Source organism: Giraffa tippelskirchi, chromosome 2 (assembly GCF_054371585.1).
Source record: "Giraffa tippelskirchi isolate mGirTip1 chromosome 2, T2T-mGirTip1v1.2.pri, whole genome shotgun sequence".
NCBI lineage: Eukaryota > Metazoa > Chordata > Mammalia > Artiodactyla > Giraffidae > Giraffa > Giraffa tippelskirchi.
This window is the reverse complement of record NC_137276.1, coordinates 26,935,928-27,512,643: the sequence shown is the minus strand read 5'-3', so window position 1 is coordinate 27,512,643 and position 576,716 is coordinate 26,935,928. Positions and strand designations below refer to the sequence as shown.

The window sequence follows — 576,716 nt, the reverse complement described above, 5'->3', positions numbered from 1 at the left end:
TGGCGGGGGGCGGCGGGTGGGGGAGTAGGGAGAGAGGAAAGGGGACTTTAGAAGCATTTTGTTTTTACAAATGTGAGCTTTCAAACTCTGCGATTTTCAGGCTCCTCTCATCTACCCTGTGAGCCCCGGGAGGGTTTGGTAGGGCTCAGAGGGAAGATGAAAGCCTGACACAATGTCTCTGTGTCTTTAGCTGAAAAGCAAAGCTGAACATTCACAGAGGCTGTTATCAGACGAAGGCAAGTGGCTTCTGGCCTGCTGGCCGAGGCCCTGGGGGGGGGGCCCTTTCAAATAGTTCCCTAAGTTGGTGGTAAAAGGACAAAAATATTTCACAGACCATCCACTGCTAGAGTCCAAGTTCCACATCGCTGTATTCGCAAATCGCAGACCTCAGAGCAGGCATTTTGCCCCTCAGATAACATCCGTGCTGCACTATTCAGAGGGAAAAAACATTTTCACGTGCTAGAGCCATATTTGCAGCCAGATAGAAGGGGGATTTCTGGTCCCTTGTAATTCTGTTTTGCCTCCTTTCAAAGGCATCTGGGTAAGACAGACAAGCCTAAGGAGGCTGCAGGGAGCAGCAAGCTCACAGTGGTTTAAAAACATTCACCTTTTGTTTTGCAAGTCCTCACAGGTCTGTCCACAGCCACTCCAGGGCACCTTTTCATGTCTGGCCTTGTTAATGACTTTCACCCCAGACCGCCTTTGAAGCGGGCCATCCCTCAGCCTCACAGGCACAACTTGGTCCAGAAAGGCTGGGAACTGAGGGCCAGGGGCCAGAGCAACCCCTTCAGTCGGCTCACACGCCTTGGTGGGTTTGGGAAAGGCTGCCTCCTGGGATGTGAAAAGCAGCTGGCCTGGGACCCATCAGCCACTGGATGGTCTCTTATTTATTCTCTGAAAACCCTGGAGGCCAGGCACCAGAACAGAGCTTGGTTGGGAAGGCAAGGGATGCTGTGGCCCACCTTCCCTTGTCTGAAGCTGGGGATTTCTTAAGGCTCAAGGAAATAAGCTCTATTTGCAACACAGGGCAGGAGAAATCTCCTGCCATTCCTCTCCGATCAATCAACAGAGGACACCTTTTGCTGGAGAGAGGCTGAGGGGACCAGGAGCTGGGGTGAATCTGGCTTCTCTGGGCAAGGCCCCAGCAAACCTACCCACCCAAGCTCCTCCCGGCAGCAAGCCCTCTCCACCCTTGAGCAGCCCACACCACCAAGTTGCCAGCACTGTAAAAATTGATCTCTTCTGAAGATCGATCTGCCTGGTTTTTCTCAGTGGAGCGGGTTCATGGTAAAGCTGCATTTATTTTTAAAATCTGATAGCAGCGGCCTATTGTGATCATTTAAACACAGAATTCTTTGAGCTTTAGAAATCCCTTCTATGGGACGGCCGTGGAGAAGGCAGCTAATCTTGCAGTCGGCTGCTCACTGCTCCATTGAACTGGAGAAAGCCTGTTTACGCTAGCCTGAGCCCTCCATGTGAGGGCTTTTTAAGGACCTTGTAATTTTTCTGGAATTAAACCTCCCACCTCTTCTTACATTCCAGATGTCATTACAGTCAAAAGTGGTAAGAATTTGCTTCCCTGTGTGGCTGGCTGGGGGGTTGGGGACGGGGTATGTTTCTGTGGTGACTTGTCTGCAAGAAAGGCTTTTTTTACCCCCGTTCCAAAGGGTGAGGATTACATAGTCTCTTACCTGCAGGACAAGATGGTTTAATCATCTGCTGTTCCTCACCTCCCCCTCCTCTCCCTGGCCCCTGCAGCTTTCCACCCAGACAGGCTGCAGCCCTGGTAACAGGTGATGGTAGAAATCACTGACCAGCACGAGCAAACACCATCTTGGCTTCAAAACCCACGGGGGAAAGTAAGGACAGGTCAGGAAATAAATGACCACAGCCTAAGCTGCTGCTTCCTCTTCCTCTCTCCCCCACCATTTTTTTTTTTTTTGAAAGAAAAAAGCCCACTGGAATTGTCTAAACTGCAGTGCAATCTCTTGCTCATTTAAAAGATCTCATTTTCTAATCATGTGCTTTGAGACATTTAATACTATTTCAATTATGCAGAGGAAATAATATAATTCCTTTATTTGAAAAATGATACTGAACCACAGAGATCAGTTAAATCTACGGCTGGAATGGGGATTCTTTTTAAATGGTGTTGCTCCTTCTCTTCATACAGCTGTAGCTGTACACAGATGGAAAAACATTTGGTCAGAAAGCAGCAAATTAGTGTTTTTCAGGACAGAATTCAGCTCCCGCAGCTCCTGCATCTCCATTCATCGAGATTTTATTTCTTCTTTGCTTTGACATTTTTGCAGACCCAGTTCATGCCGTCCTTTAAGGGAAATGGGCAGAGAGGCAGTGTTAGTTGTAAGAAAGGCACCACACACTCCAGCCCTCAAGGGGAAAGAGAGAGGGTCCCGGGTCCTCTCTCCCCAGCCACGGGCTCAATGGAGCTTGCCTGCCCCAGGGGCCCACCTGGGTGACCAGGGACAGTGACCTCCTAGGGAGGAGTGGGGAGGCCTTTGAGAGCTTGAAGGGAGCCGGGAGGGGGAGTGTCAAGAGCCTGAACTTGAGATGGGTCCTCAGGAACTCCCTCTGAAAAAATAAACACATCTGCCTGGATCCCAGGCCTGATTGAGGAGCTATCAGGACAGATTCCAGCCATTTTTGGCTTTTTCTAAAAGCTGACCTTTGCTAGGGCATTAAATTCAATAATAAGCCACCCTTCTGGTGCCCTGGTGTGTTTACAGTGTGACAGTGTACACTTGGGCTAAATTAAATTTCTTTTTGGAAAAACAAACCAACTGCAGTGAGCGTTACTAGACACACACTGGGGCAATGTGTATTCATTTCTCTCCGTGCAGCACCAGGGAAGGTTTAAAGGGGCCTGGCCTGGTTCTTGCAGCTTTAAGCAGTACCAAGCAGATGGACTGGGGAGAAGGTTCCCTTAGAGGCACAGTAACCTTGAACGTGTCCTCTCTTAGAAGGCTGGAGGAGGACAGAGGTAAAACCCACACAATGTCTACATACAGCCACCTGGCAGGTGGCGTATCTTGTGGATGCCAGGCCCACCAGAGATGACCTCTTTTTCAACCCCCTTAGGAGCCATCCCTGAATGCTCACCCTTTCCCCAGAGTCTCTGTGACACCCAGAGGTGCGCGGAATTCTCAGAAGCCCAGAAGAAAATCAAAGGAGCTCCTGCAAGGCACCCCCGTCATTTTCCCCTGCTTCTGTCACACACGGACATCTCAGGGCATACATGACATTCAGAGCGCTGCATTTCCTGTGACCAGGGAGCTAGTCGTTGAACCTGAACAGCTGAGACAGCTTACAGTAATAAATATCAGCTGACACCCTCGGCCATTCGGCGCATTAATCCCATAAACAATACATCACGGCAAAACAACCAGCAGGCATCCTATCTCCTGGTTAATCTGACCATAACCTGAATTTACAGTGATTAAAACTCTGCCAGTTGCCATCAGAGCACTTGGTCAAGAGAAGCAGAATATCTGATGGTTGTCCCAGAGCAGACCTTAGAGGAGGCTGGCCATGGCCCACTGCACAAAACCGCACAAAGGTGGACAGAACCTGGCAGCAGCGGGGACCAGGGTGGGGAGATGGCGAGGTGAGAGAAGGTGGACTCTGATTACAACTGGGTCAGCTGCTTACTCTGAAAACCTGAGGCCAATATTAAGACCATTTTTATGAAAAGGATTAATTTAAAGAGAAGGATGTTTAATTTTAGGAGCTAATTGGTTTCCAGGAAGAAAAAAAAAGATCACTTGCAAGGAGACAAAAAAGACTTTACAAATAAAAGAGGGATGAATAAGATAACCATCTTCTCTTTGCCTTCAAAGGTGAATAGCTCAGCACTTACGAGGCACTTTCCATCTTTAGGAACCCGCACAAACACCATCAAAGGTGCGTACCTCAATATTTCCTGCTCTACAGAGACTTGCAATATTTTATCAAATCATCTTCTTAGAGAAATCAAGAGCAGTGTTCCCACTGAATACTGTCTTCCCTTTTGTTTTATGGCTGATTACAGAGGGGGCTGGGCTTCTTTTATTGTATGTAACTCAACATGAATGCACTAAAAGAGATAGGAAAAATATTTACTCAGCTGCAGGAACCCAAGGCAGAACATGGAGGGTGAGGGGCAGCTTTCTACTGGGTATCTGTTATGGAGGCAGAGAGGATTTAAATGGGGAGCCCTGCTGAGGGGCAGTGTTCTCCAGATGTGTGTGTGAGAGCCCCAGTCCTGCCAGCAGAGGGCGCTCAGAGGTCGGGCCCCACCAGCTGACCTGCTGGCGGCAGGGGTCGGGGTGGATTTCCATAGCTGCTTCCTGCAACCTGGAGTGTGGGAAGCTGGGGAGACTTACCTCTGCTCTGGTTCGGGAAGGCTGCGCCATCTAAAGTGTTTGGAAGCTGGGGGTTTGTGCCTTTCCTGTTACTGCCCAGAGGAGAACCTGAACTGGAGCTGGGAGGTGTCAGGGAGGCAACAGTCAACAAGGATGTTACCTCTAAGGTGCCCACTGGCAAGGAAAGATTCCTAAGGGGAGGGTCCATGCCAGACTGGCTTGGGGTGGTGTTTACAGAACTTCGCATGATGGCTGGCCTGCCTGCCTGCTAAGTCACTTCAGTCGTGTCTGACTCTTTGCGACCCTATGGACCATAGCCTGCCAGGCTCCTCTTTCCATGGGATTCTCCAGGCAAGAATACTGGAATGGGTTGCCATGGTCCTCCTCCAGGGGATCTTCCCAACCCAGCAGCAGACACTTAATTGATATCTTTTAATCCCTGTAACAACCCTGTGAAGTAGCTACTTAGGGATGAGGAAATGGGGGCACAGAAGAAAGCGTGGCAGAGGCGGGCTGTGAACCCAGGCAATTTAGTTCCAGTGCCCGCGCTAGCGCACCACTGACCATTTCTCAATGACTGTGGGCAAGTGCCAGGGGAGGAGCTCTCCCTCAGGCTTAGGGAGAAGCTGCACTTACCCTCAAGTTGGCAGAGGGAGCAACTGCAGTTTTTTCTCTTATGACTTTCAGCTGAACACAGGGGCATGAGATGGAACAGCCCCAGACAAGCACCCGGCGGGCTCTGCTGCAGCTCTGAAGGTGCCAGAGGCTGCTTCTGGCCACTCACCTCTCAAGATTCCTAGGCTGCCAGGTACGGATACTTGTGGAATCCTACGTTTTTATCTCACAGCATGATTCCAGTATATTAACTCTCTGCAAGCCTGCCATCTCCAGCGGAATCTCTCTCTTTAGAGACAACATCATTGCAAGAGGAGGAACCTTAAATCAGCAGCCATATCACTCTGGCCTTAATTTAGCAAGGCTTTGATTTTCTTTTAAACAGATGACTGAGAAAAAGGTGACAGTTTACCTGAAGCAGGCTACTGCTCTGCCTCCAAAAAAGGAAATGAACTTATAGGTTTGTTTAAGGGTTGAACCTTTACTGTCAACTGGTTTGACCAAATTTCTGCAAACTGGATCTTCCTCACAGGGCTGACAATCTCATGGTATAGTCCTCCCTTTCTTCCTCCACTGCACCTTCCCCTGACCAACCTTGCTGAAACTGAATTTGAATTGATTGGCTTCAATTCAATACTAGAGACTAAGGAGAGACACTGAACCTGAAATACTGAGCTTTGTCTGGCCTCTTGCAGAGGAAATAACTTCTACCATGTCATGGGATTATTCCCTACTAACCACTGGGAAAAATGGAAGGTGGCCCCTAACCACATGGGTGGAAACCTACTTGATCACAGATCTCTCCATTTCGGGATTAAAGGCATGATGCCCTTTCTATGGGAAGAGTGCACCCCTCATACTCTGATCTCTCTGCAATGCATCCGTCACTGCTCAGTGGTAGGAAGGGAGCAGTGGCAGCCATGGTTGGGTGGGCCTGGTTGTTTAATGCCATGAGGACTACACCGTCACATCAGTAATTGCTCAGGCCCGTGCTGAGCAATGCAGCCTATTCCTTTGTGCCACTGGGCCCCCAGGGTCAAGGAGCAGCTGGAGGCAGCATACATAAAATATTGCTTGCTATTAATACTTTTTCTGGTGACAAAAGGCACTGCCCCAGAGAGGTAGCAAAATTGCATGGCCCAAGCTTGCTTTCCTAGTCTACAGAGAGAGTTGAAAACTTAAAAATAAACCTGAGGTCTGAGTTGCAGATAAGCAGTTTCATACACCCTGGGAGTCAAAAATAACTGAACCAGGACTAGAAAGAAGTTGTAAATGTTATTTTAAAAAAAGTATTGAAATTCTGTTGGCATATTAAGGAAAAGGTTCCCTCGGATCAAGGAAAAAAAACAAAAATAAGAACCTGGGCTAGTGGATGTTTAGAGTTCATCTATGAGGCACTCTGAAGGACAGCTCACACATCAGGACTCAGATGGCCAGAGGCCCTTTCTGTGAAGGTGAGAGCTCTGTGAGCTGGATTATGGCTCCTGCTTGGAGAAGACAGGGCATGTGGCAGCGATGTGAAAAGAAGGTACGGACGTGAGGTGGGGGCATGGAGAGCGATACCCAGGAGAACCTTCTGCTAGCTTGAGGCTACTGGTGTAGGCAGATCTCTATTATGACTAAGGTTAGAGCCCAGGTTGAAACTGCTGATCTCTGCTTTGAAAGGAAATTCTAAAGCAGTATAATTTTAATTAAACACACACACACACACACACACACACACACACACACACACACACACAATGTTCTGGGGAGGCAATGTCTTCACACACCTGAAACTACCACCACCAGGGAGAGCTGTGGTTTGGGATTCACATTCAGGTCTGCAGGTGGAAGAGGGACTGATTTTTCTACACCTTTCTCTGGCTCTCAGCCAGACCCTTTGTTCACTATTTTCCAGACACCCAGGGAAAAGCAGAGAAGAGTCCCAGGGTTAGGTGTTGTTTACAAGAAGCCCTGGCAACCCTGGATGCAGACGGAGGCTGCCCCATGTTTGCAAGGGGGTCTGCCAGAGGGGGCCATGGCTTTTCCCTCCGGACACAGTTCCATTTCTCTTCACCCTGCCTTCATCTGCTTGACATAACTGGGTCTCTCTGACCACTCCTCTGGACTACGGGGCTCTCCCTGGCAGAGTTTCCAAGACTGATGCTTCCCTTCAGCTTTCAGTGCCCCTTACCTATGTTCTGCTCTCGACAGCTTCCCCTGAAAACCTGCTTTAATTACGTGATGGGCTGCCTCCTCATCACCATCAGTCAGGCAAACAAAGACCGGTTCCCAACTCTCTGCTGCTGTTAAGTCGCGTCAGTCGTGTCCGACTCTGTGCAGCCCCATAGATGGCAGCCCACCAGACTCCTCCGTCCCTGGGATTCTCCAGGCAAGAGTACTGGAGTGGGTTGCCATTTCCTTCTCCAGGGCATGAAAGTGAAAAGTGAAAGTGGAGTCGCTCAGTCGTGTCCGACTCAGTGACCCCATGGACTGCAGCCCGCCAGGCTCCTCCGTTCATGGGATTTTCCAGGCAAAAGTACTGGAGTGGGGTGCCATTGCCCAACTCTCTAGAAGCCCGCAAAAGCCAATTTCCACATCCAGAGCCAGGGACTGCCTGTCCTCCTTGTAACAACTGCACGTATTTGCCATCAGAATATCAGGTAGAACAAGAACCTGAAATCCATCTCAGGAATCACTAACTTCCACAATCTCAAATCATGTGTTTAAACTGCTTGGCTAAGGAGAAGTGAGCTCCTTGCCTGAGTAGTCTCCTCACCTAGCGGATCTGTTCCTCCGGCTCACCCACTCAAGGGTTATTTATCAGCAGAGGACAGGTTTCACAAATGCATTTGATCAGGCATACACATAAACACAATGTAAAAAGACACTTGTTTTTAAATATCTGGAACAGTAACAGAAATTCCAGGTGGTTTTTTTTTTTTTGACTTCTGTACATTTTCTGTCAGGGTCATTAGGGCTGTGGTACCAGTTGTGGTACCGTCACAACTGAGTGTTTTGGTAGCTCTGCCCATTGCTGACCAGCCTTGGGGGGGGGGGCGCCCATGGGTGGGGAGGGTGGAATGGGAAGATAAGATAGGAAGTTAAGGAATTTTAAGTAACTTTTTCACAGAATCTCTGTCTGAAAGTAAAGTCTTTCATTTTTAGGAATACTTAAAGCCTTAATTAGTACAAGTTATTAAAAGGCTTGCTTTTGAACTAAGCAATGCAGGGAAAAGAACTCTATGTAACTCTTTTTCAAATGAAAAACAAGAAATTGGCTGAGTGGGCAAGAGCTTAGGTCAAAGGCATTACCTAAGAGGGACGTGGTCAATCAGTGCCTCACAATGAATGTTGTTTTCACAGGCAACTCCACGACCTTTCTCCAGTCCCCAAAGGTTGCCACTAAAGGACAATAGACAGCAGATTCCCTTCTTAATTAACATTTTTATTAAATAACCCATTTCAAATAATGGTTAAATTCTCTAAATTTATATCATTCTATTAACCATAATCTAATCTCATTAACCTTGAAATCCCAGTCTTAACTACCCAATTCTATACACCATGGTACTATCTACTAAACTAATTAAGTGACCTTCAAACTATTTCTCCTCCATATCAGATCATTATTTTTCTTGCTCATGGTTCTTTGCTGGATCTCTGGTGATCTCTCACTTCCTGTGAACCTAGTTGCTGAAGGTCCCTGATCTGGGAAGAACTTTCTAACAAAATCAAACCACACAGGACTGTCTGATTTGATTCCTGCCTGCCCCCACCCTCTGTCCGGTAGCTCATGCTTCTTTCCCAGCCTGAAGATACTGTGGCTTAAAGGGAACTCCATTTCTATGGCAGTTTGACAGCTGCGAGCAGGGAATCCATTCTCATCTCTGCCTAGCCAGGGCGGGAGGGGTGGAGGCTGGGAAGACAATGACCACCACGTCCTCCCACCTCCTCTGAGGAAGCACCCTTGACTTGAATGCTGCTCCTCTAAAGGCTGATTCAAGGGGACCCTAGTTCCTCCTGTTCATATCTCTAAGGCTGGCTGAAGAAACAAGAGCCTCACTGCTAATTCCAGCTTTGATTTTTCTTCCTTTTGACACTCTGGCCAAGTGAAAAAAGATCACAGAGCTGTCAATTCCCACTTTCTTAGGAGTATGCATACAAAATGTATTTATTTTCTTAAGTTCCACCTTTAGAGTCCCCAAACTCAAGATCCTCTACTTTCTATATTTGGGCTCTAAACAATTTTAGAGAGGCACAGTCCTCTTGCTGAAGTGATCTGTACAAACACAAGAAAGCTGTTTCTTTTCCTGGGCCTTACCCTCACCAAAATAACCCTAGGCCCCATGAGCGCCATCTTACGCACAATTGAAAGAAATACTTTAGGTAAAACTTGATTTTTGTTTAAAAGTGAAAAGCTAAATAAAATGATCAGAGTTTACTTATTCAAAAACATCCTGGGTTGTAACAGACTTGTTGGACCAACTTGTAAATTAAGCTGAAAAATACCCAGTTAATTCAAAACCTGATAAGATATATACAACCATATATGTGACTGTAATTTTATAGAGGAGACTTGAGAAGAATAAAACTATTAATGATAGTTTCATTGCTGAGTGGGATTAAAGGAAATGAAAGAACTTTTTAGTTTTTAATTTTATGTAGTACTTTGATATGATTCCAATGAGAATATATTGCTTTACTTATTTATTTTTGAACACACTGTGGGGCTTGTGGGATCTTAGTTCCCTGATCAGGGATCGAACCTGGGCCCCCTATATGGAGTCCTAACCACTGGACCGCCAGGGAATTCCCAAGAATATATTGCTTTATAACCACAATCTAGTAAAGAAGAAAGGAAATAGATGAGACTTAACACCTGCCCCCTCCCCCTCCCCAAACCTAAACCTCAGAGACTCACAGAGCTCCAGCTTCCCTTTTAGTGACATAGCTGAAACAACCTCTGGCTACATCACACACACACACACACACACACACACACACACGAAGAGCTTCTGAGAGCAGGTATGGAAGGGTTTGGAGCAGGGGTGCTTGAGTGTGCTAACTGGTCTGCCCTCAGATCCAGCGGCAAAGCACAGAAGGGGCCCTGGCAGTTTGTGTAACACAAAGGGAAAGAAACAGGCAGCGCACAGATGGAACAAGTGAGATAACTCTAGGAAGTGATTATTTGCTGGAGATAAAAGCGGACAAATTTGTCAAATGTCTCCAGGGAAAGGGAAGAAGAGTGTTAGGAGAGAAATGGAAAGAGGCTGCTGGACAACAATGGAGAATCAAACCCAACACACCAAGATCATAGAAAAGCAAACTGGCCACATCACCAGAGATACATGCCCTACAGCAATGAGGGGAGACACCATCTCTCTAGACGCTGTTGCTCCCTCACAGCACCCTGGAGCAGTACTGTCCCGTTCTCATGGCACTGGGTCACCACCCTGGCAGGTATACCAGATGTTGAAAATGAGGCATATGGGGCATACTGGGGGCTTCAGAATCAAGAAGCGGTCCTAGAGGGCTGACTCCAAGGGTTGACTGGTTTGAGGTTGCTTGGTAGGAAGCATCAGAGCTGCAACTGTTGAGCATTCTTTGAGGATACTGTCTCTCTGGTGTCTGGGTTACCATCGTGTTCTGTCCCAAATTAATATCAAATGAAGGGGAGCCTGCTCTTCCGGTACACGGTTCCTTGGTATAAGGCTTAGGCAGCAGAAGCCTCCCTGTGGGACACCAACCCAAAGCAGCAGGAAATAGACACCAACCGTAAGGGCAGTGGAGATAGCCAACAGAAAAAAACAAAACACTTCTAGGATAACTAGTGTGTGGTTGATGGCTCTGTTACCTTGAGAGTGCAAGGTAACACAGCACTGGTATTAGCATCCATAATACCAGATGCAACACAAAACCCTCAACCCAGTCATCAGAGACTGCTAGAGTTGGGAAAGCGTTTTTGAAATCTTCTGTTCCGATCTCCTCCACAGTGGGGCAGCTTGTTGCTTGTGTGGGGTGGTTTATCTCTGGCTTTCCTGGACCAGTTAACCACATCAGATTGGTTGCTAAGTAGGAAAGAATCAGATGCCTCCAGGCCCTCCACATCCTGGAATGGTTCATCTGCCCATCAAAGGCTATTTGTTTCATATCTTTTTCTATCTAGATCTGTGCAACCAATGAGACAGGCTACCCTGGTTGCCAGGTGACCGAGCCCTCCGGTAATCTCACCTGAACGCCCTCTCCTGTGAGAGCTGAGCAAGACTGGATCTGCCAGACTCGGTCGCGGATGGTGTGAAGGTTCAGTCCTTCTGCAATTTCAGAGGCAGGGGCTGCTGTGAGCAGATCCTGCTTATTAGCAAAGATGAGCACGGGCACACAACTTAGCTTTTCTTCCTCCAGTAATTCAGCTAGTTCCTGGATCATTTGGGGAATAGATGGGGAAGGGGGGGGACGAAATCTATGATATTTAACCATGCACTTCTAATTGAAGCTAAAGAAAAGTTAAGCTGATCAACTAGCAACTTTCAGGGGCAGTGGTTCTCAAACTTGAGGCTGTGGAAGAATCCCCTGGCAGATTTCTGGGCCCACCCCAAAGATGCTGACTTTGGAAAGTCTAAGCCAGGGCCCAGGAATCTGCATATGCTCCTACTAATAAGATAGTTCTGTTATAGGGGGATTCATAAATCATACTTAGAGAAACTCAAGGGAGAACAAAAGTTGTGGTTAGACATTTAAAACTTACCCAAGGTTATTATATGTGAATAACTTTCAATGCATATATATACACACATATACATATGTATATATATATGTACAGATACATATATATGTTTAAAAACTTGAATAAAAATGACAGTTGCTTTAGAGACTATAATTCTGGTTCATCAATCTCTGTCTCTAAAACATGCATGCGTGTGCATTACACTTCCTAAAACCCACATCCTAAAGTAACTGCATTAGTCTATCTGACAAGGTCTCTGAGTTTTAGGTGATTGCTTGGGATCTAAACTGTATGTTAATTCTGTCTGCAACAAGTCCAGGAGAAGGTATATACTTACCTAAAAGCCAGGACTCACCCCTTCCCCCCTCAACCCACATTTTAGCCACTTAAAACACTGGAGCTGTCAGAGAGAACTGGATGGTTTGATGGGCAGATCCCCGTCTGACACCTTTCAGCCCCAAGCTCACGTGTAGCACTGGTTCACATGAGTGATGGTCCAGAAATCATCAAGGTATGGAAGGGAGAGGGGCTGTCTCCAGGAGAGTTCTCAAACTAATTTGCAGGGAAAAGGAACATAAACATAGGGACTGCTACCTTTGGAAGGCCACGTGTGGTAGTTTAGGTCACTGGCCAACGGCTGTACTAAAATGTAAAAATGTAAGCACTCTTCCCCAAAGACGTCCATGCTACTGCTCACTTATTATCAGTGCACTCAGCCTGGGTAAAATGGTCTATATCCGCTGCGTGTCTATGTAAAATTGCATTTGCTAATTGTATCATGTAATCACGCTGACATGCACCCTGCACTCAAAGCCATATTCAAAGTATACCTATCTCTTGGCTTGGAAAGAAGAGCAGCTTAGTCTTGGCTTGCATATTTCTTCCCACACCTTCTAATTTGTCCAAGTTACCCTCGGATCAATTAAGTTGGTATTGAAAAAAGTGAACATAGAAATGATAGGTGAACTGTCCCTCGGGTTCACTTTTCTGTGTCCTGGGAAGAAACCTGGAGAGCTTTTGGGCATGGTGATAAGTTCCATTTGCTTATATCTTGTTTATTTAATTTGATTAAAACTAAAAGCCTTTAAACGAAAAATTGTTTGAAGAATTCTCAACTAATTTCTTTTAAGGCAAGTGGTATTTTGCCTGCTTGCCAGAATGATTGTCTTGTTTAAACTGCAGAGGTTAAACACAAAATACTTTTCCTCAATCTCATACATTTACCAAGTGGATTAATGAATACCCAATTGTTTGGGAAATATCTCAACAGAACAATTATTTACCTGACCTGTCTCTTCAAATCTTTTTCTGTCTGCGCTGTCAATTACATATATCTGTAAAGTGAAAGAAGAAGATTATTTCAATGAGCAGATATGAAAAAAGACAGGGCAGTACATATATCTGTAAAGTGAAAGAAGAAGGTTACTTCAATGAGCAGATATGGAAAAAGACGGGAGTTTCTAGCAAAGTAGCAGATGATTCCTCATCTGCAGAGTTCATGTTAGCACAGCATATAGAAACTGAGCTGGTCACTCGTGTCAACTATGGACACAAAATAAACTGATTAATTAATTAAGATGCCCAGAAGATAGCTCCGGCAAAGCTCCAAAGTAAGAAGTAAGGTGAGCCAAGCAGGATAAAAATAGCTACATTTAATGAGAATTCACTAAGCATTCTTTATCCTAGATTTACTCTATTAACCCTCATTATCACTCCATGAGATAGATTTCATTTTTTCTAAATATCTGTTTTCATTTATTTGTCTATGCCAGGTCTACTTGTATTGTGAAATGCGGGATCTTTAGTTGCAACATGCAAACTCTTAGTTGCAGCATTTGGGATCTAGTTCCTTGACTAGGGAATGAACCTGAGGCCCCTGTATTGGGAGCACGGAGTCTTAATCACTCAGCCAACCAGGGAAGTCCCTAGATTTCATTTTTATCTCATTTTATACATAAATAAACATAAGCCCAAAGAAGTTAAGTAACTTGGCCCAAGTCACATCTAGTACGTGACAAAAAGGAGATTCAAACTCAGGCATACGTGACAGTCAAGCACCAGTTTTCCAAAAATTATTTATTTGGCTGTGCCACATCTTAGTTGCGGAATTTTTAGTTGCAGCATGTACAACATTTAGTTGAGGCATGCAAACTCTTAGTTGCAGCATGTGGGATCTAGCTCTCTGACCAAGGATCAAACCCCTGGGCCCCTTGCATTGGGAGCATGGAGTCTGTGCGACTGGACCACCAGGGAAGTCCCCTCAGTTGTTCTTAAACCCTCTGCTATTCTGTGGGGCAAAAAGGAAGGGATGGTGCTTGGAGGCATTTACAAATCCTGTAGTGCCCCAATGTCATCCTTCTGGAAGTACCATTTTGATTATGAACTGTAAGCTGTCTTCAGGTTCCAGTGATGTCGCTCCCATTCCTACCTTCAGAGGCTGGGAGGTTAAGATCAAATACTGGAAACAGCAGGTGCAGAGGCTTTGCCAGAGTAAGAGAAGTTTTGAGATTTACTGTAAATTACAAATCACAAGCTTTCTCTCCCATCATTGTATTGTATTTATTGCATAAATAACATCAATATAACAATAAGGGAAATTAGGTACTACCAAAAAAGAAAGAAAAATTACCTATAGTTACAGAACCCAAGAACATTCATCATTTTAATTTCCTATGAAAGTTCCCTTCTAATTTTTCTTCTTATGGAAATTTAAAAAGAAAATTAGATATATAATTTTGTAGTTCTTTTTTAAATCAGTGTATTAAATGTTCTCCCAGTTGCTAATCTTAAAAATTATCAAAATCTCAAACTCTCTTTAAGGAAGTTAGAACTGTTATTAAACTAACGGTATAATGGAAACATCCTTTTAAAATAACATATTCATTTAAAAACACAATGAAAAACAATCTTCGACTCCCACCTTTACGAGGCTTATAATTCTGTGCTACTCTGAAAACTTGCACTCTTGAAAGAAAAAAAAAAATTAAAATTCCTTTGCTTAAGTTATTGTTGTTGTTTAGTCACTAAGTCGTGCCCGATTCTTTGCGACTCCATGGACTGTAGCCTGCCAGGCTGCACTCTCATTTAGAGTCACTAGTGTTAAACATTATACCAGGGACCAAGTTCAGCCTTTTCTCTGAAGACTACCCTATGTTTCCACTTGTGTTTCCTTCATGGAGAATCGCAGGAGGAGGAAGGATGGGTGTGTTTGGTCTCAGTATTTATTTGTGGCCTTATTATTGTTATTGTTAATATTACTCTGATTCAATGTCAGTGCATACCACAGAGATACAAAATTTGATACTGTGCGATAATTCACTTTGCAGAACATGCTGGTAGCTTATTTTTCCACTGGTGTGTCTCACATTTTCAAAGTAGCACACACAGTATAAACACAGATGTAGAAAGAAGGAATGCAATGGGAGAGTGAACCTCAATACAAAAGATCTGATTAGAACTACTTGGGAGTCTAGAGTGGGTTAAAATGATATTCACTCAGGCAAGAGAAGGAGAAGATGATGTCTGGGAGAGGAGAAGGGTCAGGTGATGCCTGGGAGGGTGATCTGGGCTCAGATTACAAAGCAGGAAAACATGTGCTTGGGAGCAAAAGGTGTGAGTAAGAAGGTTAACAGTAGAAGAGGCTGAGAATACAATTAAAGATACAGATAATGGGAATTCACTGGTGGTCTAGGGGTTAGGATTCAAGGCTTTCACTGCCTGGGCCTAGGTTCAATTTCTGGTCAGGGAACTAAGATCTCGCAAGCTGTGTGGCGAGGCCAAAAAAAAAAGATACAGTTAAGAAATCAATGTTTGGAACATCCCTGGTGGTCTAGTATCTAAGACTCCACACTTCCAAAGCAGGGGGTCTCAATTTGATCCTTAGTCAGGGAACTAGATCCCACATGCTGCAACTAAGAGTTCGCATGCCAAAACTAAGACCTGATGCAGTCAAATAAATAAATTAACTTAAAAAAAAAAATCAGTGTTTGATAAGATTAAAGACAGACAGATGGGAGAGAATAATCAGAAACTGAAAGAGAGTCTTAACAGTAGACAAAGAAAGATGACCAGTCAAATACCAAAGAATTCAGAGGCTTAAAGTCAATAAGAAGGAAGTTTTAACTTTTAATTACTTGCTAAATTACTGGGTGGGCTTCCCTGATAGCTCAGTTGGTAAAGAATCCACCTGAAAATGCAAGAGAACCCAGTTCGATTCCTGGGTTGTGAAGATCCCCTGGAGAAGGAAAAGGCTACCCATTCCAGTATTCTGGCCTGGAGAACTCCATGGACTGTATAGGCCATGGGGTTGCAAAGAGTCGGAAATGAGTGAGCGACTTTCACTTTCAAATTACTTGCTATTTATTGCTTTGACATGAAATTTCACAAAAACATTTTCATTAAAAGATTCAAAAGGATGATTTTCCTAAGCTGTACATAAATTCTCCCTATCATTTAGCATTTTTCTCATATAACTTTTATGAAATTTGAAAATTACCGTAGCATAATTCCAGGAGGAAGGCTATAAAACACTGCCCCATTTATTAAAAGGGCCAAGTGAAAAAGTCATAAGCACATGCCAGTCTCTAGCGATCCCAGAAATCTGTTTTTCTGTGGCGGCACATACTTCTCCTGGTAACGCCCTCCCCAGGGCTGCCCAGTTTCGTCATGCAAGTATCTGTTTGTTTCTGTTCAATAGCTAAGGATAAGTGTTAGCTGTTCAGTCATGTCCGACGCTTTGTGACCCTGTGGACAGAGGCTTCTCTGTCCCTGGGATTCTCCAGGCAAGAATACTGGAGTGGGTTGCCATTCCCTTTTCAGGGGATCTTCTCTGACCCAGGGATTGAATCCAGGTCTCCTGCACTGCAGGGAGATTACCGTCTGAGCCACCAGGGAAGCTCCCCGCTATGGTGAAAAATAGCCTCTTTTTCATGCTTTCTTTTTCTCATTAATAACATAGCTGTTAAACTAGTCATGCAATATATATATATATATTTAAATTTAATCCAAAAACAGATAATCAAATAAAAAAACACTCAGTATCAGAGAAAGTTAAATACAGTGCTTTTAATTGATCTTACAAAACACTATGGATCTTCAAAAATTGTCATAAACCTACTCCAAAACTTATAATCCATGGTACTCAGAATGAGAATGATGCTTTAAGCAAAGCCAATTCACATCTTCATTGGCAAAGGCTTTGACATTTCTATGGATATTTTGGTTGAGGGAAGACGACCTAGAGGAAAAGATTTTCTTCTGGATGGAAGTTCGGCCAACTCTGCATTACGTGGAGACTGATTATCCAGCATGTAAATGGAGGCCTCTGTGTTTCTCCTGCTTCTGGGCCTCCTCCCTCCTGCTGCCACCTTTTGGCCAATTTATTGCTCCTAAGTATTTCTCCACCAGAGGGGTAAGCGGAGACAAAAAGAGATGACACTAAAAAGGGTGGCTTTTTATCTGTAGCCTGAGCAAAAGGCTAAGAGGAGCTTGAACCCGACTGACAAGGACGTTTTCTGGATAATCTGTGGTTTTCAGTCATGTGTGCTGTAGTAGTGGAGAAAGCAATGGCAACCCACTCCAGTACTCTTGCCTGGAAAATCCCATGGGCAGAGGAGCCTGGTGGGCTGCCGTCTATGGGGTCGCACAGAGTCGGACACGACTGAAGCGACTTAGAAGCAGCAGCAGCAGCAGCAGCAGCGCTGTAGTAGTACTGATGCTCAAAGTGTGAGTGATATGATGGAGATACTACAAGAGACGGCTGTGGAGCTCTATCTCACTTGATGTCAGTTGGATATAGAAATGATGACAAATTTTATAAACTATGTTGTGTTTAAACATAAGACTAATAAGTGGAGTCTGGTAGTAATATTAACATATACCTTGAAAAAAAGTGATGTGCTTTTAATCTATCAAAAGGCTGCTATTTCCTGGCATGAGAGAAAGGGAAGGCATCCTATACCCTCCTTTCTGTCCTACCTCAGGGTTAATTTCTTAGTCAATTCCCCCAAATTAATAAAGCTGAAGTCAGATGTTCTCAGTGTCATCATTCCTGAGAATAACTCTGTACTTTTAGGAGTTGCTCTGATTCCTTCCAACCTCTAGAGAAACACCAATGTTCTAAAGTGGGAGCTGGCACTCATTCTGTAAGGGGTCAGGTAGTAAATATTTTCAGCTTTGTGGCCCATACAACCTTTCACAACTATTGAACTTTGCTGCTGCAGTGCAAAAGCAACCATAAAAAGTGTGTAAAAAAAAATGGATGTGGCTGTGCTCCAAGAACTTTATTTATGGGCACTGAAATTTGAATTTCATATCATTTTCAAGTGTCATGAAATCTTATTCTTTTGATTTTTTTTTCCCAATAATTTAAAATGTGAAAACCATTCTTCACTCACAAGCTATACAATAACTAGAGGCAGGCTGGATCAGTTTGTCGACACCTGCCCTAAAGCACGACTCTATTATGCCGCTCTAGAAGAACTGAAAAGAGTTAACCAGGCAACGAAATGTGTCAAGCCTCAACCTTGCTCGTCTAGGCAGCGTGGAGTCTAGGATAATAGGTCTTTTCAACCAACAGTGGGAGACTATTAAATACAGAGAAACAACCAATATAACCCATCACCACTGCCACTCCAAGCTGCTACAAAACGGGCAGACAGGCTAAGAGTCACAGGGCCTTAGAATCTAACCCTGGGGACTCAGCTGCACCTCAAGACTTGTTTAATCTCCAATGACACTGGAAAATAACAAAAGGTTTGACTCTGAATCCAAAATATTGTCGGATACTGGCAGTACAGTATAGCTGGAGAAAGCTCCTGTAGGCTTCCTCTGAACTGATTTTACGATAATTCCCAGATGCTCTCTCTCAGCTAATGGGGAGTGCAGAATCCAGGGTCATATCACAACTCCCTTGCAGTCTACCCTCAAGGTGTTAGAATGATTTAAAGTTACCCTGACCTAGAAGTTTCTGAGACCTCTTCATGGAGCCTTACAGACATTAACGTCCTTATACACAGCTCTTATTTGGACATTTCTTTCAAAGTACCTAATGGAGCAGGTAAACAGATAGAACTGTGATTTCTCTCAATCACCTGCTGTTCCCCTACTCTTGACTCAAAAAGCAAAAGAAAATCTATAGCTTTTTCTTCCCTCCAGTTTTATTGTGATATGATTGGCATAGAGCACTCTTTAAGGTTTACGGTATAATGATTTGACTTGAATCTATAGCTTTTTTTTTTTTACTAGCCTTATATCCTGCAAACTTGCTACAATCACTTACTAGTTCAAGGATTTTCCTTGTTGATTTCTGGGATTTGAAAGACTGAATGTTTAGTTTTTCTAACATGTAGTTTCATATCACAATGTAAAGACTGATTTCTACATATCAGGTATTTGTAAGTGAAATAATATGATGGCTTGCATTTGCTTTAAAATACTTAAATGGAAATTAAGGAAGCTGAATGATGGGGTTTCATTACTTTTTTGACCTCTACATAAATTTGAAAATTTCTAAAATGATATTTCAAAGCCAGGTACATTATTTGAGATTACAGAAGTCTCTTTCTGTATTAAAGGGAAAAATTTTCTTTTCCCCACAACATTTCTCTTCTGTTTTCCTAGAAGGTATATAATACATTTTGGAAGAATAGTTGGCTGAATAGATGGATAAACAGATGGATGGATATGTCTCATCTTCTTCTTATGCATTTAAATCTTCAATTTGGCACCAGGAATATATTGGAACTTACCTTCATCACAGGCCAGAAATATGATGAGCCTTTGTGATGCCCATCTCAGTACCTCAACTGTGTTTACTGATTTGATGATAGTTCAGTTTTATATTTTGGTATTATTTCCCATTTAAGAATTGTGATAAATAAATGAATTTACTATTTCTCATAAACCCTCTGTGAAGCAGATGCTCCATCCAGTTCACAGAATTAATAAGCCCCTGGATTTGACCACAGTGATACAGAACCACAGAACCTGAAAGCTGAAAGGGAATTTAGAAGTTATAGACCTCCACATTCTACCTAATGTTGGAATCCATCTATAACGATGATCCATTTCATTTATTTGGTACTTTTCTAAGCATTGGGGATACAACAGTTGGAAAAAAAAAAAGGCCAAGTTCCTGTCTTCATGGAGCTTACATTCCACTGGGGGAGAAAGTTAATATATAAAGATGTGTCTGAGGTGAGGGACTATACCATGAGAATATCTAAGGAAAAAGAATTCTACCATTGAAAACAGTGATGACAAAAGGCCCAGAGGCGGGAGCATGCCTGTCTTCTAGGAATGGCAAGGAGGCCAGTGTGGCTGGTACCAGGTGAGGGAGGAAGAGAAGCCAGCAGCTGGGGGGGCTTTGTGGGCAAGAACTTTGCCTTCTACTCTGAGCTGGGAAGCATATGTTTTGATAGGATCACTACAGCTATGGTGTCGAGGAGAGACTTTGGGGAGGCACGGCAGAACTTAGGAAACTAGTTAGAATGAAACTGCAACAACCATTGCACGCTAGCAGTGGAGATGGAGAGAACTGGGCAGATTCTAGAAACGCTTTGAAGGTAGAACTGACAGGTTTGGCTGACAGAGCAGATGCGGGGAGTGAGAGGAAAAGGGGCCCAGGATGAGTCCAGTGTTTTGGGATGAATGGGACTTCCATTCACTGAGAAGACTGGAGGAGAAGCAGGTTTGGGAATGAGTGCATGAAGATAGGAATTTGGCTTTCGACACACTGAGATTGAAGGGACTTACTAGCCACTGGTGTGCAGATGTCAAATAGTTAGCTGGCTGTATATGAAACTGACTTGCAGGTTGGAGAGAACAGTTTGGGACTCACCAGCACGTAGGTGGTGATTCACACCTTGGAAGTGGATGAAGTCACCTAAGCTGAGACTTAGGGAAGAAAAGCACAGGTCTGAACTTGGGCACTCCAACATTTGGAGGTTGGGAGATAAGGAAAAGACAGTGATGGAGATCGAGGAGGGGTAGCAGTGGGTGTCAGAGGATTAGATGGCTGGACGGCATCACCAATGAAATGAACACGAACTTGGGCAAACTCTAGGAGATGATGAGGGACAGCGAGGCCTGGCGTGCTGAAGTCCATGGGGTCGAAAAGAGTCAGACACAACTGGGCAGCTGAACAACAACAACAACAAGCCAGTGAGACAGGAGAAATGGAATGGAGAATGGAATTCCGGAAGCCAAGGAAAGACAGTGCTTTAAGGACAGCATTCCAGCTCTGTTTCATGGGTTGACAGTTCAAGTGAGATAAGTAATGAAACCTGAATGTGGGACTCGGCACTAAGGATTCTCAGTGAATCTGAATGGAGGGTTCCGAGTGCCTGCAGGGAGAGGAAGTGAAGACAGAGAGCACAGAAAACTCTTTCAAGGAGTTTGTTATAAAGAGAGGCTGAGGAATGGGACATTATCTAGAGAGAGGATGTACAGGAAGACGAGTTCTTTGTTTTAAACAAGAGCAACTACAGGATGTGTGCACGCTGATAGGAGTGAGCTGGTAGAAAGAGACCTGTTAGGAAGCAGTCTTACAGAGGGAAGCTGTCTGAGAGGCAAGGCGAGTTCTATTGGCTCTGAAGATACCAATGTGTTTTGCAGCTTATTGTCCCTTATCATAATTAAATTCAAGCTTTCAGTCAGAGGTTAACGGAAATATTATGCAACATTTTTTCCTACCCAAGCTCACTAGAGGCCCTGGTTTTAGGGTATGACCATGAGAGTGAGTGGCTGAGGTAGGGTGGATGACAAGCTTGCTGGAGGGGAGCTGAAGGAGCTGAGACTGAAGTATCGGATAAATCATACACAGACAGTGAAATTTCCAAGAATCCTAAATCCTAGTTCTAGAGAACTTGGCAGTGAGCAGGGAGCTCGACTCAGCCTCTGCCTGCGTGAATGCTGCCTGAGCTGGGAATCCCAGTGCGTGAGCAGCTTCTTCTACTTCTGGACAGTCACAATTATAGGAAACTTAGTCCTTATTCTGCGTTAAACCCTAACAATCCCCAAAGTGCTCCTTGCCCGGTCCTCTAGAACTATTCACAATGAAACTAACTGGAAACAGTTCTAAGCACTTTCTCTTCCAGGAAGGACATTTTCAGGTCTTTAAACCATTTCTCATACATCATGGTTTCCAGGACCTTCACTATCTTGATTGCTCTCTTTGGGATATACCTGATTTGGGATGTATCTCTTTGGGGTATTACTGATTTTCTTGGAGTGATGGAGTCAGTGGCTCACTCTTCTGACTTTTCTGTTGTTACAATCACTATGGTAATTAATAAATACTTTATTTGCCAGGGTGGGTGTGGGCACAACACTGTTACTGAGCGACAGCAAAATATCTTACACAAAGCTCCACAGAGCCCTAAATTCATCGTGACAGAGAGCAATGTTGTGGCGATGGAATTATTGACAGGATAGATCATCACAGGGTAAATGTTAGTAAGACAGGGCAGAAGAGATTATGGACTGATGAATCTGAAGGAGTACTTACAAGAATATCAGTGTTTTCAAAATAATTCCTCCAGTATGGTCTGATTTTCCTCTGTCCGCCAATGTCCCAGACATTAAGTTTAAAACCTTGTGATTGTACACTTTTGATGTTAAAACCCTGAAACAAAAACACCAAGTTTTTTCAAAACGAAGGGGATGTATGTATACCTATGGTTATTTCATGTTGTGGTTTGACAGAAAACAACAAAATTCTGTAAAGCAATTATCCTTCAATTAAAAAAAAAACACCAAGTTTTACTAGACTTTGAGATCACATTTCTGACAAAGGTACATTTACCAGCTATGTTATTTATTAATTCTGAGATACTCTGCGGGATAAGAAACAGATGATATTGAAAACAGTTTGCTCTGATAGGGAAGAAAAATGTATTTACACATGTTCCCATCACTCGGGTCGGAGTCGGTGCTCATGCCATCATGCTGAGTGCACACACACGCCATTACTGAGGAGGAGAACTGCTCAGATAATCAACACAAACCACACCCAGCCCCCATCAGTCCTCAAGATGGTAACATTTAACAGGACATTACATGTAACTAACAAACAAAGCTGAATCTGCAGACTCAACAGAACAGAACTAATGCGAAGTTTAAAAAGAGTCAAGAGCTACAGTCTGGAAGACTGGATTCTTCAAGAGCAACTCAAAATGAAAGAAATTTTCCTCATATGAACTGATCAAGAAAAGGAAGGAGCTGAACTCAGGACATAAAGGGAGAGGCTGGTTTTTGTAGCTAGAGTAGTAGCTCTCATGCAGGTGGTGATCAAAACAAACAAAATGAACATATGAAACTGTTCTTTAATAGTTATCTCTGATGAACTTGAAAGGATTCATTTTCAGGACAGTGATGCCAGGTGGAACTTTGGGGCAGGTGACCCAATTGGGGCAGACAGAATGGTGAGCTGGGAGTTCGGGTGCAGAGAAACAAACTAACAAGAACTTTGGGGTTTGAAGAGAAGGCATTTTATAAGCAAGAATAAAACAAGAAAAAGAAAAAAATCTTCTGGCAAGAATGACATAGTGAAATCAGGATTTGAAAAACCCGATCAACAGCTTGCTCCCATAGAAGTGACATTTCATCCAGAAGAGCTGGAGTTAGGTGGGTATGTAGATGCCTCCACAAACATTTGCCTCTCCTGGCAGCTTGCCAGCACAGAAGGACAAGGCACAGGCAAGGGTACGGGAACACAGCCACCCAATTTCCACCAAGGGTAGTCAGTCACTGGAGGACAACTGGGGGTGATGCCGACTACAACTCCTTGAAAATGCCAGTGACTGAGTAAATTAGAAGTTTTAGAACTCTTCAGGGAAGTGGCTTATTGTAAAAGGTAGCTTCATTCTGACTCATTGACAAAACCACTTTTATGCATTTAAAAATCCTACACTTAACTACATTATTAAATGTCAGACCCAGTCACAATGAATCTTTTCTGGAATGAGGGAATAAATAAGAGTAAATCCTGGAATTTGACCATATGTATTAACTGCCTTAAAAGTCTGTAAGTCACCAAACCTAACAAATCTACTAGAAATTATTCTAAGGAAATAATAATGAATGGGTGCAAACATTTAGAGACATGTACTGTATTAGTACGGAGAAGGCAATGGCAACCCACTCCAGGACTCTTGCCTGGAAAATCCCATGGACGGGGGAGCATGGTAGGCTGCAGTCCACGGGGTCGTGAAGAGTCGGACACAACTGAGCGACTTCACTTTCACTTTCATGCATTGGAGAAGGAAATGGCAACCCACTCCAGTGTTCTTGCCTGGAGAATACCAGGGACGGCGGAGCCTGGTGGGTTGCCGTCTATGGGGTCGCACAGAGTTGGACACGACTGAAGCGACTTAGCAGCAGCAGCACTGTATTAGTACTGACATACAGAACAACGTAGAAAGATGTTCAAGACGTTATTATGAAGTGAAACAGATGATACGAAACAGTATACTCTGTATGAGCCATTTTTCACTTTTTATTTTCAACATACCCACCATATATGGGGAAGGAAAAAACCTAAAAGGATACGTTTCAAATGTTAACAGTGGTTTGGGCATTATAGGTGATATCTAGTTTCTCGATTTTACATATTTATATATTTTAAATTTACTACCGTGAGCATTAAAAAAATTATTTTTTCTAATATAAAACAAAAACACAACATACATGTTTTAAAAGACTAAATACAAAACCTTGACATAGTAACACATCAAACAGAGCCTGAAAATTAGAACTGGAACTTGGGGTCTATAACTAGGACTTCATTTTCCTGCTCTCAGTGTTGACCTCCTCATTTCAGTGGTGCTCTTGAGAGAGACAGCCTATCTCTTAATACTTAAAAAAAAAACAAAAAACAACTTAGTCCTTTTTCTGGCAGAAATCCTGACACACTAATAGGTGTTTTCAGCTCGTCTAGGCTAGACTACTGTAATTTGCTCCTCCTCAGGCTATACATTAAATTTGTTCAGAAGCTGTAAAATTGCTCATTTGGTAGCAATTGAAATGACTTTTCTGTAAAGAGCTGCGAATCAGTAAGACTTGCTGGCCATCAAGTATACACACCAGCATGACCATTCAAACATGACATCGAGCTCATTGGAGGACAGTGACGGAAAATGCTAAATAACTCTGGTTTTGCTAAAACCTCTTGTTCAAACACTTCAAAGTAAGACCAACAGGGCTGTCATTAGTTAGGAAGCCCAAAGGCCTGGCCAAAGGTCAAGTTTTCTCAGGATTTCTTGTAGGAAAGGAGATCTAAAGAAACCTACTAGGGTTCTTCCAGGCAGGACTTGTCCGCAACATCCATGCTGGGAGGACCACCAGCCTTGGCTTTTGCTTGCTTAGCCTTAGGAAAGAGGAGGGTTGATGAGACTGGATTTAAAAATATGGGTAGGGACTTTCCTGGTGGCCCACTGTCTAAGACTCTGTGCTCCCAATGCAGAGAGCCTAGGTTCATTCTCTGATTAGGGAACTAGATCCCACATATTGCAACTAAGAACCAGAGCAGCTGAATAAATAATAAAAATAAAATAAGAAGTAAGCTTAAAAAAATAAAAGTAATTGGGTTTTTTCTTTTAAAAATTGACATACATTTGTATTTATGAAGTCTGAAAAATATACACTAAAAGTGATTTTTCTCAGGGTGCTCTGTTTTTTTTTTTCCTTTATGTGTTCTCTGTATTTTCTACATGTATTGATTTCAAAATCAGAGAAGATAAGGCTGTTTCTAAAAAGGAATCACTTAGATCTGAGGGAACTGATGTGTCTTGATATGTACAGACATATATATTTAAATGATTTCTTTTTAAAAAATTGTTGTAAAATATACATAACATGAAATTTACCATTTTAACCATTTTTAAGTTTGGTTCACTGTTGTGTAACCATCACTGCCATCCATCCATCATCTTGCAACTCTGATTCTCTATGCCCATTAGACAATAACTCCCCATCCCTCCCCATCTCCAGCCCCCTAATCACCACTGTTCTCTTTCCTGTCTCTATGAATTTGACTACTTTAACTATCTCATATAAACGGAATCTCTTGATATGTTTTTGAAATATGCGATTATTTTGAAATTGTATAGACTTTTCTCAGTAACAAAACTTACAAATGGACACGACTCTATTCCCCATTTTGTCTTTCACTTGCTGTTAGCATCTTCCATTTGTCACGCAAGCATGGGGGCGAGGCAGAGCTCACCTGTGTCGGTGTGATGTGGCTGATGTCTTCAGATGCCAGCTGCTTCAGAAGAGTGGTCTTGCCAGCATTATCCAAGCCCAGGAGAAGGATTCTCACCTCCTGGTCTGGTGCACTTTTCAATTTGCGCAGAATTGAGAGTAAGCCCTTGAACAACCATGAAGAAGAAAGATTACTTTGGGGGCACTGACTTTGATATTACTGGGTATCTGAACGTCTTCTCCTTGAAAAGAGTTCTTGGTTGTGGAGAGCTTATTGTTACCCACTTTAACGTCATTTATTCCATTTGCTTATATGTTTTTGGCAGAAGCACTTTAGTAAATTCAGCAACTTAATAAATAGCTCAGCTTATTCTTGTTCCTCTTATTAATCCAGCTTAGCAGTTACCCGAGATCTCCTGGGAGTATGTACTTGTAACCAACTCATATTCCCAAAGCCCTTTATATACACTTAGAGTACAGCACTCACCATATCTGACTGGAGGAAACTGATTTTTTTATTTTTCTCCTTTATACTAGAGTGAAATTTCTTGTGGGTAAGGACTACAGCTTTCATCCCCCACAATGCCTGGCACTTATTAGACACCATGATAGTTGCTGAACTAAACAGAATTACCCACCCAAGTTAATGCACGATTTCAAAGTACTATTTCAAAAAGTCGTAGAAAATTGTACTTGGGCTTTTAGAAACGACTTTCTTTCAGTTCTTGTTTAAGCCTTCATCATTCAAAATACTCTTATCATCTTCTAACTTTCACATGACCCTTACAGGGTACCTGCACAGTACAGATTTATCTGTGTTCTTCAGATGAAGAATCTAATATTTAATACAACAGAGACATTGAGGAACTGAAAGGTCATTTTGGAAGCAAAAAATGTCAAAATTTAACCAGTATATTTTTGACTAGTAATCTAATATTTTCGTTTCTGGTTTTTGTTATTATTCTTTTAATGGATGGAAATAAGTCATGTTGCTTTTTAGCTAAAAACATAAGAAAAATCTTATAAGATAGTTATTTGTTGTGTCTTGCAGCTGACAATCATTTTCCAGTGAGGCATAGTTACATCAAGAATCAAAGAACCCCAGAGTTTAAAGGGCATATAATCTAATCTCCCAGCCCAAGCGGAAATTCCTTCAAACTGAGTCTTAGAATTATATAAAATGGTTATGTTTTTATCCACTTTGCATCAAGAAATAACTCAAACCAGTCGGTTCACTAAGACCAAATGCTAATTCTGTGAAATAATTTTCAACAATAGAGACTTTGGACAATGATATGCAAATAAGCATAATTATAAAGAATTCCTTTCTGCTTCAGATACATTTTGTTTACCACTTCTAGTCTTGTATTCACACTGACCACATTAATCTCTCCATGCCTCAATTTTTACCAGCAATAAAATGTAAGGTTTAGTTCAAGAGACAAATTCTATCCCAAAAGATTTTGAGAATAGAGAATGAACAGATTTGAAACAAACAAAAAAAAGATAAGCAAGTTTTTTTTTTTAATGGCATATTTTTTTCTTTTCTTTTTATCTAATCCAGCCTTGAATTATTTGACACTATTCCTTTTTAAAACTCTATTTATGAGCAATCTCCCTAGCTTCTATTAGCTACACTGCAATCACTCATTTATAATACCACCTTTCAGAACAGTTAAAATTAGAATTCTGAGATCCTCAGGGGACTGGTGATATAAAAAGGCTAAGAACGGGAAAAGACATTGTACTATTCCTCCTGAGTTCCTGATTAGATGTCCTCATTACCCCTTCCAATAAAATTCTAAAATAGCTGGGATTTATCATGTTGGTACATTGAACAACAGTATAAGAAAAGAAAGTTCTTCTCATGCATCATTTACTAGTGAAGAAATTGAGAAAAAAAAGGTATGTTTTCTATAAAATATTTTCAAGGTTCAAAGTAAATGTTTTATGTTTTTTCTCATGTTGTCTTTTTCAAAAAAATCACTAAATACAAATACTGCTTTCTATAGGCTGAGAGCTTTTACACACTCATTATGTTCAAAACTGAATGATTAAAAGAAAAATATAATTTCTATTCATCTTGAAAGGAGAGAAGCAAAGCATGGGTGAGAAAGAAAACATTCCAACTACAGCTAAGCGTTATTAATCTAATGGTATAAAAAAATAATATCTCTACATTTCCAATGAGCAATTTTTCCTCATCAGGAGACAATAACTTCACACGTTTCACTTTTAAATGAAATTACAGAGAGATGGAAAGTTCAGTTAATATTTTCTTCCAGCAAAATGACAAATGGCATCTCAAGCATGGTCTCAGCAAGACAAATGCAAATACAATACAGCATCATATTAACCCAACTCCTGAGGACAGGGGATCACAGGATTATCAGGGTTTGCTAAATAGGGAAGAGGGTATTTATAGATATCAGGGTTCTGCCTTTAAGGGACAAAGTAAGCTGATTTAAGAGATTGGACAAAAGTGCAGAATAAGTCTACTCTGTGCTTCTATTCATATATATCTATATTTCAATGTCAAATGAAGGGAAACAGCCATTATAAGTCAATTTTATTATGGGGCTGAGTTTCGAGGTATTCAGTTCAGTTCAGTCGCTCAGTCATTTCCGACTCTGTGACCCCATGGACCGCAGCACGCCAGGCCTCCCTGTCCATCACCAACTCGAAATACAAGGAAATGAATTTTTAGTGTTCTTTTGGTCACAATAATCTATTCATTCGTTTATCTTAAACACCCATAATGTGCCCCAAGTACAATGGTGAGCAACAGAGATAGGATCTTCGTGTAGGATGTATACTCCTATGACATGAAATAAAGGCAATTTAAGAAAGAGGAACTTTAGTTAATTGGGTATTGTGTGTTATCAGCAATGTCTCCACACAAGTTACCTGCACCCTGGTGGACAGAAGTGGTTTGACTCAGCCACAAAACATTTGAACAGTTTTCTATAGGCAAATCATGAACAGATATGCTGTTGATGATGGATAGTTTATCTGCCTCAGTTTAAACTCAGCGACTGGCAGAGGCCTGGTGTGCTGACCTAAAATGATACAATCTAGGTCATTCAAAGAAACTGGGATTATGAAGAGGGAGAGAGGAATATGTTGGTACATGGAAAATATATGTGGCTGTGAGGAGCAGCTAAAACTTAAGTATTAAAATTAGTAAACCAACTGGCAAGTACATGCACTCCCCATAACTAGCTTAAATGGAACAGACTTCAATTTATTTTTACCTCACCAAAAAACACTGGTGCTGCCCAATGAGGCCTTGTTAACTTCCAGGAACTCCTATAGCTTTGTTAGGGAGAACTTCACCCAAATCTTGTCTTCTTTCTCCTCATCTCTCTACTAAATATAATGTTCCCTGAGGAACAAGATACTGGCATCTCCTCAGTTGGAGTGGGTTCTTACTTCATCAGAGTCTTAATGAAAAATACATTATGGGCTTTAGAGTTTCATAGACTTTTATTCAACATCCTGATGGGTAACCTCTGGCATAGTTTCATCTAGAAAATGGGAACAATATTTATATCTCAAGAAAAATGCTATGAAGATTAAGTCAGATGAGGTATGAAGCATGCACATAGAGGGAACTCAAAACAGTTGTTGTGTTTATATTTTTCTACTTTTCACCAACCATTTTTGACTGGAAAACATAATCTTGGGAACAATCTTCAAATGTCAAACATGCTTGATAAATACCACTAGCTTTATATATTCAGAAATTACTCCATAAATAATTCCTGAATGGAGGACTCATCTATTAAATAACAGTGATTAGTTATGCACAAAAATTACTGTCAACTTAGTATTTCACCAAGGACTTGGTATCCTAAGGCAGGGGTAAAATAGCTGACCTTCTAGGGGTTCAGAGAAATCAATAATGGGTTTTTGTTGCTGTATTCCAAATCTTAAAAGAATAAATATATATTAGTCATAGCTGAAGGATTAAAACAATAAATAAACCTGGAACTCTTGTAGAGTTACTATGGGGACTCATGGGTATCAGCTATGACATACTTAATCATACCACTGACCCTTTAAATTCCGTGTTCCACTTACAGTTCTAAGAATAGCTCATACTTTTGGAGATAGAAAAAAAGTGTAGTTTGGAAACCAGATGGAGACTCCTGAATTATTTGCCCTAATTCCTTATTGTTTATTGTAGGAAAATAAAATAAAAAAAGAAAAACAAAATCTGTCTTGATCACTGAATACAACAGTTGTATACAATAGTGTTGTATACACTGTCAATTTGTTGTATACAGTGTCAATCTGTACCTGGAAACATAAGCAGTGGTTAATTTATTGTGGCTTGTAGTTATAAATTAAACAATCATGAAATTACACAGTCCACTTCACTGATAAACAAACTGGGAAAAGTTAGCCAGCTCTCATGAGTTTCTCCTTTATGATGCCATCCCTTTCTCTGTTGGTTTGGCATGCCTTTTTCATTTCAATTCTAGTTATTTTCTGTGTAAATATTTATGTTTGTACTCATTTGTTGAGAAAAACTTAGCCTTTAAATGGACAGCTCATGTATAAGCGATTAATAAAAAGCAAACATGTAAAAATCTGTTTAGCCTGAGGTTAATAAAACCGCAATGTAGCAAGTGTTGAAATGTGATTGGCAACTTCAGATCCAATAATGCTACTTCTTTAACAATCTGACAATGTTAAATCAATTGAAATAAATTTTTCCTATCAAAATTTACTCATTGGATAATCTAACCAAGTGTACATGTGTTTTTTTTTCTTTCTGAATTATCTAGCTTTTTTTTACTTCATAAATCAATAGAAGTGGTTCAACAGTTTTAAAAGTCAAAAAGGGACTGGAGTTGAGACGGGGAAGTAACTATAAGCTTGAGTGCTAGCTCTCTGCAGCTGGTAATTTATCAGCCTGCTCCAAAATAAATTTTTTCTTCCACTAGTTTTAAAACCAGTCAATTTAATTTTAATACCCTCTAATTAATTGCAGAGAAATCAACAAGGAACAAAGTGTCAAGCGTCAAATGTCACATAATTTACGCATTTGGGAAAGCTTTATTCTGGCCTGACAGAGAAAAGGCTAGCCCCAATTGATGGCCACTCTCCCTTTTTAATCTACTCCAAACTGAGATTAAGGCCTTTGCTTCTGGTGTGGTCATATGCAAAGGAAGGTGGCAACAGGTCCGAAGTAAATACTAAGGATCGGGCAGCAAATCTGCCTCCACCAACACGTACTGAACAGGAGACTGGCTATCACCAACAACCAGACCTTGCAGAACCCTCAGCAAATAAAAAACTCGGGACCGCAGAAGCGCGCCCTCCACGCAACACCGAGACGGCTTAAAATACACCAGACATCCCTTCCAAGCGGCACCTCTTTGAAGGCATCCCTTCCCCCCCAGAGGCCCGCACACCGCGAGGAACAGGGGAGCTAGGCTACCATCTCCCCTGGTACCGACAGCGCGACCTTAAAGACAGCAGCGCTGACCCTTCTCCCCGCTTCTAGCCGGGCACTGGTGAACCCCACTTTCCTGCGGCACTGGGAGGCCGATTCCTTGCGAAGATTTAATCCTGCGTGCAGAAGCTGCTCTCCGCAGCTCCTCGGATCCGCCCTCATCCCAATCCCCAGAGTAATGATGGAGCCCTGGCTCCGTACCGCGACAATCCAGCACCCTTCCAGCCCCTTCCCCTAGTTTCGGACGGGTTGCAAGCCCCGCCTTCCTCCCCAGGCCCAGATTCCCTTCAGGGCCCACACTCGGGGCTCCCTGCCGCCCCCCGAAACCAATCCAGGACCCGGACTTGAGGCTGAGCGCCAGTCCGTTCCCTCCTGTCTTTAAGCGCAGTGCCCTGCCTTGGGCCAGGGGAAGGGAGGCAGGTGACCGACCAGCTCCGGAGGGACCCAGGCCCCCACACTCACCATCCTCCTGCCGAGTCCCTCCTCCTCCTCCTCCTGCCTCCCCCGTTACCAGGGGCAACTGCTACGGCGCCGCCCCCGACGTTCCCCGTACGCACGGCGGAGGAGCAAAGCAGCAGGACGGGGCGGGGTCCAGCGCCGCTTTCCCCAATGTGCGCAAGCGCGCCAATGTGTCCTCCCACTGCGCAGGAGCGGCCGGCTGCTGGAGCGGCCGGAGACGGCGGCAGGCTGCAGAGACCTGGGGAATGGTGAAACCTCGCCCACGTGGCTGGCGGGGGCCACCCGGCTTGTGATTGGTCCAGAGGGAGGGCGTGGGGGCGGTTCCCGGGCGGAGGCCAGAAGTGCATCCTGGCCTGGCTGCCAAAGCGGGCTGCTTCTGGTAGCAGCTGTGTCAGTGCGTTTCTCCCAGAACCAGGTAAGGATCTTGAGAGGAGGCCTCCTGCAACATCTACTTGTGCCAAGTTTTATTCCCCACATCCCGGGAGGGAGTTTGCATTTCTGTCCTGACTTTGCCCGGGCGAGGCTGCAGCGCGGGCTGGGCTTCTACCTGCCAAAGCCACGTGGCAAGAGAAAGAGCTACCTGTGGACCTCTTTGTGGCCTCCAGAACCTTCGTGTGCCAGGCTGAGGAGCGGGGGCGTCATGGGTTGCGCACCCGTCTCCACACATCTGTGTTAGAATCCGGGCTGGAGGACCCCTGGTGGTGGGAGGCTGCCTACAGAAGGGCAAGAAGCTGCCTGAGGACTGGCTGTGAGGGCTAGGATGAGCTGATCGCTTGCGGGGATGAAAGGCGTTTGGGATGGATGGTTTTGCTGAACTAAGCTGGCAAGGTCGGTGCTCCGTCTGCAGCCCTGAAGGAGGCAAAAATGGGCCTCCACTTCTAGGCAAGAAAGAGTGAGAGAGATTCTGGGTGCTATTTCCACCCCTCCCCCGTGCAGAGGACAGGAAGAAGAGTTACCATATTTGTGCCAGGTCCTAGTCTAGACTCTGGAGACACAGCAGGGGGCTAAATCTGCTTTTCCTAGTGAGATGCTTTTCATACAAGATTTCATTTCATTCTCACAGCCCTAGAAATTGGTTATTTTAAGGGTTGAGAGTGGAGACTTGAATCCAGTACTTTCTGACTCTTGAGGAATTATTATTTTTGGCCTCTCCATGCGTGGCATGTGGGGATCTTTGCTCCCCAACCAGGGATCGAACCTGTGCCCTTGCAGTGGAAGCAGAGTCTTAACCACTGGAATGCCTGGAAAGTCCCTGGGCTTAGCTATTGTTAATAGTTTCCTCCAGGTTTTGGGCTTTGCTGCTTTTAAGACCATCAGGTTTTCAGCCTAGTTAAGATTGTTGGAATGAAGGCAGATTTTTCCTGAATGGTTCTTAACATTTTATGCATTCAAGTCAAGTTTCCACCTATCTCTAGCCTGCTGGTTCTTCTGTGGAAAAGGCAAAGCAATTCTCTTCCGAAATTGCCTGGAGTCTAACATCATGGCTGCCAGGGAGTCATTTGATTGTACATAGGCATATACTACCAGGGCCTGCTGGTTTAATTATTAGTCTCATTCTCCAACTTGAGCTAGGTAGCCTTGACACCAGCCCTTGACATCTCAGTGGACTTTGTGTTTGAACTGCTTGAGTCTTTGACTGCCTTGATCTTCCTCTGATGGGAGTACCAGCGATGATGTTTTGTTTTTTCCCCTAGTAGGGGATTCAAATAGGAGATCTTGAGTGCTTCCCCCACCCTTGCAAAAGGATACTCTAGAAGAGTTTGGAAAGCCCGTTTCCCAAACTCTGATACTGTCTGCTTGAGAAAATCAGCTCTCCCTGGAAGGATGAGCATTGCTTAAGGAGAGGTAGTAGGTTATATAATTTTTAAAATATTTTCCCTTCTTCCCTCTTTTTCTCTCTTTCTTGAGACAAGCACTTTGTAGTCTTGTAGTGGATAAGAGGACCCGTCTAGGTGACTTTAAGCCTTGTGACTTTGTGGTCTCTCTCTCTTTTTTTTTCATCCACTCTGCACTGCGCCCTCGGCAGTGAAGGGTGGAGTCCTAATCGCTGGACCATCAAGGAATTCCTGTCTAAGCCTTATAACCTTGGGAAAATACAGCCTTAGCTGTTATCAGATTTTTGGATAAGTAGGACTAGATCTGTTTCCTGCTCACATTTGTATCTGCCACAATGCAGGACCATGTGTGCCATAAACACTCACCACGCTAGCTCAATGCATGGGAACCTCTTCGGCATCAGTTTCTTCATCTGTAAGCTGAGATCTTAGATCCCTAATGTTTTTGAGCTGTGACATTCTCTAATCCTGGAAGGAAAGGGAAGTATTGGTCAGTCACCCATTTGATTTCCACCTCTCCCCCATTCCCTGTAGCGGAACCCTGGATGTCATAGTCACCTTTTTAGGAAGTATTAGATATGGCTTGTGTAGGAAGAGGGAGCGTAACTGCTGAAAACTCAGTGACCAGTAGGACTCAGTATAGGAGGAGTAGACAGTTTGCAGCTTCATGAAAGAAAGCCTGTTCTTACTTTTGTAACCAAGGCAGGTTCTGAGTTTGACAAAAAAAGAAAAGGTGTGGGGGACATCCTTGATGCCCGGAGAACCCAAGAATAAGTCAGAATGCATTCCAGGCAGCCAGTAAGTGATTTTAGAGGGCAGATGAGGACTATACCATGCACCTTACAGTCTGTCAGGGGAGGCAGATTTTACACTAATAAACATCAAGAAAGTGACAATTACAAAAGCCCCATGTGCTGCAAACGAGGACAGGATACTATGGGATTATGTAACCGAAGGGCTTGAGTTTGCCCTGAAGGAATCACAGGACTGTCCCCTTTGGGGGCCAATGGAATGGGAAAAATGTTAAGACATAGAATTTAGATTTTTTTTCCTTTTATGTAAGACAGGACAAAGGTGTTCCTTGGTAATGAAGGCAAAGATTCTTGCATGATTTAGCAAATGATTACCCCTTCATGGTAGAAGTGCTTCCACTGTGAAAGAAAGAGGATTTTCCAATGTTGGATTGTTCAGTTGAGAGTGGAGAGGGATGGCTGAGAAGTGTGTGTGTTGTGTGTGTTTGTGTTGAAGGGGAGGCATAGCATTGGGACTGTCTCGATCTGGTGCAAGTGTGGGGCTCTATAAGCCAAGGCTCACCGTTTTTCCTTCCTCTAGAATAAAGGGAACTCTTTCCCTCTTCTGGCTTCAGCTGGGACTGGGTGAAATGGCTTTGGTCTTTGGACCAGCCCCCCTGCAGGAGCCGCGTCAGCCTGCCCGTAGAGGGCAGAGCCTGGAGCTTCTCCTGGGCTCTGGTAGGGTGTGAGAGGGGGATGTCTCCGCGACCTTAACAAACAGTCTAAAAGTTGATGTCTGCTCTCGCTCTACCTCATCTGTTGGCTGCTTCTGCCTGCTCCCTCTCTAGTTGTTCTCAGATTTTTGATGGGTTACCTCTTAAATATAGTGGTCTTACTGGGTATTTCCTTGGATCACTGCTCTTCCCAATCAGCATTTTCTCCTTGAAAAACTTTATCTTAAACCACCTCCATGTTGCTCCCTCACTGTTTTACTTCTAACCCTGATCTCCATGCTGGATTTTAAGCCTAAATATCCAATTGCTGACCGACTGGACCTCTTCTTTAGCAAACACTTGAATTGCTATGCTAGGCATTGAGGCAACAGTGGTGAGCAACATGGACACAACTCTTGGCTTCAAGGAGCTTATGCCCTAGTGGGGGATGGTGGACATTAATTCAGGTAAAACCACAGAGTATCACACATGGTGTGGCTCTGAAGGACAAGTACAGAGCCAGGAGCTCATAGCAGTGCATGAGAGGGAGGAAGGGGTCCTTCAGAGACTTCTCTGAGCAAAGGAGGTTTCAACTAAGATCTGAAGGATGGGTAGGTGCTTGTCATTCAGACTATCTCTGCAGAGCAAAGGGCTACTTTTGGGGGAGGGCAGGGGAGTCCTTGAGATTACTTGCTAATGCACCTGCTTTTAAGGCTGCTATTTATTCTGAGGTGACTTTGCTGTAACTTCCCTTGCAGCTGTAATAACCCATGGGTCTTTACTGAGGTAGTGTCTTGAGTGGAAGTTCCCTTTCATTCTACTATATAATATAAAACATTTATTCTTTATTAGGTCTATGGCTTCCATCAACAATATGTTCCCTTTCTCTAATATGAAATCCTGGCTTTGTTTGCTCAGATCTGTGAGTGCCTTGGATCTACATGATTGTATAACTCAAGAAGATCGCTTTTATTTTTTAATTGTTTTCTTTTGGCCACACTGCGTGGCATGCGGGATCTTGGTTCTCAAGGATCGAACTCGCACCCCCTGCAGTGGAAGCACGAAGTCTTAAACTGGACCACCAGGGAAGTCCTGCTAGCTTTTTTTTTTTTTTAAACATGTTAACCACTATCATTTTCACTTTATATACTTTGGCACTGAGTTATTACAAAAATTACTTCTGTAACTTAAAGTCTTCAGAATGAGAAAAACAAATGGCCAAAAACATATGAATAGAAGCTTAATTTCATTAAGAATCAAGAAAATACAATTTAGGAGCTTCTCTGATGGTCCAGTGGTTTGTTTAGATTCTGTACTTCCACTGCAGGAAGCCCAGGTTCGATTCCGAGTAAGGGAATTCCTAGTAAGATCCCACATGTTGTACAGTGCTGCCAAAAAAAATTTTTTTTAGTAAAATTTAAAAAGAAATATCAATGAAAAATAACAATATTGTTTCTGCCCATCATATTGGAAAAAAAGAAAAGATTTATTTATCCATTTTGATAAAAGTTTGACTAAAGGAGCATTATCATATACAACTGGTGGAAAAATCAATTTGAATTATATTTATAAAGATTTCATTTAGGTGTCAGGTCAACATGGCGGGCCGGCCAGCTGTTTCAGCATCAAGCAGGTGGCTGGAAGGTATTCGAAAATGGTATTACAACGCTGCCGGGTTCAATAAACTGGGCTTAATGCGAGATGACACAATATAAGAGAATGGCGATGTAAAAGAAGCCATAAGAAGGCTTCCTGAGAACCTTTATAACGACAGAGTGTTTCACATTAAGAGAGCGCTGGACCTCAGCATGAGGCAGCAGATCCTGCCTAAAGAGCAGTGGACAAAATAGGAGGAGGATAAATTCTACCTTGAACCATATCTGAAAGAGGTTATTCGGGAAAGGAGAGAGAGAGAAGAATGGGCAAAGAAATAATTTAGTGGTCTAAATCTGTGGATACAGCTGTTCTCAAGTATTTTTATGAAGTTGGTTAAACCTGAAATGTACAATGTAGAACTATTTGGGCTGTAAATATATTTCTTTAAATAAATATCATAATTATTGTTGGAAAAAAAAAGATTTCATTTAAAACATGTACGTCCTTTGATTCGGCAATTTCAGTTCTAGAAATCTATCTTAAAGGTATAATTGTGGCACTTCCCCGATGGTCCAGTGGTTAAGACTACACTTCCAATGCAGGGGGTGCAGATTTGATCCCTGGTCGGGGAGGGAACTAAGGGGTTTCCCAGGTGGCGCTAGTGGTAAAGAACCTGCCTGCCAGTGCAGGAGACATAAGAGACCGGGTTTGATCCCTGGGTTGGGAAGACTCCCTGGAGGAGGGCATGGCAACCCACTCAGTATTCCTGCCTGGAGAATCCCACAGACAGAGGAGCCTGGTGGCCTACAGGTCGTGGGGTTGCAAAGAGTTGGACATGACTGAAGCAGCTTAGCACGCACGCACACCAGGGAGCTAAGATCCCACATGATGTATAGTGCAGCCAAAAAAAAAAAGATATAGTTGCCATATACACAAAGTAATGTGTATAAAGATACTCTCAGCAGTGAAAAACTGAGAATAATCCAAATAGCTACCAAAGGATGAAATTAAGGCACATGGAACAGTATATAATCACTAAAAAGAGTGAGATGGAGCTGTATATATAAAATGGAGAATTCTCTAAGATGTGAAGCAAAAAAAGTAAGTTGTGTATCAGTGCCAGTTAGTTTACTGCTCCTTAGCTCCAAATCTACCCTTCTTCATCGCGTCTTGTGATCCTGGACATTGTAAATCTTCTTCCTTTGCCCTCTGATATGATTTTAAGCTCTACCAGTAGAGGGCGCTGGAGGAGAACCGATGAGGAAGGGGTAGCCTTCCCGGTGCCTGGGTGCTTGCCTCCTATCAAGTTTCAACGACTCCCCACCTGGCAGCTTCCCAGAATCTCAGTGGCCTCCTGATGAGTTTCATCAGCCCTCCGACTCAGCATTCCAGCGCATCCAGTTTCCTGCCTGCCAGCCCTTAAGGGGGCAGCACCTCAGCAAACTTTGAAGAAAACTGCTTTTTAAATCTTGCTCAAGGTGTGCCTGTGAACTTGTAATTCCATATATATGGAAGATTCTCAGGTGATTTTTTTTTCCGAGAAAAAAGACAAATGACATAGTAGAAGAAGATATAGAAGTTAAGTCTCAAAATTATTTCTTAAGGAAAAAAAAAAAAACAGATGAACAGGTATTATTTAGTGAAGAGGGAGAGGAAGAGCATCCTGGACCGGCACTTGCAAAGAAGAAGCCTGAGGACTTCCCTGGTGGCTCAGACAGTCAAGTGTCTGCCTACAATGCGGGAGACATGGGTTCAATACCTGGGTTGGGAAGATCTCTGGAGAAGGAAATGGCAACCCACTCCAGTATTCTTGCCTGGAAGATCCCATGGACGGGGAGGCTACAGTTCATGGGGTCGCAGAGTGGGAAATGACTGAGCAACTTCACTTTCTGAGACAGATTGCAGCCTCTTGCGTTTGGGGAAGTCTTGAAACTCAACACAGGAAAGTCTAACTCACTGTTTTCTCCCTTAAAGCCGGTTTTTCTGTATTCTAGCATGTTACTGTCCCAGTCAGAAACCCTGGTATCACTCTAGGTATTTGTGATGGCCAGAGGAACTCACCAGGACTCCCTCTCTGCTCTGCTTCCAGTTTGAGGGGCTGCTGAGGGAGTAGTCACTTTGTAACATCCACACACCTTCTTTTGATTATTAGACCAAACGCTGATTCACATACTGTGGCGAAGAGATCTGGCAAATATAATTAAAGTCCCTAATTGGTTGGCTTTGAGTTAATCTAAAGGGAGATTATCCTGGGTGGCCTCACTTAATCAGATGGAATCCCTTTAAAAAAGGTCTGGGCCCTCCAACCTGAGGTTAGAAATTCTAAGAGGTAGGTAGACAGACAGGTAGGTAGATCTCCTATTGATTCTATTTCTGTGGTTGAGCTCTGATAGAATTCCTGCTATATCCAGTCACTTGGCACATCCTCAGATTTGGCTACTTTAAAAGCTTCTCTGCTTTTGGTCTTCCTTCCAGTTCTGGTGCATCTGGGTTTACTTGAGGCCCATTTCTTCTTGCCTGGATTATTGGGGGTTCCCTTCCAGCTGGTCTCTGCATCCTCTGAGGTCCTGCCACACCCTATTTACTTCCATGTAATTGCCTAGACTGTTTTTCTAACTACACATCTAATCTTATCCCTCTTGCTAAAATTTGTTAATGGCTTCCTGAAACTTTCGGGCAGAAGTTCAAAAGCCATAGCTTTTTTACATGACTTCATTGTTTTCTCCTCTCTTGGTATATAGATCATATGTCTTTTGAAAATTTTTTTTAGTGGCTGCCCTAAAGTTTGCGGTATATATTTACAACTAATCCAAGCCCACTTTCAAATTATTCTGTCCCATGTCACTGGTAGTCCAAGTACCTTAGAGTCTTCCCAGCTTCTCCATCCCATCTATTATAGCATTGTTGTCATTCCTTCATTTTTTTTTTAAGTAAGGATGTATTTTTTATTTTTGGCTGCACTGGGTCTTTGTTGCTGTGTACAGGCTTTCTCTGGTTGTGACAAGCAGGGGCTACTCTCTAGTTGTAGTGCATTGACTTTTTACTGCCATGCCATTGTGGAGCACGGGCTCTAAGGCATGCAGGCTCAGTAGTTAACAGCGCATGGGCTTAGTTGCCCCACAGTGTATGGAGTCTTCCCGGCAGGGATCGAACCTGTATCCTCTGCATTGGCAGGCGGACTTTTAACCACTGGACCACCAGGGAAACTCCCATTCACTTTTTCAAAATATGTATTTATTTATTTATTCAGCTGTACTGAGTCTTCATTGTGGCATGTGGATCTTTAGTTGCACCATGTGGGATCTTTAGTTGTGGCTTTCAGGAGTTTTCATTGTGAAATACAAACTCTTAGTGGCATGTGGGATCCAGTTCCTGACCAGGAAACAAATACGGGCTCCCTGCCCTGGGAGCACAGGAGTCTTAGTCACTGGACCACCAGGGAAGATCCCATTTCCGTCTTTATCTGTGACTGTTTCTACTTTCGACGTGACCCCATGCCTCTTCTCCTGCAGATAGATCTCTCTTACCTTCTGGGGCTTCACCCACATTCCACTTCTTCTGGGAAGCCCCCCTTGATTTTTGTGACCCTGCCCCAACTCAGCTTCCTCTCATCTTGTGCTTACCGTAGCTGTCCATGTTATCTGCTGTTCCACAGGTGTGCTCTTGTTCCCCAGTCAGACTCAACTCCCCAAGGACAGACCCTGTGTTGTCCCTTTCCCCTGTCTTGCCCCCAGCATGATCTTGCCATGGGCTGGCCACTGGCAGGCACTCAGGAAACATTTGGTGCCCAGTAGCCCAGATGGGTGACTGTTCACTGGGCTCTTCCTGACCTGAGTGGGATGATGCTAGCAGCTGGGGTGAGCTGTCCATCTCCTATAGTGGGAGGTGCTCAGAGCCTCTGGGGAAGGTTTTGATTCGGGGGACGATCCTCGTTTTTCCTGTTCTGAAGTTTACAATTTTGTGTGTGGGCAGGATGCAGGCTGACCTGTCTGACTTTAACATCGATGCCCCCCGTTGGGACCAGTGCACTTTTCTGGGGCGGGTGAAGCACTTCTTCCATATCACGGACCCCCGCACAGTCCTGGTACCAGAGCGGGAGCTGGACTGGGCCAAAGTGATGGTGGAGCAGAGCAGGTGAGTGGCTGGGGGACGGGCCGGGTGCACTGGGGCAGCATCAGTGGGTGCCCTAGGGGAGAGGTGGAAATGGAAGATGAGGGGATAGGCAGAGAGCTCAGGGAGGCGGGGGAGCCAAGAGCAGGATGACTCAGGGCGGAGGTTGGGAGGTAACCTGCCTGTTGGCTTTGGGTGACAGGATGGGGACTGTACCCCCGGGCACCCAGGTGGAGCAGCTGCTCTACGCTAAGAAGCTATACGACTCGGCCTTCCACCCTGACACTGGGGACAAGATGAACGTCATTGGGCGGATGTCCTTCCAGGTCCCCGGCGGCATGATCATCACGGGCTTCATGCTCCAGTTCTACAGGTGTGACTGGGGAGCAAGGCAGCGCCAGGGGCACCACTTAGACCTGCTAGGGAGGGAGCCATAGTAGGATAATAGTAATAGCCGTCTTTATTGATTCCTTATCAGATACCAGACACTGTGTTCAGTTGTTCGCATATATCACCACATTTAATCCCAGCAGCCTTATAGAGAGGTACGGTTTTCATCTTCATTTTACAGATGAAGAACTGCAGTTCTAGAGAGGTTATCCAAGTGCACTAGCCAGGAAATAGTGGTGCCTGGCTATATGAACTGAGGCAGTTCTCTCTAGGACTCGATGACTGAGCTCTTCTACTCCTTTAAAAAGTACTTACTCAACAATGAATTTAGTGTATTTTTATAACATCCAAAAAATTAAAAACTGGGAAGACACTTTCAGTCCAGTTGGAGAGAGAAAACTTTCTCTGTTCCCTTTCCTCTTTTCCCTCCCCCTCCTCCCTCTCTAACACATTTGGTTAGCCAATTGTTGAGCCAGATCTTGGGCCAGGTAGAAAGTAAAAGTGTTAGTCTCTCAGTTGTGTCCAACTCTTTGTGACCCCATGGAGTGTAGCTCACCAGGCCACTCTGTCCATAGAATTCTCCAGGCAAGAATACTGGAGTGGGTTGCCATGCTCTCTTCCAGGGGATCTTCCTGACCCAGGGGTCTAACCTGGGTCTCCCACATTGCAGGCAGATTCTTTACTGTCTGAGCCACCAGAGAAGCCCACACCTCAAGGAGCACCCAGTTTTGTTGAGACCAAGAAGGAAACAGTTACAGTCTAGCTTGCCAAGTGGTAGGCTGGGGGCAGAATATGGGGTGGTGGGAGCAGACATCATAGAATGACTAACTGTGTCTCAGGAAGGACAGGGGAAGGGTCAGGAAGGTTCCAAGAAATAAGAGAGTGGGAGAGAGCAGGATTCAGCTGTATACCAAGAGGCTGGGGGTGTGGATGTTCTAGGCAGAGGGGCAGCCTGTGCAGAAGAGCAGGTACAGGAAACAGCATGGGAATGGCCTGGGGAGTGGCAGGTTTGATTGATGTCCCCAAGCCTTCCTCCCATCCTCTTCTCTGCCTCTCCCGGCATCTCTCCTGGTAGGACGATGCCGGCAGTGATCTTCTGGCAATGGGTGAACCAGTCCTTCAATGCCTTAGTCAACTACACCAACAGGAATGCAGCTTCCCCCACATCAGTCAGGTAGGAGACCTGAACCCCTGGCTGTCTTTGTGGGCCTGGAGCTGTCTTCTTACCTTGAGGGGAACAGCCCTTCTTAAGGGATTCCGGGGCTGTCTGTCCTCCCTGGGTGGGGCCTGCCCTGGGTGAGTGACCAGGTCTCTCTTTTCAGGGTCTGGAAGTATTAGGCGGACTAGGAGAGTATCCTCTTCCTAGATGAATTCAACATTCACTCATTCATTCATGCTACAAATATGTCTAGAGTGTGTATTAGGTGTTGGACAGGGTTCTAGGGGCGGGGGATACGTTTGAGTAAGACATGTGTGGTCTCTGGAGTTTAAGGTCTTTTTAGGAAAATAGGCATAATGATTTCAGTCTGTGATAGCTGCCATTAACGAAATAACACAGATGACAAGCTGGAGAATAGCAGAAGGGCGTCTGTACAGATAGGCCGGTCAGGGAAGTACTTTCTGCAGAGCTGACATTTCAGCTGAGTTTTGAAAGGTAAGGATTTAGCCACGCAAGAGCCCGGGGAAAGATTCCCAGGAGAGGGAGTGGCAGCATTCAGAGGTTCTGAGCAGGCAGGCACATGGTGTGTTTAACGTACTGAAAGGGGCATCTGAGTGAGTTGGAGGGAGATCCCAAGCTGAAGCCGAGGTTTTCAGGCATGAAGCCACATTTCCAGCCTTTATTGCTCAAGCTTTGGTCCTGCCCTCAGCCACCTGGAGTCCCCACTCCCAGACATCTCTCTCCTCCACTAGGCAGATGGCTGTTTCCTACATCACAGCCACAACCACCGCGGTGGCCACTGCTGTGGGCATGAACATGTTGACAAAGGTACGGTCTGGGGCTGCTATGGACATGGTGGTCACAAGGGGGCAGCAAAGTCCTAGGAAAACTTTTTTTTTCCAGCTATGGGTGGTTTCCCAGACTGGAAAAGTTGGGTTTGGGTCAGAGCCTAGCTAAGTAGTGGGAAGTTCAGCAGGGCTGTCCCACGTTGGTTTTTCTTGGGCCTTTGCAGGAATTTGGGTCCCCTGACTGGGTGTCAGGATATGTGGGAGTAGTGAGGTCTGATTTCTTATTTTATCGTCCTATAGCCCCTTCCACCCCCATCTTCCAGGGAGCTGACCTACTCCCCTTGTCCTCTTCCCCCACAGAGAGCTCCGCCCCTGGTGGGCCGCTGGGTGCCCTTTGCCGCCGTGGCTGCAGCTAACTGTGTCAACATCCCCATGATGCGCCAGCAGTGAGTACAGGGATCCCTTTTCCTCCCTATAAATCGCAAGGTCAGCAGGGAAAGGGCAGGAGATGAAGGCAGTGGGTGGCTTTGGTGGCTGAGGTGGGGGTGGGGAGGGCTGCACTTTCAAAGGCTCTCCGAGGACTGGTGGCTCCAACAGTGATGGCTGCAGGAGTGGCGGGTGACCTGGGTTTCGTCTGTGATGAGTGCTGTGGGAGTCATGCTCTGGATGGATTTGGTGGTTTAGCATGGACCTGCGGGGTTTGGCACCAGCTCACGTCCTTTCAACTACAACTGTATTTAAGTCGTGAACTTGGCCTACTTCCAGAGCCCTGGGGATGGCTCACAGAATGAAACACAGCAGAGCGAGGTATCCAAAGATAAAGCAGAACCAAGAGGCTCTGAGGGAAGCTAGAGGGGTAGATAGATGTTTTCCAGCTGCCAGGCTCTAAGCTTCACAGCAGGAAAGGGGAAAGGAGAAACCCACTGTGTCTCACAGCTCTTGTTCCTTGACTAGAGAAAGCATAGATATTCCTCTGTTACAAAATTTAATGATGTAGTAGATGTAAAGCGCTCAAAATAGCGCCTGGAATGTAATATTAAGCATTAGCTACTGTTGCCACAGTTGCCATCGATGCCTTCCTGGTCATCACCGATGTCATAAGGCACATTTTCTTAGGACTAGTAGTCAATGGAAAGTGATCACAATCACCCTTGCAGAAAGAGCACACCACGGAAGAGCCATGCATACACTCTAATCCACTCTTCTTCCCCTCCCCCATCCAGTTGCTCCTTCCAACGAGTGAATGAGTCCCCACCACCCACCTGGTCTTAGATGGAGTGCTGGCGTGAATATAACAGCCAGAGCGGCTCCTGTTTGTGGGTGGGTCACGGAGTCAGGCATTGGACCCGGCACTTGGCAGGCATCATCCTGTTTAGTCCTCACTGAGTCCTATGAAGTGGGCGCCATGATTATCTCCATTTTGCAGATGAGGGTAACTGTGTCTTTAGAAGGACTAGGGAACTTGCTCAGAAGCATACACTTGCTCTGCAGCTTCCAGATCCAGCCTAGGCAGCCGGGACCTGGCACTCGCTCTCTGAGCCTCTCCTCTAGATATCTGCAGTATCACTCTCTGGAGTGGGGAAGGCCGCTCCAAGGGCCAGGCTGCAGGAGGTGGCTTCCTAGAACTGGAATGCCCTGACCCTGGTTCCCTGGTGTGTCACATTGCTGGCAGGCTTCCAACACACCCCTTTCCCGTGCTCAGCAGCTCCTGTCTGTGTTTAGGGAACTCATCCAGGGAATCTGTGTGAAGGACAGGAACCACAGTGAGATCGGTCATTCCCGGGTGAGCAGAGGTCTGCCCTGGGGGTGGCAGGAGGAGTTCCCTCTCAGACCCTGTCCTGTTCTTAGCGCTCAGAGCAGGCCTGGGCTGAAAACCTTTTCCCTGGCACCATCCTCCTTCCTCATTGATTTTCCCTCCATATCTCTGTTCATGTTATTTCTGGTCCTGAAGCCATAGAACGTGGCTGGGTGGGAGATGGTCAGGTATGGTCACTTAACCCCTGACAGGTCCATCCCTTCCCCTTTACCTGCTCAGACTTGACCGTGACTCTGACCCTGGCCCAGCCCTCTGGTGCAGCCTGTGGACTCCGCATAAAGTCATGACCGACAACTTACTTTTTTCTGTCCTCAGAGAGCTGCAGCCATAGGCATCACTCAAGTGGTTATTTCTCGGATCACCATGGCAGCCCCTGGCATGAGTAAGGCGGGGAAGCCCTCCCATCCTGGGGGACCCTGGCTCATGTGATGGAGACCTCAGCCACACTTGGGGTGGGGGGTGGGACCCTAGCCTCTACAGGCATTCTTCTCAAACTGGTTTGCTTGAGTGTCGAGAGCCACTGGAGAGCCACACCGTAATTCCTGGAATGTCAATTAATCAGAGATTGGGTGGAGAAAGTTGTTTTCATTTAACAAATATTCCGTAAGTCCCTTCAATGTGCTGGGGAGACAGTGGTAGAGAAAATAAGTTCCCTGCCCTGGTTTTGCCTCCAGCAGGGGCAGGTTACAGAGCAGGATACAAAACTTGCTTCAAAGATGGTTGTGAGAAGGGTGCTCTGGGCCCATGGTACCCGTCCTCCTGTGGTTATAGGGCTGCAGGTCGGGGAGTCTGGGAAGCACCTTCTTCTGGGACTTGGGGAGAAGTGGGTGTGGCCATGCCTATATATCCTTCTCGCCATTGAAAAGTATTTTCTGGAACTTCTGGGTAAGGAGGGGGAACCACTCAGTCTGTGATCTGACTTCAGAAGGGGAAGTGTCACAGCCTTTTCCCTGCCTCTTCTAGTTCTGCTGCCGGTCCTCATGGAAAGACTGGAGAAGCTGCGGTTCATGCAGGTGAGTGGACTCTCCTTTGCACCTTCACTGCCCAGGGGCCCCAACCACACTTGTGCTGGGGATCCTTGACCCTCTCACCCTTCCATCTCGTTCCCATCCCTGCACCGCACTCCGGGAAGGCCCCTCCCAGTACCCTGGCTGCCCGATTCTCAGCCTTGTCTGCTTGTCTGCTAAGAGCAAGGAGACTCCCACCTCCGCTGCAGAGCCAGGGTTTCCTGCCTGTGGGTTTCTAGCTGGCTTGCTGATGTGGGGTTCACCTCGAAGTATGTAAGTCCCACGTGGGTCTCTCTTTTGTCTTGTTTCTGCACAGAGAGTCCGGGTTATGCACGCCCCATTGCAGGTTCTGCTGTCCGGGTGCTTGTGAGTAATGTGTTTTGTCAGTTGGTGTTTGTGGTGGGGCACCCAAGATCTGTCTTCCTGTGTCACCCATGTGGGAAGACATGTACTCCTTTACCTGACTTCAAAAGCACCCAGGCTTCAACACCTGTGGCCCCTCTGACTTGTCCCATCTTTCCAAGGGCACTGGGCTGGCCCTGTGCACACACCAGGGTGGAAAGCAGAACCCTTGGGTGTCCTCCTATCCCCAGGGTCTCCCCTCCAACCTTAGGTCTGCAGTAGTTTTAGAGAAGAGACAAAAATGATAAGATCATCCCACCACAAAAGAGAAATAAGAATTATGTGAGGTGACAGAGGGGTCAGCTCACACCAGTGGTGAACTTACACAGTGTTACATGTCATCTGGGCTTCCCAGGTGGCACTAGTGGTGAAGGACCTGCCTGCCAAAGCAGGAGACATAAGAGATACGGGTTCATTCCCTGGGTCAGGAAGGTCCCCTGGAGGGGAGGACATGGCAACCCACTCCAGTATTCTTGCCTAGAGAATCCCATGGACAGAGGAGCCTGGTGGGCTACAGCCCATAGGATCACAAAAAGTTGGACATGACTGAAGTGACGTAGCATGCACGTGTCAGTTATATCTCAATACATCTGAATACGGCGAGATGTGAAAAATGACACAGCCTGGGCCCGTCACTTGTCCCAGTCTCGCATGGGAGGAAAGCACCATGACTCCCGGCAGTAGTCTTAGGTGCCTGCCCTGGACTGGACAAGTCCCAGCATTCATCGTGCTTTGTGAAGCCATGAGCTAGTGACCACAACCTAAGCTCATGTGTATTGGATGTTTCCTGTGTGCCTCCACTGTGCTGATGTTTCATGTCTATAATTTCACCTGATTCCCTGAGCCCTCGAGGTACACATACTGTCAGCATCTCCTTTCCCAGATGAAGAGACTTGCCCATGCATCTCTAGTTGGTAATTGCTGGAGCTGAGATTGGATCCTTAATAAGTCTAACATTATGCCAGACTGTCTTCTTCTTCTTCTTTTTTTTTTCTGTGCAGGCTTTTCTCTAGTTGCAGTGAGCAGGGGCTACTCTCTAGTTGCAGTGCACGAGCTTCTCATGGTGGTGGCTCCTCTTGTTACGGAGCACGGGCTCTAGGGTGAGCGGGCTCAGTAGTTGCGACTCCCGGGCTCTAGAGCACAGGCTCAGTAGTCATAGGTGCATGGGCTTGGTTGTTCCAAGGCATGTGAAATCTTCCCATCAAGGATTGAACCTGTGTCTCGTACATTGGCTGGCAGATTCTTTACCACTGAACCACCAGGGAAGTCCCTGCCAGACTATCTTCTGCAAATTGATTTGCCACTGAGGGAGCGGTTACCATGGGCTGGATGTGTCCCATGTGTTACCTTGTTTAATCCTCACAGTAACCCTGCCGAGTAGGCATTCTTGCCCTCCCTCCACTGGCTCAGATAGAGCTTGCCCCAGATTGCACAGCTAAGAATTGGCAGAGCTGGGATTGAACCCACGTCTATTAGATTCCCAGATTCTGTAAAATATAGTCCTGGGCCCACATCTTCTGAAAACTTGAGAATAAAGATTCAAGCCCTTTCCTGGACCTACTGAATTAGCATTGTGTTTTAGCAAGCTCCTAGAATTCCTTGTGTGCCCCATGAAGTTCCAGAGGCTCTTCCCTCACTGTTCTCCAACAGTCTGGGGGTTCAGCAAGTACAGGAGCCTGACACTGAGTTCGCACCCATCCTGCTTTCCCTGAACACCAGAGGGCACCTATGGTCACGAGCCCCACTGCTCATACTCCCTGGGGTCTCCAATCCTTTCTTCATCTGCTAGAACAACAGGTGGATGGGGGTGAGGGGTGCAGGGGGGCTGGTTTTATCCTGTGCTGGAGTAAGTCTTCAGGCACCTAGAGACCAGAAGAAGAGTTGGAGGGAGAGGAACTTCGGGTTCAGCTCCCCCATCCTTTGGGGAATCTCAGCCACGGGGTGTGGATGAGTCTGTGAGGTGCCAGACACCCCCTAATGCTTTGGTTTCTCCTTTCTTCCAGTCTCATCTTCATGGTGCCAGTGGCGTGTGGGCTGTTCCCGCAGCAATGGTATCAGCTGTTCATTACCCACTTGTTTTTACTGAATTGCCTGTCCTTGCTCTTCCTGACCTGCCTACTGTCCTGAAGGAGAGGGAGGGGCAGGCAGGGCAGCATCTGTCCGGGGACAAGTGTGAACTCTGTCAGTGTAAACTCTGGGCCTCTTGACTCCAGGTGAATGGGAAACCAAAACAAAGCTCCAAGGGGCAGAGGGATGTTGCTCACTCCTAGTGGAGCACAGGCTGCCTTGGAAAGATGGTAGGGGAACAGTAAGAGACTTCCTGTCCCTGCTGGCTGAGTTGTTAGACCCATCTCCCCTGGCTGGATCTGGTCTTTGAAATCAAACAAGAGGGTAGGTACTCACTCTGGCTGATGTTTGCTGGAGGGTGGATGCCTTGGACCTCTCCGCTTCCCTTGCGTGTCCTGGGAAGGGTGCAGGGGGTGGGTGAGAAGAGATGATGGGAAAGGGAAGCATTAGACGGGTGTCGGGGCCTGGAGGGGGGTGGGTAGCAAAGAGGACTGACTCCAGGAGACCAGACATAGCCTGAATGGATACAGAGAAGATGCCCATCTCCCTTCTCCTAGTACTCCCAGCTCAGTAGTCACCTACATGTCTCCTGTGTTCCAATCACTGTGCTTGTAATCTTGGAGAAGGTAGATGTTTGCCACCAGGGAGAATGAAGTCAGAGCTCAACAGAAGTAAAAAGGAAAAAGCAACATACTGTGCTATATAGAAGTCATTCGTAATTCTGATGGAAAAATGGGCAAGGGCTTCTTAGAGGTGGCAACTATGTTGGATTTTATCTCAGGGTAATCTGCTGCTTATCCAGGTAGCAGGCTCATAATGCCCTTCTCTCTTCTCAGTGAATTGCCAGTTTCCTATCTGGAACCCGAGCTCCAGGACACCATCAAGGCCAAGTACAGAGAACCTGTGCCTTATGTCTACTTCAATAAGGGCCTCTGAAGGCCTCACCCCAGCATGGACCAGTCCATACACCAGCTCCTCCTCAACCGCTGTGGATTCGTGTGCCTCATTCCTCTTTGTGGACAGGGCCTACAGGCCAGCGTGGATTTGGGGGGCGAGGGTGGCAGTGGGAGGATGCCTCATGCTTCTACCCGGGTACCTGGGTTTATTGGACTCTAGGGGATAAAAGCGACCAAGCGGAGAGAGGCCAAGGCTTCTATCTGCTCTCCCTGAACCCCCATCTCCTGGAGACCAGGAGCTGAGACCCCCCTCAGGGAGAAGGAGCTAGGTCCTGAGGGTGACACTCAAGTAAACCGTTTGGAAAAATTAGGAAACCTGGGATTCTGGTTCCAGCTGGGGTTGAGGAAGGGCCCCCTTTCTCTTTCTCCTCAACTGTTCTCAGTCAAGGGCACCCTTCCCGCTGGGAAGGGGTGTGGTTCTGGCTCCCTCAGGAAGAGGGAGGGGAGAAGCTGGCTCACCTTGGACCTCCTCTTTGCTCTTGCCCACTCTCCTCCCCAGGGCCCTCTGGGCAGAAAGCTTTTTTGGGAGTCTTGCTAAACTTGAGAGTTTTATCAGGCACCCAGGAGTTCTTAGTGCAACGCCCCCCCCTCCCCCCCCCCGCCAAAAAACAGGACATAGTGAGGCAGCAGAGTTTCATGGTGCTTCAAACCCTGTCTGTTGACACTGGCTTTGTTCTCCTAAAATCATATCTGATTCTGCTTCTCTGTGTCTGAAAGATAAAACCACTGACTGTGAGTAAAAAGGACATAGGTAAGCATTAACTGCATGTTTCAGTGGGTATAATTTCCTGGCTGCCTCCCTTCCTCAGCCCGTTGGGTTAAACACCAAAGAAAGAGTGGTGTGGACTGAATAGGAAAGGGAAGTTTTATTTGGACGCCTCTGAGAGGAAACCAACCAGGACCAAAGAGACTTAAAGGAGTGCAGCCACTCGCCCTTCCCGCCAGGCTGCTCTAGGTTATTTTGCAAGCCCTTGAGGGAGAGGGGCTGCTGTAGCCGACCTGGGGCCAGTGTCTTTATGAGTTTTGTCTAGTAGAATTCACTGACTGTTCAAAGGATATCACTGTGAATTGAATACATTTCTTGAAACAGCACAATGAACTGTCTGTACACTGAGTTAATAAAACCTAGATGGAAAGCAAGATCTGTTCTTAGTTTGGCCTTGGCATGGGTATCACAACTCTAAGGGGAACCTGTCTGGTGCCCAGAGGCCATTGTTTGTCTTCCTTATTATGAAGGAAAAATCTACCTGTCTTTACTGGAGGCTCTAGAGTGTTCCCCTGGACTGGATGTGTTGCTCGAGGGCGAGAGCTGGCAAACCATGGCTTGAGGGTCTAGGTCTGCCTGTTTTTATGTTCCTGGGAACTAAGAATGGCTTTTAAATTTTTTAAAGGTTGTGAAAAAAGAAGGATGTGTGAGACCCTATGGGGGTGGCATACAGACCTAAAATATTTACTATTTGGCCCTCTACACAGTGTCCTTTACTCTGGAGTAATGGTTCCTAAGAAACATGCCTGAGATTCACCTGGAGGGCTTCTCAAAACATGGATTATAGGGCCCCCTCCCTAGAATTTCTAATTCTGTGGGGCTGGGATGGAGCCTGTGGATTTGTGTTTCTGGTAATTGTGATGCTGATGCTGTTGGTTTGCGGACCACTTTGAAGGACCACTGCTCTGAAGAGAAAGGGCCTCCTTGAGGTCAAAGTACTGACAGCAGTTTGATTTTTTTCCCCCATTAAAAAAAATTAAAATACAATTCACAAAACATGAAATACATCCTTTGAAAGCATACAGTTCAGTGGTTTTTAGCATACTCACAATGTCATGCAACTGTCATTATTCTCTAATTCCAGAATATTTTCGTTATTCCTGAAAGAAACTCTGTACTCATTAGTAGTCATTCATTCATTATACCTTTGTCCCCCAGCCCCTGGCAACCTCTCGTCTATATTTTGTCACTATGGATTAACCTATTCTGGACATTTCATATAGATGGACTCACACAGTATGTGGTCTTCTGTGTCTGACTTCTTTCACTCAGTATTTTCAAAGTTCAGCTATTCTGTAACATGTGCAACTTAATTTTGGCTGATATCTGAGCAGAAAAGCCTGTGTCTTTGGAGCTGGCTTTCTTGAGACAGGAGATCTGCCTTCAGCTTTGCTCAGTTGCAAAGGCAAATAGGAAAAACATTACCAGAGCTGGCTGGAACTCGGCAGCAATTCTGAACTGAGGTTCTTTCAAGAATCCACAACCTTCTTACTTTTTCCAGCTCCTTAAGCCTCCTGGCATTCCTCTTCTCTTCATAGAAGATTACTCTTGGAAAAGTCTGGAGTAGAGAGTGACTGCCGTTCAGAGGCAGATTAAAAAGTTCACTCAAACTGCATCTTAGTTTGATCTTGTAAAGCCTCTTGATTTCTTTGAGTTGGCTCCCATAAGGTGTGGAACGAGTTGATGAGGGTGACTAAAATGCCTCAGCGTGAGAAGTTCTAGTTCAGATTGGGCAGAGTGTCATGTTTATCCTGTCCTGTAGCTCAGTTCAAGCTCAGGTAAAGAGAGAAAAGGAAGTTGAGAAAGGACAGAATCTCCTTTCTGTTTGTCAAATTGAAACCTTTGGAGTTGCCTAATGATAATGATGTCTGGCCTTTTTTTTAAATTAAAATTTTGTTGAAATATAGTTGATTTACTGTGTTGTGTTAGTTTCAGGTGTCCAGTAAAGTCAATCAGTTATACATGTATCTACTCTTTTTTAAGGTTCTTTTCCCATATAGGCCATTACAGAGTATTGAGTCGAGTTTCCTCTGCTATACAGTAGATCCTTATTAGTTATCTGTTTTATATATACTAGTTTGTATATGTCAGTCCCAATCCCCCAATTTATCCCTTCCCCTGCATATTCCCTATTGATCATAAGTTTGTTTTCTGCATCTGTGACTCTACTTCTGTTTTGTAAATAAGTTCATTTGGACCCCCCCCCCGTTTTTGTTTTTTTTTTTAAGATTCCACTATAAGTGATATCATATGGTATTTGTCTTTCTGTGTCTGACTTACTTCACTGAATATGACAATCTCTAGATCCATCCATGTTGCTGTAAACGGCATTATTTTGTTCTAGTTTTTTAAGGAAACTTCATGTTGTTCTCCATTATGGCTGTACAAATTTACATTCCCACCAACAGTGTAGGAGGGTTCCCATTTCTCCACATCCTCTCCAGCATTTATTGTTTGTAGATTTTTTTTTTTTTTTGATCATTCTGACTGGTGTGAGGGACTACCTCATTGTAGTTTTGATTTGCACTCCTCTAACAATTAGTGATGTCAGGCATCTTTTTGTGTGCTTTTTGGCCACCTGTGATAACTTGACTTTTATGTGGAGGACTTAAAACTCCTTGAGGCCGGTATTGAGACTCTGCGCTAAGAGAATAATATGGCCCCTGCCTGTTATTCGATCTTTTCTTCTCCTATAGGGAGTTGATTGTGGAATGGATGCATTTCTAAGAAATTTAAGATTGGAAAAAATACTTGTCACTCTTTGCAGCACTTGGGAAAGTAGGATCAACATAGAGACAGAACCAATTTCTTCACTTACCTGTTTCCTACCTTGCCACCATTTAAACCAAGAACAAACTCCCTTGGGCTCAGCTGTGGGCTAGATTGGGCCAGGCTCTAAAATGCTTTGGCAGGCTTTTGAGAGGAAATTGTCAGTTAAGGGAAGCTGGCTTGTCTGCTGCGAGTCTTCATTTTCCCAATATTGATTGAGCTCATGGTTGGGCCCTGTACATGGTTGTAGGGATTTCTTTTTTAAAAAAGAAAAATGAGCAAGGCATGGTACGGCCATACAAAAAGCTATGAATTTAGTGGGAAGGGTCAGGCAGGTAGAAACTATAGATACACTGTGTGGTGTTTTGCGAATTCAGAAGAAACAAGAGGGCGGGACCTGAGAATTTATAAAGGGGAAACTGTATGTGTATTTGGGCTTCCCTGGTGGCTCAGATGGTAAAGAATCCACCTGCAACGCAGGAGACCTGGCTTCGATCCCTAGGTTGGGAAGATGCCCTGGAGGAAGGCATGGCAACCCACTCCAGTACTCTTGCCTGGAGAATCCCCATGGACAGAGGAGTCTGGTGGGCTACAGTCCATGGGGTCCCAAAGAGGGGGACACAACTGCGCTAATAAGCACAGCACAATGTGTAAATGAAGTTAAGTGTACTGTCTAGCACAGTATGTTGAGGATCTCTTAACTGTGGGGAATGAGCAGAGCGTGCAAAGATCGTAGTGGCAGTAGGTGAGATAAAGAAGTATGCAGGGGCCATGACACAGAAAGGACCATACTGATAAGTTTGGATGATAAATTCTGTAGGTAGTTGAAGTATTTTGAGAGAGGAAGTCCTGAGACAATGATATTTGCTTTTAGGTAGTAGAGCACCCGTGCTCTGACTTGTGAAAGGAATTCAAGAGGGAAGAATTAGCAACTGGCAGGGCAGCAGGAAGCCCGTCTGTATTTAGCCAGAAAATGAGAAGACGTTGAAACAGTGGAGCTATTTCTGAGGTAGAGTCAATAGAATTTCCTCCCTCGAGAACTTGGGTTGACAAAGCACTGTGCCTTAGGTAAAGATACTATCTGACATGGAATTCAAATTGACCGAAGCTGCTTGAGCAATTTGAGACCAAGAGAGGGACCGACCCTGGTACTGGGGCTGTGCTTAAAGACAAAAGACATCAAGACATTTTTAGATTACAGTTGCCTTCTTCTTTGAGAGCGCCCGGTTACTTTCTAAAAGTACTGATTTTCCAACACCCGTTAGAATTACCAAACCTCTTCTCTTTGCTAAACCGTGGAAATCTAGTACTTCCGCCACACTCAAGATGGTAAACACCAGACTTAGACTTTTCAACCCACGTTTTGGATGGTCCCGCCCCCCCGTCGGAGCTACTTCCGCCACTCTCTGCGTAGCGGACGCATTTACACCGGCTCCCAGCGCTCAAGATGGCCCGGCTTCCTCCTACTTCCCATTGGCTGAATTTCTCCGGTTTTCCGTCTCCATAAGGAGGGGGAACTTCGATTTGATCGACAGCTTTTTTAACCAATGGACGAAGGGTAAGGGCCAATGAAGTGTAGGAACTGGAGAACCACCCCAGTGTCTGGGAGGGCGTTTGGGCTGGGGCGGGGTGGAGCGGAGCCGGAAACGGGAGGGGAGAGTGAAACAGGAAAAGAAGGGAAGAAGGAAGAACAGGGAAGAGGAGGAGAGGGAGGAGGAGGAGGGAGGTGGCGGCGCCGTGGCGGAGGAGCAGGAGCAGGAGGGGGATGGCGAGGGGAAGGCTCCTGGGTGGCATGGCGCTCCTGCTCCTCCAGGCGCTGCCCAGCCCCCTGTCAGCCAGGGCTGAACCCCCGCAGGTAAGGGGGAGGGTCGTGTGGCGGCCTGAGGGGCCAGGCTGGGGGCCTCGGGGTCGTCGAGGCGTGGCTGGAGAGGGCCTGAAGGAACGTTGTTACCAAGAGTTGCGGGCTCCTGAGACGGTCACCCATGCTTGAGTGGACAGGATCTGAGGGGGCGTCGATGTTTAGCCGAGGGACACCTGTTACGGTTTTGCTATCAGGGAGGTGGCAGAGGCATGATGCCAAGCGAGTTGAGGGGCGTTTGGTGCGGCAGTTCAGTCAGGTGGGCCGGGAATGATTGTGAATGGATAGTGGTATCAAGCGGGGGGTGTGTGTGTGGGGTGCGCATTCATGTCCTTCAGTGGAGCAGGTCTGCGAGGCAGCGGTGCCGCGTGTCCGTCGGTGCGGGTAGGGGTACGTGGGTTATTGAGCCGGCCTGAGAGGGCGGAGGGGCTGAGAGGATACCTATTTCCAGCTGGATCGGGGTATGTTCTAGGGGTCTCTTGCCCCATTTTAAGTGCTGTTGGAGGCAGGACTCTCGGAAGGCAGGTGGGATGAAGTAGCCTGGGACCCCTCAGTAGCGGCGCACACCTGAGCTGTAACAAGTTCTTACTATTAGGCTGACTGGCCTGGGGAAGCCAGTGACTGATGCTGTCCTGGGCCAGCTCGGAGTTTTGAGCAAAGGGTGGTGCTGATGCCAATACGGGCAACAAATGGAGCACCCTAGCTTTTCTTGCTAGGTGGTTTGTGCAGATTTCAGCCACTGCTGGCATTTCGAAACTCTTAATGGGAGCGTTACTCTTGGTGCCAAGTTGGGTGGGGTGCAATAGGGGGAATCACCCTCCTTCCCTTCCTTGCATTTGGCAAGGCTTTACCTTTCTATTTTCTCTGTCTCTGCAGAAAGGCCTACACACACAGACACACACAGAGCAAGATGACAGAGTCTATATAGTATAGATTAGCACTTGAGCTTGGTGTGGTCGAGAGTAAAAGCAGAATGTCAGCAAAAATACTTATCCTTTTTCCTAGGAATTTATGAGCATCATGTTATGCCCATTAGTATCCTCTATTTAAAACATTAATTTTTTAAAAAGTGAGATAAAATTTATATAACATAAACTGTTTAAAACCATTTGACCATTTTAAGGTGAACAGTTCAGTGATGTTTAGTACATTCTCAGTGTTGAGCAACCACTGCTTCGGTCTAGTTCCAGGACATTTTCATCACCTGGGAAGAAAACCCCCTGTCATTGAGCAGTTCCTCCCTGTTTCGCCTCCCCGCAGCCCCTGGCAAACATCAGTCTACTTTCTGTGTCTATAGATTTATCTATTCAGAATATTCCATGTAAATGCAGTCTTACAATATATGACCTTTTGTACCTGGCTTCTTTCCCTTAGCATAAAGTTTTCAAGGATTATTCACATTGTAGCATGTATTTCATTCCTTTTTTATCAGTGAATAATACTCCATTGTGTGGCTTTTCCAAAATTTGTTGTTTCATCTGTCTGTGGAAGTATCACCTGCTCTTCCCAAATAATATATTTATGTATATTAGAAATAACGTGTGAAAGGAACAGAACTCATTTTCTGTCCCAGCACATTCCTTTTTCTTGGGCTGGGACTCTTCTGTTCTAGGCTTTCTTGGGGTTCTTTCTTTTCTCAGTTAAAATCATAAACTGGCAGGAGAAATAAGTTTTCTTTATTAGAAAAGTTATCGCCCTTAGGGCTGGTCAAGCTAAGAAGTATAGATATTGAGAGAGCAAAATATAGAACAAACTATTACTTTTCCTTTACACCTGCACCTAAGTATCTCTAAAGTCTGTTCCCAATAACGAGTAATTAGCGTTACTATGGGGTTGATTTAGGAACAGTGCAGGCTTTGGAACTGGGTTCCCTGGGCCTGTGGACTGCATCTCCCTAGTGGAGAGCAGTGATTGGCATCTGGTGGGAACCAGATCCATTTCTTTAACCGGATGGAAAATGGAGGTTCCTTCCCAGGTCGTGGAAGCCTAGGAGGTGGAGACAAGACATGGGAGGGATCCTCAGTGTAATGCCCTAGTTGCCGTTTGTGGATCACAGGCTGTTTGCTTATCATCTCTCTGGCACTTCTGATACTTACTTGGGGGACAGGGCGGCTTTTGTACTTTGTTCCGTTTGGATGGATGCTGACACTGGATGGCAGCTATTAGGTTGTTACAGGTCCCGCAGAGAAGGGGAAGTTTCTGAAATGAGTAGTCTCTCCCTCTGACCCTTTCCCCTTAACACTCCTGCCTTCATCTTACAGACTCTCTTTCTCATTATCTATGGTGAGAATTGTTTTGTGAATTTTAACCTTTGAAATGGAAGTTACTCTATAATAATTAACTCTGAATCCCCCACAATTTAGTCAATTTAGTTTTTGTTTTTCGTTGGTTTTTTTTTGGCTTACAGAAGTCAGTGAAGAAAAAAAAAAGAGACCACTTGGTATAGGATATACTTCAGGTACTCACTGTCCTTGTTTCAACAAGTGGCTTCTAGCTAGCTCTGAATTGAGGAAGACTCGCTGTACTTTTTCCATATTGAAAGTGATATGGGTACCTCATTGCATTTTTTTTCTCTTGACGTGGCTCTATCAAATACAATCTTTTTTTTTAACTGAAGTGTGTTTACAAGGTTGTGTTAGTTTCTGGTGTACAGCATAGTGATTAAATTATGTATATATGTATGTGTATCTCAGTTCCCTTGTTGCTCAGACAGTGAAGAATCTGCCTGCAATGCAGGAGTCCCAAGTCCCTGGATCAGGAAGATCCCTGGAGAAGGAAATGGCCACCCACTCCAGTATTCTTGCCTGGAGAATTCCATGGACAGAGGGGCCTGGTGGGCTACAGTTCATAGGGTCACAAAGAGTCAGACAAGACTGAGTGACTAACACACACATATGTATGTGTATAGAAACATGTGCACACACACACATACACGTGTATGTACATTTATGTGTACACATGTATATATACATATGTGTATATAAACATGCATATGTTGATATACAGATAAATTCTTTTTCATAATACAATCTCTTTTTTTAAAACATGCATTTCATATCAGATAATATATGGCAGCTTGCTTTCTCTGGTTCCAGCTCTGCACTGGAACAATTATTTCCTGCCATCCTGGCCCAGATAAGTTCATCAATTTAATTCCCTTCTGTGATTATAGGAACTTAGACTTAATTCTCCTATAGATCCTTGCAACTCAGATGTGATTCTGTGAATCTGTAAGAATAAAAAATGCCGTGGAGTCTCCAAACAAAAAGGCCTTGACATTTGTCTCTTTCAGTTGAATTATGATGGAGATACAGAGTTTCTTTCTCTTGTTGGTTAGATTCAACTGGAAAAATCTGACTATAGTATTTAAAGTTTTAGTAGAAATGTCTTTTTCCATAAAGTGATCCAGCTGATGGGTTGGGCGCAAATCTGTAGAGATGCGGTTCTTACCTTTCCTCTGCCATGCTTCAAACTTTGAGTTGGACAGGGGCCCTAGCTCATGATTTGTTTTTTCCCACCACACCCTCCAATAGTGTATCCCTTCCCCCCACCTTTACTTATCTACTGCCCTAGTTCTCAGTCCAGAAGCCCTACTCCACTCTTCTTTCCTAACTACGGTGTTACAGTGCAACCACCTCATTCCTTCTTGTAGAATAGTGAGCTATGAGACTTTCAAATTCTTATCCTCTTTCTTAGCCTATTTTATACACCAAAGTGAGCAGTTGTCTAAAATCAACACCATGAGTTGCTTATGTAAATCCTTTCGGTAGATTCCAGCAAACATTTAATGAAACGTTTGTTCTTTGCAGGAGGCTATCTTTATTCCTAGGCACTGGGAACCCTCAAATGAGTAGCCAGCTCTCTGTCCTCAAGGAGATGATAATCTTGTGAGAAAGACAGATAAAAAACACTGATTTGTAATATGAAGGGATCAGTGCTGTAATGGTTGTTCAGTTGCTCAGTCATATCTGACTCTGCGACCCCATGGACTGCAGCATGCTAGGCTTCCCTGTCCTTCGCTATCTCCCAGAGTTTGCTCCAACTCACGTCCATTGAATTGGTGATGCCATCCAACCGTCTTATCCTCTGTCGTCCCCTTCTCTTCCTGCCTTCAGTTTTTCCCAGCATTAGGTTCTTTTCCAATGAACCAGCTCTTTGCATCAGGTGGCCAAAGTATTGGAGCTTCAGCATCAGTCCTTCCAGTGAATATTCAGGACTGATTTCCTTTAGGATCAGCTGATTTGATCTCCTTGCTGTCCAGGGGTCTTAAGGAATGTAACGAGTCCCTTTAATGGGAGTGCATGCAAAGGACTATGGGAACCACAGCTAGGGCTGGGGGAAGGTGGGGATTTAGGGAATGCTTCATAGAGGGAGTGGCATTTGGACAGGGCTTTCAAGGTTGATAAGATTAAGTAGGATGTCTGTGGACCAGGAAGTTGGGGGTGGTGGTGGTTATTCCAGTATGAAAGAGTGGGAATGGAGCTTTTGGAAGAGGCATGCAGTCTGTGGTTGAAGCTTTGCCTGTGGGTGTGCCGAGGACTGTGAGAATAGGTTGAGACTTGAAAGGTGGGCTGCCATTAGATGGTAAAGAGGCCTTTTATCCGTTGTTGAAGCAGTACTGTCCAGTAGAACTTACATGATGTTGGAAATCATCTGTATCTGTGCTGTCCATGTGTGGCTACTAAACACGTAGTAAAATGTGACTAGGATAACGGAGAAACTGAATTTTTAATGACATTTAATTTTTTCATATCAACTGTATTGAGAGATAATTCACTTGGCAAAAGATTCATCCTTTTAAAGTGTACAGAAAATATATTTTTTCAGTAAGTCACAGGGTTGTGTGACCATCTCTACTATGTAATTTTAGAACATTTTCGTCACTCCACACAGAAACTCCATAACCATTAGCAGCCCTTCCCCATTACACCCCTTCCTCCCCCAGCCCCTGCAACTGCTAATCTACCTTCTGTCTCTTTGGATTTGCCCGTTGTGGACATTCTGTATAAATAGAGTCATATACGATGTGGTCCTTTGTAACTGGCTTCTTTCACTTACCATCATGTTTTCAAGTTTCTTCCATGTTGATGTATTGGTATTTCTTTGCATGTATCAGCAATTCATTCCCTTTTTTATGTTCAATTAATATTCAGTTGTATGAATGTCCCACATTTTATTTGTCCATTCATCAGTTGATGGACATTTGGGCTGTTTCCCCTTTTGGGCTATCATGAATAATGCTATGTACATGCCTGTATAAGTTTTTATGTAGATATGTTTTCATTTCTCTTGGGTATATACCTAATAGTGAAATTGCTGGATCTAATAAGTCTTTGTGTAACCTTTTGAGGAATTGCCAGACTGTTTTCCAGAAGTCTGGACTGATATGATATTGTAGCTACTGACCACCTATTAGATAATGCAGATCTAACAGTCTTCCAGTGTGGAGCTGGAATATAGTCTAATGTAGTAGTGGAGTCATGGGCTATGGGGACAGACTACATGAGTTCCAAACTTGATTCTTCCACTTACTATCCTTGAGCTAAGTATTTAACGTCTTTGTGCCTCAGTTTCCTCATCTGTAAAATGGGGATAGTAATAGCATGTACCTTATAGATTTGTTGGGAGGTGAAAAGACATACTGTATGTAAAGCTTTTGGAGTATACTTAATGGTTATTAAATATAATAATACTTATCCCATGTACAGAGAACCCTGGTAGGCTACAGTCCACGGGGTTGCAAAGAAAGAGTCAGACACGACTGAGCGACTTCACTTCACCACTACTATTATTTTTGAGGGTCCTCAGAGTTCATTGTGATTGGTAAGTTGGTGTTACCTCTCAAACTAGGTTCAGAAACTGAGATTTGAGGAGTTTGAAAGTGACCTCCTTGATCCTGTTCTATATCTAATAAGTTTGACTCTGATCTTTTACTTGTGTAGGTAACTTTTCATGGTGAACCTATGTAGAGTGGTGTTCTCAATTGGGAACAATTTTTCCTGAGGACATTTGTCAGTGTTTGGAATCTTTTTTTTTTTTGTAAGTATTTATTTTTGACTGCATCGAGTCCTAGTTGTGGCACTCTGGATTTCTTGTTGAAGTACTCAGGCTCAGTTACTGTGGTATGTGGGCTTGCTCCAGGGCATGTGGGATCTTAGTTCCCTGACCAGGAATGGAACCCACATACCCAGCGTTGCATGAGAGTTTCTTAACCACTGAATCACCAGGGAAGTCCCTGGAAACATGTGATTGTCATAACTCAGGAACGCTACTGGCATCTGTTGTGTGAAGGCCAGGGGTGCTGCTAAATGTCAGGGTAGTCCCCCCACAACAGAGAATTGTCTGGCCCAAAATGTCAGTAGTGCCATGGTGGAGGAACCCTTGTGTGGTACCTGGTGTCCCCTTACTGGCTCCTGTTCAGAATCTTGGGATTTGAGGTCAGCTTTCCTATGAAGAGATGTGTGTGAAATAACTTCTGACAACAAATTTCAGGAGGAACAGTTTAAAGCTTTGATGTCCTGTATCTTGATTACTCTCCGACGTGTTGATGTGCGTTACCAGTCAGCTCCGCTTTGTCAGCCAACATCAACAGTTTTGACAAAAGCACATTTTTTTCAGTCTGTGGTTCAGTAAGCAGGTGAGCTTCCCTCAGTCACCCCATCTTGAACTTTCTTTCCTCTCACTTTGGTCTACCCTTGTGGTTTCACTTTAAGAACATGTTTGTTTTCGCCCCAGTGAAAGCGGGATGGCCAGTTACTTCCTTTTCTGTGTCCTCCATGGTCCCATAATCACTCTGAACTGAGTCATGTTCTTAGAACTTTTTCCTTTCCTCATTCCAAGTTTTGGCTCTCCTCTCATTTTTGGCCTCACGAATGTTAGTTCTCACACATGCTCAGCCTGCAGAAACCATTAGATGTCCTCCGGTCGCCACAATGGAAGCTCACGGTCCTGGACCTCAGTGGGGCTGTGTCTGGAGGAGAGTCCTCTTTGCCAGGCCCCAGGACATAGCTCATCTGTGGATACTGGGCACAGGCTGACTATTCTGTGGGTGCTGTGGGGAACTTAGATGGCTTTGGATTTAAAATTCCAACTCCTATAGAATGCCTGGCCAAGTCACGCACCTGAGGGCCTCTTTCTTTCTTGCCTTAAGTAGCTGGACTGATGTTTGAGGGACTGTGAGGACCAGGCAGTCCAGTGACGTGGGTTCCTTCCTTGCCCTGCAACTCAATGGTAGGCTTTGTTGGGGCCACCAAGCCCACTCTGACCACACAGGGTGTGACAGTGGATCTGGGTGACCTGTCTGCTCAGCAGCACACAACAGACAGCCATGGGCACCGCCCTTTTGGCCCATCCTTTACAGATCCACTAGGTGGAGCAAAGTCTGGCCAGAAACCCACATGCAATGTGGAAACCACAAACAAAGAAATACAAATAAATCCAGAATACTGCAACCTGGGAGGTAAGGAAATGGGAAACAAATCTCATTCTATTGAATTCTGCAGCTTGTTGATACAATTCTGGGCTTTCCCAGTGTGGAAATTAAAGTCTGTCATCCTCTCATACTTGGGAGTCTTGCCTGAATGGGGTTTTTTGGATCCTGTCACTCACTCAGCTACGTTCCCATAGCCGGATTTATTTACTTTTGGTTTTCATCTTTCCATACTTTCTTCTGTGGGACAGCAGATGAGCTATGTGTCTTCTATTCCTGGTGCCATCATCACTCTCATAGTGCCACGGCTCAGTTTCGATTCACAATCTTAGGTGTTTTAAAGAATTTAAATTTGTTTTGGAAGAGATGAGAGTGAATGTAAGATGTTGTAAGAATATTTGTGGCTTGGAAGCATGGATCTTAGAATGAAGTTATAAAAACATATCTGTTTTGATTTTTAAATATGGAGCAAGACAGACTATGTTGTAACACTTTTATTATACATTCTTATAGATCAGAGGCATGCCATTCATGGAGAAAATAATCATATTTTTCAAAATTTTACATAGCTGTTCTTTGTTTGCCATTTAAAAATTATATTCCTTATCTAAGATTTCACCTGGCAATTTCACTCCAGTTGTGTTAAAAACCAACCAAACACAGAATGAAAGCACCATAGCTTAGTTTATCGATCGGATTTACATATTTGTGGTTTATTTGGGAGAGAAAGTTAATATTTGGCTTTCTGCACTGGGATGTTGGAGCACTGTAGCTCTTTGGGGCTTGAATATAGAGTTGAATAGTGTAAGAAGTTCATCCTGTGTACTTCTTTCTTTTTTCTTGAGTCCCTTGTTTTTAAATATGCAAATCCCCTTGCTGCTGTTTCGTTGGTTGGGGGCGAGGAGCAGAAAACCTGCTCTGGCCTGATTTGGCAGAGGGTCCCCTCTGGCTGTTTATCCCTCTCTTTTCTTAGACCTGATTGCTGCTTTTCTTTGGGCTTTAAGTTACCTTTTCACATCAGTTTTTAATTACGCAAAAATAACAATGGCTCATAACAATGGTAAGTAACAGAAATACAAAAATACTTAGAGGAAAAGTTGAAAGTTTGTGGTTTGGTGTGTATTTTTGGTGGTTTTTCTGCTTATGCTGCACATTTATAGATACAGTAATATAACTCCTATGTATAAACCTATATACACATAAAATATACGAAATTGTTGGTATGGGTAGCATTGTTTGTTTTCTTTCATTGGTTTTTTTAAATTTTATTGGAGTATGTAATTTTGTTGAATTTACGATATTGTGTTAGTTTCAGGTGTACAGCAGAGCGAATCATTTATACATATATCCACTATTTTTTAGACTCTTTTCCCATGTGAGCCATTAGAGTATTGAATAGAATTTCTTTCATTTGTTTTTGAAACAAAAATGGATACTTCACATGTAGTATTTTAACAATATGTACTTTTTTTAAACATTCATATATTGTAGACTTTTTTGCATATGGCATGTATGCCTCGTGATTTTTTTTTTATATTTTTATTGGAGTATAGTTACTTTACAATGTTGTGTTAGTTTCAATTGTACAGCAAAGTAAATCAGCTATTCTTATACATATATCCCCTCTTTTTTGGATTTCCTTCCCATTTAGGTCACCACAGAGCATTGACTACAGTTCCCTGTGCATACGTTCTCATTAGTTATCTATTTTATACTAGTGTCAGTAGTGTATATATGTTAATCCCAATAGTTTTTTTTTTAATTTATTTATTTTAATTGGAGGCTAATTACTTTACAATATTGCGGTGGTTTTTGCCATACATTGACATGAAGCAGCCATGGGTGTTCATGTGTTCCCCATCCTGAACCCCCCTCCCACCTCCCTTCCCATCCCATCCCTCTGGGTCATCCCAGTGCACCAGCCCTGAGCACCCTCTCTCATGCATCAAACCTGGACTGGCGATCTGTTTCACATATGATAATATACATGTTTCAATGCTATTCTCTCAGATCATCCCACCACCCTCGCCTTCTCCCACAGAGTCCAAAAGACTGTTCTTTACATCTGTGTCTCTTTTGCTGTCTCACATACAAGGTTATCGTTACCATCTTTCTAAATTCCATATATATGCATTAGTATACTGCATTGGTGTTTTTACTTCACTGTGTATGATAGGCTCCAGTTTCATCCACCTCATTAGAACTGTTTCAAATGTATTCTTTTTAATGGCTGAGTAATATTCCATTGTGTATATGTACCACAGCTTCCTTATCCATTCGTCTGCTGATGGACATCTAGGTTGCTTCCATGTCCTGGCTATTGTAAACAGTGCTGCGATGAACATTGGGATACACGTGTCTCTTTCAATTCTGGTTTCCTCAGTGTGTATGCCCAGCAGTGGGATTGCTGGGTCATATGGCAGTTCTATTTCCAGTTTTTTAAGGAATCTCCACACTGTTCTCCATAGTGGCTGTACTAGTTTGCATTCCCACCAACAGTGTAAGAGGGTTCCCTTTTCTCCACACCCTCTCCAGCATTTATTGTTTGTAGACTTTTGGATAGCAGCCATTCTGACCGACGTGAGATGGTACCTCATTGTGGTTTTGATTTACATTTCTCTAATAATGAGTGATGTTGAGCATCTTTTCATGTGTTTATTTGCCATCTGAATGTCTTCTTTGGAGAAATTTCTATTTAGTTCTTTGGCCCATTTTTTGATTGGGTCATTTATTTTTCTGGAGTTGAGCTGCAGGAGTTGCTTGTATATTTTTGAGATTAGTTCTTTGTCACTTGCTTTGTTTGCTATTATTTTCTGCTATTTTGAAGGCTGTCTTTTCACCTTGCCTATAGTTTCCTTTGTTGTGCAAAAGCTTTTAAGTGTTTTTTTTTTAAATGCCTGTATGTTACTGCTTTAGATCTTAAGTTATTTAACCACTCCTCCATTAATGAACATACATGGTGTCCAAGGTTCTGCATTTTCACACTCTGCTATAGTGACCATTGTTGCACTTATTTCTGTCTGCAGTTTGCTAGATTCCTAGAAGTGGAATTGGGGGTTATGGGCTTATAATGTGTGGATATTTGGAATTCGGGGCCAAGAGTGCCAGATTGCTTCCCAACACGGTCGTATCAGTTCACATTCCCATTAATAGGGCTTACTTCCCCACACACGTGAGTATCATTTCTTCACCTGCACCTTCTGCTTATCCTTGAAGATGTGTCTTCTGATTCTTAACACAGGCTCCTGGGGAACATTTCAGTTTACTTCCTCAAAGGCCTAGAGGTCTCCTCCCTGTCTGCAAACTGGTTGCTCCCTTTGCTGTGGAGCAGGATTCACCCAAGGGCAGTGAGCCTGTAGCCAGAGGAGGGTAGAAATGCCTGCCCATTTGCTAAAAGAAGTGGTTTGTGGTCCCCTCGAGAATGTCAGGAGGGTCGCCTGGAGCTGTTGGCCAGTTGCTGTGAGGGACATGAGTTGAATTTCATGCCCAAACTACCACCCTTCGATGGTGGTATCCCAGAAGAAGAGATGCTTGAAACTGGCATTGTTGAAGAATGCAGACTCTAGAGCCAGATTACTTCCATGTAATCTTGGGCTAGTTAGTTAACTCAGTATCCTCATCTGTAAAATGGGATAATAGCACCTAGCCTATAGGCTTATTGTGAGGATTAACTGAGTTAATACTTACAAAGCACTTAGAGCAGTGCCTGCCACATAGTAATTACTGGGCAAATAGTTAGCCTTTGTTGTTGTTGTTGTTAATTATTTTAGCTCTGGTGAACATTAAGTCTTCCCCATTCCCTCCCTCACTGACCCAAGACTTATTTTCAGTGGAGGGATGTAAGAATATATTTTGGTTTACTCCTTGTCCAAAATGAACATATCATTCCATATCATCCCCCTTGGCAATCAGGTGGGAGGTGTTTTTTCAGCAATTTTATTTTGGACAGGAAAGTAGGACTTACTTATGAGTAAGGAGGAGACAGCACCATGGCTCTCATGAGTGCAGGGGCTGCCATTTGTCCAGGGGGCCATGATTAGGGATGTATTTGACCCCACAGCCATCCGGGGTGAGCCGCTCTTCTGTGTCTGTGTTTTCATCCTCATTAAACTTAGTAAATCCCCGCTTCTTGGAGATGTGGATCTTCTGATGGCCAGGGAGCTTAAACTTGGCCCCGAGGAGGACTTCAGTCACATGCTCCTTGTTCTGCTGCTTGGAGCAGATAGACATTATAATTTGGCCAACATGGACCCTGGCCACTGTGCCCTGGGGCCTTCCAAAGATACTGAGCCTACCTGTCTGGAACCTTGACTGGGGACAGCATGCCAGCATGAAAGTCCTGGAAAGGGCTGTCTCCAGGGCCTCTTTGAGCAACCTGCACAGGCAACAGGCTGCATGCACTACCGAGGAGGCTGCTGTTTGCAGCCTTTGCACCAGCCCCCCGTGATCAGCTTAATCGGCTGCAAAAAAACTGGTTTCTAATAATAAAGTGTGAAATTATTTATTCTTAGAGCAGGTAAGTTAGGATATATGCTATTATTCTGATATACACACCATTGTACCCTCTTGAGTGAGGAAAACATTGGGGGTTTTGGATCATGGTTCATTCTGTCCACAGCACTGCCACTTGCAGATCTGCCTGCTCTCAGCTCACAATGTACTGTACTGTGCTGAGGGACTCCCTGAGGCTTCTTGACACTAGTCCCCAACCTCCATTTGGTACTTCCTGTTCTAAGTTGAGGATACTTTCTGAGGCTTGCTTTTATTTTATTTTTGTAATACAGCTTTTGTTGTTGTTCAGTCGCTCTGCTGCTAGGTCACGTCAGTCGTGTCCGACTCTGTGCGACCCCATAGATGGCAGCTCACCAGGCTCTGCCGTCCCTGGGATTCTCCAGGCAAGAACACTGGAGTGGGTTGCCATTTCCTTCTCCAATCCATGAAAGTGAAAAGTGAAAGTGAAGTCCCTCAGTCGTGTCCGACTCTTTACAACCCCGTGGACTGCAGGATGCCAGACCTAATACAGCTTTATTGAGATATAATTCACATACCATACAGTTCACTCTTTCAGAATATACAATTCAGTGAGTTCTAGTATATTCACAAGTTTGGGCCAACATCACCACTATCTAATTTCAGAACATTTTCATCAATCACAAAAGAAGTGCTGTTATCAGCAGTCATTCCCACCCCTCCTTCTAAGATCCGCCAAATCCCTGGCAACCACTAATTGACTTTCTGTCTCTGTGGACTTGTCCATTCTGATCAATTCATGTAAATGGAATCATATACCATGTGCTATTTTATGACTGGCTGCTTTCAGTTAGCATTGTGTTTTCAAGGTTCATCCATGTTGTAACGTGTCAGTAAGTCGCTCCTTTTTTTTTTTTTTTAATTTATTATTATTTTTTGATGGTTTAGTATGGTTTATTAAGCTGTGCCTTAGTACAGATGCTGGGGTTTGGCCATGGTGCTCTTAATGTACAAGGCCCTGACGTTCTGCCAATTTTTCTTGAGCAATGACACCAGGAAGTTGACAGCTAAGTGGATGTTGTACACAAGCTCATCATCTGTCATCTTCCCATGGCCAACAGCCACTGCCAGACACAGCACCTTCATGTGGAACTTGATCGTGGACTTCACTTCATCAACTTTGGCCCCCATGTTCTCATTGTGGGTCAGCAAGGAAGGGAACTTGCCAGGCTTGTTCAGGCCTGGGCCCAGGATTCGGGGGATCTGCTTAATCAGAGACTCTGAAGCCAAAAAGGCATCATATTTCTTGGCCAGCTTCTTGACCAGTTTCTTATTCTTGTTGAGTTTCTTCAGCACTTCGATGTCCATGTGGGGGATATCCACAGCCTTGGCCTCATTACAATGCTGCTGGTCCCCCAAGACACATATGGAGAACTTGGGGCGGGGAGTGGACTTAAGCCTGATGGTACCCAAGAAACGTTTGTCCTTCTGAGGGTCATAATTCTTCAGGCTGATCTGAAGCTCCACCATCTCCAAAAACTTCCTGCACTTGCGCTGGTTCCCATGCAGGACTTCCCGCACTGCCTCGTAGAGGGTGTCACGGGAGACTTTGCTGCTCATGGTTCCCTACGCCATGATAACTGGAAAAGAGCAGTCACTCCTTTTTAAAAAATTTTTATTGGCGTGTAGTTGATTTACAATGTTGTGTTTCTCCGTGCATGTGTGCTTAGTTACTCAGTTGTGTCTGACTCTTTGTGACCCTGTGGACTGTCACCTGCCAGGCTCCTCTGTCCATGGCATTTTTTTCTAGTCAAGAAAGAATACTGGAGTGTAAAGTTAAAAAATAGATAAATAAACTGATTAAAAAAAAAAAAGAATACTGGAGTGGGTTGCCATTTCCTCCTCCAGGGGAGCTTCTCGATCCAAAGATTGAATCCATGTCTCCTGCATTGCAGATGGATTCTTTACTGCTGAGCCATCAGGGAAGCTGGTGTTCATTTCTGCTGTACAGCAAAGCAAATCAGTTATACATGCACCTATATCCACTCCTTTTTTAGATTTTTTTCCCATATAGGTCATTACAGAATATTGAGACAATTTTCCTGTACTATACAGTAGGTCCTTCTTAGTTATTTATTTTATATATAGTAGTGTGTATATGCCAATCCTAATCTTCCAGTGTATTTCCTGCTGGTAACCATAAGTTTGTTTTCTGCATCTGTGACTATTTCTATTTTGCAAATAAGTTCATTTGTACCAATTGTTTAGATTTCACATATAAGTGATATATGATATTTGTCTCTGACTTCACTCAGTATGACGATCTCTAGGTCCATCCATGTTGCTGCCATATGTCATTCCTTTTTTATGGCCAATTAATATTCCACTGTATGTATGTAACACATTTAGTTCTTAACTGATGGACATTTGGGCTCTTTCCACTTTGGGGCTGTTATGAATAATGCTGCTTTGAACATGAATATACAAGTTTTGAGTGGACATATGTTTTCTTTCTCTTGGTTATATACCTAGAAGTGGAATTGCTAGGTCATATGATCACTTTGTTTAACTTTTGAGGAACTGTTTTTCATAGCGGCTGCACCATTATATATCCCTACTACCAATGTGTGAGGATTTTAGCTTCTCCACATACTCTTTAACACTGTTGTCTTTTTTTTTTTTTAATTATCATAACCATCCTGGTGGGTGCATCCCATTGTGGTTCTGATTTGCGTTTCCCTAATAACTAGTGATGCTGAGCATCTCTTTGTGTTCTTGTTGGTCATTTGCATATATTCTTTGGAGAAATACCTGTTCAGTCCTTTGCTTATTTTAAAATAAGCAGTCTTATCTGACTGAAGGGACAGCAGTCTTCCCGTGGAATCCCAGTGAGTGACTGCTCAAGGAGAGATTTTCCTTTAAAACCAGACTTTGTTAGGGTTCTGGCACTCTGCACCTAGCCATGCTACCTCTTGATTCTCATGACCCGGGCGGGGCCAGTTACTTTAGCTCACCTAGAGGTGGCTCCAAGACAGTCATTTCTGCTGTAAGAGGCCGACCGAGTCTACCTTCTCTTGGTCAGAGTCTTCTACCATCTCTTGTGGAGATTCATGATGCATGTGTTCTACAGTTAAGCCTCTGAAGAATCCCACAGTTAACACTTACCAGATATCATTATCTAATATCTTATCAGATAAATGGTTTGCAAATATTTTTTCTGGTTCTCTGTTGATATTTTTCCCACTTTGTTGATGGTGTCCTTTAAAATACAGTTGTTTTTAATTTTGATCAATGTCACTTTATGTTTTTCTTTTGTTACTCAAGCTTTTGGTGTTCCCTAGTTCTTTTAGGGCTTTCTAAAACTTAATTTTATTTAGGGTAAAAGATGGACATTATTCAGAATAAGATCCTTTATTTATTTTACTATGGAACATTTTAAACATTTACAAAAATAATGCTAAAGAGAATGGTATAATACAATGAAGCCCTTCGTACCTACCTCCTAACTTCAGCAATTTAGCATTTTGGCCAGTCTTGTTTTTATCTGTATCTCCTTTCACTTCCATTCATCTCCACTGCAATTATTTTGAAGCAAGTTGCAGACTTCCTATCATCTCAACCATAAATAGTTCCGTTTGAATCTCTAAAAGATAAAAGGACTTTGTTCCAGAACATAACCGCTCTCCCATATCACACCCTAAAACTTGACAATAATTCTTTAACATTACAGGAGAGGATCTTGCATGTGAAAATTTAATTTGGATCTAGAGGTAAAAATCCAATTAGAAAATTCAGCTAATTATGACAGTTCTTCTGTTTTCATAAAGAATTATCCAGAAGAGTTACACCACTTTAAAAAAGTTACTACCCAAGGACACCCTTCAGTCCTATGAGTATCAAAAAGTGCTCTTCCAACCACAGGTTTTTCTTTTTTTACTTCAACAGCTCTAGTGGTGAAGTTTTAATCATGGCAGTCTTCTCCTTTATCCCTCTGAAATCTTTGTCTCTTTTTTTAGGGGGTGAGGTCACACGCATCCATTTCTAGCCTCTGCCCAGGATATAAAGTGAAAGATTAACTTCTGACTTTTGTCCCAATTTCTAGTGTAGGGAGAGGTTTTGGGAAAATCCTGTTCTTATCAGAGGTTGCACAGAGGTTCAGAGAAACAGGAGGAATTGAGGAGACCAGCTTGCATGGTTTGTCTTTCAGCTCTCTAGGGCACAGTGTCCCCCATCCAGAGCCTGACTGACTACGCCTGCTCTCAGGGTACAGTACTGGGGGGGTGGTTCACGACTGATGAGCAAAGATGGAAAATAGAATTTGGAGGCTGAAAGACGCCATAAGATAATGATTCTATGAACAGATGTTCAGTAAGAGAGGCTGTGCTGTTTGAAGTGTAGGAGGCTTAGGGTTGAACAAGCTGCTTAACTGTAAAGCACATGCACCGTGAATCTCCAAAAGAGACCATAAACTTCCTCAACCATGTGAGCATCTTATCACAGAAATGGCTGCCTTGGAGCAGTCTCTGGGCGATGCTGATAGAAGTAGTGAAGGGTCAGAGGGGTGAAGTAACTGGCCCAGGGTCATGAGAATGAGTGGTAGAGTGCCAGAGCCCTGACAAGAGTCTAGCTTGCAGGGAAATCTGCCTGTAGGCGGTCACTCACTGGGATTCTACGGGAAGACCTCTGCCCCTTCAGTTAGAAACCCTAGGTCTAGCCCTAGGTCACCTCGCATTTTCAGACCTTCGGTGTACTGTCCGGCAAGTGGGAGGGGTAGTAACGGCCTGGCCCCATCATCACTGTTGTGAGGAACAACAAAAAGAGATGTGAAAGTAGTTTTATAAACTGTGAATTCTTTGCAAGGATGATGCTTTATTGTGTCTCTCACTGGTCAGTGCCTCCTTTTCTATAACACTGAGCACACCTTGCCAAGGATATGCATCTTGAGCAAAGTGAAGGACTTTGGAACGGTGAATATTAAATAGGATATTGGTACCTGCCGCTTTTTTCCCCGAGAGGTACAGTGGCCTGCACTGACTTATTCCTGTGATGGGATGGATGCTTCTCAAAAGCCCTTCCAGCATTCTCCCCTACACGTTAGGCATACAGAGTAGGGTCTGCCTGCCCACCTCTGCTTTGCTCCTGTGCTTTCTTCATGATTTGGACCCACGGTCAAGGTGTCTTTGAGGTCGGTTTACATACCACTGTCATCCTTGTTGCTTCATCCTCTGTGGCCTGGGAATCCACAGGGTTCAGGTGTGGCCTGTGGTTGGCCATAATGTGATGAAAGGTCCAGCATCCTCGGTATCTGGTGTGATTCCCTTCCCAGTTTCACTACCTTCAGTCACCATATTACTTAGGGTATGGACATGCGTGTTCCAGAAGTTTCCACACTCCTTACAACTTCTGGGAAGGTTAAGTTGTCTTAATGTTTTCTGCTGGTGTTTTTGACCATGAAGTCTTAGACCTGAAGAAACTTTGGTTACCGAATAGCCTAAGGAAGGCAGGAGGGAATATTTGACTTACATGCTGCTGCTGCTGCTGCGTCGCTTCAGTCGTGTCCGACTCTGCGACCCCATAGACGGCAGCCCACCAGGCTCCGCCGTCCCTGGGATTCTCCAGGCAAGAATACTGGAGTGGGTTGCCGTTTCCTTCTCCAGTGCATGAAAGGGAAAAGTGAAAGTGAAGTCGCTCAGTCGTCCGACTCTTAGCGACCCCATGGACTGTAGTCCACCAGGCTCCTCCGTCCATGGGATTTTCCAGGCAAGAGTACTGGAGTGGGGTGCCATTGCCTTCTCCGTTTGACTTACATAAGATCCAGGAAATGAGAAAAGGCTTGGTGCCAGAAGCTGTTTCCAGCTAGGCCTTATTAAGTCTCATAGTCCTTTAAGCAGAAAAGGTAACTTCCAGGTGTTGCTAATGGAATTTCTGGTGAATGGGAGACAAAACCAGGACCCGCTTCCTCCCATTCCCCATAACTGAAAAACTATTACTGGGATGTTCAGTCATGTCCCAGCTGTACCTTGAGGAAGGGAGTTTGGCTTTTGAGATGGCTTAAGTGCTTTAAATTCCTCAGCTGAGAAAATTGGAGATGGAGAACCAGAGGGTTTCCCAATCCCTTCATCAAGCCTTATGAGCTCAGAGTACCATCCAGGTGCTCTCCTTATCTCTTAGCTGTTTTTCAGGTTTCTGTGACCAGGAAACAATCACCTGCCCTGTTGTTTGGGGTTTAGCTGTATTAACTTCATTTTTACCATCTTCTCTGTAGTTGTCAATTCCATCATCCATGTGACTATCTTTTCTTGAAGGCCTGCTTTGTGCGATGCATTGCTTGGTACTGTGAGGGACACAGAAATGAAAGTTATGTACCTTGCCCTTTAGTTGCTTATACTATACAAGAGGAGAGAGTCCTGAGAATAAATGACTTTGCTGACACATAGACAAGGGAGTGGATCTTCTTATAAAGCACAACCAAGATGATCTCACATTGGAGAGTCTGCACAGTTGCTATTAGGACTTTGCACCCAGAGAGCCCAGAGCTGCTTGCAGGGACCCAGAGTTGAGGTATCTTGAATAAAATGACATGATGTTGGCCCTTCCAGGGGCCTGCCACCATTTCACCAAAAGTGGATTGAGTCACTCTTTGTCCTGCCCCTAAGTGGAAGCTGAAATCAGATTTAGTGGAGGCCTTGAAGACTAATTTCCCTAAATGGAGTGCTCTTTCCAGGTCACATGTGTGCATGTATCATGTATTTGGTGTAACCTAGGTCCCCCCCTTTTTTCTTATTCCGATCTTTGGTTTAGAGAACAGTTTGTGAGGAGACATGAAATCTTTCTGGGGAGAGCCTTGAGTTGTAGCTTGCTGATGTTTATGTAATTCTTGGCTACTTGCCAGTTTGGTTGAGGTTGAACTGTTTTCAGGGCAGGAAGAATGAACCTAGCATTTTGCTATAAAAACAAACAAGGCTGCTGTTGTACTTGATAAAGCTAAAACTGTAGACCCAGCGGCAGCTCATTAACCATCAGTGACAGCTCCTGGTTAGTGGTGAGTTTCAGAGACCCCTGGACTCTCCAGAGAGGGCAGTAAATATTTATCGACGGAGGTAATAAATATCAACAGAGTGATTGATTGTCAACAGAAAAGGATTCTCTTGTTAAAGGGCAGATAAGCAGGAGGCAGAAACCTTAGGAAGGTGTTGTAAACCAGTTTCAGCTTCTGCTATTTTGACTTCTCTCTGTATTTAAAAGATTAAGGCTGTACCATTGCATGGATGTCTTACTTGCACCTCCCACATCCCCCCACAAAATCAGATTCAAGATTTATCATATTTTAGGAGTAAATACTTAACAAAGAGAACCTAAGATACTTAACAGAAATTCCTGCCCTTGACATTTATAGTGCTAACACAGTCATCAGAAAGAAAAAATGTGCCACTTACAGGTACTCAGTAAACAAACACGTATGTGCTGGCCTCTGCACTGTACCGCCAGCTGATCTTGGCTTCATCTTCTTCAGCCTTTCTTGTTTGCCCCGTGTGCCCTTGTTTTCATGCTTTTGGTCATGCTTGGCCTTGCTTAGCGCTTTCACCTTCTGCCCCAAACACTACTTTTTTTTTTAGTTAGCCATCTCACGGTGACACTTTGGCCATTCTATCCCTCAACAGCTTCCTTTCTTCAAACTCTTCTTACACTTCTGGCTCTACTCCTTCCCTCACTTTTATTATAGGGTGCCATTTGTTTCTGTCTGAGGTCTTTTCTCCCTCACTGTGTAATTTGAGTAAGTCACTCCTTCACGGCAAGGCCAGTTCATCCAGTATTGCATCTTTCTCATCCCTGTGGTCTATCCTGGTGGCTGGACGTGACTGTGACTATCATGTCACAGAAGAGGGGAAAGTGACGGGTATAATATCAAAACACTGTGTCCATAAGTGTTCAAGCCATTTTGTCCAACCACACGGGTCTGGCTGAAATGCTGGCTCCAACTGCCTACTAGGTGTGTGTTTTTGAATGAGTTACCTAACTACACTGAAGCGCATATTTTTCATCTGTAAAATATGAGATAACAACATAGGTTCGGGTTCTCCCTTTCTCAGATATATCATCTGATGTTTAACAAGTGATTGTGTACTGCAGTTGAGGGCTGTTTACCCAGCCAACTTCTGGGAAGACTCAGGAAAGTAGTAGGAGAGCATCCCCGGGTTTTCATGGAGGCCTCGGGTTTTCATGGAGGCCTTGTGAGAGAAACAAGCCCTGTGCCTTGTAGAACTCCTTGTCCCTCTCGGAACCCAGGAGAGGTGTGTTGCCTTGCCTCGGCAGGCTTGCTCCTCGTCTGCCTTTTTCCAGCCCCAGGACACAGATAAGTTAGTATTCTTGGTTTCTGGCAGCAGAGCAGTCCTTAACATTTCTACTTGGCAAGGTTCTGCAAATCTTTGTTCTGGGCTTGGAATTCTTCCCATGGCATTCCCCAGAATAATTACTTCAGCATCCTTTTATTGATGCCCAGCCTTGCATTCGTAACATGACGTCTTGGTTTGACTTTGATTGTGGCGCTCCTGTCAACCTGGGGTTTGGGTTAGTATTCATTTCTGCATTTTTTGAGTCAGAACTTGAAGGCGTTTAAATGTGCTTGTGCACAGCCTGAGAGTGATAAGAAAGTTCTTTTATTTTATCTTAGATGTTCTGTGTCTGCATCGCAGCCTCTACTCAAAGCGTCTGGAAATAAAAGGCTTTAGGTCTGGAGATTACCTCCTGCCCTGGAAGCTGGCAGTTGCTATGCTGTTCTGACAAAACCCTCTTTCTTCAGATTCCTTGATTGCGAAATGAGAAACTCAGAGCCCTCTGCCCTAGTCTCCTTTAGCCTCTGCTGGCCAATGAGCACTTCACCAGGTTACCTGAGATCCAAGGCATGGAAGACCTTCCATGCCAGCTTGCTCCTTGTGTGGGGGCCGGTTGCATGTTGGGAACTTTTGAGAACTTTAGGACTGTCCTAGTCTTCTAACTCATGGAGCTCAGGCCCCATAGTTGGTCAGAATGGGAGGCCCTGACCCCATCCTTGGGAACACCACTGTCAGATCCAGTGTTAAGTGACAGTCTTACAGACAGGGTTCCAGAGCACTAACTAGGGACCTGAGTGTCTGCTTAGCGTTTAGCTGACCCTCAGTTCTGATTTTTGCTTTACTGGTAACTTCTGGTCTAATACCATGACCCCTGTATTATTGTAAAGGAAAGAGTCTTTGGAGCCAGAGACGTCATTCAGATCCTTGCTCTTACTCTGCCTGCTATGTGACCTTGGGCAGGGTCTCCATATGCCTCAGTTTCTACAGCTGAGCAATAAGGATATTAATACCTACATGATGGGTTCATGAGATGTTGGTTAAATGAAAATTCTTAATATAAAGACTGGCTTCATTGTCAGTACTAGCGAATAACTTATCTCTCCCTGCCTCTTTCCCAGAATTTTTTTTTTAATATTTGTTTTTAAAGTTTTATTCATTTAGTTTTGGCTGTGCTGGGTCTTGGTTGCTATGCAGGCATTCTCTAGTTACAGTGAGCAGGGGCTGCTCTCTAGCTGCAGTGCATGAGCTTCTCATTGCGATGACTTCTCTTGCTGGTGAACACAAGCTTTTGGCATGCAGACCTCAGTAGTTGCAGCTCATGGGCTCAGCGTTTGTGGCTCCCAGGCTCTAGAGCACAGGCTCAATAGTTGTGGTGCGCAGGCTTAGTTGCCCCTTGGCATGTGGAATCTTCCTGGAGCAGGGATCGAACCTGTGTCTCTTGCATTGACAGGTGGATTCTTTACCACTGAACAACCAGGGAAGCCCTTTCTCAGAATTTAAAGATTGTAAATGCACAGGCTGCCTAGGAAAATGTTGCCAAAAGATTCTTAAATCAACTATAGTGAAGGAATAAATTTCACTAGCTATGAACATATATTACGTTGCAGTGAGTGAGTGAAAGTCGGTCAGTCGTGTCCAACTCTTTGTGACCCCATGGACTATACAGTCCATGGAATTCTCCAGGCCCAGAATACTGGAGTGGGTAGCCGTCCCTTCTCCAGGGGATCCTCCCAACCCAGGGACTGAACTCAGGTCTCCCGCATTGCAGGTGGATTCTTCACCAGCTGAGCCACAAGGGAAGCCAAAGAATACTGGAGTGAGTAGCCTATTCCTTCTCTAGCAGATCTTCCAGACCCATGAATCGAACCAGGGTCTCCTGCATTGCAGGCGGATCCTTTACCAACTGAGCTATCAGGGAAGTATAGCTATTGCAGTATATCTTCTTTAATAAATTAATCCAAAGGGTTTCAACGTTACTATCTTTGTCACTACTCGGGGCCATAAACAGTTATTAAACTAGAACATTTTGACAACATAATCCTGCTCAGTTCTGGTTTAGTGTGATTTGCAGCATGCAGGATCTTAGTTCCTTGACCAGGGATGGAACCCGTACCCCTTGCAGTGGAAGCACAGAGTCCTAACCACTGGCCCACCAGAGAATCCCACTCCCCCTTTTTTTAAGTTGGTGAATTCAGCATTGAATTAAATTCTACATTGTGTCAGGGAGATGACTAAAATGGTTTGAAGATGGATTTGACTTGGCTTTGGTCCACCATGTATGAACTTGGATCACTTATATAAAAGAATCTTTTTTTTCAAATTAGTAGAAACTACTGATTATCATTTTGCCTCTTAAATCCCCAAATTGACTACTTTGTCCCTGGGTTGTGGTAATATTTGTAAGTCACGGCAAAAAGTGAACTTGCCTTCCTGGGAATGCCTGCATTTGCCATTTCAGCTGCTTTTTCTCCTCATCCCCCCAATTTTAGAGCTCAGTGAGGGTTGGTCAGGGACTAGGGGCAAGGAAAGGTAGATCAGGAGAAAGATGCCATTCTCAGCGGTCACTTTGTTAGAGATTATGATGTTTTCAGTTTAATGCTGCCTTGTATACAGAATCTTATAATCTTGTAAGAAGGTAAAAGTTGACAAATGCTGATTAGAAACACTGTCTTGAGTAGCATCCTTAAAAGAATGATTTATTAGGTTGCAAGGAAATTGGGAAGCCTGTGTTGCAATTTCTATCATTTAGATTGAACTTTGACAAAATTATTTTTGGATTTCTAGTAATCTTGTTCCAGTTCCACTTAATCAGAGATGACTGCTGATAAATATTATTTAGAAATGTGAAAAGTTTCCTTTGTCCATTAGAGCAAGGATTCTTGACTGTCTTGCTCACGGAGGTACCTCCAGCTCCTACACCAGTGCCTGGCACACTGTGGGCGTTCAGTAGGTGTGGAATGAATGAATGAATAGTATGCTTACGCCATGTACTCTTTCCATAGAGCTGTGGGTGTCACACTGTCTTGTCAGGTAGGTTCAGAGCAGAGTTGCCCAGGAGGGGTTGAGGATGCCTTTTCCACCAGTTTTATTGTCAAAGTTAATAATGCTGGGTGTGTTTGGGGATGATCTACATTCGAGGAAATGAAAAGAGGGTGTGGAAAGCTGTCTCTTCTCTCTTCCCCAGAGGGGTGTGTCTGTGTCCAGGCCTGCCTGGCTGGCAGTTCGTCCTGTATGTGAGGGTAGAAACAAGGCATGGGCTAGACTGGGTGACTGCATCTTGAGGGTACATATTCGCTGAAGAATGGCTTCCTAGTCCCCAAACACCTGCAGTGCAGAAGCCACGTCACTCCTCTTCCCTTCTCCATAGCAATGAGGCTGAGAGTCATTTCTTTGTGAGCCTCCAGGAAATGGCCCAGCTGGCTTGGCTCATTCATTTCCTTGTCAGGAAAGTTGATGTGACCTTGACCGCCAGTGGGAGACCTGCAGCAAGTACATTGTGTGTCTGGCTGGATTCGCTAATGATTGAAAAGTACTTTTGGCAAGTCTGCTAATTTATTGTCCTCAGTAGAGGTGAAAGATAGTAATTTGCAAGAATCATTTCTGATTTACCTGGGTCTGCCCAGCACAGTGCCAGTCCCACGGCGGCCTTCGCTGAGTATCACTGAAAGAAAACTGTTGCAGAAAATAAAAAGATGAGATGTACTTGCGTTGAGTGATGGAAATATCATTAATCTGCAGCCTAGGAAGTTATTAGAAAGTAACCTTGGCTTTACAAAGTTCCTCTGAAGATTGTTCTCCTTGTGAGTCATTTCTGCAAGTCCAAATCCAAACACAGATCCTTGCTACTGTTGTCTTTACTAAAGGTTTCACGGCTGGAGGGAGTGCATGTGACCTGCTGTTTAGGGAACACTAGCCAGACAAGAGCTGGCTTACACTGCTGACTGGGAAAAGTCAGGTGAGGATGCCAACCCTGGGGCCTTTGCTTCCTGTACAAAAGCTTGCCTTTAGAGAGCCATTTCTCCATAAACTGCACTTAGAGAAGAAAGTGTGACAAACCTAAGGTAGTGAACTTTTCAGAAGCAAGAGTCGGTTTAAATATAGAGATCTGCTTCACTGGCAACTTGGAGGCTGCGGTGGGACTTGTTGTACCTTTTGTAAGACAAGTGAGGAAAGATGTTGGCACCTGTACATGCAGTCTGTTTATGAAACATAAACTCTCCTGTCAGAGCGAGGGCTCGAGAGGTCAGCACCCAAGGTAACATGTCCTACCTTCGCTGGGAAAGAGGTGCCTCTCCCAGCCCTCTGTGAATTGCATCCATCCCTTGGGAAAGTTGGAACAGCCAGGCGCGGTGCACTGTTGGCAGAGGTGGGGTGGGAAAATTTCTGTGAAACTGACAGCTCCTGGGCCCCGTTTTCTTAACCAAGGAGGAGAAACAATACCCTGGGAGCTCTTAGAATCCCATCATTATTCAGAGAAACGTAGCTCTTTGCAGCGTTAAAGCCTTGATTTATGTACAGTCCAGCCTGCTCAGAGCTGAGGGGAGCAAAGTGGGGTGGGCAGCGGCCTTGTCCCCCTCTCACTGTCGGCTCCAGCCCTAGGTGGGTCCAGGGCTGGACATTTTAGGTTTGCAGCACATCCTTCTCAGTATTCTACAGCAGCTGTCTGGAGTTTTTTCTGCCGTGCCTGAACTGATGTCATTTCCCCCTTGGCAGACAGCTTCAGCTTTGCTGCGTCTGAGATATGTCACGAGAAGGTGGGGGTGGGTCGGAGCCAGGCGGGGGCGGGGGCGGGGGAGGGGGAACAGCGAGGAGAGCAGGAGGAAGAGTGCCTGCTTAGTCCCAGGACTCTGTTTACTTTTTCTTCTTTACTAAGGAAGGCCGGGTAACCGGGAACGCTGAGCACCAGACTCGCCAGGGGAAATGCTACTTCCAAGACCTTAACTTTTCAAAAACCCTTTGTTCCCAACGTTAGTGTGGACGATGCTCTTGCAGGATGCCTTTCCTTTTGGGTCTTAGACAGGTAATGGAACGGGTGGTCCGGGGATTGGGTTCGGAAAGGGAAGAGGGTGAGAGCTTATTTATCGCACTACTTCTTTGGGTGGAGGGAGCCTTTTAGAAAATGTCTCTCAGTTAGAGCAGACCAGCTCCTTACAGAATTTTCCAGCCTTTTCTTCCTGCTTTCTAGTTGCTCCCTACTCCCCCGGCCACTGGGTTCTTAACCCCCCTGTAGCCCTGAGATCTTGCTGGGGTGTCTGTTCTGATTTTCCATTACACACCGTAAAACCATTGCCAAAGCCTTAGCGAGGAAACAGTTGAGGGGTGAGGCCGGGAAAGGGAGAGGCAGAGCAGGATTCCTGATCAAAACCCCTTTTATTCCTTCTCCATTTTGACTGGGTTAGTTAGAAGAGATTTCTTCACAGTTCTCTGCTTCTGAAGAGATTCTGAGTTGGGGTGGGGGGGCCTTCTTTTAAAGGGAAGGGCTCCTTTTAGAGACTTTCTCCTTTTAAGCCTGTGGTCAGGGCTGTGGATCTGAGGGACGTCCTGAATGTCTCAGAGGGGTGGGAGTGGGACTGACCACATTTTGGTCTTCCTGATCGATTTTTCAAAGCCAGCAGACCCCTGTGGCAGAGACTTGATTACTTTGCGAGCTGCCGTTTGAAGTAGGGGCGCTTGAATTATAGCCGGTAACCTAGTGTGGAATGAGAAAACAGTAGCGACCAACTGCGGTCTTCTGAGAACACAGCTGTTGCCAACTATTTGTTCCAGGGCTTCTGAGATCAGGCCACCCCCGCCCCGTCTTTGGTCTGAGAGGCATGTCTGTATCGGCATGTGTAGCTGTAATCAGCAGCGGCTGTAAGCTGCGGTGGGGACAGACACACACTCTTCTGCTGCCTGTTCCTGGGTGAGAAAAAGCCACAGATGTGATCAAACCAGAAGTCTTAGAAAAGAAATATATATGCTGCTAAGGACTGCTGGTTTAACCTCACTCTTAGAAAAGGGCTAGAGTGTCCCTTGGGTGGCCTGGAATTCTTCTCAAAGTAAGCTTTTCTGAAGAGCTCCACACGTTCTATTACTGCTTTTGTTAATGTTCCGAGTTCCTTTGATGCAGAGATAGGAGGAGAGGGTGGGGACCCTATTGGAACACCTCCTCTGTCCCTCAGGAAAGGCTGTCCTTTTGACTTGTGGGCAGAGTAAGCCCTGGCGAGGATTTTGAGCAGCGTTGGAAATAGGAAGCATCTCCTGCTATGTCAGCAGGCGGGGAATAGCAGCTGGAAACTGCCTGATACAGTGGAAAGAGTAGGACTAGGGAGCCAGAAAGACCTGCCTCTGTATCTTGGCTCCCCTGCAGGGTCTCAGAGGCTGCATAACTGCTCTGAACCTTGTCTTGAAAATGATAGAAGCTACTGGAAGAGTTATTGGGAGAATTTGACGAAAGACTATATCTAAAACACTAGCACTTTGGCTAAGTGAGAGTAGGCATTTAGTAAAAACGTAAGAAAAGGGGGAGCTAGAGGACTGGTTTCTAGACAGAGGTGGAGGATATAATGGCAGGAGCTCTTGCCCTGGGATTTGGACATTGTTTGTTGACTGAGACTTGGGAGGCCATTGCTTACTGTAATCTGTACTATAGTAATTACTATAAGCTGTACTCATGTCCAGTAACCTCCGCACAGTTAAGTGAGAGGATGCAGAGCTGGGTGGCATGGCGTGAAGGACTGGGGTGGTTGTGGGGAGCATCTCAGAGGCTGCACAGCAGGGGTGCCTCTAGGTTCTTGTTTCTGAATGAGTTCCTGATAGAGGGCTGGACTTGAGGACCTGCTGAGGCCCTTTCTACCCCAGCCTTCTGTGATTCAAACTTTGCCTGGGAAAACCCTGAGTATCTTTGGTAACATAATTTTGTGTATTTCTAGTATTTCTGTGTCTAACCGTGAAGCTGTGTTCTTTATTGGAGCCATGTAAAAGCCAGCCTTTTAAAAATTACTTGGTGATAATTCTGTTTTTAGAAAATGACACAAAACATGTATCCTGTTAGTCTTTATCATACATTATAGATATAGATATATATACACACACACATATATATATGCTTTCATATATTATTTCCCTCTCAATACACGTAACACACCTATCTTAAGTGGATTGTGATTCTGGTTCTCTGGTAGTGTGTGCTGAGACTTACAGAAGGTAAGCCACTTGTCCAAGGTTGATCAGCTAGCTAGGGAGACGGTCATTAACGTTTATTTGTTTTTGGGTTTTTTTTTTTGCTTGTTTGTTCTGTTGGTTTGTTTTGTTTTAAAACTTTTAAACCCAGGTATTTTCATTCCAAAGCCTGGTGTTTTCCTTGCTATCTACCAGTGTCTATGAAAGTGGAGTTGGATTAATGCATTGCTCCCGCTGGGGCATATTTTCTGAAGTTTCTTTTCTAGGTGGCCCAGGTACCAGATGAGACACATGTCTCTGAGTGCTCTTTTGCATTTCTCATGCACATCGCATCTACTGCATAATTCCACTGCACTTAATGAACGTGGACCTGGCACAAAGGATAAATAAAGCACCATGCTTATCTCCTAGAAATCACACTCTAATGCAGTAGTTCTCATATGCATAAAAATCACCTAGGAGTTGGGTGATTAGAATATAGATTCAGTAGGTGTGGGGCCAGGGCCCAGGAACCTTCATTTCTGTTAAGTTCCCCAGGTAGTTCAGACCTGGTAATATCTAGCCACACTTGGAGAGATTCCACCTCAACTTGGCCCACACCCCTCACCTCCTTCCCTGCACTTTAGTAGCTTGGATATAATTATAAGGGAGTGTGCTAAGCCTGATCTGAGGCTCCAAGGATGAGTAGGAGTTTACCAGACATATGAGCTGGGGAAGGAGCATTCCAGACAGATCAGGTTGGGAGTGTTGTTTTTGTTTTCTCCTGCAGATGAGAAGCAACACTGTCATCTGTGAGTCCTGGTATTAGGTATGCCTGAGATAAGACAAGGACCTTGCTTCAGCAAGTATTGATGTCCTTTATGACGCAGAGAAGGAAGGAAAGCATGAGGGGCCTCAATCTAATGATGAATGTGGCATAAATTCAGTGTCTATAAAGGGCAGCTAGGCCTTGTTGTTGTTTAGTCGATAAGTTTTATCCTGCACCTCTGACTCTTTTGCAGCCCTAGTGGACTGTAGCCCATTAGGCTTCTCTATTCATGGGATTTCCCAGGTGAGAACACTGGAGTGGGTAGCCATTCCCTTCTCCAGGGGAATCTTCCCAACCCAGGGATTGAACCCATGTATCCTGCATTAGCAAGCAGATTCTCTACCACTGAGCCAGCAGGGAAGCCTTAGTCTGTGTTAGTTCTTCCAGTTAAGGGACAGTTAAGACAACCCCCTGGAAGCTACAGGGTTAACTAGAGAATAGTATTTTTGTGCTTACTGATGCTGAAGATCTGAAGAGTATCACCTGCTGTACCTTTGGGCTGTGGCACCACATGGCATATTTTAGGTATAACATGTAGTTGAGTATGCCATCCCTTCATTATCTGGCAAGATCAGAAAATGAGTTTTCTGGTTAAGAGGGAATCTATCCTGTATAGCTAGCAGATGAATTACTGATTTTCAAAGGACAAGATTACAACAGAATGTTCTTGGTCTGCTGATTTGAATGAATTCTACTTCATGTTTAATTCAGAAGGTATTGATTTTATAATGCTGGAAATTCTTGTGACCAACATCTCTATCTGAAAAGTATTGAGCACCTGTTCTACTCAAAGCATGTTGTGGATACAAAGGGGTAGAAACTTTATCCCCGTCCTCACAGGCAGGGGGCGTAGAACAAGCTCACAGATGATGGAACTTGAGGCAGGTGGCGGTGAGGGACATTAGGAACGGAGTAGTACGGTTCAGAGGTGTGGAAAGGTGGCTTTTGCAGGTGGTCCTTTCCACAGTCCAGTGGTCTCAGTTGTCACACAGTGGGTGTGGGGAAGGACCAGTGCGAGTTCTAACTGCAGGAATGTAGCCTAGATCCATCAAGACAATAATTTATATTCTGCCCCTCGAATGTTGCCTTTCTCTAGGAAAAGTATCCCCTGGGATGTCCTTATTGATGAAGTGTGATGATCCCTGGTACTGAAATAAGTCATCCCCAGTGACGCTGCGGTGGGCCTGGGGCCTTTTCAGGCAGTGTGCCCTTCCCAGGTTGGAATGTATGGGGTAGAGGCACCGGGGGCTGTTTACTGTATTGTTTTTTTTAAAGATTTATTTGTTTATTAGCCGCACTGGGTCTTCGTTGCTGCGCGGGCTTTCTCTACTGGGGCTGAGCAGGGGCTAGTCTTCGTTGTGGTGGGTGGGCTTTCTAGAGCACAGGCTCAGTGGTTGTGGCACAGGGGCTTAGCTGCCCCACATCATGTGAGATCTTCCTGGAACAGGGATCAAACCCATGTCTCCTGCACTGGCAGGTGGATTCTTAACCGCTAGACCACCAGAGAAGTTTTGCATTAGGCCCTTGCGTGGCCTGATGCTGAATATGACAGAGTAGCCAGAGTGTTGAACCCTAGTTACTCCCTGGACACAGTCAGAAATCTCCGGGACTCCCAAGGACAACACTGAAAGTGCTGTGATGGAGCCACAAGTGGGAGGGCATGCCCAGGGAGAGGGCTGAGGGAATTTGCTAACTTCTAATTTAACCCCTTCGCTGCCAGACATGATACTTTGATTGTTTCATCATGACAGCCACCCATGTGGTAGGAGTTCTTATCTCCTTTCTCCTCCTATGAGGCAACTGAAACTAAGAAGTTAACTCTTCGAAATCACAGAGCTCCAGTGTGGCGGTGGTAACTCTAGAGGCAGATGTCCTCGGTGTTGTCCTGCTCTTGCATGTCATAGGGAGAGTTTCTGCACCAAATCTGCTGTCAGACTGCTTCCCTACAGCCCTGTTCTCTGTCTGGGACTGAGTGTCCCAGTCACCATTACTCTCCTGTGTGGGCTTCTTTATCTTTGATACCAGGTTTAGGAGATAGTAAGCGAGACCCTGCTGGAAGGGAGCTGGCTTTATATAAGGCAGCAGACACCAAGGTAGCACTTGTTTGTACTACCAGAGGTGGAAGCTAAGATCATATTGGAACTGATTTGTAAAAGTCTGTGAATACTACAAGCGAGAGCTCCTTAGAACACCTCAGTTCCCTACTGTCACCTAACGGAAAGGGTGGTTCTCATCTAAGCCTTTCAAGTGATTCTTTTAGACACACCCCCGCCCGCCCGCCCCTCCCCCCCCCCCCCCCCCCGCTACCATCCGTCTCTGTTGCAAAAAGCTGCTTTTTTAGAGGAAAGTGCTTGTTTTTTTTTATCACATTCCTGTTATCAAAGCAAAGAGAAACCAGCAGACTGGACAGTAACTCAGTGGAAAAGAAGAGTGTATCTGCTGATTTTGAAACTTTTATCCAGAATGGGGCCAAAGAAAACATTCACTTCCTCCAGTAATATGCCATGAGTTTGATCCACCCCCTCCCACCCCTTTTCCTTGAAGAGGTAAATTTTAGTCCAGGAAAAGAGTAACATGGGGCTACTTGGGGGGAATAAAAACCAAACTGTTGTATAAAATTTCTTCCCCTACCCTGACTCTCTAACACCTGGATGACAGTTCCTCCTTGGCACTAATCTTGATTCTGTTTGTTGATTTGTAGCGACAGTGAGTTGAAACAGCCCTGCAAATTTGACCTGGTTTAGCCATTTCTGTGCTTGCTCTGTAGCCATTGGTCCTCTGGGAAGGACTCAACTGGACTTGAACCTGGACCTACCTCAGGAGAGGCATCTGTTGCTGACAATGGAGATTCAATGCGATGTCACTTGCTTGACCTGTCTTGTTCTTTTAACTGAAAGAGATAGGAGGGGCAGTGGCAGAAAATACACATCTCAGGGGAGAGGGAGACAGGCTTTGAAGACGGGCAGCTGGAGTGTGACACAGTGACTTCTTTTTCTACAAGTGGTGAATTGTTTGCTGGGACTGAGGTGCATAGAAGACATTGGTTCCCTCGGGCATTGCATCAAGGGATTCAGAGTATACTTTATTGTTTGGTTCTCTTGCTTAACACACGTTCTCAGGAGCTTCCACTGAACTGTGACACATGGTCTCGTTGTTGGTTTCAAATAATATTGCACAGCCTATCCTATGGTTTTCTTCAAGGTTTGGAAATCCTTGGGACACCCCCCCCTCCCACAGGCAGTAAGTAGTGTGAATACCTATGACCTCCCACTCCTTGGGGTGTGGTTGTGGAGTGTGGTGAGGAAGCCTCGGATAGGCTGGGATGGGCTGCCAACAGAAATAGAATGTGCAATCATTTCCCTGCCTTGGGAGTAAGATTCCGGGTTGATGGACCAGGCTCAGATTGTGCTGTGTTACTGTAAGCCTGTCATAGCCAGAGAGCCTTGGGTCGGTCTCAAGTCATCATGTGAAATTACGTTGCCACAGCCCTGGCGTAACCCTTGGAGGATCCCTTTGCGCTGCTGCTTATACAGCATAGCTAAGAGGCATGGGGAGCATGGGGGAGGACCATCCCGTGGGGTTACTTTATCGTCAAGTCACCAGGATGTGTACTTTCTGAAGGTTTTTGTGTGTCTAATCCTTTGCTGGGAGGTGCACTTGTGAGATTGATTTCATCCTTCTCTTAGGGAATTTACAGAGTGGTTGGGGAGCCCAAAGGACAATCAGCTGACAAAGACTGGATGAAACATGATTCTGCACTGAGTTGTGTGGTTCAGTTTGGCTGGAATGGTGGTTCTAAACTAAGAGCAATTTGCCCCCCTCCCCAAGGGACTTTTAGCAATGTTTGGCTATTGTTGATTGTTGCAACAACCAGCCGGGAGTGGAGTGGGGTGTTGATACTGGCATCTAGTGATAGTGGCCAGGGATGCTGCTTAACATCCTATAATGCGCAGGAGGGTCCCTGCAGCAAAGAATTATCTGACTCCAAATGTCAGTACAGTTGTCCCTTAGTATTCACAAGAGTTTGGTTCCACAAGCCCTGCAGATAACCAAAATCTGAGGCTGCTCAAGTCCTCCATGTAAAATAACTGTGTACACTTGGCTTTCAGCATATGTAGGTTCTGCATCTGTGGATTCGGCTCATCTGGGATTGATCCTGTGGTACCAACGGCTGATGAGCCAAGGTGGAGACAGGATGGGCAGAAAACTACTGCTGCATAGTGCATGGCACTCTGCTCAGGAGGCAGTCACAAGCCACAGGCCTCAGGGCAGGTGAACTGAGATGTTTAATAAAGAGGAAGGAAATACGGGTACTTTTCCCTGCTGCTTTCTAAGCAGTATGCATTATCTGCCCAGAAGTTTAGAATCTTAACATCTTGGTTGCCCCAATCAGCAGGAACTATGCCTTCTCAAGGCCAGATATAGAGTTCATTTTTTATGGCCAGTAGATAAGATTAAACTCTTTTGAAATTGATATTTTATCTCTGAAAAATCTGAACAACCCCCACTCAGAAGGGTAGAATCTCAAAATTGCCCAAATATCAATAACTTTATACAGCTTAAAAAACAATCGTCATTTAGTCACTCAGTCATGTCTGGCTGTTGTGACCCCACTAACTATAACCCACCAGTCTCCTCCGTCCATGTCATTTTCCAGGCAAGAATACTGCTATGGGTTGCCATTTCCTTCTCCAGAAGATCTTCCCAACCCAGGGGTGGAACCTGCATCTCCTGCTTAACAGGCAGATTCTTTACCATTAGCCTCCTGGGGAGCCCTAAAGAACAGTTAAGCTACAGTTATTTTAATAACAATCCGTATTTCAAGCTGGATGCCTACTGCTGTGGCCCTTATTGTTGTTGTTCAGTCGCTCAGGTGTGTCCGACTCTTTGTGAATCCATGGACTGCACCACGCCAGGCTTCCCTGTCCTTCACCCTCTCCTGGAGATTGCTCAGACTCATGTCCATTGAGACAGTGATGCCATCCAACCGTCTCATCCTCTGTTGTCCCCTTCTCCTCCTGTCTTCTATCTTTCCCAGCATCAGGGTCTTTTCCAATGAGTCGGCTCTTTGCATCAGGCGGCCAAAGTGTTGGAGCTTCAGCTTCCGCATCAGTCCTTCCATTGAATATTCAGGATTGATTTCCTTAGGGTTGACTGGTTGGATCTCCTTGCAGTCCAAGGGACTCTCAAGAGTCTCCTCCAGCATCACAGTTTGAAGGCATCAGTTCTTCGGCACTCAGCTTTTTAATTGTCCAGCTCTCATGTCCATACATGACTACTGGAAAAACCATAGCTTTGACTATATGGACCTTTGTAAGCAAAGTAATATCTCTGCTTTTTAATATGCTGTCCAGGTTTGTCATTGCTTTTCTTCCAAGGAACAAGCGTCTTTTAATTTCATGGCTGCAGTCACTGTTCATAGTGACTGTGAATAAAATAAAATCTGTCACTGTGTCCATTGTTTCCCCATGTGTTTGTCATGAAGGGATGGGACCGGATGCCACGATCTTCGTTTTTTGAATGTTGAGTTTTAAGCTAGCTTTTTCACTCTCCTCTTTCACCTTCATCAAGAGGCTCTTTAGTTCCTCTTCACTTTTCTGCCATTTGGGTGGTGTCATCTGCGTATCTGAGGTTGTTGATATTTCTCCCAGCAGTCTTGGTTCTAGCTTGCCCTTCATCCAGGAGGGCATTTCACATGATGTACTCTGCTGAGAAGTTAAATAAACAGGATGACAATATACAACCTTGACGTACTCCTTTCCCAATTTTGAACCAGTCCATTGTTCCATGTCCAGTTCTAACTATTGCATTATAATCTATCTTTGATAACAGAAAAGGCAGATACTAAATTCCCCTTCTTCTAAATCATCTGATGTCTCTTTTAATCTTTAGATGTCAGGTCTTAAAATTCAGACAGTTCTTTAAGGTTATTCAATCTCTTGAAGAAAGCCTCTGAATTCTGAAGATTTTAAAAAGTCTTGTATCTGTTCACACAGGGGTAACATTTTTAATGTAACCTTTGTTGAGGTAGAAGCCAGTGGTTTCCTTGAACTTTTTATTGGCAATAAATCTCTGTTACTGGTCTCTAGTGGAGGAGGGCACGGTAACCTACTCCAGTATTCTTGCCCGGAGAATCCCATGGACAGAGGAGCCTAGCGGGCTACAGTCCATAGGGTCGCAAAGAATCAGACGTGACTGAGTGGCTGAGCACTGGTCTTTAGACAGTCAGGCACACGAGACAAGTCCCATTATTATTAATATTCCTTTTGCTCCCACCAAAAGCCTGGTGCAGTGGGATGGAACTACTGAGAAAAAAAATGAGGTTAAATTTAGAATTTTGCTTCAAGTGCAAAAGGGCTCTGAGACCCCATGTGTCCTTCACTGTCCAGTGAAACTGTCGTGAATCTTTCTCAAAGTACATCAGCAACAAGTTAACATGTACCTTCAATAATTCATATCCCCTGAAAACTGCATCTCTTTTTGGGCAAAGAAGTGATTATTTGATTTGATCAAGAGCCATTTTCAAGGTAAAACAAAGACTTGATGAGCTAGAGCCCAGTCATGGAAAGAATACTGAACCAAAAGTCAGAAGATCAGAGTTTTGACAGTCTCAGTGCTGTCATCCGCAGCCTTAGGCTAGGTGTCAATTCCTGCTTTGTAAGCTAAGGGTGGTAGCACTTCTGATCTCTTGGGTGCTGGCTGGCAGGCTCAAACGTGAGGCTGACTGTTAAAGAAATTTGAAAAGCTTTTGAGTCCTGTATAAATGTGTATTATATAAACTGACTGGATATATGTGTGTTGTGAATATAACCATCATTGTTTCAAATTATGGCCCTGAGTCTTTGCCATATTATTGAGGAAAAAAAAAAAAGGAATGAATTGTGTTGATTGGATTGTATTTGAGGCACAAAATGAACCTGAATATTTTAGGAAGATTTTCAGCAATAAGAACTGAAACAGAAGTGTGTTTTTTTTTTAACCTAACAGTTTACTAATTACAAAGTTCCTCAAAGAGCAAAGTCCATGTCTTATCTGTCATTTTTGTGCCTGTCAGCATCCAGCACGAAAGTTTAGGATAACTGCTAATCATTCAGTTTTTTTTCCACTAAAATTCAGGCTTTAGATCCAGAAAACTTGTTCTAGCTGTGTGATCACTCTGAATCTCGGTTTCCTGGTTTCCTGTAAAAAGAGAGGAATATGTTAAATGGGTAAAATCGCCCAGCCAGATGCTTGATTCACACAGGCACCCGGTAGAACTTGGTTCTCTGTCTTATTTCCTGAGTGTTGTGGCGGGAGGTTTTCCTGACTGGCTAGAGGTATTCTCAGTGAAGGTACCTATTTTGCATGGCATGTGTAAGATGTAGCTGGAGCCTCGGTCTAGAGAGTTCAGATGTCTGCCATTTATATTTGGGCCTCTGAGCAGGCCTTAACCTCAGAGAGAGGATGAATGGGGTATTACTGAACTGGAGAGCAGGAGGAGCTTATCAGATGCCCACAGAGGGTAGGCAGTGACATGCTTGAGTCAAGCAGATGGAGTTTTTGGACAGTAGAGGTTTTGGGGAGGCTGAGGTGGAGCTAAGGCCATGTATGTCTGTGACCCTATCTAATATGGCCCTGGGATTTTCAGAAGCTGGAAATCAGAATTTCTGTATGAATCCTTTTCATTTTAAGATGTTGACAGTTAATTTCTTTTTTTTTTTTTTTTAATTGTAAAACAAAGGTACCACGTGGCCTTAGAACTCAGTAGTGGGCCCTTTGTGGCCCATGGGCGAGCAGTTTGCAATCCGTGCTTTCAAACAGGAGGGACAGGGATACACCTAATACAGAAGGAAAGGACTTGGCCTCCTGACCAGCTGTGGAGACACTATAGTAGAATTGCCTTCCTGCTCTGTCTGAGTGCCACTTGCTTTATCACATGCTACCTGCTATTTTGTCCCTCAGCTTTGCACCAGCCCTTGCGGAAGATGGCATACTTCTCGGTACATTTATTCTATGGCAGAAGATGCCAGTGATTAGGGATTGCCAGGATACCTCAAGGGAGAACTGTTTTTCCTCTAAGTGTCCGGGGTGAAAGTGGCAGGTTAACCCAGTGTCCTGATCTGCTGCCACCGGCCAGACCCCACAGGCCTCCATGCACTGGGACATCAACAAGTTGCCTTTAATAAAACCACAGGCTATGTTGCAACTTCCGATCTCCGCTCTGGGATTTTCCTACCAGGATCAAGTGGCTTTTTCTGAGTTTGTTATTCAAGTTCCTAATAGCAACACAGGAAATGGGTTTTAATTTCTTTGCTGGCTGCTCTGTTTGGGGGCTGTTTAATGAGACTCCAGTTGCAGTGAAGCTTTGGTTGTAGCAGGACTGGTGTGGATAGCAGCATACCTGACATTTCACCTTTTTTTAAAATTATGTTTATGATCTGTTTGTATTTTTTTATGAAGTGAGGCAGGAGAGCGTAAGTAATTTTATGTGCTATGATATGATTCTAAGTGGCAACCCTTGAGGGTTACTGTTGGGATGTGTTTAAGATTATAGAAAGAGACTGTTCCACTTTTAGAGGTAAAGAAATGTGTATGCTGTATGTTTGTTATAAATTTAGGGCAATGGTTGTTGAATTTAAATATATGTGAGCATAACCAGGGGAGTGTGCTTTTTTTTAAACTTTTTATTGTGTAGTATAGTGTAGCTGATTAACAATGTGAGTATCAGGTGGACAGCAAAGCTGTACATATACATGTATACACTCAGGGGAGAGTATATTAAAAGGCAAATCTTCAGTCTCTACCCCCAGAGGTTCTCAGTCTACATTCTTAACAAATATCCCAAGTGATTTGGGGCCTATGGACCACACTTTGGGAAATGCACCTCTATTTTGTTGTCTTTGTTGTCTAAATGTGTTCATGGCCACTTGAGGGCAGATTCACTTATTTGTGAGGTGCCCTGGTTTGTTCTGATTCACTGTGCTGTGCTACCTCAGATTCTTGGAGAGAGTCAGTCTCTGAGAGTCCTAGAGAGAATCGTTCAGGAGACCCTTGCAAGTTGACATACAGGGACTGAGTCCCTACTGCAACAGGGGTCCCAGGAACTCTCCTTCAGCAGCACACACTGCCACTAAATCTTGAAGCAGCTCCCCACATTGGTTGTAGGCTTTTTCCAAGTGTGTCACTAGCTCCGGGGTTTAGCTTTACCCTTTAAGGTACTTTCAGTTCAGTTCAGTCGGCTCAGTCGTGTCTGACTCTTTGCGACCCCATGAACCGCAGCATGCCAGCCCTCCCTGTCCATCACCAACTCCCGGAGTTCACCCAAACTCATGTCCATCGAGTCAGTGATGCCATCCAGCCATCTCATCCTCTGTCGTCCCCTTCTCCTCCTGCCCCCAATCCTTCCCAGCATCAGGGTCTTTTCCAGTGAGTCAATTCTTCGCATGAGGTGGCCAAAGTATTGGAGGTTCAGCTTCAACATCAGTCCTTCCAATGAACACCCAGGGCTGATCTCCTTTAGGATGGACTGGTTGGATCTCCTTGCAGTCCAAGGGACTCTCAAGAGTCTTCTCCAACACCACAGTTCAAAAGCATCAATTCTTCGGTGCTCAGTTTTCTTCACAGTCCAACACTCATATCCATACATGACTACTGAAAAAACCATAGCCTTGACTAGATGGACCTTTGTTGGCAAAGTAATGTCTCTGCTTTTTAGTATGCTCTCTAGGTTGGTCATAACTTTCCTTCCAAGGAGGAAGCGTCTTTTAATTTCATGGCTGCAGTCACCATCTGCAGTGATTTTGGAGCCCAGAAAAATAAAGTCTGACACTGTTTCCACTGTTTTCCCATCTATTTCCCATGAAATGATGGGACCGGATGCCATGATCTTAGTTTTCTGAACGTTGAGCTTTAAGCCAACTTTTTCACTCCTCTCTTTCACTTTCATCAAGAAGCTCTTTAGTTCTTCTTCACTTTCTGCCATAAGGGTGGTGTCATCTGCGTATCTGAGGTTATTGATATTTCTCCCAGCAATCTTGATTCCAGCTTGTGCTTCTTCTAGCCCAGCGTTTCTCATGATGTACTCTGCATATAAGTTAAATAAGCAGGGTGACAATATACAGCCTTGATGTACTCCTTTTCCTATTTGGAACCAGACTGTTATTCCATGTCCAGTTCTAACTGTTGCTTCCTGACCCGCATACAGATTTCTCAAGAGGCAGGTCAGATGGTCTGGTATTCCCGTCTCTTTCAGAATTTTCCACAGTTATTGTGATCCACACAGTCAGAGGCTTTGGCATAGTCAATAAAGCAGAAATAGATGGTTTTCTGGAACTCTCGTGCTTTTTCCATGATCCATTGGATGTTGGCAATTTGATCTCTGGTTCCTCTGCCTTTTCTAAAACCAGCTTGAACATCTGGAAGTTCACAGTTCACATACTGTTGAAGCCTGGCTTGGAGATTTTGGAGCATTACTTTACTAGCGTGTGAGATGAGTGCAATTTTGCGGTATTTTGAGCATTCATTGGCATTGCCTTTCTTTGGGATTGGGATGAAAACTGACCTTTTCCAGTCCTGTGGCCACTGCTGAGTTTTCCAAATTTGCTGGCATATCGAGTGCAGCACTTTGACAGCATCATCTTTCAGGATTTGAAATAGCTCAACTGGAATTCCATCCACTCCACTAGCTTTGTTTGTAGTGATGCTTCCTAAGGCCCACTTGACTTCACATTCCAGGATGTCTGGCTCTAGGTGAGTGATCACACCATCGTGATTATCTGGGTCGTGAAGATCTTTTTTGTACAGTTCTTCTGTGTATTCTTGCCACCTCTTCTTAATATTTTCTGCTTCTTTTAGGTCCATACCATTTCTGTCCTTTATCGAGCCCATCTTTGCATGAAATGTTCCCTTGGTATCTCTGATTTTCTTGAAGAGATCTCTAGTCTTTCCCATTCTGTTGTTTTCCTCTATTTCTTTGCATTGATCGTTGAGGAAGGCTTTCTTATCTCTCCTTGCTATTCTTTGCAACTCTGCATTCAAATGGGAATATCTTTCTTTTTCTCCTTGGCTTTTGGCTTCTCTTCTTTTCACCAGCGTATGGGAGACTGGGTGCTCCTTAGCCATGGAACTGGAGCTTTGAGCCCTTAAGGGGTAAAGCACACTATTAAATCTGATGGGTGAGGCTGAATCTTACCAGATTAGATTTATTGGCTTGATTAGAGAAGCATGCCCAGGCTATTTGTCCTTCCAGAAAATGACTGAGCTCAACAAAACAGCATAAAAATCCATTCCTAGTACCCTAGTGCATGCAAAGCAGAATCTTGGTTCACATCTTAGCAGGGGCTTGCCCCTTAGAAAGGAAGAAACCATAGCTAGCAAAGCTTAAAGGAGTAACTGTCATATGTAGTATACCTTGGGAAGAATACAAAAGGAGAATGTGACAGTCCCTACCATCAAAGGGAGATTAGAGTAACACCTGGGAAACAATGGGCCGGGACTCCTGTAGAATCATCCCTCTGCCTCAGTTTACTTTCCTTCATCCCCAACTCTTCTGTAATGTCCTTCCACCCTTGGGGACTTCCCTGGTGGTCCATTGATTTAGACTCTGCTTCCACTGCAGGGGGCATGTGTTCCGTCCCTGGTTGGGGAATTAAGATCCTACATGCTGCACAGTGCAGCTGGAAAAAAAAAAAGTGTGCCTTTGAGCAGTTCTTCTTGTTTGCTTCAGCTCTTCAAACAGCCTTAAAACTGTTAGTAGGAGAAAAGTGATTTTAACTCCTTATTATGAAAATAAAGGTAAATTCACAAAACTTTATAAAGAGTGTATTTATATTTTATGACCACTTGCAAAGGACATGAAAGTGTGTCATTTTTAGAATTTAAAGATTCTGTCTCGGTGTGCGAGTGTGTTCAGTCACTTCAACTCTTTGTGACCCCAGACTGTAGGGGTCACAGTGACCCCGTGGACTGTAGCCTGCCAGTCTCCATCCATGGAATTCTCTGGGCAAGAATACTGGAGTGGATTGCCATGCCCTCCAAGAGTCTGTCTAGGATAGAACAAAAATAGCTGATTCTGAGTTAAAGGTGCTTGTCTGTTGCACAAGGCATATGAGGTCTGGCCTCATTCTGAATTCTCAATACTTCCTTTCACACTACTCTTGCTTAGATTCACTGTGCTCAGCCATGCTAGCCTTCTGTCTTTTCCTAGAGCACACCAGTTTCATTCTTGCATTGGTGTCTTGGCATGCACTTGACATTCTCTCTGCCTAGAACACATTTCCCACAGGTCTGCTTAAGCTAGCTCCTTTTCATCATTCATCACTCAATTCAGACATCACCTTCTCAGTGAGGCCTTTCCTGACTGCCCCATCTAAAGCCCTTTGTCCTCTTATCCTGTTTTAATATCTTTATGAAGCTTATTAGTACTTTAAATTCTAATTTCACTTGTTAATTTTCAGTCTTCCCTCACTGGAATATATTTAAGATCTTTTTGTCTTGGTTGTTCTCCAGTTTCAAACAGTATGCCCAGATGTGAGTTTATTATTGTCTGAAAATATACCATCTTTAATCCGTTGTCTCTTTAAATATTGACTCCATTTTCTTCTTTCCTTCTTTAGCTTCTTATTTCTTATTTTCCATTTTTGTGTTTTCTCTTAATTGGTAGAAGCTGGTTGCTGATAATTTTCTCAGATCTGCTTTCCAGTTTACTGATTCTCTCTTTAACATGATCTAATCTCTGTGTAAACCTCCTGTTGAATTTTTAATTTTAATAACTGTTTTTCTACAAGTTGTATTTTTTTCCTGCAATCCATTTGGTCATTGTTTCTTTTTTAGTATGTTCTTTTCTCATGTTTTTCATTTTTTCTTTTTGGCTTTAATCATTTGAAACATGATTATACAGTTGTATTACATGTATTACATGTATTACATGATTAAACATGTAATACAGTTTATCTGATCATTCTATTAAGGTTTTTTTTTTTAGAGAGTCTTACCCTGCTATTAATTGAATTTCCCACATCTTGTTTGTATTTTTACATAGTTTTTGTATTTTGCTTGAGCTCATCTTCAGCAGAGAGCTTTATTCATTGGCATCTTTCGTGCTGTGATTGAGGGTAGGTCTCTTTAGAATTTTACATTTCTTCTGCCAGATGTCTCATTCTGGGACTACTTTTTGTGTTAGACTTTTGGCCTGGGGATTCTCAGACTATGTAGTTCAGTTGAGTTCAGTCCCTCAGTTGTGTCCGACTCTTTGCGACCCCATGGACTGCAGCACGCCAGGCTTCCCTGTCCATCACCAGCTCCTGGAGTTTGCTCAAACTCGCGTCCATTGCATTGGTGATGCCATCCAACCATCTCATCCTCTGTCGTCCCCTTCTCCTCCCACCTTCAATCTTTTCCAGCATCAGGTTCTTTTCCAATGAGTCGGTTCTTCACATCTGGTAGCCAAAGGATTGGAGTTTCAGCTTCAGCATCAGTCCTTCCAATGAAGATTGAGGACTGATTTCCTTTAGGATTGACTGGTTGGATCTCCTTGCAATTCAAGAGACTTTCAAAAGAGTCTTCTCCAACACCACAGTTCAAAAGCATCAATTCTTCGGCACTCCTCTCTTAACAGTTCAGATCTCAATAGCCTGTGGAAAGGCTTGTAGTTACAGATTATTAGAAGAGATACTTTTCCCCTCTCAATTCAGACCTTTCTTATTGTCGCTGTGTGCCAGTGAGCTCTTTTTTCTAGTCTGCTGTCTCTCTCTGAGAGTCTTCACCTTACATTGGAACTCAGTTCCCTGTTTTATGTGGACTCAAGAAAATAAAACAGCTCCTTTCCATGGCAACTGGAAAGACCTGATCTCATTTATCACTGTAGTTTCTAGTTCCCCACCCCCAACATTTTTGGCCCTGGGGTTCTTCCTTGCTTTCAGCTATATAATTAAAAGAATATTATTATATTTTTTAAGTTACCTACTCAGTTATATTGTCAGAAGCAGGATCTTTCCCCCCTAGAGTCTCTTGCTTAGTGCAGTAGCTCTAGCATCTAACACAATGCCTGGCTTGCGGAGAAAGTGATATTAATACATATTTGTTATTCAATTTTAGAAATGGGTGTTTCCATTAGGAAACCATTCCTCTTCCCTGTAGAGAAGGCCAGAGATGGTATTCCAAATTCACTCATATCCAACAGCCAAGAGATTTAGCATTTGTGATTTAGCAACCTGTGAAGGATTTCAGTTTCCCTGTTTTTCAGTATTAAACGTTAGTGCTTTCCTAAGGGCATGAAGATGCTGTTGCCAGTTGCTAGCAGGGTTTTCCAGCCTCGTAAATTGGCAAATTAAAACCATCCCTGGGGAACTATTATTGCCCAGTGTCTCTTTTTATGCTGGCATTTTGTAAGTTTTTACACTGATTAAATTGACCTTTACAGTGGCTTAGCTAAGAATAGCGACTCAAAGACATGGAAACTCGTAAGAAAAATGATGTTAGTCCCATAGTTTATGCTGCCGCCAAAGAGATGAGATAATTTTTTGCATATGTGCAAAGGTGTACTATTCATCCTTTTCCATTGTAAAAAATGTTCTTTCCAGTTCAGTGTTGGTCTTGCTTACTGGTTCTTCCTGCCTGTGCTTTTTGTTTGGTGACCATATATGCCCTGTTTCTTAGAGCAGCTGGTCACTGTGCTACCAGAAGTCACACCTATATATAACAAATGAAAATTTTAAGGGTCATCACCACAGTTATTCTGAGGTGAAAGACCTCAGCATAAGAGCATGTGTTATTCACTCAAAGTTCCTTTTTAAAAAACAAGTCTACATTTCTTGTATTTTGGGGCCAGGAGTTTGTGCAGATGGAAACATTGCTGAGAAGTATCTTTAAAATGCAGATATCGTCTTATCCCCACTCACCTAACTCCCTACCTACTTTTTCAACCATCTCCTAGCTAAAGGACTTTGCTTGTGCCGTTTCCTTTGTTCTTCCCACCGCTCTTCCTTGGTTACTAACTTTCTCACCATCCTGGCAATCTCAGTTCAGGCATACCTTCCTCACAGCTGTCTGGACGTCCTTAACCAGTTTGTAGTTCTTATCTGTTGTAAACTCTTAGCAAATGAGGTGTTCTTCCTTCCTACTTGCAGTTTTATCTGTATGATTACTTTATCATCTTTCATTAGACTTTAAGATCCATGAGGGTAAAGACCATGACTGTTCTGGCCTTTATTTATTTTTAAGCTTGTTTTATTTTATTTTAACATTTTATTTATTTATTTTTGACTGTGATGGGTCTTCATTGCTGCATGCAGGCTTTCTCTAGTTGTAGCAAGTGGGGGCTACTCTCTAGTGGTACGCAGACTTCTCATTGCAATGGCTTCTCTTGTTTCAGAGCACAGGCTCTAGGGTGCTCAGATTTAAGTAGTTGCAGCAGGCAGGCTCAGTAGTTGTGGCTCATGGGCTCTAGAGTGTAGGCTCAGTAGTTGTAGCGCCTGGGTTCGGTTGCCCCACAGCATGTGAAATCCTCGGACCAAGGATTGAACCCATGTCTCCTGCACTGGGAGGTGGATTCTTAACCACTTGTCCACCAGGGAAGACCCACTTTTCACCTTTTATTTGCCCATTGTGTTCCCCACTGCTATTTCAATACTGGTGCAGGGTAGGTACTCAGTAAATGTTGAAGGAACCGGTGAAGGCCCCATGTTCCACAATGGGATGAAACACCATTTTACTTTTCGGAAAATTGGTGTGTGAAAATAATGACCTTTCAAGCAAAGAAGGGAGGATCCCCAAGCATGTTGCCCCTCTCACTGCCAAGTAGAAAATGTTCCCAAAGTCAAAGAGCTCCTTAAGGGCAGGGACCTTATCTTTTTAGTGGATTTATTTAAGCATCTAAAGTGTTAAAAGCAAGTGAAGAAGTATAACTTAAACCAAGGATGTTCTAGTTTATTAGTTAAAAGCTCAGGCTCTGGAGTCAGATGAATTACCTAGCTGCGTGGCCTCAGGCAAGTTACTTAGCCTCTCTTGACTTCAGTTCTCTTTTACTACCCACTTCATCCTCTTGTAAGGCATTTAGAACAGTGCCTAGCACATAGCAGGTACTCAGTATTATTCACCCCAGCTCATTCTGCCTTCATGGAGGCTGCATAGCCATTGTTCATTCAGCAAACCTGGAGTTGGGGATGGGGATCGGGATTAAGGAGACAGAGCTCTTGCCCATAGGAAGGGCACAGTTTATTCTCTCATTCACTCTTGAGGAGGGGAAGGGAGGGGTGAAATATTAACTTCCCACTCGAGACTTAGCCTAAACAATGTAATTTGTGTATAGTCCTTGGAGATGCTTGGAAGAAAAGCAGAGGATACTCATGAAGAGGGCTGAGAATTTTTCATATTTGAACTTTCCATTGCATTCTCTCCAGTTCCTTTTTCTATTCTTTATGTGTCTGGAGCAGCCCACATTGCCAGTGAGCTTTACTGTTCTGAGAAATAGTTCTAAGTGAATGCACAGTGCTCTTTATTGAATGGTCTTTCATTGAATGCAGAGTCGTCTTTATTGAATGGTCTTTCACTGAATGCAGAGTGCTCTTTATTGAATGGTCTTTCATGCCCAGCAGTAATGACTCAGAGAATAACATTGATATTAAGAGCTCAGAGAAGTTTAGTTACTACTGAAGTTACCACAGTTAATAAGCATAGTGTGAGAGCCACACTTTGAACCCAGATCTGACTGAATCTTAAGCATTTGGATCTTGAGCTGCCTGGAGATCCCTGAAAGTCCTCTGGGTGACTTCCTCCTACAGGGAAGGTTAGAAGAGCACCAAGCAACATTTGCAAAACATTTACTATTCTTTGCTTTGACTGAGAGGAGACATAGATTACAGCAACTTTTGCATTGGTTGCTGCCAAAAGGAATGGGAGGTGGGTAGGCTGGTAGACTCTTCAGGTTAAAGGAGACGTGAGTGAGCATCTTAACTAGCTCTTGGGCCACTGAGTGACTTGCCCAGAGTCCTGTTCCTCGGTAATGGCAGAGCTAGGACCACACCCAAGGCTTCTGGATTTTCCTCTCCTACCAGTAGGTCTTTCTCTGGAGGAGCTCATCATGCTCACATCTCGCTACCCTCTTAATCCATCATTTCTTCCTTGTAAAGGTCCATGAGCCCATGTCTCTTCTTCAACTGCCCACCTACTTTCCTTCCTCCTGTAGCAGAAAATGACAGTTCCCATAACCAAGACCATCCTAGACAAGTTGGGGACTCTACTTGGGGAGAGGAGAACAGGGGATGAGATATCCTGGGTAAAAAGTATTTGGGAAACTGAGTTAAATGATGCTGCCACAGTCTGCTGTCCTTGGGAAAGTGGAAGGAGAGCAGGGAAAAGAGCAGGGTTCTGTTTATACCAGGCTTCCTGTCTCAGTGGATGGGAAAGCCAAGAGAAAAGCTGACACCAGTAGGTCATTAAGATGCCACTTGTTTAGATTTCAAACACATTCCATTTCATGCCTCACAGAGGACCAGTTGACCACCCTGTGTTCCAAGCCTGGACTTCATCTGATAAATTTTTTTGAGGCAGAAGTGTCACTGGATTCTTTCATGTGTTGAGGTGTAGGCAACACCGCCTCTTGTCAAAACTATGTGGACAGTTTGAACTGTGCTCTTGTGAGCCAGGCCAGAAGAATGGCATTTCAGGGCCTGGTAAACTTGGGAGAAACTTTCTCATGTCCTTAGGAAAGCAGTGTTTCGCTCTGAAGTCAGAGGAGGTGTGTTCTAGCAAAAGCATCGAGCACAGATCTGCTTTCTCCACATGCATCAGGCCTCAGAGGAGACATCCTAGTGGACAGCCACCTTCTAGGTGTGCCATTTTATGGTGGACATGGAGGGGCAACAATAGAATTCTGTGTGCAGCACTGTTACGAAACTGTCGTCAGAATCAACAAATGTCTTGCCGGTGTTTCCTTCTTCCTAAACCCCTTTACACCAGGGTGTAAGACTCTTAAAGACCAGGAAACACCTGAGGATGTGGTGGAGACACGCTCTGAGCCAGGGATCTAAGTTTTAGCCGTGCCCTTTCTTTTGTTTTCGCCTTGTGGCTTCAGGTCCCCAGCCTCTATCTCTGTAGACAGTCTCTGGATTGTTTTGTTTATACCCTTGGCCAAGTAGACAGCATAGTAGAGCAGGGCCCAGAGAACAGGAACCAACTATGTGGCTTGAGTTTCCACTGGCAGGCGTCCTCCCGGATGTACACTGTGGGCAGGGTCAGCCTGAGTAGCAGCAAATACAATACTGTGGTTTTAGTTTCTTTGCTGAGCAGGTTTTTTTCCCTTCCTAAGTGTGCTTCTTGAGGTTAGGGACAATGTCTTATTCATCTTCATGTCTCTCATACCCAGCCCAGTGCTCGGCACAGAGATGGTGTCCAGTCAATGAGTGTGTCGCTTCTTTAGGATAAAGAAATGTTGAAAGCCACATCTTAATAGCCCTCATGCACTGTGGCCCAGAGGACATTGGAGGCTGAAGTTTATTTAAGTTATTATAAACTTATTTATAAATAAGTTATAAAACTTATTTATAAACTTATTGAAGTTTATTTAAGTTTCATATCTTAACTGTGGAATATAAAATAAACCTTTCCACCTCTATTCCCATCCACCAGTGCTGTGAATAGAATTTGGCAAAATGCTAGATGGTTACTCAGCAGTGCCCTTTCTATAGCTGTCCCTGACAAGGGACAGTGTGAATTCTAGATCCAGTCAAGATTATTAAGAGATCATCTGATAAGCAGAAAAAGATCTAGCAAATTGAAATTGCATTAGGTCACCTAAGCAAGTCACTCGTTTTCTTAAGACTGAAGAATTTTAGTAGCAGGTTTTTTAGCCTTCTTTTGAATCACGCTTTAATTAACCTTGGAGATCATGTGTTTTAAAGGGAGGATGGACTGGCTGACCAGATGCTAATCCTAGAATACGTACGGCCTTAATTATTCCAGGAACTTGCACAGAGAACCTGGTTTTATTTAAAATGTACAGCCAGTTACAGGAGAATCATGACCGTCTTATGGGCTAAATTAACATCAGAACATGGAGTGCTTCAGCTTGGACATAAGCAAGGAGGATTCTGCTCTGTTTTTCTCTCTGAGAACTCTGCTCTTTACCACTTGGCTTTATGTACTGAATCTTCTTCCCTCTTTAATAAACCATATTAATTTTCTTAAATCTGCTGTTGCATGGTTGTTTTTTTTTTTCCTCAATGGAGTAAATATTGGTACAGACTGTTTGGTGGACGATGGACAGGCAACCAGAAAGAGGGGGATAAGAAGAAAGGGTTAGTCGTCCAGTCGTGTCCGACTCTTTGAGACCCCATGGACTGTAGCCCGCCAGGCTCCTCTGTGCATGGAATTCTCCAGGCAAAAATACTGGAGTGGGTTGCCATTCCCTTCTCCAAGGGATCTTCCTGACCTAGGGATTGAACCTGGGTCTCCTGCATTGTAGGCAGATTCTTTACCAACTGAGCCACCAGAGAAGCCCTATGAGAAGAAAAGTATTTAAAAGCTATAATTTAATGTGCTAAAATTTTTTTTTTTAATTTCTTTTAGGATAAGGAAACCTGCGTGGGTACCAACAATCAAAGCTATATCTGTGACACAGGACACTGCTGTGGACAGTCTCAGTGCTGCAACTACTACTATGAACTCTGGTGTAAGTCCTTGCCTGGGGGTTTCTTGGTATCCAAGCGTCTCAGTTCACCACCTCTGCTCATTGGGAAACTGAAGGCTGGCCAGCTTTGTTCTTACTCTCTCGGTGGCAGTGTTGGTGAGCAGACTCTTTGGACACCGTGAGCTAAAGACTGGAAAATATGGTCTGAGCCCTCCTAAGAGGCCATGGTTAGCAGATCTGCTGCAGAAGCTTCTGAGTGGGATTCTCTTGGATGCCCTCTCCAGGGTGTACCAAGCAGTGACAACAACTTTTGCCCTCTCATGGGCCAGCCCAGCTGCCCAGACTCCCAATCTTTGCAAAGAGAGGTTTGCAGCAGCCAAGCTGCTGTGGATGCCGGGCTGCTCTCTGGATAGCTGTAATGCCGTTTTCTTGTTGAAAACAAAAAACAAACCAAAAAAACACCAGGACTTCCCAATTCCCCATAGATCCTCAAGGAGCCGCCTCTGTTTCTGAGGGTCCCTCTCAGTGGGATAATCTTTCCTTAGGTCGTGGCCAACAGAGCCCTCCTGGAGAGGAGGAATAGAGGTTCAGCCCCCTTTGTTCCTTCCTCAGATCGCAAACTGAAGTGTCTGGAGGGTTCTCAGTCCACCTAACCTGTTAGTGTCATCTCAAAGCCATTTTGAGTTGTCAGCTCCACCACCTCATCACTGGCTCGGTGGAGGCCAGGACCACTTGCACCTTCCTGAGCTGTCCAAGGATGAGGACATTGCCCTGGGCTTCAGGGAGTGACCTACACTTAAGAGAGTTCACTGAAGCACTTTGTACTCTGATCTTCCTGAAACTCAGATGAGACACTAGGGATACTGGACAAAGAAGAAGAGGATGGGAGCATCCTGAGGGCAGTGTTGCCAGGTGACCAGCACTACAGTGGTTCTCAAGCTGTCTGTTGATAGAGGAGGCAGTAGATTGTTTGCCCAGAGAATTATAAGCCCCCATCACTCCCTCCATGTGGAGACAACCTTTGCCCCTTGCTTCACATCCTTGCCATCACCTCTACCTCTGCCCTTCTCCCCCTTCTCCTTTCTGATCTCCCCATTCACCCCCCATCAGGTGTATGTCAGAAAGCAGCTAGAAAAGCTGTTGTTTAAAATGGAAAGGAAATTAGACTATTGGCTGGGAAGCTTCTCTCTCTGAATGCAAACGGATCTTGTTGCCCGTGGGAGTGGTTCCTACAAAAAAGATCTCTCCTCACCCTCATACTTCCTTTTTGATGACTGGCTCTTCTGCCTCTCTGAGGAATTCCAGGGGTGATTATGGGCAGACTCTTTCCTAAGGAGAGAACAGGGTTCAAAATGTCCCCATCAGTCCTCCAAGTACATAAGCAGCAGCAGCACAGGCAGGCCTGGAGTTGTTGGTGCTATTTTAGAAGGGGTGGGGCTGAGGGAACTCACTGGAGAAACACAAAGTGCCAGGCAGGTGGACAGACTGTTTAAATGTTTTAAAATGCAGATAACCACAGGGTTCAAATTCTCCCTCTCACCCCTTATTAAAACAAAAGTCAAAGCTGGGCTGCCAAAAAGCCACAGAGCTGCGGTTTGTTTTTCTGGGGCCCGGCCCAGGCAGCGTCAGTTGCGGAAAGGATGGAGTTGCTGATGGCCCCCATCTCAGATTGACAGAGCCTCCTGAGGCTTTGGCGGAACAGACTCAGTAGCGACCAGAATTGGGTCATGAATGCCAAGGCTAGAGGTGGGGTGACGGGGACAGGGAGATGCGAGACACAATTGTCAGGGAGGCAGGTGGTCTGGGAACCAGGCACTTTACCCCGCGGGCCCAAAGAAAGCCGAGGGAAGAGCTGCACAGTGGCTAATCACTTCTCCAGTCGTGGTAGCTGGGGAAAGAAGGAGGCCAGACAGAGACCAGTCTGGCTGGGGAGGAAAGACTCACCCTTGTACAAGATGGCCCGTGCTTGCCAAGTTCTCAAGGGACAGAGACTAAAAGCCCAACTTCCTCTTTGTGCCCAGAAATGGCTTTTTGGTCAGAAGATGCCCAGTGAGCGTTCCGCCTCTCTCCGGAATTCTTGAGGGCCTGGCCTCGGCCTGATGTGGAGAGGAGGGAGGTCAAGTGTAGGAATGAGCCCTTTCAGTTCTCATCGGAACTGTGCTTCTGGTCACTTTGAACCCTGTTCTCTCTAATTGCCTCTGAACTCTGCCTGAGTTGTGAAAATAATGGGCTTTGGGTTATTCTTTTTGTCTTTTTCCTTTGGAAGGAAAAGATCTCAGCCAGGAAGCCCTTGGCAGAGTTTTTGTCAGACAGAGTACCTTTTTAACCACAGTTGCCTACCGGGAAGGCCTTGGGGAAAAATAAATGCCGTTTCCATCAACCCTCATACCACTGTTAAGCTGAAATTTTCTTGTGTGCTGAGGACTGGCACACACACACATACAGAGCCCACTTTGCACAGACACACAAACACACAGAGACCGAAAACTTCAACCAGCACCCTTTCTCCCCTGTCTTTTTAATCTCTTGTAACGTAGGCCATAGTCATTAGTGGGTCTGCATCAGTTCAGGAGTGAAAGTCCTGTTTTACCACCACCATGGTTGAGGCTTTAAGACCTGGCCTTATCATCCCATGCGTTTTTATGGCTCTTGTACTTTCAATCATCGCTCAATCGTTTATTCAGCAAACTCTTATTCCAGTGGTTTCAGACTTTGGCAAGCATCTGCATTTCCTGGAGGGCTTATTAAAGCATGGATTTCTGGGCCCAAGTCCCAGAGTTTTTGATTCAGTAGGTCTGAGGTGGACCTGAAAATTTGCAATTCTAACCAAGTTTCTACTGGATGAAGTGGCCTCTTCTGTGTTAAAGCGTGTGGGGAGACAGAATCCTTGCCATCAAGAAGGGGGTCTCTAAGCAGAGAGAGGAGATAATACAACGTGCCTCATTAGTGGTGCAAAGTAGAAAGTGGAGTGTGTGTGCCAGGATCACTGTGTATGTGCTAGGAGAATTTGCTTTCGCTGGACAGGATTCAGGCAGGCTGCATGGAGGTCGTGGCATTTGAGGTAGGCCTTAAAGAAAGGGTGGATAGGATTTAAACACATGGAGACGGATAGGATGACTTCTCAGGCAGAGGGACGCCAAACACCATAGGCCAAGGCTCCATGGGAAAGAGGAGAGCATGCATCACGTTAACCTTTTCCCTGGGATCGTGGGGTTCACTCAGGGGAGATGAGGTTGCTGGTGTGCATAAAACTCTGCCGTGGGCTGGGCACCCAGTAAAGTCTGCACACATGTCAGCTCAGCCTGCTCTAAGGACAACCCTGCCAGATATGCATAGCCCATTTCTCAGGACCTGGAGTGTTCAGTCACCAGTCAGTCAGTTACAGTTGAGTCGTGGGGTCAGTGTGCCTCACACAAAGCCACCCCCTTCCAGAACTCTTTAAGTGCCAGGCCAGAAGGTGATGGGCGGTCTCAAATGTGCAGGTTTGAGAACTCTGCATGTGGACATTAACTCACAATTATCCTCACAATGACCAAGTAGGTAGAAACTGTTATTATCCCCATTTTACAGATGAGGGAAGTCAAGACAAAATGACCAGGGTCACAAAGCTAGGATATGAAACTTGTCCAATCTTTCTGATGAAGTTGCAAGTCCTCTGAAGTGTTCATTTCCCAAATTCATGCCTTTTCCACAGTGGAAAAGGATCTCCTGTTAAGAGCTGTCAAGGGCTAAGGAGGATACCCACCCGTCCTATGGGGTAGAAGGAGAGCTAGTGGACAGTATACTTTGGCTTCCTAATGAGGAATTTCCTGCCAATTGGGGAGTGGTGTTTTCCCAAGTTTATAGTGAACTCTGGGGCACATGACTCAGTTCCTACATTGGACTGTGATTGTTTTTAAAAACATGTTTTCCATTTTGCTTAGCATGACAAGCGTGCCCCACAATGAGGTCGCAGCTTTCAAAGGTCACTGGGGAATGTAATCTGTGGGTAGATGTGTGTTCGGGGAGGAGGACATGCTTCTGTCTTTCTCTGTGTGGCTCTTCCTTTAAAAACTTTCCTCCTTGTTTGTGAAAACTAGTGAAAAGATCAAAAGTTTGCACAACTCCACAGAGACTAGTCTAGATGGTCCCCCTTTTAAAGCTGCGGGGCCATGGCTTTGACTAGAATCCAGTAGGATCTGTTGTGTGAGGGTCGGACAAGAATGCCTTCTGTCTTCCCACATTAACTCCATCAAGTGGGACCAGTCCTTAGGAGGCTTTTCTGGACCTATGCTAATGCCCCATTACCACACTTGGCCCCTTTGCCCACATCAGTTTTCCCCTAGTTTTGATCCGTACTATCACTTTGTGATACTATATTAGAAATGCAGAAATTGGAACTCAGTTTGAGACTTTATATAATATCATACAAATGGTACATAGTAGGGAGAGTTTTTCTACCCATGCTACCACATGAAAAGAAGCAACTGATGGAATTTCAGTAAACATATGAGTTTTCTGGTGCTGTTAGGTACGACGGCGGTAACCCTGCCAAAGGTATGCCTTCTACTTGTCTCATTTCTTCCCCCAGTCTCCTTCTACCCTGCCTCATTTTTCCTTTAAAAAAAAAGACAAGACCTCTTTTTCTATCATACTTCTAGTTCAGTGGAACTTAGGCTTTTTCTGGAATAAGGATTCTCTTAAGAATCTGATGAACATTTGCAATCTTCTCCTCCAGAAAAGCCTTCAAAGGATCAGTCTGGATAGGCTAAAGGTTATGCTCAGTGATAAACAAGTCCAAACTCCTGGAGGTCCTAAAACAACAGGTTTATTGCTCACACTGTGTCCATCACAGGTTGGCTGGGAGCTTTGTTCCTACTTCTTTATCCTCTGGGTCCAGACTGACCCTGAAGTCAGTCTAGAACGTTACGACTTGCTATAGCAGAAAGGAACGTAACAGAGGGTCTCACATTAGCAAGAAATGTTCTGGCCTCTTGGTGACATCTGTCACTTTCAGTCTCAATTTGTTAGTTAGAAGTAGCCCCAAAATGTCACCTATTCATAAGGGGGCCAGGAAATTCAAGCCTACCCACATGCCAGGAAGGGGGAGAACCAGAAATATTTGGCCAACATGAAAACCATGAAAACAATCTCTGCTATAATAGTTTAGAAGTTTTGCCTTAGATCATGTATAGTGCAGCATTAAGGTTTCAAGTTAAGTTTACCTTTAGGTAAGAAACAATTGGAAAAGTGACAGAAGGCAAAAAGTAGAGTTAGGTGCTGATTATCTCATGGGAGAATGTACTTCTAAAATTATGAGGTAACACAGAAGCGTAAAGGATTGTGATATGATGCTGGGCAAGTTAATGTAGGTAATATAAAAAAGTGGTTAGCCCAGAATCTTTGAGACTTGACTCGAAAATATTCCCTGGTGGCTCAGAGGGTAAAGTGTCTGCCTGCAATGTGGGAGACCTGGGTTCAATCCCTGGGTTGGGAAGATCCCCTGAAGAAGGAAATGGCAACTCACTCCAGTATTCTTGCCTGGAGAATCCCATGAACGGAGGAGCCTGGTAGGCTACAGTCCACGGGGTCACAGAGAATCAGACACGACTTAGGGACTTCACTTTCTTTCTTTTTTAAAATGTTCTCAGAGACAGGCCCTTCAGCAGAGTGCATTTTGCTTGCTTATGCCGCCTCCCTTGGGTGTGACCTAACCCTGCAAGGCTGGGAGCTGACCGGACCGTAGAGGCAGGAGATGTTACAGGGCAGCACTGGGAAGCCAGTTCACTCCCAGAGCTCCTATCCGGCCTCAAAACCCCTCCCTGAGGGCTCCACTAACAGTATCCAGTCTCCAGTCAGTCAGTATTGAAAGGAGAGAAGAGTTCGATGCATGAGACAAGGGCTCAGGGCCGGGGCAATGGGATGACCCAGAGGGATGGGATGGGGAGGGAGGAGGGTGGGGGGTCCAGGAAGGGGAACACATGTAAACCCATGGCTGATTCATGTCAATGTATGGCAAAAACTATTACAATATTGTAAAGTAATTAGCCCCCAACTAAAATAAATAAATTTATAAAAAAAAAAAAGAGTAAGTTAAATTAAACAGATGTCCTGTGTGACTCTGGGAAGGACCACAAGGGAGACTTCGGACTTAAACTTACGTCTGTGTTCTCTGGTTAGGAATGGGGTTTTTCTGTCTGCTGTTGGGAAAAGGGGAAAAGATCCTCTCCTCATTGTCCTCCGCCTGTTCTGTCACCAGACCTCAGCAGAAGTTTCTGTTGAACTATGACATGTGCTAAAAGCAGCAAGGTGTCACACAGTGGTGTTGCAGCCTGCCAGGGCTGGAAGGCAGTACTGCTGTCCTGTCTTTACCCCATAGGGGTGGCTCTATGGGTAGATTCAGAGAGGATACCCCTGGGGAACAGAAAGAAACACCCTGGGTGTTGCCAGAGGCCACACCCTAAATTTCAGTGGGCTCTTTCAAAATATCGTGTTCTGGTACAAACAAGAAAAAAAAATCAGGGGTTTATTCATTTGTAATTGTTTACCGGGAGAGAGAAGCTTTTTTTTTTTTTAATATTCAGTCTGAAAAGAGATATAGAAATACTTAACATATTCTAAACACAAACTTATAGTTACAGAGCAGATGATTAAAAAAAAGTAACATCTGTAATGGAAAAAACTGAAGTTCCTCAGAAATAGGGAGGAAATGAAAAATAATATAATCTGGTCTCATTTAATAAAAACTCATCTTAAAATTATTCCTCAGGTTTATTTTAATTGAGAAAAAGTATTCTTTTTTTTTTTCAAAGAAGTACATGTTCATCTTAGAAAATTCAGGAATTGCAGATAAACAAAACATAAGAACTGGTAACAGAAAATCCTGTTGTCCAGGAATAATCTCATGATTAACTTCCTGATCATCCCTCTGGATATTTATACTTTTTTTTAAGCAAAAGTTGGGGTCATATTTTATGCTGTTTTGTAATTGCTTTTTTTTCCGTTTGGTATTTGAAACGTCTTATTATGTCAAAAATAGTATTCTGTGGATAATTTTTTTTAATGATTCATATCAGTTCATTGTATGAAGACATTCCCAGAGGAATTTTTAAATCTATTCAGAAATGTATTAATTTTTTTTAAAGCCAGAAAAAATAAAAATTAGTCACAGATATTCTTAAGTTTTAACTTACTTTGTTTCTAGTTTTATAATTTGAAAGAAGAAAACAAAAATTGGGAGAAGACGACAAAAGAGGCAAGAATATACAATGGAGAAAAGACAATGTCTTTAACAAGTGGTGCTGGGAAAACTGATCAACCACTTGCAAAAGAATGAAACTGTAACACTTTCTAACACCATACACAAAAATAAACTCAAAATGGATTAAAGATCTAAACGTAAGACCAGAAACTATAAAACTCTTAGAGGAAAACATGGGCAAAACACTCTCCGACATAAATCACAGCAGGATCCTCTATGACCCACCTCCCAGAATATTGGAAATAAAAGCAAAAATAAACAAATGGGACCTAATTAAAATTAAAAGCTTCTGCACAACAAAGGAAACTATAAGCAAGGTGAAAAGACAGCCTTCAGAATAGCAGAAAATAATAGCAAACGAAGCAACTGACAAAGAATTAATCTCAAAAATATAGGAGCAACTCCTGCAGCTCAATTCCAGAAAAATAAAGGACCCAATCAAAAAATGGGCCAAAGAACTAAACAGACATTTCTCCAAAGAAGACATACAGATGGCTAACAAACATATGAGAAGATGCTCAACATCACTCATTATCAGAGAAATGGAAATCAGAACCACAATGAGGTACCATCTCACGCCCGTCAGAATGGCTGCTATCCAAAAGTCTACAAGCAATAAATGCTGGAGAGGGTGTGGAGAAAAGGGAACCCTCTTTCACTGTTGGTGGGAATGCAAACTAGTACAGCCACTATGGAAAACAGTGTGGAGATTCCTTAAAAAACTGGAAATAGAACTGCCATATGACCCAGCAATCCCACTGCAGGGCATACACACTGAGGAAACCAGAATTGAAAGAGACACGTGTACCCCAATGTTCGTCACAGCACGGTTTATAATAGCCAGGACATGGAAGCAACCTAGATGCCCATCATCAGACGAATGGATAAGGAAGCTGTGGTACATATTCACAATGGAATATTACTCAGCCATTAAAAAGAACACATTTGAATCAGTTCTAATGAGGTGGGTGAAACTGGAGCCTATTATACACAGTGAAGTAAGCCAGAAAGAAAAACACCAATGCAGTATACTAATGCATACATATGGAATTTAGAAAGATGGTAACGATAACCCTGTATGCAAGACAGCAAATGCATATGCAGATGCATAGAACAGTCTTTTGGACTCTATGGGAGAAGGTGAGGGTGGGATGATATGGGAGAATGGCATTGAAACATGTAAATTATCATATGTGAAACGAGTCGCCAGTCCAGGTTCAATGCATGATACAGGTTGCTCAGGGCTGGTGCACTGGGATGACCCAGAGGGATGGTATGGGGAGGGAGGTGGGGGGGTTCAGGATGGGGAACACATGTACACCCATGGCTGATTCATGTCAATGTATCGCAAAACCAATACAATATTGTAAAGTAAAAATAAATAAATAAATAAATAAAACTGGGGAAAAGAAAAAAAAATTGGGAAAAATTAAAATTTCTTCTCATAATCCCACAACTTGAAGATGTCACTGTTTTTGTGTTTTTCTTTCCAATCTTTTTTCCCCCTCTAATCTCTATTTATTTTTTAAAGCAAAATTACTCATTCATTAAATTAGAAGCCTTTTCTGTATACATTTGAAGATTGGAGAGGGGGTCTTATATTAGGGTTTGCCAGGATTCTCTTAAGTGTGATCAAAGAAAACATCAGTGGGAAATGAGAAGAAACAGTCCACCTGGGGAAAAGAGAGCTGTGGGCTTCTCCCCTGCTCCTCTACTCCTCTCTGGAGCCAGGAGGAAGGGGAGACCAGTGATGCTCCCCAATGTAAGCCAGCTGCAGGCAAAGCGAGGTGGGGGAGTGGATTGTTTGTGACGATGTGAGATGGAATTGTACCAGCTCATATCAAGAGCAGAGGAAGTTGTTTATACTCTCCAGGGAAGTAATGGGCTGAGGCAATTAGAATTTTTCCACCTCTAACTTTCGTGACTCCTGTATGATGGAGGCAAAGTGGTAGAGGAAAAAACTTTTATCACGCTGTCCCTCTGGGGTCCTCTGCAACTGCTTGTCTGCTGAATTGTGGGGATTCTGAGGGGCTCTTCATTCTTGGTGGGGAGCCTGGGAGCTATCCTTGTGGGCCAGGGCTGGGGAGGGGAGGTGGGCACCAAGAGGGGCTGAAGCATTTTCTCAAATCTCTTAAGAGAGGAAGGGCACATTGTCCTGAAAGGTAAACATACTTAATGCCCACCAGACCTAAAATATAGGAGAACCTGGGGTGCTAGACCAACACCTCAGCACTCCTCCCCTCCCCCAAGAGCCTGGAGGCACCCCGGAATGAGTAACCTCTTTTAGGGTTACTTTTCTTAACATTCCTGCCCTCCTCCACCCCACATATCTTTCACTCTGGTACAAACATTTATGAAAATTGAATATAGGTTCTGAATGTAACTGCCGGGCAAGGCTCAACAGTGCTAGCTTCGGCCAGGTGCACACCGTCCCAGAGTCTCCCTGTGCTGTGAGCGGCACCTCCAGCTGGTGTCCCACTGGCGTTCACGGTGTGCCTGCCTCTCTCTGTCTCTCCTCCTCTCCCAGGGTTCTGGCTCGTGTGGACCATCATCATCATCCTGAGCTGCTGCTGCGTCTGCCACCACCGCCGAGCCAAGCACCGCCTTCAGGCCCAGCAGCGGCAGCATGAAATCAACCTGATCGCCTACCGGGAAGCCCACAATTACTCAGCGCTGCCATTTTATTTCAGTACGTACTACAGAAGCCACCAAACCCACTCTTGGAGTGGGGGGGCGGGGGGGGGAGGCTAGGACACACAGACTGTGGGCCTCAAGGGTTGGCCTCTTTATTCCTAGAGCAGGGTCTCAGAAGTGGGAACAAGAGGGTGTGCACCTTGAGCACGGAGAAGCCAGGGCTGTGGATGTAGCCCCTGGGCCATTCCATTCCACTCTGGCTGGGTTCTCACTGCATCTCTGCTCCTTTAGATTTTTGTTAGGCGGGTTGTTGAATGGTGTATGATGTGAATGAATTGAGATTTCGAGGTCAGTGGCCTTGAAATCTCCATTTTGCTTCCTGCCATGGGATATGCCTAAGCAGAGGCTGCCATAAAAAGGGCAGGAGTGGGAGGTGATACTGGGATTTCCTGAGAACCAAGAAACTCGGTGATTCACTGAAGGGCACACTCACCTGACTTCCCTGGAGTTCCTTCCACTGATCTCTCAAAGGATTGGTGGAGGCCCAGTGGTGCAGCCTGTCCAAAGGCATTCTGCAGTGTGTTCTACAGAATAAAATAGTCGTAAATTTGGAATTCCTCATCTAGAAGAGTTAAGTACTTAGCACAGTGGCCGGTGTATAGAAGTGCTCAATAAATGCTAGCCATCACTGTTATAATTAGATCATCTGTGTCTCAGAGCAGAAGATTACTCACCTGCCATATTCCTAATAAGCCTTGATGACAGGTCCCTCATCCTGCATTGATAAGCCACCTGCTGTTGGTCTGAAGCAAGATGAGGTTTGGTGTGTCTTTCCAGCCATACTAGGGTGAGAGGCAACACAGATTTCCAGCCTCCCAGAGAAAGGCTCTCTTCATGATATACTTCTGGAAAATCGGGGAAGTGGGTGCAAAGTGGGAGAAAGAAGTGTCACGATGTTTTAAGTTAGGGCCCCTAACCCCCAGGCCTGTGGGATACAGATGGCAGACACAATCCAAGCCAGAAACACGAGACTTGGGTGCATGTGGAAACAGGTCCCTTCCAGACAGAACTCTCTTGGCCGCTCACCATATTTGCTGAACCTCTGCCTTAACTCCAGATGAGCAGAAGTCCTTACCTGTGAAGCAGCTTTAGGGGCTCTCAGATTTCAAGAAGCTAGCATAGGTTGGTCTTAGTCTGTCCCTCTTTCTCTGCAAAGTCACTCACAGCCCTTTGTCCTGCCTGCACCTGAGAGTTGTCTCTTGGTGGGTGTGCTGGGGGTGGGATGAGATACACGTTCAGTGTGGGCCTGCAGTCTGTCCTGTAACAATTGCCAGTGCAGTAACTTCTCCTCCCTACCTCCCCGTTTTAGGGTTTTTGCCAAACTATTTACTACCTCCTTATGAGGAAGTGGTGAACCGACCTCCAACTCCTCCCCCACCATACAGTGCCTTCCAGCTCCAGCAGCAGCAGCAGCAGCAGCTACCTGCACAGTGTGGCTCTGCAGGCAGCAGCCCCCCAGGCACCGATCCCACCAGGGGCTCCCAGGGGGCGCAGAGCAGCCCCTTGTCCGGGCCCAGCAGAAGTAGCACGCGACCCCCAAGCATCACTGACCCTGAGCCCTCCGACGTGCCAGCAGACCCAGCAGCCACCAAAACCCCTGGCATGGAGCCCAGCGGCTCTGTGGCTGGCCTGGGAGAGGTGGACCCCACGGCCTTTCTGGACAAGGATTCCGAATGTAAGGAGGAGCTTCTGAAAGAGTACAGCTCCGAGCAGGGCAGTGCCCTCCCTGACAACAAAGACAAGACACCCGGCAGACACCGCCGCTTCACGGGTGACTCAGGCATCGAGGTGTGTGTGTGCAACCGGGGCCACCATGACGACGACCTCAAAGAGTTCAACGCGCTTATCGACGATGCTCTGGATGGACCCCTGGACTTCTGCGACAGCTGCAACGTGCGGCCACCTGGAGACGAGGAGGAAGGTCTCTGCCAGCCCTCCGAGGAGCAGGCCCGGGAGCCCGGGCATCCACACCTGCCAAGGCCGCCTGCCTGCCTGCTGCTGAACACCATCAACGAGCAAGACTCCCCAAACTCCCAGAGCAGCAGCTCTCCCAGCTAGAGCAGGTCCTGCCTACACCTGAGAACTTGGCGATGCAACCAGGGTAGGGGAGAACATGTGAGAAGCATTAAGTAACTCTTTTCCTCCCCCCCACCCCCTGCTCCTGCATTTTCCTGCATCTCCAGGTACAATTTGGGGTGTGGGTGGCTTGCCCTCCTACAGAAGCACAGTGCCATGGAGGGCTGAGAAGTTATCCTGTGACTCATTCCTCATACCCCACCCCATTCCCCTTTACCTCTTTTAAAGTCACATCTCACTACCTGCTTGGGTCAGAGAGATGTGTGTTCAGAAGCCCCCAAGAAGGGGATGAGACCGTGCCCTGAGGTGACTCTTGGTGATGGAATGGATGTGCTTTCCGGTGTTAGTTTATGAGAACCGTGCTGCATCTCTGTCCAGAAGAGGTGGCTGGTCTCAGCCCTGGATGAAGAAGGAAGCTCACAGAGGCCCAGGGATTGTCGCCCCTTGCTACCAGCATCTGTGGAGCCAGAATTGTGCTCTGCTGTGGTGGGGAGGAGAGTTGACTGGCAGTTGTGTGGTAGGTTGGTAAGGGACTTGTACTCTCCAATTCCAGGTGACGAGCTCGCGGTGCCAGGGTGTCCTGGAGGGCCCTTCCCTTCCCAGCAGGATCTGGCTGGCCGCAGGCTGGTTCCAGGCTGGAAGATTATATACCTGCCTTTGGTTTTGTTTTGTTTTTTAAAAAAAACAACAACAACAAAAGCAAGCTGAAAACAAGAACTTGACCAGTGGGCAGGCAAGAATTCTGTTTTGGAAAAGGGAAGTTTGTGTCTTTTTCTCAACTTGGCCTTCAAAGAGCCTGGCTATAGTTGAGCCAGGAGATACATAATGTGCAGGCTTGGGTGGGGGCTGTCTCTGGAACTCCTGTGGGGTGAGCAGGAGGCCCTGCAGTGTGGCAGCGGATGGAGGTGCAACTTCCCATTGTTTCTGCCCTTTGATCTGCACCCACTGGTGACCAGTGCCCTCCCCCTGTCCCAGACACACGTCTGCTGGCCTTCCCGTCTCACTGTTCTCTACGAACAAATGAGGAGGCTGTGGGTCCTGAGAAAGGGCAGGCCCACAGTCTGGCTCTCACAGTATTTTCTCTTGATTCTGAATAAGTTGTTTTATTTGTTTGTTTTTTCAAACTGACCACTTGGAAAAAAAATGCCTTGGTTATCTGTGGTTTTCATGCCCTTTGCCTGCTCCTCACCGCCCCTTGAGTGGGGTATCTAATTTTTGTAGCCTACGTAAAGAGTCTCAGTGGCCCAGATAGGAGGGTGGAGGCAGCCCTCCTGAAGGACCACAGGATCCTTAATTCCTGTAGTTTTGCTTCAGAAACCAGGTGAGCTTTGATAGGGAAAATCTAAATGGAGAAAGCAAAGTGCCGAAACTAACATTCCCTGCCCAGCCCTGTTCTCATGAAGAGCTTGGTTTTTCCTCCACTCTTGAATGATGATATTCAGAGTAGGCGTTGATGTTTTGGTTAAGAAAGGAAGGTATATATCTGTATATATATGAATACACGCGTATCTATGTGTATGTGTATATATATGTACATGTATATAAACACATACACACAAAATATACAAGTCTGAGGCTGTGAGGTGAACAAGTGTCTGCATTTGGAGTCCACAAAACCAAAATCCATGTTGAACAAGTGCAGTCTGGATACGATGACTTTTCCAGTAACCTGTGTGTGTCTGTCCATTGTGTGTGAGCCTTCAGCCCTGTTTTCCTGTGAATATACTTTGAACGGCAGCCACTCCGCTCACATTACCCATGCGTTTGGAGCAGGCACGGCCCTCTCAAGGTAATTTATTTTACGCATTTACTGTTTACTGAGCAAATGTCTGACTGTGCACTTGGGTGTACTCAGCAGTGCTGTTGATGGCAGTTCCCACGTTTGCCAGAGATACTGTGCTCCAAGTAGAGGTTTTACTCTACCCCTCACTGCAATTTGCACATTGTTCCATGGACACGCGGAGGCCTGTGTCCTGTTCCCTGTAAGCGGAAAGTGCTCTGAACCTGTCCGCTTTCCCCGGCTGCTCCCAGCCCTTGGCATCGGCCCCCAGGAGGGTCCAAACCCCCTCGGGACAGAGAGCCAAGGTGGAACCTCAGTCAGAAGCTTGACTGGATCTTCAGGGTCAAGCTCAGACTGGCTTTGGCCCAGGCATCGGCCCTACCCAGAATTGCCAGGAGGCTTTGGCGGCCACCACAGTGCCCTAGGGCTTACCTCCCTCTACTGAGGTCCAGCACATGGCCGACATGTGGCCAGAGCAGGCAGGAGTGTGCCTGCAGCCCCCCTCAGATGCCTTTCCTGACGCCTTTTTTTTTTAATCCCAAACAACTCACTGAAGTGTCTCAAAGGCTGTCAAGTTTTACCAAAATGAGCCCTGTTTGAGTTAACTTGTCAAAGGGGTGGATTCTGGCCCTCTGAAGATTCCTTCTCCAGTCAGAGTGGGGAACTGGTCTGCAGGTTTACTGCTGGGTTCACTGCAGTGTCTGACCCTAAAGGCATGAGAAGAAGAAAACAAAAACGCTGCAGGTGGAGCAGGACTTGAGTCCAGCGTCACCGCCTGGCCCCTGCTACACGAGGCTGCCCTGCACATGGAAGCACAGCAGTAGGGAGCTGAAGGACCCTTGAGGGGCCGGGGAGATTTGAGGGAGCCTGGTGTTCCAGGCAAATGAGAAGAAAGGGATGGGTCAAGGGTTTGGTGCTACAGTCGGAAGATTTGCAATTGCTAACACATTCCTGTGTGAGGCACATCACCCTTTGTCAGTTATTGTGAATATGTGTATTTTAAGCAATAAGATTCAGCTGGTCAGACTTTTCTGGGCAGTCTCGGTGACGCATTTCCTGTGCTGTGATTGTTCTGAAGACAGAGTGGCTCTAACCACTGTGAGAAGCCCAAATAAAATCCATCCCCAAAATCTGATTACGCTTTTTCCTTGCAATGCTTGTTCCTTTTTCCTCCTCCCCTTGAGATTCCTCACCTTCTCCACATAGAGGCCAAGAGACATCACAGCTGTCAGGACAGGCACCTGGGCTGAGGGCAAGCTGGGTAAGGGTTGCTGAGGGCACTTTCTGTCCTCAGGACTTCCCCCCAAACCCCTTGCTCTGCCAAGAGGCTATTTCTGAGTTCTTCATAAAGTCCTACAAATGGGTTAAAAGCAGACCCCCCCCCCCCAAAGCAGAAACACATTTTGTTAGAGACTCCTTAGCTAAGACATGACATTTAAAGGAAGCAAGCCCTTCTGGGGAACTCTTGTATTGGTACAGTAGAGTTGTGGGTGGGTGCTTGGCCTTGGAATTTAATACACAAAATGCAGCATGGAGTCCCTATTTTGTGCTCAGCACTGTGCTGGATCCTGAGGCGAATGTGAAAGAAATGTGTAAGACAAGGCCCCTCCTTCTAGAAGTTCAGTTAAACAGTGGAGAGGACGAAGCAAACTCATGTGAAATAGCTAACCAGCAATGTGCGGGTGGTTGAGAGGAAGTGGGCACTACAGATTCAGAGAAGCTTGAGGAGCATGGCGGGTAGTTTAGGGCTTGCATTCCAGGCAGGAACCACAGAACTGATTTTCAGGTGGCTGGGAGCCACTGGTGTGCCAACATCTGCCATCATGGGCCCATGAGCCTTCCCTCAGACTTATTGTCACTTTACCCTCTGCTTAAGACTGTCCTCTTAACACTTTGAGTCAATGGTATTAAAGTCCCTTCTCCAAGACTGGGAAGGAACAGCCTTCTGCCTCTACCCAGAAAGGGGGGAACACCCCCACCCAGCGAGACTTCTCTGGCTGCCACATGCAGGTGGGCAAAGCAGGATGATGAGTACCCACAGAACCCTCCTGTGAGGTCTTGCCTCCTCAGATGGAGTGATGGGCCAGTAGGGTATGCTGGCAGAGAGTGTTGTCTTCTCTAGCCCCTGGGTTTGCCCAGCAGTCAGCCCTGTGGTTTCTGAGAGTCCAGTAAAGCCAGGCATGCTCCCATCCCCATCTGACCCCAGGCCAGAGGATGCTGCCCTGGCCCTTCAGTGACCCTGGTGGGATGGTTGCCGCCTAGTTCCTTCTAAGCTGTTGGGCTCCTCTAGGTAACCCCAAGGGAGCCATGTTCGCATCTAGGGACAGTTCTGTTCTGAAGGCACAGGAAGGAACTGGCAGAGTACTCATTCTTAGCTTCTTAAGCTAAGGTCTGAATGGCACAAAAACAAAATGGTACAGCTATTGCGAGTTGCATACCAGAGGCTGTCCATGTACTCTTACTGTCCAGGTCATTAGCGAGCCCCTCACAGCACCCCAGGCTTCTGGGTCACTGAGTTCCTGATTTCTCGAATGAGGTGCAGCATTTGCTGTCTTTACCACCCCTGGTGACCAAGTTCAGGTGGAGACCATACCAGTGCCTTGAAAGCACAAAACAGTAGATTTGATGAACAAGAACTTCAAGAAACACCGGCTGTTGTCCAGTTTCCTATATTTTCAGCCAGGGTGGGGGGTGGCAAAAAGCAAGATTCAGCTCAGGAAAATGAGCGGGAAGTGGGTTTGGCTGACTGTTGAAACCTGCTGGAAACCTGGTTTTCATTGGAAAGGGCTGTGGGTCCTGGGAGATGTTTGGGATACAGTTCCCAGCTGGGACAGGCGACTGGCCTGCCTTAAGAGCTGAGCGCTTATGAGCACCTACCATGTGCTAGGCATTGGGGATGCAAATATGCCCCTCTTTAGAAGAGCTAATAATAGTCTAGCAAGGGAGAAAGGCACATGAACAGTTTTAGCAATACATGGTAAGTACCATGAAGCATGTGTACACAGGATGCTGTAGAGGAGAATGTAGCCCACCTGGGGGTTCAGGGCAGCCTTCCTGGATCTGGGACCTCTAAACTGAGCTTGCCAGGTGAAGAAAGGTGTAAGGGCAATTCCAGGCAATCAGTCTGCAGATTATTGAATGCCTATTGTATGCCAGGTGCTGAAAAGCACAAAAAAAGTGTGGGAAACCTAAAATAGGAGAATGTGATGTCGTGTCTAAAATTGTGAGCAGCTTCATCCCTCTAGGTAATTGCCTTCTGGAAAGTGACAGAAGATGAAACTGGAGAGGTAAGCTGGTAATAAAAAGATTTTAATGTGTCCTTATTTCTTGACTTTATTAACACCAGGTCTTTAGTATAGGTCTTACCTATATCTTCTTATTTTAGCCTCAAAGCAGCCCTCTGAAGTATGGACTGTTAATTATTCCTGCTTTATTAACGGGGATGAAGCATTCAGAAGGGTTAATTAACTGGTCCAAGATCACACAGCTGGTGGAGTTGTGGTAGAGCCAGGATTAAAACTCACATCTGTTGATTGCCGAACTACTGCTTAACTAGTTGGCCAGAGAGTGGAGAGTTGTATCATTTGGGCTCACAAGCCACGTGAAGAACTTTTTCTTTTCAAAGGTGAGAGGGAACCACAGAAAGATGTGTTGAGCAGGGGAGTAACGTGGTAGCAATTGAATCAGACACAGCTTCCTCTGGAGCTACTTTATTCCCTCTTCCTCTCCCCTTGCCTCATTATAAGCCCCCACAGAGGCCCCACACCCAGCCAGCTTTCACCTACCAGAGCCCCTCAGTGCTGAAATGGAAGGTGGTATCTGCTTCAGTAACCCCTTGGAAACACTAAAATATTCAGGAGTTATTTGGACCTTTGTATCTTTTCCTTGAAAGAGTGTTTTGCTCTTCCTCAGAGATTTAAAAAAAAAAAAAAGCTTTTGTGGCAGTTGAGAGGGAGAAGAGGATTTTTGTTTGAGCTAAAATTTCTCCTCTTTCTGTATGAGCCTGCTCCTCGCCACAATTTAACCTTCCATTGTGCATCTTCTCACTAAGGAGTCTCAAGAAACCTAATCCCACTGGAAAATGTTACAAAACACCCTGGTGTTGGAACTGTGAAAAGTTGTCTTTGGGGTCTCTACCCACTTCCCAGCTGCCAGCCTACCTTGGCTCCAGCAGGAAAGGGGACAGTGGGCAAGGCCATGTGGAGCTGCAAGAGGGGGACCTCCTGTGGTCCTGTCCTGCAAACAAACCCATCTGGATACCTGCTCCCCTCCCTGACCAAGCTGGTAGTCTTTGGGAGGTTTGTGTAAAACCCTTAGAGAAGATCTGATTTGGTGGGTCTGGACATAGGCACTGATAATAAAATCAGAATCTATTAAAGCACTGAACAGGAAATGCAGATTCATATTTGGTCCTTAGCAACCCCCCGAGGTTGGTGGTGCTATTTCTACACACCCATATTACAGATGAGAACACAGAGGTTCAGGAAGGCCTAGTCAGTGGCCTGTGCTCACTGGTCCATAAATGATGACTCTGAGAGAACTTGCTCCTGCAGCCTGACCTCTTATCTTTTGTAACTTCCAACAGTGTGGACCTCTCTTCTCACACAGCCCTTTCTGCTTTTCTTCCTCACCAGAGCCTCAGATAATGGCAGCCCAGGTGGTAAGTTACCCCACTTTCCCAACGAGAAGCCAACAGTGAGCCTAAGAGTCAGAGCCTGAGATCCCTGGGGACCAGAACCCAGGGCCTCCTCCTGCAGGCCTCCCTCCACCCCTCTAGAGCCTCTGTAATTAGATTCCTGTCCTGAGATGGGTGTTTGTCCCCATGAGCATCGCTGGAGAGAGCGTTCTTTATATGCTGTAGATTTAGTGGCCACCAGAGGCCGATCAGAACATTCACACACTCACCCACCCACACCTCACAGCTAGGTTACCAGCGAGGGGCTCTTCTCCTCCCCTCAGAACGGGGTCTTTGGGGAACCACTCTTCTGAAGGACAGGGACAACCTATTTCTCCTGCAAAGGCCAGCTCTTACAACTGCTAAGAACTGATCATTAAATTTTCAGGAGTTTATGAGCTATTTAATCACAAAACTTACATAAGCTTGCAATTGAGTAAATTATATGTAAAACAAAGGTAATAAATACACAAAATGATCATTTCCTAATTATTTTACTACATTGCTATTATCTGTGCCCTTGAGGTTTATGTCTATGTAGGGTGGGAATACTGTATTATGGTATTAACTGTGTAATATAATGGCAAATAGTATGTTATGCTACTGTGAGTCTCTTCCCCAGCTCCTGTGTGACATTATATTGGTGGCTTGAAATTGGTCATGATGGGAATGTTCACACCACAGTGATCAGCAAACACTACAAATCAGGGCTGTTCCCTCCCACCAGCACCAGATAACTTGTTATTCAATGTTTATTTGCCGTCACACCACTACGCTGGTTAAGGGCAGTCAGGCTAAAAAGGTGGCTGTAGGGTCTTGATGACCTTCGAGCTTTGCCAAAGATCCGGATTTCCTTCTGCATAAGGAGTTAGGGTTCTTTTATCAGCAGACCAATTAGTTGAGTGATGTAGAGCATCTGACTCATTTCTCTTGTGTGTCTAACCTTCTGCTTGTCAGGTAGTCTGTCATTCAGCCAAAAGAACACAAGAGGGCTCAGTCTTGAATTCCAGAGATGCTGGAGTAGACAGTGTCTCTGGAGGCCTCCACACCCATTTGCAGCCCAGGCAGGTGCTCAGATGCACACGCGATTCCACACCAAGAAACGGAAGCTGAGCACTAAAAAGATTTAGGTCGGTGGGAAAAGGCCTTCCAGGCAGGGGAAGGGCAGTTTGGGCAGATGTCAGAGGTCACTTCCTGAAAGGACACTCGACTCTGTACTCTCTCTCCCCAGCCAGACAGCCAAGCCCTCTGCACAGATGCAGAAGACCTGTGGGGAGAACGTGCTGGCTCCTCATTCCACATCACTGAAATATTCTGGGTTCTTGCCCCAGCCCTGCTGCTGAGTCGCTGGGTGATTTAGGGCACGTCATCGCCCCACATGCCTGCCCCCCGGCCCTCAGGTTTCTCCTCTTCACCTCTCATTTCACGGCCAGCCAATGGTCTGAATAAGTAGTTGGGGAGTGGTTGATTCCATCCCTGTTACACTCACCCACCTCTTCTAAAGGAGATGTTGTTTACCTGTTCCTTTCAGAGTCTGAGCAAATTGGAGCGCTTCCCTCCTCCAGCTGGGCCGCTCTCCACTTTCTGAGCCGAGGGTTGCTCAGCTCTGGATCAGCGACCAGACCAGCCGATGGGGTCAAGGAGCCCGGGAGAAGGAGGGGGCCACCTCCTGTTTAACCTCTTTCTCATCAGCTCACAGTGGTGTCATCTCTCTCGGCTGCCTGTGCTGGGGGCTGAGTCAGCCACAGCTGCCCACTGACTCCTCTGGGCTCTTTAGCAAGGCCTCAGGGTCATGGGCCAGGGAAGGCCAGGACTGAGTTGGGGGACAGGAGTCAGGTACCCCTGGATTAGCAAAGCTCTTTGAAGGAAGAGGATGCTGCTGTGATGGAAAACCTTGACCCTCCCTCCTTGTGGGGCTCTCTTGATTCCGTCTGTCTGGAACTTGGCCAGGAGGGTCTCAGGCTTGCTCTGCCAGCCGGTCCAGAGCCCTTCTCCAGTCCAAAGGAATGGGTCGCTGATGATCTGACCCTGGTCTGGCTGGCGCCAGGGAGGTGCGGTTGGGGCCTCTCTGTAGGCTAAAGAGCAAGGGCCAGTTTCTCCCAGGGCATCTCAGGACATCGTTTGTTTGCAGACTGGCCAGCGGCCAAGGCTTAAAGATGCTGGTTTTAAGGTTTGAAGAAGGTTCTGTTTTCTAGTAAGGCATTTACAGATTTCCTGGGGTTTGGGGGTGAGGAGTGGGGACAGAGCCGCAGTGCTTCAGCAGAAGGCTGCTGTGGAAGCCCTTCCCTGGTGGTGGTTACTCCAGCACAGAACAAGGAAAAGGAGACCTACCAGTCTTTGGGGACCAAGACAAGAGGGATGGGTAGTGGTGGGTTGAGTTTGTGGATTACAGACACCTCCCCCAAAGACAAACCTTTGAGGTACACACAGCAATGACTGGATCAAAGCCAACATGACCTGTTGCTCTACTTTCAAAGTGTAAACTCAATCCCACTACTACTTGCCATCTCCACTACCATCCCCAGGGTGTAAGCCACCATCATATTGCTCTCAGGGACCAGCACAACCTCCTCCCCTAGTCCCCATTCTCATCTCTCTGCAGACCAGTTTCCACTTGGATGACTTTTTAAAAATATGAACCAGACATTTCCACTTAAACGTATAAACCCTCCTATGACTTTCTCTCATACCTGCACTAGAAACCGGAACTCCTTCCTGCTACTTAGAAACACTCCATGGGACCTGGCCCTGCCTGCAGTCTAACATCATCAGGGACCTTTCTTCCCCCTCAATGGCTCTGCTCTAGATGGAGTGGCCTCTCCTACCTTGAGAGGCTCTTCCTGCTGCTCCCTCAGAGTGGGGCACCTCCCCCAAGTCTTCATGCCTCCCCCATCCTTTCATTCACAGTGGCCACCACCACCTTGGCCATCCACCTCACTCATATCATCACCACCCAGTATAATCGACTCCAAACTGACTCCAAAGCACTTATGAATCTCAGAAATGTTCATTTGTCAACCCTCACTAGAATTTTAAGTTTCATGAGGCCAAGAAGCCTGAGGGTCCAAGGACAGTGAGTCGCACATAGTAGGTGTTCAAGAAAATACTTGTTGAAAGAAACGAGTGAACAAATGAATGAGCTGCTCAGGGACCTTTGGAGAAAGAAACTGTTTTATGCACATCACTGCCAGGGCTGCAGGCTAGGAAAGAAGGCAGAGTAGGCGGGGAGGAAGAAGGAATGGTGGGAGAGGGTGGGTGAGCTCCTCTAATTCTGTGTGGTGGAGGTCACATAGGGTGGAGTCATGAGGTGCTACCCTCAGCCTGGGCTTCCTTCCAGGCCTGGCGCACCTCGATCTTCACCTTGAAAGGTTTGATCTGCAAGACGAGACTGGCGTTGCCCTCCAGAGAGGGTAGCTTCCCATCATCCGGGATCTCCAGGTTGAACCTCTGCAGCAGCCGGGACATGAAAAGGAAGAGCTCCTGGCGGGCTAGCATCTCACCTACGCAGGAGCGGGGTCCTGCTCCAAAGGGCAAGTAGCTTAATGATGGCGAGATGAGTTGCGTCCCCGTGGGGTCCAAGAAGCGCTCTGCAGACACGAGGAGGTGTCAGCCAGGGCCAGGGCCAGTGTCAGTAGAGGAGTAGGGGGAGGACACAGCCCTGCCTGGGGAGCCCCAGTCTGAGAAGGTGGACGGCCTTATTTGGGGGGGGCAATCTTAGGAGAGATAAATGCCCTGCTCTCAGGTAGCCCTTAGTCACACAGAGAAGATAGAATATTCAGGAAGGATGAAAAGGTGTATTAAACAGATGAAAATGGCACCATCCAACAGGAGAGAGGGCCGACTTCACAGGAGACATATGCCTATAGGCCTTCTTAGAAGAGGAGGCTTGCAGTTGGTGGAAGGAGAGTGGGAAACCCAGCTGTGAAGAGTCTGGGGTGTCAACGAGTCCATGTCGTGGGAGTCAGGAGTCTTCTAGTAGGAAGCTTGGCAGAAGGGAAGCAATGCGGGAGAGGTGGGCACAGAGGGGGCTGTGTGGCTGGGGGGGCAGGACAGAACAGGGACTCACCGGGCATGAACAGGTCAGGCTGGTGCCACTCCTTCTCATTGTGATGCAGTGCCCACAGGTTGACCACCACGTCTGTGCCCTTGTCAATGGTAAGGTCGCCAATGCTGCCCCAGAGAGGGAGAGGAAAAGAGGGTCTGGAGTATTGTCCTTCCCCACCTGCTCTGCCTCAAGTCTCCGCGGTCCCTGCCCTGGGGAAATGAGTCCTTTGCTCCCTCATGCCCACTCCTGCATCTTCTCCTCAGCTTCTGCCAGATTGAATATGAATCCAGCCCTCTCTTCCTGACTAGCACTTAGGATGAACACTTGTGGGTCTGTTAGGGCCTGTGGGTGTGCATATTGAGCTGGTGCGTGTGTGCATGAGCGTGTGTGTGTGTTGCGGCTTTTGGATTGGGTAGGAGCACGTGTCTCCCAGGCAGCAGGCAGCTTCTGAGGGAGGTCAGGTCAATGGGTCAGTGGGTGTCAGTGGGTAGCAGACACACTGGTCAGTAGGGCTGTGGGTAGGATGATCGATTGTCAGTGGTTGACTGTAGGTTGACCAGCCAGCTGGAGCGGTCAGATGTTGGAGGGGGGACCAGGTGGGTTGGATGTTCCTGGGAGGGAAGGCACACCTGGAGTCAATGATAGCCTTGTGGGGGATCAGCGTAGGGGCCACAGGCCGGATTCGCAGCACCTCTCGGATGGTCGCCTCCAGCAGGACAAGGCGGTTCCGGTCACTGATGGTTGGGGTACGATTGAAACCTATATTCTGGTCAATGTCATCCTGGATCCTCTTCTTCAACTGAGGGCCAGAAGAGGGTGGAGGTTACCAGGGTGTATCAGCCCAGGAGAAGCAAAGGCTTAGAAGAATCCTACTGTCACATCCAAAAGGGCCCGGACCCTTCCCAGTGGTGGCTCTACAACCCCGGCTTTGCTTCCAGAAGATGGGGCAGCTCCATCCAAGGGCCAGAGCCAACCACTGCTTGGACAAAGGGTGCAGCAGCCCAGTCATCCTGCAAAGAAATCCCGAGGGTATTGCCTCTCCCTTTCTCTGGAGCAGAGGTGAGTGTGTCTGGGCTCAAGAATGCTTGGGAAGGCTCGGGTAGAGAGAAGCTCACCAGAGGATGGTGTAGCAGATAGGCCACAGTCCACTTTATCACAGAGGTGGTGGTCTCCACAGCAGCCCCGAAGATGTCGCCTATGGTAGCAAGCATGTGTCTATTTGAAAGCAGCTTTGAATCCTGCTCTGGGCCAGCATTGTTATTGTCTGCATTCAGCTTGGCTTGGATCAGTACGTGCAGCAAGTTAGTGATGGAGTCGCTGGTGAAGTTCTCCTGGTTGGATGAGATTAGGAGACGATGATGAGGAAGGAGCCCCATCTGCAACCCCTGCCATACTCTCACCCAGACTATAGACACAAAGGCTTCTCCCACTTGGACATGAGGGAGTGGAGTGAGGCTAGTCAGGACCCATGAACTTGTAGAAATGGAGAAAACACTGGGCCGTCTTTAAATTTGGTGGGTCGATGGGTCCCTTCTAGGATCCTCTCAGGTCCTCACTTCTCTACTCCTATTTATTAGTTAAGTCAGTTTTTATTGAGCACCTACTACATGCCAGGCTCTCTGCTAGGTGCTGGAGATCCTACACTGTCCCAAATGGACCCAACCCTGCTCTCCTGCCACTTTCCACCTAACTCGTCATCTCTTCTGCCCTATCACCTACCTGACATTTTTCAAGGATTTCATTCAGCAATTCATTTCGCGTTTGAACACAACCCTTCATCTTTTCCATGGCTTTGCTGGGGAAAATCTGCAAAGTGGAAATGTTAGATTCTACCTGTCCGTCCCTGGCGAGTTCCCACTCTAACTCCAACCTTCAGCCAGAATGGAAGGCAGGATAGGGACCCAGAATGGGACCATCAGTGAAAACCAGGACAATTCCAAACAAGGGAGAAAAGAGTCACCTCCACTTCCCCTTCCCTCTTCAATCAAACATCCAGCACTGATTGAGAATTTATGAGAATTTACTCAGTAGTAATGAGTCTGAAGCCGTGATTAAGTTGCTTTACTTTTGAAGCCTGTACTTTCATCCGCATGGGGATAATAAAACCCACTTCCAAAGGGAATGCATGATTAATGCGTGTAGAGGGTTGGTACTGGCACATGGCATAAAGACTCTGCCTGCAATGCAGGAGACATGTGTTCAATCCCTGGGTTGGGAAGATGCCCTGTAGAAGGAAATGGCAACCCACTCCACTATTCTTGCCTGGGAAATCCCATGGACCGAGGAGTCTGGCGGGTAACAGTTTGTGGGGGACAAGAGTCAGACACGACTGAGTGACTAAACAACACCACCAACAACATTATCACGAGTATTAGAATGCATAACTTTAAAGCTACACCTCTTTCTGTAGAGAAGCAGCAAGGTTTTGAAGAGTCAGAGGAGGTAGAGGTCACTGTGATTGAGGTAGTCAGGAAAAAAGGTGAGTCTGGAGTGAACTGTAAGAGGAAGGAACTCGGGATACTATCAAGGTCTGCTGAGGTCTGCCCATAGGGCCTGGCCCCATCCTTACCTTCAGCGCAGGGAATATGTCTAACAGAACTTCCTTGCTCAGAACCTCCAGGATGCCATCACTGACATTTTGTATGGCCTTCAGGGCAGGATCCTCATTCTTGAAGGAGAAGTTGAAGCAGATAAAGCTGATTATGTTGGTTACCACCAGAGAGAGAGGCTCAGACAGATCTATGGACTCTCCATGCTGGGTGGCCAGGAAATCACACAGCACATTGGCTTCCTGATTAACTGAGGGGAGAGAGGGGTGTGAGGGAGGGAATTGAGCCATCCATTCACTCCCACCTCCACCAGTTCCATCTTAATCTAAGACAGAGCAGATGTCCAGTACGTGGCAGTGGTAGCCAAGAAAATGTGGAATGGAGGTACCCAGAACCCTCCCCCTCCCCAACCCTCTTCATGCTCCTGCAGCCCAGGGCCAGCCAGGCACTCACTGATCTTCTCTAACTTCAGGTTGCCATTCTTGAACAGGGCAAAGGCATTCAGTGCCAGCTTCCGATGCAGCTGCCAGTGGGCACCATGGTCGGCAAAGGCAATGCCCTTTTGGTTGTCTGACAGGATGTCTAGAGTGGCCTTTGGAAAGCAGGAAAGGACATAGGACTTTGGACTCAGACACCGTCCACCCGCCCTCACCGAGGGGAATGAGGCTGGTACCTGTTGCACAGCCTCCTTGTAGCGCTCCCTGCTTCCCTCCACCCTGACTGCAAGGCCTTGGTAGGACAGAACCTATGGCCTGACACTCCCAGCTCCAACAGAGAGACAGAGTAAGGAGAAAGAACAACCCTGAATTAGATTGTTCAGATCAATAACAGGGTGATGCAGCTGTGATGGGATGGACTCTCGAAACTTGCAGGAGCAGAGATTGAGGACACGCCAGGCCCCTGCCCTTCCCTTGGTCCTCTGGGGATGAGGGCTGCTAAAGGCACAGCAGCTGATCCCTCTTTAGTTCCCCGTTCCATTGCCAGCCGTGTGCCCACCACAGGGCCACATCGGGAGAGCGCACATGTCTTGTCCACCCAGCCTGGACTTGGGCCAAGCTGCTTCTGCCCAGAGGACCCCCAAAACTATACAGGTCCCCCCAAACCTCCCCTCTTCTATCCCTGGATCTGCAGGCCCCATCAGACTAGCCGCCTCCTTCCTCTTTGCCCTGGAGAGAAGAAGCCCAGCAGAGATGGGAGACAGTAGTTCGCCTACAGAGCAGGCCGACTGGCCCAAGGAAAGAAGAGTCAACCCTTGGTCTGATCAAAGATGAGCAGCCAGGAGGCCTTGCCTGGGACATTCAAGGGAGTACTGAGCAGCCAGGTGCTGTGTCGGAGGCCGGCAGTGTTCCTGGATGACTAGCTCCCACTCCCTTCTGCCCCCAGGAGCAAACAGAAAGCTCGACAGTTTGAATCTTCAGCATCTTCCCTGAAAGTGCTCCCAAAGGCAGCTCCCCAGGGCTGGGGCAGCTTGAGGATGCTCCAGGGAAATAGTGATCCCAGCCCTCCAAGAATCAGGGTACTTCTCCCTTACAAGTTTTTGTGGAGGACAGGAATCACTAACCCGTTTTCCATGTGAACAGCGTTCATCAAGGCTAGTTATTGAGAACTTCCAGCACTGGGCTAAGTGCTTTACATACACTCTTTCAGTGAATCATGGTAGTCTAGGCTCAGAGAGCTAGACTCTTGGGCTTCCCAAGCGGCTTAGATGGTAAAGAACTTTCCCGCAATGAGTGAGACCTGTGTTTGATTCCTGGGCCAGGAGGATCCCCCAGAGTAGGAAATGGCAGCCCACTCTAGTATGCTTGCCTGGAGAGAGCAGTGTGGTGGGCTAGTCCATGGCATCGCAAAGAGTTGGTCAAGACTGAGAGGCTCACACTTTCACTTTTTCAGCTCAGAGAGATGATGTTGTAAGGGCTCCCTGACCCCCTCTAACCACCACCCCCACCCTGTCCCACCTCCAGAGAAACCCAGAAAATAAAGTCTTCCTTTAATTCTTCCTGCCTAGTTTAGAAGCTGGGTGAGGTCTGAGGGGTCACTCCCCACCCACAGCCCCACCAGTCTGTTTTTGGAAGAATCACAGGTTGCTGGACCTGGAAGGGGCATTGCAGGCATGGCCTTGGCTGAAGAGCTCAGCGTGCCCAGGAGCTGGTGAGGGGAGGGATGAGAGGCTTGCTTACCACTTTGGGACGCCCAGAGAATTCCTTGCCCTTCTTGAGAAGCACCTCCCTGGCCAACTGGTGGTGTCCAATCATCACAGTAGTCTTGGAACCCAAACGAAAGGAATAGATGGGGCCATATTTTTCCTGCAGCTTGAAGAAGTTCTCGTGCTGCTGGCCACGTCTGGGGAGGAACGGCAGGCTGCCCACCAGGGGCAGGGATGGGAGGCTCCTGGGGTACTTGGCACCAGAGCGCTTGGTCTTGGGCCAAAATAAACAGGCGAGGGTGAGCAGAAAGACAGTCAAGAGCGCCCACATTGTGTCCGGGTGGCAGCAGGCAGGACAAACAGCCGTGGAGTGGCTTCAGCCACCTTAGGGTGCAAGAAGGCCTTTTTAAGGGCTCCCCTGACCTTCACCTTGACTTTATGTTATTGCTCGCCTTGTGGAAGTTTATCCTGGAGCACAGCCAGGAGTCCTCTCCCAGAATGGGGAGGGGAGAGAAGGCTTCTTTAAAAAGCTGGCTCCATGCCAGGGCAAACCCCTAGGGGAGGGGCTAGGTAAGGGTGCAGACAGCTAGTCCCTGTCCCTTGCTCACTGTCCATCAACGTCTCCAGAGTGGGCCAGAAGCAAATGATATCTGGGTCAGGAATCACGGCTCGGGACTCTCTGTTTTGAAATCACAATCAACAGACAGCTATCCACTTTTATCAGCTGAGGATAGTGAGGCCCCCCAGGGTCAGGCTTGTATCAAGTCACACAGATGGTGATGACAAGAATCCAGTTCTCTTCATTCTTCGTTTGCTGCTTTTGCCAGGGAGAGTGAAATCCTTGGGTTGAGAGCAGGGGCCCTAGAGTCAGATGGGTTTGGGCTCAAATTCTAGCTTAACCGCTTTCTAGCTATATGACTTGAAAAGTTTTAGTATGTTAAAGTATACATAGCATAAAGTTTACCATTTTGAGTGTACAATTCAGTTGCATTGAATATACTTCACAGTGTTGTACAGCCATCACCACTGTCTACTTCCAAAACTGTTTTCATAACCCCAAACAGAAAGTATACCCAGGAAGCTGTAACTCCCCCTGCCCCCTCCCCCCAGTCCCTGGTAACCTCTAATCTGTCTCTGTGAATATGCCTATTTCACATAAGTGGAATCATATAACTTTTGGTCTTTTGTGACTGGCTTGTTTCACTAGGCATAATGTTTTCAAGGTTCATCTACTTTGTAGCATACGTCAGAACTTCATTCATTTTCTAAATATTTGTTTATTTGGTTGTGCTGGGAGTTAGTTGCAGTACTCAAGATCTTCAGTCTTCATTGCAGCATGTGGGTTCTAGTTCCCTGGCCAGGGATTGAACCTGAGTCCTCTGCATTAGAAATGTAGAATCTTAGCCACCGGACTACAGGGGAGGTCGCCTTCATTCCTTTTTATGACTGAACAATATTCTATTAAGTGGATATCCAACCTTTTGTTTGTTCATTCATCAGTTGATGGGCACTTCGATTGTTTCCACTTTTGGCTACTGTGAATAATGCTGCTATGGACATGGGTGTTCATGTCCATAGCATATACATAGTATCTATTTGGGTCCCGGTTTTCAATTTTTTTGGGGGGGAGTAAATACCTAGAAGTGGAATTGCTGGGTCCTATAGTAATTTTATGGTTACTTCTCTGTTTTAAATTTCAGTTTCCTCCTCTATAATGGGAATAATAGTGGAATATACTTTTTTTTATGTTTAATATTCATTTATTTATTTTTTAATCAGTTAATTTACTATTGGCTTCCAAGACCTTAACTTTTCAAAAATCGTTTGTTCCCAACGTTAGTGTGGACGATGCTCTTGCAGGATGCCTTTCCTTTTGGGTCTTAGACAGGTAACGGAACAGGTGGTCCGGGGATTGGGTTTGGAAAGGGAAGGGGGTGGGAGCTTATTTATCGCACTACTTCTTTGGGTGGAGGGAGCCTTTTAGAAAATGTCTTGCAGTTACAGCAGGCCAGCTCCTTACAGAATTTTCCAGGCTTTTCTTCCTGCTTTCTAGTTGCTCCCTACTCCCCCGGCCACTGGGTTCTTAACCCCCCTGTAGCCCTGAGATCTTGCTGGGGTGTCTGTTCTGATTTTCCATTACACACCGTAAAACCATTGCCAAAGCCTTAGCGAGGAAACAGTTGAGGGGTGAGGCCGGGAAAGGGAGAGGCAGAGCAGGATTCCTGATCAAAACCCCTTTTATTCCTTCTCCATTTTGATTGGGTTAGTTAGAAGAGATTTCTTCACAGCTCTCTGCTTCTGAAGAGATTCTGAGTTGGGGTGGGGGGGCCTTCTTTTAAAGGGAAGGGCTCCTTTTAGAGACTTTCTCCTTTTAAGCCTGTGGTCAGGGCTGTGGATCTGAGGGACGTCCTGAATGTCTCAGAGGGGTGGGAGTGGGACTGACCACATTTTGGTCTTCCTGATCGATTTTTCAAAGCCAGCAGACCCCTGTGGCAGAGACTTGATTACTTTGCGAGCTGCCGTTTGAAGTAGGGGCGCTTGAATTATAGCCGGTAACCTAGTGTGGAATGAGAAAACAGTAGCGACCAACTGCGGTCTTCTGAGAACACAGCTGTTGCCAACTATTTGTTCCAGGGCTTCTGAGATCAGGCCACCCCCGCCCCGTCTTTGGTCTGAGAGGCATGTCTGTATCGGCATGTGTAGCTGTAATCAGCAGCGGCTGTAAGCTGGGGTGGGGACAGACACACACTCTTCTGCTGCCTGTTCCTGGGTGAGAAAAAGCCACAGATGTGATCAAACCAGAAGTCTTAGAAAAGAAATATATATGCTGCTAAGGACTGCTGGTTTAACCTCACTCTTAGAAAAGGGCTAGAGTGTCCCTTGGGTGGCCTGGAATTCTTCTAAAAGTAAGCTTTTCTGAAGAGCTCCACACGTTCTATTACTGCTTTTGTTAATGTTCCGAGTTCCTTTGATGCAGAGATAGGAGGAGAGGGTGGGGACCCTATTGGAACACCTCCTCTGTCCCTCAGGAAAGGCTGTCCTTTTGACTTGTGGGCAGAGTAAGCCCTGGCGAGGATTTTGAGCAGCGTTGGAAATAGGAAGCATCTCCTGCTATGTCAGCAGGCGGGGAATAGCAGCTGGAAACTGCCTGATACAGTGGAAAGAGTAGGACTAGGGAGCCAGAAAGACCTGCCTCTGTATCTTGGCTCCCCTGCAGGGTCTCAGAGGCTGCATAACTGCTCTGAACCTTGTCTTGAAAATGATAGAAGCTACTGGAAGAGTTATTGGGAGAATTTGACAAAAGAATGTATCTAAAACACTAGCACTTTGGCTAAGTGAGAGTAGGCATTTAGTAAAAACGTAAGGAAAGAGGAAGCTAGAGGACTGGTTTCTAGACAGAGGTGGAGGATATAATGGCAGGAGCTCTTGCCCTGGGATTTGGACATTGTTTGTTGACTGAGACTTGGGAGGCCATTGCTTACTGTAATCTGTACTATAGTAATTACTATAAGCTGTACTCATGTCCAGTAACCTCCGCACAGTTAAGTGAGAGGATGCAGAGCTGGGTGGCATGGCGTGAAGGACTGGGGTGGTTGTGGGGAGCATCTCAGAGGCTGCACAGCAGGGGTGCCTCTAGGTTCTTGTTTCTGAATGAGTTCCTGATAGAGGGCTGGACTCAGGCCTCACCTGCTGAGGCCCTTTCTACCCCAGCCTTCTGTGATTCAAACTTTGCCTGGGAAAACCCTGAGTATCTTTGGTAACATAATTTTGTGTATTTCTAGTATTTCTGTGTCTAACCGTGAAGCTGTGTTCTTTATTGGAGCCATGTAAAAGCCAGCCTTTTAAAAATTACTTGGTGATAATTCTGTTTTTAGAAAATGACACAAAACATGTATCCTGTTAGTCTTTATCATACATTATAGATATAGATATATATACACACACACATATATATATGCTTTCATATATTATTTCCCTCTCAATACACGTAACACACCTATCTTATGTGGATTGTGATTCTGGTTCTCTGGTAGTGTGTGCTGAGACTTACAGAAGGTAAGCCACTTGTCCAAGGTTGATCAGCTAGCTAGGGAGACGGTCATTAACGTTTATTTGTTTTTGGGTTTTTTTTTTTGCTTGTTTGTTCTGTTGGTTTGTTTTGTTTTAAAACTTTTAAACCCAGGTATTTTCATTCCAAAGCCTGGTGTTTTCCTTGCTATCTACCAGTGTCTATGAAAGTGGAGTTGGATTAATGCATTGCTCCCGCTGGGGCATATTTTCTGAAGTTTCTTTCTAGGTGGCCCAGGTACCAGATGAGACACATGTCTCTGAGTGCTCTTTTGCATTTCTCATGCACATCGCATCTACTGCATAATTCCACTGCACTTAATGAATGTGGACCTGGCACAAAGGATAAATAAAGCACCATGCTTATCTCCTAGAAATCACACTCTAATGCAGTAGTTCTCATATGCATAAAAATCACCTAGGAGTTGGGTGATTAGAATATAGATTCAGTAGGTGTGGGGCCAGGGCCCAGGAACCTTCATTTCTGTTAAGTTCCCCAGGTAATTCAGACCTGGTAATATCTAGCCACACTTGGAGAGATTCCACCTCAACTTGGCCCACACCCCTCACCTCCTTCCCTGCACTTTAGTAGCTTGGATATAATTATAAGGGAGTGTGCTAAGCCTGATCTGAGGCTCCAAGGATGAGTAGGAGTTTACCAGACATATGAGCTGGGGAAGGAGCATTCCAGACAGATCAGGTTGGGAGTGTTGTTTTTGTTTTCTCCTGCAGATGAGAAGCAACACTGTCATCTGTGAGTCCTGGTATTAGGTATGCCTGAGATAAGACAAGGACCTTGCTTCAGCAAGTATTGATGTCCTTTATGACGCAGAGAAGGAAGGAAAGCATGAGGGGCCTCAATCTAATGATGAATGTGGCATAAATTCAGTGTCTATAAAGGGCAGCTAGGCCTTGTTGTTGTTTAGTCGATAAGTTTTATCCTGCACCTCTGACTCTTTTGCAGCCCTAGTGGACTGTAGCCCATTAGGCTTCTCTATTCATGGGATTTCCCAGGTGAGAACACTGGAGTGGGTAGCCATTCCCTTCTCCAGGGGAATCTTCCCAACCCAGGGATTGAACCCATGTATCCTGCATTAGCAAGCAGATTCTCTACCACTGAGCCAGCAGGGAAGCCTTAGTCTGTGTTAGTTCTTCCAGTTAAGGGACAGTTAAGACAACCCCCTGGAAGCTACAGGGTTAACTAGAGAATAGTATTTTTGTGCTTACTGATGCTGAAGATCTGAAGAGTATCACTTGCTGTACCTTTGGGCTGTGGCACCACATGGCATATTTTAGGTATAACATGTAGTTGAGTATGCCATCCCTTCATTATCTGGCAAGATTAGAAAATGAGTTTTCTGGTTAAGAGGGAATCTATCCTGTATAGCTAGCAGATGAATTACTGATTTTCAAAGGACAAGATTACAACAGAATGTTCTTGGTCTGCTGATTTGAATGAATTCTATTTCATGTTTAATTCAGAAGGTATTGATTTTATAATGCTGGAAATTCTTGTGACCAACATCTCTATCTGAGAAGTATTGAGCACCTGTTCTACTCAAAGCATGTTGTGGATACAAAGGGGTAGAAACTTTATCCCCGTCCTCACAGGCAGGGGGCGTAGAACAAGCTCACAGATGATGGAACTTGAGGCAGGTGGTGGTGAGGGACATTAGGAACAGAGTAGTACGGTTCAGAGGTGTGGAAAGGTGGCTTTTGCAGGTGGTCCTTTCCACAGTCCAGTGGTCTCAGTTGTCACACAGTGGGTGTGGCGAAGGACCAGTGCGAGTTCTAACTGCAGGAATGCAGCCTAGATCCATCAAGACAATAATTTATATTCTGCCCCTCGAATGTTGCCTTTCTCTAGGAAAAGTATCCCCTGGGATGTCCTTATTGATGAAGTGTGATGATCCCTGGTACTGAAATAAGTCATCCCCAGTGACGCTGCGGTGGGCCTGGGGCCTTTTCAGGCAGTGTGCCCTTCCCAGGTTGGAATGTATGGGGTAGAGGCACCGGGGGCTGTTTACTGTATTGTTTTTTTTAAAGATTTATTTGTTTATTAGCCGCACTGGGTCTTCGTTGCTGCGCGGGCTTTCTCTACTGGGGCTGAGCAGGGGCTAGTCTTCGTTGTGGTGGGTGGGCTTTCTAGAGCACAGGCTCAGTGGTTGTGGCACAGGGGCTTAGCTGCCCCACATCATGTGAGATCTTCCTGGAACAGGGATCAAACCCATGTCTCCTGCACTGGCAGGTGGATTCTTAACCGCTAGACCACCAGAGAAGTTTTGCATTAGGCCCTTGCGTGGCCTGATGCTGAATATGACAGAGTAGCCAGAGTGTTGAACCCTAGTTACTCCCTGGACACAGTCAGAAATCTCCGGGACTCCCAAGGACAACACTGAAAGTGCTGTGATGGAGCCACAAGTGGGAGGGCATGCCCAGGGAGAGTGCTGAGGAAATTTGCTAACTTCTAATTTAACCCCTTCGCTGCCAGACATGGTACTTTGATTGTTTCATCATGACAGCCACCCATGTGGTAGGAGTTCTTATCTCCTTTCTCCTATGAGGCAACTGAAACTAAGAAGTTAACTCTTCGAAATCACAGAGCTCCAGTGTGGCGGTGGTAACTCTAGAGGCAGATGTCCTCGGTGTTGTCCTGCTCTTGCATGTCATAGGGAGAGTTTCTGCACCAAATCTGCTGTCAGACTGCTTCCCTACAGCCCTGTTCTCTGTCTGGGACTGAGTGTCCCAGTCACCATTACTCTCCTGTGTGGGCTTCTTTATCTTTGATACCAGGTTTAGGACATAGTAAGCGAGACCCTGCTGGAAGGGAGCTGGCTTTATATAATGCAGCAGACACCAAGGTAGCACTTGTTTGTACTACCAGAGGTGGAAGCTAAGATCATATTGGAACTGATTTGTAAAAGTCTGTGAATACTACAAGCGAGAGCTCCTTAGAACACCTCAGTTCCCTAATGTCACCTAACAGAAAGGGTGGTTCTCATCTAAGCCTTTCAAGTCACTTTTTTAAACACCCGCTCCCCCCCCACCAATCATCTCTGTTGCAAGAAGCTGCTTTTTTAGAGGAATGTGCTTGTTTTTCATCACATTTCTATTATGAAAGCAAAGAGAAACCAGCAGACTGGACAGTAACTCAGTGGAAAAGAAGAGTGTATCTGCTGATTTTGAAACTTTTATCCAGAATGGGGCCAAAGAAAACATTCACTTCCTCCAGTAATATGCCATGAGTTTGATCCACCCCCTCCCACCCCTTTTCCTTGAAGAGGTAAATTTTAGTCCAGGAAAAGAGTAACATGGGGCTACTTGGGGGGAATAAAAACCAAACTGTTGTATAAAATTTCTTCCCCTACCCTGACTCTCTAACACCTGGATGACAGTTCCTCCTTGGCACTAATCTTGATTCTGTTTGTTGATTTGTAGCGACAGTGAGTTGAAACAGCCCTGCAAATTTGACCTGGTTTAGCCATTTCTGTGCTTGCTCTGTAGCCATTGGTCCTCTGGGAAGGACTCAACTGGACTTGAACCTGGACCTACCTCAGGAGAGGCATCTGTTGCTGACAATGGAGATTCAATGCGATGTCACTTGCTTGACCTGTCTTGTTCTTTTAACTGAAAGAGATAGGAGGGGCAGTGGCAGAAAATACACATCTCAGGGGAGAGGGAGACAGGCTTTGAAGACGGGCAGCTGGAGTGTGACACAGTGACTTCTTTTTCTACAAGTGGTGAATTGTTTGCTGGGACTGAGGTGCATAGAAGACATTGGTTCCCTCGGGCATTGCATCAAGGGATTCAGAGTATACTTTATTGTTTGGTTCTCTTGCTTAACACACGTTCTCAGGAGCTTCCACTGAACTGTGACACATGGTCTCGTTGTTGGTTTCAAATAATATTGCACAGCCTATCCTATGGTTTTCTTCAAGGTTTGGAAATCCTTGGGACACCCCCCCCTCCCACAGGCAGTAAGTAGTGTGAATACCTATGACCTCCCACTCCTTGGGGTGTGGTTGTGGAGTGTGGTGAGGAAGCCTCGGATAGGCTGGGATGGGCTGCCAACAGAAATAGAATGTGCAATCATTTCCCTGCCTTGGGAGTAAGATTCCGGGTTGATGGACCAGGCTCAGATTGTGCTGTGTTACTGTAAGCCTGTCATAGCCAGAGAGCCTTGGGTCGGTCTCAAGTCATCATGTGAAATTACGTTGCCACAGCCCTGGCGTAACCCTTGGAGGATCCCTTTGCGCTGCTGCTTATACAGCATAGCTAAGAGGCATGGGGAGCATGGGGGAGGACCATCCCGTGGGGTTACTTTATCGTCAAGTCACCAGGATGTGTACTTTCTGAAGGTTTTTGTGTGTCTAATCCTTTGCTGGGAGGTGCACTTGTGAGATTGATTTCATCCTTCTCTTAGGGAATTTACAGAGTGGTTGGGGAGCCCAAAGGACAATCAGCTGACAAAGACTGGATGAAACATGATTCTGCACTGAGTTGTGTGGTTCAGTTTGGCTGGAATGGTGGTTCTAAACTAAGAGCAATTTGCCCCCCTCCCCAAGGGACTTTTAGCAATGTTTGGCTATTGTTGATTGTTGCAACAACCAGCCGGGAGTGGAGTGGGGTGTTGATACTGGCATCTAGTGATAGTGGCCAGGGATGCTGCTTAACATCCTATAATGCGCAGGAGGGTCCCTGTAGCAAAGAATTATCTGACTCCAAATGTCAGTACAGTTGTCCCTTAGTATTCACAAGAGTTTGGTTCCACAAGCCCTGCAGATAACCAAAATCTGAGGCTGCTCAAGTCCTCCATGTAAAATAACTGTGTACACTTGGCTTTCAGCATATGTAGGTTCTGCATCTGTGGATTCGGCTCATCTGGGATTGATCCTGTGGTACCAACGGCTGATGAGCCAAGGTGGAGACAGGATGGGCAGAAAACTACTGCTGCATAGTGCATGGCACTCTGCTCAGGAGGCAGTCACAAGCCACAGGCCTCAGGGCAGGTGAACTGAGATGTTTAATAAAGAGGAAGGAAATACGGGTACTTTTCCCTGCTGCTTTCTAAGCAGTATGCATTATCTGCCCAGAAGTTTAGAATCTTAACATCTTGGTTGCCCCAATCAGCAGGAACTATGCCTTCTCAAGGCCAGATATAGAGTTCATTTTTTATGGCCAGTAGATAAGGTTAAACTCTTTTGAAATTGATATTTTATCTCTGAAAAATCTGAACAACCCCCACTCAGAAGGGTAGAATCTCAAAATTGCCCAAATATCAATAACTTTATACAGCTTAAAAAACAATCGTCATTTAGTCACTCAGTCATGTCTGGCTGTTGTGACCCCACTAACTATAACCCACCAGTCTCCTCCGTCCATGTCATTTTCCAGGCAAGAATACTGCTATGGGTTGCCATTTCCTTCTCCAGAAGATCTTCCCAACCCAGGGGTGGAACCTGCATCTCCTGCTTAACAGGCAGATTCTTTACCATTAGCCTCCTGGGGAGCCCTAAAGAACAGTTAAGCTACAGTTATTTTAATAACAATCCGTATTTCAAGCTGGATGCCTACTGCTGTGGCCCTTATTGTTGTTGTTCAGTCGCTCAGGTGTGTCCGACTCTTTGTGAATCCATGGACTGCACCACGCCAGGCTTCCCTGTCCTTCACCCTCTCCTGGAGATTGCTCAGACTCATGTCCATTGAGACAGTGATGCCATCCAACCGTCTCATCCTCTGTTGTCCCCTTCTCCTCCTGTCTTCTATCTTTCCCAGCATCAGGGTCTTTTCCAATGAGTCGGCTCTTTGCATCAGGCGGCCAAAGTGTTGGAGCTTCAGCTTCCGCATCAGTCCTTCCATTGAATATTCAGGATTGATTTCCTTAGGGTTGACTGGTTGGATCTCCTTGCAGTCCAAGGGACTCTCAAGAGTCTCCTCCAGCATCACAGTTTGAAGGCATCAGTTCTTCGGCACTCAGCTTTTTAATTGTCCAGCTCTCATGTCCATACATGACTACTGGAAAAACCATAGCTTTGACTATATGGACCTTTGTAAGCAAAGTAATATCTCTGCTTTTTAATATGCTGTCCAGGTTTGTCATTGCTTTTCTTCCAAGGAACAAGCGTCTTTTAATTTCATGGCTGCAGTCACTGTTCATAGTGACTGTGAATAAAATAAAATCTGTCACTGTGTCCATTGTTTCCCCATGTGTTTGTCATGAAGGGATGGGACCGGATGCCACGATCTTCGTTTTTTGAATGTTGAGTTTTAAGCTAGCTTTTTCACTCTCCTCTTTCACCTTCATCAAGAGGCTCTTTAGTTCCTCTTCACTTTTCTGCCATTTGGGTGGTGTCATCTGCGTATCTGAGGTTGTTGATATTTCTCCCAGCAGTCTTGGTTCTAGCTTGCCCTTCATCCAGGAGGGCATTTCACATGATGTACTCTGCTGAGAAGTTAAATAAACAGGATGACAATATACAACCTTGACGTACTCCTTTCCCAATTTTGAACCAGTCCATTGTTCCATGTCCAGTTCTAACTATTGCATTATAATCTATCTTTGATAACAGAAAAGGCAGATACTAAATTCCCCTTCTTCTAAATCATCTGATGTCTCTTTTAATCTTTAGATGTCAGGTCTTAAAATTCAGACAGTTCTTTAAGGTTATTCAATCTCTTGAAGAAAGCCTCTGAATTCTGAAGATTTTAAAAAGTCTTGTATCTGTTCACACAGGGGTAACATTTTTAATGTAACCTTTGTTGAGGTAGAAGCCAGTGGTTTCCTTGAACTTTTTATTGGCAATAAATCTCTGTTACTGGTCTCTAGTGGAGGAGGGCACGGTAACCTACTCCAGTATTCTTGCCCGGAGAATCCCATGGACAGAGGAGCCTAGCGGGCTACAGTCCATAGGGTCGCAAAGAATCAGACGTGACTGAGTGGCTGAGCACTGGTCTTTAGACAGTCAGGCACACGAGACAAGTCCCATTATTATTAATATTCCTTTTGCTCCCACCAAAAGCCTGGTGCAGTGGGATGGAACTACTGAGAAAAAAAATGAGGTTAAATTTAGAATTTTGCTTCAAGTGCAAAAGGGCTCTGAGACCCCATGTGTCCTTCACTGTCCAGTGAAACTGTCGTGAATCTTTCTCAAAGTACATCAGCAACAAGTTAACATGTACCTTCAATAATTCATATCCCCTGAAAACTGCATCTCTTTTTGGGCAAAGAAGTGATTATTTGATTTGATCAAGAGCCATTTTCAAGGTAAAACAAAGACTTGATGAGCTAGAGCCCAGTCATGGAAAGAATACTGAACCAAAAGTCAGAAGATCAGAGTTTTGACAGTCTCAGTGCTGTCATCCGCAGCCTTAGGCTAGGTGTCAATTCCTGCTTTGTAAGCTAAGGGTGGTAGCACTTCTGATCTCTTGGGTGCTGGCTGGCAGGCTCAAACGTGAGGCTGACTGTTAAAGAAATTTGAAAAGCTTTTGAGTCCTGTATAAATGTGTATTATATAAACTGACTGGATATATGTGTGTTGTGAATATAACCATCATTGTTTCAAATTATGGCCCTGAGTCTTTGCCATATTATTGAGGAAAAAAAAAAAAGGAATGAATTGTGTTGATTGGATTGTATTTGAGGCACAAAATGAACCTGAATATTTTAGGAAGATTTTCAGCAATAAGAACTGAAACAGAAGTGTGTTTTTTTTTTAACCTAACAGTTTACTAATTACAAAGTTCCTCAAAGAGCAAAGTCCATGTCTTATCTGTCATTTTTGTGCCTGTCAGCATCCAGCACGAAAGTTTAGGATAACTGCTAATCATTCAGTTTTTTTTCCACTAAAATTCAGGCTTTAGATCCAGAAAACTTGTTCTAGCTGTGTGATCACTCTGAATCTCGGTTTCCTGGTTTCCTGTAAAAAGAGAGGAATATGTTAAATGGGTAAAATCGCCCAGCCAGATGCTTGATTCACACAGGCACCCGGTAGAACTTGGTTCTCTGTCTTATTTCCTGAGTGTTGTGGCGGGAGGTTTTCCTGACTGGCTAGAGGTATTCTCAGTGAAGGTACCTATTTTGCATGGCATGTGTAAGATGTAGCTGGAGCCTCGGTCTAGAGAGTTCAGATGTCTGCCATTTATATTTGGGCCTCTGAGCAGGCCTTAACCTCAGAGAGAGGATGAATGGGGTATTACTGAACTGGAGAGCAGGAGGAGCTTATCAGATGCCCACAGAGGGTAGGCAGTGACATGCTTGAGTCAAGCAGATGGAGTTTTTGGACAGTAGAGGTTTTGGGGAGGCTGAGGTGGAGCTAAGGCCATGTATGTCTGTGACCCTATCTAATATGGCCCTGGGATTTTCAGAAGCTGGAAATCAGAATTTCTGTATGAATCCTTTTCATTTTAAGATGTTGACAGTTAATTTCTTTTTTTTTTTTTTTTAATTGTAAAACAAAGGTACCACGTGGCCTTAGAACTCAGTAGTGGGCCCTTTGTGGCCCATGGGCGAGCAGTTTGCAATCCGTGCTTTCAAACAGGAGGGACAGGGATACACCTAATACAGAAGGAAAGGACTTGGCCTCCTGACCAGCTGTGGAGACACTATAGTAGAATTGCCTTCCTGCTCTGTCTGAGTGCCACTTGCTTTATCACATGCTACCTGCTATTTTGTCCCTCAGCTTTGCACCAGCCCTTGCGGAAGATGGCATACTTCTCGGTACATTTATTCTATGGCAGAAGATGCCAGTGATTAGGGATTGCCAGGATACCTCAAGGGAGAACTGTTTTTCCTCTAAGTGTCCGGGGTGAAAGTGGCAGGTTAACCCAGTGTCCTGATCTGCTGCCACCGGCCAGACCCCACAGGCCTCCATGCACTGGGACATCAACAAGTTGCCTTTAATAAAACCACAGGCTATGTTGCAACTTCCGATCTCCGCTCTGGGATTTTCCTACCAGGATCAAGTGGCTTTTTCTGAGTTTGTTATTCAAGTTCCTAATAGCAACACAGGAAATGGGTTTTAATTTCTTTGCTGGCTGCTCTGTTTGGGGGCTGTTTAATGAGACTCCAGTTGCAGTGAAGCTTTGGTTGTAGCAGGACTGGTGTGGATAGCAGCATACCTGACATTTCACCTTTTTTTAAAATTATGTTTATGATCTGTTTGTATTTTTTTATGAAGTGAGGCAGGAGAGCGTAAGTAATTTTATGTGCTATGATATGATTCTAAGTGGCAACCCTTGAGGGTTACTGTTGGGATGTGTTTAAGATTATAGAAAGAGACTGTTCCACTTTTAGAGGTAAAGAAATGTGTATGCTGTATGTTTGTTATAAATTTAGGGCAATGGTTGTTGAATTTAAATATATGTGAGCATAACCAGGGGAGTGTGCTTTTTTTTAAACTTTTTATTGTGTAGTATAGTGTAGCTGATTAACAATGTGAGTATCAGGTGGACAGCAAAGCTGTACATATACATGTATACACTCAGGGGAGAGTATATTAAAAGGCAAATCTTCAGTCTCTACCCCCAGAGGTTCTCAGTCTACATTCTTAACAAATATCCCAAGTGATTTGGGGCCTATGGACCACACTTTGGGAAATGCACCTCTATTTTGTTGTCTTTGTTGTCTAAATGTGTTCATGGCCACTTGAGGGCAGATTCACTTATTTGTGAGGTGCCCTGGTTTGTTCTGATTCACTGTGCTGTGCTACCTCAGATTCTTGGAGAGAGTCAGTCTCTGAGAGTCCTAGAGAGAATCGTTCAGGAGACCCTTGCAAGTTGACATACAGGGACTGAGTCCCTACTGCAACAGGGGTCCCAGGAACTCTCCTTCAGCAGCACACACTGCCACTAAATCTTGAAGCAGCTCCCCACATTGGTTGTAGGCTTTTTCCAAGTGTGTCACTAGCTCCGGGGTTTAGCTTTACCCTTTAAGGTACTTTCAGTTCAGTTCAGTCGGCTCAGTCGTGTCTGACTCTTTGCGACCCCATGAACCGCAGCATGCCAGCCCTCCCTGTCCATCACCAACTCCCGGAGTTCACCCAAACTCATGTCCATCGAGTCAGTGATGCCATCCAGCCATCTCATCCTCTGTCGTCCCCTTCTCCTCCTGCCCCCAATCCTTCCCAGCATCAGGGTCTTTTCCAGTGAGTCAATTCTTCGCATGAGGTGGCCAAAGTATTGGAGGTTCAGCTTCAACATCAGTCCTTCCAATGAACACCCAGGGCTGATCTCCTTTAGGATGGACTGGTTGGATCTCCTTGCAGTCCAAGGGACTCTCAAGAGTCTTCTCCAACACCACAGTTCAAAAGCATCAATTCTTCGGTGCTCAGTTTTCTTCACAGTCCAACACTCATATCCATACATGACTACTGAAAAAACCATAGCCTTGACTAGATGGACCTTTGTTGGCAAAGTAATGTCTCTGCTTTTTAGTATGCTCTCTAGGTTGGTCATAACTTTCCTTCCAAGGAGGAAGCGTCTTTTAATTTCATGGCTGCAGTCACCATCTGCAGTGATTTTGGAGCCCAGAAAAATAAAGTCTGACACTGTTTCCACTGTTTTCCCATCTATTTCCCATGAAATGATGGGACCGGATGCCATGATCTTAGTTTTCTGAACGTTGAGCTTTAAGCCAACTTTTTCACTCCTCTCTTTCACTTTCATCAAGAAGCTCTTTAGTTCTTCTTCACTTTCTGCCATAAGGGTGGTGTCATCTGCGTATCTGAGGTTATTGATATTTCTCCCAGCAATCTTGATTCCAGTTTGTGCTTCTTCTAGCCCAGCGTTTCTCATGATGTACTCTGCATATAAGTTAAATAAGCAGGGTGACAATATACAGCCTTGATGTACTCCTTTTCCTATTTGGAACCAGACTGTTATTCCATGTCCAGTTCTAACTGTTGCTTCCTGACCCGCATACAGATTTCTCAAGAGGCAGGTCAGATGGTCTGGTATTCCCGTCTCTTTCAGAATTTTCCACAGTTATTGTGATCCACACAGTCAGAGGCTTTGGCATAGTCAATAAAGCAGAAATAGATGGTTTTCTGGAACTCTCGTGCTTTTTCCATGATCCATTGGATGTTGGCAATTTGATCTCTGGTTCCTCTGCCTTTTCTAAAACCAGCTTGAACATCTGGAAGTTCACAGTTCACATACTGTTGAAGCCTGGCTTGGAGATTTTGGAGCATTACTTTACTAGCGTGTGAGATGAGTGCAATTTTGCGGTATTTTGAGCATTCATTGGCATTGCCTTTCTTTGGGATTGGGATGAAAACTGACCTTTTCCAGTCCTGTGGCCACTGCTGAGTTTTCCAAATTTGCTGGCATATCGAGTGCAGCACTTTGACAGCATCATCTTTCAGGATTTGAAATAGCTCAACTGGAATTCCATCCACTCCACTAGCTTTGTTTGTAGTGATGCTTCCTAAGGCCCACTTGACTTCACATTCCAGGATGTCTGGCTCTAGGTGAGTGATCACACCATCGTGATTATCTGGGTCGTGAAGATCTTTTTTGTACAGTTCTTCTGTGTATTCTTGCCACCTCTTCTTAATATTTTCTGCTTCTTTTAGGTCCATACCATTTCTGTCCTTTATCGAGCCCATCTTTGCATGAAATGTTCCCTTGGTATCTCTGATTTTCTTGAAGAGATCTCTAGTCTTTCCCATTCTGTTGTTTTCCTCTATTTCTTTGCATTGATCGTTGAGGAAGGCTTTCTTATCTCTCCTTGCTATTCTTTGCAACTCTGCATTCAAATGGGAATATCTTTCTTTTTCTCCTTGGCTTTTGGCTTCTCTTCTTTTCACCAGCGTATGGGAGACTGGGTGCTCCTTAGCCATGGAACTGGAGCTTTGAGCCCTTAAGGGGTAAAGCACACTATTAAATCTGATGGGTGAGGCTGAATCTTACCAGATTAGATTTATTGGCTTGATTAGAGAAGCATGCCCAGGCTATTTGTCCTTCCAGAAAATGACTGAGCTCAACAAAACAGCATAAAAATCCATTCCTAGTACCCTAGTGCATGCAAAGCAGAATCTTGGTTCACATCTTAGCAGGGGCTTGCCCCTTAGAAAGGAAGAAACCATAGCTAGCAAAGCTTAAAGGAGTAACTGTCATATGTAGTATACCTTGGGAAGAATACAAAAGGAGAATGTGACAGTCCCTACCATCAAAGGGAGATTAGAGTAACACCTGGGAAACAATGGGCCGGGACTCCTGTAGAATCATCCCTCTGCCTCAGTTTACTTTCCTTCATCCCCAACTCTTCTGTAATGTCCTTCCACCCTTGGGGACTTCCCTGGTGGTCCATTGATTTAGACTCTGCTTCCACTGCAGGGGGCATGTGTTCCGTCCCTGGTTGGGGAATTAAGATCCTACATGCTGCACAGTGCAGCTGGAAAAAAAAAAAGTGTGCCTTTGAGCAGTTCTTCTTGTTTGCTTCAGCTCTTCAAACAGCCTTAAAACTGTTAGTAGGAGAAAAGTGATTTTAACTCCTTATTATGAAAATAAAGGTAAATTCACAAAACTTTATAAAGAGTGTATTTATATTTTATGACCACTTGCAAAGGACATGAAAGTGTGTCATTTTTAGAATTTAAAGATTCTGTCTCGGTGTGCGAGTGTGTTCAGTCACTTCAACTCTTTGTGACCCCAGACTGTAGGGGTCACAGTGACCCCGTGGACTGTAGCCTGCCAGTCTCCATCCATGGAATTCTCTGGGCAAGAATACTGGAGTGGATTGCCATGCCCTCCAAGAGTCTGTCTAGGATAGAACAAAAATAGCTGATTCTGAGTTAAAGGTGCTTGTCTGTTGCACAAGGCATATGAGGTCTGGCCTCATTCTGAATTCTCAATACTTCCTTTCACACTACTCTTGCTTAGATTCACTGTGCTCAGCCATGCTAGCCTTCTGTCTTTTCCTAGAGCACACCAGTTTCATTCTTGCATTGGTGTCTTGGCATGCACTTGACATTCTCTCTGCCTAGAACACATTTCCCACAGGTCTGCTTAAGCTAGCTCCTTTTCATCATTCATCACTCAATTCAGACATCACCTTCTCAGTGAGGCCTTTCCTGACTGCCCCATCTAAAGCCCTTTGTCCTCTTATCCTGTTTTAATATCTTTATGAAGCTTATTAGTACTTTAAATTCTAATTTCACTTGTTAATTTTCAGTCTTCCCTCACTGGAATATATTTAAGATCTTTTTGTCTTGGTTGTTCTCCAGTTTCAAACAGTATGCCCAGATGTGAGTTTATTATTGTCTGAAAATATACCATCTTTAATCCGTTGTCTCTTTAAATATTGACTCCATTTTCTTCTTTCCTTCTTTAGCTTCTTATTTCTTATTTTCCATTTTTGTGTTTTCTCTTAATTGGTAGAAGCTGGTTGCTGATAATTTTCTCAGATCTGCTTTCCAGTTTACTGATTCTCTCTTTAACATGATCTAATCTCTGTGTAAACCTCCTGTTGAATTTTTAATTTTAATAACTGTTTTTCTACAAGTTGTATTTTTTTCCTGCAATCCATTTGGTCATTGTTTCTTTTTTAGTATGTTCTTTTCTCATGTTTTTCATTTTTTCTTTTTGGCTTTAATCATTTGAAACATGATTATACAGTTGTATTACATGTATTACATGTATTACATGATTAAACATGTAATACAGTTTATCTGATCATTCTATTAAGGTTTTTTTTTTAGAGAGTCTTACCCTGCTATTAATTGAATTTCCCACATCTTGTTTGTATTTTTACATAGTTTTTGTATTTTGCTTGAGCTCATCTTCAGCAGAGAGCTTTATTCATTGGCATCTTTCGTGCTGTGATTGAGGGTAGGTCTCTTTAGAATTTTACATTTCTTCTGCCAGATGTCTCATTCTGGGACTACTTTTTGTGTTAGACTTTTGGCCTGGGGATTCTCAGACTATGTAGTTCAGTTGAGTTCAGTCCCTCAGTTGTGTCCGACTCTTTGCGACCCCATGGACTGCAGCACGCCAGGCTTCCCTGTCCATCACCAGCTCCTGGAGTTTGCTCAAACTCACGTCCATTGCATTGGTGATGCCATCCAACCATCTCATCCTCTGTCGTCCCCTTCTCCTCCCACCTTCAATCTTTTCCAGCATCAGGTTCTTTTCCAATGAGTCGGTTCTTCACATCTGGTAGCCAAAGGATTGGAGTTTCAGCTTCAGCATCAGTCCTTCCAATGAAGATTGAGGACTGATTTCCTTTAGGATTGACTGGTTGGATCTCCTTGCAATTCAAGAGACTTTCAAAAGAGTCTTCTCCAACACCACAGTTCAAAAGCATCAATTCTTCGGCACTCCTCTCTTAACAGTTCAGATCTCAATAGCCTGTGGAAAGGCTTGTAGTTACAGATTATTAGAAGAGATACTTTTTCCCTCTCAATTCAGACCTTTCTTATTGTCGCTGTGTGCCAGTGAGCTCTTTTTTCTAGTCTGCTGTCTCTCTCTGAGAGTCTTCACCTTACATTGGAACTCAGTTCCCTGTTTTATGTGGACTCAAGAAAATAAAACAGCTCCTTTCCATGGCAACTGGAAAGACCTGATCTCATTTATCACTGTAGTTTCTAGTTCCCCACCCCCAACATTTTTGGCCCTGGGGTTCTTCCTTGCTTTCAGCTATATAATTAAAAGAATATTATTATATTTTTTAAGTTACCTACTCAGTTATATTGTCAGAAGCAGGATCTTTCCCCCCTAGAGTCTCTTGCTTAGTGCAGTAGCTCTAGCATCTAACACAATGCCTGGCTTGTGGAGAAAGTGATATTAATACATATTTGTTATTCAATTTTAGAAATGGGTGTTTCCATTAGGAAACCATTCCTCTTCCCTGTAGAGAAGGCCAGAGATGGTATTCCAAATTCACTCATATCCAACAGCCAAGAGATTTAGCATTTGTGATTTAGCAACCTGTGAAGGATTTCAGTTTCCCTGTTTTTCAGTATTAAACGTTAGTGCTTTCCTAAGGGCATGAAGATGCTGTTGCCAGTTGCTAGCAGGGTTTTCCAGCCTCGTAAATTGGCAAATTAAAACCATCCCTGGGGAACTATTATTGCCCAGTGTCTCTTTTTATGCTGGCATTTTGTAAGTTTTTACACTGATTAAATTGACCTTTACAGTGGCTTAGCTAAGAATAGCGACTCAAAGACATGGAAACTCGTAAGAAAAATGATGTTAGTCCCATAGTTTATGCTGCCGCCAAAGAGATGAGATAATTTTTTGCATATGTGCAAAGGTGTACTATTCATCCTTTTCCATTGTAAAAAATGTTCTTTCCAGTTCAGTGTTGGTCTTGCTTACTGGTTCTTCCTGCCTGTGCTTTTTGTTTGGTGACCATATATGCCCTGTTTCTTAGAGCAGCTGGTCACTGTGCTACCAGAAGTCACACCTATATATAACAAATGAAAATTTTAAGGGCCATCACCACAGTTATTCTGAGGTGAAAGACCTCAGCATAAGAGCATGTGTTACTCACTCAAAGTTCCTTTTTAAAAAACAAGTCTACATTTCTTGTATTTTGGGGCCAGGAGTTTGTGCAGATGGAAACATTGCTGAGAAGTATCTTTAAAATGCAGATATCGTCTTATCCCCACTCACCTAACTCCCTACCTGCTTTTTCAACCATCTCCTAGCTAAAGGACTTTGCTTGTGCCGTTTCCTTTGTTCTTCCCACCGCTCTTCCTTGGTTACTAACTTTCTCACCATCCTGGCAATCTCAGTTCAGGCATACCTTCCTCACAGCTGTCTGGACGTCCTTAACCAGTTTGTAGTTCTTATCTGTTGTAAACTCTTAGCAAATGAGGTGTTCTTCCTTCCTACTTGCAGTTTTATCTGTATGATTACTTTATCATCTTTCATTAGACTTTAAGATCCATGAGGGTAAAGACCATGACTGTTCTGGCCTTTATTTATTTTTAAGCTTGTTTTATTTTATTTTAACATTTTATTTATTTATTTTTGACTGTGATGGGTCTTCATTGCTGCATGCAGGCTTTCTCTAGTTGTAGCAAGTGGGGGCTACTCTCTAGTGGTACGCAGACTTCTCATTGCAATGGCTTCTCTTGTTTCAGAGCACAGGCTCTAGGGTGCTCAGATTTAAGTAGTTGCAGCAGGCAGGCTCAGTAGTTGTGGCTCATGGGCTCTAGAGTGTAGGCTCAGTAGTTGTAGCGCCTGGGTTCGGTTGCCCCACAGCATGTGAAATCCTCGGACCAAGGATTGAACCCATGTCTCCTGCACTGGGAGGTGGATTCTTAACCACTTGTCCACCAGGGAAGACCCACTTTTCACCTTTTATTTGCCCATTGTGTTCCCCACTGCTATTTCAATACTGGTGCAGGGTAGGTACTCAGTAAATGTTGAAGGAACCGGTGAAGGCCCCATGTTCCACAATGGGATGAAACACCATTTTACTTTTCGGAAAATTGGTGTGTGAAAATAATGACCTTTCAAGCAAAGAAGGGAGGATCCCCAAGCATGTTGCCCCTCTCACTGCCAAGTAGAAAATGTTCCCAAAGTCAAAGAGCTCCTTAAGGGCAGGGACCTTATCTTTTTAGTGGATTTATTTAAGCATCTAAAGTGTTAAAAGCAAGTGAAGAAGTATAACTTAAACCAAGGATGTTCTAGTTTATTAGTTAAAAGCTCAGGCTCTGGAGTCAGATGAATTACCTAGCTGCGTGGCCTCAGGCAAGTTACTTAGCCTCTCTTGACTTCAGTTCTCTTTTACTACCCACTTCATCCTCTTGTAAGGCATTTAGAACAGTGCCTAGCACATAGCAGGTACTCAGTATTATTCACCCCAGCTCATTCTGCCTTCATGGAGGCTGCATAGCCATTGTTCATTCAGCAAACCTGGAGTTGGGGATGGGGATCGGGATTAAGGAGACAGAGCTCTTGCCCATAGGAAGGGCACAGTTTATTCTCTCATTCACTCTTGAGGAGGGGAAGGGAGGGGTGAAATATTAACTTCCCACTCGAGACTTAGCCTAAACAATGTAATTTGTGTATAGTCCTTGGAGATGCTTGGAAGAAAAGCAGAGGATACTCATGAAGAGGGCTGAGAATTTTTCATATTTGAACTTTCCATTGCATTCTCTCCAGTTCCTTTTTCTATTCTTTATGTGTCTGGAGCAGCCCACATTGCCAGTGAGCTTTACTGTTCTGAGAAATAGTTCTAAGTGAATGCACAGTGCTCTTTATTGAATGGTCTTTCATTGAATGCAGAGTCGTCTTTATTGAATGGTCTTTCACTGAATGCAGAGTGCTCTTTATTGAATGGTCTTTCATGCCCAGCAGTAATGACTCAGAGAATAACATTGATATTAAGAGCTCAGAGAAGTTTAGTTACTACTGAAGTTACCACAGTTAATAAGCATAGTGTGAGAGCCACACTTTGAACCCAGATCTGACTGAATCTTAAGCATTTGGATCTTGAGCTGCCTGGAGATCCCTGAAAGTCCTCTGGGTGACTTCCTCCTACAGGGAAGGTTAGAAGAGCACCAAGCAACATTTGCAAAACATTTACTATTCTTTGCTTTGACTGAGAGGAGACATAGATTACAGCAACTTTTGCATTGGTTGCTGCCAAAAGGAATGGGAGGTGGGTAGGCTGGTAGACTCTTCAGGTTAAAGGAGACGTGAGTGAGCATCTTAACTAGCTCTTGGGCCACTGAGTGACTTGCCCAGAGTCCTGTTCCTCGGTAATGGCAGAGCTAGGACCACACCCAAGGCTTCTGGATTTTCCTCTCCTACCAGTAGGTCTTTCTCTGGAGGAGCTCATCATGCTCACATCTCGCTACCCTCTTAATCCATCATTTCTTCCTTGTAAAGGTCCATGAGCCCATGTCTCTTCTTCAACTGCCCACCTACTTTCCTTCCTCCTGTAGCAGAAAATGACAGTTCCCATAACCAAGACCATCCTAGACAAGTTGGGGACTCTACTTGGGGAGAGGAGAACAGGGGATGAGATATCCTGGGTAAAAAGTATTTGGGAAACTGAGTTAAATGATGCTGCCACAGTCTGCTGTCCTTGGGAAAGTGGAAGGAGAGCAGGGAAAAGAGCAGGGTTCTGTTTATACCAGGCTTCCTGTCTCAGTGGATGGGAAAGCCAAGAGAAAAGCTGACACCAGTAGGTCATTAAGATGCCACTTGTTTAGATTTCAAACACATTCCATTTCATGCCTCACAGAGGACCAGTTGACCACCCTGTGTTCCAAGCCTGGACTTCATCTGATAAATTTTTTTGAGGCAGAAGTGTCACTGGATTCTTTCATGTGTTGAGGTGTAGGCAACACCGCCTCTTGTCAAAACTATGTGGACAGTTTGAACTGTGCTCTTGTGAGCCAGGCCAGAAGAATGGCATTTCAGGGCCTGGTAAACTTGGGAGAAACTTTCTCATGTCCTTAGGAAAGCAGTGTTTCGCTCTGAAGTCAGAGGAGGTGTGTTCTAGCAAAAGCATCGAGCACAGATCTGCTTTCTCCACATGCATCAGGCCTCAGAGGAGACATCCTAGTGGACAGCCACCTTCTAGGTGTGCCATTTTATGGTGGACATGGAGGGGCAACAATAGAATTCTGTGTGCAGCACTGTTACGAAACTGTCGTCAGAATCAACAAATGTCTTGCCGGTGTTTCCTTCTTCCTAAACCCCTTTACACCAGGGTGTAAGACTCTTAAAGACCAGGAAACACCTGAGGATGTGGTGGAGACACGCTCTGAGCCAGGGATCTAAGTTTTAGCCGTGCCCTTTCTTTTGTTTTCGCCTTGTGGCTTCAGGTCCCCAGCCTCTATCTCTGTAGACAGTCTCTGGATTGTTTTGTTTATACCCTTGGCCAAGTAGACAGCATAGTAGAGCAGGGCCCAGAGAACAGGAACCAACTATGTGGCTTGAGTTTCCACTGGCAGGCGTCCTCCCGGATGTACACTGTGGGCAGGGTCAGCCTGAGTAGCAGCAAATACAATACTGTGGTTTTAGTTTCTTTGCTGAGCAGGTTTTTTTCCCTTCCTAAGTGTGCTTCTTGAGGTTAGGGACAATGTCTTATTCATCTTCATGTCTCTCATACCCAGCCCAGTGCTCGGCACAGAGATGGTGTCCAGTCAATGAGTGTGTCGCTTCTTTAGGATAAAGAAATGTTGAAAGCCACATCTTAATAGCCCTCATGCACTGTGGCCCAGAGGACATTGGAGGCTGAAGTTTATTTAAGTTATTATAAACTTATTTATAAATAAGTTATAAAACTTATTTATAAACTTATTGAAGTTTATTTAAGTTTCATATCTTAACTGTGGAATATAAAATAAACCTTTCCACCTCTATTCCCATCCACCAGTGCTGTGAATAGAATTTGGCAAAATGCTAGATGGTTACTCAGCAGTGCCCTTTCTATAGCTGTCCCTGACAAGGGACAGTGTGAATTCTAGATCCAGTCAAGATTATTAAGAGATCATCTGATAAGCAGAAAAAGATCTAGCAAATTGAAATTGCATTAGGTCACCTAAGCAAGTCACTCGTTTTCTTAAGACTGAAGAATTTTAGTAGCAGGTTTTTTAGCCTTCTTTTGAATCACGCTTTAATTAACCTTGGAGATCATGTGTTTTAAAGGGAGGATGGACTGGCTGACCAGATGCTAATCCTAGAATACGTACGGCCTTAATTATTCCAGGAACTTGCACAGAGAACCTGGTTTTATTTAAAATGTACAGCCAGTTACAGGAGAATCATGACCGTCTTATGGGCTAAATTAACATCAGAACATGGAGTGCTTCAGCTTGGACATAAGCAAGGAGGATTCTGCTCTGTTTTTCTCTCTGAGAACTCTGCTCTTTACCACTTGGCTTTATGTACTGAATCTTCTTCCCTCTTTAATAAACCATATTAATTTTCTTAAATCTGCTGTTGCATGGTTGTTTTTTTTTTTCCTCAATGGAGTAAATATTGGTACAGACTGTTTGGTGGACGATGGACAGGCAACCAGAAAGAGGGGGATAAGAAGAAAGGGTTAGTCGTCCAGTCGTGTCCGACTCTTTGAGACCCCATGGACTGTAGCCCGCCAGGCTCCTCTGTGCATGGAATTCTCCAGGCAAAAATACTGGAGTGGGTTGCCATTCCCTTCTCCAAGGGATCTTCCTGACCTAGGGATTGAACCTGGGTCTCCTGCATTGTAGGCAGATTCTTTACCAACTGAGCCACCAGAGAAGCCCTATGAGAAGAAAAGTATTTAAAAGCTATAATTTAATGTGCTAAAATTTTTTTTTTTAATTTCTTTTAGGATAAGGAAACCTGCGTGGGTACCAACAATCAAAGCTATATCTGTGACACAGGACACTGCTGTGGACAGTCTCAGTGCTGCAACTACTACTATGAACTCTGGTGTAAGTCCTTGCCTGGGGGTTTCTTGGTATCCAAGCGTCTCAGTTCACCACCTCTGCTCATTGGGAAACTGAAGGCTGGCCAGCTTTGTTCTTACTCTCTCGGTGGCAGTGTTGGTGAGCAGACTCTTTGGACACCGTGAGCTAAAGACTGGAAAATATGGTCTGAGCCCTCCTAAGAGGCCATGGTTAGCAGATCTGCTGCAGAAGCTTCTGAGTGGGATTCTCTTGGATGCCCTCTCCAGGGTGTACCAAGCAGTGACAACAACTTTTGCCCTCTCATGGGCCAGCCCAGCTGCCCAGACTCCCAATCTTTGCAAAGAGAGGTTTGCAGCAGCCAAGCTGCTGTGGATGCCGGGCTGCTCTCTGGATAGCTGTAATGCCGTTTTCTTGTTGAAAACAAAAAACAAACCAAAAAAACACCAGGACTTCCCAATTCCCCATAGATCCTCAAGGAGCCGCCTCTGTTTCTGAGGGTCCCTCTCAGTGGGATAATCTTTCCTTAGGTCGTGGCCAACAGAGCCCTCCTGGAGAGGAGGAATAGAGGTTCAGCCCCCTTTGTTCCTTCCTCAGATCGCAAACTGAAGTGTCTGGAGGGTTCTCAGTCCACCTAACCTGTTAGTGTCATCTCAAAGCCATTTTGAGTTGTCAGCTCCACCACCTCATCACTGGCTCGGTGGAGGCCAGGACCACTTGCACCTTCCTGAGCTGTCCAAGGATGAGGACATTGCCCTGGGCTTCAGGGAGTGACCTACACTTAAGAGAGTTCACTGAAGCACTTTGTACTCTGATCTTCCTGAAACTCAGATGAGACACTAGGGATACTGGACAAAGAAGAAGAGGATGGGAGCATCCTGAGGGCAGTGTTGCCAGGTGACCAGCACTACAGTGGTTCTCAAGCTGTCTGTTGATAGAGGAGGCAGTAGATTGTTTGCCCAGAGAATTATAAGCCCCCATCACTCCCTCCATGTGGAGACAACCTTTGCCCCTTGCTTCACATCCTTGCCATCACCTCTACCTCTGCCCTTCTCCCCCTTCTCCTTTCTGATCTCCCCATTCACCCCCCATCAGGTGTATGTCAGAAAGCAGCTAGAAAAGCTGTTGTTTAAAATGGAAAGGAAATTAGACTATTGGCTGGGAAGCTTCTCTCTCTGAATGCAAACGGATCTTGTTGCCCGTGGGAGTGGTTCCTACAAAAAAGATCTCTCCTCACCCTCATACTTCCTTTTTGATGACTGGCTCTTCTGCCTCTCTGAGGAATTCCAGGGGTGATTATGGGCAGACTCTTTCCTAAGGAGAGAACAGGGTTCAAAATGTCCCCATCAGTCCTCCAAGTACATAAGCAGCAGCAGCACAGGCAGGCCTGGAGTTGTTGGTGCTATTTTAGAAGGGGTGGGGCTGAGGGAACTCACTGGAGAAACACAAAGTGCCAGGCAGGTGGACAGACTGTTTAAATGTTTTAAAATGCAGATAACCACAGGGTTCAAATTCTCCCTCTCACCCCTTATTAAAACAAAAGTCAAAGCTGGGCTGCCAAAAAGCCACAGAGCTGCGGTTTGTTTTTCTGGGGCCCGGCCCAGGCAGCGTCAGTTGCGGAAAGGATGGAGTTGCTGATGGCCCCCATCTCAGATTGACAGAGCCTCCTGAGGCTTTGGCGGAACAGACTCAGTAGCGACCAGAATTGGGTCATGAATGCCAAGGCTAGAGGTGGGGTGACGGGGACAGGGAGATGCGAGACACAATTGTCAGGGAGGCAGGTGGTCTGGGAACCAGGCACTTTACCCCGCGGGCCCAAAGAAAGCCGAGGGAAGAGCTGCACAGTGGCTAATCACTTCTCCAGTCGTGGTAGCTGGGGAAAGAAGGAGGCCAGACAGAGACCAGTCTGGCTGGGGAGGAAAGACTCACCCTTGTACAAGATGGCCCGTGCTTGCCAAGTTCTCAAGGGACAGAGACTAAAAGCCCAACTTCCTCTTTGTGCCCAGAAATGGCTTTTTGGTCAGAAGATGCCCAGTGAGCGTTCCGCCTCTCTCCGGAATTCTTGAGGGCCTGGCCTCGGCCTGATGTGGAGAGGAGGGAGGTCAAGTGTAGGAATGAGCCCTTTCAGTTCTCATCGGAACTGTGCTTCTGGTCACTTTGAACCCTGTTCTCTCTAATTGCCTCTGAACTCTGCCTGAGTTGTGAAAATAATGGGCTTTGGGTTATTCTTTTTGTCTTTTTCCTTTGGAAGGAAAAGATCTCAGCCAGGAAGCCCTTGGCAGAGTTTTTGTCAGACAGAGTACCTTTTTAACCACAGTTGCCTACCGGGAAGGCCTTGGGGAAAAATAAATGCCGTTTCCATCAACCCTCATACCACTGTTAAGCTGAAATTTTCTTGTGTGCTGAGGACTGGCACACACACACATACAGAGCCCACTTTGCACAGACACACAAACACACAGAGACCTAAAACTTCAACCAGCACCCTTTCTCCCCTGTCTTTTTAATCTCTTGTAACGTAGGCCATAGTCATTAGTGGGTCTGCATCAGTTCAGGAGTGAAAGTCCTGTTTTACCACCACCATGGTTGAGGCTTTAAGACCTGGCCTTATCATCCCATGCGTTTTTATGGCTCTTGTACTTTCAATCATCGCTCAATCGTTTATTCAGCAAACTCTTATTCCAGTGGTTTCAGACTTTGGCAAGCATCTGCATTTCCTGGAGGGCTTATTAAAGCATGGATTTCTGGGCCCAAGTCCCAGAGTTTTTGATTCAGTAGGTCTGAGGTGGACCTGAAAATTTGCAATTCTAACCAAGTTTCTACTGGATGAAGTGGCCTCTTCTGTGTTAAAGCGTGTGGGGAGACAGAATCCTTGCCATCAAGAAGGGGGTCTCTAAGCAGAGAGAGGAGATAATACAACGTGCCTCATTAGTGATGCAAAGTAGAAAGTGGAGTGTGTGTGGCAGGACCACTGTGTATGTGCTAGGAGAATTTGCTTTCGCTGGACAGGATTCAGGCAGGCTGCATGGAGGTCGTGGCATTTGAGGTAGGCCTTAAAGAAAGGGTGGATAAGATTTAAACACATGGAGACGGATAGGATGACTTCTCAGGCAGAGGGACGCCAAACACCATAGGTCAAGGCTCCATGGGAAAGAGGAGAGCATGCATCACGTTAACCTTTTCCCTGGGATCGTGGGGTTCACTCAGGGGAGACGAGGTTGCTGGTATGCATAAAACTCTGCCGTGGGCTGGGCACCCAGTAAAGTCTGCACACATGTCAGCTCAGCCTGCTCTAAGGACAACCCTGCCAGATATGCATAGCCCATTTCTCAGGACCTGGAGTGTTCAGTCACCAGTCAGTCAGTTACAGTTGAGTCGTGGGGTCAGTGTGCCTCACACAAAGCCACCCCCTTCCAGAACTCTTTAAGTGCCAGGCCAGAAGGTGATGGGCGGTCTCAAATGTGCAGGTTTGAGAACTCTGCATGTGGACATTAACTCACAATTATCCTCACAATGACCAAGTAGGTAGAAACTGTTATTATCCCCATTTTACAGATGAGGGAAGTCAAGACAAAATGACCAGGGTCACAAAGCTAGGATATGAAACTTGTCCAATCTTTCTGATGAAGTTGCAAGTCCTCTGAAGTGTTCATTTCCCAAATTCATGCCTTTTCCACAGTGGAAAAGGATCTCCTGTTAAGAGCTGTCAAGGGCTAAGGAGGATACCCACCCGTCCTATGGGGTAGAAGGAGAGCTAGTGGACAGTATACTTTGGCTTCCTAATGAGGAATTTCCTGCCAATTGGGGAGTGGTGTTTTCCCAAGTTTATAGTGAACTCTGGGGCACATGACTCAGTTCCTACATTGGACTGTGATTGTTTTTAAAAACATGTTTTCCATTTTGCTTAGCATGACAAGCGTGCCCCACAATGAGGTCGCAGCTTTCAAAGGTCACTGGGGAATGTAATCTGTGGGTAGATGTGTGTTCGGGGAGGAGGACATGCTTCTGTCTTTCTCTGTGTGGCTCTTCCTTTAAAAACTTTCCTCCTTGTTTGTGAAAACTAGTGAAAAGATCAAAAGTTTGCACAACTCCACAGAGACTAGTCTAGATGGTCCCCCTTTTAAAGCTGCGGGGCCATGGCTTTGACTAGAATCCAGTAGGATCTGTTGTGTGAGGGTCGGACAAGAATGCCTTCTGTCTTCCCACATTAACTCCATCAAGTGGGACCAGTCCTTAGGAGGCTTTTCTGGACCTATGCTAATGCCCCATTACCCCACTTGGCCCCTTTTCCCACATCAGTTTTCCCCTAGTTTTGATCCATACTATCACTTTGTGATACTATATTAGAAATGCAGAAATTGGAACTCAGTTTGAGACTTTATATAATATCATACAAATGGTACATAGTAGGGAGAGTTTTTCTACCCATGCTACCACATGAAAAGAAGCAACTGATGGAATTTCAGTAAACATATGAGTTTTCTGGTGCTGTTAGGTACGACGGCGGTAACCCTGCCAAAGGTATGCCTTCTACTTGTCTCATTTCTTCCCCCAGTCTCCTTCTACCCTGCCTCATTTTTCCTTTAAAAAAAAAGACAAGACCTCTTTTTCTATCATACTTCTAGTTCAGTGGAACTTAGGCTTTTTCTGGAATAAGGATTCTCTTAAGAATCTGATGAACATTTGCAATCTTCTCCTCCAGAAAAGCCTTCAAAGGATCAGTCTGGATAGGCTAAAGGTTATGCTCAGTGATAAACAAGTCCAAACTCCTGGAGGTCCTAAAACAACAGGTTTATTGCTCACACTGTGTCCATCACAGGTTGGCTGGGAGCTTTGTTCCTACTTCTTTATCCTCTGGGTCCAGACTGACCCTGAAGTCAGTCTAGAACGTTACGACTTGCTATAGCAGAAAGGAACGTAACAGAGGGTCTCACATTAGCAAGAAATGTTCTGGCCTCTTGGTGACATCTGTCACTTTCAGTCTCAATTTGTTAGTTAGAAGTAGCCCCAAAATGTCACCTATTCATAAGGGGGCCAGGAAATTCAAGCCTACCCACATGCCAGGAAGGGGGAGAACCAGAAATATTTGGCCAACATGAAAACCATGAAAACAATCTCTGCTATAATAGTTAAGAAGTTTTGCCTTAGATCATGTATAGTGCAGCATTAAGGTTTCAAGTTAAGTTTACCTTTAGGTAAGAAACAATTGGAAAAGTGACAGAAGGCAAAAAGTAGAGTTAGGTGCTGATTATCTCATGGGAGAATGTACTTCTAAAATTATGAGGTAACACAGAAGCGTAAAGGATTGTGATATGATGCTGGGCAAGTTAATGTAGGTAATATAAAAAAGTGGTTAGCCCAGAATCTTTGAGACTTGACTCGAAAATATTCCCTGGTGGCTCAGAGGGTAAAGTGTCTGCCTGCAATGTGGGAGACCTGGGTTCAATCCCTGGGTTGGGAAGATCCCCTGAAGAAGGAAATGGCAACTCACTCCAGTATTCTTGCCTGGAGAATCCCATGAACGGAGGAGCCTGGTAGGCTACAGTCCACGGGGTCGCAGAGAATCAGACACGACTTAGGGACTTCACTTTCTTTCTTTTTTAAAATGTTCTCAGAGACAGGCCCTTCAGCAGAGTGCATTTTGCTTGCTTATGCCGCCTCCCTTGGGTGTGACCTAACCCTGCAAGGCTGGGAGCTGACCGGACCGTAGAGGCAGGAGATGTTACAGGGCAGCACTGGGAAGCCAGTTCACTCCCAGAGCTCCTATCCGGCCTCAAAACCCCTCCCTGAGGGCTCCACTAACAGTATCCAGTCTCCAGTCAGTCAGTATTGAAAGGAGAGAAGAGTTCGATGCATGAGACAAGGGCTCAGGGCCGGGGCAATGGGATGACCCAGAGGGATGGGATGGGGAGGGAGGAGGGTGGGGGGTCCAGGAAGGGGAACACATGTAAACCCATGGCTGATTCATGTCAATGTATGGCAAAAACTATTACAATATTGTAAAGTAATTAGCCCCCAACTAAAATAAATAAATTTATAAAAAAAAAAAAGAGTAAGTTAAATTAAACAGATGTCCTGTGTGACTCTGGGAAGGACCACAAGGGAGACTTCGGACTTAAACTTACGTCTGTGTTCTCTGGTTAGGAATGGGGTTTTTCTGTCTGCTGTTGGGAAAAGGGGAAAAGATCCTCTCCTCATTGTCCTCCGCCTGTTCTGTCACCAGACCTCAGCAGAAGTTTCTGTTGAACTATGACATGTGCTAAAAGCAGCAAGGTGTCACACAGTGGTGTTGCAGCCTGCCAGGGCTGGAAGGCAGTACTGCTGTCCTGTCTTTACCCCATAGGGGTGGCTCTATGGGTAGATTCAGAGAGGATACCCCTGGGGAACAGAAAGAAACACCCTGGGTGTTGCCAGAGGCCACACCCTAAATTTCAGTGGGCTCTTTCAAAATATCGTGTTCTGGTACAAACAAGAAAAAAAAATCAGGGGTTTATTCATTTGTAATTGTTTACCGGGAGAGAGAAGCTTTTTTTTTTTAATATTCAGTCTGAAAAGAGATATAGAAATACTTAACATATTCTAAACACAAACTTATAGTTAAAGAGCAGATGATTAAAAAAAAGTAACATCTGTAATGGAAAAAACTGAAGTTCCTCAGAAATAGGGAGGAAATGAAAAATAATATAATCTGGTCTCATTTAATAAAAACTCATCTTAAAATTATTCCTCAGATTTATTTTAATTGAGAAAAAGTATTCTTTTTTTTTTCAAAGAAGTACATGTTCATCTTAGAAAATTCAGGAATTGCAGATAAACAAAACATAAGAACTGGTAACAGAAAATCCTGTTGTCCAGGAATAATCTCATGATTAACTTCCTGATCATCCCTCTGGATATTTATACTTTTTTTTAAGCAAAAGTTGGGGTCATATTTTATGCTGTTTTGTAATTGCTTTTTTTTCCGTTTGGTATTTGAAACGTCTTATTATGTCAAAAATAGTATTCTGTGGATAATTTTTTTTAATGATTCATATCAGTTCATTGTATGAAGACATTCCCAGAGGAATTTTTAAATCTATTCAGAAATGTATTAATTTTTTTTAAAGCCAGAAAAAATAAAAATTAGTCACAGATATTCTTAAGTTTTAACTTACTTTGTTTCTAGTTTTATAATTTGAAAGAAGAAAACAAAAATTGGGAGAAGACGACAAAAGAGGCAAGAATATACAATGGAGAAAAGACAATGTCTTTAACAAGTGGTGCTGGGAAAACTGATCAACCACTTGCAAAAGAATGAAACTGTAACACTTTCTAACACCATACACAAAAATAAACTCAAAATGGATTAAAGATCTAAACGTAAGACCAGAAACTATAAAACTCTTAGAGGAAAACATGGGCAAAACACTCTCCGACATAAATCACAGCAGGATCCTCTATGACCCACCTCCCAGAATATTGGAAATAAAAGCAAAAATAAACAAATGGGACCTAATTAAAATTAAAAGCTTCTGCACAACAAAGGAAACTATAAGCAAGGTGAAAAGACAGCCTTCAGAATAGCAGAAAATAATAGCAAACGAAGCAACTGACAAAGAATTAATCTCAAAAATATAGGAGCAACTCCTGCAGCTCAATTCCAGAAAAATAAAGGACCCAATCAAAAAATGGGCCAAAGAACTAAACAGACATTTCTCCAAAGAAGACATACAGATGGCTAACAAACATATGAGAAGATGCTCAACATCACTCATTATCAGAGAAATGGAAATCAGAACCACAATGAGGTACCATCTCATGCCCGTCAGAATGGCTGCTATCCAAAAGTCTACAAGCAATAAATGCTGGAGAGGGTGTGGAGAAAAGGGAACCCTCTTTCACTGTTGGTGGGAATGCAAACTAGTACAGCCACTATGGAAAACAGTGTGGAGATTCCTTAAAAAACTGGAAATAGAACTGCCATATGACCCAGCAATCCCACTGCAGGGCATACACACTGAGGAAACCAGAATTGAAAGAGACACGTGTACCCCAATGTTCGTCACAGCACGGTTTATAATAGCCAGGACATGGAAGCAACCTAGATGCCCATCATCAGACGAATGGATAAGGAAGCTGTGGTACATATTCACAATGGAATATTACTCAGCCATTAAAAAGAACACATTTGAATCAGTTCTAATGAGGTGGATGAAACTGGAGCCTATTATACACAGTGAAGTAAGCCAGAAAGAAAAACACCAATGCAGTATACTAATGCATACATATGGAATTTAGAAAGATGGTAACGATAACCCTGTATGCAAGACAGCAAATGCATATGCAGATGCATAGAACAGTCTTTTGGACTCTATGGGAGAAGGTGAGGGTGGGATGATATGGGAGAATGGCATTGAAACATGTAAATTATCATATGTGAAACGAGTCGCCAGTCCAGGTTCAATGCATGATACAGGTTGCTCGGGGCTGGTGCACTGGGATGACCCAGAGGGATGGTATGGGGAGGGAGGTGGGGGGGTTCAGGATGGGGAACACATGTACACCCATGGCTGATTCATGTCAATGTATCGCAAAACCAATACAATATTGTAAAGTAAAAATAAATAAATAAATAAATAAAACTGGGGAAAAGAAAAAAAAATTGGGAAAAATTAAAATTTCTTCTCATAATCCCACAACTTGAAGATGTCACTGTTTTTGTGTTTTTCTTTCCAATCTTTTTTCCCCCTCTAATCTCTATTTATTTTTTAAAGCAAAATTGCTCATTCATTAAATTAGAAGCCTTTTCTGTATACATTTGAAGATTGGAGAGGGGGTCTTATATTAGGGTTTGCCAGGATTCTCTTAAGTGTGATCAAAGAAAACATCAGTGGGAAATGAGAAGAAACAGTCCACCTGGGGAAAAGAGAGCTGTGGGCTTCTCCCCTGCTCCTCTACTCCTCTCTGGAGCCAGGAGGAAGGGGAGACCAGTGATGCTCCCCAATGTAAGCCAGCTGCAGGCAAAGCGAGGTGGGGGAGTGGATTGTTTGTGACGATGTGAGATGGAATTGTACCAGCTCATATCAAGAGCAGAGGAAGTTGTTTATACTCTCCAGGGAAGTAATGGGCTGAGGCAATTAGAATTTTTCCACCTCTAACTTTCGTGACTCCTGTATGATGGAGGCAAAGTGGTAGAGGAAAAAACTTTTATCACGCTGTCCCTCTGGGGTCCTCTGCAACTGCTTGTCTGCTGAATTGTGGGGATTCTGAGGGGCTCTTCATTCTTGGTGGGGAGCCTGGGAGCTATCCTTGTGGGCCAGGGCTGGGGAGGGGAGGTGGGCACCAAGAGGGGCTGAAGCATTTTCTCAAATCTCTTAAGAGAGGAAGGGCACATTGTCCTGAAAGGTAAACATACTTAATGCCCACCAGACCTAAAATATAGGAGAACCTGGGGTGCTAGACCAACACCTCAGCACTCCTCCCCTCCCCCAAGAGCCTGGAGGCACCCCGGAATGAGTAACCTCTTTTAGGGTTACTTTTCTTAACATTCCTGCCCTCCTCCACCCCACATATCTTTCACTCTGGTACAAACATTTATGAAAATTGAATATAGGTTCTGAATGTAACTGCCGGGCAAGGCTCAACAGTGCTAGCTTCGGCCAGGTGCACACCGTCCCAGAGTCTCCCTGTGCTGTGAGCGGCACCTCCAGCTGGTGTCCCACTGGCGTTCACGGTGTGCCTGCCTCTCTCTGTCTCTCCTCCTCTCCCAGGGTTCTGGCTCGTGTGGACCATCATCATCATCCTGAGCTGCTGCTGCGTCTGCCACCACCGCCGAGCCAAGCACCGCCTTCAGGCCCAGCAGCGGCAGCATGAAATCAACCTGATCGCCTACCGGGAAGCCCACAATTACTCAGCGCTGCCATTTTATTTCAGTACGTACTACAGAAGCCACCAAACCCACTCTTGGAGTGGGGGGGCGGGGGGGGGGAGGCTAGGACACACAGACTGTGGGCCTCAAGGGTTGGCCTCTTTATTCCTAGAGCAGGGTCTCAGAAGTGGGAACAAGAGGGTGTGCACCTTGAGCACGGAGAAGCCAGGGCTGTGGATGTAGCCCCTGGGCCATTCCATTCCACTCTGGCTGGGTTCTCACTGCATCTCTGCTCCTTTAGATTTTTGTTAGGCGGGTTGTTGAATGGTGTATGATGTGAATGAATTGAGATTTCGAGGTCAGTGGCCTTGAAATCTCCATTTTGCTTCCTGCCATGGGATATGCCTAAGCAGAGGCTGCCATAAAAAGGGCAGGAGTGGGAGGTGATACTGGGATTTCCTGAGAACCAAGAAACTCGGTGATTCACTGAAGGGCACACTCACCTGACTTCCCTGGAGTTCCTTCCACTGATCTCTCAAAGGATTGGTGGAGGCCCAGTGGTGCAGCCTGTCCAAAGGCATTCTGCAGTGTGTTCTACAGAATAAAATAGTCGTAAATTTGGAATTCCTCATCTAGAAGAGTTAAGTACTTAGCACAGTGGCCGGTGTATAGAAGTGCTCAATAAATGCTAGCCATCACTGTTATAATTAGATCATCTGTGTCTCAGAGCAGAAGATTACTCACCTGCCATATTCCTAATAAGCCTTGATGACAGGTCCCTCATCCTGCATTGATAAGCCACCTGCTGTTGGTCTGAAGCAAGATGAGGTTTGGTGTGTCTTTCCAGCCATACTAGGGTGAGAGGCAACACAGATTTCCAGCCTCCCAGAGAAAGGCTCTCTTCATGATATACTTCTGGAAAATCGGGGAAGTGGGTGCAAAGTGGGAGAAAGAAGTGTCACGATGTTTTAAGTTAGGGCCCCTAACCCCCAGGCCTGTGGGATACAGATGGCAGACACAATCCAAGCCAGAAACACGAGACTTGGGTGCATGTGGAAACAGGTCCCTTCCAGACAGAACTCTCTTGGCCGCTCACCATATTTGCTGAACCTCTGCCTTAACTCCAGATGAGCAGAAGTCCTTACCTGTGAAGCAGCTTTAGGGGCTCTCAGATTTCAAGAAGCTAGCATAGGTTGGTCTTAGTCTGTCCCTCTTTCTCTGCAAAGTCACTCACAGCCCTTTGTCCTGCCTGCACCTGAGAGTTGTCTCTTGGTGGGTGTGCTGGGGGTGGGATGAGATACACGTTCAGTGTGGGCCTGCAGTCTGTCCTGTAACAATTGCCAGTGCAGTAACTTCTCCTCCCTACCTCCCCGTTTTAGGGTTTTTGCCAAACTATTTACTACCTCCTTATGAGGAAGTGGTGAACCGACCTCCAACTCCTCCCCCACCATACAGTGCCTTCCAGCTCCAGCAGCAGCAGCAGCAGCAGCTACCTGCACAGTGTGGCTCTGCAGGCAGCAGCCCCCCAGGCACCGATCCCACCAGGGGCTCCCAGGGGGCGCAGAGCAGCCCCTTGTCCGGGCCCAGCAGAAGTAGCACGCGACCCCCAAGCATCACTGACCCTGAGCCCTCCGACGTGCCAGCAGACCCAGCAGCCACCAAAACCCCTGGCATGGAGCCCAGCGGCTCTGTGGCTGGCCTGGGAGAGGTGGACCCCACGGCCTTTCTGGACAAGGATTCCGAATGTAAGGAGGAGCTTCTGAAAGAGTACAGCTCCGAGCAGGGCAGTGCCCTCCCTGACAACAAAGACAAGACACCCGGCAGACACCGCCGCTTCACGGGTGACTCAGGCATCGAGGTGTGTGTGTGCAACCGGGGCCACCATGACGACGACCTCAAAGAGTTCAACGCGCTTATCGACGATACTCTGGATGGACCCCTGGACTTCTGCGACAGCTGCAACGTGCGGCCACCTGGAGACGAGGAGGAAGGTCTCTGCCAGCCCTCCGAGGAGCAGGCCCGGGAGCCCGGGCATCCACACCTGCCAAGGCCGCCTGCCTGCCTGCTGCTGAACACCATCAACGAGCAAGACTCCCCAAACTCCCAGAGCAGCAGCTCTCCCAGCTAGAGCAGGTCCTGCCTACACCTGAGAACTTGGCGATGCAACCAGGGTAGGGGAGAACATGTGAGAAGCATTAAGTAACTCTTTTCCTCCCCCCCACCCCCTGCTCCTGCATTTTCCTGCATCTCCAGGTACAATTTGGGGTGTGGGTGGCTTGCCCTCCTACAGAAGCACAGTGCCATGGAGGGCTGAGAAGTTATCCTGTGACTCATTCCTCATACCCCACCCCATTCCCCTTTACCTCTTTTAAAGTCATATCTCACTACCTGCTTGGGTCAGAGAGATGTGTGTTCAGAAGCCCCCAAGAAGGGGATGAGACCGTGCCCTGAGGTGACTCTTGGTGATGGAATGGATGTGCTTTCCGGTGTTAGTTTATGAGAACCGTGCTGCATCTCTGTCCAGAAGAGGTGGCTGGTCTCAGCCCTGGATGAAGAAGGAAGCTCACAGAGGCCCAGGGATTGTCGCCCCTTGCTACCAGCATCTGTGGAGCCAGAATTGTGCTCTGCTGTGGTGGGGAGGAGAGTTGACTGGCAGTTGTGTGGTAGGTTGGTAAGGGACTTGTACTCTCCAATTCCAGGTGACGAGCTCGCGGTGCCAGGGTGTCCTGGAGGGCCCTTCCCTTCCCAGCAGGATCTGGCTGGCCGCAGGCTGGTTCCAGGCTGGAAGATTATATACCTGCCTTTGGTTTTGTTTTGTTTTTTAAAAAAAACAACAACAACAAAAGCAAGCTGAAAACAAGAACTTGACCAGTGGGCAGGCAAGAATTCTGTTTTGGAAAAGGGAAGTTTGTGTCTTTTTCTCAACTTGGCCTTCAAAGAGCCTGGCTATAGTTGAGCCAGGAGATACATAATGTGCAGGCTTGGGTGGGGGCTGTCTCTGGAACTCCTGTGGGGTGAGCAGGAGGCCCTGCAGTGTGGCAGCGGATGGAGGTGCAACTTCCCATTGTTTCTGCCCTTTGATCTGCACCCACTGGTGACCAGTGCCCTCCCCCTGTCCCAGACACACGTCTGCTGGCCTTCCCGTCTCACTGTTCTCTACGAACAAATGAGGAGGCTGTGGGTCCTGAGAAAGGGCAGGCCCACAGTCTGGCTCTCACAGTATTTTCTCTTGATTCTGAATAAGTTGTTTTATTTGTTTGTTTTTTCAAACTGACCACTTGGAAAAAAAATGCCTTGGTTATCTGTGGTTTTCATGCCCTTTGCCTGCTCCTCACCGCCCCTTGAGTGGGGTATCTAATTTTTGTAGCCTATGTAAAGAGTCTCAGTGGCCCAGATAGGAGGGTGGAGGCAGCCCTCCTGAAGGACCACAGGATCCTTAATTCCTGTAGTTTTGCTTCAGAAACCAGGTGAGCTTTGATAGGGAAAATCTAAATGGAGAAAGCAAAGTGCCGAAACTAACATTCCCTGCCCAGCCCTGTTCTCATGAAGAGCTTGGTTTTTCCTCCACTCTTGAATGATGATATTCAGAGTAGGCGTTGATGTTTTGGTTAAGAAAGGAAGGTATATATCTGTATATATATGAATACACGCGTATCTATGTGTATGTGTATATATATGTACATGTATATAAACACATACACACAAAATATACAAGTCTGAGGCTGTGAGGTGAACAAGTGTCTGCATTTGGAGTCCACAAAACCAAAATCCATGTTGAACAAGTGCAGTCTGGATACGATGACTTTTCCAGTAACCTGTGTGTGTCTGTCCATTGTGTGTGAGCCTTCAGCCCTGTTTTCCTGTGAATATACTTTGAACGGCAGCCACTCCGCTCACATTACCCATGCGTTTGGAGCAGGCACGGCCCTCTCAAGGTAATTTATTTTACGCATTTACTGTTTACTGAGCAAATGTCTGACTGTGCACTTGGGTGTACTCAGCAGTGCTGTTGATGGCAGTTCCCACGTTTGCCAGAGATACTGTGCTCCAAGTAGAGGTTTTACTCTACCCCTCACTGCAATTTGCACATTGTTCCATGGACACGCGGAGGCCTGTGTCCTGTTCCCTGTAAGCGGAAAGTGCTCTGAACCTGTCCGCTTTCCCCGGCTGCTCCCAGCCCTTGGCATCGGCCCCCAGGAGGGTCCAAACCCCCTCGGGACAGAGAGCCAAGGTGGAACCTCAGTCAGAAGCTTGACTGGATCTTCAGGGTCAAGCTCAGACTGGCTTTGGCCCAGGCATCGGCCCTACCCAGAATTGCCAGGAGGCTTTGGCGGCCACCACAGTGCCCTAGGGCTTACCTCCCTCTACTGAGGTCCAGCACATGGCCGACATGTGGCCAGAGCAGGCAGGAGTGTGCCTGCAGCCCCCCTCAGATGCCTTTCCTGACGCCTTTTTTTTTTAATCCCAAACAACTCACTGAAGTGTCTCAAAGGCTGTCAAGTTTTACCAAAATGAGCCCTGTTTGAGTTAACTTGTCAAAGGGGTGGATTCTGGCCCTCTGAAGATTCCTTCTCCAGTCAGAGTGGGGAACTGGTCTGCAGGTTTACTGCTGGGTTCACTGCAGTGTCTGACCCTAAAGGCATGAGAAGAAGAAAACAAAAATGCTGCAGGTGGAGCAGGACTTGAGTCCAGCGTCACCGCCTGGCCCCTGCTACACGAGGCTGCCCTGCACATGGAAGCACAGCAGTAGGGAGCTGAAGGACCCTTGAGGGGCCGGGGAGATTTGAGGGAGCCTGGTGTTCCAGGCAAATGAGAAGAAAGGGATGGGTCAAGGGTTTGGTGCTACAGTCGGAAGATTTGCAATTGCTAACACATTCCTGTGTGAGGCACATCACCCTTTGTCAGTTATTGTGAATATGTGTATTTTAAGCAATAAGATTCAGCTGGTCAGACTTTTCTGGGCAGTCTCGGTGACGCATTTCCTGTGCTGTGATTGTTCTGAAGACAGAGTGGCTCTAACCACTGTGAGAAGCCCAAATAAAATCCATCCCCAAAATCTGATTACGCTTTTTCCTTGCAATGCTTGTTCCTTTTTCCTCCTCCCCTTGAGATTCCTCACCTTCTCCACATAGAGGCCAAGAGACATCACAGCTGTCAGGACAGGCACCTGGGCTGAGGGCAAGCTGGGTAAGGGTTGCTGAGGGCACTTTCTGTCCTCAGGACTTCCCCCCAAACCCCTTGCTCTGCCAAGAGGCTATTTCTGAGTTCTTCATAAAGTCCTACAAATGGGTTAAAAGCAGACCCCCCCCCCCCCAAAGCAGAAACACATTTTGTTAGAGACTCCTTAGCTAAGACATGACATTTAAAGGAAGCAAGCCCTTCTGGGGAACTCTTGTATTGGTACAGTAGAGTTGTGGGTGGGTGCTTGGCCTTGGAATTTAATACACAAAATGCAGCATGGAGTCCCTATTTTGTGCTCAGCACTGTGCTGGATCCTGAGGCGAATGTGAAAGAAATGTGTAAGACAAGGCCCCTCCTTCTAGAAGTTCAGTTAAACAGTGGAGAGGACGAAGCAAACTCATGTGAAATAGCTAACCAGCAATGTGCGGGTGGTTGAGAGGAAGTGGGCACTACAGATTCAGAGAAGCTTGAGGAGCATGGCGGGTAGTTTAGGGCTTGCATTCCAGGCAGGAACCACAGAACTGATTTTCAGGTGGCTGGGAGCCACTGGTGTGCCAACATCTGCCATCATGGGCCCATGAGCCTTCCCTCAGACTTATTGTCACTTTACCCTCTGCTTAAGACTGTCCTCTTAACACTTTGAGTCAATGGTATTAAAGTCCCTTCTCCAAGACTGGGAAGGAACAGCCTTCTGCCTCTACCCAGAAAGGGGGGAACACCCCCACCCAGCGAGACTTCTCTGGCTGCCACATGCAGGTGGGCAAAGCAGGATGATGAGTACCCACAGAACCCTCCTGTGAGGTCTTGCCTCCTCAGATGGAGTGATGGGCCAGTAGGGTATGCTGGCAGAGAGTGTTGTCTTCTCTAGCCCCTGGGTTTGCCCAGCAGTCAGCCCTGTGGTTTCTGAGAGTCCAGTAAAGCCAGGCATGCTCCCATCCCCATCTGACCCCAGGCCAGAGGATGCTGCCCTGGCCCTTCAGTGACCCTGGTGGGATGGTTGCCGCCTAGTTCCTTCTAAGCTGTTGGGCTCCTCTAGGTAACCCCAAGGGAGCCATGTTCGCATCTAGGGACAGTTCTGTTCTGAAGGCACAGGAAGGAACTGGCAGAGTACTCATTCTTAGCTTCTTAAGCTAAGGTCTGAATGGCACAAAAACAAAATGGTACAGCTATTGCGAGTTGCATACCAGAGGCTGTCCATGTACTCTTACTGTCCAGGTCATTAGCGAGCCCCTCACAGCACCCCAGGCTTCTGGGTCACTGAGTTCCTGATTTCTCGAATGAGGTGCAGCATTTGCTGTCTTTACCACCCCTGGTGACCAAGTTCAGGTGGAGACCATACCAGTGCCTTGAAAGCACAAAACAGTAGATTTGATGAACAAGAACTTCAAGAAACACCGGCTGTTGTCCAGTTTCCTATATTTTCAGCCAGGGTGGGGGGTGGCAAAAAGCAAGATTCAGCTCAGGAAAATGAGCGGGAAGTGGGTTTGGCTGACTGTTGAAACCTGCTGGAAACCTGGTTTTCATTGGAAAGGGCTGTGGGTCCTGGGAGATGTTTGGGATACAGTTCCCAGCTGGGACAGGCGACTGGCCTGCCTTAAGAGCTGAGCGCTTATGAGCACCTACCATGTGCTAGGCATTGGGGATGCAAATATGCCCCTCTTTAGAAGAGCTAATAATAGTCTAGCAAGGGAGAAAGGCACATGAACAGTTTTAGCAATACATGGTAAGTACCATGAAGCATGTGTACACAGGATGCTGTAGAGGAGAATGTAGCCCACCTGGGGGTTCAGGGCAGCCTTCCTGGATCTGGGACCTCTAAACTGAGCTTGCCGGGTAAAGAAAGGTGTAAGGGCAATTCCAGGCAATCAGTCTGCAGATTATTGAATGCCTATTGTATGCCAGGTGCTGAAAAGCACAAAAAAAGTGTGGGAAACCTAAAATAGGAGAATGTGATGTCGTGTCTAAAATTGTGAGCGGCTTCATCCCTCTAGGTAATTGCCTTCTGGAAAGTGACAGAAGATGAAACTGGAGAGGTAAGCTGGTAATAAAAAGATTTTAATGTGTCCTTATTTCTTGACTTTATTAACACCAGGTCTTTAGTATAGGTCTTACCTATATCTTCTTATTTTAGCCTCAAAGCAGCCCTCTGAAGTATGGACTGTTAATTATTCCTGCTTTATTAACGGGGATGAAGCATTCAGAAGGGTTAATTAACTGGTCCAAGATCACACAGCTGGTGGAGTTGTGGTAGAGCCAGGATTAAAACTCACATCTATTGATTGCCGAACTACTGCTTAACTAGTTGGCCAGAGAGTGGAGAGTTGTATCATTTGGGCTCACAAGCCACGTGAAGAACTTTTTCTTTTCAAAGGTGAGAGGGAACCACAGAAAGATGTGTTGAGCAGGGGAGTAACGTGGTAGCAATTGAATCAGACACAGCTTCCTCTGGAGCTACTTTATTCCCTCTTCCTCTCCCCTTGCCTCATTATAAGCCCCCACAGAGGCCCCACACCCAGCCAGCTTTCACCTACCAGAGCCCCTCAGTGCTGAAATGGAAGGTGGTATCTGCTTCAGTAACCCCTTGGAAACACTAAAATATTCAGGAGTTATTTGGACCTTTGTATCTTTTCCTTGAAAGAGTGTTTTGCTCTTCCTCAGAGATTTAAAAAAAAAAAAAAGCTTTTGTGGCAGTTGAGAGGGAGAAGAGGATTTTTGTTTGAGCTAAAATTTCTCCTCTTTCTGTATGAGCCTGCTCCTCGCCACAATTTAACCTTCCATTGTGCATCTTCTTACTAAGGAGTCTCAAGAAACCTAATCCCACTGGAAAATGTTACAAAACACCCTGGTGTTGGAACTGTGAAAAGTTGTCTTTGGGGTCTCTACCCACTTCCCAGCTGCCAGCCTACCTTGGCTCCAGCAGGAAAGGGGACAGTGGGCAAGGCCATGTGGAGCTGCAAGAGGGGGACCTCCTGTGGTCCTGTCCTGCAAACAAACCCATCTGGATACCTGCTCCCCTCCCTGACCAAGCTGGTAGTCTTTGGGAGGTTTGTGTAAAACCCTTAGAGAAGATCTGATTTGGTGGGTCTGGACATAGGCACTGATAATAAAATCAGAATCTATTAAAGCACTGAACAGGAAATGCAGATTCATATTTGGTCCTTAGCAACCCCCCGAGGTTGGTGGTGCTATTTCTACACACCCATATTACAGATGAGAACACAGAGGTTCAGGAAGGCCTAGTCAGTGGCCTGTGCTCACTGGTCCATAAATGATGACTCTGAGAGAACTTGCTCCTGCAGCCTGACCTCTTATCTTTTGTAACTTCCAACAGTGTGGACCTCTCTTCTCACACAGCCCTTTCTGCTTTTCTTCCTCACCAGAGCCTCAGATAATGGCAGCCCAGGTGGTAAGTTACCCCACTTTCCCAACGAGAAGCCAACAGTGAGCCTAAGAGTCAGAGCCTGAGATCCCTGGGGACCAGAACCCAGGGCCTCCTCCTGCAGGCCTCCCTCCACCCCTCTAGAGCCTCTGTAATTAGATTCCTGTCCTGAGATGGGTGTTTGTCCCCATGAGCATCGCTGGAGAGAGCGTTCTTTATATGCTGTAGATTTAGTGGCCACCAGAGGCCGATCAGAACATTCACACACTCACCCACCCACACCTCACAGCTAGGTTACCAGCGAGGGGCTCTTCTCCTCCCCTCAGAACGGGGTCTTTGGGGAACCACTCTTCTGAAGGACAGGGACAACCTATTTCTCCTGCAAAGGCCAGCTCTTACAACTGCTAAGAACTGATCATTAAATTTTCAGGAGTTTATGAGCTATTTAATCACAAAACTTATATAAGCTTGCAATTGAGTAAATTATATGTAAAACAAAGGTAATAAATACACAAAATGATCATTTCCTAATTATTTTACTACATTGCTATTATCTGTGCCCTTGAGGTTTATGTCTATGTAGGGTGGGAATACTGTATTATGGTATTAACTGTGTAATATAATGGCAAATAGTATGTTATGCTACTGTGAGTCTCTTCCCCAGCTCCTGTGTGACATTATATTGGTGGCTTGAAATTGGTCGTGATGGGAATGTTCACACCACAGTGATCAGCAAACACTACAAATCAGGGCTGTTCCCTCCCACCAGCACCAGATAACTTGTTATTCAATGTTTATTTGCCGTCACACCACTACGCTGGTTAAGGGCAGTCAGGCTAAAAAGGTGGCTGTAGGGTCTTGATGACCTTCGAGCTTTGCCAAAGATCTGGATTTCCTTCTGCATAAGGAGTTAGGGTTCTTTTATCAGCAGACCAATTAGTTGAGTGATGTAGAGCATCTGACTCATTTCTCTTGTGTGTCTAACCTTCTGCTTGTCAGGTAGTCTGTCATTCAGCCAAAAGAACACAAGAGGGCTCAGTCTTGAATTCCAGAGATGCTGGAGTAGACAGTGTCTCTGGAGGCCTCCACACCCATTTGCAGCCCAGGCAGGTGCTCAGATGCACACGCGATTCCACACCAAGAAACGGAAGCTGAGCACTAAAAAGATTTAGGTCGGTGGGAAAAGGCCTTCCAGGCAGGGGAAGGGCAGTTTGGGCAGATGTCAGAGGTCACTTCCTGAAAGGACACTCGACTCTGTACTCTCTCTCCCCAGCCAGACAGCCAAGCCCTCTGCACAGATGCAGAAGACCTGTGGGGAGAACGTGCTGGCTCCTCATTCCACATCACTGAAATATTCTGGGTTCTTGCCCCAGCCCTGCTGCTGAGTCGCTGGGTGATTTAGGGCACGTCATCGCCCCACATGCCTGCCCCCCGGCCCTCAGGTTTCTCCTCTTCACCTCTCATTTCACGGCCAGCCAATGGTCTGAATCAGTAGTTGGGGAGTGGTTGATTCCATCCCTGTTACACTCGCCCACCTCTTCTAAAGGAGATGTTGTTTACCTGTTCCTTTCAGAGTCTGAGCAAATTGGAGCGCTTCCCTCCTCCAGCTGGGCCGCTCTCCACTTTCTGAGCCGAGGGTTGCTCAGCTCTGGATCAGCGACCAGACCAGCCGATGGGGTCAAGGAGCCCGGGAGAAGGAGGGGGCCACCTCCTGTTTAACCTCTTTCTCATCAGCTCACAGTGGTGTCATCTCTCTCGGCTGCCTGTGCTGGGGGCTGAGTCAGCCACAGCTGCCCACTGACTCCTCTGGGCTCTTTAGCAAGGCCTCAGGGTCATGGGCCAGGAAAGGCCAAGACTGAGTTGGGGGACAGGAGTCAGGTACCCCTGGATTAGCAAAGCTCTTTAAAGGAAGAGGATGCTGCTGTGATGGAAAACCTTAACCCTCCCTCCCTGTGGGGCTGCCTTGATTTCGTCTGTCTGGAACTTGGTCAAAAGGGTCTCAGGCCTGCCCTGCCAGCCAGTCCAGAGCCCTTCTCCAGTCAGAAGGATTGGGTCGCTGATGATCTGACTCTGGTCTGGCTGGCGCCAGGGAGGTGCGGTTGGGGCCTCTCTGTAGGCTAAAGAGCAAGGGCCAGTTTCTCCCAGGGCATCTCAGGACATCGTTTGCCGACGGTTGCTCAGCTGTGGATCAGCAACCAGCCGATGGGGTCAAGGAACCCGGAAGAAGGAGGGGGCACCTCAAGTTTAACCCCTTTCTCATCAGCTCACAGTGGTGTCATCTCTCTCGGCTGCCTGTGCTGGGGGCTGAGTCAGCCACAGCTGCCCACTGACTCCTCTGGGCTCTTTAGCAAAGCCTCAGGGTCATGGGCCAGGGAAGGCCAGGACTGAGTTGGGGGACAGGAGTCAGGTACCCCTGGATTAGCAAAGCTCTTTGAAGGAAGAGGATGCTGCTGTGATGGAAAACCTTGACCCTCCCTCCTTGTGGGGCTCTCTTGATTCCGTCTGTCTGGAACTTGGCCAGGAGGGTCTCAGGCTTGCTCTGCCAGCCGGTCCAGAGCCCTTCTCCAGTCCAAAGGAATGGGTCGCTGATGATCTGACCCTGGTCTGGCTGGCGCCAGGGAGGTGCGGTTGGGGCCTCTCTGTAGGCTAAAGAGCAAGGGCCAGTTTCTCCCAGGGCATCTCAGGACATCGTTTGTTTGCAGACTGGCCAGCGGCCAAGGCTTAAAGATGCTGGTTTTAAGGTTTGAAGAAGGTTCTGTTTTCTAGTAAGGCATTTACAGATTTCCTGGGGTTTGGGGGTGAGGAGTGGGGACAGAGCCGCAGTGCTTCAGCAGAAGGCTGCTGTGGAAGCCCTTCCCTGGTGGTGGTTACTCCAGCACAGAACAAGGAAAAGGAGACCTACCAGTCTTTGGGGACCAAGACAAGAGGGATGGGTAGTGGTGGGTTGAGTTTGTGGATTACAGACACCTCCCCCAAAGACAAACCTTTGAGGTACACACAGCAATGACTGGATCAAAGCCAACATGACCTGTTGCTCTACTTTCAAAGTGTAAACTCAATCCCACTACTACTTGCCATCTCCACTACCATCCCCAGGGTGTAAGCCACCATCATATTGCTCTCAGGGACCAGCACAACCTCCTCCCCTAGTCCCCATTCTCATCTCTCTGCAGACCAGTTTCCACTTGGATGACTTTTTAAAAATATGAACCAGACATTTCCACTTAAACGTATAAACCCTCCTATGACTTTCTCTCATTCCTGCACTAGAAACCGGAACTCCTTCCTGCTACTTAGAAACACTCCATGGGACCTGGCCCTGCCTGCAGTCTAACATCATCAGGGACCTTTCTTCCCCCTCAATGGCTCTGCTCTAGATGGAGTGGCCTCTCCTACCTTGAGAGCCTCTTCCTGCTGCTCCCTCAGAGTGGGGCACCTCCCCCAAGTCTTCATGCCTCCCCCATCCTTTCATTCACAGTGGCCACCACCACCTTGGCCATCCACCTCACTCATATCATCACCACCCAGTATAATCGACTCCAAATTGACTCCAAAGCACTTATGAATCTCGGAAATGTTCATTTGTCAACCCTCACTAGAATTTTAAGTTTCATGAGGCCAAGAAGCCTGAGGGTCCAAGGACAGTGAGTCGCACATAGTAGGTGTTCAAGAAAATACTTGTTGAAAGAAACGAGTGAACAAATGAATGAGCTGCTCAGGGACCTTTGGAGAAAGAAACTGTTTTATGCACATCACTGCCAGGGCTGCAGGCTAGGAAAGAAGGCAGAGTAGGCGGGGAGGAAGAAGGAATGGTGGGAGAGGGTGGGTGAGCTCCTCTAATTCTGTGTGGTGGAGGTCACATAGGGTGGAGTCATGAGGTGCTACCCTCAGCCTGGGCTTCCTTCCAGGCCTGGCGCACCTCGATCTTCACCTTGAAAGGTTTGATCTGCAAGACGAGACTGGCGTTGCCCTCCAGAGAGGGTAGCTTCCCATCATCCGGGATCTCCAGGTTGAACCTCTGCAGCAGCCGGGACATGAAAAGGAAGAGCTCCTGGCGGGCTAGCATCTCACCTACGCAGGAGCGGGGTCCTGCTCCAAAGGGCAAGTAGCTTAATGATGGCGAGATGAGTTGCGTCCCCGTGGGGTCCAAGAAGCGCTCTGCAGACACGAGGAGGTGTCAGCCAGGGCCAGGGCCAGTGTCAGTAGAGGAGTAGGGGGAGGACACAGCCCTGCCTGGGGAGCCCCAGTCTGAGAAGGTGGACGGCCTTATTTGGGGGGGGCAATCTTAGGAGAGATAAATGCCCTGCTCTCAGGTAGCCCTTAGTCACACAGAGAAGATAGAATATTCAGGAAGGATGAAAAGGTGTATTAAACAGATGAAAATGGCACCATCCAACAGGAGAGAGGGCCGACTTCACAGGAGACATATGCCTATAGGCCTTCTTAGAAGAGGAGGCTTGCAGTTGGTGGAAGGAGAGTGGGAAACCCAGCTGTGAAGAGTCTGGGGTGTCAACGAGTCCATGTCGTGGGAGTCAGGAGTCTTCTAGTAGGAAGCTTGGCAGAAGGGAAGCAATGCGGGAGAGGTGGGCACAGAGGGGGCTGTGTGGCTGGGGGGGCAGGACAGAACAGGGACTCACCGGGCATGAACAGGTCAGGCTGGTGCCACTCCTTCTCATTGTGATGCAGTGCCCACAGGTTGACCACCACGTCTGTGCCCTTGTCAATGGTAAGGTCGCCAATGCTGCCCCAGAGAGGGAGAGGAAAAGAGGGTCTGGAGTATTGTCCTTCCCCACCTGCTCTGCCTCAAGTCTCCGCGGTCCCTGCCCTGGGGAAATGAGTCCTTTGCTCCCTCATGCCCACTCCTGCATCTTCTCCTCAGCTTCTGCCAGATTGAATATGAATCCAGCCCTCTCTTCCTGACTAGCACTTAGGATGAACACTTGTGGGTCTGTTAGGGCCTGTGGGTGTGCATATTGAGCTGGTGCGTGTGTGCATGAGCGTGTGTGTGTGTTGCGGCTTTTGGATTGGGTAGGAGCACGTGTCTCCCAGGCAGCAGGCAGCTTCTGAGGGAGGTCAGGTCAATGGGTCAGTGGGTGTCAGTGGGTAGCAGACACACTGGTCAGTAGGGCTGTGGGTAGGATGATCGATTGTCAGTGGTTGACTGTAGGTTGACCAGCCAGCTGGAGCGGTCAGATGTTGGAGGGGGGACCAGGTGGGTTGGATGTTCCTGGGAGGGAAGGCACACCTGGAGTCAATGATAGCCTTGTGGGGGATCAGCGTAGGGGCCACAGGCCGGATTCGCAGCACCTCTCGGATGGTCGCCTCCAGCAGGACAAGGCGGTTCCGGTCACTGATGGTTGGGGTACGATTGAAACCTATATTCTGGTCAATGTCATCCTGGATCCTCTTCTTCAACTGAGGGCCAGAAGAGGGTGGAGGTTACCAGGGTGTATCAGCCCAGGAGAAGCAAAGGCTTAGAAGAATCCTACTGTCACATCCAAAAGGGGCCGGACCCTTCCCAGTGGTGGCTCTACAACCCCGGCTTTGCTTCCAGAAGATGGGGCAGCTCCATCCAAGGGCCAGAGCCAACCACTGCTTGGACAAAGGGTGCAGCAGCCCAGTCATCCTGCAAAGAAATCCCGAGGGTATTGCCTCTCCCTTTCTCTGGAGCAGAGGTGAGTGTGTCTGGGCTCAAGAATGCTTGGGAAGGCTCGGGTAGAGAGAAGCTCACCAGAGGATGGTGTAGCAGATAGGCCACAGTCCACTTTATCACAGAGGTGGTGGTCTCCACAGCAGCCCCGAAGATGTCGCCTATGGTAGCAAGCATGTGTCTATTTGAAAGCAGCTTTGAATCCTGCTCTGGGCCAGCATTGTTATTGTCTGCATTCAGCTTGGCTTGGATCAGTACGTGCAGCAAGTTAGTGATGGAGTCACTGGTGAAGTTCTCCTGGTTGGGTGAGATTAGGAGACGATGATGAGGAAGGAGCCCCATCTGCAACCCCTGCCATACTCTCACCCAGACTATAGACACAAAGGCTTCTCCCACTTGGACATGAGGGAGTGGAGTGAGGCTAGTCAGGACCCATGAACTTGTAGAAATGGAGAAAACACTGGGCCGTCTTTAAATTTGGTGGGTGGATGGGTCCCTTCTAGGATCCTCTCAGGTCCTCACTTCTCTACTCCTATTTATTAGTTAAGTCAGTTTTTATTGAGCACCTACTACATGCCAGGCTCTCTGCTAGGTGCTGGAGATCCTACACTGTCCCAAATGGACCCAACCCTGCTCTCCTGCCACTTTCCACCTAACTCGTCATCTCTTCTGCCCTATCACCTACCTGACATTTTTCAAGGATTTCATTCAGCAATTCATTTCGCGTTTGAACACAACCCTTCATCTTTTCCATGGCTTTGCTGGGGAAAATCTGCAAAGTGGAAATGTTAGATTCTACCTGTCCGTCCCTGGCGAGTTCCCACTCTAACCCCAACCTTCAGCCAGAATGGAAGGCAAGATAGGGACCCAGAATGGGACCATCAGTGAAAACCAGGACAATTCCAAACAAGGGAGAAAAGAGTCACCTCCACTTCCCCTTCCCTCTTCAATCAAACATCCAGCACTGATTGAGAATTTATGAGAATTTACTCAGTAGTAATGAGTCTGAAGCCGTGATTAAGTTGCTTTACTTTTGAAGCCTGTACTTTCATCTGCATGGGGATAATAAAACCCACTTCCAAAGGGAATGCATGATTAATGCATGCGGAGCGTTGGTACTGGCACATGGCATAAAGACTCTGCCTGCAATGCAGGAGACATGTGTTCAATCCCTGGGTTGGGAAGATGCCCTGTAGAAGGAAATGGCAACCCACTCCACTATTCTTGCCTGGGAAATCCCATGGACCGAGGAGTCTGGCGGGTAACAGTTTGTGGGGGACAAGAGTCAGACACGACTGAGTGACTAAACAACACCACCAACAACATTATCACGAGTATTAGAATGCATAACTTTAAAGCTACACCTCTTTCTGTAGAGAAGCAGCAAGGTTTTGAAGAGTCAGAGGAGGTAGAGGTCACTGTGATTGAGGTAGTCAGGAAAAAAGGTGAGTCTGGAGTGAACTGTAAGAGGAAGGAACTCGGGATACTATCAAGGTCTGCTGAGGTCTGCCCATAGGGCCTGGCCCCATCCTTACCTTCAGCGCAGGGAATGTGTCTAACACAACTTCCTTGCTCAGAACTTCCAGGATGCCATCACTGACATTTTGTATGGCCTTCAGGGCAGGATCCTCATTCTTGAAGGAGAAGTTGAAGCAGATAAAGCTGATTATGTTGGTTACCACCAGAGAGAGAGGCTCAGACAGATCTATGGACTCTCCATGCTGGGTGGCCAGGAAATCACACAGCACATTGGCTTCCTGATTAACTGAGGGGAGAGAGGGGTGTGAGGGAGGGAATTGAGCCATCCATTCACTCCCACCTCCACCAGTTCCATCTTAATCTAAGACAGAGCAGATGTCCAGTACGTGGCAGTGGTAGCCAAGAAAATGTGGAATGGAGGTACCCAGAACCCTCCCCCTCCCCAACCCTCTTCATGCTCCTGCAGCCCAGGGCCAGCCAGGCACTCACTGATCTTCTCTAACTTCAGGTTGCCATTCTTGAACAGGGCAAAGGCATTCAGTACCAGCTTCCGATGCAGCTGCCAGTGGGCACCATGGTCGGCAAAGGCAATGCCCTTTTGGTTGTCTGACAGGATGTCTAGAGTGGCCTTTGGAAAGCAGGAAAGGACATAGGACTTTGGACTCAGACACCGTCCACCCGCCCTCACCGAGGGGAATGAGGCTGGTACCTGTTGCACAGCCTCCTTGTAGCGCTCCCTGCTTCACTCCACCCTGACTGCAAGGCCTTGGTAGGACAGAACCTATGGCCTGACACTCCCAGCTCCAACAGAGAGACAGAGTGAGGAGAAAGAACAACCCTGAATTAGATTGTTCAGATCAATAACAGGGTGATGCAGCTGTGATGGGATGGACTCTCGAAACTTGCAGGAGCAGAGATTGAAGACACGCCAGGCCCCTGCCCTTCCCTTGGTCCTCTGGGGATGAGGGCTGCTAAAGGCACAGCAGCTGATCCCTCTTTAGTTCCCCGTTCCATTGCCAGCCGTGTGCCCACCACAGGGCCACATCGGGAGAGCGCACATGTCTTGTCCACCCAGCCTGGACTTGGGCCAAGCTGCTTCTGCCCAGAGGACCCCCGAAACTATACAGGTCCCCCCAAACCTCCCCTCTTCTATCCCTGGATCTGCAGGCCCCATCAGACTAGCCGCCTCCTTCCTCTGCCCTGGAGAGAAGAAGCCCAGCAGAGATGGGAGACAGTAGTTGGCCTACAGGCCAGGCCGACTGGCCCAAGGAAAGAAGAGTCAACCCTTGGTCTGATCAAAGATGAGCAGCCAGGAGGCCTTGCCTGGGACGTTCAAGGGAGTACTGAGCAGCCAGGTGCTGTGTCGGAGGCCGGCAGTGTTCCTGGATGACTAGCTCCCACTCCCTTCTGCCCCCAGGAGCAAACAGTAAGCTCGACAGTTTGAATCTTCAGCATCTTCCCTGAAAGTGCTCCCAAAGGCAGCTCCCCAGGGCTGGGGCAGCTTGAGGATGCTCCAGGGAAATAGTGATCCCAGCCCTCCAAGAATCAGGGTACTTCTCCCTTACAAGTTTTTGTGGAGGACAGGAATCACTAACCCGTTTTCCATGTGAACAGCGTTCATCAAGGCTAGTTATTGAGAACTTCCAGCACTGGGCTAAGTGCTTTACATACACTCTTTCAGTGAATCATGGTAGTCTAGGCTCAGAGAGCTAGACTCTTGGGCTTCCCAAGCGGCTTAGATGGTAAAGAACTTTCCCGCAATGAGTGAGACCTGTGTTTGATTCCTGGGCCAGGAGGATCCCCCAGAGTAGGAAATGGCAGCCCACTCTAGTATGCTTGCCTGGAGAGAGCAGTGTGGTGGGCTAGTCCATGGCATCGCAAAGAGTTGGTCAAGACTGAGAGGCTCACACTTTCACTTTTTCAGCTCAGAGAGATGATGTTGTAAGGGCTCCCTGACCCCCTCTAACCACCACCCCCACCCTGTCCCACCTCCAGAGAAACCCAGAAAATAAAGTCTTCCTTTAATTCTTCCTGCCTAGTTTAGAAGCTGGGTGAGGTCTGAGGGGTCACTCCCCACCCACAGCCCCACCAGTCTGTTTTTGGAAGAATCACAGGTTGCTGGACCTGGAAGGGGCATTGCAGGCATGGCCTTGGCTGAAGAGCTCAGCGTGCCCAGGAGCTGGTGAGGGGAGGGATGAGAGGCTTGCTTACCACTTTGGGACGCCCAGAGAATTCCTTGCCCTTCTTGAGAAGCACCTCCCTGGCCAACTGGTGGTGTCCAATCATCACAGTAGTCTTGGAACCCAAACGAAAGGAATAGATGGGGCCATATTTTTCCTGCAGCTTGAAGAAGTTCTCGTGCTGCTGGCCACGTCTGGGGAGGAACGGCAGGCTGCCCACCAGGGGCAGGGATGGGAGGCTCCTGGGGTACTTGGCACCAGAGCGCTTGCTCTTGGGCCAAAATAAACAGGCGAGGGTGAGCAGAAAGACAGCCAAGAGCGCCCACATTGTGTCCGGGTGGCAGCAGGCAGGACAAACAGCCGTGGAGTGGCTTCAGCCACCTTAGGGTGCAAGAAGGCCTTTTTAAGGGCTCCCCTGACCTTCACCTTGACTTTATGTTATTGCTCGCCTTGTGGAAGTTTATCCTGGAGCACAGCCAGGAGTCCTCTCCCAGAATGGGGAGGGGAGAGGAGGCTTCTTTAAAAAGCTGGCTCCATGCCAGGGCAAACCCCTAGGGGAGGGGCTAGGTAAGGGTGCAGACAGCTAGTCCCTGTCCCTTGCTCACTGTCCATCAACGTCTCCAGAGTGGGCCAGAAGCAAATGGTATCTGGGTCAGGAATCACGGCTCGGGACTCTCTGTTTTGAAATCACAATCAACAGACAGCTATCCACTTTTATCAGCTGAGGATAGTGAGGCCCCCCAGGGTCAGGCTTGTATCAAGTCACACAGATGGTGATGACAAGAATCCAGTTCTCTTCATTCTTCGTTTGCTGCTTTTGCCAGGGAGAGTGAAATCCTTGGGTTGAGAGCAGGGGCCCTAGAGTCAGATGGGTTTGGGCTCAAATTCTAGCTTAACCGCTTTCTAGCTATATGACTTGAAAAGTTTTAGTATGTTAAAGTATACATAGCATAAAGTTTACCATTTTGAGTGTACAATTCAGTTGCATTGAATATACTTCACAGTGTTGTACAGCCATCACCACTGTCTACTTCCAAAACTGTTTTCATAACCCCAAACAGAAAGTATACCCAGGAAGCTGTAACTCCCCCTGCCCCCTCCCCCCAGTCCCTGGTAACCTCTAATCTGTCTCTGTGAATATGCCTATTTCACATAAGTGGAATCATATAACATTTGGTCTTTTGTGACTGGTTTGTTTCACTAGGCATAATGTTTTCAAGGTTCATCTACTTTGTAGCATACGTCAGAACTTCATTCATTTTCTAAATATTTGTTTATTTGGTTGTGCTGGGAGTTAGTTGCAGTACTCAAGATCTTCAGTCTTCATTGCAGCATGTGGGTTCTAGTTCCCTGGCCAGGGATTGAACCTGAGTCCTCTGCATTAGAAGTGTAGAATCTTAGCCACCGGACTACAGGGGAGGTCGCCTTCATTCCTGTTTATGACTGAACAATATTCTATTAAGTGGATATCCAACCTTTTGTTTGTTCATTCATCAGTTGATGGGCACTTCGATTGTTTCCACTTTTGGCTACTGTGAATAATGCTGCTATGGACATGGGTGTTCATGTCCATAGCATATACATAGTATCTATTTGGGTCCCGGTTTTCAATTTTTTGGGGGGGGAGTAAATACCTAGAAGTGGAATTGCTGGGTCCTATAGTAATTTTATGGTTACTTCTCTGTTTTAAATTTCAGTTTCCTCCTCTATAATGGGAATAATAGTGGAATATACTTTTTTTATGTTTAATATTCATTTATTTATTTTTTAATCAGTTAATTTACTATTGGCTTCCAAGACCTTAACTTTTCAAAAATCGTTTGTTCCCAACGTTAGTGTGGACGATGCTCTTGCAGGATGCCTTTCCTTTTGGGTCTTAGACAGGTAACGGAACAGGTGGTCCGGGGATTGGGTTTGGAAAGGGAAGGGGGTGGGAGCTTATTTATCGCACTACTTCTTTGGGTGGAGGGAGCCTTTTAGAAAATGTCTTGCAGTTACAGCAGGCCAGCTCCTTACAGAATTTTCCAGGCTTTTCTTCCTGCTTTCTAGTTGCTCCCTACTCCCCCGGCCACTGGGTTCTTAACCCCCCTGTAGCCCTGAGATCTTGCTGGGGTGTCTGTTCTGATTTTCCATTACACACCGTAAAACCATTGCCAAAGCCTTAGCGAGGAAACAGTTGAGGGGTGAGGCCGGGAAAGGGAGAGGCAGAGCAGGATTCCTGATCAAAACCCCTTTTATTCCTTCTCCATTTTGATTGGGTTAGTTAGAAGAGATTTCTTCACAGCTCTCTGCTTCTGAAGAGATTCTGAGTTGGGGTGGGGGGGCCTTCTTTTAAAGGGAAGGGCTCCTTTTAGAGACTTTCTCCTTTTAAGCCTGTGGTCAGGGCTGTGGATCTGAGGGACGTCCTGAATGTCTCAGAGGGGTGGGAGTGGGACTGACCACATTTTGGTCTTCCTGATCGATTTTTCAAAGCCAGCAGACCCCTGTGGCAGAGACTTGATTACTTTGCGAGCTGCCGTTTGAAGTAGGGGCGCTTGAATTATAGCCGGTAACCTAGTGTGGAATGAGAAAACAGTAGCGACCAACTGCGGTCTTCTGAGAACACAGCTGTTGCCAACTATTTGTTCCAGGGCTTCTGAGATCAGGCCACCCCCGCCCCGTCTTTGGTCTGAGAGGCATGTCTGTATCGGCATGTGTAGCTGTAATCAGCAGCGGCTGTAAGCTGGGGTGGGGACAGACACACACTCTTCTGCTGCCTGTTCCTGGGTGAGAAAAAGCCACAGATGTGATCAAACCAGAAGTCTTAGAAAAGAAATATATATGCTGCTAAGGACTGCTGGTTTAACCTCACTCTTAGAAAAGGGCTAGAGTGTCCCTTGGGTGGCCTGGAATTCTTCTCAAAGTAAGCTTTTCTGAAGAGCTCCACACGTTCTATTACTGCTTTTGTTAATGTTCCGAGTTCCTTTGATGCAGAGATAGGAGGAGAGGGTGGGGACCCTATTGGAACACCTCCTCTGTCCCTCAGGAAAGGCTGTCCTTTTGACTTGTGGGCAGAGTAAGCCCTGGCGAGGATTTTGAGCAGCGTTGGAAATAGGAAGCATCTCCTGCTATGTCAGCAGGCGGGGAATAGCAGCTGGAAACTGCCTGATACAGTGGAAAGAGTAGGACTAGGGAGCCAGAAAGACCTGCCTCTGTATCTTGGCTCCCCTGCAGGGTCTCAGAGGCTGCATAACTGCTCTGAACCTTGTCTTGAAAATGATAGAAGCTACTGGAAGAGTTATTGGGAGAATTTGACAAAAGAATGTATCTAAAACACTAGCACTTTGGCTAAGTGAGAGTAGGCATTTAGTAAAAACGTAAGGAAAGAGGAAGCTAGAGGACTGGTTTCTAGACAGAGGTGGAGGATATAATGGCAGGAGCTCTTGCCCTGGGATTTGGACATTGTTTGTTGACTGAGACTTGGGAGGCCATTGCTTACTGTAATCTGTACTATAGTAATTACTATAAGCTGTACTCATGTCCAGTAACCTCCGCACAGTTAAGTGAGAGGATGCAGAGCTGGGTGGCATGGCGTGAAGGACTGGGGTGGTTGTGGGGAGCATCTCAGAGGCTGCACAGCAGGGGTGCCTCTAGGTTCTTGTTTCTGAATGAGTTCCTGATAGAGGGCTGGACTTGAGGACCTGCTGAGGCCCTTTCTACCCCAGCCTTCTGTGATTCAAACTTTGCCTGGGAAAACCCTGAGTATCTTTGGTAACATAATTTTGTGTATTTCTAGTATTTCTGTGTCTAACCGTGAAGCTGTGTTCTTTATTGGAGCCATGTAAAAGCCAGCCTTTTAAAAATTACTTGGTGATAATTCTGTTTTTAGAAAATGACACAAAACATGTATCCTGTTAGTCTTTATCATACATTATAGATATAGATATATATACACACACACATATATATATGCTTTCATATATTATTTCCCTCTCAATACACGTAACACACCTATCTTATGTGGATTGTGATTCTGGTTCTCTGGTAGTGTGTGCTGAGACTTACAGAAGGTAAGCCACTTGTCCAAGGTTGATCAGCTAGCTAGGGAGACGGTCATTAACGTTTATTTGTTTTTGGGGTTTTTTTTGCTTGTTTGTTCTGTTGGTTTGTTTTGTTTTAAAACTTTTAAACCCAGGTATTTTCATTCCAAAGCCTGGTGTTTTCCTTGCTATCTACCAGTGTCTATGAAAGTGGAGTTGGATTAATGCATTGCTCCCGCTGGGGCATATTTTCTGAAGTTTCTTTCTAGGTGGCCCAGGTACCAGATGAGACACATGTCTCTGAGTGCTCTTTTGCATTTCTCATGCACATCGCATCTACTGCATAATTCCACTGCACTTAATGAACGTGGACCTGGCACAAAGGATAAATAAAGCACCATGCTTATCTCCTAGAAATCACACTCTAATGCAGTAGTTCTCATATGCATAAAAATCACCTAGGAGTTGGGTGATTAGAATATAGATTCAGTAGGTGTGGGGCCAGGGCCCAGGAATCTTCATTTCTGTTAAGTTCCCCAGGTAGTTCAGACCTGGTAATATCTAGCCACACTTGGAGAGATTCCACCTCAACTTGGCCCACACCCCTCACCTCCTTCCCTGCACTTTAGTAGCTTGGATATAATTATAAGGGAGTGTGCTAAGCCTGATCTGAGGCTCCAAGGATGAGTAGGAGTTTACCAGACATATGAGCTGGGGAAGGAGCATTCCAGACAGATCAGGTTGGGAGTGTTTTTGTTTTCTCCTGCAGATGAGAAGCAACACTGTCATCTGTGAGTCCTGGTATTAGGTATGCCTGAGATAAGACAAGGACCTTGCTTCAGCAAGTATTGATGTCCTTTATGACGCAGAGAAGGAAGGAAAGCATGAGGGGCCTCAATCTAATGATGAATGTGGCATAAATTCAGTGTCTATAAAGGGCAGCTAGGCCTTGTTGTTGTTTAGTCGATAAGTTTTATCCTGCACCTCTGACTCTTTTGCAGCCCTAATGGACTGTAGCCCATTAGGCTTCTCTATTCATGGGATTTCCCAGGTGAGAACACTGGAGTGGGTAGCCATTCCCTTCTCCAGGGGAATCTTCCCAACCCGGGGATTGAACCCATGTATCCTGCATTAGCAAGCAGATTCTCTACCACTGAGCCAGCAGGGAAGCCTTAGTCTGTGTTAGTTCTTCCAGTTAAGGGACAGTTAAGACAACCCCCTGGAAGCTACAGGGTTAACTAGAGAATAGTATTTTTGTGCTTACTGATGCTGAAGATCTGAAGAGTATCACCTGCTGTACCTTTGGGCTGTGGCACCACATGGCATATTTTAGGTATAACATGTAGTTGAGTATGCCATCCCTTCATTATCTGGCAAGATCAGAAAATGAGTTTTCTGGTTAAGAGGGAATCTATCCTGTATAGCTAGCAGATGAATTACTGATTTTCAAAGGACAAGATTACAACAGAATGTTCTTGGTCTGCTGATTTGAATGAATTCTATTTCATGTTTAATTCAGAAGGTATTGATTTTATAATGCTGGAAATTCTTGTGACCAACATCTCTATCTGAGAAGTATTGAGCACCTGTTCTACTCAAAGCATGTTGTGGATACAAAGGGGTAGAAACTTTATCCCCGTCCTCACAGGCAGGGGGCGTAGAACAAGCTCACAGATGATGGAACTTGAGGCAGGTGGCGGTGAGGGACATTAGGAACAGAGTAGTACGGTTCAGAGGTGTGGAAAGGTGGCTTTTGCAGGTGGTCCTTTCCACAGTCCAGTGGTCTCAGTTGTCACACAGTGGGTGTGGCGAAGGACCAGTGCGAGTTCTAACTGCAGAAATGCAGCCTAGATCCATCAACACAATAATTTATATTCTGCCCCTCGAATGTTGCCTTTCTCTAGGAAAAGTATCCCCTGGGATGTCCTTATTGATGAAGTGTGATGATCCCTGGTACTGAAATAAGTCATCCCCAGTGACGCTGCGGTGGGCCTGGGGCCTTTTCAGGCAGTGTGCCCTTCCCAGGTTGGAATGTATGGGGTAGAGGCACCGGGGGCTGTTTACTGTATTGTTTTTTTTTAAGATTTATTTGTTTATTAGCCGCACTGGGTCTTCGTTGCTGCGCGGGCTTTCTCTACTGGGGCTGAGCAGGGGCTAGTCTTCGTTGTGGTGGGTGGGCTTTCTAGAGCACAGGCTCAGTGGTTGTGGCACAGGGGCTTAGCTGCCCCACATCATGTGAGATCTTCCTGGAACAGGGATCAAACCCATGTCTCCTGCACTGGCAGGTGGATTCTTAACCACTAGACCACCAGAGAAGTTTTGCATTAGGCCCTTGCGTGGCCTGATGCTGAATATGACAGAGTAGTCGGAGTGTTGAACCCTAGTTACTCCCTGGACACAGTCAGAAATCTCCGGGACTCCCAAGGACAACACTGAAAGTGCTGTGATGGAGCCACAAGTGGGAGGGCATGCCCAGGGAGAGGGCTGAGGGAATTTGCTAACTTCTAATTTAACCCCTTCGCTGCCAGACATGATACTTTGATTGTTTCATCATGACAGCCACCCATGTGGTAGGAGTTCTTATCTCCTTTCTCCTATGAGGCAACTGAAACTAAGAAGTTAACTCTTCGAGATCACAGAGCTCCAGTGTGGCAGTGATATCTCTAGAGGCAGATGTCCTCGGTGTTGTCCTGCTCTTGCATGTCATAGGTAAAGTTTCCGCACCAAATCTGCGGTCAGGCCCTGTTCTCTGTCTGGGACTGAGTGTCCCAGTCACCATTACTCTCCTGTGTGGGCTTCTTTATCTTTGATACCAGGTTTAGGACATAGTAAGCGAGACCCTGCTGGAAGGGAGCTGGCTTTATATAAGGCAGCAGACACCAAGGTAGCACTTGTTTGTACTACCAGAGGTGGAAGCTAAGATCATATTGGAACTGATTTGTAAAAGTCTGTGAATACTACAAGCGAGAGCTCCTTAGAACACCTCAGTTCCCTACTGTCACGTAACAGAAAGGGTGGTTCTCATCTAAGCCTTTCAAGTGACTTTTTTAAACACCCGCTCCCCCCCCACCAATCATCTCTGTTGCAAGAAGCTGCTTTTTTAGAGGAATGTGCTTGTTTTTCATCACATTTCTATTATGAAAGCAAAGAGAAACCAGCAGACTGGACAGTATCTCAGTGGAAAAGAAGAGTATATCTGCTATTTTGAAACTTTTATCTAGAATGGGGCCAAAGAAAACATTCACTTCCTCCAGTAATATGCCATGAGTTTGTTCCACCCCCTCCCACCCCTTTTCCTTGAAGAGGTAAATTTTAGTCCAGGAAAAGAGTAACATGGAGCTACTTGGGGGGAATAAAAACCAAACTGTGGTATAAAATTTCTTCCCCTGCTCTGACTCCCTAATACCTGGATGACAGTTCCTCCTTGGCACTAATCTTGATTCTGTTTGTTGATTTGTAGCGACAGTGAGTTGAAACAGCCCTGCAAATTTGACCTGGTTTAGCCATTTCTGTGCTTGCTCTGTAGCCATTGGTCCTCTGGGAAGGACTCAACTGGACTTGAACCTGGACCTACCTCAGGAGAGGCATCTGTTGCTGACAATGGAGATTCAATGCGATGTCACTTGCTTGACCTGTCTTGTTCTTTTAACTGAAAGAGATAGGAGGGGCAGTGGCAGAAAATACACATCTCAGGGGAGAGGGAGACAGGCTTTGAAGACGGACAGCTGGAGTGTGACACAGTGACTTCTTTTTCTGCAAGTGGTGAATTGTTTGCTGGGACTGAGTTGCACAGAAGACGTTGGTTCCCTTGGGCATTGCATCAAGGGATTCAGAGTATACTTTATTGTTTGGTTCTCTTGCTTAACACACGTGTTCTCAGGAGTTTCCACTGAACTGTGATGCGTGGTCTCATTGTTGGTTTCAAATAATATTGCACAGCCTATCCTATGGTTTTCTTCAAGGGTTTGGAAATCCTTGGGACACCCCCACACACACACAGGTAGTAAGTAATGTGAATACCTATGACCTCCCACTCTTTGGGGTGTGGTTCTGAGGAAGCCTCGGATAGGCTGGGATGGGCTGCCAACTAAAATAGAATGTGTAATCATTTCCCTGCCTTGAGAGTAAGATTCCGGGTTGATGGACCAGGCTCAGATTGTGCTGGGTTACTGTAAGCCCAGAGAGCCTTGGGTTGGTCTCAAGTCATAATGTGAAATCACGCTGCCACAGCCCTGGCGTAACCCTTGGAGGATCCCTTCATGCTGCTGCTTGTACAGCGTAGCTGAGAGGCATGGGGAGCATGGGGGAGGAACAGACCATGGGGATACTACATCGTCAAGTCACCAGGATGAGTACTTTCTGAAGGTTTTTGCGTATCCATCCTAAAGGAGATCAGTCCTGGGTGTTCATTGGAAGGACTGATGTTGAAGCTGAAACTCCAATACTTTGGCCACCTCATGCGAAGAGTTGACTCATTGGAAAAGACCCTGATGCTGGGAAGGATTGGGGGCAGGAGAAGGGGACGACAGAGGATGAAATGGCTGGATGTCATCACCGACTCGATGGACTTGAGTTTGGGTAGACCCCGGGGGTTGGTGATGGACAGGGAGGCCTGGCATGCTGCGATTCATGGTGTCGCAAAGAGTCGGACACAACTGAGTGACTGAACTGAACTGAATGCTTTGTTAGGTAGGTGCGATTGTGAGACTGACTTCACCCTTCTCTTAAGGAATTTACAGAGTGGTTGGGGAGCCCAAAGGACAATCAGCTGACAAAGATTGGATGAAACATGATTCTGCACTGAGTTGTGTGGTTCAGTTTGGCTGGAATGGTGGTTCTAAACTAAGAGCAATGTGTCCCCCTCCCCAAGGGACTTTTAGCAATGTTTGGACATTGTTGATTGTCACAACAACCAGCCGTGGGTGGAGTGGGGTGTTGATACTGGCATCTAGTGATAGTGGCCAGGGATGCTGCTTAACATCCTATAATGCACAGGAGGGTCCCCACAGCAAAGAATTATCTGACTCCAAATGTTAGTACAGTTGTCCATCAGTATTCACAAGAGTTTGGTTCCACAAGCCCTGCAGATAACCAAAATCTGAGGCTGCTCAAGTCCTCCATGTAAAATAACTGTGTACACTTGGCTTTCAGCATATGTAGGTTCTACATCTGTGGATTCGGCTCAACTGGGATTGATCCTGTGGTACCAACGGCTGATGAGCCAAGGTGGAGACAGGATGGGCAGAAAACTACTGCTGCATAGTGCATGGCACTCTGCTCAGGAGGCAGTCACAAGCCACAGGCCTCAGGGCGGGTGAACTGAGATGTTTAATAAAGAGGAAGGAAATACGGGTACTTTTCCCTGCTGCTTTCTAAGCAGTATGCATTATCTGCCCAGAAGTTTAGAATCTTAACATCTTGGTTGCCCCAATCAGCAGGAACTATGCCTTCTCAAGGACAGGTATAGAGTTTACTTTTTATGGCCAGTTGATAAGATCAAACCGTTTTGGAACTGATATTTTATCTCTGAAAAATCTGAACAACCACTCCACAGAAAGGTAGAATCTCAAAATTGCCCAAATATCAATAACTTTATACAGCTTAAAAAACAATCGTCGTTTAGTCACTCAGTCATGTCTGGCTGTTGTGACCCCACTAACTATAACCCACCATTCTTCTCTGTCCATGCGATTTTCCAGGCAAGAATACTGCTATGAGTTGCCATCTCCTTCTCCAGAAGATCTTCCCAACCCAGGGATGGAACCTGCATCTCCTGCTTGACAGGCAGATTCTTTACCATTAGCCTCCTGGGGAGCCCTAAAGAACAGTTAAGCTACAGTTATTTTAATAACAATCCGTATTTCAAGCTGGATGCCTACTGCTGTGGCCCTTATTGTTGTTGTTCAGTCGCTCAGGTGTGTCCGACTCTTTGTGAATCCATGGACTGCACCACGCCAGGCTTCCCTGTCCTTCACCCTCTCCTGGAGATTGCTCAGACTCATGTCCATTGAGTCGGTGATGCTGTCCAACCGTCTCATCCTCTGTTGTCCCCTTCTCCTCCTGTCTTCTATCTTTTCCAGCATCAGGGTCTTTTCCAATGAGTCGGCTCTTTGCATCAGGCGGCCAAAGTTTTGGAGCTTCAGCTTCGGCATCAGTCCTTCCAATGAATATTCAGGATTGATTTCCTTAGGGTTGACTGGTTGGATCTCCTTGCAGTCCAAGGGACTCTCAAGAGTCTCCTCCAGCATCACAGTTTGAAGGCATCAATTCTTCGGCACTCAGCTTTTTAATTGTCCAGCTCTCATATCCATACATGACTACTGGAAAAACCATAGCTTTGACTATATGGACCTTTGTAAGCAAAGTAATATCTCTGCTTTTTAATATGCTGTCCAGGTTTGTCATTGCTTTTCTTCTAAGGAACAAGCGTCTTTTAATTTCATGGCTGCAGTCACCATTCACAGTGATTTTGGAGCTCAAGAAAATAAAATCTGTCACTGTGTCCATTGTTTCCCCATGTGTTTCTCATGAAGGGATGGGACCGGATGCCACGATCTTCGTTTTTTGAATGTTGAGTTTTAAGCTAGCTTTTTCACTCTCCTCTTTCACCTTCATCAAGAGGCTCTTTAGTTCCTCTTCACTTTTCTGCCATTTGGGTGGTGTCATCTGCGTATCTGAGGTTGTTGATATTTCTCCCAGCAGTCTTGGTTCTAGCTTGCCCTTCATCCAGGAGGGCATTTCACATGATGTACTCTGCTGAGAAGTTAAATAAACAGGGTGACAATATACAACCTTGACGTACTCCTTTCCCAATTTTGAACCAGTCCATTGTTCCATGTCCAGTTCTAACTATTGCATTATAATCTATCTTTGATAACAGAAAAGGCAGATACTAAATTCCCCTTCTTCTAAATCATCTGATGTCTCTTTTAATCTTTAGATGTCAGGTCTTAAAATTCAGAAGGTTCTTTAAGGTTATTCAATCTCTTGAAGAAAGCCTCTGAATTCTGAAGATTTTAAAAAGTCTTGTATCTGTTCACACAGGGGTAACATTTTTAATGTAACCTTTGTTGAGGTAGAAGCCAGTGGTTTCCTTGAACTTTTTATTGGCAATAAATCTCTGTTACTGGTCTCTAGTGGAGGAGGGCACGGTAACCTACTCCAGTATTCTTGCCCGGAGAATCCCATGGACAGAGGAGCCTAGCGGGCTACAGTCCATAGGGTCGCAAAGAGTCAGACGTGACTGAGTGGCTGAGCACTGGTCTTTAGACAGTCAGGCACACGAGACAAGTCCCATTATTATTAATATTCCTTTTGCTCCCACCAAAAGCCTGGTGCAGTGGGATGGAACTACTGAGAAAAAAAATGAGGTTAAATTTAGAATTTTGCTTCAAGTGCAGAAGGGCTCTGAGACCCCATGTGTCCTTCACTGTCCAGTGAAACTGTCGTGAATCTTTCTCAAAGTACATCAGCAACAAGTTAACATGTACCTTCAATAATTCATATCCCCTGAAAACTGCATCTCTTTTTGGGCAAAGAAGTGATTATTTGATTTGATCAAGAGCCATTTTCAAGGTAAAACAAAGACTTTGATGAGCTAGAGCCCAGTCATGGAAAGAATACTGAACCAAAAGTCAGAAGATCAGAGTTTTGACAGTCTCAGTGCTGTCATCTGCAGCCTTAGGCTAGGTGTCAATTCCTCCTTTGTAAGCTAAGGGTGGTAGCACTTCTGATCTCTTGGTGCTGGCTGGCAGGCTCAAACGTGAGGCTGACTGTTAAAGAAATTTGAAAAGCTTTTGAGTCCTGTATAAATGTGTATTATATAAACTGACTGGATATATGTGTGTTGTGAATATAACCATCATTGTTTCAAATTATGGCCCTGAGGCTTTTCCACATTATTGGGGAAAAAAAAAAAGGAATGAATTGTGTTGATTGGATTATATTTGAGGCACCAAATGAACCTGAATATTTTCGGAAGATTTTCAGCAATAAGAACTGAAACAGAAGCTTTTTTTTTTTTTTTTTAACCTAACAGTTTACTAATTACAAAGTTCCTCAAACGCCAAGTCCATGTCTTATCTGTCATTTTTGTGCCTGTCAGCATACAGCATGAAAGTTTAGGATAACTGCTAATCATTCAGATTTTTTTCCACTAAAATTCAGGCTTTAGATCCAGAAAACTTGTTCTAGCTGTGTGATCACTCTGAATCTCGGTTTCCTGGTTTCCTATAAAAAGAGAGGAATATGTTAAATGGGTAAAAACACCCAGCCAGATGCTTGATAAACACAGGCACTGGGCGGAACTTGGTTCTCTGTCTCATTTCCTGAGTGTTGTGGCGGGAGGTTTTCCTGACTGGCTAGAGGTATTCCCCTCAGTCAGTGAAGAGGGACCCTCCTCTTTGTCTAGGTACCTGTTTTGCATGGCATGTGTAAGATGTAGCTGGAGCCTCGGTCTAGAGAGTTCAGATGTCTGCCATTTATATTTGGGCCTCTGAGCAGGCCTTAACCTCAGAGAGAGGATGAATGGGGTATTACTGAACTGGAGAGCAGGAGGAGCTTATCAGATGCCCACAGAGGGTAGGCAGTGACATGCTTGAGTCAAGCAGATGGAGTTTTTGGACAGTAGAGGTTTTGGGGAGGCTGAGGTGGAGCTAAGGCCATGTATGTCTGTGACCCTATCTAATATGGCCCTGGGATTTTCAGAAGCTGGAAATCAGAATTTCTGTATGAATCCTTTTCATTTTAAGATGTTGACAGTTAATTTCTTTTTTTTTTTTAATTGTAAAACAAAGGTACCACGTGGACGTAGAACTCAGTAGTGGGCCCTTTGTAGCCCATGGGCGAGCAGTTTGCAATCCGTGCTTTCAAACAGGAGGGACAGGGATACAGCTAATACAGAAGGAAAGGACTTGCCTTCCTGACCAGCTGTGGAGACACTATAGTAGAATTGCCTTCCTGCTCTGTCTGAGTGCCACTTGCTTTATCACATGCTACCTGCTATTTTGTCCCTCAGCTTTGCACCAGCCCTTGCGGAAGATGGCATACTTCTCGGTGCATTTATTCTATGGCAGAAGAAGCCAGTGATGAGGGATTGCCAGGATACCTCAAGGGAGAACTGTTTTTTCCTTGTAAGTGTCCAGGGGTAAAAGAATGGCCAGTGTCCTGAGCCTCTTACCTGCTGCTCCCTCAGCATGGGGCACCTCCCCCAAGTCTTCATGCCTCCCCTATCCTTCCATTCACAGTGGCCATGCCCACCTTGGCCATTCCCCTCACATCATCAGCACCCAGTATAATTGACTCCAAACTAACTCCAAAGCACTTATGAATCTCGGAAATGTTCATTTGTCAACCCTCACTAGAATTTTAAGTTTCATGAGGCCAAGGAGCCTGAGGGTCCAAGGACAGTGAGTCGTACATAGTAGGTGTTCAAGAAAATACTTGTTGAAAGAAACGAGTGAACAAATGAATGAGCTGCTCAGGGACCTTTGGAGAAAGAAACTGTTTTATGCACATCACTGCCAGGGCTGCAGGCTAGGAAAGAAGGCAGAGTAGGCGGGGAGGAAGAAGGAATGGTGGGAAAGGGTGGGTGAGCTCCTCTAATTCTGTGTGGTGGGGGTCACACAGGGTGGAGTCATGAGGTGCTACCCTCAGCCTGGGCTTCCTTCCAGGCCTGGCGGACCTCGATCTTCACCTTGAAAGGTTTGATCTGCAAGACGAGACTGGCGTTGCCCTCCAGAGAGGGTAGCTTCCCATCATCCGGGATCTCCAGGTTGAACCTCTGCAGCAGCCGGGACATGAAAAGGAAGAGCTCCTGGCGGGCTAGCATCTCACCTACGCAGGAGCGGGGTCCCGCTCCAAAGGGCAAGTAGCTTAATGATGGCGAGATGAGTTGCGTCCCCGTGGGGTCCAAGAAGCGCTCTGCAGACACGAGGAGGTGTCAGCCAGGGCCAGGGCCAGTGTCAGTAGAGGAGTAGGGGGAGGACACAGCCCTGCCTGGGGAGCCCCAGTCTGAGAAGGTGGACAGCCTTATTTGGGGGGGGCAATCTTAGAAGAGATAAATGCCCTGCTCTCAGGTAGCCCTTAATCACACAGAGAAGGTGGAATATTCAGGAAGGGTGAAAAGGTGTATTACACAGATGAAAATGGCACCATCCAACACGAGAGGGGCCGACTTCACAGGAGTCATATGCCTATAGGCCTTCTTAGAAGAGGAGGCTTGCAGTTGGGGAAAGAGAGTGGGAATCCCAGCTGTGAAGAGTCTGGGTAAGTGTAGGGTAGGCTGGGCGTGTCAATGGGTCCATGTAGTGGGAGTCAGGAGTCTTCTAGTAGGAAGCTTGGCAGAAGGGAAGCAATGCGGGAGAGGTGGGCACAGAGGGGGCTGTGTGGCTGGGGGGGCAGGACAGAACAGGGACTCACCGGGCATGAACAGGTCAGGCTGGTGCCACTCCTTCTCATTGTGATGCAGTGCCCACAGGTTGACCACCACGTCTGTGCCCTTGTCAATGGTAAGGTCGCCAATGCTGCCCCAGAGAGGGAGAGGAAAAGAGGGTCTGGAGTACTGTCCTTCCCCACCTGCTCTGCCTCAAGTCTCCGCTGTCCCTGCCCTGGGGAAATGAGTCCTTTGCTCCCTCATGCCCACTCCTGCATCTTCTCCTCAGCTTCTGCCAGATTGAATATGAATCCAGCCCTCTCTTCCTGACTAGCACTTAGGATGAACACTTGTGGGTCTGTTAGGGCCTGTGGGTGTGCATATTGAGCTGGTGCGTGTGTGCATGAGCGTGTGTGTGTGTTGCGGCTTTTGGATTGGGTAGGAGCACATGTCTCCCAGGGTGTCAGTGGGTAGCAGACACACTGGTCAGTAGGGCTGTGGGTAGGATAATCGATTGTCAGTGGTTGACTGTAGGTTGACCAGCCAGCTGGAGCGGTCAGATGTTGGAGGGGGACCAGGTGGGTTGGATGTTCCTGGGAGGGAAGGCACACCTGGAGTCAATGATAGCCTTGTGGGGGATCAGCGTAGGGGCCACAGGCCGGATTCGCAGCACCTCTCGGATGGTCGCCTCCAGCAGGACAAGGCGGTTCCGGTCACTGATGGTTGGGGTACGATTGAAACCTATATTCTGGTCAATGTCATCCTGGATCCTCTTCTTTAACTGAGGGCCAGAAGAGGGTGGAGGTTACCAGGGTGTATCAGCCCAGGAGAAGCAAAGGCTTAGAAGAATCCTACTGTCACATCCAAAAGGGGCCGGACCCTTCCCAGTGGTGGCTCTACAACCCCGGCTTTGCTTCCAGAAGATGGGGCAGCTCCATCCAAGGGCCAGAGCCAACCACTGCTTGGACAAAGGGTGCAGCAGCCCAGTCATCCTGCAAAGAAATCCCGAGGGTATTGCCTCTCCCTTTCTCTGGAGCAGAGGTGAGTGTGTCTGGGCTCAAGAACGCTTGGGAAGGCTCAGGTAGAGAGAAGCTCACCAGAGGATGGTGTAGCAGATAGGCCACAGTCCACTTTATCACAGAGGTGGTGGTCTCCACACCAGCCCCGAAGATGTCGCCTATGGTAGCAAGCATGTGTCTATTTGAAAGCAGCTTTGAATCCTGCTCTGGGCCAGCATTGTTATTGTCTGCATTCAGCTTGGCTTGGATCAGTACGTGCAGCAAGTTAGTGATGGAGTCGCTGGTGAAGTTCTCCTGGTTGGGTGAGATTAGGAGACGATGATGAGGAAGGAGCCCCATCTGCAACCCCTGCCATACTCTCACCCAGACTATAGACACAAAGGCTTCTTCCACTTGGACATGAGGGAGTGGAGTGAGGCTAGTCAGGACCCATGAACTTGTAGAAATGGAGAAAACACTGGGCCGTCTTTAAATTTGGTGGGTCGATGGGTCCCTTTTAGGATCCTCTTCAGGTCCTCCCTTCTCTACTCCTATTTATTAGTTAAGTCAGTTTTTATTGAGCACCTACTACATGCCAGGCTCTCTGCTAGGTGCTGGAGATCCTACACTGTCCCAAATGGACCCAACCCTGCTCTCCTGCCACTTTCCACCTAACTCGTCATCTCTTCTGCCCTATCACCTACCTGACATTTTTCAAGGATTTCATTCAGCAATTCATTTCGCGTTTGAACACAACCCTTCATCTTTTCCATGGCTTTGCTGGGGAAAATCTGCAAAGTGGAAATGTTAGATTCTACCTGTCCGTCCCTGGCGAGTTCCCACTCTAACCCCAACCTTCAGCCAGAATGGAAGGCAGGATAGGGACCCAGAATGGGACCATCAGTGAAAACCAGGACAATTCCAAACAAGGGAGAAAGGAGTCACCTCCACTTCCCCTTCCCTCTTCAATCAAACATCTAGCACTGATTCAGAATTTACTCAGTAGTAACACAGACTTGAATCCAAAGCCGTGATTAAATTCCTTAACTTTTGAAGCCTGTATTTTCATCCACATGGGGATAATAAAACCCACTTCCAAAGGGAATGCATGATTAATGCGTGTGGAGCGTTGGTACTGGCACATGGCATAAAGACTCTGCCTGCAATGCAGGAGACGTGGGTTCAATCCCTGGGTTGGGAAGATGCCCTGTAGAAGGAAATGGCAACCCACTCCACTATTCTTGCCTGGGAAATCCCATGGACTGAGGAGTCTGGCGGGTAACAGTTTGTGGGGGACAAGAGTCAGACACGACTGAGTGACTAAACAACACCACCAACAACATTATCACGAGTGTTAGAATGCATAACTTAAAAGCTACACCTCTTTATGTAGAGAAGCAGCAGGGTTTTGAAGAGTCAGAGGAGGTAGAGGTCACTGTGATTGAGGTAGTCAGAAAAAAAGGTGAGTCTGGAGTGAACTGTAAGAGGAAGGAACTGGGGATACTATCAAGGTCTGCTGAGGTCTGCCCATAGGCCCTGGCCCCATCCTCACCTTCAGCACAGGGAATATGTCTAACAGAACTTCCTTGCTCAGAACCTCCAGGATGTCATCATTGGCATTTTGTATGGCCTTCAGGGCAGGATCCTCATTCTTGAAGGAGAAGTTAAAGCAGATAAAGCTGATTATATTGATCACCGCCAGAGAGAGAGGCTCGGACAGATCTATGGACTCTCCATGCTGGGTGGCCAGGAAATCACACAGCACATTGGCTTCCTGATTAACTGAGGGGAGAGAGGGGTGTGAGGGAGGGTATTGACCCATCACTTCACCCCCATCTCGATCAGTTCCATCTTAATTTAAGACAGAGAGCAGATGTCCAGTAGATGGCAGTGGTAACCAAGAAAATGTGGAATGGAGGTACCCAGAACCCTTCCCCTCCCCAACCCTCTTCATGCTCCTGCAGCCCAGGGCCAGCCAGGCACTCACTGATCTTCTCTAACTTCAGGTTGCCATCCTTGAACAGGGCAAAGGCATTCAGTGCCAGCTTTCGATGCAGCTGCCAGTGGGCACCATGGTCGGCAAAGGCAATGCCCTTTTGGTTGTCTGACAGGATGTCTAGAGTGGCCTTTGGAAAGCAGGAAAAGACATAGGACATAGGACTCAGACACCATCCAGCCACCCTCACCGAGGGGAATGAGGCTGGTACCTGTTGCACAGCCTCCTTGTAGCGCTCCCTGCTTCACTCCACCCTGACTGCAAGGCCTTGGTAGGACAGAACCTATGGCCTGACACTCCCAGCTCCAACAGAGAGACAGAGTGAGGAGAAAGAACAACCCTGAATTAGATAGTTCAGATCAATGACAGAGTGAGGCAGCTGTGATGGGATGAACTCTCAAAACTTGCAGGAGCAGAGATTGAGGACACGCCAGGCCCCTGCCCTTCCCTTTGTCCTCTGGGGATGAGGGCTGCTAAAGGCACAGCAGCTGATCCCCCTTTACTTCCCTGTTCCATTGCCAGCCATGTGCCCACCACAGGGCCACATCGGGAGAGCGCACATGTCTTGTCCACCCAGCCTGGACTTGGGCCAAGCTGCTTCTGCCCAGAGGACCCCCGAAACTATACAGGTCCCCCCAAACCTCCCTTCTCCTATCCCTGGATCTGCAGGCCCCATCAGACTAGCCGCCTCCTTCCTCTTTGCCCTGGAGAGAAGAAGCCCAGCAGAGATGGGAGACAGTAGTTCGCCTACAGAGCAGGCTGACTGGCCCAGGGAAAAAAGAGTCAACCCTCAGTCTGATCAAAGATGAGCAGCCAGGAGGCCTTGCCTGGGACGTTCAAGGGAGTACTGAGCAGCCAGGTGCTGTGTCGGAGGCCGGCAGTGTTCCTGGATGACTAGCTCCCACTCCCTTCTGCCCCCAGGAGCAAACAGAAAGCTCGACAGTCTGAATCTTCAGCATCTTCCCTGAAAGTGCTCCCAAAGGCAGCTCCCCAGGGCTGGGGCAGCTTGAGGATGCTCCAGGGAAATAGTGATCCCAGCCCTCCAAGAATCAGGGTACTTCTCCCTTACAAGTTTTTGTGGAGGACAGGAATCACTAACCCGTTTTCCATGTGAACAGCGTTCATCAAGGCTAGTTATTGAGAACTTCCAGCACTGGGCTAAGTGCTTTACATACACTCTTTCAGTGAATCATGGTAGTCTAGGCTCAGAGAGCTAGACTCTTGGGCTTCCCAAGCGGCTTAGATGGTAAAGAACTTTCCCGCAATGAGTGAGACCTGTGTTTGATTCCTGGGCCAGGAGGATCCCCCAGAGTAGGAAATGGCAGCCCACTCTAGTATGCTTGCCTGGAGAGAGCAGTGTGGTGGGCTAGTCCATGGCATCGCAAAGAGTTGGTCAAGACTGAGAGGCTCACACTTTCACTTTTTCAGCTCAGAGAGATGATGTTGTAAGGGCTCCCTGACCCCCTCTAACCACCACCCCCACCCTGTCCCACCTCCAGAGAAACCCAGAAAATAAAGTCTTCCTTTAATTCTTCCTGCCTAGTTTAGAAGCTGGGTGAGGTCTGAGGGGTCACTCCCCACCCACAGCCCCACCAGTCTGTTTTTGGAAGAATCACAGGTTGCTGGACCTGGAAGGGGCATTGCAGGCATGGCCTTGGCTGAAGAGCTCAGCGTGCCCAGGAGCTGGTGAGGGGAGGGATGAGAGGCTTGCTTACCACTTTGGGACGCCCAGAGAATTCCTTGCCCTTCTTGAGAAGCACCTCCCTGGCCAACTGGTGGTGTCCAATCATCACAGTAGTCTTGGAACCCAAACGAAAGGAATAGATGGGGCCATATTTTTCCTGCAGCTTGAAGAAGTTCTCGTGCTGCTGGCCACGTCTGGGGAGGAACGGCAGGCTGCCCACCAGGGGCAGGGATGGGAGGCTCCTGGGGTACTTGGCACCAGAGCGCTTGCTCTTGGGCCAAAATAAACAGGCGAGGGTGAGCAGAAAGACAGCCAAGAGCGCCCACATTGTGTCCGGGTGGCAGCAGGCAGGACAAACAACCGTGGAGTGGCTTCAGCCACCTTAGGGTGCAAGAAGGCCTTTTTAAGGGCTCCCCTGACCTTCACCTTGACTTTATGTTATTGCTCGCCTTGTGGAAGTTTATCCTGGAGCACAGCCAGGAGTCCTCTCCCAGAATGGGGAGGGGAGAGGAGGCTTCTTTAAAGAGCTGGCTCCATGCCAGGGCAAACCCCTAGGGGAGGGGCTAGGTAAGGGTGCAGACAGCTAGTCCCTGTCCCTTGCTCACTGTCCATCAACGTCTCCACAGTGGGCCAGAAGCAAATGATATCTGGGTCAGGAATCATGGCTCGGGACTCTCTGTTTTGAAATCACAATCAACAGACAGCTATCCACTTTTATCAGCTGAGGATAATGAGGCCCCCCAGGGTCAGGCTTGTATCAAGTCACACAGATGGTGATGACAAGAATCCAGTTCTCTTCATTCTTCATTTGCTGCTTTTGCCAGGGAGAGTGAAATCCTTGGGTTGAGAGCAGGGGCCCTAGAGTCAGATGGGTTTGGGCTCAAATTCTAGCTTAACCACTTTCTAGCTATATGACTTGAAAAGTTTTAGTATGTTAAAGTATACATAGCATAAAGTTTACCATTTTGAGTGTACAATTCAGTTGCATTGAATATACTTCACAGTGTTGTACAGCCATCACCACTGTCTACTTCCAAAACTGTTTTCATAACCCCAAACAGAAAGTATACCCAGGAAGCTGTAACTCCCCCTGCCCCCTCCCCCCAGTCCCTGGTAACCTCTAATCTGTCTCTGTGAATATGCCTATTTCACATAAGTGGAATCATATAACTTTTGGTCTTTTGTGACTGGCTTGTTTTACTAGGCATAATGTTTTCAAGGTTCATCTACTTTGTAGCATACGTCAGAACTTCATTCATTTTCTAAATATTTGTTTATTTGGTTGTGCTGGGAGTTAGTTGCAGTACTCAAGATCTTCAGTCTTCATTGCAGCATGTGGGTTCCAGTTCCCTGGCCAGGGATTGAACCTGAGTCCTCTGCATTAGAAATGTAGAATCTTAGCCACCGGACTACAGGGGAGGTCGCCTTCATTCCTTTTTATGACTGAACAATATTCTATTAAGTGGATATCCAACCTTTTGTTTGTTCATTCATCAGTTGATGGGCACTTCGATTGTTTCCACTTTTGGCTACTGTGAATAATGCTGCTATGGACATGGGTGTTCATGTCCATAGCATATACATAGTATTTATTTGGGTCCCTGTTTTCAATTTTGGAGGGGTAAATACCTAGAAGTGGAATTGCTGGGTCCTATAGTAATTTTATGGTTACCTACCCGTTTTAAGTTTCAGTTTCCTCCTCTATAATGGGAATAACAGTGGAATGTACTTCTTTCTTGTAAAGTTTAATGTTTATTTATTTTTCATCAGTTAATTTACTATTCGGTGGATCCTCATCGCTGTGCGGACTTTCCTCTACTTGTAGGTAGCAGGGGCTACTCTAGTTGCAGTGGGGAGGCTTCTCTTTGCAGTGGCTTCCTTTGTGGAACACAGGGGATGCAGGCTTCAGTAGTTGCTGCACATGGGGTAGTAGTTGCGGCTCCTGGGCTCTAGAGCACAGGCTCAGTAGTTGTGGTGCATGGGCTTAGTTGCTCCATGGCATGTGGGATCTTCCTGGATCAGGGATCAAATCCATGTCTCCTGCATTGACAGGCAGATTCTTTACCGCTGAGTCACCAGGGAAGCCCTGGAATATACTTCTAAAGGCTGTCGTGACTCACTAAGATAATGCATGTAAAAGTGCTGCCTGACAGCAAGTGCATGCTCATTCAGTATTTACCCAACTCATTGTTGTGTCAAAATGGCCTTCCGCGTTTTTCTGAGTTCTTATTAGTATATCTTCCTAACAAACAAAATCCTCATCTTCTGCTGTACACCTTCAGTGGCTCAGTCAGTATTTATCAATGATTCGACAATACCAGGTAAAGGCACAGTTACAAGAGAGTGTCAGTCATCACCAGGGTGACTCCTGGTGTCATTCATCATAGAGGAGGTAGGTCCTCAGGCGAGTAACCATGACCCACTGAGTGAGACTCACAAAGGTGAGAGATGGAATTTCTGCCCCTCTCTGGAGGTGATCTGCCAGTGTCCGTACTTTAAAGAGTATGGACTTGTATAAGGACTGCTGGAATTAAGCAGGAAGGCAGCAGGGCAGGGAACTCAGGATAAAGATGAATCCACAAGGCCTTGTAAAGCAGACTGGCTCGTTGCCCACGACTTCAACAGTTCAAATGTTCAGACTTTTAGGGCCATTTGGAGTCAGAGGTATGAGCTGGAATAGTCTTCATGTAAGCAAGGGGATTTGAGCTAAGCCTTGAAGAAGAGATTAGGGTGACTTATTAGGCAGAGGCAGGGGGAGAGGGGAGGAGGGGCACTGTTGGAAGGGAGAGCAGCGGAGTCAAACACATGGAAGCTAGAAGAGGCACAGTGTGTGAGATGGTTTTGATTGCAGACATGAAGTGGGTGTGCCAGGGGCACTCCCTGAGAAATAAGATCTGACGGGTACATTGAATCAGGCTCTGGAGGCCTGAATTGGAAAGCTAGGGAGGGTGGGGAGCTACTGAAAGTTCCATAGCAGGAAAGTAACAGGGTCACGGTGGACGGCGAATCTGGCCTCAGTGCTAGGTAGACTGGATGAAATCTTGTATAACGTTTGATAGCTGGGTGGGAAGTGGTGAGGCCTATGATTCAAGCAGGGCCCTAAGTGGGGTCAACCAGCTGGTAGAGAAAAATGAAAGGACTTTCTGTTCCTCAAGCAAATGCCAAGGTGATTCTCTGGTATTTCACATCCAAACACAAACAAGAAACAGGAATTTTTAAAAATTGTTGCTTCACATCCTTATCACTATATTATAAAAGTTATACATGGTAATTGCAAAAAATCTGGAGAATGCAGATAGCTAAAAAATAAAAATTTCAAATATGTTTTTTAACTTAATGATGTTATATACATTTTTTGGCATGGATAGTTTTCTATATTATTAAAAACTTTTCTACAGCATTATTTTTAATGGCTGCATATTATTTCATTGTCATATGTATTTAATATATAGAGCATAGCTTAATGGACCCTATATTATGTATTATTGAACATTTTAGGTTGTTTCTATTTTTGTCTTTGCTGTTGATATAAACAACACTAAGGAATAGCCTTGTGGTGAAAACTTTGGATATAACTGTTAAATCTTCTTAGGATAGAATCCAAAAAAGTGGAATTGCTGGTCAAAGGCTATGTATACATATTTTTAAAGACTCTGACAAATACTTTATTATTATTAAGTGCATTATATTAGTAGATTTTTTGTATCCTGCCATTCCTAGAATGCTAAGTTGATTCAGTCGTGTCCAACTCTGTGCAACCCTATGGATTATAGCCTGCCAGCCTCCTCTGTCCATGGGATTCTCTAGGCAGGAATAATGGAGTGGGTTGCCATGCCCTCCTCCAGGAAATCTTCCTGATCCAGAGATTGAACCCACATCTCTTATATCACCTGCACTGGCAGACAAGTTCTTTGCCACTAGCACCACCTGGGAAGCCCTAGAATAATACTAACTTATCCAAAGAACTGTCTTTTAATACAGAATTGGATTCTTTTTGTAATTTACTTAGTATCTTCTTTCTGTTGCATCTCTAGTCATATGAAAAAGTGGGTTGTAGTTTTCTTATTTATGGATTGTCAAGTTTTAATATTGTGATTTTGCTAGTTATGTAAAGTTACTGGAGAAATTTTCAATCTTTTTCTATGTCCTAAAGCAGATTAAATAGCATGGGAATTATCTATTTTTTGAAGCTCTAAAGAAAGGTGACCGTGAGAAGTGGCGGGCCCTACCACTTTTGGGGAGAGAGAATTCTCTAACATTATTGTCCAGTTTCTTCAGTAATTATTGATCTCCTCAACTCTTTAAGACTTCTTGAGTCCATTTGGCATTTAATATTTCTTAAAATTTGTTTTCTATTTTTTTCTTGACTTGTCAGAACTTTTCTTAATCTTTTCAATGAATCTCTCCTTGGGTTTATTCATCAAGTCTTTGATTCTTGTGGTCTTATTTCATTCTCAGTGTGGATAAATGATCAATGCAAAACATGTATAACTTTATACTAGGATTCAGACTGAAAGCGTGTATGAATTCCGCTTCCCCTGCATCCCTGTTTTCCTTGTTCCTTGTCAAAAAACATAAGACCCATTATCTACTAGAACTTATGACCTGGGAACTCTATTCTTACGTGTTGAACCAACAGAATGTGCACATATGTTCATCAAAAGGCATGTCCAAGAGTGCTCATAGCAGCACTGTTTATAATATTCCCAGACCAGGAAAAACCCAAATATTTATGGATTGTAGAATGGATGAACTGTCATCCATCATAAAGTGGAGTATGATATAGACATGAGAACAAATGAAGTGCAGCTCCATACACCAATATGTATGAACTGCCCAAACATAATATTGAGTAAAGAAACCAGACTTATAAGAATGTATCCTGTATAATTCTACTTATATAAAATTCAAAAACAGATCAAACTAGTCTATGGTTATAGCAGTCAAGATAGTGGTCATCCTTGCAGGATGGTTCATGGCTGAAAGGTGGGGATTCTGAGGGACAGGTGACGTTTTGTTTCTTGATCTGGTTTCTGGTAACACAGGGAAGTTCACTTCAAGTGGGACACCAATTATTCATCTGTACTTTATACTTCATTGAAAAGTTTAGTTTAAACACAACACTGTAAATCAACTATACTCCAACATAAAATAAAAAATTTTAAAGTAATAAAATATACATGAAGAAAAAATTTACTTTCAAAAGTTGGGGTGTCTATGGAGTTTGTGACCTCCTGAGATTGCGTGCAACATTTGCATGTACATATAAATATATATTTTTCTGGAGAGAGGATTCATAGTTTGCATTAACATCTTACAACAGTGACTTCATCATTGACTCAGGGATTCCTATATCCTCACTTAGCCCTACCCTAATCTTGCTTTGTGAGTCTCCTCCTTCACTTATCCTCCCATCTCTTCTCTCCCTCTCTCCGAAAATTTTCCCCTGCCTGCTCTGGTATTCTCTCTTTCTAGAACAATCATACTTCCTTACTTTCCTTATTTAGTGATTCAATATTTACATATATTTCAAAATGATGACCATGATATCTAATCGCAATCTATCACCATACAAAGATAATACGTATTTATTGCCTAAATTCCTCACACTGTACATTTCATATCTGTGACATATATTTTGCAGCTGGAAGTTTGTACTTCTTAATCTCCCTCATCTATTTCTTTCCTCTTCCTACTCCCTTTCCCTCTGGCAACCACCTGCTTCTTCTCTGTATCTATAATCCTGTTTCTCTTTTGTTATGCTTGTTCATTTGCTTTGTGTTTTAGGTTCCACAGATAAGCAATAATAGTACCAAATTTGTCTTTCTCTGCTTGATTATTTCACTTGGCGTAATACCCACTGGGTCCATCCATTATTCATTTCATTGCAAATGGCAAGATTTCATTCACTTTTTAAATGGCTGAGTAGTATTCCTTGTATATATATATCACAACTTCTTTGTCATTCATCTATTGTTGGACACTTAGGTTGCTTCCATATCTTGGTTATTATAAATAATGCTGCAATGAACATAGGGCATGTATCTTTTCTAATTAGTCCTTTTGTTTTCCTCAGATAAATTCCCAGGAATGAAATTGCTGGATCTAATGGTATCTTAATTTTTTGAGTAACCTCCATACTGTTTTTTATAGTGGCTGCACCAATTTATGTTCCCACCAGGAGTGCACAAGGGTTTCCTTTTCTCCACTAATATTTGTTATTTGTTGTCTTTTTGATGACAGCCATTCTAATGGGTGTGAGTTGATACCCCTGCTCTCATTTTGAATGAAGACACATTTTGTCCAGGTTGTTGTTTGTTGTTCAGTCACTAAATTGTGTCTGACTCTTTGAGACTCTATGGACTGCAGCACATACCAGCCTTCCCTGTCCTTCACTATCTCCTGGTGTCCAGGTAAAGCAATGGAATTGATACTCTCTTCACTGCCCACAGATTCCAGATCACTACACCTCCGCCTCTGAAAGCGATTTCTTGCTCCTTTGCAGTTCCCAGCCTAGATTTTGGGCATGAGGCTTACATGATTCCTCTCTTGCCATAATCATGCTGGACTTTACAGTCCTTAGAGGATAATCATTCAACTTCCCATCCTTACAGTTTCTTCACTTCAAATCCAAGGATTGTCATCCTTCCTTTCATTTCAATTACTCTGAATTTCAAGTCCCATTCTCCACCCCTTTCCTTTCATGCTCAGCAGATAAGCTTTCCTTTTACCTAAGGAATTGGAGAACTTTAAGTTCTATCTCTCTTAATTTCCACTTTATCACTTCCTTTCTTCCACCTTAAAGAATTGCTACTTCTGTTTCTTATCAATCTCTCTAACACTTTGGCAAAATAATAATAACTTTATTGAACATTTGCTGTGTATAATATGGGCTATCTCATTTCAGTTCAGTTCAGTTCAGTTTAGTCACTCAGTCGTGTCCGACTCTTTGCGACCCCATGAACTGCAGCACTCCAGGTCTGGTGGTATATTTTCTTTTTCATCCTTGTTAGTCACATAGGCATGTGCAACTCTTTGCTACCCCATGGACAGTATCTGTCTATGGGATTTTCTAAGCAAGAATACTGGAGTGGATTGCCATTTCTTTCTCCAGGGGATCTTCCCAACCCAGAGATCAAACCTGGGTCTCCTACACTGCAGGCAGATTCTTTACCAACTGAACAACCTGCAAAGCCCATTTCATCCTTAGGTATCAGTTATACATTTATCATCTGACTGTTGAAAAATCTTAGTTTATGAAAACATTTACATTTTAATTAACTTGTAAAAAATAAAGCTACCATTTCAAAATTAAAACAAAAATCCCCCCAAACAGTAGTCTATCAGTATCCATGGGGTGTTGGTTCCAGGACTCCCATGGTTACCAAAATTCACAGATGCTCAAGTCCCTTACATAAATTGGCATAGAATTTGCATAGAATCTACTCACATCCTCTTGTATACTTTAAAATATCTCTAGATTACTTATAATATCCAATACAATGTAAATGTTATGTAAATAGTCACTGCTACTGCTGCTGCTAAGTCGCGTCAGTCGTGTCCGACTCTGTGCGACCCCATAGACGGCAGCCCACCAGGCTCCCCCGTCCCTGGGATTCTCCAGGCAAGAGTACTGGAGTGGGTTGCCATTTCCTTCTCCAGGGCATGAAAGTGAAAAGTGAAAGTGGAGTCGCTCAGTCGTGTCCGACTCAGTGACCCCATGGACTGCAGCCCGCCAGGCTCCTCCGTTCATGGGATTTTCCAGGCAAGAGTACTGGAGTGGGGTGCCATTGCCTTCTCCAAATAGTCACTGGCCTACAGCAAATTTAAGTTTTGGTTTTTAGAACTTTCTGGAATTTTCTTCCCCACGAATGTCATCTATATGAGTTTGGTTGAATCTGTGGCTGTGGAACAGGTGGTTGCAGAGGACTGGTTGTACCTTTAGTCAAAACAGCCTTTTTCAGAAAGGCTGATTGTGTAAGGTAGATGATAAGCTGATCTACTCAATAGTAAGGCAAGAATCACTTGTTTGCCAGGGTAAAAATTCCTTCCAAGAGTACATATATACGTGGTGAGGGTGTAATTACGATCCCTGTTTTCTAGATCAGGAAAATGAAGCTTGGAGAGATCTGTTCACTAGATCTGTTCAAGCTGGAAAATGAGAGTGCCAAGTTTCAAATCCAGGGCTGACACCAAAGCCTGTGCTCTTAACTACTATGCTTATGGTGTGGCAGCAAGAGAATCAGGAACAGGTGAGAAGTCACACTTCCACTCATAAGAAGGCAGACTGTGCACAGTTCAACCTCCCAGCCTTCCCCCAACACAGCCTCCCCTCCCATTCATTAGCATCCAGATGGAAAGGCAGAAAGGAACTGGAGCTGCTTCTCATAAAGGCTGCCCCCAACTAAGGTGGGCACCAAGCAAAGTCTCTTGCAGATATGTTTACACTGGAAGAAGAATGCCAAGGGCCATGCCTCCTGACCTCAGAAAGCTTAGTTTAGTTTATACCCAAAGATCATGTCCTCAAATTGTCCACAATACACATGCACATACACATCATTGCTAGTAGTAGATGTAATAGTCATGTAAATGCACATGTATATGGAGAGCACTGTAGACTTTTCTCTAAAAATATCTTAGCAGCTCCACTCTACTTAATAATGTAATACTTCATATAGCTGAGCTAAATGAACTCTCAACCTAGCTATGAGAAAAACAAAAAAGGTTTACTAAATAAGAGTATTTAACGGTTACTGGTTAAACTATCAAGGACTCTTTCAAAGTAACCTCAAGCACTTAGAAGTTTTCCATTTACATGCAAAACCAAGACTAAGGTAATTGCAAATTCCTTAAGGATCATGCTAGGTAATACGTGATTTATGTTTTTATATATACATATACACACAAATGAAAATATAACATTCCTTGAAAAACACTGTATTTAAGATTTTAAGCTAGTTAGTTTAGTCTAGGCCTCTCTCTACTTCCTCAAATATTGCAAGTTAGTATGGATTTATTACACATGATGAAATTTAAGAAATAATCAAAATTCTAAGAGTTAAGCAATGATGGAAAGTGGGAGATCAGCATAATGGAGATAATTAGTTGTCACAGCTTAAATTCTAAGATCATATACTACAATTTAAATAGGAAATGTGGAAGTAATCCAAAAGAAATAATAAAATAAATATCTATTTTAATCAGTGTCTTACTTTCTTCCATTGATTATTTCTATCCCATTTTATCTAGGATTTCACAAGGGAGACAAAGTGATAAAAAGGGACCACTCTTGAAAAATTAGAAATATCCTAGGACCACAGTGAAAAACGTAAAAATTTGGTTCAGAACCAAATTTGGTTCATAAAGATAGGGGTTCAGAACAAGTATCCCCCAAATGGGCTACTCTTACACAAGACTTATTTTGAACTAAATGTAATAGTGATCCTGTGGGTTCAGGAGAAATTCACTGCTTCTAGGAAATTCACTGCTCCTTAACTACCTAGAAGAATTTAAATTGGAGATTTTTCCTAGAAAAAGTATTTACCAGAGATAAAATTTATCTAAGTGGCCCCATCTTTATGACAGAACAAATACCTAGTTATTAAATATCTGCTGTTCTTAATCTCCTGAGAATGACTCTCCTGTCCTTGGAAGACCTAGACCCCCTACCTCATTCCTTAGCTCAGGATGGCATAAGTACCTCCTTTTACCTTTCTGTCTCATGTATGTGGAGTCTCTGACTTCTTATGTGTGTGCATTCCCATATATATGAAGTTAAATTTTATTTTCTCCTGGTAATCTGTCTCATTTAATTCTTAGACCAGCCAGAAGAACCTGGAAGGGCAGAGGATAGTTTCTTCCTTCCTGATGAGGCTCAGTCTTGAAAAGAGAGAGATTTCATATTCTCCAACAATAATGCAAATTCTCCATTTGGTTGGAGGACATGATAAAAAAAATGAGAAGGTACATTTCAGTGATTTTTAAAGTTCCACATCCTCAACAACCATTCAAAATACTGCCCATTAAGGAGGGGACTAAGACACCCCCCTCACACCTCACAGATCAAAAAGGGGGAGGGGCTCAAGATTACACTAAAGATTGCTTCTCTACATTATAAAACTCAGTATGAAGGGTTGGTGAGAGGTGTTTGAGATTGGGAATTTGGCTTGTTCGCGCCTCACCCTCTTTACTGACCTTGTGCCCTGTCCACCTGAAAGCCCGATGGACTTGAAATGTAAGGGGCTGTGTTATTATAAATGACACTGTTCCTACCATCACTAATTACCTTCAAAGAACTAGGTTTCCTGGAGTTTAACAAATGAATGAAGAGGACATTAAAAAAAAAACAACAAAAACCCGAAGTATCTTTAGTGTTTCATCTTAGCGTAGTTAGCCATGACTCACTTCAAATAAGAACTCACATAAAACAAATATTTTTTCTTCCCTGGCATAACAAACAAACCTCAATTAAAATTTTTTATTTTTATTTTTGCTGAAGTATCCTCAGGAAAAGAATAGAAGAAAAAAGAAGACCACAGCTAAGTTTTTAGGTAAGACAAAAGTTATGCACTGATGGGAGTAGTTTTCTTTAGGATCTGTTCAAGAGGACCACAAAGATAACGGAAGTTTCTCCCCTGCTCATCCCAAACATGTTGCCAGGGCTTCAGTGATAGTGGTTTTCTCATCTACATAGAAGTGACTCAGGGGAGAGGACTTGAAAAGTACTCCTGTTTACCTAATAAAACTCAGTGTTCAGAATTAAAATTGGGCCCGTCTCCTATCATCCCCTTTGAAAGGACTCATTCACAGGTGGCTCCTGGAGCAACTGAGGAGAAGTCAGTCACAAGTCATTAAAGCCTCCCTCCCTGGAAAACAATCTCATTGATCAAAGCACCTTCATGGTTTCCATGCTGAACTCAAGAATCTTGTCTCTAACTGTAGACGGAATGATTACTTTCCTTCATGCTGTTTTTGGGTTAAGCTTAAAACTGTCTGAAAGATGCAAAGAATTTTATGATGGAAGATAATTTCAGTCTATTCAAGCAACCTTGGTGAAGTCAGCAAAAAATGAGCTGAATTCACTGGATGCTCTAAGTGGGTTGCAGAACCTAGATCCTCCCTACAATTGTATGTCACATTGCATGTATGCATATGCACATTCTTCTGGGAAAAGCACCACAATTTTGATAGAATTCTCAGAACATGTAAACAAAACTTTTTAAAGAACTGCAGACCTAGAGGTGTCCTTTGTGAGTGAACAAAAGCACTTTTATAGAATGTGTGTCATTAACTTTTGTTTGTGCTTTTGAACATCCACAGGTTTACATCCAAAAGTATTAATACCACTGACCACAGTGAGAATTTGGGGGCCAATTTGTACAACCCTTTCCAATTTTCCAAATCAAGGAATGTAGTACACACAGTGAGTTCCTAACAACATGCCTCCAGAATGATCTGTAGCCATAGTTCAGGCCTTCACACTGAGGCCTCACAGAGAAGCTCATGCACTCTCATCTCTGACTCCTCCGGTCTTAGTCCCTCTGGAGCCTCAGTGTCCTCTAATTTAGGGAAAATGATAATAATGGCAACTGCATATAATTCTTGGAAGTTGAACCATTGTTGAACCAAAGAAGCTAATATTTCCAATAGACTGGGCTATCTTGATGCCAGTTTCAGCATAGCAGTTAATAACACTGTCAACACTTACACCTGCAAAACAAACAAAACTTCAATAACAAACCCACAAACAAACAACCCTAGCATTTTCTCTGAGGAGGATTCTTATAACAACTCAGGACACCAGTACCTAGAAATGCCCTTCCTCTATCACCACCTCATGAGGTCCTACCTCTCTGGGATAGAGCCATGGATTTCTTCCCCCAGTTCTACCCCAACTAACCTGCCTTGTACTCTCTCTGTCAGCCTTTGTTCTCCTAGAGCAAATCACTCATCTCCTTTATCCACCTCCTCTCCTGGTTCACTCACCGTAAACAGGAGCTGAGATCATTTCCCTGGGCGGAAGCAGGGAGAGAAGGAAGATATTACCATATACTAGCAATCTTTTATTTTTGTTTTTCACCCCGGCACAAGTATTTAGCAATTGATCTTTGCAAACTTCTAAAGCATTACAAAACTACGTTAAGGTGAATAATCACCGTCAATTAACTCACCAATCCTAAAAATGAATGGGCTTCCTTGACACTCTTCTTGTCACTAATGCAAAAATTTTTGCACCAAATAATCAGAACCTGTCTCAAATCTAATTTTCATCCCATAACTTACATGTTTTAAGGACTTAGAGTGAAGATCCTTATCATTTATCTGATAAATACATTTTGCAGGTGACTATTTTCAAGCCTCTGGACTTTCTCAGTCACACTTATACCCCATACCCATCATTTTTTAGTGTTGTCTTCAGCCTGTTTCAGTCACACTTCTGCCATACTCGCCTTGCTCAGTCCCATCTAAGCGCCCGTGCTGAAGCCTCCATTATCCCAAGAGGACCCTGCTCTTGACTATGACTTAGCGCATGTCACACACTGAGATGTTGGGATCCCCTTCCTCAAGGGAGGGGCTCTTCCTTCCCCCTTACATCTGGTATAGGCGGACTCAGTTCATGTTGTAGAATACTGAATAAACATTGTCTCCCCACCTCTGAGACACTAATTCACACCCATTACTCTTTCCCCAGACTTGCTGCAGCTTCTCTACTGGAGTGGCTCCACACCAATCCTCCTTCTGTTACCATCACACCAAGCAGTCCTTCCTAAGACAGATACTCACTGAGCCTCTATCAAAGCCAGGCACTGCTGTCCATCTGGGAATAAAATAATGAGCCAAACAGATAAAAATCCCTGCCCGCATGGAGTGCGCATTCCAATAGGGGAGAAGTGGATGCCCTAGACAGCTCGCATTCAATTTGAAGTTCAGTATAATTCAGTTGTTTTTATTTTACATTGAGTCAAGTGACTGCCCAGACTCCTGTGGTAGATTTTCTGCAAAGACAGGTACCACCAACTCCTCCTAAACCTGCAGACACGGGACTACTCCTCCCATTAAGAGGCAGAGTCTGTTTCCTCTCTACCTGAACCTGAGCTGCCCTGTGACTCGATCAACAGAATCCTCAGAAGTTACCGCTGTGCCAGTTCTGGACCTAAGAAGCCCAACAGCTTCCTCCATCTGGGAAACCAGCTACCACGTAAAGAAGCTCAGCCTATCCTGCTAGAGAGAAGGCCATGCGGAGAGAAAGACCTCAAGGAGGAGAACTGTGGCACCCTGAGTGACAGTTAGGACAAAGGCCACAGACACGTGAGTGAGGCCACCTCCTACCTTCCAGCCACCAGGTGAATGCAGCCCCTTGAGTAAGCCCAACTAACATCACTGGAGCACAGACCACCACCCATGATGAATTTCTGAACTATAGCATCACAATCAATAAAGTGGCAGTGGTTTTAAGCCACTAAATTTGGGAGTGATTGTTAGGCAGCAATAGATAACGAAGATCCCGCCTTCATGAGACAGAGTTCTTAGCCAGAGTCAGGGGTGGTATCTTCTACATGTTTCTAGGCCTTCATTATATCCATTACAGTTAGGACTTCCCTTGTGGCTCAGCTGGCAAAGGATCCACCTGCAGTGTGGGAGACCTGGGTTCAATCCCTGGGTTGGGAAGATCCCCTGGAGAAGGGAAAGGCTACCCACTCCAGTATTCTGGGCTGGAGAATTCCATGGACTGAACAGTCCATGGGGTCGCAAAGAGTCGGACACGACTGAGCGACTGAACTGAACTGAACTGATTGAGTTAAAAATTACATACTGTAAAGTTCACCCACATAAAGTGTACAGTTTAAGGACTTCAAGTAACCATCACAGAATCTAATTTTAAAATCTTTTCACCACCCCCCCCAAAAAAACCCCACACCCACTACAGTCACTTCCTATTTTCCGCCAACCCCCAGCCCAGCCCTAGGCAACCACTGATCTACATTCTTCCTGTCTCCATGGTTTTGCCTATTCTAGACATTTTGTATAAATGGGATCATATACTATATGTTCTTTTATGACTCCCTTCTTTCACTTTGCACTCTGATTTCCAGAGTTATCACATTATTAAACTCAAAAGTCCAGTGTTTACTAAAAAAATCACAAGGCATACTAAGGAACAGCAAAGTATGGTGCACTCAAAGGAATAAAACAAATCAATAGAAACTGTCCCTGAGAAAGACCTAATATCTGATATGCTAGACAAAGACTTCAAAGTAACTGTCTTAAGGATGCCCAAAGGACTAAAGGGAAATATGGAAAAAGTCAAGAAAACAATGTGTGAACAAAATGGAAATATCAATAATGAGACAGAAAACTTAGAAAGAACCAAAAAGAAATTCTGGAGCTAAAAAATACAATTGAAATGAAAAATTCATTAGAGAGATTCAAAGGAGATTTAAGCAGACAAAAGACTCAGTGAACTTGAACATAGGACAATGCATAGATTCTGATACCCTGGTTTGCAAAAAGGATCCACTGAGGTAAGCTGTCATTGACTGAACATATTTCAGACAAGTTCTGGTGATTTTCTATTAGTTTTCCATTGCTGCATAACAATATTACCACAAACGTAGTGGCTTCAAACAACACATGTTTATTACCTTATCATGTCTGTGGGTCAGGAATCCAAGGACAGCTTTTCTGGGCCATGCAGGGTCTTAGATATGCTATGCTAAGCCGCTTCAGTCGTGTCCGACTCTGTGCGACCCCATAGACGGCAGCTAACCAGGCTCCCCCGTCCCTAGGATTTTCCAGGCAAGAATACCTGAGTGGGTTGCCATTTCCTTCTCCAGTGCGTGAAAGGGAAAAGTGAAAGTGAAGTCGCTCAGTCGTGTCCGACTCTTAGTGACCCCATGGACTGTAGCCCACCAGGCTCCTCCGTCCATGGGATTTTCCAGGCAAGAGTACTGGAGTGGGGTGCCATTGCCTTCTCCGGCAGGGTCTTAGAAGGCTGCAGTTATTGTGGCCAGGTTCTCATCTAGAGGCTTGACAGGGGAAGGATCTGCTGCTCTACCTGCCTGGCTGTTAGTATTATTCAGTTCCTTTCGGTTGTTCGACTGAGAGCCTCATTTTTTTGCTGTCACCTGGAGCTCAGCCCTTAGGCAATAGATGATACTTGCAGTTCTTTGCCCCATGAAGTTCTCCAATGGCCACTTGCTTCCTCACAGCTTGAGAGGGAGAGACTCCAGCAAGATGAGCCTTACAATCTTATGTAATGCAATCACATAATTTCATACATGTAATCACATATCTCCCACCACCTATGTATATATGATTGTTTGGAAGCAGGTCATATGTCCTGCCCACAAGTAAGAGAAGGGGATTACACAGGGCATGAACACTGGGGGAGAGGGATCATAGAAGCCAGCTGTCAGTGGCCAGTTTATTACCACAGGTGGCTACTTGTTACCATGGCTCTAGAACAAATGATCTTTTCGTAAGTTTATGGGTGTGAAGCAACTGGAGTCTCCTGCACTGCTGTTGGGAATGCAGTGGTAAATAACTTTGGGAAATGGTTTGGCAGTTTTTTGAAAAGTTAAAGACTTACCATATGACCCAGCCATTTCATTCCCAGATATTACCCAAGATCAATGAAAATAAACTCACATAAAGACTTGTATGTGAATGTTTATAGCGACTGTATTCATCATAACCCCCAAAAGGAAACAGCCAAAATGTCCATCAACAGGTGAGTGGATCAACAAAATAGATCTATCGATACAACGGTCTATATCTCAGCAGTAAAAAAAAAGAACAGACTAGTGATACACACAACTAAGTGAATAACTCTCAAAATTGTTATGCTGAGAGAAAGAAGCCAAAGAAAGTATTTCCTGTATGATTCCTTTTATATAAAATTCTAGAAACCCAAACTAACCTATAGTACTAGAAAGCAGGTTTGTTGTTGTCTAGAGGGAGGGATAGATGGACTACAAAGGGGCACTTGGATACTTGTGGGAGTGATGAAAATGTTCTGTATCATAATAGTTGTAGTAATTCACATCCATCACACTCATCAAATTGTACATTAAAAAAAATTTGGGGGGGCCATGCTGTGTGGCCTGTGGGACCTTTGTTCACTGACCAGGGATCAACCTGCACCACCTGCATTGGGAGTTCAGAGTCTTAACCACTGAATCACCAGAGAAATCCCCAAATTGTACACTTCAAAAGAACGTAGTTATTTGAACATAAATTATACCTTAATAATGTTGATTAAGAACAAGAATTAAATGAAAGAATCAGAGACATCTGAATATAGACACTGGAAGATAAAGTAATGTTGATATTTAGTACAGGTGATTTTAAACAAAATTTGCCAATGAACCATTATCTCTCTCTGGTGCATTGGCCTGAAAAGAAACAGCTACACGAAACACTTCAGATATTAATTCTTTTCAAGGCGATAATCAGTTTGCTTTAATAGAACAAAGGGGTCATTTATCATTGAAAATTACTAGAGCGGTTAAGCATTTTTCATACCTATTGGCTATCTTATTTACTTTTATAATTATCTGTTTTGTGGACTTTGCCGCAGTTTTTTCTGTTGGCTTTTTCCTCCTGGATTTTCTGTTTGTTTACTTGACTCCTCAGCCTGGGAGTTTACTGGAGACAAGGACTGCATCTCATTTTTCTATCCTCAGTCCAACAGTGTTTGGTGTTTCGTTCACGAAATGTTTGTTAAAATTGAATTGAATGATCTCAATTCTCAGAACGTTTGGGAGATTTAATTTTATTATTTCTGTTTTACAGATGAGGAACACAAGATGCAAACGCTGAAGAATTTGCAGTCAAACAACTAACCGGCAGAATTGGGACTGTAATCCATCACACTTTTTGATTTTAAACCATAGGTTTACTGAAATTGTCCTCCATCCTCTTCGTTGATGTTTCCCTGAGCCGCGTCTTTTTCAGGATATCCACTGAGTATTTTAAATTAAAGTGAGTAAAGCGCAACCTCCGCTAGACGCATGCGTCCCTTCCTTTTCCCACGGTCGGAAAGAAAGACACCACCTCCTTGCCTTCCGCTTTGCACATCTTTTGGCCCGGGCGACTCGCCATCGCCCTTGGAGAGGCGTTCACTGGCCGAAGTGATGGCGACCGGGACCCCAGATTCGCAAGCGCGATTCGGTCAGTCCGTGAAGGGGCTTCTGACGGAGAAGGTGAACACCTGTGGTACTGACGTGATCGCTCTAACCAAGCAGGTTCTGAAGGGCTCCCGGAGCTCCGAGGTAAGCTAGGAGTGACCTCTCCGGGCCTAGCACCCTGAGAATCTCTTTTCTTCCTTGTCTGTGTGGAAGGAGGTAGGGGTGGTCGCATTGCATCCTGGGAATTGTAGTCCGTGAACTAGCGGAGAAGAGAGGAGAGCTCGTTCGCGGAGAGCGCGCTTTGCACTCTGGGGTGTGTAGTCTCTGGACAGGACTAATGGTTCTACGAGCCGAGGAGGGAGCGGAGGGAGGGGAATGGGGTGAGGAAGAAACCAAAGGATAAGAAAGTGAAAAAGTGAAAGTGAAGTCACTCAGTCGTGTCCGACTCTTTGCGACCCCATGGACTGTAGCCTACCAGGCTTCTCTGCCCATGGATTCTCCAGGCAAGAATACTGGCGTGGGTTGGCATTTCTTGCTCCAGGGGTCTTCCCGACCCAGGGATCGAACCCGACTCTCCCTCATTGCGGGCAGACGCTTTACCCTCTGAGCCACGGTGGTTTAAATCATACATTGAGCTAGGAGACGGATGAGATAGTGTTCCTATCGAGTTCCTCGTTTGTTTGTCAGAGTTGTCTCTAATGTAGATCTGTCCCTTTTGGCCCCCAAATTCCGCGTGGTTTTGCCCTCAACATCCCAGATTCCTTTCAGACTTTATTTCTGCACTGTCTTCCTTGCTGCACTGGGGGCTTTCTCTAGTTGGGACGAGTGAGGGGCCCCTCTCCTTTTGTGGTTCGCGGGCTTCTCATTGCGGTGGCCTCTCCTTTTGCGCAGCACAGGCTCTAGGGCGCATGGGCTCAGTAGTTGTGGCGCAGGGGCCTAGTTGCCCTGCAGCATGTGGGATCCTCCCCGACCAGGGATCCAACTGGCCTCCCCTGCATTGCAAGGCAGATTCTTAACCACTGGACCACCAGGGAAGCCCCCTTCAAGACTCTTTTATATCGTGTGTCCACAGATTCATTCTTTTCTGACTTGTCTTTCTGGTCACGTTTTTGGTTTTCTGTTAGCTTTCTCCTTTGCTGTGATTTTCCTCTCATCATCCTCTGGCTAGTTCCATGAATGGGATTGTTTGATGGCTTTTCACACCAGCAAGCTTTATATGTGTACGCTTTCTCCTAAAAAAGACCTATCCATTGTACCCTGAGAATTTAACCAAGTGAAATGAAAATATATGTCCACACAAAGACTTGTACATGTTCATAGACATTTATCCAAAATAGCACCGAATTGGAAGCAATCCAAATGTCCATATGGCAGGTGATTGGACAAACAAAATAGGTCTAATGACCCTGCTTTTCAACTTCTAGGTTTTTACCCAGAAGAAAGGAAAACACATCCATCGTTTTGTTACAGAGACCAACCATGCACATGGTGTATCATGTAAGATGTCCAGGTTTGGATTCTTTAAAATGGAAGATATCTTAAATATGCTTGCAGAGTAATCTGGGGACAGAGTCTTTAGGTTTCTATAATTTCTCCTGTAGACCATGGTCTTGCTCATAATTAATCCAATAGCAGTGTGTCTTAGCTACTCATTTTCAACAAGTGTATTTGATTTTTGACTTAGTTTTATAGTAATAGCAACTCTATCTCCCCCACTCTTTTCCTCATATTTCATATTTCATCATTTTCTTATTATTCCATTAAGTTACATAGTTCCTTTAGCAAGCATGATATGTCTGCAAGTCTTCACCTTCATATATGAATGTTCAAAGTATTAGTTTAGGGTCTGGTAGAATTATCTTTACAAAATTAGCTTTTACCTTATGTCCTTAGTTTCTATTGATAGTGGCTATAAGAAACAACTGTATAAAAAATGTGTTTACCATAATACTATCATTGAAGTAATTGATCTGGTGATCCCAGATTTGCTTTGTATGAAGTTCCACCTGTTGTACTCATTTTAGGATCCAGAGGGCTTCCCAGGTGGTTCAGTGGTAAGGAATCTGCTTGCTAGTGCAGGAGTTGTGAGTTCAATCCTTGGGTTAGGAAGATCTCCTGGAGAAGAAAGTGGCAGCCCACTCCAGTATTCTTACCTGGAAGAGCCCATGGATCAAGGAGCCTGACAAGCTATAGTCCACAGGATCGCAAAGAGCCAGACACAACCGAGCACACCCTCATGCATCAGAGGAAAATTTACCTGTTTTGAAGAATTGTTGTGTTGCCTTTTACCAAATAAGAATTATGAAACTTACTGTGCTTTGCCTTTTACCTTGGTTGCACAGTCAGTTTTAGTGGTAGACATATCTACTTCTCCTTTTCATGATTTTTTATATTCTTTTTCTGTTATTATTATTATTATTTTTTTACTGTGTGTTTTATGTAGCTTAATTCATAAATCTTCATCAGTTCAGTTCAGTCTCTCATCATGTCTGACTCTTTGCGACCCCATGAATCGCAGCACGCCAGGCCTCCCTGTCCATCACCAACCCCCGGGGTCTACCCAAACTCATGTCCATCGAGTCGGTGATGCCATCCAGCCATCTCATCCTCCGTCGTCCCCTTCTCCTCCTGCCCCCAATCCTTCCCAGCATCAGGGTCTTTTCCAATGAGTCAACTGTTCGTATGAGGTGGCCAAAGTATTGGAGTTTCAGCTTCAACATCAGTCCTTCCAGTGAACACCTAGGGCTGATCTCCTTTAGGATGGACTGGTTGGATCTCCTTGCAGTCCAAGGGACTCTCAAGAGTCTTCTCCAACACCACAGTTCAAAAGCATCAATTCTTCGGCACTCAGCTTTCTTCACAGTCCAACTCGCACATCCATACATGACTACTGGAAAAACCATAGCCTTGACTAGACAGACCTTTGTTGGCAAAGTAATGTCTCTGCTTTTTAATATGCTATCTAGGTTGGTCATAACTTTTCTTCCAAGGAGTAAGCGTCTTTTAATTTTATGGCTGCAATCACAATCTGCAGTGATTTTGGAGCCCCAAAAAATAAAGTCTGACACTGTTTCTACTGTTTCCCCATCTATTTCCCATGAAGTGATGGGACCAGATGCCATGATCTTAGTTTTCTGAACGTTGAGCTTTAAGCCAACTTTTTCACTCTCCTCTTTCACTTTCATCAAGAGGCTTTTTAGTTCTTCTTCACTTTCTGCCATAAGGGTGGTGTCATCTGCATATCTGAGATTATTGATATTTCTCCCGGCAATCTTGATTCCAGCTTGTGCTTCTTCCAGTCCAGCGTTTCTCATGATGTACTCTGCATATAAGTTAAATAAGCAGGGTGACAATATACAGCCTTGACGTACTCCTTTTCCTATTTGGAACCAGTCTGTTGTTCCATGTCCAGTTCTAACTGTTGCTTCCTGACCTGCATACAGGATTCTCAAGAGGCAGGTCAGGTGGTCTGGTATTCCTATCTCTTTCAGAATTTTCCACCGTTTATTGTGATCCACACAGTCAAAGGCTTTGGCATAATCAATAAAGCAGAAATAGATGTTTTTCTGGAACTCTCTTGCTGTTTCAATTATCCAGTGGATGTTGGCATATAAATCTTCATAATCACTAATCACTGATGAAGGAAGTGCTTTTCTTACAGAGAGGAGTTTCACTTGTCCAAGTTCATGCAGTAGCTGGGAAGGGGTAGTACTAGGATTCAAACCTAGGCAGACTGGTTCTAAACCCACACTCTTGGATGCCACTTCTCGTGGCCCCTAAGTGGATTAAGTGGTCAAAAAGCCACGGTACCACTGTTGACTGCCCTGACGTGGCTTGCTGCTTCCCGTTCCAGCTCCTCATATGTTTTTCACAAGAGCTTCTTCTGTAGTAGATTTAGATAGGGTGCTCAGTAAGTGGTACGGATTGAGTTAAGTTGAAATCAGTCCAGTTTTCTGGGACAGAGTTGATACGCTTCTCAAGCCGGAACTTTGTCTTTATTTTAAAAATTGGTTAATATTTTATTTATTTATTTTTAGATTGGAATATAGTTGCTTTACGGTGGTATATTAGTTTCTACTGTACAGCAAAAATGAATCAGCCATATGTATACATATATCCCCTCTTCCTTGGATTTCTTTCCATTTAAGTCACCACAGATCATTAACTAAATGTTTCTGTTCTATACAGTCAGTTCTCATTTGTTATCTCTTTTATACATAGTAGTGTATATATGCCAATCCCAGTCTCTCAATTCATCCCACCTCCACCTTCCTCCCTTGGTGTCTTCGTCTGTGTCTCGATCTGCTTTGCAAATAAGTTCATCTATACTCTCTTTGGGCTTGCCAGGTGGTGCCAGTTGTAAAGAACCTGCCTGCCAATGCAGGAGACATAATGAGAGACATAATGAGAGACATAATGAGGGTTCGATCCCTGGGTTGTGAAAATCCCCTGGAGGAGGGCATGGCACCCCACTCCAGTATTCTTGCCTGGAGAATCCCACGGACAGAGGAGCCTGGCAGGCTACAGTCCACAGGGTGTCAAAGAGTTGGACATGACTGAAGCAACTTAGCACACACACGCATACATGCATACCAACCTTGTCTTTTTACTAGATCTCTTACGTGACACTTACCACGTACCGTATTGCATTTTTCTATAGTTACTAGGACTTCCTTCATAGCTCAGTTGGTAAAGAATCCGCCTGCGATAAAGGAGACCCGTGTTCGATTCCTGGGTTGGGAAGATCCCCTGGAGAAAGAAATGGCAACCCACTCCAGTATTCTTGCCTGGGAAATCCCATGGACTGAGGAGCCTGGCGGGCTACTGTGCGTGGACTTGCAATACCGTGCGTGGACTCGTAAGAGTCAGATACAACTTAGTGACTAAACCACCAACATAGTTACTTATGTATATTTTTGCCATTTCCTAAAGGCCCTGAGGTTATGGGAGTATTACTGATTTTCAGTCCTTCTTAGCCCACAGAGCATTGCTTCCCTCTTCATCAGTCTCAACAAAGCTGTTTTGTGTGAATATAAGACAAACTGGTATTGAGATGAGTATGAGCAAGCCTGGGGGAAAATTCATAGAAATGTACAAAGATTCTGTACTCAGATTGTTTTACAGGTATGTTTCAGATGTTGTTCCACTTTAAAGAAACCGAAACTGGAGGTCTTAGGAAATAAGTTATGTGCGTGGCTGGTTTATGTAAGCAAATAATTCATCAATGTCAATGATTATGTCTGTCATCATAGAAAAGGCCCTGGTCCTACATGCCAACAGCCCCTGCATTCCAGGCCATCACAAGTCCCATCAGGTCTATCTTCTGAATAACTCTCAAGCCCCTCGCTCTGCCTTTTTAAACTGTCACTTCTGTGGTTCAGGTCACTCTCATTACTTTCCTAGAATACTGCTATGTTCTCCTAACCAATCTCTCTGCCTTCAGGCCTGCTCCCCTCATCCCCCCCCATCTAATCCATCTTGCTCACCACATGCTAAAACAGTAAATCTAATCATGTCACTTTTTGTAACATTATACTTCTGAATTCTAAGCACCAGCCTTTAGGTCTCAGCTTCGAAGTCACTTCTTTGGGCTTCTCTGGTGGCTCAGTGGTAAAGAATCCACCTGCCAATGCAGGAGACACGGGTTCGATCTCTTGTCCAGGAAGATCCCACATGCCATGGAGCAACTAAGCCTGTGGCTACAACTATTGAGCCTGAGCTCTACAGCCTGGGAGATGCAACTACTGAAGACTTCATGCCTAGAGCCTGTGCTCTGCAACAAGAGAAGCCACCACAATGAGAAGCCCACACACCGCAACTAGAGAGTAGCCCCTGCTCGCTGCAACTAGAGGAAACCACATGTAGCAACAAAGATCCAGCACAGCCAAGAATAATAAATAAATAATGAAATCAAGAATTAAAAAAAAAAAGTCGCTTCTTTTGGGAAGCCTTCCCTGAGCACCTGCCCTGTGATGGGTTAGTCACCACTGCCCCCAAGCTCCCCTGCCATCTAGTGTATCCCCCTCAGCACCTACCGCAAGGTATCGTAGGACCTTTGTCCTCTGGAATCCCATCCTGTGAGCCCTGAAAGGATGGGGGCTATGTCTCTTACTGGCTTATAAGCACTTAATAAATATTTGTTGAATGAATGAGGAAGATACTATTAGAATCTTCAATTTGTTGGTCACCATCCCTCGGGATCTTCAATTTGTTGGTCACCATCCCTCGTCCGTAGGAGTTCAGAGTTTGCGATTTAAAAGTGGCCACAGGGAGGAAACAGGAACTCTCCTACTTGGTGGGAATGCAGAATGGTATAGCCTTAACAGGGAGGGTGATTTGGCAATATGTAGCAACATTAAAACCCTCTGATCAGCAATCACAATCAAGATTCTGAGTCTATCCAAAGATATGCCGGCAAAAAGATACAAAAAGATATGTAAGGTATTTTTTTTAGCACTACTTATTAATATAATAGCAAAAGACTGGAAACAGCCTCAGTGTCTTTAGTAGAAGACTGGTTAAATAATCTTATGAGACATCTATATAATGGAGTGCTTGGCAGCCCTAAAAGAACAGGTGGCAATTCAATATTTATTGCTGTAGGTCTATTTCAGTATATATTATCGAGTGAACATGGCACGGTGTGGAAGAGTCCATATGGTAGGCTACATTTTATGTAAGATGGGCAAAATATATACACATGTCCATTGTTTTATAAAGGAACAATGGAAGGATAAACCAAAAACTAACTTTAAAAATATGTATGCGTAGAGGAGAGATACCAGGAGAGGAAGAGGCTGGATAGAAGGTCTTATTTTATTGTTTTGCCTTTAGAAGCACGTAAAATTTTACTAACTTTTGAAGTTAAAGAGAAAAATAAAAGTTGCTATAGGGAGAGAAGTCGGGAGGCTGGATCAGTGCTGGTTTCTTGTTAATTTGAAGTCATCTGACCCAAGGGAACTGGGAAGATTGGTAGACACACTTAACAGGAGCTCCCTTTTGTGGCTAGACTTCATGTCTGCCAGTAACAGGGTGCCTCAGGAAGTGAAACACCTCTGTTGAGCTCTTCTTGCTGTTCAGTGCAGAGTCAGATCTGCTGACCACAGGCCACCCAGCTGAAACAGAGCTCACTCAGCCTCTCTCTCTCTTTCTCTTCTCAACCGCAGGGCCCAGCTATCAGTGAATTCATTAAAATCCACTGCCACCATCTTCCTCCTTTCTTTTCTCTTCCCCAGCTCCATCTGGCCATTCTTCACATGGTGCTTTCCCACTTTGAATCCCAAACTTCTTCCCAGGTCTTTCCCGAGCACCCTCCTTCCCTCCCCACCCCCTACATCTATGTTTCTGATTCCATTTCTAAACAGCTACATCCCTTTGTCCTTTAAAGCCCTATCCTGACTCTTGCCCTCTCCCTCCCCCCAGACAACTCCGTCTCTCAAATTTGCCTTAGAGAGTCAGAAGTTAGGTTCTCACTGGGCTTGTGGAGCCAAAGTTTGTTTTCGCAGACTTTTCCTCTCAGCACAATAAGCTCAGCGTTCTGGAGGACTTGATTTCTCAGGCAATGGCCTTTGGAACAGATGTCGAGCCCATGCCAGCACTGCCATGGTGACAATGAAATGGATTTTCAATATGAACAAATGGGAAATTATCCTCCTTTACATTCGGTTGGTATTTGTATGGGGTGGCAGAGTAGGGGGAGGAGAGAGGGCACTGGGAGAACAGCTGCAGAGAGAAGATTACAGGAAGTTTGGAAATTTTGATTATTACCATTTTATTTTTGTCTTCCAGCTGCTAGGTCAGGCAGCTCGAAACATGGTACTACAGGAAGATGCCATTTTACACTCAGAAGATGTAAGAAACAATTTCTGTTACGATTTGAGTTTTATGTGCACAGTTTGTGTGGCTTCAGGGAAGTGGAATGCTCTATTTCTCTCTCTCTCTTTTTTTTAATGCAGAGTTTAAGAAAAATGGCAATAATAACAACTCATCTTCAGTACCAGTGAGTATGTGCTCTCCAGTGCCTGCTGTCCTTGCTACACAGTCACTCTCTGCCGCTTCTTGTGGCCTTTGTGCTTTTGCTTGTTTTCCTGAAGGCGGGAGCCAGGAGTAAAGTGTCAGGAGGGTGGAGGGGTGGTGGCAGGGAGGGGGTTCATCAAGGATATGTTCCCTCTGGAATAGATGCCTGAGACTGCAGAAGAAGTTGGTGTACAGGGTGCGATCAGAGTGGGAATCACCTTTGTGAACCTCCCTCATAATTTGAGGGTTTCTTAGAAGGAGAGACTGCAAACCCCATAAGGCGAGGGCCCATCCAGAACCACACACATGCATAGCCCTTGGCACTTGGTGGACACTTAAGTGGTATTTGTCAACTGTCTGTGCCTGAGGGCTTTCCCAGAGTGGCTGTACCTTCCCTGGGGAATGGAGTACATCAATGATCTTTATCTTACATTCCCATGTGCGTGCTAAGTCACTTCAATTGTGTCACCTCAATCCTGTCTGACTCTTTGCTATGGACTATAGCCCTCCAGGTTCCTCTGTCCATGGGATTCTCCAGGCAAGAATACTGGAGTGGGTTGCCATGAGCCCTAACTGCCTATAAATCATCCAGCACATTCTGAAATATAGAGACTCCTCTCTCCATTATAGTTTTGGACAAAATTAATTGTTACTTAAATTGTTAGTTAACTTTTCATCTTACTTCATTTTGCTTTTTATTTTATGCAGTTGATAATACAGTTATGTACCTATTGGAAATATCTGATTGGGAATTTAACTCTTGATGTTTAAATAGCTAAAACATTCATTTTTGGGGTATGTACCTATCAGCTATGTGACCCTTCACCTCCACGTACCCAAACTGAATTTGAGCCATCCTTATAGTTGGTTGGACCACATCCCTCACTCTGATAGAGTATTATTACATCTTTAGGTGTAAAATCCATCTTTTCAGCAATTCTGTATTCATATAGTGAAGAGGGATTCAGTAGCACAATCTTAGGATAGGATGGACAGAAATAGAAAATGTGACAAGCTGGAAATTTATCCTTCCTATGTATATATCTGACCATAGATAACTTCTTCTAGGTTGCTACATTTTCTTATGTTTATTTTCCTCTTTCCTTTTCTGATTTAGGCAAGAAGCTATTCAGAAGAAGTAAGTAACCCCAAAGGTAGGAGAGCAGGGGGCCAACTAACTGTGGCAAGCTGGGGGGAATTACACTGCTGGGCCTAGGATTAGTACAAAACTCTGGTTGACATAGACCCTTAAACTGATTTATGTTCTAGGGTAGCTCACTGAAAATATAAAGAATATTTCAAAGGCATGCAGTAAGTCAATTCACTTCTAGCACGGGCTTTCTAAAAGTTATAGAACCAACCTTAAGGAGTAGAAAACTTTTTACATTGGTAATATTTGTTAAGTAGAGTAAATGTGCTGCAGTCATTGAACAGCCTTGTGTGTTTGTGTGTATTTTTTTTAAGTGGCATAAATCAGTCCCTTGCAATATTGTTTATATAATAATTGACTTTACAGATCTTTTCTTCATATTTTAAACATGTCTGGTCGCCACCAGTGGACCAAAATAAATTTTTGATTTAGCTTCAACAGAACTATGCATATAATATGTTTTGTGCAAATACTCTGTGGAGAAGGCAATGACGACCCACTCCATTACTCTTGCCTGGAAAATCCCATGGACAGAGGAGCCTGGTAGGCTACAATCCATGGGGTCGCGAAGAGTTGGACACAACTGAGAGACTTCACTTTCACTTTTCCCTTTCATGCACTGGAGAAGGAAATGGCAACCCACTCCAGTGTTCTTGCCTAGAGAATCCCAGGGACGGGGGAGCCTGGTGGGCTGCCGTCTGTGGGGTCGCACAGAGTCGGACACGACTGAAACGACACAGCAGCAGCAGCAGCAGCAGCACTCTGTGCAAATCATTTGCACAATGGAATGTCTTTTTTTTTACATCGGTTGATTTTTTTTTTTCAGTATCTAGTTCTCCATTTTTCTAGGGAGAACATATGATATTGTACTTTCAGGGATAGTAAACCGTTACAAACAAAGAATGTAGAGAAATATACCCCTATCTCTGCACCCAGTCATGAATCTGACCCCATTAATAGCCCCCACATTTAAAGCCAGAAGAAAATATAATTGCATGGAGGGGTTGCTATGATGACAAGATGCCCATTGTAGATAAACTTTTTTCTCTATCCTAATTTATAGTGTTGAGCAGTCTTCAAATCTACAGGACCAGTTGAATCATCTATTGAAATAGAACGAGTTAGAAGAGGGCAAAAGCACTTCTTTGCCTGACCCTGAGGAGGAAGTATCTTACATAACCATGTGCTGTGGGTTTGATTTTCCATTTTCTTCTCCAAAAGTTAAATTAGAAAAGATCTGTGATGATGAACAGTTTCTCCTGAAAGGAAATTAGGTGACTAAATTTTAGAACCACTTCTTAAATCAAACCAACCCATGCTCTTAATGAATTTTTAAGTTGTTAGTTTGATATTAAAACAAAATTAAAAGATGTCTTAGTTTTTCCCACAGAATTTTAATATGTCAAAAGCCATGTTGTCTAAATGTTTCTTAAGCAAATACTGAGTAGTGTTTTAAATTCAGACTTAGAGATTCTACTCTGAATTTATAAGAATGGTTAATATTTTTTAAAGACTTTTTTTCTTTTAATCATACTTTCAGGAAATATTTTAATTTCATGGTCACAGAATGATGATTAGGTAATACCGGTTGTTTTCTTTTCTAGTAACTAAGAGGAGATACTTATTTTATTTGTTGGAGCAAATTCCTTCATGAAAATTAGGCAAATGGTATCATATCTGGCCAGCTGCAACCTCCTTCCTTGACCTTCATTCCTAGGGTTTCTTTGTTGTTGTGACTCTTGATTAAGTGGCCTTGGGTTCATTTTGTAATTTTGCTAGTCGTCAGCAAATTCACTTGTATGACATTATTGCCAAGTGAGAACGCAGCTAAATTACCAAGATTGCAGTATAAGGTTGTGCCATGTAGAAAACCTTATGTTTGTAGACATATACCCATGTTCACTGAATTTATCTTATTAAATGTCATTGCCTTTGTCTGTTCTCAAGTCTGAATGTCTGTGCTTTGTTTGAATTTAAAATGGGACTCCAACCTGGTTTAGCTCCATTCTTAATTCACCAAAGTATTGGGAGAAAGCTGACATAGAAAAATCGTGTTTTTACTGAAAGAAGAAAAGCATATGTGAGTCCAATTTAATTCATATTCTCTATCATCAAGTTGACTAATCATGTTAGATTATATATATATTCCTCATTTTATATATGTGCACATAAACTTAAAGTAAAAAATAGGTATGAAGGAATTCACTTATGTATTCATTCTATAAACATTTATTACAATTATTAAATGTAAACAGGCTCAATTTACCTTAAAAAGAATGGTTGCAAACTTACATCAATTGTCATATTAGGAGTAAAACATCTGAAATATTATCTGAGGATGTTACTATCAGTTTCTATTCAGCATTTTTCTGGAAGCCACACCTGGTGCAGAAATTAAAATTAAATGTAACTGTTAGCAATGAAGAGACAAAATTGTTATCATATAGTAGAATTATCTTCTTAGAAAATCCAAGGACTGATTTTGTTTTTAAAAGTCACCAGTTTAGAAAACAAAGTTTAACCATCCAAATATCACAAAGCAAAGAAATATTTAAGATGAAAAAAATTAACATATGCTGGAACAAATATTAAAGAAGCAGTAATTGCTTAGGCTTCCCAGGTGGCTCAAGTGGTAAAGAATCCACCTGCCAATGCAGGAGACGCAGGTTGGATCCCTGGATGGGAAAGATTGCCTGGTGGAGGAAATGGCACTTACTCCCGTATTCTTGCCTGGGAAATCCCATGGACAGAGGAGGTAGGCAGGTTATAGTCCATGGGGTCTCAAAGAGTGGGACACAACTTAGCGACTAAACACACACACATTATTGCTTATATCGTATCTGATAAGATAAATTTTACAACTTAATATTCACAATTAAAATTAAAGATGAAATTTACATTAAATAATGAAAACCTAGTTTGTTGTTGTTGTTCAGTCACTCAGTCGTGTTGCACTCTTTGTGAACCCATGGACTATAGTACGCCAGGCTTCCCTGTCCTTCACCATCTCCCAGAGCGTGCTCAAACTCATGTCCACTGAGTCAGTGATGCCATCCAACCATCTCCTACTCTGTCATCCCCTTCTCCTCCTGCCTTCAATCTTTCCCAGCATCAGAGTCTTTTCTAATGAATCAGCTCTTTGCATCAGGTGGCCAAAATATTGGAGCTTCAGCATCATTCCTTCTAGTGAATATTGAGGATTGATTTCCTTTAGGATTGACTGATTTGATCTCCTTGCAGTCCAAGGCAGTCTCAAGAGTCTTCTCCAACAAAGAACATAATGCCAAAATACATGAAAAAAAGTAGACAAATACGAGAATAGGCTGAAATGTATACATAATTTAATAGTTTGTTTCTTATAGAAATAGACAAGTTATGTAGAATTAAATGATGATCAAACATATGGAGACAAAAGATATTTCTTTAAAATAACATCTGGGTTATAGAGGATATGTGGGAGGATAATTTCAAAATAATGAAAATTCAAATTTTATGCAAGTGAATTTATGTGGTGACACCCAAGCAGTAGTATAAAAGAAAAAAGTCATAGTTTAAAGTCATACTGACTCAGTCGACATGAGTTTGAGCAAACTCCAAGAGAAAGTGAAGGATAGGGAACCCCTCTGTATTAGGGATAAAGTAGAAATAAATGTTAGCCCTCCCCATCCAAGGGGTTTGTGGTTAGAATTTAGAAAGAGAACAAAAGAAATCAAAGTAGAATAAGAAAACCAAGCATGTGTTACAAAAGTTTGAAAAATATATGAAACCATTAATTGGTTCTTATAGATTAAACTGGTAAAATGTCAGCTCAATCATAAAAGTATAAATTAGTAAATATGTAATTGAATAGGAGGTATATAAATCAATTAGATTTGAAAAGAATTATCAGTTTGATTCCATATAGACAAAGGTATGGGTTTTCCAGTAGTCATGTGTGGATGTGAGAGTTGGACCATAAAGAAGGCTGAGCACCAAAGAATTGATGCTTTCTAATTGCAGTGCTGGAGAAGACTCTTCAGACTCCCTTTGACTGCAAGGAGATCTAACCAGTCAGTCCTAAAGGAAATCAACCCTGAGCTGAAGCTCCAGTACTTTGGCCACCTAATGCAAAAAGCTGATTCACTGGAAAAGACCCTGATGCTGGGAATGATTGAGGGCAGGAGGAAAAGGGAGCGACAGAAGATGAGATGGTTGGATAGCATCACCGACTCAATGGACATGAGTTTGAGCAAACTCTGGGAGAAAGCGAAGGACAGGGAAGCCTGGTGCATTGCAGTCCATGGGGTTGCAAAGAGTCAGACACGACTTAGTGACTGAACAGCAACAAATCAGCTTGATGTTAAAAATTTAATTATTAGTATCAAAATGTCTGGCTCCTTATAAAGACATAGTATTATAAAACCAACATTTAAAAAAGAATATGTCCCATCTGGTTATGAGAAATAATCCATAACTTGTCAAAAATAACCAGTTAAAATGTCATCTGTTTGTAATGGCTATCCTGAGACTTTCCAGAGTATCAAAGAACAAATCATGTCCATATATGCTCCCAAAGTATAGAAAATGATAGCAAGATACCCAGTTCCTTTGCTGAAGTAAATGTAATTTTCATTAAAAAAAATAAGTCGAGATAACATAAAGGTATTTAGGAGATACTTATTTATGAATATAGATGCAAAAATCCTAATAAAATCTCTGAAAAATCAAATAGAGAAATGTTTAGAAGAGTTGCCAAAATAATTCCAGAATTACAAAGTTGATGTAACAGCTGCAAAATATATTAGATTACTAGGAAACAGGAAAAATTATACATCACTGTAATAAACACCAAAAGGGGATTAGAAAAAATTCAACTTCTATTTCTAATTAAGACTTAAAAAAACTCTCTAAAAGTATGTTTTAGAGGAAAGTATCATAGGACTCCAGAATATTATAGCTGTATGGGGCCTCACAAGTTATTAAATTCTGGCCCCATGTTTAACAGATGAAAACACATAGGCAGGGAGATGAAGTGACTTATCCAAAGTCTCTGAGCTTGGTAGTCTTGACTGCTAGTCTAGCTTGCTATTATCTGTTACTTTTCTTTTAAATTGAAACAAGGGTATGTGTGTGTGCTCAGTAATGGCTCTTTGTGGCTCCATTGACTATAGCCCCCCAGGCTCCTTTGTCCACGGAATTTTCCAGCAAGAATACTGGAGTGGGTTGCCGTTTCCTCCTCCAGGGGATCTTCTCGATCTGGAGATTGAACCCGTGTTTCTTGTATCTCCTGCACTGGCAGGTGGATACTTGACCACTGCACCACCTGGGAAGCCCCAGGAACAACAGTGCTGCCTGTCATTTCTAGCATTTAGCATCATACAAAGGAAAGGTTTTTGGAACTGAATCTTAACCCATTTACCCCTGCTGCTTCATCTCTGGTAGGTAAACAACCAGTTGGTATTTCTATTAATAGCTTCTGCTTAAATGCTTCTAATGTTTGGAGAATCTTTTACTTGGGGGTGCTGGCCATTTTGGAAGCTCTACTTAAAAGATGGCTCTGTGTACTGAACCAAAATCTGCCTTTCTGGACCATGCTGGAATTGTCAGACCAGTAACTTACACGGTTAGATGTGTGGAGTTCTACACAAGGCCATCCTTGGAGGTAGGAAAGAAAACGTGAAAATATCTGTGTATGTTTATGTTTTATTTTTAAAAGAGAAAATTAGGGACTTTCCTGGTGGTCCAGTGGCTAGGACTCTGTGGTCCTAGTGTTGGGGGCCTGGGTTTGATCCCTGGTCAGGGAACTGGATCCCACATGTAGCAACTAAAAGGGTCCTGCACACCACAAGAAGGACCCACGTGCTGCAACTGGGACCCAGCTCAGCCAAATAAATAAATAAATATTAAAAAAGAGAAAATTAGCTTTTGCTAATATTTTAAATATGGCTTGATTTGAGAGCTCTGCCTCAGTCTACATAGCATGTGTACCATTCGGCAGGAATGGTAGTGGTGGTGGTGGTGTAGTCACTTAGTCGTGTCCGACTGTTGTGACCCCATGGACTATAGCCTGCCAGGCTCCTCTGTCCATGGCATTCTCTAGGCAAGAATACTGGAGTGGGTTGCCATTTCCTTCTCCAAGGAGTGATACTAAAAACAAAAAAATTCTGTGACTGAGGCCCTGACCAATCAGGATGAGTGATGTTCACAAGCCATCTGGTTCAAAACCAGCCCTGCACACTAGATACTTGAGGGAAAACTGGGAATAACCCAGTGTAAGTTGATGGTGGTTGGTTTAATTGTAGCATATCTGTATGTGGTTAAGTGGATTTAAGGCTTATCAAATGGTTCTTGTGAATAACCGCAAATTGAAGATAATATAATAAAACAAGCACAAGTGAACAAGTAGAAAATGATCAAGTTCTTTCCTTAACCTCCCACTCATCTGTCCTTTCAAGATAAAGTTACCATTTTAGCAATGAGTGAGAAAGTGACTACTTTTCTAAAGGAACTAATTTTAAATTGAGAGAGTGTTTTTAAAACTTAATATTTAGGAGTTTAGTTCAGTTTAGTCACTCAGTCATATCTGACTCTTTGTGAACGCATGGACTGCAGCACGCTGGCTTCCCTGTCCATCACCAACTCCCAGAGCTTGCTCAAACTCATGTCCATCGAGTCGGTGATGCCATCCAACCATCTCATCCTCTGTTGTCCCCTTCTCCTCCTGCTTTCAATCTTTCCCATATCAGGGTCTTTTCAAATGAGTCAGCTTTTTGCATCAGGTGGTCAAAGTATTGGAGTTTTAGCTTCAGCATCAGTCCTTCCAATGAATATTCAGGACTGATTTCCTTTGGGATTGACTGGTTTGATCTCCTTGCAGTCCAAGGACTTTCAGTCCAATATTCAGGAGTGTTTTCACCATTAAATGATTGCCAAAAACCAGGTATCTATAAAAATTTACTTTTTAAAAAACTTATTTTTACATACTTAATAGTTAGAAATATTCTGACCTATAAAAATATTCCAACAAGGATCATTTCCATGGGTTTAGTTTGTTAAAAATACAAAAATACAACAACTTCCTCTTAATATTTTAAAACTGACATCTGGGAAAATTGTTATTATCAGATAAGATTGAAAAGTAACTAAAATTTGGTAAATTTTCTGTTCAGATATCCTTTTAATTGAAACCCCATATCTCCTTACTATCCTAATGAATAGGAATTCTTGTTGTAACCACAAAATAAAATGTATTAGTGGAGGAAAAACTAAATTTAAAAAAATTTCTGCAAGATGAGATGACAATACCTAAAAAACAAGTGAATTGACCGAAAAATACTAGAGGTTAAAAATGAACCTAGCAAAGTTGCTTCCCTAAATACAATTCAGTGTAGACTGTGAACAACTACATAATGTATGAGTCTATTGCTGTGACCTTCTGGGAAAGTTGGGAGAACAGATCTATGGTTGTTTAGAAGATGGAGGTGGGGAGATTTACTATACAAAGAGGAACGGAGAAACTGTTTTGGGTGAGAGTCTTGATTATAATGATGTGTACCTTGTTCAGTTCAGTTCAGTCACTCAGTTGTGTCCGACTCTTTGCGACTCCATGAATTGCAGCACACCAGGCCTCTCTGTCCATTACCAACTCCTGGAGTCTACCCAAACCCATGTCCATCGAGTCAGTGATGCCATCCAACCAGCTCATCCTCTGTCGTCCCCTTCTCCTCCCGCCCCTAATCCTACCCAGCATTAGGGTCTTTTCCAATGAGTCAACTCTTCGCATGAGGTGGCCAAAGTATTGGATTTCAGCTTCAACATCAGTCCTTCCAATGAACACCCAGGATTGATCTTTAGGATGGATCGATTGGATCTCTTTGCAGTCCAAGGGACTCTCAAGAGTCTTCTCCAACACCACAGTTCAAAAGCATCAATTCTGCTGCGCTCAGCTTTCTTCACCGTCCAACTCTCACATCCATACATGACCACTGGAAGTCACAAAACTGTACACTTTATAAAGAAAGGTGAATTTTACTGAATGTAAATTATATCTCAATACACTTGACTTTAAACACTAGATTGAGAAAAGGTGATTTCATCCCCTAAAGGGGCAAAAATCAATGTGTGTATGGGCGTTAATATGAGCGTTATAAAATAAAGGAAGATACTAATTAACAGTAGTAGCCTCCTGCTGGTTGGAAAAACCGAAACCCAAGCTGACATTAGGCCCATTAGGGCCAGAGCAGCACATGGGGACACGTGGCCCCTCCTGCACAGGTGGGTGCCTGCCCCGGGGGCGGGGGCGGGGAATCAGGCCTGCCTGCGTGGGGGCGGGGCCTCGAGAGCGCTGGGCTTCGAGAGCGGTCTGCGGGTGCTCAAGTCCTGGAGTCCGGAGACGGTGGAGACAGTGAGTGTGGTCCCTCTCCTCTGCCCGCCCCCAGAGCAGGCCCTGTGCTGAAACTCTGCTCCCCCCACCTCCCACTGTCGCCACCACCAGGGAGCTCCGGCCCTAGGCCACCCCTCTGCCCCGGGGCTCCCCCACCTCCACGCTGGCCTCAGCGCCCTGGCTTTTCAGCTGCCTTTTCTCCCTCCCGGCAGTGGCCACCCCGCGCGACGCTGAGATCCGGAAGGCCGTGCAGGTGCCAGCAGTAGGGCCTGTGGTTGCGGTGGGACATTAAGCCTTTGGAAGCCCGGCCTGGCCCGCCAGGATTCCTGGGGTGGGGGCAGGGCCACTTCCGGGCTTGGAGCTTTACAGGGAGCAAAGGCCGGCCAGGCCTCAGTGGATTGGAGTGGGGTTGGTGGGGTGCAGGGGGCCTTACCCCAATGGACACCAGTTCTTCTTTCCCCACCCCTAACTCCACCTTTGGCCCCTGGGTCAGACCTACTATGGGCAGATGCTGAAGAAATCAGCAGACCTCCAGACCAATGCCTGTGTCACTGCAGCCAGGCCGGTCCCCCATCACATCCTGGAAGCCCTGCAGAATGTACACGAGGAAGTATCCTTGAGGTAAAGTGCTCTGTGCTGCCTCCATGAAGACCCCAGACAGCAGCTTTCTCAAAAGATACTGATGCCAGGTCACTAGAATTAACCCGCCTCCTCCAGTCTATGGGGCTTGCCTTGTCTGTCATAAAATCGGTAAAGCACAGCACTGATTATCTTACTGCTCTGTTGAAGAACATCCAGTGACACCCCCTCACCTCCCTGCTCCAAACACCCCCATCCCCCCAGTGCACAACCCTTTACTCACAGGATATATTCATACTCCTTTGACCTGACATTCCAACCTGTTCAGTTTGGCCCTACCTTCCTAACCAATCTTGGCTCCCTCTGATGCCCTGGACTACTCTACTATTACCTTTCCTTTCCTCTTACCATCAACACAGCCAAGATGATTTCTGCCTGCCCGGCATGCTGTTATCAATCTGGAATGCTTTTGAATCCCACCCGTCCAACACCTCACTGATGTCCTACCTACTTTGTGAAGCCGTCTTCAATCCTTGAGCACTGCTTCCCCAAACTGCTATAGCACTTACTTCCTGTGCCACTGTGTTTCAGTAAATCAGAGAAAACGTTTCCTGTGTTTGTGTTTTACCTCCCCCATTAGATACACTTGTCTTACCTTTCTTGTTCAGTGATGAGCTTGTTCTAGACCTGCATCAGATGCTCAGTTAGTGCCTAACAAATATTTTAGTTGGTTTATTTGTCTTACTACCTGGAACGGTGCCTGTCAATTCAGTGGTAACAAAGCAGTGATAGTCAGCCTTCATGGAGCTTCCAGTGTATTGGGGGAGACTAAACACCGAAAGAGAAATTGAATGAATGATGGAAGGAAAAAAGGGAGGAAAGGAAGAAGGATTTTTAAGATTTCGTGGTTCCATGTCTTCTAGTTTCTAGAGGGAAAATAATAGACACATGTATATATTTTCTATTTTCCAGGTATTATGGCTGTGGTCTGGTCATCCCTGAGTGTCTGGAAAACTGCTGGATTTTGGACCTGGGTAGTGGAAGTGGCAGAGATTGCTATGCTCTTAGTCAGTTGGTTGGTGAGAAGGGACATGTCACTGGAATAGACATGACAGAAGGTCAGGTGAGGCAATTTCAGGGATAAGGAGGAAAAAATTCTGAAAAGCAGTCTTTTAGAGATGAAGTTGTTTCCTTGTTACATGTCAAGGATAATTTAAGAAAGATGCTAAATGCAATGCTCATTTCTGCCATTATTGCTTCCTGACTTGGAAGCTGAGAACTTTGATGTTTAGGGGCCTCTCTAAGGGAGTCAAGAGGTTTGATCTGATATATGAGTCTCGTGATGTCTGAATGGAGTTTGAGCTTTTCCTTCTTTCTACCATTTATCCTGAAAGATTTTTTTGAGTGAAGAGTTTATTCAACTAAAACCCATGTATCAAACAGGGGGTTTATGCTCCATTGAATTGTCCTATGCTGTAGTAATTTCTCCTTGCCCAGATGAACCTTGTTTACTTACCTAAAATAGTCTGGGGGGAGTATATTCCATTAGTAATAGGAAATTTTAGGAAAATATTAGTGCGTTCAAAAATGTTGATTATCAAATCTATTTTTTGCCTTCCTGTAGGTGGAAGTAGCTAACAAGTACATTGAATATCACATGGAAAAATATGGCTTCCAGGCACCCAATGTGACTTTTATTCATGGCTACATAGAAAAGTTGGAAGAGGCTGGAATCAAGAATGAGAGTTATGATGTTGTTATGTAGGTCTACATCCTTACTGTTGTGAATATAGTCCATTTATGATTGAACACACAAGCATCACCACTTTTTGTTGAATGGATTCTCATTTAGGGGCTTAAAGTAAACTTAGCCTGGCTTAACAAAAGGATGGAGCTGGCCTAGGGCACTTGTAGTCCACTAGCCACCTAACACACTAGCCTAAGAGAGAACAGATTTTAAGCTGAACTGTGGTTTATGAATGTGCCCAAAAGACCAGCAAGACTCCTGAGTCTGCTTGTATAATATACATTGATCTGTTATTTTTAGTATTATTTTCATGGCAAATGATAAGATTCTGTGTTTCTGTTTTTCCACCGAGTTGTCAAAGCATGCCCAAGTGACAGCCTTAATAAAGCTGCCTTTGAGGAACTCAACCTATTTACATGTGGTGTAAGAAATGCCTTGTGCAATAGGCATCTGGTCCCAAGTCATTTTGTTGCATGGCCAACATCATGCCTCAGAATTTTTTCTGCACACTCAAACTTGCTAACAGTTTATCGAGATTCTAAACACTCTATCTCCCTTATCTTGAGACAAAGCTGAGTGTGGGGAAGAGAGGAGGGAGGTGGGAAAAATGGTGTAGCTTTGAGAAAATGGTGGGAACCACTTTTAGGGACTAAAAGAATTTGAGGGTGACTTAGTAGTCTGAAGGTGTGCTTGACATTCTCTCTGTTCTTTTTTAGATCCAATTGTGTCATTAACCTTGTACCTGATAAACAGCAAGTGCTGCAGGAGGTATATCGAGTGTTAAAGGTCAGGAGAAGAGGGAGACAGGCTGTCTTTGAACATCAGTGAGAACACATGGAATCTGTCCTGTTCTTGTCCCCTTGAGCTGAGAGCTCCAACTCCTAATTTATCCATTAAATTAGAAAGAGTGGCAGAAAGGGGGTGACTGGAATACCTGAGATATGAATTTATTTTCCTCTCAGGTTGCAAAAGGTGATAAATCTGAGAGCCATGATTGTGATTGAATATGTTAAAATTTGCTTTTTTGACTGTTTTTCCTCCTGCTTGCTGCTGTATAGGAGCCTAGAATAGCATCTGCAGAGCTGCGGGGACCTTTGGATTGACTCCTAAGGTTGTTATTTTGAATAGACTCTCCTAGCATGGACAGTGTTTCTCAGGGCTCCTTATTTTGTACCCATCAGTATTCCAATATCTTTGGGAAGTTACAGAAGGTGAATCTTTTACACTAACTACTCTCTTAAAGAAAAACTTGCAGGCGCTCCACACCCTCTGTGTGTATCATGAGATGTATCTCTTCATGATAGAAGATGCTGAGATTGTTGGTTTATAAGACTGTTGCAGAGATCAAGGGCTTTCGTCTGCAATTCAGGAGACCCAGGTTTAAATGATCCCTGGGTTGGGAAGATCCCCTGGAGAAGGGAATGGCTACCCAATTCAGTATTCTTGCCTGGAGAATTCCATGGACAGAGGAGTCTGGCAGGCTACAGTCCATGGGGTTGAAAAGAGTTGGACACTATGCAGAAATGATTTAACAGTGTCTTAATTAGTATGCCATTATATAGACCAGCTCATTACTTTCACCAGGGTGTATTTGTAGAAGGTAGAGACATTACTGTGGAGTCTAGACCTCCATGCTCTTGAAATTAGCTAAATAAAATCTTAAAATTCCTGATAACTCATATGCCTGAGATTTTAAGGACGTTTTAAAAAGATAATGTGTTATTACAAAAATAAATAACAATGTTACAAAAGTTATATAATTTTTAAGGAAGGAGACTTTACGAGTACCATTTACTTCTGTTCTGTGAAAGCCTGGTCTGCTTTGCTTCAGATTGATTAAGTTTGTAAAGTTATTTTATTAGTTGTTGGCTGAGGCACTGAAAATAAATCTTGGCAGTTGGCTATTGATTGTAACTAGAGAGGGAGCAAGTAGTTATTTGTTCAAAAAGGGTCAACTCAGGAACTTCTGCTGTTTTTTTAAAACTTGATTTTATCCCCTTATGCCTTTCTTTGCTATCAGGGACTAATGTAATCTTTAACCTTGTTTGGATTAATTCTGCTGTTTCAGCATGGTGGGGAGCTATATTTCAGTGACGTCTATGCTAGCCTTGAATTGCCAGAAGAAATCAGGACACACAAAGTTTTATGGGGTAGGTGTTTGTGTTTTGTTTTGTTTTGAGGCAGATACTCGTTCAAGTACAGTATTCCATCCTGCTGATGTCCAGGATGAGGCTTTGTGGCGTGGGAACACATGGCGTTCAGTAGCAGGCTTAGGTTCTTCTTCTCCTCTGACACTCAACTCTGATATGACCTTGGACAATTTAATTAATCTCTTTGAGTCATGACTTCCGAACTATAAAATGTAGGTAATAATTCAGTCTGCCTCATAGGGTTGTCATGAAGATTGAATGGGATAATGTGTGTGAAAAATTCTTTTAAAAGCTCTAGTGTAGAAATGACGCCAGTTGCTCCAGAGTTGATGCGTCCTTAATTCCATGTATTTTCATCATTATTCTGTTGTTGATCCCTTGACTGTCATTTTCATGGAGTTTCTGGACATTGAGGAGATAAATGGCATGTGTTTGGTCAGTCTGGCTATGAAATCAAAAGTTTTTTTGAAATAAATTATGTTAACTTTTTTCTTATTATACAGTAAGAAATAGATATTGTTGGGACTCCCCTGGAAATTCAGTGGTTAAGACTCTGTGCTGCCAGTGCAATGGGTGCAGGGTTGATCCCCCATCAGGGAACTAAGATCCCAAAAGCTGAGTGGCGTGGCCAAAAAAACAGTTGGAAAATACAAAAAGAAAAAATTACTACTAAACATGTAACTCTTTTAATAGTTTAGTATATACACTTTTAGATTTGCTTTTTTTCCTGTGGGTGAGTATAAAAATATTGGGAATATGCTGCATATAGACTTGAATATTCCAATTTTATTTAGCATATTTCCTAAGCCTAAAATTTTTAAAAACATTTAAAAGTGTATTATACAATTATATTGTACAGCTGTATCATATTTTATTTGGCCATTTGTTTATTGGTAATGATTTAGGTTGTTTCTAATTTGTTGATGTAATGAACTTAAAAACTATAAATGCCTTATGAACGTTAATAGTAATTACTGATGGGTCTGTTAAGATCTTCTATTTCTTCCTGGTTCAGTTTTGGAAAGTTATACTTTTCTAAGAATTTGTCCATTTCTTCCAAGTTGTCCATTTTATTGGCATATAGCTGTTGGTCACAAGCACGGAAATCGAAACTGTAATCAGAAACCTTCCAGCAAACAAAAGCCCAGGACCAGACGGCTTCACAGCGGAATTCTACCAAAAATTTAGAGAAGAGCTAACACCTATCCTACTCAAACTCTTCCAGAAAATTGCAGAAGATGGTAAACTTCCAAACTCATTCTATGAGGCCACCATCACCCTAATTCCAAAACCAGACAAAGATGTCACAAAAAAGGAAAACTACAGGCCAATATCACTGATGAACATAGATGCAAAAATCCTTAATAAAATTCTAGCAAACAGAATCCAACATCATATTAAAAAGATCATACATCATGACCAAGTGGGCTTTATCCCAGGAATGCAAGGTTTTTTTAACATCCGCAAATCAATCAATGTAATACACCACATTAACAAATTGAAAGAAAAAAACCATATGGTTATCTCAATAGATGCAGAAAAAGCCTTTGACAAAATTCAGCATCCATTTATGATAAAAACCCTCCAGAAAGCAGGAATAGAAGGAACATATCTCAACATAATAAAAGCTATATATGACAAACCCACAGAAAACATTATCCTCAATGGTGAAAAATTGAAAGCGTTTCCCCTAAAGTCAGGAACAAGGCAAGGATGCCCACTTTCACCACTACTATTCAACATAGTTTTGGAAGTTTTGGCCACAGCAGTCAGAGCTGAAAAAGAAATAAAAGGAATACAGATAGGAAAAGAAGAAGTAAAACTCTCACTGTTTGCAGATGACATGATCCTCTACATAGAAAACCCTAAAGACTCTACTAGAAAATTACTAGAGTTAATCAATGAATATAGTAAAGTTGCAGGATATAAAATTAACACACAGAAATCCCTTGCATTCCTATACTCCAATAATGAGAAAACAGAAAGAGAAATTAAGGAAACAATTCCATTCACCATTGCAACAAAAAGAATAAAATACTTAGGAATATATCTACCTAAAGAAACAAAAGACTTATATATAGAAAACTATAAAACACTGATGAAAGAAATCAAAGAGGACACAAACAGATGGAGAAATATACCGTGTTCATGGATTGGAAGAATTAATATAGTGAAAATGAGTACACTACCCAAAGCAATCTATAGATTCAATGCAATCCCTATCAAGCTACCAATGGTATTTTTCACAGAACTAGAACAAATCATCTCACAATTTGTATGGAAATATAAGAAACCTCGAATAGCCAAAGCAATCTTGAGGAAGAAGAATGGAACTGGAGGAATCAACCTGCCTGACTTCAGGCTCTACTACAAAGCCATAGTCATCAAGACAGTATGGTACTGGCACAAAGATAGAAATATAGATCAATGGAACAAAATAGAAAGCCCAGAGATAAACCCACGCACATATGGACACCTTATCTTCGACAAAGGAGGCAAGAATATACAATGGAGAAAAGACAATCTCTTTAACAAGTGGTGCTGGGAAAACTGGTCAACCACTTGTAAAAGAATGAAACTAGAACACTTCCTAACACCATACACAAAAATAAACTCAAAATGGATTAAAGATCTAAACGTAAGACCAGAAACTATAAAACTCCTAGAGGAAAACATAGGCAAAACAATCTCCGACATAAATCACAGCAGGATCCTCCATGACCCACCTCCCAGAATATTGGAAATAAAAGCAAAAATAAACAAATGGGACCTAATTAAAATTAAAAGCTTTTGCACAACAAAGGAAACTATAAGCAAGGTGAAAAGACAGCCTTCAGAATGGGAGAAAATAATAGCAAACGAAGCAACAGACAAACAATTAATCTCAAAAATATACAAGCAACTTCTGCAGCTGAATTCCAGAAAAATAAACGACCCAATCAAAAAATGGGCCAAAGAACTAAATAGATATTTCTCCAAAGAAGAAATACAGATGGCTAACAAACACATGAAAAGATGCTCAACATCACTCATTATTAGAGAAATGCAAATCAAAACCACAATGAGGTACCATTTTGCACCAGTCAGAATGGCTGCTATCCAAAAGTCTACAAGCAATAAATGCTGGAGAGGGTGTGGAGAAAAGGGAACCCTCTTACACTGTTGGTGGGAATGCAAACTAGTACAGCCACTATGGAGAACAGTGTGGAGATTCCTTAAAAAACTGGGAATAGAACTGCCATATGACCCAGCAATCCCACTGCTGGGCATATACACCGAGGAAACCAGAATTGAAAGAGACGCATGTAACCCAATGTTCATCGCAGCACTGTTTACAATAGCCAGGACATGGAAGCAACCTAAATGTCCATCAGCAGACAAATAGATAAGGAAGCTGTGGTACATATACACAATGGAATATTACTCAGCCATTAAAAAAAATACATTTGAATCGGTTCTACTGAGATGGATGAAACTGGAGCCCATTATACAGAGTGAAGTAAGCCAGAAAGAAAAACAACAATACAGTATACTAATGCATATATATGGAATTTGAAAGATGGTAACGATAACCCTATATGCAAGACAGAATAAGAGACACAGATGCATAGAACAATTTTATGGACTCTGAGGGAGAAGGTGAGGGTGGGACGTTCTGGGAGAATAGCATTGAAACATGTATATTATCATATGTGAAACAGAACACCATTCCATGTTCGATGCATGAGACAAGGGCTCAGGGCCGGGGCAATGGGATGACCCAGAGGGATGGGATGGGGAGGGAGGTGGGTGGGGGGTCCAGGAAGGGGAACACATGTAAAGCCATGGCTGATTCATGTCAATGTATGGCAAAAACTATTACAATATTGTAAAGTAATTAGCCCCCAACTAAAATAAATAAATTTATAAAAAAAAAAAAAGATAATGCAAATAAAAAAAAAATAGTAATTACTGTTCTAGTAGCAGATTGTTATGAGGTTAATCTGGAACTAAAAGGCAGTTTTGTAATTTTTCTTGTAGTTTTTTTACTTACGTAACATAGTGCTTTTCAGAATGTGACCTAATATATGCATGAATGTTATGATTGATAGAACCATTAGCTAGCATATCCAGCCTTAACCTTGATTTTCTAGACCTTGGGGGACACTCAGGTCCTTCTTCTATTTTTCTAGGACCTGTGTTCTAAGTAATACCATAGCCTAATCAATTATACCAGAAGAATAACTCCCTAATATCTAGTTGTGTTGGTTGATCGTGATTTCTCTTTTTTCAGGTGAGTGCCTGGGTGGTGCTTTGTACTGGAAGGACCTTTCTGTCCTTGCCAAAAAAATTGGGTTCTGCCCTCCACGTTTGGTCACTGCCAGGTTCATTACAGTTCAAAACAAGGAGCTAGAAAACGTGATCGGTAAGAAACAGTAGCAGGGACTGTTATAACTCCACCCTGAATGGTTCAGATTTGGTGATTAGCAAATATCTCCTCAGTGAATCTCACTGAAGGAGACTGTGTCATCTGGAAATCTCCATCTTATCTCCCCTTTAATGGCAGCTTCCCAAAGTTTGGTGTTTAATAAAGCACTTTGAAGTTATTCAGTAAATAGTATCATGTGCCCAGAAAGATGATTGATGGCATGCAAAGAAGAAACCATCTTTATAATATTTAAGTCTTCATCTATTGAGCAGACCAATAACCACTGCAGTGCTGGAGACGAACCATGAGTATATTCTGTTTTCAGGTGACTGCTGTTTTGTTTCTGCAACATTTCGCCTCTTCAAACTCCCTAAGATAGGACCAACCAAAAAATGCCAAGTTATTTACAATGGAGGAATCAAAGGACACGAAAAAGAACTAATATTTGATGCAAATTTCACATTTAAGGTAAATGAAGATTTCCATGACTTCCAGCATTCTTCATCTTCTTACCTTTGCTCCACAAACCTTTTCTTAATCTTGCATTGCTTCTCACTTTTCTGGTCTTGGTATATGCGTATGTGTCTGTGTGTCTATCTATATACACACAAACAGACACACACACGTACTTGTGGGCTTCCCTGGGGACTCAGTGGTAAGAATCTGCCAGCAATGTAGGAGGCCCAGGTTCGATCCCTGGGTCAGGAAGATCCCCTGGAGAAGAAAATGCAAACTGACTCCAGTATTCTTGCCTGGGAAATCCCATGGTCAGAAGAGCCTGGCGGGCTACAGCCCATGGGGTCGAAAAAGAGTCAGACACGACTTAGTGACTAAACAACAAATATATACATACATACATGTATATATTTGCTAAACCATTGAGATGTAAGTTGCAGATATCATGACATTTTACCTTTAAATATTTCAGCATCTCCTTAGAATGTTCTCCTACATAACCAAATATCATTATGACCCCTTAAAAACTTTTCTATGAGAAACGTCATTCATACATCAGATTAATGGTATTATAAAGAAGATGGAAAACTATAAGAGTACTGAGCAACAATATTTCAGTTGTTTAATTGTATTTCGGGATTAAGGAATTGTTAGTGTTCAATGATGACACTGATATTTCTACTACTCTTTTTAGAGTAGGCTTTGTTTTCTCAAAACAGGTAAGTACAGGCTTTGGAACTAGATAGCTGGTTTCAGATTCTGGCTCTGTTATTTATTTATTACTTGAGTAAACTTGAATATGCCACCAAAATTGTTTGAGACACAGTTTGCTCCACTGTAAAAGTAGGGATAATAATAATACTATGTGGCAGAATTTCTATAAAGATTAGTAATAATGTAGTAAAACATTGGTACTGGGAACTCAGTAAATAGAAGATATAGTCATTTGTTCCAAAGGTGGAAGAGCTTAACTGTTTCCCTGCTCTGATGTTTTGGTCTAGATAGCATTTTCAGATTTCTTAAATACTCCTGGTGCCACAGAGCCATTAATGCTTTTTCACTGATATACTGCCATTTGCCTGCTCAGTAGATTCACAGAATCAGTGAAATCATCACTCTGGTCTAGTGGCTTTCAAAAAAAACATTTCTAATGGCAGAATTATTTTTTATTGAGACATAGTTGGCACATAACATTATATTAGCTTCAGGAATAAAACATAGTGATTTAATATTTATATATATTGCAAAATGATCATCCAGTAAGTCTATAGTTAATGTCCATTACCATACGTAGTTACACATTTTTTTTTTCTTGTGATGAGAAATTTCGGGATGTTTCTCAGCTACTCTCAGATATATAAAACAGTATCGTTAACTACAGTCATTATGCTATACATTATAGCCTCATGAATTATTTATTTTATAACTGAGAGTTTGTATCTTTTGACCCCCATCAGCCAATCTGCCCACCCTCTACCTGCCCCCAGAATTATTTTTTTTCAGCAAAAGCAGGCAGATTGTTTACCAACTGAGCTATCAGGGAAGCCCAAAATTTTATTTAAAAGACCAATACTTACTGCGTGTAGGTCCTTGCTTTATATAACCCCAGTATCTGAAGGGATACAAGCAGAATTTATCGGACAGGAGCAGAGATTGGACAGCTCAGAATCTCCTTTGTTAACTCCTGATTCCCAAGGCATGGACCCTTTACTCACCTCCCAGGCACATTGGGACTCAAGGAAACACACCATAAAAGCCATTAGTCCAAAGACTTCATTTTAGCAACAAATAAGGTGAAACTCGGAGAGTGGTGATTTGCTACATTTGCTTCTGAGCAGAAATTAGACAACTGGAGCGATGAGTGTCTTTTTTTTTTTGGTGTTGCCACCAAAGGAAAACTGACAATGACACTGGTCAATTCCACGGAGAAATAAGCATGAAGCTACTAGCAGCAGGGTCTGAGTGTGAGAAAATACTATGTCAAAAGCTGTAGTCTTTTATCTTGAGATACTACTCGATAGTAGTAGATAGAAAAACCCTTCACGATGTTTTTCTTCTATTGAGATGAAAGTGGCATCTCTAAGAATGTCTTTCATGCTTCCCTTCAGAAAGATGAAGCTGTTGAAGTAGATGAAGAAACAGCGGCTATCTTGAAGAATTCACGATTTGCCCAAGATTTTCTGATCGGGCCAGGTGGAGAGAAGTTGCCAACACATGGAGGCTGTACTGCTTTAGAAGTAAAGGTTGGCTTGGCTTTTAATTCCCTAACCTCAAACAGAACCATTTAAAAAATTGTTATGATCACCACAGACTGCTAAAGAAACAAACCATTAATCTTTTAGTGGGCCACCATAACTTATTTCTAGTATTTTTGTACCTATAAAATGATTTAACTTCATAACTTCATTTTTCCAATGCTGACTTGGTATATCCATCAGTGGACTTTAAAGCATCCATGAACCCCTTAAAATTGTATGTGTATTTTCTTGGGAAAGAGTCTGTTACTTTCATCAGGTTTCCAAAGAGGTATAGATACAAAAAAGATTAAGAGCTACCTTGGGAAAAATGATGCAAAGTATACATATATACATACACCTTTTAAAGTGGGCTTCTGTGGTGGCTCAGCGGTAAAGAATCCACTGCCAATGCAGGAGATACAAGAGACGGTTTGATCCCTAGGTCAGGAAGATCCCCTGGAGAAGGAAATGGTAACCCACTCCAGTATTCTTGCCTGGGAAATCCCACTGACAGAGGAGCCTGGAGGGCTACAGTCCATGGGGTCGCAAGGAATTGGACACAACTTAGTGACAAAACAGCAACAACAGACCTTTTAATATGAATAGTCAGAAAGATGGTACCAGCCTATATGCCTACCTGCAATGTATGAGAACACATTTTCCCTGTATTCTTACTAATATGGGTATTACTTTTTAAAAAAGATGATGGTTGGATGGCATCATCGACTCAATGGACATGAGTTTGAGCAAACTCTAGGAGATAGTGAAGGACAGGGAAGCCTGACTTGCTGCAGTTCATGGGATCATAAGGAGTCAGACGTGACTGAGTGACTGAACAACAACTTTTAAAAAATCTTTGTTTATCTGATAAGCAGAATATGATTTATTTATTTTACATACGTTGAACTTTTTGGTTATGTTTATTTACCATTTAAATTTCATCTGTTGTGAACTTCCTACGTAATTCCCTTAACTATTTTCTATTAGAGTGATTTTTTAAATTGCTCTGTAAGACTTTGTTTATTATTATGTTGCAAATTTTTTCTCATTTATCTTTTCATTTGCTTTGTATTTTGTTGTGCCACATGGCATGTTGGACCCTTGTTCCCTGGGCAGGGATTGAACCCATGACCCTTGCAGTGGAAGCGTAGTCTTAACAACTGGACCACAGGGGAATTCCCCTTTTATTTGCTTTCTCTCCTGAAGAGATGTTTTCAGTTTTTATGCAGTCATTTCCTTTATGGTTTATGGCTTTGGTGTTACAATTAGAAAGACCTGCTCTGTGTGAACATTATAAATTTACTTGTTTTCTTTTAGTGCTTTTTAAGACTTGAGGTAAAATTTGCATAACATAAAATTCACTATTTTAACCATTTTTTTAACCATTTTAATCTGTACAATTTAACAGCTTTTAGTCTGTTTATGTTGTACAACCATTACCATTGTCTAGTGCCAGAAAGCTTTCATCACCCCCAAAATAAATCCTATTCCCATTAAGCACTAATCCCCAATCCTCCCTTCCCCCATCCCTGGCAGTAACTAATCTGTTTTCTGTCTCTGGATTTGCTTTTTCTGGACATTTCTTATGAGTGGAATCATACAATACTTTGTGACCTTCTTTGTCTGGCTTCTTTTACTTAATATAATGTTTTCAGTGTTTATTCATATAGCAGTATTTCATTCCTTTTCATAGCTGAATAGTAGTCTCTTATATGGCTATAGCACTTTTTTTTTTTTAGTCCATTCATCAGTTGACAGAAGTTTAGGTTGTTTCTACTTTTTGGCTGTTGTGAGTAATGTTGCTGTGACTATGCATGTATATGTGCCTCATGTATTTGTTTGAGTGGTTGTTTTGAATCCTTTTGGGTCTGTATGTAGGAGTGGAATTGTTGGGTCATATGGTAATTCTCCATTTAACTTTTTGAAGTCACCAAACTGTGTCCTACAGTGGCTACACCATTTTACAATCCTACCAGCAATGTGCAAGCGTTCCCATTTCTCTGCATCCTTGCCAAGAGTTGTTAGTTTCTGTTTTGATTGTAGCCATCTTCGATAGTGTGAAGTATTTGAGCCAGTATTCCAGCATATTCTAAAATGAATATTTTCTAAAATAGCTTCAGTTCAGTTCAGTCGCTCAGTCGTATCCGACTCTTTGCGACCCCATGAATTGCAGAATGCCAGACCTCTCTGTCCATCACCAACTCCTGGAGTCTACCCAAACACATGTCCATCGAGTCAGTGATGCCATCCAACCAGCTCATCCTCTGTCGTCCCCTTCTCCTTCTGCCCCCAATCCTACCCAGCATTAGGGTCTTTTCCAATGAGTCAACTCTTCGCATGAGGTGGCCAAAGTATTGGATTTCAGCTTCAACATCAGTCCTTCCAGTGAACACCCAGGATTGATCTCCTTTAGGATGGATTGATTGGATCTTCTTGCAGTCCAAGGGACTCTCAAGAGTCTTCTCCAACATCACAGTTCAAAAGCATCAATTCTGTGGCACTCAGCTTTCTTCACTGTCCAATTCTCACATCCATACATGACCACTAGAAAAACCATAGCCTTGACTAGACGGACTTTTGTTGGCAAAGTAATGTCTCTGCTTTTAAATATGCTATCTAGGTTGGCCATAACCTTCCTTCCAAGGAGTAAGCATCTTTTAATTTCATGGCTGCAATCACCATCAGCAGTGATTTTGGAGCCCAGAAAAATAAAGTCTGACACTGTTTCCACTCTTTCCCCATCTATTTCCCATGAAGTGATGGGACCAGATGCCATGATCTTAGTTTTCTGAATGTTGAGCTTTAAGCCAACTTTTTCACTCTCCTCTTTCACTTTCATCAAGAGGCTCTTTAGTTCTTCTTCACTTTCTGCCATAAGGGTGGTGTCATCTGCATATCTGAGGTTATTGATATTTCTCCCGGCAATCTTGATTCCAGCTTGTGTTTCTTCCAGCCCAGTGTTTCTCATGATGTACTCTGCATATAAGTTAAATAAGCGTGGTGACAATATACAGCCTTGACGTACTCCTTTTCCTATTTGGAACCAGTCTGTTGTTCCATGTCCAGTTCTAACTGTTGCTTCCTGACCTGCATACAGGTTTCTCAAGAGACAGGTCAGGTGGTCTGGTATTCCCATCTCTTTCAGCATTTTCCACAGTTGATTGTGATCCACACAGTCAAAGGCTTTGGCATAGTCAATAAAGCAGAAATAGATGTTTTTCTGGAACTCGCTTGCTTTTTCGATGATCCAGCGGATATTGGCAATTTGATATCTGGTTCCTCTGCCTTTTCTAAAACCAGCTTGAACATCTGGAAGTTCACGGTTCACGTATTGCTGAAGCCTGGCTTGGAGAATTTTGAGCATTACTTGACTAGCATGTGAGATGAGTGCAATTGTGCGGTAGTTTGAGCATTCTTTGGCATTGCCTTTCTTTGGGATTGGAACGAAAACTGACCTTTTCCAGTCCTGTGGCCACTGCTGAGTTTTCCAAATTTGCTGGCATATCAAGGGCAGCACTTTCACAGCATCATCTTTGAGGATTTGAAATAGCTCAACTGGAATTCCATCCCCTCCACTAGCTTTGTTCGTAGTGATGCTTTCTAAGGCCCACTTGACTTCACATTCCAGGATGTCTGGCTCTAGGTGAGTGATCACACCATCGTGATTATTATTCTAGTAACTGAAATATTGGTGTAGCATTTTTAAAAGCATTTTATCACAAGTTACCTCCAGTCATCTCTCACAACCTCCCTATGAAGAAGGTGGATAGGGAGTGATAACAGATAGTGGCATCTTTCTCATATTTATTTTTACCTTTCCCCCATTCATGCTCTCAATTATTTTAGTAATCCACTTGTTAATTTATAATATTCTATTATTTAGAACAGGCTTAGTGGTGGATTTCAGATCTTTTTTGTCTGACAGAACTTCTAACCTTCACCAAAGTCCTGCCCAGCAGAATAAGCTGCTCTTTCTGGGGCAGGATGGTGGGGTGTATGTACACAGATAGACTAAGTACACATCTCGGCTCTGCCGCTTATGTGTAATCTTGGATTCCTTACCTAACCTCCTCAAACCCTCGGGTTCCTCATGTTTAATGAAGATAATGATCCTTTTTTCCCTCAGATTGTGAAAGTCAAATGGAATGATACATGTAAATGTTAGGCAAAGCCTGGTAAGTAATAACATACTCAAGGAACAGAGGTGGTTATGGTTATGGATTTGTATTTGCTAAGATTCTTGGTATCTTGGAACTGTGTTCTATGTGTTTGAATTCTGACCCTCTTTGCAGGATTCTTTCATCATTCTCTCATGTACCCTTTCTCCTGGCTCAGAATTTCTATAATCTTCAAGAATTTTACTTTTCTGCTCTTTATGTTTTGTAGAAATTTCAGATGGATGGGGCAAACATTGATACACAAGTAACTTTTGTGCCTTTTACTCCACCTTTTGTTACCTCACAGCCTTTTTTTTTTTTTTGCCCGCAGTGCGCAGCTTGTGGGATCTTAGTTCCCTAACCAGAAATTGAACCCTGGGCTCCAGCAGTGAGAGCACTGAGTCCTGACCGCTGGACTGCCAGGGAATTCCCAAGCAGTCTTTTTTTATTTGGCCGTGCTGGGTCTTTGTTGCTCTGCACAGGCTTTCTCTAGTTGTGGCGAGGGGGGCTACTCTTTGGTTTGGTGCATGGTCTTCTCCTGTTGCGGAGCACAGGCTGTAAGGTACATGGGCTTCAGTAGTTGCAGCTCCCAGGCTCTAGAGTGTGGGCCCAGTAGTTGTGGCGCATGGGCACAGTTGCTCCGAGGCATGTGGGATCTTCCCAGATCAGGAATCAAACCCGAGGCCCTGCAGTGGCAGGTGGACTCTTATCCACCAGGGAAGTCCCCACGTAGTCTTTTAAGAGTGAAGCTTATTAGGGAATTCCCTGGTGGCATAGTCTCAGCTAAGTGTAGAAGCCATCTCTAGAGGTAAGAAGTGATTTTATTTGTTTATTTGCTTTATTTGATTCTTGAGCACTCTGCTTTTGAGGAAAAAATAACTTTTGAGGGAAAAGTATAGAAATTTGAATTCTGACTTTTCAGTCCATTGCATTTCATGAATGTGTTACTGGTCTTTTGAAATTCTTGGTGGTTCACTGATAACAAAATCCTGCTGGTCAAAATCAGTGTTTATCTGGAAATACTTTAATCATTCTATTCTCCTCTACCTGGTTTCCCAAATCCTGGTTCTGAAGGCTGTCAGAGGATTAGTTACAAGTAAACAGAATTTTTCCCCCAGCCCACTCTGGCTGGGAAACTGTCCTTAGATGTGTTTGCTTCTGCAGGAGATAATTTTCTGCCAGCAGAGCTCTCCAGTACCTCATGTGCAGGAGGATGCCTGACCTCTGGCAGGAATGCAACTTTCTGCGTGTTTGAACTGGTTTATCAGAACCATCTCCCATCTCTCTTGCCTTACTTCTTTCAGCCAACGGTTGTGCCATCCGTTCCATGTTTCTGAAAGGGGACTAATTGACACTGAAGGAAGATTTGAAGAATGAAACAGCTGTGTGTCCTAGAAATACAACCTTGGGCTCTTGGAGGAGGACATTCTTATCTTTTTTATGGAAGACCTTTGTGATAGATTCCTGAGAACCACAAGCAGGAGGCATGTAGGGAATTGCTCGTATTTCTGTCATCCTATCAGTTGCTGCAGTAGAGGAATGAAGGTACTGCTTCTTACTGGGACTTGACTCCATAATGACTGTTTTTGAGAGTCCTCCTTTTTCTTTTTTCTTCTTCTCCTCCTCCTTTTTTAATCCTGACAAGCAAAGTATATTTTGCTATCTAAAAGAATTATTAAAACCCTGCAGCATCTACAGTGATGCAGATAGGATGTGTGCTATGTCCTCTCTTGCTCCAGTTAATAGTCATGGGAATGATCATATGACAACAGTTGTCGCTGTTGTTCAGTTACTGAGTCGTGTCCGACTCTTTGCCACCCCATGGACTGCAGCACGCCAGGCTTCCGTGTCTTTCACTATCTCCCGGAGTTTGCTCAAACTCATGTCCATTGAGTCAGTGATGCCATCCAGCCATCTCACCCTCTCTTGCCCCCTTCTCCTCCTGCCCTCAGTTGCCCTCAGTCTTTCCCAGCATCAGGGTCTTTCCCCATGAATTGGCTCTTCACATCAGGTGCCAAAGAATTGGAGCTTCAGCTTCAGCATCTGTCCTTCCAGTGGATATTCAGGGTTGACTTCTTTAGGATTGACTTGTTTGATCTCCTTGGTGTCCTGGGGACTCTCAAGAGTCTTCTCTAGGACCACAATTTGAAAGCATCATTACTTCAGCGCTCAGCCTTCTTTATGGTCCAGCTCTCACATCCATACATGACTACTGGAAAAACTATAACTGGGACTATACAGACCTTTGTCGGCAAAGTGCTGTCTTTCCTTTTTAATACACTGTCTAGGTTTGTCATAGCTTTTCTCCTAAGGAGCAAGCATCTTCTAATTTCATGGCTGCAGTCACCGTCTGCAGTGATTTTGGTTGTAGTCTAGAGGACCAAACCTTTATCTAACAGTTAACATGTTGAAGGCACCCCATCATATAGTCCTCATAATACTCCTTTTCTTCGTTTTAGAAATGAAGAAACAGGCTCAGAGAGATTAATTTGCTGATCCAAGGTCACACAGCTAGAAAGGAGTGACTCTGAACCCACATCTGTTTATTTTGAGCTGACATTCTTAACAAGTATGCTGCACTAGCTCTCTATATCTATACTGTTCATAGAAGCACAGTTAGTGCTGGAAAGGACTGCTTGTCAGGGTGTCCTACCTTCTATTTCCTTCAAGTTTTGAGAGCTTTTCGGGCTGGTTGCAGACATTTGGAAGTGGTGCTGATATTACTTGTACATCTTTCTGTTTGCAATTACAAACAAATAACTTGTTTGTAACTTGTAGGTTGCAGTCCACCAACAGATAATAAGAGTGTAAGTTCATGTTTAATGAATTTATTTTCATTAATAAGGTGGCTTGTGCATACTCTTGACGTGCAATCTTTTTGCCTGGTTTTTCTCTGACCTGTTGGCACTGCTGGTAGAGGTATCTCATTAGAAGGTGAAAGGAGGAAAAATAAAGACTGCTGTCTTATCGTTTGAAAATTCCACTTACTCGGTCCTGAAATCTTACTGGTTGTGGATGGCAATCTCAATATCTGAATATCAGCAATTACCAATGAGGGCCCTGGTATTCTGGGACTTCCCTTCTTCTCTTGTACACGTTTCTAGAGATTAGAGTAAAAGAATGGAAGAAGATCCAGCATGTCAGTAGCTCAGTTCCAAAAAGGTAAAAGGCACAAACAGGAATCCCATGGAATAAAGCAAAATCAATTCTCCTGGCCCAAAAGGGACCTTTCAGAAGCTTTAAATGAAGTTTACCTTGAAAATAGCGATAACTTAATTAGGAACTTCTGGAAAAGACAGCCACCTTGATAAGTGAGTGACTGATGCTGCTCCCAGGACTCCACAGAACTGTACAATTTTGTTCTCCTTATAGTAAATAAGCATTAAGTCCAGCTGAAATGTTAGTGTCTGTCGAAACATCTTTAACCTATCCTTTTGTCTTGGTTTGTCTTTTGACAGGATGTGATCACAGATCCATTTGCACTTGCAGGGAGGTCTGACAGTGCCGTGTCCAGAATGCCCCCTGCTGCTGGTGGCTGCTGCAGTACAAAGAAATGCTCCTAAAACAACAGCTGACCAGAAGACAGTGGGCAGGAGGTGAAAGAATGAGTTGAGAAAACACATGTCTTAACCTTCCCTTTCCCATAGCCCATAACACAAGAAAGAACAAGTGGCAAAAGTCCGCTGATTTCTAGATAAAAATAAATGAGTTTACAAAGTATTAAAGGTTTACAGCAGAATCACTTAGAAGCGTTAAGCCGTTTTCCTCTTACCCGATTTTGGTGCCACCTGGTGGCCAGAAATGGAACTGAGCAGCAGTCTTAAACTTGGCCCATGGGCAAGGAAGGCTTTAGAAAAGACAGCTGGCCAAGTCTCAGGGAAAACATCTTCCTTCTGACCCGCATAGAACCTTTTGGACTTTTCACCATGTGTGCTCATTAAACAAAGCTCCTACTGAAATCATTCGAATCATGCCAAAAGATTGCCAAATCAAATTTGGTAGGAGTGCTCTTGAGATAATGGTCTTTTATATCAGTTTTTTCCCCTCCAATGTGCAACTGAATGAAGAAAAAAACCCAAGTGTTGATTTTTTTGACTTCAGTTTACCCTAACATATGACAACATGGTGACCATATGCAGTAAATCTTAACCAGATCAGGAAAACAGTTTGATACTTTTTAAAAGACAAACTAGATGTAAAAATGGTGGGTTTTCTTTTCCTCTATAAAATGCCCTAGTTAAACCTGTAGGAAAGTATTAGGTTTAGTCCTAGTTTCCATAGTTAAAGAAGAAGATTGAGGGATTCTTCTTTCCTCAACTTTCAAGGATGATTGCATCATTAGAAATTAAGAACCTTAAGGGAAGTTTCAAGAATGATTAGATCAATTGAAGACCAGTTGTACTTGAAGACTTTGTCACGGGCAGAACGTGTAAGTCATATATAAGCCAAGGCCCTGGTCGTCAGGAGCTGATGGTTCAGTTTTTAAATAACAACCTTCAATCAATGAAGAATTTTAACAAGCAAATATCAACTAGTTGCTCTGAGTTCAGTGCAAAAAGAATAAGGGAGGAACTTGCATGACTGAAGAGTTTTTTTGTTAAGAGGTAGGAAAATTTTTAGGTCTTCTAAAACATTGGAATGAATTTATAGGACACGAACCCCCTTTTAACAAAGCTGTACAAAACGGAAAAACTCTCCGATTTCTGAATGGGTTCAGGTATAGACACTAACTTACTACTACAAACTGAGGAAAGGACTGGTGGTATACTTCAAGGCCGATGCATCTGTGTGACCTTGATTCTAAACAGTGCTTTCTTGGTTGTAGAGTTCAATATCTATTCAATCATAACCTACTTCAGTGACAGTATTACTTAGAATGGTACAGCTGGGATTAAGCATACTTTGCTATTCATAAGTGCTTGGTGGTCCTGCAGCAGTAAATGGTGAAAAGATACGGTATTCTGATTATTTGGTTTATTCAGTTCAGTTCAGTCACTCAGTCGTGTCCGACTCTGCGACCCCATGAACCGCAGCACGCCAGGCCTCCCTGTCCATCACCAACTCCCAGAGTTTACCCAAACTCATGTCCATTGAGTTGGCGATGCCATCCAACCATCTCATCCTCTGTCGTCCCCTTCTCCTCCCGCCCTCAATCTTACCCAGCATCAGGGTCTTTTCAAATGAGTCAGCTCTTCACATCAGGTGGCCAAAGGATTGGAGTTTCAGCTTCAGCATCAGTCCTTCCAGTGAACACCCAGGACTGATCTCCTTTAGGATGGACTGGCTGGATCTCCTTGCAGTCCAGGGGACTCTCAAGAGTCTTCTCCAACACCACAGTTCAAAAGCATCAATTCTTCGGCACTCAGCTTTCTTTATAGTCCAACTCTCACATCCATACATGACCACTGGAAAAACCATAGCCTTGACTAGATGGACCTTTGTTGACAAAGTAATGTCTCTGCTTTTTAATATGCTGTCTAGGTTGGTCATAACTTTCCTTCGAAGGAGTAAACGTCTTTTAATTTCATGGCTGCAATCACCATCTGGAGTGATTTTGGAGCCCAGAAAAATAAAGTCAGCCATTGTTTCTACTATTTCCCCATCTATTTGCCATGAAGTGATGGGACTGGATGCCATGATATTAGTTTTCTGAATGTTGAGCTTTAAGCCAACTTTTTCACTCTCCTCTTTCACTTTCATCAAGAGGCTCTTTAGTTCTTCTTCACTTTCTGCCATAAGGGTGGTGTCATCTGCATATCTGAGGTTATTGATATTTCTCCTGGCAATCTTGATTCCAGCTTGTGTTTCTTCCAGCCCAGCGTTTCTCATGATGTACTCCGCATATAAGTTAAATAAGCCAGGTGACAATATATAGCCTTGACGTACTCCTTTTCCTATTTGGAACCAGTCCGTTGTTCTATGTCCAGTTCTAACTGTTGGTTCCTGACCTGCATACAGGTTTCTTAAGAGGCAGGTCAGGTGGTCTGGTATTCCCATCTCTTTTAGAATTTTCCACAGTTTATTGTGATCCACACAGTCAATTTGGTTTATTAGGCATTTCTAAATTTAGGACAGGCTTCCCTGGTGGCTCAGCAGTAAAGAATCCACCTGCTAATGCAGGAGACATGGGTTTGATCCCTGGGTCAGGAAGATCCCCTGGAGAAGAAAATGGCAACTCACTCCAGTAATCTTGCCTGGGAAATCCCACAAACAGAAGAAGCTGGTGGGCTACAGTCTGTGGGGTCGCATAAGAGTTGGACACGACTTAGCAACCAAACAACATCAACACAAATTTAGGAGGAAGAAGTATTAACATTTTGCTTGTCATTCTGAACTTCTCAGTTCTTCCAAAAGAAGTTAAGTGATGAGATTGGGCTAGAAATTCACATTGTTCTTCTCCTAAGAATAACATACTTTATGCATGTTAAGAATTGTATTTGATCTAGAACATAGGAGAGATATATATTAGACAATATAAAATTAGATGCGTGTTACCCAGAAAAATGCCATAAACAGTTACATAAATATTCAAAAATAGGTGAAATAGACAACTAGGAATATTTGACCCTTATGAGAGTGAGAGGCAGTATGGAATGACAATTAAGGGCAAAAGTTGATGCCAGATGCTTTAGTTTTTTCCCTCTCAACTGTGTTTAGCATTTTGGCCTTGAGAAAATCATTTAACATCTCCATGCCTTTGTTTATTGATTTGTAAGAAGTTCTTTGAGAGAGCCCATGTTTAGATCCACATGGTTGCTGTGAGCATGTGATGTCAGCACCAGTGCCCCTTTTGCTGCCAGAACATGGTTTATGAAGCTGCCTGCAGGTCTTTTGACTGTGGGCAGCTTTACTTCCAACATTTTACTGTAACCATATTCAAACATACAGAAAGGTTTAAAGAATTGTAGCGATGACCCATTTACCCACCCCCATCAAAAAAAAAAGACTTGTTAACTGTCTGCAATCATTCAATACATTTTAACATTATATTTACTGACAGTAGAGCCACAGAAACTTTTTTGCCTCACTGCAAACCCTTTTGAAAAGATACTGGACTTAAAAATTTAAGGAGCAGATTTTTCCTTAATTGATTATTGTATCAAATACAGTATTTTCAGTTCTTCATTATCACAGAGGAGGATTTATTTAAAAATTATGGAAGCCTGCAGAGGCTTTTCCGTTTACCTACTGGGGGAGGCTCAGCCGCAGCCCCCACTCCCACCCCCCCTTGAGCCACACACAGCTTTAAAGGTCATGGCCTTGTGCCAGGACAGCAGCAGAACCCTTTCCTCCTATTGATTCTTGGCCTTTCTTCGATGGCTCCCAAGAAGCAGCCAACGTAGTGAATAGTTCTGTCCTATTAGGTTGAGAGGCCTATTACATGAGTCCAGCAAGAAATGTGAACCTGTCTTTTTTTTTGGTAAGTCAAAGAATGTTGCTCGCTGTCAGGTTCTGCAAGGATCAAGTCTTTAGCTACTTCAGTCACTGATGACAGTACACCCTGTAAAGAATTCAGGATGAAAAACAGGATGAAGCAAGCACTCTATATTTTGGCAAAACAGTTCCCTTAGATAGTTACATAGATCTCAAGAAAAATTTTTATGAACCCAGATTCTTGTATCTTCACATACATAGAAAAGCACTAAAATCATTAACTGAGATATCTGTTCCTTTGGATTAACAGTAACCTTTTACTGAGAGATATGCTTTACTGCACCAGTTCCCTAGTCAAAGTCATCTTTATACTGACTTCTCCCCCTGTCTCTTTGGAGCAGTCCCCCCAAAGCTATGGAGAAGCTGATTCCCAAGCTAGAGTTTTTGGTAAGACCCTGAACAGAACTCAGCTCAACTCTGCATTTTTCTTTCAGTCTACACTTTCATTTGGCCACTAAATATTAATTAAGTACCTGCTGTTTACCAGGCACCATCCTAGGCTCCAGTTTCTCACACTGGAATATTATGCATCTTGGGGGCCAACAGGACAAAACCAACTAGGCATATTTTCTAAACTTTGTTGCCATCTGTCCTCACTTCTCTGATTTGCCAAGTTTCTTGAACTGTACACACACCACCATTTGGATCTAAACCGGGGTTCTTTTGTAGACACTGCCCTAAGAGTCAGCAGAGGGAGATCTCCCTAGATAGTAAAAAATGAACTCTTGTGTAAATAGGAAGCTGGAATTAGACAGTCCTAATAATGACCTATGACTTGAGCTTTCCTGCTTCATTGCAGTTTCTGTTCAAGTGCTGATTCTGCAGTTCTTGTAAGCACAGCTCCCACTGAGGTTAGTGGGAGTGTTATGTGAATGTAAGTTTTGTTCTTCATCTTCTGCTGAGTGAGCCTTGCTTGTCTTGGACTGTCAACCATCCCAGTCCCCTTCCCCAATAGGCACAGGTGTGCTAGCCCATCCTTTCATGACGCTGAGCCCTACCACAGTGATAGGCTCCAGGTGAGGGGAAAATCAATTGGGGACATAAGTATTCTGTTTCTTGCCTCATATAATAGCAGAGAATGCTTCCTATACTCTGTCCAGAAGCCAGAGAGAGTAAGTAGAATGGCAAATGGATGATGTTCTGGGTGCTCTGTAAGCCAGACTTGGGTCTGCTCACTTTGCCTAAAGCCATTCACCTCATTCATGGAAGGAAAAGGGATGCAGGAGACAGAAAACAGGTGTTCTTTCTAGTTTTGGTTCTGCTGCTGAATTTGTCACTTTCCCCTTGGAAAATCATTTGTCCACTTTGGGATTCACTTTGCTCAGCTGTAAAATGAGGTTTTGAACTCTGCATAAGTTCCTTTCCATCTCAGAAACAGACTTAATAGGTCTAGATTCTGGGGAAGTCACAGAGTTTTAAACAATTGAGCTAGTTGCCCACATTTATAAATCAGAAGGTTTTCCATAAAATATGAGTTTCTGGCTTCTCTTGAAAAATTGGCAACCTGATCCTACATTTCTGCACAGCTGCCATGGCCCCAGTGAATACTGGCTTCCCTGTTACACAGGGTATGTCCCTTTAGGCATCGTCCCTGCCCAGTCAACTTTGCTGACCCCTGTAGGCAAAGGGCCCCATTTTAGGACTGGAATTTAGCACAGTTTCATCATAATTAAAAGTGAGGGTATGTCCCCCATTATAATTCAAATGATGGCAGGCCTCTGGCTTAGTCTATGACTCTTGACTTATATATTTAATTCATTACAAGCAGAAGCTGAGAAGGGCACATGGAGCTGGGCAGGGGTGCTCACAGGAGGGAACCAAAGAGCACTGTAGCTGCTTATGGTAATTTGACATATAACTCGGAGCCTGATTGTGTCAGGTGAGGCGACCTGGATGGTTTATTCTCTGTTCCGAGTTAACAGGCTTCCATCACATCAGTGTCTCTGTGAATATGAAATGAGCATCCCCAGGAAAGCAAAGCCTCAAAATGTCAAGTTGCTTGGGAGGAAAGGTTTTGCACAATGAGCGCAGAAGGATTTGTGTGGCTTCTAGGCTTAATAGTTAATCTTTTATTAACTGTCTTTCTTTTCTTTTTCTTATCAACCTTATTATTCCTTTCAGTTGGATCTAACTAGGGAAATGTTGTAAAGGAGGTGTTTTTATTTCTGCTTTTCAATAATGTAACAGGACCTCACCGAGGCAGCCCTTCACAAATGGTGATTTCTCCTGGGGAGGAGGAAAATTCACTGCTTTGTGTGCATATAAAGCATGCCAAATATCCCAAGTTGTTTCTTTTCTGAAAAGAACTCTCTTACACCTCCCTCATAACGCTGATTTTTCTAATTTTACAGAGGAGAAAACTGAGGCTGCAGGTATTTAAATGACTTTCTCAGTGAGAATGCAGTCTAAGAAATGTTAGAATCAAGGCTACACCCGGCTCTTCTGATTCTGGCACCACAGCCTCAGAGGGTCTGTCCTTGGTCTCCTTTAGGTGATCCCAAAATTTTAAAATACAGAATTAAGATGGGAAATGATAGTACAAAAGCAAGCATCACTGTAGTAGTGTAGACGGTAAGCAGTCTGCCTGCATAAACGCTAAAGAAACTGGCTGCAATGCAGGAGACCGGGGTTCAACCCTGGCTTGGGACAATTCCCCTGGAGAAGGAAATGGCAACCCACTCCAGTATTCTTGCCTAGAGAATTCCATGGACAGACCATGAGGTTGCAGAGTTGGAGATGACTGAGCGACTAATACACACACACAAGGATCACTATGTAGGGTAAAGAACGTGTGTCATCCAGAAGGGATACATAGGAGTTTTCTCAATGAGGGGGTGGTTCCTGTTACCATTATAAAAGATTACAAAGTCAACATAATCTTTGCCTGGAACTGTCCCAGTTAGCCTCAAACTAGTTAGCTATTAATAGTACCTTTATTTTTTACTCTAAAACAGGTTCTGTTTTAAACGATAAATTATGTGGTCAGCTACTATACATTTATGCATCTTTATGATGTGTATTATGAGGCTTTCCAGGTGGTGCTAGTGGTAAAGAACCCACCTGCCAGTGCAGGAGACGTAAGAGACATGGGTTCGATCCCTGGGTCGGGAAGATCCCCTCGGGTAGGACATGGGAACCCACTCCAGTATTCTTGCCTGGAGAATTCCATGGATAGAGGAGCACGGCGGGTTCCATGGGGTTGCAGAGAGTCGGATATGGGCTGAGCAACTGACACATGAAGCTCCTTGACTGACCGTGAAGCTCCCCTCAATTCCTCTGTTTTATTTGTATTTCTTTTTAAGACATTCGATATCTACCCTGCATTATGTAGTTATTTAGTACATGTTTCCTGATGTCCTTACTAGTAAGTTTTTGGGGGTAACCTCTAGGTCCACAATGCCTAGTACACAATGCCTAGTGCTTATTTAGAAATGCAATCTCTATGAGTTGAATGAGGGAAAAAAATGAATGAAAGAGAAAAAAAGAAACGGGGTGAGAAATAAGACACACTTAAAGTTTAAAGAGGAACCAGAGAATTGAGATGCGGTATTAATAAATGGGAAAAAGTAAGTTAACTCTTCAGTGTAGTGGTGTTTCAAATAAAACAAGTATCCCAGAGGAACTAAAAATAGGAGCAGAATTTTTTCCCACTGATGCCTGGTATATTATTTGTCTATACGTGGAGATTTGACTAATTACTGGAGTAGAGTTTTTGCTGCAACTTCAGATGATTTGGAAAAAAGACCATACGCATGAACTCAGTTGATATGGGAAAACTAGCATTTTATGTCTAGAGGCATAATTGAAGATTAGAGCTTGGGTATCAGATCCAGGGCTCAGAATTGGACTCTCAGGATCTGTTCTTTTTCCTGTGGTCCTGTGGTCTCATTCCTAGTTACCTTCCTCCTGTCAGAGTCTGCCTTACCTCCCACATCTTCCTCACTCCCCAAGTGTGGTTTTTATGTTTAGATTTTTGAATGGGCAATATTCACAGGGATCAACATTTTAAAACCTAAAATTGCAACCTGGGTTGAATGTTTTGGTCACAATGGTAAGGATAGTGGAGCACAGAACATCTCTTACAACTTTGTCCAAGACTGAGCTGGAGATTGGAACTGAGGTGATACAGAAATCAGAAAGAACATGCTAGAAGATTCTAGAAAGTCCCGCAGTTGTAGGGCCTGGCAGTCTGGAGGACAGGGGGCAGGGCAAATAGTGGACTTAGAGCAGAAGGACACCACGGGAGGTTTAGGAGGGGCAAGCTCCCTGGGAGAAGGGTAGTAGGTGGGGCGCTGTCCAATGCACCATGGGGGCGGGGCCAGGATGGGGGCAGTGAGGGAGGGAGGAGGCAGCAGAAGTTTAAGTGGCAGGGGGCCACCCACCATTGGCAGAGATTCTCTCCTGAGGAGCTTGGGTCCTTCTCAAAGGAGGAAGATTTTCTCACAACTCTTACCAAAAAGTCATGTTTTCCCTTCTCTTTTACCCAGTGACTATGTCCAGAAAGTATCTAGAAAAGGAGGGAAATAGGAAAGCCTGAAACAAAAAGCCTGAAAAGCCCTCTAGAGAAGGTCAACTGCATTGCTGACTTTATTTTGTTTGTCCTCTGTTGTGAAGAGTTCTCATTTGAAGGAAAAGAGCTCTTTAAGCAAGTGGACAGCGTTGCTTCTGGGGGAGCAGATTTGATTGGAGGGAAAGTTTGGACAACACCAGCGTCACTCAGTTCCTAATTTTCCTCAAAAGACCCAGTGCTTCGGTGAGAATAAAATGTCATTTTGAATATTTTTCTACGACTAGGCATTTTTCTGGGGAAAAAGTTTCTCTATAAAACTGGAGCTTTATGTTGAGAAACCAAATGCACAGATAGCCATTTGGTGTTCTACTTGCTATCTTTAAAATCAAACTTGAAAAGACTTCTCGGTCTGGATACAGTGCCTTCCTGTCTCTGAACCTGCAGACAGGGGAGCATATTCCTGGCAGATGAGAGAACTGAAGAGGCGCCTTACCCTTGGAGGACCCAGTGATGGATTCTAGCAAGAGAGGGTTAGTTAGGGAAGGTATCTCCTAGGAGGTTCTGCTTTACCTAAGGAGGTGTAGAAGGTCAGAGTCAGAGCCTACCTAGGATTAGACATCCCTAGCAACCAGTAAGGAGTCTTGAGCCTTTTGTAGCTCTTTGTGGAGAAGAAACATGTTCAGAATTCAGGGGTTTGTTGTATTTTTTTCTGCCAGATTTTTAAAAAGAGATCCTGAGGAGTAGGTGCTGCCCCTGCCCTCAATTCATCCAGATGGACAGACTGGGAAGTTCCTGAAGGTCAAGTCTGTATTAGCAGGCCCCTCACTAAAGAGAGGGTAGGCCATCTAAAAAGCCTCCAAACTCGAAGCAGGATCCCACTTGCTATGGAAAAATTACTTGGGTGGGGTGTCTAGATTGCTCTGTGTCTTGGGTGTACACGGAGAATGTATTTTTGTTTGTTTGCTTTTTGGCCACACAGCACCTCCTGTGGGATTCTAGTTCCCTGACCAAGGATCGAACCTGGGCCCTCAGCAGTGAAACCACAGCAGAATCCTAACCACTGGACCGCCAGGGAATTCCTTCATGGAGAATATGATCCCCCCTACATTCACATCCAGGATGAACATTAAATTCACACAGGGAATTGTTGAACTTGTGTGTAAATTTGAGCTTGCTTTGTTTTATATTGTAAATTGTCTTGTTGGGTGCTTTCTGACATTTTGTTATGAACTTCTAACTTGCTTCTAAATTGCTGAATGCCACACTTTCCTGACTATTCTAGTCTTCTCTGAAATACACAGGAGATGTCTGCAGGTTTGGCAAGCCTCTCCTCACCCTCTTCTCTGCACTCTTATTCCAAAAGTATGCGTTCAGCATTTAAGAACCTTTAATCATCTTCCCTCTTAGCTCCCTTAAGCAGACTTGTGCTCACACTTTTAATGAAGGAAAAACAGTTGTGTTTTTAATCAGCTATTTAGAAGACCATATCTATCCTTAACCGTTGTCATACATTCCCCCAAAGCTAAACATTTCTTCCAAACTTTGATAATGTTATTTTTGTAAGCACATGCCAAGTCAGTGAATCAGGACTTTTTTTAAAATCTAAACTTGTTTTTCAGATGTACCAGTATGAGAATTGTGGGTGCGGGAAGCAGCGTCAGAAACTGAAGGGTTGGAAAGACTTCCCTGGTGGTCCAGTGGTTAAAACTGTCCTACCACTGCAGGAGGCCTCGGTTCAATTCCTGGTCAGGGAACTAAGATCCCACAAGCCACACAGTCAACCCCCCAAAACAACAAAAAACACCAAAACGAACCAAAAATACCTGATGACCAAGGAACCTTCATCATTTCAGTATCAGTTCAGTCGCTCAGTCGTGTCCAACTCTTTGTGACCCCATGAACCGCAGCACGCCAGGCCTCCCTGTCCATCACGAACTCCCGGAGTTCACCCAAACTCATATCCATTGAGTCGGTGATGCCATCCAACCATCTTATCCTCTGTTGTCCCCTTCTCCTCCCACCCTCAATCTTTCCCAGCATCCGGGTCTTTTCAAATGAGTCAGCTCTTCGTATCAGGTGGCCAAAGGATTGGAGTTTCAGCTTTAGCATCAGTCCTTCCAGTGAACACCCAGGACTGATCTTTAGGATGGACTGGTTGGATCTCCTTGCAGTCCAAGGGACTGTCAAGAGTCTTCTCCAACACCACAGTTGAAAAGCATCAAATCTTCAGGGCTCAGCTTTCTTTATAATCCAACTGTCACATCCATACATGACTACTGGAAAAACCATAACTTTGACTAGATGAACCTTTGTTGACAAAGTAATGTCTCTGCTTTTTAATATGCTGTCTAGGTTGGTCATAACTTTCCTTCGAAGGAGTAAGTGTCTTTTAATTTCATGGCTGCAATCACCTTCATAGCAGCTCTGAATAGCAGCAGACCTTTAGTCCTTTTCCACATAAGAGAGAAGTCAACTTTATTAAAAAAAAAAAAAGACTGAAGGACTGGAAACTAGAGTTGGGGACATTATTTGGAACACTCAGAATAAAAATTCTTTCATTTTTTAAAATACTCTAGAAGTACTGTTTTGAGCATCTACTATTCTTCTAGGCCCTGATGATATAGCAGTGAATAAAACAGAATTGTTGCCCTTAGGAAGCTTAAGTTCTAGTAGGAGACAGATATAAACCAAATTAAGGAAAATACAGTAACGATGGAGTATAGGGAGTGTTTGATCACTGGTTTATAAAGATGGACTTGAAACAGTCTTGAAGGAGGTAGACTAGGGTTCTGTGCTGACATCTGGGGGACAGCGAGTCCCAGGCACAGGCAACAGCAGCAGGTGTACAGGCTCCCCGAGGGAGCATCCCTAGAGAGAATGAATAACCAGGAGAATCTGGCTGGAGCACCAGATGACGGGGTTATAGAAGAAAGTGGAGGGCAGGAGGGACAGTAGGTCTTTTAGACCCTTGTCAGTACTGTAGCTGCCAGTGGCTTTTACTGTGATGAGTTGGGAAAGCCAGAGTAGGGTTTCAAACAAAGAAGGGACAGTGGCTTATTTAACAAAACTACTCTGGCTGGTGGGTTGAGAAGGGAAGGGGACAGGTGTAGAAGAGGATAGAACAGTGATGAGGCCCTTGCAGTTATATCTATTAGAAATTAATAAAAATTTTACAAAAAGGAAAGAAAATGTGCTTGCAGTATAGAAAAAACGGAAATAATTATTTTTTGGATGTTTAAGTTGCAAGAAAAAAGACCAATTTGGATAGTCTGTTTCCTCCAGATACAGAGTGGGCTTGGGAGTCCTTGGTCTTCAGAATTCTTTTCTCCTGAGCTACCAATGAACGTAGCAGGGTTTGGTCAGTGTGTTTAAGAATGAGCTTTTATGGGTCTGCTTAGGATGTCCGCCCTCTCCCATTTCCCAGATTTGCCCGAGTGCCTACTAGGAATAGATTCCTGAGTCCTACCCATCCAGTAAGTATGGAATGGGGCCAGGGAATATATATGTTCAGTAAGAAAGTGAAGGGATTCTTATAACTTGGAAGATGGGGAACTGCCCCACCTCCCAAACACCTTTTTGGGTTTGCAGCGTACCTGGAAAGCGTTGCAGGGAGCCGTGACACCGGCAGGTGGCGCTACGTGACCGTGAGCTGCAGAGGGCGTCTGTCCCTTAGGGATAAGCGAGCGGCTCCAGCGGAGCGCGTAGGTGTGGTGTTGGGGCCCACCGGCCACCGCTCATCCCGAGCAGAGAGGCGCGCAGGAGTAAAGAAGCGGGGCGCAGCCGGTGGCTCGGCTTCATTTTAGGCTAATGTGCATCTTGGGGCAGGAAGGCGCAGCCCTCTCTGCACGGGCACTGAGCATGCGGGAGCCGGCAGCGTGGCCCGGCGAGAACCGGCCGCCTCGGGACACAGGACATTAGTCCAGCGGGCCAACCTAGGCACAGGGGTACTACCGAGGCCCCTCCGGGACGTCAGACTCGCAGAAGGCCCCTGTGCATTGGCAGCCGGGACTTGGGGCTCCGCCCCTTTTCGTATGGCTCTCATCTGTGACTGGCTCTTGGGCCCGGGCTGGCCACACCTCCTCCCCTCGCACATACACAAGAGTCACGCGCCTTTCAGTTGGAAACTTGGAGTGCAGAGGAGGACGCTGTCCCTCGTCTCCCCACCCACTTATCTTGCCATTGGCTCGCGGCGCCGCTCACGGCCACGCCCCCATTCCAGCCCCCTGGCTGGGGGGGCGGGCACCTGCTGGTGATTGGCTGGTCGGCCTGCCTCTCGCAGGAGCCGCTGGCACTCCCCCCACCCCACCCCCCTCCCGCTAGCCTCGAGGTCTCGGTGCTGGCCCAGGCCGAGTCAGTGTCAGTCAGGGAAGCGGATTGCTGAACAGTGGGTTCGAACACTGTGTTGCAATCTCGCCCCGGGGCCGGTGCCTGCGCTCGTGCCGCCGGCTGAGAAGGATGAAGCCGCAGCTGGAGCAGCCACCCTATGATTGGCTGTGGCGCTTGTGAACCCGAAGTAAAGATGGCGGGCGGGCAGGCAGCCGCCGCACTGCCCTCTTGGAAGATGGCGGCGCGCCGCAGCCTCAGCGCCCGCGGCCGGGGGGTCCTGCAGGCGGCGGCGGGGCGGCTGCTGCCGTTGCTACTGCTGAGCTGCTGCTGCGGCGCGGGCGGCTGCACGGCGGCGGGCGAGAACGAAGAGACGGTGATCATCGGGTTGCGGCTGGAGGACACGAACGACGTGTCGTTCATGGAAGGGGGGGCGCTGCGGGTGAGCGAGCGGACCCGGGTCAAGCTGCGGGTGTACGGGCAGAACATCAACAACGAGACATGGTCCCGCATTGCTTTCACAGAGCACGAGCGTCGGCGCCACAGCCCCGGCGAGCGCGGGCTGGGGGGCCCCGCGCCGCCGGAGCCGGACAGCGGCCCCCAGCGCTGCGGCATCCGCACATCAGATATCATCATCTTGCCCCATATCATTCTCAACCGCCGTACATCGGGCATTATTGAGATAGAGATCAAACCGCTGCGCAAGATGGAGAAGAGCAAGTCCTATTACCTGTGCACGTCGCTGTCCACGCCAGCCCTGGGCGCCGGCGGCTCGGGGTCCACGAGTGGCGCCGTCGGGGCCAAGGGCGGCTCCGGGGTGGCCGGGTTGCCGCCGCCCCCGTGGGCCGAGACCACCTGGATTTATCACGATGGCGAGGACACCAAGATGATCGTGGGGGAGGAAAAGAAGTTCCTGCTGCCCTTCTGGCTGCAGGTGATCTTCATTTCGCTGCTCCTGTGCCTGTCGGGCATGTTCAGCGGCCTCAACCTTGGACTCATGGCGCTAGACCCGATGGAGCTGCGCATCGTGCAGAACTGCGGCACCGAGAAGGAGAAGAATTACGCCAAGCGCATCGAGCCCGTGCGCAGGCAGGGCAACTACCTGCTGTGCTCGCTGCTGCTGGGCAACGTGCTGGTCAACACCACGCTCACCATCCTGCTCGACGACATCGCTGGCTCAGGCCTGGTGGCAGTGGTGGTCTCCACCATCGGCATCGTCATCTTCGGGGAGATCGTGCCCCAGGCCATCTGCTCCCGGCACGGCCTGGCTGTGGGAGCCAACACCATCTTCCTCACCAAGTTTTTCATGATGATGACCTTTCCCGCTTCTTACCCGGTCAGCAAGCTGCTGGACTGCGTTCTGGGCCAGGAGATAGGCACCGTCTATAACCGGGAAAAGCTGCTGGAGATGCTCCGGGTCACAGATCCCTACAACGACCTCGTAAAGGAGGAGCTGAATATCATCCAAGGGGCGCTGGAGCTCCGCACCAAGACGGTGGAGGACGTGATGACTCCCCTCCGGGACTGTTTCATGATCACCGGCGAAGCCATTCTGGACTTCAACACCATGTCGGAGATCATGGAGAGCGGCTACACTCGCATTCCGGTATTTGAGGGGGAACGCTCCAACATCGTGGACCTCCTTTTCGTCAAAGACTTGGCCTTCGTGGATCCAGATGACTGTACTCCCCTGAAAACCATCACGAAATTTTATAACCACCCCTTGCACTTTGTTTTCAATGACACCAAGTTGGACGCTATGCTGGAAGAATTTAAGAAAGGTGGGAAAATTTTGGTATCCTTTCATTGGCTTGCTCTTTCTCACTCCATCCTCCTCCCTACTTGAGTCCTCAACTCTCAGACCAACCCCCCAAGGCGAGTTGACCGGAATTTCTCCTCTCTTTTAATTGTAAAGTTGAAAGGGTGGCATGGATTTGGGGGTGGATTGAACTAATAAGCGCTTCTAGGTTCTTTAAAACCACAGGACTGCCCTGGCTTGCTTCCCCCCTACCAAAGCAGGCTTCCTATTTTCTGTACATGGTACTCTTACCCACTGCACTCTGGCCTTGAGAGATCTGCTGCATTCATTGGGGGATTCTGAGTGGGTAGATGAAAAAAGGGACCCGCTGATGCCATGCTGTGCCATTTGGTTGCCATGTATTAATCTCAGGCATTTGGAGAACGTTTAAATGGCTTTTCTAAACACAGAGCAATCAGTTGATATTTCCGAGAGTGGAAGTGCATTTTCAGTTGCTTCAGTTCCTGGTTGTCTGGTGACCTGTGGGAGAGATTAGGGCCTGCTTTTGAGAATAGGGTATGGGATAAGCCAGGTACACTAAAGAAAATCACTCATTTGGTTGACTTGCCTTAGCTGGAAAAGAGGTGTTTGTTGTTGTTATTGTTTTAAACTAAAGCTATTTGTTAATATATAACTTGGAAAGACTAGAGATAAGTTAACCTTTTATGAGGCTCTATATTGCTTAGCTTTCTTCACTGTTTGTTTACATTTACCTGACAACAAATAAAATTTCCCAAACCAAGTGTGGTTTTGGTAGAAAGGGTGAATCTTTAACAATGGGATTAATTCCTCTATATGGTTTATCTGTTTCTTGAGACTTTCTGGTTTAAAAGTGTTCTTTTTAACCTTGATCACCTGGTATGTTAAATGGAAGTATGTCTGCGAGTCATGGTTCACTGTTCCAGGGAGTTTTACCAGGAAAGAGAAGTACAGAGAGTGGTGTACTCACCTTTCTTGCATAGTGGTATTTTCTGTTTGTTTTACCGGCAACTCATACTGTTATCACTGAAATTCCAACTTTAAAAACGTTTCCAGTAAGTAGCTAGCTTTGTTAGTTGAAAGCCAAGTTTTTGATAGTGAGTTTTTAAATTGTTATGGTGAGGGTGCATGTTCATGTATTAGAATGTGTACGTAATCTTTTAATGAACCTATAGTCCTCAAAACTAACTTTTCCTTCTTCCGATAGAATTTTGATCACTGAGAGTGGTCTCTCCACTGAAAAAGGCCATGTGTAAGTGGTGACAGCTCGATGGATGTGATGATATGAACATAGAGTGTGCAGTTGTCCTAATTCCATTTTCCTCCCTGAACGCTGTCCTCTCTGGAACGGGATCACACTGCAGTAATTTTCAGATAGAGCAGAATGCGCTTCAGAGATGGGGTAATTTGCATTTAAAAGCAGAAGGAGATTCTTCTGGATTCTTAAACAGTAAAAAAGAAAATGTCCATTATCTCTAGGTGACAGAGCTTCTTTGGAGATGGCATTATTCTTTCACTACTAAATTGTTAATTAGAGCATCTAACCAGTCTCTTTTTTCATTTTGTAGTAGAATGTGAAATACAGAAAAATGTCTTGAAAAGCTTGAAAATGGCTTTGAAATACTTTATTTTCCTTTTGTTGCTGAATTTCCCAATATTGATAGAGATATTCTATTTTTTTTTATTATTCAGAATTTTTGCATATCTGCTGATGGATTGGTAGCACTGGTGTGTACTCCCTGCTGAAATCTTCTCTTCACTTCTGTATCTTTTATTTTCTTTCTTTGAGAATTTAGTTCTGCCCCTTGCAACTCATTAATTCTGCCCCTCTCTCAAAATCTCAAGATATGCATTATTTTGAAATTTGGTTTTGATTGCCCTTGAACAGTTTTCCTCTGAATGTTTTATTTTTACTAGGAACTTTTCCCTTTCCCCAAATTACCTCTCACAGTACTTTCTTTGAAATGTATCCTTTAAATCGATTGAATTTATAATATTTTCTTGTGAATTCTAAAAAAAAAAGATAATGCACAAGATTTTATTTTTGTCTGTAACCAGAATAATGTATTCAGTTAAGAAGACAGTATGAATTAAAGGTGCATTCATGCTAATAGCTTATTTGGAAGAGTGGGCAATGACAGTTGGTTGCAAATGGGAAATTTAAGCCATGATCTTAAAAGGCTAGAGTGGGTGCTTGTTGCTTAATGTCGAAATAATTGATTTTTCCCCTTCCTTTCCTTGATTTTTTTTTTTTTGAATGATTTTGGCCGTTTTAACCTTACTAATAGCTGCATTATTTCTTTCTTCTGTGTTAGTTAAAATATTTCACCTGATTTTTTTTCCTTCATTTTCTGATTCAGTTATGATGTAATGTGGACAGTCAACCTGCCACTGTTTTTCTCCATTGAATAATGCTTTGTGGGATGGTTTGAAGACTTTTACTTATTCTTTTTTCCTCTTCTAACAACACCAACTGTAACTCCCCCACACAGGTTAGACCCTTAATCCATATCTCATTGAAAATTATCCTTCCTAATTAAAGATGTCTGCATTGAAGCCTTTCCTGGATATAGGTCTGCATCATTAGTCTCAGTTATTCATTACTAAGGAAGGGGAAAGTTTCTGTAATGCGGAAAGAAATGAAAAGCTACCTTTATGTAGTGGCTTCCCAGGTGGCTCAGAGGTAAAGAATCCACCTGCCAATGCAAGAGATGTGGGTTCAGTTCCTGGGTTGAGAAGAGCCCATGGAGAAGGAAATGGCAACCCACTCCAGTATTCTTGTTTGGGAAATCCCATGGACAGAGAAGCCTGGTGGGCTATAGTCCACGGGGTCGCAAAAGAGTCAGACATGACTAAGCGACTAAAACAACAACCACCTTTCTGTGTTATGTAGTGTATGTAAATAATCTTCTTTCTAATGATTAGAAGATTTTGCCTGGCTTTGGTGCTAGTGGTAAAGAACCCGCCTGGCAATGTAGGACACATAAGAGACATGGGTTCGATCCCTGGGTGGAGAAGATTCTCTGGAGGAGGGCATGGCAACCCACTCCAGTATTCTTGCCTGGAGAATCCTATGGACAGAGGAGCCTGGCAGGCTATACTTCATAGGGTTGCAAAGAGTCGGACAGGACTGAAGCAACTTAGCATGCATGCAGGCCTGGGTGCCAGGAAACTCATAGCTTTCCTTGAGGTTAGAAGACAGTAATTATGCTAATTTTGCAGTTAGCTCATTATTATTACTTATTTGCTCTCTGCAAGGTGCAGGGCTTAGTGCTTTACATGAATCACCACCTTGTTTAAATTTTCTGATAACTGATTGAGGCATCATCTCCATTTTACAGATGAGGAAATCAAGGCATAGGTGAAATGATGTGTTCAAGGTCATTGAGTAATTTGTTGTTTTGGGGTTGGTGTGACAACCAGACCCACACTCTTAACCATTCTATTATGCTGATCCCTTGATCCCAGTTTTACATTTCTATTTTAATTGAGTGTGAGGTTTGGTCAAAACATTGCTTCAGGGCTTGTTGAAAGCAACAGACACAGAAATGTATTTAAACATTAAACATGGCCTTAAACCAGTGCTTTTGTGATGTGGTACCTAACAGTTGGTGTCCCCACTTTTGCCGTTAAAATAAGTCAATTTTTGATGTGTATGATCCTAAATCTAAACAACTCTGTTTCCAGTATTGTAGGTCAGGCATCAAGATTCACTTTGATATTGTTTTGTGCTAACACTGTGTTGTACTCAGCTACCGCTGTAGTGGGTTACTCTAACCACTGACTAGTAGCTAACATATGTGGTCCTGTTTCACTCTTAGTCTCACATCTGTTTGTGTTGCAGGGCTAACTCAAACCCAATATTGTGTTTTAATCTTGATTTTATTTACATTTTTTGTAGCCACTTTTGTGATAATTGGTTGCCATTGAGCCTCCTGTATAGCCCTGCCCACCGCCCCCCCCAACCCCGCCGTGTGCCAGGCCATCAGCCTTTCTCTTTGTAAGCTTTATATTTACTTATAAATCTAAAAAAGAGAATAAAAGTAAATCCCACTAGTGGATTATGAGAATTTTAGAAAAATCACCTAAAGCAAAGTAGTGTAGAGGAAGGAAAAGTTAAATTAAAGATTGCTACCTTTGTGTGCAGAAAGTACCCTGGAGGCTCTTACTATACCTGGTAAAACCTAACAAAAGTCTTTGGGCTCTGAGCCACTTAGTTGTTTATTTTGATTCCTTTTGTTTCTTTTAGTTTTGTAACAATTGTATTCCAGTGTTGTGGAGCACACTGTTTTATAGCTGCTGCAGACTTTGCCAGACTATTTTTTTTAGTTTTTTAAAACTCGAAACAGGTAAGTAAGCTCATCAGATAATGTTCTTTAAGGGAAGAATGCAGTGTGTAATTTTCACTTAAACATTAGGTGTACAAGTTCTCTCTTCCTGTAACATAAGTCTTTCCATATTAATATGCTGAGAGCTTAATATTGAAAACTTTTTTCCTCACCAAATACAGTGTTCCATTTGCCTAGAATCTAGAAGGGTATTTTTATTGATGTTTAAAGGTGTGAATGGTGTCCTGGGTGAAGGGGTGGAGGTGGATGTATTTGTTTCTTTGATCATGTAGGTTTATTAATTTTTTGCAATAATACATGTGATACTTAGTATAATTTTGCACATTTTTAGAACATAATTTTGAAATATCCAAATAGTATAGAATCAGAGCTGGAAGACAGGCAACAGCTCATGGATCATGTGGTCCAGTGTTTGTGAAGCTTACCAGATGATGAGACTTACTTGGATCACTTATTAAGAATTACTTCCTAAGCCTCACTCAGAGACTCCCTGAACTAGAGTCTCTAGGGAAGGGGGTTTGGACTCTATACTGTTAACAGTTACTGTGAGGTAGTTCTTATGATGAAGTGAGTTTAGGAAACTTTGGTCTAGTCAACCTCTTAACCATTGGTCTAGTCAGCCTCTCTCGAGCAGGAGAGAATGAGGAGAGAAAGCTAAGTGACTTGTGTAGGGCTACCCACCTAACTAGCAGCATCAATAGCCTTAGAACCTGACTCTAGCGTGGAGGTCTTTCCATTCCAACAAGCAGGCCTTCTGGTTCCAAGTTCGAGGGTACCTTTAAACTCTTGTCAGAGTTAAAGGCAGCTGCATCATTGAGAAAACAATATGCAGCTTTGCCATTGGTTTTTATTTGCCTTATGATTTTGAGATCAATATTTTTGATATCTGGCATTCAAGTCATCTTTGACAGGCATTTTGTTACATGGAAAATAAGTCTGAATGTATGACTTCATTTTCTTTTAGTTTTTTTTTTTGCGTTTTTCTCCTCTGCTAAGATTAGACTATGAGCGTGTTTTATGAAATGGGTGTCGATATCTAGATTGAAGCCTTAGGTAGTTAAGTATAAACTATTTCTTTTTCTTTTGAGTTAACTAACTTGTTTTAGATATCCCTGAGTGATTTTGTTGTTGTTATTGTTTCTTCTGTGAGAGTAGCGAAGATTGGATTTGGGACTATGGGATGAAACGTCTTTGATTCTTTTAATTTTTGTTCGAGGTGCAGGTCTGTGACGTTTCCGTTGAAATAGTCATTAAAGCATTTGAAGCATGTGTCCCATTCATGCATCTGTGTGTTCCCCTTTTCAGGTTTTTTTTTATCATGTAAACAAAATTCTTACAGAGGATCCAGTCTGGATTTTGAAGGTTATTTGGTTAGTATCACTGAAGCCTTTTAGGTCAAGACATGCCATAGATGAATACCAAGTCTGACTTAGTATTACCTGGATGAAATAGGAAAGGATCTTGTTCTGCTTTTTCTCTTGGTTTTTATCATTCCAACAGTACCATACTATGAGATAGTGGTTAATATTAATTATTAGCAGCCCTAAACACAAGTTAAAATCTTATCAACCAGGAAAATGCGCAAAATAGACTGAGCCAACATAATATTTTATGATTTTATTTGCTCTTGAACTACTTCAACTTTTTTTTTAAATTAGTTTACTTATCTGTTTTTTAACTTTACAATATTGTATTTGTTTTGCCATACATTGACATGAATCCACCATGGGTGTACATGTGTTCCCCTTCCAGAACCCCCTCCCACCTCCCTCCCCATCCCATCCCTCTGGGTCATCCCGGTGCACCAGCCCCGAGCGCCCTGTATCATGCGTCGAACCTGGACTGGCGATTCGTTTCACATGTGATAATTTACATGCTTCAATGCCATTCTCCCATATCATCCCGCCCTCGCCCTCTCCCATAGAGTCCATAATACTTTTCTATTTATCTGTGTCTCTTTTGATATCTCGCATACTGGGTTATCTTTACTCATTAACTAAATACCATATATATGTGTTAGTATACTGTATTGGTGTTTTTCTTTCTGGCTTACTTCACTCTATATAATAGGCTCCAGTTTCATCCACCTCATTAGAACTGATTCGAATGTATTCTTTTTAATGGCTGCGTAATATTCCATTGTGTATATGTACCACAGCTTCCTTATCCATTCGTCTGCTGATGGGCATCTAGGCTGCTTCCATGTCCTGGCTATTATAAACAGTGCTGCGATGAACATTGGCGTACACATGTCTCTTTCAATTCTGGTTTCCTCAGTGTGTATGCCCAGCAGTGGGATTGCTGGGTCATATGGCATGAACTACTTCAACTTTTAAGAGCAAACCTCTGGACTTGAATTAGATGTTTACAGTACTTGAGTTACATATAAAGTAGTATATTTCTTTCTAAGGAGCCCTTTCCTCTAAATACACATTTTATTGGTAGTAAGCGTCAATTCCAGTAAGATTTGCTTGGCACGTAAAGGACATTTATTAAACTAAATACTTAGAAATGGATGACTGGGATTGAATACAATTTCAGTATTGTCTTTTCATCTTCTTTTTCTCAGAACACAAACAAGAAACCCCAAATCCTAACAACACTGCAAAGGAGAGACAATAGGAAGCATTCTTTCAACATCACATCACTGGCAACTCCAGAATGTCTGCATAGAGGGATGTTCAGGGAGGCAGGCTGCGGAAGGGGGAGAAAGGGGACTAAGAACAAGCACCCTCTGAAGATGATGTGTTTATTAGACTGGCTGAGGGCTTGATGGACATAATGGAGGTGCTGACTCTGCCCCATTTTGACATCAGTGTAACTATTGATCATAAATATTGGTGTAATGATGATGAGATCCCCATTTCTTCATACTTAACCCTCTCTTGCTGTCAGACCTAGATGGGACTGTTTCTTTGTTTGAATTCATATCCTGTGGGGAGGCTACTACCTGCTAGCGTTAAGGTTAAAAAATATGTGCTCTTCCTGAATCTGCTTTGGACAAGTAACTTAGCCTCTTTAAGCTTCAGTTTTTTCCCTAGTAAAATGAGATATTTTCTAACTCATACTGTACTTAGTAAGGATTAATGTGATAATGAATGTGAAAATGCTTCTATACCAGTACCAGTCACTTTGCTGTTTGTTGTTCAGTTGCTAGGTTGTGTCTGACTCTTTGTGATCCTGTGGACTGCAGCACTCAGGCTCCCCTGTCCTTCACTGTGTCCAGGAGTTTGCTCAGATTCATGTCCTTTGAGTTGGTGATGCTATCTAACCATCCATCCTCTGCTGCCTCCTCCTCCTTTTGCCTTCAATCTTTTCCAGCATCACTGTCTTTTCCAGTGAGTTGGCTCTTTGCATCAGAGTATTGGAGCTTCAGCTTCCAGCATCAGTCCTTCCAATAAATATTCAGGGTTGATTTCCTTTAGGATTGACTGGCTTGATCTCCTTGCAGTCCAAGGGACTCTCAAGAGTCTTCTCTAGCACCACGGTTCAAAGGCATCAATTCTTCAGTGCTCAGCCTTCTTTCTGGTCCAACTCTCACATCTCTACATGACTACTGGAAAAACCATAGCTTTGACTATACCAACCTTTGTAGGCAAAGTGATGTCTCTGCTTTTTAATATGCTATCTAGGTTTGTCATAGCTTTCCTTCCAAGGAGCAAGTGTCTTTTAATTTCATGGCTGTAGTCACTGTCTGCAGTGATTATGGAGCCCAGGAAAATCAAATCTGTCACCGCTTCTACTTTTTCCCCTTATATTTGCCGTGAAGTGATGGGACTGAATGCCATGATCTTAGTTTTTTGAATGTTGGATTTTAAGCCAACTTTTTCACTCTCTTCTTTCACCTTCATCAAAAGGCTCTTTATTTCCTCTTCACTTTGTGCTGTTGGAGTGGTATTATTTGCATATCTAAGGTTGTTGATATTTCTCCTGGCAGTCTTGATTCCAGCTTGTGATTTATCCAGCCCAGGATTTTGAATGATATACTCTGCATATATGTTAAATAAGCGGGGTAACAACATACAGCCTTGTTGTACTCCTTTCCCAATTGTGAACTCCTTTCCTAGTTGTTCCATGTCTGGTTCTGATTGTTGCTTCTTGACCTGTATACAGGTTTCTCGGGAGACAGGTAAGGTGGTCTGGTATTCCCATCTCTTTAAGAATTTTCCACAGAGCTTAGTTAACCATTATTTATATGTAATGATTCTATAGACTTTTGGTGGTGGTCTTGGTCTTTCTCTAGACTAATGATTGCAAGTCAAGAGAGACACCTTGGGTCATGTGTGCATCTAGTTATTAATGGAAGTTGAAATTTTTTTTTTTCTGGTGGGGCCATGAGGCTTGCAGGATCTTAGTTCCCCGACCAGAGATTAAACTGGGGCCCCTGGAGGGAAGTGCTGAGTCTGGAATTCCCCTGGATGTTGAAATTTTGAAAAGTGGCTAAATCGTAGTAGGTTGTTTTTTTTGTTGTTGTTATTGAATCCTAGGCTTTTCTAGCCGATGCTGTTACTTATGAGATGGCCACATGTGTATATGTTTTTAAGGAAAACAATGCAATTGATTACATGTTCTATCCTCTTTAGAGTAAGAATGCTGAATTAAAAAATCTTCATTCTCTTTAACTGTAAGTGACTGAAAAAGACAGCAAAGTTTAAAAGAAATAGAACAAATTCTCATGGATTTTGGAAAGCCTTGAATAATCAAAGTTAGAAGATTAAAAGAAGATCTCAAATTACTCAGATAAAATTTTTTAACATTGCCATTTTTTATGCTTTTGACATAATCAGTGTCTAATATAGCAAGTTTTTGTTGCTAATAGCAATGTAACTTTGTAATACTTTTGGAAGGCAACCAGGAGTTATAAAAATGTCCTTCAAAGGGTTTAGTAATTTTTTTCCCCTGGAAATCTTAATTCAGTGATACAATTCAAGAGAAGAAAAGAGGTATGTTGACTTTTCATGTTGCATGTATATTGCAAAAAATACCTATAAATAGTGAAAAACTAGAGATGACTTAAGTATATCTAACACTTTAAGATAGGACATGGAAGAAAAGGAGTTAAGAAAATGATAGGTGTCAATTAATCACAACCATTTAATGATCATATGGTCATTAAAGGCCATGTAGCAGTATGGAAAATTTATACTGACTATTTTGTATAGATTATAGATATGTGAAAATATACATGTGTATAGACTGGAAGGGAACACAGACAAGTTAATAGTTGATGTGTTAGGATAGGGTGATCATAGATCATCTTTTCAAAAATCCCTTTGTTAACTTTGCAGAATAACATACCTGGCAAAACTTCAAATCTGCTGAGAACGTTATGAGTCCTGTTCTTGGGAAAACTGACCTTTACTAATGGAGAACTCATATTATTCCATTTCTCCTTAGGAACATTTTGCTGCTGAGACAAATGGTTCCTTTAAATTTTTTAAAAATTGAGATATAATTAACATACCACAAAATTCACCCTTTTTATGCGTACAACTTGGTTTTTAGTGTATTCACAAGGTTGTATAGTCATCACTATTGTCTATTTCTAGAACATTTTCTACTCCAGAAAGAAACACATTAGTAGTCACTCTCCATTCCCCTCTCCCCTGGAGACCATTAATCTACTTTCTGTGTCTATGGATTTGCTTCTTCTGGACAGTTCATGTAAATGAAGTCATACGCTATGTGGCCTTTTGTGTCTGGCTTCTTTTACTTAGTGTCGTGTTTTCAAGGTTCATGCATGTACATCCATGTAACATGTATCAGTGTTTCATTCATTCATTTTTATGGTCAAATAGTATTCCATATTGTGGATATACCACATTTTGTTTTTTCACCCATCAGTAGATGGACATTCAGACTGTTTCTAGTTTTTGGTTATTGTAAATATTAGTGTACATGTTTTTGTGTGGATGTAAGTTTTCAGTTCTCATGGGTAGATACCTAGGAGTAGAATTGCTGGGTCTGTGGTAACTCTATATTTAACTCTGAGAAACTGCCAAACTGTTTTCCAAAATGGCTGCACCATTTTACATTCTCACTGAAAATGTATGAACATTCCAATTTCTCCATATCCTTGCCAACTCTCGTTATTGTTTGTTTGTTTAATTATAGCCATCCTAGTAGGTGTGAAGTGGTGTCTCATTGTGGTTTTGATTGGTATTTTCCTAGTGGCTAATGATGTTGAGCATCATTTCATCTTGTGGGCCATTTCTTTATCTTCTTTGGAGAAAAGTCTATTCCAATCTCTTTTGTCCATTTTTAAAATTGCATTGTCTTTTTATTATTGAATTGTAAGGGTTCTTTATGTATTCCACATAATAGTTTCATATGGGGTATATAATTTGCAGATATTTTTTCTATTCTGTCAGTTGTCTTTTCAGTTTCTTGGTAGTAACCTTTGAAACAGAAAAGTTTTAATTTTGATGAAGTCCAATTCCTTTTTCTTTTGGTTTGTCTTTGTTGTCATTTCTAGGAAACCATTGTCTAGTCCTAGGTCACAAACTTTTTTGCTTATGTTATCTTCTAAGACATTCATAGGTTATCTTCTATGTTTAAGTCTTTAATTCATTTTGAGTTCATTTTTGTATGTGGTGTGTGATAGTGGTCTAACTTTATCCTTTTGCATGTGAATATCTCATTGTTCCAGCACAGTTTGTTGAAAAGACTAGTCTTTCTTCATTGACTTGTCTTGGCATTCTTATCACAAGTCAGTTAACCGTAAATGTGAGGGTTTATTTCTGGACTCTAAATTCTGTTCCACTGATACATGTCTTCGTATGTCAGTACCACGCTCTTTTGGTTCTTGTAGCTTTATAGTAAGTTTTGAAATTGAGACAAATGAATTATCCAACTTTGTTCTTTTTCATGATGATTTTGATGAAATTGATCCCTTGCATTTCCGTATGAATTTTTCATGGATATACTTGTTCATTTCTGCAAAGGCAGTTGAAATTTTGATAGAGATTGCATTGAATCTGTCAATTTGGGGAATATTACAGTGTTAACAATATTAAATCTTTCATCCATGAATATGGGATATCTTCCCATTTATTTAGGTCTTTTTAGATTTCTTTCAGAAGTGTTTTGTATTTTTCAGTGCATTTGCAATCTTTTTGTTAAATAAAATCCTTGGAATAAAAGTTTTTTTGATGCTGTTGTAAATGGAATCATTTTATTAATTTCATAGGTAGTATGTAGAATATAATTTATTTTTATATATTGATCTTGTGGCCTGCAGCCTTGCTGAACTCATTTATTAGATAACTCATGGTAAAATAGGAAAGTGCTTTTCAAAAACATGTGAATTTGGGAGGGATTATGCTATGTTTCATTTGATTGTAGTGGACTTTATTTTTTCTTTAAAAAATTTAGGCATTTTTACTTACCACTTTCATATATATAGAGTGAAGCTCTATCTATGACTGACATTGTCATTCTTCAGCAAAGATGATAGGAAAGAATAAAATTTCTTTCTTAGATTAGATGTAGGAAAAAAAGAAACAGGCTGTGTGAAACGTTTTAGAGAGACCAAAAATACAGCTGGCTGGAGCTTGGGAGTTTAAAAGTTAATCTGTTTGTATTTAATGTTTAGAGTGGCTTTGTATCAGACTTGGGATTTGGGCTAGGAGATGAGCACAGAAAAGCCCCTGTTTGCTTGCTATCTAAATGTGCCTTTCTTCTCCAGGCCATTTTACCAAAGGTTTTCTTTGGGTCATTTTTACAAAGACTAGAAAAAAACCCCGACTTTAGTCACTCTGCATTTCATACTGCCATTGTCGATGTAATCCTTAAGGTTTTTAGGTACCAGGTAACCGGAAGAGACAAAATGAAACTCTCTGCTCTTTTCTTTTTTCTTGTGTGGGGGGTGGGGGGCTGGTAATCTGAGAGGGAGAATGTTTTCCCATGCTAGCAAAGACAGTTTGAGGCATCATCTGATCTTTATGGGAGTGTGCAAAGCCTCAGTTTTTCCATTTGCCCATCTGCAATCATAAAAACAATGTGCTGACTCAACTTGGAGCCTCTGCAGAATGGCATTTGGGGCTTAGGCAGTCGTGAAAACCATGCAAAAGATGGAAATATTTGAGCAGGTTTTTAGAGGTAACACTAAAAACAGCTAAAATGAGACTGTGTGTTCTCATCTCCTTCAAGTTTTGTTTCTTGAGTAGTCACTAGTAATAGTAATGTTACTGGTAGTAGTAATAGTCACTAGTCTACATCCTTGATTTAAGGCATGGCAGAAGTAATTTGGTCTCTGTAGAGCAGAGATTTTTCCTGTCCCAGTGGTTATACTTTAGGGGTATAGGATTGTTTAGTGTAGGGAGTGAGATTCTGCTGCAAGCAAATCAATTGGGTTAAATACTATTACGGTCATACTGGGTGGGCCATCTGCTAAGTTTTTTCTTTAAAATTTTTATTTCCTTGTTCCTGTGTATCTAGATTTACCCACAAAGGCTGGAAGAACATTCACCAACATACAACATAATGTAACCTTCAAGTGTACAACACAGTGATTCAGTTATACTCTCTTTCAGATTATTTTCCTTGTGGGTTATTATATAATATTGAGTGTAGTTCCCTGAGCTACATATCAACAGCTATCCTTGTTGGTTATCTGTTTTATACACAGTAGTGTGTATATGTTAATCTCATCAAGTTGTTTATTTTGTAATGTTTGGAGGGAAATGAAATGTTAAAATGTTATTAAAGGTATACATTTTGTAATTTGAATCACTGATTTAGGTACTAAAGTGAAATTCAGTATACTTAGGTGAAATTTATCCTTTTTCCTTCAGAATATGGACTATTTTGTCATAATGCAGCCATGCTGTTATTTGTGCCATTTTATCCTCTTCTTGGAATCCTTAGCGTTTGGAATGAAAGATGCATTTTAAAACCCATAAGATACATGTGTATATGCATACATGTGTGTGAGTGCACATGAGCGTGTAAAACAGCTTAGCAAAATTAATTTTGTATTTGAAAAAAAGGAATTTAGGTTTTTGTGTTTCATTTTCAAAACATGTTATCATTTGACAAAATCAGGTTTAGATTTGTACCTGGACTACCTGGAATGAAGCAATTTGATACTTACTTGATTGCTCTTACTAAATAAAAGTTTGGTGAAGTAGCTGAGTTTCACTTAGGGTTGTCCTTTTAGCATAAAGCTGTAATACTGAGATACCTCTCATTTAGGGACACTGAGATTCTGGAAACTGATACTTCCTTTTATCTATAGAAATCAGCACTGTAAAACTGTAATTATTAAAAGGGGACAAAAGAAAAAAAGGAGTATTTTGGAGCCACACATACATGAAGCTCAGTAGTTTCCAGACTATCTTTATACATTTGCTACATAAAATGATTTTTTAACTTTGATGAGGTCAGATCTTTACTTGATTGTAGTTCTATAGAATTATATACCTGTCATATACATCATTTATCTCAGGTAGATAAAAAGATGTGATTTTCTTTGTTTTTCTGAATGTATACAAAAACTTTATATTTCTTTGTAGGATAAGTTAGCTGTCATTTAGGCATCTTCCCTAAAGAGTGTTTTCTTTTTTTAAAAAAATTATTTTTATTTTTGGCTATACTGGGTCTTTGTGCTACATGGGGGCTTTCTCTAGTTGCCACAAGTAGGGGGCTGATCTCTAGTTACGGTGCTCAGGCTTCTCATTGTGGTGGCATCTCTTGTTTTGGAGCCTGGGCTCTACAGCACGGGCTCAGTAGTTATGGCTCACAGGCTTAGTTGCCTTGTAGCATGTGGAATCTTCCCCGACCAGGGGTAGAACCTGTGTCCCCTGCATTGGCAGGTGGATTCTTAACCACTGGGCCACCAGGGAAGTCCCTAAGGTGTGTTTTCAAATGAGGTAAAATTATGACAGTGGATTTCTGCCTCTACTCTTTTATCTAACTTCCCGAGAAAACTAATCATTTTAGCAACTGAAATTGATGTTTGCTTTCTGACAGCTGGTAAAGAATCTGCCTGCAATATGGGAGACCTGGGTTCGATTCTTGGGTTGGGAAGATCCCCTGGAGAAGAGAAAGGCTACCCACTCCAGTATTCTGGCCTGGAGAATTCCATGGAATCGCAAAGAGTCGGACACAACTGAGTGACTTTCACTTTCACCTCTGACAAACAGTGATGGTGGTGGTTTAGTCACTAAGTTGTGTCCAACTCTTGTGACCCCATGGACTGTGACAGACAGTAGTGTTCTTAAATAGTCCCACGCGTATTAGGCAGTCAAATCTATTATTACTCAGTTCCTTGATATCTGAAAATATATGAAAGGTTTGGCCTGCTTCCTCTACGCTGAAACTCATCAGTTGACACAGACCCTTCAGCCAGCTTTTACGCATAAGCTTCTTCAATATGAATGGACAGCTAAACATCTCTGGATGTTTGAGGAGAGCCTCTAATAGTCTCATAGTGAGACTAAACAAACAGAAAAAAGAATCTTAATTGACTTAAGCCAGTTTAGCACACATTAACTGAAGTCCAACAAACCAAGTCACTTACAGGTATTACTTTCTTTGACCTCTTAAGGGCACTTACAGAACTAGCTGTTAGTAGCAACTGTGAAGATTTGCTGTCTCTTCATACATAGTATAGATAGAATCTTTCCCTATTCATTCAGTCTACCTGGTTGGTTGAGGCTCCCAACTAGGACGAATGTTGTTAAGTAAATCCTTAAAGCTTCCTTAGCCTCACTGCATGTGCAGAGGCCATTGTAGGCGTTTCTGGCAGTTATGTGTTAAGGAATTGTTACTTGTCTATTTTCCCTTTATCTTTTTACTATAAGATTAAAAACAAAAAATTCTTTCTGTGCTGGATCTTCCTTGTGGTGCACGGGCTTTCTCTAGTTGGGGTGCCTCAGCTTCTCTAGCTGTGGCAAGTGGGCTTAGTTGCCCTGCTGCATGTGGGATCTTAGTTCCCTGGCCAGGGGTCAAACCCGTGTCTCCTACATTGAAAGGCGAATTCTTAACCACTGGACCAGCTGGGAAGCATCAAGATTTCTTAAGGAATAGGTAGTTGCTTCCCTTTCCTTGACTCCCTTCATCTTTAACCCTCTACAGTCTGGCTTCAAACTGTGATCAGGACTCCCTTTATCGCCAGACCTATGTCTTAGTTATTATCCTTCCTCACTCCCTTGACTCCTTAGCTGCTTGTCACATCCAGCTTAGCTCTTCAGCACAGTCTTGTTTTTCCTCCTGTTTCTCTGACTCTTTCCTTTTTCCTTTTAAATTCCTGATTTCTTCCTTCCGTCCATAATTGAGCGTTCCCCAAGATTTTGTCTTTATCTTCCATGGTCTTTTTCCAAGTTTAGAAAGTTTTCTTTGACCCACTTTTAATCCACAAGCGTTTATTCAGTATCATAATAAAAAAGAACTGTGTAGGATGCAAAGATGATTTAGATATATTTTCTGTTCTTGAGTAACCTGTAAGACATAGGAACTTTACAGTCTTTTTGCCTCCTGTGCCTTGTTACCAAATTTAATTGACATTTTTTGAAAATGCGTCTTATATATTTGTTTTCTTTCCATTCCTGCTTCTACTACTGCAGCATATAGTCATCTTTATTATAATTTATAAATAGGTTAGAAACTGACATGGATCTCTTTAATAAGACATCTAGGTTCTCACAGCATCTGCTCTTTCGTTGTTGCATAGTTAGAAAATCCACTTGAAAATGGTAAAAAAAAAAAAAAAAGGGGGCCAAGTAATATGTTAGTGTCATTATGACAAGTTTTCACTTCATAGGAAATATGGCAGGATCTCTGGGCCTCCCAGGTCAAAAGACAGACCTGCCCATACTCCAGTGTCTTCTGGAATTCCTTATAAATTTAAGTGGGCACTTAAGCTATAGAACATTCTATTTACTATACTGGTTTTAAGGTGCAATTCCAGAATTAAACATTGTGCCCAAATTTAACATTTTCAAACTGTCTAGTATATTAGTCCACCAACTCTCCCTGCCCAATAAAGGACCTGAAGCATCAAGTGGTAACTGCAGAGAAGTTAGATGGGGCTCCTCTTCTGTCCCCAAGTCATTTGGAATCTGAGTGAATGCAAGTAACACAAACACATGACAATAATCTGTCCCCCAAAGCAAGCAGGCATTACTTTATTATTTAGGGGAGAATAGAAAAAACTTCCAGGAGTTCCCTGTATCTCCTGTATAAAATCCAAACCCTTCTAGAGCTTTCAGAACTCTGTATACTCTGACTCTAACCCATGTTTGTACCTTCTGTCCAAAAGGGCATCTCATAACTGCATATATGTAATTTATGCGTATATATATATATGTCTGTATGTTTACATGTATGTGTTTCTGCATACACATACTGCGGCTTGCACAGTCCTACTCATGTCCTCATTCTAATAGACACTTAGTTCTGCCATCTAAGACTCTGCTGTGCCTTTAGTACCTTGTTAAAATGCTGGGTTGTTTTTTTTTCCTGAAATCTCTGCTGTTCTCTAACTCTTACACTACTTATATTTATGTCCTATATAATTAACCCTCTATTTCTTAATTCTCTTCAGTCTTTAAATTGCTACTTTTGTATCTCTCATACTGCCTCTTTCCACATTGACCTTATTCTTCTCTGCCTAATTTTCACTCATCCTCCCGTTATACAACTTTTTATTTTGAAAAAATTCTAGCACAGAAAAGTTTAAATAATAGTACAATGAATTCCTGTATACCTCTCATCTAGATTTATTAATTGTTAATATTTTGATACCACTTTTGTCTCTTTTTCCATATATATTGTGTGTTTACATATATATATGTTTTTTTTTCTAAACCATTATCATTTGAATGTAGGTTGCAGATATCATGCTATTTCACTCCTAAATACTTCAGCATGGATCTCTTAAGTAGAATGATGTTCTCCCAAATAATCACAGTTACATTATTACACTCAACAAATTTGATGTCAATACAAACATATTGGCTAATATTCAGTCCATATTCATTTGATTGTCTGATCTATTTGGTGTCCTTTATTTTTTATATGTATTTTATTATTTTCATACACATTATTACAAAATATTAACTCTGTTCTCCATGTTGTACAGTATATCCTAGAGCCTGTGTTTCAGCAAATAGTTTATATTTCTCACTCCCCACCTTTATATTGCACCTTTCCCTGACTTCCTTGGTAGCTTAGTTGGTAAAGAATCTGCCTGCAATGCAGGAGACCAGGGTTTGACTCCTGGGTTGGAAAGATCCCCTGGAGAAGGAAACTCCAGTATTCTTGCCTGGGAAATCCCATGGACAGAAGAGCCTGGCAGGCTACAGTCCATGGGGTCGCAAGAGTCGGACACGACTTAGTGACTAAACCACAACCACCACCACCACCCTCTCCCTACTGGTAAACGCTAGTTTGTTCTCTGTATCTATGAGTCTGCTTCTTTTTTGTTATATTCACTAGATTGTTGTATTTTTTAGATTCCACATATAAGTGATCTTATACAGTACTTATTTTTCTCTGTCTAGCTTATTTCACTTTAGCATAATGCCCTCCAAGTCCATTCATGTTACCACAAATGGCAAAATTTCATTCTTTTTTATGGCTGAGTAGTATTCCATTGTATGTGTGATATACACACACATGTATATGTATATATAGTTACCACTCTTTTGCAGAGAAGGCAATGGCAACCCACTCCAGTACTCTTGCCTGGAAAATCCCATGGACTGAGGAGCCTGGGTGGCTGCAGTCCATGGGGTCGCAAAGAGTCAGACACGACTGAGCGACTTCACTTTCACTTTTCACTTTCATGCATTGGAGAAGGAAATGGCAACCCAATCCAGTGTTCTTGCCTGAAGAATCCCAGGGATGGAGGAGCCTGGTGGGCTGCTGTCTGTCAATGGGGTCTCACAGAGTTGGACATGACTGAAGCGACTTAGCAGCAGCAGCAGCCATTCTTTTGTTGATGGACACTTAGGTTGCTTCCATACCCTGGCAATTATAAATAATGCCTCTATGAACATTGGGATGAATGTATCTTTTCTATTCAGTGTTTTTGTTTTTTTTGAATATATACCCAGTAGTGGAATTGCTGGGTCATATGGTAGTTCTATTTTTATGTTTTTGAGAAAGCTCCATACTGTTTTCCATGGTGATTGCACCAGTTTATATTCCCATGAACAGTGCACAAGCGTTTCCTTGTCTCCACATTCTTGCCAATATTTTTTAGTTGTGTTCTTTTTGATGATAACCATTCTGACAGATGAGAGGTAATATCTCATTGTGGTTTTGATTTGCATTTCTTTGATGATTAGTGTTGTTGAGCATTCTTTTCATTTTCTTTAATCTGAAATAGTTCTCTTTCCTTTTTTTCTTTCATGACATTGACATTTTTGGAGTCCAGGCTAGTTGTTTTGTAGAATGTTCCACAATCTGGATTTGTCCAATTTTTTCCCCTAATAATTAGAATCAGTTTAAATCTTTTTTTTTTTTTTTTTTTTCTGGCGAGAATACTACATTGTAGACGACCTTTCTCCCTTGTAGTGAGTAAGCTGTGAGGTGATATTTTGAGATCGTATATACCCTGGACTCTCTGGACACTTTTCATCCAGTGGTTTTGATATCTTAGTCCTTTTAAAAGTATCATTCTGCAAAGTCTCTCTCATCCATCTTTTCTATATTAATCTGGCCTTTCTTCCATTTAAGCATGAAAATAGACATTTGAGGTAGGAAGAGATAGTAGTAAATCTGTTTCAAACATCTTACTTTCTAGATGAGCATTTAATGGTTTGCCCAAGAGCAGTCATGTGCATGCACGTGTGCTTAGTCTCTCAGTCGACCCTGTGGACTGTAGCCCACCAGCCTCCTCTATCCGTGGGATGTTCTCCAGGCAAGAATACTGGAGTGGGTTGCCATTTCCTCCTCCAGGGGATCATCCCAACCCCAGAGCAGTCCTGTAGTTAGTAACAAAGTTACTGACCAGAACTTGGATTTCCTGGTTCTTAATCCATTGCTACTTCCAGCTGCCCTCTGTTGACTCTTAACCAATAATGCAAAACTCAAAGCATATATGTATTACCTCAAATAGAGTATAATTTTTTTGCAAGTAGAAAGCATATATTCATTTTCCTTCTGCATGCATTCCTTTATTCACTTATTCAAAAGAGACAAATCAAGCTCTTCTACTTGCCCCTCCCATATCATCTTCAGCCCAGCTAAAGCTGAGCTCCATGCTTTCCAGCACTCTTGTCTTCCTAGGTGCTGTTCCTTTGGCTTGTTACATTTATCTTTCCTTTCTCTTTTTTTAAATTAATTTCTATTTTATTTTTTTAAAATAAAAATTTTAATAATAATTATTTTAAAAATATTTGCTTATTTATTTATCTGGCTGCATCAGGTCTTAGTTGCAGCATGTGGGCTCCAGAGGACGTGGGCTCAGTAGTTGTGGTGCGTGGGCTTAGTTGCTCCTCAGCATGGGGATCTTAGTTCCCCAACTAGGAATCAAACTTGTGTTTGATCAGATTCTTAGCCACTGGACCAAGAGGGAAGTCCTTTAATTATTATTTTTAATGAGTAAAAAGTGTATATGTTTAGGGCATACAGTATGATGTTTTGATATATGTATACATTGTGAAATGATTACCATAATCAGGTTAATTAACTTATCCATCACTTCCCATAGTTATCTTTCTTGTGTATATGTGTTGAGAACACTTGAGATTTACTCTTAGCAAATTTCAGTATACATTACATTGTTATTAACTGTAATCACCATGCATTAGTTCTCCAGAACTTACTTATCTTATAAACCGAAAATTTGTACTCTTGGATCAACATCTCCCTTTTTCTCTCATGATAACTCCCCAGCCTCTGGTAACCACCATTTTACTTTGTGTTACTATGAGTTCCAGTGTTCAGTTTTCATAACAGTGAGATCATGCAATATTTGTCCTTCTGTATAATGTCCTCTAGGTTCATCCATGTTGTTGCAAATGGTAGGATTTACTTATTTATTAAGGCTGAATAATATTCCTCTCTCTGGGATGTGTGTGTGTGTGTGTGTGCATGCATGTGTGACATTAAAAAAAAATTTATGTATTTATTTGGTTGTGCTGGGTCTCAGTTTTGGCACGTGGGGTATTTAGTTGCCACACGTGAACTCTTTACTTGCGACATGAGGGATCCTGTTCGCTGGCCAAGAATCGAAACCGGGCTCCCAGCGTTGGAGCTCGAAATCTTAGCCACTGGACCATCAGGGAAGTCCCATGGTGTAACATTTTTTAAATCTGTTCATCTGTCGATGGATACTTAGGTTATTTCCATCTCTTGGTGACTGTGAAAAATGCTACAGTGAACATGCAGATGACACCACCCTTATGGCAGAAAGTGAAGAAGAACTAAAAAGCCTCTTGATGAAAGTGAAGGAGGAGAGTGAAGAAGTTGGCTTAAAGCTCAGCATTCAGAAAACTAAGATCATGGCATCTGGTCCTATCACTTCATGGCAAATAGATGGGGAAACAGTGGCTGACTTTATTTTGGGGGGCTCCAAAATCACTGCAAATGGTGATTGCAGCCATGAAATTAAAAGACACTTACTCCTTGGAAGGAAAGTTATGAGCAACCTAGACAACATATTAAAAAGCAGAGATACTACGTTGTCAACAAAGGTCCATCTAGTCAAGGCTATGGTTTTTCCAGTAGTCATGTATGGATGTGAGAGTTGGACTATAAAGAAATCTGAGCACTGAAGAATTGATGCGTTTGAACTGTGGTGTTGGAGAAGACTCTTGAGAGTCCCTTGGACTGCAAGGAGATCCAACCAGTCCATCCTAAAGGAGATCAGCTCTGGGTATTCATTGGAAGGACTGATATGGAAGCTGAAACTCCAGTACTTTGGCCACCTGATGCGAAGAGTCGACTCATTTGAAAAGACCCTGATGCTGGAAAAGATTGAAGGCAGGAGGAGAAGGGGACGACCGAGGATGAGATGGTTGGATGGCATCACCAACTCGATGGACATGGGTTTGGGTGAACTCTGGGAGTTGGTGATGGACAAGGAGGCCTGGCGTGCTGTGGTTCATGGGGTCGCAAAGAGTCGGACACGACTGAGTGACTGAACTGAACTGAGCATGGGAGTGCACATATCTCTTCAAGATCATGATTTTATGTCCTTAGGCTATATACCCAAAAGGGAGATGGCTGGTTCATATGGTAGTTCTATTTTCTAATTTTTAGAGGAACTTCTATACTGTTTTTCGTAGTGGTTCTATCAATTTACCTTCCCACAGATTATGTACAAGGGTTCCCTTTTATCCACATTATCACCAATACTTGTTATCTTTTGATTTTTTGATAATAGCCATTCTAACAGGTGTAAGGTGATATCTTATTGTGGTTTTGATTTTCATTTCCCTGATGATTAGTGATGTTGCATGTCTTTACGTCTACCTATTGGCCATTTGTATGTCTTCTTAGAAAAATGTCTATTTTTGCCCATTTTTAAAGTCGAGTTATTTGTGTGTTTTTTTTTTTTTGCTATTGAGTTGTATTAGTTCCTTATGTATTTTGGATATTAACCCCTTATTAGATACATGGTTTGCAAATACATTTTTCCTGTTCCATAGGTTGCCTTTTCATTTTGTAAATTGTTTACTGTGCAGAAGCTTTTCAGTTTGCTATAGTCTTGCTTGTTTATTTTCGCTTTTGTTGCCTGTGCTTTTGGTGTCAATTCCAAAAATCATTGCCAAGGCCAGCGTCAAGGAGCCTTTCACTTACTTGCCTTCACTCTTTAACTATTAATGAACTGAGTTCTGCTGAGAAGGCCTCTGACTACCCACCTTCTGACTGAGTTAGGTGCCCTCCTTTGTTATTATAGGACCTTATTCATATTTCATGTATCACAGTGTGGATTTTTTTTTTGTTGCTAATAGTTGTTTGCAGTTATCTTCTCTTTTATTGGACTGTGAGCTCACTGAGGTCAGGAATTTCTGTTTAGTTCATCTCTGTGCATGCCACTTAGAGTGCTCAATCAATATGTGCTCTAATAGTGAAGGCATTTTAGCTCTGTGGTCATTGATTGCTTTATCATAAAGACATGGGTGAGATTCAGAACTCCACGTCCCTCCAGTTCTGATCAGTTCAGTTCGGTCGCTCAGTCGTGTCTGACTCTTTGCGACCCCATGAATCGCAGCACGCCAGGCCTCCCTGTCCATCACCAACTCCTGGAGTTTACCCAAACTCATGTCCATAGAGTTGGTGATGCCATCCAGCCATCTCATCCTCGGTCATCCCCTCTCCTCCTGCCCCCAATCCTTCCCAGCATTAAGGTCTTTTCCAATGAGTCAACACTTCGCATGAGGTGGTCAAAGTATTGGAGTTTCAGCTTCAACATCAGTCCTTCCAATGAACACCCAGGGCTGATCTTCTTTAACATAGACTGGTTGGATCTCCTTGCAGTCCAAAGGACTCTCAAGAGTCTTCTCCAGCACCACAGTTCAAAAGCAACAATTCTTCGGTGCTCAGCTTTCTTCACCGTCCAACTCTCACATCCATACATGACCACTGGAAAAACCATAGCCTTGACTAGACAGACCTTTGTTGGCAAAGTAATGTCTCTGCTTTTTAATATGCTATCTAGGTTGGCCATAACCTTCCTTCCAAGGAGTAAGCGTCTTTTAATTTCATGGCTGCAATCACCATCTGCAGTGATTTTGGAGCCCAAAAAAATAAAGTCTGACACCTTTTCCACTGTTTCCCCATCTGTTTCTCATGAAGTGATGGGACCAGATGCCATGATCTTAGTTTTCTGAATGTTGAGCTTTAAGCCAACTTTTTCACTCTCCTCTCTCAGTTTCATCAAGAGGCTTTTTAGTTCTTCTTTACTTTCTGCCATAAGGGTGGTGTCATCTGCATATCTGAGGTTATTGATATTTCTCCCGGCAGTCTTGATTCCAGCTTGTGCTTCTTCCAGCCCTGCGTTTCTCATGATGTACTCTGCATATAAATTAAATAAGCAGGGTGACAATATACAGCCTTGACACACTCCTTTTCCTGTTTGGAACCAGTCTGTTGTTCCATGTCCAGTTCTTACTGTTGCTTCCTGACCTGCATACAGGTTTCTCAAGAGGCAGGTCAGGTGATCTGGTATTCCCACCTCTTTAAGAATTTTCCACAGTTTGTTGTGATCCACACAGTCAAAGGCTTTGGCATAGTCAATAAAACAGAAATAGATGTTTTTCTGGAACTCTCTTGCTTTTTTGATGATCCAACAGATGTTGGCAATTTGATTTCTGATTCCTCTGCCTTTTCTAAAACCAGCTTGAACATCTGGAAGTTCACGGTTCACGTATTGCTGAAGCCTGGCTTGGAGAATTTTGAGCATTACTTTACTAGCGTGTGAGATGAGTGCAATTGTACAGTAGTTTGCTCATTCTTTGGCATTGCCTTTCTTTGGGATTGGGATGAAAACTGACCTTTTCCAGTCCTGTGGCCACTGCTGAGTTTTCCAAATTTGCTGGCATATCGAGTGCAGCACTTTCACAGCATCATCTTTCAGGATTTGAAATAGGTCCACTGGAATTCCATCCCCTCCACTAGCTTTGTTCGTAGTGATGCTTTCTAAGGCCCACTTGACTTCACATTCCAGGATGTCTGGCTCTAGGTGAGTGATCACACCATCATGATTATCTGGGTCATGAAGATCTTTTTTGTACAATTCTTCTGTGTATTCTTGCCACCTCTTCTTAATATCTTCTGCTTCTGTTAGGTCCGTACCATTTCTGTCCTTTATCGAGCCCATCTTTGCGTGAAATATTCCCTTGGTATCTCTGATTTTCTTGAAGAGATCTCTAGTCTTTCCCAGTCTGTTGTTTTCCTCTATTTCTTTGCATTGATTGCTGAGGAAGGCTTTCTTATCTCTCCTTGCTGTTCTTTGGAACTCTACATTCAGATAGGAATATCTTTCCTTTTCTCCTTTGCTTTTCGCTTCTCTTCTTTTCCCAGCTATTTGTAAGGCCTCCTCAGACAGCCATTTTGCTTTTTTGCATTTCTTTTCCATGGGAATGGTCTTGATCCCTGTTTCCTGTACAATGTCATGAACCTCTGTCCATAGTTCATCAGGCACTCTATCAGATCTAGTCCCTTAAATCTATTTGTCACTTCCACTGTGTAATCATAAGGGATTTGATCTAGGTCATACCTGAATGGTCTAGTGGTTTTCCCTACTTTCTTCGATTTCAGTCTGAATTTGGCAATAAGGAGTTCATGATCTGAGCCACAGTCTGCTCCCGGTCTTGTGTTTGCTGAATGTATAGATCTTTTCCATCTTTGGCTGCAAAGAATATAATCAGTCTGATTTCGGTGTTGACCATATGGTGATGTCCATGTGTAGAGTCTTCTCTTGTGTTGTTGAAAGAGGGTGTTTGCTATGACCAGTGCGTTCTTTTGGCAAAACTCTATCAGCCTTTGCCCTGCTTCATTCTGTACTCCAAGGCCAAATTTTCCTGATAGCTTCCGTAAATATTTGATCTAGAATGTGCGAGGCAGTATGGAAAATGGAAAGCTATTTTATATGTTATGCAAGTCCTCAAGGAACGTGGAGGGGAAAGTCTTGACTATAGTTATAAAAAAGACAGAATGAGTAAATTGGTGGTATAGGGTATATTCTGTGTTGCTCCAGCACTGAGAGGGTAGAGTGTCCTCAGGGCAGTCCCAAAGGAGGCCAGAGGCTGAGGGCATTGTTGGAGCATTTCAGTTGGAGAGAACAGTTTGGGGAAGGCTTAGAATCAGAAAAGTTGTGTTTGGAAGAATTTGAGCAGTTGAGTTGACTGGTTTTTAGGCTTCTTTGCCTTATAAATAGCATACACATGGGTGGTTCTTTGAACGAATTGATTGCTATCCTGAGTCTTTTCCATTTTGCTTTTAGAGAAAAGTAGTGTATATTTACTGGTTCTGTTAATTGAACACCTGTATTGCCAGAAAAATCTTTGGTTGGGGTAATTTCTACCACGGAGGACTTTTAAACCAAGCACTGGGTAGCTGTTGTTCCAACCCAAGTATTTTTTTTAAAGTCTGTTCACTGCTTGTGTAACACCTGTGAGCCCAGGTTCTTCACTCTTAGGTTAGCTAGGTAAAGTTCATTAATGATTGAAAACCTATGAAGCACTACTGCTTCAATTCTGAACTTTCAGTGTTTTCTGTTGCCTGAAAACTTTACTTAACCTAATTTACATCAGAATATTGAGATGTAAGCACATTGAGAAAGGCCTGGAGCCTTTACCATGGTACTTATTTTCTAGCTGTTTTCTTTTCAAATGAGGAGAAAACCCTGAAACTTTCTAATATAAGGTACCAACGAAGAACACGATGTTGTTTTCTGAGAAAGAACTAGACATGTGCCTTTTTAATACATTAGTATCTGTTTTTTTTTACCCTCTAAAATATACTTCTGTTTATATTTTGAATATAAATATTCATGTGTATATTCTTCACCAGATGCCAGAACTTTTTGCTTATAGCAAGTGTTGGTAAGATGGGAAGTGTGAACCATTAAAGAATGGATTTTTTTTTTCCTTATAAATACTGGCCTACTCTAAACAGGTTTTTAGTTACTAACCTTGTTGCCATAAATTCCCCAGTCATATGTTCTGTAATCTCTTCTCTGGCATACATTTTAATTGTTTTCTTACTGCTTCATAGGTGCTATAATCCTTTTATAGCTTCCTGGGTTTTAAAATAAACCTATAAAAGGTTCAGTTTTATATTTAATAGCCATGTTTCACAGAGTTCTAAAGCTGTTAATAAGTTGAGGCAGGCAAAAGCTTTTGATGTGGAATGTCTTTGTTTCTATGTTTTAAAAAAATGTATTAGTCCTCAGGGTTTCACATCATGATTTTAGACACTGACTGGGTTTTTTAAAATATTCAGAAATAGTTATAAAGAAGAAATGTAGAAGAACACTGAAATTCCACAGGTTAAAAATACTGGTCTCATAATTTTCTGTTACCAAGTTTCGGAAAAATCATTTCTTTTTTAAACGTATTTCTGTTGATGAGTAAGTGTGTCACTGTCCTCTTGGAGCTCACAGTTAAGTGCGGGAGATGGACGTGGACTGGATAATCACACAGATACACTCACCATCGTGGGGTGTGCTCTGCAGAAAAAGTGCTTGGCGCCCTGAGAGAATATCAGCTGAGGAAGCAAGTGACTTTTGAGTGACTTGAGATCTGACAGTTAAGGTGGAGTCAACTAGGGGAAATTTGGTTGTGGAAAAGAGACTATTACAAGGAGATACATTAGGAGGTGGGAGGTAACATCGTATGTTAAGGGAACTGGAAGGTTAGTGTGGTGATTTATCCAGACTTTATAGATACTGATTTCAGTACTTTTTAAAAAAAATGTTAAATAAGTACCATTTCAGATAAGCCTGTTGGGATTTATTAGTGGCGTGGAGTACGGGGTAATGTGAGGCTTGTTTCCTGAGGAGCCTCAGTGTTAGGGCAGCATGGTATTCCCCACCTCCTGGTCGAAGCCCACGAGACATGTTCTGTACATCTGTGAAATATTAATATATCAGTGAAGCTGTAACTGAAAAGTAGTTTTCCCTCGTTACTGGAACAAAAGGCCTTGATGGTTCTGTGCTGGAAACATAAAGAATGTGCTAATAGGGTTAGTTGATGAACTCATTGTAAGATCAGTGGGTATATTACAGGGAAACTTTGAAGTATTTTCTACTGATGAGTGTACAGAAGAAGAAAATATGACTTTGGTATGTATTGATTTAACTATTGAGTCAGATTAATAAATCCTACCAGTTATATAGTATGGAATTTTATGGACAGTGACTTATGATTTCTCAGGGAAGACTTATGTGAAATAAAGTTCTGAAAAGTAAAAATTGCTGATTTCAGGTTTTATTCAGCTTGCTACTTAAAACTTACCTAGCAAAAAGGAAGAGTTTTCATGTAATAGTAACTGTAGCTCCATTTACTGAGCATTTACTATAAACCAGGTACCATGCATGCTATTTAATTTTACCTGACAACAGCCCAATGAAATCAGTTTATTATTCCTAGTTTACAAGTCAGGAAGCTGAAGCTCAGAAAGGCCAAGTAACTGTTCAGGATTTCTCCATGAAAAAGTGGCTGAGTGGGAATGAATCACAAACTGCTCAAAAACACTTAGTTCAGTTCAGTTCAGTTCAGTTGCTCAAGTTGTGTCCGACTCTTTGTGACCCCATGGACTGCAGCACGCCACTCTTCCTTGTCTATCACCAACTCCTGGAGCTTGCTCAAACTCATGTCCATCAAGTTGGTGATGCCATCCACCCATCTCATCCTCCGTTGTCTCCTTCTCCTCCCGCCTTCAATCTTTCCCAGCATCAGGGTCTTTTCCAGTGAGTCAGTTCTTCGCATCAGGTGGCCAAAGTATTGGAGCTTCAGCTTCAACATCAGCCCTTCCAATGAATGTTCAGGACTGATCTCCTTTAGGATTGACTGGTTTGATCTTCCTGCAGTCCAAGGGACTCTTAAGAGTCTTCTCCAACACCACGGTTTGAAACCATCAATTCTTTGGCGCTCAGCTCTCTTTATGGTCCAACTCTCACATTCATACACTGGAAAAACCATAGCTTTAACTAGACGGACCTTTGTTGGCAAAGTAATGTCTCTGCTTTTTAATATGCTGTCTAGGTTGGTCATAACTTTTCTTCCAAGGAGCAAGTGTCTTTTAATTTCATGGCTGCAGTCACCATCTGCAGTGATTTTGGAGCCCAAGAAGATAAAGTCTGTCACTGTTGCCATTGTTTCCCCATCTATTTGCCATGAAGTGATGGGACCGGATGCCATGATCTTCATTTTTTGAATGTTGAGTTTTAAGCCAGCTTTTTCATTCTCTTCTTTCACTTTCATCAAGAGGCTCTTTAGTTCCTCTTCACTTTCTGCTATAAGGATAGTGTCATCTGCGTATCTGAGGTTATTGATATTTCTCCCAGCAGTCTTGATTCCAGCTTGTGCTTTATCCAGGTGGGCATTTCACATGATGTACTCTGCATATAAGTTAAATAAGCAGGGTGACAATATACAGCCTTGATATACTCCTTTCCGAATTTGGAACCAGTCTGTTGTTCCATGTCTGGTTCTGACTGTTGCTTCTTGTCCATGCTATTCTGTATATAATTTTTTTTTAAAACAATTTAGTTTTTGTAACTTCATAAATCAGTTAATAATTACTTATAAGACAGTGAAGGCCCTGATATCGATCAACCTGTAATGTCTCCTCTTACACCTATTAAAAAGTATTTATTGAGCCGACTGTGTGAGAGTCACAAAGCTGCTAGGCTTAGGTGGACCATGCAAAGATGAGGAAGTCTTAGCCCCCTGTTTGGTTCATGGCTGTGCAGCAGTGTCTTGGCAGAGAAGAAAGACATTGCTGGTAGTTACAGGATAAACTGGTGCTTTGAGACAGATAAGGAAAGGTTGTTAACAACCAGTTGTGGGAGGGGAAGACTTCAAGTAGAAGTGGGCTTTTGAAGAAGGCCTTGAGAGATGAGTAGGATTTCCATTGGTAGAGAGAGGGGTAGGTCAGGAGGGTGGAAGGAAGGCAAGGAAGAAAGAGTAGTGGGGGTGTGGGCTGGAAAGGAAAACTGATCTAGAAGGAAAAGTGTGTGAGTGCAAGGTTGAGTGATTTGAACTTTATGTACTAGTTGATTATATGTTCATTAACATTTATCAAGCATCTCTTATGCTCAGTCACTGCTTTCAATTTAGGAAATCAACAAACTGTTGCTTTTAAGATTGTGTGGCTTTTCTTCTCACAAAGAAGGCTCTTTTGATAGCCTTTATTTAGGTCAGGATTTCTTTCATTTTTAAGGTCTTGACTTTTGTCCCTGGAATTAAGCGCTAATGGAAGAAAAACATCTTTTAAAGACAGGGACTGATTTCTCTGTTTAATTCTGATACAGTTTCAGGTGCCATATAGTAGTTAATCTGGCATTTTGAGGCGTATTAGACTGTAGGAGAACTGCTCACTTTGGCATTACTTTTTGCTTCTCTGTAATAAGCGCTCACACCTACTACAATCTAGAATACTGCAATACTAAGTAGCAGTTGCTCTGGGAGAGAAAGTTGAATTGTGTGATATTTTAGAAGGTCCAATTTTCATTTTTTTCTTCCAATGTTGAATAATTTGAGACTCTTCAATATACTTAGTTTCAAAAAGTAATCTTGTATGGACAGCAAAGGAATTAAAGTGAATATAATTTGAAGTTGAATAGTTTTTGGCATGACCTCGTCTTAAAGCTATTCCCTTTTCCTGTATAGACTGTTGAGTCTGAATTGACTTGTTCAAATTCTAGGAACTTGTGTTTGTTTTTTACAATTTGGACATTGTGCTTTGGCTTGTGATGGCTATTTCAGATTGATGCTTTAAAAAACCCCTTTTAATCGATAGCCAGAATTCACTGTGTGCTTTCAGAGGCAGAGATGGTTATCCTGGTTTTGGAAGGTTTGAGTGAGTTTACTTTATTGTTGCACATTTGCCAATATAACTACACATGAAAAATGAATTAAACATGTTCTTTAAGAGGGATTCTCCAGCTTTCTGTGGAAGATTTGAGTTGTAATTATAATCCAGGAAGCTACAATCTGGATCTTGGGTGTTGGATGTGTGATTAATGAAGAAATGCCAGCACCTCATTCTCAATAAAAGCATGAGCTTTGCCATTAAACATCTGTCTTTGAACCCTGGCTTCTCCACTTGATAGTATGACATAGGCTAGTTATTTCAGCTTACCTGTAAGCCTCAGCACCTCAGGTTTAAAATGAGAATAGTGCTAGTATCGTTTAGATTTGTGAGAGGGTTAAATGAACTAATCCATGTGAAGACTCAGCAATGTGCTTGACACATTAAGTGCTCAATAATTTTTAAAAAGCATTTTGATCTTTAAAAAAAATTGTATATTATTTTTATTTGGCTTTTCCAGGTCTTAGAACACGTGGGATCTAGTTCCCCGACCAGGGATGGAACCCAGGGCCCCCTGCATTGGGAGTGTGGAGTTTCAGCCATTGGACCACCAAGGAGGTCCCCACTTTGATTTGTTATTCACATTTCATTTAAAACGTGGCCAGTGCTTTGTATAGTGTTGAGAGTTTAAGTACCGCCTGCCTGTTGTAATGATCATACTAGTGTGTACGAGTGTGTACATACTCTGCAGATCATGACTGAAGAGTTATTGACGGGGCAGTAACTAAATAATTATGGAATCTTTTGTTATTGTTACATGAATTGTTGTTCAGTCACTCAGTCATTTCTGACTCTTTGCAACCCCATGGACTGCAGCATGCTACGGTTCCCTGTCTTTCACTATTTCCCAGAGTTTGCTCAAACTCATGTCCATTGAGTTGATGATGCCATCCAACCATCGCATTCTCTGTTGTCCCCTTCTCCTCATGCCCTCAATCTTTCCCAGCATCAGGATCTTTTCCAATGAGTTAGCTCTTCATATCAAGTGGCCAAAATATTGGAGCTTCAGCTTCAGCATCAGTCCTTCCAATGAATATTCAGGACTGATTTCCTGTAGGATTGACTGGCTTGGTCTTCTTACAGTCCAAGGGCCTCTCAAGAGTCTTCTCTAGCACCACAGTTCAAAAGCATCAGTTCTTTGGTACTCAGCCTTCTTTATGGTCCAACTCTCACATCCATACATGACCACTGGAAAAACCATAGCTTTGACTAGACAGACCTTTGTCAACAAAGTGATGTCTCTGCTTTTTAATATGCTGTTTAGGTTTGTCATAGCATTTCTTCCAAGGAGCAAGTGTCTTTTAATTTCATGGCTGTAGTCACCATTGTGATTTTGGAGCCCAAGAAAATAAAGTCTGTCCCTGTTACATGAATGCATAATGTGATTGCAATAAAACAACCAATATTCAACTATTGAAAGCAATGTCTTAAAAATATATTTTTTTTGTTTTGCTGCACTGGGTCTTAGTTGCAGCATATAGAATCTTTAGTTGCAGCATGCAGGATCTAGTTCCTTGACCAGGGATCCAGCCTATGTCCCCTGCATTGGGATCCTGGATATTTAACCACTGGACTACCAGGGGAGTTCTTGTCATTTGTTTTTCTTCATCATTTTGGCATATCTTTTTTTTCTTCCCAGTGCATATTTATCTTTTATTTATTTATCTTTAACATAATTATAGTGGGATTATGTGCTATGATTTTAACATAATTACAGGGATTATGGTGTTGTATCTGCTCCCCTCAATTGATGTTATGTTTTAAACTCAACACCATTTTAAATGGCTACACAGAAACATCCCACCAGATGGAGAAGGCCATTCTTAACCTTCATGTTGTTCTTTCCTCATCAAATACTGTAGCAGGCAACACCAGGCTGTCGAAATAGATCACTGAGTAATTTTATTCTTCAGTTTTACTGATATTTAAATGTTCTTGATAAGTCGAGAAATCTCTCTCATTTATAAGAAGCTGAAATTATAAAAATAAAGAACATTAACTTATACTGAAGGATTAATGGTATTTTTTTGCTATGCTGAGGCTATTTCTCTAGTAACTCATTTTGAGCATGTCTTATAAAAAGAAATATTTACATTTTTAGCAAAGGAAACATTCATGAAATGCTTTTCTTGCTGTAAAATGAGGAATTTTACATTGTTTTTAACTCCTGGATTTAATGCAGTATAACTACCTTAGCATTTTAGTTATAAAATTCAATGGTAAAATTTTACAATTAAATTAGCTAAAGATATGATATGAAATTTTGTTTTAAAGATATTACTCCTTTTTTTAATTTTGCAGTAGTTAGTCTATCTTAAGAATAGCCAAATCTGTTGTGGTATAGAATAAAGCCTTTTAGAGCCAATTTTACAGAGTTTTAAAGAAGACTGTGTAATCATGCTAATGAAAAACAGACTTCTGACTTGAAATAAGCCACTTAAATTTTAAAAAGTGAAGATAATTTCCATTTTGGTGATAAAAGAAAATTGAAACAGCCAGATACTGAATTTTGTCTAATTAGCAAAAAAACCCCCCAAAAACATTCAGGGTAATGAGGGTATGAGGACATGGGCATTCGTACTGCTGGTGGGATTTGGCACACCCTTTCCAGTGAACATTTTTGTTTGGAATTCATGTGGTTATTCTTTCAGTCATTTTTCCTGAGGACGTGGTCTAACTCAGACATAGAAATGTGCACAGGGATGTTTACCAAAGTAGTATTCAACCAGAAAAATACTGAAAACAGTTCAAATGTCCAACAAGATATATCTAAATGATGAAATATTATATAGCTATTAAAATGATGTGCTTAAAAAGCATAATTAATAACATGAGGAAATTCTCACAATGTGGTTGGTATACTTTCTATATTACAGTATTATGTCAGTTTTGTAAGAGTCAATTTATTTGCACAGAAAAAATTTTTAAGACTATATAGAAACAAAATTAAATATTTTAAAAAATTTCCAAATTTTTTTCATGAGCTTTTTATTCTATAACCAAAAAGAAGTGAATAAACATTAGTATAAAATAATGATTTGGACAAATGGCCCTATGTGATTCACTTTAGATGCCCAGAGTTTTACTATATAGATCACAGTACATTATCCTTAATGGAAAAACTATTTGGTAGAATTTAATAATTAATGTTTACTTTTATCTTGGGGCCACTTATTTAAAAAAAATGGAAGACTTCACATTTATTTTATTTTTTTTTTAAATTTTTTTAAGACTTCACATTTAGATAAGCTTTAATCAGAAATCAAATGACAACTTTGTGTAAGGGAACCCTAAACTTCTTTGATGAAAAGTTAGGCAAAATTTCATCAGTTCTCTGAAAATGCTTCTACATTGCTGAGTAAATGACATGAACAAGTAAAATGGTAAGAGGACTAAGTATGTAGTTCCAAAAGGAGAAACCTTTTTAAAATAGGGGGAAAAAATCCCCCCGTCCTTAATTTTTTCCCCATTACCACCACCCCCTTTCTTTGGCCTCGCTGGAGTACATAGTAACATTACGTGGTCCTTTTCCCTTGGACCAACTCTCTTGGTTAAAGTTCAGATAGCCATCTAGTGGAAAGAAGACTCTTAAAGAATGACTTTCCTCTAGACATCCAATATCATGTTTGTTCAGTTGGCTTGTCCAAACAATTTTTCTGTGTTTTCACCAGAGAAGGATCAACTTAGCATGAAGATTAAAGCTTTCCTCCATCTGCTTTATCTGCCGTTCTTAATTAGAACCTGATGACAGAAATCAACTTGGACTCAAGACTGATTGTTCCAGGAGAATCTCACTTATTATTGTATAAATCTTTTTTTTTAATAAAAACATTGATTCTGAGCATCTATATGACAGAAATGTAGGGAAAAAAGAGAAATAATTTCCTTTATTTAAACATTTATTCAGCATCTGCTATTCCAGGTGCTGTGGGGTATATTAAAGTTGCTTACAGTCTGGTCAAGAAGGTAAAGAATGCATGGAAATAATTTTAATCCACATAGAAGATGATCAGGGCTCAAAGAGACAAACACCAAGTGTATGGGAATTCAAATAAGGCAATTATTTCTGGTCATGGAATCATATTTTGAGTTTTCTTTTAGAAATTAAGCAAATAGACCATTGTTTATTGCTTTTCTTTACTTTAGGATAAATGAAGGGAAGGTGAAAATGTTTGTATGCTATTCTTTTAGGTAAGGAGCCTAAGAGTGGCTTAATGATTTTTAAAAATATTATACAAATATTTATTGAGCCTCTCCTCAATTTGTTTTAGTTTGTAGTCTGCCAACTGTAATGAAATGTAATTTTATGTATAAAGTGATATTGAAAGTTCCTTAGAGAAAATATTCACTTGGGACTTCCCTGGTGGTTCAGCGGTTAAGACTCTGCCTGTGTACTCTGCCTTGTAATATAGGGGATATGGGTTAGATCCTTGGCTGGGGAACTAAAAATCCCACATGCTGCAGGGTGTTGCCAGAAAGAGAAAAAAATGTTCACTTAATTGGCTAATTAGGTGTTCTTAATGTAGAAATCAAGAGAGTAGGATTGGTGTCAGGTGTCCTGTAATTGATTAACTGACAGTGAGAGCTAGTTAACTAGACAAACTATTCAGCTTAGGGAGGCGATGGGAGATGGTAGGACAGACAGAAATTTTGGCTCTGCTGTTTCCCAGTGCTGTGAAGTTTTACTTCGCCTTTTTGTTCCTCAGTCTTCTCCTCTTATGCTCAAGGCTGGGGCAATGGGATGACCCAGAGGGATGGGATGGGGAGGGAGGTGGGAGAGGGGTCCAGGAAGGGGAACACATGTAAACCCATGGCTGATTCATGTCAATGTATGGCAAAAACTACTACAATATTGTAAAGTAATTAGCCCCCAACTAAAATAAATAAATTTATTAAAAAAAATGAAATAAAAAAAACAACTCTTCGTAGGAGTCTGGTGAGGATTACCTGAGATATTATACGTAATGCACCTGGCACATGGCTGTCAATAACTGTGGTTCTTCCTCACCCTGCCTGATCTTATTTGAAGCATCAGCCATTAAAAGATGAAAAGTTAAAAATACTTTCAATATTTCTCCTCCCTCTTAGTCACATATTGGGATGGCTTGTGTTTATTTAATAAAAGCACAGATATTTAATAGTAGAAGGTTTACACTCACTACAGTCACAGATGTTTAAAATAGGTGTCTAATTATTAGCAGGTCTGAGTGAAAAGACCTGTGGCAAATCTTTTTCACTAGCTACAGTTGTGTGCCTCTGTCCCAGTGGTGTCTTCAGATGTCTTCATAGTTAATACTTGCTGTTTGACTGGAGATAGAAGTTCTTAGACTCTCAGACTCCTTCCTTGAAGATGACCAGTCGATGGTTTTTAATCCCTCATAGTGTCAGTTTCACTGTTTTTAAAGCTTGTTTTTCTTAAATGTTGAGTCAGCATTTTATCCTTCTCAGTGTTTGGCTTTTATGTCCTCTATCTCGGTGCATCATTTCGGGGAGAGTTAAATTCTATCTGACACAAACTGTGATTTTAAAAAGAACTCGCTTTGCCTTACTTTCTTTGAAAGTAAGAGCGAATAATTTCCAGAAGTCACTTATATATGAAGTTTAAAAACCTAGGGCCAGCATTTGAGAAGCCACAAAGCTACTAGAACATTTCTAAGCTTTAGGGTCTCTATATTGTCCATTTCAGGCAAGAGTGGCCAGTGAAATCAGGTCCCCCTAAAACTGAGTTCCTCTGTTGAGTTTATGATTAACTTTTCTGTTCAAAACTTTATTTGTTCACAACTGTACACCTATGGTTGATTCATGTTGAGGTTTGACAGAAAACAACAAAATTCTATAAAGCAATTATCCTTCAATTAAAAAAATAAATAAATTTAAAAAACCACTTTATTCTCTTTCTTTTCCCTTCCCCTCTGGATTGAAGAGTATCAAAGAAAAAGAAGGATTGAAACCAAGCAGGACCCAGTAGGGCCCTCCTGGGTGCAAAAGCCCCTTTGTGTCTCCCATTTCTTGTAGAAAAAGACTTTGGTCTCTTTAACCTTCCCTGAGTTCCAAAGAGCAGACTCCAGCAGTTATTAGTTAGAGAAGGGAGTTGCAGAAACAAAGGAAAAGCAGTCAAGAAATAATAGTGCAGCTAAAAACCAGTCCTAGCTCCTCCTCAAGGTATGTACGTAGCAATCTGACACTTATCTTTGAATTGTTCTGCTGGAACTCAGACCCCTACCCAGGTGACGGATGGTAACTATGTGATGGGCAGGAGCGCTTCGACCCCAGACTGATTGAAACCAGTTTAGGTTGATTCCTAAGAACTCCACCTGTTACCTTACCTCCAACCAATCAGAAGAAAGTCACGCATCCTGCCACTCTCACCCCATCATTACCTTTAAAAACCCTTCCCTGAAGGCCCTTGGGTCTTTTGAGCAGTGAGCTGCCAGATCTCTTTGCTGGGCGCAGACGTTCCTTCCTTCACCACAACCCAATGTCAGTAAGTTGGCTTTGCTGCGAGACTGGCAAGTGTACCCACGTTCATTTGGTACCACCAGTGCTAACACTTCTTACAATAAAAGGTAGCCTCTATCACAGCAGAGGAGCTTCATTTCAACCAGGCTTTTACCAGAAAGGTTTCTAAAGATGATTTTACTAGTTTGGGAATTCCTTACGGGTTGAAATTTGGCTTTGGTTGAAGTGTATGAAGCCATATTTTCTAGTCTCACTAAGTTTCCACTGACTTGCAGATTTAATAACTGGCTGTCAGGTTTGCTCGTGCTCAGCATTGAAATGGGATTTGTGATTCTTGTATTTGTGTGATTAAAGTGGAAATGTCTGGAATGAGCATTCTAGAAATGTTGAACAATTGGAAGGGATTTAGATAATGGTTTTTTGGAGGAGAGTAGGGGATGTAGGGTAGGATGAGTGCATCTTCAAGGTTTAGATTTTTGCCACTTTTCATGCTGCAAGAGGGTTTTTAGACAGCACCTAATCCTGTCGATTTTGTTAACTGTTATAAATAGTCACTGAGTGCCTGCTCTAAGTAGAGCATAGTAAAGAACAGATAGGTGAATGACACACAGTTCTTTGCTCAAGGAATTTATCATAGGTAAGAGATTAGGACTAAAGGTGATAGAGAAAAAGTTCGAGCACAAGTGCTGGGATGGTTCAAAGAAGCAGCCAACTCCTTGGGAGCGAAGTGGGGGTGGAATGAAGTTTCCAGAGGAGGTTCTTGGTTAAGGAGGCTTTCCAGGACCTTCCAGAGCAAAGGCATAGAATCAAGAAAGTGCCTGGGGCGTGCTGTGAGCCACCGGAGGGTCCACAGGGCTGTCTGGGATCTCGCTCCCCCTTTTAAAAAGTTTCTTGAGGCATAGTTTGCATATGATAAAATCCACCCACTGTGAGTATAAAAGTCATATTTGTAAAGTCAGTTTGTAGAGTTGTGCAACCATCACCCAGTCTAGTTGTGTTTACTTGCTTTCCTCCTACAGAGTACTCTCCTGATTTACTAGATCTCTGCTTTCGCCTCTGAGGCAACCACTCATCTGCTTTCTGTCTGGATAGATTTGCCATTTCTAGAAATTGCATATAAATAGGAATCATAATGTGACACTGTGATGTATCATAGGAAATAAATAGATGATCTTTGTCTCTTGTTTCTGGCTCAGAGCTCCTAAAACTCTTGGAATTTCCCAAGTGACGAGTGCTAAAGATGCCTAGATATTCCTAACAAATCCCTTTCAAACACACCTGAGTTTGTTAATGAGGTGACTTCTGGAAGGCACTTAAGGATGGGGGCTGGTTGCCAGGGAGACCAACCGCATGATCAGAGGGCTGGAATTTTCATTTCACCCCTCCCTCACCTTCCTCTGGAGATTGAATTGGTTGGAGAGTGAATGCAGTCACCAGCTGCCAATGATTTAATCAATCATGCCTATGTAATGAAGCCTCCAGAAAAATCCAAAAGGATTGGGTTTGGAAAGTTCTCAGATTGGTGAACCAGAATGCAGGCAACCTTGTGCTTCGCCTTGAACCCCACAGGTACGGAGACAGGTACAGAGGCTCTTTTTTATCTCGTATGTGTATCTTCATTGGGCTGTTGTTCATTTGTAACATTGTTTGTGATAAACTAATAAATCTAGTGAGTAAACTGCTTCGCAGAGTTCTCTGAATCGAACCCATGGGTGATGGGAACCTCTGATTCCCGTCAGTTGGTCAGAAACACAGGTAGCAACCTGGACTTGTGATTGGCATCTAAAGTGGGGTGCTGTCTGGTGGGACTGAGCCCAAAACCTGTGGAATCTGATACTATCTCTGGATAGTGTCAGAATTGATGAATTGTAGGGCACCCAACTGGTGTCAAAGAATATTTTGGTGTGTACATGGGGGAAACCCCTGCATTGAAATTGGGTACTGAATACTGTTTATTATGTAGTCTTAAGTCTGGCTTCTTTCACTTAGCATAGTATTTTGTTCAGCTGTGTTGTTCATGTGTCAGTAACTTGTTCCTTTTAAAGATAAATTTTATTCTATTGTGTGGATAAACTATGTTTATTTGCTAGTTGATTGCAGTTGTATTGCTTCTAAATTGGGGGGTATTATGAATAATACTCCTATGTACCTTTGCATAATTGTCTATGTGTGGTCATATGTTTTCATTTCTCTTGAATAGATACCTAAGAGTGAAATAGCTGGATCATATTTTGTTGTTCACTCAGTTGTGTCCGGATTGTATAGTTAGTATATATTTAACTTTATAAGAAACCACCAAGCTGTTCTCCAAAGTGGCTGTACTATTTTACAACCAGCAGTGTTTGAGGATTCTGGTTTTTCCAGATCTTCAACATTTGTTATTGCCAGTCTTTTGCATTAAAATTACTGGACTGCAAGGAGATCTAACCAGTCCATCCTAAAGGAGATCAGTCCTGAATATTCATTGGAAGGATTGATGTTGAAGCTGAAACTCCAATACTTGGGCCACCTGATGTGAAGAGCTGACTCATTTGAAAAGACCCTGATGCTGGGAAAGATTGAAGGCAGGAGGAGAAGGGGACAACACAGGATGAAACAGCAGTTTAGGGTTACAGAGTAATAGAACCATAGCCAGTTAAAATTGAAAATTTCAATGGACTATAATTGGCCCCTCTGAAATTGGCCACAGCTTTGGGAGTCACAGTTACAATGAAGACAGCAGTTTGAAATTTGTTCTTAAGATAGGGGGACAAGGAGGTGTCCTTGCGGTAAAGAGCCACTTCCAGTCTGAAGTGAAATTCTGCTCCCTTCTCGTGAAAGAACCTTACTGGGTCCTTTCTGTTGAGGAAACCTCAACATTCTTAGGAGAAGGAGAGAGAGATTTGGATGGTTAATGAAAATAACATTTGGTGAGTCTGAGCTCATTGAGCTGACTGAAGGGTTTAGAAGCTGAAAAAGAGATCTTGTAGCAGTCTGAGCCTCAAATAGTCTAAAACATAGCCCCTTACACTAATTTTTTTTCAAGTTCACAAAGTTTTTGGAAGGGTAGTGGATTTAAAAAAGGAAGAAAAGACACAGCGCATGGAAACTTATGACTAGTTGAAGAATGTAGTCAAGAGTGGTGCCAAATTGCTGCCCTCAGCAAATTCCTACTCATCCTTCACGCTGTAGGCTCCCCCAGCCTTCGAAACTGGGTTAGGCACCCGCCTGGCACTTTACTTAGCCTGTGATAACATGTTTTACACTGCTTTGTTGTTGGCTAGTGGTTTTCAAACCCCCTAGACTGTACGCCGGAGAAGGCAATGGCACCCCACTCCAGTACTCTTGCCTGGAAATCCCATGGACGGAGAAGCCTGGTAGGCTACAGTCCATGGGGTTGCTAAGAGTCGGACATGACTGAGCGACTTCACTTTCACTTTTCCCTTTCATGCACTGGAGAAGGAACTGGCAACCCACTCCAGTATTCTTGCCTGGAGAATCCCAGGGACGGCGGAGCCTGGTGGGCTGCCGTCCATAGGGTCGCACAGAGTCGGACACGACTGAAGCGACTTAGCAGACTGTACGCATCAAGAAGACAGGGACCAGGTTTGTGTCTTTGGACTTTCAGGGTTGATTGGATGAATGGTAAGGGTTTTATAAATGTTTGTTGACTGAATAGATAGGAGCCCCTTTACCTTCTCGGGCTTCCCTTGTGGCTCAGCTGGTAAAGAATCTGCCTGCAATGCAGGAGACCTGGGTTTGATCCCTGGGTTGGGAAGACCCCCTGGAGAAGGGAAAGGCTACCCACTCCAGTATTCTGGCCTGGAGAATTCCATGGACTGTATAGTCCATGGGATTGCAAAGGGTCGGACACGACTGAGCGACTTTCACTTCACTTCATTTACCTTCTCTTTCATTGTACTACTTACTTGTCTTGGCACTTCTCTAAGATGTTGCTGATGTCCTCATCATGCGCTTGTCTTGCCATTAAAACAACCTTTGCAGGCTGGTTATTGGTCACCCTGGGTATTGGGTACAGGGAGGGTCATTGTGTTAATCTCTTCTTAATAATATTAAGGAGAGATTAATCCTAAAGGAAATCCACCCTGAATATTCATTGGAAGGACTGATGCTGAAGCTCCAATAATTTGGCCACCTGATGTGAAGAACTGACTCATTGGTAAAAGGTGCTGATGGTGGGAAAGATTGAAGGCAGGAGGAGAAGGGGACAACAGAGGATGAGATGGTTGGGTGGCATGACTGACTCAATGGACCTGAGTTTGGGTAAACTGAGAGATAGTAAAGGACAGGGAAACCTGGTGTGCTACAGTCATTTGGGGTCTCAAAGAGTTGGACATGACTTAGTGAATGAACAACAACAGATAAAAATGTTAAAAAAAACAAAAGAACTTTGACCTCTGAGGAAGTAATTTTCTAAAGAGCTGTTCTCATCTGACTGCAGAGAGGAAAGCATTTGATAGCTAAACTATAACAAGCTCTTATTAGTTACTGTCTCATGGCTGTTGGCATTTTCAGTTGAGGATAGTTTCTTTCTCAAGCTAGAGTTCTTTGGGAATTAACTCTCAGAATCCTTGTTCTTCATAAAGTTTTTAAAAATTGCCTTTATTTCAATAATCTTTCAAAACTAGCATAAATAAAGTCTAGATCTTCTGGATGATCAGATTATCGATGAGCACTGGCATTTCATTTTGGATCTATACCAGATTATGTTGTGGTTTAGTTGCTAAATTGTGGCCACTTTGTGACCCCATGGACTGTAGCCTACCAGGCTCCTCTGTCCATGGGATTTCCTAGGCAAGAATACTGGAGTGGATTGCCGTTTCCTTCTCCAGTGGATCTTCCTGACCCAGGGATCAAACCTCCTTCTCCTGCATTGGTGGACATATTCCTTACTGCTGAGGCACCAGGGAAGCCCCCATACCAGATTATGCTGCCATGGTTATTGTATGTTCATGAGAAAAGTTCTTAATAGAATTGTCTTCCTGCCTAATAGCTGTAAAGACACACTGTACAAATGAGGATTTTACAATTGTTTGACTAGAGGAAAGTGGCAAGAGTATGTGCTGTGTAAGCTGGTACCATACTCACATTGTGAACAGTGGTTTAGTTTTAGGAGGAGGATATTTCTTAACTCACTGAGTTGATATCATTAATCTGATATTATTTTTGTTTTATATTTGTAAAAGAGTGTTTTCTTTATTTTTGGTTTTTTTAAAAATTTTGTTAAAGTTTTATTTTTTTACACCATAAACGTTTTGTATTGGGGTATAGCCAATTAACAATGTTGTGATAGTTTCAAGTGAACAGTGAAGGGACAACCATACATATACGTGTATCCATTCTCCCCCAGACTCTCCTCCCATCCAGGCTGGCACATGACACTGAGCAGAGTTCCTTGTGCTGTACAATAGGTTTTTGTTGGTTATCCATTTTAAATATAGCAGTGTGTACATGACCTTCCCAAAGTCCTTAACTGTCTCTTCCCTCCAGCAACCATGAGTTTGTTTTCTAAGTCTGTGAGTCTCTAAAAGAGTTTTTTTCTTATATCTAATTTATCATTAACACTTGGAGTCTTTTTTTTCTTTGTTTTTTAAAAAAATTCACATTTGAGAAATCTTGCCTTGAATTCATAGGCATCAGTCTCTTAGTGATCTTTGAGGCCTAAGTTAACAGGCAGATTAGGGAGGGAGCTTGTTTGGCCTGGGAGGCTTCTGTCCTTTTCCAGTTGTACTGTGTAGGTATAGAAAGATAGGAGCAAAGGCCAAGTGAAATCTGACTTCAGATGTTCTTTAAGGATTGTCTATGGCCAGGATAATCAAGCATGGAGAAGTATATCAGGGTTTATCAAAGGTCAAGAAGAGAAAGGATCAAATAAGAGATCGTGAACTCAGAGCTGCACTGTCCAAGTAGTAACTGGTAGCCACGTGTGCCTATTTAAATTTAAATTTAAATTACATAAAACTAAAAACTCAGTGCCTCAGTCACTGTAGACACATTGCAAATAAATGCTCAGTAGCTAAATGTGCCTCGGGGCTACTGTATTAGTCAGCCAAGGTATAGAACGTTTCTTTTCATTATCACATAAACTTCTATTGGACAGTGCTGCCCTAGAGGGAGCAACAGAGTGGAACCAAGGGCAGTGTGAAGGTGAGAAGGAAGAAGTGAGAAAACAGGTCATGGGAGGAACGATGCTAATAGAATCCCCAGTTCTCAGTGTCTCACACTTCCCTTGTTTTTGAGGATCTTGACAGTTTTAAGGAGTACTAGTCAGGTATTTTGTAGAAGGATTTGTTGGGAGTTAAGGGTTTGAGGAGGGAGCCACAAAGTGTCTCTCATCATCGTCTCCTGTCAGGGGTACATAACTTCATGAGTGTTGATATTAACCTTGATCATTTGGCAGAGGTAGGCAGTCCCTTGGTTTTAAAGCTGTGCTTTTCCTCTCAACTCCCAGATTTATTTTGCAACCCAGGTTTTCATGCACTCCAGATTTATGCATCCAACTACACGTTTTAACAGCTCTATTTGGACCCCTCACAAACTTAAGGTTCTCAAAACTAGACATTTTTCCCCTCATGGTCTCCAAATCTACATTTTCTATAGTCTTTTCCACTTCAGCTAAGGCACTTCTGTTTTCCACTTGTCAAGGCAAAAAAAAACCACTTCGTGTTATCCTTGTTGCTTTTACTATTTGGTGTAGTCTGTTAGGAAATCACACTGACTTTAGCTTCAAAATATTCCAGAATGTGGCCATTCAGCACAGTCTCTGCCTCTCCTGCTTGAGCCACCGTTGTCTTAGTCTGAAGAATTACACTAGCTTCCTAACTGCTCTCCGTGTTGTTTTGCCTCCTTAGAATCCGTTTTCCACACAGCAGATTCATTTTTTAAAAAGAACCTTACATTTATATACAGAAAATTGCACATATAATGGGTTTGGGGTGAATTTTCACAAGTTGATCACATCTATGTATGCCGCACCCAGAGCAAAAATCCGCATGTGACTAGCTACTCCTCATGTTCACCTGCAGACACTGATCCCCCAAGGATGACCACTGTCTAAGAGCACAGGTTAGTTAGTCTATTGTTAAACTTTATGTAAATGGAATCATACAATGTGTAAGATGAGTCTGTCTTCTTTTATGCAACATTATGTGTGTGAGATCCATCCACGATGGTGCATGAAATTTGGTTTCTTCTTATTGCTGTGAACTATTCAGTTGTGTTCAGTTCAGTCACTCAGTTGTGTCCAACTCTTTGCAGCCCCACAGACTGCAGCATGCCAGGCTTCCCTGTCCATCACCAACTCCCAGAGCTTGCTCAAACTCATGTCCATCGAGTCGGTAATGCCATCCAACCATCTCATCTTCTGTCATCCCGTTTGTGTTAACATACCACAATTTATTAGGGCTTCCCTGGTGGTGCGGACAGTAAAGAATCTGCCTGCAGTGCAGGAGACCCAGGTTTGATCCCTGGGTTGGGAAGATCCCCTGGAGAAGGAAATGGCAACCCACTCCAGTATTCTTGCCTGGAGAATCCCATGGACAGAGAGGAGCCTGGTGGGTTACAGTCCACAGGCTTGCAAAGAGTCAGACACGACTAAGTGACTAACACATACACACCATACACACCACAATTGATTGATCTGTTCTACTGTTGATGGACTTTCAGTGTTTGGCTGTTATAAATCATACTGCTATGAATGTTCTAGTACCTGGCTTTTGAGAAATACATGTATACATTCATGTATACATTTATGATGGGTATATACCTACGAGTGAGATTTTTGGTTCAGTATGTACTAGCCTCGTGGCCTGTGTGCTCAGTCGTGTCTGACTCTTCACGACCCCGTGGACTGTAGCCCATCAGGCTCCCCTGTCCATGGGATTTCCCAGGCAAGAAGACTGGAGTGGGTTGCCATTTCCTTCTCCAGAGGATCTTCCCAACCCAGGTCTCCTGCATTGCAGGCAGATTCTTTACCACTGTGCCACCTGGGAAGTCCTGCGTTAGCGTATATTGCCTCAGCCTTAACATATAGTATATACATATAAGCCTTAGCATATATTGCAGGTTTTTTTTTTTTTGGCAAGTGATTGTACACCAGCAAGTGATCTTTTAAAGAGTAAAAGTTAACTCCTATTGTTCATTAGCTCATGCAGAATAATAGCAAAAGTACTTACAATGCACATAAGGCCCTAAATAGCTAGTTTTCCAACTTGCCTTTGAACATGCTAAGCACATGTACATCTTAGGGTCTTTGCATTAGCTACTTTCCCACCTCCTCTGTTCTTTTGCCACATATCTACATGGACTGCTCCCTTATTAACTCCAGATGTCTGCTTAAATGCCACCAACATATATAAATGCTGGAAAAATTTCATGGACAGGAGCCTGGGGAGCTACAGTACATAGGGTTGCAAAGAGTCGGACACAACTGAGCATGCACACATCCATCTGTTTATTCTGCATTACTTTTCTTCTTAGCACTTACTTCTTGGCCTATCTGTATGTTTAATGTATCTAAAATATTTTGTGTGTCCCCACTAGACTTAGTTTTTTGTTAATTGCTTATCAAAACTGGACATTAGTAGCTTCCCAGTAAATAGTTGAATGAATAAATGAATTCAGGAAATAGTTCTAGTTGTAATAGACGTAAGGTGTCTAGAAATAGAAACTTGGGGAGAATGGAAGTAAGGCAAATGAGGTTAAAAATTGGTGAAAATTTTAATTTTTATGAAAATAATAGCTTCAAAAGACACTGGGCTTATGATTCAAAAATAGCAGCCTTCTGTCTCTTCCCAACTCCCCAGCTTTGACTACTTTCAGTGCTTAGCTGTTTCTTACACTATTAAATTTGATATTTAAAAAATCTGTGGTTAAATCGCTGTCTTTTGTACTTCAGTTTTAGATCTTATTTGAGGGCTTTCTACACTGGAAGATACAGATCTACTTTTTTTTAACTTTCTTTCTCCCTCCAGCAAATACCCCCTTTCCGCCTATCCTCCCAGTATAATTGTCCAAAATTTAAAAACATGTTTTTAAGTTGTTAAAACATGCTTTCAGTTGTCTTCACAAATGTCACTTTCTCAGGGAATTGTTCTCTGGCTTCTCGTGTCAAATGTTTAGTGCGTACATTATTGTAAACATATGAAAGTTGCTTCATGTGAGCCAGGTTGTATGTTACAATCACATCTTATAGTTTTTTCCTGAAATTCTCCGTAATTCTCATTTTTTGTTTGCTTATTCTTCTTCACATAACTAACTTACTATCCTCATACTCCTTGCCAGGATTCTAACACACATGGGGTTATATATTAGTTCTTTAGGTTGTTTTGGAGGCATTTGTCCTAGAATTGCCAACAGAAACTATAGAACTGTATCAGCCTGTTGCTCTGAATCTTCCCTTCACAAATTAACCTAAAAATTCTCTTTTTTCCTATGTTCAAATCCTTCACTTCTGGATCCCAAATCAGAGTCTTCCTTGGTTTACTCTTTTCCCTTGGGAGGACGTATCCTTCAGTAGTTTCCAGAGAAAAGATACAGGAATAGTAATTTTTAAAGATCTTGTGTATCAGTTATCTGTTGCCATAGTAATGTTGCGTGGCAGATGACTGAGAAGTGTCAGTTGTTCACAATAAGTATTTGTTCGAAACATTTCTGGGGTGGTTGGTTTGGGGGCTCTGCTGACTTTGGGAGTTTGTCTGGCTATCTGCTGGTTTTGGCTGGGACAAGTGGTGTGACCTGGCTCTGTTTCAGGAGTCGCATCCTCCCTGGGGACAGGCAGTCTAGCCAAGGTGTGATATTTACCTGGTGATGGCAGAAGGCAACCAGGTATGCTTACGTGCCTTTCTTGTATTTTAAATACACCAGCTGACTATAATTCCAAAATAGGATGTTTTTAAATATGTAACTTATTTGACCAAAAACAAATATCTGTGCAAATATGCTGAGAAAAAATTTAAGATAAGCAGCGTCCTTCAGATACCTGATTAAATGTTACTTTCTCAAGGGGTGGTGTTCTTCCCTTCTTATATTAGGTAAAATATTCCTCTGAGTCTTTTAACATTGTTACTGTTCTTTCACAGTACTTATCACACTGGTTATTTGTTCATACTGGTCTATCCCTCTAGAACTTAACTTTCCTGGAAGACAGGGGCCATGTCTTTCAGAAGGTTAGCCTAGAGCCTGCCATGGTGAAGTAAACAATACATGTCAGCTAAATGAGTCTGGTTACATCTCAGGAATAGGAAGCATTCTTTTTATTGATTCTTTTTATTGAATCTTTGTATGTGCAGCGTGTCCCTTCTTCAAGGATTTGGCAGAAAAGAGAGGAAAAACATTACCAATTTGTGCGAAAGATAAGCTCGCTTCTCTTTGGGCTTTTTGGTGGGCGGCTGCACTCCCCTGTGTAATCAAGGCTGTGAAGCTTTGATTAGTAGTGTGTTGTTTGTGGCTTTAGGGCCTTTAGATTACAAGGAATTGTTTTCAACAGTGTGTTAGTTATGACTCTGGGACTTGTAAACAGCTGGAAACAAGAGTGTTTCTACTGGTATATATGAATGTTTATTATTCCGAATTAGATGACAGTACTTTGATTGTTATTTCAGATGAGTGTTGGAAGAACATGTGTTTAAACTCAATGACTGAGTTGCAGTACACTTTTGTGATTGGTATTGTATTCCGTAAGCTTCTACCATAGTATGAACTTTTGAATGTATAAAAAATTAACCTTAAACTAACCTAAGTTATAGAAGATCTTCTCTAAATGAACTCAGAAACTAACTGTAAAAAAACTGTTCCTCAAACATGAGCTTATGTAGGTTTAAATAACTATCCAGTTTACAATGTACTATTTAATCATTTCCCAGCTTTTTCATAATTTGCAAAGAGATTCATATATTGGTGACCCATTGTTTGATCAATCCAGACATTGACTTTGTTTGGACAGGGACTTGTGATAAAGCTAGAAATTTGCACCCAGGATTGAAACAGACCTCGCTTGGGTGTGGTCTAAATATTTCTATTTCTTATTAATGTCAAGTTTTTATCTTCTGCTTTTTTGATCAATTAAAATGGTAGATGTAGATGTTTTATATAATGAAATTTTAGATCTTAAAGAGACAATAACATCTCAGTCTAACCTTTCCATTTTATATAGCACTTGGATTGTAAGTTTTATGAGAATGCTGTTGGCTGACAGTTGTTCAGTAAATATTTGTTGAATGAGTAAATAAATGTACATTCTAGGTAAAGAATGAAGACCAGAGATTTTAGAGATTCAGTTCAATTCAGTTGCTCAGTCGTGTCCAACTCTTGATGACCCCATGGACTGCAGCATGCCAGGCTTCCCTGTCCATCACCAACTCCTCCCAGAGTTTACCCAAACTCATGTCCATTGAGTTGCTGATGCCATCCAACCATCTCATCCTCTGTCGTCCCCTTCTCCTCCTGCCCCCAATCCTATCCAGCATCAGGGTCTTTTCAAATGAGTCAGCTCTTCGTATCAGGTGGCCAAAGTATTGGAGTTTCAGCTTCAGCATCAGTCCTTCCAGTGAACACCCAGGACTGATCTCATTAGGATGGACTGGTTGGATCTTCTTGCAGTCCAAGGGACTCTCACGAGTCTTCTCCAACACCACAGCTCAAAAGCATCAATTCTTCGGCACTCAGCTTTCTTTATAGTCCAACTCTCACATCCATACATGACTACTGGGAAAACCATAGCCTTAATTAGACAGACCTTTGTTGGCAAAGTTATGTCTCTGCTTTTTAATATGCTGTCTATGTTGGTAATAACTTTCCTTCCAAGGAGTAAGTGTCTTTTAATTTCATGGCTGCAGTCACCATCTGCAGTGATTTTGGAGCCCAAAAAATAAAGTCAGGATTCGAAAAGCTTATATAATTAGTGGGATAGGAAGGGCTAAATTGGCCAATTTGAGAAAGCTGAATAGTAGCATGACTATAGAAAGTGTTATAAATGAATAGAATTCAGAGAAACACTAATAAATATAATTTCTATTATCATAGTTGCCAGTAACCATTAAGGGAATTCCAGTATTTTAAGCTATAGCAGTGGCTTCAAGTATGTGTTCAAAATTTTTGCAGGGAAAAAAAAAGTTGGGGTTATTAGTGATTTTAAAGAAGTATGTGTAAAAAGCTTAGGGAATATTTTTGATATTTCTTTGACAGTTCAAGTCCACAATGTATTTGTGTGATTACATTTTAGTCATTGTTAAGGACTGAAAGACTGAATTTTGCTAACATTTTCTAACATGTAAGAGAAATGTAAAAGAGAAAGATCTTTCTTTTCTACAGCAAGTGGACAAAATTCTTGCTTTGTGTAGGAAACCTTGGCAGACCTTGAGAATTCTGAATTGCTCTAATTGTTTTGCCTTTTTTTTTCCTCAGAAGAATTTTAATAGTTTTTTTTTTCTTCATGTTTTTCCTCTTCTCACCCTCATGTTTAACTTAGTTAGGACTCCTCTTCTGTATTTACATAGTTGGTTTGATACAGTCAGTTCTTTTTAAAACATTATGGGGAACATGTCAGTTTTTTTTCCTCCCAGTTCCTCCTCATCAGAGCTAGGTATCAAAGTCTTTCTGGTCCCTTGCTTCCGTATGAATGACCCAAGACAGGCCGGAAGACCAGTGCCACATGTGTTCTTTTTGGTATTCTCTGGGTATATTCTTGGCTAATGTCCTACCCTGTAGCACTTCAGATTCTTCCTTGGGTTCTCACTGATTACTCTTAGCCATATTCCTTCTAGTTATCAACTCCTCCAATGTCATGACCAAAAGTCATCAGTACCCAGAAGCGCCTAGTGTTTAAGTAAGCACTTGATGGTTTATTCCACAATAGAGTGTTTTTGTTTTGCTTTTAAATTACTAGATCAGGTTGATGAAAAAGCTTTTTAAGCTACAGTGTGATCAGTTCACAACATGTCATCAAGGGGCAGTCGTAAAAGCAGGATTGGGAGCATAGAGGACTTGCCTGGTTCGCTAAGCCAAGAATGAGCATGCCCCACCAACTGTTGAGAGGCCTCAGACTTTGTATCATCCGTCAGCTTGGAGACCCCCAGTTTCTTATACCCGCTTAACTGGGTCTGAGTCCTGGGTGTTATGCTGCGCTTAGTCCTGATTCGCTCACCTGAAGTGTTCAGTGCCTGTTTTGGTTTATAGGACACAGATTAGCTGTGAGGTTCCAGTTGCCCTGTTTTGCTTGGAAAAGGTCCTCGTGTCTTGCCACTGAAACCTAAAGATGACAAAAATGGTGCATTTGGTTTAGATTTGAGTGCAGGTAGTCCCCTGTGGCTCAGTGGATAAAGAATCTGTCTGCAGTGCCAGAGACACAGAAGACATGGATTCGATCCCTGTGTCGGGAAGATCCCCTGGAGGAGGAAATAGCCACCCATTCCAGTATTCTTGTCTGAAAAATGGACAGAATGAACATTTTTGGACACCGCGGACAGAGGAACCTGGTGGGCTTTCGCCCATAGGGTCACAAAGACACAACTGAGTGACTAAGCACGCATGCATGCAGTGATGAGGTATTTTGTGAGACTGCAGAAGCTCAAACTGGACCCAATATGAAAGTTACAAAGAAGTCAGTTTTAGCCTAATTCCAGCAGAGTTTCTAATAAGTAGAGCTGTTAGAAAGTGTTTTGAATTGGCTCCAGATGTATAGTTACATTGGATGATTCAGCAGAAGGTGGATAAGCAAATTGGAGGGTTTTGTTGGGCATTGACAGTGTGGGTGAGGTGGGCTAGATGATACACTGGTGGTGAGATTTTTGACTTGGGTGTAAATGTTCAGTGGTTGCAGACTAATTCAGAGAGTAGACAGGTTGACAAAACTTCTGGCGATTTGTTAGCAAAATGAATTTGCCAAGGGAGGGTGTACTTGAAAGAGCAGAAGGCCAGATACCAAAGCCCGTATTTAAAAGGTGGAAGCAGGAAGTGGGACTGCTGAAAGAAAACATTGAGAGGAAGAAAACTGAAATAGTTTAGAGTACAAAGGCCAAGGCAAGAGAGTTTGAAGAAGAAATTAGAGAATAACATAGAAACTGGTTTACCCTTAAGCACTTGTCCCCAAGGTGAGTTGCACGCATAGCTAACCAACAGATTGCAGTAGAACTCGCGTGTTTATTCAAACACAAATATATAAACAGTTATGCTTATTATTATTGAAGGTATTTCTTAATGTACATATAATGCATTAATTTAGTAATATTTGTATATAATTAATAAAAATATAGAGGAGACATGGTCAATACTTAACTAACAGAATATGCAGTCAATAATGATTTGAGTCCTCTGTCCAAAAAATAAAATGCTCTCGGTCTTTTCCATGCTTATAGATATCTGATTTAAGTTTAAAATTTTTTTTTGTTTTAAAACAATAAAATTTATCATCTTAGCCATCTTTAAACACACAGTTCAGTGGTATTAAATATATTCACATTGTTGTGTAACCATGACCTCTTTCTATCTCCATAATTCTTTTCATCTTATAAAACTGCAACTATACCCATTAAACAGTAACTCTCATTTTCCCCCTACCCACATCCCCTGGCAACCACCATTCTTCCTTCTCTCCTTATGATTTTTTGACTACCTGAAGTACCTCATATAAGTGGAATCAGACACTATTTGCCTTTTGGTATTTTGGCAAATACAAAAAGGCTTAATTAGCAGAATATCCTCAAGATTATTTTTGCAGCGTATTGCAGAATTTCCTTCCTTTTTAGGATATTCCATTATGTATATATATACCACATTTTCTTTATCTAGTTTTCAGTCCATGGACACTGGCTTGCTTCTATGTTGTGGCTATTGTGAATAACACTGCTATGAATATGGGAATGCATCCAGCTCCCCCACACCCTCCTTTTGGTTTTTCTTTTTAGTACAGACCTGGAAGTGGGATTGCTGGATCATATCGCAATTCTACTGTTAATTTTTGGAGGGACTACCAGGCAGTTTTCTATAGCACCTGGACAATTTTACATTCCCACCAATTTTACATTCTCCATGTCCTTGTCTATATTTAGGTTTTTCAATAGTAGCCATCCCACTGAGTGTGAGGTGGCATCTCATGGTAGTTTCAATTTGCTTTTCCCGAATGACTAGTGATGTTGAACATCTTTTTGTGTACTTCATGGCCATTCATATAGATCTTTAGAGAAATGTCTGTTCAAGTCCTTTGCCCATTTTTAAATGGGTTGTGTTTTATTGTTTGAGTTTTAGGAGTTATATATGCTGGCTATTATTCCTTTACTAGCTAAATAATTTGTAAATATTTTCTCCAATACTGTGGGTTGCTTTTTTACTCTTATAGTATCTTTTGATGTACAACATTTAAAATTTTCCCAGTGACCTGTTTGTCTATTTTTTTCCTTTTGTTTACTACTATGCCATTGGCATCATATCTAAGAAATCATTGCCCAATCCACTGTTGGGAGGCTTTTGTCCTATATTTTCTTCTAAGAGTTTTATACTTTTAGGGCTTATATTTAGGTCCTTGATCCATTTTTTGAGTTAATTTTTGTATATTGTGTTAGATAAAGATCCAACTTCATTCTCATGCATGTGGATATCCATTTTTCCCAGAAATATTTGTTGAAAGAATATCCTTTCCCCACTGAAGGTTTGGCACCCTTGTCAAAAATTATTTGTCCATATATGCAAGGATTTTATTTCTGGGCCCTCTAGTAGATTGCATTGTGTATATGTCTGTCTGTTTACTAATACCACACTTGTTTGATTATTGTAACTTTGTGGTAAATTTTGAATTCAGGAAGTATGTCTTCCAGTTTTTTTCTTTTTCAAGGTTGTTTTGGCTACTTGGGCTCACTTTGAGATTCTATATGAATTTTCGGATGGGTTTTTTTGTTTTGTTTTTCCTATTTCTGCAAAAATCATGATTGGGATTTTGGTAGGGATTGTGTTGAATCTATAGTAGCTTTGGGTAGTATGGACATCTTAATAGTGTTAAGACTTCCAATGAATGATCTTGGGGTGTTTCTATTTATGGCCTTAATTTCTTTTATCAATATTTGTAATTATCATTGTACAAATCTTTCTCTTGGTTGGCTCCTAAGTATTTTATTCTTTTTGATACTATTGTGAATAGAATTGTTTCTGTGAACAGAATTGTTTTTGTAATTTCCTTTTTAAATTGTTCATTGTTATGTACAGAGAAATGAAACTGATTTTTTTCTTTGTTGGCTTTTGTATTTTGCCACTTTAATGAATTTGTTAGTTTTAATAGTTTTTGGGTATGTGTGGAATCTTTAGGATTTTCTAGATATAAGGTCATATCATCTGCAAAGAGAATTTTACTTCTTCTTTTCCAACTTGGATGCCTTTCTTTTTATAGCCTAATTGCTCTGTGTGAACTTCAAATACTGTGTTGAGCAGAAATTCTGAAAGTGGGTATCTTTGCCTTGATACCCTGATATTAGAGGAAATGCTTTCAGCCTTGAACCATTGAAGATGATGATCTCTCTGGGTTTTCACATACAGCTTTTATTATGTTGAAGTAGTTTCCTTCTGTTTCCAATTTGAATGTTCTTATCACAAAAGGGTGTTGAATTTCTGTCAAATTCTTTTTCTGCTCAATTGAGATGATCATGCGGATATTCTTCCTTCATTCTGTTGATAAGGTGAACTACTTTCTTAGTTTGTTGAACCATCCTTACATGTCAGGAATAAATCCTACTTGTTCATGGTATATAATCCTTTTAATATGCTGCTGACTTCTGTTTGTTGCATTTTGTTGAAGGTTTTGGCATCAATGTTCATAAGGAATATTGGTCTTCAGTTTTCTTACTGTGTCTTTATCCAGCTTTGGTATCAAAGTAATGCTGGCCTCTCAGAGTGAGTCTGAAAATATCCCCTCCTCTGCAGTCTTTTGGAAACGTTTGAGAACTTTGAGTTAGTTCTTTAAATGTTTAGTAGAATTCATCAGTCAAGCCATCAGGTCCAAGGCTTTTCTTTGTTTAGAGATTTTCGATTATTGGTTCAGTCTCCTTATGGGCTATAGGAATAACCAGATTTTGTAGTTCTTTATAATTTAATCTTTGTAGCTTTTGTGGTTCTAGGAATTTGTCCATTTCATCTAGATATGATTTTTTGGCATCCAGTTGTTCACGTCTATCCCTTTCATATCTGTAGAACCAGTGCTAATGTCCCTATTTTCATTTCTGATTTTAGTAATGTGAATCTTTACTGCTTTGGCCCCACCCCTTTTGGTTGTTGATGTCACAAAACTAGCATCTTTATACATCACACACTCTAAAATGAACTTATAATTCCTTAAACATGCACTGATCTAAAATTATATAGAAAATAAGATTTGGAGTGAGAAACCCAAGTTACAGTAATACTAGCTTTTGTACTATTTTTTTTCTTTAAATGTTTTAGTCTCTTAAATCATGTAGAAAAATGTAGTTACAAACCACTGTTATGATAATACTAGGTTTCTGTAACTGCTGATACACTCACCTTTATTGAGATTTGTATTTCTCTATAGGCTTCAAAATACTGTCTAGTGTCCTTTCGTTTCACCCTGTAGGACTACTTGAGCATTTCTTGCAGGGTAGGTCAGGTGGTCACATACTTTCTCAACTTTTGTTTGGGGAAGTCTTGCTTTCTCCCTCACTCTTAAAGGGCAGTTTTACCAGAAACAGGGTTCTCATTTGATAATTTGTTTTCTTCACTTTGCAATATCAGCCCATTGTTCGCCATTATTTCTGAACTTTCTGACAAGTCTGGTAATCTTATTGAGGATCCCTTTATGTGATGAGTCACTTCTGTCTTGTGCTTTCAAGATTCTCTTGTCTTTTGAAAGTTTGATTATAATGTGTCTCGGTGTGGGTTTCTTTGTGTTCTTATTTGGAGTTTACAGAGCTCCTTGGATGTTTGTAGTCTGTATGTCATTAAATCTGGGACATTTTCGGCCATTATTTCTTCGAGTATTCTCTCTTCCCTTTTCTCTCTTTTCCCTCTGTGACTTCTCTATACTTATGTTGATCTTCTTAATGATGTCCCACAGTTCCCTTAGGTTCTGTTGGCTTTTCTTCCATCTTTTTTCTTTTCTTTAGACTCATAATTTCCATTGTCTTATCTTCAAGTACGTTGAGTCTTCTGTCTATTGAAATCTGCTTTTGAATCCTTCTAAGGAATTTTTCATTTCAGCTATATACTTTTGAGCTCCAGAACTTCCTTTTGGTTCTGTCATTTTATTGATATTTCCTTTCATTCACACTTTGTTTTCTTGGCTTTTTCCATATCTTCCTTTAGTCTGTTGGGCATCTTTAAGACATTTCCTTTGAAGTCTTTGTCTAGTATATTAGCCATTATGTCTTTTTTAGGGACAGCATCTATTGGTTGTTTTTTTTTTTTGCTCTGAATGAGCCTTCCTTTGCTGTTCCTTTGCATGCCTTATGATTTATTTTAGTGGACTATTGAATATAATAATGTGGTAACTCTGGAAATCAGATTTCCCCCTTCCCTAGGGCTTGCTTGTTTTTCTTATTGTTTGTTTTTGATTTTAATTGTTGTACACAGTCCCTTTGCTGAGGATCAGCCTGAGATGGAAACCAAAGGTCTTCCCAGGTCTTTTCTGAGCCTTTCTAAGGGCACACATAGTCACTTTCTAATTTTTTCCATATATGCAGTTGTTTTTAAATGTCCTAGTCTTTATTGTCTGGCTCCAAAGGGGGAAAAAAGTGAAAAATGAAGGGGGAGAAGGGACCTGGCTTTTAAATCTCCTGGAAGTCATCTCAGCTAGAAGGGAAGGGGACTGCAACAGGGTGGGGGAGGCACGGTGACTGCTCACCTCTGTGGTCAGAAGCAGCTATTGGGAATCACAGCGGGGACCCCCGGGGTTTGGAGCACAGGGTCCTTTATGCCCATCCTGGCTCCCACAGGCTGTGGGAGGTGTCTGCTGCAGTTGTCTGCCAAGGGTCTGGGGATGATGAACGGGTGGCTCCTGCTGTGCTAAGAGCCAAAATTGACTGCAGTTCATCACAATTTATCATCTTACCTTCCCCTGGAAGGTGTAAGCATTCAAGGTTCCAAAATAGTTAAATAGATTCCACTAGTGCAGTTCTTGGCTAGGTGGGAAGACAGGTTCTGGTGCTTTATACTTTGGCAACTTCTCCAGTATCCTCTCCACCATTTAGTTTTATAAATATTCATTCATCATTAGAGCAACTATACCCCAATTTAAAAAATAATCATGCTAAGCGAAAGAAGACAGTCATAAAAGACCATATAGTGTATGATCCCATTTATACAGAATGTCTAGAATAGGCAAATCCATGGAGACAGAAAGAACGTAGATCAGTGGTTGCCTAGGACTGAGCTAGGGGTTGGTGGAAAATAGAGAGTGACTGCTAGTGGTTGTGGGGTTTCTTTTTGGGGGGTGATGAAAAGATTTTAAAGTTAGATTCTGTGATGGTTACTTGAGGCCCTTAAACTGTACGCTTTATGTGGATGAACTTTAAGGTATGTAATTTCTAACCCAATAAAGCTGTTTTAAAAAACAAACAAAAAAATAGTCACTCATCAGATCTTGGCTGGGTATTTCCTTTTTGCCTAACTCTAATGGTTTATATAATGAAGGCCTAGAAACACATAGAAGATACCACCCTGACTCTGGCTAAGAACTCTGTCTCATGAAGGCAGGATCTCCCTTATCTATTGCTGCCGAACAACCACTCCCAAATTTATTGGCTTAAAACCACCACCACTTTACTGATTGTGATGCTATAGTTCAGAAATTCATCATGGGTGGTGGTCTGTGCTCCAGTGATGTTTGTTGGGCTTACTCAAGGGGCTGCATTCACCTGGTGGCTGGAAGGTAGGAGGTGGCCTCACTCACGTGTCTGTGGCCTGTGTCCTGGCTGTCACTCGGGGTGCCACGGTTCTCCTCCTTGCGGCCCTTCTCTCCACATGGCCTTCTCTCTAGCAGGATAGGCTGAGCTTCTTCACGTGGTGCCTGGTTTCCCGGACGGTGGAAACTGTCGGGTTTCTTAGCTGCAGAATTGACACAGCGGTCATTTCTGAGAATTCTGTTGGTCAAGTCACAGGGCAGCTCAGGTTCAGGTAGAGAGGAAACAGACTCTGTCTCTTAATGGGAAGAGTAGTCCTGTGTCTGCAGGTTTAGGAGGAGTTGGTGGTACCTGTCTTTGCAGGATATCTACCACAGGAGTCTGGGCAGTCACTTGACTCAATATAGAATCAAAACAACTGAATTATACTGAAGTTCAAATTGAATGTGAGCTGTCCAAGGGCATCACTTCTCCCGTATTAGAATGCATGCTCCATTTAGGCAGGGTTTTTTGTTTGGTTCATTGCTCTATTCCCAGCCAACAGCAGCGCCTGGCTTTGATAGAGGCTCAGTGAGTATCTGTTGCAGGAAGGACTGCTTTGTGGTGATGGTAGCAGAAGAAGGGTTGGTGTGGAGCCACTCCAATAGAGAAGCTTCAGTGAGTCTGGGGAAAGAGTGGTGGGTATGAATCATTGTCTCAGACATGGGGAGACAACATTTATTCACTGTTCTACAACATGAACTGAGGCTGCCTACGCCAGATGTGAGGGGGAAGGAAGAGCCCCTCCCTTGAGGAAGGGGATCCCAATATCTCAGTGAGTGACATGCGCTAAGTCATAGGCAAGAGCAGGGTCCTCCGGGGGTGATGGTGGAGGCTTCAGCATGGGTGCTCAGATGGGACTGAGCAAGGTGAGTGTGATGGAAGTGTGACTGAAACGGAGCTGAAGACAACGCTAAAAAATGATGGGTATGGGGTATGAGTGTGACTGAGAAAGTCCAGAGGCTTGAAAATAGTCACCTACAAGATGTATTTTTCAGATAAATGGTAAGAATCTCCCCCTCTAAGTCCTTAAACATGTGTGTTATGTGATGAAAACTAGATATGAGTTTCTGAATTTTGGTGCAACAATTTTTTTGTATCAGTGGTAAGGAAGGTGTAAAGGAAGGCAGGCCATTCATTATTAGGACTGGTGAGTTAATTGATGGTGGTTATTCACCTTATGTAGTTTTATAATGCTTTAGATGTTTGCAAAGAGCATTGCCAAATACATGTGCTTGGGTGAAAAGGAAAAATATAAAATTACTAGTATGTGGTAGTGTCTTGCTTTCCTTCGTCCTGAGCAAGTGATCTCAGCTCCTGTTTGTGGTGAGTGAACCAGGAAAGAAGATGGATAAAGGAGAGAGATGAGCGTTCCGAACATTGAGTTCCATTAGGTAAACAGAAGTATTTTTACAGTCCTCTCCCTGAATCACTTCTGTCCATGCAGACAAGCAAACCCCCGTCGCTGAAGCCCTGGCAACATGTTCGGATGAACTGGGGAACTGTTCGTTATCTTTTTGGTCATCTTGAAAAACTCCTGAAGAAAAGTACTCTTCCTTCAGTGAGTAAGTTCTGTCTTATCTAAAAACTTAGCTGTTGTCTTTTTTCCTTGCCTTTTTCCCTGAGGCTGCTTCAGTAAGTAATTTTTTTAAATTGAGGCTGGCCTGTTGTGCCAGGGAAGAAAAAACACTTGTTTTGCGTGAGTTCCTAGTTGAAGTGAGTGATGTCTAACTACACTAAGAAGATGAAACACTTAGATGTACTTTGGGTTTTTTAAAATGTCCTCTTCACTCATTTGTTAAACTCCAGGGCTCCTGGTTCTTTGAAGGTAATTAGTATGGTAGGAAGAGTGTCTTTTTTAAAAAAAAATTTTTGTTTTTGGTCATGCTGCACAGCATGCTGGATCCTAGTTCCCCAAACCAGGGATTGAACCTCTGTCCCCTGCAGTGAAAGCACAGAATCTTAACCACTGGATCACCAGGGAAGTCCCTCCCCAGTGTCATCGCAGTCCCTTACATTTCCAGTCCCTTGGGCTTTCAGGTGGACAGGGCATAAGGCCGGTGATGCCCAATTCCTAATGTAGAACACTCCTCACCAACCCTTCATACTGGGTTTCTTTTGTGTAATCTTTTTTTTTTTTTTTCCCCAGCCTGTTAATTCATGTCTTTTGTTAACCAGTGTAAAATTACTTGTTTTCTGGTTTCTTGAAACAGTAGATCAGACCACATAGGCCACAATAGCATCTGTCAAAGTGACTGGCCATAAAAACCAGCACCCACATTCATCTGAAGGGTACTCCCTTGGAAGGTGGCTGATTTTACCATTCTCATCTCCCTCATGGTATTTTGGGACAGCCAGCTTAACTGTCTTTCCCTCATTCTTTTTCGGAGTGGCGTTAAGATTCTCTCTCAGCACCACCATGAAGTCTCCACACAAGATGAAGAGTGACCTCCTTTGAATGTTGAAGTCAGAGTCTGTCTTCCAGTTGCTTGCCAGCAAAGAGAAGTCTTTGATCAGAAGGAAATTCCTTATCCTGGATCCTGGTCTTTACGTTTTCTGTTGTATCTGGGGGTTCAACCTCCAGAGTGATGGTCATCATGGTAACCTGCATCTTGGCTGCTGTTCCTTGGTGGATGGTGGATTTAGTGTAATCTCAATCCTCTTTCTGACCTGTCTGCTTTTTGAATTGTGAGGTGTGAGAGGAGTGTCTTCACCCCTTCCTTAATGTGCAGTGCCTTGATTGGTTGTTTGAGGGGGTGGAATTTTAAAGATCTTTGCAGAAATGTACTATATTGTTTCTTTTACCCCCTCCTCCAACCAAATGGAGAGTTTGCATTATCATTGGAGAGTGAGACGAGATCTCTAAGACCGAGACCTGTCAGGAATGAAGAAAACTCTCCTCTACCCTTCTAGGTTCTTCTGGCTAGCCGAAGAATTAAATTGACATGAGTCAGATCAACAGAAGAAACTAAAACTTTTTAAATTTATTTTTAAAATTGAAGGATAGTTCTACAGAATTGTGTTGGTTTCTGCCAAACATCAATATGAATCATCCATAGGTATACATATGTCCCCTCCCTCTTGAACCTCCCTCCCAGCTTCCTTCCCACCCCTCTAGGTTGTTACAGAGCCCCAGTTTGAGTTCCTGAGTTGTACAGCAAGTTCCCACTGGCTACCTATTTTACACATGGTAATGTAAGTTTCCATGTTTGGAAAAACTAAAATTTAATTTTGGATTGCCAGATGGGTTGGGGATATGGAGGAGAGAGAAATAGGTAAGAGATATTAACAGGTACAAACTTCCAGTTACAAAATAAATGAGTCACGGTCATGAAATGTACAATATGGGATATAATCAGTAATATGTTGTTTCTTTATATGGTGATAGGTCATAATGACTTATTGTAGTAATCCTTTTGAAATGTCTAGAATTATCAAATCACTGTTGTGTAATAGGAACTAACATTTAATAATAGGTCAACTATATTTCAAAAATAAACCATAGAAAAAGAGATCAGATTTGTGGTTACTGGAGGGGAGAGGGAAGAGGAATTGGATGAAGGCGATGAAAAGGTAGAAACTTCCAGTTATCAGAAAAAAAGTCCTAGGGAACCTGATTAAACTTAAAAGCTTTTTGCATAGCAAAGGAAACTATAAGCAAGGTGAAAAGACAGCCCTCAGAATGGGAGACAATATAGCAAATGAAACAACTGACAAAGGATTAATTTCCAAAATATACAAGCAGTTCATACAACTCAGTCAAAAAGTGGGAAAAAGACTAAACACATTTCTCCAAAGAAGACATACAGATGGCTAACAAGCACATGAAAAGATGTTCAACATCGCTCATTATTAGAGAAATGTAAATTAAAACTACAATGAGATATCACCTTACACCAGTCAGAATGGCCATCATCTAAAGGTCTGCAAACAGTAAATGCTGGAGAGGGCGTGGAGAAATGGGAATGCTCTTTCACTGTTGGTGGGAATGTAAATTGATATAGCAACTATGGAAGATGGTATGGAGATTCCTTAAAAAAACGAGGAATAAAACCACCATGTGACCCAGCAATCCCACTTCTAGGCATATACCCTGAGGAAACCAAAATTGAAAGAGACACATGTATCCCATTGTTCATTGCAGGACTATTTACAATAGCTAGAACATGGAAGCAACCTAGATATCCATTGACAGATGAATGGATAAAGAAGTTGTGGTACATATTCACAATGGAACATTACTCAGCCATAAAAAGGAATGCCTTTGAGTCAGTTCTAATGAGGTGGATGAACCTAGAACCTATTATACAGAGTGAAGTAAGTCAGAAAGAGAAAAATACATACATATTCTGATGCATATATATGGAATCTAGAAAAATGGTACTGAAGAATTTATTTACAGGGCAGCAGTGGAGAAACAGACATAGAGAATAGACTTAAGGACACAGGGAGAGGGGAGGAGAGGGTGAGATGTATGGAAAGAGTAACATGGAAACTTACATTACCATATGTAAAATAGATAGCCAATGGGAATTTGCTGTATAGCTCAGGAAACTCAAACAGGGGCTCTGTATCAACCTAGAGGGGTGGGATGGGGAGGGAGGTTCAAAAGTGAGGGGCTATATGTATACCTATGGCTGATTCATGTTGAGGTTTGACAGAAAACAACAAAATTCTGTAAAGCAATTACCCATCAATTTTAAAAAAGTCCTAGGGATATAACAGTTAACACTGTGTTACATATGAAAGTTGTTAGGATTGACTACCAAGAATTTTCATTACAAGGGAAAACTTTTTGTATCTATATGAGATGATGTATGTTTACTAATTATCACAAGATTAGTAAACATCAATCATCTCGGATATCTTGTGATAATCATTTCATACTGTCAAATCATAATACTATACATCTTAAACTTACGCAGTGCTGATGTATGTCAAGTATATATCAATAAAACTGGAAGAAGAGTATTAGTTACATATGAAAACTGCATATACGTGAGAGAATCAGAGCCCCCATATATGTGAGAGGTTGAGAGACAGAAAGGTAAAATGAAGTACACATGCCATCCTGAACTAAGAAACGGGGTTAAGGTACTGGGCTGGGGCCTCAAAAATTGTGGTCCTAGGAAATTTGTAATTCTCAATGAGTGTGTTCTCTCTATTAATCTCTCTCCTGAAATCCTTTCTAGCTAAAATGGGAGATAATCGGAGGAAATAAGACATTGATTAAATGGATATTTTTATTAATTGTTTTGGATTGCCTTCTTTTTAAGTTGTGGTATATGATCTCAGGATTTGAACTGTGACGTCTAATTTTCTCCATTATGGTGACCTCCCCCTTTTTGTCATTGGTTTGCTTAGCTCTTAGAATTTTGATTACTTTGTTTCTTAGATGCCATCATATGTTAAAAAGGCATACTAACTTTAAAACTATTTGAGGGAGTAGAGGGAAGCCCAGTCTAAACTAACTAGCTTAAAATTATAAACACAGTATTTTTCTTTTTTTAACTGCTTTTTTAATTTTTACATATCCAGTGTATTTTATTCTTTTTAGGTTCTCATTAGTTATCTATTTTATACATAGTGTCAATAGTGTATATATGTTAATCTCAGTCTCCCAATTTGCCTCTCCCCACCCTCCCCTTACCCCTTGGTATCCATACATTTGTTCTTTGTCTCTATCTCTATTTCTGCTTTGTAAATTGTCTATACCTATTTTTTTCAGGTTGCACATATATGCATGGGATGATATATGATATTTGTTTTTCCCTTTCTGACTTCACTCTGTATCAGTCTCTATTTTCAACCGTGTCTCTGCACATGACCCAATTTTGTTCCTTTTTATGACTAATATTCTACTGTGTACATGTACCACATCTTCTTTATCCATTCCTCTTGTTGATGGACGTTTAGATTGTTTCCATGTCCTGGCTGTTGTAAATAGTGCTGTAGTCAATGTTGGACTGCATGTGTCTTTTTGAATTAGGCTTTTCTCTAGGTATATGCCCACTAGTGGGATTGCTGGGTCACATGGTAGTTCCATTTTTAGTTTTATAAGGAACCTCCATAGTGGCTTTATCAGTTTACATTCCCACCAACAATGTAGGAAGATTCCCTTTCCTCCACACCCTCTCCAACATTTACTGTGTGTGGATTTTGTGATGATGGCCATTCTGACCAATGTGAGCTGATATTTCATTGTAGTTTTGATTTACATTTCTCTAATAATTAATGATGTTGAGTGTCTTCCCATGTGTTTGGCCATCTGTATGTCTTCTTTGAGGAAATGTCTTGTTTAGGTCTTCCATCCATTTTTTGATTAGGCTGTTTTTTTGATATGGAGATGCATGAGCTGTTTGTTTATTTGGAGATTAATCCTCTGTCAGTTGCTTTGCTAAACAGTATTTTTCAAGGAATGTATATTATCATTTGTGTGTATATGTATATATCAGTTCAGTTCAGTTGCTCAATCATGTCCGACTCTTTGCGACCCCATGGACTATAGCACGCCAGGCTTCCCTGTCCATCACCAACTCCCAGAGCCTACTCAAACTCATGTCCGTCGCGTCGGTGATGCCATCCAACCATCTCATCCTCTGTTGTCCCCTGCTCCTCCCACCTTCAAACTTTCCCAGCATCAGGGTCTTTTCAAATGAGTCAGCTCTTCACATCAGGTGGCCAAAGTATTGGAGTTTTAGCTTCAGCATCAGTCCTTCCAATGAAAACTCAGGACTGATCTCCTTTAGGATGGATCGATTGGATCTCCCTGCAGTCCAAGGGACTCTCAAGAGTCTTCTCCAACACCACAGTTCAAAAGCATCGATTCTTCAGTTTATAGTCCAACTCTCACATCCATACATGACTACCGGAAAAATCATAACTTTGACTAGATGGACCTTTGTTGGTAAGGTAACGTCTCTGCTTTTTAATATGCTGTCTAGGTTGGTCATAGCTTTTCTTCCAAGGAGCAAGCGTCTTTTAATTTCATAATTTCATATAAATAATTACATATATATTTATATATGTATGTATAAAATGTAAACCACATGTTACCTTGCATGATCTTTAAGGAATTTTCAGTTACCTGGGTCTCGATTTTGCATGTATATAGATATGTTTAAGTGCTTGAGGCTACTTTGAAAGAGTTCTTAGTAGTTTAACCAGTAGTAACCCTTTAAGTCTTGTATGTGCTCTTAGTAAACTTTTTTTTTTAATTCTCATACCGGGGTGAGAGTCCATTTAGCTCAGCTATATGAAGTATTACATTATTAATAAGTAGAATGGCACTACTAGGACTTCTACAAGACCTTCTAGAATTTCTAGAACTAACACCCAAAAAAGATGTCCTTTTCATTATGGGGGACTGAAATGCAAAAGTAGGAAGTCAGGAAACACCTGGCATAACAGGCAAATTTGGCCTTGGAGTACAGAATGAAGCAGGGCAAAGGCTAATAGAGTTTTGCCAAGAGAACTCACTGGTCATAGCAAACACCCTCTTTCAACAACACAAGAGAAGACTCTATACATGTGGACATCACCAGCTGGTCAACACCGAAATCAGATTGATTATATTCTTTGCAGCCAAAGATGGAGAAGCTCTATACAGTCAGCAAAAACAAGACTGGGAGCAGACTGTGGCTCAGATCATGAACTCCTTATTGCCAAATTCAGACTGAAATTGAAGAAAGTAGGGAAAACCACTAGACCATTCAGGTATGACCTAGATCAAATCCCTTATGAGTATACAGTAGAAGTGACAAATAGATTTAAGGGACCAGATCTGATAGACAGAGTGCCTGATGAACTATGGACAGAGGTTTGTGACATGGTACAGGAGACAGGGATCAAGACAATCCCCATGGAAAAGAAATGCAAAAAAGCAAAATGGCTGTCTGAGGAGGCCTTACAAATAGCTGGGAAAAGAAGAGAAGCGAAAAGCAAAGGAGAAAAGGAAAGATATAAGCATTTGAATGCAGAGTTCCAAAGAATAGCAAGGAGAGATAAGAAAGCCTTCCTCAGCGATCAGTGCAAAGAAATAGAGGAAAACAACAGATTGGGAAAGACTAGAGATCTCTTCAAGAAAATTAGAGCTACCAAGGGAACATTTCATGCAAAGATGGGCTCGATAAAGGACAGAAATGGTACGGACCTAACAGAAGCAGAAGATATTAAGAAGAGGTGGCAAGAATACACAGAAGAACTGTACAAAAGAGATCTTCAGGACCCAGATAATCACGATGGTGTGATCACTCACCTAGAGCCAGACATGCTGGAATGTGAAGTCAAGTGGGCCTTAGAAAGCATCACTACGAACAAAGCTAGTGGAGGGGATGGAATTCCAGTGGACCTATTTCAAATCCTGAAAGATGATGCTGTGAAAGTGCTGCACTCGATATGCCAGCAAATTTGGAAGACTCAGCAGTGGCTACAGGACTGGAAAAGGTCAGTTTTCGTTCCAATCCCAAAGAAAGGCAATGCCAAAGAATGCTCAAACTAGCGCACAATTGCACTCATCTGACATGCTAGTAAAGTAATGTTCAAAATTCTCCAAGCAGCAATACGTGAACTGTGAACTTCCAGATGTTCAAGCTGGTTTTAGAAAAGGCAGAGGAACCAGAGATCAAATTGCCAACATCCGCAGGATCATCGCAAAAGCAAGAGAGTTCCAGAAAAACATCTATTTCTGCTTTATTGACCATGCCAAAGCCTTTGACTGTGTGGATCACAATCAACTGTGGAAAATTCTAAGAGATGGGAATACCAGACCATCTGACCTGTCTCTTGAGAAACCTGTATGCAGGTCAGGAAGCAACAGTTAGAACTGGACATGGAACAACAGACTGGTTCCAAATAGGAAAAGGAGTACGTCAAGACTGTATATTGTCACCCTGCTTATTTAACTTATATGCAGAGTACATCATGAGAAACGCTGGGCTGGAAGAAACACAAGCTGGAATCAAGATTGCCGGGAGAAATATCAATAACCTCAGATATGCAGATGACACCACCCTTATGGCAGAAAGTGAAGAAGAACTAAAGAGCCTCTTGATGAAAGTGAAAGAGGAGAGTGAAAAAGTTGGCTTAAAGCTCAACATTCAGAAAACTAAGATCATGGCTTCTGGTCCCATCACTTCATGGGAAATAGATGGGGAAAGAGTGGAAACAGTGTCAGACTTTATTTTTTTGTGCTCCAAAATCACTGTTGATGGTGATTGCAGCCATGAAGTTAAAAGACGCTTACTCCTTGGAAGGAAGTTTATGGCCAACCTAGATAGCATATTTAAAAGCAGAGACATTGCTTTGCCAACAAAAGTCCGTCTAGTCAAGGCTATGGTTTTTCTAGTAGTCATGTATGGATATGAGAGTTGGACGATGAAGAAAGCTGAGCGCCGCAGAATTGATGCTTTTGAACTTTGGTGTTGGAGAAGACTCTTGAAAGTCCCTTGGACTGCAGGGAGATCCAATCGATCCATCCTAAAGGAGATCAGTCCTGGGTGTTCATTGGAAGAACTGATGTTGAAGCTGAAACTGCAATACTTTGGCCACCTAATGCAAAGAGTTGACTCATTGGAAAAGACCCTGATGCTGGGAAGAATAGGGGGCAGGAGGAGAAGGGGACGACAGAGGATGAGATGGTTGGATGGCATCACCGACTCGATGGACATGGGTTTGGGTAAACTCCGGGAGTTGGTGATGGACAGGGAGGCCTGGTGTGCTGCAATTCATGGGTCACAAAGAGTCGGACACGACTGAGCGACTGAACTGAACTAGGACTTCAAGAGAATCTCTAGTGCTCTCCATATACATGTGCATTTACATGACTATTACATCTACTACACACACTGATGTATATGTGCACATGTGTTACAGCCCCTGAGCATACTATGTATTGTGGACAATTTGAGGACATGATCTTTGGGTATAAACTAGACCAAGCTTTCTGAGGGCAGGAAGCATGGCCCTTGGCATTCTTCTTCCAATGTAAAAGTATCTGCCAAAGACTTTGCTTGGTGCCCACCTTAGTTGGGGGCAGCCTTTATGAGAAGCAGCTCCAGTTCCTTTCTGCCTTTCCGTCTGGGTGCTAATGAATGGGAGGGGAGGCTGTGTTGGGGGAAGGCTAGGAGACTGAGCTGTGCACAGTCTGCCTTCTTGTGAGTGGGCGTGTGACTCCTCGCCTGTTCTTGATTCTCTTGCTGCCACACCATAAGCTCAGTAGTTAACAGCACAGGCTTTGGTGTCAGCCCTGGATTTGAACCTTGGCACTCTCATTTTCCAGCTGTGGGATCTGTCTTGAACAGATCTAGTTAACCTCTCCAAGCTTCATTTTCCTGATCTAGAAAATGGGGATCGTAGTTAAACCCTCACCAGGTATATTTACTCAAGGATGGATTTTCAGTAGTGGAAGGTGGGGAATCTGCATGTCACCCATCCTTGTGTGCAGCCAACTGGTGGGTACAGAGTATTCAAACAATTTCTGGAAAGTTCTGAAAGCCAAAACTTGAATTTGCTGTATATGCCAGCAACTATTTACATAGTATTTATATTGTATTTACATTACATAGCATTTTACATAGCATTTACGTGTGTGTGTGTGTTTGTGTGAAAGTTGCTCAGTTGTGTCCAACTCTTTGCGACCTCATAGACTGTATCCTGTCAGGCTCCTCTGGCCATGAAGTTCTCCAGGCAAGGATACTGGAGTGGGTAACCCCTTCTCCAGGGGATCTTCCCCACCCAGGGATTGAACTTGGGTCTCTGGCATTGCTGGCAGATTCTTTACCATCTGAGTCACCAATGTTATATAAGTAGTTGTAAATATAATGCAAATACTGTGTAAATAGTTGCCTATGAGGGAAATTAAAGTTTTGTTATTTTATTTTGCCATTTTTTCCCTGAAATCTTTGATCCACAGTTTAATTCAGATGCAGAACCCACAGATGGAGAGGGCAGGCTGTATTATATTGAGGAATTTTGAATATATAGGTTTATTAGGAAGGGATATTGGTCTGTAGTTTTGCTTCAGTGTCTATCTTTGGAATCAGATTAGTGCTGGTATCATAGGATGGGAAATATACCTTCCTCTTATAGTTTCTGTAGTGAAAATTGAAAGTCACTCAGTCATGTCCAACTCTTTGTGACCCCATAGACTGTACAGTCCATGGAATTCTTGAGGCCAGAATACTGTAGTGGATAGCCTTTCCCTTCTCCAGGGGATCTTCCCAACCCAGGAATCGAACCCAGGTCTCCCACAGTACAGGCGGATTCTTTACCAGCTGAGCCACAAGGGAAGCCCATTTTCTGTAGAGACTATATACATTTAGCATTACTTCTTTTTTAGATGTTTGGTAGAAGGAAATGGCAACCCACTCCAGTATTCTCACCTAGAGAATCCCATGGACAGAGGAGCCTGGCAGGCTACAGTCCATGGGGTTGCAAGAGTCGGACACGACTTAGTGACTAGAGAGAGAGAGAGAGAGAATTTACCAGTGAAATCATAGGGGCCTGGAGACGTTTTCCCCAGAAGATTTTTTTTTAAACTGAAGTATAGTTGCTCTACAATATTTTATGAGTTACAGATGTATAACATAGTGATTCCCAGTTTTTAAAGGTTATACTCCATTTATAGTTACTGTAAAATACTGGCTCTAATCCCTGTGTTGTACAGTATATCCTTGTAACTCACCTGATAGTTCATACTCTTAATTCCCTACTCCATTATTGCCCCTTCTCTCCTACCCTCTCCCCACTGTTAACCACTGGTTTGTTCTTTATATCTGTGAGATGTAGACAAAAGATTTTTTGTCTATAATAAAATTTTGTTAAATGTTTGAGTTACCTATTTCATCTTGGATAGGTCTTGATAGGTTGGAGTTTTTAAGGAATTGGCCCATTTCACCTAAATTGTTGAATTTGTGTTGTAGCATTGTTTGCAGTATTCTCTTTTTTAACACCTGTATTGAAATTCCCTCCTTTCATTCCTGATAAAAATTCGTTTTGTCTGTTTTTGTCTTTGTTATTCTTGCTAAAGATTTATCAATTTTGTAGAGTTAAAAAAAAACAAAACAATGGAAGTTTGGTTTTACCTGTTTTCAGTGGTTAGGACAGAAACCACTTCCTTTCATCTTCCCTCTTATAATTCCAACTTGTGGTATCTTTTTACTTTTTGTTTTTAAAAGTAAAGGACTTCTTCAGAGCTGGTGAGATTTTTATTTCATTCTGTAATGTAACTGCAATTAAGATGTCTTTGCTTTGTATATAGGTTGAATCTATAAATCACTTACATTATTATGACTGTATAAATACTGTTCACTTCTCATCCTAGTACTGTATCCTGATTACATTTCCTTTCTTATGTGGTCTTTTTTCTAAAATGTCATTCTTTCTTGATATGCTCCCTGATTATGATGGAACATATCCTTAAGAACCACATTATTGAAAAATGTGAAGGAAATACACTTTTTGAGTCCTTTTATTCCCTCTGTACATATAATGGCTGGTTGGGTTGGGTGTTTTCCCTGAGAATTCTGATGGATTGCTATACTGTCTGTTAGCATCCAGTCTCAATGGTGAGGAGGCCAGTCCTGTCTCAATTCTTGTTCCATTGTAGAAGTCTGATTTTATATGTGATCTTTGAGAGATTGCAGTGATACATCTTGACATAAACCTTTTAAAATTTGTTGTATTGGCCATTGGTAGGCCATTTTAGTTTGAAGATGCATGTTCTTTGCAAGTACTACTTTGCTAGTTTTTCCTGTTTTCTTTATTTTCTTTCTGAAATTCATAACTGTGGAGACTCTTATTGATTGCCATTTAGCAAACTACCCCAAATGTTAGTGGTTTAACATTTAAAAAATCATTTTATCACACCCATAGATAGATTCTGTAGATTTCAGACAGGGCATAACAGGGATGGCTTGCTCTGTTCTCTGAAAGCTAGGGTTTCAGCTGAGAAGCAGCAGCTGGCTGGCAGAATCATCTGGAGACTTCTTCACTCCTGTGTCTAGTGCTCACACTTGAAGGCTCTGCTCAGCTGAAACTCCCTGCCAGAGCACTTCTGCATGGCCTCTCTATTGACTTGAATGTGTATGCATGATGGCTGTATTCTGAGAGGGAGAGTTTGCCCAGGGAACTTTTTGGAGATGACCTGTCCAGAGATGAAATATCCCAAGAGAACATGAGAGCACTGCTGGGTTCCTTCTGACCTGATTCCAGAAATTGCATCACTTCTGCTCATTTTTTGGTTTCTGATGGGTCAGAGCCAACCCAGACCCAAGGGGAAGGGAATTAGACCCCATATTACTCCACTACAAAAGAGATAAATAGCAAGTGCTGGATTTCTAGTCTAACTATATGGGAAAATAACACCTTTGTCTGAATATTGAAACATTTAAATTTCGATAATACTTCCTGGTGAGTCCTTGTTCCTGAGGAGTATTTTCTAGTTGTAGAGGTCACTTGTTAAAACAACGGGTGAATGTGAAGTTGCTCAGTCGTGTCTGACTCTTTGCGACCCCATGGACTGTAGCCTACCAGGCTTCTCTGTCCATGGGATTTTCCAGGCAAGAGTACTGGAGTGGGTTGCCATTTCCTTCTCCAGTGGATCTTCCCTACCCAGGGATCGAACCCAGGTCTCCCACATTGCAAGCAGACGCTTTACCCTCTGAGCCACCAGGGAAGCCAAAACAACGGGTATTTAAGTATAAAGAAACAGAATGACCAAATGATCTATTTGGAATAAGCATCAAAGTGAGGTAGTAGGAGACCTGGGTTTGATCCCTGGGTTGGGAAGATCCCCTGAAGAAGGGAAAGGCTACCCGCTCCTGTATTCTGGCCTGGAGAATTCCATGGGGTGGCAGAGTCAGACACAACTGAGTGACTTTCACTTTCACTTCAAGATAGTGGCAAGAAAGAGAAAGTAGAAGTAAAAGTGAGGCTGAGCATTTGCTAAGGAATGCTGTAGGGGAAGTGATCTGGAGGGCTGCGGTAGCAGTAGGCTCACAGACCAAAGGGAAGCAGATTGTGCTCACAAACCCTGCTAGGAACCTGGAGAGCTGATGCTTCAGTTAAGGAACATTGTACCATATTTCCTCAGTAGCTTGTTATTACCAAGGCAAATCCAAGTTACTTCAGTGGAGGTCCAGGGGAAAGGAATGACTAGATCTCAGGTTACTTTGATGTATATATGTTCTTCATTTTAAAGCCAAATATTTGAGTAGCTCAAACAGTAAAGAATCGGCTTGCAATGTGGGAGACCCAGGTTCGATCCCTGGGTTGGGAGGATTCCCTGGAGAAGGGCATGGCAACTCATTCCAGTATTCTTGCCTGGAAAACCCCATGGACAGAGGAGCCTGGGGGACTACAGTCCATGGTGTTGCAAAATGCTGGACATGACTGAGCGACTAACATAATATTGCTTAAAGAAGAGAGAAGTCTTTGTCACCCACGTAAAAAACCTCACTGAACATTGGGAAATGTAGATGAAATAAATCTTTTTCAAAATGAGAATGAGTGTATTCATGATAGTAAATAGTTTATCTGATCATATACAATTAATCCATTGATATTTTCTATATCCCCAAGTAGAAGGTAAAGATTTTTCTGTTTGAATTTGAAATACCATTGAAGAAATATGTACAGACAGTCTGAAATACAGCAAGTGCATTATTGAATGCCGTGCATGAACATTCCCACCCTGTGCTGATGGGCATTCTACAGTTTTGTTATTTTCTTGCCACATGGTCACAGTCATACCAGAAGGCTTAAAGAAGAAAAGTTGAATTCCTAAAGTTTCAACTTCCTTTCCTTTTTCCTGTGAAGGAAATATTATTTGTCTTTTCTCCAATTAACTGCTATTGTATTTCTTTAGTTCTTTCTATATTTTTCTTTGCATTGACATTATAGACACTGAGGACCTTAAAGAAAGAAGTCACAGTGTTTTTAAAAGAACTTGAAAAATGCCTTTGCTAAGTATTAAAAATAATGTTCTGTGTTATCACAATTAGGTAACTAGAATATCATAGTGTTCAGTTCACTTCAGTCACTCAGTCGTGTCCGACTCTTTGTGACTCCATGGACTGCAGTATGCCAGGCCTCCCTGTCCATCACCAATTCCCAGAGTTTACCCAAACTCATGTCCATCGAGTCAGTGATGCCATCCAGCCATCTCATCCTCTGTCATCCCCTTCTCCTCCCGCCCCCAATCCTTCCCAGCATCAGGGTCTTTTCCAGTGAATCAACTCTTTGCATGAGGTGGCCAAAGTATTGAAGTTTCAGCTTCAACATCAGTCCTTCCAATGAAAACTCAGGACTGATCTCCTTTAGGATGGACTGGTTGGATCTCCTTGCAGTCCAAGGGACTCTCAAGAGTCTTCTCCAACACCACAGTTCAAAAGCAGCAATTCTTCGGCACTCAGCTTTCCTTATAGTCCAACTCTCACATCCATACATGACCACTGGAAAAACCATAGCCTTGGTTTGTTTTTCACATTTTTCAACAAACTTGAAAAAAAGTTTGTTTCAAATTCTGATGAATAATTTAAATATACTGGAAACACAGATGTAAATTCTAGTGTTTGGGTTTTAATATGTATGCATGCAGCAGCATTTTAAAGTGTTAAAGTTTCACAGGCTTTAGACCAGCTATATTTAAGTTGTCTGTTTAAATATTTGTTAAGTATAATTTCTATGGAAAAGCAGTTCAGGAAAAAGACCCATAAAGTATATATAGGTTAAAAGTACTGTTATGTGATGGAGTATGAAGGTTCTAATCAATGTAATGTATTTTATTCAGAGATAAAGAAAACTGCAATATTAAGCCAGGATATGTCTGCTTTTATGTTCTTGGCAGTCCCATTAGATTTCTAACGTGATTTCATTTCCTCCCTCTTAAAAAATGACCAAGTATGTAGTAATATATAGCAACTAAAGGAATGAAAACACTGAAAGGATAAAAGGATAAACTGATGTTACCCCTGGACTTCATGAAGGTTTAGAACAGATATCTCCTTGAGCATAAAAAGTCATATATTTAGCATGACTTGCACTACACAGGACATATCCCATGTTTATAGCCTTATGTCAGCATTCAGGTTTTATTTCTTCCCCCTGTTTCTGGATATCTTTAAGTTAGAGAGTTTGTAAAATCTATTTTGATGCTGCATAAAATAGTACCTACCTAGGTGGCTTTTATAGCACATTTTCATGAGTAATTATCTCCTGCTTCGTAAAAGCAGGATCAGTTCCTTATTTATACTGGCTTTCTTACTCACAATGCAAATGTGACTTCAGGTGGGATGGGAACTCACGAGATTCATACTTATTATATTTGCAGAGTAGATTTACCAGCATCTAGAGCAAGGAAGTCCCTCAGGGCTCTATTTAGTGTAATAGCAAAGGAAATTAGAATGGCCTGGCTAACCACATCAATATGCATAATTGACAAGCTACTCAATACTCCTAAAGATAAGTACTTTCCACTCTTTTCTTTTCGCTATCGAATGTAACCGTATGTATTATTCCTAGGTTACTGTTTTGTTCTAGAAATTAACATGTATCCTTAATGTGTATATGCTAATTAAGAGTGAACAGCTTCATGGAACTTGAAAAATACTGTGGTGCCTCTAGGCAGGATGGTCTTTAAAATATCAATGTGTTGGTGATAGGTGATGCATAATCTCCAGCCCCTACAAGGATAAGGTAGGTGCCCAGGTTGGAAGGAAGAAGTAAAACTGTTTGCAGATAACGTGATCTTGTATATATTTGTAGAAAATCCTAAGGTGTCCAGTACAGAACTATAAGAATTAGTGAGTGAGTTCACCTGGATATCAGGGAGGGTACAAGAACAATAGTATAGGAAAGTCATTTGTTTTTTTATGCATTCACAATGAACAGTTCAACAATGAGATTAAGACATTTCTATTTACAGTCAGAATACTTAGGAATCTATTTACAAAACAATCGCAAAACTTGTACTGTGCGAACTACAAAAAGTTGTTGAATGTCCAGAATAGGCAAATCTGTAGAGACAGAAGGTGAATTAGTACTTGCCTAATGGTGAGGGTAAGGGGTTGGGAGACAATGAGAGTGACTGCTGATTGGAATGGGTTTCTTCTGGGAGTGATGAAAAAGTTCTGCAGTTTTAGATTATTGGTGCACGCATGCTGTCTCTTCAGTTGTGTCTGACTGTTTGTGATGCTATGGAATGTAGCTCACCAGGCTCCTCTGTCCATGAGATTCTCCAGGCAGGAATACTGGAGTGGGTTGCCATGCTCTCTTCCAGGGGATCTTCCTGAGCCAGGGATCGAACCTGCGTCTCCTATGTCTCCTGCATTGCCAGGCAAGTTCTTTACCAGTAGCACCATCTGAGATAGTGGTGATGGTCATACAACTCTTGAATATACTGAAAACCGTTGAATTGTATGCTGCTGCTGCTGCTGCTAAGTCGCTTCAGTCGTGTCCGACTCTGTGCGACCCCATAGACGGCAGCCCACCAGGCTCCGCCGTCCCCGGGATTCTCCAGGCAAGAACACTGGAGTGGGTTGCCATTTCCTTCTCCAGTGCATGAAAGGGAAAAGTGAAAGTGAAGTCGCTCAGTCGTGTCCGACTCTTAGCGACCCCATGGACTGCAGCCTACCAGGCTCCTCCGTCCATGGGATTTTCCAGGCAAGAGTACTGGAGTGGGGTGCCATTGCCTTCTCCTTGAATTGTATACTTTGGGTGAAAGATATGGCCTGTTAATTATATCTTATAGAAGTTTTTAAACAAAGAGGAGGAAGATAAAGTAAACTTTAAAATATTGACACGAAAAGGAATCTATAGCTTAACAATGTAAAAGTAACATATACACCTAGTTAAAAAATTTTCCAACACCACAGAGCTTAACTTGAGGCATTGACATTTTGCCTGTATTTATCTTCTCTGCCTAAACTAGCTGGATTCCTGTTTTCTTTAGGAATTTTTTGAAAACTGGAAAACATTATGGTAATTCACAGGATACATTTTTAGTTTGCCTTGTATGTAAGTGCCATAAATTAGCTTTTAGAACTATACTGTTTTATTCACTTATAGTAAAAATTATTTCATTTTGAATGGTTTCTCAGAGTCACTGAAACCCTTGGGAAGTCATTGCTAGGAGTAATCTCCCCATCTTCCTCCACAAAAATTTTTAAAATAATTTACTAAATTAGTGTCCTTAGTGGTAGAAAATAAGAAATGAGAAGCTCAGAAGAGTAAACTAAAGAATTCAACCATTGTAAACCTTCTCTCCCAGAGGTAAAAATTTTTTAGGTTTTGGCGTATTTCCTTTCAGAACTTTAAAAAAAAAAAAAAGGCAGACTTATTGAGAGAGAATTCAATTTCTATATAGGTGACCCATTTAATCTTCTGGCACTTTTTAAAGAACTTTTTAAAAAGTACAATATATATACAGAAAGTATACAAAATGCAAGTGTATATATACAGCTTGATGGATTTTCCCATCCATGTAAAACTGCATCTCATGAAATAGTAACTAAGAGAGAGTAATGTTCCCAGGTCACCTAAAGGTAATAACTGCTGCCTTAACTTCAGAATGCATGGTTTTTCCTGTTTTTGTACATCATGTAAATGAAAACATACAGGATGTATTCTCTTGGTCTGCTTTTTTTATACAGCATTGTATTTGTGAATTAGAGTGTTCCTTCTCATTTTTTGGTGATTATCCCACAACTGATTCTTTCCATTGTACAGCATTGGGGTAGTTTTTGGTTTCGGCTGTTAATATTATTAATACTTTTGTAATGTCTCTTGGACACCTATCTGCATTTCTGATTAGTTCAGTTTAGTCGCTCAGTTCAGTTCAGTCGCTCAGTCGTGTCCGACTCTTTGTGACCCCATGAATTGCAGCACGCCAGGCCTCTCTGTCCATCACCAACTCCCGGAGTTTACCCAAACCCATGTCCATCGAGTCGGTGATGCCATCCAACCATCTCATCCTCTGTTGTACCCTTCTCCTCCTGCCCCCAATCTTTCCCAGCATTAGGGTCTTTTCCAATGAGTCAACTCTTCGCATGAGGTGGCCAAAGTATTGGAGTTTCAGCTTCAACATCAGTCCTTCCAATGAACAACCAAAGGACTGATCTCCTTTAGGATAGACTGGTTGGATCTCCTTGCAGTCCAAGGGACTCTCAAGAGTCTTCTCCAACACCACAGTTCAAAAGCATCAATTCTTCGGTGCTCAGCTTTCTTCACCGTCCAACTCTCACATCCATACATGACTACTGGAAAAACCATAGCCTTGACTAGATGGACCTTTGTTGACAAAGTAATGTGTCTGCTTTTCAATATGCTATCTAGGTTGGTCATAACCTTCCTTCCAAGGAGTAAGCATCTTTTAATTTCATGGCTGCAATCACCATCAGCAGTGATTTTGGAGCCCCCAAAAATAAAGTCTGACACTGTTTCCACTCTTTCCCCATCTATTTCCCATGAAGTGATGGGACCAGAAGCCATGATCTTAGTTTTCTGAACGTTGAGCTTTAAGCCAACTTTTTCACTCTCCTCTTTCACTTTCATCAAGAGGCTCTTTAGTTCTTCTTCACTTTCTGCCATAAAGGTGGTGTCATCTGCATATCTGAGGTTATTGATATTTCTCCTGGCAATGTAGATTCCAGCTGGTATTTCTTCCAGCCCAGCGTTTCTCATGATGCACTCTGCATATAAGTTAAATAAGCAGGGTGACAATATACAGCCTTGACGTACTCCTTTTCCTATTTGGAACCAGTCTGTTGTTCCATGTCCAGTTCTAACTGTTGCTTCCTGACCTGCATACAGGTTTCTCAAGAGACAGGTCAGATGGTCTGGTATTCCCATCTCTTTCAGAATTTTCCACAGTTGATTGTGATCCACACAGTCAAAGGCTTTGGCATAGTCAATAAAGCAGAAATAGATGTTTTTCTGGAACTCTCTTGCTTTTTCGATGATCCCGCGTATGTTGGCAATTTGATCTCTGGTTCCTCTGCCTTTTCTAAAACCAGCTTGAACATCTGGAAGTTCATGGTTCATGTATTGCTGAGGCCTGGCTTGGAGAATTTTGAGCATTATTTTGCTAGCATGTGAGATGAGAGCAATTGTGCGGTAGTTTGATCATTCTTTGGCATTGCCTTTCTTTGGGATTGGAATGAAAACTGACCTTTTCCAGTCCTGTGGCCACTGCTGAGTTTTCCAAATTTGCTGGCATATTGAGTGCATAACTTTGACAGCATCATCTTTTAGGATTTGAAATAGCTCAGCTGGAATTCCATCACTTCCACTAGCTTTGTTTGTAGTGATGCTTCCTAAGGCCCACTTAACTTTGCATTCCAGGATGTTTGGCTCTGGAATGATCACTAGCTGAGTGATCACACCATCAATGTTATCTGGGTCATGAAGATCTTTTTTGTATAGTTCTTCTGTGTATTCTTGCCACCTCTTCTTAATATCGTCTGCTTCTGTTAGGTCCATACCATTTCTGTCCTGTATTGTGCCCATCTTTGCATGAAATGTTCCCTTGGTATCTCTAATTTTCTTGAAGGGATCTCTAGTCTTTCCCATTCTATTGTTTTCCTCTATTTCTTTGCATTGGTCACTGAGGAAGGCTTTCTTATCTCTCCTTGCTCTTCTTTGGAACTCTGCATTCAAATGGGTATATCTTTCTTTTTCTCCTTTGCCTTTCGCTTCTCTTCATTTCACAGTTATTTGTAAGGCTTCCTCAGAAAACCATTTTGCCTTTTTGCATTTCTATTTCTTGGGGATGGTCTTGATCACTACCTCCTGTATAATGTCATGATCCTCCATCCATAGTTCTTCAGGCACTCTATCAGATCTAATCCCTTGAATCTATTTGTCACTTCCACTGTATAATCATAAGGGATTTGATTTAGATCATACCTGAATGATCTAGTGGCTTTCCCTACTTTCTTCAATTTCAGTTTGAATTTGGCAATAAGGAGTTTATGATCTGAGCCACAGTCAGCTTCTGGTCTTGTTTTTGCTGACTGTATAGAGCTTCTCCATCTTTGGCTGCAAAGGATATAATCAGTCTGATTTTGGTATCAACCATCTGGTGATGTCCATGTGTAGAGTCTTCTCTTATATTGTTGGTGGAGAGTTCTGACAGAATATGGTCCACTGGAGAAGGGAATTGCAAACCACTTCAGTATTCTTGCATTGAGAACCCCATGAACAGTATGAAAAGGCAAAAAAATAGGACACTGAAAGATGAACTCCCCAGGTCAGTAGGTGCTCAATATGCTAGTGGAGAAGAATGGAGAAATAACTCCAGAAAGAATGAAGAGACAGCCAAAGCAAAAACAATGCCCAGTTGTGGATGTGACTGGTAATGGAAGTAAAGTCCAATTATATAAAGAACAATATTGCATAGGAACCTGGAATGTTAGGTCCATAAATCAAGGTAGATTGAAAGTGGTCAAACAGGAGATGGCAAGAGTGAACACTGACATTTTAGGAATCAGTGAATTAAAATGGACTGGAATGGGCGAATTTAACTCAGATGACCATTATATGTACTACTGTTGGCAAGAATCCCTTAGAAGAAATGGAGTAGCCCTCATAGTCAACAAAGAGCCCTAAATGCAGTTCTAGGGTGCATTCTCAAAAACGACAGAATCATCTCTGTTGGTTTCCAAGGCAAACCATTCAATGTCACAGTCATCCAAGTCTATGCCCCAACCAGTAATGCTGAAGAAGCTAAAGTTGAATGGTTCTGTGAAGACCTGTAGAAGACCTTCTACAAGTAACACCCAACAAAGATGTCCTTTTCATTATAGGGAACTGGAATGTAAAAGTGGGAAGTCAAGAGATACCTTGAGTAACCGGCAGATTTGGCTTTGGAGTACAAAATGAAGCAGGGCAAAGGCTAACAAGAGTTTTGCCAAGAGAACGCACTTCTGATGGGCATATGTATACCAGGGAGTGAAATTGCTGGATCCTAGGGCATTGCTTCTCAAACTATCTTGTGCATATCAGTCACCTGGGGGTCTTATTAAAATGCACAGTCTACTTCAGCAGATCTGGGATAGGGCCTGAGAGTCTGCGTTCCTAACAAGCTTAAGGGAATTCCGGATGTACTGGTTCTGGACTACACTTTGAGTTAGCAAGGTTATAGTATCCTATGATACTTATATATTTACTTATAACTGATATACTTATATTCTGTTTTAGTAAATAACTTATATTCTGTTTTAGTAAATAACACCAAGCAGTTTCAGAGTAGTTGAGTCCGTTTACATTCTTATTGGCATTTTATAAGATTCCTTTGTTTATATTTATTTGTTCTGTTGCATTGATTGTTTTTTCTATTTGTGCCAGTACCACACTCCTGATTACTTCAGTTTTATGTGAGACTTGATATTTGCTAATATAAGTCCTTGAACTCTGCATTTCTTCATGATTGTCTCAGCTTTTCTTGGACCTTTGCATTTTTATCTACATTTTATGATTAGGATCAGTTTCCATGTGCATAAACCTTCTGGAATTTTGATTGGGATTGTATTGATTCTAGAGATCAATTTGAGAAAGAATTGCTGTCTTTCCAACTTTCAGATCTCTGAATATGGTATATCACCCTCTATTATTGATGTAACTTTTCATTTGTTTCAACAACACTTAGAGCTTTCTGTGTTGAGGTTTTATTTTGTTAGTTTATTCTGAAGTATTTCATTTGTTAATGCTGTTGTAAATAGTTCTATTCTTAAATTATTTCATAATTGTCAATGGCTGATACATAGAACAATTGACTTTCATTTGTTGCTTTTAATCAAGTATATTGGTAAATTCTCTTAATTTTAAGTGTTTATATATAGATTCTTGTGAGGTTTTTTTGTGTGAACTCAATCATGTCATGCAAATAACAAGTGTTACTTCTTTCCTTTTCAAACTGTATACTGTTGGTTTTTTCACCTAAATGCTCTGCTTAGGATCTCCAATTTAGTGTTGAATACTAAAAGAAATAGTGGGTATTCTTGTCGTATTTCCCATTTCAGGGGGAAAGCTTTCAGTATTTCACCATTAAGGATGATGTTTGGTTTAGATTTTGTGTAGATACCCTTCATCAGATCAAAAAAGGTTCTGTATAATCCTAATTTTGCCAAGAGTTTTTGGGGGTTGTTTGTTTTTGAAGTCATGCTAGATACTGAATTTGGTCATATGCTATTTCTTCTTTTATTGAGGTGATTATATGTGACTTTTCTCCTCTCCTCTGATAATGTGATGAATTACATTGAGTTTTTTTTTTTTTTAATTGATTTATTTTAGTTGGGGGCTAATCCCCCAGTCTTCGTTCCAATCCCAAAGAAAGGCAATGCCAAAGAATGCTCAAACTACCGCACAATTGCACTCATCTCACATGCTAGTAAAGTAATGCTCAAAATTCTCCAAGCCAGGCTTCAGCAATACATGAACCGTGAATTTCCAGATGTTCAAGCTGGTTTTAGAAAAGGCAGAGGAACCAGAGATCAAATTGCCAATATCCGCTGGATCATCGAAAAAGCAAGAGAGTTCCAGAAAAACATCTATTTTTGCTTTATTGACTATGCCAAAGCCTTTGACTGTGTGGATCACAATCAACTGTGGAAAATTCTGAAAGAGATGGGAATACCAGATCATCTGACCTGTCTCTTGAGAAACCTGTATGCAGGTCAGGAAGCAACAGTTAGAACTGGACAGGGAACAACAGACTGGTTCCAAAATAGGAAAAGGAGTACGTCAAGGCTGTATATTGTCACCCTGCTTATTTAACTTATATGCAGAGTGCATCATGAGAAACGCTGGGCTGGAGGAAACACAAGCTGGAATCAAGATTGCCGGGAGAAATACCAATAACCTCAGACATGCGGATGACACCACCCTTATGGCAGAAAGTGAAGAAGAACTAAAGAGCCTCTTGATGAAGGTGAAGGAGGAGAGTGAAAAAGTTGGCTTAAAGCTCAACGTTCAGAAAACTAAGATCATGGCATCTGGTCCCATCACTCCATGGGAAATAGATGGGGAAACAGTGGAACCAGTGTCAGACTTTACTTTTTTGGGCTCCAGAATCACTGCTGATGGTGACTGCAGCCATGAAATTAAAAGACGCTTACTCCTTGGAAGGAAGGTTATGGCCAACCTAGATAGCATGTTTAAAAGCAGAGACATTGCTTTGCCAACAAAAGTCCGTCTAGTCAAGGCTATGGTTTTTCCAGTGGTCATGTATGGATGTGAGAGTTGGACAGTGAAGAAAGCTGAGCGCCGCAGAATTGATGCTTTTGAACTGTGGTGTTGGAGAAGACTCTTGAGAGTCCCTTGGACTGCAAGGAGATCCAATCAATCCATCCTAAAAGAGATCAATCCTGGGTGTTCATTGGAAGGTCTGATGTTGAAGCTGAAGCTCCAATACTTTGGCCACCTCATGCGAAGGGTTGACTCATTGGAAAAGACCCTAATGCTGGGTAGGATTGGGGGCGGGAGGAGAAGGGGATGACAGAGGATGAGATGGTTGGATGGCATCACTGACTCGATGAACATGGGCTTGGGTAGACTCCGGGAGTTGGTGATGGACAGGGAGGCCTGGTGTGCTGCAATTCATGGGGTCGCAGAGAGTCGGACACGACTGAGCGACTGAACTGAACTGAATTACTTTACAATATTGTAAGTTTTTGCCATACATTGACATGAATCAGCCATGGGTTTACATGTGTTCCCCTTCCTGGGCCCCCCACCCACCTCCCTCCCCATCCCATCCCTCTGGGTCATCCCATTGCCCTGGCCCTGAGCCCTTGTCTCATGCATCGAACATGGAATGGTGTTCTGTTTCACATATGATAATATACATGTTTCAATGCTATTCTCCCAGAACGTCCCACCCTCACCTTCTCCCTCAGAGTCCATAAAATTGTTCTATGCATCTGTGTCTCTTATTCTGTCTCGCATATAGGGTTATCGTTACCATCTTTCAAATTCCATATATATGCATTAGTATACTGTATTGTTGTTTTTCTTTCTGGCTTACTTCACTCTGTATAATGGGCTCCAGTTTCATCCATCTCAGTAGAACCGATTCAAATGTATTTTTTTTAATGGCTGAGTAATATTCCATTGTGTATATGTACCACAGCTTCCTTATCCATTCGTCTGCTGATGGACATCTAGGTTGCTTCCATGTCCTGACTATTGTAAACAGTGCTGCGATGAACATTGGGGTACACGCGTCTCTTTCAATTCTGGTTTCCTCGGTGTATATGCCCAGCAGTGGGATTGCTGGGTCATGTGGCAGTTCTATTCCCAGTTTTTTAAGGAATCTCCACACTGTTCTCCATAGTGGCTGTACTAGTTTGCATTCCCACCAACAGTGTAAGAGGGTTCCCTTTTCTCCACACCCTCTCCAGCATTTATTGCTTGTAGACTTTTGGATAGCAGCCATTCTGACTGGTGTGAAATGATACCTCATTGTGGTTTTGATTTGCATTTCTCTAATAATGAGTGATGTTGAGCATCTTTTCATGTGTTTGTTAGCCATCTGTATTTCTTCTTTGGAGAAATGTCTGTTTAGTTCTTTGGCCCATTTTTTGATTGGGTCGTTTATTTTTCTGAAATTCAGCTGCAGAAGTTGCTTGTATATTTTTGAGATTAATTGTCTGTTGCTTCGTTTGCTATTATTTTCTCCCATTCTGAAGGCTGTCTTTTCACCTTGCTTATAGTTTCCTTTGTTGTGCAAAAGCTTTTAATTTTAATTAGGTCCCATTTGTTTATTTTTGCTTTTATTTCCAATATTCTGGGAGGTGGGTCATGGAGGATCCTGCTGTGATTTATGTCAGAGATTGTTTTGCCTATGTTTTCCTCTAGGAGTTTTATAGTTTCTGGTCTTACGTTTAGATCTTTAATCCATTTTGAGTTTATTTTTGTGTATGGTGTTAGGAAGTGTTCTAGTTTCATTCTTTTACAAGTGGTTGACCAGTTTTCCCAGCACTACTTGTTACTGCCTGACTTCAGGCTCTACTACAAAGCCACAGTCATCAAGACAGTATGGTACTGGCACAAAGATAGAAATATAGATCAATGGAACAAAATAGAAAGCCCAGAGATAAACCCACGCACATATGGACACCTTATCTTCGACAAAGGAGGCAAGAATATACATTGAGTTTTTTAAATGTCAAAGCAACCTCTTTTCTTGGAGTTTAAAATGTATTGCTCCTTTTTTATAAATGTTTGAATTGGCTGATACTTTGTTAAGAATTATTACATCTGTGTTAAAGAGGGAGATTAGCATGTAATCTTCCTTGTTATGTTTGTCATATTTTGTGCTGGCCTCATAAAATGAATTGGGAAGTATTCCATTTTTTCTGTCTCTGGAAGAGTTCATATATAACAAAAAATAGTTGCTTCCTCTCTGAATGTTTTGAAGAGTTTACTGGCGGAGCAACTGGGCCTCAAGTTGTCTTTTTAGGGAAAGTTTTTAGTTCTGGGTTTAATACATTTTGTAGATTTAGAACTGTATACTATCTTTTAATTAGTTTTGGTGTTTTACTAGGAAGTTTTCTGTTTTTAGACTTTTACAAATATATTTTAAAAAATATTCTGAAACATGTACTTGAATTGTTCAAAACAAGCGCTTAAGTATCTGTTTAACATCCGCGGGACCTTAGTTATGGCCCTTCTGCTACTGCTACTGCTAAGTCACTTCAGTCGTGTCCGACTCTGTGCGACCCCAAAGATGGCAGCCCACCAGGCTCCACCGTCCCTGGGATTCTCCAGGCAAGAATACTGGAGTGGGTTGCCATTTCCTTCTCCAGTGCATGAAAGGGAAAAGTGAAAGTGAAGTCGCTCAGTCGTGTCCAGACTCTTAGCGACCCCATGGACTGTGGCCTACCAGGCTCCTCCGTCCATGGGATTTTCCAGGCAAGAGTACTGGAGTGGGGTGCCATTGCCTTCTCCGTATGGCCCTTCTACTTTCCTATAATTGATAATTTGCATTTTCTTTTTTTCCCCTTGACTTGCCAAATTCTTATCAATTACATTATCTTTTCAAAGAACCAACTTTGTTTTTTTTTATTTTTTTAACTTTCTATTGTATCTTGTCTATCTCATTTTTTGCTTTATTGTTTTCCTTTCTTCTCATTTCTTTGGTTTTAAACTTTTCTGATTTATTGAGATACATACTTGAATTATTAAATTTTTCAGCTTTCTTTTTTAGGATCCCTTTAAACCACAGCTTTAGCTGCATTCTGCAACTTTTTATGCCTTATTTTTAATATTAGCTGAAAATATTTTCTAATTTCCTTATTTCTTATAGCTAATTCAGAACTATCTTTCTAGTTACCTTTTTGTTATTAGTTTGTAGGTTCATGCTATTGTGATCAGAGAAAATTAAGTTTTAATCTTTTGAAATTTATTGAAACCTATGGCATATCTTGCTTTTTTAATTGATTAAGTATTTCTATGATTTTGATTCTCAAGGCCTTAAGCTCTGATAGCCCAGTGACAGGGATATATGAGGTGTGGATATTTTTGCTCAGGAACAATTCATGGCTAGATATTATAACTTAACCTCTTTGTTTTTTCTGTCTCATCCTTAATGGGTTGCCTTTCCAGCTATGTTCATAAAGCTGGATATAATATAGTTAAATTTCTTTTCACTAAAATAATACGTGCATTATTTCTCTCTTTCTCTAAGATTGTTCCTAAACCCTGCCAAGTGGAGTTTTGTGTGTTACAGATCTTTTTCCAGATACATTTGCACTTTCTTATGTTAGAGAACTGCTAGTGTGTTTTTGTTACTTTTACCAGTTTTTCTGTTTAATTCTAGAGAGAAACCTTATTCATCTTGGCTTCAAATTATTGGGGAGGGTACATCATTGTTACTCGGGATCCGCTATATAATTTGTGAGGTGCAGGACAAGTGAAAATGTGAGGTATCTTGCTCAAAAATTAAGAATTTCAAGATGGCAGTAGCAGAATAATAAACCAGGTATGGGGTCCTCCTGACCGTTGCTCACATGCTCTCGACCAGCTCTGCTGTCACCACTGTGTATAGATTAGTTTTAAATAGTTGTATTAAAACAGAAATAAATTTTCTTAAAATTTTTCAGATGTTCATATTGTATTTTCATAAATTTGAACTCTGAAATGCATATTCCCAAGCATTTGAAAAATCAGATTTTTCAAATTTCCACTGTAATTATAAAATTTTATAATGTTAGCTAAATGCCTGTCAGTTTAGACAACCTGATACACTCAACTATGAGAACATTTTGTGTGTTCTTAAAAATGTGACCAGTTTATAAAAATAAGAGAAATTCTGTGTTGATTTATGGCATTTTAGTAGACTTTAAAAAAACCAATTGAATCAGGAAAGTGCTGTTCAGTATTAGATTTTGGAGACAAAATTTAAAGGAAAAATATGCTTGAGAAAAGTCTAGGAATTGTTAGCCTCAAAAAAGGTGCATGACCTCATTGGGGGAGGTGTATAAAATATGTCTTTAAACTAGTTGATCAATTTTGAAATTTAGAGAAGTATGAAGTTTGCTTATAAGTTTTCTACGGAATTCAATTTTAGTGTTAATAATCATACCTTTTATAAGAAATGTAATTATGATTTATGTTTAAAAGACAGTTTTGGGACTTCCCTCAAGGTCCCGTGGATAAGACTCCATGCTTCCATTGCAGTGGATGGGGAACTAAGCTACCTCATGCTACAAAAATGCAGTAAAAAAAAAAAAATTGCCAAATAAACTGTCAAAAACATCAGCTTGTGAATATGTAAATATACCCAACCATTTTATTTTGTTTTCAGAATATAATAGAAATATGCAAATGCATACTTATATAAATGAATAATTTGTTGTATGACACTTAATGAGAACCAGACCTTCCAATAAAATTCAGTTTGGGGAAAAAGAATGAAAGAAAGTATGAACATTCAGAGATGATCATTTTTCTAATCAATTTTCAAAGCCTGTAAATCTTTTTTGCAAGGTAGTTCGGCCTTAACAAGGTTCTTTTCACTCAGAAAGCTCCACTTCTAAGAATTTACCTTAAAGAAAAAACTGAACAAGTGTATAAGGTTCATATAAAATGTTTGTTGCAGCATTGTTTTTAAGAGTGAAAAATGGGGAACGCGTTATTCAGTAGAGGTTTCATCATGTAAATTATGGTGTATTCATACAATGGAAAGTAGTACAACCATTAGACTTGATAGTGGTTGCTCAATTGTACAAAAAAATAGACAGAATGGTACAAGTTGAGGTGAAGAGAACTAAATAGAAAAAGAGTGCCAGCATCATACCTTAAAAGTGGTAAGGCAGTGGGTACTGTCTTAAAAGAGAAAAGAAAATGAAGGTAACGATTATATTATCCAAGGTTATGAAGGTAGCGATAAAGAATGTATAATTAATAAAAGTATATTGGGAGCACGGAGGACTTGATATGGGCGGTGATAAAAATGATGCAGAGTGAGCTGATCTCCATAGACCATGACTAAAAGGGCTAAGTCAGGAAATAGTGAATAGAGCAGTTTGCCACTTTGGAAGCTTTATAGCCATTCATCTTGAGATGTTTGTTGTGTCATCAGTGCAGCACCCCCATATCAATCTGGATTTCATAGCTTTTGCATGCAGATAAAGGAGATGTAAGCTCCTCCCCCTTAAAGAACAGTTGGTAAGACTTACAATGCAAGGATCTCGTTGGACTTCACTAATTCAGGTTATTTTATTAAAATGTTATAAATTTTCAAAAAAGAAATAATGGTAGAAACATCAGAGCTGGAAATAATTACAAAAGAAACTTCTAAAAAGTTGGAACATTTTAGAAGATTTAAGTAGGAGGATATTTAATCATAAACACATTGATTTCAAACAAAATTTAAAACATTTAAATATAATATTTAATAACATAGGAGAATGTTTATATCTGTGTTCTTCAAATGGAACTATGCATTGCCAAATAATATAATATGATCCCCCCCTTTTTTTTTAAGATATCTCTTAAGTGAGAAACTTTAGATGCATGAAATGTTAAAAATCATTGTCTCTTGATAGTGGGATTAAACCTGATTTTCATGTTTTTCTATTGCCTATTTTAAAAAACAATAAGCCTATATCATCTTTTTGTAATCAGGAAAATACTTCCTCTTGGGGAGAAGAAATTATAATAGTGATATAACTTAAGCGGAGACTGTATATGTCTTAACATCCAGCACAGTGCTTGGCACATGGAAGACACCTAATATTTGCTCATACTGTCTCGTCTTTGAACTTCCCAGATGGAGCTAGTGGTAAAGAACCTGCTTCCCAATGCAGGCAGACTTAAGAGACGTGGGTTCCATCCCCGGGTTGGGAAGATCCCCTGGAGGGGAGGGTATGGCAACCTAGTCCAGTATTCTTGCCTAGAGAATCTCATGGACAGAGGAGCCTGGAAGGCTATGGTCCATAGGTTCGCAAAGAGTGATAAATGCATTTTGTAACCATTGGCCAAGTAAAGTAAGCTATTTTTAAGCAAAGCATATGTAATGAAAAGTGTGAGAATTAATGGAAAAGACTACAAAGTGTTACTGTCAGGTAAAAAGTTTAAAAACGTTCAGAAAGCAACTGGTAAATGTTGTGCTGTTTTGTTTTGCAAAAGTAATGTACTTACAGTACCCTTGATCTTGAACAAGGTAGGGGGTTAGCAATAACAAGCCTCCATGCAGTTGAAAATCTTCGTATAACTTTATGGTCTGCCCTCTGTATCCCTGGTTCCACATCTGCAGATTCAACCAACTCTGGCTTCTTGTAATACATGTTTAGTGGAAAAAAATCTACGTATAAGGGGACCTGTGTTGTTTAAGGGTCCACTGTACATAAAATCTTTAGAGTGCAAAAACATATCATGAAGTCCCTTCACCCTGCTACCAGGACTCTCCCCCTGGAGGCAGCAATGAAGTTTTTGTATATCATTCTAGAAATACACAAAATGCATGTCATCTCCTTTTTTATTACATATGATATCATGTTGTATGCACAATTCTTTTCCTTCCCCCTGTCCCCACTGTATGTCTTAGAGATAATTTTATATTGTTGTGTAGAAGTTTTATATTGTTGCGTGGAAGAATTTTTGTTGTTATTTTTTTATGGCTACACAGTATTCATTGTATGGATGGATCATAATTGATTTAACTGTCTCTTGTTAATGGATACTTAAGTTGTTGGCAAACTTTACCACTATTAACAATGCAATAGAATATTTCCTTGTTCATACATAATTTTACACGTGTATAAGTTTCCCTGTGAGATTAATTCCTTGAAATAGAATTGATAAATCAAGGAATGTCTGCATTTGCAGTTTTGGTAGATTTGGCCAAAGTGTCCTTCAGTGAAGTTAAAGTAGTTAACACTTTTACCAGCAATATCTGAGAGATTTTATGTTGTAGTTTCCAGGTAACACTTTTACCAGCAATATCTGAGAGATTTTATGTTGTAGTTTCCAGGTATCACTGATATGTTGAAAAATGTGCCTACATGAATAATCAGACACTTGACAAATGAGGTTCCTTGTGGACAAGGATAAAGTATATACTTTTTGTTAGAGGAATATGAGCTAAAGACTTATAAACCATGTTCTAAAAACAGTGGTTCAGTACAGTTTGGCTAAAGTATTGGGTATTGTTAAGAAATTTGAAACCTAAAACAGGCACCACCATGGACATGTACTGAAATCTTTTATTACATCTGAAGTATCGGTTTCAGTTTTGGATGCAGTAATATGGGAATAACATGATTGAGTTGGAGAAGGATAACTAACAATTAGAATGTGTGCATGCTCAGTCATATCCAACTCTCTGCGACCCCATGGACTGTAACCTGCCAGGCTCCTCGGTCCATGGGACTTTTTAGGCAAGAATACTGGAATGGGTAGCCATTTCCTTCTTCAGGGAATCTTTCCGACCTGCATCTCCTGCATTGGCAGGCGGAGTCTTTACCACTGTGCCACCTGGGAAGCCCAGTTAAGAGGATGACTGGGGTTAAAAAGTATTGTTCATAAAAAGAATTGACAACTAGTGGGGTGAAATGGCTTCCCAGGTTGTGCTTGTGGTAAAGAACTGCCTGCCAGTGCAGGAGACATAAGAGACGTGGGTTCGATCCCTGGGTCAGGAAGATCCCCTGGAGGAGGGCATGGCAACCCACTCCAGTATTCTTGCCTGGAGAAATCCCATGGACAGAGGAGCCTGGTGGGCCATAGTCCATGGGGTCTCACAGAATCAGACAGGACTGAAGTGACTTAGCACGTACACAAGGGTGGAATACATCTGAATTTTTGAGTCATGAAAAATATGAATGTGCACACACTTTTTGATTAATCTGTCTTAGAATTTTGGAAGTTAGGAGTATATAGGACTCTCAAAAGAAGTGACCACCTCTAGTGCCAGAACATCTTGATAAACTGTAGGAGAATACATTATTTTTATACTTCTGGTTGGATGGCCTTTCTAAGATTACACAAAACCCAGAATTCATGAAGGAAAAGGTTGATAGTTTATGGGTTGTAGCCAAATCTGTTAAAAGGCATCCACAGATTGGGGTAAATATTTGCAAGACAAGTTATAGGACAAAATATGTAATTTATGAAAAGCTTTTAAATCTTTAAAAGGATAAACATGCTAGGAGAAAAATAGAGGATATGAGAAAAAGAAATAGTGATCAACAACATGAAACTATGTTAAATCTAACCTAGTAATCAACAAGACATCTTATTTTATACATTTCATCAAATTAAATACAGAGATTGACAATCCATCATTAAGGGTATAAAAGAATAGTAGGCTTACATTCTTTCTGGAAAGCAGTTTCATGCAATATATATCAAACTAAAACATCTCTTGTCTATTTTAAACGTTGTCTAGTAGAATTGTAGTCAGTTTATACTATTAATACAGAATAAACTGTTGAGTAAATTCTTTCCTTAATTAAGGAGATGATAATTGATGTGATTTGGACTCAATTTTGTGAACACACTTAAGCTGTGAAATTGATACTTTTGTATAAGATTAGATTGCAACATATAGCTGTGGGTTTCAGGTCAGGAGTATTTAATAAAACAATTTTCTAGTTGGAGACTTAAAGTATTTAGCTCAGTGAAAGTTTGATACTTTTTAAATACTGCATGAGTGTTCTTTGAATTCCCACTTTAAATTCTAAGCTCATTTGAAAAAATAAATACTTAAAACCAGAAAAACCCACCACCAACAACAAAACTTGCTGGAGATTCCATTAGTAATAAATAATGTGATACAACTGAATTTTTTAAATTGAACATTCAATACTAGATTGAATTTTAAAAATAATTATCAGTAAGAATTACAAAATAAGGGCTTCTAAAAGTGAGTGCTAGTTGATCAGTCAACACTGAACTGAGCAGACCACTGTATGATTGATACATGTTACAGAATAACCTGCTATAATTGAGTTTTGAGAGACTTGACACATCTGTTAAAAATAAAATCTTGAGTTGAATTGCAAAAAATGGTTGAATTTGTTTACCTGGAAGCTAAGCATTTTACTGAAGTTCTGAAGACATTGGAGAGTGTTCTAGAAAGGGTTCAGTACTTAATGATATTTCACTGTGATCCTCACCAGTTTGGTATAGTCTACTTTTTTTAAATAAAAATTTAAGACCCCTTTGGAGATAGAAGTTGCCATAGCCTTTCCTTTATAATAGAGCCTTTTATATAATAGAGCCTTTTCAGGCAGATTTTTTCATTGCTTAGCTGAGAGTGGAAGGAAGTTCTATGAAAGGTCTTATTCAGTTGTATAGATTGCATAGCAAAATAATTAACTATTTTGGAATCAACTAGAATTCACATTTTATCTATATTTTGTTCAATCATTCAGTTGTGTCCAACTCTTTGCGACCCCATGGACTGCAGCATGCCAGGTTTCCCTGTCTTTCACTGTCTCCTGGAGTTTGCTTAAGCTCATTCACCATTGAGTCAGTGATGCCATCCAACCTTCTCATCCTCAGTCATCCCCTTCTCCTTCTGCCTTCAAACTTTCCGAGCATCAGGGTCTTTTCCAATGAGTCGGTTCTTTGCATTAGGTGGCCAAAGTATTGGATTTCAGCATCAGTCCTTCCAGTGAATATCGAGGGTTGATTTCCTTTAGGATTGATGGTTTGATCTCCTTACTGTACCAGGGACTCGCAAGAGTCTTTTCCAACACCACAGTTCAAAAACATCAATTCTTCAGCACTCAGCCTTCTTTATGGTCTGTCCAGCTCTCACATCCATTTGTTTTGACTATACGGACCTTTGTCAGCAAAGTGATGTCTCTGCTTTTTAATATGCTGTCCAAGTTTGTCATTGCTTTTCTCCAGAGGAGCAAGCGTCTTTTAATTTCGTGGCTGCAGTTCCTGTCCACAGTGATTTTGGATCCCAAGAAAATAAAGTCTGTCACTATTTCCATTGTTTCCCCATCTATTTGTTATGAAGTGATGGGACCGGATGCCTTGATCTTAGTTTTTTGAATAATACTTTTTATATACTTCTTAGTTATAAGACCTTTGATCTTTAGTTTCTTATAAAATGAGGACAGTAGTTCAGTGGGCCTGACTGAGGAGACTGTTTTGAGTAATCTACTTGGAGTCCTTTTAAACAAGGACAGAAACCCAGGGAATGTTAGCCTTTTTAAGTCTCAGTTTTGTGATTTATAAAATGGAATTAATATCTTCTTCTTGGGGTTCTTGGATAATTAAATGAGATATACAAACCTAGTGCCTGGTATACACAGGCCCTCAATAGTTGTGAATTATTATTACTAGTACTGCAGTCATGTGATGTCTTTGATGGAATTATAGCCTCTCTGGCCTTAATCAGTACTCTAAGGAAAGGTAAATCTGCAACTTGGTGGGTTAGATAAAGCATTTTGCTTTGAGAGGTCATTAGTAGAAGGCAAGCACAGGGTGTACTCAATGAAGTGTGACTGCTGGACGCCAAGAAAAATTGGGGTTTGCAGTAACAGTCTCCTTTATTCAAGCAGAAAACAGTCTGACGCAAGCAGTGCTTTCTAAATGGCTATGAATGGAACAATCTACTAGGAGAATTTTCCATCTAGAGTACTGGTAATTAACCCAAATGAGACTAAACTGCTGGAAAATCCGAGAGTAATGGAAAATCAAAAGGGTGCCCCGAATTGAATGGGTTAAGGCTGTATCGTACTTTAATTCAGAAACAAGTTTTTGTGGTTGGAAAAAGCTAAAGTAATTAATTCGACCGTGAACTCTTAGATTAAATTTATTGGGAGAGGAATCTCATTTTCTAGTGAATCTGTGTAATTCTAGACTGAGGGTGTAGACTTTGATCAACTATTACTATCCGATCCTAGCTGAACTCCCTTACTAATGAGTTGAACCTTGAGAAACCCAGAATAAATTTTTAAAAAACCCTGCTAAGAAACAATATTTTTTGACCATATAAGATTTGGGGTCTTATTTTTATTGGCTCTTTTATCTTTGCTATTGCCATTTATGGTGGTAGTTCCCTTATATATTACTGATTGCAACCTACAACCTAATAACTAGAATTTCAGAGTAGTTGGTTAAATTCAGGCGGTATTTACTGTGTACCTGTTGGGTACCAAGCGGTGTACTAAATGCTGGAAATATAGAGACAAATAAGACATTGTTCTTGTCCTTAAGGCGTTTGTAGCCTTGCCAGATTCTATCAATAATGAAGACTATAGTAAGAATAGCTAATATTTCCAGAGGATTTACAGTTTTCTATGCAAGTGCTTTGTATGTGTTGACTCAATCCTCACAAGGACTTTGGTGCCGGTGCTTTTATTTTGTTTTACAAATGAAGACCTTGAGGCACAAAAATTCAAGTAGCTTGCCTAAAGTGGAGTAGAGAGCAAGAATTTGAATGTAGGCTGTCTGGTTCTACTATGCCATGCAGCCACTGAGTACCTACCGTATGCTTTGCTCAGAGTTTAGCTTATTAAAATTTCAACTTTTTTTAATTTAAAGAAAATTTGGATTTTTTTTTTTTTAATGTGGACCATTTTAAAAGTCAGTATTGAATTTGTTACAATACCACTTCTGTCTATGTTTTGGTTTTTTGGCCCTGAGGCATGTGGGTTCTTAGTTTCCCAACCAGGGTTGGAACCTGCACCCCTGCATTGGAAGGTGAAATCTTAACCACTGGACCCCCAGGGAAGTCCTTAAATTTATGATTTTTTTAAAACCTATTTTCTTTAAACCTTTAAAGCCCAACAAAAAAATAATAAATCCAGTAAAATAAAGCTCTAATAAATCCATGAAACTTGTTAATAAAAACACATCTGGGGCTTCCCTGGTGGCTCAGTGGTAAAGAATCCACCTGCCAATTCAGGAGACGTGGGTTCCGTCCCTGGGCCGAGAAGATCCCACATGCTGAGGAGCATCTCAGCCACAACTACTGAACCTGTGCTCTAGAGCCTGGGAGCCGCAGCTTCTGAGCCCTTGAGCCCTAGAGCCTGTGCTCCAAAACAAGAGAAACCACCACAGTGAGAAGTCGGCGCACTGCAACAAAAGAGTAGCCCCTACTTGCTGCAACTAGAGAAAAGCTTGTGCAGTAATGAAGACCCAGCACAGCCACAAATAAATAAGTAAAAACACATTTGCTAGTTTTTTGATGCTCAAATGCTTTTAAATATGAGATGAAATTCTCATATTAATACTATTTACAAACTTGGTTAGAGTTCCTTAAACATTTCAAACCATACTTAGAAATTTAATGTCTGATTTCCTCAAGTACTTCAAACTTCCAGTAGAGACAGATAAGTCTTCAAGAAGTCATCATCTCTTAAGAATTTTAAACATTTTAACATTACAACCACTGATGGTTGTAATGGTAATAAAAGTTATTACTACACTGTATAAATACAACTTAAAATTATCACTACTGTCTCTTCATTCAGAGATTACAAATGTACCCAACCAAAGTGGACAGAATTACCATTCTGAAGCTACTATAGGGTTCCAGGTTGGAGATACATGTCTGGGTCAATAATTCTAGGCTTGTTCTTCTTGGCCTAAACGCCTTATAGTAATGGGACTGCCCAAGCCTCTGCCTCTTTCTGTATCTTGTACTTATCTAATTAAAAAAAAATTATTGGAGTATGGTTGATATACAGTGTTGTGTTTCTACTGTACAGTAAAGTGAATCATTATGCATATACGTGTTAGTCGCTTAGTCATGTCCGACTCTTTGCGACCTCATGGACTGTAGCCTGCTAGGTTTCTCTGTCTGTGGAATTCTCCAGACATGAATACTGAAGTTGGTAGCCATTCTCTTCTCCAAAGGATCTTCCTGACCCAGGGATCAAACCTGGGTCTCCTGCATTGTAAGCAGATTATCTACCACCTGAACCACCAGGGAAGCCCATGCATATACATATATCCACTCTTTTTTAGATTCTTTTCTCATACAGGTCATTACAGAGTATTGAGTAGAGTTTCCTGTGCTATACAGTAAGTTCTTATTAGTTGCCTATTTTATATATAGTGTGTATGTATCAATCACAATTTCCCAATTTATTCCCTCCCCATACATTTGTTTTCTATATTGGACTCTTTCTGTTATGTAACTAAGTTCACTTTGTACTTATCTAATTTTTTAAAAACTATTTATTTGGCTGTGCTTGGTCTTGGTTGCAGCATGTGGGATCTGGTTCCCTGACCAGGGATCGAACCCAGGCCCCCTCCATTGGGAGCAAGGAGTGTTAGCCCACTGGACCACCAGGGAAGTCCCTGTACTTATCTAATTTTTGACCATAGTCTCTTAATCTATGTTAGAGGTGACAGGATTCTGTAGACCCTGCCTAGATGGCATCTTTCCTGTTGAGTTTGCATCGACAGGATTGTCCAGTAGTCAGAGGTAGTCATTTCGGCAGATTGGCACATAACATTTTAAAATAAGTACCATCGGAAATTCACATACACTGTAATCCCATACCCAGGACGATCTCTAGCACAAACAGTACTTTCTGTGTGAATTAAACGGTGCCAATCTAGGTAGATGAAATAATTACAAAAGGCCTCAGGTCACGACTCAAGGTTCAGCTAGCTAAGCCTGGCTGGATATTTACTCCGGCTTGCCCTATTTGCTACATGTACCCTATAGCTCAAAAACTCCCTTTTTGAGTACCAGTAAGACTCATGAATTTTCACAGAATTAATGGTCAGATTGCCATTTGATCTTTTAAACTGGCTCCTTTCTAGACTTTCTGGCAAAAACAAGATATTCTAGCCCCATCCTGATGTATCCCTTCCCCCACCCCTGCCCAAGACTGGAGTCAGATATTATCTGCAGAGCCAGTAGCTTTTGTGGCAGAATAGTGTTAGATGCTATTAGATATGTTTGAAATTTGATTATGTATGAAATTGTTCCATTGGATTACTGATACTGCTCTTTAGTGACAAAGATCTGAAAGATTTATTTTTAATGGATCACCGAGTTTCCGATTTAACTCTATTAAATCCTTAAAGTATTCTTCTAATTAAAAAAAAAATTTCCATCTCTCTTCACTTATGCTTTGAGCCACCAGCTTGTTTGCCCTTTCTATATACAGCAACATTCACTTACCAACTTCAGTATATGGTGGTGTGCAGAACTGTGATGACCTTCATGTTGTCTAAGCCTTCTGTGATATGTGCCTCCTTAGATCCTGGTGCTTAGCCCGGCTTCGTCTGTAATCATTCTGTAACCATATGTGCAGTAGGGAAGACAGATGACCAGCACTTGGTTCCTGATGTTACCTTGTTCTGACCTTGCTCCTCCTAGTGTTGCCATGAATACCACACCAGCCCTCTGCTTCCTTCTGCTCCCTTAACCTAATATTTCTTCTCCTGTTTCTTTTGTTCTTTCCGTTCAAAACCCCCAGTCTCCCTGTGATGTCGAGCTTTTTTCCTTTTTCTTTGGGCGGGGGGGAAGGGGTACTTATAGTACTTTGTCAAATTGTGTGTGTTTTTTTTTTTCATCTCCCAAACTCCTTTTATTGGAAAACTACTGGAGAATGTGTTAAATAGTTTTAATTTTTTTTTTAAAAGCAGGTGAGAAAAAAATAGACGATTCAAAAAACACACTTCTCTCCTTTCTTTTTCTTCAAATCTGATATTAAGCTGCTTTAGTGGAGTCAGTTAGTATTCGTGGGATTATATTTATGTTTTTTTCCTTAAACTGGGTATTAGGCACATGGGTGTCTGTTTCTTTCTACTTTTTTTGTGTCTGAAATATTTTATAATAACACATTTTTTTCTTAAAATTTTTCTGAATCTCTTGATTTTTGTAGGGATAGGAAAAGGTGCATCATTAGCCCTGAATAGACAAATGCATGAAGATGTGTGGCTGAGGATATGCAGTCAGTATTACTCAGATTTGGTGCCTGTTATGTGCCAGACAGTGTTCAAGGCACGGAGGATATAGTGTCACTAGGAGAGTGTTCCTGCCTTTGTGCATTCTATATCTAGGTGGGGACTACACTAAGCAAATAAATATGGTGTATAATATCAGCTACTAATAAGTGCTACATGTAGCATAGAAGGAAGACCTTTGACTGGATCGAGGGAAGCTAGTTTAGATGGATGGTCAGAGAAGGCCACATAAGGGGGTGACATTTGAGCAGAGACCTGAATGAAGTGGGGGAGTAAGAAACACGAGAATGGAGAGGAGAGTGGTCCACAACTGGGAACAGGGAGAGCAAAGATCCTTAGGCCAGGGAATGTCTGGCATATTTAAGGAAGAGCAGGAAGTGTCTAAAGAAAAGTAAGCCAGAAGTGATGGGGGGATGAAGTCACAAAGATCAGCGGGGATCAGTAAGGCCTTGCAGGTCATAGTGAGGGGTTTGTGTTTACTCTAAGTGTGGTGGAGGGTTGGTTGGTTGGTTTGTTTAACTGCACCATTCAGCATATAGGATCTTAGTTCCCCAACCAGTGATCGAATCCGTGCCCCCTGCCTTGGGAGCGTGTAGTCTTTACCACTGGGCCACCAGGGTAGTCCCACAATGGGGAGAGTTTGAACAAGAGAGTGACAGAATCTTAGTGAACTTTAAAAAATTACTTTGGTTATTCTGCAAAGAATTTATTATAGAGAGCAAGAGTAAGGCAGAGAGGCCACAGTTAGTTAGCTGTTGTTGCAGTTCAGGTGAGAGGTGATAGTGGCTTGGACTGGTGGGGGAGGTGAGAGAAAATAAAATTCTAGATATTTTTCAGAGGATTAGAAGTGAGGAGAAACGTAAGGATGAAGCCTGGGGTTTTGGCTTGAGCCACTAATTTTGGTGAATGTTGATAACATCTTTTCCCCCACTAAAGGAAGAACAGATTTAGAGAAAGAAAGTTGCATATTCTTGGTACACAGTCTGATGGAGATGTCAAGTGGGCAATCGGATATATAAATCTGGGATAGGGGAATGATCTGGATGGAAATATATGGAGGGATGATCGACTTATAGATATTTAAAACTTTGAGATTAAATGAGATAATTACTCAAGTGAATAAGTGCCCGTGGAGAAGAGATCCAAGAATGAAGAGCAAGAGTACTCTGTCTTCTCAAGGTCAGGGGAATGAGCGGAACCAACAAGGGAGATTGAGATGGAGTGGCTGTCAAGGAAGGGAAAACCCAGAGAAGTTTGGTGTAAGCCAGGTGAAGAGATGGTTTCAGGAAAGGAGTGATAAAAAATAGACTAAGATAAGGGCTAAGAATTGATCTTTGAATGTATCCAAATAAGAGTTTATTGGAGATCTCTACAAGAGTAGTTTCATTGGACAAGAGTGGTTTGCAGCATATTGAATAGAATGTGAAAGATGAGGAAATAGAGATAGTGAATAGAGACAGTTCTGTTAAGGGCTTTGCTATAAAGAGCAGTAGAGAAATGGAATGATAGCAGGAAAGCGATGAAGAAGCTGTAGAGGTTTTTTGGTTTTAAAGATGGGAAATATTCTGGGCTTCGAATGTGCTGATAAGAATTATCCAGTAGAGAAGGAGAGCCAAGTGATGGAGGGGACAGTCTTCCCACGTAAAACCCTTGGGCCTTGTCTAAATCTGTGGAGATGGCAGGGAAGGGTAGTTTTCCCAGGAGGAAGTATCAAACGTTATATGAAAGATGACAGACCGGAAAACTATTGAAATGTCTAACCTAGAGGAAACGAAATACCTTGGCTATGTAACAATTATGGTGATACAATGCAGAACTACAGTTTACCCAGTAAAAATCGTTATGAAGTTTTGTGTTGATTGATATGGTAAGATTTTCAGATTTAAGTGCAAAAAAGTATTTTTCATGAAAAACAATTAATACACATTTTAGTAGAGAAAAATGTCAGTGATTTTATTGGTGATTTTTAATCTCTTCATTTGACTCTATTTTCCAGACTATTTCCTCATGGTTTTTGTACACTGAACATATATTACCTGTATCTTTTAAAAAGTTATTCCGAGAATGTCAGTGAGCTGAACTGATTTATATCAATCATAAAATATTTATTTTGATTTTTTAAAAGCTTTATTATTGCATATTTTCTGTTTGCTTATTTTTGTTACCCTCTTTTCCTACCATCTGTTGGCTAAATATAATAGTCCTCCTGTTTGAAAGTTATCCATTCTGTTTTTATTCTTTTGGCAGTTGTCCTTAACTCTTTTTTAAAATTTTTAATTAATTTATTTTTTATTGAAGGGTAATTGCTTTACAGAATTTCGTTGTTTTCTGTCAAAACCTTAACATGAATCAGCCATAGGTATGCATATATCCCCTCCCTTTTGAACCTTCCTCCCATCTCCCTCCCCACCCCATCCCTCTAGGTTGATACAGAGCCCCTGTTTGAATTTCCTGAGCCATACAGCAAATTCCCATTGGCTATCTACTTTACATATGGTGATGTAAATTTCCATGTTACTCTTTCCATACGTCTCACCTTCTCCTCCCCTCTCCCTGTGTCCATAAGTCTATCCTCTATGTCTGTTTCTCCATTGCTGCCCTGTGAATAAATTCTTCAGTACCATTTTTCTAGATTCTGTATATATGTGTTAGAATATGATACTTATCTTTCTCTTTCTGACTTACTTCACTCTGAATAATAGATTCTTGGTTCATCCACCTCATTAGAACTGACTTGAATGTGTTCCTTTTTATGGCTGAGTAATACTCCATCGGAGAAGGCAATGGCACACCACTCCAGTACTCTTGCCTGGAAAATCCCATGGACGGAGGAGCCTGGTAGGCTGCAGTCCATGGGGTCGCTAAGAGTCGGACATGACTGAGCGACTTCACTTTCACTTTTCCCTTTCATGCACTGGAGAAGGAAATGGCAACCCACTCCAGTATTCTTGCCTGGAGAATCCCAGGGACGGCAGAGCCTGGTGGGCTGCTGTCTATGGGGTCGCACAGAGTCGGACACGACTGAAGCGACTTAGCAGCAGCAGCAGCAATATTCCATTGTGTATATGTACCACAGCTTCTTTATCCATTCATCTGTTGATGGACATCTAGGTTGCTTCCATGTTCTAGCTATTGTAAATAGTCCTTCAATGAAAAATGGGATACTTGTGTCTTTTTCAGTTTTGGTTTTCTCAAGGTATATGCCTAGGAATGGGATTGCTGGGTCATATGGTAGTTTTATTCCTAGTTTTTTGAGGAATCTCCATACTGTCTTCCATAGTGGCTATATCAATTTACATTTCCACCAACAGTGAAAGAGCTTTCCCTTTTCTCCACACCCTCTCCAGAATTTATTGTCTGTAGACTTTTTGATGATGGCCATTTTGACTGGTGTAAAGTGATATCTCATTGTAGTTTTGATTTGCATTTCTCTAGTAATGAGCGATGTTGAGCATCTTTTCATGTGTATGCCATCTGTATGTCTTCTTTGGAGAAATGTCTGTTTAGGTCTTTTTCCCACTTTTTGATTGGGTGGTTTTTCTGTTATTGAGTTGTACGAGCTGCTTGTATATTTTGGAAATTAATCCTTTGTCAGTTGTTTCACTTGCTGCTATTTTCTCCCATTCTGAGGGTTGTCTTTTCACCTTGCTTATAGTTTCCTTTGCTGTGCAAGGATTTTAAGTTTAATCAGGTCCCACTTGTTTAGTTTTGTTTTTATTTCCATTACTCTAGGAGGTGGGTCATAAAGGATCTTGCTTTGATTTATGTCATTGAGTGTTCTGCCTATGTTTTCCTCTAAGAGTTTTATAGTTTCTGGTTTTACATTTAGGTCTTTAATCCATTTTGAGTTTATCTTTGTGTATGGTGTTAGGAAGTGTTCTAATTTCATTCTTTTACATGTAGCTGTCCAGTTTTCCCAGCACCATTTATTGAAGAGGCTGTCTTTGCCCCATTGTATATTCTTGCCTCCTTTGTCAAAAATAAAGTACCCATAAGTGCATGGGTTTATTTCTGGGCTTTCTATCTTGTTCCATTGGTCAATATTTCTGTTTTTGTGCTAGTACCATACTGTCTTGACTGTAGCTTTGTAGTATAAGCTGAAGGCAGGAAGGTTGATTCTTCTAGCTCCATTCTTCTTTCTCAAGACTGCTTTGACTATTCAGGGTCTTTTGTGTTTCCATATGAACTATGAAATTTTTTGTTCTAGTTCTGTGAAAAATGCCATTGGTAATTTGATAGGGATCACATTGAATCTGTAGATTGCATTTGGTAGTCATTTGGTAGACTATTTGGTAGTGAAAATAGTCATTTTCACAATATTGATTCTTCCTACCCAGGAACATGGAATATCTATCCATCTGTTAATGTCATCTTTGATTTCTTTCATTAGTGTCTTATAATTTTCTGTGTACAAATCTTTTGTCTCCTTAGGTAAGTTTATTCCTAGATATTTAATTATTTTTGTTGCAGTGGTGAATGGGACTGATTCCTTAATTTCTCTTTCTGGTTTTTCATTGTTAGTATATAGAAATGCAAGTGATTTCTGTGTATTGATTTTGTATCCTGCAACTTTGCTAAATTCACCGATTAGCTCTAGTAATTTTCTGATACCATCTTTAGGGTTTTCTGTGTACAGTATCATGTCATCTGCAAACAGTGAGAACTTTACTTCTTCTTTTCTAGTCTGGATTCCTTTTATTTATTTTTCTTCTCTGATTGCTGTAGCTAGGACTTCCAGAACTATTTGAACAATAGTGGTGAAAGTGGACACCCTTGTCTTGTTCCTGATCTTAGGGCAAATGCTTTCAGTTTCTCACCATTGAGAATAATGTTTGCTGTCGGCTTATCATATATGGCCTTTACTATGTTGAGGTAGGTTCCTTCTGTGCCCATTTTTTGAAGAGTTTTAATCATAAGTGGTTGCTGAATTTTGTCAAAGGCTTTTTCTACATCTATTGAGATGATCATATGGTTTTTCTTTCAGTTTGTTAATATGGTATATCACATTGATTGATTTGCGTATATTGAAGAATCCTTGCATCCCTGGAATAAACCCAACTTGATCATGGTGTATGAGCTTTTTGATGTGTTGCTGAATTCTGTTTGCTAAAATTTTGTTGAGGATTTTTGCATCTATGTTCATCAGTGATACTGGCCTGTAGTTTTCTTTTTTTGTGTTGTCTTTGTCTGGTTTTGGTATCAGGGTGATGGTGGCCTTGTAGAATGAGTTTGGAAGTGTTCCTTCCTCTGCAATTTTTTGAAAGAGTTTTAGAAGGATAGGCATTAGCTCTTCTCTAAATGTTTGATAGAATTCTCCTGTGAAGCTGTCTGGCCCTTGGCTTTTGTTTTTTGGGAGATTTTTGATCACAGCTTCAATTTCAGTGCTTGTAACTCTTACTCTTAATTTGATAATACGTGTACTTGTGTTTGTTCCTATTGAAAAAATTTCTCTATTTTAAACCTTTAAATGTATGTATTCCCCACACATACTTAAAAAAAGACTAGTATGTTAGAAGCTTTCATCTTCCTCTCTACCCTCCAGCCATGCCCCACCTTAAAAAAAAAAATGTGAGGAACGCTAGTTCTGGAATCGCTATGGTTTACTTTTTTGTTTTGTTTTGTACCTTGTTTAGACAGTAGTTAACTTAATAAGTTATTTACTTATTACCCTTCCCATTTTTTATAGTGTATTCCAGAATATGTATTTCTTATTTTTAAGTTTCAAGTTTTTTTTTTTCCACACTTTTGCACCTATCACTTCATTGACTTCTTAGAACCAGTGTTGCCTTTGAGATTATGGAGTCAATCCGATTCTTGTTTTTCCTTTATAAGTGATCTACTTTTCTCTAAACTTTAGGCATCTTTTTCTTTTTTTCTTTCATTTCATTATACTGTGACGTGAAAGCCGCTTGGTCGTTTTTTACTCTTTGCAACCCCATGGACTATACAGTCCGTGGAATTCTCCAGGCCAGAATACCGGAATGAGTAGAATACTGGGGTGGGTAGCCTTTCCCTCCTCCAGGGGATCTTCCCAACCCAGGGATCGAACCCGGGTCTCCCACACTGCAGGCGGATTCCTTACCAGCTGAGCCACAAAGAAAGCATTATAATGAGTTCCCGCAAGGGAAGTCATTATACTGTGGCTGGTGATAAATTCCCCGCCCCCACCTGTATCCTTTTTATGGGTTTTTTTTTTTCAGTCTGAGGTCTCACCTCTTTTACTAGATCTGGAAACCCTGAGTTATTTCTTGTTCAAAATTTTCTCCTGTGTTTTTCTAGGAGAGAAAGTTTTCCTTTCCTCTGGGCCTCATTACACAGATAAATTGACACTTCCACTTCCGTCCTCTACCTCTTGCTATTTATTTTCCTCTTTTTTCCCCTTCCTATTATCTTCTAAGAGAGTTTCTTAACCTGATCTATGGCTCTTTAGCCCAGCATTGGGTTCTTTATTATCCTGGCTCTTAAATTTTCACACCATTAACTTTAGTTGGTGTTTATTTTAAAACTTCTTGTTCTTACTTATGGGCTTCCCTGGTGGCTTAGACAGTAAAGAATCTGCCTGCAATGTGGGAGACCTGGCTTCGATCCCTGGATTGGGAAGATCCCCTGGAGTAGGAAATGGCAACCCACTCCAGTATGCTTGTCTGGAGAATTCTGTGGACAGGGGAGCCTTGGAGGGCTTCAGTCCTTAGGGTTGCCAAGAGTCGGACACAACTGAGCAACTGACACTTTTACTTTGTTCTTACTGCATGTTTCCAGTTATGTATGGTCCTTCTTGGAAGATATTTACTGATTTATTTTTTTACATACTGATCCATTAACTTGCTTTTAGTTGATATAACTGTTTAATTTTGTTTTTCTCTGTGGCAGCTGTGCCCCTGATATGAGCTCATCTGTCTTCTCTGTGAGTCCCATTTTTTCTGGCTGTCATCTCTTGATGGATTCCTGAACTGTGGAACAACACAGAGGCACTGGCTTATGCCTCTGAGAGCTTCCTTCGATGACAGTCCTTACCTCACTCTGGCTGGGAAGGAGGGTAAAAGAGGAAGATACACTTAAGGCTTTACAGCTGCTTGTACCTCTATTTAACCCAGACTACTTGAGCATACCACCCTGGTACTGCTGTCAGAGCCAGCTGGGTAAGAGTGTTGTTAGCAGTGGGGGCCAAGAAAGCATGAACAACATAGAGAAACACACATGGAGAAGCCTGTCTCCTTCCAGTTCTCTATGCCACCTGCTTATGACCTAGCACAGGCATCCCTTTCCAGCTGAAACCTGGCTGTTTTCTGTTGCCTGAGGTTTTTGTCACAGCTTTTGTGTTAGTGTGACAGTTTCATTAACCTGTCTGTGAGATCTCCAAATTTCTGTTGGGAGCCTACTATAGTTTGCCATCTTATCAGAACCATGTATATAACATTACAAAAAAATCATTAAAGAGGTTATAAGAAATAGACTGGAAGTGTATATACACATTACCTGCTTTTTTTTAAGGATCTCTTTTACAGCAGGAAGCAGTTAGATATTCTAGATACAGTGTTGCTTTTCACTTTTGGTGTTTTCACTTGATTACTTACTTTGAACATTGGATTTTATTATTTAAACCAGTCAAGAAATAATTGAGTATCATCCATTTATTGGGGACCGTTTTCAGCTCTGGGAATACAAAAGTAGTAAAAAAGCAAATGAGAGTCCCTGTCTTCATCAAGCTGTCCTTCTAGTAGAATAGAAGACAATAAATAAGATAAAAACAGAAAAGGTGTACTATTCCTTAGATAATGAGTTGGATTTAAATCGGGTTGTTATTTAGCCAAGCAAATAAGATGAAGTGAGAGGGGCTAGGGAATTGAGGGTCTAGTTAAAATGATTGACAATGAAATGATGTAGAGTTGATTAGGAGAAAGTGGACAAGTGAAGGTGGTAGAAACAGTGGATTGAAAGTGAGGCAAAGGATTGTTGGAATTGTACTAGCAGGAGTATCCTGAAAAAAAAAACAGAGAGGAGCTGCTGGTTGGAGAGTAGATGTTTGGAAATGAGGGGTTGCAGTAATTGTAAATGACAAGGTCAAGAGAATGACCATGGAAGAAAGTGACTAAGTTAGAATGGAAAATAAACAGAGAAGAGGCTTCCATTTGTGCCCCTGTGGAGTAACAGGGACCAGATTTACCCTCCTTCCTTAAATAAGTAGACAGCTATGCAACCTAGACAGCATATTAAAAAGCAGAGTCATTACTTTGCCAACAAAGGTCTGTCTAGTCAAGGCTATGGTTTTTCCAGTAGTCATGTACAGATGTGAGAGGTGGACGGTGAAGAAAGCTGAGCACCGAAGAATTGATGCTCTTGAACTGTGGTGTTGGAGAAGACTGTTGAGAGTTCCTTGTACTGCAAGGATATCCAACCAGTCCATCCTAAAGGAAATCAGTCCTGAATATTCATTGGAAGGGCTGAGTTGAAGCTGAAACTCCAATACTTTGGCCACTTGATGCGAAGAGCTGACTCATTTGAAAAGACCCTAATGCTGGGAAAGATTGAAGGTGGGAGGAGAGGGGACGACAGAGGATGAGATGGTTGGATGGCATCACTGACTCAATGGACATGAGTTTGGGTGAACTCCGGGAGTTGGTAATGAACAGGGAGGTTTGGCATGCTACAGTCCACGGGGTTGCAAAGAGTCAGACATGACTGAGCGACTAAACTGAACTGATACGTAGAGTGGTTTTCAGATGTTGGACAACAGGCAGTACTGGAAGACAATCTTGACAGAAGATGAGCCCTTATGATTGCACCATCTTTCTACCTAGATGGAGGTCACGATTCAAGAAGGGCCAACCTAAACAGAGCCTGCAGTCTCCCTGAGTTGAGGAGACAATGTTGAGAATTCAAGGAGGTCAAAGAGCCTGGAATTCAGAGAATATTGGAGAAGAGAGAGTTGCACAGATCTGCAAGGGGTTCTCCTGAGTCTTTAGCAGAGTACTATTGAATACATGCCTGTGAGGAAATCGCTTGAGGCTGGCAAAAAATAAGGAATGGTCCTGCAGTCCTAGGCTTCTTGTGAATGGTGTCAAGAACATGATGAAGTTAGTCATGATTATCCCAAGGTAGACATTGGCAAAGAGGCTATGGGTATTGAAGGGGAGATCTGGAGTGGTCTTATCAGAATTACAGAGTTCTGGGGCTCCCACTTGACTTTGGCCTGCTGGGGGTTATTTTACTTCAAGGACTGCAATTCTCTCTTGACTTCTGCTACTTCACTTGGCTCCTGCCAGTGGAGGCATGGAGTCCTACAAGAGAGTTAGATTAAGTGGTTAAGTCCAGGAATCACATTAACATACTCCTTATCCTGTGGCCTTTTACCCTGAGAAGAATACACCTCTAATTTATGGTTTAAAAACCAGGATTCATTTAACAAAATGTGTTTTCTAGCAAATTTATGAGAAAATATTTGTTCCTCTAAGTAAGAATTGTTTCTGCTGTTCATAATTATAAATAGTAATTTCAGCCTAAAGATAGTTGCCTAAGATTAGATAAATTCCTCGCAGAGGAAATTTTCCAAAGCCAAATTAGAACTCCTTAGAGTTGGAGAGAATTCTGTTCATGTGTATTCCCAGCCCCAACGACATAGAAAGTGCTCAGTGAATATTTGCTGAATGACTGTATTTTGGAGTGAAATGTGGCATTCTGAGTGACTGAAGGCTTCGTGTGAATCTTATCATGGGTACTGAGGCAGCCAAGATTCTAACTTTTCCACATATGAATAAACTTGTTAAACTGCAACCTCTACCCTGTCAGCTGGGCATGATGATTTGGAACTTTTTTTTTTGGTACTAGTTTATTGTCGTTGATTCTTTATTTTTCTTTTCTGGCCACGTTGTGCAGCATGTGGGATCTTACTTCCCTGACCAGGGATGAAACCCATGCCCTTTGCACTAGGAGCTCCAAGGAGGTCCCTGTTGGCTGTTGATTTTTAAATTCTTGTATTAGGAATGATGGGAATAAATGCATGACTGCATAGATGTCAGATTAGGAGCTTATGGTGAGAGAAGAGCTCTTTCAGGAAACCCATGTCCTAAGATTTATAAATTTCAATTTCATTTATATTTTGAATATTTATAATGCATTCACATTTTTCAAAATTCAAAAGGCTCAGAGCAGTGAAGTGGCTTCATCCCACTCCTGATGGCAAGTTGCCCAGCCATTCAGTTCCCTTCCTTAGAAGCAACCATCATATGCCATCTTAAAAAGATGACCTTTTAGATTATGAATCAGGCTAGAAAATAATAATAGTTCAGTCGCTCAGTCGTGTCTAACTCTTTGTGACCCCATGGACTGCAGCATGCCAGGCCTCCCTGTCCATCACCAACTCCTGGAGTTTACTCAAACTCATGTCCATTGAGTCGGTGATGCCATCCAACCACCTTATCCTCTGTCATCCCCTTCTCCTCTCACCTTCAATCTTTCCCAGCATCAGGATCTTTTCAAATGAGTTAGTTCTTCTCATCAGGTGGCCAAAGTATTGGAGTTTCAGCTTCAACATCAGTCCTTCCAATGAATATTCAGGACCGATTTCCTTTAGGATGGACTGGTTGGATCTCCTTGCAGTCCAAGGGACTCCCAAGAGTCTTCTCCAACACCACAGTTCAAAAGCATCAATTCTTTGGCACTCAGCTTTCTTTATAGTCCAATAGTAGGAGGTGCTTAGTAAGTTAGTGATTACTGTATACCAAGCACTGTGCTTTATAAATAATTTAATACTTTGTTTTCTGTGTTCAAACCCTTCTCCTCCCCTCCTCACATCTTGTCAGCTGATGACCTTTCTTCTTTGTTTTCTGCAAACCATCTTTTCCCTCTCTCCTATTACAGCTGGCATCCTTCTGTTATGATCTGGATTCAGTGATGGGTTGGAACTGGCTGTGGCTTGAAAGACCAGTTGTACTCATCTCTTCCCAACTCTGTGTTCAGTGATATGTTAGTAATTTGAAATCCGACATGGTAGGGATATTCATACAATGAAAACTGATGAATGCTACAAATCAGGGCTGCTTTCCCCAGAGAACTTGTTGTTAATCATATATCAGTGCCCCACTGTCTGGATCGTCTCCCCTCTTACCTTTCAGTTCACTAAAGAACAAAATTAACTGAAGTATGGAATTTAAAAAATTATGTACGTATCTTAAATATATTATTTTGAAAAAAAACATTTGCAAGTGTTTGACAAACTGCTAAAACCTTACTATGAAAATGTTCAAAAATACAGAGAAGTTGAACAACTAGTATAATTAATGTTCATATACCTGTCTTCTAGATTTGATAGTTCTTAATGATTTTTCCTGAACCATTTCAAAGTAAATTGCAGCTGTCATGAGAGCTGACCCAGGATTACTTCTCGTACATCATTTTCATTCCATTATAACTAAGAAAATTTATTGTTCCCCAAATCATTTACTACTTGTCCATATTCAGATTTTCTATTTTCCCAAAATGTCATACATAGTTGTTTTTTTCTAACATGGATTCAGTCAAGATTTGTGCATTGCATTTGGTTGTTATGTATCTTTTAAACCAGAATAATCCCCTCCTCAGTTTTTTCATGACATTGAATGTTTTTTGTTTTTTGTGTTTTGAAAGATGTGAAAATAGGCAATAAACCCCAATATATCCATTGATTCAGTAATTGTCAACATTTTGCCATATTTACCTTTCCTCATCTTTTTTCTTTGCTGGAATATTTTAAAAACAAATTCAAGACATGTCATTTTATCCTTTTGAACTCTTAAAAATAACATTTTCTTAGGTAACCAAACTGGTGTTGTAATGATACCAAACAAAATTAATAATGGTATTGACTTTTTAAAGAAACCAAGCTAGTTCTTTCATGGAGTATTCTATATTTTGGGTTTCTATGATTTTCTCATTATCATTTAACTAATTTCTCTGGGCTCCTATATTGCCTGTATACTGAAAATTAAATCCAAATTCTTAAACAACCTTTGGCAAGAATATTTTAATGAACCGTATGTACTTCACAACATATCACATCAGGGGGTACCCAGTCTGATTGTTCACTGTTGCTGATGTTGAGTCACTTGATTAAGGTGGCAACTACCAGTCGTCTCCATTGTAAAGATATGTTCTCCCCCTTCCACGAATTACCGCAGTAATTCATGGAGTGATACTTCGGCACCATGTGAAAATTATTTTCTCCACCACCCTTTCCTCTAATGTTTAGCAGTCATTTATGTTCTTTGCCTGAATCGGTATGATTTCAACAGACAATGGAAAATATTATTGCCATTCTTCTGGTACAGAACCAAGGCCTTTTCTTTGAATGTGAGCTGCTTTGTGTTCCTTGTAGTAATTGAATGAACTCATCCAACATCTATATCTTCTCTCAGTTCTCTAAATTGGAGTTTTCAAGTGGAACAAACAATACAAAGGATTTTTTTCATTTAATTATGGCTTTTAAAGGGCTTCCCTCATAGCTCAGTTACAAAAGAATCTGTCTGCAGTGCGGGAGACCTGGGTTCGATCCCTGGGTTGGGAAGATCCCCTGGAGAAGGGAAAGGCTACCCATTCCAGTATTCCGGCCTGGAGAATTCCATGGACTGTCCATGGGGTTGCAAAGAGTCGAACATGACTGAGTGACTTTTATTATATTGTGTTATGGCTTTTTATTTTTATTTATTTATTTTTTTTTCAGGTGTTATGGCTTTTTAAAAAAATTATTATTGGCTGCTCTGGGTCGTCTTTGCTGTGTGTGGGCTTTTCTCTAGTTGCAGAGAGTGGGGGCTCCTCTCTAGTGGCAGTGGCTTCTCTTGTTGTGGAGCATGGGCTCTGGGGTGTGCGGGCTCCACAGCACGGGCATGTGGGATCTTCACAGATCAGGGATCAAACTGGGGTCCTTTGCATTGCAACGTGGGTTCTTAACCACTGGACCACCAGGGAAGTCCCTACAAAGGATTTTTAAACAAACAGTACAAATTAAAGAGTTGTTAAAGATTTTTTTCCCTTCACTTTTTGTGATTCTCTTGCCAACTCCTAATTCAGTATCAGTTTTTGACATGTCTGTGTGTGTGTGTGTAAGCAACTTGCTTTTGCTGATTCTTTCCGGAGGATTCATCATAGTTTCCATAGAAACAGCAATTTCTTTTTATTATCATCAGTTTCTATAACATTTAATTTGTAGCATCAAGCACAGATGTCATAACTAGGTTTGGGAACAAAAATAACCAATTCTTGGTAAACATTCTATTTAATATATGGGAGTAGATTATGCAGAGTAGTGGACAGTAGTTTTACTAGCCAAAAGCTTTCAGTGTCCTATAGACCTCAGTCAGTGTGTTCCACAGGGAGAATGAACATGTCAGTTAATCAGCACGTTGTCACATGGAGGTCCCTTGAGAGAGACTACCATGTTATAATCTTTACTTGTCTTTTATACTAGACTTCTAGTTCCTTAACAGTGAAGACTAGTCTATTTGCATGTGTTTATTTTAACCCTAAAGCTTAGTACAGCAGGTAACGAGTGCTCAATAAAAATATTTGTTGAATGAATCCTTAACCAGCACCAGAGGAGACCATATTGACCTCAAGTCAACACTGATCTTAAATATAGTAACCTTCACAGTGTTTTGCAAACTTCAGGGTTGGTATAGTCGTTGTGTATAATTTATTCTTTCACTGGCTTTTCCTTTTTGCATTCCCTCAGTCTTTGAGTCTTTCTCTGCTCTGTGCCAGCTTCCATGTATGGTGGCTACCTGTGTTCATTTTCATTCCAGTTTCCTGATTAAGATGCAAAAATGTGTAACAATTCTGCTTCTATGGTGCTATACACAAAGAGATGAGATTCATAGGAGAATACAAAGTAGTTCCTTAGTTCTCTGTTCTAGGGCTTAACCAATCCAGGAACTGAAGTCTTCTGTTTCTTCACAGAGGAAATATGACAAAGGCAATGGCTGTACAAGCTTCCTCATGAAGGGGCCACTGGGCCCATGGGCCACTCTCCCCACTGCCCCATCCAGTAAGCGGGAGCAACCACTTTTAGAGGTGAGAGGGGATGGAGGACAATCTCCACAACCCATTTGAATCCACTCAGAGGCAAAGTTTTGGTTTTGAGAAACAGAGTGAACAATATATGGAGTTGCTGTGCTGAAGAACTTTAAAACAAGGCTGCCTAGGACTGAATGCTCACGGGATGTTAATTCTGCTTTTTCATAGAAGCCCATGGCCTCTATTTTTAAAAGAAGCAGCTTGTAGTTGAATTTTCCCAATGATTCCAAGATCTTGCTTCTATAGATATTAAACGTATTATACATATTCCTTTGAGATGATTATTAGGTTTCAGAACCAGGAGAAAATTCATCAAGAATATACTCGTTGTCATTTATTGCATTATTTGCTATGTGCCAAGCCCTGTGTTAAATTCTAAACTTCTTCAGTTTTCATAGGAAGCCTAGGATTTATTTCTGTTTCACAGATGATTGAAGTGAGAGGTCAAGAGAGGGTAAATGACTCGTCTTTGGTCATACAGCTAAGTGTGTAGCAGAACCAGAGTGTTCAAACCCAGATTTGTCTAATTTTAGTTTAAGCCCTTAGTCACCACTTGACAGTATTCTCTGGGGTCCCAGCACACATATTTGAGCTCTAAAACTAACTTTTTTGGTGACGGATTAGTGGCGAAGGATGACCTAGATTTTCTGAATGTTGTCAGGAACCAAGGTGACGTTCTTTTCAGGCGGTTGTAGTACCTACTTCCAGAGAACTTAAGACAGGTTGTTGTCTTGACCAAGGGGCAGATACCTCAAAAGGTGTTTGAAGGATCTTTATATAAATGAATGATCGTTGACCTCTTTTGAACATTCATTCATTCATTTGGTAAGATAAGTGCCTTTCTCTCTCTCTCTCTTATTTGATAAACCATCATGTTTCAAAATTTGGAGTCTCAGTTACCAGGCTGAATTCATGTTGTGTATTTAAGAAGACAATGAAAATTCTTTGAAGATATTCTCAAACTCAACAGGAAGGAGCACAAAGTTTGATTTGTACTTGTTTTTCAAGCTGGCTTCAACTGGGGACAAACTCTATTGTAACTTTTCTCGAAGTTGGTGCCAATAGGAGCTGAAATAATAAAATCAGTACAATTAAATTAAATAGGAAATGAGAGTCTTTTATGTCTCAGGCCTTAGATTAGGTAACAACAATTGGTCACTCTTCTGGGAAATCGTTGCTAAAATTACAGTCAACCGGCAGTCACTGATTGGCCCCATTTACTGTATTGTGTCCCAGGAAGAAAAACAATCTCTTCTTATGACACAAGCTTGCAAGATGATACTGTTTTTTCCCCCCTAATCTTCATCTTCCTTCTTATTTTCTTATGATTAATTTGAGCCATGTATTGCACACTTATTTACAGTGCTATATACCCGGTACCGTGCTAGCCCTCCGAGACTTTAGATATAAAAGAGAGCTCTTGCCGTCAAGAATCTCACAGTCTGGTAAAGAAGAGAGCAAATCATAATACAGGATAAGAAATCTCTGATGGGGCTAATGAAGGCTCTGGAAGTGCGGAGACAGGACATCAAACCCAACTGGCATAGGTGACGTGACGAAGACTTCCAGGATGAGAGGATACTTGAATTGCATCCTTGAGGAGTATAAGAGTAAAGGGGAGGCGGGTGTTCTTGGCAGTTGTTGTTCAATCACTAAGTTGTGTCCAACTCTTTGTGACCCCATGGACTGCAGCACATCACGCTCCCCTGTCCTTCACTACCTCCCAGAGTTTGCTCAAACTCATGTCCATTGAGTCGGTGATGCCATCCAACTCTCTCATCCTCTGTTGTCCTCCTTTCCTCCTGCCCTCAATCTTTCCCAGCATCAGGGTCTTTTCTAATGAGTCAGCTCTTCGCATCAGGTGGCCAAAGTATTGGAGCTTCAGCATCTGTCCTTCCAGTGAATATTCAGGGTTGATTTCCTTTAGGATTGACTGGTTTGATCTCCTTGCTGTCCAAGGGACTCTCAGGAGTCTTGTCCAACACCACAGTTTGAAAGCATCAATTCTTCAGTGCTCAGCCTTATTTCATGGGCCAGTTCTCACATCCGTACATGACTACTGGAAAAACTGTAACTTTGACTATATGGACCTTTGTCAGCAAAGTGATACCTCTGCTTTTTAATATGCTGTCTAGGTTCTTGGCAGAAGGAACTGTAAAATAGCATATCTAGTTTGGAGAGTGGCAGAATGTGTTCTAACATTGAATGGCCAAAGAAGTAGGAGATGAGACTAAAGAAAGAGCTAGGGATCATGTCATGATCGCTTTTTAGGTCATACTGAAGCATTTAGACTATCCCAAGTGTAATGGGAAGCTATTAGAGAGTTTTAAGCAGTAGTATAATATGTTCAGATTTGCTTTTTAGAAAGATTACTATGGCATCAGGGAGATGGGGAGATAACAGTAAAGTTAGAGAAGTTAGAAGGTTGTTACAGTTCAGAACAGAAATATTGAGGGCCTGTAACTAAAAGTGAGCTGGTGATGGGGATGGAGAATATGGAGACATCCAATGGCTATAAGATCCAGTAGATATTTAGGAGGCGTCTTCAGTTTACAACTTGACACAGTGTGTGGTGGCCAGTTTGTCATAGCAGGGTGAAACTAGAGAAAAAGGAGGAATCTAAGGTGACTCCCACAACTCCACACATGATACATACTGGTACCATTAGTCAGCAAGAGGAGTAGAAGTGGAGGAACAGGTTTGGTAGAGAAAATGGTAGTGTGGGGCGTGTTGAGCTTTGAGATGCTCATGGGACAAGTGGAGAGGACCAAGTCGGCAGTTGGGATATTTTTGTACCTGAAGTTTAGGAGAGAAGATCAGACTGGGGATGGTGGTAGTATGTAGATTTGATCCTTTTCAGTCTTTGTGTTCTGTCTACTTTTGTTACACTTACTTGATTAGTACATAGTGAAAGGTAGATTTACCATAAAGCTAAGTAACTTTAAACGTATATGCTTCTCATATGCACAGGCTTCAGGAAGGGCTCTAGCAAATGTGTTCACATCGTCATGTGTTTTTGTGAAATTTGCAATATCCAGATGTTACTACAGTTGGTCTAAAATCCTCTCTTGGCATTTTTAATTACCCTCTTTCACGCTTTCTGTCTCTGGTAATGTTGGAATGTCGCAGGAGTTTTTTGGACTCTAGCTGTGGAGAAGTTGAGCTGCGAGTGCATTTAATTTCGGTTTGCAGTCACTTGAGTGTGTAGTTATTGCTGGCCATCCCAATGTAGGAATAACTTTGAGAAGTACTCCTGCACTGTGCCATCTCACTTGGTATTGTGATACAAAGCTGCATAACCAGCTTTGTAACTGTATTGAGATATGAATGTATCTTTACACCTCTGGCACTGGAATCATGGAAGTAGAAGAGAATGAAATGTACAAAGCCAGAAACTGATTAGTAGAAAAACTTCTGATGGAGTTATAGCCTGAACATCTGCCTGATACAAAGGCTTGCATGCTGGGAGGTGTATTTGGAATGGGATCCCAGGGTGCAGGAGTTCAGAACAAGGGAAGTGAAATGGGAAGAAAGGAAAGAAAATCAAGGATGTGATAGTATGTTGGCTTTTGACTACAGGTAACAGGTGTTCTGTCCTACCTGGGACTTAAAGGAGCGTTGGAAGATGCTCTCAGAACTGTGCTTGAGTACAGAGTGGGGAATGTATTCTCCCATGGGCATTAATTCCTTCTCTGTTCAGGAGAAGTTCCAAAGCGGAAGTGAGAGACGCAATGAGCTATGCTGTGAGCTGTATATGAGGTGATGTCTGCTTGTACTGGGCTTCCCCGGTGGCTTAGTGGTAAAGAATCCCCCTGCCAATGCAGAGGCCACAGGTTCCATCCCTGGGTCAGAAAGATTCCCTGGAGAAGGAAATGGCAATCCACTCCAGTATTCTTGCCTGGGAAATCCCATGGACAGAGGAGCCTTGGCAGGCTACAATCCATGGGGTCACAAAAGAGTCCAACACGACCTCGCAACTGAAAACTGCTTGCACTGGTTACATGGGTGTAAAACCAGTCTGAGCCTGTGTGGAACTGGTCATTGTGGCAGTGGAAGGGATGGAAGCGGTAGGCAGTGGGCCAAGAGGATTTTGAAGTGACGCTTGCTGCTGCTGCTGCTGCTAAGTCGCTTCAGTCGTGTCCGACTCTGTGCCACCCTATAGATGGCAGCCCACCAGGCTCCGCCATCCCTAGGATTCTCCAGGCAAGAATACTGGAGTGGGTTGCCATTTCCTTCTCCAGAAGTGACGCTTAAGAGCCATCTAATGTTGACAGAGGATTCTGTTCTCATTCATTCATGGTCAAACATTCTCTGTTGTTAGAATTACATATGCTAATACAGGGCACGTCATTATAAATCTCCATCCTGTTTTACTTTTTTATGACAATCACACAAAATAGACTTTATCAGAATTTCTACTTGTAGAACACAATCTTGTCATGGCTATTAAAAATTTCAGTCAACATGCTACTGTGAACTAGTTCCCTTGCAGGACATTTGGTCCTATCCAAAATGTCCTGAGCATTTTTGGTCCATGACACGTGATTTTGGATAAGATCGAATTTCAAGGGAATCTCATAGACATCTTGGATAAGACCAAGTATCTGCTAACCAACTATTCCTTGCCAGAATTTTCCTATACATATACAATTTATACAAATAAGATCATACTACGTAAAATATTCCTGTTTTTTCCTGTTTCTATTTTCCTTTATTTTGGGTTTTCATTAACAGTTAGGTAGACCTACTTTAAACTTGTTTAATGGCTGCATAGTAGTCCACTATATGGATTCATGAGAATTTATTTAATCAGGGCTCTCTATTGTTGGATATTTTTCCTTATAGAAATACAAAAACTTCTTTTATCTCTGACATATTTTTAAGAGATACTGGGGGGGGAGATAGATAATGGAAAGAGTGAGAGAAATTGTGAAAGAATTTTAGAAAGAAAAGTTTGGTTTTTAAAGTCGTTTGGTTTTATCTCTTTTCTGTGATGATGATGAAGTGCTTGAGGTTTCTGGGTAAAGAAAACAGAAAAATAAAAAAGTTAAGACTTCTATTGTCTCAGATCAGCAAGAAAAATACTCAGTATTTTGCCCCCTTTTGTATTTTTTTAAGTTTATTGTTTGCACAAAATTTGCAGATGAGCTTAATGGCACTGGATGAGAATTTGAACTCGACTTTTCATTTTTCCCTACAACTTCGGGACTCAGTGATTTTTTGGCAGTTTTGCTAGCCCTTTTCCTTCATATCATGTGATTATTAATGATATGATAATACATAATTAGCAAATTTATAATAGCAATTCCATTTCCTCATTACAATTCAAGGTCATCAGAAAGGACTTCTGAAAAGAGGAGACTTGAATAAGAAAAGGGGATAAGGTTTTTCTGAACAAAACCAGCCTTTAGTTTTCCCTTTAAGCAGGTTTTAAAAGAAGTGATGACCTCACCTCTCTCCTTAAAATGCCTGCTCCTAAGGCAAATGTATGAGGTAGTGTGGTCTGTAGTATTTTTTAGCACATCATCTGGACTTAGGTAATTTTTATTCACTCTTATCACAAAAGAACCATGTTTTTATGTCTGTTTTGTATAACTACTGATCTTGCCTCCTTATGTTGTAAAAATCATCCAAGCAATTAGTTTAGTCAATATTGAGAGTTTTGCACTGCAACACAAAGTTCTGAATGTTTCTAATCCAAAGACTAAGACACAAGGAAGGAACAGAAGAATTAAAGCACAGATAGTTGGGCTTACCTTAGCAACGGAAATATATTTCTGGTTTTTGAATTTCCTATTATTGGATATGTTGGGCAATTACTCATCTTTTGAGCTGTTAACTCACTAACACAGTCATTCCTCATTTATCATCCTTAGGAAAGCTACAAGTCTGAAGGAAAAGACAGAAATAGACTCATTGGTTCTAAAATAAGCCCCTTGGTTCTATAGAAGAACTGCTTATCTCTTGGGAAAGATGGGAAGGTTCCCATCATCTCATCCTGAAAGCCATCCTTTGTCTTAGCCACGTTTTCCATTGCTGATCACTTACTATGAAAACATTCCAGTGAGTGTGCAGTGAGTGGTACCGACCACCAAAAAAGATGAAGTGGAGATGCCCGGCATGCCTCACTATTTATAAGAAAATATTTCCCCTAAAGATGGGAAAGTCCAAGTCTTTAAATACTCTGGGAGAGGAGAATAATGGAAAAAAACTCTTCAGTTTCTGTTCTGTTGGTTCATAAGATTTTTCTCACAAATCATTTGGACGAGCCTTTAAGCAAGTCGCATAGTGACCAAAATCTTATATTAATTGCCCCACTTTGGGTTTCTGGCTAATGTATCTGGCAGCAAGACTGAAGAACAAGCAAAAGAGAGTGAACAGCTGGTGGTGGTGTGGGAATGCAAGGCCATCCATTATTTGTGGCCTGGAACCCTAAGTTAGGTGGGAGAACCACAGGGCTTTCCTTAATAGGGCAGTCCACACAGATGGTTTGAAGCAAATGATTTGACTTTTTTTTTTTTTAATGTATGTGTTTTTAATTGAAGGATAATTGCATTACAGTATTGGTTTCATAATGATTTGGTTTCTTGTCTTTTGAATACAACTTCAGTTTAGGTTAATATTTTGTTCCTAATGGTTACTTCACTTGCTATTCTACCAGGAAGTTCATTCAGCAAGTCTCTCTGGCGTTTAGTACATATATAAGTACATATTATCTTCCTAGATAATCAGTCATCCATTGTCTTGGGTTTGGGAAATACAATTTAGTCCATAATCCTAGTTTTCTTTTGGTATCTGCTTTCTGAAGCCCTTTGTGATGTGGGTCCTGAGTAGGTCGATCATGGTTCAACAGGCAGAACCAGTAGAAGACAGACACACACATTCATTAAGGAATTTCTTATAAGGAGCAGGCTTATGGAATTGTGGAGGCTGTCTAAGAAAGCCTAGAGTTGGTAGGGCAGGCTGTCAGGAAGGGAGGATCCCAGCAGGCGGAATCCCCACGGGCATGGTCTGCAGCTGCTTTCAGCAGGTAGAAAGTCATCTCTCCCTTGGAAAGCCTTCGCCCTGCTTTTAAGGCTGTCAGCACATTGAGTCAGTCCCACCGAGGATAGCAACCCTTAAAGTCGACCCACTAGAAGACTTTGACTGCATCTGCAAAATCTCTTCACATCAGTGCCTGGATTCATGTTTAAGTGAATTGTTGAGGGCAGTTACCTAGCCAAATGGACACATCAAAAATACATCCCATTCAGAGAAGCCAGAGGAGCTGCCTGAGAAATAACTGTCACAGCGATGCTTCTGCAGCATTCATGAAATCAGGGCTGGTGTCCACTGCTCTCTATGGGCAGGCCTCTCGGAGCACCCACAGTTGTAGCACTGCCTGCCAAGTACGTCCACCAGCGGAGCCTGGTTAGTTAATCTTGTCAGCACCAAACCCCACTCTTGAGTTTTCAAAAGTTGCACACAAAACAGGGTTTTGTTGACTGAAAAATGTTTCCCTACTGATTGCCATTTTGTGAGTTTTTAAATATTTGTTTAAACTTAAAAGCTAAAGCTCAAGAGCCAACTGCCAGTGGAAAACCAAGCACTTACTTTATCAGAGAAGCTATTAAAATGATCTGTTCTGAGGAGTGGGACGAGCAGTGAATGAGGCTGTGAAAGAACAACAGGAGGGGGTCCTGGTGCTGATGGAATGTTCTGTATGTGTATCAGGGTCAATATCCTGGTTGTAATGTTGTGCCGCCACACAGTTTGGTTTCACAAGATATCCTTGGTGGCAGAAACTGATGGGCAAGAGTGTATGTGGTGTCCTAGGTGAAAACACACGAGATCTTTCACAGCTGTATAAGAATGCACAGTTATTTCAAAGTAAAATTCTAATTAAAAAATCATCCATTCTAGGGACTTCCCATGTGGTCTAGTGGCTAAGACCCCACATCCCTAACACAGGGAACCCGAGTTTGATCCCTAGTCAGGAGAGCTGGTTCCTACGTGCCACAACCAAGACTTGGCGCAGCCAAAACTAAATTTATTTTAAAAATCCATTTCATAAAGCAATCCTTTTATAATATGATTAATTATTTTCTAATCCTTTTTTTTTTTTAAATAGTCATGTTTCTTCAGGAGGTAGACATCTATATATCTTAGTCCTCTGCTTGAATAAACTACATATGGCTCAGTGGTAAAGAATCCGCCTGCCAGTGCAGAAGTGGGTTTGATCCCTGGGTTGGGAAGATCCCCTGGAGAAAGAAATGGCAATCCACTCCAGTATTATTGCCTGAAAAACCCCATGGACAGAGGAGCCTGGTGGGCTACAGCCCATGGGGTTGAGAAGGAGTTGGACATGACTTGGCGACCGAACAATAACAAACTTAAAGTGTAAATCAAGAGGAAACCACTGGAAATGTGCAGGAGGTAGGTAGTTGTGGGACAAATACCATTTTAGCCCAGAAAGTTATATAGCTTGAAAATAAAACTATGTTTGAAGGATTTAGGTAAATTTATGGATTCACTCGTTTAGTGAATATTTGTGTGCCTCTCTGCCAGGCAGCTATCAATACTTTTCATGTATTTCAGAAACTTTTCTAGATGTAGATATTGATGTTCTTGATGGCAGCCACACCTTCCCCAAATCTCAACTGATACAGCTGTCAAAATCTGAGAATCATGTGGATTGGATTTTCTCAGTGTATATTTCTGATCTGACCATATCAGATTTTTGTGGAGAAGTGAAATTCCATCAGTCAAAAATAATTCAATAGTAACATTATAAAGATATCTACAAATGTAATTCATGGATTGTCTTAAAAGATATTTTCTACTTGAAATGTCTTTCAGGTATTTCTATTTTAGGGATATAGAATAGGAGACTACAGTTAAGAATGGGAAGGTGGGACCAAACTCAGTTTAAATGTTAAGAAGCAGGTATTTATAGCAAATAGAAAGAAGGCTCGGACAATCAGGTAACCTCCAGGAACTAGCACTGGAGTGGTTGTTGTTCTTCAGTCGCTAAGTCGTGTCCAATTCATGACTTTTGTGAGATTCACAACTCACGACTTACATAGGACATGACTTATGTGTCTGACTCAGGTAGCCCAGCAGGCTGTTTTGTCCATGGGATTTCTTAGGCAGGAATACCAGAGTGGGCTGCTATTTCCTTCTTCAGGGGATCTTCCCAACCCAGGGATGGAACTCATGTCTCCTGCGTTGGCAGGCCGATTCTTTACCACTGAACCACCAAGAAAGCCCTTAGCATTGGGCCTGGGCCCTGGTAACAGGCCTAAGTGCTCTGACTCCTGGGGGCGCTGTGCGCTCTGCCCAGGACTCTGTGGTCACCTTTAGTGAAGGTGTAGGCTTTGCCTTTTTTTTCTTTTTTTAAAGTCCCTTAGAGGCTGAGCACCTCAGCAAGTGATTGCCTGTCTTTCAGAGTTTGGCCTATGAACAGCAGGATCTGTTCCCTGAAAGCTGTTATAATCTCAGTTAGTAGATAAATTTAGGGTTCTACCCAAGAAACGGCCCGATTAAGAAATACTGTCTGCATCAAATCAACTCCTGCCCTCACCCCCATAAATTAAAGTGTTTAGGAAACCATGCCATATTTCACCCCAGTCACCTCCTGGCAGACATGACCTAACTGGGAGTGAGGTTGTTGGGGGTGGACGGACCCCAACACACCTGCAGTGGAGAAGCTGTCCTGCTAGGGAGAGCTCAGCCTGCCACTGAACTGGGTGGATATTGGAATTTTTTAAAGTAGTTGAACTTTTGGTGAAAGGGGGCTTTTGTCTCCTGGAATAGCAACAGTTATCATCACTTAAAACCAGTGATTTCTATATACAGCAAGTGCTTCTATATATATACTCCTGTATTATTTATATAGGGCTATTTTAAGATCTGTGTCACATTTTTTCTGGTGTTTTTTACGGTGGGAAAATTCAGTTGGAAAAAATGCACTTAGCTCTGGTGGGGATGGTAAGGTAAAGTAAGACTTTAAAAAGAAATGAAGTTTTTGGGTTTTTTTTCTTCATTTGATCTTTAAACAGGACAGAAATAGCAAGGTAGTAGCTCCCTAAGTGAAATTGTGTTGCTTCTTTCTCCTTAAGCAAATCTTACCATTTTACTCATGTTATAATAATAGATCTGTCACTGTATAAGTCAGTAGAAGATCTGCAAGGCATGTGTAAGAATTCATCCATGTATTCATTATGAAAATCTGTGAGAAATTAGCTGTTTTGTGTAATATAGCTTGTAATTCACGGTTTATTTTTCTTTTGATTTTGCACTTGTTAAGAGGGAGGGGGTGGGATAAGGATGTATGTTCTGTTAAGAGTAATATGAGTGTGGCAGCCTGGATGGGAGGGGAATTTGGGGGAGAATGGATCCATGAATATGTTTGGCTGAGTCGCTTTGCTGTGTACCTGAAACTACCATAGCGTTATTAATTGGCTATACTCCAATATAAAATAAAAAGTTAAAAAAAAAAAAAAGTTAAAAAAAAATGTACTCTGGGTGTAGAGACACCAGCATTCCCAGAGCCCAGGTGTGGCTTTGGCAGAAGTTAGGTGTGGTTGTGATATGACACAGTATTGCTGAGGTGGGGGCAGTCCCCGGGTTGTGTGTGCAGGGGTTGGGCCACTGTGATCTTTGGTCCCTTCCCCTGAGGAGAGGTTCCTTCCTACTTGTTCTGTGGGGATGAGTAAAACCATGGAGGTTATGGTTGGAGAAAATCAAGTCATTTGATTGGCTGGACAAGAAGAACATAAGAGGAGTATGTGTACTTAGTCGCTCAGTCGTGTCCGACTCTGCAACCCCGTGGACTGTAGCCCACCAGGCTCCTCTGTCCATGGGATTCTCCAGTCAAGAATACTAGAGTGGGTTGCTGTGCCCTCCTCCAGGGGATCTTCCCAACCTAGGGATCGAATCCAGGTCTCCCACACTGCAGGTAGATAGATTCTTTACCACCTGAGCCACCAGGGAAGCCCTAAGAGGAGTATGTTGGAGACCAAAAGATGGAAAGACAGGGCAGTAAGGGACCAGATTCTTGATGACATATTCAAGGATGCCTATTCGAAGACATTTTCTTTTAAATTCAGTCATTGAAAGGAAATGAACACTTTTGAGTTGTAGAATGATAGGGTTATTTTGTGGTTTAGTATGTATTACCTTTGTGTCTGTGGGGGTGTTAGGTATTGTGCTAGACTTGGTGAGGCCTGCGGATGAAGAATGATACAAAGATGCATAACACAGAGGTCCCTGTCGTCCAGGCGTTGTTGATGATCTCATGAGGGGAGACAGCCTTGTGGTGAGTGAGGTATGAGTTGGTTGAGGAGGTGGTCAGGCGAGGAGGCACAGAATCAAACGCTTGCTTTCCATTTCAGAGATTTGAAAGCCTCTGTCTCGCTCACCCCGGCCCAGGTTTCTCTTCTGGCTCAACATCTCTAGCCTCCATTTCCTCCTCATGTGCCCTAGTTTATACATCTTACAAGATCTTGGTAGTTCTCTCCTCAGTTTGCCTCATAAAATAAGGGACCCAGACCTGAACACAGTATTCCGCATAGGCTAACTGTAGTAGGAGCATTGCTTCCCTTGTTCTGAGATTGTATTGGCACTCAGTCACCAGGAAATAATATGTTCCTGGACCACCAGGTCATCTATTCTGGGGAGACCTGCAATTAACAAAGAGAAGGGGTTGTGGGAAGGAGGTCCTAGTGAAGAGGCCACAAGTAGGCCTGTGTTCCCCGTTGGAACCTGCCTAAGTCTGCTCACCTTCCTTAGCGACTTTTCCTATCACCTCCTGTTCCCCATGCCTGCTCCCGCCTCCTGCCTCATACACCCCTGAGGTCCACTGTTATGCCCTGACCCCTTTAGTCCCTTGGGTGGTAGTTCTGTAACTATTCATTGAACTGTGCATCTTATACATGTTTTTGTTCAGTTCAGTTCAGTCCCTCAGTCGTGTCTGACGCTTTTTGACCCCATGGACTGCAGCACACCAGGCCTCCCTGTCCAGCACCAACTCCTGGAGTGTACTCAAACTCATGTCCATTGAGTTGGTGATGCCATCCAACCATCTCATCCTCTGTAGTCCCCTCCTCCCACCTTCAGTCTTTCCCAGCATCAGGGTCTTTTCAAATGAGTCAGTTCTTCTCATCAGGTGGCCAGAGGATTGGAGTTTCAGCTTCAGCATCAGTCCTTCCAATGAATATTCAGGACTGATTTCCTTTAGGATGGACTGGTTGGATCTCCTTGCAGTCCAAGGGACTCTCAAGAGTCTTCTCCAACACCACAGTTCAAAAACATCAATTCTTCAGTGCTCAACTTTCTTTATACTCCAACTCTCACATCCATACATGACTACTGTATTTATGTAGCTTTGACTAGACTAAACTTTGTTGGCAAAGTAATGTCTCCGCTTTTTAATATGCTGTCTAGGTTGATCATAACTTTTCTTTCAAGGAGCAAGCATCTTTTAATTTTACGGCTGCAGTCACCATCTGCAGTGATTTTGGAGCCCAAAAAAATAGTCTGTCACTGTTTCCCCATCTATTTGCCATGAAGTGATGGGACTAGATGCCATGATCTTAGTTTTCTGAATGTTGAGCTTTAAGCCAACTTTTTCACACTCCTCTTTCACTTCCATCAAGAGGCTCTTTAGTTCTTCTTCACTTTCTACCATAAGGGTGGTGTCATCTGCATATCTGAGGTTATTGATATTTTTCCCAGCAGTCTTAATTCCAGCTTGTGCTTCATCCATCACAGCGTTTCTCATGATGTACTCTGCATATAAGTTAAATAAGCAGGGTGACAATACGCAGCCTTGACATACTCTTTTCCCTAGTTGGAGCCAGTCTGTTGTTCCATGTCCAGTTCTAACTGTTGCTTCTTGACCTGCATACAGTTTTCTCAGGAAGCAGATAAGGTGGTCCGGTATTCCTTGTTGTGATCCACACAGTCAAAGGCTCTGGCGTAGTCAATAAAACAGAAATAGATGGATTTCTGGAACTCGCTTGCTTTTTCGATGATCCAATGGATGTTGGCAATTTGATCTCTGATTCCTCTACCTTTTCTAAAACCAGCTTGAACATCTGGAAGTTCGTGGTTCATGTACTGTTGAAGCCTGGCTTGGAGAATTTTGAGTGTTACTTTGCTAGTGTTTGAGATGAGTGTGATTGTACCGTAGTTTGAGCATTCTTTGGCATTGCCTTTCTTTGGGATTGGAATGAAAACGGACCTTTTCCAGTCCTGTGGCCACTGCTGAGTTTTCCAAATTTGCTGGCATATCGAGTGCAGCACTTTCATAGCATCATCTTTCAGGATTTGAAATAGCTCAACTGGAATTCCATCACCTCCACTAGCTTTGTTCATAGTGATGCTTCCTAAGGCCCACTTGACTTCACATTCCAGGATGTCTGGCTCTAGGTGAGTGATCACACCACTGTGATTATCTGGGTCATGAAGATCTTTTTTGTATAGTTCTTCTGTGTATTCTTGCCACCTCTTCTTAATATCTTCTGCTTCTTTTAGGTCCATACCATCTGTCCTTTATTGTGCCCATCTTTGCATGAAATGTTCCCTTGGTATCTCTGCTTTTCTTGAAGAGATCTCTAGTCTTTCCTATTCTATTGTTTTCCTCTATTTCTTTGCATTGACAGCTGAGGAAGCCTTTGTTATCTCTCCTTGCTATTCTTTGGAACTCTGCATTCAAATGGGTATATATCTTTCCTTTTCTCTTTTGCCTTTCGCTTCTCTTCTTTTCATAGCTGTTTGTAAGGCATCCTCAGACAACCATTTTGCCTTTTTGCATTTCTTGCAGATGGTCTTGATCACTGCCTCCTGTAAGATGTCACAAACCTCCGTCCATAGTTCTTCAGGCACTCTGTCTATCAGATCTAGTCCCTTAAATCTATTTGTCACTTCCACTGTATAATCATAAGGGATTTGATTTAGGTCATACCTGAATGGTCTAGTGGTTTTCCGTACTTTCTTCAATTTCGGTCTGAATTTGGTAATAAGGAGTTCACGATCTGAGCCACAGTCCGCTCCTGGTCTTGTTTTGGCTGACTGTATAGATCTTCTCCATCTTTTGCTGCAAAGAATGTAATCGATCTAATTTCAGTATTGACCATCTGATGATGTCCACGTGTAGAGTCTTCTGTTGTGTTGTTGGAAGAGGGTGTTTGCTATGACCAGTGCGTTCTCTTGGCAAAACTTGATTAGCCTTTGCCCCTGCTTCATTTTGTACTCCGAGGGCAAATTTGCCCCTTACTCCAGATATCTCTTAACTTGCTACTTTTGCATTCCAGTCCCCTATAATGAAAAGGACATCTTTTTTGGGTGTTAGTTCTAGAAGGTCTTGTAGGTCTTCATAGAACGGTTCAACTTCAGCTTCTTCAGCATTACTCATCAGGTCATAGACTTGGATTACTGTGATATTGAATGATTTGCCTTAGAAATAAACAGAGATCATTCTGTTGCTTTTGAGATTGCACCCAAGTACTGCATTGGACTCTTGTTGACTATTATGGCTATTCCATTTCTTCTAAGGGATTCTTGCCCACAGTAGTAGATAAAATGGTCATCAGACTTAAATTCACCCATTCCAGTCCATTTTAGTTCGCTGATTCCTAAAATGTCAGTGTTTACTCTTGCCATCTCTTATTTGACCACTTCCAATTTGCCTTGATTCATGGACCTAACATTCCAGGTTCCTATGCAATATTGCTCTATACAGCATCAGACTTTACTTCCGTCACCAGTCACATCCATAACTGGGTGTTGTTTTTGCTTTGGCTCCATCTCTTCATTTTTTCTGGAGTTACTTCTCCACTGATCTCCAGTAGCATATTGGGCACCTACCGACCTGGGGAGTTCATCTTTCAGTGACCTATCTTTCTTCCTTTTCATACTGCTCATGGGGTTCTCAAGGCAAGAATGCTGAAGTGGTTTGCTATTCCTTTCTCCAGTGGACCACGTTTTGTCAGAACTCTCCACCATGACCCGTCCTTCTTGGGTGGCCCTACACGGCATTGCTCATAGTTTCTTTGAGTTAGACTAGGCTGTGGTCCATGTGATCAGATTGGTTAGTTTTCTGTGATTTTGGTTTTTAATCTGTCTGCCCTCTGATGGAGAAGGATAAGAGGCTTATAGAAGCTTCCTGATGAGAGAGACTGACTGAGAGGGAAACTGGGTCTTGTTCTGATGGGTGGGGCCATGCTCAGTAAATCTTTAATCTAATTTTCTATTGATGGGCAGGGCTTGTTCCCTCCCTGTTATTTGACCTGAAGCCAAATTATGGTGGAGATGAAGATAATGGCGATCTCCTTCAAAAGGTCCCATGCACACACTGCTGCACTCGGTGCCCCTACATGTTATTGTTCAGTTCAGTTCAGTTGCTCAATTGTGTCCCGATTCTTTGCGACCTCATGAATCACAGCACGCCAGGCGTCTCTGTCCATCACCAGTTCCCGGAGTCCACCCAAACCCATGTCCATCGAGTCGGTGATGCCATCCAGCCATCTCATCCTCTGTCGTCCCCTTCTCCTCCTGCCCCCTATTCTTCCCAGCATCAGGGTCTTTTCCAATGAGTCAACTCTTCACATGAGGTGGCCAAAGTATTGGAGTTTCAGCTTCAACATCAGTCCTTCCAATGAACACCCAGGACTGATCGCCTTTAGGATGGACTGGTTGGATCTTCTTGCAGTCCAAGGGACTCTCAAGAGTCTTCTCCAACACCACAGTTCAAAAGCATCAATTCTTCGGTGCTCAACTTTCTTCACCGTCCAACTCTCACATCCATGCATGACCACTGGAAAAACCATAGCCTTGACTGGACAGACCTTTGTTGGCAAAGTAATGTCTCTGCTTTTAAATATGCTGTCTAGGTTGGTCATAACTTTCCTTCCAAGGAGTAAGCGTCTTTTAATTTCATGGCTGCAGTCACCATCTGCACTGATTTTGGAGCCCCCAAAAATGAAGTCTGACGCTGTCTCCACTGTTTCCCCATCTATTTGCCATGAAGTGATGGGACCAGATGCCATAATCTTAGTTTTCTGAACGTTGAGCTTTAAGCCAACTTTTTCACTCTCCTCTTTCACTTTCATCAAGAGGCTCTTTAGTTCTTCTTCACTTTCTGCCATAAGGGTGGTGTCATCTGCATATCTGAGGTTATTGATATTTCTCCCGGCAATCTTGATTCCAGCTTGTGCTTCCTCCAGCCCAGTGTTTCTCATGATGTACTCTGCATGTAAGTTAAATAAGCAGAGTGACAATATACAGCCTTGACGTACTCCTTTTCCTATTTGGAACCATCTGTTGTTCCCTGTCCAGTTCTAACTGTTGCTTCCTGACCTGCATACAGGTTTCTCAAGAGACAGGTCAGATGGTCTGGTATTCCCATCTCTTTCAGCATTTTCCACAGTTGATTGTGATCCACACAGTCAAAGGCTTTGGCATAGTCAATAAAGCAGAAATAGATGTTTTTCTGGAACTCTCTTGCTTTTTCGATGATCCAGTGGATGTCGGCAATTTGATCTCTGGTTCCTCTGCCTTTTCTAAAACCAGCTTGAACATCTGGAAGTTCACGGTTCACGTATTGCTGAAGCCTGGCTTGGAGAATTTTGAGCATTACTTTACTAGCGTGTGAGATGAGTGCAATTGTGCAGTAGTTCGAGCATTCTTTGGTAGGTAGGTATATATTCATTCATTCACTCTTCAATCAAAAGGAAAGAAAAAAAGATCGGGAGAAAAGAGGCGAAGGTGATTCAGAGTTTTAAGGCTGGGTGATTGGAGCTCCAATGGCACTATTTCCAGAGTTGGCACTCAGACGAGGGAGATGTTACTAAGGAAGGACAAACCAGACTCTGTCTAAAGACACAGGTCTTTGCCCTCAGGTGAAGGTGCCCTGGCAGAAGCAGGCCAGTGTGTGTGTCCTTGTTAGAAGAAGGAAGGATGTTGTGGGAATCGCATGGATCACACAGTGAGATGGTGTTCCTTGGATTCTTCATCTATGACCTTTCTTATCTTGAGCATCATTTGTTCCCAAAGTCACCTTTCATGATCTTTTGGCCGCATTTGATATGTTTGCCACTTTTCTGCTTCTTGAAGTAGTTTTTTTTTTTTAATTTGGCTTCCAAACACCAGTCTCTCTTTTCTCTGCTCACGCCACCAGCCCCTCCTTCTCAGTCTCCTTTTTGACTGTATCTCCACTTCCTGCCCTAGAGACACTGGCCTGCCCTGGGCTCAGGCTGCACACACCACCTCTCTTGGTGATCTCCCCCCGTGTCTGGCTTCACTAGCCTTTCTTCTCTGGGAGTTCTCACTCTTCATCTGTAACCCACATGGCTCACACTCGATTGAATTCTGCACTTAGGTATGTAACTGCCTGTTTGGCATTTCTACTGGGAAGTCTAGTAGGCATCTTGAACTTAACCTCTCTAACACTGAACCGATTTCTTCTTCTTTCTAGGCAAGTACCTTCCACAGTCCTCCTTGATAAATGGCAACTCTATCTTTGCCACTGCTCAGGTCCCAAAATCCTAGAGTCAGCCCTGGCTTGTCTCCTCCTCTCCCGCCTACATTCAGTCGATCAGCAAAACCTGCTGGCTGTAATCTAAAATATACACCCGGATTCTAAGTACTTCCCACCCCCTCCATTGTTGCCCTCTGGTCCAGGCCACCATCCTTGTCACTGAGATCACTGAAATAACTTTTGTTTTTTTAAAATTTTGATCAGAGCATGTTAGTTTCTGCTGTACAGCAAAGTGAATCAGCTATACATACACATATCAGTTCAGTTCAGTTGCTCAGTCCTGTCCAACTCTTTGCAACCCCATGGACTGCAGCATGCCAGGCTTCCCTGTCCATCACTAACTCCCAGAACTTGCTCAAACTCATGTCCATTGAGTTGGTGATGTCATCCAACCATCTTGTCTTCTGTCTCCTCCTCCTCCTGCCTTCAATCTTTCCCAGCATCAGGGTCTTTTCCAATGAGTCAGTTCTTTGCATCAAGTGGCCAAAGTATTGGAGCTTCAGCTTTAGCATCAGCCCTTCCAATGAATATTCAGGACTGATTTCCTTTAGGACTGACTGGTTGGATCTCCTTGTAGTCCAAGGGACTCTCAAGAGTCTCCTCCAACACCACAGTTCAGAAGCATCAATTCTTCAGTGCTCAGCTTTCTTTATGGTCCAACTCTCACATCCATACATGACTACTGGAAAAACCATAGCTTTGACTATATGGACCTTTGTCGGCAAAGTAATGTCTCTGCTTTTTAATATGCTTCTAGGTTGGTCATAGCTTTTCTTCCAAGGAGCAAGTGTATTTTAATTTCATGGCTGCAGTGATTTTGGAGCCCAATAAAATAAAGTCTGTCACTGTTTCCATTGTTACCCCATCTATTTGCCATGAAGTGATGGGACCAGATGCCGTGATCTTAGTTTTTTGGATGTTGAATTTTAGGCCAGCTTTTTCACTCTCCTCTTTCGTTTTCATCAAGAGGCTCTTTAGTTCTTCTTCGCTTTCTGCCGTAAGTGTGGTGTCATCTGCATATCTGAGATTATTGATATTTCTTTCAGCAATTTTGGTTCCAACTACTTTTCGGATTTCCTTCCCATTTAGGTCACCATAGAGCACTGAGTAAAGTTCCCTGTGTTATACAGTAGGTTCTCATTAGTTATGTATTTTACACACGTAATCCCTGGGTCGGAAAGATGCTGTAGAGTAGGAAATGGCAACCCACTCCAGTATTCTTGCCTGGAAAATCCATTGACAGAAGAGCCTAGTGGGCTACAGTCCGTGGGGTTGCAGAGTCAGACAGGACTGAGCAACTGTGCACGTGTGTGTACGTGCATACACTTCAGTAAAAGCTGAAGTCTTGGTGATGGAGATGTGATCTGCACTACCCGCCATCCCCAACTACCCCGGTCTCCCCCTCAACCCCCATCTCATCTTTGCTTCTTTCTCTCTTGCTTGCTCTGCTCCAGCCGCACTGCTTGCTTTCCCTCGAGCACACCAGGCCTCTCCTCTCCAGGGCTCCATCGTTCCCTCCACCTGAAACATCTTCCCCAGCCCCTTCCTTACTTCATTTGGCTCCTTAACGCCTTCCAGCATTATTCAACTGTCCCCTTACTAGGGAGGCCCTTCCCTGGCCAGCCTAAGCAAAATAATTTGGCCTTTGCTTTTTTGTTCTGCACAGCACATTTTATACAGTCTGACATGTGTTTATACTGTTTCCCTGACTGTCTGTCTCCCCTGCTAGAATGTTCCTTGAAAGCCAGAGCTTTGTTTTGTGCCCCGAGATATAAGCCTGGCATATATAGTAGACATCAGTACATATTTACTGAGTGAATGAATGAGTTTGTGACTATAGTTCATTGACAATTACATAGCATTGTACCTTATGGATTATACATTATGTTCAAAAACATGAGATCATTGGTCAATGTGTTCAATTTTTGTACAGCAGACTAAATCTAACTCTAATGCTGTTTAAAGTGTATTGACTTCCTTGACGGCCTATATGCAAACTGGTTTCCTTGGGAGATCTTAAGTATGGCTTTCAAATCTATCCTCCATCTCGTCTTATTTAGTGATGGGGGACCTGAATTCTAACTTACAGAGCATTTCTTTATTTTATCACTAGTTCCATTCTTAGGAACTTTATTGATTCCTACTTGTTGAATTATAATTCTTATGTTAGATAAACTGGGAAATGTTTAAAAACAGAGGCATATCAAAGGCCTCCCTTGCCCTAATACGCTTGTTCAGTGAGGGGCTACAACACTGAATGGGCTTCCCTGCTGGCTCAGTGGTAAAGAATCCACCTGTGATGTAAGAGACACAGGAGATGGGGGTTTGTTCCCTAGGTGAGGAAGATCCCATGGAGGAGGGTGTGGCAACCCACTCCAGTATTCTTGCGGGGAGAATCCCATGGACAGAGGAGCCTGGTGGGCTACAGTCCATGGGATCGCAGAGTTGGACATGACTGAAGCAACTTAGCACTCCTGCATGACACTGACGGGAACCGTTAGGTCTTGCGTGGGAACTGTTAGGTCTTACACTCCTACAGTTGTGGGACACAGCAGCCTCGGCAGACGTAAAATGTTTGGCTTTAGTTTCTCGTTGTTGAATCTTCTGTTTGTTTTCTTCCTGCTGTTCAAGTGGCATTTTAGGACTCTGCTTTGCACTCACATTGTTGAGTCGTTTGGACTACTGCTTGTCGCTTGTTATTAGCTCAGCTGTGTCAAGTTTTTCCTGATTCCATTCTACTTCATCTGCTCACTTGGCTTTCTTCCTTAGGTGTTTCAGTTACTCTGCCTGCTGTTCCATTTCACTTGATTGACATCAAACTTGTATGAGAGCAAATGAGTCCATATTTTCATCAGGCAGTTAAGGTACCCTTTGTCAGCCTAATCATTACCTAGTTAATTATCCCTATCAAAATACAAATGGTATCTGTCGTTCAGAATCTGAACCTAGCATCGTGGTAAGGTTAAAAGATGCGAGCAGGGCAACCTGCAACAATTCTGAGCTGATTCTCTAGAGAGATGATGCAGTGCTTTGATTTGGGGAGCACTGGAAGCAGGCGGAGGCAGAAATTTGATCCTAGTTTTATTGCATATAGATGATTTTACTTAGCCTACCTCACAGCGAAGACGTGTTATTATAATTTCATCTCTGCAAGTACCCTGTTTTGAACACACAGCAGTTAAAATCTAGGTGATTATTTCATAGTAAACTTACAATTCTGAATTTGAATGGAAATGTGTTTATGGAGCCCTATACTCTGAAGAGAGGCCTGCATAGATTCTCTTAGGTCTGACTTAAGTATTCCATTAGTCATCTAGGACCAGACTAGATGGAGAGAGGCTGTAGGTATAAGTTTGAGGACAGTTTGAAATGACATGAATACTCCAAGACCCCTTATAGCTAGCCACAAAGGGCTGTCTCCAAGCCCTAGTTGTGCCAGCAATGTCTGCTTTATTCTATATCTAATTAATCAAGTTTATATAGTCTAGCTATATTAAAAAGCTTTAGTGCTATTTCATGCCTGTAATCGCATATTGTGCTGATTGCGGTGTTTTTATTCTTCTCTTTGGAAGTTAAGAATCCATCAATTCATAATCTTTTCCAGTTTTTGGTTTATAAATATCTTTTATTAGTTTCCCCAAAATTACTTTGCTGCTTTCAATCCTGGCTTAATCCCTCCAACGCTCAGGTTAAGAATGATGCTATTTGAGCTCAGTTTTTTAAATTTCTGTTTTGATAAGTTTATATTTTCCCTTTGATGGTTCCACTGATGAGGCCAAAGGCTGAATTCCCTGCGGTGAATGGTTAAGTAGGGGGGTACCTTATATTGCTGTCCTCCAAAAGCATGATTAGAGAAGAGGGATATCTTTTTTTTTTTTGGTACTGCTTACTGGGAAGAAGGTTAGAAAACAAGACTTCTCACCAGGAATTCCAAAGCTAAAAATATGTGACTCTGGGGCAGATAAAGAAGTTTCAACATCGGAGGTGGGGGTGTGAAAGGGAACACTGAGCTAGGAAGAAAACTTAATTTTCCATCTAAGAAGCCTAGCTTACGTGAATAATTTCTAGAGTAAGGCCTTTTCCAGTCAGATCTGTTGGTGCTATCGAGCTGGTATTTCAAGTATGTCCATCTGCATTTAAACGAATTGCTCCAAGACAATCTGATTATGCGGTAGTTACTTTGGTGAGAATAGCGCCTCAGTGGAATGGAAACTTCATTTTGAGTCTAATATTAGACCTTGCTTTGGAAAATTCCTTTTAAATGATCACAAGCTGGGAATAGCAAAAGAATTTAACTTTCGACAGACAGCGTTCACCAAGAATTTTTAACTGCTTATGTTTGAGTCCTTGGGAAAGCAGATGGGAGAAACTGACCTAACCAAACTGACTAGACTAGAATTGGCTTGACCTGATGCGGTGTTTATATATCTGTTGCTGATAAGTTTCCCTTGTAGTCTCGTTTGCTCAAAATATTTTCATTCTTTGAGTGTGAGCACGCTAAGGATGCAGATTGTTAGGATGTCTAATTGTCTAACAATCTTAACTTCTCAGTCTCCAGACAGCGTTGCCTGCAAAGGGGTCTGAGGCAGAGCAGAAAGGGCAGATGAACCCACAGACCCAAAGCCAGTCTCTGAGTAGGTGCTGGGAACTTCATCAAAACTGGCCTTCAGGATATTTTTAGTTTGGCTGGTTGTGTCTGAGCAAACTCACCCAGTTTGAAGTAAAGTTTATTTAAATGACACGCCCTCACTCCCATCCCCTCCAAAAAAACCTCACCCTGTCATTTAAAAAAATAATATGTTGGGTAGGGGGAGGCTCAAGAGGGGAAAGATATATGAATATGTATAGCTGATTCATGTTGTCCTGCAGCAGAAATTAACATTGCAAAACAATTATGCTCCAATTAAAGAAAATAATATAATGTTAAAATGATCATGAAGTTTCCAGATATCATGTCTCCTTGGCTTAACTTAAGGATACATTTCAGCTGCCCTCATGCCTTGGCTTAGGAAAACAAATTATTGGTGTGTGAGATAAATTTAATACTTTTAAAAGAACTTTCTAAAATTGAAATGCATCCTTTTTTAATTTTAAATTTTTAATTGTACGATAATTGCTTTACAATATTGTGTTGGTTTCTGCCATACATCACCATGAATCAGCCATAGATATACATATGTCCCCTCTCTCTTAACCTCCCTCCCACTTCCCACCCCTCTAGGTTGTCACAGAGCACCTGATTTGAGTTCTCTGCATCATACAGCAAATTTCCACTGGCTATCTATTTTACATATGGTAATTTATGTTTCTTTTTCTTTCTAAGCTGGTAATAGTTGATAGTGCCTTAGAATTGAGGAAGAATATTGATAAATTAATATAAGCCACCATTTATTGATTGCCCAGTTGATCCCAGGCACTGCCTTTGCTAGGTACATTATCTCTGATACCAACGATAATCCTGCATGGCAGCAATTATCACGAGCCTGGGGTTAGAGAAGAGGAGACTGAGGCTCAGGAAAGTTACATAGGCCTTGGTCCTGATCACACAGCTGATGGTGGCTAAAGTGGTGATACTAGAGTTCGCATCCAGAAGTGGTTAGTTTCACAACATGTGTTCTGATAGGATATCTTTTTGATGTTTACTATATTTGAAATTAAACCTGAGGAATTTTAAACGTTTACTTATTTTTAAGGGACAACCATGAATCTATTACATGTTAACGTAGCATTTTTATTAAAAATAACTTTTTCCAAAACTTGAATAGTAAAGAGAGGAGTGTTTGCCTTTCTGTGTATTGTTTATTAACAAGCTAAATGGAGGGCAGCTAGATTCTGTTCTGCATTCAGTCTGTGCTGTACACTGTTTTTATTGAGGTATGTGAAGAAAATCTGTCCTCACACAGATATGTATTTGAAAAGGGAGGGGTATTTTAATAATCTTTATGAATATTTGGATGTTCTTCTTTGATAATAACCCAAAACTCCCCAAGTGATAGTTTCTTTAAGGTTAGTTGCAATGTAGCATCTGAAACTATGCCAATGGACTTGTACCCTGTTCTATTAAAATCTTTTGGTCTGGAATCTTCCTTAGAAAAGAGTTCTGAGTAATGTGTGTAGCTACTCCCTGATTCCAAGAAGTAGGGCTTAATTCCTACCACTCACCCTCCCTGGGGGTGGGCTAGACCAGATGACTTGCTTCCAAAGATTAGAATAAGGACAAGGGAAAAATTGGTACCTTTTGCAGTGGAGAAACCTGGGAAACACTACCTTGGCCACATAGTGACCGTGAACTTCGCCTGTGATGATGTGAGCCCTGATGTCATGTAATGAAAAAACTCATGACCCCAGTCTAATTGTGAGAAAGACATCGGAAAAATATGTCCAAATCAAAGGATATTCTACAGAGTACCTGACCAGAACTACTTGATTGTCAAGCTCATGAAAAACAAGGGCAGACTGGGAAACTGTCACAGACCAGAGGAATCTGGGAAGACACGACAGCTAAGAGCAGTGTGGTCCTCAAGACTGGATACTTGAACAGAAAGAGGACATTAATGGAAAAACTGGTGAAATCCAAATAAAATCTGGAACGTACTTACGGTACTGTTACCATATCAGTGTCGACTTCTAGTTTTGATGAATATGTCATGGTAAAGTAAAGTGAATAGTGGGAGGGGGAAATTGAGTAAGGGGTATACAAGAACCCTATCTTTGCCACTTTTCTGTAAATCTAAAATTACTGCAAAATAAAAAGTTTTTAAAAATCCACTGTTATGCATTGCATTCTGAATAAATCGTTTACCCATGCATGATTTGGTAACATCATGGCCACGGTCATTTGGAGAATACTGGTCCACAGAGTTAGGCAGATCTTTGAACTGTTGACACATTTAATTGTTCAGTACTTTACAAATCACATTTGTTAATAGTGCCACCTGTCTCATCAGGTAAGTCTTCGCTGAGAAGCTCTCAAGTTTCACAGTGGTGGATACAAGTTTCCCAAAGTCCTAATTTTCCCTTGAAAGCTCAGATGTTACCTTTGACAGTGAACGCTTCTGTTGTTTTCCTGAATGTAGTAGGCTCATCGTGTTCATTTTCAAGAAAATGTCTGCCAAATATCCAAGTCTAAATAACCATAACTTGGTAGTTATTCTTGTAAATAAAATGTTTGGTGAAAAAATTGATCCAACTTGCAACTCAATTTTCATGAGTCCTTTTCCTCAAAACAACTATCATACTTCAGGATGTAACAGAAATGTTTTATGGTACTTCTCAATAGTAATGTGTATGTTTTAATCCCAAACTCCTAATTTAAAGGATACTTGAACAGATTTTCCCCTTTTTACTGTGTGTGTTTTGGAGAAGACAGTGACCACTAGTAGTGACCTACTACTACCGCTGCCTTGACTTGTGCTGAGGCACTTTTATACCATTGGTGCAAATACCAACACAGTAGAAAACTCCAGGAACATTATAGTAATCTAAATGAAGAGAATTTGGCCTTTCTGACTCTCCTAAAAGGGTTCTGGGTATCCCTAGGGGTCCACAGACCACACTTTGAGAACTGCTGTCCTCAAGTAAAGCAGCAGTTGCTAAATGGTCACAAAGGAACAGCTGACGTAACCAGAGACCAGCGCCACTAGGAAGCAGAGGGCCCGTGGTGGTACCCGGAGTGTAGGCGATGATGCTGTTTTGGCTTAACTGGTCTTACTTTTGATGGCCCATGAAGCTTTTCCATTTGTTTGTGGACAAACATTTCCAAACCATTTTTAAATGCTGAAAGGTGGACTTTGATGATCTGGTATCGGTGTTTGCTGCTGTTTTTAACATAATCCTTTATAAGACTTCATTCAGGAAATTCAGAAAATCACCTCTGAAAATTACCTCTTTGTTTTCTTTTCTTTAAAGGTAAATCTCACCTGGCTATTGTGCAGCGAGTAAACAATGAGGGAGAGGGGGATCCATTTTATGAAGTTCTGGGAATTGTCACATTAGAGGATGTGATTGAAGAAATCATCAAATCTGAGATTCTAGATGAAACAGATTTATACAGTGAGTACCATCGCCTGAGTGTAATTTTCCAAAACCTTTGCTTTTATTTGCCATGTTGTTTGTGAGTCATCTGACATCTCTCCAGCTGTTGTCTGTCTGTTTCTAATTATACACAGTGTGTGTAGGCTGGGTACCACCTACAAGTATATACCAGTCCGTCCACCACAGGGAAGAGGCAGGTCCTGTAATATCAACTGGCCATGTTTTTTTTTTTTGAAAAGCCAACTGCTTCTAAGCTGGGCATTACTTGCCCTGAACAGAAAACTCCATTCTTGGCTTTCCTTTTACACAGATAGGCAAATTGTTTCAGTTAAGTTTCCGTCTCTACTTAAAGTCATAATTCAAATGCTCAAAAACTGAGAAGGGTTTGTGGATAGCAACTGTTGAAATTTCCTTGTTCTAGTACCCATGGGTCAGGATAGAGGTGAAGTTTGCAAGCATAGTTTTGATGGGGTAGTGTTGTCACTGCGGGGTATATAGCAAAAGCAGGACAGGTTAGGGTACACAGTAAAAGTGTGTCTTTCTCGTTCTCTGTTTCTCTGCCTTTTGGGAGGTGGGCTCAGATCGGGGAAGGTGGGTATCCACACCTGTTTGCCCAGGAGTAGGCTTGATCCTGGGGCTTCCCAGGTGGCGCTAGTGGTAAAGAACCCACCTGCCAGTGTAGGAGACATTTAAGAGATGCAGGTTCGATCCCTGGATTGGGAAGATTCCCTGGAGGAGGGCATGGCAACCCACTCCAGGATTCTCTTGCCTGGAGAATCCCACAGACTGGCGCAGTGCAGTCCATAGGGTCACACAGAGTCAAACACGACTGAAGTGACTTAGTACACACACACACCGGCTCGATCCTGGGCTGGGCATTGAACCTGCATTCTGTCCTATTAAATGCACAACTGTTGGTTGGATTTCCTCAGCCTCACTCTTAGCAAAGTAACACTCTTTCAAGAATTTCTTAATGCCAAAGATGGCCCGAGGCCTGAGATGTCAGGGGCTGTCAAAGGTGGTATAGAGAAAGAGAATCTGGGCTCTTTGTGTCCTGTTAGGCTTTTCAAGTTTGAATTGGAGGGGAAAAGGGACCGTTCAGATGGCCTGAAGCACCAAGGACAAAGCCAGCCTTGCTCAAAGCAGAGTCATTTTATTCAGTCCTACTAGAAAGGGAATGTCCCTCATTTTAAAACTAAAGTCTTCCATCCACCCTTAAAAACAAAAAAACACTTATATTTAGCTCTTGACCTGCTTCCCAAATGTATCTTATTTTTTTCCTCACATCTGTATAGTGTTCTTTAAACAACACTAGTCCCTATGTGTTTTATCCTTTTGACTCTTGGAGAATAATCAGAGCTTTCATAATAGAGAATATTGTTAATTGTGTGTTTACATTCTTTTCATCCTTCCTCACAGAGACTGTTTAATACCAAGTGTGTCTCTGCATATTTATGTGTTTCCCCAGGGGTAATCCTCAGTGTAAGAAAGATAATCTAGACATTTATGCGCTTTTATGTGTACACTTCAGCTCACTTCTTTTAAACCTTGATGAGACTGATTTCATACATGGCTTCCTGAGATGAGATACTGAACTTGTCTTTCAAGGATAGTCTTGATTCAGTTCAGGGATGATGACGACCTTTGACATTAGAAAATGATTCAGAATGCTTGCCTTGATTTTTGCTGCCTGACTCTAAAGAGAATTTGGGACAGAGGAAAATTCCAGGTTGTGATTGCCTTCTCCCCAGGACAAGCCTGATTAGTTGTCACTGTTTTGCCTTAGGCATGAAATGGTAATGTAAAGACTCATGATTCTTGAGCGGAGAAGGCAAGCAATTAGAATCTTGTCTCTAACCTGGTTTTTTCTCGATCACTACTTTGTCCAGAAAAATACTCAGAAGTTTTGACACCTTCAAGATCAAGGATTGGCAAACTACAGCTTACAAGCTAAAAAAAAAAATTTTTTTAACATTTTTTCAGTTGTTAAAAAGTCAAAAGAATATTATTTTGTGACACGTAAAAATGATACAGAATTAAAATTTCCTACCTGTAGTAAAGTTTTACTGCAGCACAGCCCTGCTAATTCATTTTCACATGGCTTCTTTTTGCTCAACAGCAGAGTTGTAGTTGCAACAGCATACATGGCCCGCGAGCCTGAAATATTTACTGTCCAGCCCTTTGCAGAGGAAATGTGCTGACCTCTGTTCTGAATCACTTCCTTCGTATTTGCTTGACCTTGAGGGTCTCATGGTCTGGGGTGGTATTACTAAAATCAAAAACAGATATTATTAAAAATCAGCAGGTAATATTGTTAAAATCAATCACAAATAATCACTGTTCTGTGAAAGTGTTCTTGTTCATTTCTCGAGGGTGTGTGTGTGTGTGTGTGTGTGTGTTCTCCTTCAGCAGAGGCTGGCAGGGACACGCTTCTCTGTGTCTTCTGTAGCACGATTGTTCTTCCTGCTGTGTGGCAGCCTGAGTCGTTGGAGCCTGTGTGTGCTCTGGGCTCGTGTCCTGTCGCTGCGTGGTTGTGTAAAGGCTCTACGAGGGGAGGATTTTTGTCCACAGCTGCCCAGTAATAATACTTAGAAGGGCCCTGTAGATCTTCCCAGAGTGTGTCCACAGTCATTCCTAATCATGTTACCTGTGATTTCGTACTCTGGATTGTGTCATGGCCACGCCTGTGCTGCACTGATCTGATGAGGGTTCTCTGTCCCTCCCCTCTCCACGTGCTGTTTGTATGTAGCGTGCCCACCATCTGGAGAGCGAGCTTAGTTAGCCTTTCCAGTGTATCGTGTGTCATTTTTCATTCAAAAAGAGCCCTGGTCTAATGGAATGTATTTCCTTTTTCCTTTTCTCATTCCTCCCTCAGCTGATAACAGAACGAAAAAGAAAGTGGCCCATCGAGAAAGAAAGCAAGATTTTTCTGCCTTTAAGCAAACAGACAGCGAGATGAAGGTTAAAATATCACCACAGCTTCTCTTGGCCATGCACCGTTTCCTAGCAACAGGCAAGTGCCGCTTATCACCGTTTGAAATCTCTGCCAACCCTGGAGCGAGTTTCTCACCCACCGCTGACTGGGGTGGGCTGGGGGTGGAGCCTGGGAACTGGGGTGATAAGTAATGCCACTTTTGTGTTTTGTTTTTTGTTTTTTGTTTTGTTTGTTTTGTTTTGTTTTTTTCTTTTTAAATTCTCTCCTCTCCTATGTTCAGTGTCGGCATGAACCCTCTGAGACATTTACCAGGGGTGGACCAGTAACTTAAAATTGGTCTGAAAGGTAAGGATGAATGTTAGTGCCACACTGCATGTGAACGGTAGGCCAGGCCATCCGCTTCAGCTCAGTCCAGGGGAGGGCCAGCTGGCGGAGCAGGCGGACAGTGCATACCAGACCCCACCTCGGTGTGTGTCAGACATTGAGTAGCTCTCTCTTCAGCTTGCCTCGGAAGAACAGTTGGACATCAGTGGTGACACAGGTGCTATGATTTGCAATGAAGAACAAACAATAAATTCTCAAAATTAAATCTTTACTCTTTCTGGTTGTAATGAAATCAGAAATCCTCAGAACTCTGACATAGATTTCCTGATGGCCTCTTCAAATCAGATTGTTAACTCAGGCCTATTCCAGGAGGCAAGTGTTCACATTATTAAAACCACCAACCCAGCCGGCAGTGACTGCTCCAGGGAGGTCAAGGTCGAATGGACTTGAGAGACTGACTGACCCTGCTCACATCCCCAGATGGCTCTCTAGGGGAAGGGTGAGCTCTGTTGGCCAGGGGGAAGTGTGAGAAAATCTGAGATTTCCCAGTGGCCTGTAGAAGACATCTGTGTCCAAGATGGGCAGTTAGTGCCTTTCAACTGAATGCGGTGTACTTGAGATATTTTGAAAAGAAGGCTAACAGCAGCCATGTGATGGAATGTTATACACTCTTTAAGATCATTTTTTCAGATACCTCGAAAGGCTCATCATATAATATTTGTCACATGTGAAAATACTTAGTGTAAAGTAAGAAGAAACAGTATAAAACCATGTGTACACAAGACTATCCTTGTATTTTTGAGTGTACACACACATACATACATGGCACTCATGCCTAGGTGAGGTATGGGAAAGAAACGCATACCAATTGCTCAGAATGGTTATGAGTGGTTGGTTTATAGGTTTATTTTCCTCTTTCTCTTTTTCTATATTTTCTAAAACTTCTGCGATGTACTATCTTATTTTGTTATTACAAAAAAGTCACTGAACTAATGCAGAATCTATAGATCTCACATATAACATAATTTAAAACATTTAAGACATATAAACAATATCTTTAACTTATTTTTTTCTTTCTGATAATATTGTTCATCATCATTTAAGAACCACAATTTAGACGTTACCCTACTCTGCCTCAGAGATATCATAAAGTCCACTTTCAGTATAGCACCCTTAAGTCAGTAACTTGGGGTTTTGTTATTTCAAATGAAATCACTATCTTTGTCAATTCAGATCAACATTACTTTTTTCAATAGCAAGCTGGAGTGCATGTTGATGTGTGCACGTGCCTTGCTTTTATTCTGAATCTCTACATTCCTCTGTTTCCAGACTTTCTCAGGGTAGTCGATGGGAGAGTGAGATGTGAGCCCTGCGTCTGAGCACCTGGTACTAACCCACGCCTAGACGCTTCCTGACCTCTGCTTCTTCCTTTGGCTGTTGTTGGACAGTCAGTCTTTTGTGGCCTGTTGCAGGGTGTCCTGGCAGTCATGGAGCCTGCTTCTGGTTGATTTTCCTTTGTGTCAGTCAGAAAATGAGGGTGGTTGTTTTTTTTTTTTTTTTATGGTACTTGAAACCAATGACAGGTTGAAAAAGAAAAATTCTAAAAGCAACAAACATGAGAATTCAGCATTTCTAATTTCTCCCAGGTTATCTGCCCCCAGTGGATCACGAAACGGAAGTCTCATTAATCCATGCTGTATTGCTTCGATTCCAAGTATTCTTTAAACACTTTAATCACTAGCATCATTTTTTCCATCCATTTGAAGTGTAATATCAAGTTGTGTTTATATCTATAGAAGTAGAAGCATTTAGCCCATCCCAGATGTCAGAGAAGATCCTTCTAAGGCTGCTAAAGCACCCCAATGTCATCCAGGAACTGAAGTATGATGAGAAGAACAAGAAAGCTCCAGAATACTACCTCTACCAGCGAAACAAACCTGTAGACTACTTCGTTCTCATTTTGCAGGTCAGAAGTATTAATCAATAGTTGTTTGATCTCATTGAGTACCCACCCTTCCAGCTCTGAGGAGACTTGGTGTAGGTGAATGAATGGGTGTCAAGGATTGCATACTTAACTTGTGGGGTGGTCTTATATGTGGGAGAATTTCATCTCCCTGTTTTCATATCTGCAAATGATTCCAATATAAAGCAGTGTCGTTATTTACTGTAATTTCTAATACTGATAGGCACTTGGTGATTGCTGAGGCATTCCTTTGAAGAAGGATCAATTCAGGTGTTTTTTTTTTATTTGGAAACATTTGGGGAATTAACTGTGTAAAAGCTTGGCTGGACATTTGAAATGTCAGTGTTGTGAGTTCCTTGGGTCTTCTTTTCATTGTCTTTTTTTTCTTCCACCCCTCATTAGGACTTGGCCTTACACAGCTTCTTAGAGATTTCTTATTATCTCTTCCCCTAATATTGTCAAAATAATCCATTTATTGGGTTGGCCCAAAAGTTCATTTGGGTTTTTCCATAACATGTTATGGAAAAACCCGAATGTATTGTTTTTATTCCTGGTTACTAACCAGGAATAATGAGCAACTGATGGGTAATCACAGCCTCTCATGACAATGGTTACTTACCTCCTCCTTTACTGTAACATAATCCACTATATAAGGTGAGAGGGTCCCTCCATTCTGAACCCTCTTAGAGGGGCTTCTGTGCTTGAGTTGACAGGAGGCCCTTGTTATCTCAGTTTCACCTGGTAGGGCACAGTTCTTGGCATGGAGACCAAGATGCATAGTATAAAGAACAGTGTGCTAGTTTTAGTGATTTCTTATGCCTCTTTAGTGAACAGTTACTTTTATGGGATTTCTGAGTGTATTTCAGTACGAGAATACTAGCCCTTTTAGCATTCTCCTGTTTTCTTGGTTACTTCCTAGTAAGAATTGGAAGGATCTTTGTAAGAGTATAATTAGTGCTTGATAGGCCCACCTACAGTTTGCATCTAGCAAGTCTCAGTTATCTAAATGAACTAAAGTTCCTTTATTTGAAAGTAACTTTTATCAAATATCTAGATGTTGGAAACTCTGGGAAGTGTTGTGTTCATGCCCCATGTTTGGCCTATGTAGTGAATTCTGGATGCAGAAGTGAGGAGCTGTAGAAAAGTCTGGATTAACTGGGTGTATGCTGCTTTCATAGGGTGTTTCTTGGAAACTTCTGTTTGCAGGTTTTCTAAGTCAGTACCCTGATGCTTCTACTAAACTTAATCTCATTCAATCCTGAACTGTGTTTTTCGTTTCTTTGGAAATAGCTAAGCTTGAAACTCTGAGGGGGCTATTGGGAATTAATTTTATTTACTACAGTGAAGGAGTAAAGCATTCATGTTTCTCATAAAAGGTCAATATAAGTATTCCTTAAACCTAGAGAAGCTAAATGACATTAAAAACAGTTTATTTTGGAGAACTCTGAGGATTGACATTGTGAATTTCAGTAATAGTAGAAACTCTATGGCTTTCAATTGTCGATTTTTATATAGTTAGCATTTATGAATTCTGATTCATTAATGCTCTATTGGTATGTAAGAAAGCCATTTCCTGGCTGATGGATCTAGAAGTAGATTTTATAGAAGAGGGACTTCATAATCTTTGTCCCTTTATAAGTAAATCTTTAAAGATATTTTTCAGAAGACTTTTATGTCTATGTAACTATCTTTGAATACCTGTGTCATGTTAAATATTTTTGTAAATGTGACAAGTTCTTGGAACTGATGATGTCATGAAGGTTTTATAAAGATTTACAGGATTTATGGAGGTGTTCAAATTATAGAGTTTGGTGAAAGTCATGTTCTTGTGAGCCAGCCAGTTACCTGAGGTACCCAGAGTATGACAAAATGAAATATAATACCCTGTCAGTCTGACATGCCCAGTCGCTCAGTCACGTCTGACTGTTTGTGACCCCATGGACTATAGCCCTCCAGGCTCCCCTGTCCGTGGGATTTCCCAGGCAAGAATCCTAGAGTGGGCTGCCATTTCCTCCTCCAGGGATTCTTTCGGACCTGGGGATCAAACCTGTGTCTCCTGCCTTGGCAGGCAGATTCTTTACCACTGAGCCACCTGGGAAGCCCCATACAGAGTATAGTCCAAGCTGAAATATCACTAATCCATCATTGGAAATTCATGCCAGGTTATTGAATATGTTCCACTGTATTTTAAGAGCATTAAACTAGTAGAAAGCAGCAGCAGCTGCCTTCCCTTCCTGCCCCAGGGCTAGCGAACTGCCCTCTTCTGAAGACACTTGAAAACTCTTATCAAATGATTGATGTCTAGAATATAATTATAAATAGAAACATCATTTTGTGTTTAAACCCTAGATGAAATAGTTTAATTTATTCAAAGGGCAAACCACTTAAGTAAGCTTAATTAAAAGAATATCCTATAGGTTATGGGGCACATACCTCCCACTACAGATGAATAAAAAGGCACTTTCAAGTTTTATCTGAGAAAATAGTTTTTTAACTAAAATGTATTTTGATAAAAACACAGTAAATAGTGAAAGAAAACTTTACTGGCTCTATGTACCTTAAATAATAAAATAATGGAAATGGATAGGAACATAATTTTGATGGAAAAATTTTTTCTACCATCATAAAAAAGGAAGAAAAAATATTAGTTTTAAATTGTGTACATAATAAAATTAACCAAGTTGAAGAAAATTAAATATAAAGCTAGGGAAATACACTTTAAAAACATTTTATGTGACTTCATAAAAATTGGTCATTTGCTGTCACATGTAAATTCTAGTAAATTCAGAAATATAGAAATTTCATAAAAACAATCTGCACAGGTCATAATGAAATAAAATTAAACAAAAATGCATAATTGAAAAGTACAGAGCTATTTTAAAATTTCGGTCAATTCTCTTACAAAGATGTGTATATACGCCATAGAACAGACAGTATAATATGTTTTCATCTGTGTTAAAGAAACCTACATTCTTCCTATACACACACATAATAATCATTGCTTCTGAGGAGGAGGTTTGGAGGACTAGGAATAGGGTGGAAGGGGCACTTACTTCTCTTTTTGAGTTTCCATGTGTATGTACTACCTATTTAAATATGTTAAAAATCGTGAATTAATGGCAAACTAAAAACCCTAAGTAGCAACTGAATTAGGGAGAAAATATATAGATTATCATAAAATACATAAAATATCATAAGACTATAAATAATATAAATACTGTATACATAGTATGTCACAATTTAAAATTTTATTTCTCTAAGTATTTGCATAAGAAAAAAGATACCTATATTTTCTGTAATAGAAAAAGAGCAAAGCAACAAACTCAAAAGAACAAATTAAGTAGATTATCATGAAAATAACTTTTAAAATGAAAAAACTTTACATATCATAAACAAAATCAAGATTGGTTCTTCTAAAAGATGAACAAAGTCAGTATTCTCATGCCATAATTAATGTGATAAGAGAAAAAGCAAAACTAGTTCTCCCTTGCCCCCCCGAAAAGCAGCTAGAATCAAAAAAATTGCTTGGGGGAAAAGTTGAGACTTTAAAGAACTCAATTTCTATATTACACAAATAGAAAAAAATGATTTGACAGATGCATTCTTTAGGACATGGCCTTATCTGATTAAGTCTGCTAATATTGTGGGCCAGTCTCACTTATCCACATTGATGGAGAATTCCTAAATAAAAGATAGTAGTTAGAAACCAACAGTAGACCCAAAGAGTTATTCACTTGACTGAATTAGGATTATTTTAGAAATTCAGGGCCAGTTTAATAGAAGGACAACAAAACTAAAATATGCCATGTTAATTAAGAAAGCAGTAAAAGAAAAAATCCTTATACTATCGATCGTTCTCAGAAAGGCAACTGACAGAGGTAAACATCCATTCTTGATTTTAGAAAACAACCCCCCCCCAAAATCTCTATAAAAATCCATGATGAACAATGAACAAAAAAGACAATACTTAATATCATTTCACCTGTTATTTGGGAAAGGAATTTTAAGCCTTCAATATCAAACCACCTCATGGAGTTTTGAGTTGCAGGATCTTATGTGTCTCAGTGGATAATGTTTCCTCACTTTTGACTCATGTACTGATAACACCGTCACGTTAAAGAAAAAAATTAGCTACCTAGTGTCAATCCTATTTTAAAAAAAAAATATGTATAAATATTGGGTTGGCTAAAGAGTTCATTTGAGTTTTTCCATAACATCTTACAGAAAAACCTCAACAAACTCTTTGGCCAACCCAATATGAAACCAATATAAGCTCCTTTTGGACCCTTTGAGCTGAGAACTCGTGTATAAAACAATAAAGAGAACAAATTTATAATTAGCACTTTAAATGTGTAAATGATGTTGTTTGGCTGACAGGAAAGTGCCAGTGGTCCCAGACTGTTGCTCTTGCATCCAGCGCACTCGGCTCCCCTGTGCCTGGCGAGGACGGCACCCTCCCGCCCTGTGCTCAGTTTGAGCTACTTTGTATGTTAGTACAGTATGTTGTGCTGTTAGTTGGCCTCTGCTGGGTGTGACTGGGTTATTTCTATGTTTAGTCCTCCTCTGCTGCTTTCTCTTTGGCTCAGTGCTTCTCACACTTCAGTGTGCTTGGGAATCTCTTGGGGATTCATTACATCTAGGGTGGAGTCTTAACAAGCTCCCATTTGGATGAGTAGAAGGCTTAGCCATGGTGATTCATGTAGTAAGGACAGCTTCCTAACAGAGAGATTTGAGCAGGAAAGGCCAGTGCTGGCACTGACATCTGGTGGTAGCACTTGGTTAGATGATGGTCAACCAGATAGCCTGAAATATGTATACATTAATTTTTGACCATCAAAAGAATTTTTTGTTAATTTAAGCATTTATGAACTTGCTGAGTCCCAGGACTACATCTGTGGACTCCAGATTGAAAAATGTTGCTTTAGAATGGATGGGTGGTGTTCCTCTTCCTAATTGCGTAGTACTGGGGAACACAACCTGGCGTTTGTGCCCCTGGCATTTAATGGTATCTCCCTGTAGGTGTCAAAGCCTACTTTGTGATGATGATTTGAAAAACAGAAAATACAAGGAGAACTCAATTCCAGAGCGAGCAGGAGACCAAGTAGCTGCTCAGCATATGGGATCTGAGGGTCTTCAGCCATGAGCCCATGACCTCCACTGATGGCTTAACCTTGTTCAGGCCAGCGAGGACAGCTGGGGCTTCTCCCATGAGGCCAGGTCCACATGACCGCTGAGCACTTTGTGGATGCTTGGAAACTTTGAAAGGAGTTACACCTTTTTCCAAGGAGAGGTGGGATCCTGTGGGAGTCACTTTACTCGAGGAGCCAGCTTTGCTTGGGGCAGTGAAGCCTTCATCCTGTTTTGTCAGTTGACCCATGTGACGCCCCTCCTTCCTTTGGGAGTCTGTCCTGCCCTGTCCCAATTTTTTTTTTTTTGGTGACAGGCTAGAGCAAAGCCATGAATGTTTCAAAAGTAAAATTGATATATAGCCCCTTCCCTACATAGAAAGTCGTTAATGAGAAGTCGCCTGATTGAGTTTTGAGCCCAGCAAGATATTTATTTCCTCAAAGGGCAGCCCTGTTTTGTGTACTGGTAGGTTTACTTGAAAATGGTCACTTTTCTGAGTCATTGACGCACACGGATGAATAAAAATGTGTTCATTGGATGTTTTTAAAACTTGCTGGTCAGGAAAGCCTCACTCTAGAAAAGGAGGGCTGGGTGGTTTGGGGGGGGTTGTAAATCACAGAATGTTAGAACTGAAAGAATCACAGGGTTCGTCTTCTCTATTGCAGTTTTATAAATGAAGCAAGATTAGCCTAGGGCAGCAGCTCCTAAATGCTTGATACTTGATGAAGTTTTCTCCAGTTTGAGGCAAAATGAGGGGAAAAAAGGACAGTGGCAATGAGTTCTTCATGAAGCTGTGTGTATTCAGTTTGTTTCCCTGGTGGTTCAGTTGGTAAAGAATCTGCCTGCAATTTGGGAGACCGGGGTTCGATCCCTGGTTTAGGAAGATCCCTTGGAGGAGGACATGGCAACCCACTCCAGTATTCTTGCCTGGCGAATCCCCATGAACAGAGGAGCCTAGCGGGCTACCGTCCATGGGGTCACAGAGTCAGACAAGACTGAGCAACTAGGCACACATTCTGAAATTATGTATTTTCTATATTGGGGATTAAAATATCTGGGCTTCTGTGAAATCATGGTCTCACACAGAGAGCCATGTGTTTTAAAAAAAAAAAATCTATTTTATGAAATAAAAATGTGGCAACCCTCTCTTTGTTCCTGAGGAGGAAGATGGATTTTCCTAGTTCTTAGGATCCAAGCTGGGAACCACTGACCTAGTATACGTGCCTTTAATCTGATGGATCTAGACTCGGTAGATTCCGCAAGGAAGATAGCTGATCCTCCTCTGCCTGCCGGCCTGTCTTGGGGAGCAGGGAGAGATCAGCTGAGGGGGCTGAGAATCTTTGAGCAGCCATCCTGGTCTAACAGCTTTTGAGGAGTCTCTCGAGAGGCCAGAATGCCCAGAGGTTCCAGAGCTGATACCCATTTGCAGGGACACAGAACACAGAAGGCCCTGTCACTTGTTCTTTAAAAAAAAAAAAAAGATTAAAAGATCCAGATCAACAGGCGGTTCATAGAGATGGACGTCATTACGAGTCTTTATGGCATTTGATGTTGCCTCCTGATTTTCTGCGTAGAAATGCAGGTTACGAGATGGTCTTGCAGCCCCTTTTGAGTTTACAATCACCAAGGCAGACATTTTCAAATAGCATCTACGTGCATCCTAGCTCCCTGATACAAAGTCAAGGATTAGTCCATGATGAAATGGATAAGTAACTGAAGGTATCCACCAATGCGCACTTCCATTTCGGTTGCTTACCATCTCTGAATATTGTCCTTCCCTACCTCTCTTAGGGACCCTGCCTGCCATTCTTTCCTGCCAGCTTTTGGCTTTTGCTCCCCGAGTTCCCACCTCTTCTCCCTCCACTAACTGTCCTCCCTTTCTTCCTGGAAATGGCAACAACCCTCTCCAGTATTCTTGCCCGGGAAATCCCATGGACAGAGGAGCCTAGCGGGCTACAGTCCATGGCGTTATAGAGAGTCAGACATAACTTAGCAACTAAACAACAACAATAACAGAACAGCCCTCATTAACCCCACAGCGGCCTCCTCACCCTGCTGCCATCTCCCCTCTGTGGCCCTGCCTCCTGTGCTTTGTCCTGCCTGTCCTCCCTTTCCATCCATTGTCTGATTTCTTCAGGAAAAGACCCCCTCGGGCCACAGTGCCGTCCTTGGTGACTGTGACCGTCCCTTCGCTCTGAGGTTCTTCCCTTCCTCCTTTCTGCAGTGATGCGGTCATCTGGTTCTGCTTGTGTCTGTTGTCCCTTTGGCTCCAGGGTGGTTTCTCTGTTTCCTTCTGCTCTCAGCCACAGTCTGCAGTTGCTCCTTTTCTCTTTCCACCCACTTTTCTCTTCTCTCTCACATCCCCATCTCCAGTTCTGACCTTTTCCCTGACCTTTGTTCTTCTATTTCAGCCTTTCTGATGGGCCCTTCGAAAGGTCTTGATTTCTTGAAGGGCATTCGTCCTCTCTTCCCAGCTCCCATCACTGCCCTTCCTAGTGTTTCCACCTCCACGCATGGAGTTCCCGTTCTTCAAGTCACTCAGAGCAAACTTTTCTTGCGATTATCGACGTCCCCCCTACCCCTTATGCTTTTCTCCCTTACGGTTTCACTAAATTATGTTGATTCTTTATCCATGGCTCCTCTCATGGCGGTCTTTTTCCAGTCCTCTGGTTACTGCCTTTGTGTACGTCTAGACTTGATCTTCCTCAAACCTGCTCAGGAACCTGACTGCGCTAGCCCATCCTTCAAGGAGCTCCACAGTCCTACCTGCTCACAAACTCTCTTTTCAAACCCGTCTCCCCTTTTTCCCTGGTAAACCCACTGAGCCTGCTGTTGCCCACCTGACCTTCCTTGACACTGTTCCCTTCTCTTGGCTCAAATCCTACTCCTCCTTAGATTTTCCTTCCTGTGTAAATTTGTCTTTATACAAGAACAGGAAGTAATTTTTTTCTCTCTCACTGAGCTCCTTATATTCGTCTTGTCTTTTTCCTCACGTGTAATTTTTGTTCACTGCCTTGCATCATGGCATTTCATGTGCTCTCTCCTTACCTGAACTGTGTGCTCTTGGAGCACAAAGGGTGTCTTCTCACAAGGCTGCACAGCCTCTCCTATAGGCCCCTGTGTGGTCAGGGTTTTAGCACCTTTTGGTTTGCAGGTTGATTTTGTATTATAGCAAGTGAATTGGTTGGAGATTGATAAAACTAGTATTTTCCATCGAGTGAAGGAAAAACCTAAAAGACAACAGATGGTTTTCTGAGGAAGGGATTCAAGAAAGGGCTTCCATAAATGGGAATTTAGTGTAGAACAAAAGGGAGTGATTACAGGGATAAGAGTTTGCATTCGTGGGCGACAGTGTAGCACACTGATGAAAAGCATGTTCTTGGGTCACTTCATCTTTCTGAGCCCCGTTCTCCTGATTTATATGAGGGTGATAATTTGTCTGCTTTATAGAATTGTGAGCATTAAGTGAATTAATAAAGCAGTGTGAACTGTTGGCACAGTTCCTCTTCAATAAATGGTAGCTTAAGTTTTGTTTATCCATGGTAAAGGATGCACCATAAAGGTACACTCTTACCAGAGAGGCAAGAATTACAGGTAAGATGAGCAGGAACTTTCCTGATCCTTGGCTTCGAAATCTAGAATACAACTTGCTTATGAGGGTTTTCCAGTAGCCCAGAAAAATGCATGTTGATATCACCTACTGTGAAAAGATTATGGTGAACCCTAAGGCTGGGAGAATGAATAAAGCACAGCCTGTCCCAGAAGAAATGGTGAGAGTGAAGAAGTTGTGATCAAATTAGAGGAGGGAAAGAGAAGAGAGAACCTTAGAAGAGGTCTTGTCCTAATGGAAGGACATTTCTTAAGGTGCTTTTCCAAGACAAGAGAGGTACCACAGTGTCACGGTGCCTCTTGGGTGTCTGGATGACCAGGGATTGATTGGCCTGCAGGGTGTTTGCTCAATTGGTCACGACTATGTTAGGGAGAGAAGAGTTGAGTTCTGCCCTCAGGAACTGGTTTAGTCCTCCCTGTCTCATGGTCACAAACCATGTGGGCCCTTGACCCTGACTCTGCTCCGACTCAGGCTCCCATGGGACTGCCTGGGTGACGGTCACAGAGCACTTTCTCAGTGTTTGTCCCGTGGATGGGGCAAAAGCCCCATCCTTCTATCCCTGGGAGGGCTCTTCAATCCGCGAACTGGGGTGCTGGGGACTACTAGGTGAAGTCATGGAAATTAAACATCACCAGTGCATCTCCAGCTAGATCCAGTTTCTCATATTTAAGATGCATTAACCCTCTCCTCCGTCTAAGTGGGAAAGGGCTACCTGAGGCTTTTTACTTCCTTGATATTATTGGGAAAGGAATTTAGACCAAAATCTGAGGAAGGGCTAAATCTTGCATAGAATTTTCAAAGAGATTCGTATAAGTAGGCTGAAAATGTTCCCTTTTTCCTTTTCACAGGGGAAAGTGGAAGTAGAAGCTGGAAAAGAAGGTATGAAGTTTGAAGCCAGTGCTTTTTCATACTATGGTGTGATGGCCCTTACAGCCACCCCAGGTGAGTGTCCTTGTCAGCCTCAGGACAGGGCTAGATGTCAGGAAATAATGCCCTGTACTGTCACTTTTATCTCTGTACCTGCTGGCTAAACACACTCTTGTTTCTTTACTTTATGAACTTTTTATTGAAGTTGCATACAAAAAACACTGCTCACCTCTTACATATATACTCTGAGCATTTTCACAAACTCAACTCTGCTGTGTAGACCAGCTCCCAGATCAGGAGACAGAAAGGGCATCACCAACCCTCAGAGAAAACCGCCCACCTACCCTGCCCTCCCCTTTAGTCACTGTCTCCCCAAAGTAACCACTGTCTTGACTTCTGAGCCTTGACGAGTTTTGCCTCTTTTTGAACTTCAGGTCAGTGGAATTATTACATTGAATCTGGCTTCTCCCACGCAGTGTTGTCCTGGTCACCTTCATCTGTAGTGCTGTGCGAGCTTACACTTTCTTCTCAGTGTTGTATAGTGTTCCACGGTGTGAATATACACGAGTGTGTTTGTTCTTTTCAGTGCTGGTGGACACGGGTAGCTTCATGTTGGAGGCAACTGTGAATTGTGTGGCAGTAACACTGCACACGTCCCTTGGTGCAGACACTTCTGTCAGGTCTATATGTAAGAGCGGAATGTTGGGGCCCGTGTTATCCATCTGTCCACCACTGGATACTGTTGAATCTTTTAGGTGTTAACTATTCTGGAATTTTTCAATTTTCATTTTTCTGAGGATAATTGAGGTTGTTGATATATATCCATTGCCTATAGCCAGTTCTTCTTAACTAGGGAGCTGGCCAGTTAAGTCGACCACGTAAGGTGGGTGTACCCTCAGGTATCGATACAGTGCTCTGACACAAAATGCCAGAAAGCGGGGTCTGTGCTAGTGGGAATGTGGCTGCAGAGACTTGGCTCACCTCTGGGATGGGACTTGAATGATCTCTGTGTAGCTTCCTTTACTTTAACTGGGTAGGCAGGTGGGCTTCCCTGGTAGCTCAGCTAGAAAAGATTCCACCTGCAGTGCAGGAGACCCCAGTTCGATTCCTGGGTTGGGAAGATCCTCTGGAGAAAGGATGGGCCACCCACTCCAGTATTCGTGCCTGGAGAATCCCCATGGACAGAGGAGCCTGTCATGCTACAGTCCATGGGGTCAAAAAAGAGTTGAACACAGCACAGCAGGGCAGGCCGGTAAACAGGGCCTGGAGCACCACCTTGTGGTCAAAATGCCTAATGACATGCTGTGTGCTAGGAAATACCTTCCTTATAAACTTCAAACTTAAAAATCACCCATGAAGAGTGCTGTCACTTCTGAAAACCAGTCTCAAGGGGAGGGGATGTCTCCAGACCAGTCTGTGTTGTGACTCTGGTCCTCATTTACTGCGCCACAGGGTGTCTCAGGCACCCAGAGATGTTACAGTTAGAAAGCAAGAGAAAGGTCAAGAATTCTGAGATTCTAAGCCTCCCCTGCCCCCATGCATCTCACTGCCCTGGTGCAGGTTATTGAGTTCCATGGGCCAGCATCTCCATTGTTAAGTGCCGACTGACACCCACTGTGAGCACAAGCCTGTCGAATCCCAGTAATTAGTAGGTGTCTGCTGTAAACCTGAAGGTGATCATCTGTTTTCACTGCTAGTGAGAGGACAGGGACATTCTTAACTAGATCGAGAAGACCTGGGTGACAGCCTGAGTTCCATCATTTACGGGTCTCCCAACTGAGAAAGGCCCTTGGCTTCCTCACTATTAAAAGGATATAAGATCATCTCCTGTGATTGTTAGAATAGAATGTGATGGTACTCACACAAGGGCTTTGTAACCTTTAAGGCACAAGAGGAAATGTTTACATTAACACAAGTAGGTGTTGAGATTGTGACTCTTGCTTGGCAACCATCCTCACGTTAGCCCCAGGTTAGCAGAATCAGTGTATAAGGTGGGTGGCTTTGAAAAGAAAGCTAGTCCTCTTTGTAAAAGTGTAAGTTGTACATTTTTATTGGTCACTAGTTCTTGAAACCTCAATATTGGCCCAATTCGTACTGAACTATGGATTCATATAGGGGTAAATCGCATTCAGAAAAGGAAGAGCAGGCCTTCCATATAGAAAGCATGTGGAGCTGCAATAGCCTTACTTAGTATGCAAATGCCCAGAAGGAAGAGACTTTCATTAATAGCATCCTGCTTACTACAAAAGCCCAGCATTTTACTTGACTTTACAATTAGGATTCAGGGTTTTGTATATCCATTGGGAGATGCATTAGTATTGTAATCTCAAGATACTGTTTCTATTTGTTATTATTGATTGCCTAGAAAACCCTGTGGTAATCAGTTATCAAGTCCTGCCCAGTTATTTGTCAAATTATATCTCAATTAAAAAAAAAAAAAAAACCTGCCCAGAAAATATGACCCCTGCCTGGTAGGGCATGTTGTTTGACTTTGGTCTGCCACTCCCAGGAAATCTGCGTATGATGTTTATTGGGTTGCCCAAAAAGTTCATTCGGATAAGCGCTTATGGGAAACGAACGAACTTTTTGGCCAACCCAGTACCTTCCTCTGATACTTTGCATTGCTTTGGAATACTTGGCAATTTCAAACAATCCGGTCAAAGTTACAATCAGACTAATTAAGAGTGTAAATGAATTGAATAACTAATTGCTTGGCAGAGACGGGGATGCTATAGGCTGTGCACTGAATGAACATCGCGGTGTTTTGGCAAAAGGGGCTTGGGTCATGCTCCCGGGGCAGATGACAGGTCGAGCTCCCCGTCTGTGTGGCTAGCTGTGACTGAAGTCCTTAAGAGCATGTTTTGAGCTATAAACTGCAATTGGGTATTAATGGCTTAAGAGGTTTCTAGGTTAGTAAAGAAGCATGTGAGTGGAATTTCTCCCGATTTCAGCCTCCCTCTATTCCTCTTCCTGGAAAGCAGTGTGTGTTCTCTTGGTTTATATAATATCATCTAGGCTTCTGCATATCTGGAACCGAACACTCGTATGGGTAGAACAGGTATCCACTCCTGTCCCCTGATTACTGAGAGCTCCTGTCTTGCCTTTTGAAATGGTCTCACCCTGTTTTTCTCCATTTTTCAGTTCCTTTGTCCCTGTCTCGTACCTTTGTTGTCAGCAGAACAGAGTTGTTAGCAGCAGGTTCTCCAGGTAATTCTGCATGTTTCCTTTTCATAATTCTTCTGATTGCCTCCCTTGACCCCACCAAAGCCCGGCTGGCCAGGTCTGCTCCTTCTATTCGGTCAAGGCCATTTTCAGTTTTTCTTTGAGCTCTTAAAGTCCATGGTTCTATGACCTAAGAGTGAACTACCCAGGGAAAGCATTAGCCCACAACAGATGGCAGAGAGGGTTTGGGAGCTGGGAAGGGAATCTAGAAACATGAACAGCAATGACACTGGGAAAAGGAGAGTGGTTCTAACGTGAGTCACCAGTGTTTTCTCTAAGTCTCACCCATACCGCTGACCTTGGATTTTCGGTGCTGCCCTTTGGCTCTTTTGGTGACCTCAGCAGAGTCATGGTGTATGGAATCTGCAGAGGCCCCAGACCTGAGGATTCTTCTGCAGAACACATTCAGCCAAAAGGCTGGAGGACTGTGAACTTCCCTTGGTTCTCCATCCTCGGAGGCCCCAGCATTCCTGTTTCTTTGGTCCTTTTTCCGGATGTCCACATGAATGAGATGCATGTATTTCCACCCTCCGTCAGGCAGGTGGCCCCACTTCTCCTGTCTCGCTTTCTTCGTTTTCAAATTAGTACAGGGCACATTCTTAACGAGCTGCTGGTTCTTGCCCCACAGGAGAGTGTGGTCATGCCTGCCTAATATGTCCAGCTGCTAAGGAGAACGGCAAAGGTTTAATCTCTCTTTAATTAAAATTGCCGGGCTTTCCTACTTGGTAGTCCAATTTTTCTGTATTTTGTTCAATACAGCTTATATTTTAAAATCTAACTGAAATTTGTATCTCCTCATCCAGTTTCAGCAAAAGTCTAAGATGCCAATACTTGGTAAAGGAGGCAATACTTAATTGTCTTAGAAGGAACGAAATATTTTTCAGGTCTTTGTTCTTAAAAGATTTGAGGATGTTTGGCCGTAAGATACTACTTATCAGGCTGCTTGAGTCCAACCAGCTGACAGAATATACGTATATACATATGTATACACATACATGTATATACATAAACATATATTTATATGTATGTTGGTATTTTTTCTCCCCCTTTTATTTGCTAGCATCTGCTACTGATTTAAAATGTCCTAGATACTGAAGTAAAATGATTTGTGGGTGAAGCTCCTGAAAATGTTGTTTGTGTTTCACTTTGTCTTAGAACTTAGCGATTTCATAGTTCAGCCCATTCCATCTGATCTAGTCGTAAGAAAATCCATTTTGAGGGTCCAGGCCTTCGGGCTGCTGGCGTTACAGTAATTAGATACCTGATAAATGGAGGTTGAACTACACCAGTGATTTGCAGCCAGTTCCACACAGGACCTTGCAGCTCTAAGGGAGGAGGCTGGGATGTTTCTTGGTTGTGTCTTTCTAGCTTACTGGCTAATGAAAGGATTCCTGGGTAGGATGAATAAAATAAGCCAAGACAAAAAAAAAAGCAAACAAAATTCTGAGAAGGCGTAAGAGCAGTTAAAATTGATTTTTTTTCATAATTATCACATAAAACCTTGGCACATAAATTTGGCAACAAGACCTGCACTAGGGGGTGGCAGCTTGAAGTCTTTGTTCTCTTTGGGTGGGAAGACTCGCATCTCACCACATGCTGATAAAAGGCAAACCTGGACTGGTTTCCGTTGAGTTGCAGAAAAGGTCCTGGAAAACGGTCTGTTGCTCTGAACTGTGGCTGTGATGCCAGGCAGTGGCTTCCTGGCAAAGGGGAGGGTTTATCCAAAAAACAGAGGTCAGTGGGCTGAGAGGAAGCTAACTGGGAGTCTAGATACCTTGGGAGACCAGAGAAACTGCCCTGTAATCCTCTATAGTAACAGGAGATTGAGAAGCAGAAAGCCTCATGACAGCGATCAGGCAACGCACAGGGTCTGGTCAATAAGAAAAGTGTTCTTAAAATGTTTTTATTTATTTATTTATAATTTATTTTTTGGCTGTGCCGCACAGCTTGCGGGATCTTAGTGCCCTGAACCTGAGCCCCCAGCAGTGAAAGCGCTGAGTCCTAACCACCGGACAGCGAGAACGTTCCCAAATGTCTTGTTTTTATAACATTAAATCGAAACTCAAAGAAGTAAACACCATTTCAGAAGTATCTGTAGACTTGGGGCTAAAGCCTGGGGTAGAGGGGGATCCCTTGTTTCACAGACGATTGCATCTGTCACCCTGTGCAAAGTTACGAGGAGTGCGGAGAAGCTTGATCCTGAGGGTTGGAGAGTGGTGGAGCTGGGGTGGGGCTTCGGGGAAAGACTATAATAATGTTAACGAGGCTCATTCATCCCACTTACTGGGTGTCAGACGCCATGCTAAGTGCTTTACCTTATCTCATGTTGACTCATCATCAGACCTTACAAGCTGAATGCTATTACTGTTTGCTTTTTATAGATAGGGAATCGGAGGCTTAGCAAAGTTGGGCCATCTGATCAAAGTTAGGTCACCTGCTAAATAGAAGATATCTGATAAATTATTAATTTGCCTTGTTCTCTTAAGTGGAAGCAACAAGAGGAAGTGCTGTTGAGTTTAATTTTGACAAACAGTGGAAAATAGGCTCCTGACATGAAAACTGTAGAGAAAGTTGTGACATGAAAATTTTAGGAGACAATGAACCCATCATATGAGCTTCCTTGAGTACTTGCCATGTTTTGTTCTGCTTGTCATATTTAAACAGGGACTTTGCTCAATGGTCTCTCAGATGGTGGTCCGGATGGGCTAAGGAAAGATAAAATGCGAGGTGAATGGTTGAATTATTTGGCCCAGAGAATAAGAAACTTCAGAGAACTAGCTTCACACTCCTCAGGGCTATTCCAAGTAGCAGAGGAGTGGAAGTTACTCAGTAGAGCTCCGTAGGTTAGAGAGGCTGTCACTTGAAGTTGAGGAAGCAGATTTTGATGGCTCTGGTGACAGACTTTCCAGTCGTTGAAGGTGGGACCAGCCGAGAGCCGTTCAGAACCACATTGGAAAGAGGAGCCAGCCATCGGATGGGAGAGTAGGTCCCCTTCCATCCTGTGACATTGTGCAATTCAGTGTGGGCACTTGGTTGATATTTGTGCAGTAGGTTTGACTAGAAAAGCAAAAATGGAAGAAGCCTTCGTGAGGGGAGGTGGGTTTTATTTTTAATGAAATGTGTTAGATGTTACGGTGAATGTGCCTTTAAAAGCAGCAACATTTAGACTCACCTAGATTTCCTTTCACTTTGTTTTAATGAAAGAGTTCATTGAAGACTGCCCCAGCACCTAAGCTAACCTAATCAAACCTTCTAAAGGGGTTTGGTATCTCCCAGGGTGCTTAAAATCCTGAGATGTCCTCAGGCTGCCTTTCAGGGATTTTACTGGGGTCAGAGGCAAAGATAACAGGTTTGGCTGGGAAGTATGAACAGATAGACCTGTTTTGATCCTTTAAAAACACATACTGACTTAGGAACATTCTCAAGCGTTTTTGCTCCTGGCAAAATGATGCCCTGCTGCCCTCCTGCAGCCCAGGCCTTTATCAAGTAGCTTCTGTGTCTGGGGCCTCGCCTTCCCTGACATAGCGGGCAGCCATGGGTCTTTGCTTATTGGAGACTTGGTGTGTTCATGTGGATGGGGCTGGGAATCCGTTGCAGGAAAAGCTGTGAGCACGCTGTCAGAGACCCTGCAGTTGAGCTTGTTTATTACTTTACTTGGAAAATAAAGAGCTGACTTTGAGTGACATCTGACCTCACTTAAAAGGTGGCTGGGATTTTTTTTCTCCTTTTCCAGGTGAAAACAAGTCACCTCCTCGCCCGTGCGGCTTGAATCACTCGGACTCTCTCAGTCGCAGCGACCGAATTGATGCAGTAACACCGACGCTGGGGAGCAGCAACAATCAGCTCAACTCCGCATTCCTCCAGGTCTACATCCCTGACTACTCAGTGCGAGCCCTCTCCGATCTCCAGTTTGTTAAGGTGAGAGGGAAGGGTGGCCCGGCTGGGCGCCTGGCAGGGGAAGGTCCGCTTCCCTTGTGAGCAGGTGGCTCGCCGGCCCCTGCATGGAGCCTTCCTTGGTCATTTTGCGGGGACCCTGCCTCCAGCTCCTGTGCCCCTGCCTCCGCCGGGGACGACCATTGAGCTCCCTGGCTCTGTCCAGTGAGCTGCCAAATCAGATGTAGCTTTTTCAGGGAGTGAGAGCTGGAGATGGTAAGAAAAAGAGGAAATCTTTTCAGCCAGTCTTCACAGACTTCTGAGAAACTCGGAGGATTTGCTAGGGAGAACCCTCAGCTTACCTCCTCCCCCGAGACAGGGCTTTTTTCTCAGTCTGGAATAAAGTGGCTTTGAGGGGATGATCCAGCTTTAGCTGATGGAAGCCTATCTCCATTTTCTAGTCTGGGTGGAATTTTGAGACAAAATTTGCATATAGCTTATACCAGTATAAACTGACCTGTTCGTAGAGTCAGCATGAGCTGTAAAAAGTGACTGAAGGATGGTTTTCACCGAGGGCAACTACTCAGGGCCCTTCAGGAGATATAAGGTGTAATAAATATAATGCCATGTGGAGAAAAGATAGCCTAAAAATATTATCTTGGTTTGTTTTCTGTACCATCTCCTGGCCCCAGATCTCAAGACAGCAATACCAAAATGCCTTGATGGCATCCCGGATGGACAAGACTCCTCAGTCTTCAGACAGTGAAAACACTAAAATTGAATTGACTCTTACGGAGCTGCACGACGGGTTGCCGGATGAGACGGCCAACCTGCTCAACGAACAGAACTGTGTAACACACACCAAGGCCAACCACAGCCTGCACAGCGAAGGCGCCATCTAGGGCGCCCGGCCCCTACACCAGGCCGCCGGCCTCCCGCCGTCTGACCGTGAATCCCACTAGTGTGAGCTTGTGTGCCATGCTGCATCCTGCAACGTCCTGACACCAAAGACTCTGTCCCCTTCCTGGAAGCAGCAGAGGAGGCCGCGGAGGGCAGGCATGGAAACCGGAGACAGAAGTCGACAGCCAGGGCGTGGCATTTCGAGATTATGGAGATGAACTTCTTCCACCCAAATAGAATCATGTTTATTTTTTCAGCTGTACCTTTTATCATTATTCACTCTCCTCCTCCCTCGATTTGCATGAAGTTGAAAATTGTTGCGATTTATTTTTTTCCGAGAGATCATGTTTTTAAAAAGTGTCTTTTGCAGAGTTTTAAGTTGTTCTGTCTGAACTCTGCTGTGACCCCATGATGTGACCTTAAGAGGATGGACTTGTCCCTCCAGTGGCCTCCCTTGGGCCCTCCGTCCCCACCGCCCCAGGGAGGGGCACCCTTCCTCTGTGCCCCAGTGGGTGTTGCTGTCGAACTTGAAGGATGAATGACACAGACCTGCCAAGGCTGTCGGCCCTGCGGTGGAGCCCAAACAGGGACCCGCAGCCGCCTCTCTGAGCTCAGTGTTGTTTTAAGTTAATGTTTAACAGTGTCCCTTCCCCTCAGAAAGGTTTAACATTTGCTTCGAATGTGATTTTGCTGCCACTCTAAGGAATTTTTTTTTATCACCAAAATGAATGTTAATGAATTTTAAACTGATGGTTTATCTTTGCAAGAGGCCAGGGTGGATCCCCCCCCACATTCCCCCAGCCTGGGACCTCTGGCTCAGCCAGGCCTCTTCCCCATCTGAACCTCCAGAGCGCCGTCATCCCACCCCACCCCCGGCCTTGCTCTTGTTAACCCAAGATGCTGCTACACAGATGCCAAATGGAAATCTTCCACAGGGCCCTCGAGTAAACTTGAGGTGTGTCGTCCACGCTCCTGCCCTTCATCCTGGGACGGTATGTGGTTGTTAGAAAAGGAGTCAGACCTGCCAGCTGTGCTCTGTGCGCCCCGCCGAGAAGGCGTGTCCAGACCCGTGTGTCTCACAGAGGGAACTCTGGGGACTGCCAGCCCCTGCCCCTCCGTCGAGGGAGCCAACTGTCCCTCTTCCCCTCAGCCCTGGGCCAACGGGGCCCAGCAGGGGCTGTGTCCCCACCCGAGGACCTCTGTGCCTCCGCCTCGGACTCGGCCCATGCCAGAGAGGCTGCCTATAACAGCCAGGGTCAGTTTGGCCCCAAAGAGAGATTCAGAAACCAAATGTGTGTCATGGCCATTTCATGTGTGTCTCTGTCTTATTTTAATACCAGATTCATCATGTGTAGTGAGATTAATGTCAGGAGGTATTTTTTGAATGACTGAATTCTTAACTCTTAGCTGTGTTTTAAGTGTTAGCCCAAGGGATATGTGCATTTTGGGGGCAATATTCATACACTGAAATGACTTCCTACTGACCACAGTTTTCATGTAGACCCGTCAGTCCGCGCTGTGTCCAGTCTCTAGGCAAGAAGATAGCATTTTCTCCATTGGGTCTCACTGCACGAAGGGAAGCCCTGGGGCTAAGCAGCAGTTTCTTCTCCTTCCTCCAGGTAGGACTGTGCACCCCAGGCTGGGTGCTGGTGGGTGGGAGCTGTGGTCGGGGAAGAACCAGAAACACGCTGGGCTTGCCTCCCAGGGAGCAGCTCGGTGGCTCCAGTGTCATGTGCGTGCCTGGTGCATGGCTTCCCCTGGTACGTTGGTCCTGGAGCATCTTCCCAGAAGGTGCCATGTCCCTTGGTCAGGGAAGTACTGCCTCACTTGGTAGAAGTCACTGGTGTGCCCCCTTAGGGGCTGAGTGGCCTGCTGCCAGCACCCAAGTTGCCACCAATGGGATGGCGCTGCCACCATCGTGCTTGACGTAAAATGTAAAGGCCTTGCTTTCTTAAGATGCTTTGAGCTGAGCACACTGCCAGCGTGATGTGACTCGGGAACTGGGATTGTCTGTGTAGGGTGGGCGCAGAAATGAGAGTTCCCTGTAACGAGGGAAACCTGGGCCTTGCTGGGGAAGGTTTCTGCCCCAGCCCACGGGCCATGCTCTGGGCTGGGACAGCACTTGCCATCCCAGTGGTCTGGTGGAGCCAGGCTGCCAAGCCGTGGTACCTCTGGCCTCCAGGATCTGTGCCCATCAGCTTCCCATGGCTGATCTGCTTTGATCTGCCTTCCAAACAGTCCATCTCCAGACGTGTTGCCAGTGGAAGGAGACTCTGGAATCGCTGTTAGTGTGTTGGATCTTTTTTGGAGTCCACCTACCCCTTGGAATCCTAAAGTTCTGGTGAGAGGATTCCTGCTGCTGTCTCCTTGGCTTCAGGGAGAAATGGATAAGTTTTCCACACTGTCATACCTGCTCAGTGTGGCTCTTTGAAAAGTTCTCTCTAAAGGAGCTGGTGGCAGGAGGGCTTTGCTGTGGAGGATGAAATTTTAGCCTCCCAAGTTCGTATTTATTTTCTATAAACTACTCTTTACCTTTGATTTTTCATACTGTTTTATAGCAACAGGGAATCCCAAGTAGGTCCTGTCTGGTCCCTGAAGGAATGAAAGCTAACATTTGGCGACAGTTACATCTCCTTTGGAGAAAGCTTGGGACCCTTCAGATGGTAACACTCAACATCTGAACGATAGATACCTCTTCTAGGCCCCACTTTCTTTCTGGAAACTAACTTCAGGCTGTCGAAGGAGAAATACTGGCTCATTGCTTCTGTGAGGCAGGCGAGCAGGAGAATGACTTGAGCTTAGAAGTTCTGTGCAATTCGTGTCTGTAAAGTAAACAGGAGCAGGGCAGAAAAAGACCGTCAGATAGTTGAGATCCACCACCAGTGGATCGTCCTCTCCTTGGCTGCTGGCTTTGTAAGTGAGGAAGTGCGTCAAGGAGCAGACACAGGGCCTGGGGTTCAGAAGTGTGTGGGAGCCCTACTGTCCAGCCCAGGGCCTCACTCTCTTCTTCAACGTTCTCTGGGGCCCCTGCTGCAAGCCCTGGCTCTGAGGGACCAGACAGGGCCACCTCCTCCTGAGCAGCCATTCTGGCATCTTGAAGGTTCCTCCTGGAACTAGATTCTGGTATCTAGGTGTTCGCAGGACAATCTGCTTTTTCTTCATAAATGAGACTTCCTAGTGCTTTAGAGGTTCCTTCTCTTTAATTCTCTGTTCATCTTGCCTGATGAACATCAGGCAAGTCCAGAATCAAATGGTTAAACTTTTAGGAAAACAGAACCTTAAGATTTGTGCATGGAAATTGGGATGTTAGTCAACTAGCTTAAGCCTTGGTTCTTACATAATTTGAATTTGAAAGGGTACCCCATTTAACTTTCCTCCCCCTCCCTCCTCACCTCACTTCTGGAAGAGAGCTCAGTGCCCATGCTGACAGGATTGTCTTCCCTCAGTGGGAAGAGGAGGGCATCTTGCCATTTCCTAATATTATTTCAAGGAACTTTTGTGCACGTGTTGAATGTAAAACTTCACACTATTATGGAACATTAACTGTGAATATATTGACCTGTGCTGTCCCCGGTACCATACAGTTAAAGGACCAGCTTTTCCATGTCTTGGAAAACAGTGCTAGATAGATACAAGAAGTGCATTTCCCTTAGGAAATGAAGCAATGGGAATTTGGGCTAAGCAGGGACCATGAACTTCTGTTCTCAAATTACCTCAAGTCGAGGAGCAGACCTAAGTAGGCCCTGGCCCACTGAGCCTGTGTCATGGCTGGTCAAAAACAAAACCCAACCCTGTCACCTTCTGAAAACCAGCCAGGGGTCTGACCACTTTCTCCTTTCCTGGGCCAGGAGACCAGTCCAGGCAGAGGACTCACCTGGGCTGGCACAGGAAGGTGCTCACCTTGTTCCCTGGGATTGTAAGCAGGAGGCCACCAGGGGGGGATTGGCCTGCTGCATGTCATATGACACAAGCTCCTTGTTAGCACTAGGGCGGGAACAACTCCCCTCTCCACTTTGATCCTGGAGACAGTTTTTCTTGCAGAGCATTGGTAACTGCCAGACTGAGCCTGGGCAGTTCAGGGCGTGGAGCTTTCTGAAGTGTCACTGCTCACTTTCTTACTTGATGACACGGGCTCTGGTCCTTGGTCAGGTGTGGTTCTGTTATGGCCTCTAGACTAGTGGTGCTTCGGGCCAGCAAGGGCATCTTGGAGGGCTGGCAGGTTAATGCAGAATTAGGGGGGATTTAGGGAGTTCAATATGAAAGTGATTTGGGAATTCAGAAACTTTTCCCATATAAACGTTATCAGTGAGCAACCTACTCAGTGGATTTTTATACCTCAGGGCCATTTGCAGATTTTTATCTTTCCACATTTCTTTTGTATTTGAGTGGGCTGCTAGAAGAGATGAGTTCGGGGGATGTTGTTCATTTGCTGTTCATTTGCCTCTCTTTTTGGGTGTGCAGGGCACCCAAGCCAATCTTGCTCAAGGCTGTGACGGTGGGCCTTCCACCTCCAGCACGTGCAGGCATCCTTCCTGCAGGGAGTGCTTATGAGCTGGCTTTCCTCCTGTCCTGTCTGGAGATGCTGGGAGTCCCTGGTCTGCCCTGTGAACAGGAGGGAGAGGGCAGTTCACAGCGGCTACAGCACTTGAAGCAGCTTTCCATCCCATCATCTTGGGCTGGGGACCTTCTTTGCAGACTTCTGTGGTTGACTCGGCTCAACTAAGCTCTCTCTCTGTATATGCTAGAGCCACTGATATCATCTCAGAAGAATTGTTTTAAATATCGGGCTGTACTTGAAGCAACATGGAAACAAAGGTTTCAAGTGGCAAGAGAGTAAAATTCTAGGAGTTTGCATGCCAAAGTTTATATGTACACAGATCCAACATACACTGTAAAACTTGAGTACTCGTTTTCAAGTTTGAATACCCACTGGGTATCAGACATGAACGACTTGGAAGAATGACTGAGAGTACTGTCTTGCCTCATCGGCAGCATATCTTCTGGCATTTACCCACATCTGAGCAACAAGGATTCATTTGAGAAGTGGGCCTGGATTCCTCTTCAGACTTACCCTGGAGAGAACTATCAAGTGTGGACCTGGTGGACCTTGGGTACCGGCCCTTAAGTTGGAGGCCCAGGCCCCTTGGGTATAAAGAGCTGGTTTCAGGCTCACAGAGCAGAAGGGAGAGGGAGAAAAAAGTAAGGCCTCAGGACTCTCATTCCCCAGAGAGCCCAGCCTCACTTCTGGTTCATGACTCCCCATGTCTCAAGTCTATTGTGAAGATGGAGTGTCTCAGTCCATTGACTTTTCTTGTTTCCGGAGTCCTTTAAGTCCACAAATGTATATGCTTTATTTTATATTATTATTTATTATGTACATACGCCTCTACTGTTAGTACATCGTCTGTGACTAAGATGAGATCTGTTCCCGAGCCCCTCATCCATGGAGCCTAGGGTTCTGTTGTCTTTCACAGTGGGTGAGAAGGAGCAGTTTTGTTTTCGTCTTAAACAGGTTGCTGCTCTTATGTTGGTCCTAGTGTCCCAGGCCCTTTTATTGAAACCACCTGTTCCTGACAGCAAGTGTTTTGAGATGAGGATGGAGGCAGGTCTCCTACTTCACGGCAGGGCCTATTCAGGAACCTCCGTGAAATACTTTAGAGGTGGTTTCGTGGTGACTGGGTCTGTTCTGTAGGTAGTGGTACAGTGTGGCTGTGAGGCTAGGGCCTCCACTCCCACACTCCAAAGCCAGGTTGGTGGCCTGGCCCCACAACAGGCATCTCTGTGCACTGGGGAAGCTGCCTGCCCACCTAGGCTTCTGAGATGCCTTTTCTTGGTTTTGAGGTCCAATGCCAACACTGCCTTGGTACCTCACAGAAGACCTGCTTTGAGTCTGATTTCCACCCTCCTTAGCCTTTACTCACTGTATCATAGTGTACATTTCATGCTTTGCAGAAGCGGAGTTTTCTGAACACAGTTATCTAGAGCTGTGTACATAAACCTAAATAAGCACAAACATGTATAGGTTTCATGAGCTGATTGTCATAATGAATGCATTTTATAATTCAAACGATGTTGTAGATTTACAATCTCTATTTATTTTGTATCAATTTATTTGTAAATTTTGTGATTGTTTTAAAAGGTTTTTGTTCATTTCTATTATTCTATTTAGATAAATGATGATTTCTGTTCACCTTTCTAGCGAATGTGTGTTCCCTCTCTCCCCTATCACCTCTGCCAACACAGGCCTCATCCCCTGCCTAGTGGGAAAGCTGGGATTGATTGTCACTCACTAAGGCAACACAGTGGGGCATTTCCTTTGGATGTACACTACCAAATCTTACGTTAAAAGAGAAGCAGGTGCTAGAACTTGAGCCTGCAACTTCCAGCCAATGGCAGGGCTGTGTTCTCCTTTTCAAGGATCGTAGTCTGTTCCCCATCAGTTCATTTTAGATCAAGATGCTGGGGTTATCCATTCAAACTGCTCCAGACATTTGCAGCTCCATCACTAAGAACACATTTCAGCTGGCAAATGTCTTAACTGTTTTTTTCCTAGGCAAGCCCAGAGGCCTCATTCAAGCCTCAGTTGGCTCTTAAAGATGAAAATGGCTCTGCACATCTTTCTGTGTGATGGGAAGCCTAAGACAATGGTTGCAAGAGGCACAGATGGTCTACCCTCAAGTTAAAAACAAGGGCATGAGTGTGGTGAGTCATGGTCAGATGCTCTTCAGGATTCAGTGGGCCTCCCTGATTCCTGTATGAGCCCCATCCTCTTCCACTGCCACTTCTATTCCAGGCTTCTGTTCCTTCTTACCCTCCTCACTCACGTGATCAGACCCTAAAGATCTTCCAGTCAAGGTTCACGGACCCTCTGTGATATATTCCTAGACCATATCCTTTTGGATTCCCTTTTGCCTCCCCTCTGTCTCAGTTCTACATTCTTCTGAGAATTGAGCTTCTTGACTAGTCCCTTGTTTTTCCTACCATACTGTTTTAACCATGATGTTCTTGATCTATTTTACTTACACTAGTCGTGTGGATTGGAGACATTTTAGTGAAGAACTGCTGACAAAACTGGCTAAGACACCACCTGACCTAACCACCTCTCCCACCTCCCCAGTCATCACCCCCAATTTCTTGAAAGTGGAACAAGGTAGGGCTACATCCCAGTTAAGTGTTATCTTCTTGGGAGCCTGTTTGCTGAAGAAGAGCAGAAAGCAGGGCCAGGGAAGGAATTCTCTGTAGCATGTCTGCTCCCAGTTCGCTGCTTTGCTTAGTTTTTCCTGCTTTACTCACTTTGTCTAGGTGAGTCCTGAGCTCAAATCAGGAAATTCTCAAAGGAAAATGTGATTTTTTCCTCCTGTGAAGATGAGGTTTGCCTAAGCCTTCCCTCTGCATCCATGGGGTTGCCTGCATGTTGGTTCATTCCCGAGCTGTATCATGATAAAAACTCTGGGGTTTTTATTTCATCTAATGCATTATGCTCCCCAGTGCCTCTTGTTAACCCAGCACTTCTGAGGACAAAGATAGTGATCAGATGGTCTTGCAGAGAAAGTGACCAGTACAAAACAAATGACCTTTTTGTAGCCTGGAGTTGATTTCTGGAAACACTTTTTGAAGGTAATTCAACTTAATAGATAATTCCTTATTAAAGCCAAAATGTTTCATTATATGAGATGGCTAATAAATGTTTGGCTTCTTTGTATGATTGTTTTATCGTTTTCCCTCCAAGATCCTCACATCTCTGCTCTTTCAAAAAGTCCCAGAACAAAGCAGTGGTAATAGTGCCTCTGTGACATTCTGGTGGCATGACATCTCCCCTAGTGGATGACTGTGAGGCCTAAAGATGCAGGAGGAATTGGGTACCAGAATTCTTTGTCAGAGAACTTTTCCTGCTAGGATATGAGTGACTGTGAAGCACTCAAAATTACACATGGCAGGAATTTTAGATGAAGCCAGCTTCCCTGCGACAACTCTGCTACATCACTGACCTGAGGGCAGTGGGTCCAAAAACAGAGTTACTAGCTTCAAAATTCCCACACCCACAAACTAAACAGGTGCAAACACTGAACACTTAATATTTTTCAGTGCTGGGAAGGTGTGCATGACAAGTCCTCTTTCCAGTTTTCTCAGGAACTTGTGAGACTTGGAAGGACTAATACTGTCTTTCATGCGAAGACTGCACTCAGCTGGTTGGGCTCCAGTGTTTGTGATGTTTCCCTTGGCCTAGACTCTTCAGCCTCATCTGTAGCCCTGGCCAAACACAGCTTTGGGAGGAGCACAGTGGGAGACCAGAGCATTTGGGTGAATATATATGTACCTAATTTGATTCATGAACCAATCTGTCTAATCCATAAAGTGGAGCAAAGGTATTTTATGGTCAGTGACCAGACCAAAAATTTCTGTCATTTTAAATTAGAAAATAGAATTACTTACATTTATAGTAAGAGTTGATGAGCTTGAGAGGAAGTGTTCTGTGCTCACTCGGGAGTACTTTTTGGGGTTAAAGCTCTTTAAAGGCACTTAAAACTATCGTGTATATTTTAATTTTTATCTACCTTTGTGGGAACAAGTCAGATAGTTGTGGCCTTGGGAGGAAGACATGATGTCTGAGGGCAGGGGAGAAATGCTTGAAATTGCCAGGCTAAACAGAAAAACAGCCTTGTTCGTTCTGTAAATGAAGGCTCTCTCTCCATAGATGACTTGCTTTCTGCTATGCCTCCACGCTCAGCAGTGAGAACACCGTGTACTGCTGCTCTCCTGCTCCGGGAGGCGTGGGCTGGAACGCTGTGGGCTCCAGGAAGTCACCTGGCCGCTGTGCATGCGCATGTCCTCCCTGGTGGCTGTACACCGAGTCTTTTCTTCAAGGCTTCTCAGGTAGCTCCATGGTTGAGATTTCATTTTCAGGGCCTCCCAAAGCTGTGTATCATTTGAAATTGTTCCATTTGAGGAAAAACTTTAAGAATAGCTCTATGCTCTAGTCACCAAGAAAGAATGTCATGAGAAACCTAAGTGTTGAGACATAAACTACTGAACTGAGGAGTTGGGATTAAGTGTATGGCAATAGTTAGATCATAGTTATCATTTTTCCCACCATCAAAGAAAGGTTAAATAGTTTCCATAACGTGGAATGTGGACAGGGCTCCTACCCTTAATGTAGACTTAGATATGCCGTTGTTTGTCTCAGGCTATTTGTGGTGAATAAGCGGAGTATTTTTAAATGCTGTGGCAGCCTTGGAAAAATTGCAGGGCTTTAAAGTTGCTGACAAAATATTTCTTAAACAAATAAATCTGATTTAGGAATATCTAAACATGGACAAAGTACTTTTAAATCTGACATGTCACTGCAAGTGACTTTTTAAAGTGGTTGCTTAAAAACAACACTAACATGTCGAAAGGATTTGTAGCTCTTAGTTGTTAAGACCTGCTTTTCTAAAAGCACCTTAGAAAGGTTATTTTAGGTCTCAAAGGATCTTACGGTAGAAAACTTAAGGTCTGAACAGAACACTAAGCTTTCTTGGCTCTAAGTAACTTCTCTGAAGTAACCATTTGAATTTTACCTGACCACCTCTGTAGAGACGTATGTGCGGGCGCGTCCTTCTGCAGAGGCTGGGCTGTGTTCTGACCAGCTGGACCACTTACTCCCTAGCACTCTCTTCCAACAGGAATGAAGAATATGCAGAGAAGCAACAGCTCTGCTCTGGGTCTCAGACTCATGGAATCCTAGGTCTTTATATTTTGGTGGTCCTGAAGAAAGCTGTGACCAATAGTGGAATTCTTATTTCAGGAGTGTGCTTTTTCACTTCTCAGTCTTTGGACCCATCTAGCTGAAAAAAAATTCTTAGGTAAGATCTCATGTGAATAAAATGATACAAAATGGGTGGTAGCTTAAAGCAATGTGAGCTTGTTGGTCCTTACTCTAACAGGGAGAATATTTAAAGGTACAAATCAGCCAGATACTATCTGGCTTTGGGATCACTGAAGACATTGTCATACTGGGCAATGTCTTCATCTTGAATGAGAATAATTAATAATCTGGGTTGACCACATTTGCTACCATTTAAAACAGGAGCAGTATGTAATTGCTATCTGCAATAGCATTTCCAACCTAATACTTTAAAAGCAGCATGAATTCCTAATAGATGCACATGCCTTAATGTGACTATGTAAAGCTGTATATATTGAAAGTGGTAAAGTAATATGGCCTTGGCTAAGTTACTGAGCTGTGTTCCCTATATCTATAAAATGACTTTTGGAAAAAAAAGCCCCACCTTGTAGTCCTGTACCAAAATAGTTTACATTAAAAAACTGAGACCCATTTAAGTGCTATAAATTTGGCCACTAAACATACTAGACTATACTTCCTTTGAGAGAAAGTCAAATTGATATCACTTAGTCAAACCTAAACCCACCTGAACTAGCAGTCTATAACTGTGCTAAGGAAGAGCTCAAAGTCAGTATTACAAATATTATACTTTATTGATTCTAGAGCAGCTAATCTACCGTCCCGTGTTGACAAATAACAGAATGGAAGAAACATATGAAGGTTAAAGTGAGAGTCTACACCACTGTAGAAAATGTTGTAACAAGGTTCACTGTTCTGAAGGGGCAGTTATGATACCTTAAAGTGTACAGTAATGATCCATTCTTGTTCCAAGCAACAAGAAGTGATTTCACTTGGGAGTCTGAAGTGAATTTATTCACACTGATTTGTGCCCTCTGTTTTCTTTTCGTAAATGGTTTTCTGACTTACAAAAAAGGCTGGAATGGGGTAGCATGAGCTACCTGTATGGCCCACGTTAATGAATTTTACTCACTTACGGTAAAAAAGGAGGCTCTGTTCTTTCCGGGTGGCTTGCTCCTTTGTCCTCTTTCAGCTAAATTCTTTCCACAGATTTACCTCAGATGGGAAAAAGACCATTTTGGGGGGAAAAAAATGTTTTTTTTTTAATTTTTGCTATCAATCTAAAAACTGTTGATGTGGATGAAGACTTTTGCCTCAAAATGCAATCGCTGCAGTCCATTCCAGACCAGCCCTACAGCAAGTAGAAAACACTCCTGCAAAGCCACTGACAGCAGCCTTACCAGAGTCAGTCATGGAAAACACCTGAAAACTTGTAAAGAAACCCTGACCTTAACAGAAGACTACATTTGATAATGGAACTAATATATTTCTCCACTGATTGATATATAATACTTATGTAATGCACTGAAAAAGATGAGATTTTGGAGTAACAGCACAATTTGTACCATAACATTTTTGGATCACATCTTCCCATTGGCGTCCTTGCTCCACTCTGAGACCCTTTGCCACCCTTAGTGTATCTGGATAATACACTGCCACACACCAATGATGAAACAAGACAAGGAAACCGCGTCACAAGCCACGATGGAGCCAGTTGCATGCAGTTCAGCCCAGCTTTACCCTTACTTTCCTCCAATACAGACTCCAATTTTGAACCATCTGCAAAGAGCGCAGACACAAAACTAAAACAAGTCTCCCTATGATTAGAATATTTTAGTCTTCAGAAACTTTCCAGATGTACCTTTGTTGGAGCCCCCCACCCCCCACTAGGACCCACACAGGGAAATCCTTTGCTCCTGGGAGTCCTGCCAGAACTTGTGTAATGGGTGCTCAGCATCTGCATCTTCCTCCTCACTCCTCCTCTTCTTCCTCCTCGTCATCATCTTCATCATGGCAGTGTGTAATTTCCTGGGGGGCCAGTGGGAAGAGGTTGGGGGGTTTAATCTCACTAATTGACCGTGTCAGTTGGTGCCGCTTGTAGTCGGTATCTTTGAAATCCACTGATGTGCGGTTCCGGGTGGCGAGGGGGGACTCCATCTCATTGATATCTACATGTGTGTGTTCCACTGTTGACTCATGAGGCATCTACAACAAAGCCAGAAGTTCAGAAAGCAGGTGGAATAGACACAGCTGTCTCCCAGGTCCTAAGCCCTACCTGTGTTAGATGGCTACACAGAAACTCCCAAAATGGACCAGAGGCCAAGCCAATTCAAAGTATCTTCTTAGAACTTCCTAAAGCTCCCTATCCTCTTTTCTCTCCCAAACCCTCAAAACTGTGCCCAGATCAGATACTATAGTCTAAAACTGGTAAGATGGGAGAGAAATTCCTATTTTACAGCTAAAAAGTCTTGAAATCTAGATGAGTATTATTAACAGAATATAGGAATATAAAATTACACTTCTCTCATTTAGTACTAAATAGAAGCCTTCACCATTCAAACAACTTCCAAATCTAATTCAGAGTAAAGTTAAGCTCTGTAACATTCTGTCTTAATTGTTCTTTCTCAGACTCTTTTTTTGTGCAACCATGTAACCTAGCCATGGGCTCTGCGCAAGAAATGATCTAAACTTTCCTGTGCCATGCAGATAGCTAGTTGCAGATCCTGGCCTTAACAGTGTATCTTAAATGTAAATAGTGGCCTTGGGCTGTATTAACTCACCAAGACGTGGGCAGCTCTGAAGAGGTAGCTGAACGGGTAATACAGCAGGTTGATGAAAGATGCTGCATAGAGATCAGCATAGCGCATCACCTGACTGGCAAAGAGGGTCTGCCGGGAGCCACTGCGGAACAGGCTCCCCATCATACCGTAGCACATGTCCATGTCATGAGTTACTTTCTAAAACAGAGAACAAGGTTAATGCTCAGCTCATTCAGTAGACATTTACTGAACACTGGCTCTGTGCCACTGCCTGTATAAAATCAGAAATACAGAAATCACAAGTTTATTTTCCAAGTTTTCTCCCAAATCCCATTTGGTGGATACCTTAATACGTCTCTGGATGGAGCTGATATCTGGGCGCTCATTGCTGCTGCTGTCAAGGTGCCTGGAGACAAGAAAAATCCAGTGAAAATCTCTAGAAAGGATGTCTTGTATATCTAGGTGACTCCTGAAGAGGTAGATGGTTTTTAGGGAAGAAATTTTTGGTACGAGGAACTTACTTGTAGAGTTCAGCCAAGAAAATATCCAAGCTCTGAAGCTCTTCGAAAAGTGCTAAAGTTGGGAAGAAAAAGGAAAATGTTTTAAGTAAATCAAAAAGCATCTAGTTTTTAACTATTACTAAAAACTAAATTAAAAGGTTTCAGATATGGCTGAAGAGTAAAGCTGTAGGTGGGTGTATAAAATGACTTCCCTCACCTTCAGGAAAACGCATTAACACTGCTTGGAATCTGGCAGCAAATGACACCAGAATTTCCTCTTTAACTGCCCTTCCTCAAAACCACTAACTATACAACTTTCCCAACTGAATGCTGATTCTGAGCTTACTAACTGCCAATCCATACCCCATCTCGGGTATGTCAGCAAAGCAAGTGTTAACAGTTTCATTTTTGGGTAAAAGAATGAGTCACAAGTTCGGAAAGCTGAAAAGAAAGTGAAAGTGTTAGTCGCTAGGTCGTGTCCGAATCTTTGTGACCCCGTGGACTGTAGCCTGCCAGGCTGCTCTGTTCATGGGATTTTCCAGGCAAGAATACTGGAGTGGGTTGCCATGGCTAGCCAGAAAGTCCCACTAAGAACTACAAGCAGTAGCAACAGCCAAATATGTTGTAAGTGTGCCAGCCTTTCTCAGCCTGGGTTTCTCAAGGAGAATTAAGCAGTGATGCATCCACTGTATATAACAAATATTCTTGATCTACCATCTGTGGGAGAACTGAGAATCATATAAAATCATCTTCTTTGTTTTGCGTTTCAAACAAGGAGCCTCAGTTGAGAAAGGTGGTTACTTCTCTCTCCTTTATAAACACATTGCCTCAGTTAAGTCTCAGCAACGTTATGATAGTAGGTATTATCTTCATTTTCACATCTGAGGATACTAAGGCACAGGGTGTCTCAGCATCTGCCTAAGGGCATGAAGATATTAAGTGGTAGACCCAGGGTTACTACCTAGGCAGGCTGCGTTTTCAGAGCAGTAACAGTCTATATTTTAAAAGGATTCAAGAAAACGGGGAAACAAGATAACCTCTCCAAATTCTAGACTTGTGTGAAATATGTGGCTATATGAGAAGGAGGTGCTCAAATATTAGGACCCGTCTTCTGACCACCTCTGACTCCCTGCATACAAAGTAATGGTTCATCAAAGAGGACTGATTCATAGCTAGCCATTAAGATATAAACTAACAATAGAAAAGATTTATAAAGTAAGAATAATGGTTCCTTACAACTCTTATCAGTCCAGACATGCAGTTCCTGTGCGAGTTCAGGAATCACCAAGAAAGTTCGCCACCCTTGCCGTTTCTTTGATTTTAAAATGTCCCCAAAAATGTGATCTCCAATATACAAAATGTCTTTGCCCTTGGCTCCCAACAGATCACAGATTGTATCAGATGAACCTAAAACAATGCAATGAGAAAATAAAAACCAGCATTCCAAGTACCATAACCATTAAATAGTATATAGATTAATTTTATTCTTTTAAGTATGTGAGGAGTAGACTGGAAAAAGGGCTCACCTTTCTTAAGACAAAGACTCACCATTGTCTTTTTTCATCATTCTTTTTACTGCCTCTATGACAAAGCCTTTAGCTCCACTGTGCTGACCAGAGCTCTCGATCCCCAAATCCAAGAACAACAAAACCACGTCTCAGCTTTAGGGACCATAACCCTCCAAAGCACCACTACCATTTCTCCTCACAGGTCTGCCATTAGGTTGGCTTTGTTCAACCGCTTCTCATTCCAATAAAATATGCATCTATGTCTGTAGGAACGCCTAAAACCCCCTTGAGGCCTTGGGAACCATCCACATGATTCCAACACTGAGAAAATGCCTCAAGTATGCAGAGGAGGAGGACAGGAAAAACTGATCCTTTTAGTGAAAATCAAAGATTCATTAGGACATGCTGATAACTTCTCAAACCCATCCTCCCAACTCTTTAGTAGGTGACTGAAGTGTTTACCTTCAGGAGACGCTATCTTTAGAATACTAAAGAACATAAGTAGCACGGTGTCAGGAGGACGCCAAAGCTTTCACAGTGAGATTGAAGCACAGACTTACATGAAGGAAAGTGCGTGACTCACCCCCAGAGTAGACGATGCCATGCTGTAAGGGGCCTGTGTAGGTACCAATTTTCAGCTTGCCAGTTTTCTATGAGAAAAGAATTTGGATTTTGTAAAGCTATGACAATCTCCACCAAAAATGCTACTTGGCTAGGCAGCCAAATGAATGTCACTTTTGAATTATATTCATTTGAATTATTCAGCTATATTAATTGAGACCAAAACTCTAACTTCAAAGAGGAGATAAGGCTAGTAAGTTAAAAATACCTGTTTCCTGGGGGAAGACTAGGAAGGGGGGAAGGAGGAACATGAAGGATAATTGCTCGTGGACAGACCCTCCTCTCAACTTACAGTATCCACCTGACGCAGTACCGTGCCTTCTCCAAAGAACAGTGGTTTCCGTGCGTCCACCAAGATCAGGTCAAAGTAGGACTGCCACGGTCGGTGAGAGCTCCCAGGCTGATAATGAAGAAGCAGCGAAAGCCAAAACATCACTCCTAATCTAAAAGCACTGCTGTTTCCTCTCAAGTCGGATGAAAGGAATATATAAATACTAAGTAAAACCAGAAAATGCCACTATTAAAAACATACTGTGGCTTATTATAAGCCACATCCTTTTGAAAGCAGGCAAAGTGAAAATATAAACAATGACTCTAATAATCTCTGTATTTTAAACTATTTCACCTACTTACTAATTTATTTCAAGCAATTGAATGTGTGAAAGAGTGTGCTCATACTCTAAAAATGGGCTTAAGAGCCTCAAAGGGGCTAAGGAGAGATGCAAAAAGACAAATATGTAAGAGACGGACTAAGAAAGAGGCAGTTTAAGCATCAGAACTGAAGTATATAGCTAACACAGAACTATTATTAGCGAATTTTATGGGTTATGCTTTCAGAATGGTGGTTCCAGGTACACACTGGTCTTTGGCTCATACTGCAGGCTAATCAGCACTAATGTGGAAGGTATGCCCATTAACATTGCTTCATCCTTAACTGGAACCATGGCTTTTAACCTTTTAAGGTCAAGACAAAGAGCACTAAATACTGTGCTTTGGGGTGATCTCAAAATAGTCATTAACTAACATTTATTCACAGAAGCCTAGTGACTAGAAACCTAGTGACTAAACCTGGGTTTCTTGCATCGCAGGCAGATTTTTTACCATCTGAGCCACCAGGGAAGCCCCCTAAATTGTGATTAGTATTCATTAAATCTAAGTATGGCCATACGGAAGGAATGAAGACTTCTCTGTTAAGTATCAAAGTTAGCTGTTCTTTTGACACAAAACTCAGCAATTACTAACAGAATATAGAAGTTGTTAAGAATATATACATTTTCTGTTTCTTTTAATAAAATTATCTCTCTCAACCTGAAAATTCCTTTTTGCCACACAAATTTAGCAATTCTGTATAAAACTTCTTGGGCATAAAATTCTGATCCCATCCTACTAAATACCACAGGAATCTCTTATTTCTGTCTACCAAGTTTTCAAATTGCTAACAACTTTAAATTATACTAGCTCCTGCATTATTTCTAATATTAATGAAGATTTCTGGATGGCTCCTGACCAATTCCTTATGCTCAATATTCCAGAATATTAAATGCATTCATTATTACTAAACCAACAGTCTGTTACATTACACAGAGTACCTTGGGGCCATGTGGGAAATCAAACAGGTAAGTCATAATTTTCTGGAAAAAAGAAAATCCAACATAAGATCCATTTACTACTTCAGCAAGAGATATATGACACCTAAGTAAAGCACATACAAGACATGTCTTTTTCAATACAAAATTGTTACATTCTTGTTTCCTCTGAAGTTTATGAAATCATGGGAGTTGAAGCTAGAAATTAATGCTTCATCACAGCAAACAAATGCAAGCTTCTGACATTCTCAGTAGAACACAGGGTTCTTCCAGGAGATATTTTTATACAGATTCATCCATATATTCCTGTCAAGTTCTCTGAGTGGACCAGAACACGTATTTGGAGGTAAGGGGTGTCTGAGGTAAGGGTGTGAGAAAACTGATGGCTCACATGGAAATAACACACCGTGGCCCTCTGACTACTGTTCCCAGGACAATCAAGCCAACTTACTCCAAATCACCAGATTTCTAAATCAGCATTTTACATAAAGAGGGTTAGCGAGCACTAAGCTTGCTAGGGCTATGAACTTGTAACCAGCTTAGCAGAAGTAACATGAGGTTAAGGAATTAAATCAGCTTTTCTATATGCTTTAATCATGGCAAAAGTTTTAAGAGGTAGTAAGTTTTGATGGCTAAGAGTCAAAACATCTTTTTACCATCTCTTGCTGTCTAGCTCCCAATGGCAGGGAGGGAACGTATGTACACATGTAATAAAGGATGTAACTTTTCAAGTTGTAGAATGACACACAAAGACACAGAAGACATTTTAATCAGCACAAATGTTTTAAATAACCCCAAAATGAAAACCTCTAAGTAGCCAACCTGTAATCAGGGAAAATTGTCAAAAGAAATATTCATAAAAATTTGACAACCATTTTGATGTGTGCCATTTATTTTTGCTTTTTTCATTCTGCTTTAAAAATGAAATGGCAAAAAACTACTCTCACTTAATAAACTACCTTCTTCATTATATTCACAGTTCTTTAGTCCAAAATAATTCCTTTGTATAAAGAAACAAATATATTAAGCACTTACATCTGTATATTTATAGTCACTGTTGGTGGCAAGAAATACTTTTCCTACTTCCTTCATCCGGCTCAGAAGCAAAGGCAGTTTTCCCTGAAATGTAATTATGATGATGAGCGAAACAGTAAAACACAAACACAGATCTTCTTCCACATGTGACAGGGTTATGTCCTGATAATACACTGAACATAGCAGCTAGCCTAGCCTACCTAAAATGTGCTGAGAACATATATTAGCCTACAGTTGGGCAAAATCATCTAACGCGAAGTCTACTGTAACTTACAGAACACTGTACTTAAAGTGAAAAGCAGAATGGATGTATCACTTGTTTACCCTTGTGATCTCTTGGCTGAGTAGGAGCTATTGCTCCCTGCTGCTGCCCAGCATCTCGGGAGTATCAGAGGGCATATCACAAGGCCAGGAAAAGATTCAAAATTCAACACACAGTTTATACTGAACTGTATCATCAAATATATATATATGGTAACTGTGAGAGTGAATATATATTCACTTACACTGTGAGGTGGTCAGATACTGGACTTTTTTTTTGTCTACTGAAACAGGAACCAGGTGATACCCTTTAAGGGATGTTGGTTGGTTTCAGAATTTTGTATTTAGAAGACCACATTGTCATTGTGCATGAATTATTATATATGTAGAATATATATGATGTATATAATAGACATATATAAAATATATAATTATATGCCTATTAAAAACATAACTAACCTCTTTATGTCTGTCTTAGGAAAGAGTTTAAATTACCTTGTAATCTCTTAAAGTAAGTGAATTAAGTGTGTTCTAGATTAGGAGAAGCCAATTTTAAAGATCAGCTAAATACTCTATGGAGAGTATTAGATATGGTCTCAGTGTGTACACTTTCATTTTATGAAATACCTTGCAGAAATGGCATGATGTGTATAGACTGCAACTTGAAAGTGCCCAGACTCATCTGCAGCTACACGAGGAAATTCTGACTCCTGATGTGACCAGAAAGAGAAGAGCCTTTCCTTCTCTCACTGTAAATAGGTTCCTTTACTCAAATCCTCTTGCACTTCTCCTGAACCCCTCAGTGTTCTTTCTTGAAACAACAATCATGGACATGGGAGTGGATGAGAAATAGAAGGTACAAAATCTGAAAATAAGACATCTTTACCAAAGAACTTTGAGGGAATAATTGCATCTACTACTTTTACTCTGTAAGAAAGGAAGAAGTTATCTCATCTCAGTGCTCTGTGGGTGTGTGTCTGTGTATTTTTTATTTTGAAATAATTTCAGATTTAACAGAAAAGTTGTAAAAATAGTACAGAGGGTTCCCATGTATTCGTCATCCAGCTTCCCTTAATATTAACATCTTAACCCCAATACACGGAGAAGGCAATGGCACCCCACTCCAGTACTCTTGCCTGGAAAATCCCATGGACGGAGGAGCCTGGTAGGCTATAGTCCATGGGGTCGCTAAGAGTCGGACACGACTGAGCGACTTCACTTTCACTTTTCCCTTTCATGCCCTGGAGAAGGAAATGGCAACCCACTCCAGTATTCTTGCCTGGAGAATCCTAGGGACGGCAGAGCCTGGTAGGCTGCCGTCTATAGGGTTGCACAGAGTCGGACACGACTGAAGCGACTTAGCAGCAGCAGCAGCAACCCCAATACAATAATCAAAACTAAGAAATTGACACAATGCTATTAACTATAGACATTTAAAATTTTTATTATGTTTACCACTAATGTCTTTTGAAGTATTTTAAAGCTTTCCTCACTATTCCTGGTTGATAGGTTAAAGACAATTTAAATAACAGTCACACATGTACATTTTTTTAGATGATCTAGCACCACGGTTATGATTCAGACTACACTGAGGTGTGACTTTTGGCTTTCTACTTACTAACGATATGAACTTGGGCAAGTTACTTAATCCTGAGTCCCCAGTTTCTTCATCTCTAAAGCAGAGATAAGAAAAACTAACTCAGGGTTTTATGGAAGGTTAAATGGGATAATGAATGTAAACACTTAGCACACTGATATGTCCACAGTAACCACCCTAGCTGCTATTACTATAATTAGAGCTAAAAGGATAAATGAAATACTGGTCCTCTCTGCCTAATAAAAAACAGGAAAAACAAACCCCATGCTCTAGCTGAGGATGCTTGGTGATTATACTTGGCATGTGTTAAATTGCCAAGACAAAGAAATATCTTCTCTTGTCCATTTCATTATAAATAAGCTTGTTAATTTCCCTAACAGGTAAAGGAAACTATCATGCAGATCTTTTTTTCCCTTTACTACTTACATCTTTGACTACATACTTCTCAAGATTTTCAACTGTCTTTTCCTTAAGGGAACCCTAGAGAAAGAAAGAGAAAGCAAGAAAAGAACAAAATCAATTTTTAAGTTTATTATAAAAACTGTGTCTACTATTAGCTTAAATGCATTTCTTCAATATTTCCAAAATTAAAATGGCAGATGTGATTTGCTGAAACTCCGCCTCCAAAATGTATTTAAAATAGAAATCAAAAGGCATTTCATATTTAATTCAGCACAATTTATAATAAATGTAAACTTAATGTTATCAGCCAAGCGGGAGGTATTTGGAAAAAACAAATGGACCATAATCATCCTGAATGGATATGGTAAGTATAACCTTAACACTAAAATCTCTTCTAGTAAGTCTGGAAAATGCAAACTGAAATAAGATCTAGAAGCCAAGCACCACCACTGAGGAAAGAAAAGCACTACCTCTGTAAGCCAGACAGCCCAAGACAAGGACAAAAGTATTCTAGAGAGCTATCACTAGAGGCAAATCCCCCTTTTTTTAACAGGTGAAAAACTGCTCTGTTTGCACTTGGAAAGTTAATGTCAAACCATAAAAGACACATGCTAGGCAGTAAGCAGGTGAAGAAGCAGCTCCTAGGTACCTTGTAATGAACCCAGTCAACTGCGTCTCTTACATCCTGGAACATACTCCGGTAAGACATGAAGAGGTCCCCATCTTTAAATCCTGTTTCACAGCTACAGAAAGATGAAAAGAACATGACAGGGAATCCAAAGGAGGGTAAATAAAGGGAATACCAAACACTGCCCAGGGGACCCAAAGGTTCCTTTGTCACATAATAAAGGCTGTGTGGCTAATTCAGAAAATAATCACTCCCTAGTGAAAATCCATTCTGATCATCAGAGATGACTATAGTCGTCAATGGACTATAGTAACTGTGAACAGATACAAAATGGTAGAAGAGTATGATGGAGGCTAAAAGGCTAGTTCCAAAAATAACAGGTTGGTTTATTCATCACTTGTAAGAAACAGGTTCCCATCAAAGAAACATTTAAAACTGGTAATTTAGGTTCTCTCCACCCTGACTTTTCTGACACTGTTTCTAGGTACTAAGGTATTGTCTATTTTTTATTTATCTTAGTGACTTACTGCTCAACCAAATTTACTGCCTTGAAGTGGGTAAGGCCTAAAGAGGATAAGAAGTTAGCAAACTCTGGCACATATGGCCAAACTTACAATTCCCCCTAGAAAGGAAAGGATATCTTTTTTAAGACTTAAGCACATTTTTACTTCAGGGAGGATAAACAGTATCTTCCTCAATCAAATCTTGCTGGGCCTGGGAATGAAACGAAATTACTACCCCTGAATGGCTCCTGGGTAGCTGCTGTGAAATGAGTTGGGGGGTTTTAGTGCAATTCTGCTTGGACAGATAATCATCACACAAACCTCCCACTCAGTTGTCACAATTAGCACCTCTGCTGGCCGTCTTCATTCCCAGGAGAAGCCAATCAGAAGTGGTCCCTTCCAAACATGGCTGCAGCACACTGGCAAGGAGAGGGCCGTGTGGGAGGTGAGAGCCTGCATGGAGCTGCTGGTGCTGTCCCATCTCTCAGGCTGGCAATGTGGCATCTCTCACTAGCACTAAATTCACTTCAGAAAAGCAGAAAAGACCTACAATGGCCAGTTCTCTAAAACCCTGTACATTAATTTAAAAAAATCAATTGGAAAAAGAAAATTATAGTACACACATACCTGGTATATCTGGGACAATTAGTAAAAAAATCTACTAGGCAGGCCAACAGGTAGGTCTCTGAAAAATGAAGAATAGATAGTCATAAGCTATAAGTGAGATAATTAAAATCTGTTTATCTCCCTTGAGCAAAGACAAATGATCATGGAAAGAAGGGGAAACATCAGTATATGTAAGCATAGAATGAGTCTACCTGGTAGGTTGAATAGTGTGTTCAGAATGTAAAATCTTTCAGTGTCATCTCGTTGAATAAATTTATTTGGATACTGCTCTCTAGTTTCTGGTCTGAAAGAAAAAAAATTAACCAACATTCAAAAATAATATAACTGAGACATATTCATCATTCAAAAATTAATTCAAATATTTTGGTGGCTATATGCAAGGTGGGGTTCCAAATAATACACATGGGAAACTCTGAAAATGAAGAGGCTCACTATTTCCGCCCCTAAAACATTCTCAGTCTGGTAAGGGAGGGAGTCCCACACACAGACACTTGTACAGGTCCAAAACAGAACTCACACAGGAAAGGTGCAAAGAGCTATGAGAAAACAGAGGAAGGGGAGAGAGACCATTTCAATTTAATGGGTAGAGAAAACGGAATGCAGAGAGGAAAACCTAGGAAGAATTCAAGAAAGCCATGGCATATGAGCTGATCCTTAAAAGCTAAACAGCCCAATCCAGAAACTAGTCAAATTCAAGTAGAGAAAGGGGAACAGAAAAATAAAGCTTGAAAGATGAATTGAGGCAATCATGCTATTATTGTTTTTATATATTTTTCATCTGAGCTAAACTGTAAAAGTATTAAATTAGTAGGAGTATTAGGATAAAATGGAAAAAGAAATGTGATGTGTTGTAAAAAACAGCTACAAATCTTTCCTATCCCTTAGTAGTGTGACTCTGCAGTTCCTCCAAATAAGAGGCTCAGTCTCTCTCTCTATCCTTGAATACAGGTTTGAGTAACAGAAAATGGGTTCCAAGAAGACTTGGAAAACACTTGTGCATTAGGGCCAGTGTACTCTTGCTGGAGAATACAAGGGCCCATGCAGAAATGAGGTACCCCCGCCAACAGGCTGCCCACTGTCAGACATGTGCATGAGGCCATTTTCCATCAGCTGAGCAATTCCAGAATTACTCAGCTGACTCAGAATTTTGAGCTAAATCAAATGGCTACTGGTTTAAGCCACTAAGTTTTTAAGTCATTTATTATACAGCAAGAACTAATCCCAGTCCATGGGGTAGCAAAGAGTCGCACATGACTGAGCGACTGAACCGAACAACTAACTGACACAAACACAGCGGCCTGGGAAATCAGTTAGGGGTTCCTGCAGGAGTCCAGCTGAAAGCATGAGGGGCATGGGCATGTCCTACAGTGGGCGCAAGGGAAATGAAAGAGAAGAATTACTCAAGAGGGATTGCCAAGGTAAAAAGAACAAGACCAGAGAATTGAACAGATGTGGTAGACGAGGGACACAGAGCTGAAGATGATAATTCTCACACTAAGGTGTCTCTGAGAGGGTGGTGGTAGCGTTAACTGAAACATAAAAACTAGATAAAATACAAGAGGAGTTTTATTTTGGATATGTTAATCTAAAAGTAAACATTTTTATATGCAATTAGAAACAAAGGTCAAGAACTTAAAACAGAGATTCAAATTTGAGAGGTAGCTGGGATCATCTACACACAGGTTAACAGATGCAGTCAGGTAGACGATTAGAGCAGAAGAGGCCACTTAAGAGTGTAGAGAAAGAAAAGACTGTGTCGAGGGCCACAGAGGATATTCAAGAGTTTAAAAGAAAAAGCCAGTGAAACAACCAAATTGTTAAAGATGCATGAGAACCTTAAAGAGTGAAATAAAACACTGCAAGAGGAGGAAGGGGATAGTATTAATTATTACAGAGAAAACAAAAAGGAGAAAAACGAAAATATAAAAATGCACAGTCCTCACAATGAATATATAAAGATTAACTAATTTAAATAAAGGACACCAAATTTAAATTTCATACTCAGGATAACTTGGGTAATGTTTGTTAACTACAAATGTCATAAACTCTACTTAGGAATATAAAATCACATTAGTTCCCTGTCCTAGTCATCATTCTGAAATAAGAGTTCCCAATGAAGAATAACTTTGTGGAATATCATATCTTCTAGCCTTCCAAGATTTTCTGTAATGAAAATTAAAGCAGAAAGGAATAGTAATGATATATTTTGCTCAGTCAGGTTTAGTAAGATGACATTGTCCTCCTAAATATCTTTCCCTATTCCCTTCATCATTTAAGAGTAATTCCTTTACATAAGGAAAGTTAATCATTAGGCAATTAAAACCCAAACTGACTTATAAATACAGTTAGCAATTACATTTTGTTTAAGTGTCAAGTCATGCTAGTATACATTTAAAATGAAAACTGACTCACGGAGAGGTAATATATTATAAAAGAAGGGATGCTAGACTTAAAGTTAGGAAGAAAACAAAGTACAGTATTGCTAACTATCTGTGACTCACAGAATAAAGATTTGATCTTGACATCATCCTAACCTAAGACTTTAAAAGCCTTTACTATTGCCTGAAAAGAGGTTCCAACTCACAGGCAAGGCATGTAAGGTGATGCTTGGTGGAGCCATAATTTTTCTTCCAACTTTGTTTACCACTATATTTCAATAATTATCTCCGTTTCCTTCCATCTTCATTCTGGCCTTCTCCATGGGCTTTCTAAAGACTGTACAGTGCTAAGTACTGTTTGAATGATTCTGCATTTAACTCATAAATGATTTATTTCTGGAACAGTATTAAATATATTTCCAAAGAAGCTATTTGGAAACTTTACTGGCTTCTCTGGGGGGAAGAAAGGAGATCTGCAGATCTTGAGTTAGTAAATCTAATTGTAATTCTAACACATGGAACTGCTTCTCTTTCTTTTCTTCTCTATCTCCCACCCAATAACACAAAAATCCCTCTTTGGGAATTCATAAATAGAACCTTGGGTCATCATCATTGGGATTCTGAATTATAGTGACAATATCCATACATAAAAGAGTTTGGGTTTCTAGTATTATCTGCAGTCACTTCACCTTCTAAATCCTGCCTTTTGATATTCATGAACTTGAACAAATCCCTCGAGAGAAACAGTGAAAGAAAGGTAGATATAACTACTGGTCTAATCAGATGTGTCAGAGTAGGGTGTTTATTTCATACTGTTCTCATAGTGTATACCTGGAAATCACTGAGCCTGTGTAATGCCAGCTCAAGACTCTTTTAACGGATGATTCAATTACAAATAGGGCATGATGGTTACCTCAGATTTAAAGGAAACTCTGGTACAGTTTCAGTTAGTGTCTCTTATCACAAAAAAGTATTTACCAAAAAGACATTGTTTATTTAACAAATTTCAATGTAGACTGTGTGGTTTTTACTACTTTGCTATTGAAAATAAATAATAGACTGATACTTAACCCATATTGGTTTTAAGAGTTTTCTGACCCTAATACAGTGTCAGTGGTAAATTAAGTAGTATAATAGTAGAGAAAACGTATAACTGTAAAGCCATAATTACAGAAATTGTCAAACTGGGGTATTGTGATTTTTAAAGAAAAAATTTGAGCTGTTTCACAAAAGACACCAGACACTAAATTTTATCTGCTGTTTATTACTAGGGTGGAGAGTTCAAATTAGTAAGAATAGTGGAAATATGCTAATTATGAAAATAAAACTTATCCTTATTTGTTTCAAATAGTATCCCTCTGTATTCATTTTAACACCATGTTTAAAAAAATTTTAAACATGATCAAATACCTGAAGGTATACATTAGAATATAAAAATAATGTATTAGCTGTTAAGGAAGGTTATGACCAACCTAGATAGCATATTTAAAAGCAGAGACATTACTTTGCCAACAAAGGTCTGTCTAGTCAAGGCTATGGTTTTTCCAGTGGTCATGTATGGATGTGAGAGTTGGACGGTGAAGAAAGCTGAGCACCGAAGAATTGATGCTTTTGAACTGTGGTGTTGGAGAAGACTCTTGAGAGTCCCTTGGACTGCAAGGAGATCCAACCAGTCCATCCTAAAGGAGATCAGTCCTGGGTGTTCATTGGAAGGACTGATGTTGAAGCTGAAACTCCAATACTTTGGCCACCTCATGCGAAGAGTTGACTCATTAGAAAAGACCCTGATGCTGGGAAGGATTGAGGACAGGAGGAGAAGGGGACGACAGAGGATGAGATGGTTGGATGGCATCATCGACTCGATGGACATGGGTTTGGGTAAACTCCGGGAGTTGGTGATGGACAGGGAGGCCTGGTGTGCTGCGATTCATGGGGTCGCAAAGAGTCAGACACGGCTGAGCAACTGAACCGAACTGTTAAAAATCTTAGTCATTTATATTGCTGTAGTTTTAAATTTTTCAAAGCACTTTATGTACATATCTCTTCTGAGCAGCTACCTGAGAACTGTATTAAAAAGGAGAAAATAAAAATCTTAGAATTTCAAATAAGTCAAAGCCACTACAGTTTTTTGGGCAAGTTTCAAGATTAGCTTTGTTAGATGCTATATAATTTTAGAAGGCACTTAATTTAAACAAAATGTAACTGCTAACTATATTTATACATCAGTTTGGGTCCTAGCTGTCTAAAAAATAATTGTTAAGTATTCTTATGTAAAGGAATTGCTCTTAAGAATGAGGAAATAAGAAAGTATATTATATTGGGGAAGACAATGTCATCTTCATATTGTTTGACTATAAAAACACTAGAAAGAGGTTAAAGGTTCTTTGCACTCACCCCCTTATGAAGTTAAATCCATGTGCACAGACCAAGAGGTTTCCATAGGCATCAACTTTCAAAAGATTTCCATACAGTGTATCAAATACTAGTCCCCTATGTGAAAATGAAGATATCACCAATCATACAAAGTAAGAAAGGCAATGAAAAGAAAAATAAAAAAGAAAGGCAATGATCTAATGTAGCATTTACTCAATCACCACAAATCAACCTTCACCTTATTCAAGTTTTATGGTGGCTCAAGTATGTACCCAAAAATACAACCCTAGAGGGTAAAGCGAGTGAATAAAATCTTAAAAACGAATCCCAGAGCAACTAACAAATATTTAACTCTGTCCAGATGAATAATCACAATTGTTTTGTGTGAGAGAGCTTAATCAAACAAGATGTATACAATAATTTCTCTGAATATAGCTGGTTCTGTTCTAAAACAGAGTTTCTTTTTATTCCCTTGGACAATTGAGCTGGCTTCTATTTCCCTCTATTAGACATTTCTCGCGCCGCCTGGGGTGGCCTGCGGATCCCCTCGGATGGAAGTGCATTCCGCGGCCCAGTGACAAGTGAAGAATCCTTCCCAAGCCCGCCTGTCCAGTCTGTCGTATCTCGGGACTTTTGTGAGAGATGTTGTGAGCCTGGCGGGCTACAGTCCACGGGGTTGCAAAGAGTCAGACATGACTGAGCAACTAAGCACACATGGGACATATACAGTGGCATCTCAAAATAAGCCTCATCTTAACCTCAAATATTTCTTATCAAATCCAGAAATACAAACTGCCAAGAAGGCTCCTGAGTACCAAGTTAAGTATATTAGCAAAACAAAATATATTAGCAAAACTCCCAACAGCATAAGGGAAGAGCATCTGCAATCAGTAACCATCAGTTTTAATAATCCCTCTTCTCATAAATTTGTTGTTGTTGTTTAGTTACTAAGTTGAGTCCAACTCTTTTGCAACCCCATGGACTGTAGCCCACCAGGCTCCTCTGCTCGTGAGATTTTCCAGGCAAGAATATTGGAGTGGGTTGCCATTTCCTTCTACAGGGGATCTTCCCAACCCAGGGATGGAACCTGAGTCTCCCACATTGGCGGGCGGATTCTTTACCACTGAGCCACCAGGGAGGTCCCTTCTCATAAATGGACCTTCTTTAATAGCAGTGAAATAAGTTCAAAGTTCAAATCAGGAACACAAAAGATATGGTGTACATGAAAGGTTCACGGTAATTTCAGAAAACCAATCAAAAAGCCCTGAAGACCTTTTGATGTTTTGTCGCATCTTTTTGTTTGTTTGTGTGGGGGAGGGCGTTGGTTAGGAACACATTTGGAATTATTAATTTGGGGGACAAAAGGATGGGTCTCAATCCAAAAATAATCTTGAAAAATTACCTGGTAGGGAATGTAGAGTCATATGCAAAGCTGAGAAGCTCCTGAGGATAGCCAATAGAAACTAATCTCTCCACGGTAAGCTCAAAGCCAAGGGACTCATACTCCGGGGACTTGTACACTGCACAAAGAGGAGGTTCTCATTAAAACACAGCCAATTAAAATGGAAGGCAAACGAGCGAATTTCTACCTTCCCAATTCCTCTCTCCTACTAAATTTGCCATTTTTCTTCTTTTCCTTCAAACTCCATGTTTTGTACTGCCCCAAGTAATCACAGAACTCAACTGTTAGTCCGTGGAAATAGGTCATGTTATGATAAGAGTAGCAGCAACAAGATGAATTTATCAGGCATTCCAGGTTTCTTCATTCTTAGGAAACCTAATCCAATCATTTTTTTCTTTTTTATTCTTCTATACCCACAATCTAAAGGCGGGGGGGGAATGTAATATGCACAGCTATGGTATTAACCATGGGAATATAATTGATATAAAACTAGATAGAGAGGTCTATATAAGCTGCAGTCCTCACTGATGTGCATGACTGGTATAGGAATCCTTCAAAACTGTTTTTTTTAAAGAAGACTAGTCTATTTTTAGAATTACTATCTGGCTTAGTAGTTGCCTTAAACTCCTCCAACCAGCATAATTCTATTTGTTAGGATTTACGTGTTTTCTTTATCAGTCCTAACAATGTCATAGCCATCGAAATTGCATTTTACAAATTATTAGTGCTCAAACAACCATAAAAAGACATGTCTAAGACAGGAAGTCTGGATATGAATTGGGAATCAGACATTGAAGAATTATAACTCATTTTATTAGACCTGATTATGGAAGAATGAATATGTGCACGTATATATATATATATATATATATATACCTCCTTATCTGCAGAGAACAATGAGTTTTATAGGTGAAGTAAAATAGATTTTGGAATATGGGGGTTTCTCTCAAATATAATGTATGCCTGAAGTTTTCTATAATGAAAAACCTTTTCAGAATCATCACAGTTCAGTATAAAGAAAATGTTGCTCCTTTAAACAGGTTTCTTCCAAAATAAAAGATGTAGGTAGACATCCTTCCATCAGTTTTCTAGGAGCAGGTAAGCCATATTAAAAATTAAAAAAACACCTGCAATCTTGCTAACTGCCAAATGAGGCCAAAAAAACTCCCCAAACATCCTATTCTTAGGTCTCATAATAATGAAACTATTATTATAGTTCTTCTATCTACAATTAACCTATAGCCTATGGCTCAAATGCACTCTTCATTGTAATTAGTCTGCCTATCCAAGTTAGAGCTAATATTTTAATGAATATGATTCAACTTTCCCTTTCGGAAAACAATCCTTTAGAATATTTCTGGAAATACATAAAAGAAAACAGTAATACTGGTTGCCTCCAGAAGGGAGCTGAGTAGCTAACAGATAGGAGAGGAAAGGAGACTTTCATGTACCTTCTTCTGTACCTTTAAAACTTGCAATACGTTAATATATTTATCCTTTTTAAATTGAAATTTTTAAAAACAAGGTGAGCTTTCAAAATCCTTCAATAAACATTTGTCATATTAAAAAGCCTACAAATTTTAAAGTCCTTTAGGAGATGCTTAAGTCTCAGCTCACCAGAAAAATGCCAAAAGAAGCTGTCATTTCTTCTGTGGAATGATGATTTCATGCTAATACTAACTCTGGCTAACATTTTCAAAACTGGCTATATTTTTCTCCTCCTCTCAATTCCAGTGCCATCCTCACCCATCCTCCCACCAAAAACTTTTTAAATCCTCAGGCATGGAAGATGCCCACTGTTGTAAAGGAAGTGCTATGTATATATACATGCAAACCGAATAAGAGCTGGTGTATTATAAAAACTAGGAAAGCATGGTATCCACTGATGTCAATTTGAATTATTTTGAGAATATAAAATAATATCTCACCACCCATGCTTCCGCATCAACTGAAAGCAAACTTCATTTTAACAAAATTTTCACAAAACAAAGATTACGTCTCAATCCTAACAAAGCTCCACTTACTTCAAACAACATTTTATTTAATGGAACAAAATTCCTGTATAGCAAAGTCATTTGGATAATCCACTGACACTTATCCTCATAGGATTTGGCCCATATAAAATGTTTTCAATTATTAAATTTTCATAAAGATAATTTGCTGGATATGACTTAAGAATGGGAGACAGAAACAAAACTTAATCATCCCCACTGATTACCTCTAAATGAACAATTTTCCCTAGTTAGAGAAGTGATGAAGTAAGCAATAGTCATTAAAATCTATTTCTATGAGGCAATTTGGACTGAAACTCAAATCAATTTATTGAGAATTTTTAGTGAAAAAAAATGTGGGAGGCTAGAGAACACAATTTCCCATTTTGCCACCATAAGGAATAGAATAGCAGAAAATAAACACTATACTCCTGTCACGTTTGTGTTTATTCCAGGGCAGAATCTCCACATGACTGTCTAGAAATTCCACCTACTGAAGTAAATACATCAAGTTTCCTTTCTCTCAATGAGTTTAGGATGCTTCCAAAAAATACACTGTGTTTTCCCCAATTGCTTTTAAAGTTGCATGACAAGTACAAACATCAGCTGAAGCCAGAATTTAGGTTTTCCTGAGTCTCATCCAAAGCTTTTCATGGCAGCATATAGTGCCACTATTAAAAATGAATTTCTAGATTGCACAGGCCATCGAAGTTTAGGCTTGGGTGTTGAAACACACTACTCTCCCTCCAGTTTCTTTCAACTAGTCCAAAATAAACTGTTCTATTCACAGATGGGAATGGATTTAGCAAAGAGAGTGCAAGTTCCACTCTGACAACACTATCTATTTCAATAAGCTCTATGTTAATCAGTAAGACCTACAAGCTATTGCCATTTTCTCATAAGCTTCCTGGATAATCATTTCAGTAACATGAACTCCTAGGTCATTAAATCATCTGCTAGAGAACTATACAGTACAACCAGGGCTGGAGAAGCAGAACTGCAGCTGCACAGAGCATGAATCTAGATCTTTGGTTCTAAGTGTCCCCAGAGGATAATTACAATCTGTTCTGACCTGGTGGCAAAAATGACTACTCTTGAAGCCTACATGGTACCATCATGCCTCAAATAAATAAATAAATAAAAAGCAAAATTCCTTTTTCAGTCAACCAGGCACTTCAAAGCCAGCCTTTACATCTGTGGGTAACCATATGTCTCACCTCAGACTTGGAGCTCTATATGCCTCTCCACAGCTGCAAAGGCTCTAATTTCAATTCCTCTGGCAAAACTGGCAAGTAAACGATGCACAGCTTCAAACTCAGTTCTTACAACTGACTTTCCAAAACATGGCCAATAGCTTCAGGCATAAACATAGCCTTACATATGCACTGCTTATTACTTCTTCAAGAAGGTCCTCAGGCCTATCCTAATTTACCCAATATCCAGAGACAAAGGAAGAGGTTATTTTAAGGGCCAGAGTCCAAAAAAGAGGCCTGCTTCAGGCACCAGGGCAGCACACAGTGTTCTCAGGTTACGTAACCAGACTATAAAGAGAACAACCAAAGCTTTGAGAGCTGAAGCTACAGAGAGCATTTGAAGATATTCTTTACTCCATAATCTGCGAGAGAGAAAAACAGTTCTTCCAGAAGTATCAACTGCCTGTTGTGGGGATGAAAGCTGTGGGCTCTGTTTTGAGTAGATTTTGTTCATACAAGATACAATCTATATTAGAGGAGACAGTCCCTTTGGATGAGCCAAAAACTTTCTGCAGGAAGTCTGGAACTCTCATGCACTTTTTACCTTTGCCACCAAGACACACTGTGTGATAGTTTACAGATTTTAGAAAAAAGGAAGGGCAAACCTCTACAGAGGTTCCAGCCTAGCAGAATGCTGCTGCCAAAATGAGAACTCACATGAGGCAGACGCAGACGCAGAGTGTGTCACTCCAGTCTTGAAGGAGTTACACTGGCTCTCCTGTTAAAAAACAAAACAAAGCAACAAAACAAAACAAAAACAAAAACTGGTTTTAAAACTGTTGTGATGGGCTGGAACAGAGAGATACCATTTGGAAATTGGTATTAATAGGAGTTACTGCCTCCTATTTAGAAGCCTCTGACCATCACTAAAATTCATCTAATTAGGCATAACAAAACAAGAGTATTGAAGATTAGCTTAAGTATTATACATTATTTAACTTTTCTTATACCCTAAGCCTAGAATACAAGCCTGATCCTGAAATGTTAAGTCAAAAGACAAATAGAAAAATAAATTTCTTTTGTCTTAGTTTATTTTTTCTGCCACATTTTAGGTTTATATGACAAAAACTGAATACAACTGGTAAACAGAGTTTAAAATTGAACTACAGTAGGTGAAACAGACTAATAAAGAATATAAGAATAAACCAGAGCAGTCTCATCTCACTTTTAAGTGCTCATTTAAACAAAGTCTACTTGTACCTAACAACTCACTTTTCTACCCTTCCAGCACCTAAACTTGTAATCTTGATACAGATAAGAACCAACTTCGTCTATTAAAAATCTAACTAGATGTCTAAATATGGAACAGAAGGGAAATTTTTTTTTGATTCTGTGAATGGATATTTGCCCTCGGTAAATGGAGTCATATTATTCTATTTTTTAAAAGTTAAAGAAACTACCTAGTCTAGTAAAATAACTGACTTGAAGATACATAAATCCTTTCAAGATATTGATACATTTAGGATACGAATTATGTTTAAGTTATAGAGTGTCATTTTCCCTAGAGACATTTAGGTTTTTGAAAACATGGTTAGATTCCTCCAACTTCTGTATTTTTTGTGAAGGGAAGATGGTACTAATTGGAAGAGTAAAATGACCAAATACAATGTTGAAAATTTCTAAAACTATTACAACTAGGAGAAACGAATACTACCAATCATACTATGAAAAGCAAAAATCCAACACAATCACTCAAGAACAGTTATTTGCTTTTATGCTATAAATGTGATCAACATCAACATTCTTTATTTAGGCTACATGATCTTGGTTCTCTGAGCTAACTAGGAAAGGTAATAATTCACATTTTCATTAAGGAAACTTTAAATTAAATCTATTCATTCTCATATAAACAAATACCAGAGGGCCTTTTCTATTTTTCACAATTATTTGAAAACCCCAACACACTATCATAAACAGTCAAAAATTTTTCTATGAGATCACAAATGATCTAAAAAAAATGAAAAATTCTAAAAACTACCTCAATTTTAAAGTACCTAAAATCCAAAAGCTAGGTACCCTTCAACACTTTCAGCAATACAAAATAAAACCAACTCCGACATGGCTAGATATGTAAGTGAACAAGTAGAGTCTGAAAGACTGGCAATCTCAATTCATTGCCAATGCAAAATTAAATGGTAATTAAAAGATTCATTTGTTTAAAAAGTTATTAAGAAATTAAAAGAATATTTGTTTTAAAATAAAATGGAAAAAATTACCTAACTCAAATTTTCCCCTTGAGAACCTATATGCTTCGTAGGAATGCGTATTTAGACTATTTTTTTCATTTTAAAACAGGAAAACTGGCATTTTTTGAAATAACTTTAAACACTCTCTTTAACCAAAGAAGACGCTTGTTAATTTTTTTAAAAAAGAGAGAAATAGCTAGCATATAATTTTTTCCTCAAGTAAGAATAGATCATCACACTCAAATGCCTGTACTTGAAGTTAGAAGAATGTAACAGACATCTGTATGCTTACTGTATTAGGTATTAGATGCTGAGAACAGAAAACAAAATAATTCATAATTTTAGGCCTGAAGGAGATCACAGTGTACCACAACTAGATTTTTATAATAAAATTTAGAAGATCTACAACACAATGTGACTAAGGAGGTACAGAAGGACAGAAACGGGGCCAATCAGCCCAGTCCAGGAAGTCTTCTTAAAAAAATATGTGTGATTTACTCAGGCTTATATGGATAATTCATTTTTATAACCAGTATCTCAAGGTACTACAAAATTTACCAAACTTTCTGAGACTCACATAACATGTTTCAAACACCTCTGTCAGGGTCAGGCAAGTCAATTAATGTGCAAAATGGTCTAAGTGTTGGTGTAGGTCTTGGCATAAAGGGTGAAGGAGCTGTCAGCTATCGCTGACTTCCCTGTGGGAATGAAAGTTAAATGCTGCCATTTATGTGATAACAACCAGTCTAGATTTTTACTTGGAATCTGCCAATTTTTAGCTATGGACTCAATTTAGAAAACCAACAAACTTCATTTGAGCCAAACTACGGTCTGTGGTTTCAGTTGTGCCCATGGGCCACTGGTGTGCAACCTCTAATGTACACTTTAGATCAGATAATTCCACATAAGTCCTGTCATCTAACTGAAATGTTTTGACTGTCCTCTTCAAAGAATCGTCACCTTTTTTTTGTGGGGGAGGAGGCGCACCACACAGCTTGTGGGATCTTACTTTCCTGATGAGGGACTGAACTTGTGAATCAGCCTTTGGCAGTGGAAGCTCAGAGTCCTAACCACTGGACCACCAGAGAGAATTCTCCTCTTCAAAGAGTCTTAAAGAAATAGAACTTAGGTACTTAATGCATTGGAAATCCAGGTGGAAATAAATTCATTCTTCAACAACCACAGAATATCCTAGATAATGTTGCTCTATTCATCTCAGGAAAAACTGAGTGAAAGTTGCTCAGTGGTGTCCGACTCTTTGCAATACCATGGACTATACAGTCCATGGAATTCTCGAGGCCAGAAAACTGGAGTGTGTAGCCATTCCCTTCTCCAGGGCATCTTCCCAACCCAGGGGTCGAACCCAGGTCTCCTGCACTGCAGGTGGATTCTTTACCGTCTAAGCCACAGGAAAAATTGAGGGGTGGATTAAAAAAAACTTAGGAAATAAAGGAACCTTTACTGTAGTCACTTAATTTGGTCCCCTACCCACAATGCTGAACAATTATGTCATAACAACTGTTAATTATCTGAATCTGATTCCTTCACATGACTGTGAAATCAAACAAATGTTCCCAGTGATTGAAAGAAACAGTCACCTCATGGTCTGCCTAGGTAACCAACTTTCAGAGTTCCCTGACCCAGCAGGTTTTATCTATAAGGTTTAACCTAAATCTTCCCTACACAGCTTAACTCTGTTATCATTTGTCCTATTCTCACTGGTCATTATCCCTATGATAAAGTAAACATTCAGAGAATCTGTAAGCAGAAAAGAGATAATGAATCAAAGAGAGCTATTATGTTAGGAATACTTTAAGAACAAATTTTTCCATGTTGAAAATGGCATATGATTATTTTTTTAAAAATTCATTTTAGTAATTTTACTGATGCAGCTAGTATTACATGATGTTTATTCACACAGAAAAATCTGACTTACATTTGAATGTCTTTATGCTTGGCAATGGAAAACAAAGACCATGAACACTCAAAATGAATTATTTCTATACTATGTAATATAGAGATGAAATTGGGTTTTATTAAGCCATCTTTTCGAGAGAAGGCAATGGCACCCCACTCCAGTACTCTTGCTTGGAAAATCCCATGGACGGAGGAGCCTGGTAGGCTACAGTCCATGGGGTCGCTAAGAGTCGGACACGACTGAGCGACTTCACTTTCACTTTTCCCTTTCATGCACTGGAGAAGGAAATGGCAACCCACTCCAGTATTCTTGCCTGGAGAATCCCAGGGTCGGCGGAGCCTGGTGGGCTGCCGTCTATGGGGTCGCACAGAGTCGGACACGACTGAAGCGACTTAGCAGCAGCAGCAGCAAGCCATCTTTTCAATTACCTAATGATCTAGGGAATTGGTCCATAGGGTTGCAAAGAGTTGGACATAACTGAGCAACTGAATTGAGCTAACTGAATGATCTAGGAACAAACTACATATTACTGCAATTCAGAGATGAATCTAAAATTAGTGAAAACTCTACTGGGATATAGAAATGACAAAAAAGAAATCAATCAAAGCTTGGAAATGACATGTAATCACAGATATATATTTATTGATATCTATCTATCTACAAAAGGGCTGCCTAAAAGTAATGTGGGCTTCCCTGGTGGCTCAGTGGTAAAGAATCCACCTCCCAAGGCAGGAGACGCAGGTTTGATCCCTGGGTCAGAAAGATGCCCTGGAGAAGGAAATGGCAACCCACTCCAGTATTCTTGCCTGGGAAATCCCATGGACAGAGGGGCCTGGTGGGTTACAGTCCATGGGGTGGAAAAAGAGTTGGACATGACTTTAAACAATAACAGAAGTAATTCATAAACTTAACACAGGTTAGTATACATGTAATATAAATCTATATCTAAAAATCATAGTTTTCAGAGTATATATCTCAATTAATAGAAAGAACTTTAATCCACAAGAAGAAAATGCACTGGAGTATTAAATAGTATTTCTTTCTTAATTCTTTCCTAACACATAGAGACCACCTCAAAAGTATGCTTGGCTGGAGAAATAGTATTTCATTTCCTGAGGGAGATAGTGTAAGAAATTCTTATTAAGAAAAAAGCAGTAAGAGGAGCTCAAATAAAGATTATATTCTCAAATAGAAATGAAAAGACTAAAAAAGACCTTTAAATTTAAAGGCCCTTTTAAATATAAAGTCACTTTGTTGGTATTTTGCCAGTTTCTTCCACTTGATTTTTAAATTTAACTTTATAAAGGATATTTTTTTAATCATACACAAAAGTAGAGAGAAAATTAAATGAACTACTTTAAACCCATCACCCAAGCTTTAACAATTATCACTATTTTGTATTCTTGGTTCATCTATCCTCCCTAATTTATTCTACCCCAATCGAATTAACTTTTATTAGATAAAAAACTTCGTAAACTGATCTTTAACAAAACATTTAAATAGCACAAATGTACACAAGTATCAAGGGCTTCCTGGGTAGCTCAAATGGTAAAGAATCTGTCCACAAAGAGGAAGACCTGGGTTTGATCCCTGGGTCAGGAAGATCCCCTGTAGAAGGGAATGGAAGCCCACTCCAGTATTTTTGCCTGGAGAATTCCACAGACAGAAGAGTCTGACGGGCTACAGTCCATAAACTCGCAAAGAGTCAGACACAACTGAGCGACTAACACACACACACACACACACACACACACACACACCCACACACACACACGTATCATACATATGCACCTACAGAATTATTCCATTACCTAGGTCAGGTGATCCTTTAATTACAGTTTAAATCTCCTTTCCATTTAGAGGCCAAAGAAGGACAGTCTTTTTATTAGCAGTAAGTTATAATAAAACCCTTCCAAATTAAGGATTGCTCAGAAATATTTTAACTATACTATGGCTATCAATTTTATAGTCTTGATGAGAAAATCATTCTACCAAAAGCGCTAATCTTTTAGTATGATAGGACTGGCTTAGTATTACCATGCATTAATACTCTCAGGAAATCAGAGTTAACATATAGGCTGATATGTTGGGCCAAACAAAATAAAACAATGTAAACATGTGAGAAAAATTTTAAATTAAAAGAATAGCTTAAATCAGTTAAAGAAACAAACTAATAAAGTATTTCTATCTAAGGATCAATGATTCTATTCCAAAGTAGTTCTCCCTAAAAGACAACTAGTCCAAAGAAAAGAAAAACCAAAAAATCTCCAAAGCAAAACAATCCTGAAATGAGAACAAACTGTATTATGCCTTTTCCCCCATTCTCTCCCCAAATAATGCCTTTTAAAAGCAAATGTAATAAAACTTACTCATCAAAATGAGACTTTTCTCATTCAAAATAACCACTCCATAGCAATATATACTTACTCCAATAATGCATTACTCAAAACATATCTGAAATTCTTCTTTCAAAATTACTTTCAGAGTCGACAGCACATTGTTCTAGATATATATCTCCCTGGTGATATGTTTTCATCAACAAGTGATGAATTTAATTTAAGGTGGTGGGCAGGCAGTTATTGAGAGCAACCAGTGATTAAAAGGGAAATTCAAGCTAGGTTAAAAAAACAAGTGGGTGAGGAGAGCTCCTCTGGTGGTCTAGTGGTTAAAGGGGACACTGGTTTGATCCCCGGTCTGGGCAGATCCCACAAGCCTCAGAGCACCTAACTTGAGAGCCACAACTACTGAGCCCATGCACTACAACGACTGAAGCCTCCATGCCTAGAGCCCATGCTTTCCAACAAGAAAAGCCACTGGAATGAGAAGCCCACGGACCACAACTAGAGAACAGCTCCCACTCACAGCAACCAGAGAAAGCCCATGCACAGCAGTAAGACCCAGCACAGCCAAATTTTTTTAAAAAATAAATATTAAAAAGCAAAACAGGTGTGACTACTTGAAGCGATGAAGTAGATTTTCTTGTGGGTTTATAAACTGACTATGGAAACAATTCCAAAAGAATTCCTAAAATTCTAAGAAATAGCCATATTACAGTAATTTCTCTCTAATCAGGTGACTTATGAAAGATAATATGTATTTGGAAGCATGCCTTCTTATGGACATTCTTTTATAAAAATTAGTCTTTTGACCCATTTTATATGTGTTTAATTTTGCAAGTCACTTCAAATCTCTTCTGGGGATCTGCATAAAAGTAAATTTTATTGCTTTGTACATAACAAACCTTCCAGCTATGTAGACCGATTCAACCATAGGCCCTATCAAGTACAGCTTATTCTAACTGGATCTTTGATACAAATCACTGATTGTACTTGAGTACTAAATTATTACTCCTCATCTGCACAATTCTTTTTTTGGGTTGAGTCCTCATAATATATTCTAATTAGATTTTTATTTTGCTTGTTTTTATGAGGGTGTTTTCCACTGATAAATTTATCAACTAGCATCCTTGTTTTTTTCTTTTATGGAAAGGGATCATCTCTTTTTGGAGAAAGGTTTCCCTCCCTCCTTTTATCTGTTACCCTAGTTTCTCTATTCACTCAGTTTATCCCCCTTTCCTACTGTTTCAGAAGTCACAAAGAACAGAAAACCCCCTTCACAAGTTCTTTTGAGAAAAAAAACTTCTCAGGGGAGTAATGAATGCACTTTACTTATCAAACTACATCTATTTTTATATTACTTTAATCTTCAACTCTGTATATTTGATCCATTCACAAACTGATAAATCCCTCATGAAGAAGACACACATAGGTTAATAAAACTTTCACTGACTTGGAGGCTCTCATTCACTAACACAAAAACCTCTTGCACATGGAGAATCTGGAGGGCTGTGCGTGCTGCATGCTAAGTTGCTTCAGTCATGTCTGACTCTCTGCGACCTCGTGGACTGCAGCCTGTCAGGCCCCTTTGCCCATGGGATTCTCTAGGCAAGAACGCTATGTGTGGGTTGCCATGTCCTCCTCCAGGGAATCCTCCCAACTCACGGAGCAAACCCGTGTCTCTTATGTCTCCTGCACTGGCAGGCAGGTTCCTCACCACTAGCATTACCTGGGAAGCCCCCCAGAAGAGACACAGAAGTTGTCGTTTAGTTGCTAAGCTGGGTTCGACTCTGCTGCGATACTATGGACTGGAGTTAGGTAATAATGTGCAAGTTCTGTTTTCCAAGTTATGAGAAGGAGGCTCTATCTCATGACCTAGGATAATAAGAATTTCTCTGCCTTTTTTGATCATCTTCCTTGTGGTTATCTTCCCTGGTTTATAAAAACAAAACTTTTTTTTTTTTCCAAGAAATGTATTCCTTTAAGAGACCCTGTTGTCACACTAAGAACTTCAGATTCATCCAGTTTATACCTATCCACAATTAAGTTCAACTCAGCTGATGTTTCATATTAATTTCATTCAGCACTATTGCAAGGAACCTCATCCTTCTTTAAGGAGAGGTGCTGAAGCACCGACAAGTTTACATTGTCATATGTTTCACTTTTTAAACAAGTGCTCTCTCTGCAAATATGGTCAAATGATTGACAAGAATGTTAAGTTCATTTAGCAAGGAAACAGCAGGCTTTAAGGGTGTTAAAACTAGATGTCCACATGTGAAAGAATGAAGTTGGACCCTTACCTTATACCACACACAAAAAATTAACTCAAAATGGATCAAAGATCTAAATGTTAAGAGCTAAAAATATAAAACATTTAGGATGTTTTCATTATATTGTATTTGGCAATGATTTTTGGATGTGAAAGCAGCAAAGTCACAGGCAACAGAAGAAAAAACAGGTAAGTTAGTCTTCACCAAAATTAAAAACTTTTCTGCTTCAAAAGACACTATCAAGAGAGTGAAAAAACAACACACAGACTGAGAGACAATATTTGCAAATCATATACCTGAAAAGGGATTAACATCCAGAATATTTAAACAGCTCCTACAACTCAACAACAAAACAAACAACCCATTTAAAAATTGGACAAAGAACTTTAGATATTTCTCCAAATAAGGTATACAAATGGCTAATAAGCACATGAAAGATGCTCAACATTACCAATCATTAGGAAAATGCAAATTAAAAACACAATGAAGTATCAACTCACACCCATTAAGAGAGCTATTGTCAAAATAAAAACAACAGAAACTTGAAAATAACAGGTTTTGGTAAGGACATAGAGAAACTGGAACCCTCTTGCATGGCTGATGGCAATGTAAAATGGTGCAATCACTGTGAAAAACAGTGTGGCAGTTACCCCAAAAGTTATACATAGAATTACCATATGATTCAGCAATTCCATCCCAGGGTATAGACCTAGAATAATTGAAGGCAAGAACTTAAGCAGATACTTGTACACCATTGCTCATAGCAGCATTAGTCACAGATGCCAAATGTGGAAGCAACCAAAGTATCCACTGACAGGCAGTAGATAACAAAATGCGGTATATAAAAATAAAGTAACATTATTCAGCCTCAAAAAGGAATGAAATTCTGAGATATGATAAAACATGGATGAAATTTGAAAACATTATGCTAGGAGATATAAGCCAGACATAAAAAGACAAATATTCTATGACTCTACTATTTATATTAAATATCTAGAATAGGTAAGTTCACAGCTACAGAAAGTAAATTAGAGGTTATAGGGGTTGAAGGGAGGAGGGAATGAAAAATGATTGCTTAATGGGTACAGGGCTTCCCTGATAGCTCACTTCATAAAGAATCCGCCTGCAATGCAGGAGACCCTGGTTCAATTCCTGGGTTGGAAAGATGCACTGGAGAAGGGATAAGCTACCCACTCCAGTATTCTTGGGCTTCCCTGGTGGCTCAGCTGGTAAAGAATCCACCTGCAATGCAGGAGACCTGGATTCGATCCCTGGGTTGGGAAGATCCCCTGGAGAAGGGAAAGGTTACCCACTCCAGTATGCTGGCCTGGAGAATTCCATGGACTGTATAGTCCATGGGGTTGCAAAGAGTCGGACACAACTGAGAGACTTTCACAATGGGTACAGAATTTCTGTTTGGGATGACGAAAAAGTTCTGGAAATGGATAGTAGTGAAGGTCGCACAACACTATGGATGTATTTAATGCCACTAATTACATGACTAGAAATGAAAGAACAGCAGTTATGTTATGAATATTTTACTACAATTTAAACAAAGGGAGGGAAAATGTGCTCTATCTTGTTTGAGATGTCTTCAGGGACAGTCCACTAGTATTATATAATACTTCTTACTTTAGAATTCTTTTCCTCACCCCTTTAAATGCTTCTAACACCAATAAGCTTGGTAGGAATACACAATTGCTGACAGAAACATGATCTGAGTGCCCTGGACTTTAGTCCAAGCAAATACACCATGCAAAAAATGTTCATTTAAATGTCAAGCGAGTTGAGTCAACTCTAATAACAATAAAACAAGATCAGAGAGCATCTACTATGCCTGACAGGATAGGATAAGAAACCGAAAGTCCTGAGATGCTTCTGCAAGTAGCAGGATAAGCTTCTGATAACTGAAACCAAGAACTAGTTTCTCTTTATTTCTTCCCTGATGCTCCTAATAGCTTTTTATTCTATCTTCCTTCCCCACTTTAGGCTTGTTAATGCAAAGTGCTTAGGTATATGGGATTATCAAATTTCACCCCCAGGAGTTCATGATATGGTGTAGATAGGAGAGGAGATCAGAAAAATTCAAAAGGAAAGAGTCTAAAACATATTTTTCAATCCCTCACAAGATTTTTTAATTGAAAAAAAAAGCACAATTTTAGAATTCTAACAATAGGATATTTATATAGTACTCTGAGGCTTCATTCCCTTAAGATTGCTTTTATTAATAAAAATTAAAGAAAAATTGGATAAAACTATACAACTCCCCCCTTATCTTCGATGGATTCATTCCAAGACCCCAACTGGATGCCTGAAACTGCAGACAGTATCAAAGCTTACATATATTATTTTTTCCCTACACATACCTACATACCTCTGATAAAAGTTTATTAATTAGTCACAGTAAGAGATGAACAATGATAATAAAATAGAACAATTATACCAATATACTACAATAAAAGTTACACGGTCCCTCTTTCTCAAAATATGTACAAATTTAATGCCTTTTCCATCTTAACTAAGCACTCATCACACAAACCGTAGCCAAAGTTTTCAAGATTTTCTATTTCCTTTTATACAATTTCATGAACAGAATATTCATTCTTACTACAGACCTTAGTAACCTTAGCATATGATTGTTGTTTTTTTTTTCTTATTAAGTTGAGAACTTTTTCATTTAAAGGCTTCTCTTCAGCATATACACACTGCCAGCATCATTATTCTCGCTCTTTGGGGCCACTAATAAAAAATAAAGGTCACTTGAACACAAGCACTGTGATATCATGACAGCTGCTCTAATAACTGAGAGGGCTAGTAAGTGACTAACAGGGAGGACACCCTGGACAGAGGGATGATTCATATTCTGGGTGGGATGAAACAGGAAGGTACAAGATTCCATTAAGCTACTCAGTTCAGTTCAGTTCAGTTCAGTCGCTCAGTTGTGTCCGACTCTTTGCGACCCCGTGAACTGCAGCACGCCAGGCCTCTCTGTCCGTCACCAACTCCTGGAGTCCACCCAAACCCATGTCCATCGAGTCGGTGATGCCATCCAGCCATCTCATCCTCTGTCGTCCCCTTCTCCTCCTGCCCCCAATCCTACCCAGCATTAGGGTCTTTTCCAATGAGTCAACTCTTCGCATGAGGTGGCCAAAGTATTGCAGTTTCACCTCTAACATCAGTCCTTCCAATGAACACCCAGGATTGATCTCTTAACGTGCAATTTAAAACTTATGAATTGTTTATTTCTAGAATTTTCCATTTAAATATTTTCAGACCACAGTTGACTGTGGGTAAATGAAACCATCAAAAGTGAAACTGTTGATAAAGGGGCGACTACTGTATCTGTAGTTTAAGGATGAGGACTACATTTAGACACCAGAGCAAGATGGATTTTGCTTTAGGGAGAATTCCCATTTTGGGGAAAAAAAGAAGGGTTATCTTTTATGCTTATGAACTTTTTTCTATTGTTAAGTTCTTATCAAGAGGTGAGTAAATAATTTCTGTACCTCTAATAGCTGGGAGCAGCAGGAGAAATGGAAACTGACTTGGTTTTAAATTTTAGCTAAGAGGTGCAGTGGTAAAGAATCCACCTGCCAATGCAAGACCCAAGGGTTCATTCCCTGGGTCGAGAAGACTCCTTAGAATAGAAAATGGCAACCCCCTCTGTTATTCTTGCCTGGAAAATTCCATGGACAGAGGAGCTTAGTGGGCTACAGTCCATGGGGTCATAAAGAGTCAGACACAACTGAGCAACTGAGTGTATACACACGTGAGTCTTAAGTCAATATACACGCTACATACAAGTCATTTTACCTGTTGACTCTGGGGTCTTATTTGTAAAATGGAGCTTTGTTATTGCTGTTTAGTCACTAAGTCAAGTCCAGTTCTTTAGCGACCCCCTGGACTGTAGCCACCAGGCTCCTCTGTCCATGGAATTTTCCAGGCAAGAATACTGGAGTGGATTACCATTTCCTTCTCCAGAGGATCTTCCAGACTAAGGGACTGAACCCGCAGCTCCTGCACTAGTAGGCAGATTCTTTACTTAGTGATTCCTATCTCAGAGGGTTGATGTGAGAATTAAAAGGTACACTGTATGTAAAGTACATTTCATAGCTCCTAATGAAAGTGAAAGTATTAATGGCTGAGTCGTGTTCGACTCTTTGCAACCCTATGGACTGTAGCCCACCAGGCTCCTCTGTCCATGGGATTCTCCAGGCAAGAATATTGGAGTGGGTTGCCATGCCCTTCTGCAGGGTATCTTCCTGACCCAGGGAACAAACCTGGGTCTCCTGCATTGCAGGCAGATTCTTTACCATCTGAGACACCAGGGAAGTCCAAGGGTGACTTTATATTTGTGAAAGGCATTAAGTAAATATTAATGAACCTTCCCCCACACCCCACTTCTACCCAAAAATGTTGTGCTACTCTCCCTTGGGATAAATTTCTGAAAACAATTCTACATATATAATTTTGATGTTAATTCCATGGAACTTACTGTATGTTTAAGTTGTTCATGCAACCCAAAAGTCAACTAGTTGTTTCCACTTAAAAGAGTCTTACTGTTTCAAAAAAGCAAGTAACTCCCCTTGTACTTATTAGAAGCATATCAGTGATACCTCTGTCCTAATAAAAACTTTAAATTTAAGTAAGAACCTTTTCACAGAAATCTATTTCTTCAGCATGATCCTGCTAAGAAATAACCCTTCACTGAAAACACTGCTTGATTTCTATGGAAACATAATCTGATGCCAAATACTTTGTCATCAAGAATCTACTCAGAAAAGAACTTTAACTTTCTATTTTTTGTGATCATTGGCAATACTTAAGAAGAAAATTCAAAAGAGTGATTAAATATTCCACTGTCAACTGTTTAGCATTCCAGGTTTCCCCACAATACAGAGGAATACAAATGAGTTTAATTAATATTGATACTTTTCTCCTTAAGAGTTTCCCTTACGCTCAAGTTCAGTATATTAACATTTTGGTATCACCAGTCAGATCAAGAAAACTACTTTCCCTGCATTTATCATTTTACATATATTATTCCATTCAAACCTTATACCAATAGTTCATCCCAGTAACCCTGCCCTCTTTTTGGATTAAATGAAGAGGTTAAGTAACATGCTAGTAGCCAAGAGCTAGTACAAGGCAGAGCTGGGATCCAGATCCGGGTTCTACCACACTCTTCTTTCTCTCCAACCATTAAAGATGAAAAACGAGACTGGGTCTGAACTCAGAGTATATGGAACTTACCCTTCAAAACAGAAAAAGAGCTATCCTGGCTTGCTTTTTGGTTTTTTTTTTTAAATCACTTCTTTATACCAAGAGTACACTCACTTAACAGCTAGTGACTAGCATTTTGCTTGTTAAAGAAACCACATTTTGGAGATTAGCAGTCTGTCAGAAAGTGATGATCTATTACCATGAGAAGGTGATCTTAAGTACATTATGTGACTCAGTTAATCATAAAAGATTTTCTCGTTTGAAACCTCAGCAATAAATTTCTAGGTATAATATTATAAAACTAAGTAACAAAATACTAACAATAATGGAAACCCCAGGTCTGTTTATGCCTATATGCCACTTGAAAAATGAACAAGCACTAAACCTTAAAAACTTCAAATCTTCCTTTTGTTTTCTATTTTCACTCGTCTGTCCACTGTTACTAACAACAAATTCAGCAAAAAAACATTTTTAGGAGTCTTGTATGCAAACAAAATCAAAGAAACAAAATTAACAAATAGTACAGATTGGTCCCTTCATTCTATGGAGAGGGAGTAATGTGGTTAAAAACAACTTTCTTGCTCTCTCACAAGTTCAAAGACCTTAATCTTAGGTCAACTATCAAGATCTTTTCGGGCTTGGCAAAGCTGGAATCAAGATTGCCGGGAGAAATATCAATAGCCTCAGATATGCAGATGACACCACCCTTATGGCAGAAAGTGAAGAAGAACTAAAGAGCCTCTCGATAAAAGTCAAAGAGGAGAGTGAAAAAGTTGGCTTAAAGCTCAACATTCAGAAAACTAAGATCATGGCATCCGGTCCCATCACTTTATGGCAGATAGATGGGGAAACAGTGGAAGCAGTGACTGACTTTATTTTTCTGGGCTCCAAAATCACTGCAGATGGTGACTGCAGCCATGAAATTAAAAGATGCTTACTCTTTGGAAGGAAAGTTATGACCAAACTAGACACCATATTGAAAAGCAGAGACATTACTTTGTCAACAAAGGTCCATCTAGTCAAGGTTATGGTTTTTCCAGTGGTCATGTATGGATGTGAGAGTTGGACCATAAAGAAAGCTGAGCGCCAAAGAATTGATGCTTTTGAACTGTGGTGTTAGAGAAGACTCTGAAAGTCCCTTGGACTGCAAAGAGATCCAACCAGTCCATCCTAAAGGAAATCTGTCCTGAATATTCATTGGAAGGACTGATGCTGAAGCTGAAACTCCAATACTTTGGCCACTTGGTGCAAAGAGCTGACTCACTTGAAAAGACCCTGATGCTGGGAAAGACTGAAGGCAGGAGGAGAAGGGAACGACAGAGGATGAGATGGTTGGATGGCATCACCGACTCAATGGACATGGGTTTGGGTGGACTCTGGGAGTTGGTGATGGACAGGGAGGCCTGGCGTGCTGCGGTTCGTGGGGTCGCAAAGAGTTGGACACGACTGAGCGACTGAACTGAACTGTCCTGGAGAATGCACTTTACAAGTCTGATCCATCTGTCTGTCTCACTGAAGCACAAAAAGGTTTAACATTACTCTCAGATAAAGACCACAAACACAAATTCTGAAGTCTAGAAAGGACCTACACTAGACAATAAAATAGTAAACCAGAACATAGTCCACCACTCGTTGGTAACGAAGCTAATATACAAGACTAAGTATGACGCTTGCTCCTTAGAAGAAAAGCTATGACCAACCTAGACAGGATATTAAAAAGCAGAGAGACATTACTTTGCCAACAAAGGTCCGTCTAGTCAAAGCTATGGTTTTTCCAGTAGTCATGTATGGATGTGAGAATTGGACTATAAAGAAAGCTGAGTGCAGAAGAATTCATCCTTCTGAACTGTGGTGTTGGAGAAGACTCTTGAGAGTCCCTTGGACTGCAAGGAGATCAAACCAGTCAATCCTAAAGGAAATCAGTCACGAATATTTATTGGAAGGACCGATCCTGAAGCTAAAGCTCCAATACATTGGCCACATGAAGAGAAAAACTGACTCACTGGAAAAGACCCTGATGTTAGGAAAGATTGAAGGCAGGAGAAGAAGGAGACAACAGAGGATGAGATGGTTGGATGGCATCATCGACTCGATGGACCTGAGTTTCAGCAAGCTCTGAAAGTTGGTGATGGACAGGGAAGCCCGGCGTGCAGCAGTCCCTGGGGTTGCAAAGAGTCAGACATGACTAAGCCACTGAACTGAAGTATGACCTAGATTCTAAACACTGACTTTTGTATACATTTAATCTGTATTTAGTAGACAAACTGGTTATGCTATAATTAATGTACATAATTCCATTAGAGAAATAAAGTGTTAACCTAGAGTACTGCAGAGATGAAGCTTTAAATAAATACCAATACTGGCATAAATTCTATAGGCAGGTTTCAGGATTAAAACTGATTCAGGTCCAAAAGTTCTCTGTTTGCAAGTTTTAATTTTTATCTATACAAAAATGTCAATCTTACACAGAAATCCTGCAAATAAACTAATAAAAACAAAAAAATGTATAACTTGCTTTAATTACAAGGATAGCTGATGATAAAGGGATCTTCTCTTAAAAAAAAATAACTATATGAGGTATGAGGCTGACATTGAGATGAGATGAAGACAGTGAAGTTCCCATCAGAATGGATTGTTACTGAACACTGTGATTCACTTCACTCAAGTGAATAAATGTACCACACTCTAAGCAAAATCATGAAATTTTTGAAAATTAATATAAGGCCATCTGGCCACCTGATGTGAAGAGCCAACTCATTGGAAAAGATCCTGATGCTGGGAAAGATGGAAGGCAAAAGGAGAAGGGGGCGGAAGAGGAGGAGGTGGTGAGATAGTATCACTAACTCAATGGACATGAATTTGAGCAAACTTTGGGAAGTAGGGGAGGAGAGAGAAAGCCTGGTGTGCTGCAGTCCACAGGGTCACAGAGAGTCAGACACAACTTAGCAATACAATAAAAACAAAATCAATTTCCCTCTTAATAAACTAAAAGAACAAAACCCCCACAACTTAATTTCATTCTATCAAAGGTTCGTATAATTCACTTATACAAAACTGCGAGTTTGGAATAACTATATACACAGCTTAACATGCTTAGAGTCCATGTATGTATTCTTGCCTCAGTTATTTATCAGTGATAAATCAAAGTTTTAAGTGACTATTTACCACTAATTCTATCAACCCTGACATCTGACATGAAGATGAGGATTGTCAAAGCCAATCTTTTACAATATGGACTAAAAGTGACCCAAAGTTAACCCAATCCATGACACCTCTCCTCCCAAAGAAGGTCTCCTATGGTCATTTTCTAGACCCAAACAGAACTGTTTTCTTATGAAAATAGCTTAACTCCCCAAAATTAGTTTCCATCTCAAACTCTTTCCATGGAAAGGTCATATATATTTCAAACATGTGTAAACACGGGAAGAGAAACTTTGAGAAAACCTATGTAGTTGTTTTCTCTGAAGAAATTTAGGCAAGGTTTACAGTGTGATAAAGTAGGCCTTGAAACTATAACCACCTTCTCTTTCTGAATGAACCATTCCAAAACAAGACTGCCACTTGAAATGTAATGTCCTATCCAGACTCTTCAGAAACACCAATCCTCGCCTTACTATCAATCTCACTGCATTCTAACTCTGAAAACCAGTAATCCATCTATGCTGTAAATGATAACCCTGTATCACTCAAAATACTACTTGCCAGAATAGCCAATTCATAGATTATACTAGATAGCAACTTTATAGCATATCTAATCATTTCATTCCAGATAAAATGAACGTTTATTAGCTTGTTCCTCCTCCCAATTAAAAAAAAGCAAATGGTTATTGAATGTCTTCTCTTTAGGAATAGAGTTATACAAAGAAGGTAGCCATTTATTGTAACAGCTACTATTTATTAAGCATTTAATATATACTGAGCTATTGATAATACTGGCTTCCCTGATAGCTCAGTTGGTAAAGAATCTGCCTGCAATGAAGGAGGCCCCAGTTTGATTCCAGGGTAAGGAAGATGCCCTGGAGAAGGGATAGGATACCCACTCCAGTATTCTGGCCTGGAGAATGCCATGGACTATATATAGTCCATGGGGTTCCAAAGAGTCAGACATGACTGAGCGACTTTCACTAGTTCTAGTTATTGATAATACTAAAAAAAAAAAAAAAAAAGCTAAAACAACCAATTTCTTAACCCCCAAACTCTAAAGTCAATACAAGGGGGAAAAAATGAAACAAAGTGTATTGTGCCACATTTCATTCTGCATAGAGAATTGGCATATTTCATTAATGCCTGAAGCAAGAAAATAGGTCAACAACATCAAAGATATTAATGGTGCTAAGAGAATACAGAAGCAAAACAATCAAACTTAAAAATTATAATCAGAAATAAAAGTTATTATTGCCTAGGTCCTAATAAAAAATATAAACCAAATGAAAAAAATGCCTGGAATATTTGGATAGTACTTTAATAATTTTATAAGTACTGTTTTTGTAGTTAACAATTATCACAAAAGCAGGTTGCAGGTAGCAACCTCAAAGTCATAATTAATTTAAAATCATCACTAAGTTTAATTCTTCCTCATTCTCAAGCACTCATTGAAACCAAAAGGTGGTTCTTTTTTTCTTGGCAGAGGTTGAGGGGTAGGGAATTAATAACACAGATAAACCCCTAGCTAGATTGATGAAGGAAAAAAAAGGTACAAATTACTAGTATCAGGAATGAAAACAAGGACATTACTACAGATCCTACAGACATCAAAAGAATAATTTTAAAACACTATGAATAATTTGATGTCAATAAACTTGAAACTTAGATGAAAGGCACAAATTATCAAAACTGATACAGGAAGAAATAGAAACTGACTAGCCCCATATTTTTGTTTAAAATTTGAATGTATAATTTGAAGTGAAAGTCACTCAGTCATGTCCAACTCTTTGAGACTCCCATGGACTATACACTCCATGGAATTCTCTAGGCCAGAACACTGCAGTGGGTAGCCTTTCCCTTCTCCACGGGATCTTCCCAACTCAGGGAACAAACTCAGGTCTCACACTGCAGGCAGACTCTTTACCAGCTGAGCCACCAGGGAAGCCCAAGAATACTGGAGTGGGTAGCCTGTCCCTTCTCCAGGGGATCTTCCCGACCCAGGAATCAAACCAGGTCTCCTGCATTGCAGGTGGATTCTTTACCAACTGAGCTGTCAGGGAAGCCCAATAATTTGAAACCTTCTCACAAAAAGATAATTCCGGGCCTACATGGCTTCACTAGTTAATCCTATCAAATATTTAAGGAACATGTACATGACCATGTACATGATAAGTACATGACCAAGCAGGACATGATAACTATATGACCAAGCAGGATTTATTCCAGGAATGCAAAACTGGTTTAATATTCAGAAATCAATCAGTGCAATTCACCCTTTTAATAGACTAAAAAAGAAAAAAACATAATCATCTCAACTGAGACAGAAAAACATCTGATGAAATTTAGCACCCATTCACGTTAAAAAACCAAGCAAAACAGAACTCTCAGAAAATTAAGAATAAAAGGGAACTTCCTCAACCTGATAAAAATTATCTACATAAAACCAACACCTTATTTAACAGTGAAAAACTGAACATTCTCTCCCTAAGATCAAGAACACTCAGGAAGTTAATTCAACATGGTACAAAGGTTTTAGTCTGCACAATGAAGCCAAAAAATTTTTTTAATAAAATAAATTATAAAGATATATGGGCTTCCCTGGTGATTCAGTTGGTAAAGAATCTGCCTGCAATATAGGAAACCTAGTTTTGATCCCTGGGTTGGGAAGATCCCATGGAGAAGAAAATGGCAACCCACTCCAGTATCCTCACTGGGAAATCCCATGGACAGAAGAGACTAGTGGACTACATACAGTCCATAGGGTCACAAAAGTTATAACAACTTAGTGACCAAACCGCCATAAAGATATATAGATTGGAAAGGAAAAATTGAATCATTTGCAGATGATATGATCATAGAGGTGGGTAATTCTAAGGAATCTACAAAAGAGTTATTAGAACTAATAAGCAAATTAAGCAGGTCACAGGACACAAAAACACACTGCATTTCCAAATGCTAATGACAGAAAAAATAGAAAATGGAATGTAAAACACCATTTAAAACTACATTAAAATATGAAATACTTAACAGATAAATGTAACAAAATATGTATGAAACCTTTACACCAAAAATCACAAAAAATTGTTAAGATACTAAAGAAGATTAGGTAAATCAAATGATGTATCATGTTCATGAACTCGAAGATTCTACATAGTTAAGATAGTTAAGATGTCAAATGGAATAAGGGATGAAGACAATCATAATCAAAACCCCATCCAGGCTTTTTTCAAAAACTGGTAAGTTTATTCTAAAATTTATACAGAAATATGAAGGACCTAGAATATTGAAATAATTTGAGAAAAGAATAAAGTTAAAGGACTTAACATTACCTTACTTTAAGACTAACTATAAACCTACAATAACCAGTCAAGACGATGTGACACTCACTTAGATCAATGGAATAGAATGTCAATAGATAGACTAACACATATTGGTCAATACAGTCAAAAGATATGTATCTGACAGAGAGTCAGCATTCAGAATACATACAGAACTTCTATAGTTGACAATAAAAAGATAAACAACCCAATTAAAACATAAGCATTTGAATAGGCACTTCACAAAAGAAACACATAAACCCAATAAGTACATGAAGATTTTCAACATCACTAGTTATCAGAGAAATACAAAATAAAGTTACAGTGAAATAACACTACATATTCACTAGAATGGCTAAAATTCAAAGGACTGACAATATCAAGTGTAGATAAGGAGTGGAGCAACTAGAATTTGCATGTTTTCTGGGTATGAATTTAAAACAGTACCACTACTTTGAAAAACCATTTGTCAGTTTCCCATAAGGTAAACATTATCTGGCAATTACACTCTTAAATGTTTTCCCAGAAAAAAATAAAAATATACATCCACAAAAAGACTCCTACACAAATGTTAACAGTTTTACTCACGACAGCCCCAAGCTGGAAACAACCCAAATGCCCATCAACAGATAAATGGACACACAAATTGCAGCATAAAAACAAAGGACTGCTACCTGGTCTCCCGAACCAAAAAAGTAAAGTTTAAAGAGAAAAGAGAATTTCATAATTTTCACTGGTTACTATCACTAGTAATAAGACCTATTATGGGCCCCTGGTATCACGCTCTAAGAAGGGCACATACTTCTGTGGTATTCTTCCCAAATATGCACAATACTTCAATCTATTCATAGGAAAAAAAAAATCAGACAAATCCAAATTGTGAAACATTCTACAAAAACATCTAACCAGGACTCTTCAAAAGTGTCAAAGCAATGAAAGATATGAAAGACTCAGGAAGTATCACAGAAGAGACAAAGGAAATATGACAACTAAATCCAATGTGAAATTCTGGTTTGGATCTTGAATTGGAATAAAGGACTTTAGTGTAAAAACTGAATGAAGTCTGTAGTTCAATTAACAGTATTGTACTAATGTTAATTTCTTAGTTTTTATAACTGTCCTACAGTCAACCATGAGTCAAGTAAGACGTTACCATAGGAGAGAGTAAAGGCAAACTATTACTTTTACGACTTTTCCACAAATCTAAAAATACTTCAAAATAAAAAGTTAGGGGTAAAAAAAGAGAATGAACTACCTACTGACAGACACAACATTAATGAATCACAAAAACATTATGCTAAGCAAAAGACGGCAGAAACAGAGTGCATCGGTGTATGATTCCATTTACATGAAATTCTGGAAAGGTAAAATTTTAATCTGTAGTGACAAAAGGCCATGGGGCAAAGAGAAGGGAAGGAGGAGAAGTAACTTCACAAAGGCAATGAGGGAACTTTCTGTAGTGATAGAAAAATTCTCTATCTTGATTGCGGTGATGACGGTTGCTGGTTACACAGGCATACACATTTTGTCAAAGTCAATCTATATAATTAAAATGCATGTATTTCATTGTCTGTAACTTATTCTTCAATAAAGCTTATTAAAATTTTTAAAATAAGTCCATGCTTAAAAGTATTTAACTTGAATAATTAGTGTATATTTTATATTGGGTAAACATAAAATACCATGATTTATTCTTAAACTGATATATGAAAACTTATGCACCCAAATTGTTCATTTAATAAATACTCACTGAGCAACTACTATTCTTCAGATTTTAGGCCACACATAGGACATAAATGTGAAAAAGAAACTCCTTACCCCTGAGGAACTAGCAGGCCAAAGGGGAGACAAGCAAGTGAACAAAAACTGCAAGTGAATTACAAATTGCTCTGGGGAGTGATATACCAAGGTGTCAGGATTGCACAGAGAAGACAATGTCTCAGAAAAGGCTTCAGAGAGAATACAGGCCCTTTCCAAGAATTCATCCTGTGCGGCTATTTCAGTTATTTCAAGGATATTTATCCCCAATACTCAAAGCTTTCAAAAAAAACACTTCTTTTAGTCTTGCCGCTGTACTTTATGGCATATTTTTCTCATGAAAAGTCCTTAGTACTTCAAGGATGTGGTTTGTTTGTTTAAAAATCAAGTTATTCAGATAAATTTTATGAATATTTATTATGGAAAATAGGTGGCAGTATGAAATCAGTCAAGTTGCTTTCCTACATGCTTTATGAAGCAAAGGCAATACCACAAGGATAGTAACAACATTTTTCATCCAAAATATAACTGCTGGAATGATACATAGTCTCTCAAGGGGGCTACTTTAAAGAGCTTTGTCTTTTTGAGTGCTTAAGTCTTGGTTGGTTTGTCTGCAGGGGAGGGGGAAGTGCGTATCACTCTCAATTATACCTTGCTATACACTGTCATTTTTCAAAATATAATGTAAACTTATTATATTTACATATATTATATACATATATATACATGCATGCTTAAGTCTGAATCTTAGTTCAGCTGTATCACAACTGAATGTCTTTAGACAAAGCCCTCAAAATCTTAGTGTCCTCTGTAAAATGAAGACAATAATAGTAGAATCTGCCTCGTAGGATTCTATAAATATTAAATAAGTGATGTGAATGAGATTATCTGCATATTAAATGAAATAACCTATGTAAAACACTTAGAACAGGGCTTGGCATATAATAAGTACCTAATAAATGATAATAATCACTATTACACATATATAGCAAAGTATAGTGGCTAAACTAAGAATAAACATTAAAATATAAAGTAAGATTACAAAAAAAAAGCATATAAAAAGAAGAAATCATAAGGTAGCTTTAAAGTTTAGAAACCAAGACTCAGTGACTTTTTTGTTAAACAAGAGAATTCCTTTTTTACTTATTCTATAAGAATATACAGTTATCTCAATGTTCAGTAACAAGATGCACCAGGCACATTACAAGTTTCCAATACAGTAAGATGGTCTTAGTAACCAAGAAAAAAAAGTCTGTCATTTTTCAGCCCCATTAACTTCTACCTCTGCTTTAGTTAATACCCTTTTCAGCTGCCAAATGATCTTCTTTTCCCTGGACAGCAGAATTCTAGAAAGGAGAGATTGCAGGATTTTCTTCTAATTTGGACAACAAGATCTACACTGAGAAAGCAAAGTGTTTCTAACTGCTTTCTGGTAAGAATATCTGAAAGCATCTGTGTCCAATTGGGAAAACATAAAAGAATCTACTGCAAAAACAGTTTGAAGGTTAAAGAAAACTAAATAAATAACAAAGAATATAGAGAGAAGAAAGAGAAATTCAAATCAAGTCAGTGTATATTTTCAATATATAACTTGTTTGGTAAAATATACCCACATCCATGTAACAAGTACCTATAAACCGCATGTGTTCATTTTTGTACATTTTTAATATTCACTTACAGTTGCCTAAATTGAACATCAAATTGAGATTTATCTAATTTGAGATGGAAGTCAATTTTCTAACACTGTTACATAAAGTTTCTGAAGATAAGTGAATCAATACATTTTAATGTTTTGTGTACTTAAAGACAGTAGTTTTAGAGAAAATTTCTGAAAGATTCTTGAGTTGTACACATGTGCAGGTACAAACATATAAACATGTGTGCTCAACTCAGTTCTTCACCCTCTCTTTTTTTTTTAGTTTATTTTTTTAATTTGAAGTAAAACTGATTTGCTATGTTGGTATTAGTTTCAGGTGTACAGCAAAGTGATTCAGTTATATATATATACACATATTCTTTTTCAGATTCTTTTCCATTACAGACTATAAGATATTGAATATATAGTTCCCTGTGCTGTACAGTAGATCCTTGTTGTTCATCCTTACTACTTCTTAAATTAAATGACATTTTTGCCAGACTGCAAATATTTTAATAAAAACTTCGTTAAGTTCTCAACATATGTTGCAACTATTGGCTAATACATTAAGTATTTCAAATATATCTCAGAGATAGAAAAGCAAAAACAACAATGCTGGTGTCTAAGGTCTATTTGATAATGAAAAAAGTAATAGCTCTAGCTTTTAAAGTCTTTACATAGTATATGTGCAATCATTTCAAAAGAAAACCAACACATTTTCCATTTGTCTTAAGAATAACATTGAAATTTTTAACTGATGAAAGTTTACCTGTGGTAGACAGACACAAAATTCCATCCTTGAAGAACAGCTTAATAGAGTAAAAGCCAAAAGTGCACAAATATACATATCAATGCATACTTTCATCGTATCATTTCTTACCAGGGTCTCTAATTTAGCATTTGTTCTACCTGTACAATCTAAATCTCAAGGAAATCTGATAATTTCAATATTCACAAATGTCAATGAAAGCAGCCTGGTAACAAGAGCTTCTGGCAGCTAAATATGTGACTACATCAACAAGTGTTTACTGAAAGGTCTAGTGCGTTGTATCTAAAGTAGTAGTTCTTAAGCAATCAGAAAGTGCTACTCACCAGCGAGTGTATAATCCATGTCAAAACCAAAACACTTTATTTTTTCCATGGCTAAACTCCGGTTCACAAACACCCTAAAGAAAAAAAGAGTAAAAAATGATAACGCTGTAGTCAAAAAAAAATTAAGTTCAATGGAATTATCTGGCTATCTTTCTAGATATCATTTAAATACCAATAGTAAGTTCACAATATAGATATTCAAGTCCTCCTTATACCATAGGTGACATCAGATACTACACAAAAACGTGTGAATTTTGTTATTGTGTCTTTATTTTAACAACACTATGTACTCAAGATTTCAGAGAATCAGTTCTCCTTTTCTAAGTCTGACCCCATAAAATAGCATATTTCTAAGATTTTATAATTCATTCACTCATTTATAATTTATTTAATAAACAGAGGTTCACTTAGAGCCTATCATATGCCATACCCTAAAGACATAAATATAAACAGATTTATTCAACAATACTTACCAAATGCCTACTACATACCAGGCACTGTGATATGGCAGAGAACAAAAGAGTACTTGCCCTCATGGTACTTACATTTTAACCTACAATCTCTATCCTTGAGGAATTCAGCAGTAGCAGGAGAAAGGCTTAAGCAAATAATTAAAGCATTTCAATAAATGCTATAAAATAACATGCAGGAGAGAGCACAAGTTGTTTGAGCTGATCTTAAACAATCAGCAGAAGTTTTCCAGTAGGACAAAGCAAGAAAGGCACTCCACACAGTATGACAAAGTAAAGATAAGGTTTGCAGTGAACCAAAAAAGATTTACTGGAGCTGGAGCTGGGTTTTCTTTGGTTTTACTTTTCTGTTTTTGCAAACAGAAGTTTTCCAGAGAAGGGAAAGAAGTAATAAAAGTTATGAAGCTAAAAAAGGGTAGCAAGGGTCAGATTAATGAAGACTTTGTGTGCCACACTAGAGAGATGGGACTTTACCCTGCAGGCAAGAACAAATTATCAGATTTTGATGAAATGCAATAAGCAGATTCAAACTTCAGAAAGATAACTATGAAGACACAAGGAAAACTAAACATAATAGTTGGAGGATCATCATCATGATGGTGCTTTGAGGTAAGTTTCAATCATCTCTGAAAATAAGAGTACCCCCTCCATTTGATCCCAAAGTTTGGTGGCCAAAATTACTGAATGGTTTATCCTCTTATTACCAAATCTTTTTTTTGCCTTCATCTCATAAGTAACTATGAGAAATGAGAATGCTACAAATCACCCAGGAAACTTGGTAAAAATAAAGATACCTGAGCTAGGCTTCTCCCACTGACAATATAGGTCAGCAGTCTCCAAAGAGGAGTGACTGCACCCGAGGATATGAAAGACTCCACTGGGATACAGAAGAAAGGGTCACAGCTTCCACTCAAAATTATCTCGTATTTTAAAAATGTCTAATTTGTGTATGTTTTCTACTATACACAAGTAATGATAGTAGCATATGTAATTTAAGCATGCATCCAGAGGGATGACTGTTCCATACTTTAAATGATGAAATACTCAAGTTTGGAAACCATTAATCTAGATTGACTTTAAAAAAACCTCTTCACCAACTCAAAACTATTGTTTTAAACTTTAATAGAAAGCTTTTCCTCTCATCTCAGAATGCATGCACCAATTTTATATGCAAATAATCAAATATTTGCTTACAATATTTTAACTGGGGGACTTAATAGGTCCTTGAATTCAGAAATGTTATTCTCTAAAAAATATGAACTTATTTCTCTCATAGTGTGCTATGCACACTAGATAAGCTTTATAAAACTCTTAGTTCCTGAGAGAGATGTTATGTAAAACATTTATACGTTCTTTCCCTAAGAAAACCTGTTATTCTGGAAAATCAACCCTTATTTTGATTGGGTTAATAATGGATGGGAGAGGAAGAGTAGTGAATAGCCGAAAGATACAGGGAACTAGAGGACAAAGGACACCTGCTCAAATCTTTTTAAAAATGCCCCCAAACTCCAAACATATCGCCATGACCCTTCTGCCACTTCATCAAATTTCAGTCTATTACTACCGACTGGGGCATCTACTTTTTATCATCACCTTTTTCAGTTACATAAAGCCTTATGAAGGCACAAGAGAAGGTAAAGACACAGAGTAATGGTTTTAACTCGGGAAACACTGAAACGGAGATTTTTCAAACACACTCAATTCAGGCTAGGGGGCCAACTGGATCAAATCCTTGATCAAAGCCCAAACAGCTGACATGCCTAAAATATTCTGTGGGAATTCAGCAGGAACAGACAGGGAAGATTTTTCTACCCAGGAGAGAGATATATGGGACCACATAATAAAAGAAACAGCTTTGATTCTGACATAAGAATGAGGCAAGCTGGTTTTAGACACAGCTAGAATCATAGACAAAAAGACACTTTGCTGGTATCACTCAATCACTGCTAAAGGTAGAAAGAAACAGACGCAGCTAGATAATCCACCCACTTCTTTCTCGTCCAGAAGAGAGGTTAACCTGTACTCCTTAACACATTTTTTAAGGATACAGAGATCATACTATTATCTTTAGGCATTGTCCATAGAAACTCTGGGAATGATATATATCAAGAATAAGAAAATCTGTTGTTTCTGCAAAAATAATCACTGCTAAATATCCATTAAATCACACTCTTTCCTCTTTGACTAACTGGTCACTTTATTCAATCAACATGTTTGTCGAATGCCTATTACAAAGCAGGTACCATTTTACGACATACATCCTAGAAGCTGTCCTCTAGGAAGTAGCTAAAACTAGTAAGACTTTCTAGATGTCTAAAATTAGAAAAGATGCTTTTCTATGAACCCAAATATTCTTTATCTTCATTTTCATTTAAAATAAGTACCCTCACCTACAGAAGCAACTCCTGAACTTAAAAAAAATAAACAATCACTCCTGTCTCCCCTATAATTTATTACTATTATGAAAAAAAGAAAAACCTCACATATATTCTCACCGTTCCTTTTCTTTCCCTAATTTAAGCTACAACAACGTGGGAGACGGGGGCAATAGGGAATTAAATCTAATTCATGCATGAATACCTAAAGTGCATAAGCAAAGCTGTGATGACAAAAGGGAACAGCTGCATTATAGATAACTGCAATCATATATATGCCATTATTCATAAAGATAATAAACATCTAAATGCTGAAAGTATGCACTGACTTCAGCAGAGAGGCAGCCTTGAGCCAGAAATACCACGTCTCCAGAATATAGCCTTAAAGCGAAACTGATCTCCTGGCGTCAAACTAATAAATTTTCTTTACTATTATTATATAAAAGAAAGTGCTAGGTGCTCTATCAATTAAAAGGCTGATTCACCATCTCACCACACTTTTAAGACAAAAATATCATTATCTGCTTTGGGGAATCCAAAATTTTCTATTGGTCCCAGAACCTTGACTGTATCTTTGTTAATGCCTGTTAACTTGTGTCACTTTTCTAAATTATTAACCAGTGGAACATACTCCACATCTCTATCTTCAAGAGCCTGCATATATTTGTGAAACTTTCCAAAGCTTATTTTAAATAAAGCACAAAGCTGCCACCCCAGAAAGCATGACTGAACTAAGCATCCAACATTAAAATGCAATCATCAGCCAGAAATTCCTATGTACTAAGTCATTTGCAAGATGTAGATTTGAGCATTAAAACAACAGACACAATCTTTAGCAGACAGACCCAGAAACACTATAAAACTGAGCACAGACGTCAACACAAAGACAAATGTAGCAGCTTTTACTATAATACAGCACTGCAATAAGGCATAAAACTTGAAGAAATGCTATCCAAATAAATACAGATATTAAACAAAAGAAATAAGACTATTCACATAATGTGCTTTAAGAACAGGAATTTAGTATTCTCACACTAAAGGAACATGAACATGCAATTTACTAAATTTGGAATTTTGTAAATAGCAAACTCTTAATGGTTTTGAGATTTAACTTGTAATTCAAAGCAGCATTACCTCATCTGTCACTGGTTGCCGTTCTGCAAAGTGTGAAACTATTTGAGTCAACTAGTTCTTGAAGTCACATAACAGAATTCTTCTTCAAATCCCTAGTACAATTTTTGTGTGTGTGACTTTAACCTTACTTCAAAAAGACCGTTTTAGTCGGAACCAGGCCCCTCCACAGTATGCCTCTTCTGAGACAGTGCTGGAGAAAACACCTCTGTGTCTAATTTAACTTGTCATTGGATATCACTGTTGCTCCACATGAATCCATTTGGAATAGAATTTCTCTGGCACTGGTGAACTTTATCCCTAGCTCCTCCTCCTGCCCAGGAGTCACAATTTCCTGGCCAAAGGCCCAACAACAGTTACTGCAACAACAAATGAGGCTAAGGATACAAGCAAAAAATCTCAGGCATGTTTTGGTTATGGGTTTGTGTAATTATATACTCAAAGTTTGTTACCGTTACAAGTGCCTGTTGGAGAGTGCAAATTTTGATTATCAACCAAATGATGTATATGAGTGTCTGTTAATTAACAGAAAAATGCTATAAGGTGAGTTTTTGTTGAAAACCTAATTTAGTATCTCTCTCCCCAAACTAGTCTCTATTTCTGCCAGGGCATTCTCGTTTTCCCCTCAAGTCTAAAACCTAGTTAACATCTTTTGATTCTTTCCTCTCCCTCAAATCCACAACATCTCACTCGCCTTCATTTAAATTTCCAAATGTCTCTAATCCAGATCTTCCATTCCATTCAAACCGCTAACAACCTGTCCAGGTCCCTCATTAACTCTCCAGCAATCATCTCTCAATGGCTCTGCCTGTGCACTAATGCCAAATTAATTGCTTTGAAGTAGTGCTACTCAAAAGTGGGGTCCACAGTCCAATGCAGATATGTCAAGTGCTGTTACTGATTTAAGAAACGGCAAGTATTTAGAAACTTTTATAACAATTTGACAGAAAAGTTTTGTTTGTTGAACATAACAAAAAATGTATACTTGCGTTTTATGTCTCACTTTTCAAGTAATTCATTTTTATTATGACTATCAATTTCTAACAGAAGACAAGTCTTTTAGAAGAAAATGGTTCCCCAACATAGATGAGAAGCATTGTCCTAAGGCCCAGCTCTAATCATGCTGCTCTCCCTCTTAATAACGTTTAGACATTCCTCACTACCTACTACCAAATACATTACAATTTTTTAAAAAATCTTCGAGGACTTCAAAGCTTTCACTATCTTTCCAGAATCAATTTTATCTCACGTTGCTCCACATCACACACCTTTAGCCCTAATAATTAAAATCAACTACTTGTTATTTCCTAAAAGTTCTCTGAAGCTTTGTTTATACTGTGCCCCATATATGAAACATCCTTTTTAGTTATCTCTACCTTATTTTTCAAGACCCAGAAATTTCAAGTGATTTCTTTAAGAAACTCTTCTGGCCATGCCAGAGGACTATTGTAACAACAATGCCCCTGAGTCTCAGATTACTTTTTTTATTTAATTAAAGATATTTCACCAACAACTAAAGTTCTGTAATGTGATGCATGTGAGCAGTTTTGGCACTTCTGTATTTTATCATATACATCAACTAAGTGTTTAATTCCCTTATTCTTTACTGGATTATAATCTTGGAGACAAAGATTTACTGCCTTTCCAACAACTAGCATAGGGCATAATAACGACTAGACACAATATTCAACTGAATTAAAAATTAAACTAAAAAAAAAAATTTAAACTAAAAACTTAATAGCAGTTAGTGACTGCCAGAGCTGTGGAGAAGAAGGAATGGGCAGTTTGCTTTGAGGGATAATAGAAATGTTCTGAAATTAGTGCTGTTGGTTGCACACCTCTTGAGAATATACTTAAAACCACTGAACTGTACTCTTTAAAGGGTGAACTGAATGGTATGTAAACTATATCTCAATAATGCTGTTATTTAAAAAACATAATGACAAGACCTTAGTCTGCCTTTTCGCTCCCATTCTTCAGTAAAAGAATGCTAGTGATCTTAAAAAAAAATTCTAATTTATGAAAATGGATCCTTAAAAATTGAAATTTTAAATACTTCGAATATACAGGCACAACAAGAAATTGTGGACTAGATTATAAAAGTAAAGTCACTGAAGCATCAGTTTCTTCATAAATTTCCAGCCAACAGTTTCTTACTAATTTGTCTGAATATTTCCTCTGAGGAACATCCTCAGGAGAGATACATTATCAGATTATGCCATGAGAATAGCACCCTGTGCTTCAAAAGTCTGAGTAAGCATGCTATCATTTCTAAAATAATACATGAATTATCATAGTTTTTCTTACTCAAATACTCAATATAATAAAGTCCCAGTGAAGAGAATGTGGAGGTATGCAAAGAACAAAATTAAAGATGGTTAAAATTTAAGGTGCATCAACTGTAAAACTCACCCATATTACATGCCACCAAAAAAGGGCCAGGAGGGGTGCCCAAGAAAAGTCAGAGCCTTGTAAAGCTAGGATTATCAAAGGACTATATCCACAGTACAAGGAAAAAAAGGAGAACTAAATCTGCAATATAGAAGAAACACACAAGGACATTTGTGCATCTTGACCCTGACACCAAGTCCAAGAAACAGGAGAAAACTCCCCCTGAGAATCTGAACAATAAATCTGGTAGGTTTGTGGTTTAAATTTACCCTACTAGCATGGTTAATGTTGCCCCTAAGTGACTGACGGAAATGAAATTCTCTCTAGAAGAACTCAACTTAATTCTAGGTGGTATATTGCTAGATGTAGCCCAAATTCAGAGATGTCTAAATGTGAAAAAATCTATATCTTAAAAAGTTATAAAAAAGACTAATAAGAGTAGCGATTATGCTATCTTTCACCGAAGATTTCAAAGCATACTTTAAGGAGACTCTCTTTAAAAGACATTAAAATTCCCTTCACTTTCAACCTCAAATGAAGAACTGCAGCAATGAGAGCAGAATGGCGGGGAATAAGAACGAGAACTAACAAACGAAGAGTACATAAATTAAGGGAGAAACCGGGAACAGTGGCAGTACTTCTGAAAATTACTATTCAAAAATGTCAGTCTAATTAAAAACAGGTTTTTTCCATCTTTTTTCCCTACTTTCCTCTAAATTCTTTAGTTTTTCTCCCCAATTTTTAAAAGTAAAAACCAATGTATAGAAGATAATTTCTAAAATACAACAAAATATTAAGGTTGAATTCTGTGGAATAAAAATTAGAGAAGAAAATATGTTTATCCATGTTATCATTAGGCCAAATTAACAAGTGTGCTGATTGTGCCCATGATGGAAGAGAGGTCAAAATTTAGAATTTATAAAAGCAAATGACAAAACTGATTTTGGCTTCTCCCCTAAAAGACAGCAGGCTCTAGTAATAAAAGGCATTCTGAACAGCTCCAGAAGACGAGGGATCAATCATTATAATGAAAGAAGAATGTATTTTTTTCCCCTTGCATTACACATCCTAGAGTACCTATATTTTTCCAAATATATTCCTTTGACTATGCTAAACAATAATAATTTTATTTATAAGATTTTTAAATAAGCAAGTTGAGTTTTTCAAGTCTCATTCCCCCTTCAACTTTATTGAGGTATAATTTACTTCAAGTGAAATTAACCCACTTTAAGTGTGAAGATTGGTGAGTTTTGGCAATTGTATACACCCATGTAACAACTACCACAATCAACCCAAAATATTCCTTCATGTCCTTCTGCAATACTCTCCCAAACCCATGGCCACAAAATATCACTGACCTATGCTGTCACTAGTTTTCATGTAGATGGAATCAAACACCATGTAGTCTATGTCTGGCTATTTTTCTTGACACAATAGTTCTGAGACTCATTCATGTTATTACATGTATCAAAAATTAGTTCCTTTATTCCAGAGAAGTATTCCATTGTATGGATATACCACAATTTATTTAAGTATTCAGTTACTGGATATTTTGAGTTGTTCCCAGTTTTTGGCTATCATAAATAATGATGCTATGAACACTCACATACAAATCTGTATGGACATAATGCTTTCATTTCTCTTGGGGTAAATACCCAGAAGTGGAAATATTAATCCATTTATTAAGTGTATGTTTAACTTTAAAAGACACTGCCAAACTGTTTTTATTTTGCATTCTCATCGACAATGCATGAGAGTTCCAGTTGCTCCACACTGTCAGTGTGTAGTCATTCTAGTGGGCCTTTAGTGATACACCACTGTGGTTTTAATTTGTATTTCCCTAATGGTGCTAGTGGTAAAGAAACTGCCTGCCAATGCAGGAGACAAGAGATACAGATTTGATCCCTGGGTCAGGAAGATCCCCTGGAGGATGGCAGAGCAACCCATTCCAGTATTCTTGCCTGGAGAAGCCCATGGATAGAGAAGCCTAGCGGGCTACAGTCCATAGGGTCGCAAAGAGTGGGACACAACTGAAGTGACTGAGCACGCAATGACTAATGATGCAGAGCATCTTTTCAAATGTTTATTGGCCATGTCTTTTTGTGTGAAGAATCATTTACAAACTGGGTTATTTGCCTGTGTTATAAGAATTCTTCAGGTATTTTGGATATAAGTTCTTTATCAGATATACATGTATTGAGAATATTTTCTCCCAGTCTACGGCTTACCTTTTTATTGTCTTAATGTTGTCTTCTTAAAACCAGAGGTTTTTTTTTTTAAATTTTGATGAAGGCCAATTTATCAATTTTATCTTCCATGTTTTTATTTTTTATGTATTTAAAGAGAAATCTACCTAATTCAAAGTCACAAACATTTTCACCTACACTTTACTTTTAACTTTTATATTTAGGTCTATGATCATTTCTGTTTTTCTAATATATATACAATTGAGGCAAAAGTTGAGATTCACTTTTTTTCTTTATTTTCAGCACATCTGTTAAATAGACTAACCATTGACTTATCCCATGACATCATTACTGAAAATCAACTGACTGTATGTGTGGGTCTACAAACTTCCTATTAGGTTTCATGATCTCTATATATATCTATCCTTACACTAATACCACACTGTCTCGATTACTATAGGTTTACATAAGGCTCAAGTATAATTTTTGATGATTTAACTCTACTAACAATCCTTTTCTATTACTTATTAGGGAAATATTTCATAGATATAAAAATATCACATATACCAACATTCTGAATATAAGAATCATTTCATCCCAAAGTAGAAACTTTATCCATTTATTTCTAAAGATAGCAAAGGAGAATAAAAGCTAACTGATTTCATCTATAGGATCTATGCAATTCAAATGCACTTGTTCATTACCTATTCAGACAGTACAAGAATTGCCTCATGGATTCCTAGAAATAATCTAAAAGAATACTCCAGGCTTTATAGTTTCCTCTGACTTATACAGATCTTTTTTTAACCAACCAATTCTAACATATGCTTTACCATGGGGGGCGGGGGGGAAGTACTAATTACTTCCCTAGAACTTTGACTGCATCTAGAAATACAGTTCTTCTTAAATCTATAAACCAGCTTTATAAATAACCACTGTACAAGCCTGACAAATATTACCAGCATCCATGATAATATGTATCATAAAAATTGTTTAATAAAAACTGCAAGCTTATAGCTAGAGCTAGAAGGAAAGAAAATATACAAACCTGAAGAGGCAGTCCTCTCATAATTTTCACATTTAAAGAAACCTCAAAATTCCAGTGATGTCATGAGAGGTCTAAAAATAATACAGAATTATTTATACCCATGGCTGCTCTTTTTAACTAATAATGAGGCTTTATAAAGTAGCAGTAAAATGGGCCAAGTTTATTTTGCTCATAATCAATACATGACCAGATTAAAATAAATTATAAACACATGACTCTGAGACTACTTCAAAATTTCTACTAGGAAAAAATAAAGAACTTCAAGAAAATCAAAATTTAAATTGCACTGTATTTTTAAAGAGGGTTTTTTTTTTTTTTTTTTGAGGGAATCTGTGTCCTATTTGATCAAAGGGGATGTTTCTCTGGAATTAACCAGGTCAAATTATGCTTGAAGGTTAGAAATGAGATCGTTAACAGGATGTAGCTATTAACTTGCATGTCACCTATGATAGTGGTCATAAAAAGAATATCAATAATAATTCAAATTCTGAAACATAAGAGAAAAGACTATAAAGACAATAAAAAAAAACCCTACAGAACTATTTTATATCGCAAAATAAAGAGGAACGGGGGGATTCCACTTGAAATTATTTTTGTCTACAAGTGACCAGAAAGAAACAAAATCACAGGTTGCTTTTCAATCTTTCACACCATTTTCTAAAGGTACAAATTATTTTCAAATGCACTTGAATTTTTAAATTTCACTCATTTCTATGTAAAACTCTTTGGTAAGACACTACAGTTTGCTTCCAATCTTCATAAACACTTTCTACTGAAAAACAAAGTGAGAGTTTACCACAAGGTAAACAGGGTGCCTATCTCTCACTGAATTTCTATGAAGATTATCCACCCTCAATGCAGCCTTTCCAAATAGCAACTGTAACTTTACAGCAGATTACATGTGAAACACTAACAATGTGAACTTTCCGCTGAATTTCTTTCAATCTTTCCCCCATCTCCACTCAGATTGGTAGCACCAGTTATTAATCTTCCAATTCACTCAGATGACTAGAACTTCTCTTTGCTGAGAAAAATGAGGAGAAAAGAATAATAAACTCACTTACCCTTCCTTAGACATTCTCAAAGATCTACTTCCTCTGGAAGAGAATACAGGATCAACAAACAAGCTTCACTGATCTCTTGAGAACTGTAGCTCATTTGTTACAGCACAGAGAACTCAGGCCCTGAGAGGCCCAACAAATTCGGGCAAGATGCCGAACCCTAAGCAGGCAATATCTCAGAGGCCAATATCCTCAGCTTTAAATACTTAAAAACCAAAGAATAATAGGAAAAAATTGAAGAGCAGGAAAAATAACTGATGGTCTAAACTGTGTAAGACTGGCCAGTTTAGGCAGGAGACTATCCAAATGGCAAGTTCCCATAAGAGACAGGAATCCTTACTGGCAAACACACAGAAAAAGCAAATTTACCCCCTAATGAGGCCCGCCAACAGTACGCAAACAATGTGAGTTTCACAGAATGGAGCGGCCCTAGTCAGTTCAAATCATTTAGTTAACTCTCAGAGAAAAAAAAAACCATAATACACAGTACTGTGTTTTAATTATCAGTTTAGTTATTTCCTCCGTTGGAAAATGAACAATGCGAACACAAGAAAAATAAGTATTTATGTGCCGATCATATCACAGGAGTAACCTAAAGTATTTCCACACCGTGGTCTCTTTTCTGATCATTAACTACGTTTAAGGAAAATAAATATTTCACTCATATGCCTGAAAATGTCAGCCCATGTGAAAAGAAATTTACAGATCTTTGGCATGCGGAGGATATACCCAGAACATTCTAAAGGTTAATTCCAAATCTTAGAGCAAGTTGCAGTTTGAAAGAAAAACATTTGCAACATTCCTGCCTCCTGACCAATATATAATGCATAGGGAATTATGCAACAGGGGAAGAAATAAACAAGTGTGCTAAAGTCTAAGAACAATGATGAGGCAAATAAATCCTCCTAATGATGGTTTGATTTAAAAATAAAATATACATACCTTAAAGAAGTAATAGTCGGATTTAAATTTAAAAAAATTTTTCCTTTAAACAGTATCTAACTATCTTACCATAAGATTTCTATTAGTTACTATAAAATGTTTAAATAGTCACCAAGTAACTAAAACCACTACCAAATACTACAAATTCAAACTAAAATTATTTTCAGTTTATTTAGAAAAGCAGTATGGCGAAAGAGAATGAGCACCAGAGCAACTAGGTTTAAATTCAGCTTTCTGGCTGAATAAGTTAATTAACCTAAGCCTGAGATTTTTCATCTACAGAAGACAGATAACATCTGTCTGTCATTTGTAAGCACTCAAAGAACTATTGGAACTTGGGAGGTAACAGGGAAAGCATTATCTCACCAAAATATCTCTTGGGAGATACACTGTAAAAATCCAATTCTCAAATTATACATGAATATGAAGGACTTTCACTATCCTCAAACCAAATTCCATAAATACAAGAATACAAACTGAATATGGAAAAATGATCTAATCCTTATGAGTGCCAACTTCCCATGGCTTCCCTGGATTTCCAGCTTGTGGCATCACAGCTCAGTGTGGTGGAAATAAATGTAATTACTATTTTAAGACTTCTTACTTGTAAAGAGAAAGGAAAACAAAAATCTCACTTGAACAGAAGGTATACACACTTATTCGAGTTTCCTGTGCAAAAGAAACTGCATTGACTAGCTATTTCAAACTCAGTTCATATATTTAAGAAATGTTTACTAAATGTCTGCCTGCCAGTACCTAGTACCAGTAACACAAAGACAAACGTGACAGTTCTTGATTTTAAGGAGTCTAATGGAGGAGGTCCATCAAAAACATTAAACAGTTGTATGTAATTGTGGTATTAGACATATGCACAACAGAGAGGTGCACCTCTCTGTCTTACTGAAAGACTGGATGCCCAAATTGTTGTTGTTAAACTGACACTATGCTAAGCACTTTTATAGTTATTATCTCATTGAATCTCAGATAACTCTATGAGGTAGAAATGATTCATATTTCATAGATGACAGAACAAAGTTTATAGCAGTTAAATACTGTGATTCTAAAGAAATTAAAATGAAATAATCCAAAATACTAACCCAAGGCCCAGGTTCCTAACCACCACACTAAAAAGGATTAGCAAGTGTTAATCAGATTAAGAGGAAAAGAGGAGTGGAGAACATTCCAATAGAAGAGAAATTATGAATGAAAAGCAGAATGACACAGATATTATGGTGTGTGGAAAAAAAATTAGATGCAATTCAGTGCTGATAGAATACAAGAATCTGAGGAAGGGAGCTGCTCAAGATCAAAGTGGAAAGCAAAAGATCAGTTCTCACTGGGTCTTAAATGCTATGTTAATGGGTTTAGGATTTATCCTATAGCATTCTGGATATGATGCCACTCAAGGTCTTAAACTGGGTGATAAATATGCTTTACAAAACAGATCTGAAGATGACAAGGCTAAAAGCAGGCAGACATAAGCGGGGTTATGGTTACTTTTGTAATGCACGACAGTGATGACCAGAGACTGGACTAGCACCATCAGGAATGAAAAGAACAGGCCAGAATTTAGAAAGATTAGGAAGTTGTATTAAAGTGCACACATGCTCATGTGTTTAAATGCACTGAAAGAGGACTAGAAGAATGCTCTCCAAACTACTGACAGTGTTTACCTATGACAAAGAGGAGTGGGGGTGAAAATGTAAATGAAGGGGAACTTTCATACTTTGCTGTATATATTTCTGAATTCTTGAATATTGCAAAATAAGAATTTACTTATGTATTACCTAAATAATTTCAAGCACTTTTTAAAAATAATTACAAGATCAAAATTTGGGATTGATAACTGTATTACTCTCTCTTTCTTGGATTTATGGTAGTCACACTCACAGATGGTTGGACTTCCTAATGAGAATAGTAACAATTACAATTATTTTTAAAAAGCTTTGAAAAGGGAAGTGGTTGGAAACAAGAGATAGGAATGTACTTCAGATCGTTTGATTCTTAAACCAAAATTCATTAAGATTTAAATGTTTGAGGGACTTTCCTGGTGGTACAGTGGATAAGAATCCGCCTGCCAATGCGGGGGACATAGGTTTGATCCCTGGTCCAGGAAGATTCCACATGCTGTGGAGCAAGTAAGCCTGTGTGCCACAACTCCTGAGCCCGTGCTCAACAAGAGAAGTCACCATAATGAGGAGCCCATGCACTGCAACTAGAGAAAGCCCCTTGCGCAGCAAAGAAGATGCAGCACAACCAAAAATAAAATTAATTTTTTAAAAACCTAAGAAAGGGACTTCTTTTATAGAAAAATATTTAAATGTTTAAAATATAACTGGAAATTATAAAAAAAAAAAGTTAAGAGTATATTTGAAAAAAGATTCCAAAATGAAATGCTGAAGAAACTAAAAATTAATTAAAATTTAAAATGTGATGAACAGATTCAGGTCAGACCTATCCAAAAACAGAATTAGTGAACTGGAAGGTAGGTCAGGAAAAACATTCCAGAATGTAACACAGAGACAAAAAAGGATGAAAAATGCAAAAGAAAGGATATGAGAAGGGAGGAAAACAGTGCCAAAGTCTAACATACACTTATGAGAGTTCTTTCTCCAAAGAGAACAGAGCAGGGACAACACATGAAAAGGTAATAGCTGAAAATTTATAAACCAATTAAAGGTAAGCATAGAATAAAGAACTCCAATGACTCCCAAGCATGATAAATAAAAAGAAATCCAAAGTTTATTAGCTACCAATTTGGGGAGGAACATTAGTGGGAGTGACATTTCTGACAGTCTTTTTGCATAGTTCTGATTTTTGAAACCATGTTACTATTATATACAGTATAGCTGACCCTTGAACAAAGAGAGTGTTGGGGCACCAAACCCCACACAATTGAAAATCCACATATAACTCTGCAGTCAACCCTCTATTTCCTCGGTTCTGCCAACTAGGAATAGAAAGGAATCTCAAACTAAGATCAGAAAGGAACTGCCTCAAACTGATAAAGGGCAGCTGTGAAAAACCTACAGCTACCATCACACTTAATCATTCAAGACTGCAACCTTTCTCCCTAATTTAACAATTGGAAGAGTATTGGAAACAGAACTCTTTTTGAGCAAATAGAACTAAGACAACTGGATATTCACATGCAAAAGAAGGAATTTAAACCCTCACCTTGCACCATATACAAAGCTAACTCAAAATGTATATAAAACCTAAACATAAAATTATATAACTCTCAGAAGAAAATAGAGGTATAAATCTTTGTCCGTAGATTAGCAATGATTTCTTAAACATGAAAACAAAAGCATGAGAAACAGAAATCATATACAGATTGAACTTCATCAGTAAAAACATTTGTCCTTCAGGCGTGTCCCCGCCAGCCGAGCGTCCCCGCTGCACCTCCTGCCAAGGTTTCAACAGACTTCACCAAAATGCCGTCTCAAATGGAACACGCCATGGAAACCATGATGTTCACATTTCACAAATTTGCTGGTGATAAAGGTTACTTAACAAAGGAAGACCTGAGAGTACTCATGGAAAAGGAGTTCCCTGGATTTTTGGAAAATCAAAAAGACCCTCTGGCCGTGGACAAAATAATGAAGGACCTGGACCAGTGTCGAGATGGCAAAGTGGGCTTCCAGAGCTTCTTTTCGCTAATTGCTGGGCTCACCATTGCATGCAATGACTATTTTGTAGTACACATGAAGCAGAAGGGGAAGAAGTAGGCAGCATCGAGCAATTACTCCCACCCTGATAAGAATTCTCATAAAGGGTCACTTAAGGAATCTGCCCCACAGCTTCCCCTATATAAGGATTTCTGAGCAGATGGGACCCATAGAAAATATACAAATAAAATCCAGCTCTATTTTGAGAGGCAGAGAAAGAAAAGTCAATTAAAGCCAGATAAGCTTTTGATTTTTATGTTGCTTGCATCCTCTTGCTCTCAATAAACAAATTCCTTTTTTAGTTCTGAAAAGAAAAAAAAAAAAAACAACATTTGTCCTTCAAACGTCACTACCAAGAAAGTGAAAAGACAACTCACAGAATGAGAGAAAATATCTGAAGATCATATATCAGACAAAGTTTAGTATCTAGAAAAATGAAGAACTTATACGAGTCAACAATAAAAAGACAAACTCAGTTAAAAAACGGGCAAAGGATCTGAAGAGTTATTTCCTGAAAGAAGTTATATAAATGGTCAATAAAAATGATCAATAAAAGATGCTTAATGCCATTAATCATAAGGGAAATGCAAATCAAAACCATGATATCACCACATAAACACTAGGATGGATACAGTAATTTTTAAAAACCCACTAACAATAATAAGTGTTATTTTGAGAATGTAGAGAAATTGGAAGCCACATACACTGCTGAAGGGAATGTAAAAAGATGCATTTGCATGGCACAAGTTTGATGATTCTTCAATAAATTAAACAAAAACTTACCATATGACTCAGCAAATTCCACTGCTATATATATAACCCCAACATTGAAAACATATCCACACAAGATGTACACACGAATGTTTGCAGTAGCATTATTCATACCAGCCAAATGTAGAAACAATCCAAGTATTAAGCAACAGATGAATATATAAACAAAATGTGGTATATTCATCAATGCAATATTATTCAGCCATCAAAGGAATTAAGTATTGACTCATGCTAAAGTATCGATGAATCCTGAAAACATCACATGAAAGGAAAAAAAGACACATATTTTATGATTCCATTTATATGAAATGTCCAGAATAGACAATTCTATACAGACAGAAAGAAGGTAAGAGACTGACAGGGACTGGGGCGAGAAGAGAATGAGGAGTAATTACTAACATGTGTAGACTTTCTTGTGAGGGTGATGAAAATGTTCTGCAATTAGACAATGGAGATGTTTACACAACTCCCAATATACTAATATACTGAATTGTATATTACTATTTTTATATTCTATGAATTAATCTCAATAAATCTGTTTTTTAAAAAATCTGTATTAAGACAAATCAATAAGAAAAAGACACAACTCAATTAGCAAATGACTGGAATAGTCAAGTCACAAGACAGTATCCAAATGGCTAGTTAAGATGTGAAAAAGGTGTTCAACCTAATAATTCACTAGAAAAATACAAATTAAAACCAAACTGATGTCACTACATAACCAACAAAATTACTTTTAAATTAAACATATCATTCAAGAGATTGATATTAAAATGTTGGTTACACTGCTTTCACACATTGCAGGTAAAACTGTAAATCAGAGTAACCATTTGGGAAATCTATTTTTCCTCTGTACTAAAGCTAAATGTATGCTTTACATGTTGGCCCAGAATACTTCTCCTTACTCTTATTTTTTCAAAATTTAAATACAGTAAAATCAAACTTTTGGGGTGTGCCATGTCTATGAATTTTACTACATTTATAGATTGGTATAATATCCATCACAATCTGGAATCAAAATGGTTCCATCACCCCCCCACCCCCAAACTCTCCTGCGTTCCTCCTGTAGTCACACTCCTCCTCCTCTGACAACTCCCAGAATCCACTTATCGGTTCTCCATCACTAAGTGTGCTCAGTTACTTCACTTGTGTCCGACTCTTTGCGACACCATGGACTGTAGCCCACCAGGCTCCTCTATCCATGGGATTCACCACGCAAGAACACTGGAGTGGGTTGCTGTGCCCTCCTCAAGGGGATCTTCCTAACCCAGGGATTGAACCTGTGTCTCCTGCATTGCAGGCAGATTCTTTACCACTAAGCCACTGCGGAAGCCCCTCCATCACTATAGTTTTGTCCTTGAGAGTACCATATAAACAGAATCATATAGTTTGAAACTTCTTAAGACCGGCTTCTTTGACCCAGGATTGTCTCTGAGGGTTAAGGTGCTGTGTCTCATCGACAGTGTGGTTCCTTTTTCCTGAGTTATATTTCATTGTGTGGATGTATTACATTTTATTTAGGCATTCACTCACTAAAGGATATTTGGGTTATCTCCTGTTTGAGGCAAAACCAGTCAATCCTAAAGGAAATCAACCCTTAATATTCATTGGAAGGACTGATGCTGAAGCTCCATTACTTTGGCTGACTGATGTGAAGAGCTGACTCACTGGGAAAGGCCCTGATGCTGGGAAGATTGAAGGAAAAAGAAGCAGCGGGCGACAGAGAATGAAATGGTTAGATAGCATCACCAACTCAATGGACATGAGTTTGAGCAAATTCCAAGAGACAGCGAAGGACAGGGAGGCCCAGCGTGCTGCAATCCATGGGGTTGCAAAGAGTTAGACATGACTTAGTAACAACAGACTAATATACTCTACACATTATTCATGCACAGTTTTTTTGTGTGCACATAAAGTTTTCATTTATCTAGTACAAATATCGGAGAAGGCAATGGCAACCCACTTCAGTACTCTTGCCTGGGAAATCTCATGGACGGAGGAGCCTGGCAGGCTACAGTCCATGGGGTCGCAAGGAGTTGGACACGACTGAGCGACTTCACTTTCACTTTTCACTTTCATGCACTGGAGAAGGAAATGGCAACCCACTGCAGTATTCTTGCCTGGAGAATCCCAGGGACGGGAGCCTGGTGGGCTTCCATCTATGGGGTCACACAGAGTTGGACATGACTGACATGACTTAGCAGCAGCAGCACAAATATCTAGGCGTAAGATCTCTGGGTCATTAGTTAAGCGTCTCTAACTTTATAAGAAACTACCACTGTTCTGCAGAGTAGCTGGAGCATTTTGCCTTTCTACCAACAATGAAACAGAATTCTGAATGCTCCACATTCTTATCAACATTTGTATTGCCAGTATTTTTTTTTTAATAAATTTATTTATTTTAGTTGGGGGCTAATTACTTTACAATATTGTAGTGGTTTTTGCCATACATTGACATGAATCAGCCATGGGTTTACATGTGTTCCCCATCCTGAACCCCCCTCCCACCTCCCTCCCCATCCCATCCCTCTGGGTCATCCCACTGCCCCAGCCCTGAGCATTTGTCTCATGCATCAAACCTGGAATGGTGTTCTGTTTCATATATGATAATATACACGTTTCAATACCATAATCTCAGAACGTCCCACCCTCACCTTCTCCCTCAGAGTCCATAAGACTGTTCTATGCATCTGTGTCTCTTATTCTGTCTCGCATATAGGGTTATCGTTACCATCTTTCAAATTCCATATATATGCATTAGTATACTGTATTGGTGTTTTTCTGGCTTACTTCACTCTGTATAATGGGCTCCAGTTTCATCCATCTCAATAGAACTGATTCAAATGTATTCTTTTTAATGGCTGAGTAATATTCCATTGTGTATATGTACCACAGCTTCCTTATCCATTCGTCTGCTGATGGACATCTAGGTTGCTTCCATGTCCTGGCTATTGTAAACAGTGCTGCGATGAACACTGGGGTACACGCGTCTCTTTCAATTCTGGTTTCCGCAGTGTGTATGCCCAGAAGTGGGATTGCTGGGTCATATGGCAGTTCTATTCCCAGTTTTTTGAGGAATCTCCACACTGTTCTCCATAGTGGCTGTACTAGTTTGCATTCCCACCAACAGTGTAAGAGGGTTCCCTTTTCTCCACACCCTCTCCAGCATTTATTGCTTGTAGACTTTTGGATAGCAGCCATTCTGATTGGTGTGAAATGATACCTCTTTGTGGTTTTGATTTGCATTTCTCTAATAATGAGTGATGTTGAGCATCTTTTCATGTGTTTGTTAGCCATCTGTATGTCTTCTTTGGAGAAATGTCTGTTTAGTTCTTTGGCCCATTTTTCGATTGGGTTGTTTATTTTTCTGGAATTCAGCTGCAGGAGTTGCTTGTATATTTTTGAGATTAATTTGTTTGTCTGTTGCTTCGTTTGCTATTATTTTCTCCCATTCTGAAGGCTGTCTTTTCACCTTGCTTATAGTTTCCTTTGTTATGCAAAAGCTTTTAATTTTAATTAGGTCCCATTTGTTTATTTTTGCTTTTATTTCCAATATTCTGGGAGGTGGGTCATGGAGGATCCTGCTGTGATTTATGTCGGAGAGTGTTTTGCCTATGTTTTCCTCTAGGAGTTTTATAGTTTCGGGTCTTACGTTTAGATCTTTAATCCATTTTGAGTTTATTTTTGTGTATGGTGTTAGAAAGTGTTCTAGTTTCATTCTTTTACAAGTGGTTGACCAGTTTTCCCAGCACCACTTGTTAAAGAGATTGTCTTTTCTCCATTGTATATTCTTGCCTCCTTTGTCGAAGATAAGGTGTCCATAGGTGCGTGGATTTATCTCTGGGCTTTCTATTTTGTTCCACTGATCTATATTTCTATCTTTGTGCCAGTACCACACTGTCTTGATGACTGTGGCTTTGTAGTAGGGCCTGAAGTCAGGTAGGTTGATTCCTCCAGTTCCATTCTTCTTTCTCAAGATTGCTTTGGCTGTTCGAGGTTTCTTATATTTCCATACAAATTGTGAAATGATTTGTTCTAGTTCTGTGAAAAATACCGTTGGTAGCTTGATAGGGATTGCATTGAATCTATAGACTGCTTTGGGTAGTATACTCATTTTCACTATATTAATTCTTCCAATTCATGAACACGGTGTATTTCTCCATCTGTTTGCGTCCTCTTTGATTTCTTTCATCAGTGTTTTATAGTTTTCTATATATAAGTCTTTTGTTTCTTTAGGTAGATATATTCCTAAGTATTTTATTCTTTTTGTTGCAATGGTGAATGGTATTGTTTACTTAATTTCTCTTTCTGTTTTCTCATTATTGGTGTATAGGAATGCAAGGGATTTCTGTGTGTTAATTTTATATCCTGCAACTTTACTATATTCATTGATTAGCTCTAGTAATTTTCTGGTAGAATCTTTAGGGTTTTCTATGTAGAGGATCATGTCATCTGCAAACAGTGAGAGTTTTACTTTTTCTTTTCCTATCTGTATTCCTTTTATTTCTTTTTTCAGCTCTGATTGCTGTTTGCCAGTATTTTTTATTTTAGCCATTGTAATAGGTGTATACAATGTGGTTTTAAGTGGCATTCCCTATTCCCTAAAAGCATATTCCTAACATGGCTGGTGATATTACGAATGTCCTTTTATGCCATCCATATGTCCTCTGTAGTGACGTGTCGGTCTTTTGCCCATTTCTTCATTGAGTTGTTTTTATATGGTTGAATTTTAGAAGTTCTTCATATATTCTGAACACAAGTCCTTAATCAGATGTGTGATTTACAAATATTTTCTAAGTTGGTAGCTAAAAACTGAAAAAAGTCAAAAGGTCCAAAATGAATAAATAAATTGTGGTATAATGACACAACGGAAAGCCAGATAGTAATAAAAAAGAACAAATTACTGATACACACAAAAACATGGCTGAATCTCTCAGACATTATGCTGAATAAAAGAAGCCATATCTAAAAGAATCCTTGAGGGAGTTCCCTGGTGGCCCGTAGTTAGGGTTCTGGCTTTCACTGCTGGGCAAGCTCTGATCAGGGAACTGGGATCCTGCAAGCCGCATGGCATGACCAAATATTAATTTATAAATATACTGGTTTGGCCAAAAAGTTCATTCAAGTTTTCTTATAAGATGTTACAGAAAACATATGTATACACACATACACAAAAGAATCCTTGAAGGTGAAACAGACTATCTAAATATGAATAACATTTCCTCAGCCAAAGTTTCTTACTCTAAGATTTCATCAAATCAAAGATTTGCTATCTTTTGTTCTTTCTCTTCCTTGCCACTGCCATGACCACCACTACTTTCCTTTTTTATTTTACTTTTTGTTTGGGGAAAAAGCACAGAGGGAATGGTGGCAGAGAAACTGAGAATGTTTTAGGATCTAGCACCTTCTTTTGAACAATAAAGTTTAGAGAATTTGTATTCCATAAAGTATCATCAGTGCACGTTTTAAAGAGAACTTGTATCTAGAACACACAATACCCATGATACAAGAAGTTATGTCAGTGAGAGAATTTTATAAATTAAACTTGTTATGTTGAGATAACTATAGATTCACATGCAATAGTAAGAAATAATATAGAGAGATTCCTATACTCTTCATCCCCAATGGGAATATCTTGCATAAATATAATACAATATCACAACCAGGAAACTGACATTGATACAATTCACCAACCTTATTCAAATTTCACCAGTTTTACATGCACTCATTTGTCTGTGTAGATTCATGTAATCACCACTAGAGTCAAGATACAAAACAGTTCCATCACAAGGATTCCTGTGCTACTTTTTACAGCTCCACCCATCTCCCTCCACCCAAGCCAATCCCTAACACCTGGCAACCACTACTCTTTCCCCAGTCTCCATAATTTTACCATTTCAGGCATCCTATGGAGTCATACAGTAGGTAACTTTGTGAGATTTGCTTTATTAACTCAGCATAGTTTTCTTGAGCTGCATTAAAGTTGTGTGCATCAATAGTTCATTACTTGTTACTGCTGAATAGTATTCCATCACTCAAATGTTTCAAAATCTTACCAATCCGAGTCCTCATTTGTCATTCCTTAGGAATATGAAACACTAGCCAAAGCATTAGAATGATATACTAACAAAAAAATTAATATAGTTCTGATACTCTACCTCATTCTTCTTACTCTGACAGGACATCTGCACATTATTTAAGGATGGCTTCTTGGCATTTCTGAGGACCTATATTTCCATTTGACTTTGAATCTATAATATGGCTACTGAAATTTTAACAATTTATCCACTTGGATATTCGAAACTATACTAAAATGGCAGGTTAACTCAAAATGATACAAAATAGTAAGTAATGAAGTATCTCTAACTTTATAAGAAACTACCAAACTGTTCTGCCGAGTAGCTGGAGCATTTTGCCTTTCTACCAACAATGAAACAGAGTTCTAAATGCTCCACATTCTTGTCAACACTTGGTATTGCCAGTATTTTTTATTTTAGCCACTGTAATATATATATACAATGTGATTTTAATTGGTATTCCCTATTCCCTAAAAGCACATTACTAACATGGTTGGTGATGATACAAAATGGTATCATTTTGATGATACAAAAAGCTGAATGACATTCATGTGATATCTGTAAGTAATTGAGAAAAAAATTAAACTTCACTTACCTGTAGTCCTTGTCTGCATAAAATCTGACACTTGTTTTTAATCTGAGGTTAAAACATCATTAACATCTCTAATTCTACTAACATGCTAAGCTCTAGGTACTAAAAAATAAATTCCTTTTATTCCTTAGACATATATGATAAACTTATGGTGACTGGAAAATAAATTATTATTCAACAGATCTAAGTAAATACTGATATAAAGGCCAAAATTTCAATTAAAAAAATAATTTCAGACAACTATATAAAGAACTTTAAAGACAAAGTGGCTACATGTCTTTCAAAATAAGACAAAAGTTTGGATAACCAAAAATTCACAAGCCCAGTTACTTATCTAATTTCAGTTTGACAAGATAAAAACAACTGATGAATTCACAAGCTTTGTTCATGAAGAGCAAATTCACTTACAAAAATTCATTTGTACTGTAATCATTGAAACTTTAAAAGGATAAAACCAAATACCTGACTTCAGCATCCTGGGTACTGTCAACAGGAAGAGCAGATGAAAATTCTAATAGTTCCACTCCTGGATTTGGTGGACACAAACTGTGACCGGTACTCATTATTATCAAATTCTAGATATTCAACAGGTACTATTCAAAAGGTAATTGTTTAACCTGCCTCCTTCAAGCCACAATAAGATCTGAACAGCTCAGCCTGTCTTCTGACCATATACAGAAACATATTCCAATGAAGGGTTTGGCCTGATGATTAACCCCAGCATAGACAACTCAACAATCATAATAAGGAAATGGAAGAAGAACACGTCATACATTCTGAAGGCCAGTTTCTTAATAATGACACATGAACATCATTTCCATATTGAAACTTAGAAGACTAATATTAAGCAAGAAAAAAAGTTGGAAGTTAGGTATTTATTTACTTAATTAAAAATATTTAGCTTCTTCCAAAAGGGAATTCTGAAGCATCACATACAATGTACAACTATGATGAATGATCACAGCTTGCCTGTTTTAACTAATGATAAATTACCAACTCCAATAAATGTCTTTAATATAAAGCCTTGAAATAGAATACTCTATAAGTTGACTTAACTAAAGTCAAAAACTAAATTTCTTTTCCATGCTTTCTATTTAAAAAATTAACAAAAGCAAATACCTGCAAGAGTTCAAGAACCTAATTCTCTATATTAAAAGGAAATTCTGGAATACGCTACAACATAGATGAATCTTGGCGACATCATGCTAAGTGAAATAAGCCAGTCACAAAAGACAAACACTGGATGATTCTATTTACATAAGGTACTTAGGGTGGTCAAAACCATCAAGACAGAAAGATAATGGTGATTGGTTGCCAAGGCCTAGGGTGAGGGAAGACTGGAAAGTTATTGCTCAGTAGGTATAAGGTTTTAATTTTACAAAATGAAAAGAGTTGTGGGGATGGACAGTGGTGATGACTACATAACAATGTGTATATACTTAATACCACTAAACTGTATACTTAAAAACAGTTAAGATGACAAATTTTAGGTCATGTATACTTTACTAAAATAGAAAAATGGGGAAAAAAGTTTTAAATGATCTAAAAATTCAAACCGTTCAGGATGTTTTTTCTATTCTTCCTATTATTCTACTATATGAAGAACATAGGGTGTCAGAGCCTGTCTAAAATCTTCCAGGAGGTTATCATTCCAAATGAGTCAGAAGTGCTCTCAGGCTGTGACATATTAAATACAATTAGGATACTTGATGTTTCCTAGATGACCTCTCTTCACTACACAGTTCTAAGCTCCTGTTTTCAGTGAAGTTACATCATAACCAAATGTATACTTCATGAATATAAAGACTACACAAAAAAACTGAATAGAAAGTACTGAAACACCTCTCTCTAGATTTTATCTCTTCCAAATGCATATGTTATGCCTTTTATTTTTACACACACATAAACACTCTGTTTTACAGTTCAATTCCCACATACATCAAGCAACATGTCTCACTGCTGCAGAGGGTCACTGGCACCCACTGACTAATTTTGAGTCTTCCTATCTTGATGGGAATTAATAGAGTCAAATCAATTTGTTATGAAATACATTGTTTCCTTCATATAAACACATTCATCAGAGAATGTCCATGAAGGTGAAATCAGGACCTGATGGGCCAGTGATGGGGAGTTTATTCAGTAAATGCTCAGCTTGTTTTCACTTCTGGATCAGTTGACCAAAGCCTCACATACAGTGTGTATCGTAAGCTCCCAAGTAGGCAATTATTCACTAGCAATTAGTAAGTTTAAAGAAACAAACATTTACTGAGCATAAAATTTTTAAAGCTAGAAGAAGCATTTAAGATCTTTAATCTCATCATTTTACAGCTAAAGAAACCACCAACCAGAGAGGCTAACTGGCCTCCCCAGGATCACAACAAAATCTGAACTCAGCTCTTCCAACTCTGACTTCAACTGTTTTAATCCTTTTCCATTGTTTAGGACTAATTTCAGAGACAGCATTACAAGCTTGTATTTTGTCATCTTCACTGTGTTTCTAGGTCCAATGTATCATAAATATACAATATATCTGATTCCCAGACACATTTTTAAAGTAGATTAGTTGTGCGCATTTCTTTTTGACCTTGGTTATTAAAATTATATATAAACATTCAATATAAGTGTTTTGGTTCCTTGAAGCATACTACCAGTATAAATATGGCTTATTTTCCTTTCTGATAGATTTGCACCACTAAATGATCAAAACAGAAAACTTATGGGGGTCTAAAATAAGTTATACTGCCTATAGTGGGATGGACTGAAGATTCCACCTTGTCAAGACAGATTTGTTGTCAGCTCATGTGTTCAATTTATGTCATACTGAGTTCCAGGACTATGTGAAATATAAATATGCATTAAATGAAACTGATGAGAAAGGACAGTTTACACTCCATGAAGCTGTTTAACAAACTCTGGATGATCATTAAAACCCCTTTGTCTAAACCAAATCAAGAATGTAGAAGTAACTGGTGTTCTCAATGAACATAACAAGCAAACAGAAAAAGCAGAATGAAAGATTTGGAATTTAGAAAAGGCAGTACCCATGTTTTGAACTCAAGAATACAAAAATCAGCACATTTTGTGAGGTTCAAGGTTCATCCTTTGCATCCTTCTAAGAATGTGACACTAGTTGGCAGGAAGGTGTGGTTTTCACCTAAAGTGATAAAAATTTGTGTATATCATAAATTAAATGATTCAAATATACAGTTTTTTGCTTTGGGAATTCAGTTTTTAATTTTTCATCTTTTACTCTCTAAGTTTCCAAAATTTTGTTCTATAGTACAAGTAGTATTCATAATATTTGTTCTTACATTTTTTTTTTCATAATGTAAGCAACAAATTGGAAAAAAAAGTGCTACCTAGTGACCTACTATCAGAAAAATACCACCAACCTACTTAAAAACCAACTACTGATACAATAATTAACTTTCAAAATAGTCAATATTCAGTATCAATCTTCTTCAAAATATTAATGCTTACTGAACCACTGAAATGTTACCTAATCTGGATTAGCTTTCCTACACAGGAAAGAATGGAACCAGAATAATTCTTTCATCTGCTTTACAAAAACTTCTCTGTATAAACTAATTTAACCATCTCAGAACAGATGAGTAATTGAGTTGTCACAGATTTCCTGGAGTTCCCATGCAATTTTTTTAGCACTACCAGTAAACCAGCATTTCTACTTATTCCTCGCTTTCCCAAGATGGAAGAACAGGTGGTTCTAGTGCGGCCCAGATGTTTCTATCCTGTAAGTATTAACTTTTAATTTCTGTCTAAAACCAAATGATTCCTAATTACAATACCTACTTCCAAGTATCTCGGCTACTTAAGGTTCAGGCAACCATTAAAATTTAGAAACAGCCATTTAACTGAATCTATTGAAAGTGGCAAATAAATTGAGAATACTTTATACTTTAAACTTTTAAAGGAAAAATGATTTAAAGGAAATTTTAAAGTCTTAATATAAGAAAATGCTGTTAATATCCAGAATTATTTACATTCAAGTCTAACACAGTAATCAGTAGGCACAATTGTAAAACTCGATTTAAAAATTATAATCAGTTTCTGGTAAATGGTAATTAAGAATTTTATTATTAATAAAGAAGGCACAATCTTTTAGCAGGTGAAGACTTTCTGCTCTTGGACTTTTATTAGTAGATATAAGAAGATATAAGAAGTAGATATAAGAAGCAGTAAAAAAAAAAAAAATTTTTTTTAAAGCAGCAACAGCAATGTGGTTAAAAGTCTGGCAATTAGAAGTCTGGACTTTGGACTGGTTTGAACCATAAACTAGCTATGTGATCTAGGGTAAATTACCTAACCACTCTGCACACTAATTTCATAATCTGTAAAATGAAGATATTATATGAACACTTTATAGAGCTGTTTTGAGAATTAAGCTGATAAAATAGGACTTCCCTTGTGGTCCAGAGGTTAGGAATCCGCCAATGCAGGGGACACAGATTCGATCCCTGGTCTGGGAAGATCCCATATGCCACAGAGCAACTAGGCCCATGTATCTCTACTACTGAGCCCAAGAGCCCTCAAGCTTGTGCTTCACAAGAAAAGCTACCAAATGAAAAGGAAGAGTAGCCTCTGCTTGCTGCAACTAGAGAAAGCCCAGATGCATGGCAATGAAAAGCCAGTGCAGCCAAAAATTAAAAAATAATAAATAAAATAAATAGACCAAATACTTACCGATGATAGGCTTCTCGCCGATACTTTTTCAAGGCATGTTTATCCATGTTAGCAGGCATATCTGCTGCATTTTGTAACCGATCACTCCAGGAGGTTGTCATTTTGTTTTAATTGTACACTCAATTCTAGAAAAGAAAAATCAGTAATTTAGCATATTAACATTGTCATCCATATATTGATATCAGATTTTTTAAAAAATTAGTAAAATTGTAGATTGCAAACTATCTGATATAACTGATTGCAAACTATCTGATATAACTATCTATTTAAATATATTGAAGGACTTCCCTGGTGGTCCAGTGGTTAAGATGAGCCTCCCAAATGCAGGGGATATGGGTTCAATCCTTGGTCAGGGACTAGGATCCCACATGCTGCGGGTGCGACTAGAGCCTCACAGTGCAACTACTGAGCCTGCACGCCACAATGAGGATCCTGCATGCCACAACTGAGACCCGAAGCAGACTAAATAAATGAACATTTTGAAAAGATAAAATAAAATGTACTGAATATGGAAATATACTGAAAATTAAATCAACACTTCTAAACTATGTAAATTTAGGAAAATAATTTCATATAGTAATTTCTATCCAGAAAGATCACATAATATCACTTTCAAATAATTAAGCATGATAGTAACAATTTGCTTTAATCCTAGCTTCTAGAACAGGAGCTGAGACCACAAAGATTTGAGAAAATATATAATGTTCAGTTAACATATGTTCAAAATATGTAAAGCAAGCCATTTTTAAATTCTGATAAACATAGTAAATTCAATCAATGGTAGTACAAATATAAGTCACGTGCATTTGACTTCTAATTAGATTATGCTTTTATATTTTTCTACAATAAATTATCTTCCAGATAGCATTAAAGATTGAAATAGAAGAAGAAATAAACTAAAAGATTTAATCTCATTAGAATAAACATTTAAAGCGAGGAAAGCAGGTAAATGTCTTTACTGTATTCTAACTATAGGCCGTTATAGGTTTCGCTTCTATTTACAGAAGTTTTCATCTGTAAATAGTTTTAAATAAGCATGAAAAATAGCCTTTTAGAATTAAATCTTAATTAACATTTTATTAAAGTACCAATAGGGCTTCCCTTGGAGAAGGCAATGGCAACCCACTCCAGTACCCTTGCCTGGAAAATCCCATGGACAGAGGAGCGTGGTGGGCTGCTGTCTATGGGGTCGCACAGAGTTGGACACGACTGAAGCGACTTAGCAGCAGCAGCGGGGCTTCCCTGGTGGCTCAGAGGGTAAAGAGTCTGCATGCAACGCGGGAGACCTGGGTTCAACTCCTGGGTCGGGAAGATCCCCTGGAGAAGGAAATGGCAACCCACTCCAGTACTCTTGCCTGGAAAATCCCATGGACGAAGAAGCCTGGTAGGCTATGGTCCATAGGGTCGCAAAGAGTCAGACACGACTGAGTGACTTCCCTTTTACCTTTCTTTCTTTCAAAGTACCAATATTTGTGAAAACATCTGCATTCTAACTTATTTCCAATTTTGAAAATGCTAACACTGTTTACATTAAGTCAATTTTTAAATAAGTCATCTTTGTAGCTTTTGAAAATAATTTATTGAAGCAAAATTCACATAAGAAAACAAACATTTTATAGTGAATAAGTCAACGGCATTTGGTATCCTCATAGTATAAGTTCAACCACCACCTCTACCGAGTTCCAAAATATTTTTATCACTCTAGAATAAAACCCCTTACTCAGGGACTCCCTGGTGGTCCAGTGGCTAAGACTCCACACGCCCAATGCAGGGGGCCTGGGTTCAATCCCTGGTCATGGAACTAGATACCCCACATGCCACAACTAAAGATCTCACATGCTACACGCAACAAAGATATAAGATCCCACGTGCCACAACTAAGACCTGGTGCAGCCAAATAAATATTAAAAAAAAAATCTTACCTAGTAAGCAGTTTCTCCCCACTCCCCCTACCCCCTGGCCACTATCAATCCCAGTTGTGTCTCTTTGGGTTTATCTATTCTGGATATATCATATAAGCAGAATCATATAATACGTGAGTTTTTGTGTCTGGCTTCCTTCACTTAGCATGTTTTCTAGATTCATCCATGCTGTACCATGTTTCAGATACTTCATTCCTTTTTATGGCTGAATAAGAAATATTCCACTGTTTGTATGTACCACAATTTGTTTATCCATTCATCCATTAACGGACATTTGGACTCTTTCTACCTTTTAGCTATTGTGAACAGTACTGCTATGAACATGTATGAACAATACATTTACTTGAGTACTAGTTTTCAATTCTTCTGGATATATATTTAGGTCTGTAATGTTTCTGAAGTAATCAAAATATCCAAACCCTTTAGGTAACTGTGGTACTGGCTACTACTAGTCAAGGGACTTCCCTGGAAGTCCAGTGGTTAAGACTCCATGCTTCCACTGCAGGGTTCACAGGTTCAATCCCTGGTTGGGGAACTAGGATTCCGCATACCACAGATGTGGTCAAAAAAAAAAATGACTCTAGTTAAATCAATCAATCAATCAATTCAGTTGCTCAGTCGTGTCTGACTCTTTGCGATCCCATGAACTGCAGCACGCCAGGCCTCCCTGTCCATCACCAACTCCCGGAGTTCACCCAAACCCATGTCCATTGAGTTGGTGATGCCATCCAACCATCTCATCCTCTGTCGTCCCCTTCTCCTCCTGTCCTCAATCTTTCCCAGCATCAGGGTCTTTTCCACTGAGTCAGCTCTTCACATCAGGTGGCCAAAGTATTGGAGTTTCAGCTAAAAACTAGTTAAAAACTATATTTTAAGACTCTTCTAGGCCAAAGCCTTTGACTGTGTGGATCACAATAAACTGTGGAAAAATTCTGAAGGAGACGGGAATTCCAGACCACTTGACCTGTCTCTTGAGAAACTTGTATGCAGGTCAGGAAGCAACAGTTAGAACTGGACATGGAACAACAGACTGGTTCCAAATAGGAAAAGGAGTACGTCCAGGCTGTATATTGTCACCCTGCTTATTTAACTTATATGCAGAGGACATCATGAGAAACACTGGGCTGGAAGAAGCACAAGCAGGAATCAAGATTGCCGGGAGAAATATCAATAACCTCAGATATGCAGATGACACCACCCTTATGGCAGAAAGTGAAGAAGAACTAAAGAGCCTCTTGATGAAAGTGAAAGAGAAGAGTGAAAAAGCTGGCTTACAACTCAACGTTCAAAAAACTAAGATCATGACATCCGGTCCCATCACTTCATGGCAAACAGATGGGAAAACAGTGGAAACAGTGGCTGACTTTATTTTGGGGGTCTCCAAAATCACTGCACATGGTGATTACAGCTATGAAATTAAAAGAAACTTACTCCTTGGAAGGAAAGTTATGACCAACCTAGAGAGCATATTAAAAAGCAGAGACATTACTTTGTCAACAAAGGTCCGTCTAGTCAAGGCTATGGTTTTTCCAGTAGTCATGTATGGATGTGAGAGTTGGACTATAAAGAAAGCTGAGCGCCGAAGAATTGATGCTTTTGAACTGTGGTGTTGGAGAAGACTCTTGAGAGTCCCTGGGACTGCAAGGAGATCCAACCAGTTCATCCTAAAGGAGATCAGTCCTGGGTATTCATTGGAAGGACTGATGTGGAAGCTGAAACTCCAATACTTTGGCCACCTGATGCGAAGAGCTGACTCATTGGAAAAGACCCTGATGCTGGGAAAGATGGAGGGCAGGAGGAGAAGGGGACGACAGAGGATGAGATGGTTGGATGGCATCACCGACTCAATGGACATGGGTTTGGGTAGACTCTGGCACTTGGTGATGGACAGGAAGGCCTGGAGTGCTGTGGTTCATGGGGTTGCAAAGATTCGGACATGACTGAGTGACTGAACTGAACTTAAAATATAAAATTAATATGTCATTTTTCAGGCTATTATAACTGAATCTAGATATACTATGAGGATTTTTGTCTTTAAAAAAACTCATATAGCAAACCCAGACTATTTTGTGAACCAAAAAAAAAAGGGTTAAAATTTGAAAACTAGAGCACTACAATGGAACTTCAATGCTTTTTCATGTGGGGTGGGTTTGGATATTAAGGGAATAAACAGGACTATATTTCACATAAGTTTAAATAAGACTCAGAAATGAAATTTGTATTCGATGATGAATTAGGAGAAATTAGAATAATCATGCCATTAAAGAAAAGCTTCAATTTAAGTTCAAGTCCTACTGTGGTTATAGTCCACATAGCATAGAAAATAAATTTTTTTTATTTATTGTTAAGGCCATAAGTGAATTTCAACTTTTAAAAATCTCTAACAGTACTCACAAAAGCCTGCTTCTTTTTATTTTTAAAAAGTTAAGTAGATCAGCAGAGGGTGAACCCTCTAATTTTCACCTGAATATTGATTAGCACATACGTGGTTTGATTTCCTCAGTGAGGAAATCACACAAGGTCCTAAAAAGAACCAGCCAAAGAGTGTTGAGGAAACAATTTCTGAAGCTCACAGACTAGGAACAGTTCCTGCCCCTATCAGTCAGAATGGAAAACTTCATACAGTATTAAGTAGAGCAGCTGGAAGGATTTTGTGTCTGCAGAAGGCCAAAATTATCTGGACTGCTCTGATCCTGCCTAGCAAAGGTTAAAAGCAAGACCTAAAAAGATCAAACTGCTTTCAAGTAACTTAGCTATGTCAAAAAATAAAAATATGCATAAGAATACAAAAATATCTATTACTTAACAAGGTAAAATGTATACTGTATGGCATCCAATAAAAAATTGGCAGCATTCAAAGAAAAAGGAAAATATGATACATAATGAAGAGAAAAATCAACTGAAGCAAACCCACAAATAACACAGATGATAGAATATTCAAAGACACTAAGTTGTTGTTATTAGTCTGTGTGATAAGTCGCTTCATTCCAACTCTTTGCAACCCTAAGGACTATAGTCCACCAGGCTCCTCTGTCCGTGGGGATTCTCCAGGCAAAAATACTGGAGTGAGCTGTCATGCCCTCCTCCAGGGCATCTTCCTGACCCAGGGATCGAACCCAAGACTCTTATTATTAGTCTAGTAGACTTAAAACGCTAAGTATAGGTATGAAAAATTTTTAAAAATACACAAATCAAACATCTAGAAGTAATTACAACAATATCTGAGGTGGAAAACATGCTAAATGGATTAATGACAGAGCAGACATTATAGAAAACATTAGTGGACTTGAAGGCATAGCAATAAAAATTATCCAAATTAAAAGAGATCAGTGACCTGTGCAACAGGTTCAACTATATTCTGTGCAACAGGTTCAACTATATTCTGATTTCTAATATACGCATAATTGGAATCCAGAAAAGAGAGAGGACAGAAAAAAAAATATTTAAAGAAATAGTGGGTGAAAATTTGCCAACCTTCATGAAAATTAGAAATCTACAGATCCAAGAAAACTGACCAAACCCCAAGCATATGAGATAAGAAAACTACACCAAGGTACATCAAAATCAAATTATTTAAAAGGAGTGATAAAGAGAAAATACTGAAGAAAAAACTAGAGAGAGAAGACATCATAGAAGAAAGAAAAAATTTCTTATCTGAAGCAGTGAAGTCAGAGGAAAGTGAAGAAACACCTTTAAAGTACCAAAAGAAAGTAAGTGCCAACCTAGGATTCTTTACCTGACAAAAACACCTTTCAGACATACAAAAACTGAAAGAATTAATCACCAGAAGACTAAAAGTAATTTTAAAGAAGTCCTTCAGGTAAGAAGAAAACAATACCAGATAGAAACCAATCTACACAGGGACGACCTTGGTGGTCCAGTGGTTAAGAATCTACCTTCCAATGCTGGGGATACAGGTTCGATCCCTGGTCTGGGAAGATCCCACATACCACAGAGCAACTAAGTCCGTGCACCAGAACAGTGCCGCAACTACTGAGCCTGCATGCTACAACAACTGAAGCCCATGTACCTAGAGCCTATGCTCCACAAGAGAAACCACTGCCGTGAGAAGCCCTCGCACTCTAACAAAGAGTAACTCCCGTTCACTACAACTAAAGAAAGCCCAATGTACAGCAACAAAGATCCAGTGAAGCCATAAATACATAATTAAAAAAAAAATCAATCTACACAAAGGAATGGATAACTAGAAAATATTAAGTGCTTTCAAAATAAAACTGAAGCAAAAGTAATAATAGTTTATTGTTGTGTGCTCAGTCGCTTCAGTTGTATCCAACTCTTTGTGACCCTGTGAACTGTAGCCCACCAGGTTCGTCTGTCCATGGGATTCTTCAAGGCAAGAATCCTGGAGTGGGTTGCCATGCCCTCCTCCAGGGCATCTTCCCATCCAGGGATCGAACCCAGGTCTCCCACATCATAGGTGGGTTCTTTACCATCTGAGCCACTTAGAAGATTTACAGAAGTAAAATATATGACTGTAATAACACAAAGGTGGAAAGAAAGAAACCAGAAATATAGCATCTCAAGATTCCTATATTATACATGAAGCAGTATAATACCACTTGAAAGCAGACTGTGGTAAGGTAAAGATGCATATTACTTATCCTAAGGCAATCACCAAAGTAACAAAGGTATAGCTAATCAGGCAACAAAAGAGACAAGGTGGAAACAAGAAATAATCCAAAACATGAGATAAAAAGGAAACAACAAAGCAAACAAAAAATAGCAAGGAGGTAGAAGCACCTTCAACCACATTTAAAAAGTTACATTAATGGTTTTTTGTACCAGACATAATGTGTTCACTGCTGGTGAGAATTCAAAGTGGCATACCCACTTTCAAAGATAGTTTGGCACTTTCTCATAAAACTAAACACACTCTCACCACATGATCCAGCAATCATGCTACTTGGTATTTACCCAATGAAACTGAAAACTTATGTCCACACAAAAACTATAGGATGTATTCTACAAGAAGTATACCCAAACATAATCTATGGACTTTAGTTAATAATAATGCCTCAGTATTGGCTCATCAATTGTAACAAATGTACCACACTAATACAAGATGTTGATAATAGGGGAAACTGTGGTGCGGCATGTGTGTGAGGGAATATTCAGGAACATTCTTTTTAATTACATTAAGTTTTAAACATCTACCCTAATCCAAAAAAAAAAGCTGTAAAGAGTTAAATATTGATATAAGACATGATGCCACAAAACTCCTAGAAGAGAACACAGGTAAAACATTCTGTGACAAAAATTATACCAATGCTTTCTTAGGTCAGTCTCCCAAAGGCAATTTAAAAAGAAGCAAAATGGGACCTAACCAAACTTATAAAGCTTTTGCACAGCAAAGGAAACCATAAATAAAATGAAAAGACAACCTACAGACTGGCAGAAAATATTTGCAAATGATACAACTGACAAGGGCTTAGTTTCCAAAATATATAAACAGCTCATACAACTCAAAAACAACAATAAAAATAGTCCAATAAAAAATGGGCAGACCTAAATAGACATTTTCCCAAAGAAGACATATAGATGGCCAACAGGCACATCAAAAGATGTTCAATATCACTAATTATTAGCAAAATGCAAATCAAAACTACAACCTCATACCAGTCAAAATGGCCATCATCGAAAAGTATACAAATAACCAATGTTGGAGAAGGTGTAGAGAAAAGGGAGCCCTCCTACATTGTTGGGAGGAATGTAAACTAGTGCAGCCAGTATGGAGGTTCCTTAAAAAACTAAAAATGAGAGTATTCCCTGGTAGTCCAATGGTTGGTACTCCAACCTTTCAATGTCAAGGGCACACACAGCTTCAGTCCCTGGCTGGGGAGCTAAGATCCTATGCCATGTGGCACAGCCAAAAAATTAATTAAATAAATGGATCATTTAAAGAAAGAAAGTCCATCTTCTATCCTGAGGTTTAAAAAAAAAAACAACTAAAAACACAGTTGCCATAAGATCCAGCGATCGCACTCCTGGGCATATATCCAGAGAAAACTGTGTAACTTGAAAAAATACAGGCACCCCGATGTTCATAGCAGCACTATTCAAAATAGCCAAAACATCAAAGCAACCTAAATGTCCATCGACAAATGACTAGATAAAGATGGTGTGTATGTGTGTGTATAAAATGGGATGTTGTTGTTGCTGTTTAGTTGCTAAGATTTGTACAACTCTTTTGTGACCCCATGGGCTGTAGCCCACCAGGCTCCTCTGTCCATGGGATTTTGTAGGCAAGATACTGGAGTCGGTTGCCATTTCCTTCTTCAGAGAATCTCCACAACCCAGGGATCGAACCTACCTCTCTTACATTGGCAGGAGGATTCTTTATCACTAAGACACCAGGGAAGCCCATTTCACATGCTAGCAAGGTTTATGCTCAGAGTCTTTCAAAGTAGGCTTCAGCAACATGTGAACCAAGAACTTTCAGATATACAAGTTGGGTTTCAAAGGGACAGAGGAACCAGGGTCAGACTGCCAAATTTGTTGGATCATGGAGAAACCAAGGGAGTTCCAAAAAAACATCCACTTCTGCTTCACTAACTATGCTAAAGCCTTTGACTGTGTGGATCACAACAAACTGTGGAAAATTGTTAAAGAGGTGGGAGTACCAGACCTCCTTACCTGTCTCCTGAGAAACCTGTATGTGGGTCAAGAAGCAACTTGAAAACCAGACACGGAACAATGGACTGGTTCAAAACTGGAAAGGTGTACGACAAGACTGTATATTGCCACCCTGCTTGTTTTAACTTCTAAGAAGAGTACATCATGCAAAATGCCAGGCTGGGTGAATCAAGAGCTGGAATTAAGATTGCTGGGAGAAATATCAACAACTTCAGATATGCAGATGATACCCCTCTACTGGCAGAAAGTAAAGAGGAACTAAAGAGCCTCTTGATGAAGGTGAAAGAGGAGACTGAAAAAGCTGGCTTGAAACTCAACAGTCAAATCTATAAGGAAATAATATTTGTTCACAGACCTCAGTAAAGTGAGGATATGATAAATAAACAATAAATCAACTTACTACTAGGTTGGCATTTACAAGTCATGTTCTGCACATTACGGTTTATATGTATATGAGTGATACAAAAATATTTCACTCCCTTTGGAAGTTTAAATATTGACTCTTTAATTTTGTTTATATATTCCATTTGTCTCTTTTCATGGCTAACAGAGGACATAAATGAAACAAAACTGTATTTTCATATTGTGTTTCCATTAAAGTGTTTTCTGTCACTGTTTAGGTGGGAAGGGGGAGATAAGCTACAGTCAGGGAAAAACCATTTGCAGTTCAGTTCAGCCGCTCAGTCATGTCCAGCTCTTTGTGACCCCATGGACTACAGCACGCCAGGCTTCGCTGTCCATCACCAACTTCCTGCTCAAACTCATGTCCATCGAGTCGGTGATGCCATCCAACCATCTCATCCTCTGTCGTCCCCTGCTCCTCTTGCCTTCAACCTTTTCAGCATCAGGGTCTTTTTCAATGAGTCAGTTCTTCTCATCAGGTGGCCAAAGTACTGGAGTTTCAGCTTCAGCATTAGTCCTTCCAATGAATATTTAGGACTGATTTCCTTTAGGATTGACTGGTTTGATCTTGCAGTCCAAGGGACTCTCAAGAGTATTCTCCAACACCACAGTTCAAAAGCATCAATTCTTCAGCACTCAGCCTTCTTTATGGTCCAACTCTTACAACCATGTGACTACTGGAAAAACCACAGCTTTGACTAGACGGACCTTTGTCAGCAAAGTCATGTCTCTGCTTTTTAATATGCTGTCTAGGTTGGTCATAGCTTTTCTTCCAAGGAGTGTCTTTTAATTTCATGGCTGCAGTCACCATCTGCAATGATTTTGGAGCCCCAAAAAATTAAGTCTGTCACTGTTTCCATTGTTTCCCCATCTATCTGCCATGAAGTGATAGGACCAGATGCCATGATCTTTGTTTCTGGAACGTCGAGTTTTAAGCCAGCTTTTTCACTCTTCTTTTTCACTTTCATGAAGAGGCTCTTTAGTTCTTCTTCACTTTCTCCCATAAGGGTGGTATCATCTGCATATCTGAGGTTGTTGATATTTCTCCCAGCAATCTTGATTCCAGCTTGTGCTTCATCCAGCCTGGCATTTCACATGATGTACTCTGCATATAAGTTAAATAAGCAGAGTGACAATATACAGCCTTGACGTACTCCTTTCCCAATTTGGAACCAGCCCATTGTTCCAAGTCTGGTTCTAACTATTGCTTCTTGACCTGCATACAGATTTCTCTGGAGGCAGGTAAGGTCGTCTGGGATTCCCATCTCTTGGAAGAATTTTCCACATTTTGTTGTGATCCACAGAGTCAAAGACTTTGGAGTAGTCAATAAAGCAGAAGTAGATGTTTTTCTGGAATTCTCTTGTTTTTTTCAATGATCCAACAGATGTTGGCAATTTGATCTCTGGTTCCTCTGCCCTTTCTAAATCCAGCTTCAAACATCTAGAAGTTCTCAGTTCATATACTGTTGAAGCCTGGCTTGGAGAATTTTGAGTGTTACTTTGCTAGCGTGTGAGATGAGTGCAATTGTGCAGTAGTTTGAATATTCTTTGGCATTGCCTTTCTTTGGGACTGGAATGAAAATTGACCTTTTCCAGTCCTGTGGCCACTGCTGAGTTTTCCAAGTATGCTGCTGGCATATTGAGTCCAGCACTTTAACAGCATCATCTTTTAGGATTTGAAATAGCTCAACTGGAATTTCAAATTCTAAAAGATGATGAAAACATTTGCACACACCTAATAAAAGAATTTGTATCTAGAACATATAAAGAGCTCTCAAAACACAGTAAGAGGACTTCCCTGGTGGTTCAGTGGTAAAGAATCTGCCTGCCAATGCAGGAGACATGGATTCGATCCCTGATCCGGGAAGACCCCACATGCTGGGGAACTACTAAACCTGTGCACCACAACTACTCAGCCTGTAGAGGCTTCGGGAGCCACAACTACTGAGCCTCATGCTGCAACTACTGAAGCCCAGTGCCCTAGGGCCCACTGTTCCACAGCAAGAGAAGCTATCCTAATGAGAAGCCCATGATTGCAACTGGAGAGCAGCCCCAGCTCTGCAACAAGAGAAACCCTGTGCAGCAACCAAGACCCAGTACAGCCAAAAATAAATAAATGAAATCATTAAAAAAACCCAAAAACACCCCGCACACAATAAGACAAAGAATCTAATTATCAAAATACAGGCAAAATATCTGAACAGACACTTCATCATAAAAGATATACAGATGTCAAATAAGCATAAGAAATGATACTCAACATCATTTGTCATCAAGGAAATGCAAATTATAACCATAATGAGATTCTACTACATGCCTATTACAACATCTAAAATTAAAAAGACTGACTAGGGAATTCCCTCGTGATCCAGTGGTTATTAGGACTCTGTGATTCCACTGTAGGGGGCACACGGTTCAGTCAGGGAACTAAGATCCTACATGCCACACAGTGGCAAAAAAAAAAAAAAAAAAGATTAACCATGCCAAATTTGATGAAGATATAGAGCAACTAGAACTCTAATACATGGATGGTAAGAATTAAAAAAAAAAAATGGGACAAGCACTTTGGAAAACAATTTGCCGTTTCTTTTTTGTTGCTTTTCTTTTTTGGCCAGGCAGCATAGCTGGTAGGAGCTCAGTCCCCTGACCAGGGACTCAACAAGATCCACAGCAGGTAAAGCCCAGAATCTTAACCTCTAGGCCACAAGGGAACTCCCAGCATTTCTTTTAAACATATCTACTTTAGGTCCCAATCTTTCTACTCCCAAGTAACTGTCCAAGAGAAACGAAAGCATATATCCATATAGACCTGTACATGAATATTCATAGCAGCTTTGTTTGTAATAGTCAGAAAATGAAAACAACCCAAACGTCTATGAACAGGTGAATGGACACATGTGGTGTTATATCCACACAATGGAATACAATTAGGCAATAAAAAAGAAAGAACTATTGATACACAACATGAATAAATCTCAAAATTATGCAAAGTGAAAGAAGATAAAAAATTGAGTGCACACTATATGGTTTTGTTTACATAAAATTCTAGAAAATGCCAATTAATCTACAGTGATAGAAAGCAGATCAGTGGTTGCCTGGAGTAGAGGAATGAGGTGGAAGGGCCCGAAGAAACTTTTGGGTGTGATATGTTCACTACCTCAGTTATGGTGACTGTCTCATGGCTATACACATATGTCAAAATTTATTGTATACTCTAAATATACACAGTTTGTTGTATTTACACCTCAATAAAACTGTTTTTAAAAAGTCAGGCTCTTCTTTCTCTCCTTCCTTACAAATTAGAGGTAGTAATTATACTAACAAAAGAGTTCTCCATATATTTTAATTTCTTTTTGTATTACTTTCTTCGAATTATTTGTAGGAAAAATTCAAAGTACCTTCTTGGATCATTCATGGACTAAACAAAACACATTTTATTTTAAAAATTCAAGTTACAGAGTCTCAACAAAGGTAACATAAAAATTTATTCAACAAAAAACATAAAAATAAATGATTAACTAACCATATAATCATTAATATGAAATAAAATCTGCCATGAAGTCTATATAGTTTTGTGAAGGTTAAGGGGTGAGATTTTCTTAAATCATCTTCAAAAAGTTCCTTACTTGACAGTTTTCCTAAGATCTTATCTAACATACATAAGTGTTACTATGACAGACTTTTGGACTCTATTCACAGAGCCAGCCTATCTAATGCTGAACTATTTTTCATAGCAACAATAAAATTACAGATGATTATCATATGGCAAAAAAAAGAGTGCTTCAGTAAGCAGGTAAACATTTCGTTTGTCACCTGTTTACAGTGTCAAGCTTAAGAGTAGTTTTTTCAGTAAGGTACAGCAGTGACTAATGTTGAATAAAAGGCTCAAATTTTAATTGCTTCCAAGCAATAGTGGTACAGCTTATACTGAAACAGTACTTTGCTTCAGGATAAAATATCCAGCCTGCAAAGTAGTTGTATCTGCAGAGTAACAATTGAAATGAACTCTCAGGCAGTCAAAATACTTTAGTTTCACACTTTAAAAATATTTCCTAGGCAAAATATACGTATTTATAGTTCCCTTCACCACCAGCATCACCCTCTCCCAAAGAAAGGGAAACCAGCTGCCCCCAAAGCTGTAGGCAACTTCTGAAAACAGGAAGCAGAGTAACTGAAACGGCAAGGTAAGCCTTGTGAGTAATCTGCAGCCTGGTTAGCAAGGCCATTTTAATGTCTGTTTCAGGTCATGTCAGTAGCTCACTTGTAAAGAAGTGAGGAGCACTTCAATACAGTATGTAGCACAGATCCATCGGGCAAACTGTTTAATTCACACAGCAGTTTGAACCAAATATTCATTTTTCAATGGAGTAAGTGTGTCACTATAGGCAATATATAATGATAACAGGAATACGAACACATAGTGTTTTACTAAATTTCACTGGAAATTATTGTTTGAAATATAAATTACAAATTTATAAGTTTTATAATCAACTATTCTCATTCTAAGAACAATGAACACTGCTCTGAGACTTGAATGGAAAGGATACTTTTAAATGGCTCTTTCAAATTTCTTCACTTTAGCCTGAAATTTATTTTATTTTCAAAAATACAACTTTCATTGCATATTGCGCTGTGCTCAGTTGCGTTCGATTCTTTGCAGCCCCATGGACTGCAGCCAGCCAGGCTCCTCTGTCCACTGAATTTTCCAGGCAAGAGTACTGGAGTGGGGTGCATTTCCTACTCCAGGGGATCTTTCCGATCTAGGAATTGAACCTGCATCTCTTGTGCCGCCTGCTCACCTGCATTGGCAGAAGGACTCTTTATCACTAGTAACTGAATATTACACATATTAAACTATTATACTTTACTATATGGAAAAAGAAAAGTTAAATCTATATTGCCCATATGTATGCCTGGTATCACACTAACATTTTACACATAACTCTTGATAATCCTAATCTTTGACAGATGAGCAGTAAAACTAAGGAAGTGTAGAGGTACATTAGTTTGTTACATCATTATGTTGCCATCAAGGGCTCCTTCTGTAACAAGACCACAAACTAATTTACTTACAAATACAGTCCCTGGAAAACAAGGGAAGCCAGATCCAAATTCAGATTAATTTGTCTAGTAATACTGCTAAAAATCTAAATCACAGTTTATGTAGTTAATAGGGCCACCCCTAAATCAAAGAACAGCACTTTGAAATAAAATACAGCTTTGCAAGTATTCTTGTAACCTTTGTTTATTCTAATCACAAAACACATGAAAGAAAATAATCACATAAATTATTTTAAGATGAAGGAATATTAATTTCTCCCCAAAAGTAAGACTCCTTGGGTGGTGGTGGTTGTTTAGTTGCTAAGTCGTGTCTGACTCTTGTGACCCCGTGGACTGTAGCCTGCCAGACTCCTCTGTCCATGGGATTCTCCAGGCAAGAATATCAGAGTGGGTCGTCATCTCCTTCTCCAGTAAGACTTCTTAAAAGTGTGTTACGTATAAACTGTTAAATGTTTCATTAACTCCTATCTTTTTAGTTTATAAGGAACAGTTTTTTGCTCATTTTTCATTCAGTTCTTTATATCATTTGCCTATATTTTACATTTGTGTAAGACTAAGTTTACACATCAAGTGATAGATGGCTAACAAATTACAACTAATAAAATCTCACTTACCTATCCACACATATCACTAGCTATTCTCTTACCCTACTTTTCTTTTTTGAACATTTACACCTCTAGATTTAACATATTTGACAGTTTTGTACTGCCAAGTCATTTTCTCTAAAATGCAATTTCCACTAGGGTAAGACTTGTTTTGTTCACTGTTGTATCCTCAGTTCCTTGAAATGTAGACTTGAAATATACAGGCAGAAATAAACTCATAAACCTCTACATTTGGAGCATTTTCCTTTTCAGAAGCTAATTTCTGTGTACACCTGAAAATGCAAGACTATTACACAGGTTCTTTTTAATGCTCTAAATCAATCTTCATGAAATCTTGCTCTTCGTTCAGAAACGCATAAGATTCTTAGCTTGATTAATATAGTATTATGCTAATATTTCGACACCAGGCCTTGGAACAAAAGGTTCCCTGTTCTCTGATAGAAAACAACAAAACTGAGAAGAGATCTTGTCAAATGAGAAATGTACTACCTGTTGCCAGGACAATTTGTTTTTCTTCTTCAAGCAACAACATGCTCCAGTCTCTAGTTTGAAACCGTAACTAGAAAATGTGAACGTATTGCATATGTTCCTAAACTTCCAAAAATAGACCAAAAAAGACCCGAATTTTATGTTATCCTGAACACTTTACTGCTGCTACTCCTAGAATTCCATTACCTCTGCCACATCACACAGAATTTATCCATATAAGAAGGTTGCTCTCAACTGAATGTTCTGAGTAATACCAGACCTTCAACAACAACATGGTTGTTGACAGGAACAAGAGAGCACGTAAAGAAAGCATTTTAAATGACTATGCTGGAGAATATGTAGTACAGCAGTTCCCCCAACGCTTATCCAAGAGGGGATACATTCTAAGACCTCCAGTGGATGCCTGAAACTGGACAGTATGGAATGCTATATAAGCTATATTCTCCCCTATACATATATACCTACAATAAAGTTTAACTTACAAATTAGGCACACAAGAGGCACGTTAAGCACAATAACTAATAATAAAACAATTCCAACAATACAACTGTAACAAAAGTTATGTGAACGTGGTCTCTCACTCAATATCTTACTCTACCATACTCATACTTCTTCTGGTGATGATGTAAGATGATAAAATGCCTATGTAATGAGATGAAGGTGAGTGATGTAGGCATTGTGACACAGTGTTAGTTAGGCTACTTTGGATCTTCTAATGATATGTCAGGAGTAGGATTATTTGCTTTGGGTGATTCTGGATTACTGGGCCATGAGGAGGTCAATGATTGGGGGTCCCGGACAGGACGGTGCAAGATTTCACCACATTACTCAGAATGGCGTACTCACATTACACAATCTAAAACTTATAAATTGTTTATTTCTGGGACGTAATATTTTCAGGCTGTGACTGCAGGTAACTGAAACTGTGGAAAGCAAAACTGTGGGTAAGGGGGGACCACCATATGACTTTTATTTCTTCAAAACACGGCTTTAATTAGCTAAGGTCAAAAGCATAAAGGTAACAGAGCTGAACTGTTTTTACATTCAGCTAACATATAATACTTTGCCATGGATGATTTAGTAATGATTCATGAGTATCCTTTTAAAAAGCGGGACTTTCCTGATGGTCCAGTGGTTAGGAATCTGCCTTGTAGTGCAGGGGCCACAGGTTCAATCCCTGTTCAGGGAATGAAGATCCCACGTGCTCCAGAGCAACTAGGCATAAGAGCAGCAGCTACTGAGCCCAAGCACTCTGGAGCCTGGGCACTGCAATAATCACCATGATATTTCTACTTTTTTATTATATACATTCATATATATGGCTTAGTTCACTTATTTGATAAAAATTTGGAGATATGGGACTTCCCTGGTAGTCTAGTGGTTAAGAATCAGCCTTCCAATGCAGGAGACACAGGTTCAATCCCTAGTCTGGGAAGACCCCACATACAGCAGAGCAACTGAGACTATCACACAATTACCGAAGCTCATGCTCCCTGGAGCCGGTGCTCCGCAACAAGTGAAGCCACCGCAATGAGTAGCACTCAGGCAGCAATGAAGACTCAATGCAGCCAAAAAAAAAAACCAATTTTTTTTTTTTAAATTCAGAGATATGTATAAATTCAATGTCTTAGTAATGCTAACATAATAATAGCTACCTTCCCCAGTGGGTCAGAAGTAAAGACTCCACCCGCCAATGCAGGAGACATGGGTTCGATCCCTGAGTGGGGAAGATCCTCAGGAGAAAGAAATGGCAACCCATTCCTGTATTCTTGCCTGGGAAATCCCACAGACAAGGAGCCTGGCAGGCTACAGTCCATGAGGTCTCAAAAAGAGTTAGTTGGACATGATGTAGTGACTAAACAACAATAAAACATTTATTTAGCACTCACTTTCTTTTCTTGTATTATTCTAAGCTCTGTACATACTTTATCTGACTTCTCACAACAACCGTATGAATTAGATACCATTATCTTCATTATACAAAGAAGAAAACAGCATAGAGAAGTTAAATAATTTGACCAAGATTACAGAAACATACTTGTAGTAAAGAGTGCAGATTCTGGAGCCATCCTGACCAAGTTTAAAACTTGGTTCAAACGCTAATTAGTTCTGTAACAGCTAATTATACAATCACCTCAGCTTCTTCTACTCCAAAATGGTTAGTTGGAACAAGGATTTAATGCACCAATAAGTGCAACATACTAAGAACAGGGGCTGGCACACAGTACACGATAAATTATAATATTTATAATACTAGAGCCCACAGTGTTTAATACTTGTGACTTCTGCACAATGTAGTAAATACTTTATGTTTGAAGGAATGTTATAATAGGTTTCTACTTTTAGAGTCCAAACTTCAGAGTGTCAATTAAATGCCAAAGGCTATACAATTTCACACATTTTTTATGTTAAAGTATCCTAAATATAATCTACTATCTATAGGTTTCTTTCTTTCCTGAAAGCTCTCAGTTCCTCCTAGGATTACATCATCAAACCTATTGCAAAAGTCAATAATTTAAGGCCAAGAATACAGCATTCACTGATTTCAGATTTGTGAAAGATCCCAGTGTTACGTCTTGGTGTTATTTATGGCAAGATACCATGCTGAAACTCTTACAAATATATCTTTAAATGTTCACAATTTTCATACAAAATATTTGAGCTGTTTCAACCTCTACACATTTAGCACGGTTCAGATAATGCAAAATTTTCACAATTTAGTACATAACAAAAGCCATGCAGTCTTTAGAATTTACAGAGTAATTTCATAACAAACACAATGGCAGAAAAAGAATGTGTAACACAAATGCTAATTGAACACCATATTAAAGATAGACTAAGAAGAAAAAAATAGCATCTAAGGCTAAATATAAAAAAAGCAAAACCATATAACTTTTAGAAAATAAAAAGAGAGATGAAAAGCCTTATGACATCAAGGTAGAGAAGATTTTGTTGGATAACAAACATAAACCATAAAGGAAAAGATGGACAAATTTTACTAGGTTAAAATGTATAGTTTATACCTGCCAAAAACATTTGGTCTGCATTTAAATACCCTGCCAAATAACATTTAGTCTGAATTTAAATACCCAAGGAAATGATCAGACAAATCCAAACTGAGGGACATTCTATAAAACGACTGACCTGGACTCTTCAAATATCATCAATATTATGAAAACAAACAAAAATCTGGGGCTCTGTTGTGGATTAAAGGTAACTAAAGGGACATGGTAACTAAATGCAACTCATGATCCTGAACCAGGGATGGGGCTGAAGAATAACTATAAAGGTCATTATTGGGACAACTGAGAAATTTTTAATATGTACTGCATATTAGACAATAATGTTGTATTCATAGTAAATGTGATAATTATACCGTAGGTTTATAGAACATCCTTGCTTTTAGGATATTTAAGCATTAATATACCTTTTGAGAGACAAAGTACCATGATGCCTACAACTTACTTTTAAACGGTTTAGAGAAAAAAATCTACATATGAAAGAAAACAAACATGGCAGTGTTAACAACTGGTGAATCCAGGTGAAAGGTGTAAGTGTATTCACTGAACTACCACTGCACTTTTCTGTAGGACTGAAATTTTTCAAATAAAAAGTTGGAATAAAAATGTAAAACTTAAAAAAAAAAAAAAACTAAAACTTGGGCTTCCCAGGTGTCTCAGTGGTGAAGAATCTGCCTGCCAATGCAGGACATACGGGTTCCATACCTGATCAGGGACGATCCCACATGCGGCAGAGTGACTAAGTCAGTGTGCCACAACTACTGAGTCAGAACTCTAGAGCCCAGGAGCCCCGCGCAACTACTGAGCCCATGTGATGCAACTATTGAAGCCTGCATGCCCTAGAGCCTGTGCTCTGCAACAAGAAGCCACTGCAATGAGAAGTCTGTGTACCACAACTAGAGAGTAGGCGCTGCTCTCCACAACTAGAGAAAGTCCAGGCAGTAACGAAGATCTAGCACAGTCAAAAATAAATAAACAAATATTTTCTTAAAATGTAAAACTTGGGACTTCCCTGATGGTCGTAACTAAGACTCCAAGTTCCCAATGCAGAGGCCCTGGATTCGATCCCTGGTCAGGGCAAAAACAATGTTAAACACCATTACTAATCATTAGGGAAATGCAAATAAAACCACAAAGAGATATCACTGCTCACCTGACAGAAAAGTTATTATCAAAAAAAAAAACCAAAAACAAGAAATAACAAGTGCTGGTGAGGATGTGGAGAGAAAGGAACCATCAGGGGCCCTGGATTTGATCCCTGGTCAGATTCTTCACCACTAAGACACCTGGGAAGCCCAAATTTTATATTTTTTTTAAGTTTTACATTTTTATTTCCAACTTTTTATTTGAAATTTCAGTCCTACAGAAAAGTACAGTGGTAGTTCAATGAATACACTTACACCTTTCACCTGGATTCACCAGTTAACACTTTGCCACAACTATGACCCAGTGTAGCCAATTAAGTCAAACAAATATATATTTTTTTAAATGTAAAACTCATGCACAACAAAAAGTAAGAGCAATCAAATACTGACAGGACATTGCAATATCATAACAGGGAGAGTATTAGTATAAAGTAGAGATAAAGAGCTGCAAACTAATGATGGAAAAGAAAATAAGCAAACAGAAAAAAGAATGAAGGATACAAACAGCAATTACAGAGAAGAAAAATCTTACAATAAATGGATGCAAACAGAATAAATCGTTACAATAAACGGAAAACCAAATTAAAATGAATTGAGCTTGATTTTAAAATGGAAGAGTCTGACGATATCCATGTTTGCAAGGATATGGCAAAATGGGAACTCTCACAACCTGCTGATGGGTATTTCCTATTTAGTATTTTGGAAAATAATTTGGCTTTATCTAATAAAGGTGAAGATCCTCATACTCTACAATCTAAGAATTCCCTAGGCTTAGAATTCTCTCTCACACCTGTAAATACCATGACACAATGAAGAATGTTTATTACAGCACTGTTAACAATAGCAAAAAAGGCAGAAACCCCTACATATTTATAAACAAACTGGGTTATTCACATAATGCAATATTATAGAGCAATTAAGATGAACGAACTAAAGATATATGAACATGGATATGCAGCAAAAACAATGTTAAACAACATCACTAATCATTAGGGAAATGCAAATTAAAACCACAAAGAGATATCACTGCTCATCTGACAGAAAAGTTATTATCAAAAAAAAACAAAAACAACAAGAAATAACAAGTGCTGGTGAAGATGTGGAGAGAAGGAACCCTCATATACTGTTGGTGGAAACATAAATCGGTGCAGCCACTATGGAAGACAGTATGAACAACCTTTAAAAAATTAAGAATAGAACTACCATATGATCCAGCTTCTAAGGATATTTATCCAAAGAATATGAAAACACTAATCTGAAAAAAGATACATGCACACTCCTATGTTCACTCTGGTATTATTCACAATAGCCAGGATTGGAATCAATGGATGAAAAGATGTGGTGTATATATACATTTATACACAATGGAATACTACTCAGTCATAAGACAGTGAAATCTTGACACGTGCAGTAACGCTGATGGACATTAAGGATATTATGCTAAATGAAATAAGCCAGATGGAGAAAGACAAATACCGTATGATTTCACTCATATGTGGAATATAAAAAAACTAATAAACAATAAATAAACCAACTCAAACAAAAACAAAGATAGAAACGAGTACTAGTGACCACAGGGGCAGTGGTAGAGGAAGAGGGAAATGGGTAAAGGAGATCAACTGTATGGTGATCGATGGACACTACATTTTTGGTGGTGAGCAAAGGGTATACAGAATTAGAAATACTATATTTGTGAAACTTATATAATGCTATAAATTAATGCACATCAATAAATTAAATTTTAAAAAGAACGGCCTCAATATTGAGACAGACCTGGAAACACAGGCAGGGCAAGAAGTCAAACATAAACCCCCTCCAAAAAACACACTCCCCCCAAAATCTTCATATGGGGACTTCCCTGGTGGTCCAGTGATTAAGAATTTGCCTGCCAATGCAGGGGACACCATTTCGATCCCTGGTAAGTTTCCATATGCCATGGGGCGACTAAGCCAGTGTGCCACAACTACTGAGCCTGCTCTCTGCAACAAGAGAAGCCACCGCAGCAAGAAGCACTCGTACCACAACTAGAGAGTAGCCCCGGCTCGCCACGACTAGAGAAAGCCCAAGCACAGCAATGAAGACCCAGCACAACCAAATAAGCTAATCAAGAATTTTAAAAAATCTTCATACGAGCTTCTTTCATCAATGCTTTATCATAAAATATCTTCAAAAATATAAACAATGAATCAAAAACAAGTTTTTTATTGTGCATAGTACATTAAACAAGAGAATCACATGTGTAACACAATAAACAAGAGCATATGCACTTTTCTGGATATACACGTATTAGTAAAAGTATACAAATATAATGGGAATAACTACTGAATTCATGAAAGGGCAAAAGAGGAAGAGTATCAGCAAGGGTTCATACAGGTCTTAACAGCATTGGTAGTTTTATCCCTTTGAAAAATATACTAAATTGAAAAGAGAGACTACACAATTAGAACATAAAAAAAACACAAAATAAACATGAACTGTAATTAAGATGATTACATTATATTCTATATTTTTAAATATTTCATATTTTTGAATAAATTTAAAATATTAAAGAAATCCCATTAATAGACCCAAGAAGCATTAAAAAACATATACTCCATGGACATCTGAAAGGGAAACATACTAACACAGTGGTCCCTTAGAATCCATGGGGTGCTGGTTCTAGGACACACACCCCCTTATCACAGATACCAAAATTCCCAGATGCTCAAGCTCCTTATATAAAATGGCACAGTACAGTCGTCCTTCTGATTTTTCCCCATTTTGCAGCCAGATATGACAGGCCTACTATACCCAACAAATTTGCTGATATGTATATTTTTGTTGCTGTTGTGTCCAACTCTCGGTGACCTCATGGATGCCAGGCTTCTCTGTCCTCCACTATCCTCTGGAACTTGCATGTGTATTTCATATTTACATATATGTATTTTATATATACATATAAAATATACAGGGAATTCCCTGGCAGTCCAGTGGTTAGGACTCTGTACTTCCACTGCAAGGGGCACAGAGTCAGTCCCTGGTTGGGGAAAAAGGAACCTACAGTATATATTCAACTATTAAACTTCAGGCACCAGATTTCAATCTTCTCTTTCCAAGGAGACCCTGACACAGCAGGCTTTTTCATCTCACACTCTTAATGCTTCCCAACCAAAAGAAATACACAAAAGAAAAATAGTTCAACACTGAGTCAATTTAATTCTGATTCTGTGATTTTGCTGCTCTGTTTGCCATTTTGCTATGGGGGTGGGGGGGCAGTGGTACTGCTAAAGTCGTTTTCCATAAAAAGGAAAACAGCCACTGCAAACTTTGGTAACCAATCATAGGACACAAATTTCAAATGATATTTGCTTTAAGGTAATTGCTTCAAATGGTAAAAAGTCACATAACATTTACTGTGTTCAAATGACAAGGACTTCACACTCCATAACAATTTGCTATCAATTTCCTTAAAACAAGTAACTTTTTCAGGGCTGAACTTTAAAAAGGAGACAAACACCAGCTACTGGTAAATAAGGGCTGTCTTGCTTCATTAATTTTGCTGTATCTGCAAGAAACCCATGTAGTCTATCTTGTGAATAGTTTACTCAAACTTCTCTCTCCAGTTTTATTTCATACTATTGATCTACCAAACTCTTTGTTTTAGTGAGAGCAATCTATTCAGCAAACCCTCAATATATCCACTTTTGCATTTTTTCCCTACTCTCAAGTGTCACTTTCTGTTTTCCATGATTCTGCCAATCTACAGTAATCTCTCCATTTTGAACCAAAAAAAAAAAAAAAGAAAACCACCCAGTATTAACAGCTAACATTTATAGAGAATTTAATGGGTGCTAGTGTTACTTCAATGGAATCATCCCATTGAACCCACACAACTCTGTGAAATTTGTTCTATTTTCCCCTTTTTCATGGTGAGAGAAACTGAGTGAAGTTCTCTTAAGGTTAATTCCCCAAGGATGCATGAATGGTATGGCCAGGTCTCAAACACAGACTCCAAAACTCCAGCCCTTAAACATATGTGATGCCATCTCCTGGCTTAGTGCCTTTGTACTGACCACCTTTACTGCTCACACGTCATTTAATATATACCCTGTGATATTTAGCATTTTGTGTTCCAAGATGTTGCATAAGCAACAAAATATTACAGCTCAAAACATTACATTCATTCAACAAAAATTTACTGACAGCCTATATGCCAGGCACTATTGACTACTAGGCATAAAATCAAATTATGGAGCCTCCACAAAAGAAAAGTAGATGAATTCTCTAGATATATGGACATCCAGATATGTGGGGAAGTGCAAAATTTAAAATATGTAAAAGGAATTATAACTACATAAAAAATGAGAAACTGCTCATCTCAACTAGAGAGTAGCCCCTGCTCGCCACAACTAGAGAAAAGCCCACACAGCAATGAAAACCCACCACAGCCAAAAAATAAATAAATCTTAAATAAAAGAACTAGAAAAGATATTTGTTAACAAATAATATGATAAAGTTGGGGGATTTTTTCAGCTATTAAATTTTGCTTTGGGGGTAAGAAAGGCAAGCAATAAAAAGTTGTACTTTAAAAACAAGTTTTATGCCCTCTCTTTACCCCATTAAGCAGTAGAAATTAGAAATAGCCTAGAGGCAGAAGATGAACATTTGGCCAACATTCCACTTACTCTGGCTTTCTTTAGGAAGCTACACCTGAAATAACTAATCAGGCTTGCAGATACCCTACCTAAATATCTATATAAATCTTCCTACAATTATAAACTTTTGGAAACCTGTAGCCGATTATAAATTTTCAAACAATGGAATCAAATCTTGGAACTGAATGAACCCTTGCCGAGCATCTCCTTGGGCCCTCTCATTTTACAGATTAGTTGATCATTAAATTCTGAAATCTAAATTCTGGGTTGATGAGAATAATGCAGCAAGCTATACCGAAATGTAGTGGCTTATACCGCAATAGAAAAGCATTTCCAAAATAAAGTTTATGCGCACTAGCATCAGCCCAGCATGTGGAGTTCTGCTTTTAATTACAAGCTGTGTCTTCTTGAAGTTAACCTCTTCAGGCCTGGATGCCTTCATCTGGAAAAATTCTAACCATGTTGAAAAGCGTCGAGGTAAATATCTGAAAGTACCTCAGTAACATTACGGTTCCACGATAAATGGCACTCTTGCACATTACAGATACCAGAGTTTGCATCTACTGCTTTAAGAGGCAAAATGAACAGTATATAAACAATATGAAACAAGTTCAATCATGAAGAATCTGGACACGCACACACAAAAACAACCCTATAATGGTGACTAGTCACTGGAGAGCACTGCACCTACAATGCATCCTCAAAACAAGGGCCCAAAGCCGACAGCAAGGGAAAACGCTACATCTGGCGCCCAACTCTACCTACTTGCCTTTAAAAGCTAAGGCCTACCACAGTCAAAGCCCCCAAACGTCACGCTTGTAACTACAGATTCAGGCCTCAGATTCGCATCTCACTCTCGGCTCTCAAGGGCTTCAGGGGTCCCCAGGAAAAGAATACACTGCCACCAGCCAGTTGGGACCGGACTCGAGAGTCACTGGGAAAGAACTAGCACGTTTTTCTCGTGGTGGCTTGCAATTCAAAGTGAGCTTTCCAGGAAGTGCTGCAAACGACCAAACTGGCATGTAGGCTTTCAGTTGGCAATTTCTGGTGGTTCTTGCTACAACGCTGTCAACCTTGCATCCTAACACACAACTGCCGGCCACTTCCTCGGGGGGGTCGACCGGGAACGCGCACGGGGTGGGGAGGTCCATTAACCTGGCGGAAAGGCAGGCGTCGGGTGCGGACAGGAGGAAGCCAGGCGTCGGCAGAAAAAAAAAGCTGAACTGAGTAAAGGGGTGTCCGCCCGACGTGGGATGGGGGCTACCACCAGCGTGAGGGAAAAGCGGGAGAACAGGCGGGAACGCGGCGAAAGACTGCGGAGGCTAGGGGCCGCGCTCAGAGAGTAAGGCGGGTCCCGACGAGCCCAAGGCCGGGAAACAATGGCGTGAGCGAGACGTGGGGCTGGGGGCGTCGCCACGGCGCGGAGGAAGGGGTCCTTTGAGGCTGGGGGCGACCTGGGGTTGGGGGCGCGCGGAGACTGGGGTGCGGGGTCCGCGGGCGCGCAGGCGGGCACTCAGACCAGAAGGGCCTGAGGGGCGCAGCAGCCGAGTAGGCCCGGTGCGGGGACAAGCTGGGGGTCCTGGCCCAGGTCGCGCGCTCTGCCGCGCACCCTCTCTCGCTCCGTCGCCTGCCCGCTCCTTCCCCGCCCGCCCGCGGGTCCCGCCGCACTCACCGGCCCCGCCGCACGGCAGCAATCCCAGCGCGCAACTGCCGCAGCCTCCTGGGCGCGCGCTCTCCCCGCCCCCGCGGCCCCGGCACCGCCCCCGGCTCGCGCCCTGCCAGGGACCGGCGCGCTGTTCCGTCCCCCAGCTCCGCCGCAGAACCCTGCCGCCGCGACGCTCCCGGGCCACGCGGCGGGAGTGCGGGCGCGAGGCGGGCCTGCGTCCCGGTCCCTCGCGCGGGTCTGGGGATCGTCAAATAACAGAACATCGCCTGCTGCTGAGCTGTGGGGTGACGCACGTTGACAACCCTTCCAAGTCCCTTAGGTCTCCATCCCTGGGCGTTCTGCAGGGCCCTGGACTACTTCACTGACACTCCGACGCTTACCCTTAGCGGGGTGGAGGCATCCGTTTTTCCCAGTCACAGAATCTTCCAGACGAAAGGACCTCAAAAAGTCCTCTGGCCCAAACTACGCCTGAGTCCCAATAATGGCTAAAGGTACGACTTTGAGGTTTGTCAGAAAGGGTTGGAGTCTCGGTTCCACAGCTCGCCAACTATGTGACCTTGTGCGATATACCTGAGTTCATCATACCACTTCCCTCATCCTTACTACAGGTGTTAATACAACAGTGCCTACCTCTTAGGTGTTAGTAACAACAGTGCCTACCTCTTAGGATGACGACAGAATGAAATAAGATAATAGAGGAAAGGTCCTCGGCACAGTCCTGGCACATAACCCTCAAAAAAAGCTTAATTATTATATCGACTCCTACCCCAACCAACTGGCATCTGAAAGAAAGCTCCTCGATGACAGAAAGCCTTAGCCTCAGAAGCTCTGATCAGCCAGAAGGTGTTTCTTAAGCGTCCACTCTCTGGCCCAAGTCCTATCCTTTGGAGCCTCAGAGAACAAACAGGTCTAATCTCTCTCCTACCTTCTACTTTTCAGATACTTGAAGACTTCTGCCCAAGATCTTCTCTTTTCCAGACTAGTATCTCCCATTGCTTCTTCCTTTGTCCTAATCTTGAAGGTCTCTGTCCTCATTCTTCTCACACACCTGGTCAGTTTGATTGTGGCTCCTTCAGAGTATGTTGCCCGAGATTGAATCAAATGTTTGTGATACTATCAGAGCAAAGCAGGCCTCATAGGGCTTATTGCCTTGCATTCAAGAAATAAAATTCTTGCCACCTGCACTACTGACTCATTGCTGCTGCTGCTAAGTCGCTTCAGTCGTGTCCGACTCTGTGCGACCCCATAGACGGCAGCCCACCAGGCTCTGCTGTCCCTGGGATTCTCCAGGCAAGAACACTGGAGTGGGTTGCCATTTCCTTCTCCAATGCATGAAAGTGAAAAGTGAAAGTGAAGTCACTCAGTCGTGTCTGACTCTTCACGACCCCATGGACTGTAGCCTACCAGGCTGCTCTGTCCGTGAGGTTTTCCAGGCAAGAGTACTGGAGTGGGGTGCCATTTCCTTCTCCAACTGACTCATTGAGCTTGCAATAAACTAAAACTTCCAAGACTTTTTAGTAAGTGCTCTGCTGGAATATTTCTACCCTTTCTTGTGTTTTTGAGCCAACTTCAGTACAGGTTGGCTGAGGACAGGCCCTGACCTCTTACCTGTTGGATTTTTCAGGATATGTGGGGAAAAGAAATAGGAGTTGGAAGGTAGTCTGACGCTACCTTTAAACCAAGTGCACATGGAAAAAGCCCAGAGTTTGTGTCTAAAGATCATGGCACTAAGCAAATAAATATATATATGCAATGTGATCAAAACGAAGTGCATGCACACAAACACACACACATACACACCAAGACTAGAAGGAAATATGTAATTGAGTATGGTTTTCTCCCAGTGATAAGAATTAGGGCAGTTTCTCCTTTATACTTTTGCATAAATTTCCCAGATTTTCTACACTGTTTATGTTACTTTTGTAATCAAGAACTTTATTTCCAAAAGAAAAAAATTTTAAATCAGAGAGATGAAATAAAGAAAAAAATGGGAAACAAAGGGATAACAGACTAGGAGAAAACATTTGTAATATATAAAACAAAGGATTTGTATCTGCAACATATAAAGGATGCAATAAATCAAAAAGAAAAAAATTCACTAGAAAAATGGGCAAATGTAAATAGGCAGTTCACAGAAAGAAAGTTATAAATTGCCAGTAAGAATACAAAGAGATGCCCAACCTCAGCAGTAACCAGGGAAATGGAATTAAAACAAACTGGCAACAATTTTCAAGCTTCATAATATCAAAAGAATGTAAATTGGCACAGCCCCTTTAGAGGGCAATCAGACAACATCTATTAAATCCATGTCTCAGCAATGCCACTTCTAGTTATCTACTATAATCCCATGTTATGGAGGTATGAACAAGGATAATTGTTATGATGCTGCTAATAAAGAAAATTTGGTATCAGCCAAAATGCCCACCAATAGGGCAATGGCTAAATAAAATATAGAAAACTCTTACAGTAAAGGAATTCTGTAGAGAACTTTAAATAAGTGACCTTGATCTATATGTTAATTTAGATCTCAAAATCATATTTTTGAATGAAAACAGCAAGTTGCAGCATGAGATTGATTGTTTCATATCTTATAAAAACTCTCCTAAAAATGCATAATTTCAGTCTAATCATGAAAAATCATCAAATAAGCCCAAATTGAGGAATATTCTACAAAATACCTGACCTAGATTCTTCAAAATTGATAAGGTTATAAAAGCCAGGAAAAGACGTGAGAATTATCACAGATTGAAGGAGACTCAGGAAACAAGACAATTAAATACAATTTGAGATCCTAGATTAGATCCTGGAACAGAAAAGGGACATTAGTGGGAAAACTGTTGAAACTCTAATAAAAGTCTATAGTTTATAGTATTGTACCAATATTAACCTCTTAGTTTTGGTCACTGAACCAGAGTTACGTAAGCCATTAGCATTAGGACAGGCTGAGTGAAGGCCACATTGGAACTTTCTGTACTATCTTTGTAACTCTTCTGTAAATCTAAACTTATTTCAAAGTCAAAAGTTAATATAAAACACAGACATACATACCATAATTTCTTATCATCCTGCTATAGACAATATATGTGTACCCATCAAATTCATATGCTGAAACCTCAGCCCCAATGTGATGGTATTTGAAGGTGGGCCTTTGGGAGGTAATTAGATTGTGAGGGCAGTAAACAGAATTAGTGCCCTTATAAAAGAGATCCCTGAGAGCTGCCTACTCCCTTCTGCCCTGTGATACACAGCAAGAAGAGAAGACAGTTGTCTCTGAACCAGGAAGTGGGCCTTCACCAAACACTGAACCTGCTAATACCTTGCTCTTGGGCTTCCCAGACCCTAGAACTGTAAGAAATAAATTTCTATCATTTATAGACCACCTAGTCTCTGGTATCCAGTTACATCAGCCCAAACTAAGACTTTCAAAACCGATTGTAAGGCTATAGGCCAAACTCTTAATCAGAGGTTATCTTTAAAGATAAGGGTAAAAACCAAGATTGTGGGTAATGTTCAAAGGGGGTATTAGCTTTAGTTGTAATGTTTTAGCAGGTAAAAGCACTCGTGCATTGCTTTTTAAATCAAATATTAAGTTTAAAAAAAAAAGCGAAAGTACAAGATTCTTGGTCTCACGACTTTCAGGAGTAAGACAAGCCATGCCAACTATGAAACAACCTTCTAATAGAAGGTTGGGGAGCCTACAGAAGCAAAGAAGAGCCTTAAGTGGCTTGCTTGGTGTCTCTGTCTTGACACTGGCTAAAAGGCTCAAGTAGTACTTGGCAAGAAAGACCATCCCACTGTGGCCTTGGATGGCTTCTCACCAAACTTCCTGCCTAAGAACCCACATGGCTGCCCTACCCTTCTGATTAACACTATTTTCCCCTAGAATACCATAAACTCTGAGTCACCCAGAATGTGAGCTGCATTCATAGGTCTCTCATCAGTGTTCTGCTTCTTGGCAGAATCCCTCAGAGAAATGAAAGCATTGCTCAACATCCTGGCCTACGGCCTAGAAAGAGCCTGCCCCCAAAGCTTTCTCTCAGGAAGTATTCAGTCATAGATCCAATCAGCCACCTTGCAAGTCTCCTCTCTTTTTCATCTATCTTTCTCTAACAGCACAGTGTCAGCACTTAACTGTAATAATGCCAGTACAGGTATTATGTGAGGAGACAATTAATCAGAAAACATTTAGTCCAACTAGAAACATCTAGTTCAACTTGAGAGACAGGACATCCATGTAGGACTTAGGAGCACCTACATGAGTTCAAAAGCATGCACTGAGCTCCTACCATGTGCCTCACACTGATCAATAGAGACATGAGTTTCTACCCTCATGCACATTTCTGACTGCCTAGAAAGATGGACTTTAAATAAACAAATAATAATTTTACTACAATTCTGGTAACTGCTATGCAGGAAAAATAAAAGATGCTTTGAGGGAGAACAAAATAGAGGGTCAGCTTTGGGGCAGGGAGAGGGTCAGGAAGCATTTCTCTAAGGAAATAACATCTTAGCAGGGACCTGAATAGATGAATGAAAGTGAAGTTGCTCAGTCGTGTAGTCCATGGAATTCTCCAGGCCAGAATACTGGAGTGGGTAGCCTTTCCCTTCTCCAGGGGATCTTCCCAACTCAGGGATCGAATAGAACTTTCTAAAGTAAAAAAAAGTGAGAGAGGAGCTTACTTGGAGGAGTAGAAAAATCGTCAAAGAGGGACCTGTGGGCACAAAGGTCCTGAAGTAGGGCTGGACCTTGTATATCTGCAGAATGATCAGCAGCCTAAGAAAAAGGGAGAAAGTGGCCAAAAAATGATCCAGAAGAAGGCGGAACCAGACTTCGCAGGGCACTGTAGATCAGATAAATGATCTGCAGGCTTATTGTAAGTACCTGATGGCATAAAGCAGAGGAGTGGCAGAGGTCACGTCTGCAGTTTCAATCAATGGGATGTAACCAACCGATCAATAGCCTCATACACTCATGAAAATTAACTCATTTGAATCAAGCAAAGAACTCCCAGATGCTTGTTGGAAACTTCTGTTGGGTGTATACAACATGAGAGAGACAAGATCTGCAACTTTTATCACAATCCTTCTATTTATCGAACATCTTCCACACTTAACCCCAGAGTTGCTGAGCATCTATTTAAGAAATTAGACGCTTAGGTAAACATGAAATCAGGTCATTAGAAGACCCACACTACATCAGTAGCCCTGGAGAACTTCAGAGTTTTGCGATAGATGGATTCCTGAGGAGACAGAAGAGTAAGAATCAAATACATAGAGATACTACTTCATACATACTTTAAGGAAGAAAAAAAAGAGGAGGTAAGTGTTGGTGAGGATGTAGAGAAACTGGAACCCTCCTGCATTGCTGGTAGGAAAGTAAAATGGTGCAGCCTTGGTTGGTGGTTCTTCAAAAAGCTAAACATGTGCATGCTTGCGTGCTCAGTCACTTCAGTCATGTTCAGCTCTTTGTGACCCTACGGACTGTAGCCAACCAGGCTCTTCTGTCCATGGGATTCTCCAGGCAAGAATACTGGAGTGGGTTGCCATGCCCTTCTCCAGGGGATCTTCCAGACTCAGGGACTGAACCCGCAGCTCCTACACTGGCAGGCAGATTCTTTACCTAGTGAGTCCTATCTCAGAGGGCTGATGTGAGAATTAAAAGGTACACTGTATGTAAAGTACATTTCGTAGCTCCTAATAATATATGCTTAATATTTGTTCTCTCCCTCCTGACAATTTCTCAGAAAAAATGAAGGAGACTAGATACTGCCCATGGTATCAACTAGTTCTAAAATAGTAACAGAAATAACAAACTTATTGCTGGATTTAATTAAATGGCTCAGAATCTAAAGGTGATGAAGCTGGTAAAATATTAGAATGTGTTTCTTTCGGATCTTTGAGCCCAAGAGGATTTTAAAAAAACAAAACAGATGATTGAAAAAAAAATCAAGGTGATTTTCTAAATGAACCAAGTTTGAAATAGTAATATATTTTCATAATCCTAAACCAAGTGTGTGAAAATTATTAGTCAACCAGTTGTGTCCGACTCTGTACCCCATGGACTGTGGGCCACCAGGCTCCTCTGTCTGTGGAATTCTCCAGGAAAGAACACTAGAGTGGGTTGCCATTCCCTTCTCCAGGGGATCTTCCCAACCCAGGGACAAAACCCACATCTTCTGCAGCTCCTGCATTGCAGGCATATTCTTTACCACTGAGCCATCAGGGAAGCCCCTAGAATTACCATACGACCCAGCAATTTTACTTTTGGGTATATACCCAAAAGAACTGAAAACAAGGATTCTAATGGACACACACACACACCAATGTTCATAGTAGCTAAAAGGTGGAATGAACCCAAATGTCCATCAACACATGAATGGATAAACAAAACATGGTACATCCATACAACAGACCAGCCATACAAATAAATGAAGTTCTGGTGCATGCTACAACATGGATAAACCTTAAAAACATTATGCCAAGAAAATAGTATACCAAGTAAAATAAGCCAGGCACAAGGACAAATAGTATATACCACTTCTGTGAAATATCTAAAACAGGCAAATTCATAAAGACAGAAAGTAGATTAGAGGTTAGCAGCGACTGGGGCAGTGGGGAGGAATGGGAAGTTATTGCTTAATGGGTCCAGAACATCTGTTTGTGATGATGAAAAAGTGTTGAAAACAGGCAGTGGTAATGGTTGCATAACACTGAGAATGTACTTATGCCACTGAACTGTACACTAAAATATGGTTAAAATGACAACTTTCATATTATATATATTTTACCATAGTAAAAAAAATTCAAAGGAGGGATGGATTGGGAGTTTGGGATTAGTAGACGGAAATTATTTTACACAGAGTAGATAAACAACAAGATCCTACTGTATGGCACAGGCAACTATATTCAATATCCTGAGATAAACCATAATGGAAAAGAAAAAACACATGTTTATTATACAGATAAAAATATTAAAAAATAAAATGGAAAAGAAATTTTTAAAAAAGAAATCAAATACATAAGTAGGACCATTTCCTCTATGTTCACTGAGCTCATTTCAAATTGTCACTTTTCAGTTGCTGGTCCCCACATCCCTCCATAAAAGCACTATTTATGTTTTGAACTCTATTCATGGCCTTAGCTTTAATGTAACTCAGAAAGGCCTTCCCAATCTCACTACCCCAGCATTTTCTTTCATGCTGTCCACACTTTCCCTCCCCTTCCCACAACGGCAGTTAAATGTTTGTGTGTTTGTGTCTTCAATATCTGCCTTCTCATTAGGTTGTAAGCTCCAGAGAAGCAAGGGCAGTCTTGTCCACTGTGTCTTATCTCATCCCCTGAGAGTGAGTACAGCACCTACCCCAGGGTCTGGTACATTGTAGATTCCATATATATTTTTACATAAATAAATTAGCACCTAAATGTGTTATAGGATTGCGAGTGGATTTTATTTTAATGTCTTTCACAATGCCTTGAGTTTGATTAAATTATTTAAAAAAACAAAGAAAGCACATCAGGGCTCTCATTCTTACATTCCCATGGTCTTCCTTGTGACGTCTTCAGCAGTCTCTTAGAGCGGGAACCTGGATGAGACACTAGTACCATTTGTTTCCAGGTAGATCTGTTCCATCACCAACCATTCAGATTTTGGTTCCTAAATGAAAAGTTGTTGGGCTTAATTAAGATGGAACACTCTTTGCTGTGGGACCAGAACTGCTAGCCCCCTGGCATTTCACAAGTTCAGGTTAAGCAGCATCTATATTAAGAACACATCTGCAACAGTGGCTCATTAACAGCAGCGGTTCTTAGAAAAATCAGGAAGCCTGTATAGTGTTCTTTATGTATGTTCTATAGTCCCACCTTCCTAGGGAAAGAATGGTGCCTCTTGGTCACATCAGAGACTCAGGCCTGCATCTTAGCCATCCTCTCCAGTCCTGGGCTCATATCGAACCCTGCTTGGGTCCCACCCTAGCCCTTCCCAGTGATATTGAACAGTATTTCCCCTGTCTTGCTGATCCTGTTCGTGAGGCCAATTGTCTTGCTGTAACTCACTGTGCACACTGTTCACTGAACCCATGGTAGGCAAGACATGAGCTGAGAGGCAGGAAGAAAATGTGAGGAGCCATAGGAATCACAGACTTATTTATTCTCTCCTGGCTGGCAAGCAGCCGTAGCAGCAGACTAACATAACATAACATAACAATGTAACATACTATAACATAACCATACAGCCATAACATAATCTCTCTCCTGGCAGCAGCAAAAAGGGTCTCCTCAGGTGGAGCTTATATATGCTTACAGAACAAAAGTAGCCTATGGCCAAATGTGTACCTCCTGATGGGCATGCCCAGTGCTATAAGTGCTCTCAGCTGCTACATAGTCATTATTTACAAAACACAGGGTTAGAGCAAGAGGCCTTGGGGCGAGAGAGCCTGACCACTCCATCTTGGCTAATCTGCTCTTTCCTTGCATCCCCCGTTTGGGAAATTTATCTGAGGACTTCCAAAGTATATTTTGAAATGACTAGTTCTGTGAGATGTGATTAGATATTCCTTGAAAAAAAAAGTTCCATTCTTAGAGAAATCATGAAAGGTCTATTTAAACTCTCAGCGCTTGCTTGAACACTTATTATAAATGCCCGGGACAGCACATCTACTTTGTCTTTTGAAGACTGGGCCTTCGTAAGCAAGAAAATGGCTCTAGTTTTCACAGCGAAGAGGTGAGGCCTCATCCAAGGATATACAACAAGGGTTTGTACAGGGATTTGTAACAGGGATGCTTTATTTTCTTTAGTCAATGGTTCTCAGACAACAACCAAGAATAAGGGTTGCTTTTCAAAAAAGCCAATTCCAGACCCCATCCCAGTCTCTGGCTGTGTGGCCTGGGAATTAATATTTCAACTAGCTCCCCAGGTAATTCTGATGCAGGTGGTCTACATATTCTCTGAAATTGCTATCTACCACAGCCTGCCCAGAGGACAGGAATCGATGTTGCCATGGCAACAGCCAATCTGTGCCACCTCCTGCCGCCTGCTGCCTGGGCAACAACTGACTTGTTGGGTCTCTTCCTTCTTTGCAAGTCCAAGGAGCCACTGTGAACAGCAGTCTTTCAATACTGTGGAAACTATTCAATTGAGCCACACAAAAGAAATTGACTCATAACTGTAAGATCTTGGATTATAAACTATGTCACAGCAGCTTCAGAGCACGCATCTTTTAGTCTGCTTTCTTGGCTTCTCTACAGATGTCAGATACTATCCCTGGATGATTGCATTTCACTGGAAGAGGGTGTAGTCCCTGAGACCCACACAGTTTTCCAAGCCTGCCACGAGCTTGGGTCCTCCCTTCTCAGTATCTATAGCACTCTTGTAACAAGGGTCCTATTAGTTAAAAGTAAATAAATCTTCTCTCATTTGAGCAATGGAGAGTTGAGTTCATTACTTCTTCTTACATCCAAACAATTATTTTGAACTATTTTTGGGGTCCAATGCTAACTGTCTGAAAGAAAATCCATGCTAATTGAAAAGAGAATAGGTTAAGTACCAGGATTTGTATCTAAACCCTTAGATAGAAGAGAATAATGGCCTAATCCCCAGAACCTGTGACACTGTTGCAATTATAGAGCAAAAGAGAATTAAGGTAGCAGATGAAATTAAGTTGCTAATCAGCTGACCTTAAAAAGGGAGTGTAGTCTGAATTTTCCAGGTGGATTCAATGGAATCACAGGATCTTTCAATGTAAAAGAGGGAGAGACAAGAGTCAGTGTCAGTGATGCAATGTAAGAAAGAGTTGGCTGGCTGTTGCTGGCTATGAAGATGGAAGTGGGCCATGTGCTGAGGAATACCTGCAGCTTCTAAAAGCTGAAGGTAAGGGGATTGATTGTTCCCTGAAGCGTCTGGAAGGAACATAGGAACATGGCCAAATAAGACTTTGACTTTAGGCTTCCCTGGTGGTCCAGTGGTTAAGAATCTGCCTTGCAATGTGAGAAACACGGGTTCGATCCCTGGTTCCAGAAGATTCCATAACCAGGGAGCAACTAAGCTTGGTGCGCCACAACTACCGAGCCTACACACACTGGAGCCCTCAAGCTGCAACTATTGAAGTCCAAGCATCCTAAAGCCTGTGCTCCACAACAAGAGAAACCACCACAATAAGAAGCCCATGCACCACAACTAGAGAAAGCCCGGGCACAGCAACCAAGACCCAGCATAGCCAAAGAAAAAAGGCCCTGACTTTAATCCACTGAAACCCATTTCACACTTCTGCCCTCCAGAACTAAGATAATACTTTGGTGTTGCTTTAAGCCATGAATTTGTGATAACTAGTTACATCAGCAATGGGAAACTAATATACAGGGAATTAGGAATGGAGATCAGAAACAGACACAGACTAGAGAATTAAACAAATGTGGGTCTCCTTGCTCAGAGCTTACTATCTTATCTCTAATAGTGGTCCAGGGGAAACTCTTCATTCTGAGTTTTCCAGGAGGAAAATTCTGCAGTATTAAAAAAAAGAGAGAGAGAGCAATTATATTTCTTATGAGTTAAATTCATGCACATTTCTTTTTTGGTCCCTTCAGTGTTGGTATTTTGTTTGCTTCTCCTTTTTTTTTCTCTTCCTGTAGTATAACACAAATGTACATGTATACAGAGAAATGCACAAAAATCACCTTCACAAAGTAAACACATCTATGTAACCACTGCCCAAATCAAAATACATAACCAGAAGCTTCAAAACTCATCTCCTGCCCCCTCCCAGGCACTACTTCACCTCCCACTGATAATCACTACTCTGACTTTCAATCTATAGATTAATTTTTGCCTGTTTTTGAACCTTACGTAAGTGGACTCTTACATACGCATGCCTTTGTGTCTAGCTACTTTCACTTAACATTATAGTTATAAGATGCATCTGTATGTAGCAACTGTTTGTCTATTTTTATTGCTCTATAGTATTTCACGGTATAAATATAAAGTAACTCACACATTTTTTTAAAAAAGAAAAATTGTGCATTAAAAGTGGTTTCACCCCCTTCCAGGGCTTTTCAGATTCTTTACCTGCTAATAAGTAACTGTAAATCCCAAAGCAAGAATAAAACACCCAGTTTCTCAAACGTATTTGACCATGAAACTTTTTTTTCCTACAAAGCATCTTATAAGACTAATATTTTGTAGGACATGCTCCAGGAAACCCTGGTCTGGAGCAATGGTTTTCAAACTGTGCTCCTCAAAGCTCTAGGGTCCCAGATAGTGACTCAATACTGCTTAAGGGATAAGAGTTAGGTCAACTGGATCCCCATTTCTGCTTAAACACACCCTCCACTTGTAAGAAGGGATTTCACATATATGGGGTGTATGTATGTATTAACTGCCCATGTGTATATGATTGAAAAAAAAGGGTGTGGCTGCTTTAAAACTTGTGTTTGAAAAAACACGTGTTTTCATGTGGCGGACCTCCCAGAAGGCTTCTGCACAGACTCCAGTTCCAAGCTACAAGGACTTGCTGACCTTATCCAGAGTTCATCACTTTTACCATTACTGACTTGCCAAGTTCTGTCCAAGGACTATCCACTGATTCTCCTAGTGGTGTTGTGGAAAGGGCTCAAAAAAGATCATTGACAGCTGTTCAACAAAGATCAAGCAGATTAGTCCATAGGGAGCTTCTGTCCATAGAGTCAGAGGCTGAAAATAGATCATTACATGCCACAAAAGTCTGAAATTGCTTCCAACCAGGCACCATGGTTTAAGGATTAAGAGCATGGACTCCAGAGCCAGACTCCTTGGTTTCAGCTTCTGGCTCTGTCACTGACTAGCTGTGACCCTGGGCAAGTTTTTCAATACCCTCACATCTTAGTTTTCTCATCTTTAACATAGAGGTGAAGATAATAATAGCATGTACCTCATAGGCTTGATGAGGATGAAATGAGATCATGTTTGCACAGCAATTGATACCGGGCTGGGCATCTAGAAAGCACCACATAATGTTTGTTAAATAAAACCAAACTGGTTCTATGAACTCATGGGTGGCAAAGCCCAACTCCACGCATTTTAATTATTCTACGGTTCAATGTTTTACCACTGCCCTTGAGTGAGACTCTCTCTATGGCCATCCACGCCCCTTATGAGTTAGGATCACATGGCCCTCCAAAATGGTGAGGGTTACCAGACTCAGGATTCCTTGGATCAATAACATTTCAAAAGCCATTTGGGGAATTCACTCATGGTAACCATTTTAACTATGCCATTCAGGACATGAAAATAAACTACTGTCTACTGTCACTACTATTTCACAAAAGGCAATTTCAACACCAAAGAAAGTAGGAAATACATAATCTCAGAATAAAAAACAGGGCTTTAGATTAAATTGACCTTAGTTTAAAAAAAATCACGCCCCTGTTCTGGTTTTTCCATTTCATCTTGAGCCAGTGGCCAAGGGCCAACCTCTGTCTGTGACCCAGCATTTGGCTAACAGTGCTCTTGTGTGTCCCAGGACACATGGGCCATTATCGCTAAACATTTCCCTGAATGTCCAAGTCTCAAAGCTAGCAATGAACACCCCAAACTGTGCAAAACCAGAAGGCATTGGCTAATGATCCCAGGTAGCACTGCTATGCTCAGAGGTAATGTAATGGATTACAGGGGAATTGGCTAGAGTTTAGTTGTTCATGATAGCGTTTGAGGTGCCTTTTAGAACCATGGCTTGATTCCAAGGAGCCAAGAAAGAGTGAGCTACCTGGGTGTTCTAGGAAAAACCTCAGTCTTTCCACCTGTGTTTTTCCTTTACTCTCACACCACCACCACACTACAACACTTCTGACACCAGATCTGCAGGGTTTTCCCCCACACCAAGCGATTCTCTGTGACACAGTGAGGTGTTCTACAATTAAACTCAATTTTGACTCTATCTACTAAAGACAGCATCAGATCCCACAGGTTAAAGACTCAGTCCCATGAGACTGCCTCCCCTTCCCACCAACCAAGTTTCAGATGCCAGTCACAAGTAGTAGGCCCCTCGATTATCCACAACGTCTGTCTCTTTGCTGTTCAGTTGCTAAGTCATGTTCCACTCTTTGTAACCCCATGGACTGCAGCACACCAGACTCCTCTGTCCTTCACTATCTCCCAGAGTTTGCTCAAATTCATGTCCATTGAGTTAGTGATGCTATCTAACCATTTCATCCTCCACTGTCGCGTCTGTCAAACTTGGCTACAAACTGGAGGTCCCCATGACCTCTTCCTCCTTGGATTTGATTATTTGCTCAGAGACACACTTACTTACATTTACCAATTTATTTAAGGATACCACTCTAATGGCAGAAAGTGAAAATGAACTAAAGAGCCTCTTGATGAAGGTGAAAGAAGAGAGTGAAAAAGCTGGCTTAAAACTCAACATTCAAAAAACTAAGATCATGGCATTCAGCCTCATCACTTCATGGCAAATAAATGGGAAAAAAGTAGAAACAGTGACAGATCTTATTTTCTTGGGCTCCAAAATCACTGTGGACAGTGGTTGTAACCATGAAATTAAAAGACGCTTGCTCCCTGAAAGAAAAGCTATGACAAACCTAAATAGCATATTAAAAAGCAGAGCTATTACTTTGCCAACAAATGTCAGTATAGTCAAAGCTATGGTTTTTCCAGGAGTCATGTATGGATGTGAGAGGTGGACCAAAAACAAGGTTGAGCACTGAAGAATTGATGCTTTTGAATTGTGGTGCTGGAGAAGGCTCTTCAGAGTCCCTTGGACAGCAAGGAGATCAAACCAGTGAATCCTAAAGGAAATCAACACTGAATATTCATTGGAAGGACTGATGCTGAAGCTGAAGCTCCAATACTTTAACCACCTGATGTGAAGAGCCAATTCATTGGAAAGGACCCTGATGCTGGGAAAGATTGAGGGCAGGAGGAGAAGGGGGTGACAGAGGATGAGATGGTTGGATGGCCTCACTGACTCAATGGACATGAGTTTGAGCAAACTCTGGGAGATAGTGAAGGACAGAAAAGCCTGGTATGCTGCAGTTCATGGGATCGCAAAGAGCTGGATATGACTTAGCAACTGAACAACAACAATGATAAAGGACACAGATGACCAGCCAAATGAAAAGACACTTAAGGCGAGATCTGGGAGAGTCTGAGTACAGAAGTTTTTGTCCCAGTGAACTAGGAGTGTATCAGCCTCCTAGCATGTGGATGTGTTCACCAACCTGGAAGCTCCCTCAGCTCCATACCTTTGAGATTTTTATGAAGGCTTCATCACCTAGGCACGACAGATCATTAACTCCATTTCCAGCCCTTCTCCCTTCTGTAAGAAAATTGGAGGCAGGGATGAAAATTCCAAGCTTGTAATCCTAGCTTGGTCTTTCCAGTTAGGTCATCCAGGAGCCATCCAGGCCCCACCAAGAGTCTCATCGTTAGAACAAAAAACACTCCCATCTCCAAGGAAACTACAAGAGTCTGGGGAGCTCCATGCCGGGAACCAGGGAAAGAGACCAATATATGTTTTCTATTACCTCACTCTGGGTGCACAGACACAGTGAGAGAGGCCAGGATGGGGAGTCAGGACTCAGGGGCTGTCATGCTGGCCCTGCTGCCGACCTAACTGTGTAATTTTCGGGGAGGCCCTCAACCTTTCAGAGGCTTGTTTTTCTCTTCTACAAAATGGGGGCAGTGATGCCTGCTTTGTATTTCTCAAGGTTGTTTTGGGACTCATATAAGTAAAGGCTGTGAATATGGTGCTGAAGCACCAGAAAGGAATGCATATTTGTGACTCTCACTCCCCACCCCCTTCTAGTCAGGGCCCCAAGTTTCCCCACCAAGTTTATACCAAGGATCCTTCCCTCCACCCTCTCCTCCAGCCCAAGTAGGACTCCACAGTACAACACCCTAGGGTTGACTCCAAGGCCTTGGGTTGGAGCAGTGGGGTAAGGAGAAGTCAATTTTTTTCTTACTCACAGTCCTGGTCCCCCAGGTCGCTCCAGGAAGGAGGGAGCTGCTAAGTATTAAACATTCAGAAATCCACAATCACTCTCGGAATTCCAGCTTAGCGAGCCTGTTCAATAATGCTTCCTGCTAAACGAACAAAGAATGATAGCAGAAGAATGCTAGGAAACATTCCATCCCTCTGGCTCCAAACAGTCCTGGCAGCTCAACTTGTTAAATCAATGAGTTATATCTGGAAGAAACTTCAGATCCATGGTTCTTAATTCTGGCTGAACATTAGAATCACCAGGGGAGCTTTTAATAAATACCCATGCCTGGCTTCCTCACACTAATTAAATCAGAATCTTTGGGAGAGGGTCCTAGACATCAGTATTTTTAAAGCTCCCCAGATGACTGCAAGGTGCAACCTAGTTTGAGAACCACTACTATAGAGGATCCAGGTCAAACACCTCACTTTACAGAAGGAAAAACTGAGGCTGTGGGAGTTTAAGAATTTTGTCCCTATTTAAGATAGGGATAGAATAGGGTCGTTATACAGGTAGTTGCAGAAGTCCCAGTATGGGACTATAGAGAGGGAAACCTAGGAAACGATGGGAGACCACTGTAAGTTCATGATCGCTCATGGTACATGGTAGAATGAAGCAGGCTCACCCATAAAGCCATAAATAAAAGCACGAGATATGCCCCAGGTTATTAGGTGAAAGAAAAATGTCACCATCCTTCTACTGATTTAAAAACACTATGACAGTCCTAGTTTGATCTCATAGGGTCAGACAATCTCCTGCCCATTATGAAGGAGGAGCTAGTGAAGTAAGTAGACTGACATCTACTTGAAGAAGGCGGTCTTTTGCCCCTCCCCCACTTTCCTTTGATTATAAAATTGTAGCCCACTTAATCCTCAGGGCAGAGCCCCATCACCTACCTGCTTGTCTCTCTCTCACAAGCATCTTGTATTAACAAATCTACTTCTTGCCTATCCCTCTGCCTCTTGCTGAATTCCTTCTGCACTGAGACACAAAGAACATGAGCCTCAGTAAGTCCAGACATTAGATGAGTGATTTTAATTAAAAGACTGTGGGTTCGAAGTCCCAATCTGAGGTACACAGTTTCAGCACAACTGATTAGAGTTTGTGATATCAATCCAACAAGTTGATGATAATTACATTTCATTATTGAGCATTTACTCTGGGCCAAAGTAAGCATCAAGCACTTTACAAACATAATCTCAATAAACCATAATAATTTTATGAGAAAGTTGAGGCCCAGGGAGTTTTAACTAGTTCTCTTAAGGTCAAAACAACTGAACAGTGGCAGAGATTCCAGTTCAATAGTTCAACTAAGTTTGAGATGTGTTCAGATGAAAAGACAGGGATAGGGTCTTACCCTTAAGAAATTTACTGTCTACCTGGAGGGACAGGACACAGGTGAGGCAACACTTAAAACACGCTTTGTTAACTGTTCTAGTAAAAGTCAACAATGGAAGGACAGGGAAGTCACCTAACTCCTAAAGGTCAAAGAAGTCTTCTTAGAGGAGGAAGTATTGAAGAAGTCTTAAAGGTGAATAAAAGTTTAGTGAAAAGCAAAGAGGAAGAGAAAGTGGGACTGGCCAGTGTAAAGAATGGTGAATGCTCAGAGCTATGCAGTAATTCTTAATGACTTGATAAGTACACTTGGGTGGAGCTATCACCAAGAGGTGAGACCGAGGAAGTACAGAGACTAGATCATTAAGGAGTCTGAAAGAGGGAACCATAGCAGGATTATAAACAGAGAGTGGAAGGATATAAATGCATGTGTGTAAAAGGTTATTGCAGCATATGATATCAAGAGCACAGGCAACAAAAGAAAAAACAGATAAAGTAGATTATATCAAAATTCAAAACTTCTGGGCATCAACGTACACTCTTAACAGAGAAAAAGGACAACTCATGCAATGAGACAACAACAACAAAAAAATCCAATTCATAAATAGGCAAAGGACTTGAACTGGTTTTTCTTCAAAAAAGATATATAAATGCCTAATAAGCAGATGAAAAGATGTTCAACAACACTAATCATTAGGGTAATTCAAACCAAAACCAAAATGAGATATCACCTTACAGTCAGTAGGATGGCTATAATTAAAAACAAAAAAAAATAGAAAATGACAAGTGTTGGTGAGAACGCGGAAAAACTGGAACCCTTCTGTATTTCTGGTGAGAGTGTAAAATGGTGCAGCTGCTGTGGAAAACAGTAGGGCAGTTCCCCCAAAAATTACAAATAGAATTACCATATGGCCTAGTAATTCTACTTCTGGATATGTACCCAAAAGAATTGAAAGCAGGATCTCGAGAGATATCTGTCCACTCATGTTCATAGCAACATTACTCATAATAGCTGAAAGGTAAAAGCAACCCAAGGTCCATCTAGTCAAAGTTATGGTTTTTCCAGTAGTCACGGATGGATGTTGTAGTTGGACTATAAAGAAAGCCGAGCACCAAAGAACTGATGCTTTTGAACTGTGGTGTTGGAGAAGACTCTTGCGAGTCACTTGGACAGCAAGGAGATCTAACCAGTCCATCCTAAAGGAAATGAGTCCTGAATATTCATTAGAAGGACTGATGTTAAAGCTGAAGCTCCAATACATTGGCTACCTGATACAAAGAACTGACTCACTGGAAAAGACCCTGATGCTGGGAAAGATTGAAGGCAGGAGGAGAAGGGGATGACAGAGGATGAGATGGTTGGATGGCATCACTGACTCAATGGACATGAGTTTGAGTAAGCTCTGGGAGTTGGTGATGGACAGGGAGGCCTGGCGTGCTGCAGTCCATGGGATCGCAGAGTAGGACACGACTGAGCGACTGAACTGAAAAGCAACCCAAGTGATGAGTGAATAAATAAAATGTGGTATACATGTGTACAAGAGACCATTATTCAGCGTTAAAATGGAAAAAAATTCTGGTACATGTTACATTATGGATGAACCTTGAACCTCACTGTGTTAAGTGAAATAGCTGTGCTGTGTGCTCAGTTGCTAGTCTCCTCTGTCCACGAAAGGACAAATATTGTATGAAGTACCTAGAGTAGTCATATTCATAGAGACAGAAGGTAGAATGATGGTTACCAGGAGCCAGGGGCATGGGTCAATTCAGTTCAGTCCCTCAGTCACATCCAAATCTTTGCAACCCCATTGACTGCAGCACGCCAAGCTTCCCTGTCCATCACCAACTCCTGGAGCTTGCTCAAACTCCAGGTGATGTCCATCAAGTCAGTGATGCCATCCAACCATCTCGTCCTCTGTAGTCCCCTTCTCCTCCTGCCTTAAATCTTTCCCAGCATCAGGGTCTTTTCCAAAGAGTCAGCTCTTCACATCAAGTGGCCAAAGTATTGGAGCTTCAGCTTCAGCATCAGTCCTTCCAGTGAATATTAAGGACTCTGGTTTGATCTCCTTTCTGCCCAGGGGACTCTCAAAAGTCTTTTCCAATACCACAGTTCAAAAGCATCAATTCTTTGGCACTCAACTTTCTTTTTGGTCTAACTCTCACATCTGTACATGACTACTGGAAAAACCTTTGACTAGTCAAAAAAGCTTTGACTAGACGGACTTTGTTGGCAAAGTAATGTCTCTGCTGTTTAATATGCTGCCTAAGTTGGTCATAGCTTTTCTTCCAAGGAGCAAGCGTCTTTTAATTTCATGGCTGCAGTCACCATCTGCAGTGATTTTGGAGCCCCCAAATAATAAAATCTGTCACTGTTTCCATTGTTTCCCCATCTACTTGTCATGAAGTGATGGGACCGGATGCCATGATCTTTGTTTTTTGAACGTCAGGTTTTAAGCCAGCTTTTTCACTCTTCTTTTTCACTTTCATCAAGAGGCTCTTTAGTTTCTTTTAGGCTCTTTTCTGCCATAAAGGGTGGTGTCATCTGCATATCTGAGGCTATCGATATTTCTCCCAGCAATCTTGATTCCAGCTTGTGCTTCTTCTAGCCTGGCATTTCGAATGATGTACTCTGCAAATAAGTTAAATAAGCAGGGTAACAACATACAGCCTTGATGTACTCCTTTCCCAATTAGGAACCAGTCCGTTGTTCTGTGTCCAATTCTAATTGTTGCTTCTTGACCTGCATACAGGTTTCTCAGGAGGTAGGTAAGATGGTCTGGAATTCCCATCCCTTTAAGAATTTTCTACAGTTTGCTATGATCCACGCAGACAAAGGCTTTAGAGTAGTCAATGAAGCAGAAGTAGATGTTTTTCTGGAATTCTCTTGCTTTTCCTATGATCTAATGGATGTTGGCAATTTGATTTCTGGTTCCTCTGCCTTTTCTAAATCCAGCTTGAAGATCTGGAGGTTCTCAGTTCACATACTGTTGAAGCCCAGCTTGGAGAATTTTGAGCATTACTTTGCTAGCGTGTGAAATGAGTGCAACTGTGTGGTAGTTTGAACATTTCTTTGGCACTGGAATGAAAACTGACCTTTTGTAGTCCTGTGGCCACTGCTGAGTTTTTCAAATTAGCTGTTCAGTGCAGCACTTTCACAGCATCATCTTCTAGGATTTGAAATAGTTCAACTGGAATTCTATCACCTCCACTAGCTTTGTTCGTAGTCGTACTTCCTAAGATCCAGTTCACTTCGCACTCCAGGATGTCTGGCTCTAGGCAAGTGATCACACCATCGTGGTTATCTGGGTCATTAAGATCTCTTTTGTATAGTTCTTCTGTGTGTTCTTGCCACATCTTCTTAATATCTTCTGCTTCTGTTAGGTCCATACCGTTTCTATCCTTTATTGTGCCCATCTTTGCATGAAATGTTCCCTTGGTATCTCTAATTTTCTTGATAAGATCTTTCCCACTCTATTGTTTTCCTCTATTTCTTTGCATTGATCACTGAGGAAGGCTTTCTTATCTCTCCTTGATGTTCTTTGGAACTCTGTATTCAGATGGGTATATCTTTCCTTTTTTCCTGTGCCTTTCACTTCTCTTCTTTTCTCAGCTATTTGTAAGGCCTTCTCAGACAACCATTTTGCCTTTATGAATTTCTTTTTCTTGGGGATGGTTTTGATAACCGCCTCCTGTACAATGTTATGAACCTCCATCCATAGTTCTTCAGGCACTCTGTCTATCAGATTTAACCCCTTAAATCTATTTGTCACTTCCACTGTATAATCGTAAGGAATTTGATTTAGGTCATACCTGAATGGTCTAGTGGTGTTCCCTACTTTCTTCAATTTAAGTCTGAATTTGGCAATAAGGAGTTCATGATCTGGGCCACGGTCAGCTCCCAGTTTTGTTTTTGAGATGGATGGTGGTAGTAATTTCACAACGTGAATATACTTGATGCCACTTAACCATACAGATTAAAATAGTAAATTTTATGTTATGTGGATTTTACCACACAAAAAAGTAGGACAACAGCTTTAATATGAAAACGCAAAGAGGAGATCACTTAAAAAGCTAATGCCCAGGGGCAAAGAATCCAGTAAGAGCCTGCTAATGTAAGACAGTGGCAGGGGAGATGCAGGGGACATACACTAGAGATCTCTAGGAGGTGAGTGGCTGGATGGGGTGTCAGAAAGAATGAGGAGCTGAAAGGCTACTCCCAAAGTCCTGATATGAAGGAGTGATGAACACTGGTATCCATCACCAAGACAGGGCCCACAGAGTTGATGGGAGAGGAACAGGCTTCCGAGAAGATGCTGAGTTCAGCTTTGGACAAGCTGAATTTGAAGTACCTGAAGACTGTGTGCTGTGCTTAGTCGCTCAGTCACGTCCGACTCTTTGCAACCCCATGGACTGTAGCCTGCGAGGCTCCTCTGTCCATGGGGATTCTCCAGGCAAGAATACTGGAGTGGGTTGCCACGCCCTCCTCCAGGGGATCTTCCTAACCCTGGGATCAAACCCAGATCTCCCACATTGCAGGCAGATTCTTTACCATCTGAGCCACCAGGAAAGCCCATCTGGAGAATATCCAGCGGCACTATCTTAAAGGAATCAGATATACTACAAATTGATCTCAGAAGGTTGGATATTTTATGTATGATAATAGTATTATGGTTATTTTTTAAAGTTTTTATCTTTTGTAGAAAATAGGGGTGAAGGGGACAGGGCTGGCCATGGCGTGATTGTTCTCAGGGCCGAGTTATGGTACACAGAGATTCATTATGCAATTCTATCTAGTCTGGGGACTGATAAAAAAATCACCATAATAAAAAGTTTAGAAAACAACAATAAAGAGAGATGTAAAACTGTAGGGCAGAAATAAAGACATTATTTTATTATCAACAATAATAATACAAAGGACTACCACTTAGGGAGTCTCTGTGGCAGGCACCTTGCTGGGCCCTTTACAGGTACTTTTCATGACAACTCATTTTACTAAAGTTCAGAGATGTCAAGTGTCTTGCATAACAAGTGGCAAACTTTAGATTATATGAGGTATAATCAGAGGGAGCAAATAAAACAGGAAGCTAAAAGGGCTAAACAAGGAAAAGTATGGACTACTGACATTTGAGAATAGGAAAAGGACCTATACCTACCAGTTATAAAGTAGGCGGTGGGTAGAGCACTTTGCAAACCAAGAAGGAACAGAGATTCACAAAGAAAGGAGTGGCTCTTATTGTCAAATACCACACAAAGTACAGGCAAGAGAGCAACTAAAAACTGCTCACTAGTTTTTCACAGTTAGGAGGCTGGGTTTACCTCAAGCCTTGGGAAGAACTGCCATAGTGGTGGGGCTAGAAACCAGGTTGGGACTAAGTGGGTAGCACATTGGGCCTACTCTTGTGATAAGATATGCTGTGAAGGAAACTTGAAAAATTGGTGTGATATTGTGATTTATAATAAGAAATACATATTTGGTCTTCATGCATTTCTAGCAGAGCTTCTAAAACCCCTGGAATTTCCTAAGTGATGACAGTGATAAAGATATCTTTTGTTAATGAGGTAACTCTTGGACCACACCTAAAGGTTGGGGTTGTCTGCCAGGAGAATCGACCATGTTTTTAGTGGGGTGGAACTCTTCCACACTTCTGACCTCTAGGGATGGGAGAGGGGGCCAGAGATCAAATCAGTTACCAATGACCAATGATTTAATCAATCATGCTTATATAATGAAGCCTCCATAAAAAACCAAAAGGATGGGGTTTATAGCACTTTCAAGTTGGTGAATATCTCTTTCCATGTGGCTATCTCTGAGTTATATCTTTTAAAAATAAACCAGTTTAAAAAAAAAAAAAAGAACCTCCCTAGTGGTCCAGAGTTAAGACTGTGCTTCCAGTGCAGGGAGCGCAGGTTCAATCCCTGGTCAGGAACTAAGATCCCTCAGGCTGGCATGGCCAAAAAAATTTTTAAATAAATAGATAAAGACCTCAAAGAACACACAACTAAACCAGTGATTTAATAAGTAAAATGTGTATCTGAGTTCTGTAAGCCACTCTAGCCAATTAATCAAACCCAAGGAAGGAGGGAAAGAGGAGAGCGAAAAAGTTAGCTTAAAACTCAACATTCAAAAAACTAAGATCATGACATCTGGTCCCATCACTTCATGGCAAGTATAAGGGGAAAAAGTAGAACGGTGGCGTATTTTATTTTCTTGGGCTCCAAAATCACTGTGAACAGTCAACGCAGCCATAAAATTAAAAGACTCTTGTTCCTTGGAAGAAAGCTATGACAAACCCAGACAGCGTATTAAAAAGCAGAGATATCACTTTGCCAACAAAGGTCCATACAGTTAAAGCTATGGTTTTTCCAGGAGTCATGTATGGATATAAGAGTTGGACCATAAAGATGGCTGAGCACTTTATGAATTGATACTTTCCAATTGTGGTGCTGGAGAAGACTCTTCAGAGTCCCTTGGACAGCAAGGAGATCAAACCAGTCAATCCTAAAGGAAATCAACCCTAAATATTCATTGGAAGGACTGATGCTGAAGCTGAAGCTCCAATACTTTGGCCACCTGATGAGAAGAGCTGACTCTCTGGAAAAGACCCTGAATATGGGAAAGACTGAGAGGAGGAGAAGGGGGTGACAGAGGATGAGATGGTTGGGTGGCATCACCAAGTCAATGGACATGTGTTTGAGCAAACTCTGGGAGATAGTGAAGGACAGGGAAACCTGGTGTGCTGTGTTCCTGGAATCTCAAAGAGTCGGACACAACTGAGAGACTGAACAAAAACAAGGACGGAGGGGGTTGTGGGAACCTCTGACTTACAACCAGTTGGTCAGAAGCATAGATCACACCTGGGGTTTCAACTGGCACCTGAAGGCAGTTGGGCAGTCTTGTGGGATTGAGCCCTTAACCTGTGGGCTCTGATGCTATCTCTCGGTAGCTCGTGTCAGAACTGAATTGAGTTTCAGGACACACAGCTGGTATCCAAGGATGGTTTGGTAGTGTGGGGAAACCTCCACACATCAGAATTGGTCCTAAACCATAATTAGCTAATAACTAGAGGAAGGTAGCCCCAAAGGTGAGAGAAGCTTGACCGTGTTGGTGTGGGGGAGGGAAACAGCCAGAGGAGGGACTGAAGACAGAAGAAAGGGAGGTGACGACGGCACAGTGCTGAGGGATCGGGAAGGGTGGAATCCAGCCCCCAGGTGACAGACTGCCTTGGACAGAAAGAGCAGCACCTCCCTGCGGAAGGGGAAGAAGAAAGGAGGCTATTTGTGGGCTGGGGCTTAGAAAAGGGATGAGGGAGTCACGACATTAGAGAGCAGGTGAACTGGGAGTGGGGGCAGTGAGTAAGCCAAAGGCAAGGAGGGGTTCTGGCCAGAGACCGGCACGTTGGCATTTCTGAGCTGGAGCAGTCATGACGAGGTCCAGGGTGTGCCGGGCTGAGGTGGCAGTTGTGGCACCAGAGTTAAAAGGTCAAGAATTATGACATGGATGATCCTGAGGAAGAGATCTGAGGGGGAGAAAAAGTCTGGTGGGTTCCATCCTCAGAGAGATCAGGGGAAAGCAGTTCCCTGGTTTAAGACAGAATCACATTTTGAGATTTTGAAAAATAATTGTAAGTCCTAACTCACGGCTAGTATAAACACCTCTTGCCAAAATGTAAATCTGTAGCTTCCTCAAGAGTAGACCAAATATTTAGATCCCATAACAGACCAAAACCGTGAAGCAAGAAACCTACATGATTAATCCTGGCTCTGTCAGTTACCAAATGGGTTAAATCTACCTTTCTGAGTTAGACTGGGGCCTGCTCTCCATTCATTCATTCAGCAAACATGCCTTCTTTCTGCCAGGTCCCAGAGATTGAACAACAAATGATCTTTAGGAGCTCACAAATAAGCAGAGGAACCAATCCCGACAATGTGAAAATTCTAGGGCAGAGGTAGGTTAGAAAGTGCAGTGTGGCTGTGTGAACACAAAGACAGGAACCTAGATGGGGGAAGAAGCACAGAAGAGCTAACATGAGATGAATCTTAAAGAAGGAGCAGAGTGCACCGGTCTGAGAATTGCAAGAACGGCATTCTTTGGAAGAGGGACAACATGAGAAAGGGCACCAAGGGCCAGCTTAGTCATGAAATATAACAATCTGGTTTGGTAGAACTGCAGTTCTTAAATGGTAGTCTGCACAAGAATTGGCCTCAAGTATCACTAAAAAGCAAGTTTCCAGCCCCTGAGAGCAATGGATTTGGTAGGCCTAGGAATCTGCATTTTTATTATTTTTTATTTATTTTTTCTAAATTTCAGCTCCCCATGACAATCCTTATTCTTTTATTAAAAAAAAATAGTCTCTTATTTTAAAATTTTTTATTTAGTATTTATTTATTTTTGACTGCCTTGAGTCTTCATTGCTGCATGGGCATTCTCTAGTTGCAGCGAGCAGGGGCTACTCTCTAGCTTCAGTGAGCAGGCTTCTCACTGCAATGGCTTCTTGCTGTGGAGCACAGGCTCTAAGGTGTGTGAGCTTCAGTAGCTGTGGCACACGGACTCAACAGGTGTGGCTCCCAGGCTTAGTTGCCCCGTGGCATGTGGGATCTTCCCAAACCAGGGATCAAACCATGTCTCCTGCACTGGCAGGTGGATTCTTAAACCACACTGGACCACTAGGGAAGTCCTAGAACTTGCATTTTTAAAACAAATGTCCTCTATGCTTCTGAGGACAGTTCACACTGCAAAACTCTGGGCGAGAGCACAGAGTAGCTGGTGGGAAGGAGTGAAGGTTGGGATAAGGCAGAAATTTTGGTCAGGACCACAATGCTAAGGATGGGAGCTTAGTCTATAAGCATGAGGCACCTTTTGGGAGTGCCCTGATGACCTCTGTCCTAGAAATCCTAGTCTGGAGGTGGTACTGGCAAGAGCCTGGAGAAAAGGAAGGTTGCTGCATTCAAGCAAGACATGAAGGGCTTCTTCAAGGGGAAGTGTGTTATTTAGAGATCAAACTACAACAAGGACCTGATCCTACCACCTACTCACTAGCTGGGGGGCAGTCAGGACACCCTTGGGCTCCTAGGAGACAAAATCTCCTCTGAGGGAACAAATAGTGACAGCCGCAGTAGCCCACACAGTGCACACAAGCCTACACAGAATCCAGGCCGGGGGGCCACTCCCTGCGGTTCTGAGGCCTGTGCTGAGTCATCTCTCACCGGAACAAGCTTCTCAGAGACCCTGGGATCTTGCTTCACATGCTGCTGCTTGGATTCCCCTTGGTTTCCAGGCCAAGGAAGGAGAAAGAATAAACACTAACCAAAGGTGCCCAGCCCCAACCCCTTCCCCTTCTCTCCTCACTCCTCACTCTAGAAGGTAGGATAAACAACTGATTTCCCAGTTTCACGATTCTCTTGGCCGCTCCTGCAGAATAAGGGCAGAGGTAAGCACCTCTCAGAACCAATCCAAGGCTGGAAGGGACTTGATGTTAAGCTGGGAGGGGCCTCGGGGAGGGGCCCATGCTGGTTAACCTGAAGCCCGCATCACCACCCAGGTCTGGCTCCAGGGGAGGGGCTCACACCACACCAGACTGCTTGGTAACTTCCTGGTCGACTGACACAAGGGTGACCTCGCACAAAACTACTCCCTTTCCTGGGCTTTGGCTTCCTCTGTAAAATGATGGAGTTGAACTCAAAGAAACTTATCCAGTCCTGCCATTCCTGGACTGACTGGGCTAAAGTGATTGGGGCTGAATATCCCTCCAACATGCCCAGGAGCTTTCCTGGTGGCTCAGATGGTAAGAAGTCTTCCTGCAATGCAGGAGACGCAGGTTCAAATCCTGGGTCAGGAAGATGCCCTGAAGAAGAAAATGGCAACCCACTCCAGTATTCTTGCCTGGAGAATCCCATGGACAGAAGAGCCTGGCCAGCCCCAGTCCATTGGGTTGCAAAGAGTCAGACATGACTGAGCAACTAACATTTCATTCAACGTGCCCAGGAGGGCCAGGAGCTATTTCAGGTACTCTCAAGACACACGGATCCATTTATTTATTGTTTTCTGAACACTCTGCCATGTGCAAATAACCAGTCAATCCTAAAGGAAATCAGTCCTGAATATTCATTGGAAGGACTGATGCTGAAGCTGAAACTCCAATGTTTTGGCCACCTGATGCAAAGAATTGACTCACTGGAAAAGACCCTGATGCTGGGAAAGATTGAAGGCAGGAAGAGAAGAAGACTAGAGAGGATGAGATAGTTGGATGGCATCACCAGCTCAATGAACATGAGCTTAAGCAAGCTCCAGGAGTTAGTGATGGACAGGGAAGCCTGGCATGCTGCAGTCCATGGGGTAGCAAAGAGTCACACACGACTGAGTGACTGAACTGAGCTGCTATGTGGAAATAATAAGAACAGCCGTTGTTTTCAAGTGCTTTCTATGTATCAGCATTAGGCTAAGCATTTTACACTTATTTGCCCATCATAACAACCCAACAAAGTGGGAACTATTATTATATTTCATAAATGAAAAAAATTGAGCCTCAGAGAGACTAAGTATCTTGTCTAACAACATTCAGCTGGTAAAGCAGCAGAATGCACATCGGCTCCAGGTCGGTGAGCGTCAAAGACCAGGGTCTTAACATTCCATCACACTTTACAATGCTGGTCAACCAAGGATTAATTTGTTGTTGTTGTTGTTGTTGTTGTTTAGTTGCTAAGTCATGGACTCTTGTGACCCCATGGACTGTAGCACACCAGGCTCCTCTGTCCATGGGATTTCCCAGGTAAGAATATTGGAGTGGGTTGCCATTTCCTTCTCCAGGGAATATTCTTCGACCCAGGGATCAAACCCATGTCTCCTGCATTGGCAGGTGGATTCTTTACCACTGAGCCACCTGAGAAGCCCTAAGGTTTAGTTAGATGCAGATCTTGGCCTATACTGAAGTGGATGCAGGGGAGAGAGAGATGCAGGTCAAGTGATGAAATTATTTTATTTTCTGGCAGCACCTCAAGGCTTATGGAATCCTAGTTCCCCCAACCAGAGATCAAACCCATGCCCTTGGCAATGAAAGCATGGAGTCCTAACCAGTGGATCATCAGGGAATTCCTGAAATTACTTACTAAATGAGAATAAGAATAGTACCTACCTCAACTGGTGGTTGTAAGAATTAAATGATTAATACATTCATAAGGGCTTTAAAAAGACAGCTACTAATACATACCATTAACTATTGTTATTAACGAATGTTTTATATATATAGATATATAGTAATTGCCATTTTAAAATTGTGGTAATGTATACATACCATAAAATTTACCATTTTAACCATTTTTAAGTGAACAGTTTGGTGGCATTAAGCACAAACATATTGTTGTGCATCCGTCACCACTATCTATCTCTGGAACTTTTTCATCTTCTCCAACTAAAATTCTGCCATTTGTCTTTAAATAATTATTAATACAACTCATTATGATGCTAAATATTTGTATGCTCCTATCCCCTTGACTCGGAGAAGGCAATGGCAACCCACTCCAGTACTCTTGCCTGGAAAATCCCATGGACGGAGGAGCCTGGTAGGCTGCGGTCCATGGGGTCGCTAAGAGTCGGACATGACTGAGCGTCTTCACTTTCACTTTTCCCTTTCATGCATTGGAGAAGGAAATGGCAACCCACTCCAGTGTTCTTGCCTGGAGAATCCCAGGGACAGGGGAGCCTGGTGGGCTGCCGTCTACGGAGTTGCACAGAGTCGGACACGACTGAAGTGACTTAGCAGCAGCATCCTCTTGACAAAATGCTATAGGCTGCAGAGGAGGGCACAGGGTTGGAGATCATAGCCCTGGGTTCAAATTCAGATTCCTTCAAAGTCTATTTGAACTTTAAAACTCTCAACATCTGTTTCTCCATGAGGATGAGAGTAATACACGGAGACCACACTGGGTTGTGATTAGTATTAGATGAGATTACTGAGGAAAAAGCACATCGCAACAGCCATACAAAGAGCTCCACCCCTTTGAGTGGTGGATAGATTCTTTTAAGCTCCCAGCTCAGCACCTGGCACAAAAAAGGAGCTCAGAAATCTAAACGAACCAGAGAAGCTCAAAGCTGTTGGGCCACAGCGACCCCTGGTGGTAGCCCAAAACTGCACCGTGGCTGGCCTCCCGAGTACACTTAGGGGCTAACTGGGGGATGGCTCCTGGAGGAGGGCATGGCTACCCACTCCAGTGTTCTTTCCTGTAGAATCCCGTGGACAGAGGAACTTGGCGGGCTACAGCCCGTAGGGCCGCACAGAGTTGAACGCGACTGTAGCAACTTAGCACGCACAAATGGATAAGACCACGGGCCGGCTGGGAAGAAGAGGGAAACCAAAGGTCACTGCTTTGAGGGGCTTTTCCTTCTCACCTGATTCTCTCATTGACCCAGGATGTTCTCCAAGCTCAACTCTATGTTCCAAATGGGCCAGTCTCCTTTCTGTACTCTTGACTTTCCCTTACCACTTTTGCTCCTGTTGGAACACATCCCCAACAACACTCTGGGGACTCCATCAGAGATTCAGAACACTCTGAATCTCCATCAGACCCGCTCCCGTCCACCTCATTCAGAAGGCCGCCCTGGAGCGTTCCAGCCAGGGTCTCCTTCACTCCTTTTTTAACTTCTACAGAACTCACAGCCTGTACTTAACTATGTGCTGTGTATATTTCTCTCCCAAGTTTGCTTCCTTGATATAATTTCCTAGTTTTCTTAAAGTTTCCTAGGGTCTGCAGAGCAAGAACTGAAGTGACAGACAGGGCTCCTTAAAAGTCATACTTTTTGTTTTTAAAATATAGTTGATATACAATATTAGTTTCAGGTATACAGTGTAGTGATTCAAAATGTATATAGATTATACTCCATTTAAGGTTATAAAATATTGGCTATATTCCCAGTGCTGTACAATATATATATATCCTTGTATGTTATTCATTTTATACATAGTAGTTTGTACCTCTTAAGCCCTTACCCCTATCTTGCCCCCACCTCACCACAGATAACCACTAGTGTTTTCTCTATATTTGTAAATCTGTTTCTGTTTTGTTATATTCATTCATTTGTTTTATTCTTTAGATTCCACATAGAAGTTATAACATACAGTATTTGTTTTTCTGTCTGCCTTGTCTCATAATACTCTTCAGGTCCATCCATGCTGTTGTGAATGGCAAAATCTCATTCTTTTCATGGGTGAGTAGTATTCCTATGTGGGTGTGTGTGACATTTTTATCAATTCATCTGTTGATGGACACTGAGCTTGCCTCAGTATCTTGGCTATTGTAAATGATGCTGCTATGAATATTGGGGGGCATGTATCTTTTCAAATGAGTGTTTTTCAGTTTGGGGGTATATATATATCTCACATATGTATATGTGATATATATATATGATGTCACATATATATATGTGATATATATATATGATGTCACATATATATATATATATGATGTCACACACAAAGGAATACTACTTAGCCATTAAAAAAAATGAAGGCCTATATATGTATATCTAGGGCTTCCCAGGTGGTTCAAGTGGTGAAGAATCCACTTGCCAATGCAGGAGACACAGGAGACATGGGTTCAATCCCTGGGTGGGAAGATCCCCTGGAGGAGGTAATGGCAACCTACCCCCCATCCTAATATTTTTGCCTGGGAAATCCCAGGGACAGAGGAGTCTGGTGGGTTACAGACCGACCATGGGGTCACAGAGTCAGACATGACTGAGCACACACTCTTCATATATATATATATATATTCACACCCAGGAGTGGTATTGCTGGATCACTAGTAGTTCTATTTTTAGTCTTTTGAGAAACCTTTATACTGTTCTCCATAGTGGCTGCACCAATTTACACTCCTACCAAGTGTGCATGAGGGTTCCCTTTCTCCACATCCTCACCACATTTCTTCTTGATGACAGCCTTCCTGGCAGGTGTGAGGTGATAGCTCTTTGTGGTTTTGATCTGCATTTCTCTGAGGATTAGCAATGTTGAGCATCAAAAGCTATACATTTTTGAATTCAAAATATGAGCCAAATATAGCATTTTGGGTACTTTTAAAACATGCCAATCCTCTTAATGATTCTAATGGAACTCTAGTGCAAATTACATATTATTTCAATTTATAGATAACAAAACTAAGCCTCAGAAACATTTAGTGACTTTCCCAAAGTCATAGCTAGTAAGTGGTTTGAACCTGTGTGTGCCTGCTCACAAATCCACAGAGTACACTTTATCTCCCCTGTCCACTGCTCTCAGTTGTTAGCACCTGCCTGTAATAGTGACTTGGGAAAGAATTCAAAACACCTGGGCTTGGAGGGTTGTTTGATGGGTTTGATTAGCAATGTCTGCTGTGAGTGACGGAGAAGGCAATGGCACCCCACTCCAGTACTCTTGCCTGGAAAATCCCATGGACGGAGGAGCCTGGTAGGCTACAGTCCATGGGGTCGCACAGAGTCGGACACGACTGAAGCGACTTAGCAGCAGCAGCAGCAGCTGTGAGTGAGGAATGGTGAATGGTGATGCATGTGTCTTGCACTTGCCATCCTTTCATTATCTCGTGTTGGATGGGCCTATGTGAGGATACTCCACATTGTTGTGAACATGGTTTCAAGAAGGCAGAATATGTTGAATAAGCATGAGCTTTAAAGTAAGACTGACCTGTATTAAAACTAAGCTCCATCAGTTTTTGGAACTTTAAAATGTTGCTTGGCCCTTTCTTTAAGCCTTAGATTTCATATGTGTGAATGTGTATAATAACCCCTGGGTTGTTATAGGGTTTAATGATATTAATTTTGTAAACACCCTAGGTACGGTGTCTGGAACAAAGTAAGTGTTCACCCGGTGTTACCTCCCTCTCTCTTCCTATTAGAAACAGAGGGCCTGATTCCTCTCAGGCAGTAGTTTGGAGGGTATTATTATTACTGTTGTTCAGCTGCTAAGTCATCATGTCCGACTCTTGGTGACCCCATGGACTGCAGCATGCCAGGCCTCCCTGTCCCTCACTATCCTTCCTAGGAAATAATAATCATATGTCAATACTATCACAAAATAAAAGCTTTAACATGATAAAACCATCAGATATCACTAGCCCCCAAATGTGATGCGCCAGGAAGGACACAATATTGTCTATGTAGTACTCCTGCCAAAAGTGTCTAACTTGAATCTAAACACAAGGTAAGAATCTGACAAAGACAAAACAACTGGCCTGGTGCTTCAACAAGATCAGTGTTTAAAACAACAACAACAAAAAAACCCCTGTTCTAGATTAAAGAAAATAGAAGAGATATATAAACCAAATGCAGCCTTGGCTTGTATCAATGTTAAATTTCCCAAGGGTGATGATTATGTTGCAGCTATGTAGGAGAACATCCATTTTCTTGGGAGACACTTGCTAAAGTATTTGGGAGTGAAGTGTCATGACGCCTACAACTAACTCAGTGGTTTAGGGAAAGCTGTATGAGTGAAGTGAGTGAGTGAGTGAAGTCGCTCAGTCGTGTCCGACTCTTTGCGACCCCATGGACTGTAGCCCACCAAGCTCCTCCATCCAAGGGATTCTTCAGGCAAGAGTACTGGAGTGGGTTGCCATTTCCTTCTCCAGGGGATCTTCCCGACCCAGGGATTGAACCCGGGTCTCCTGCATTGAAGGCAGATGCTTTAACCTCTGAGCCACGAGGGAAGCCAAGTGTATATGCATCTGTATACAGAGTTAAAGCGAATATGGCAAAATGTTAATTCAATCTAAGGAAACGGAATGCAGCGTTCATTGTGTCACTCATAGCTTTTCTGAAGATTTGAAATATTTCAAAATAAGAAGTCAGGAATAAAATATATATTCTGGTTAGCAAAGTTTTAAAATTATCAAGCTTCATGTTGATGAGAGTATAGTAAAACAAACACACTAATAAATTCCAAAAGATAAACTGACACAACCATTTCAGAAAACAACTTTGCAATGCATGTCTGTGGACTTTAAAACAGTGATTCTGTTTCTGGCAGTTTGCCTTACGTAAACAACTGAAGAAGAAAATAATGGAAAAAAGTATTCACTGCAATGTTTTCTCCAGTGGTAAAAACTGAAGAAAAAAAACCTAAATGTCCAGCTGTTGAGTAATTACTAAGTAAACTACACCAACTGGATGGGCTATAAGGCGGCTATTAAAATAGAAAATTATGAATAATAATTCTTAAAATATTTGAAGGCTGTATAGCAACATGAGAAATAGGAAATACAAGTTAAATTTTTTAAAAAGCAAAAGAATTAGCACAAAGAAATGGGAAGAAAAAATAAGCCTTTTTTCTTTTCACAAGGCTGGGTAGAAGTTCAGTTTGAGACATTTGTCTAAGAGCCCTGGGAGTTCCCTGGCGGCCTAGCAGTTAGGATTCTGGGCTTTCACTGCTATGGCCTGGGTTCAATCCTTGGTCAAGGAACTGAGATCCTGCAAGCCATGCATCACAGCCAAAAAAAAAAAAGCCCTAATTCTTAGAGAATCTTTGAAGGAGTAGTTACAATCTATCTACAATATATCTATGACTTTAAAGCTATTTTTATGAGAGAAGGAATACATTATTCTAAACGAGGAAACAGGAGGGAAAAAGCCTTTGAATTAGGGCCTGACACTGCCTGCATATCTGGGACTTTAAATGCACCAAATCATTAATCATGAGATCCTAGGGCAAGAATAATCCATCCTAATTATAATAATTTCTTAAAAATGAATGTATTTGAGCAATAGAAATGATGGACCATTAAACATTCATTACAGACCACTCAGCATGAGTCCCTGGTGCTCACTTAGTCAAGAATCTGCCTGCCAATGCAGGAGAAGAGGGTTCCATCCCTGGGTCAGGAAGATCCCCTGGAGAAGGAAATGGCTACCGATTCCAGTATTCTCACCTAGAGAATCCCATGGACAGAGGAGCCTGGCGGGCTACGGTCCATGGGGTTGTAAAAGGGTTGGACGTGACTTAGCAACTAAACCATGACATCAGCATGTGTCCACCTATGGGGACTGAGAGGAAGTAATGAGGATGAAAAGGTTGAGAAGCAAACTGTCTCAAATGATGAGAAAATCACATATCTGTGGGGAGTGGGGAGGCGGCATGGTCACATTTTACAAGATACTAAGATACACAGGAGCAGTCCTCTCTGAAGGATAAGGGCCCTTCTATTTACCTTAAAATTCTGATTTTCCACTATCCTAACCCTGCTCTCCAAAGAAACAAAAAAAGAAAGAAATAATGACAAAAGATATAAAGCAATCTTGTCTCAGAAGCCCAGCTTGAATTTATGTAACCAGCAAGACCTGTAACAACCAGAATCGCCTAGAAGATACATAAAGTCACATCTCTTCTACTTTTCAAAAGAAACTGAGCTTGATCACCCATCATGCCAGATGAACAGAAAGCCCAATAGCCCTTTCTCCCCTTGAGTTATCCTGTATCCCTGGTTTTACACAAACCAAAGGGGGCAGTGTTGTTCTAAGTGATTTAAGGACAGAGAATGGAAGAAATATTTCCATTCACCAGAAAACCTGATTAGGGAAGCAGCTGCCTCTATCACTGTTTCATGTGTGGTTGATGAAAACCCTTCATGCACAGCTTGACACATGCCTGCCTCTTGCTGCTGCAGGAAGCTCACTGCTCTGCATCTCTGTGGTGCTCTGTGCTAGGCTCCCAAGGTCACTCTCACATACTGAAGTGTGCACCCGCCTCCCCTCTCAGTTCATGTGTTAAAAGTCCTAACCCCCAGTACCTTATATGTGTAGTATCTCTGTATCATTATATAATGTCCTTCTTTGTCTCTTATAACAATTTTTGTCTTAAAGTCTATTTTGTATGATGTTAGGATAGCCATTCCACCTCCCTTTTAGTTATTATTTACACAGAATATCTTTCCCATTCTTTTACTTTCTACCTAGTCCTGTCTTTGAATCTAAAGTGAGTCTCTTTTAGATAGCATATAGTTGGATCATATTTTTTAAAAATCCACTATAGCATTCTCTGCCCTTTAATTGGAATGTTCAATCCAGTTACATTTAATGTAATTGATCATAAGGTAGGAATTTTATATATGTTTTTTATATGTTGTATATCTTTCCTGTTCCTCTTATTTTTCCACTAGTAGTCTTCTGTGTTGATTAGCTATGCTCTAGGGCACCATTTTAATTCTCTTGTTTACTATATTTTTTTAGTTCATTTCTTTTTGTCCTTGGACTATGAACAACATACAATTGGACAGTTATAACTGCAATTACAATGAATTTAACTATAACAATTTGGTTCTGATTAATGCCAACTAGTTTCACTATGGCCACCTCATGCGAAGGGTTGACTCATTGGAAAAGACCCTAATGCTGGGTAGGATTGGGGGCAGGAGGAGAAGGGGACGACAGAGGATGAGATGGTTGGATGGCATCACCGACTCGATGAACATGGGTTTGGGTAGACTCCGGGAGTTGGTGATGGACAGAGAGGCCTGGGGTGCTGCAATTCATGGGGTCGCAGAGAGTCGGACACAACTGAGCGACTGAACTGAACTGAGTTTCACTATTATACAAAAAATTTGCCCTCATATACCTCTGTTTCCTCTCCCCTTCTTTGTACTATAATGTTATTATCATACATTTTAATACATTGTGTGCCCATCAATGCAAATTTATTATTATTGCTTTATATAGTTATCTTTTAAATAACAGGAAAAAACAAAGAGTTGTAATAAGCACATTTATACTGTCTTTTGTATCTACCTATGGAGTTACCTTAAATGGTATTCTTTATTTTTTCATGCGGTTTCAAAGTAAGACCTATCCTTTAAGCCAGTCCTTCAGGGAGCCACCTAATAGTTCAAAGCAATCACAATTTCTTGTAAATAAAATCCATTCTGTTCCCTTTGTCCCCAACACCCATACTGGGAATGCAGCTATTTTCTTCAAGGCTACTTCCAACCCTGGATGGGACAAGGATAAGTTAAAACATCACAAAGCCTTGCTATTCTCACTGAATACAGCTGGTGTTCCTTGAGAGCATTCCCCTGGTTGCTGGAGGCTTTTAGTTAGTGTTCAGTGTTCTGAAAAAGTTGACCTGACAGTTTTTGTTGCATTTTTTGTTACTATAATGAAGGGATCAACTTTTGGTGTTCCTTCCTTTGTTGCTCCGCTGACATCACTTCAATATGACATTACTGGCAATGTTAACCTTAATCACTTGGTTAAGGTGGTATCTGCCGGGTTTCTCCACTGCAAAGGTACTATTTTTTCCTTTCTATATGCTATTCCAGGGAGTTTCCCCAGTGGCTCAGTGGTAAAGAATCCAATCGGCAATGCAAGAGATGCAGGTTCAATCCTTGGGTTGGGAAGCTCCCCATGAAGGAGGGACTAGCAACCCACTCCAGTATTCTTGCTGGGAAAATCCTATGGTCAGAGGAGTGTGGCAGGCTACAGTCTGTGGGGTCACAAAGAGTCTGATCATGTATGCATGTATGTTATTCAGCAAATTCAGGAAGGCCAAATCCAGCCCACTGCTTGTTTTTGTAAATAAAGTTTATTGGTACAAAGTCACACTCATTATTTTACATATTATCTGTGGCTGCTTTCATGCTACAACAGCAGAGGTGAATTGCTGTGAAAGAGACAATGGCTGAGTTCCTATTTGGTTCCTGGCTGGCTCTTCTTGCTCTGTTAGAAGCATATCACTAATTCTAGCCCACATATAAGGGGAGATGAATTAAGCTTTACCTGTGGAGGGAGGAGTCCCCAAGCATTTGTGGATATATGTTAAAAATAAAGATAATTAAATATTTGAGAGTCGATACTTTAAGGCCATGCAAATATCAGGTTTCTCCTTAAATTTTTGCTCACTAATATTACCTTCATTAGTAGATCTTAGCTTAGCAATTATTCCTGTGGTGCTTTAAATGTGATTTGCTGGTTCTCTCATTCCTTTCACATGTATTAATCAGAATTCTTCTGTAAGGGAGATTTCTTCTTTCTTCCTTCTTTCCTACTGTTTATTTATTCAACCTTTTAATTACATCAGTATGGGCTCACAGATATTAATTTTAGTCTCCGGGTCATAATCCCAAATAGTCATAATTTACTTCACAGCACAGGAGCTGAGGTACTTCCTCTTGTTGGTTCCACATTAGAAGCCTCAATTTGTGACTGAGTCACTTGACCTCTCCTTTTTTACCATCAGCAGAATAAAAATTTGATAGCTACTTCACAGGATTCTAGTGAAAATGCTGTTTGAACTAGGAAGTAGCATATAAATGTTAAGATTCTGTGGTAATGTACTTCCTCTACTCTCATTTTCTTCGTCACGTCCCTTCTCTCCCTCTTTCCTTCCCCCTTTCCAATTGCTGCTTTTTCCCCCTCTCCCTGTATGTTGTGCCCGCTAGGGGTCCCCTGTGGCACTAGGGGTGAAGCCAGTGGGGTCTGAGTCACAGCATTTCTTTAAAGGAGGACTGCACCAGGGCCAGCCCTAATAACCAGTATTCCTTTGCTGTGTCCCCAGGAAGCCACTTCAAGGACTCCTATTCTCTGCTAAGCAGACCTCTTCCTGTACACATGTCCCCCACAACCCTCGTCCCCTGGAGGGCAGGGACCTTGCCTTACATATTTTGTTACTTCCTCACCTCCCTTACTGCACAGAGCCTTTCAGACAGTCTTCAATCGACCTTGGATGCAGATTTTATCACACCCCTACTCAGCACGTCTCCACTGTGCACAACACAGTCACGCCATAGCCAAACACCATCACGGAAATTCATCGGGGGGTTTCTATCACTTTCTTCGGGTTTCATTCCTAGTTTGAAGATATTTGATGTTCCATGTCAACAGTCATTAACTGTGTGGGAGGCTATACAATGAGTCAGACATGCATGGTTCTGAAACTCAAGGAGCCCACAGTACAGTTGGGACGAGAGCTCTGCACAAATAACCAACCACAGATTATCAAGGACTTCAAATGTCAGACATCATATGGATTTTGTTCAGTAGGCAATGGGCAGCTCGTGAAGACTTCTGAGGAAGAAGAGGGCATAATCTACACTGAGAAACTGGGAAAGCTGAAATTCATGAGCCTGGTGACATGGGGAGCAATTAGAAAGCTTTTGGAATGAATCGAGTGAGAGAAATAATATACCTCAATGGCAGTAAGAATGGAAAGAAATGGACAGAAAACTCACGCTGGAAAAGTCAACATGACATGGCCAACTAACAATCAGAGAATCTTAGAAGGTGACCTTTGAGACTACGTGGGGCAAGTCTCACGTTTCCGAAGAGGAAGATGAGGACTGAAGATACTGTTACAAGCTCACATTGTTGGTCAGTGACTGTACCAGTAAGGAAGACCCTAGACTATGCTGCAGTAACAGTCACACTCCAGTCTCCAGGGCCTAACCCATCGAGGTTTATTTCTTACTCACAAAAGGTCCTCTGCAGGCTAGGAGACCTCCCCCGGGAAACACCATTCCAGATGATAACTCAGGGATCCAGTCTTGCTGTTGTGGGTTCTGCCAACTCAACTTGTACCTTCTAGGAAGAGAAAGTGTGGAGAACATGCATCACCTCCTCTCACAGTCCCTTGGCTGGAATTAGTCACATGCCCCAGCCTAACTGTGAGGGTATGGGAAAAGGGGTATTGATGTGATATTTATGTGAGCATTGCATTCCCTGTCACAGCCACCTAATGAGGAATGGCCTGGTTCCCATAGTTCAGGCCTTTTCCCTGAAGTATGCATGAAGTGGAATCCACCTTATGGATTTGCTAACACCTCAGTGTACCCTGTTCTGAATATATTCCTGTTACCACAACTTGGCAAGAAAACTGAAAACAGATTTTCAATCTTTTTCAGATTTTCAACCCATTCAGAAACTGTTCTGAATATCTTCCTGTTACTGCAACTTGGCAAGAAAACTGAAAACAGATTTTCAATCTTTTTCAGATTTTCAACCCATTCAGAAACTGTAAGTAGGTAGCTGGGACACACAGTGGGGATATTACAAGCAACTACAAACTACATGTTACCATATAGCAATTATTTGTGCAGGCATACCTCATTTTATTGTGCTTTGTAGATACTGTTTTTTTGTTTGTGGTTTTTTTATCCATTTATTTATCTTTTACAAATTGAAGGTTTGTGGCAACTCTGCATCAAGGAAGCCTACTGGGGCCATTTTTCCCAACAGCATTTGCTCACTTCACATCTCTGTCACATTTTGGTAATTCTCATAATATTTAAAATCTCTCATCAGCAAAAATATTGTTGGCTGAAGGCTCAGATGATGATTAGCATTTTGAGCAATATTTTCAATTAAGGTATGTACATTTTTTAAAGTCTTTTTTAGAATACATTCTTTCTTATTTATTTATTTAGGTTGTTTTGGGTTTTCACTGCAGCACACACACTTTCTCTAGTTGTGGCAAGAGAGGACTACTCTTTGCTGCAGTGCATGGGCTATATAACATAATATATCTGTGCATGTTTTTGTTTGTGTGTGCTCAGTCATTTGTCTTGCCAAGTTTCTCACAGTATAGATTTTTTATTTTATTTATTTTTGGATGTGCTGGGTCTTCATTGCTGTACAGGTTTTTCTCTAGTTGCAGCAAGCAGGGGCTCTCTGTGCACAGGGAAACCAAAAACCTTGTGGGACTTGCTTTACTGTGATGTTAGTTTTAAATAGTCACTTTATTGCAGTGTCCTAGAACCAAAACCCCAATATCTCCAAGATACACCTAATAATCTAAAATACGTGTAGAAATAGCTGCATAGCATACATTAACCCAGATATTTACAACTCTGCTCCATGACTTGAGAAGTCACAGAAGTAGATAGAGGTGAAAGGGTTAAAATACTATAGATAGTGCCATGGCAGAGAGTGAAAGCTGATGTAGAAGAATGAAGTCAATGACCCTCTAGGGGCCTGCCTCCCATGCTCTCAACCTCGTCTTGAGAGAAGTAGGCCTTTACCACCAAGAGCCATATTTAATAGCATGTAACTTATTACCCTGGCCACAAATGATCAGAGCAGGGGAAGATACTTGACTCAAGGGCAGCTAATTTCTGGGCAGGTTGGTGGCTTATGAGGTGGTATGGTATGAGATGACTGGAGACTAACTTGGCTAATCAGAAACTGAATTTATGGAATTCCTATGTTTGCATCATCTGTTCCTGGAAGTTCTTCTGCCCTGGCTCTGTATCATTTCAGTCATCTGACTTAGAAAGTGCCCTTCGAAGGACACTGTTCACTGCTGCACTTTTCAATGAATTAAATTTTATTTCTGTTATAGTGGGGAAAAAAAAAAGAAAAGAGAATCAAATTTTTGGAGGAAGATTTGTCAGTTGACAGCAGGCACAAGAGATGAAGCACATGGAGGGATAAAAGACAGCATATCACTGAAATGGTAGAAGTCTGGAGTCAGCAAAAGCCTGAGCATTGCTTTTCAGAGAGTAAGAAGTAGTGCCAGACTATACAGGAGCTAAGGAAGCAGATTACTAAAAAGGCAAAATGGCCAAGTATCAGAAAACCGCAAATTCCTGCCACTACAGGGGCAATGAAATATTTTGGTCCCTGGAGCTGTGCTGATCAGATTTTAAACTGTATTTAAGTCCCCAGTAAGCCCAACCATATGGCTATTCCTGAACTTCTACCCTTGTAGCTGAGATTTCTGTCTTCCTTAATTCTATAAGGTTGCTTACAGTAACCCCTTATTACTTCTGGTGAATCTCTCCTTTGCAACCATAAGACCCTATTAGGCTCTAAGAAGAAATGGAGCTCTGGTGCCTGCTACAACACTGATGATCTTCAAAAACATTACACTAAATAAAATAAGCCAGGCACAAAAGAACAAATATTCTATCATTCCAATCATATAAAGTACGTAGAACAGACAAAATCAAAGAGACAGAACACAGAATAGAAGTTACCAGAGGTCAGAGTCTGAGGGGATGGGAGGAGTTCTTATTTAATGGTTACAGAGTTTCTATTTTAGGTGATGAAAAAG

The 576,716-nt window shown here is 41.9% G+C and overlaps 13 protein-coding genes, 3 long non-coding RNA genes and 4 pseudogenes across 53 annotated transcripts; 11 read left to right on the top strand and 9 right to left on the bottom strand.

Moving 5' to 3' along the window:
• Window positions 1-2,053: 2,053 nt before the first annotated feature.
• ARL3 (ARF like GTPase 3) lies at window positions 2,054-31,848 on the bottom strand. The gene is made up of 6 exons (XM_081545025.1): window positions 31,814-31,848; window positions 25,910-26,053; window positions 22,193-22,309; window positions 12,969-13,019; window positions 11,193-11,378; window positions 2,054-2,329 (listed from the first exon to the last, which is right to left on the bottom strand). Exons 1-6 carry the CDS (start codon window positions 31,814-31,816, stop codon window positions 2,282-2,284), a joined length of 549 nt encoding a protein of 182 aa, XP_081401151.1. The 5' UTR covers window positions 31,817-31,848; the 3' UTR covers window positions 2,054-2,281.
• Window positions 31,849-32,140: 292 nt separating this feature from the next.
• SFXN2 (sideroflexin 2) lies at window positions 32,141-50,520 on the top strand. Of its 4 annotated transcripts, none has more exons than XM_081544996.1 (13): window positions 32,141-32,225; window positions 40,658-40,819; window positions 41,026-41,168; window positions 42,261-42,359; window positions 43,097-43,172; window positions 43,493-43,578; window positions 44,855-44,915; window positions 45,264-45,330; window positions 45,912-45,961; window positions 46,272-46,321; window positions 47,359-47,457; window positions 48,361-48,408; window positions 49,261-50,520. In XM_081544996.1, exons 3-13 carry the CDS (start codon window positions 41,092-41,094, stop codon window positions 49,358-49,360), a joined length of 813 nt encoding a protein of 270 aa, XP_081401122.1. In that variant the 5' UTR covers window positions 32,141-32,225; window positions 40,658-40,819; window positions 41,026-41,091; the 3' UTR covers window positions 49,361-50,520. The 4 variants fall into 4 exon arrangements, with proteins under 4 accessions (XP_081401122.1, XP_081401113.1, XP_081401114.1 ...); XM_081544987.1 differs by having other exon boundaries at window positions 40,998-41,168; XM_081544988.1 differs by lacking the exon at window positions 47,359-47,457 and having other exon boundaries at window positions 40,998-41,168.
• LOC145527305 (cytochrome b-c1 complex subunit 7 pseudogene) lies at window positions 36,683-37,165 on the top strand (annotated as a pseudogene).
• A 4,037-nt stretch (window positions 50,521-54,557) lies between the features above and the next one.
• On the top strand, window positions 54,558-117,502 carry WBP1L (WW domain binding protein 1 like). Of its 3 annotated transcripts, XM_081544974.1 has the most exons (6): window positions 54,558-54,782; window positions 68,483-68,502; window positions 79,232-79,247; window positions 102,517-102,619; window positions 112,345-112,506; window positions 113,821-117,502. In XM_081544974.1, the coding sequence occupies exons 1-6, from the start codon at window positions 54,681-54,683 to the stop codon at window positions 114,567-114,569; spliced, it is 1,152 nt and encodes a 383-aa protein (XP_081401100.1). In that variant the 5' UTR covers window positions 54,558-54,680; the 3' UTR covers window positions 114,570-117,502. The 3 variants fall into 3 exon arrangements, with proteins under 3 accessions (XP_081401100.1, XP_081401090.1, XP_081401108.1); XM_081544964.1 differs by lacking the exons at window positions 68,483-68,502; window positions 79,232-79,247 and having other exon boundaries at window positions 54,558-54,770; XM_081544982.1 differs by lacking the exons at window positions 54,558-54,782; window positions 68,483-68,502; window positions 79,232-79,247 and adding an exon at window positions 79,795-80,025.
• Window positions 66,550-66,668, bottom strand: LOC145540030 (small nucleolar RNA SNORA70; annotated as a pseudogene).
• LOC145527299 (large ribosomal subunit protein uL1 pseudogene) lies at window positions 67,312-68,436 on the bottom strand (annotated as a pseudogene). Its single transcript, XR_014069653.1, has one exon. The product of XR_014069653.1 is annotated as a large ribosomal subunit protein uL1 pseudogene (transcript).
• A 6,693-nt stretch (window positions 117,503-124,195) lies between the features above and the next one.
• Window positions 124,196-130,619, bottom strand: LOC145527220 (steroid 17-alpha-hydroxylase/17,20 lyase-like). Its single transcript, XM_081544831.1, has 8 exons — window positions 129,814-130,619; window positions 128,090-128,228; window positions 127,657-127,886; window positions 126,807-126,893; window positions 126,203-126,418; window positions 125,717-125,886; window positions 125,109-125,212; window positions 124,196-124,629 (listed from the first exon to the last, which is right to left on the bottom strand). The coding sequence occupies exons 1-8, from the start codon at window positions 130,108-130,110 to the stop codon at window positions 124,343-124,345; spliced, it is 1,530 nt and encodes a 509-aa protein (XP_081400957.1). The 5' UTR covers window positions 130,111-130,619; the 3' UTR covers window positions 124,196-124,342.
• On the top strand, window positions 125,048-169,109 carry LOC145527233 (WW domain binding protein 1-like). 4 transcript variants are annotated; one of them, XM_081544855.1, is made up of 6 exons: window positions 125,201-125,452; window positions 125,749-125,833; window positions 125,976-126,146; window positions 154,126-154,228; window positions 163,951-164,112; window positions 165,428-169,109. In XM_081544855.1, exons 2-6 carry the CDS (start codon window positions 125,786-125,788, stop codon window positions 166,174-166,176), a joined length of 1,233 nt encoding a protein of 410 aa, XP_081400981.1. In that variant the 5' UTR covers window positions 125,201-125,452; window positions 125,749-125,785; the 3' UTR covers window positions 166,177-169,109. The 4 variants fall into 4 exon arrangements, with proteins under 4 accessions (XP_081401010.1, XP_081400991.1, XP_081400981.1 ...); XM_081544865.1 differs by lacking the exons at window positions 125,201-125,452; window positions 125,749-125,833 and adding an exon at window positions 125,176-125,197; XM_081544884.1 differs by lacking the exons at window positions 125,201-125,452; window positions 125,749-125,833; window positions 125,976-126,146 and adding an exon at window positions 125,048-125,197.
• A 7,223-nt stretch (window positions 169,110-176,332) lies between these two features.
• LOC145527225 (steroid 17-alpha-hydroxylase/17,20 lyase-like) lies at window positions 176,333-182,322 on the bottom strand. Its single transcript, XM_081544843.1, has 8 exons — window positions 181,949-182,322; window positions 180,227-180,365; window positions 179,794-180,023; window positions 178,944-179,030; window positions 178,340-178,555; window positions 177,854-178,023; window positions 177,246-177,349; window positions 176,333-176,766 (listed from the first exon to the last, which is right to left on the bottom strand). The coding sequence occupies exons 1-8, from the start codon at window positions 182,243-182,245 to the stop codon at window positions 176,480-176,482; spliced, it is 1,530 nt and encodes a 509-aa protein (XP_081400969.1). The 5' UTR covers window positions 182,246-182,322; the 3' UTR covers window positions 176,333-176,479.
• Window positions 177,343-191,288, top strand: LOC145527240 (uncharacterized). Its single transcript, XR_014069586.1, has 3 exons — window positions 177,343-177,970; window positions 178,166-178,283; window positions 191,088-191,288. It is a non-coding gene; the product is annotated as an uncharacterized LOC145527240 (long non-coding RNA).
• A 2,659-nt stretch (window positions 191,289-193,947) lies between these two features.
• LOC145527201 (steroid 17-alpha-hydroxylase/17,20 lyase) lies at window positions 193,948-201,365 on the bottom strand. 3 transcript variants are annotated; one of them, XM_081544813.1, is made up of 9 exons: window positions 201,018-201,365; window positions 199,294-199,432; window positions 198,859-199,088; window positions 198,011-198,097; window positions 197,406-197,621; window positions 196,920-197,089; window positions 196,356-196,459; window positions 195,631-195,857; window positions 193,948-194,165 (listed from the first exon to the last, which is right to left on the bottom strand). In XM_081544813.1, exons 1-9 carry the CDS (start codon window positions 201,312-201,314, stop codon window positions 194,106-194,108), a joined length of 1,530 nt encoding a protein of 509 aa, XP_081400939.1. In that variant the 5' UTR covers window positions 201,315-201,365; the 3' UTR covers window positions 193,948-194,105. The 3 variants fall into 3 exon arrangements, with proteins under 3 accessions (XP_081400939.1, XP_081400946.1, XP_081400935.1); XM_081544820.1 differs by lacking the exon at window positions 195,631-195,857; XM_081544809.1 differs by lacking the exon at window positions 193,948-194,165 and having other exon boundaries at window positions 195,424-195,857.
• On the top strand, window positions 196,455-217,984 carry LOC145527246 (uncharacterized). Its single transcript, XR_014069590.1, has 6 exons — window positions 196,455-197,349; window positions 210,806-210,949; window positions 211,494-211,536; window positions 213,678-214,329; window positions 216,603-216,716; window positions 217,781-217,984. It is a non-coding gene; the product is annotated as an uncharacterized LOC145527246 (long non-coding RNA).
• A 106-nt stretch (window positions 217,985-218,090) lies between these two features.
• Window positions 218,091-229,222, top strand: BORCS7 (BLOC-1 related complex subunit 7). Of its 2 annotated transcripts, XM_081544912.1 has the most exons (6): window positions 218,091-218,259; window positions 219,540-225,779; window positions 225,904-225,966; window positions 226,071-226,114; window positions 227,249-227,269; window positions 228,345-229,222. In XM_081544912.1, the coding sequence occupies exons 2-6, from the start codon at window positions 225,693-225,695 to the stop codon at window positions 228,394-228,396; spliced, it is 267 nt and encodes an 88-aa protein (XP_081401038.1). In that variant the 5' UTR covers window positions 218,091-218,259; window positions 219,540-225,692; the 3' UTR covers window positions 228,397-229,222. The 2 variants fall into 2 exon arrangements, with proteins under 2 accessions (XP_081401038.1, XP_081401027.1); XM_081544901.1 differs by lacking the exon at window positions 219,540-225,779.
• Window positions 229,223-235,007: 5,785 nt separating this feature from the next.
• Window positions 235,008-255,097, top strand: AS3MT (arsenite methyltransferase). Of its 3 annotated transcripts, none has more exons than XM_081544736.1 (11): window positions 235,008-235,281; window positions 235,856-235,896; window positions 236,137-236,264; window positions 237,195-237,345; window positions 237,847-237,983; window positions 238,686-238,755; window positions 240,038-240,119; window positions 244,393-244,524; window positions 244,853-244,995; window positions 247,092-247,226; window positions 254,836-255,097. In XM_081544736.1, the coding sequence occupies exons 1-11, from the start codon at window positions 235,116-235,118 to the stop codon at window positions 254,938-254,940; spliced, it is 1,290 nt and encodes a 429-aa protein (XP_081400862.1). In that variant the 5' UTR covers window positions 235,008-235,115; the 3' UTR covers window positions 254,941-255,097. The 3 variants fall into 3 exon arrangements, with proteins under 3 accessions (XP_081400862.1, XP_081400884.1, XP_081400873.1); XM_081544758.1 differs by lacking the exon at window positions 235,008-235,281 and adding an exon at window positions 235,598-235,664 and having other exon boundaries at window positions 238,686-238,737; XM_081544747.1 differs by lacking the exon at window positions 235,008-235,281 and adding an exon at window positions 235,598-235,664.
• Window positions 255,098-265,153: 10,056 nt separating this feature from the next.
• On the top strand, window positions 265,154-428,152 carry CNNM2 (cyclin and CBS domain divalent metal cation transport mediator 2). Of its 7 annotated transcripts, XM_081544535.1 has the most exons (10): window positions 265,154-269,425; window positions 404,460-404,603; window positions 407,461-407,598; window positions 409,641-409,810; window positions 419,393-419,476; window positions 420,311-420,351; window positions 420,599-420,624; window positions 422,553-422,626; window positions 426,378-426,551; window positions 427,199-428,152. In XM_081544535.1, exons 1-10 carry the CDS (start codon window positions 267,805-267,807, stop codon window positions 427,406-427,408), a joined length of 2,682 nt encoding a protein of 893 aa, XP_081400661.1. In that variant the 5' UTR covers window positions 265,154-267,804; the 3' UTR covers window positions 427,409-428,152. The 7 variants fall into 7 exon arrangements, 6 of the variants coding, with proteins under 6 accessions (XP_081400661.1, XP_081400675.1, XP_081400695.1 ...); XM_081544549.1 differs by lacking the exons at window positions 420,599-420,624; window positions 422,553-422,626 and adding an exon at window positions 422,873-422,891 and having other exon boundaries at window positions 420,311-420,355; window positions 426,367-426,551; XM_081544569.1 differs by lacking the exons at window positions 420,311-420,351; window positions 420,599-420,624; window positions 422,553-422,626 and adding an exon at window positions 422,812-422,816 and having other exon boundaries at window positions 419,393-419,486.
• On the bottom strand, window positions 318,022-325,035 carry LOC145527195 (uncharacterized). The gene is made up of 2 exons (XR_014069564.1): window positions 324,769-325,035; window positions 318,022-318,972 (listed from the first exon to the last, which is right to left on the bottom strand). It is a non-coding gene; the product is annotated as an uncharacterized LOC145527195 (long non-coding RNA).
• On the bottom strand, window positions 327,783-329,090 carry LOC145527190 (ubiquitin-ribosomal protein eS31 fusion protein pseudogene; annotated as a pseudogene). Its single transcript, XR_014069560.1, has one exon. The product of XR_014069560.1 is annotated as a ubiquitin-ribosomal protein eS31 fusion protein pseudogene (transcript).
• A 9,711-nt stretch (window positions 428,153-437,863) lies between the features above and the next one.
• NT5C2 (5'-nucleotidase, cytosolic II) lies at window positions 437,864-537,034 on the bottom strand. Of its 17 annotated transcripts, XM_081544671.1 has the most exons (21): window positions 536,413-536,449; window positions 510,809-510,933; window positions 483,393-483,466; window positions 467,519-467,556; window positions 459,170-459,230; window positions 455,269-455,386; window positions 453,888-453,983; window positions 449,307-449,398; window positions 449,116-449,173; window positions 448,810-448,907; window positions 448,007-448,100; window positions 447,382-447,435; window positions 445,098-445,181; window positions 444,066-444,107; window positions 442,769-442,876; window positions 442,439-442,505; window positions 441,584-441,754; window positions 440,369-440,420; window positions 440,193-440,253; window positions 439,869-440,045; window positions 437,864-439,293 (listed from the first exon to the last, which is right to left on the bottom strand). In XM_081544671.1, the coding sequence occupies exons 11-21, from the start codon at window positions 448,064-448,066 to the stop codon at window positions 439,060-439,062; spliced, it is 1,110 nt and encodes a 369-aa protein (XP_081400797.1). In that variant the 5' UTR covers window positions 448,067-448,100; window positions 448,810-448,907; window positions 449,116-449,173; window positions 449,307-449,398; window positions 453,888-453,983; window positions 455,269-455,386; window positions 459,170-459,230; window positions 467,519-467,556; window positions 483,393-483,466; window positions 510,809-510,933; window positions 536,413-536,449; the 3' UTR covers window positions 437,864-439,059. The 17 variants fall into 17 exon arrangements, with proteins under 17 accessions (XP_081400797.1, XP_081400747.1, XP_081400792.1 ...); XM_081544621.1 differs by lacking the exon at window positions 448,810-448,907; XM_081544666.1 differs by lacking the exon at window positions 467,519-467,556.
• On the top strand, window positions 498,371-498,968 carry LOC145527191 (protein S100-A10). Its single transcript, XM_081544789.1, has one exon. The coding sequence runs from the start codon at window positions 498,434-498,436 to the stop codon at window positions 498,725-498,727; it is 294 nt and encodes a 97-aa protein (XP_081400915.1). The 5' UTR covers window positions 498,371-498,433; the 3' UTR covers window positions 498,728-498,968.
• LOC145539515 (uncharacterized) lies at window positions 535,173-537,590 on the top strand. Its single transcript, XM_081573616.1, has 4 exons — window positions 535,173-535,217; window positions 535,569-535,721; window positions 536,067-536,897; window positions 537,346-537,590. Exons 1-3 carry the CDS (start codon window positions 535,173-535,175, stop codon window positions 536,769-536,771), a joined length of 903 nt encoding a protein of 300 aa, XP_081429742.1. The 3' UTR covers window positions 536,772-536,897; window positions 537,346-537,590.
• The last annotated feature ends 39,126 nt before the right edge of the window (window positions 537,591-576,716 follow it).

Coding starts and splice junctions, on each gene's coding strand:
- LOC145527191 (XM_081544789.1), top strand. CDS start 498,434: ATGCCGTCTCAAATGGAACACGCCATGGAAACCATGATGTTCACATTT.
- LOC145527233 (XM_081544855.1), top strand. CDS start 125,786: ATGGTCGCCTCCAGCAGGACAAGGCGGTTCCGGTCACTGATGGTTGGG. Junction 125,834..125,975: donor TCCGGTCACTGATGGTTGGG/GTACGATTGAAA, acceptor CACATCCAAAAG/GGCCCGGACCCTTCCCAGTG. Junction 164,113..165,427: donor AGCGCTGCCATTTTATTTCA/GTACGTACTACA, acceptor TCCCCGTTTTAG/GGTTTTTGCCAAACTATTTA.
- LOC145527220 (XM_081544831.1), bottom strand. CDS start 130,110: ATGTGGGCGCTCTTGACTGTCTTTCTGCTCACCCTCGCCTGTTTATTT. Junction 126,894..127,656: donor ACATATTCCCTGCGCTGAAG/GTAAGGATGGGG, acceptor TCCACTTTGCAG/ATTTTCCCCAGCAAAGCCAT. Junction 124,630..125,108: donor GCCTGACCTGTTCATGCCCG/GTGAGTCCCTGT, acceptor TCGTGTCTGCAG/AGCGCTTCTTGGACCCCACG.
- WBP1L (XM_081544974.1), top strand. CDS start 54,681: ATGGCGAGGGGAAGGCTCCTGGGTGGCATGGCGCTCCTGCTCCTCCAG. Junction 54,783..68,482: donor CCCCGCAGGTAAGGGGGAGG/GTCGTGTGGCGG, acceptor ATTTTTTTCTAG/TCAAGAAAGAATACTGGAGT. Junction 112,507..113,820: donor AGCGCTGCCATTTTATTTCA/GTACGTACTACA, acceptor TCCCCGTTTTAG/GGTTTTTGCCAAACTATTTA.
- SFXN2 (XM_081544987.1), top strand. CDS start 40,659: ATGCAGGCTGACCTGTCTGACTTTAACATCGATGCCCCCCGTTGGGAC. Junction 40,820..40,997: donor GTGATGGTGGAGCAGAGCAG/GTGAGTGGCTGG, acceptor TTTGGGTGACAG/GATGGGGACTGTACCCCCGG. Junction 45,962..46,271: donor AGAAGCTGCGGTTCATGCAG/GTGAGTGGACTC, acceptor GTTTCTGCACAG/AGAGTCCGGGTTATGCACGC.
- AS3MT (XM_081544736.1), top strand. CDS start 235,116: ATGGATCGATTGGATCTCTTTGCAGTCCAAGGGACTCTCAAGAGTCTT. Junction 237,984..238,685: donor GAGAGTTATGATGTTGTTAT/GTAGGTCTACAT, acceptor GTTCTTTTTTAG/ATCCAATTGTGTCATTAACC. Junction 244,525..244,852: donor GGAGCTAGAAAACGTGATCG/GTAAGAAACAGT, acceptor TTCTGTTTTCAG/GTGACTGCTGTTTTGTTTCT.
- LOC145539515 (XM_081573616.1), top strand. CDS start 535,173: ATGCCTTCATCTGGAAAAATTCTAACCATGTTGAAAAGCGTCGAG. Junction 535,218..535,568: donor CCATGTTGAAAAGCGTCGAG/GTAAATATCTGA, acceptor TTGTAACTACAG/ATTCAGGCCTCAGATTCGCA. Junction 535,722..536,066: donor GTGGTGGCTTGCAATTCAAA/GTGAGCTTTCCA, acceptor TGCGGAGGCTAG/GGGCCGCGCTCAGAGAGTAA.
- LOC145527225 (XM_081544843.1), bottom strand. CDS start 182,245: ATGTGGGCGCTCTTGGCTGTCTTTCTGCTCACCCTCGCCTGTTTATTT. Junction 180,366..181,948: donor TCTCTGGGCGTCCCAAAGTG/GTAAGCAAGCCT, acceptor TGCTTTCCAAAG/GCCACTCTAGACATCCTGTC. Junction 176,767..177,245: donor GCCTGACCTGTTCATGCCCG/GTGAGTCCCTGT, acceptor TCGTGTCTGCAG/AGCGCTTCTTGGACCCCACG.
- BORCS7 (XM_081544901.1), top strand. CDS start 218,122: ATGGCGACCGGGACCCCAGATTCGCAAGCGCGATTCGGTCAGTCCGTG. Junction 225,967..226,070: donor CCATTTTACACTCAGAAGAT/GTAAGAAACAAT, acceptor TTTTTAATGCAG/AGTTTAAGAAAAATGGCAAT. Junction 226,115..227,248: donor ACAACTCATCTTCAGTACCA/GTGAGTATGTGC, acceptor TTTCTGATTTAG/GCAAGAAGCTATTCAGAAGA.
- LOC145527201 (XM_081544813.1), bottom strand. CDS start 201,314: ATGTGGGCGCTCTTGGCTGTCTTTCTGCTCACCCTCGCCTGTTTATTT. Junction 198,098..198,858: donor ACATATTCCCTGTGCTGAAG/GTGAGGATGGGG, acceptor TCCACTTTGCAG/ATTTTCCCCAGCAAAGCCAT. Junction 196,460..196,919: donor AAGGCTATCATTGACTCCAG/GTGTGCCTTCCC, acceptor TCTCTGGGGCAG/CATTGGCGACCTTACCATTG.
- CNNM2 (XM_081544535.1), top strand. CDS start 267,805: ATGATTGGCTGTGGCGCTTGTGAACCCGAAGTAAAGATGGCGGGCGGG. Junction 407,599..409,640: donor GCACCGTTTCCTAGCAACAG/GCAAGTGCCGCT, acceptor TTATATCTATAG/AAGTAGAAGCATTTAGCCCA. Junction 426,552..427,198: donor CCGATCTCCAGTTTGTTAAG/GTGAGAGGGAAG, acceptor TCCTGGCCCCAG/ATCTCAAGACAGCAATACCA.
- NT5C2 (XM_081544593.1), bottom strand. CDS start 510,909: ATGACAACCTCCTGGAGTGATCGGTTACAAAATGCAGCAGATATGCCT. Junction 449,397..453,531: donor GGTAGCTGCTCAGAAGAGAT/ATGTACATAAAG, acceptor TTTCTTTCAGAC/CAGAAACTAGAGAGCAGTAT. Junction 440,421..441,583: donor TGTCTGGACTGATAAGAGTT/GTAAGGAACCAT, acceptor TCCCAACTTTAG/CACTTTTCGAAGAGCTTCAG.
- ARL3 (XM_081545025.1), bottom strand. Junction 11,379..12,968: donor GATTTGAAGAGACAGGTCAG/GTAAATAATTGT, acceptor CAAATGATCCAG/GAACTAGCTGAATTACTGGA. Junction 2,330..11,192: donor TCACAGGAGAGGGCGTTCAG/GTGAGATTACCG, acceptor TTTCCCTTAAAG/GACGGCATGAACTGGGTCTG.